The sequence below is a fragment of the Rhea pennata genome, chromosome Z, assembly GCF_028389875.1.
Source record: "Rhea pennata isolate bPtePen1 chromosome Z, bPtePen1.pri, whole genome shotgun sequence".
Taxonomy (NCBI): Eukaryota; Metazoa; Chordata; class Aves; order Rheiformes; family Rheidae; genus Rhea; species Rhea pennata.
The window spans coordinates 41,182,688-41,733,238 of NC_084702.1; the positions used below are offsets into that span (position 1 = coordinate 41,182,688).

General features: G+C 38.6%; 6 protein-coding genes, 2 long non-coding RNA genes and 1 other non-coding gene across 18 annotated transcripts; 4 read left to right on the forward strand and 5 right to left on the reverse strand.

Annotated features, from left to right (window-relative positions):
* Nucleotides 1–59,290: 59,290 nt before the first annotated feature.
* Nucleotides 59,291–92,873, reverse strand: YTHDC2 (YTH N6-methyladenosine RNA binding protein C2). 2 transcript variants are annotated; one of them, XR_009961191.1, is made up of 31 exons: nucleotides 92,663–92,873; nucleotides 92,267–92,357; nucleotides 89,438–89,634; nucleotides 87,458–87,657; nucleotides 86,746–86,912; nucleotides 84,706–84,808; nucleotides 83,295–83,451; nucleotides 82,062–82,169; nucleotides 80,810–80,958; nucleotides 80,375–80,510; nucleotides 79,881–80,007; nucleotides 78,908–78,973; nucleotides 77,798–77,976; nucleotides 77,515–77,611; nucleotides 77,344–77,431; nucleotides 77,177–77,257; nucleotides 76,168–76,250; nucleotides 75,034–75,139; nucleotides 74,803–74,922; nucleotides 74,257–74,529; nucleotides 73,655–73,781; nucleotides 72,957–73,162; nucleotides 72,387–72,582; nucleotides 69,444–69,553; nucleotides 68,269–68,561; nucleotides 67,623–67,800; nucleotides 66,111–66,314; nucleotides 64,112–64,294; nucleotides 62,491–62,594; nucleotides 62,153–62,330; nucleotides 60,043–60,058 (listed from the first exon to the last, which is right to left on the reverse strand). XR_009961191.1 is itself a non-coding variant. In XM_062599985.1 (30 exons), exons 1-29 carry the CDS (start codon nucleotides 92,871–92,873, stop codon nucleotides 62,514–62,516), a joined length of 4,317 nt encoding a protein of 1,438 aa, XP_062455969.1. In that variant the 3' UTR covers nucleotides 59,291–62,330; nucleotides 62,491–62,513. The 2 variants fall into 2 exon arrangements, 1 of the variants encoding a protein (XP_062455969.1); XM_062599985.1 differs by having other exon boundaries at nucleotides 59,291–62,330.
* Nucleotides 92,874–93,171: 298 nt separating this feature from the next.
* Nucleotides 93,172–102,654, forward strand: LOC134153704 (uncharacterized). The gene is made up of 4 exons (XR_009961206.1): nucleotides 93,172–93,362; nucleotides 95,543–95,605; nucleotides 101,615–101,696; nucleotides 102,236–102,654. It is a non-coding gene; the product is annotated as an uncharacterized LOC134153704 (long non-coding RNA).
* A 1,308-nt stretch (nucleotides 102,655–103,962) lies between these two features.
* On the forward strand, nucleotides 103,963–302,925 carry MCC (MCC regulator of WNT signaling pathway). Of its 6 annotated transcripts, XM_062599020.1 has the most exons (19): nucleotides 103,963–104,204; nucleotides 123,129–123,376; nucleotides 135,403–135,614; nucleotides 229,263–229,376; nucleotides 237,724–237,866; nucleotides 245,054–245,190; nucleotides 249,067–249,230; nucleotides 252,960–253,166; nucleotides 265,587–265,733; nucleotides 266,066–266,155; nucleotides 266,793–266,941; nucleotides 268,222–268,362; nucleotides 269,373–269,473; nucleotides 272,077–272,260; nucleotides 279,429–279,663; nucleotides 285,582–285,788; nucleotides 286,758–286,855; nucleotides 298,496–298,618; nucleotides 299,518–302,925. In XM_062599020.1, the coding sequence occupies exons 1-19, from the start codon at nucleotides 104,062–104,064 to the stop codon at nucleotides 299,696–299,698; spliced, it is 3,024 nt and encodes a 1,007-aa protein (XP_062455004.1). In that variant the 5' UTR covers nucleotides 103,963–104,061; the 3' UTR covers nucleotides 299,699–302,925. The 6 variants fall into 6 exon arrangements, with proteins under 6 accessions (XP_062455004.1, XP_062455003.1, XP_062455007.1 ...); XM_062599019.1 differs by lacking the exons at nucleotides 298,496–298,618; nucleotides 299,518–302,925 and adding an exon at nucleotides 297,703–297,759 and having other exon boundaries at nucleotides 104,005–104,204; XM_062599023.1 differs by lacking the exons at nucleotides 103,963–104,204; nucleotides 123,129–123,376 and adding an exon at nucleotides 169,944–169,980 and having other exon boundaries at nucleotides 135,592–135,614.
* A 6,331-nt stretch (nucleotides 302,926–309,256) lies between these two features.
* DCP2 (decapping mRNA 2) lies at nucleotides 309,257–325,437 on the reverse strand. Of its 2 annotated transcripts, none has more exons than XM_062599760.1 (11): nucleotides 325,304–325,437; nucleotides 320,279–320,430; nucleotides 318,870–318,997; nucleotides 318,329–318,427; nucleotides 315,636–315,788; nucleotides 313,699–313,811; nucleotides 313,484–313,591; nucleotides 312,595–312,718; nucleotides 311,955–312,056; nucleotides 310,189–310,240; nucleotides 309,257–309,511 (listed from the first exon to the last, which is right to left on the reverse strand). In XM_062599760.1, exons 1-11 carry the CDS (start codon nucleotides 325,354–325,356, stop codon nucleotides 309,348–309,350), a joined length of 1,248 nt encoding a protein of 415 aa, XP_062455744.1. In that variant the 5' UTR covers nucleotides 325,357–325,437; the 3' UTR covers nucleotides 309,257–309,347. The 2 variants fall into 2 exon arrangements, with proteins under 2 accessions (XP_062455744.1, XP_062455743.1); XM_062599759.1 differs by lacking the exon at nucleotides 325,304–325,437 and adding an exon at nucleotides 324,689–324,867.
* A 7,559-nt stretch (nucleotides 325,438–332,996) lies between these two features.
* Nucleotides 332,997–356,328, forward strand: REEP5 (receptor accessory protein 5). The gene is made up of 5 exons (XM_062599932.1): nucleotides 332,997–333,204; nucleotides 333,398–333,491; nucleotides 347,220–347,358; nucleotides 352,079–352,247; nucleotides 353,677–356,328. Exons 1-5 carry the CDS (start codon nucleotides 333,087–333,089, stop codon nucleotides 353,724–353,726), a joined length of 570 nt encoding a protein of 189 aa, XP_062455916.1. The 5' UTR covers nucleotides 332,997–333,086; the 3' UTR covers nucleotides 353,727–356,328.
* Nucleotides 356,329–362,363: 6,035 nt separating this feature from the next.
* SRP19 (signal recognition particle 19) lies at nucleotides 362,364–367,596 on the reverse strand. Its single transcript, XM_062600089.1, has 5 exons — nucleotides 367,494–367,596; nucleotides 366,610–366,685; nucleotides 365,455–365,526; nucleotides 364,119–364,230; nucleotides 362,364–363,020 (listed from the first exon to the last, which is right to left on the reverse strand). Exons 1-5 carry the CDS (start codon nucleotides 367,532–367,534, stop codon nucleotides 362,887–362,889), a joined length of 435 nt encoding a protein of 144 aa, XP_062456073.1. The 5' UTR covers nucleotides 367,535–367,596; the 3' UTR covers nucleotides 362,364–362,886.
* A 524-nt stretch (nucleotides 367,597–368,120) lies between these two features.
* LOC134153731 (uncharacterized) lies at nucleotides 368,121–376,717 on the forward strand. The gene is made up of 3 exons (XR_009961210.1): nucleotides 368,121–369,063; nucleotides 375,558–375,603; nucleotides 376,426–376,717. It is a non-coding gene; the product is annotated as an uncharacterized LOC134153731 (long non-coding RNA).
* Nucleotides 376,718–379,688: 2,971 nt separating this feature from the next.
* On the reverse strand, nucleotides 379,689–478,041 carry APC (APC regulator of WNT signaling pathway). 3 transcript variants are annotated; one of them, XM_062600674.1, is made up of 16 exons: nucleotides 477,954–478,041; nucleotides 443,173–443,325; nucleotides 424,117–424,201; nucleotides 422,947–423,148; nucleotides 416,775–416,883; nucleotides 413,381–413,494; nucleotides 409,483–409,566; nucleotides 403,105–403,209; nucleotides 398,797–398,895; nucleotides 395,427–395,805; nucleotides 394,084–394,179; nucleotides 393,064–393,203; nucleotides 391,513–391,590; nucleotides 388,943–389,059; nucleotides 387,675–387,889; nucleotides 379,689–387,153 (listed from the first exon to the last, which is right to left on the reverse strand). In XM_062600674.1, exons 2-16 carry the CDS (start codon nucleotides 443,305–443,307, stop codon nucleotides 380,592–380,594), a joined length of 8,520 nt encoding a protein of 2,839 aa, XP_062456658.1. In that variant the 5' UTR covers nucleotides 443,308–443,325; nucleotides 477,954–478,041; the 3' UTR covers nucleotides 379,689–380,591. The 3 variants fall into 3 exon arrangements, with proteins under 3 accessions (XP_062456658.1, XP_062456655.1, XP_062456656.1); XM_062600671.1 differs by having other exon boundaries at nucleotides 398,773–398,895; XM_062600672.1 differs by lacking the exon at nucleotides 477,954–478,041 and adding an exon at nucleotides 462,092–462,178 and having other exon boundaries at nucleotides 398,773–398,895.
* Nucleotides 478,042–515,139: 37,098 nt separating this feature from the next.
* On the reverse strand, nucleotides 515,140–515,209 carry TRNAV-UAC (transfer RNA valine (anticodon UAC)). Its single transcript has one exon. It is a non-coding gene; the product is annotated as a tRNA-Val (tRNA).
* Nucleotides 515,210–550,551: the final 35,342 nt, after the last annotated feature.

Here is a 550,551-nt window from a genome sequence, read left to right on the forward strand (position 1 = left end):
CTTCCCGCAGAGGAAGGAGACGGGACGGCCTTCCTCACGCCGAGGGACGGACAGACGGACAGACGGACGGACAGACTCCTCTCAGGCCTTTCTGGAAGAAGATGTGGAAAATCACAACGGGCAGCTGCAGCAGTGTATTTTTATCTCATTCTGTAGGAAAAATTTTAATTTAAGAAAACTCTGCCCTCTGCCAGAGGACTTTTCAGTGGCAGCTACACGCTTTTAAAGCCCATGCGGAAGGACGGACTTCTGCCACAGTGAGCAGCTGCGCAGGATGGGCTAAAGGAAACCCAGGAGAGAGGGACGTTTCCACGGTGTTAATAAGGCGCTTAGGATGATTTCCGTTACATCTTTACAAAATCCTAATTCTTAGGATTAGGCACTTAAGCACCGTGCCACTAGTGGCTGGTCAGATCTTTAGTAGAGGCGGAGTGGAAAAAAGCCTTTCCCTTTCCGTATTAGTACCAAATTTTTAAAAACGGAGAGCTTGGAGATCCAGCCAGGTTCAGACCTGTCTTCTCCCAGCTCGTGGCAGAAAAGTGGCTCACATAGCCAGTGCACAGCTGCAGCGTTGCGACGGAGTACCGCAGGGCCCAGTAACTTTCCTGTACTGCTTCTGATTGACAAAAGCCTGGAGGTCAGTCAAAGCCAGCGACGGGTTGCTTCGCCTGTAGCAACAGCAGAACAGATCCATTTTATACGTGCAAATCAACACAGATCTAACCCTTTCTTTTTTATGCATACATTTTCTAATAAATATTTTATATAGCCATGACATTTTTGTGGCATGTTAATCCTTGCTTTCATTTTAGATTCTTGTTTCGTTTATTGAGTGGTTAAATTAACAAATGTTGGATCAGCAGAAGTAGCTACGTATCTTCTGTAGGGCTTCCAGCAACATTTGTTAAACTCATTTAAAAACAAGACAAAAATCAAAAATGCTCCCCGTGGCATCTGGGTGGGCAAAACAAGCCTAGTGCTCAGCTGGAGTAAAGACTGACACACGTTCTGTTTACCACCCACGGGAGCTTGAGAGAAAAGCAGCAGTAAGGCTGGGTCATAGCGACACAGTTGCTCTCAGTAGGATGCATGATCTTCCATTCTGCTCAGTGTCAGGGTGTACGTTCAGCAGGGGATGCTACACTTAAAAGAGCAGCGTGACCCGACGGGGGAAGAGGACAGAGGAGTCCAAAAAGAACGACGAGGGGTTTGAACGTGTGAGGAAGACACGATCAAGAAGAGTTGCGTTGGTGCAGTCAAGAGACTGATCAAGTTACTACATTTCATTTTATGGTATCTAAGGCTCACTTTGGTTCACTTTGTTGATGCTGCAGATTAAGAACGGTTGTCACATTGGGACAGGAACCATATTCACAGTAATTTAAGCCTGTCCAAAGAGAGAAAAATATCATCATCGAAATCTGTAAAAGGCACTTTTGTCTCTAACAGCAAAAGCCTTTATATTTTAAAGGTTAATGAGCAGTGAGAAAAACTTTTCTGACACGTTAAATAGAACACAAAAGTAAAAAATGCAATTATCTCTTATTATTTCAGAAACCAGATCAAAGCAGTTAATGTTACTCAGCAACTGAAGAGAAGATTTAAAGAGGAAGGATTACAAGTAAGCTGGGGACTAAGTTCATCCATGGTATGTCTCAAAGGGTTCCCTAAAGCAGTGATCCTTCATCTAGGGTATCCACTAAGCTGGAAAAAGCAAGCCTCATGTGAGAAAACTTAAATTCATTATGCAAGAACCAGCACATCTGAATGCTTGATTGCAACCTGAATAGGACTGAAAGCCCTTGATCTGATCTGATCCGTCTGCCAAGGGCACACTCAAAGCTGGGCTAGCCACTAGCACAGACCGCAGGCTTAGCAGTGTAACCTCAAGCACCTGTAGAGCATGTGCTGTTCAGGTCACGCAGTGACAACCACCCTGCCTGCTCAATCTTGACTAACTGGAGGAATAATTTGAAATCAATAACATTAAAGTGGAAAGTAGTACGTATGTGGAGGAATATCGAGGAAGGAATCTGGGATGGGGTAAGAGCAGACCACAAACCAAAGATGAAACAAGGTAACATCATGACAAAAAAAAAGAAATATCCCACCAATCTCATTCTGCAATATTGTTTACAAGACACAGCAAATTATCATTCTGCTTTATTTGGTGCTACCAAGGCGTTAGCTGGAATATTTTGTGCTGTTTTGGACACACACTTAAAGACAGAGATTGTTTATAGACAGTTCAGAGAAGAGCAATAACAGCTGCAAGAAGCAGGGAAAAGAGCAGCCAAGGAAAGACTGAAATAAATTGAATTATTAACTCTGCAAACATGAAGAGTGAGCATCAAAGCAGTCTGCAAATAGATAAGGGGTTCCAGAGAAGAGAAGAATGATCAATGGTTCTCCATGTCCAGTGCAGAATATGACTAGGAACAATTTAAGATAGATCCTAGAGGAAACTTCGTAATTGTAAAAGACGGTCAAAAAGCTCCAGTAACAGGCATTCCTCAAAGACAACTGTTCCAGTTCTGAGGAATTGTTTGTTAAATATTCTTGGGTGAGATGATCCAAGTTTACTTGTCCTTGTCTCAGAGCAAATGAATATATTTTCTGACTACTCAAATTTCCTTTAGTGAACATTTCTGGTAACAAGCAAAAGCAAAACCACAACAGCCTATAAAACTGCAGAAATAAGTACATTACATTATTTTACAAAACTCAGTTTATGTGAAAGGGTTTTATTATAAAAAATACATTCAGTCACTATTTATATAAATCTGTTAATCCTTTTTAATTTCCTTAAATATTGTAAGTATGTTGCTATGGATGATTATCTAAACAAGTGACATTTAAATAGAAATGTAAAGAGGCAAGATTAATCTTCTGTCTTTGAACAAAACATCGTGGGAAAGGGAAAGCTTTCCAACATCCTTTTAAACTCCATCAGTTCAGGATTGTGAGGAGATAGGAGCATTTAGGCACGTGTTTGACCATAGATGCAGAACAGAGCTTGCCAAAAAGCAGGAGTTCCAGACAACAGGAAATTTTCAACACTTCCCACAAACTAGAGACGTCAGGAAAAAAATGTTTCGGAAATGCTGAAATAGGGAGTCATTTTGTTTCAGAAAAAGCCCAACCCTGCTGTTGCTCCGATAAGAGTCATACACGTTTTCTTGAATGCAGCAGAGCTCCTTGCATTTCTGTCTTCAGCGTGGCATGCCAAGTTTCCCTGCGTCATATGCCCTAGATCCGGCATCAACAAATTTGAGCGCAGGATTTCCCCTCTGCAGCAGAGCGCCTAGAAGCCCTGAGCTCTCAGAATTGCCATCTCCCTGCAGGAATGCCAGGAACCAAACTGTGGCGGTGATTAAACTCTTGGAGTCTCAGACAGCCAGGCTGTAGATAGCCAGGAAAGCTTAGCTTGGCTGGCTGTCCCAAAGCTGCAGTCTCTGCTTCTTCAGCTCCAAAGTACAGCTACAAGATGGATTATCACAGGGCTTGGAAACGAAGGGAAAACTGCCAGGAATTTAGGCAGATTCATTCAGAAACCCATTTAAATTTTAAGAAAATTTGCTCAACAAAGGATGTTTCAAAAGAAACATTTTGTGCATAAAATAATCCTCACTTTCTCGTCAGCTGAATGCAGGTATGCAAGAACATATGGAGCAAAACAAATCTGATTGTGAAATGAGTACCTGTCATATGCTGTACTTTTCCATTTCAATTATAAATAAAAATAAAGCAAACCTCTAGCACAACCCAAGGTAAAGGGCAGCAGCAAAACCAATTTTAAAAGTAATTGGTTTTCAAATTAAACCCACACAATCAGTGTATGGATTTTTCTTCTCCAGGTAGAAGATACAAAGTTTGAAAATATTCTGTCAAAATATAACTGTGCACCAAGCAGAAACTCACATGATCTATATATTTTCATCTTGACAGTCTATTAATGGCAAGAAATGGTACAGGTCAAAATTTTGATATGCTGGTAGGCAGTTACCATGAAGTGAGCTATGAATGTTTTGTAAGCAAGCTTTAGCTACATGCTATTTCCTTTTAAATTAACTTCACTATGGAATTAAGTTTGGGAAGATTTATACCAGCTTCCAAGTTTTGCAGGAATTAGTTATCTGAGTTTTAGGCTGCAGACTGGAAATCAGTATTGGAACTTCTAAGAGCCACATCTCATTTCTCAAACTCAATAGGTAGTAAATATAAGGCAGGATGTTGAAACCTTTATTTTCTTTACACATATGTCCTTTTCTAGCTTCCCTCAGGGAATAGTAGGATTTTTGCCTAAGTAAGGAGTTTGGGAGTTGGTCCAAACACAGGACAGCTGCAGAGATAAAAGGAAGAGTAGAAATTACGTTAAATTACATTAAATGGGGAATTAGCAATAAAGGAAGGTGAAAAAGCATTTGAAGGGCAAAGCTGGATGACCAAGGCAAGAACAAGCATTTGTATACCTGATGAGAATTTTTCTAACCTGGTGATCCTTCCACACATCAAAAGGAGATATTTTCCTTGCGAGGACACATGGGAAGGAATGAAAGAATTTCATTTTCTCACTCCTCTCTCTTTCTAGAAATTCTTCCTACACAGCCATCCCAAGTAAATTGCCATGACTCTCTCTAACCCATGTCTATGAATTGCTACAGAAAAGAGGAAGAGTGGTTAAAAAAGCTAGCAAGGAGAGCAGGTAAAATAGTAAGTGACAGTGAGGCAAAGAGCATACTTAGGTAAGAGTGTAAGGATGTGACTTGTGGCATGCGTGTGAGAGAATGAAAGCAGCGGGCTATAAACACTGTGTGAGACAGTCTCTCTCCAGGGCTAAATGGAGGGGGAGCCAGGGGTGGGAGCTTTCACCTCTCTCAGCTGCAGAGGTCTGCAGCTCTTGGCCAGGGCATTCCCTGCCATCCCTGGCAGAAAGGCAGAGAAAATTTGGGAAAAGTTATCTCAGGACCTGGGAAGCAGCAAGAGGTAGCAGAGAGTTTTAAGACTGAAGTTAATTCTGGTTTGTATGTGGGTGACTGTGATGCTTCTCTTTCTGCAATAACTGCTTGAGGCTACAGCAAGTGGAGACCTGGGACTGAAACCAGTTGTGCTTGCTCGGTTTCATACTTAGAAAGAACATGTGATACCTACCCCAGTGTGCACTCACTGCAAGTTCAGGGCCCATCCCCTCTTCCCTGTGTTGCCCGTGGGTTTGCTGCCAGTCTCTGTAATGCAAGACAAGTATTACAGCTCACTGCAGTTTTAGAGACTGAATGGTTGGATTCTCAGTATAGTTTTTCCCTCAACAGTAGGGATGCACTGCAAGTGTAACACTGTGAGTAATATAAATATTTCCTTTAAAAACAAGTGTTCTAGCCAGCAGGAACAGGCTCGTGGCACTGTCAAAGCCCCAGCCAGATGAAGGTATCACCCACATAAACATGCCTCACCCATCCACAGGAGCGCCTCACTCTGGTCCAAGTATGTTGGAGAAAGCATGCATTTCACTATCCAGGACTGAGTCTAAGCACATTTGGAAAGTTTAGCTGCAGGGGAGGTGGGTTGGAAGATACCCACAAGCACATTAGAAGAAAAAAAAAATCTCAAGCCTACAAGATGACCAGGTCAGTCAGGCCTTAGTCATTTTGAATAGAGATTCACTAGTCTCTATTACACACTGTCTGCAGCTTTCATTTTCACTACTCTTCACATGTCATAAATCGCTTTTCTCCCTGTCCTTAGCCACAGCAACAGTTATCTCACCTCTGCTGTCATCACATATGGGCACACTTAGATTGTCAGGCCACGGCCTTCTCCGAGAGCATTTCTCTCGGTGCATTTATTTTGTGTCGGCTTTGGGAAATGACAGTGCTCATGTTCACAGTTAGCCAGCTGCAACTGCTTTTCCCCTGCTGCTTCTCTCCAGATTTCTCCAGTCTGTACTCACCACAGAGATAAAGAATTCAGAATTGAGGAATTTGTCCATAAGCCTGCAAGGCCCTCGGGATTGCTCATATGTGTTTGGAGGCATCACTAAGCCACACCACGGGTGCTCTGGTACCTGCAGGTGCAGTGCTTGCTTTGAGTTGGCTTTTTTCAGATCTCATTAGGAGAACATGAAACAAGATGTTCACATTTTCTTTGATTTTTAAAACAATTTCTACTCTACTCTCTCTTTCCCTCTGTCAACTTTACTTTTCTTCTTTATTTGATTAGGATAGAAAATATGTCGTAGCATAATAGTGTTAGAACAGCTACAAGGGGTCATGATGTTGTTGCGAGGAAAAGCATCTTAGTACTGACATCTACGTTCAGAAAGTGAACCTGACAGGAGCAGCAGCCCTAGTACCAATTTCCCAGTGCCCAGCACCTTGCCAGTGATTTACTTCACTGCCAGACCAATACAAAATGCTTCAATGCAAGCATTTTAGTCATTTTGTATTCCATTTGCACTCGTGTCAGTCATTATACACATTCGACACTGAAGGAGAGACTTGTCTGTTTATGGGAAGTTTTCAATGTGACCAAATTCTCTTCACAGTTTTTTTTCTCTACAGTTGACCGCTTTGACCCTATTACTGTCTGAAATTCAATATAGTGGTAGCAAAGTTTGAAATTACATTAAGAAAATGTCAGTAGTGAAATTAATATTTGTAAATTGAAGAAAGCAGCATAATTCAAAAATTAGATTTATGTGCTGTGTTAACCTTGCCACATTCCAGAAAAATATAATGCAGCATTTAGATTGTTTGCTTATCAGCCTTTTTAAAATTTATTCCCAGCACTTTTGCACAAAATCTGTATGCCCACTTAAGTCAAAGGTACACACTCCAGCCAGTGCAAATACTACAACTTTTCTAGTCCAAAATACAAAGAAGCAAGGCTGATAAACACAGGCAAGGTAATTTTAGAGCCTACTACTAAGAGTTTATTTTTGTATAGCAGTACCCACAATGTCATGAGAGCTATAGCGTACAAAGGAAAACAACTATCCCCGCACCAAAGAACTAATAAGAAAGGTTTCTTGTAAAAATTGATGGGTTCCTTCAAAACTAAATATTGCAGTTACTTTTCCAATACTGATTTTTGGTGGTTTGTTGGGGGGGTTGTTTTTGTTTTGTTTTGTTTCTTTTTGAAAAAAAATTTCCTACAGTCATGAACTCAGTAATAATTATCTACCTAAAAATCAGACAGTGTCATTCTGCCTGTTATATAAAATTAATCAGTCATCACCTTGACACTAGAGAGTCAAGAACTAAAGATGGTTATTAAATTTACCAAGAATGTATTTTGAATCTTACAGAAAAACATCCTTGTTTTAATACAAGACTATTTAAAAGAGAAGGATTTTCAAGTATCTTTCCCAGAACTTGAGCTCTGAGATTGTAATAGTGTATTTAATCCTATAAAGTTAGCACACTATCAGAATATCACAGAGGTATCCTGAAGAACTGTTCAAAAGCTGAGGTTCTTAAATAGGAAGAAAGTTGCTAGATAAGACTTCAGGAAAAAAAAGAAAAAAACAACTGTGTACCAACATCCTTGTTTCTGATGGGAGGGGGCCCCAAAATACTTTTGAATGTCCCCCTAAAGACCTATCTGCATGTTTAGGCACCAGATATTTTAGAAAATTTGCCCCTATACTTCATAGCACTTTGCATTAAAATAAGAACAAGCCTATTTGGCGGGGGGGGGGGGGGGTTGCAGTCTCCAACAAACTCACTATTTTAGGTCTTTATTTTGCCAAACTATCTCCAGTCAAGTCTATAAATCACTGTTTGCCTTAAATAATATGTCAGAGGTTTTTAAACTATAAATACAATGGTATCTGTATTAGGACTATTCTTTTACAGACTGGATTAAATAATGAAATGGCTGAAAAAAAGCATCTCCTACCTCCCTGCCACCATGATGCTTTTCTTAAAGAAATAATTATTGTAAATGTCACGACTTTTAGTATCTTGTTATTCCAATGAAATACACACTAGTGTCAGGCTTGCCACCTAAATTTCCAGAACAAGGCAACATTTTAGTTACAGCCAAACCACAGGTAGCAAACTCAGCATTCAATACAATATTAGAATCAAAGAATTTATTCAATGTTAGAGCACAGTGACCTTCAAATCTTAAACTCAGATGCAATTTCCTCCTTAAAAAAAAAAAAAATACAACCCTTAATACAATCCTTAATCTTGTCTATCATTCCAGGCCAGCAAGAGTTGACTTTTCCAACCCATATTATTGCACCAGGCAGAGACACTAATCTGAATGAAAACCTCTCTGGGATACGCTGACATTGCTCATACACGCTAACTGCCAGACTCACATTTCCAGTCACTTTCCACACATAAGTAAAAGAAGAGCTTATCAAATGTAATAGAGTTGTCCACAGGTTCTGCGGCAGGAGTACAGCCGCTATTATCAGCCAGAAAAACAATTATAACAAGAAATCTTGCTAATGGGTGACGTTTTGGTCTTTACTGCAGCAGTTCTTCAAAATTAAGCACATCTTTAGACATGGTAGTTTAAATTTTGTTACAATAAAAAGGAATTATTTCTAGATAGCACCGGTCTCCTTGTGAGAAACTGCGTATATGTGATAATAAAAATAAGCTAATAAAAAAGGGTATATACTTGACCAAAAAAAAATAGAGTAGCCAATAGGAGTTAGATAACAGTGTATGTGGTTAGAAAAGACCTGTAAAGTAAGTAGATAAAATAGCTAAAATGAGGTGTAAAAGATGGTTCTTCTAAGCATTCATTTGCAGATGGCTCAAGTGCTTGGTTACTCTGTTCTGCCAGGCTGTGCTAAAAAATACACGAGGTAAACAAGATCGCCTTATTAGGAAGAAAAATTGCTTTGATTTTGGTAATAGAACAAAGCCTCTTAATTTCATTTCAACTAAACGAGTGGCTTTCTGTAATAATTGCAGTGTCTCAGGTCAGATAAATACAGCAAAAGCAATAAGTGTTAATTGGGATCCATTTAATCTCTTCTGCAAAAATTTAAATTTCATGTTAAAGAAACTTTTCATCTAGTTTACAGTGTCAGTCTCTCATGATTTTTGCCTTTGTAATTTAAGATGCGATCCAATGATAACTAAAACAGAAAATTTTTAAATTAACTTCAGTGTGTGGGTTAGTCATTTAGTCATACGGTCCTTTTCTTGCCCAGAAGCTTTAGGATCAGCACTTGATGAGCCTGATAAACATCTGCTGTGCTACTCTTGGGCACCACAAGAATCTGATCCTAATATAGCATAAACCATACGCTCACTTGCTGTCTTCTTTCATCCTACCCTCTGGAGAAAATATCCCATTTGTCTTAGGTGCAGAAATAGCAAATTGCCATTGAATTAAAGTAATGTTTTCTTAAGCAACATTCCAACATCATTTCAAGGATATTTTGTATCACCTGCACTCAAACTCCATATAGAGTTTAGTTTTTTAGTCTACAAAAATGCAATTGGAATTAAAAGGCAGTGAATTATAAAAGAAAGAAACTGAGTTTTTCAACCACTTCACAGTGGACATTACTAGAATTTAAAAATGGAATTGAAGTTAAGAGATAAAAAAAATAACTTGGTTCAAAATAGAACATTTTTTTTCTGCATACCCCACCATGAGACCAGCTAACCTCTTCCATCAACAGCTGCAAATTCTAGTCTCATCTCAGGAGGAAAAAAAAGAACAAATTCTGATGTGAAGTTGGTTTTTAGATGAAGAGCTGTCGCTATTGCAGACATGCCTGAGCAGTGGTTCGTCCTGGTACCAACCAGTACCAAATCGTTCCCCACTTGTAAGAGTACCACTCTGCAGCGCCATCGGGGGGGGGGGGGGGAACAAACTTCCCAGAGCAGGGAGAAAACATAACTCCGTGCGGCAGCGGTGGGGTGATCCAGAGCTCACTGATCCATGGGTTCAGGCCAAGGAGTCTCCTGAAAGCATGAGCAGCAGGACTGAGCGCTCTCCCGCAGGCCACAGACGTTCATGCTCCCGGCGACAGCATCCGCTTGGGCACCACGTTAAAACACTAGTGATCAATAGCAGAAATCAAGAACGAACCTTCCCCATGGTAAGAGGAAAGATTAAGTATCGCTTGTGGGTGGAGAAGGGCAAGGGAATGGGAAGCAATTTCTAGTACAATAAAAACAATTGCTCCTCTAGTCAGACTTCAGCACTTGGCTTGTATTTTTCCTGTAATTTTTATTGATGGCAGGGAGCTTTGACAAACAGCTCTATAAATAGAGAAAGCAGCATTGACCACAATTCTGCTTCTGGCCAACGCCGTTGAACGGTTACAAGTTTCACCACTATTCACTCAGCACTTGAAGAGATTTTGACAAGTGCCAAGGGCCATCCCTGCCCACTCTACAAAATGTTTCAGCAGCAAGTAAGTATGGGGGTAGCGGGGAGGAGAAAATCATACTATATTGTAAGGAAGAGAGAAAGAGAGAGTAAGGGAAACGGAACATTTGTTATTAAAATTAATGGCAGTAAAATTAAGCAGTAAGTATTCCAAAGTCTTAGTAATGCCACTCTGTAAGAAAGACCAATACCGTGGTTTCATTGGTACTTTTTCCCAATGATACCTTCTTCAGTCCTGCCTGCTTACAGATAAACCCATTTTTGTAACAAAGACTTTGCAGAATAAAGCGTACCCTCAGCTAAGGCTCTGCAAACTTGCTCTCCAGTGAGACTGTGACATCCATGCAAACCTCTTCTGTTCTCCCTTTACAACAACAATTTGTAGAGCTGCCACTGACTGAAATGCAGTGATTGTGTCAGTGAGTGATACACAGGAAAAAAATACAGCTCTCAGCTGCCTCTTTTCCCATTGCTAGCAGGAATAAAATATCAGCAAAAGTATTCCTAAAAAAAATCACCAAAAAGATTTAATTGCTTCATGAGCTTACTGTTTGGAGCAGATAAACCACATTTACCAGCATATTCCAAAGCAGAGCAAGAGCCTCCTTGAAGCACTGAACAGGTCTACTTTTAAAACGCAGTATTTCAGAAACTGTCAGCTCCAGATCTGCCTAATCCAAAGTTCAGGTGTCTGCACTTCTGCAACAGACAAAAATCTTCACACACTGTGTTGCCAGCTACATGCTCCATGCACACACCTGTCACATGGAACTTGAAAAGTGCGCATTAACCTTCAAAATATAAAGGTACAACTGAAAGGTATATTTGGAAATTACAAAAAAAGACTTCTGAAAGCATACTTTGAAACCAGTCTGTTTTAAACGTTACCTTTAAAAAAATACATTTGACCCTATGATGAAGAATTCAATTAGGATATTTCACAGGTAATGACTTTTTATTTTCTAATTCAACCATCCATAAAATGGAGTCTTCTGTGTGCTTACTGAAGCATTTTTAATTGGACTTTTCTTTACAACCAAGCTGAAGGCCAGTAGAATAATAAATGAATTTAAAAGATCATTATTCTCCTTTTTCTTTTTTCTTTTTTTTTTTTTTTTTTAAGGAAAGCATTGTCATGAAATAAACATGGAGTTGCTCCTCGCTTTCAGAAAGAACTATTCAGATCATATACTTGGTGACTACTGAACAGGGAAACATTGCTTCCATTAAGCAAGTTTTTCATGTGATAAAAGACAGGCCACAGCCCTGCGCGACGGCCCTGCCAGCTGCACGTTGGCCAAAGGATGTTCAACCAGCTGCAAGGTCTGACGGCCTTGAACGAAAGGGAGAGCCCCGCTGAGAAGCACCACCAGAAACAGCAGCTCTCTGAAGGCAAGCTTATCCCAAGACCTATCAGAAACCCCTAGATGAAAGCCTTACACCAGCCACACTCACCTGTGAAAGTAGTTGAAATTGCATGGTTAGCTGTCACCTACTCATTCCTGGACCTGCCTGGCCACCACAGCCCTGCCAGGGGATCGCTGGGCCATACCGAACCCGACACCACCTCTGGCCCCGATCCTGACCAGGACTTGCACACTGCACCCCAGCTTCTTGTGGCGAGGCTGCTGCTCCTCTCTACCCGGCACCACTCGGCTCTCGGCTCACCTTCCTCTGCCGAGCGGCCGCCCTCGCTGCACCCAGATAGAAACAGGTTGGGTGAAACCAATCAGCCATTAGGCACTAAAATGAATTCACTCAGAGTCCACAAAGTACAGATAGACCCCATGACTAAAATAATCTGATGTCTTAGTCTATATTTACAAACATCCTCAAAAAAATTGTCTGGGAACTGGAATTAGTAAACCAACTACACGCTAAAAATCACAGATTCAAGAGAAGCATTGGTTTTGTACATCACCATAATTTTTCTCACACGTCACCTATGCTTAATCCTTCATATCCAACAAGCAATAGTTGTCCATCTGTCTCTGTCTCTAGGAGCTGAACGAACTCCTTAGCTGTCTCTATACTGATGCCTCCAATACCTCTCTCCTACCAGCCATTTTCCTGTCCAAGTTGTTCAATGTAAGTTAAACTCAGGGCATGTTCTCAAACCATAACTTGGCAGATTACTATATGAAATCTAAGAAGGGCTCAAGTGCCTAAAAGCTCATCTCTTTTTTTCTAGCTATATCAGTTGATCTAAGAAGAGCTACTACCTCTTGCCCTGCCAGCACTGGGGTGCCGGATAACTCCCTTTATTGCCTCTAGCAAATTCCTGTTAGAAGACCAGGAAGGCGAATCTCACACAATTTCCAGGCAAGAAAGACAAAATACAGATTAATTGAAGGATTAGGTCTTGGTTCAGAAATTTAGCACTGATCAATTAATACCTACAACACCAGGTACTCACTTAAAAGTTTTGTGCAGAGGAGGGTTTCCTCCTTGTGGTCTCTCTCCCTTTTCTTCAGTTAAAGTAGCCCATACAGACCTTTCTTCCCCCTTAAAGCATTACTAAGATTTTGCATAGGTATAAAAGTCCTTCTACACTAATCAGGGCATAAATTAAGCTCTTCAATTGCTAAAGCAAATTGCAGCACACAGACTTTATGCCATGATTATTTAGAAAGCCTAGGAAATGCTGTCTCCAGTGGTTTTTGTTTGTTTGTTTGTTTTACAGAGCTAATATTTTCTGAGACAGTTTCCTCTTTATCTCCTGAATATTCAGGAACTGCTGTAATACCACAACTGTGAGCAAAGACTATGGAGTAATAGCTTTCCTCTACTACGGCCTGTGCTAAGGAGTCTCACCGTCATTGCAACCAGCTCATGCTTGGGTACTTCAATCATTTGATTTTAATTGAACAGAAAGTCTAGTGTCAAAGAACATACAAAGTTGAATTCTGGCTTTTTTGCTTTGATCTTGCTTCTAGAGACAATAGTAAAAGATGTGATAAACATGCCACTGAATAACATGAAATATAGCCACCTACCTCACTAAGAAGCAGTCATGTTATAAACCTGCTAGAGGATTATGGTGACATGCTACTATTGCTAACTCCGTAGAGAGACCAAGTATAAAATTTCCCAGGCTGTTGACAGTTTTGCAAAATTAGTCATTCCAGACCAGATGGAGATGTGCTTAGTGACCCCCTTTCCTTCTCCAAGCAGGTGATGTTCTTGTCACTCAAATTATATTAAGGAACTCGCAGATAATTGATCACGTAACTATTTATGGATTAATAAGATAATGAGCTTTGCAAAAAAACAGTTAGAAGAGATTGTTACCCTAGCCACTGTTAAGATAAACTTAACAGGATGAGACAGCGTATACTGTATTTGACATGCTTTCTATAGTGAAAAAATCATAGAAGTGGCAATCGGGGCAGATGCAGGGCAGCAGAACAGTCACTACTTGTCTTTAAAATCGTGCTGATGGCGTCCTAAAAAGACCTTAGGATAGGTAGATATCAAATACAGCAGAACTTCTTCATCTTGTCACAGTTCCAGGAAGACAGATGAGTCTATGAGTCTTCTATGAGATATAGAAGGAATGACTTTGGGGCTTATTTTAATGTACTGTAACATTACCTCATCTTAAATGGCTCTTGCCTTATTGACCTGTTAAACAGGAAGGCACGGGCATGAGCTCTGGCTGTTCCGTGGGCAAGTGTCCCAGCTGTACATCTTCATCTACTTATTCTGAGCATGTCTTTAGAGCCATAGTCACTAATTAAAGAATCTCTCTGTCTACAAGAGTGAGATGGGGACTAACATACTAATGAAGTAAGGAAATGGGTTAGCTCCCACAGAGAAATTACGGTAAGTCCGACTGGAATGATCCTTTATTATAGTTCTATTGATTTTATGTGATATGCACCACAGACAGGATCTTACCCAACATCCCTAGACTGTCACTGAATGACTAGAATTTAACCTCATACTAGCAAAAGCTCAAAATACAATCTACACTGTAATACAAATAAGCCATTTGATTCACAGGAGTCAAAAAACTAGCATTTTTATGGAATCTGAAGTTTATTAGTTTCTTTTTTCAACTGTGTTCTATTTTTAATTTATTAGAGGGGGAAAAAAATTCTCAGCAGTGCAGTGTTTACCAAAAACTTCTTGCAGTGGGCAACAGCCAGTCCTTCTGAATTCTTCAAGACCTCATATCATAGAGCTATTTGTCCCCCATATTAAGAGACCTATAGGGAAAATTGCTGCTAGAGCCTTCATATCCCTAGGAATCCTAAATCTTGTACGGATGATTTTCTTGGAGCTTTTGTACCCAAGAGTATCTGAGAAAATGACTATCAAAAATATTGTACTGATAGTGTCAGTAGCCTTGAGAATTTAACTATCTTATGTAAGTGTACTACCATGTATATTCCTTAAAAAAACAAGAAGAAAAAAAAAAAGTCATTTCAGTTATTTTCACCATCACAGGTAATCTATGAACTGCTGTGACCTTTTCAAATGCTTGTTAGTTTGTTTAAGGTTTTTGATATAGTTACTACATATGGTTACCTTTCTTCAGCTACATTACCCAATTAAGTTGTTCTTGAACGTGTACACTCTTAGCTTACTAATAAAGCTTCTCATTCCTGGAAATGAATGACAAACTTTTGTACCACTTTCCAAGAAATTAAAACAAGTCTGACAATGAACCTGACAGATCCCTCAAAGGGATTTTCCCTGCCTGTATAATGCTTTTCTTCACTTGGAAGTTAAATATTTTCTTGGCTTTAGTGCCATGTGTGCTCAAAGACACTGACCTGAAATATAATAGTCCTTTTATTCCCCTCAAGCTGGCTGCCCTGCCAACAATCTGCAAGCTGATGCACAAGCTGGCATAACTCATCTATTGTTAACATGCAATGCAAACTCAGTTATAGTATATGGCCCTAACTCTTGCAACGATCCCCTCTGTTAAAAAAGGATGGACATGTACTCTCATAATTACAGGAGAGAATTCATGAAGCAGTTTAGCCTGCTGCAAGGAAAGCATAATGGAAAAATGCCTTTACTCCCAGGTCTTAGAGCCATGTACGTGAACTCCTGCTAAAGCCACATTTTAATGTTTATTTCACATCTGTCTGCTTTTCAGTAAGGGTGATCAGAAGCATGTAGCTTCCATGAGATAGGAATGCTCAAAAAATCTAGGGCCATCCTCCTCCCACTTCTGGGCATCAGCAGGGTTTATGTTGGAGCTAGGCACCAAGGTACTCAGACTGGAGACGGGCTGGCCACAAGGGCATCATACAGCAGCAGGTACCTGGAGAGCTTTCGTATCAGAAGGAGATGCAGTCACATGCTCAGGCACTTCCAGGAGTACCACTGTATCCTACATACCTAGCTCAAGCCTTTCTTTAGATCTGACACAGGGTCATGAGCACTATAACCACTCCTTCCCTCTGCTGACTTTGAAGTGAAAAAAATCTTTCATGGATACACAGACAGTGTCAAATAGTTGAGAGAACTCAAGATTTCAGAGATTTTTCAATTTGGAAAACTTATTTTTCCTTCTCCTCTGAAAGTTACACAAACTTCATCTACAATAATGTACAATGAATACTGGTGCTAAAGTGTTTACAAGAAAAGGGTTTAATTACCTGAGGAAACTGTCATGTTATTGGTATTGTATTTCTACGCTAGAAAGAAAAGGAAAGAGAATCTTAGACTGTCTGGGTGAGTCTTCCTTAAATTAGTACTGCACAGCAAGAAAAGACATTAACTCTACAGTACAGAAATGATTGCATCATTCATCATAGCTCACCAAGGCTTGTAGTTTCAAGGTTTCCATACTAAAAATACAACAATTTAATTAGGATTATAAACTCTGCAATGCTTTACTGCCATCTATTTAATACAAAAATGTCCAGATTTTGGTATGATAAATATCCATTCCACATCTAATATCCAAAGGCATCCATCGCTGATCATCTGTCTCTGTGCAAACTGTGATAGAATTTATAATATAAACCATTATTATTGGGATGATTAAGTACAAGGAATTGAATCCTGCTCTCTGTGCAGAGGTGTAAATGCAGAGTAATACCATTGGCTTGCATGGCATTACCCTAATTTACATCAGGAGGAAACACAGTTTCAGTTACAGAAATGCTAGTAGCAAAGCCCAGAAATGCTCCATGCAAGCGCTTCAGGGTTTTACAGATAGGCTGACCTTACGTCCTTCTCCTCTTCTCCTTCATCCCACTCCTATGGGGCATGTACATTATCAGCATTTACTACCCACAGCAGCATGACAGTAGGGGGTCACCACAACTGGCTGGTCATTCCTACAAACACAGCTGTCCAGTCCAGCCACATCCACGAGAGCTCAGCAGAGAAAACGCTATTCTGAAAACACTGTTAACACAGGTGCCTCCAACATTTATCGCTAGCCCACAAAGGCTTGCATTAATCTCCTATCCCTAATTAAAACCCAAACAAATCAAAATGCAAAAGCTATCCACAAAACAGTCTGGGCAGTGTTTGCTTTCAGGGTGTGTGTGTGTGTGTGTTTTGCAGGGTGGGAGGACGGAGACGGACAACGGGCGTCATCTCATCAGTATCCGTCCATCACTTCTGCAGCCAGCAGTTAATACCAGTCCTGTAGTCAAATTAATGGCATCAGTCATGATACTTGCTCTGCCATCCCAGCCCCAACATTAATAAACCTTCCCTCCCTGACCCCAATCCCAAACTGGTTCTTCCAGCAGCTGCTTCTCTCACAGCTGCTGCCGCTGAGGAAGGTCTACCTGTCCTCGACAACATGGGGAGGAGGAGAGTGGGAAAGCAAGGATTGGAGAAAAGAACTGCCCAGCCTTGGACTGCTGGGCTCTGTGCGACAAGAACAGGGCACACAGCCCACCGGTGGCAGTCCCAGCCCAAGGAGCGTGCTAATGACACAGGCCTGCTGCTTGGAAAACTGTATTTCCAGGCTGTATAAACCACCTCAGCCTTTCACACTGAAAGCTCTACCTCTTGCATTTATTATGAAGCAAGAATCAGGATGAAATCAGAAGACATCTTTATACATTATTCCAAAAATCTGTGGAATTTAATAGAGAAGTAGATCCTTCCTGCTTCTCAGTAGATACCTCTGCAATAAAATTTTATTAGATTCTCTGGGACTTACCAAAGAGGAACCTGCAGACACAAAAGCCTTTCTGAGCCTCTACCTTTGTCCTCCAGGACAGTCCCCCTGCTAGTATTTTGGAAATTGTTATATTTGGTTTTAACGAATATCACCTACATACTGAATGGGTTGCGATATCCCAGAATTGGTTGTGAAGAATTAGGCTTGGTGAAATACAACGTAGAGTCCGAGTGAAGTAAGTAGTTAAAATTTAGGAAGCAATGTGGTTTTGCCAGTATGCTCATATGCTTAAATCAAACAATAAGCACAGCAAAACTTCTCCACAATAGTTACTGGAATTCTACCAAATCTTAATGGAAAATGCTTCCAAGAAACAGCTTCAAAAAGACTCATTTAAAACTAAAATTATACAAACAGCTTTATTTATAAGCCTGCATTCTCCCTTCCACAGAAATGGAAACAACACGCATTCTTATGCTGGATCGTTTATCTGCATAAGTCAGGCTTCAGAGCCATACCACATAACATTCTAATCTTTAATACATTTGTTCTATAGGTCTGCTGTGTGCAGAGATAAAAATGTTATTAATAGTGTCCCAAAGCAGCTCACAAAACATCGCTTATTATTTATGCAAGCAAGAAGTGTAAAGAAATCTGTAACCTTTGGGCTTTTGAGAAAAATACAGAATACAGTATGGATGAATAACTGGATGCAATTTGTCTCACTCAAATATTACTAATATTGACAGCCACACAATCTGTTTCATATACTTTACAAATTAGAGGCTGATCTAAAGAATAATTCTTTGGTGCTGAACACATCTTACTGATTTATTTGTGGTTAAAAACGTAATCACTATACAAATGAGCAGAAAATCTGCAAGGTTTCTGTGGTGCACCTTGCAAAGGATAAGCAGCAGGCAACACATCAGAGACTATTTCAGCAATGAAGCTACTCAGTCTGTAAGGTTCCCTGTCTCTTCAGGAGCACCACGCTGGAGAGGCAGGATGCCACCCCTGTCTCAGTGGCAACTCAGACTAAGCAACCAGGGTGTAGATCCCAGACTGCATTTCTATGTTCAGCTAACACCTGTCGTAGAAAACAGTGTGCCGCTAAATGAGGAGACGGTGTTGTAATTAACAAGAATTAAGGAATAATTTTCTGAAAATGAGAGGGAAGACTTGCTTTTCTGAAAATAACATTTAGATGAGAAAGCAAGACGAGCACTCTCTACACACTAACCCCATCAAGTGTGAGAAAAGAGAGCTGCTTCCTAGGACTACTGTGGCAATGGCAAGAGCATTATAACGGGCTCCACAAACGGCAGAGGCTTTGGACTGATGCCTCGACCGCCTTCATTCGGCAAGAGCAGGTGTCCGACCCGCAAAAACTTGCTGTTTTTATAAAAGGCTGGGCTTGACAAGGGGCAGCGATGCAAGCCAATGTTTTTGCAGGAGGATATGAATAGGAGAAGGAGAGGAATAATTGTACAGCATTTTGTACCTCACCTACGCATAAGGACATAGCGCAACTACTTGGCATCGGGTGACTTGCGTAAGGTACAGGGGCTGAGGGCGGCTCTCTCCCAGAATAGCCCTGATGTGATCCCATAAAAACTTTTTGTATAGAGTGTGGGTTACGACTTGGAGGTGGTGGTGGGGGGGGAATTTATTTTATTAAGTATGCTGTTCATTCACCCAGCATGAAACTAAAATTTTGGTTTGAGGTAAATGAGAACAGAATTCAGAGTGGACAAGTTTCATCCCTATCTTTACTGCCCCTCACTCCAGAGTCACTGAGGGTTGGTGAGGTGTGTGCAGTTCCTCCCCCTGGCCCCAAAACAAACAACAAAAAAAGATATTCTTAAACAGAATAGGAGCCGGTGGCAAGCATGATCACAGTGTTAGGGCAGGGTTAGAATAGCTGGTCATAGATTCACTTGGCTTGTATAAGAAGAGTATAAATCAAAAAAACCTTCCTCTACTCAAGCACACATTTGTTCTGTATCTCTTTCTTTGCTAACGAACCTGCCCAGTCTTTATAGCCTCACCAAGAATCTTGGCTGCTTTGATACTGTTAGTTTTCTTCAACAAGGGAAACATGTTCTTGCTAGACAGATGTTTTTGGCTTGAAACCAACTATTTTAGAGGGCTGCATCTTCTAGGTCAATGAAGAGAATTAAGGAAGTGTCTTCACACCATTTTAATGTAAAAACAGGCTTAAGTTTCAAATGCTCGATAATGCAGAAGATGCTGTCTCCTTTTATCAGAATTTTAAATTATGTAATTTTTTAAAAAAATCAAATTAACTCATTTGACACCCTACCACCCCCTGGCACAGATAGACATTTGAAGAAACGTCTCATTAACCTAGTTATAAAAAGCATGCCAAGCTGCATTAAGTAACAAAGATTTTAATGAGGTATTTTTGCTTTGCTGGAATTGCAGCAGAAATCAGTTTTCAATATTGTTGAATTAGGACATTTCTTGTATTCTCATATGACTCTAGAGCTTTTAAAATAACCAAGAATAAATACTGCTACATCATTGAGGATTCTGAGCCAGACTGATATACAGAGCACAAAAAGTTCTCAAAAATATAAATTTAAATTCTCCAGTGATTATATAATACAGAATTTAAATCTCTGTTCTCCTACAAGAAGAAAGATTAATTTCTGCCCTCAAAAGTCAACAACCTTCCTATAAGAGACTGGTGGAAGGTTAGGAACTCTTTATTTAAATGGCCATTAAAACCCAGCAAAGCGAGCAGGTTTTTTTTTTTTTTTTTTTTTTTTTGCTTGTTTGTTTTAAATTTTGCATTTAATAATCTCTCAGTTTTCCAAAATAGCAGCAATGACCTGCTGATTTCATGTCCTGTTTTGCAAAAAAACTTTTTGTTTCTATTTGGAGTACTGTACAAACCAGTGAAGGAATTGAGCAGACCTGAGAATCAGTGACTCTCATACAGTCTGCCGCCAAACACACAAGGCAAAGTCTGCGGTCTGTGGAGACCTGTTTTGAGGTTTTCTCCTAGTTTGCCTCTAGTCATCCGAAGTGTCATTTATAAATAATCTTTAGTAAAGGCATTCTCAGCCAGAACTGCAATATCACAGTAATTATTACATTTACAACCCTTATGTCAGGATAAAATAGTAATTGGGCTCAAGCTGAACTAGGCAAGAAGCAAACAAGTGAAGGAAGAAATGAAGCTAAGTGGCTTTGCTTAAGGCCTTGCTTTCAACTAGTATTGTTCACAATATACAGCCCTAAGGATTCCTTCCACAGCATAAAATGGGGACTAGTATTACAGAAAGGTCTGCTATACCATACTACTAAAATCATAGTATTATATATGCGAGGCTTAGGCAATCTTGAGCAAATTCCCAGGCTTTGACAGCAGCAGAAACTAGGTTATCAGACTAAAAGTGCAATTTGCCATTGAGACTTAAACTTGAACAGCAGTTAAAGAGGTTAATGTGATACAAACAGATATTTCCTATGGACAGATGTATCCAAGAAGAGAGGTCACTCTTTTCACCTTTTTCCACTATACTGAGACTTAACCATAGGATTTCCTATGCATAAGGATACCAAGACCAGTTTTTGCATTACACTTCCTCTCTGTCTCTCTCCCCCCTACCCTCCAAGGCAACTTTCCATCATGCCTAATTCTTTGCATAGACAGAGCAGCCTTATACAGAACTCTGAGCACCACATTTATTCGCTGGGCTCTGGAAATGCCACCTCTCCCCACCTAATCCAGCTTTAGTACTGAGCCTGGCACTTGGGCAGGAGCCAGCTGGTGCCATCCTCCAGCAGGGCCCACCACCAGCAGGGCCCTGTGCACCGCTGAGCGTGCTGCCCTGCCTCAGCTTTGGATTGCCCGCTATCTGCACTGGCCTGACACCTCCACAAGGCTAAGGAGGGGCAGCAGCGTGGCAGAAGGATTAAATCACAACGTAACCAAATTACTCGTTCATAGTCTTTCCTAGTGCTCAAATGTTCTGTTAAGCACAACACCACAAACTACCAAAGCTAAATGCAACGTGTATCCCCCTAAAATAACCCATTATAGCTTCGTAGGGACTTCCCTCGGCCGTTCAGCGTGGCTTGTCCCTGTCAGCATGCAGCTCCATTCTGGCCGAATACCAAGGGAAGCGGCACAAGAGCAGAGGCTCCATACCCACTTTATAGGAGGAAAAAACAAAACAGAAACAAAACAAAGTATTTTTTTTAATTCATATAGTGCCTGGAGTGCAGCAGGATGAAACCTGTGGGTGAAATCCTGCCCCTGGAACTCTGCCACTCACTTTAGAGTTACCAGCAGGTTTTCCCAGAGCTTCATCCCTGTATGGCAGCAAAGCTAAACAGTAAAACACTCAGTAGGGAAAACTGTCTATGTCTTCCATATGGCTCCATTAAAGCTAATGGAAAGATTTCCAGTGATTCCAGAAAATACTTGGACAAAAGTTTTACGTGCCTTCCCGATGACCACTTTAAAAAATGTTTATATATACAGAATATGCCTCCATGGAGGGGGATAGAGAAACACAACTTGCCCGTTCAGGGAGTGCCCATACTCCAAACTGGCCATAAACAAGCAATTCCAGTCAGAAGCTGCATAAAGCTGCATAGTACCTGATTTAACATGCCCCATCTCTAAGCAGGACTTACTAGCTTGAGAAGAGTCCCATCCTGGTAGCACTGTGCAGCTTTCTGACCACATCTGGCTTCCAGCCAAGGCAGGCCCATGAGAAATGAGCTTGCATCTGCTTAAACCTGTCCACAGAAATGTGCCCATAAACCAGCTGAGGCTCTAGATAGGCCAATACATTTGTGATGACAGTCATTCTGGCCAGAAATTATTTTAACTGAAATGACTGGGTTAATGAATGTTAAACCTGATACATTTTGTTGTAGAAAGACAAAGCTTGAGTAGACCATAACTAGAAATACATAATAGCAGAGTTCTTTTTCTATGAAACACAATGACACTAAGAAAAATAAGAAATATAGTATTATATTTTGACAATGTCTTTGGAATAATTATTGATATATAATTATTATTATTACTCAAGCATGATGTCCAGAGAGTAATCATTCTATATTAACATTTATGGTTTCTTCTTTAAAGAACTGATTTGATAACTCCTCTCTGAGCATGCTCTTTCACACACTACTTAGTGATGTCGAAGCAAACACATTCAATACACAGTATAATAGAATTAACTACTGGATTTTTTTTTTTTTGGTAAAAATATGCAAATACTATATGTGTATTCTTGCAAAGATTATGAATACTGTTCAAAGCTTCATAGGTTGTATTATAAAATAGAAAGAGATCAAGTGCTGAAGTTTATATTCAACAGAGTTGTTATAAGTTAAGAAGAGAGGAAGTATGTCACAGAAGCAATTGGGTGCCAGCTTTTCTTTCATGAGATTCTACATTAACATTATTATTACTACTACTTTTCTCTTGCTTTCTTGCCCAGCATACCAGCTTTACTCCCAAATAGGGATACAGCTCTCCCTATGCCCTATATCAACACCACCCTGCAAACAGCACCAGCAGGCTCAGTTCTCTTAGGCCAAGCTGAGTTAGATCAGCTTTATCACTGCTTCTCAGATATCGTCTTTCCAGAACCAAAAAAAAAGAGGAGGTGTATATATTGTAGCTGGCTATTATTTCTTACAGTATAACATATTAGAGAAGAAAAACATAGGGAAATGGTTTGTAGCTGCATGGCAGCTGATGAAATCACACTCATTTTCCTAAGCACTGTTGATGTATTTATTATTCTCATCAGTACAATATATTGCCATCACCTCCTGGCCACTGGGGGGGGGGGGACACACCAAATCTTGCCAGCCAACATTTGTTGCACAGTCATTAAGAACTTGCATCTGCTTCTGTTTGAACAGCACTTCTCATGACAATTAGTTCCTTCAGCTGCTGCCTGCTCTGTGCTCTTTGCACCTCTGCAGAAAATGCTATTAGAGCCTGGTCCTGTTCCCACTTAATTCAATAGACTAAGCTTGAATTACAGCAATAAGCTTTTATAGTCCCAAGTTGTACAATAGACCAGATCAGAAAAAAAGAAACAAATAACTCAGCTTTCTTTAAAAAGAAGAAAAATAAAACAAAGGAAAAAAACATTAGTGTGTGTGTGGGGCGGGGGGAGAGATTTTCAGTCGTTCATTACGTATGTGCCACGCAGCTATGAAATGGCAAAGACAAAATGATGGTGGTAATATTAACAACATACGTGCATACCTGTTGCTTCTTAAACCAGCTTTTACTAGCTTTTCACACATTCTCCCTCAGGTTCTTGGACAAACTGTAGAAACAAAGGGAAAAGATGGGCACTGAGAAACATCAAAAAATCAGTTCAGTTTTGTGGGTCCCCACTGCAAGGGGATGCCATCTACACAGAAATTAGAAAAGGGTAACAAACAAAAAAAAAAAACCTCTAGAATTGTATAGAATTAAGAGAAATAAAACCAGTGCTGCATAAAAGGAGTTATACTATAGAAAAAATCACCTGGGTAACTGAAGTGAGAGTCATAGCTCTGTGCCCTACGAGATGCTGCTTGCACAGCCCAGGCTCCATCACCGCCGCTCTCCAGGCTAGCACGTCTCACCAGCCCAGCCCAGGCTCTCCATAAGCTGCAAGAACAAAACCATTCGTACTGGGGGCACTACGCATTCCCACGGCTACACTTGCTCTTACATTGCGTATTTCAATATGTAAAATCTAGCTGACTGCCTTTATAATGACAGGAAACAAAGACTACTAGAATGCAACGCAAGAGGCTGTTACAAGTTTTGCATCTTTGCATTTCATGAAGTTTTATTAAAAAAACAAAAAACAAAAAAACACAAAAAATTTTTCAGATTCTAAAGTCTATGAGAACTGATAATAGAGAACAATTCTGAAAACGGAGAAAATATTTGCACACGTTTTTCTATTTTTTCAGTTGACAGTTTATAGAGAGTTTTAAGGAATCTCAATATCTCAATGGTATGTAGCAAAAAAAAGTCAGTTCCACCAGAGAACTTGCATTAGATCAAAGAAAAAATAAATCCCACTAACATAATTAATACACTAAATATTTATAACATAAATGGCATCCCCAAAAGACTGGATCTGCTCCTTCTTTATCATTTTCTATGATACAATATGAAGAGTTTAACAGCTGTCATTTTGAACTAACCTGTGGAGTATCATCTTGGTGAGGAATGCAGAAATCTCCTGCTAATCCTGATACAGCTTTTATACTACTACTACTGTGTTTCTAGAAAAGCCCTGATCCTGATAAGAGGCAGGGCAGACCTCTGGGACATTGAGGTCATATGTTTGCCACCTGAATACCGAAATCCAGCCCACACAGCTCTTTCTACAAGAGCAGGCTAGAAAGATCCTGTAAGTCCAGTCTTGTTCCTATTGATGAAAGCACTTCTGATGTTTTTGCTTCCACAAGATGAAGGGTGGCAGCATTCAGCTGTGACTGACACCTGCACAAACCTCTTGCTGTCCAGGAGAAGATCCCATTCCATCCATTCAGCATTCCTGCATCTCCTGTAAGACATGCTGATTGTCACCAAAAGATCCAACTCCTAAAGAGCAAGAACATATATATACATACATATATACATGTATACATGTACACACACACCTTTTCCATTTTAACAGGTGAATGTACCTTAGCAAATTTTGAAAAAGAGGGATAATGTGCTTATAGCACAGCTTTGCTCTATGCTTCACTGTATCCACATAGTATACATTTCCTTTTAAACCCTTTATTAGCTGTGGAGGCAGTCTGTCTCTTTTTTTTCTCCTCAGGGAAATTAGAAGTGGATTTTTTTCTGCTTTGCAAAGTCTCAACATAAAATTAAAATAAAATTTCTTTCTTTAGGTCACATTTTCAGGACATTTTAATTCCACAGCATTTGTTTTTCAAATAAGTTCACACTGGAATAGACACCCTCTATTTGCTTGCATAAGTCACTTTTTTCTTAATTCTATACAACATTAAGAGGCGAGCAGGATTCACTCCAGTCTGAGACAAATATTTCCATCTTTGATTGAGGACTACGAGTTGTATTTTGATACACACTACAGACCATGGCACATTTTGAAGAACAATTCACCAGTGAATCACAGAAATTATTTCTGCACCTACGAGGATGAGAGTAAGCAAGTATGAGAGTAAACAAGTTTTAAGATGTTCCCATTCAGTAGCACAATTTCTCAGAGGATCTCATATCAACACAAAACAGATTTGAGATTTATTGTACACTGCTCTCAATCGGAAACGGCTGTTCAGGTTCAGAGAATTGGGATATTACTAAAATTTAAAATCTTCCCAGTGAGACTTTACAGAAACGTTCAAGGCCATATGTCATCTGAAGACGAGCTCGTTAATCTGATAACTTGAAATTAAAACATTAGTCACCACATAAAGAAAGATAGGTTTTAACAACCTGAAACAGGGCAGCTAGCAGGGGGAAGCCACACATGGATGCTCAGGGGGCTGGGAGCCAACAGCTTTTGCTCCTGCTGAGCATCTTTGCCTCCACCAGCTCAACCAGCCCTGACTCCCACTCGCTCTTCCCAAGAGCGGTGGGTTCAGACTGCAGGGACCCAGATGGGCCAGAGGCTGTTGTGATCATATTAGACAAAATTCTCCTGCCAGGCAATAGGGCAGGATAATACAGCACTTAAAATGAGATCCCTCAAAATGCCAGCACCTCCTTGATGCTACATAGGTTTGCTGACCCTGGGGAGGTCCTGCCTGGCACCCAAGAAGAGGAAGGGTCTTCTTCGTACTCTTCTCTCACCACCCTGCTCCCGATCAGCACCCACAAGACCACCACGCTTTCTTCTGAAAAGCCCCTCCAAGCCACTGTCTTCTCTCTAAAAGCCCTGTTAGCTTCACGCTTAAACCTTCCTTCTGCTGTAACACAGAGTCCAGCCCTGTACTTTATTTGAAGCAGAGAAGCACTGTATGTTTCAAGGCTTCAAACTGTGATACATTTTAGAAGCTCCTTTATCCTACAGAATTTGAAAAACAGAATAAAACCTCCAGCTCTGCTGTGTGATTTTCCTTCTATATTACCAAACTGATAATGCAGATACAAAAGGGTGGCTTGCCCCAGTCATGGAGATGGATAACTGATGGTATGAGGCACTTCCCTCTGTCACAGCTGTTTGCTGCTACATTCCTAATAAGTGATTTTTTTTTGCACCTTCCATTCCTCAGCTCTAGCATAAGGCTAAATCTTTTTGCTCTTTCAGCAGTGCTGGGAAGTTATTGCCATCTGTAAACTTCTTCGACATTCTTAAATGGAAGATGCTATAGAAGAATAATATAGAAGAAGTGAGGTAGAAAGTTCTCTGGATAAAAGTTAGAGACAGATTGCAGTGATGATGAATATTTCTGCCTCACAGAAAAACATTTAAATATTTTTCATAGGAGAATGCACTGATGTGTGTGAATATTCAAAAGAGAGAAATTCCTTTTCAACTACATATGTCTGTTTATTAGTGAGCACTCCTTTAATGTTAGTATTAAAGGCTTTGAAAAACAAGTGCCTGCAGACAAACCGCCTAGTTTGAAAAGCAGTGGCATGGGACTCGGCAATTTCTGAACATGAGTGAACCCTGACAGAAGAGATGAGCGAGGGAGGGATTTGATTAAGGATGCAGGTATCAAATGTGATGGTGCATCAGTCTTATTATGTTAATGGGACTAACATGCTTCAACCTGTCAGTTGTCTTTAAAACCAGCAAAACACGATGCTCATTCTCCAGGAGTGCACTTCCTCTCTTCTGAGCATTCGATGTCACAGCTCACACAGCAGCGGTCACACAGAGCAGCAGGCAGCAGCGCAAGGGAAATGAAGAGCATCTGGCCACAGTGTAATTGCAAACTAAAGCAGTTTCCAGGCGACCATGCTCATGAACTGAGCAGAGCTAGTGCTGTATTATTAGTAGACAACCAGCCTGTTTTCCCTTTGCTAGGAAATGTGGAAGTCACATGCGGCCAGAGCTCTGCAGGAAGGTCACCCTTCCGCGTACAACAAAACGCGACCGAGAGCCAAGAGAAGCGAGGACTGGCAGGACCTGGTGCTTGGGGGAAACAACCTTTATCTAGATCCCTAGACCTCATATTATAAGGAAGCTGTGTATCAACTGCTTTCAGCATGCAGATGAGGCCTCTGCTGCTAGCTGAAGACTGGCACAACCAGAGCAATATATTTGCCACCCTTCAATCCCCAGTCTTGCTTGGCCTTATAGAGCAAATTGACATAGGTGGTGCTGACTTACTTTGGTACAGTCTAACTAATGGATATGTTTAAAAATACTTTTTAAAATGGTTTACCATTTTTCCTGAATTGATAGAAGTGCCTGCAGATCATAGTACTTCCTAACGAAGAACTTCTGGAAATCACCTTTTTCTCCCCACCCCTACTCTTTTTACATGGCTGTATACTCTTAATCCATCAGAGTCTAAATGGGACACCAACAGGAACAGGATGGGGAAACTAGGCATGCCCCTGTATAGCCACACAGATACACACACACACTTACACTTTCTCTCCTTACACAAGCCCTTGACTTGACAATCCTCCCACTGTTCCCTCCTCTTCCTAATCAGATGGCAAAAGAAAACGTCATCACATGACATGAGACAAGAAACTTAGAGCAGTATCTTCCCTTACTTTAATATCACTAATCACATTGAAGAACAAGGACAAGAAAAAAGTACCAGAGATTGAAGTATTTACAGTCAACTTCTCTAAGGTTCGTTAATCAGAAACAATAGACTCTGCTACTTGAGAATCAGCATCCATGGATAAAGGCAGCTACACGTAAGAGAACAGGAGCTAAATATTATGTATGCTGACATAGATGAAGCATCTTAAGCTCATAGGTTAAAAATAGACAGTTTAAACTGATTATGAATTATCATCTGACTCCTTCTACATGATGGCAAACAGCAGGAGCAAGGTGCAAACTACATAGCAATGACAGAGTAAGTTGCACCATTAGAGAAACACATGCAAGAGAAATCTCAAAGTTGCATAACAGATGTTAATGCATGAGAAAGTTCTACAGCTACGCAATGGATTACACAGCCAAATAAAGAGGGCAATATCATCACCCCTCGCCCAAATGGGGATGGTAAAAGTGACCTTGAAACATTAATTAGATTAGAAAGACTGCAAGAGCGGAAAACACTGTAATAGTTGGAAACTTTGCTAACTCTCCAGCAGACTGAATGATGTCAGACTATAATAGAATCAGACACCATAAATGACTCATTTTGGAGGAAATACACAAGTGGAACAGAAACGCTTGATCCAGGGTTGCATAGAATGTAGTTCAAGATGTAGTTCTCAAAATAATGAAAAACTGATCCAAGAGTGATTCTTTCTGTCCTGGACAGGGTTAGCCATATATATACACTAATCCTACCAGGTGGTTTTCCAGCCTGCTTTTAAATACAACCAACAGTGAAGACTAAAGACCTTCTCAGATAACCTGTTGAAAAAGCCCTTCATAGCACCAGCAAGTTTTGCTTAAATTATACTCAAACATTTATTCCTGTAATTTGTTTTTGTCCTATCTAGCTGGATATTAAGAGCAGATTCTTCTTTGCAAAACACCTACATCCTTTAAGAGTAAGGGATCCCTTCTATTTCCTTTATAACTAGAACAACTCCAACCCTTTCTCCCCACAGGTCCCGTTTTCTAGGCTTCTGATTATCCCTGTTGCTCTCCCTTTAGCTTTCCACAGTTGGTCTGCACCTATCTAGAATGACAATACTAAAAATGCAGTATTCAAGCTCTGCAGATGAATTAGTTTCTATCACCACTACTCAACTTATGCTTTTCACGTAATATTTTCCGCTTTTCACGTGATATTTTCCTCTTTTCATAACACATGATATTGTTGATCTGTGCTCAGTCCAAGCCCCAAAACAATTTGCAGTTTGTTCTCTAAAGAGCTGTTGCCTATAGGTTCCCCATTCCACACTGGAGTGGATCCATTTTGCCTGTATTTCATACATTGATTTTGTTCCTCTTTGTACTTTGAATTTCATACAATAGTTTGATTGTCAAGATGACTTAGAATTCTAATCCCTGTCTACAAATCTGCAGTCTCTTACGGCTTCATATCATCTACAAGTTTAACACACTAACTGTAATGATCTATCCCTCATTAAGGAAAATATTAAATAACACCAAGAAAAAAAAAAAAAAAAAAAAAACAGGGCTTGCATGAAAGCAGCTTATGTGTCACAGTTCCACCAGAGTTCTCAGAAGGAATCCAGTGTATAAACAGAGGTGTTTCAGTTCATGTAATATATTTCAGTTTACAAAAACTTTGTCAAGTCCCCATCAAATATTAAGAGACAAAAGGGAAGGTCCACTCATTCATAATAATTGTGTAGAAGCTAAGAAACAAAAGGTAACAAGTAAGGTGCATTTTCAGAAGAAAGGAAGGATACTCCTGGAGTCTGCGCCAATTCTGTGCTGTTTAACATGTTTATATGATCTGAAACAGGAAAGACTGAACAGTGAAGTCTACTGATGAAACAGCTTCTTCAGGGTAACCAGAGTAGAAGCTAACTGAGAAGAGTTGAAAAGGGGTATCGCTATCACTAGTGGATTGATTAATGATAAAATAATAGGCAAAATTCTCCACCAATAAATGCAAAGTATCACACATGGGGAGAGGGGACTCTTTTAACGATATATATGCAATGACAGGCTTTAAATTAGCCATTATCTCTCAGGAAAGAGCCTGTAGTCATTTTGGACAGATCTATGTAAATGTAAGATCAATACTTAGAAGCAGTCAAAAAGGCCACTAGAACATTAAGAAGCATTAGGAAAGAAATCGAGAACAGAAAATATCCCTGTGCCACTGTGCAAGTCTGGTGCAGCTTCATCTGGTTCCTGTGCACAGTTCTCAAAAACATCAGAAAAGAGCTGCCTGTCAGAGGGCTCGCGTAGAGCCCCAAGAGCTACCATGAAGGGTGGCACCAGTGGCCAGCTACATAGAGGTTAGAGGCTCCTAGAGGAAGGGAAGAGAGATAGATTAGGATCCTCAAGCCAAAAAAGGAAATAACAGAGGGAAAAATGGTACATGAGTGGTATCGTAAAAGATGAACAGAGAATTATCAACTATTTTGATTAACACAGAATTTGAGAGGCACCAAATGAAGTTTACAAGTAATGGCTGTAGAAAAACAGAAGTCCCTCTCTGCAGTACATAATTAAATAGCAGAATTTGCTGCTTCACAGCAACATATAGAACATATATATGGTTTCAATGTGCCTACATAAATTCATGAAAGAACCATCAAGAAGCATCAAAACGTGTAATTCAGATGCAAACTCCAACTCAGGAAAGCTTCAAGTTGCAAAGTGCTAGAAAGGCACCCTTAGGAAAAAGTACCACTGAAAACTTGCCCTGCTGATATAATCTTCTAATACATCCTTTACTGGCAAGCATCAGAACAGGAGAGTGGACCAGAGGACCTCTAGTGTGACCAAGGACAGCTGTTCTTTGTTCTCATGAATCACTCGCGAACAGATTTGCATTTGTTATTTATAGATCAGATATTCACAGTTACCTGCTTCACAATCCATGCCAACAGATTTCCTCCTGTGGACTTCTGTAGCTCTTGGTGACACAGGATAGATCATTAAGGTCACATACTGTCCAAACTGTAAAAATAGGGAAACACCAAAGCAAAAGTAAATAAATAAATAAAACACAATGTTTCTTCCACACATTGCCATATCTGATCATATGTCAGGATGAATTAGTTGCATGAAAACAGACAACTCCCCAAATGTTAACACATCTCAAAGCCCAAAACACAGGGCTTCTAGAAAGGAAAGAAAAAGAAATCATAATTCTTGGTACCATTCTTATGACTTAGCTGGTGTTACAGAGAACAATACACTTGTCAATGCAGAATGCCAGGAGTCTGTCTTTTTTCAAAGTATAAATATAACCAGTAAGCCAAGCTGTGCATTATCAGCTAAACTGACAGTAATGACTGCCCCAAAGCCCAAATGAATTTCCCTTCGCATCGTCGCTTGCTCTTGGGTAATTCATCTTGCAGCATGCGGTTGAGACACTATGGGGGCAGCATCACCTCTCACTTAGGTGCTGTTTTTTTTTTATTGCAAACAGGTGTGCATTACTTCCATCAGCACAAGAACATCAGTCTGGTCTCTCTTCTTCTGGGTGATAGGATTCTGTGGCCTCCCTGATGGGATTCAGCTGTCCCTTCAGTTTTGCTACTACTGCACTTCACATGAACAAAACAACAACAGCAAAAAGAAAAAAAAACACACACTACAATGCTGATCACGATCTGCAGAGAAGGAGCTGTCATAAGCAGACTGATCTGTGCTTTGCATTTGGAGCAAACATTTACTATTTTCCAGTCCTCAGCCCAGTTTAATATGATGTTGCAGCAGTTTTGAAGTGAGATGCATCTCATTAATACTGTATCTGATTCTTTACATCAGGAGCAGATGCAGTCTCTTCAAACTCCCTGCACAGATAAAGGGATGCATTAAAAGGAACCTCTTTCTTCTATCTACCCTTATGAGAAACAGAGCAATGGAGAAAATGTTTTTTTCTTTTATTTGTCAGTATCATGAGACAGGAGACATCTGAACTGATGAAAGAAACCTGATGTCACTTGGCCTACTTAGAGGAGAGAAAGACATGAAAGAATTGCAACCAGCCACACCTCCTGCATTCCACACATTTTCCACATTAGAAGAATAGCTCCTGGGAGCAGGAAGAGAAATGAAGTAGCATGGATCATCTTAGAAGGGCTTTACACAGCCACACTTGGAGTGAGTTCTTCTTTTGCTTGCTGAGTCACAAGCACTACTGTTTCTAGGATGTTTGTGTCACCTGCAGTAGGAAAGGTTTGAGCCACAACAAATACCTGCACCATCTTGGTGTGGAGTTACCGACCATGCCCACTTCCTTCTAACATGCCATCAGGATGAGCCCACAGCTTTTGGAGCACACTGAAATATTGCTCTCATTGGTCTCAGCTGGAGCAGTTCACCACACCCTTCAACTGAATGTTGCCATTGTAATGCTTGAATTTAAATAGCATAAATGCAGTGAGGTTTTGTGATCATAGTAAGTCACTCAGAAATAGTTAGGACTGCAGCAAGAGGCTGCTAACAAACCCTTTTATTCACTTTATTTTGCTATATATATGCATTCTAGTCTCTTAGTCCACTATTTTTCATCCTCATTGGATGTTACAACTTTCATTCTTACTTACACTCAGCACTGCGCTGCTTTGGCCAGAGATGCCAGCCACTAGGACGATCTCCAGTAACTGAGGTCCATTCAAGGAGAACCTGAACAGCAGCTTCTGCACACACAAATCGCAAAGAGCCAGGAGGTTACAAAGACTTTGGTCTGGGCAGGGTACAAGCTTCAGAGCACCCAAACCTGGATAATTGCTACATCCCCAGAGGAATGGCAAATTTCAAGACAGTCTGAATTACTGCATGGACTTTCAAGATCTTAGAATAGTTGACCTTTTAAACAGACAGCGGCTCATCGCTTTAGCTGTAGCTGAGCTGGCACACTGCTATAATTCTTTTAGAAATAGAGAGTAGCTAAGTAGTATTGAGGCTTGACTGGCTTCACATTCAGTTAACGATAAATGCTGCTGGTTCATTAATCTTCTGGGTGACACAGGCTCTACTGCTGCAGACTAGACTGTCATTTAAAGGCTCAGTAGCCTCTGGTGAGTACCTTCATTTACCTTGGTGAATCCCAGGTGCCACAGACAAGGGCTGCAAATGAAAGCAAGGGCTGCAGGAACACGAAGAGCAGAAAGCAGTGAGGACAGGGCCAAGGGAAGGAGGTGGAAGCCACCTTGGTGGGGAAACCCAGTCTGAAGGATGACAGGGCTCTTCTCACCAGCAGTGAGAAAGATCCAATGGGAAAATCAGCAGCAGAATCACATAATCAAAGGCCACTGAAGCAGGGGCCTGAGGCAGAGTCACACGCAAGACTGGGCTTCAACGAGCTGTGCCTGGAAGATACTCAGACACAGGCTGTTCAGAGGATGAAGCATGGGCCCAGCTGCCTGCTGAGTCCAGCAAAGAGGAGATCTCCTTTAGCCCTTGATGGCCATTTGGCCATTTTCACTAGTATCAAACTCTGCTTAGAGAAAATGCAACCCAGGGGAGGAGAAAAGGAAGGTCCAATAAGGGGACAGGGATGGAAAAACTAAGAGGCAGGCAACGGCAACAGTCACTCGTACTAATGTTTGCCATGTGGTTTTGTATTAGGTTTGTAATATTTCCATCAGACTACAAGCCCCAAAGGTCAGCACAAAATACATCAGCAGGCAGTTTGTAGACAGAGGAGATTACCAGATACAACTGCTTTCTGAGACTGGGCTTGTTTCCAGGTATCTCAGTGATTGTTTTGGGGTCTGTTGATGACTTCAGTTGAATTTCTGGTCTAGTTTCAGCAGTAGCAGCCCAGACCTCCATCTCAATCTCAGATGAACAAAAGTATCTCCAAGTTACATTACAACAGCCCAGCTTGGGGACTGTCTGTTTGCACTCAAATCTTCTACATGCAAAGAAACTTAGATTTAATGGGCTTTAACTGAATGCAGACTACCAGAGTAAAGCAGCACGGCCTGCTGAAACATCTGAGCCACTGTCTATCTCGAGAACAGTAGAAGTGTTTTCATCTTGTCAGGTCTTGTTATAGTAAGGAAAAGCTACTGAACGCTAAAGAAATAACCCCGCCTTACGCTTTTATCCTGCCTATTTGTTGTGTTCCTTGTCTCTCATCTACCAATATCTTTAATATGCCTTTTAAAGCTCAGTTTTTAAAAATCTCCTACTTTTTTTCAATAACTTGGGTGTTTGGATAACATTTCTACCCATAGTAGTGTATTGCCATTCACTGCTGATAGCAGAAACCAGTATGAAAGTGATATTCTACTCTTGAGGAACTGGACCACAAGATAAAACTGAACCACCCACAGCTAAAGTAAGAAGAGATTTCTTTTAAGCCGCATTTTAACCACTAATATATTCAACTAGAAATGCAATTTGAAAACTCAGTGTGTATACATATGGCAAATTTGCATTTATTCTAATATACAGGTATATGTAGTACATGCCTTACCTTGAAAAGGAAGTTATCGCAAAGTTAAACTACCCATTAAAAAGCATTTTCCCTGATGAGAAGTGACTATTGTCTCCTATCATTGCACTAGATAGGAGGCACTGTTCCATTCGAGGAGGTTTAACAACTTTAGGAAAGTTCCACTTTTTGCCAGTTCTGAAAGTGCCTTAAGAAAACAGTACTTCAGCCTTCAGGCTGTTTGTTTGTTTGTTTGTTTGTTTGTTTAGTGGTAGGCTCTTGCATCTCTGCTGACTCCAGAGGTGACTTACAGCTCACAGACATCAAACCCTTCCCCCCCCCAAAAAAAAAAAAAAAAAAAAAAACAAAAAGAAATGAAACAAATGTATGAGAATTTAAAATTCAGAGTCAGCCCTTTGAAAGTCTGATTCTTTCATAAAGTTTAAGACTCCTCTGCAACCCTTTCATTTCTAGCATACACTGTTGTTGCTGAGGGGGTCTTTTGGTCCTGTTTGCCATTAGAATTTATAATCACAATGCAGAGACAAATTTATTATGCGCTATGTATTACTAGAGGTTGCCCTTAAGGTCTCATTGGTTTAGCTAACATCACCTCAAAATTTACACAGTCTTCCTTATACATCACATAGAGAATTTGGAAAAGGAGGAGATATTATTTATTGTCCAGTAACCAAAGGTCCTTAGAGCTGCACAGTCATACAAAAGCAATCCCACTTCAGCAGTCTGGATCCTGAAAAGACAAAACGTGAGCGACTGCTGGGAGCAAAAGCCAACAAAAGGAGGAACTGTTCAAATATAGCAAGCGGAGCCACAACGGGCATGCCTCCACTGTTCCTGGGGTTAAATACAGCCAAGGTCATGCTAATTTAACAGCAAAATCTAACAAAACTAAAACTGACTGAAGTTTAGAAGACGTATACAAGAAAGCGGGGAGGGAAACGGAAGGGAAAGGCAGGAGGTCTCCAGAAGAACAGCAAATGCGGTTTTGGTGCCCCCACGGCGCCAGCAGCCCGAGCCCTATGGCGGGTGGCCGTCCCCGCTCCATCACAGCTGCGCCGTGCGCCTGAACAGGGACTTGCCGCCGTGAGCTCCTGGCGGCCCTTCTTCCCCCAGTTCCTGGGGCGGCACGATCAGTGCTAACAAACAGATTCAAGGGTCGTGTCTCGCCTCGGCAGCACGACCGCAAACGCCAATGGCTGCCTGGGAGCAGCAGGACCCTCAGCACCGCCAGCGCGGAGGGAGGCAAACCCACTAGTTTCTCATGGGGAGCACAGGGGCTGGATTTAGGCTCAACCCATCGATACTCTCAGCACAGTATATTTGAGAATGGCTCCTTAGTTTAAAAAAAAAAAAAAAAAACAAAAAAACCCACAGCTATCTCTCTCGTAAGCCATACCACACATGGCAGACAGGTATGAAACCTAACAGGAGAGCGACTCAGAGGCGAGAGTACCAGCAGGGAACGGAGGGACTTCTTCCTTGCTCAGACACCCACCTGCTCGACGGCTGCCGTCAGCACCACTCTTAGGCTGTGTTTCATTTAACCTCTCTGTAAAAGAGCGCGTGTTGCAGGCACAGCCTGCTGCACAGACAAGCTAATCTCCGTAATATTTTTAAAGCTGAGTGGGCAGAAGGCCATATCAAACTCCAGGGTCTACGTTGCATGAACTAATTCAGTAGTTCTCCAATAACTGTCTTACTCCAAGAATTCCTGTGCTGCAGCAACGCTGCTAGCAGTTTGCGATTCCCCCAGAAGATATTTATATGGAACCTTTGCCTTAAATCATTGTCAGGAAGTAACAAAACATACATTTACTGGAACAAATGTATGTGAAAACTTGAACAAATTAAAATAATAACTATGAGCAAGCAAGGACTTCAAACAACCTGCAGGATCACTGAAGCAGCTGGAGCTGCATAACCTTGAATCTGTATTTGTGCATAGCAACAGAAACGAATTTGCCAGTCAGCTCTAAGTGTTTACATTCTATGATATCAGCTTTTTAAAACATAAATTTCTCAATTTTACCACTCATCTAGTATAAAAGCAACCTCGAAAAGATCACTTCTGAGCCTCTTTGCCCTTGGCCAGCACTGAAGGAGAGCTGCAGCACAGACAGAGCTTCAAGCCTGGGGAAGAGCAGACTGAGGGGGGATCTTATCCATGCGTATAAGTACCTGAAGGGAGGGAGTCAAGGGGAGGGGGCCAAACTCTTTTCAGTTGTCCTGTGTGACAAGACAAGAAGCAACGGGCAGAAACTGAAGCACAGGCAGTTCCACCTGACCGTGAGGGGGAATTTCTTTCCTGTGAGAGCGACGGAGCACTAGCACAGATTGTCCAGAGAAGTTGTGGAGTCTTTCTCTGGAGATCTTCAAGGCTTGCCTGGATGCAACCCTGTCTAACATGCTCTAGGTGACCCTGCTGAGCAGGGAGGTTGGACTAGATGATCTCCAGAGGTCCCTTCCAACCTTACTGATTCTGTGATTCTATGATTCTATAACAGAAGTTAGGCTTTACCAAGAGAGAGAAGTGCAGGAAAAAGCTCTCCCCGTTCCCTTCCAAAACCCTGCTGGTGCACAGCCCGACCCTCCGGGTGGCTCATCTCTGCAGAGAGGAGCAAGACAGCTGCCCTCCTTGCTGGAGCAGCCCCTCTGCTGCCATGCATCCCAGACGCTTTCAACCACTGGGCTGGGCTGTGGTCAGACCTGGAGGTCCACGTACTGTTCCTGCTGGGTGCAGGCAACGCCAGGAAGCAAAACAGTTCATTGCTCTAAATTCACTCGACAGCTATGCTCACTTCAAATGGAAAATTTTCAAGGATGCGCAGTCAGGAGGATGCTGCTTCACCACCCTGAGCGGCGCACGAGAGCACTGCAGTTGCAGGGCAGAGCCCACAAGTGCGGAAAGCTGCCGAAAGGAGTGGCTGCCCCCACCGCCCGCTCCCTCCCCTCGGCTTTCTGCCCCCTGCCCAGAAAACATCACACCTGGGTTGAGGTTTCCCCCCTTCCAGCCACAGGAAAATGCAAGGTTTCTTTTGTTTGCTGAGCTTACACCCTCCCCCCCAACACGCACTTGCAAACCAGCCTTTGGAAGGGTTTCCACCTGGCCCCGTTACTCCGGTTGCAAGCGAAACAGGGGTGCCTCCCATGCCGGTCCTCTGCTGAGCCCTGCCACCAAAACCCCCTGCAGCACCTGCAAACCCCCTGCCTGGGGCCATCCCCGCAGTGTACTGATCCACCAAAAAAAAAAAAAAAAAAAAAAAATCAGACTGACACCAGGGCTTCCCCACACCGCCCGCTTTTGGTCCTATTAGATCCTGCTCATCTTTTTTTTTTTTTTTTTTTTGGTCCTTAAGCGATTCTCTCTGTGACAGAGTTAATTTTAACCTGGGCAGAAGGACGCCCGTCTTCATGCAAGGGGGCCCGTGGCTGTCAGGAGACTGCAGGGATTACCCCCCTACAGTTGCACAGGTCACACTTGGGCTTTTAGGAATTGAAAGCCGTAGGATGAAATTGCAGGAGGTACTGCAATCCCCCCTGGCATGGCCCCCTGGTTAAGCTGGATATCGCACGTAGGCTGTGCAGAACCCCAGGTGGCTGGGGGAGCGATTTCTTTCTAAACATGCCAACAGCAACTGTTATAGAGAGGAAATACTTCAGGGAGATGCAATGGGTATTAAAAAAATAAAAGCCAAAAAACTCATGGTACCAAGTCACAAGAAACGGGCTAATCCTGATTTTGTATCTCTTACTGTTTGCACAAATTAAAGCTGCCAAATGTACTTTTTTTTTTTCCTTCTAACTAGCGGAAAAAGCCCCAAGTAACTGGAGTCTGGAACCTCACACAAACCTCTTCAATCTCATGTGGATTTTTGGATCGAAAAAACAGGGTAAAAATACATTAATTCCACCCCCCCCCCCTTGAGAAGGCAGTGTCGGGAGCAAACCCATTGTTACGGGCAGGAGCAGCAGACCGGGGATCTCCCCAGTCAGCAGCGTGCGTCTTCCAGGCGAGAGGAAAACTCCCCGTAAGGCAGCCAGGGAGCCTGAATTATTAAAGCTGAAGGAATCATCTACTCCGGCGGATCAGAGTGGGGCTCTCTCGAGGCTCGGTGGGGTTTTTCCACTGGCAGGCAGACTACGTCGTACGTGAGCTGCATTCAAAGCAGTCACCATGGTATTTCCATACCGCTTTCTCAAGCGGAATTTCTATTGCCTCAAGTATTTTCCCCCCCAAAACAACAACAGAACACCCTACTGTTAGAGACGATTGGGGGGGGGGATGGGGAGAAAACAAATGAGAAAATGGAATAAGATCCTCCCGAGAACATAACGCAATTTCCCCACCACTTCACTGCTTCCACAGGAGGAGTTCTTTTTAATTATAAATAATTGCACCTAGGAGCGCATAATGCAGCAAAATGAAAATCTATGGGCACAGGGTTTCCCAGGCAACCTCTTATCAATGGGCTGTTTCTAGGTGATACCATTCTCTACCCTTGGAAACGTGAGCAGCCTCATCTGTCACACACCGAGCAGGGGGAGGAGAGGTGGAGGGAATCACCCCAACAAGAGATGCATTTGAATACATGAACGCTCTACAATTTTTTTTGATTCTTAGGACTGATTTTTTTGAGCTATCAGCGTGTAAATGCCTGCCATAAAGCAGCACATTTGAGCACAAAAGGAATTTATAATCCTAAAAGCTATTTTTAGTCTCCTACAGGAAAATCTTTATATATAAAAAAAAAAGTTTCCTGGCATCCCCGTGGATTATTTTTAGCTGTTTTTGTAATTCAGTTGTGTCACTCATGTTTAGTGTGACTTTCACCCCCTGAGGTTTCACAAGAGGAAATGCCAGTCATGCTGCTGACTCCAATATAAAATAAGATCACCTGAATTGGAAACTGCCTCAAAAAACCAGGTATAAGGGCAAAAAGCAATGCAGAATACTGCAAACCTTTTCTCTCCATAACAGCTGCTTTGTTTCTAAAGCTTCCACGATGGAGAGAGAGCACAGAAAGCCGCTTGGGACTGCGCTCTTGCACGCCAGCTCGGCAGGGTGTTATTAGAGCAGGCTGGAAGCCCTGCAGGAGCTGAAAGCATATGGTTTTGGCATTTACATGTCACTCAGGGGCCTCCCTGTGTTGAGAAAATAAATTAAAAGCCTTCAGTTACTAAACCTAAAGGCTTTTCAGGTAGCTCAAACACGGCAGGTGATGAGCTTCCCTTCCTCGCTCTTAAACAACTTGCGGTTAAAATGCTCTTGCAAATGTCTTCTGCATCTTCTGCAACTGCACTGCCCCCTCTTCTTGCCCACCAGCTCCACTCCTTTTTCATTCCCCTTTCCTCTTCTGTATACGCATCCACGTGAAAGACCAGCACTTCAATCAGTCCTACTGAAGCAGAAAAAGGGGTTGAGCCTGTAACTCTAATAACAATGCAGTCACTAAAAGATCACAGCGTATTTCAGGAGCCATCTTCCAACCATCAGCCTGCAGTGCTATCCACTCGGGGTCCTCTGTTCCAAGGAGAAGGAGAAACACGTTGTCTTTTTCCCCCTTGTGAATTCTGTTCCCTTGCTACAATGAAGAAAACCCACTCAATACCTCCCTCCAGCATATGTACAGGGGGAAACATCCTTGGTTTTCCTTTCCTGCTACCTTTCCTAGGCTCTGCCCTAATGTAACTTAGGTTGAAGTTGCAGGAAAACACGTGGCCCCAAACCTGCAGATCACTCATAATTAGCAGAGAAGTAAAGAATAAAAACTGACGCCAGTCAAGTGAAAAGGTCAAAAGCTGACTCCTTATTTTGAATACTAAACAGATACTCACTGCCTTATCTGGCTACGTTCATATGCACTTTCATATTTCTGCTGCAGTTTCATTCCAAGCTTTACAGTAAGGTCACAAAAATTAAAATACTAGAGAGAAAGAAAACTTCAGCTAGCTTTTGTAACAGTATCAACGGATAAACAGCAAGCACAAAGCTTTAGTCTCTGATGATGCTTTACAACAACTTAGGTAGAGTGTTTTGAGACTCCGAAAATAATACCTACTGAAATTATTTAAAATTTACAAAGAAAGACTGCTTTTATTTTGTACCTAGATCAAATCATATGATGCAATTTAGTCTACATGTTGTATTCTTTGCTGGCTATAAGTAAACACCAGAACACACACAGATAGCAGATACTTTGTGACTAAATCGAAGTAGAAACAAAGAAAATCTCTTTGGCCTAATCCACAAGAGCAGGAGGGGATTACCCAGCATTGCTGTTTCATAAAAACTACCCTAGAACATTTACTCCACTCCACAAAGCTAATTAACCCAGACCCAGATCACTGTTTATTCCGGAGCAGTGCATCCGGGTGGGAAAGCGTGCTGGAAGAACCATTTCAATGTTGCTTATTTTACAATGGTCGGCTGGCCAACATGCCACAGAGATAAAGCTCTAGACAAAAACAAGAGAGCGTGCAGTTGGTATGAGTGTAATTGCTTCAATATTGCAGGCACTACAGGGCAGAACCACTTTCAATTGCAAAACATGGTCTTCACAGGAATATTTCAGTGCCACAAGAAGCCTCCCCAGCATGGATGCCCTGTCAGCGTGAGGAAATCCAAGCACCATGGGCCTCTCCTACCTGACGTGCCTGCAAAGGCAGCACAGCACTCTTTCAAGTTCGGAACCATATAACCAAAATACGTTAGCACTTCAGGCAGATGTGCAGAACATAATAGATGGTTGAGAATTTCTGCAAAGGAACAAATGGCTCATGGGAGCAGTAGCAGATTTTGATACACAGAGCCCTTCGCCTTTGCATCACTAGTTCAAAGCTGCCCCATATCAAAAGACGCAGAGGCACTGTCATCTGGCAGCAATTATATCAACTGCGTGAAACGAACTGGTGTTTTCATTCAAGTGCCCTTCTCAAATGCACAATTCAGTAGCCGTAAGATACAGTACAAGAACACAGTTCCCAGAGAGCCTACACAGCCCTCTCGCTGTATTTTGGGATTTTCACCAAAACACATGACTAGTTACCGGTTTCGTTGCTGTGCTGTAGGTTGTCCCAGTTCCAGGGACATCCTGCCGTGAGGTGTCCCAGCACCGCGCCAACCTCACAGGCTTCGGGCAGAGTCTTGGCACTGCTGCCAGCACGGGCTCCTGCCGCACTCAAAGTGGCTTAAGCTGCAAAGACACAGCCAAGTCTCCCAGAGATTTCACAAAAGCAAACTTCTGAACTAAAAGGAAATGTAAATAAAACTACTGTTATGATAATCCCATCATTTCAGCAATATCAAAAAAAAAAAAAAAGAAAAGAAAAAGAACTTTACAGCTGTGATTTCTTATTAGCAGTTTTAGTCAGGATAGCCTGAAGGGACCCAGCCAAAAGCAGTTATTACTGCACAACTCTGGCACTAGAGCATCCTTAATGGCTCTTTCAAATTCTGAAGTTGATCTAATGACCAAAATCTCCTTTCCCTCTAAAATAGGATCAGGTAAGTTTTGCGAGCTCGAATTCCATTCAGCAAACATCACCATGCTCAACGGGCCTCAGCATTTTATTACTTTACAATAAAACCCAGAGCAGTATCACATTCTTGAGACCAATCCTGCCAGGGTTAGAGAGAAGCAGAGCTGCTTTCCAGAGGTTAAGAGCATGAGCCTCAAAGCTTAAAGTCTGTTTTCTCCTAATGCTTCATAATAAGACAAAGTGTGGTATAATTAAATAAATTAAAAATGAGCTTTCTATCAAGGGTAAACAAACTGAACCTAAAATATTACCATAATTACAGCTGATCTGCATTCATTTTAGATGCAGAATCTGCAGGGTTACTAAGTGGCAGCATTAAAAAGCTGTAAAACTAAGAAGATATAGAATTCAGTCACTTACAGAGGCAGTATAATTTTCATATATAAATATGAATATTATTCTCTCAACCAAAGCCTACTTTATAATACAGAAAGCACAGCTGAAAGCTTATTTTTCTGAAAATGCAACAGACTTCCCTTTATGAGCAAGGACATCTCAAAGGTGATTAGAATTTTCAAGAGGACTTAATGGAATCAGACAGTGGATTTCAAATGTTTACTTGCAAAAGGGAATGTGCTAGAAAGTGCAGTTTCATTGTTAATAAATTATGATATCTGGTTAGTAAATAAACTAGATAGAAATTGAATCGTGTTAAAGGCTTCTCTCACCCGCACTGTTAGGGCTTTGTCCTCTGCAAGTGATTAATCCAGGTAAGCCGAAACACAAGCTCCCACCTCTCCCGTTTGATCCAAGCCTGCACTTGGCTGTAAAACGAGAGCGTGAAATTAGAATTACATTAAACACAGACACCTCTGTAAGTAGATTACAGGCAGCTTCCACGGTGCCCTGGCAATGTAGGGTTATACAAGTTCTCTGGCAGTTTCTTGAGATCTCAGTATTATGGTGATGGCAGCTTGTGACTCCCTTACAGCGTTCTTGCCTTCCAGATATGGTCAGCAACAGAGGCTTGGCATTTACCACTTCAGAAAACCTTCCTTTGACAGCTTGATTTGGTGTGGTGTAAGCAAGATGCAAAGCTTTCGGCCGGGGCAGTATAAGCTGCTGAGTTGCTCTAATGGTGCATGTTTTCTGGTGGGGAAACCGAACTAAAACAGTGCAGTTTTGGTTTTGCCTGCAAGTCTCCTCCACATCAGAGGGCATCATCAGTGCCCACATCTCAACCAACACAAGAATGCTGGAGTAGCTGGAGCATATTTAAGACACAAATGTAGAATTTAAAAGGGCATTAGAAGAAAATCTGGAGTCAGTAGGCAAGCAAAAAGCTCCTCTCAATGGCCTGGTCTAGGGCAGAGAAGGTTAAATGCAGTGTACCAGCAAAACCTCGCAGGACAGACAGTTTGCACAGCAAGGCTTCTTGTGCTGACACAGCTTATTCCCACTGCCACAAATGAGATAACCTACTCCGACATGTTTGCCAAAATGTACGCCCCTGCACCTGGCTCTGCTGGTACAAAATTACTGAATATATCTATACACATACATGTATGTGTTGCTTTCCATTAAAAGAAATTTAACATCCTATATCTCTCTCAGCCATCACTAGCCTTGGAAAAGCTCTTTGCATGGACCTGTCTCAAGACATTCTTCCTTTCACCCTCCCTACTCAGTTGCCTTTAATTTGAAAGCTGACTCTACTGTTTATAAGGGTGGTGGATGGCAATATTGCGGCATGTGGCCCTTAATGAAACCATAGAAATTAATTTCGATGTGGAGTCTCATTCTAGGTGCGAAACACTGGCAGTACAATATGGCACATGCACAAGATGGCACAAGATGGCACAAGACACATGTCAGATCTTCTAGATCAGTTAGCAAGGACTCAGGAGAATGATATTCCTCCCCCCCCTGCTGCCTGCCTGTTCCTAAACTCAGCGTTTGTATATTAAAGTCTCTGATAACTCACAAGACCAAGGAGACCTACCAAGAAGTTTCTCATATCATTTCATCGCTTCCAATGTTTTTCTGTTTCCTCTTCATCTATGTCAAGGAGATTTCAAAGACAAAATAGTTTTGCAGATGTAGAAATTGTAACTAGCCTAAGGAAAATTGTACTTGCTGGAAAAGCATATAACAAAGAAACACGGGTTAAATGGAAGTCACAACCAGACTAACCTGGTTTAGCATTCAAGTGCTCCACGTTCCAGGGGAAACGTCGTAAGCTGCAAACAGCACTTGCCGGGGGGAGGGGAGGGGGGGGGAAGGAATACAGCACATCTTTTTGACTTTAATACCTAGGCAGATACTACTTGTGCTATACTTTGGAAATACAAATTCTATACATCTACCTTATCAAAATTTTGGGAAGCAACTAGAAATGGAATAATTGTGATTAGAAAAGCAGGAATTTTTAGTTTGTTTTCAATAACTGCCTGAAAAGTTACCTTAATAGACACTGTTAAGAGATCGTGGTTCTTCTCAAAGTCCAGGTCCTCCACACACTACTATCTACAAAATAAACAAACTTCCTGGCACTTAAAGGTGAAAACTCTAAACCAAAAAACCCCCAAAACCAACCAATTAAAAAAAAAAAAAAAAGATAAAACCCTCTTGTATCTCCTTACAGATCAAGAATCAAGGAAGCATAGCAGAGGACAAATAAAACTGTCAACAGGGAAACTCAGAATAACCCTGTGTCAAGTTCAGCACTTCCTTTGCTCCCTTCTATAAACCGGTTCCAAGCATGTGTTTAAATATTACCTTTGATCATTCGATATCAGGTGCCATCAGCTTTCTTGAACTCTTCACAACACTAGTGTTCACTCTAATGGATGGTGGAAGAGGTAATTATTCATATACACTTTCACCTCACCCCCAACTAAAATAAGAGCCAGAACGAATCATTCACCTGACTGATATTAAATCAACCAGTAACAATTTTTTCACCCAAATACACATTTTCTCAGGACACTGTAAAGAAAGAGCTGCAATCATTGAAGAACTATAATTGATAGCAGTCTGTTCTATGGTGTAGTCTCTTCTGTTGCTTATTCACGAATTTGTATTTTCCATGTTTTAAGCTTCTCTTGAGAGAACACCACCACCTAGTGACTGTGAGTTTCCAGAAACCAGATTAGTAGACCTTAAAAAGAAAAGGCTGATAGGAGTGGGGGGGGGGGGGAAATAGAAAGAAAATGAAAATGGGGAACAACCCCTTCTTGATTTAAGTTGGAGCAATTTCCAAAGCAAGCTCAGAGAAGACAGTCTAATATAGATTTTTAAGATGATGTTTACAAGTTGATTAAATATTTACAATTAAATAATAATACTTACCATTTTAGATATGAAAAAAGCTAAGCTTTTAGCTCACTATCTCGGAACAATTTAGTTCAGCAATTTCATATATAATTAGAATTAAAATGTAAAATATCAAGAAAGAGGAAATTCAGACAATGTCAAGAAAACCTTCCCAACAGTGAGATATATTCCCTAGAGAAACGGTCTCCAAACAACGTGCTGGAACTTGATTCTTTGTTATATTTTGAAACTAGACTATGCAGAAGCGAGGAGCTCAATCCCATATTTATAAGATGGCACACCACTCAATATAGTCCTAGGGATAGTTTCCTTATCAGATATTTTATATATCATATATATATCAGATAGTTTTCCTTATCAGATATTTTGGCTTTGAGATCTTTAAGACTCAGGACAGGGATCTCACTTCTAGGTAAGGCTCTCCTAAATAATTAGAGTATTATTGTTATTACTACTGAATTGTTTTTGTCTTTTTCAAGTTATCAAAAACCTCAAAGAATCAAACAAGATTTATGCAAGTGTGTATGTAGACCCACAAATAAAGTGTCTTTATTATAACAACACACAGGGTAAAAGCAGATGGAAGAGATGTTTGTGGTCTAAAACAAATCAGAGCAGAGTCTGACTTTCTTTGCTCCCAGCTTCTTTTCTCCAAAGCAGACATACCTAGAGCTTTCTGCTTGATCACGCATTGAACACAGCTGTAGTTAATGCTGAGCAGTCTCACCAGGCTCCGTTAAAAGTAGGGGACAGCAGCAATTAAACTTCCTCACAGCCGCTTTAACTCGAGATTAATGGCACGGATATCAATGGTTCTTTTACAGAAGCTCACTTAAAATGCTTGCTAAAGCATTTGCACCTTAATTCTTTCCTTACTCCAGAGCACTCCGGAAGGATCAGTTTTAAGCCTTCCCCTCCAAAAAGTCTAGTTTCTGGCCCTGGTCTGAATGCATTTCCCTCACTGCTGCTGGGGAGAATCTTTTCAGGGAGAATGGCACAAATTGCACATGTATCACCCTGATTAAACCTAATGGCAGCCTAAGTTATCAAGAGACAAAGCAGGGAAAGAAATAAATGTAGCATTTGGATGCCCTGCGTTCAAAAACCTGAGTACAGGCCCATTGGTGCAACACTTGCACTGCTATAAATTACAGTTAAAACAGCACCAAATCTAAGTTCGGATATCCAGTGTTATGCTTACATTTCTTATTAAAGATGAGGTTCATCTTTTTTTCCTTATGGTTTCCAAGAACAGAGTCTTTCACCATAAACTTGACCCAGATATAAATACTCAATTTCTTGTATTTAAGAGACATCACTGATGATGTTAATAATAGTCAACAGCAACCAATACTCAATACAAGGGTCAATACAAGTAAAATGCTCACATCTGACATTGTATTTTTAAAAGCAAACAAATAACCCAACTTAGCATGAAGAACTGGTTGTGTTTATCATATTCAAAACATTATTAAAAAAGATTAGGTAGCTTTTGGTTCTAAATCTATAAATAAATACAGTCCAACTAGAAAAGTATTTTCTCAAATATCAGCAGCTGGAAATGGCAAAAAGGATGCCCAGCACCAGGCAACAAACTAGTTTCATTTTAAAGCACAGAAAGTTTTATCCTGTGATCATGCTACTCTTTTCAGTGGCCAAGTTAAATACACAACTCTACTTCCCATACTTTCAAAACAGAGAATGATAAGCTCTGCACAAAATTATTGAATGCTGAATTAAGAATTAAGAGAATATTTTTGCCCTGTTCTTAAAAAAAATAATTAAAAACTTGATTTTTTCTTTTATTTCTAGAAACTGGTTCATGTCACAGAAGTTGATAGAAAACTTTTACTTACCCTACTGGGAAACTGGGCAGATTCAGATGCAGCACCTCTCCCCAAGTAAACTCACCACTGCCTTACCTGTCTTCAGCCCACTGAGACTACTGGCTGAGTGGGCATTACTCAGTAGGAGCACAGCATCTCAAAATACACAGTATTTGGTGCCTGGTGAGTATATAACTGGATACTTTGTGCATCATAAATAAATCACTTAATTAAACCTCCAATTTATAAATAAATCTCTAAATCTCTGGATCTCTAAGGGAATCACACAGTGTTACACTGTTAGAAGTCGTGTAGCACTGGGGAAAACAAAAGAAAGAAAGCACAAAGTCCTTGAGCGTATTTTATTTGATTGCAACCTAACAGATGGACGTCACAGTAAGTCACCTCAGGGACCTTGGTAACATTTACTCTTCTGCTTTACAAATGGCAGCAGAGCCCAAGAGCAAAATAACCATAACCAAGCTTCAAAAAGAAATGCAGCAGCTATGTGCTTTTGGGTTGTTAATCATGAACAGACATGAAAGAAGGGGACAAACATCACTTCTGGGCAGAAGTATGAGGCATCATTCCTTTTGAAGTCCATTTTTCATATGGTATCAAACTTCCAAAAATATCTTGCCAAGGCAGGTCTCCATCGCAGTATTCTTTAAGAGGTCCTTTAAAAAAACAGGCTAGTATCTACCTGTCTGGGAAAAGAATCCCAACAGAAGTGCTTCCAGTTTAAAGCATACCATATTCCAGGTTGTCATGGTATATGCTCACAGAAGTTCAGTTGCAAGCTATTCAAGATGCAAACACAAAATATTTCTACTATATCATAGTGCAGGCCGAAACATCAGCAACAGTGATACACCTCCATGCTAGGCATTGCATTTGAATAGGCTTGTACTTTGATGAGCTTACAATTTAAAGGAAAACAGGCTGCAGTAAATGAGAACGGCAAGAGAGCTACCAGAGCTTAAAGAGTAAGTATACAAATTAAGAACAGAAAACAGTTACATATGCTAGCTTTATAGTTTACCTGTTTCAGTTCATAGTTCTGGAGTTTCCAAGACAAAAAAAAAAAAAAAAAAAAAAAAAAAAAAAAAAAAAAAAAACAACAACAACAAAAACCCCAAAACCTAATCCTAGATGAAGACATAATAGCAATGATCCTTCACAGCTTGCTGACCACAATGCTATCAGCAGCAGTCAGTATCGTGTTTCTTTGCATTACAGCTCCATTGTGGTCTCCTATCACTTTCACAGTACAAAATGAATTCAAGCGCAGTGTCTGCAGCCAATGTGAATAATAAAATAATGACTATTTAATCAAACCTACAAAGCCTTAAAACTGTCATCTGGCCTGGGAATATTGGGTCTTCCATATTGGTGGATAAACTTGGGGTAGGAGACAACAAGGTAAACTAGATGTGGATCAAACAAATCATATTTGGTAGGGAAGGAGAAATGAAGAAGGAAAATTTAATTTTAAACAAACCCAAAGTGCTCTTCAATGCAAAACACAATGATTTATTTAGGGGCTCCCTAAGCTTCTTGTTTCCTAGGATGAATTTCCAAAAGAACAACCATTCTAAACCAAAACAATGATGCCTTAGTTTTCTAAAGATTTCCAACATTTTTGGAAAAGACTTCCAAACTTTTCACAGTTAAATTCAAATTGACTTGGCAAGTACTTCTGGCACCAAAACTACCATTTTCGTTAAGCTTACTCATAGATAAAAACATTTTGCTTAGCTATGGTTACAATAAACTCTTAAAATAAGTGTAGTGGTTTTCTTCTCAGTAACAATACCAGAGTGAGGACGCACACACCTAGTAAGCTCAGCAGCAACCCCCCTAGGAAAGTTCTTATAGATCTCTAGCCTCCTGGAGGATACAGTGACAGAGGCAAGCAACTGATGATTTACCATGGGAGACCTCCTATAGTTGTAAGCAAATGCCCATTTCCCCCACAAGCCTTGTTTAGAGCTGTCTAATAATTACTGCCTCAGCAGAGTACAGCCTGCAGAAACACAGGTCTGCCTCCCACGGCACTCTGCGCTGCCCACTGTTTGCCACAGGTTGCAGAGGTGGGTTGTTGTTTGCTTTGATTTCGTGTCATCTCTTGCCTAGAGCAATACAAATCTGAAAATTGAGTCCCGCTTCCAAATCACAGTTATTACAGAAGGAGAATATATTACATTTGCTGTACCTCAAGTGTACTCTGGAGGAAACACGACTGCAGAAAATGCCTAGCTATCTCTAACAGCAGAATAAGCCTTCAGGTACAAATCAGTTCTATCTGTATCTTTTGTGCTAGGTCAGACTTAATGGTCTGTATTGTACACAAGGTCAAACGGCACAATTTAATGGCCATTTCTATCTTTAAAGATTGCATAAACCCTGAGAATATCCCGAGAAGAATAAACTGGCAGTCTCACTCAGGAAACAGCGGAGCAAAGGTAGCCCTGTGAAGGACCAGGAGTTATTTGAGTCTCTAGAAATATAGAGAAAGGAGGAATCTCAGGCAGAGGTAGTACTGCATGACTTCCTCTGCTTTCCCTAACTCAACACTTTTTTTCACTGGCCTTAAAACTCTCTCTCTCCTCACCTTGCACAATCAAGAAATAATTAATTGACTCTGGGATTCTTTGGTAACATCATGCAATACCCATCACAGGCAGAACAGAGAGAATAGAAGCTAGAAGCAGCTTATAGCACATTCCCAAATGCCACATTTTAGCATGAAAACAGTATTTCTGGCAATGACAAAAGTCAGTTCTTTGCAAATAAAAACAGTGCACAGGACTTATACCTGAGCACTCACACAAGGTATGTGACAAGCACAGCCTAATCCCAGTAAGCAACAGCCAGGAACTGGCTGTTGGGACTGACTTCTAAGAGTCGCTCCCCAGTTGCATCTTAACACGTGTGTTTGTTTCTCCTCCCAGCACAAACTCAAGGAACTTCAACCAGATACTCTCTAAGCTCTTACCATATGTCTCCAGGAGGGCCTATTTTGTTTTCTTGCCTAGTGAGGCCCCCTCCCCCATTACTCTGCAACTAGCCCTAGGATCACCAAAGAAGCCAGGTTGGGCAGCTGGTTCTTTCCCCTTGATTTTGGCACCTCCACGAGTGATGTATTGGCCAGCATGACCTCTGCCTGTGTTTAGTATGAATTACTTGCAATCCAGGGAACCAGGATTCCTCTGCCAAGAATGGAAAAGGCCCAACTGCAGCAGGGTTCACATATTATGCTTTAGTAAAGGGAAAGACAGAAGTATCCATTTTAATAAACACAGCAAAGCAAAAAGCATAGTAAAACTCTTGCTTCTCCACACTTGGTTCCACGCTGTATTTGTCCTCACCCAGCACTAAAATAAGCACAGGTGAATGGATGGAGCACCTTTCTCATGGCATCTCCAGCTTCAGAACTATTATCTTGTTCTAACTCTACTGCTCAGCACCTTTCCCCAGTCAGCCAATCTAAACCAGAGACTCAAAGTTTTCTGGTTCCCTTAAACAACAAGCAAAATGCAGGTATACTCTGCCTGCCTCAGTCTGCTGAAGCAGTATTCCAGGGCACCGCAGAACTTTTCATAAGGATTGCCTCAGGCCAGATCAATACGAAAGCTTTTATCTATTGTTTCATTACACAATGCTTCATATAGCTTCCACCTGGACGACATGAAGACAAAAAACAAACAAAAGGCGAAAGGCTGGAGATTAGTCAGACACCAACCCACAAAACCCACAGTTTATGTCACTCACACAGTACATCGTGCAAGGGGAACATTCAGACTAAAAACAGGAGCATTCAGAGATTAAAAACTTAGTTCAAGTTGTCTCTCTCCCCTTCAGTACGTCAGCTGATTTCAGAGAAAAAAGAAAGATACGGAAGAAACAAGCACATTCTACACACTGCTTTTATGAAGATAATTTATTTGCCTAGGGGACCTTGTGTGCAGGTTTCCTCAAAGTGCCATGTCAACAAACAGGAGCAACTGCTTTGATCACCCTGCAGAAGCACATTAGTCGCAGTCAGAGAAAACTAAGCTAGTACCTTAATAGTACACATCCAACATAGGCCAGTCTCCTGGCTTGCAGTGTTCAAAGCTCAAGTTTGCAATTCCACCTTTTGATCTCAGTATTAGAGCTGATGCATCTCAAGATTTCTCAGCAAAATCACAGGGAAGAGTTATTCCCTAGTCCGTATTCCAAGGGCAAGGGCTCCTCCTCCTCCCTTTCCTGCAGTCAGACCCAGACAAAACTAGAAGTTATCTAAGCTAAAGTAGTCATGAAGACAGATGAAGTCTACTGTGACAAACAGTAACAGTCCATTTCAGAATAAATGCCAAATAACCATCTTCCATATAATAAGCTGCTGCCTCTGCCCCATTCCAACCCAGGAAACGGAAAGGCTTCCAAAATGCCGGTCAGAAAAGGTCCAGTGCCTTCCCTCCCTCCTAGTATCTAGTATGATTTTTCTTAGTAACTGTTCTGCAGATGTCACATAGTGGTTTTCCCAGAACTGTTTCTGCTCTTAAAGAAGACAGGGTAACAAATATTCATTGAAAGCCAAAAGTGATCACATTTCCAGTGAAGTGGTGAAGGAGGAATGATGGAGGTCAAGGCTTCTGAGTCTTCAGAAGCAGCTGGGGAAGAGGGAAAAAATTAAGAGCCCTCAACCGAGATGTTCACTGTCATATCCCTTCATCATAGCTTTTTTCATTACCTAGAGATAGGATTAAATACTGGAAACTTCCCACTTTGTCCCTATGAATTTTGTTTTTAAAAACTCAACGGCTTTGCCTTTCTCTGTTTCTGGACTGTGCAGCTTTCACAATCTATGCAAAACTTGCAATAATTCCATAAAATGCACACTGTCAAGAGTCTACTGGTGCTCCCATTAAACACAGCTCACATGTGAGTCAAAATAATGAAGAGTTTATGAGCAGTCCTGACAGGACTATGACAGCGGTGAACCAACGTATCTTCCTTTGCACACAAAGTTCGAAGATATTTCATATGATAAGCCTCAAAAATGGGTTCAGTTGATTTCTTAGATTTTTTTTATGAAGTTGTCACAAAAAAAATCTTTTTGCACTCTCTTGTGCTAAAAGCTAACAAAAATTGGTATAATTAGTACTTAACACAAAATTTTCGGAGCAGAACAGCAGTCCACATACCAAACTTGGCTAATTTGTTTTTATTTTTCTGCAAGCAGTTTGTACATATCCAATTTGTACTTCTTTGTTTTAGCCAGATGTTTGCACTTTCTACTAAACAAATGTCCTTTCCCCCTTCTTGATTTAGGGGCTCTTTTGTTTATTTCTCATTTACATTAGCTGCTCACTTTCTACTTATAGCATTCTCAACAATTAACTCACATTTAAAAATATATTAAAAAAAATACAAACAAACTTTGTCCAAGCCAGTGACAGAAGACTGTCCCATCAAAATAACCAGTTTTCACACAGTTCATTTCCAGAGAAATTTCCAGAGTTGCTACGCAGAAGAAATGCCTTTCACATTCAAACTATTTGCTGCCTTAACTGAACGGTCCATTGGCTAGAGTTTCTTTATTGCTAAGGCTGGTTTTTCAAAGCATTACAACCTGACTGGCTGAGAAAAGTAGTAAGATGCCTCGTCCAAGTACAGTTAGAGTTCTTATAGACTACCTTCACCACTCATTTTAATTAAATAGCCTGCTAACATAATGATGAATCTATCCTGAGGGAAAAAAAGAGGGAGAGGTTTAAACAACACTATTAGATGCAAATGAAAATTCAGTTCTGGGTTCAAGCTTAGAAACCAGATGTTGCCTAGCCTTGATCCCATCAGCATGCTTAAAACTTCCTTTTCTTTTAAAACGTCAGATATCTCTTCTGCCTTACCCACTGTCTGATGCAGCAAGCCACTCATACCTTTGGTAGCCTTTTCAGTGATTGCAGGAGGTCTGGGCTCCCCAGTACAAGAGGGACATGGATCTACTGGAGAGAGTCCAGAGTAGGGCTACAAAGATGATCAGAGGGCTGGAGCATCTCCCCCATGAAGACTGGTTGTGAGAGCTGGGCCTCTTCACCCTGGGGAAGAGAAGACTGAGGGGGGGATCTTATCAATGTGTATCTGAAGGGAGGGTGTCAAGAGGACGGGGACAAACTTTTTTCATTTGTCCCTTGTGACAGGACAAGAGGTAATGGGCAGAAACTGAAGCACAGGCAGTTCTGCCTGAGCGTGAGGGGGAATTTCTTCCCTGTGAGAGTGACGGAGCACTGGCACAGGCTGCCCAGAGAGGCTGTGGAGTCTCCTTCTCAGGAGATCTTCAAGGCCCGCCTGGATGCAACCCTGTCTCACATGCTCTAGGTGACCCTGCTGAGCAGGGATTCTATCAATGCTGATGAATTCACTGTTGTCTGATTGTTTTCAAAGGTTCCAAAAACCTGGAACTGGTCTGAAGCCTTTAAGCTTATGCATTTTACTGTTTTTGTTGTTTTACAGTTGTTACACATAGTATCAGGGCATACTATTAAAAAGTCTCAGAATTTTATCATCTCCTCTGCCTATTTAAAATAATATTTGAGAACATAACTGTAGATACATTTTCAATGCACACAGAACACATCTTCCCTCCTCTCAAAGATCTAGTCACTGACTACTTACAGGAATAATGGAAAAAAGTAGAAGAGTGAGAAAATATTTTCCGAGGTTGCAAACCCAAGTACAATAAAACTGAAATGCTCTGGAAAAATTCTGTTGCTAGCAATCTAGGACAACATAAAAAGCAAAGAGCAGAGCTCACAATTTTAAGCAGTTTGATATTGACAAGGAATTGCATTCTCAGTACACTGAGGGACCAAGAGTGACTTAGCTCAAGTATAAACAAACCTTAAACTGTATTTATACATGATATTTCAGTAAAAGACATTTAATGAGAATTCTCTAGAAAATTCCTGAGCAGTACAGATAAACACCCCACTGGCCGGGAAGTGATTCACTGAACAAGTTATACATGGTCATGGAGAGAGGCCAGGTCAGGCCTGGCAGCTGGATCCTGAACTCTGACCAGAGCAGATCTTTTTACTTAGAAAACCATCCTGACCATCAATCATTTCTTGGCGGTAAACAGCATTCTTACCCTATCAATATTTACAGATAAACAGTATTATCTAAACCCTTTAGTAACTAACATGTTCATATTGCCCTACTCTTGCATTGTTTGCTTGCCATTGGAGAAAAAAAGAGTAATTAAAGAGGGATTTTAAAAATATGTCTTTTAATATTCACCTATAGCCTAACTGAATTATCTGTTCTCCTCCCCTCTATAGAAGTAAAAAGTGATAGGTGAGTGAGTCAGATACAAAGTAACAAGTTACTCCGCATCTCACTGCTTTTCTTGGGGTGAGGCCATTTTATTCACGTGCTCTAATAAATCTAGGTTTTACTTTAAATTTTAAGTCCCCAGCAGGGAAAAGCTCATGCACTAGCCAGCTGCACCACCTAGCTTCTCTCTGAAGCATCTTCAGCATCCTATTTTTCATGACAGCAGTGTTATTATTCCTTCAAGGTCAATGCTTCTTCCAATCTTCCCCCTCCTTATCCAGCATCTCTCACCATCGATTTTACAAACAATTCTCCAGCTGTGACATCTGGAGATTTCAAAAACCTTTCACCTAGCCAAGGCACAGCACAGGAGGGTAACAGAGCTGCTTTCGTCCTCCCTTCTGTTCTTCTACCTTGCACAGAACTGATGGGACCTTTCAACCCAACATTACTGCCTATGAATACTGTGTCTGCATTTACTAAAGCCTCACACCATCTTTTATTGGTTTGATTCACTTCTGAGTGAAGAGTCATCAATTAAAAACAAACATCAGAATAACTCCCTTGATCCCCTTTCCAGCAGCATTTCCTTTCCTAAGGGTATTTAAACAGGGCACCTGTGATCTATGACTTCAGGCAATTTTTCCTGCTTTTTAAAATGAAAACTGGCACATCCACGCTAAGTCTCAGTTCTGACAAAAGCTCCCCCATGCCCTGCTTTTGAACTTGAGTGCTAGGAAACAAAGTTACAGGCTCTGTTTATCCCCCTTGGGCAAATGCATTAAGAGAGTCTTCAATTACATTCTCACCTCATCCATTAAAACAAACACCACCAGCACCCCTACCTTCAAGGCTCTGAGCAGGAATGGAAACAGAAACAATGTAGCTGAGGGAACCCTCAAAACCGCACAAAACTGCAATAAAAACATGCCCACAGTGCTGGAGCATGGTCACCTGCAAAGTATTTGCAGGGTGCCTAGGAAGACACAAGGCCCAAAGATAAACTCACACGTGAAAGAGACTGATGTAGTCTGCCACATCCATATTAGGTTAATCAGTGCAATCCAGCCAACATACATAACTAGGAGAGTAATACAGAGCTTTACAGTCTACCTGTAACACTTCCAAAGGTGTCCTACTGCCCTTCTGCTTATCTCTCTTCTCCTTCCTAAATTGGTATTTCTCATCAAATTTCAGGGCCTCCCCTAGAACAAAAGATACATCCCTCTTTTGAGTAAAGGCTGTGGATGGAGCATAGTTATTTGCTTTTAGTAATAAAACCTCATTTAATATCATCTTGTGACATGTTAACACTTAGCTGCTCAAAGTGATAATCACTGAAACGTTACCCTTGTTGAGTTAGAAGACAGAATTCTTCATTAATAATTACAAATCAACTAGCAAAAAAGCACAGGTACGGAGAGTTTCTTAATTTGAATAGATCCATGAACCAGAAAAAAATGCAGAGTAACATTTTGAAGCTCATATAAATAAATTAGCAGAAGTAACACTTAAAATGACACCAGCATTTAACAATTTCTCCTGGGTCCTCAAAAGATATTTCGAGAACTTAAAGCTTCCTCTTTTTTTTCCCCCACAGTTATGCTCCTAAATCAAATCCTTGGAGACACTTATTCATGTCTCAAAATAGAATTCAGGAAAAACATCAGAATACACTTACAGTTCATTGCATCTTGGTGCAATTTTGTATTACTTACTGATGAGGTTTATCACACGGGAAGTTCATTTATTTTACTCAGGAAAGTATTGACAAAGATAAAGCAGACCACACTATTTCTTGAAAAGGCAGTTCACTATTAAGGTAGAAGTTCGGGTTATTACCAGACCCTTGCACAAATGAAGCTATGCAGTTACATTTATCAAAACTCCACTGAAGTCCAGTAAGACACATTAACAATTGCTCATGCTAGCGAAATTTATATCGAACATCCAAAGCAGTTGATAGTTTCTCATTATGCACCAGATGAGGAAAAAACTTCTATAAGCATGCAGTACCCTGGCAAAGCTCATTAAAGAGCAAGGGAAACAGTATGTATTTGCAGTTTTCTTTTCATTAAACACTCCCACTCAACTGAAAAATTCCATGATGCCTGAAAGTTAATTTTTTTCCTCCTGAAAAAAAAGCAGAATGCAATGCAGTTTCAGTTAAAAAAAAATAATAATACGCTTATTAGCATGTTGACTTCAAGAGCAGTATGCATTTTGTTATTCTCTTCAGGAAAATAAGTTTTTAGATAATACAGTACAGTGTGTCAAAGTACCATATCAACAGTAACAATTACTGGCATAAACAAACTGCTGTGGAAGGAAGCATCATTTCTGCATCAAAGCAGAAAGAAAGTAGAAAAAAATCAAAAAAATGAGGTCTGTATTCTTACCTTGAGAGCTGAGAAATTAAGAAAGTACACTGTAAACTAGAAGGTCACAGCGAGTTTGGCAGCCCACAGAGAGCTGGAATTCTTCTCCACACAGTTTACTTTCAAAAAGATTATCAGATGCTTTACAGGAGCAGACGATATTAACTATTTTACACATCACAACTGCATTTTATTCTCAGCTGCTGACAGCATTCAGAATATCCTCAGATAGAAGCAATTTTGACAATTGTGTTTTGTTCCTTAATCTTATTTGATTGCTGTTGGGCTCCACCAGATATTCCCCACAACGTGAACAAAGTGGTAGGTACTATAAGAGCCTTAAGCTACAACCTCTGCTCATGCATCAACAGTACCAAATGCAGTAAGCCTAAAGGTACAAGGATCAGGCTGCAAATCTGAAAGCCATACGCTAAACAGCATAAGGCAAAAAATGGTTTCACATACCCCCCCCGCACATGGAGCAGCTTTAAAACTCCTTATGGGCTTGACACAGAAAAACACAGCCTCCTTTCCGAGTTGCCTGATCCAATAATGTGCCATGTTTTTTTTAGTATTTTCAGGACTCCAACTTTGTATTCTGTAACATAATACAAGGTATTCCCTCAATTTGATTTCCTGAAAACTAATCTGTTTTTAAACCAGGATGTTTATTTTCATTTTATGTACTGGCGCCCTTTCAACAACAACTACAAAAAGAACTGAAACAATAAATAAAGCTTTCAGTTTGCAGAAGCACCTACTGCCTGCACTACACTGCCCATGAAAGCTACAACAAAGAGCAGCAAGAGAGCAGCAAGGATGCCTGGAGACAGTTGAGTATAACCCACAGGAGAGAAACAACACAGCTAAGTGTCAGTATAGAGATGCAGGGTAATAGGAAACAAACTAGTAGTATTGTTTAGATAGTAAAATCCAAGAGAGAATTCAACCAGAAAGTGACTGCTCAGATCCACAACGGGGGGGGGTGGGGGGGGAGGGTGTAGAAATCAACAAAACAAAATTAGAGTAGCGCCAGAAACCATTCTAATTCACTTTAAAGATGAATAACCTTCAGGGTAACTATAGACTGATCCAAACATAAGATAGAGAAATTGGCCTACCAGATCGGAGTTGTGATTTCATTTTGACGATAGCCAATATCGAGCATTTAGAAAGAAAGTTACAAGGAATCTCATAGTAGACATTAAACCTGCAAGCACTAGAGGAATCGTCTTGAAATCCCTTTGCAGATTTTGTGATCAAGAAGCAGAAATGGTATAAGGTCAGCAATGCAGAAAAAGAAAATAAACGCAAAAAAGCAAATATGCAAAGAAACATTTGTAACAGGCTACAAGTTAACAAAAAACAGGTTTTTAGAGAAAGGAGCCAAGTCCTATCTGTGGCAAAAGAGCTTGCCATTTTTACTTCATTTTCAGAAGCACGTTACTCAGGAGTCAGCACATCTCAGCATTTTCTTTTGAGACAGTAGTACAGCTCTGGTCTACTCTCTTGAGTAGTATCACTAGAGAGTTATCCCAAATCATCACTGCTCGGATTAGCTTTGCTCATGAACAAACACACTTTGCAAACATGCGGCTGTAATCTACAACCCTATTTCTTTTCCCTCCTCACTCTAATATTTTGGCATAATTATGTAGCTTGCAAGAGGGCTGCATCTGAATCAGAGTAAATCCTAGCTGGCAACCTCCAAACTGAGGCTCTTACTATTGCACAGAAGATGGCAATGGCCCGTTTGTTCCATTTGTCATAACAGGAGCCAGCTTCTCTAAGTTGTCTGCTGTTTCTACCCCAAAGAGCCCTGGAGCTCTTCCAGACACTGATGATACTTCTAGTTGCTACACACAGCAATGAAGATAATCTCTTTGGAGACCAGGAAGATGCAAGATGCAGAGTGAAAACAAAGGATACCAATATACAGTCTCAGAAAACTGGAATTTGCTTGATAGCTCAAAATAGCACTTACTTTCCAAAACATTCAATAAAGTAACATGACCCCAAAGGAGGACTTCAAAAAGAACAATCAGAAAGGTTACTGCTGCACAGTCATTTGGCGTAGATTCAAAGTAATGTCTGTCTGTAGAAAAACACACTTATTTCCACCAGATGAAACCTGGCAAAATTTATACAGACGACAATACAGAAAATTAAGGGAGATTATCTGAGAAATGAAGGTCACTTACCACTGCGTTTCAAGAGTAGAATCTTTTAATATAGACATGTTTTTAGATTATATCAAAACAGTGCTTAAAAAGAGAATCCAAGAGAATACCAGCTAGACTTATCCAGAAATAATTTATGCTATTGTATGACCAGTTACCATTCAAAAATATCTATTACTATGGTACTACCATAAAACAGCTGCTTATTTAGATGTAAAAGGCACTGACAGCACACAAGGCTAATACATCTTTCTTCTGTATTTTTATTTAGAAATAAAAGTATGTCTGCAAGTGACTTGCACAGCAAAACAAGAGTACCATGTATCACATTGTTCAGTGTTTCTTAGTTCAAAATAACCTCTCCTAGTAATTTCAAAAATAAAAAATGAAAACATTTACATTTACTATACGATACTCCTTGCAGACTGTAGCATAGACAAGTTGCAGTATTGCGGTTTACAGAAAAAGCATTTACTTTCAGTTTTACAAAATCATACAACACTGTTGCTGAATGTCGGAAGTCCACAGAACGAGCAGCAGCAATTCTAACTACACACTACTGTTGATTTTGTCTTGTAAAGGTGGTCTCAACAGTTAGTCGGAAGCACTGATACACCATAGCACTGAGCTTACAATTGTATAAATCAGAGGTAAACTTCTTTTTTTATATCATCATTTAAAAGCTAGCATAATCATCTCATTACAGAGGACCTTTCTATGCCTCACCTAACATCAAGGCAGGTCCTTTGGATTTGTGCTCAAGACATAACTCCGATTTAGTCTTCCCTGAGTTCAGCTTTTACTCAGATACTGACAGCAACAATCCTGAATATGTATCCATGAAGATATGTGCAGCTTCATGGGAAGAAAGAGAAGGCAGAAAATACAAACAGTAAAGTAAGGTAAGTTCAACGGAACAACAAATCGTCAGCTTATTAGAACCAGAAAATAACATGCAAACATCGTCACCATGGACATTGATTTATCCTGTTTTGTCAGTACTAAAATTAGTAAAACAAGCAAAATCATGTGAACCTTGTTTTAAAATATTTGCTTATCTGGTAAATTGAAACCGACTGTAGGAAGTCTGATCACCATGAAAACATTCACAAAGAAAGTGAAAGGTAAGTGTACAGTTTTAAGTCGCAGTACATAATTAGCTCCTACCTTCCCTCCTAGAGTTTTAAACCGAGTACAATCTTACTTTTCTGTAGAATATTGGATTTTAAGTGCTAACTCTTGCAGTCTTACCATTGAATTTAGTGAAAACATTTTATAAAGCTCATTTTGCAAAACAACAATTTAAAACCAAAACTAAAATTAAAGACAACTTTATTACAGACTTTTGTATTTCAAAACACTAAACAGTCAAATACAAAAACATAAGCTCTAAAATCATTGCTGGCAAAACATAAGCAGTGACATAGAATGGGACCCAATTGTTTATGACCTCAAATCATATCTATTAAACTGAAAATTGAATTTAATTTGAATTAAAAAAAGAAAAACCACACACACACACACACACATAAAGTAAAAATCAGGAGATACCCTGAAAGTTTTAGTTGATGTAGATAATCATCTACAACATAAAGTTTTCCTGGAAAAAAAAAAAGCATAAAGATATTACAACCTATTTCTTCTTACTTACTGTTAAAGGCCACTCATGACTTTTGTATGACTGTTTGAATGTAGGTCTGTTCTCCCTTCCAGAATTTAAATCTTTCTCTCTCTCCCTCTCTTTTTTAAACAGTAACTATTAAATACTGAAAGGAGAGCACACCTAATCATGCTTCAACCATATTTGAAGGTCAGAGAAAAAAAAAAAAACTATAATTCTTTTTCCTCCATCTGCCCAAAATTCTACAGAAACTTCCTGCATACATGCTTGAAAGCCATACAACACAGCAACAAGCCCAATGCATACCAGAGAATGGATACGAGGCAGGAAAAATACAAACAAGGGTATTATCACTTGCTGGAAAGCAAGGCCTCGGGACTCACTCGCTCTTACGAAGACAAAGCCTATTCTTTATGTACGGAAGTCACCACACAGTGAGCACAAAGGAACACACAGTGTACCCTGAACTCTGCGTGAATATTCCTAGGAAACATTAAGAGCATAGGCCTGCTCAGAAGGAGGAAGGCTCTCAGTTTATTCCAAGAGTTACCACAAAGGTAAGTGCAGACAGTGAGCAGAGTGAATTTATATCACCCGTACACTGTAGTAATTTAACCTCTAATGAAAATCTCAAGATAATAATAATTTAAAAAAGAAGTAGTAGTATAGAAGATAAATTTCAAGAGATATAAAAAGAAAGTAAAAGGGCTACATTAAATGATGAAAAAAGTTCTACTGGTAATTTTTTTGTAAAAACAAAAAACTTTTTCTAACAATGGACATGTTAGTGATCTACTAGAATATCCCTTCTCATCAGCCTTTTGAAAGGTTATTTCAGCTTACTAAAGTGAGACTACCTTTTAAAGGAGATAAACTGGAAACACATGTTGGACCAACTTCTTTCTCTCAAAGAAGTGTCGTGCTCCTTTCATTTATGTACTTAACCAAGCTTTGACATTCTCCTTCTACCTAGCTGTCTGAACATATCTTGCTCTCTCACACTGAACATATGAAAGTTCGAGAAGTACTTAATGGAATTTTCAAATGTATTTGGAAACATCTATTCTCATTTATTCATTTTAAGCAAACTGCAAGACTAATTAATATTACACTGGTTTCTCTCATAGTTTTTACTGTGTTGGGACTGTTTAAATGTAAACAATACATTTAAACCACCTGCTGTATGACTAAGCCCATAATGAACTTAAATGCTCCATTGTTTTAAACTTCATTTGAACTTAACCATGTATTTAAAGGTCAACTGCACACTGAATATCTTACTCTAAAAATTTTGTCATTCAGTCAAGAACAGCCTGGTGAAAACTTACGACATTTGTTATCATAGGGAAATACTGAAACCAACAGAATTCCCTCTATTTTTCCAGTGCTAGCTGTAGAGCATTACCAACAACTTCAAGAGCTTGTTGCACCAGCTTCTTCCTCATCTTTGTATCATAGGCACACTGCTGATTCTACTGGTTATAAACGACATTTTGACAGTCATAGCTGAAAAAATCAAGAGAAAGAAAAAAATTAAAATTAAGTAGACTTGTTCCTCATCGAACTGCAAAGGAAAAGCAAATACTCTAACAATACACTATACATAGGTAACTTTTCTTCTATCACTATCTATCACAATAAAGTGAATAACGCATGAAGTATCTACCTCTGCCACATTACTTTATATGGTCAATCAGCTGAATTTTTCTCTCCCAAAGGAATACGATCCCAAAGCTGTAGCAACTGCTCTCCAACCTGTGGTTCTAGCTCCTAGAAATGAGCAGGAAATTAGGAAAGTTATTCACACTGCTAATGCGAAATACACAGAAACCATTTACAAAAAACAGCTAAAGTTAACAGTGCTTGCTTTTAGATTTTTTGAAAGAGTTCATTCCCTTTACTAATCATATCTCACAACTGGCTCAGAGTTTTTGGGGGATTTCTTCCTTTCAGAGTAAGCTGTCAGTTCTGGAGAAAAAATTAGACTGGACAAGACCATATGTGCCATACATCCTGTACCGTTTGTAGGTTACTTGCTTCTGAGCTAAGGAGCAAAGATTTAAGCTTAATTCAGTTGAGTGTGATGCAGAACCTGGAAAGGTGGTCACAAGTAACACAGCAGCTCTTAATGGAAGCATGGACAACATTAATATAAACTAGCTTCATAATGACCCTTAAGACTTCCTGTCTCTGGAAAAAAAACTCCCACACCTTATAGCAGAAATACGGTTACAAATCATCATCATCACATGCTCCTGGTATGTTCATACAACAACAGAAGTTTTGGGGAAGTGAAGCAAGAAGAAGATACAAAAAATTCCGAACAAGTGTCTAACATCAAGGAGATATTTGTACCTTTTTTTGAAGAAGCGAAGAGGTCACAGAAACTGCCATAGAGAGCTCCTGTGTTAACTCTCTTCCAGCTACTTGTAGTTGCTTCTGGCTTTAGCAGATTAGAGAATTTGTCCTAAGCTCTTTCTACCTCAAATTTCAGGATTCCCTATAGATTTCAGAGGAAACTCAAATGTGCAATTTTGAGCACTTATGTGGATGTGACAGAACTGAAGAGCTCCACAAACAAAACTACAAATTCTGGAAAATTTTAATTTTTGTGGACATATATTAACCAAAAGGCTGCTTTGATTTATGAGATTATATGACCCTAACCAAAACTAAATGATATTTCAGAAAAGCTGTTCATAACTCAAAAAGTCAGCACAGCAGTCAACTGACAGCCAGCAGTCAATATCCACGGTTGGTGGGCAGCTTTAATTGCCTTCTGAATTAATGCTGTATTATTCTCTTACAGTTATACTTAACGATTTTTTCCCAAGGAATTAACATGCTCGATTATTACATTTTAAAAGTTGCCTATTCATCTGTTTACAAGTGGGAAAAAAAATAAAATAAAATTGGTGCTTCCAATTCCACCCCTCCTCCCCAAAACAAGAAGGAGTATGAAAAAAGTTTTCCACATCTTTTTAAACAACTAAGGCAGAATACACAAAGGGTGATAAATCAATATAGCTTCCATAGTCTGACTTACTGTTCCAAAGGCACGGTTGCATAAAAACTCTAAGTAAGGCTCTTTCTATCAAATATACATTTTCTTGTTGTACAGTAAAACCTTCATTTCCTCAACAGTAACACCTAAGCACCAGAGTGAGAATGAACTATGATTCAGATTAATAGATACATGAAGAGAGTTAACAGAAATGTCAGCTCTAAAGAAACTAAAATAACAAACAGTTCTGAGTAAAGGAGACTCTATGAGGGACTAACATTACCTGTCCATCTCTGCTTATTTGTACTTTCTTATTGTCATTCCAAGGGTTGAGCAGATGATGTGCACACTGAAAAGGAAGACTTTCTTTTCGGATCCACTCCACCTTAAATACACCTCCTAAACCTGTAGATCCCCAGTCTTGACTTTTCTCACGTCCTATCTCTGAAGACATTCTAGCAAAACCCTGAAGTAAAGAATTGAAATACGAAGGGAAAAAACACAGTTAGGACAGCTGGTCACTCCAGAATTCACACTAAACTTTCAAACTAGTTTCAAAGTGATTGACATGCTCTTCCCCATGAAGCAAGACAGCTAAATAATTTTCTAGCTGTAAACATTTCAAGAACTGCCAATCTTTTTTCCCATTTGAAATACGCATTCGAGGGTTTGACCACTGAGAATGTCTCAGTTAAACCCTGGAAATTACTGTTAAAAAAAAAAAAAAAAAAAAAAAAAGAGAGAGAGAGAGAGAGAGAGAGAGAGAGAGAATCCATTCTCTTCTTACCCATTCCCCTCTGGTTTAACAAACTTTTACATAGTATTAAGAGAGTATAGCTGTTCTTCCTGAAGAAGAGACAAGTTAAAGTTCTCTTCTTCTTCGAAGTGGGAAGAAATTCCAACAAGACAAACGTCCAGAAGCCGGGAGGGGAGGAGGGGCAGGGGAAAAACCACAAATTCAGGACTGCTTCTGACTCTTATTTAAGCAGGACATCTCTCCTGAAGGGGGAAGTCGGGGGAGCTGTCAAATATTCTGGCAAATTTGAAAGACACTCTTTCTGTTGAATTCTCTAGTTGCCAATACACATTACTGCTGTGAGATACGCAATCCTGGATAACTCAAGCCAGATTTAAAACGTAAATCAGCAGAAGGAGAAGAGGAAGAAAGAGACACATGCTAGAGGAGTATGTAATTAGGAACATAAGGCTCACATTCCCATGGATGTCCAGTGAACTGCCAAAACTGGGGGCAAGACAACATCAACCACCTACACTCCTGATTTTAGCAAACTAAAGCCTTTCACTCTTTCTTTTTCCTTTAAGAGTGCACCTAAAACAGCCCATTTACAATTTACTTATTACAGAGCAGAAAACTACAACCACCATGATGAAAATAACTTTCCAATAGTACATCTGTGTTTACCACTGAAAGATTATGATGGGAGATACCTATGATTCGGTATCACCAAGACTGCTGTACTTCAGCTACTTCATTATGTTTTAAGTTTATAAATGACTTTTATGAATAGGTTTATATAACAAGATGAGCTCAGCTTTGTTTACTAGGGACAACCAAGTTTGGCCTCTCTACAACAAGCTAACACAACTTCACGCTACCAGGTAAAGCCATTAATTCGAAATTGCTTAGGTTTTGGTGATGACTAGTTTGCTAACTAGAATGTATTAAGTAAAATACAGCAGTAGGGTATTTTTGTTTGTTTTCTCAAAACAGGTCACACTGATCACACCTTCTGACCTAAACAATTGTGAAGTCAGGACACCTTCGCAAAAAAAAATGACCACGACTTCCCAGTCACCTAGCTTTTAGAAATTTCCTGTTCAAAAAAGCAGATTTTATTGAAGTTTACTATAAATACATCTGGCAGTCTTCTGACTTTAGAAAGCTGCCATTTGATAACTGCTTATTACTGTATAATATTAATTTTTGCGTACAAAAAAAAGGAGTAGCATTTGGAGCACTGCACCTCTGCTTTGCCTTTAAAAAAAATTCTTTTTAAGGATTAACCTAGGATATAAAGCATTACTGAAGAAACCCAGAGGTAGTTCAGTCTTAGCTTTGAGTGACAAGCTGAGTTACCCAAAAAGGTGTATTTCAGAGCAGAAGGAAACAGTTTTTCATTTTAGCAACCATATACACTTGCTTTCCTGCACCATTTTTTAGATGGTCAGAAATCCTAACCAAAACCCTCCACACTATGCACAGTCATCTGTTGCAATCTTAAACCATCAGCCAAAGCTAACGTTTAATGTTAGGGACTCACCTGAAAGTGCCCAGATCCTTGGACAGAAAATACTAAGTAAACCATGCTGCTCTCCCAAAAGGCTCTATTTAGTTTTCGCTCATTACTTGGTGTAGTAGACCATATACCTTTCTGCTGAGAAATATCAAGGTTTCGCAGGTTGCTACTTTTCATTATGAAGTACCGAACTGGCATATTTGGTCTTGGTGAAGGAGATTTGGAACCCTAGAAAAAAATTAAGTTAAAACAAACTGTAATAAAATAAAGAAGGCTTTAGTTCTAAAGTTTAGTTTTAAAGCATTTTAGTGCATGAAGATAAAAAAAAAAGCTCTGATTACATTCCTGCCTTCCACCTCTAGATTCTATAAGAAATACGGAAAGTTTTAGTTGGTACCGTCTGCCTTGGTTTTTAAATGCGTTTCAAATCTATTTTACATTTCTGAAACACTTCCCAAAGTAATGAGTCATTTTGAAAAGAGGCTCTCCAAACAAGTACTAGAGTAGTGTAGCAGTTTAGAAATTAAATATAATTCTTTCAAGTTTTACGCACCTTCAGGTGACAAACTTAACTGCTCTAGACTGTAGCCTAAGGTAGACTATTCAAATTTCTCACCTTCAGAAGACACCTAAATTCTCCCCCCTTTTACACCACATGAACTTAAAATTTGAAAGATTTAAGAGGAATTATTAAAGCCTCTGCAGAGACAGTGCCTAGAGGAACAAAAGGTTTTCTTCTCATCATTCTGTGGTTTACTATTCAAATATGCAGGGAGAATTAAGCCAGTAACTCCAAAAAAAAAAAAAAAAAAAAGTCTGCTCTGCCAAAATAACTATTCTAAAAAAAACAAGCACTCATAATAAGGCAGATAACTCCAAATTTGAAGAGAATCAGTGTCTTAATGCATGCTATTAAAGACAGAGGGAAGCAGAATCCAGAGCAAAAAGGAAAATTCAGAGAAATGCAAGTTCTGTATATTAATTTAGCAAGAAAATAAATATACTTTCACTAGTGATTACAGAAAGTTTTTTAAAAAAAAAAACAGATTGTTCTGTTCTAGATGGTTTTAACTCAGCATTCTGCAAAGAGGCAGAAACTGAAGCACAGGCAGTTCTGCCTGACCGTGAGGAGGAATTTCTTCCCTGTGAGAGTGACGGAGCACTGGCACAGGTTGCCCAGAGAGGTTGTGGAGTCTCCTTCTCAGGAGATCTTCAAGGCCCACCTGGATGCAACCCTGTCTCACATGCTGTAGGTGACCCTGCTGAGCAGGGAGGTTGGACTAGATGATCTCCAGAGGTCCCTTTCAACCTTACTGACTCTATGATTCTATTCTATGATTCTAACTAGTATAATAAGCATATTTAGTCTAGAATTAAGTTCCAAAAAGAAATAGTATTATGCAGGTTAAAAAATGAAAATCTATTTTAGGCTCTTAATTTATCAATATAAGACAGCTGATGAAAGATATCTGCTAATTTATTTCTGAAATACAATTAATATTGAAGAGTGGGTTAATTTATTTATGAGAACCCTACCTTTCCAGATAAGGGAGGAGAAGGACTGGCACATGGGCTAGGATAACTACTGCTGTCTGTAGACTTCACTGATGACTGATCTGATCTGTCATCTGATGTTCGCTTGGAGTGCAAAATGCTTCTTTCTTTGTACTTCTGTGTCTGGTGAAATGCCGGAGGCGTAGATTTCATTAGAACCCTAAAAGGTAAAGGTGGATTTAGGATAATTTAACACATTAAGAGTTTAATAAGCAGTCACAGTGCAACTGACAGCTAAACATCAGCCTATTGCACAACTATAATGCATTACAATAATTACAAATCATTAAGTACTTTCATTTAAAAAAAATTACTTATTATACATCGTTTTTGAATGCTGGGGTTATAGCTCTTCCACTACTTCTTTCCAGAGATCAGATTTCCTGGAAAATACATTCTGACTGACTGTCCTTTCAAACAGCAGACTTGCACATGAAATACTTATCAGTGAAATCACAACTACAACACAATGTAGGGCAGCAGCATTTCTCCCAACTGTAGTGTCACCCTTCTGTTACAAAGCACATGCAAGTCCTTTTTTTTTTAATCACTAGGAGAAATACAAGTGCTGCTTTTATATCTACAAAAATTACCACGTATTATCTCTAGAAGGCTTCAGAGAGCTTACTTTTCAGCATTAGGAGAGTCATCAGAGAATTCTGTCTCTGCTGAGCTTTTCCTGCTGTTACTTGACCTCCATGAAGATGCTAAAGGAAGTTCTTCAGAAGACATAGGTCTTGGTCTCTGCCCAATTCCTGAAGGCTGCTGCAAACCTGCAGACTGTTCTTCAGTGCTTAGAACAGTTATAATTGCTCTTATAGTTGCTTCATCAACTTGAGACCACGGTTTAGAAGGGGCTCGCATACGACGCAGAAACAAGCTATGCCACTTCTGCCTGAGTTGCAACAGCAAACCAGCAGCCTGTAATGAATTTTAACTCTGTTAAAGACTGATCAAAATTAGATCAGCCAGACACAGGCTGCCTGTGTCTCTCTTGAGCAGACAGTATCTGGCATTCTAAAATGAACAGGGATCCAAACTTGGCTGGCAACACTAAAAATTGCGGGGGGAGAAAGGAGGGTTGAAGGAGGTGATCATTTGAAGAAAACTTTTCAGAAGTTATCCTTTCCTCTCTAGGGTTATCTAAAATTATTTTAAAAACCTTCTGTTTCATTTAGCTCCGCACCAAACTCACAAGCATACTGTAAACTTGCAGGATTTGTTACTGCTCACTTTAAAATTCACTTCATTCATACCTGGGGAAAAAAAGATCAGTTCTAAATGACACCTTTCTTCTAAGGCAGACTTCAGCTCAAATGCAATGACTGAATTTAGAACACTATGGTCTAATTTCCAAGCTATCAAAATATGCTTTAGTTTTCAAAAAACTAAACCCACATTTGAACATCTCTATAAAAGACAATATTACTGTTTGATCTGAATGGTCTAAGCATTTTATAATTCATAAGCAACTTCTCTTCCTAAAACAACCAGCAGAATTTCTCAATAACATTAAGGTTTCTATCTTTTATGCATTATTTTCTTTTTGTTAAGTCTGGCCTTTCTTATGTTACTCCAATATTATCTCAAAGCTAGCTCCATCTTGAGCTAGCTCTAATCACTCTCTTAGTGAAAGAAAGACACAATTTTGTTTACTAAAGGAAATTTTCTACTATCTGAATGTTTAAGAATTTTCTATAAATATATAAAAAGTTAAATAATAAATACATAATAAATAAATGATAAATACAAAGACAAATATTCTTTTTCAAAAAACAAGCATTAAGCCAAAACATTACTTACTTCAGGATCCAGTTTGAAATGGAGCCATTCGTCTAGCTTCAGTACTGCCAGATTAGCAGTTGTTTTGTCCTCCATCTCACTATCACTGCTATCATTAGGTACACCATCCACTGGATGAAACAAATATAAAAGGCACCTTAGCATGTTTATATTATTTCCACTTGCATATAAAATACTGAACATTATTGTATTGCCTGAAATAAACCCACTTCCCTTCTAAATTTCAATTCCACTTAATATTCTCTTCACCTACTTCTAAACACAAAGACATTATAGTATTTTATTTTTGTAAAACCATCTCAGTAAGAAGTCTGTTAATTTGCTTTTACTTTGGCAGAATTCAGGTGTTCAGACCCACTGAGAATCCTGTCATGTAACCCTTGCACTGTTGTGATCTGACTCACTTGTATACCTCCATCAACAAATGATCAGCATACACAAACTTAGGCCTAAATATATTTGCTGAATAACGTATTGCTCTATGCTTTGTTTATTTCCTACTATTGCAGCAGATTCAAGGTTCATATAAAATACATACGGCCATGAAGTAGGATTCACATTTCTCAAAAAAAGATTCCATCATTATGAATACTAGTTTTAACAGTTAAACAGCAAGTCAAGAAAGCTTCAGTAATTTAATACAAACTTTTTCTTTGATTCTGAGATATTTCTAGTGAACATGAACAGCAGGACAGATTTTTTGAGGGTTCTATTCCTACAGCATTCTATTTAAATAACAAAACAGATTCCTTTTTATTCCCAATTACTTCCAGTTTCTGGTATAGCTAAATTTTTAATGGAAGTTACATGTAGGAAATAACTGATAATTTTTTTTAAATCCATGTTTTGGCTGGAAGCAATATGATTACATTGCAATATTGGTAGTTTCTATATTGTTTGGTTTCAATAATCTGGTTCAAACAATATCACAAACTGGTCTCTAGAAAAAAACCTTTTCAGTATTATCATCAGACATTTCATATTAATAAAAAAGTTGATAAAAAAGTATATTCTACTATAATTTGTGATATTTCAGAAAAACACAAATACGATTTATGCATATGAGCCCATGAAGATTCATACGTATGAATTCAACTGAGGTACTATAACAACACTGCTTGCATTTCTTTTGGAAAAACGATTTGCTATTGCTTGCTGAAAAAATATTAGACGGAAAAAGTTTTAAGCTATTTTTAGAATTTTAATACCTAATACCAAACTAAATATTTTCAGAATAGGCACTGTGATGTGATAATTATAGCGATTCCTAATGTCACAAACAAGTTCTTTCCAGCCAAAGACATGATTACCACTGCCATAAAGTTAAAAAATAAACTTCATGTTGCCCTTGCCTTCAGTGGCCAGACAGACTGGTCTCTGCTCTTGGTTACACCACTGAAATTGCAGGAATAACAACAGAGGGAAGGGAAAAAGTGTGGGTATTTGAAAAGAGCAAGAAAGGAAGACAGTAGGAACAGAGGAACTACTAGCAGCTGCTACAATCTAGGGACAGCTACCATACACATAGTTCAGAAGAGCCTTCGATCTCCTCTAAAGCAGGTTGGATAATTGTATTTAGGGAAAGAGCAGGGGCCTGGTGTGCCAAATGTATAATCTTTGTTTAGAAAGAAATAAATTCCTTACTACAGTAGGTCTAGATCACCTAGTTACTCTTTTATATCAAAGCCTATCCTAACTAGGCTCTTCACGCTTCTAGGAGACAGCAGTGAATCTGATCTATACACAGTATTTCAAATTAATTTCAGAGATTAAAAATAGATCTTCAAGTCAAATGCTACAGAATCTACATATCCTTCAATGATTAACTAGAATTGCATTAGTCAAAAGTAATTTAGGATTAATTATAAATTCTATGATTACAAATTAATCAGTAATCACATCATCTTATTCATCAACTAAGTATAAGGCTGTCTCAAGTCAGTATGAAGTCACTCAACTTGAAGACATTTTGTCCAGGACAACACTGAGTGGCATATCTATTTCTCATTCATTTAAGCAACTAGCATTCAAATCTTGGAGAAAAACCTTCTATAAATCTGTTTTATTTTTCATAACCAAACATGCTATTAAAAGGCTCTCAAATGAAACATAATGCAGAACAGTTATTTATATAATTTCCAAGGTACTTCAGCCCCAATTCATTTGTTCACAGATCCCTTATCTGGTTAGCTAGCCTCAGATACATGAGAGCAAAACTCTTCTGTCCATTAAGGATCCTGGTGTTTTATTTGCCATATCTCCACAAATAGATAACACAATAAGGAAGAGGGTGAAAGAACAAAATAGAAAGAAAAGAACAAAAGACCATTACTATATTTCAACAACCTTATACTAGAGAAAGCTGAGACTTCAGGCATTAATGCACTAATGACATTTATGTGAATCTGGCTTGGCTCAAGTAACAAAGATGGGGGTAAAGGAAACAATACTTGAAAATTTTTCTTCAAGAAAGATCATGATCATTGATGAATTGTAGGTACAACACAGGAACTACCACTCCCCTGGCATGATCCATTAACGTTTACAAAGAAAATCAACTCTTCAGCTCACACAGGTCTACTGTAGACTGTGACTGCAGATCACTATCCCTGTCATAACTGTTTCATAGCCTTCAAATATGACCAAACACTAACGGATTAAAGATCAGGGATGGGGATTCTTTCTGACAATACTGCTGAAGAATTAAGCTCCTAATTCTGTATTTTTTTTTTAATCTTGTCAATAGTAAAAAGTTAAATTCAATAGAATCAAAATGCAATACTGAAACTATCTGTATGCAATTCTCATATTTATTACAGGGTCAACAAGCTACAAGAACTCTGATGTTATAATTCTGAAATTTAGCAAATATATACATATAATATTCTCAAAAAGATAATCCTTCCATATTACATACTACTGCTTATCAACAGATGTATATACCTCGAAAGGATGAAGGCTCCTGCAAAGCATTACTTGGTAACCTAGCTGGTCCGCAGAAGAGTGACACAGTGACAGGTGTTACAACTGAACAGCATCTGATATTTGCTATCCTGTGAGCCCTTGTCATTTCATCATATATGAGCCAGTCTGTAGGGAGTGCCTGAATGGCTGCAGCTTGCCCATTTGCTGGAGGAATCTGTGCAAAAGCAAGTAAGACCTTAGGCTGTTTTACCTTTGATTTGAAATTAATAGAGTGAATGAGCATGTAAATAAAATACCTTTGAAGCCAAATATTTTGCTTAAAAAAAAAAAAAAAAAATCACTGCTTCAAAGCAGAACCCCTTCTTGCTATCAGCAGGATTGTTGCATCTTCAAAACGGTTCTGAAACTATTTTTTTTTTGCCACTTTGTCTCATTCTACACAAGCAGAGGACTAACCGAAGCAAGTTCTGAAGCAACAATACTGTAAAAAATAAACTGACTCCCATTCTTTATTTTGGCAATTGAAGGAAAAAAAAGTTTTTTAAGAAGCAGTGTTTATGCATGCACTCCACTTTTAAAAGATTTTACCTTTTTATACTGAGGTTGGCTAAGAACGGAGGTAGGATGAAACCGTACTTTCTTCTCCTTTGGTCCAGTCAAAATGAGGCTTTCTCTGTCCACATGCACTAGATTTGGATACATCCCAGCCACTAAGGCACCTTTAACTACAGCCCAGTTTTCAGAGTTAGTGTTAACATCTCTGATATCACCTCCTCCTCTGGCTCTAACAAAACCTGAACAAGGAAGATGACAAAAATATTTTATAGTGGACTTTTCTTCTCAAAATCCTGTTGAGAAATCAAGTGAAATAAAGTACAAATTTGCAAAGTTTTTCATACTGTCAACCTTACCATCAAGGAAAAAAAAATAGATTCAGATATTTCTAGATAATGAGTTTTGCTATCACAAAATAGAGTTACTTTTACAACACAAAGACATTTCATGCAGAAATGATTTAATAGAACATAAAAATCCAAGAAAACGAATCTTGTGCTATGGCAGCTAGTAAAACGTGGAACAATAAGGGTGGTTTCAGTTAGATCAGCATCTAATTCTGTTCCCCAACTACCCTTCTTCAGTCTAAAATCTGCATCTTGTCTAGAATGAATGCATATCAGTCCATTTCAAATTAAGGAAGGAACTGGTACCAGTGAACACTATTCTTGTTACTGTTGATATCAGGCTGGACTCCAAACCTATGCTGAGGTTCTTTATGAGCTACTTACCTGAAGCTCTGAGCTGACCAAGCAACTGTGTTCTCATTCCTATGATGATTTCCATCGTGGCTTGAGAAAGAAAGTTCTTTTCACAGAAGGCTCTCTCCCAGCCATCACTCCGTGCTTTCTGCCATGCCTGTAAACAGTGTTTTTGCATTTGCCTATAAATTTGATTAACTAAAAACAACAAGTGCATTTTTGTTTTAAGTATAGTGAAATATATGTCAATAAAGTGAAGAAAAAAAAACACATCTGTAAGGGGAGCTATAATCAAGCCAGACTTATTCTGGTCAAGTTATTTTTATCTGTTTGTCTAAATTAACATAAATCTCCAGGTTATTTTATAGCCTATCACATTGATAACTAAAATGACATCTTGTTGTAACATTCCGAGTTTAATTAGACTAGCAAGTAATATGATAAAAATAATCTGAAAAAATGTTTCCCACAGGTTAAATTATTAGCAAGTTCCATAAACTGTCACTAGGCTGTTTCTTCTCTGAAGAATTAATTACAGTCTATCTATTCTACCTCCAGCTCTGTAGGTACATCATTTCCTTTGATCATGAAATCTTTAGTGATTAGTACTCTTTCTGAAGATGAAACAATACCTGGAAAGCCCTGAGAAGCGCCATATGGTCACTAAATGTTCCCGCGGTAAAACGTTTTCTACACAGCATGGCTGCACGCTTTTGAGATGCTTGTGTAGGTAGGACAAAAGGATCTCGATAGGCAAGAGTGCAAGCAATGGTAAGAATAGGATCCAGGCACTTCAAAACAACTGCACACAACACCATTTTACCAAGGTGTGGCTCTACTGGCAAATCGGCCAGGTGATAGCCAAGTTCGGTGAGATCTTCCCAAGTATCCATAGCATCTATTGTCTGAATTAGAAAGAGAGAAGGGGGGGGAGGAAATGAGTTTATAACAAAAGTAGAAAAGAAATAAATATGGGACATCAACTAAATTAGATTCAAATACCAAGAACTCAAGTTAAACCATGTGAAATTTCTAGATGAGAGTTTTAGGTAGTCTCTCTCCCATTAACAAGGCACCTCCATACAACAAAAGTGAAACAAAAATCCAAAGCATCTCAGAATGACTAAACAAAAAGGTCTCACTACACATAAAACAGAGCATATTGACACATCACAAACCTTAAGCATTTGCACAGCATTTCTCACAATTAAAGCTGGTGGAGGATCTGGAGCTTTCATGAGAAAGTCAGCAATTGGGCAATTAATTGGAGCCAGCAATTTTGTGTGCAAACAAAGTTCCTGTAAGTTAAAAAAACCAAAGAATGTTCAGACTGTCCAAAAATCAGTATTTTGTAATAATATGATGTGGTAATACTACATTAAAAGTATGATTTATAACCAAATATATACCTGAAGTGGCATCCTTAGAAGTTCTGGTGTCTGAAATTCCAACATATTCTGAAATCGGAGCTTGCTGAAGAGACGGAAACAGACTCCTGGTCGACAGCGACCAGCCCTTGAATATCAAATATTGAAAGTCGTCAACTACAAGTAAGTCTTTTTGGTTTTGTTTTATTTTAAGCAAAAAACACAGAAGCAGGTGCAATGCAAAGGTAATTTTGTCATTAAGCATAAGGCCCATACACGAAGTGAGATCTTTTCCAGTAAATGGATTTTTTTTGATAATACAGAAATTTGTCATTGTAACTTTACCCCAACATCAGAAGATTCAGACAAGAAGAGGTCCTATTTAAGCAGGTGTGGGGTTTTTGCTAACCTAAGATAAATCCAAATCTCACTGTCCTTTCCTGTAAGGAATGTAAGTAATAAATTTCATTTCCTCCAAATTTGGAATCCAATTTGGAACCCAATGTGGAACCAAAAGAAGTCATCACAGGACTAAATGGCAGACAGCTTAAAAGGGAAGGGACAGACACAGCAAATGCTCAACACCCAAATTCCTGCAGGTTAGTACTGACATTATATCAACAAACATGGGTACTTGTCACTACATATTCTCTTAGACCTCACCCAGGGTTGGAAAGAATATGATGAAAGCCTACAAAGTTGCAAACTGTTTGTAGAAGCACAGATGAGGAATGATTGTTCAATAACTCTTCTAACATGGGGATGAAGATGCATCAAAAACTAGCAAAAGGTGGCTCTTTGCCCACAGACAGGTAAGCTGAGTAACACTTACTACTCACATATTGCAGGTGCTACCCATGAAGAAGAAAGTGAATATATCTACTTTAAAAAAAAATTCAAGAAAATATTCAAATATGGGGAAAGACATTCATACATAAAACAAGATTTGGAAAGTCCTTGAATCACAGTTTTCTAGGACTTGGGAAATTCTGATGAAGTGCATGATGACCCTACCCTCTTACTCTCCCACAATAAGTATTGGCCATTACCAGACAGGAAAGTGGACAAGATTTGTGATGTGATCCACCATGGCTGCTCTTTCTTTGTGGATTTTATTTTAAGTATACAAGATGCTAGATGTTTGCAAAATAAAATTCAGTATGAACAATTTATTACCTGCCTTTTCTCTGGATAGCACTGGCTTTTGAAATCCACACCATTTTTAACATAGTAACACAATTCAGTGCATCAAAAGACTTCTATTATAGAAAAGTAAAGAACACAAAAATAAGATTTAATAAGGTATATGAAATAAAGGATACTAATGACTTAGCTCATCAAAACAAGTCTCTAAGAATAGTAGCAGCTTCTGACACAAGGGTATGTTTTAAAGCAGTTCATTTTCAAGTGAATTTATGCCCCCTTCTTTGCAATACTATTCTCCTATACAGTTTTCTAATCAGAAGTTTTCCAGTCAATAAGTAATTTGTAACATAGATTGTGTTTTGCAATATCAGAAACCGAGCAAAAAGATATTATATGCAATAAAGTTTTCTTCTTTGTCACACTTAAGAGTGATTTCCCAATTTTAAGTTTAGTGTAAAAATACAAAACTCAAATGTATTACCACCAGAACTTGAGTAAATGTCCTCTGAAATCCGGTTTGATTTTCTAAGCCATACCCTAGGTCTTAAAAATGTCTCACTATATGTATGTTATCTCATGCTTGCTGTACAAGTATTTAGGGAAGTGCCACTCAAAACTTGACAAAAAACAAAGCTTAAAAACTTAGATAGGGATTAGACCTTGTCTGGATACAGTAACACGACAGACAGAACTCTCAGCTCTCTCTGACTTAGAAAGATGGAGGTCTAAAGAGATGGACATTCCTTGAAATTGAAAGAAGATTGCATTAAAAAAAACAAACAAAAAAAAGTAATAATAATCAAAAAAAAAAAAAAATGGTCAGCCTGCAACAGCTTTTCCAGAGTTCCAAAAGCTGGCTGTTTACAGTATCTATCATAAAACAAATGGGTGTCAAAACTGCTCATGACATTTTGTTACTTGGTATGTTTTTCAACAGGTACTAGCACTAAGCCTACTAATAAAAATCCTTCAAAGTTTATGTTCTCATATTAGTATTTTAAAACAATATCAATCAAAAGCAAGTTTAAGACAACCATACCTCTTTCATCTTCCCTGAATCAATAACAAATACAACATCATTGACTGTGATGCTGGTTTCTGCAATATTAGTAGAAAGAATCTGTAATTAAAAAAAAATGTAGTAACTGTAGAAGCAAAAGACAGTATAAATCAATATAACATTGGAAAAAGTCATATGATACTTGCTATTTTGCGAATGCCAGAAGGTGGACTCTTAAGCACCTTTTTCTGATCTGAAGTCTGCATATTTGAATGAAGCATAAAAACTTGGTATCTAATGCAAAACAGAAAACACTTTTTAAGCATCTTCACAAAAAACAAAAAATTCAAGTCAACAACATAAACTTGAGTTTTCACCTGTGAGCATTATCTGCAAATCTCTTGTCATCAAAAAGGATACGGTCTCGCAGGCTAACTATCTCATCATATCCAGGAAGAAATATTAAAATCGCTCCTAAGTGGGGGGAAAAAAAGTTTGCATTCAGAGTTAAAAAACAAACTCACTTCAAGCATACAAAAATATACCTAAGCATCATGTACCTAAAAGTAATACTACTTTGGTATTACTGAACAGAGCGTACAATTTATCAGCAAAAGCTGAATCTACAGCAGTTTATCAGAAGTGTGTATATATACTTACCAGCATCACAACTATGACAGATGTTGTAAAGTAAGTGCATAATCAGATCCAGATCCACTTTTTCATCATCAAAACTATGATGATAAGCTTTCAATAGTTCTCTGTCCTCCACACTAAGGTCACTGCCACTTGTTTGGACCAGGGAACTTTCATCCAGGTTTCCAAATTCCAGTGAAGCACTAAAATATATAAATACACAGGCCAAATTTAGGTCAAGACTAACATGACTACTATGCTCAATTTTAATAAGAAATACTTAAAACATAACACCACAGCATCTCCACAACGCTATTACTGCTCAGTGACTTAAGCACTAACCCAGTAAAGCATGCAACTTGAGTGTTTAGCATTAACTTTAATCATCTTATAGGTCATCGAAACACAACAGTAAGCAACCTGAAGGAACTGGAAGTATAAATGCCATTTATTTTTTGCTTAAATGGAAAATCCTAAAACGAGATAGGTATTTTATAACTACTTTCCTGCTACGGAAGTATAAGCAGATACTATACTAACACAAACTACACTAACATAAATTATAAGAAAATAGAGCTCTACAGAGCTGTTAATATTACCTGTAAATTCAAAAACAAATCTTGAATGTTTTAATGGATGTATCACTCATCCGTAATGTTTCTTTTCGTATAGATACATCATGTATTGACAATACACCCCCTCCAAAAAAATAACAACAAAACTGTAGAAGATAGATTTGCTCCATTTTAATTACAGAGCCTTAATTTGGGAACATGGTAGCATTTCAACTACGGAACAGCTATTGTCACCACACATATAGGCTAAGTTAATGCAATTACATCTTGCCAAGATGTGGACATTCCTGTCGTGGAAGAAGATGAACGTAAATGACTTGAGGTATTAACCATTAGAATTATATATATCCCAGGACCTATGCAATTGTAATTACTGTGATACTGAACACATAACAAACTGTTGAGTAATAACAGTGTATTTTCAAAATGTTCCTATGCCCAAATAAATCTAGCTATTTAGACCAGATATCAGAATCCACAAAACTACAAACTGTTTTGATTAAAAGAAGGCAAAACACAAATTAATATTCTCCATGTTATTCCTGTTATTATAGTTTACCTGTAGGATTCCAACAGGTCAATAACCTCTGTCTGTCCAAAGTGCTTAGCCCAATCCAAAGCCATCCTGAAAGAGTTACAGTGATCTTCATTACTTCTCTCTTCAAAAGACACACATGAATACTACATTCTGTCAGTAGAAAACTGATACTGTGTACTTTCTTATCAATTTCTGCATTATGGTTTAATCAGTACAGTTACTGCTGGACTTGAAAAAAAGTGCAAAAGCAAGCTGTGCCCTTTGCAGCGTCCTTTCACTAGCACCCAGAAGTCACCCTTAAAAGACATGGCTCAGATGTCTTCTACAGTAATATGTGTTTTGGTTTGTCTGATACCTTATGGATGTTACCCTCTTACAATGCCGATCATTCTGTTCACCTCCCTGATGGTATTCCTGTCCAAGGGTTTGTTTTGTTTTGTTTTTTATTTGTTTTTTTAAGTGGTATTACCAAATATCAAACCCTTGGAATTCTAATTCTTATCTTTCCAAATTACAATGATTTACAGTAATTCTATATTTATTTTTCTATAGAAATTATTAGTAGTCAGAAAAATCTGATGCACACAGATACTTTTACGTGATAGAGTATATTTATTGCTATACTAATGCAAAGGTCCTTGCAATTGTATTTTTTGGTCAGTTTATAGAGGTTACTCTCTTATAGCACAAGTGGCCAAGCATTTTGCTTCTAATTCAGTACATGCAGAAAGATTCCCATTTCCTTCCCAGTGTATTGAATCAGATTCATCAAGAACAGAAGTGTATATCTGTATATTCAAGAGTGTTTAATTAAGAATTTAATTAAGACTACAGAAAAGAACGATGAAATAAAAGTTAGAAATTGTTTAGCCTGTCAAAATGTATTACTGTTTACAGTACTCTGATAAATTAGTGAATTAATTCATTTAGAAAGTATAATAGAAGTCTTATTTTATACGAATAAATATTTTTTAGTTAATTGTTTGGGTTTTACCAGCCATTGGATGATTTGCAGTGGACATTTGCTCCCATACTGATCAATTGCTCTACTTGACTCAGAAACCCTCTCCCTGAAGCAATCATCAGCGCAGTCGCACTGGTTTCACTGTGCCTATAATCAACTGTCAAGTACAAAGGAAACAGCAAAAAACAATGCAAATGTTATCATTTCATCTAAATGTAATACAAACGACTCACAAAAGCCAGCCCGAAGTTTATTTCCTTACTCCATCCTTTGGTCACTTTAAGATTTCAACACTATTTTAGAAACATACTATAACACATCTGCCAATACTTCAGAAAAAGTCCAATAATGAATAAATACACAATTCACTAATCCAAATCACCCCTTTCAGTTTTTCCTGTTAGCGTTTGAAAACGAAAATAACACAAGATTTCAAACTACAGATAATGACCGGAATTTTTGTGGCTTCTTTGCCTAGTTTTCTTTTTCTCTATTGTAGAATAAAATAAACAAAGGAAACCTACCACTGACATTTTCAGTTAGAATGAGATGAAACACCTGAGCAAAGGCATCAACATCTTTATGCAACCAAATGTCAGAAAGACAAGAATCCATTTCTTTTATTAGCCACGGTTCAAGGCAATTTACATCTTTTTCAGTCTAAGAGAAAAAACAGCATTGAAAGATGAATCTCTAAAAAAACCTCTTTTGTCTTTTGTTATAATATGCAGGTACTTTCAACAATAACATATTTAAATCAACTAACTGCTATGCTTACATCACCTAATAAACCATACCTTGGCTATATTCTGGAACAACTAAAATAAAGAAACTAATATTTTAGAACATATTAATACCCTCCTAGAAACTCAACAGGAATAGTATCTCTATAAACCAGTTTTTAAGTGTCTCCTAATATAATGTAAATCTAAATCTTTCAAAGAAAACGAAATGCTTACCAGTTGATTGAATACTGTGTCACCACCATCATCTAATAGGTCATACTCTTCAGCCACACTTGGGATAGGTCTTTGCCTCTGAGATTCTGGTTTGCTATTATTTTCTTGAGCAGAATACCACTCAGTAAGAGTGCTTTGCTGCTTTTCTTCTAAAATGTGTAAGATATTTCCAAATAAAGTTTTAAAGTGATTTTAGTCATCCATTGCGTTCTGTTACAAAAAGTAGTAAGACTAAGCCAAAAGGTTTAATCTATTAAATCTTTTACTTAATCTAGAACCCTGGTACCAGTCTAACATAAAGTTTCAGCAATTATGGGCTCCCAAATTCCACCACTGCAAAGCTCTGCTTTAAGAACAAGGCAAAAATATCATTTTGCGGTTAAAACCTTCTAGCTCTCCAGTATTCCAACTCAGGACATTTAAAAGTGTTTCCAAAGTAAATAATTCTGAGTCCCAATCTTTTTCCAGAAGTGAAAAACGAACGAGAAATGAAGCAGCTCCTGCACGTAACAACTAATTTTTGCATACAGTTAGAAGAAACAGCAGAAGACATGGCAGTGCTTTAGCTGAACTTTTCCATCCACTGTAATCAAAGCTCAGCAGTATGATAACCATACACTTAGGACTGAATGTTTCATATACTGGGATCATTTTGCATTATCTCTTAATTTAAGAAGTATACTTCTTATGTTGTAAATTAGGAATACTTTGTTTCAAATAATATATCTACTTAATCAACCTAAAGACAATTGTACTAAATTTACGTAGATTAATGTTTCTGTTAAACACACTCATGTCTGAGAAATACAGTGAAAAATGTTACAACTAGGAACCATTGCTGTGCAATATGTTTTAAAACAAACAAAGGTCCTGCCTCTGTAACAGTTGCAGTTTAATTTGCACCCAAAAGTCATCAAATAATAGTTTCTGCTTCTACATCTTTCATGTGGGCAAAACAGAATTATATTCCATTCTACTCCATAATAATTAGGAAAAATAAAATAGTATCTATCAAATGGAGACAAAAAATATGTAACTATCAAAAGAAAGTGAAAAAAAATATTTTTACTTAATCTACTTAAATATGAAAACTATTAAGAGCTTAAAGATGCTTGCTTTCATCTAATCTTGTCTCAGCTAGTACTCTGTCTTTGGAATTTTACATACCGAATCATTACATTTAATTGCTCAATAAATCAATGAGCCTCATTCCCTACCCACCTCTGCCCCTCTCTCCCAAAATTATACCAACCTCGCTGTTTCTCCTTTTTGTACTTTACCATCTCTTTATTTGTATATCCAGTGCTTCGTAAAATGTCCTCCAGAAACATCTCTTTAACTTCAAAAGGTCTTCCTTGTACTGAAAATATAAATGATTCATGCTATATTAGATGTTCCCTGAGCCCATCAATAATCTTAATTAAAAAAAAAGGCAATTTTGTAGACACAAGAAATCAATTAAAAATTAAAAGTCTAGTTGAAGGGAAAACTACTACTTTCCTTGAAAAATCTTGTAAGAGTATCTTTATCAGGCATTTCTCTTCTTGATATTACTGGACTGCAAAGCAAATTAACATTTAAAAAGGCCAGTTCCAGCTGGGTAGACTGACTTCCACTAACCTCTTGAATTCTATGGAAGTACTATGGGAAGAGATGTACATGATCAACAGTTTTATTCTGTTTTTTTTTTTAATTAAAAATAGCCATTTTTGCTTAACCTTAAAGAAATGAATTCACTGATAGCTACCACTGTACGATTGACTCTTTTACAAAGGTTACAAATATAACAATAATACTGCTTTTGTGCAAGATGCCATGAAAAAGCTAAGGCTTTCATATCAGAGAAGTGTACCAAATGCTTGCTTTACTGAATACTTCCTAACAAATGAGACATTTCAAATGGTCTGTATCTCCTAACAGTTTAACCTGATTTCTTTTTCAGTACTGTGTGTTTCTAAACTACCTTTATGGACATTAAGGTTCTTCTGCATGTGAAAATTTCATCTCTAGATTTTAAGTTTCTGCTCCCTTAGTAGACTTCTGCCATAGTTGAGTTGAAATCATCCAGGACCTTTCTCTCCTTCAGATAGCCCTAGAGTAATCAGCTTTGGTTCATGTAATTTAGGAAGCAGTCAAGTAGGAACGAGAATCTACTGGAATTAATGAAAAAAATCAGACTCTCATAGATCCGAGGATCTGTAACACCCTGGCAAACAGGGCCTCAGGAATTTTTTCCTGCTCCTTGATCTGAACACCTACATGGGGCAAGGACTGGGAATTCCCACACTTACAGTACTTCCTGTGATAAAAATGCCTTTAAAAAAAATTGCAAGTATTTCAAAAGTACAACATTGTTCTAACTCTGATTAACTTCATCCAATATATTTACCATGCTCCATTACTCAGAATGATTTGCTATAGTTTACTAAGCTTTATAAATCCTACGCAGGTACAGTCAGATTTAAGAGTTGACATAAATACTTACTGTGTATTATTGGACAACTTCCAAAATACCTAATAAAAAGATTTGCATCTAGAGCAGCACTGGAAAGAATTAATTTTAAACCAGTCTGTTTTTGCAATACATCTCTCAGTTTTATTAACAAGAAATCACTGAATCTATCCCTCTCATGTACTTCATCCTAAAAGGAGGGGAGGGGAGGGAAAGAGGAAAAAAAAAAGATAAGCATCATGGATCCAAGATTACCACCTTTCGAAAAATGTGAAGTTTTTCCTACTAAAATATATATTTTCTTGGTACATTACAGCCACATTAAAAAGTGGCTTTAAATAAGGATTTTTTTTTTTTTAATACCCGAAAGTCAAACTGTTTCAAAAAGTATCATAAAGATATCAGGGCAGACTGTGCTGTTAATTAAGCCACATAGAGCTTGATTTCAGAGGCTAAGGTGAACTTCTGGAATTTTTCTAATGTTTATATTTGTATGCCTCTCACCTCCAAAACATTGGCACAAACTGACACAAACTGCTATCCTACAGAACTTACTTTCATAAACCTTCTCATTTCAGCACTGATGAGCATTTCAAGAAAACAATCTGACTTCTAATTGTGGAGTATAGATTACTAGGTCAGGTATAAGCTTTCCTCTCAGTTACATGTCTTAACTGATGCTATCATCTTTGTTGCTGCATTCTTTTATTTTGTTTTACATTATGAACTTACAGAGTAGAGATGCAAATACAAGATTTTTAGACTGAAAGCATGAGAACGTTTCATGCATTCTTGCCTGTTTCATTTTAGCACTTAAGCAATTAAAATTATGCTCTCCTCAGCAACAGAGATGTTAATTTCAGCAAGGTGATAAATTCTCTAGTTCCATTGACTTCTCAGACTCCACTGCATAAGTATTCACCTCATAAACTAACACCATTAAAGTAATTTGCTAAGAATCAGACCACTCATGATCCTGAAGATATTTATGCTAATCTGGACTTCAAAATAAAAGTACAAGAATTTCTGACACATTCACTTTGAATCATATCTACAATATCCTGTCTAAAACTCTAACATTCTTCTGGTTTCTGACACAGGACATTACAAACAACTACAGGTTCTATTCTCCCCAGCTGCATCATGATACCCATCCCTCCCCCCCCCCCCCACAAAAAAAAAATCGATTATCAGCATGAACTTAAGTGAAGTCAATAAAATTATTGTTCTACAAAAAAGTCATATGAGATACCAGATAAGGACAAAAAAAAAAAAAAAAAAAGGAAAAAAAGCCACTTGAAAGCAAAATGCTTGGCCACAGCTTCTGCCCAAACAAGAACATCTTAAGTGCTCAGCAAATTAATAAAGACCACCACCTAGAATCTCTTCTTACAGTTATTGATATGTACCTGACTCCCCCTCACATGAAATACAAGATTCTTACCACAATAACATGTGTCACTGTGGACAGAGTGCTGTCTCCCGCCATTAGTGTGCGAAGTAGTACGCCATTAGTGCAAAATGTTAATAATGTCTTCGGAGAAACCCTATTGAAGAGTACATAAAGATGTTTCAGTCCTTTGCACCATTTAACTGTGTTATGTAAATACATGCTATCTTTGCTCTATTTATTAAAAATTTAAGGATTTAATAGCTGCTTACCAGAAGGGGGGGCTGAATTATAGTTCTTTTACCAAAGAATTCAGGCTCACTATGTGTTTTTGAAAAATACCTTTTCTCAGAAAGTTCTTGAAAAACCTTAGGGCTTATGTTCCAAAACTTCAGACAGTTAATTCATTGACAAAGTCAGATTTAAATTGAAACAAACAAAAAGAGCCTACAGAGTTTGCATTGTTTAATTTACTGGAAAAAAAAATCCATGTGGACTGCTTTGCAAAAACCAGGCTCCCATTTTTCAATATATATTTCAACTGTAACTGCCTATAATTAACTGGATGACATAAAATCAGCCGATGCATGATTTTTTTTTTCTTCAGGAACTTCAAAATCTGTAAAAGCTACTACTCTGGTACCCATAGTAGAGTTAGCTGTGTAAGTTCAGAAAAAAATTGTCACTACTTTCTCCAACACTGCCTGTCTGAATTCTGAAAAGTTCCTTTATATGGTGCTCTATAGGTATTTTCTTGAAGGCACAAAACTCATTCAGTTATCATAGGTACACTTCTTTCCAAGTTTGGAATTCAATTCTTTCAACTTCCTCCCAAATTTGAAGAATGCAATCAAGATGAACTCTTGATGGATCATCTCTAATCTCTAATATTCCTCTCTAGCAGCTTCTTACAGAAATCCTCATTGCTATAACAGTTAATAGAAGTTAATAAAATAAAATAGATTATACAGGCGTGTGACTGTAAACATTCCTATTCCCACCATTTTCACTCAGTGTTGGAAATATTCCCATCCCTACCATTTGCCCTTCCAAAAACTCTCAAGAACCCTACTAGTTCATCTTAAATAATACTTTCACACTGCTTCTAGTAGCTCATCCACTTTGATCTGACTTTTACTGAGTTGTTCTTCAGCTATCATAATACTTCCACACACTAATCATACACCTCAGCTGCAACTCGTCTTTAGTACCTCTTTAAATCCCTTCATAGGCTTGTGAGCTTTTGTACGCACATTCAGATTCTTCTATAACTTAGCTTTATTGTTCTACTGAGTTTGTCTTCTTTAGCTACCTATTATCTTCTTCCACACACACCACATAACCAGCCATATCCTTTGCTACTTTCTTCTCACTCACCTCCACACTGCTGCCAGTTCCTGGAAACACCATCAACTACACCGCTAAACAAATTTAGAAATTCCACTCAATTTCAGACTTTCATCTATTCCTATTCTGCTTTAGGAACATATACCTAAAATGACCTAGAAATCTTTTTATATCACTATGCTTTAAAAAAATCAAAAGACAAAGTTGAAAAAAAAACCAACTAAATTTAAACCAAACTAGATAGGTAAGTTATGCCCAACTTCATCATCCAGAGTTTTATTTTTTTCCTGTTAGATCTCCTACTAACTCTCACTTTTGTTAGAACACCTTGGTCCTCCTACCTATCTCCAAAACTTGTAGAACCTATGCATTTTAAAGGGGAAAAAAAGGGGAAGGAGAACAAAAAAAAGAGAAAAAAGTAGGCTTGATCTGCAAGTAAGACAAGAATACTCCTTCCCATCCCCACCAAAGCACAAACTGAGCGGATGCTCCTGCAATGCACTTACGTAAGACAATCTACTACATGGAACTACAAGTCTACAGAAGAACTGTTTTTCACCCTTGAATATTCTATTACCTGAAATAATGTATGTTATACTTTACTAACTAGGATGAACTCTTTGTTTATTTGAGCCTTTATCCCAAGGGCTACAGTTTGGGCTATACCCCAAACACTGTACTTCAAAATGCACAAAGATGAAAGATAGCTACACAAGATAAGTGACTTTTTAGAAATATTGTTACTACCTGCTTTCTAATCGGATCTGATAACCAATTGTCTGGCCAATCTTTTCTCTTCTTTCTGCTGCCACTCTTTCGGCCACAGCAATAGCTGCCAAGCGCCTTGGCTGAGTGCAAAATATACGACAGGGAATTCCATTTTTGTAACAGTCATCAAGAAGGAACTGAGGAATCTATAAAAAAAAATTTGGATTTAGTTTTTAGTGTGATAAAGTTATAGCTTTCTACCACAGGGAAGAAATTTAACTGTATCTCAGTATTATACAGGTTGCAAAAGGATTTGCAAGAAGATTACCATATCAAACATACTTGAAGGGGCAGAAAGACAGCAAAAATACATCTCTAATGTCAAATTTAGGCTTCCTCACAAGCCAAAGCTTTTCCTTCCTCCTTCAGAGGGATCTTTAAAAAAAAGACTTTAAGAAAGCTAAAAGGAAAAGAGCTAAATAAAATAGCAGCTATATTTCTTAAAATATTTCAAGTTATACTAATGGAAAACTATGTCAGAAAATTGTGCAGAACCATTTACTCTTTCAATAAGCATCTGCTGGCTCAGTAATTCAAAAGCAAGAAAGTGAGTTTTATCAAAAACTCAAGGTTTTCTACTACAGGGAAAAAAAAAAAAAAGCTAGAAAATTAGCCTGAGTAAATCCTCTATTACAGAAATTTCATTAGTTTTGTATAAATATTTTTTTTAAATTTCATTGAAGTAACATACTTGAGTAGTTTTTCCTGATCCAGTCTCTCCTACAATCAAAACAACTTTATTGTCCTTAATTATTTTGACAATTTCTTCCTGTTTTTCAAAAACTGGTAGTGATTGCCTGAAGGAATCAAACTCCGATTCTCCTCTTTTCACTGGAACTTGAGGGATACCATTGTTAAGGCGTCCACTAGTCTTGCTCATTTCTCTGTTTTCTGAGAAGAGAAGTTACAATTCATATACACACAGACAGATACAAAAGTCACTATTACTGAATAATCCTAAAGAAAAATGAGCATCCCTGACTTTATGTGCATCTCTATAAACAAAGTGACACACCCATCACACATTTAAAGAACACATTCATAGTAAGGCATCCTGTTTCTGTGCTTGAAATAATTTTAAAGAAGTTACTACTTTTATAGCTATTTTGAGGAGAAAAAAAACCACATAGCTTTCTCAAAACATTGCTCAAAGTAGTCTGAAAATATTTATTATGCATCAAAAGCAAAAAGAGCTAGAAAATAAATTTGAGAAGAGTAGTCTAGCATATTTTCTTGGCTTTCGTATCACTTTTAGACATCGGCATTTCCACAGTTTGCAGAGAAATAGTGACTCCATAGTTAAATAAATGATTTTTTTAATTTACTTGAAACTGACAAATATGTCTTCTCAGAAAAAAAAAATAACTTTATTGTACTTCATACTCTTCCTTTCACATTCTCTCTCGTTTTCATTACTTTCTCTTAGGCCATCTTATACAGTCTAATGCTCTGGTCCAAATGATTTATCTTAAGTAACACAAATTATGCAAAATAAATACACACAATGTGCACCATCACGTATTATAAAGTAATACGTAAGTATTCAAAGAACTTGTAAATCTTCAGAACTACAGACTGCTTCAAATTCAGTGGTATTTACTAACACTGAATTTGCTTTTTTTTTTTAATGAAAAGCTTGATGTAAATTCAATCACATATATGTAACGTGATTAACAGCTTAATATATTAAATTACAAGTAGTATTGTCTTGCCAAGAATGATGCAGACTAGCAGATTAAAAGGACCAAAAACCATAAAAGTAATATCCAGGAGTAGTAAAGAGATTAATTTTACATTCTTTATTAGTTTACACCTTCCTTTTCTAAGGAGCTGCTATTAAGTACTTTTATTATCATTTCCCTCTGTTTGATAAACAATTCATTAACCTACTAAAATATCACCTAATGAAAATTAATAAAAGAAGCACTTAAAAGCATGAACCATCAAAAATATGAAATACTCAAAGGAAAAAAGCACACTGATGGAAGTATTTTTTCTGCACTACATCTAGTTTTGTGCACAAGAACAGAATGCAATAACCTTGTTAAAATTATTCTGTGTTAAAACAACAAGAACAACAAAAAAATCCCACCGATATATCAAAAGTATGTCTTACAATGAACTCTTTCGTGTTCTGGAGATCCAGCTCAGATAATTAAGTTTTTAGTTCACAATCAAGTGCACTGTTAGAAGATGACAATAGAAAAATAGATTTCTTGTTTTATCAAGAATATGCATTTCTCTGAGCAGTAAAACAAATACAGCCTGGTTTCCTAATAACATTGTTCTCACACAACAGTCTTGAGAGCCTCTCTTTCTTCACTTCCACCTCAGAACTTGCAGGAATTCATGTCTTTGAGAAATGTACTTTTCCAGCCAAATTTGGTTGGAACTGGCCAAAAGATTCAGAAGTAACTTGGGAGAAAAGGAGACACCAAAATGTGGATGACATGATTGCTTAAATTATATTTCCTCAGGCAAACATGTTTACAAGACTTTATACTAAAAATTAAAGGCCAAGAGAATTAACTGATTTGGGGCACTTTTCCATTTGGGGTGGGAGGAGAAACAGAAAGAAAAGTTTTTCGTTTTGTGGTTTGTGGGTTTTTTTGACTGTTTTTTTAAACAGTGTTGATTTACAAGTCCATATCAGAACACACAATGAACATACCAGCTTCAACAGCAAACGCATTTCCTCGCTCAGTCTTTGGCAGAAGTTCTGTTCGTTCTTTATTTGTGACAGGAAACCTCTGAATTAAGCTCCGCACAGCATGTTTCGTATTGGGAGTCAAACAGCATGACATTACTGCATGTGCCATTTCTGATCCATCTTTCTTCCTTACGGTCAGGTATCGATTTGCTCCTTTCCTGAAAGGAAGAGAAATTGTGTATTATGGATAAGTAACGTATTTACCTCTATGTAATGATATTTAACAAAAATTCTTTCTTGACTACTTTAACATTATTTTCAAATAAAAAGTCATCTAGAAACCTGCAGGTACACTGCACTAAAACATCTACCACCCAAACCACTTGCTGTTAACATGAAGTAGTGTAGCACAAACACTGGAGAATTCTGGTGTCCAAATCTTGTATAGTTTTACAGTTAGGCTTCCATAATGTAACACTGTTCAGTAGTCCTTTCTTTTAAAGGGCTATCATTGCATTTGTTTACCAAAAGACCGTAGATAGCTCCATATTACACAATGATTTCTAGACAAATTTAAGAGATCTAGAGGTTGTTAAAATCAACAAATAACAAGCAACAGAAAAATGACCTGTATTCTAGTAACATTAAAAGCCTTAAGCAAATCCAGTAAAACAAACAAAACGCACCTAGATTCCTATAATGCTCATTATCAAAGCAAGTTTTACAATTTAGAATTATAACCAATACATTTAATCATAATACTTCAGTGTAAACAGTTACTGCTGATTTCTGCTAAAACTTAATTCTGATGCTGAAATGCAAAGAACTGCTGTAAATACGTCTGAAATCTAACTGTGCTGTGCATGGGCTACAATAAGCTATCAACGCATTTTGAACATGACTTGCTAGGATAATATCATAAGGTCATACCAGAGCCAAATACTCTGCCTTTGACAGGGGTTAAAAGATGCACTGGTGGTAAAGTGGCGCACAGAGCCGCTTTCTAAGCTATTAGCTTGGGTTCAGCTCCTTGCCAATACAAGATTTCAGAACTACAAAAATATTGAAGCTGAAACAGCGATCAAAAAAGCACTCATCTAGGGAAAAGTTGTCAGAATAGAAAAGAATCGTGCAGCAATACTTCCCCTGAGTATGCTCCTAGCCTCGAGTAGTTTACATCTCAGCAACTTCTTGTACACAACCACATGTACACCAACTCAATGTTGGAAAAAAACCCATGCTGGCTATGAAGAGCTTACAGTAAGGTTTCTGTAAATATTAACATATGCTCGGTCAACTGAAAGGAAAAAAAAATATGGACACAAAATACTGTCTCGTGGTTCCCAAAAGTTTCTGCTATTTATTCAGCTTAACCAACAAGTACAGACACGATAGTGAATGTTAACATTAAAATAATACTCTGTCAAGAAACACAATGATGAAAACCAATCATGATCAAATTTTTAAATAAAGACTGATCATTTCAAATGCTATTTTAAGAAAATTATTGAAGAAATTTAGTGAGACTAAACCCAAGTAGAACACTGAAGTCTAGAAAAACAAATTTCCTTTTTAATTCATATGCAATGTATTATTACAGCCAAAAAAGATAAAGTTTGTATCTTCCTAGGTGAGCATTCCCTTTTTCTGAGTTGATCAAATTTTAGTTCAATTGTTTTCCAAGATTCTTATCACCCTGAACACTCTGGATAACAGAAAAAACTGTAAACAATCTACCATAGAACCTACTAGGAAACTGCTTACAGACACTTAAGTAGCTTTACAAAGAACCAATAAGGATTCAAACAGGCTTTACCAGCTATAGTTCAGCCCAGGCACTGCACAATCCAAGCATGTTTCTGCTGACTATATGGGTGTTTCTAACATGGCTTTCCAATGCTCCCTGTTCCCAAAATATGATACAAAGATACAAAAGTTCAACTAAACTTATTGCCTCAGGGATTCACCTCAAAATCAGCTGCAATACTTCTGAGACTGGAGTCAATATAGAAGCAAGATGGTTTCAAAAGAGCTTATTCAAGCACAGTGAAGGGAAGATATGCATCCAGCACGAACAATACTGAATTGTGCTTACCCACTGAAAGTTGGCAGGTTAGTATTAATCAAAGAATTGGTATTTTCTGCTATTTTTTGTGAGAATCATTAAATTTCACCAAAAGTGAAGAACAGCAAATGCTGCTACAGCTATACAACAGTTTACAAAGGAAAAAAAATGGCATGGCACTCCATCTGAGTCTTTTCTTAACTTTTCCCTTCTTATTGCTCTGCCATCTCACATCCCAAGGAAAATACATTCTTGGCTTTTATCCAAGCTCATCAGGTAAATAAACATGGATTTTCTCTTCAGAAAATCAGAGTGGGGCAAGAGAAAGAAAATTTCAAATATCTGCAAAGGAATCCTTCTTTCCTGCCCTTCTCAACAAAAGCACTACTTTGCAGCTGCAACAGCACCTCCATGTGATTTTACTCTGTCAAATTCTCAGATACTATGTAAAAACTTTGGGCACAGGGTAGTGCAGTTAAAGCAGAACTGAACTTGGTAAGTAGTTTTTTCTTTTTTTTTTTTAATGAACACATGAAAACCAAAAGAGAGTAAAAGGGCAAGCTATCTTAAACTAAGCATGTCACAAGCTAGACCTAAAACAAAGCTAAAGACAACCTTACTCTGTCTTTCCTTTTAGCCTTTTCTCCTTAGTACAATCTTTTGTAAAAATGCAGGCAACACTAGAAATACAGGTCATTTTCCAGCTAAGAATGAAATCTCATGCGTTTGCAGCTAGCAATTAAATTTCATACATTTACTCTGAACTAAATCATGTTCCAACTTACCCTTTACTTTTAGAAATCAGACCAAGAGACTGACTGAGACGGTGAATAAAAGCTCTTTCAGTACTAGTCAAAGAAGAAGGAAACTCCATTTCTAGAAACACGATAAAGAGAACAAATGCGACAATACAACGTGCAACATTCTCGACGCCACCGCCTCGGTGTTACGCGTTTTTCACTCTCCCAAGGCCACACGCTAACGTCTTCCTGCGGAGGGTGGTAAAGCCCGCCGCCGCCGCCGCCGCCGCGCGCTCGCACCTGTGAGGGCGGAGGGCTCGCACGGGCGCGCCGCTCGCCTCACAGAAAGGCGCCCGCTCGGGGCCCGCCCGCCGGCGCCGCCCGGTGCCCCGGGCCGCCCTGCCCCCTCCCCGCCCCCGGCCGCCCGGGGCCGCCGCGCACCTTTCTGCTCGCCAAAGCGGAACCGCTCCAGGGCGATGTTCACCGCGATCTTCACCTCCTCGTCGATGCGGATGTCCTTCAGCCCCTTGGCGCGGCCACGGCCCGCGCCGGCGGCGCCCGCGGCAGGGGCGGCGGGGCCTCCCGCACCGCCACCGGCACCGCCGCCCGCGCCGCCAGGCTGCCGCGGGGAGACGCTGCTGGGCCGCGACATGGCCGAGCGGCCGCAGGGGACGCGGCGGGGAGCCGGGAGCGGCGCTCGCGCCCACCGGCAGCAACCGCGGGCGGAGGCGCGGCCTGAGGAGCAGGGGGCGGGGCGGGAGCGCGCAGCGTCGTGACGTGCGTGCGTGCGTGCGTGCGTAGGGCCACCCCGGCTCCGGGGGAACCTCCCCTCCCCCCGCCCCCCTCCCGCCCCTCCCGGGTCCCGCCGGGCCGCGGCTCCGCCCCCAGGGCGCTCGGGGGCGAGGCCACGGCCAGGGCCGAGGCGCAGGCTCCGCCCGTTGGAGCGGTCGCGCGCGCGGCCGTTGGCTCCGCGGCGTTTCCCGTGGAGGTGCCGCGGGCGGCGGGAGGAGCCGGGCCGGTCGCCTCCCCGGAGGTGATCCAGGAGCGGGCTCTGGCCCGGGGCGCGCTGCAGTAGCTGAACTGCGGAGTTTCCAGGAAACTTCGGATCCGCTGCACAGCGCAGTTGCTGAGCGATGCGCAGGTGGGTAAGATCACCTCAGCCTTCAGCCTCCTAGTCGTGAAATACTGGTCGTGGTACATTTTGTACAAGCTGTTTAGTCCTTGAGTGGTTTGGGGACTTTGCTGGTGTTCTGAGTATTCCTTAGGTCAGTAAATAACTCTTTGGGTAAGGTCATCATCCTCTGAGCAATTTCTTTTGACTCCGTGCTGAGAATATGAAAAGAATAAAGTCTTAGGCCTGGCACAGGATCAACAACTGAAGCTTGCCTCTTTGGAATGACTCCTTATTCAGTCCTCGACCACGTTTTGAACTTTTGAGCTTGTTTTGACCAGAAGCAAACTGATCCTCAAGTGTAAGCATCAGTGGTGAACTGAGTAGACAGCAAACACTGTCTGATGTGGCTGCCTGAACAATACCTGTTAAGAGAGCTCTGCCAAAGCTGTATACAAAGGTCATTTCAGCATAGATCTGCTCTGAGGAGTGGCATTGGAGTTGAAGGTTTTCTTGGTCGCAAGGTTATTTAAATCTTCTCAGTTTTTTAATCTGGTTTGCTTCCTGCATGTTTTCAACAGAAACATTTAATGCTATTTAGCTAAAGGTATTTTTGTGATAATTGATAGTATAAAGTTTGAGCACATCACATTTATTAATGTATTAAACTTTGTAACATCACAAGATAAGGATTCCTTTTCCTTATTGTTGACAGTAATAAATGAGAGATGATATCTGGTTTGAAAGAGTCACGTTGGAAATCTGTAATTATGAACATAGATCTGTTACCAGTTCCTATGTCTTAGCAGCATTGGCTTGGCTTCCTACAATAAATGAATATGATTCTGGAAAATTGTATTGCTGGCTGTATTCTGACATCAAATTTGCGATCTTGTGTATAAAGCAGCTCATAGACATAATTCTTAGCTGTTACAGTAAATCAATCTGTAAAGCTAAGAGTGTGATGTAGCTGGATCCTGCATAATGGATCTCTTAATACATACTTTGCTTCTTCCTTTGCCATATTGACTTTCCAAGGCTAATAAATGCGAAAAAGCAGGAAAATATTATTTTAGTTACTCAGAAAGACATGATTCAAAACACACAGTGAGTATACGCACTGAATAAGAAGGAAGCATTTTTATGTAGTCCTTCTTGAAAATAAAGCTGCATTTTTAAAGTGTGTGGCCTGAATTCACGGCTAAGGTAGTTCCATTGGTAGCATTATACCAGGAGTTGATTTGTCTGCAGGAATTTAAGACAGGAACTCATAAAATATTAGTAAAATAAGGGGAAGCTTGACTTACTAAACTAATAAAGTTTAAATTTCACACATTGTAAAGATGTGTGGGGTGCTGGCATATTAAAACTAGATTAAAACTATCAGTTAGCTATAGATTTTTGTCACTATAAATATGCTGAAAAACCTCTCAAACAGCCAATAAATCATACTCGCAGAACTGCTGATATAAATTGGAGGAGTCAGCATTTATGTAACAAAATCTACTGATTTGTAGTTCCATGCTACAAGGAAGCAGAAGGAAATTTTCTTAATGAGTAGTTGTTATCCCTATATTGCATGCTACAACAAGTGCTTAGTCCTGCTAAGCGGTTGATTACAATCTGTAAGGAGTGCAAAAAAACAGAGTGAAAACAGAAGTTTACTGTAAGGTAAGCTCACGTGTTATGGAGCACTTGTGCAAACTGGTCTCCTGGTTTTGAACACTTGTGAATATACTTCCAAAAAGTCACTAAGGGTCATTCTAGACCACCACTGAGGCTGCCCTCCAGCCCAGACTTGCCTACATACAGGCAGTGAGCTGGGGAAGGACAAACAGCAGCACACTCTTTGCAGCATGTGGGATCCAAATGTGCCATATTATCATGCCATAGGACATGCCCCCACAACCTGTCTGTCAGGCCAGAGGAGAGAAGCAGAAGGCAGCGTGCATCATGCTTGCTGGTGTTCAAGAGGTGCTTTTTCACAGCCGCCTAAGTTTTTCACTCTGAGGAGCGGCACGATCTTTCCTTTACTAATGGGCACATGGATCTGCACGATTACGCTTACCAATATATGGGATTTGAGAGTCCTGGGTTTTTGTTGAAATTAGAGATGGAGATATGTCATTTATTATGATAACCGCAGTGAAACATTATGTGTTTAAAACTTTGTTTCAAATTTAAGTCTGTTACATGTGCTTTCCATTCAGGAGGCAGTATGAACAGAGGAGCAGATTAAACAACTCATGAAAAATGAAGTGAAAAATGAAACGGTAAGCAGCAAAAAAAATAAGCAGACTATGACTAAGAATTTTTCTCTTTTACTGAGAAAAATTCTAATGAATGTATATAGCTGGTGTGTGTTGTTCGTGTATCTGTAAATTGTGTATATATGTATACTACACGTCTAATCCTCCCCAGCACAGCCATGCCAGCCAAAGGGCCCAGTTCATTGCAGATGCTGCCATTTCTTTCATCAGTCACTGTTTATTATCTTTCTGTGGCCAAGAAAACATTGTAAGTGCAGTTCTGACAGCAGATACTTTTTTCCCTATAGAATTGCTGTGTCTTTTTAACATACTGATTTCTCAGAATTACTTGCTGAGTAATGTGGTCTAACACTTAGGCCTAACTACTTATTAGTTGTTTTCTTTCAGGCATTTGCTAAGAAAGGTCGATGCCTCTGATATGAGTAAATGCAGTATAGCATTTCCTTTAAACTTCGTGCTGTTACCTCTGGCATTCTGTCTCCAGCTGGGGTCAATATTACATGTAGAATTGTAACAGGAAGATATAACAAACCATCTGAACAATATAAATCCAAAACAGCTTTGGTCTTTGTTTCTAAGTTCTTAAACATGGTGGCTTATGTATATTCCTTAAACATTTTATATTAACAAAATTTACTAGCTGAAGATTTTCTTATTATAATTAATAACCCATTAGACTTTTTGAAACCGTATTTCATGGTTGGCCTCAGAAATACATTCTGGCTGAGGAGTTCCACAGAGCAAATATTTCCAGAATAAGAATTACTTCCTTCTGTCACCATAGGTCTGAATGCCCAATATATATTTTTATGTAAAGTGGTAAGAGGCAGCAGAGTTTTATGCATATTCAAATACAACTAAGCATTCTTATTTTGCCTTCCTCAGAGGCCTTTTATTATGTAATGGTTTTTACTGTCTTGTTTTTACTTTGCGTAAAATTCTCCCTCTCCTGAATACTGTAAAACTTCACAAAGATGCCACTATAGCAAAAAAAAAAAAAAAAAAAAAAAAAAAAAAAAAAAACTTTAAAGGAAATTTATAAAACAAATCTAGCCATTATGTACTATGAATTTTTCAGCACAGAATGCAGTACAGCTGCGCTAGCATGATGTCATGCCTGAATCAACTGAGGCCAAGCTTAGTTTTGGTGCTGTAGTGACAAACCCTCTGGTTCCAGAGGTAATGCTCAGTTTCCTTAGGTCAGTCTTTTATGTTCTGAGGATGTGTAAGCTAAAGAAAAGTTCACAAAAAAAGGGATAAGAAACTTTCAGAGTTTCTCTGTATATCATATTTTATAATTTTTTAGCAATTAAATTACCTGTACGAGTCTGCTGCAGGTGAATATACTGAACTATTTGTCACTGTCTCCAACATCAATTTATGAAGGATATCTTATTCACTATCCTATTGTGGAGAGGAAAATTGACCATGTTTTGTTTGTTGTGGTTTTTTTTATTACTTGGAAAAAAAGTTTCAAGACTGCATCATGTAGCAGAATTGCCTACGTCTGTCTTTTATAACAAGATATTTGTTACATGGATTCACAATTTAAAATCTACTGATCAATGTATGTTGCTTGGATCTTAATGATTTTGCTCTTAAATTAAGTTTTCATTTGGTGCAGGTTTTTTTGTTTGTTTGTTTTCATATAATTTCCATTGTCAAATAATGTACATTTTGTCACAAAAGAGAACTCATATAACTGTTTCCTCACTGATGGGTTGCTGGTCTTCCCTTCAAGTTTAGTGCTTAGAAAACAAGTTGTATATCCAGTGATGAGTCATGATCTTTGGTTATAAATAATCTCTGTTCTGTAATAATGATAGTTTTGTCTTTGATTTGGCTGCGCATATCCTATATCACTCTTTAAAAATGTCTAACTGTTGCATAGCAAAATTATATCTACTATATCTACTATATTTAAGATTTAGGTCAAATATGCTCCAGTTCTTCCAATAACTGTCTCCATTGCTACTCCCTCCTAAAATATGAAGCTGTAGTTCCTGAGTGAGCAAATGACAGAGGGCAGCAGTGAGGGTAAGCGATGGAGAACATGGAGGATGGATAGCGCTGCCTAAACAGTAGCAGGTTTATTATGCTTGAAATATTATAAAGGCAGTACAAAAATTTCAGAAATCTCATGTCTTATCAGGTTGAGAGGTTAACTGAAGGTAGAAGGATTTTCATACTTGTCATTTGTATGCTTGTGTCTCTATTGAAATTGGAATTCATTGGAATTGATATATTCCCTAGAGAAATTTAATTAGGCTGAATCAGCATTTCCTGACAGTACACTGTTTCACTGAAATATTTTGACCAACATTATACTTGAGTTGCAGATATTTTCTGGAGCACAGAACTTGTTTAACTATTGCAGCCGTCAGCAGTCTGCAGAAATAAAAAGTTATCAAGGTTATCTCATAGCAACAGTGTATGAGAAGGCTATTTATCTTTAAAATTGTCCCTACTTTTTTTCAACCAAAGTAGCATTCTGTTAACAGAGATACACTTTCAAAGAAAAAAACTTTGATAAAAAAGCAATGGAAATAACTGTTTAATGTCTTTGTCTAAATATATATCAAAGAAATTCGGGAAATAAATGTTCTGTCATGTACACAGATCCAAACTGTAGACGTACATGCAAGATTCAGGACTGTGCCAGGTTGCATGTAGTAGGAGAGTGTTTTAGGATATTGCTTGGAAAAAGACAAACTTTTTCCCGTTCACATTCATTATCCTTAAGCAAATATACATCCTTTAAAACAGAACTGTTTTACAAGGTGGTTGAGCATTATAAAGGTGAAGAAGGAATAGAAAGGTTCTCAGAAGAATGGCATACAGACTCCTAATATCATATCTAAATGAAAGTATTTTCATTTTTAAACAAAATATATCATTTTAGCCAATCGTGTTTTGTAGCAGAAGAAAAAAACCACACACAAAAAATAAAAAATATATTTTCTTTTGAAAATACTGCTTTGATGAAGAATTTTCAACTGGCTATGCTTGATAGAACTTCCATAGTAAAGGCTGCATGAGACTTGCATTTCTAGCAGGAGTGAATTACTATGCCTGTCATGTGAGATGGATCTAAATGAAGTAATGTGAAAAGGATAATATAATGTCTCTGGACGTCAGGATTTTGGTGAGGATTTAAGTAGCAGTTTCCTAGCTAAACCATGGCTCTGGTGGAGGCAAATACACTTTGCTGTATATGGGAATGTTTTAAATATTATTTATTTAAACTCACGTTATGTATCCCTTACTTTTGATTTTGTTTCACTGAAGACAGATAAACAAAGATGGTCTTTATTGAAGGCTACTGAAATCAAGGATAATCTTTCCTTTGATATCACCAGCCATTGGTTTCAGTCCTTATATATGTTAAAAACTTCAGTCTGAATATCTAAGCAGTTACAGAAATTTAAACAGCTAAAACCCCTGAAATACATTACAGTAACATCAGAGCATGCGTGTTTTAAGCTATTTATTAAAAATAAATAATATATATTAATATACACTTTCCATATTGAAATTTGTTTACATGTAAAAAATATAGATGTTACGCAGGTCATTGATAGGTGCAGATTCAGCTAAGGGCTGTAGATGCTGGCATATCCTCCACTTCTTATTAGTGTGGTATACATGTGCCAGATAGTATGATGTGAAAATGACTGGTGACTGCACATATCCACTATACATTTCCCAGATGGACCAAAATGCCTGCAAAACAGATTAAGAGCCTCCATACCTCACTTTATTGTGTCTTCCTGGTGAGATTATGGCAAGGCCCCAAGGGCGTTGCAGGCCCTTCCCAGTCCAGCCCAGGGGGCTGTCAGTCCCTGCCCCACAATGGCACCCTGCCACAGCCAGGCCTCTGTCCAGCCAAGGCCCCTGCTGGCCCCGACCCACGGGTGCCTGCTCTGTCCCCACAGTGATGCCCAATGCCCTGGTGCCCTGCTCTCTCGTGAGGGCCTTGCCCTGCCATTGCCAGGAGCTGCTGGCCATATGGCGCCCTGAGAAATTAAGCCATTCTCCATAGGAGTCCCAGGTGTATCTCACTTGTGTGCACAGCTATGGTAGGCGCCAACGGCACTTAAGGCTCAAGTCTCGGAAAAGTATCTCGAGGTGTGAGAGAAGTGAAGAGAAGCAGCTCAGATAGCTAGTTTTCACATCATTACTATCTGTCTCAGACTACACAGTCTCCTTTTTTTGCATGGTAAGCATCCATGAGAAATTTAATGTTTCCTGAGTAGTATTAACATCGTTTTTGTTATTATATATATGTGTGTGTGTTCCTATAAGTAAACAGGTAAATACAGAATTGCCGGCGAACAGGGGAGTGCACAGAGCTATGACCCCAAAGGAGCCAAAACTTCCACAAATTGTAACTAAAACAATGCTTGAGACAGCAAATGGTTGTCATTTATTAATTACTATAAAAACTATAAAACTAACTGCTTTCTGTAATATTTGCAATGTGTTTTAAAGCATGGCATTTACTGGTCTTGGCATTCAAAATCTTTTCTGCATTTGGCAGAAGCAGCAGTCCATTAAAGACAAAGACTTCAGGGATTTTGAAGATTTTGAGTGATCTGGACTCAGTGTGCTAAATTTGACGTTACCTTCCAGGCAGTCTTCCTATATTCTCATTTCTCTGTCCTCATTCTATCTTGCCTGAATAATTAGGTAATTGATTAACTCTTAAAATGTGCTATGTGTTTTAAAATTTGTTCATAAATGTGGCCTGAGGTGCTGGCATGCACTGGAAAAAAAATGGGTATCATAAAGCTACCTGTCCCTCTTGCCTCATTTCCATTTATTGGCGGAAGCTAGGACAGAACACTGCTGTCCCAGCTAAAAAAAAAAAGTGGGTAGAAAGTTTGCTTAAGTTAGCTAGTAGCCTGCCAGTACACACTTTCTAGTGGTGTCAGTCAGTTTACAGGGAAATACTGTCTACCTAAGAACCTCATGGAGGAACATGGAACTTGAGAAGGTAAGTATGTCTGGCACAAATGAAAAAGGGTTGGGTGCAGAAATTATAAAAAGGTAAGGGCTGGTATTCTGGAGAATCACATTCTTGATGCTTTAAGAAAGTACTCCACTGCACAGCTTGGCTATCTTGCTTAAAGGAATATTACTGAATTAGAACTCACACCTACTGTTTGAAATCCTAAGTTATTGGTTGTTTTGTTTGCTGGTTTGTGGGGAGGTTAATCTTAAGAGTACTATGGCTGAAACCTGTGTAGCAGGAAACTTTTTTTCTAGTCAGCTGACTTAGGTCATTTGGCAGCTTTCTACGTACAGTCAGTTTACCTGTTTTCTTATGTAAAACAGCTGTAGCTAGATTGTGATATGTGTATAATGGTTTTCTTTTCCTATTGTTGGATACCTAACTTTAGATATTCTAGATTTGACTTTTAGAGATCACAAGGACTTAAATTTCCTGTTGATTTGGTGGAAGTCTTAGGAGCCCAGAACCTCCAGAAATCAAGTAGTTCACACTATCTTTGAGATCTCAGATTTTGTCTACATAAATACTGGAGAATAAATGTGACTAATATTGGTACAGCATTGCTCTTCCTGCTTGCATTGGTTTTCAGGTATATTTTTGCATTTCAGTGTAGAAATCAGGATATTATGGAACGTTGATTGTAGAATAACCTAATGTTGAAAAAAAATTATGGGTTCATTTAACTTAAAAGATGAAACAAAAATAGATTGACACTTAAGACCCTCAGTTTCAAAAACAAAAACTGCAAACCCTCCTTTTGAGAAATATCAAACTTGTTTGCTGAGAGGGGTAGACTGAGGAGGACAGGCAGCAGTATGGTCACCTTACTGCTTGCCCTTCTTCCCTGTTTTCTTTCCACATCTTCCTGGACACCACTCATCCTTCCCACCAGGGACAGTGAGAATGGACTTCAGGAAGGATAGTACCTTCTGCTGCCAAGCTTGTTGTCTGCTTTAAATACGGTTTTTGCCATCTGAAATTCATATTTTTGACTGCAGGAGTGGACTACCACACAAGTCATAGCAGGCACTGAGAAGTCTGGAGAACTACTGCTTATACTTCTGCTTCCTAGCTGATGTGGTATGTCTTCTTTTTAAAGCTTGGATTTGGATCAAGATACCAGTCACTAAGCTCAAGTGGTTTTATTCTCTTTTGCTCCATATCACAACTAGGATATCAGCTGTTCATAGCAGTTAGATGAAAGTGTCTCCAGTGAGTTTTGTAAAAGGAAAAGTTAGAAACTACTGTTTAGGTTTAAAGAAGAGTCTTGGGGCTTGCCTTGAAGATGCAAAAATTAACAACAACTTTTGTCCCTCCTCCCTCCAAGGGGAAAAGCTGTCAGAAAAGACTCAACAGATACATATTTGCTTATATTTGCTCTGGTCATTGCTAATGTCTTTCTTAAGTTAGTTATTTACCTGTTTCCTTCCTTCGGAGGAAACATTGTTTTAGGAGTGCTGTATGGTTAATAAGAAAATACATGTGCTATATTTGCATAATGTGTGCAAGAATTCTTGTGTCTGGTGTTGAACAGCTACAATCTATGGGATGTGGCTGAAAAACAGTGATCTTGTGACTGGCTGTCCAGCTGATCCAGCAACTTTCTGTTTTCAACATAGAAGAAACAGCTGCAGTGAGCAAATGGACTCATGCACGAAAAACATCCTTCACAGGACAGAGAAAGAGCAACTGTTGGTAAGACTAAGAAAGAGACTGGAGGTCAAAAGTGGAACATGATGTAAATCTTCGAAGACTACAGACTGTATATATTCTGAAAGAGGAAGGCTGCTTATGGGCTTTTTCTGCTTCCATTCTCTTGATGGAGTATGTAAACATGTTGGACAGAAGCTTGGGGCTATACTCCATGCTTTAGCCATCCACCAAGCAGTGCTCTGGGTAATGGAAACTGGAAAACTGCAGAGACTGAGAATACATGAGTGTATATTTGTACTTGCCAACAGTTTTATCTTATAAAAACATAGAGGCTCTTTGCCTTGCAAAGACTTAATCAAGATGCAATAAATATTAACAATAAGAACTACTGGCATCAGTTATTCTACTTGAAAGGAACTGTGTGCCAAGAGGAGTTTGATTACTTTGTTGACATTACGAATTCACGAGCCATTGTCAACAGCCAGGAAGATCAAGCTGTTATGTAGGAAGAGCTGACTATCTTCAAAGACTGTATAGGAGTAGAATAACATTTGATAGTATGAATAGAAATTATATGTCCTTTATAAAGCAGAATTTCTTCCATACGCAGAAAATAGGATAGGGGAAGACTTAGCGGACCTGATTAATCACAGGATGGCAGAGTGACAAATGTAATGCTACTGTGAAACAGGCAAATGCTGTTCTAGGCTATTTCAAAATAGGTATTTCCAGTAGGCATTGATAAGGGTGTCAGGGATACTAAAGGAAATGAAGAGGCTGTCCTGTATGAATGAGATGAAAGGGCTTGTTTAATCTGGAAACCTGAAGACTGTAAAGGAAATTAATTTTCTCTAAACGCAAAGGAGGCAGAAAGATCAGGATGATGGGGGAAGCCATGAATAAGTTTGGAAATTAAGTACTTTTTAAGCACCAGAGCAGGCACCATCATGCCCGATTATGAACTGTTGGAAGAGAAAATATAATTACCACCTTTTGAGGTAAAATTTGATAAATAGAGAGAAAATAGTTTGTATCAGTAGCAAGAGGGGCCGGTGTTCTGTTCCTGGAACACTCACCTGTTCTATCGACCACCAAAAAAACTGAAGCTTGTACATAGTGCTACTGAAAAAGCTATTTTTTGTTTTAGTTTGTCTAAGCTGAGCTTTACAGGTGCGCCAAAGTCAAAGGTGGCCGCAGCTCTCCTGCAGCAGGGAGCAGGACCTGTGTGAATGCCAGGGCCTGACAACTGACATGGAAGGAGAACAAGGCCCCCAGACCCCCTGGGCAATCCAGGGAGATTTGCCCAGCACTCGCTTGCTGGTCCCTAGGGGGCTGGCCTCCGAAATTAGGAGAGCGGCCAGCCCCGCTTCGGCTAGGCCACTCGCTCCCTCGCACGCCACAGTGGCTTTTGGCACTGAGGGAGGCTGGGGGAGAGATGGAGGAAGGACCTAGCGAGGCTCTGCCTAGGAGCCTGCACAGGAGGCGAGCGGGGCGGGTGAGCCGCCCTGCCGCCGAGCCCCACCAGCCCTGCCGCTCCCGGGGGGTCCCGGCCGAGCCGGGAGGCGGCCCCCGCGCGCCTGCCCGAGGCCCAGGGCCGCGCCCGCCGCGGAAGGTGTCCGTGGGCGGGGGCCGGCGCGCGCCGCGGGCTCGCGCGCCGCGGGGCCGCGCGCCGGGGCTCCCCGCCCCCGCGCCTGCATTGTGCTGCCGCTCGCACTTTGCAGGCGCGGCGGGACTGGGAATCCCGGGCGCCTCAGGCAGCCTCGCTGCCGCCTCCTTCTCCAGAGCTGGGCGCATGATGGCGGCAGCCGCCGTAGTGGAGGTGAGCGTGAGCAGCGCCGGGAGCAGCAGCAGCGATACCTCCAGCACCGGCGAGGAGGAGAGGATGAGGCGCCTCTTCCAGACCTGTGACGGCGATGGGGACGGCTACATCAGCAGGTAGCAGCAGCGGGAAGGCGGTTCTTTGTGCGGAGGTTCCCCTCGTCCCCCGAAGTGGCGTCTCAACTTCCCAGCAAGTTTGCTGCGGAGAGTCTCAGCAGTTTGCAAAGCGCAGCACAGTGCTGGGGGCGGGGGAAGGGGGTCGGCGGCGCCTCCGTGCCCGCCCCGAGTCGGACCGTCCGCCCCCCCAAGCTGCGTGCGGAGCACTGGGCTGCCGCCGGGGCGGCGGCGGGGAGCCTGGGCGGCCCCAGGGCACCGGCCGCTCTGCTGCGCTGGGGCTTCTGCCTCCGGGACCGTGAGCGCCCGGCGCTGCCCGAGCTGCCGTCCGTCCGGCCCGGTAGCTGCAGGGAGCCCCTCTGTAGCGCAGCCCAGCGCTGCCAGCTCGCGGCTCTAACGGTCGTTATCGCCTCAAGCGGCGAGCGCGCGCGGGCCGGGCCCCCCCCTCCCCCCCGCCGGCAGCCGTTGGCGACCGTTGGCCCCCGCCGCGTTCCTCAACGGCCGCCCGGCTCTGGTGCGCGCGAGCAGCGTGCGGCTGAGGGCGTGGGGCTCGAGGTCAGCGCTTTGGCCGTGTGTTACAACAGCTGCGTGGTTTTACGGCAAGGCTTGATGCAGAAAAATGCAAGACCTTTAACTTCCGCGAGGTCTGGAAGTTCAGGTCTTCTAACCCAGATGTTTTTGATGACCGAATGCATTAGGCAGGTGATTTCTGTAAGTAAACAAAGTTGGTCAAAGATAAAACTGATGCAAGGTGTTGGGGAAGACATATCTATCAGAAACACTTCTGTTAGATCAGCTGACGTGCTTGGGAAAAAATTAAGGTCTTTTTGGGCCCTTCCTCTGGTATGTCTGCTTTTAAATATGTCAGTCCAAAAAGATGAGACTTCTTACAGTAAAGTTTTGCCATACTTAAATCTGGAGTAGTGGATGATGCCTTAGATATGATAGTCTAAGATAAAAGTAATCTCAGTTTATGAGAATATCTAATTTTCTTGTGTTCTTTTTATATTCTTGTATTATAACCTTATTTAAACTCCTATATCCAGTCCTCCTTTTAATTTCAGGATTGTAACACCAGATGCTTGTACAATGCAGTAGATTGTAAATAAGCCATAATGAGATGTTCATATATCTGGAACTATTGGTAGGATCTTTTGATCAGGATGAGATTTGATGGAAGGTATTTCTGGAACTAGTCCTCATCTCCCACACCATAATTTAAAAAATAACTGTACTTCTAAATGCAAGATTTTTCTGAGATGTGGGGAACTTGCAGCTTCAAAACAAAGCCAATATTAGCTGTAGTTAGTAAGTAGTTAGTAAGTGCCTCCAGAGAGGTGAATTGAAGTGAGGGAAAGTTTTAAAGTTTGTCCTCTAACCTGAAACCTAACAGTATGAGCCTACAGAAAGGGTAAATAAACTTCAGCACTCTCTGTCATTTCTTTGGAACCAGAAAGTTGTTGAAATTCTCAAAGAGCTGGCAGTCACTTAAAAAATAGAACTTCAAGGTCTTGATATTTCTAATCTAAAGGGTCCCCATGCCCTGTTTTTTTTCCTAATTAATCATTATTTTGATAGCTGTAGTTCTGAGATGAAAACTTTGAAAATAAATACTTCTTTGGCCATGTGCTAAGATGACTTCTCTTTCCACCTGTTTACCCTGTCAATGAAAGTTATTCTGAAGTTTTAAAAATTAAGGTGTTCACTTACAGCTCCCATTGCCTGCTATGAGCACAGTCTGTGATCTGTGCACTGTGGTGCTTTTCTGCAGCATAAATTGAATTAAAGCACTTTCTAAAGGAATGTTAACGTTGTAGTGCTTCGTATGTACAGTTGCTACCACTACACAAGCCAGTAGTGTTTTTGATGGGAGTTTTCTACATTTCTTATGTTTTGTTCCAAATTAGTACTCTGTGCATTTCAAAATGGATGTTTCTGAATGTTATTTGAACTATTCTGTTAACAGTTTCCAAGGCTTCATGACATGCCCTAGGAAGGACCTTGGATTTCAGCAGGAAACAGAATTAAAGCTCAGAGGATGGTGGTTGAAAATCCTAAAGGATTTAGTCCATTGTTGATGGTTGCTAATACCTTGCTTCATATGGTACTGTGCCTTCAAGGCAAGTATTAGTATGGCCATGATTGGAACTTAGTATCATAAATTGCCGTCTTTTAAATTTCCATATTTATGATAAAGTAGTGAATGAATACTTGACAAGTGATTTTTGGCATCAAATGGAGTCATTTGCTTTTCTTGACTTCGTTAGCTCACCAAGGTAATTAGTCTTGTAAATGGAATGCATTCCTCGGTTTGCTTAGTGTCTCAATTTCCCTTATAATCTGTTTTATAGCAATGGTGTGTGCAGGAGTGGACTTGCCCAGTGGTTTTTTGGATGCTTTTGTAGTGCACAAACCACCGTAGTCTCAAAGATGGCTTGTTCTGTTTCACGGGCACGCAGTGTCCCTATGAAAAGCATAGCAACTGTTTTTTCATTGTTTGCAGTCTCAGGACAGTGTTTGGGTAAATTCACTTTTCTTTTTTTAAGGTACCAAATTATATTAAAAAAAAAGCCAGAAAATTCATGTCTACTTTTGTATTTAACTTAATCTTGTCATCATGTGCATAATCTTTTTCTTGCTTCTGTTTTTCCTTTTTTTCATAGAGGCCAGTTGTTTGGCTTTCCTGTTCCCTCTTACCCTGCTTCATTGGGCTTTCCTTTCCTCCTGGGATCACTGGTGTTTTTGATTCTTGAGGGTAATGCTGCTTTCTTTGTTGCCTTTGTAGCCCCAGTAGAGATGATAGGCTGACTTCTCCATGTTCCTGCACCATTTACAGGAGATCAAACACTGCAATAAATGCCTGGGCATATGTATACAGAGCTGAAAACAGAGAAGCTAGCACTGTAAAACCAGCTGCTTCCTTATGGACTAGAAATTATCTGTAGACCTTTACTAATTGGAGCCTCTTTTGGGAACTTAATTTGTTTTCTATGTAATTGAATTGAAAATTGTTTGCAATTTTTCAGCTATTACTCAGCATAAGTTGTCATATCTTTCAAAATGAGTACTCCTTCTGCTCTGCTTTCAGGGATGAAGCTTCATCAGCCTTTTGTTTGCATAGTGCATGCAGCAGTTTGTTCGTAAGATTGCTTTCTCTCTAACTCTAGCTCTGTTATGGAAGAGAATATCTTTATTCTTGCAGCAAAGGCAGTCATTTTGTATGAATGTTTATTGAGTTCATATTGCATGGGGAAAAGAGCTATCTGCATTCATAATGAAGTTATATGGTGTCTCAGCTGTGGAAATGCTTTGTTGTGCATCTAACTGTAAACCTCTTCAAATAATAGCAGGGAAGTAGAGGCACAGATGGGGAGGAGGAGCATGTCCTGAGATACTGATTAATTTTCAGACTTTCAATAGTTAGGATGAAATTAAAGTAAAAAGGTGTAAGTACTCAGAGAGTGCTGTTGATGGTTGTATTGGAGAAGAAATTTTCAGACTTTCAATAGTTAGGATGAAATTAAAGTAAAAAGGTGTAAGTACTCAGAGAGTGCTGTTGATGGTTGTATTGGAGAAGAAATTTTCAGACTTTCAATAGTTAGGATGAAATTAAAGTAAAAAGGTGTAAGTACTCAGAGAGTGCTGTTGATGGTTGTATTGGAGAAGAAATTTTCAGACTTTCAATAGTTAGGATGAAATTAAAGTAAAAAGGTGTAAGTACTCAGAGAGTGCTGTTGATGGTTGTATTGGAGAAGAAATTTTCAGACTTTCAATAGTTAGGATGAAATTAAAGTAAAAAGGTGTAAGTACTCAGAGAGTGCTGTTGATGGTTGTATTGGAGAAGAAATTCAATGGAGTGTAGAATGCTAGGGCTGTCTATTACTCTGCATTACATTTTGTAGTTGTATTAGAAACTTGTGCATTGAAATCTTGCTAGATAATCTCTAGATAAAAATATTAAAAGAACACAGGAATTTTAATTTGTTAGTTTGTACAGAAATAGTTTTTGGCTCTTTGGGGAGTGATAGTAGTTACTTAATTATTTAACATCTCATAAGGGCTTGGCGTGTTTGTGATATGTCATCAATAATGAGATATAATTACAAACAAATGTATGTATAGCAGTCTGTGATTAAGGCTAGATCTTGAACTTTTAAGATCAGCTGGATCAGTCTCACTGGGAGTGTGAGTCAGCTTTAAACACTGTTTACATGAAAACTTTATTTTTGCAGCTGTAGTTGGATTGTGTTGCTATTAACCTAAAGCCATTAACTGAAAAAACACTGCATTCATTTGCTTTGTTTTTCTTCTGTTTGTTTTGAGAAGCTTGAGAATCTGATGTTATGGTTAAAACTGTATTCAGCTTCAGAGGGTCAGTGCATTGGGGAGGGCACCTGCTGCTTTTGCGTGTGAGGGTTTTGTTGTTGTTGTTTTTAAACAAGGTCAGCATATGTGATCTTGGTGGATGACAGTGAGGAAGGTGAAAATATGCTGGGTTTTTACAGGTAGCAGGCTAGATTAATCTCTTCAGAACCTTGATTGCCTTGTAGTTTTATTATATTTTGACTGTACTGAAGTTCTAGTTACAGGTATAATGAATTTCACTTCTACTGCAGTCATTATTAAGTGGGTTTCCTGATTATTCTTTTGCAATACTACATGCTCTAAATAAGGTAATTTTGTATCTGCAGTAGATAATTTCATTTACAAAAAAAATGAAGCTATGAGTTATAGAGATGATTGAATAAAAATCTAATTTAGTTATTAAGTTACAAATGTGTGATAGTTTTATATTTTTAACTTTTAAACATGGATAAATACTTTTTAGGATTATGAAACAAAGGTAAAGTGTTGAGTACATAACAAGAAATTTTTCATGATACTCAGAATAACAAAGTAAAGTTCTCTTTATAGAGTTGTTTGAAAATGTTGTCTTCTATATATGCTGATATTTTTACATTGCAGTCAGTGTTTGCCATACTCTGCTTTTAGATGGTTGAAAAGCTGCAAACCTGCTGATTTTTTGCAGTGAGCTTGTACAGTTTGTTAAAAGCACATATGGAAAGAGTGCTTCCCTTTGATTGCCCTTCTCAGAAACAGTTAAAAGAAACTTACTGGATTTGATCTGTTATGTGAATGTTTTTAGTGTTATGTAGCTTTGGGAACTCTCACAAGCTTTGCAATGACAAGCTGATATTTCCTTTTTTAATGGGTTGCAATAGTGTTGGAGCTAAGTAGTTGTAACCATGGAAGAAACTGTGAAAGTATTTATTGCTTTAATCCAGGTTGCACACTAGTATTCTTGTAAATTCCTTCATTAACATGGTGGAACTACGTCTCTTTACAGGATACTTGGTGTGAGAAATTTCCTGTACGTAAGATAACTACTGTTAAGAAATTTAAATGCTCAAACTAACTGCTTTGGATTTTTTTTTAAATAAATGAGTAAATCAAAATATTTTAAAATCAAATTTGTTTTTCTTTCCTAAAATATTTTGATATTCTTCCCTCCCTCCCCCCTCCTCCCCCCTTAAAAATAGGTAATTATGGTGGAGTGTTTGGAGTGAGTATGGATAATGACATTTCCCAGAATAGTAATATGTTTTTTTTTTCCTTGCAGCTGATTGAGGAGGAGACTTTGCACTTTAGGGTATAGCTCCAGATGAGCTATACATCAAGTTAATCCAAAGCATTGTTAGAGTTCTCGACCAAGCATCGTGTGTTTTAAATACAAGTTGGAGGCAGTGATTTGGATGTTATAAAAGATGTGTAAATAGTGAGCCCAGCACTGTGCTGCAGATTCCTTGTTTTGGGTGGGAGGGAGGCAGGATGTACAAGATCTATCACAAGTTCATCAGGATTTACCCTACACCGGTAGCTTCCCTATTATTTGGGAATAGGGAAGCTACCGGTGTAGGGTAAATCCTGATGAACTTGTGATAGATCTTGTACATCAAATAGGTAAATGTAATGAGAGAAGTATTTAACATAGATTTTTAAGTAGTCCTAGGTTCCAAATTCATTGCTATGATAACTGTTAGGGTTTTAGGAGAATTAAAGATGATGGAGGTTTGGCCTTGTGTATTTGCTAGCCTATCTGTTTTGCTACTTCTCGGTGTGCAGAGGAGAACCATGTTAATTTTGAGTTGAAAAGTTTATTTTTCCCAGTGGAGCTGACTGCAGTATGTCAAGGTTATCCGTCATATAAAGAATATGCCTACATCATGGCTATAAGGTTCTCATGATCCTACTTTGCGCTGTGTATTTCTGAGTATTGCAATTAATAACTCCAGTTTAGTGGCAGTTGTAAAGCAGAGTACAAATAACTGTTGACAAGAAGAGAAGACTGTTTTCTTGCAGGTTGTACTTACCAACATTCGTTAAATGCTTACACATTTCAAAGTCTGTGTTTGTTACAATAAATACACAGTCAGAAGAAGTTTTAAACTTGAGCTTTCAGAACCCTTCATATTTTAGAAGGTTTATTTTATTCTTTTCTTCTTTCTTGGGAGTTTAATCTCCAGGTGGACAAACTTGAGCAAATAATCAGTTACTTGAGAATGCACTTGTCAGACTCTTTGTTTCCTTTGAGTGCTACCATTCAGTCAACTTTTAAGTGCTGAAGCTCTTTCTTATCTTTAATTGTTTTTAATGAGTTTGTTGCTAATACCATGTTACTGGGATTATGACTGTGAGGGAATTAAGCCTCTCTATAAATTCAGTAATCTCTTTTTTGTGGCCCTGGGGGGGAGGGGAAGTAGTTGCTCAACCTTTTCTTGTAATCTTCCAGAATGACATCAAGAAGCCCATAAAAGTATAACTCCACTAATAAGTTGGATGTCCCCCCCCCCATTAGGTTATAGCATAAATACTACAGGTGGCCATTTCCGTGGTGTGGCTGAGACCTCAGGACATATTTGAATTTTTCTGATTCCATATGATTGCATTTTCTTCTGCTTATAACAGGCAAGGTAGTTAGTATCCTCTGTAACTGCTGTTGCTTAGCTCATGTTTCTTTACAAGCAGGAACTTTCTAGAAGGTTACAGAATTAAGCTGCTGAAACCTATACTTAGAAACTAATGAATAGGTTTTGGGAGGCTCTTGAATGAGAGAAGTCCCACCACTAGGTGGTTAACACATTAAGTATTTTTTTTTTCTCTTCTGTTGTTGTCTGTCCAGTTTGAGAATGCCCTGTGAAACTATTTAGCTGACCATTGTGGATGGATTCTAAAACAATTCTATACATAACACACATTCATCTTAGATTCCTGATGTAGGATAGTCAGTGTTGGAACTTGATTCGGGCAACAGATCATGGAGATTGTGGTCAGGAGCTTCACAGGGTACTTGGGCATCTGGTCTTTGTAGCAAATCCACCGCCCTGAGCTAGGAGCCTGAATTCTTTATGAAATGAATTGTGAAAAGTGGAGATTTCATGGCAGTTTGAAGTCAACCTAAGTGCAAGGTGCTACTGGAAGAGTTCAACCGAACACAATCTTGAAATCTCTTGTGGCTGTACTAGAATTTGTTCAGTGATCCAGATCAGGGAAATGTTTGGACTGAAAACTAGCTCAAGAAGAAACACTAGTTTTTAGCCCAGTTAGTTTGTGCTACTGATTTATCATATGCCTGAGGTTTAGCTGTAATCCTGGTAATGACTGATTTCTTATTTATTTATTTATTTGTAAATACAGTTCACTTCAAATGCTCTGAACTGGGAAACGTTCCTAAAAATGATTTATGACCATAAAAATGATGATGTTTTTAAAAGCATAAAACCATAACATTTTTTAAAAAGATTTTTAGCACCTCTGTTGGTGAATGAAAGAGATTAACAAGGCCGGTGCTGTGCCTAATTGACTGGTGTCCAAAGGATGGACTAGGAATGGTGCTTGGGGAAAAATAGTTAGACTGGTTTACATGGCTTCGGAAAACCACCTTGTCTTTGTTGCGAATGTTCATGTACATCTTTGAAAATAAATAGTACATGTGTGGAACTTAACCTATGTTATGTTTTCGGTCACATAATGGCACATTAAATGTCTCATTTCTTCCAAGAGGTTTTTGCAGCGCTCTACTGTCTTAAACTTAATAAAACAAAATAGCACTTATGTAGTATTACTAGTAACTTACTCAATGAAATTCCTTCAGTTTGTAAGGGTAAGTTAGACTAGACTGCCCCTGAATGAAAACTAGGCTTTTGGTAGTTCCTACTATGTGGTAGAATCTGTAGGCTGAATTGATGCTGTGTTTTAGTGAAATTTCCAACTAGTAAGCAGCACAAAAGAAAACATGTAATGGCAGAGGTTCTGTTGGCAGGCAGTGCGTCTCTGTTGACAAATGAACCTTTGTTTGCTTGTAACAATTCTGTCTCTAGAGAAGATAGCCTTGGTGAAGAATGGATACACTGTTCTCCAAGGTTTTGAGATGCTGTTTGTGTAAATGGTTTGACCTAATGTTCAGAATACACTGTTTAATTATTTTATTTTTAATGAGTAAAATGAGCATGCTTTGTGCCTACTATAAAACAAATACACTACTTTTGGAAGTTCCTGCAACCAGACTGGGAATCTTGTCCATATTTAATAAGAAATGGGGTGGGGAGTAATCCTGCTGAGGGACTCGGAGTGTCGGAGGTAGCTTCCTACTCCTTTCCCGGGAGAAGGAATGGCATTGAAGACTGCAGAATGTGGCTGGAATAATGCTGTGAGAGGTAGCCAATCTGGGGCAGAGCTCTGAAGTAAAAGCTTTGTTGGTTACAAATAAAGTCAGTGCCCTGAAACTGGAGTGAATTTTAAGCTGCGTTCAGCATGTGGAGTTTTTGAGCGAGTTGACTGTTTACCCTTCTTTCTTGTTACTGTTCAGCATAGTGGAACTAAGTCAGGTTGCTAAGGTTAATTGTGAACTTACAGAACAAGCATGGGAACAAGCAGAGCAGAAAATGAAACTAGCAAGGAGTTTCAAGAGTAAGTTATTCCAGAGTGCATAATCAGTAAGAGGAAAACCAAGGAAAGGGTGCTTAAGAGAGGAAGGTAGTAAGCTGTTGGTGACTGGTGCTGTGAATCGTGAAAAGCTTTGCCTTTCTTGTTTCCAACAAATGTCAGATGTGGTTAGATGGTTCCTGCAAGTAGCATTGGTGATAAAGACCTTGGGAAGATGAGGAAAGAAAGAAGTTGGAGAGTGTTTGGATTTATGTTTTATGTAGTTGTACTTGATGAAGTTGATGTAGGGTTCCTAAAGAACTCAGAACTGTTTTGCAGGAGTTTTTTCCTGGGGTCTTTCAAAAAATAGAAGGGGGAAATGGAAGATTGAGTATGGTTATTCTCTTTAAAATTGTTAGAATAGGAAGAAGCGGGAAACTGGATTAGTCTGCATACAACTTATCTGTAGTTATACATGAGATAACTAGCTGAATGTTGTTTGTCAAGAATAAGTGTATCAAACCAATATGATCTTTATGAAATGTGGTAAAGCAGTTGTTGATGGAAGTGAAACAGCAGATGCCTTCTATCTTGTCTCTAGTAAAGCTTTTGATGTTTTATGACACCGATAAGTCAGAGAAAGAGAGTATTGGACAGGTGGTTGCTTTTTTTCTTTTCCTTCACCCTTCCCAATACTTCTCCCATACTTGGAGATCGTTGGATACTAACAGTTAGTTTTCCAAATAGAAGGATGTATCAAATTGAAATTGGCAGAATGTCCTGAGCCAGATCATTACTGTTCGGAATTAATGATTTGGGAGACATGATAATGAATAAGCTTAATTAAATTTGGGAGGACAGCAAACTAAGGAGGATGCCAGATGTACAGAAGGACAGGATTGGAATTAAAACTGATATTGACAAATTGAAGATATCTTACCTGATTTTTTTCAAGCTATAAAGTAAGGGTAAGTACACAATAGTACAGCTAGTGGTTCATATACAGGATGTATAATTCAGAAGATGGTCTGAGATTTATAGTAGGTCTTAAACATGAATTAATTATCTCTTGCTATTTTAAGATGAGAATTTTGGTTTCAAATTTTCTGGTCTTTTCAGTGCCTTTAAGACCTAAGATGATGACCCAAGTCTAGTTTTGCATGCTGTCATCCATCAGGTTGTTGGATCAATTGGAGAAAGCCCAGAGCACTTCACAATGTCAGAAATGCAGAGATTTGAATTCTCTACTCAAAAGATGAGGCATCTGATAATGGTTTTAAATATGTAATGACTATCTTTGTCTTATCCATCATGATCATAGAAAATAGACTATTACTTTCCTTTCTGAAATAAAGTGTTTTAAACTATAGCTGGAAAGATTCAGATTAGGAAACTGGGGGAGTAGTTAAGTAAAGGATAGGTCACCAGTGGAGGTTGTGCAGGCCTTAAGAACAGCTTAGACAGCCATCTGTCAGGAGTAATGCAGGAATATTTGTTCCTGCCCTTGGGTAGGGGGTAGGATAATTTTCTGTTGCAGTTTTTTCCATGGTCTTATATGCTGTATTTCTGTGGAATGACATCTTAATAATGTAAGACTTCTTCAGTCCACCTGTGCAGAACTCCATTCTCAGAATTGTAATACTCCTCTTCAGATTTAAAACACAACCAAAACCTCCTTTTATTCCTTGCTTTTCATTCATTTTTTTTCACCCAATTTCCTAAAATGGACTCTAGTCTGCTTCCTTCCCTCTATATGGAGTTTTGTCAGGACTGGCTAATGGGAGGCATAATATTTATCGTGGTGAACTGGGACTTCAGTTGCTTATCTGATTTTGGAGACCATTGAGTGGAGTTAGAAGGTTGCTGCCAATAGTGGATGGCAATAGGCTACAATATGGACCTAAGATCTGGTAGCATCACTGTATGTGTAACTGCATTGGAAATCTCTATGTCAAGATGATTGGTGTCTGAATTGTTCTGTGTTTTTTAAGCTATCAATTTGGAGGAAAAAAAAGTTAGGAGTTATGGTTCTGGACCTTCTTTTTTGATTGCTAGAACAGGATATCTGCCCACACCTCATGTACTGTTGAAATTTCATGCCTATACTAAAAGGTGCATATAAAAATACATAAATATTGCTGAATATACATCTAAGCACAATCTTTTCGGTCTTGTGAGTTCAAAAAGCTATGACAGCACAGACCTGTCTACTGGATATCTTCTTTCTAAAGCAGTATAAAATACCAAAACACGTAGTGGGGGAGTTAACAGCTATCTTACTGGTGTAAGTAGAGAGAGCAATGCTTTAATAAAATCAGGCCAGAATCTGGATTAGAACTAGTATCTGCTAATGTGGATACTTGTCTAGTATGCTACCAGACAGCTCTACCTGCTGGTAGACTTTCCTGAATTTTCTATTCTGTAAAATCAAAACTTCTATTAGGTCTTAGGTGGAATGCAGAACTAGATGGATTCTCTTATTCATGTGTAGGTAAGGACTTTGTTTTAATCGTATTTTACAGACAGAGAAATGGGCATAATCTTTAAGGCTGATAATTTTCAAAAGTGATATCTAAATTTGGGTGCTTACCTTGAGATCCTTGTGTCTAGTAAAAAAAAAAATGTATTTTAAGTGTCTGTAATTTACACTAGCTACAGGTGAAGCTGTAGATGCAAAGTTGTAGATGCTGAGCACTTTTGAGGAAAGGCTTGAATTGTCCCAGAGTGGGCATTCAGTTAAGATGTGAAATTTTGAAGAGCTTGGGAAAGAATTTCAAGCAAATCTAATTGTTTCTGAATACCTCTCTTCACTTGATCTGAGCAATTGAGAGAGTCGGCTTCTGTGTTTGCAAAATAGTTCTGTAATTGTTATCTATTATGAAGTCTTTTGTGAAGAATTATAGAGATACAAGTCAGTTGCCTAGACAGTGATAGATACAGAGTGTGAACTGAAGATTTCTGGGTGCCCAGCCCTGAGTTTGTCATGCTAAACCAATATCACTGGAGAACTGCAAAACTATTCAAAGACAATCACAAACTGTTAGCAAATAGCCTGAGAAATATACTTAAGAGGTTCTGCCCATTTTAAAAGGCTACATGAGCCAAAAGGGGGGTGGTTGTACTTTTTACTGTTCTGTACTTAAGTTTTTTGTGCCCTTCCTGGTTCTGTGGATTTGAGAAACAAGGAGTGCCCTCACTTGGTTTTGTAGCAAAAGTTCACACTGTAGTACTGGGGGCTTCTGTACTATATGTTCTGTGTTGCTTATGGTTCCTGGAATGTCAGATGGCTTAGGAACTGTAAGGATCCTGTTAATTAACTTATTCCTGTTGGTATAGTTTGAGGGATAAGCATTTTATACAGCCTGCTTCCTGTGAAGTGTGGGACATGTTATCTAGCTATTTCTTTCTCGATCTAAAATGCTGATGTTTAAGAATCTCTAAGGAAAAGATGTTATTCTATGAACCTTCAGATTTTTTTTCCCCTGAAGGTTGAGCAATTTTTGATGGCTGTTGCCTCTACTTCCCTTCTAAAATTTTGCAGAAGGTAACTGGTCCATGCAGTCTGTATGTGGTGTCCCAGTTTATTATGTGTGTGTTTTTACCTGCTTAAAACAGTAAAAATGAGATGAGCTTTTTTTTTTTTTTTTTTTTTTTTTTTTTTTCATTTGAGGCTGCTAAAGCGGTTGAACTGGAGCACAGCTATTTTATAAGGTCTGATGATGGATGATTTTGTGTAAAATTGGAATGTTGATGAATGTGGTGGAATTGTAGTGTCATTTAAAGGTCTCCACATGTATAGGAGTTGCCAGAGCTCCTAGATCACAGGCAAAGACAGGCTTGCTTGCCCTGGTGGAGCAGTAAGTTGCAGAAAGTGAAGAGGATAAGGAGGCAGTCTGATACAGATAAGCAGGGCTGACAGCTATTTGCTTGTGAAGGGAATGGTGCTATTATTGATCTGGTGCTGATGCTTGTCTGCCTCTGTAGTGAACTAGTGTGGGGAGCTAAGTCAAGAGAACTATTCTGTTTAGTATGATGAGCTTTATGTTGGTTTAACTGCCTTCCTAGTCAGCCCTAGTAGATGAAAATGGAAAGAGATGTGGGGAAATAGGACTGAGAGTGGGATCATCCCTTTTGGAAGCAGCAAACTGACAAACTATATCCTAAACTTTTTGTAGGAAGGGAAAGTTAGAAAGCAGAACAAAGAACTCTTGACAGACTGCTTTGGAAGCCAGCATGATGAGCAGCAAAGAGAATCAGAAAGATACATTTTCACAGTAGAGAGCTACTTCTCAGATGGAAGGAAGCTGATCTGCAAGGCAGAAGAAAGATCTATGGTTTATAGGAAAGCTGTGGACAGCAGAAATGAATGAGGTACTCCTTGGAGGATTTTGATACGATCTAGGTCTAAAGAAAGACTGGTGAAAAAACAGAAGCAAAAGGTATGCTTTTGGTTGGATCCATGCTTTTATGTGCTGTCTCAGCTAAAAGCAGTTTGTTTTAGAATTCTGTGTGTAGCACATGTCTTATGGATTTATTACAAATCCTACAAGGTGAAATTCTTGGCGGAGTGTGTGCTTAAGCTGTGTGGGAGTCTGTGGTCTTGCTTGCTGGTCTTGAAGTTTCACAGAAGCTGTAGCCAGTGTCAGCAGCTGGAATCTGCAGCGGTCATATATCTGGAGCCCGGGCATAGCACTTTGGGAAAAGCTCAGTTAGAGGTAAGGGGCCTCTGTTAGCCTTTTGTGTGACATGGCAGCATCCATTTACGCCAGACTGCCAGTGCAGAGAGCTCTTTTCCTCTTTGCAAGGGCCTGCAGCTTCTTAAATGGAAAGCAAAAAGCAGATGTTTTAGATAAGAAGCAAAAAGAGTAGCAAGTGTGAACAATATGAGGGGGAAAAAACAGTTCTGAGATTATTCTCGTGACTCTTTGCTTGCTGTTGCTCATAAAAAAGTGAAAGGTAGGGAACTGTGGTAATGCCGTGATTTAAATAGTAAGAGGTTAGAACCAAGCCTCAGAGTAGACAGGCACCATGCAAGACCTAGAAATGCAGCAGTCTGGTAAGTGTCCAGCAGAGGGAACTCCAAAGATTGATAGTTACACCAGAGAAAAAGATTATGCACATTGCTACCAAAGGTAAAAGTAAACAAACTCTAGTGATTCCAGGAAAATATTTTATATTGATAACCCCTTATTGCTTCATTTGCTGAGGTTGTTACAGAGTGTTCCATCAGAGAGACATTTTCAGTTTAATCTTAGCCAGCAGTCCTACTGACTGTCCACAGAATTAATCTTGAAGTGACTCATAATTGTAACACAACAGTGTGTAACATGTTTTCTTACAGTTTGCTGTTTGTTTACTCTGTCTGCCTCTAGGGAACTTGAGTACATCTTTAATCTTAACCTTTTTTCTTCAAAGGAATTTCTGTACCTAGACTGCAGGTTACAGAAGCAAAGAATAAATGTTTCATAGCAAAATGTCGTTAAAATCTTTGTAGTAGCTGAGAACTTAAATAATATGAATGAATTCATAGTTGCTTTTGGGGTTAAATAGTTACTGTAGAACCATCATTCCTTTATAGATTTGATAGCCTATCAGAAGGGATAAGAACAGAAAAGTGACTCATTCAGTTAAGTCTCAGGATGGCAATCTGTAGGTATTGGGCAGCATACATGCATGCTTACCTAGGTGGTTCCTTATGCTTACTAAAGCAGTAATCAGAACAAGGTAGAGTACAACAGGAAGTATGGCTGTGCTAAGAAAGAAAAAGACTGTGTCACTGGTTCTGTTTTGTGGTCTAACAGAATTATCACTCTTAAAGTTCGATCTTCCGCCTACAAAGAAAACAATAAATATAAACACTACTTTGTTGTAATTTTTATTGCATGCATATATATGCTTGCTTCATACGTTTAGCTGCTCAATATTATTATACTGTGCAGTAGGATACCATATTTGTATTTAATTTCTCTTGGGGGAGGAAATCAAAATGTTTCAAATTTATATCAAGTTATAAACTTTAATTGGACTTATTATAAATTGTTACGGAAATCACGTGCTTTTAAACAGAATTAGTAGTAATTAGGAAAGTGATGTGTATGAGGCTTCTCAAAGGATTGCTATGGTAGATAGATGGCTAAATAATTGAAGCAAATTATGGCAGAATAACTTGGAGTCTGATGCCATTTTGTTAAAAGAACAGTTTCTTGTGGCAGCAGGAGTTCAGCTTCATAGCTCCTTCAGCTCTTTTTTCAATTGTCTGTAAAAGTCCTGCTTAGGTATCATAGCCATTGTGCTTGAAAACCTGTTATGTGGTGGTACTTTGAGATTTTTTTTTAGCAAAAGTGAAATTAACATGAAGTAAAATTGAAAGACTCTATTTAAGCATATGATTTTCTTCTCCAACCATTGAACTGCTTAATCTAAAAATATTCCAAATCCATGTATTTTGGAGAAAATGTTTATTTTGATACAGCAAGTTTGCTAAATCCAAAGTGGAAAGTGCCTTTCTGATTTTTGGAGTGAAAAGGGACTTAGTAACTGTATTCTTGCACTGATGTCAGTAAATATTTTTATATGGAGGTTTTGATATGTTTGGTATATAGTTTGAGACTGTTAATTGAAACTGATGCTCTGCAAAATGCAGGTTGGGAGTACAGTAGCTTACACATAAAATAAACTGATGTGGTGGTTGTTTATGTTTCTTACTGCTCCAAGAAGCTAAACTTTAACCTAGATTAAAAAAATAAAGCTGACTGACTAGATTCTGGTTTCCAGTTGGTGTGCTGTGAGTAAAAACGAGGAGAGTTACTAATGTGAAAATGGGGCACCAAAAGTGGAATGAAGCCTTAGCAAGACTGAAAACTAAATGTTTAAAAATGTTATATAGTGTTCGTAATCATTCTAACTACTCTTGTAACTCTGACTTTTCCTCTAATCCTGCAGCTTTTTGAAAACTGTTCTGTCATCTAATTGTTTTTTTCTACTGCTCATCAGCACAACATGAGCAGAGATGGACTTGTTATAAGACAATGTTTAATAAAATAGTTGTATTGCATGGTGGTGTGTATCTGTGTGTTACATGTTAGCTAGTATTTTCAGAAAGTTTGAGAAGTTAAATGTCCAGCCTTTTGGACTCTGAAAAATTCTTACCTGTGAACACAGGTAAGAATTCATTTGAAGTGCGTCTGGATGATATGATTAGATTCTTCAACATAGAAACTTCCTATTACCAACTGTCCTGTGTGTCTGTTATCATAAAAAATGGATTCAAATTTTGGAGAAGTCAGTGGAAAGATGTCAGTTGACTCCAACAGAGTGAGGGCCAGGTTCAAGAGAAGAAATGTGATCATTTCTAGCTTTAAAATATATTTTTTTTTCTTTGGACACTCAGTTTGCAGTGTAGTATTTGCGTAGGCTTCAGTTCTACAAAGCACCTGAGAACATTTAACTTTAAGAATAGATGTACCAGAATTGCGTATGTTTATCTGCCTTTAAGCCTTTGTATGTTTGTTGAACTTAGGAGCAACTTTGGTACTCATCTTGACATTAAAAATCGGGTGAAAATAGATGTCCGAATTATTCTATAAATAGAGGTATTTTCATAAAAAGAGGAATCTTTGAGTTTTATGGTTAAGCAATAGAGCACGATTGTTTCATCTGCAGTAGGATTCTCTGGTGTTGCAATTGCTTGTTGTGGAATTTTATGTTCTCTATTTCAGAATGTTTTTGAGACTTTTTTTAAAGCTACTAGAAGTTCTGATTAGTTGTACCTCTGAACATGCAGATGTTTACATGGCAAAACTCCGTGTAGATGTACAAGGGAATATTTGTAGCATGTAAACATAAAATCTTTTTCTTTATTAAAAACAGAAAGACTCCTTTTGATGTTAGTAGGTGGAGGTTAGGAAAGCTGTTGTCGTTTCAGACTGACTTGCCCTGAGTAAAAGGAATCTGTTTTCAGTAGTATTGGTTGTCCAGAGTTACTTAAGTAGACTCTGATTTTGTATTTTTTGTAGTTCATTGCATCTTTCTTAATGCTTCTGTGGTTTGTTTTAGGCTGTGTCCTCAAACTGCAGAAGTTACAAATGATATTTAGTTAATATTTGCATGATTAGAGGGAGCTCAGCTGAGCAGAGCTCAGCACTGACAAACCTTTTCAAGGTCAGGAAGCAAACATCTATTTGGAGATGTGCTGTGTGAGCCTTATGGAGGTGACAGAGACTTGTACAAAGTAAAAATGAATAACAGACAAAAGCTATGAAATATTTATACCATTTGCGGTATGATCACTGTGGTAGTGTTGTGGTGTTTAAGAAAACAAGTATTTAAGAAAAGGATGAAAGGAAAGAAATAGATAAGTGTGAGAGTGCCGAAATAGTGGCACTTTTTTAAATTTTGAAATCAGACAGAATGCAGCCCTAAGGAAATTTTGGTAGTAAAAAGCAGCTATTGCTTCAGATGTAGATTGGGTCACTCATGTTTCTTTTTAGAATCTGACTAGTTAGCATTTTGTAAATAATGCATCTGTCTTCCTTCAGTTGCTGGAGAAGAGGTTTCAACATTTTCTTTCCTGCTCTGCCCCTGTATCCCTCCCTGTGTAAAGTGGGATATTCACTGAGTGGGAGGAGAATGGAAAGAAAAAAGAAAGTGAGTCTTCAGCTCTGCCCTTTGTGAGCAGATGACTTGTTTTAAGCAGCAGCAGTGGATTGAGGCAGGCCTGAGTCTACCAAATTTGCTGTTTTGGAAAACTATGAGCATCTGGAAAGGAAAAGATGCACTTTCTTTGTGGACTGAGAAAGACTATGCAGTCTTGGCTTACATTTGCAGTGTTGTATTTGCCCAAGAACTGATTTTTTTTGGATGTTTTACATTTTGAAAAAGGCAATATGACTGTCTGCCATTCAGAGACAGCCTTCTTTTTTTTTTTTTGAGGGGTTTATTTAGTCTTTGCAGCAAATTATTTAAGTATTTCATGCATGCATGAAATGAGCTTGTCATGCTTGGCATGCATGATAACTGTAGAATATTAGAAGTTTGCCTAATAGTCCACTTATTGTACATTCTTTACTATTGTTTCTTGACTGGACTTGTTAATGGTTATTCACCATTCTTTATTTAGTAATTAACTTCTAATTCATGCAGTGTTTTTTAACCAACTGCTACTGTCAAGAATTCTTTTAAAGCCTTCAACTTAACTCAATTTTGAGAAGGAAAGAGGCATAGAGAGTGGTAGGAAACAAACACCTCAGAATATTTTCTCCTCAGAATAATTTTATCCCTCAAATTGAGTCTAAGGTATATTCCAGAAGTTTTTTTCTTTTCAAACAAAATAGAAAATGGCATTGATCCCACTGTGCTTGACTGTTTTCCCTCCATGCCCTTCCCTTCCCCCTTGGCAGTATGTTTAGGGTTATTTGCATGCATCCATTCTGATAGCACTCTGTACAGATTTGTGAATGTGTTATATTTTGGAAGTATCTTTCATGTTGATTTGGTTGCAGCTGTCTTTTGGCCTCTGACACTTAGTGTCAGAGTGCTTTCCAGAGAGCTACCTCCTCTCCCTTTTGTGACTTTCTTTAAGCAGTTGGACCAAGTAAGCTGCTTAAAAACTTTTGGTAGTCAGAATGTTTGGAAGTCAGGTAGACACTATAAAGATCAACAGCAAATTTCAGCTCTCCCTTGTAGTGTATTTCGCTACTTGTAGAAATGTTAATAACAGTATGAAAATAGAGGTTAATGCTTAAAGAAAAATATTGCCTGCCTTTCTGTGGTCTTTCTCTGTTGAACTCTGTTGCCATCCTCAGGGTTTGGACAAAAATCGTAGTTGACTTAGTGAGTTTAAGTATCTGTGTATTAATTCATTTCCAGATTAAAGAGTTAGTATTCCTTTTCTTCTAAACTAAATTGCGCTCTCTTTTTTTTTTCTCTCCCTCCCCCCCCCCCCACATTTTCTCTCCCTTTTCATCTTCCCATTCCTCCCTATTCTCCCTCTAAAAATATCCTCAGGAATGATTTGCTGATGGTTTGCCGCCAGCTGAATATGGAGGAGTCTGTCGCTGAGATCATGCACCAGCTGGGAGCAGATGAAAATGGAAAAATTTCCTTTCAGGATTTTAGTCAGTGCCGCATGCAACTGGTGCGAGAAATCAGAAAGGAGGAAGTGGAGCTTTCTGTGAAATCAGATGACTCTTGTAAAAAGAAAAATTTAAGGGATAGGATGGCTTCCTGGCCGACTAGCAGCGATAACAGTTTAGGTAGGTATGGCTTTTAAATGTTCTACTGGTGTGACCTAAGAATAGGTAAACTCCTGACAGTTTTGCTGCTATTTTTACTGGCATCAGGATTTTACCTACAGTTTTGTGAATATGCTTTTGCATGAATTTCTCATACATTAGAGTGCTGTTATAACTGTTATGGTCTAGTCATCCTTAATGTGAACTAGAATATATGCAGAACATACTCTTCTAAAAGCCCTAGTTGCTCAAGACAACAGTTTTCCTCGAAAAGACATGAATTGCAGAGTGCAGCTGATAACTGAAGACCTAGTGAGCTCTTCATTGGCTGGAAAGCCCAAACAGGTAGGTAGTTAGGTAGAAATATTAAAAACAAAGAGAGAAATAAACTTAGTCTCATGTCTTTGAGATATAATATACTGTAGGAATGTGAGTATTTCTGAAATGCTTTAGAAAATTTATCTACTTACTTGTGGATCTGAGATTTAGAGAATAGTAATGTTTTCCCTTCCTTTTGCCCTGAAAAAAAGGCAACAAAAAAGCCCCTTCTCCTGCCCTGTGCAAGAACACAGGGCATAGGAAGGCACTGTCTGTGTTACTGAGTCTGGTTTTCATTAGTATTGTGATCAATTTTCATTAGATTGGAAAGGTTAACACCTACAAAATGCTTCCTTTCACCCTATAACAAATGCAAAAGACCAGAGGACAACAGCTTCTGTGGTCAACCCCACAAGGGCAAGGTGCTGCAGAAGGGGCTGAGGAGGTTGCTGGTGCTCTGACGCAGGTGAGTATTGGCTGAATATGACAGCTGGTCCATGATCTAGGAACTGACCCACACCCCTACTTCAGAAGGCGGCCATCAAACTTTGACTGTATTTAGAGATTCCAATATCCCCTCAACCTTTTTTTGTTTGTTTTACTACATGAGTCTAGATTTTTTTTAAATAAAATTCTTTTAATGAGAGATGCTCCATAAATTGAGAAACATGCAGAGAAAGACTACTGCGATGATTAAAGTCGAGAGTATTCTTTACCATCAGATAGACATCTGCATCATAGAGAGATTGCCTGTCTGTATTCTGGCTCCTCTGGTAACTGACCTGTCTTTCTTTTTTTAGTAATCAGTCTCCTAGAACTGAAAACCCGGTGTGTGTGGCTCTTTTTTTTTTTTTTTTTTTTTTTTCCCTAGTTACTTAGCAGGGTTCATGTTGTACTGTCTTCCCATACTTACCTCTGCACATGTTTTTGGCTTGTCATCTCAGATACTTGAATTTTCCTTGTTTACTTTGTATCCTTGATGAATTCCATATCTTCATGCTTTATTGGTTTTCCATCTTGGATTGTCAGCATCGGAGATCTGTTTCACAACTCCATTTCTTCTTTGCTGTTTGGTTTCTTTTCCTGTCCTGCTTTCCTTTTTGTCCTTCTTTCTAGTCAGTATTTCTTCTGACTATCCTTCTTTTATTTATATATATAAAAATATATTTTTATATAAAATATATATAAATGTGTATGTGTATGATTAACTCTTTAGTTATGAAACTCCTGTTGCCATTCTCCATCACGGTCTACACTATATCTTCAGAATCCTTGGCCTCAACTGCATATTCAGCCCATGAATCTTCTCCAGGAGATGTTCCAAACAATACTTCAAAACTAAGATGGCTCCTACTGTCTTTTTTTTTATTGGATTAAGGATGATGCATGTTTCACAACTCACATTTATAATCATCTGTGGTGCTTTTTTTATATTGACTGCTTTTTCAGTACTGCCGTAGATGCATTTTTTTTTGTCTTTTTGGAAAAGAAAAAAAATGCTTCTGCCTTCAAACTGCCATACAAACTTCTATTTGCTGTCTTCCTCTGGCTGTCAGAGGTTTCTGACAATTTCTGCTTTAAAACCTTCTTTCTTGGACAGTCCTGCCAATTAGGAGTTGTAATAATGAAGGGTAAAAGACATCCTCCAGGAGTTTCAGGAGGCAGACTATATTACAGTCTCCAGATGCATCTCTCAAAGAAATCTTACTAACTGCTACTAAAAAATACTGTCGTATGATGAACATTCAGATTTGTTGATGTCCCCATTGCTCCTAGGACAATCCATACTTTTTTTTTCTTTCTTCTCCTCCCCTGTTTGCTAGTATCTTTTCATTGTACAAGAGAAGTCTAATGCATATTTTAAGTTGATGAGTTGTCATATTTCTCTCTATTTTTGAGTTGTCATATTTCTATTTTTTTTCCAAAAGTTTATTGACTTCAGGAATAGTTTTGAATGTCCTACCTTGGTATATTCTGTGCCATGCTCAAGAAGCCTGATTTTACCATACTGTAGTTATAAACCTATACACTTCCTGTTTTCCTTGCACCCTGTTTTGATTCTTGAAGATTCTGTAAGGCTTGCTAATAACTGGAAAACATATGGATGCATTCTCCCACATAAACAAAAAACAGGGTGGGAATAATAACATTCAAAATGCAACTGCTTTTTATATGATTGTAAAGTAAAACCACTGTGGCAGCACTGTCCAAGATGTTCTACAGATCTTCTCTTACAGAGGCCAGGAAACAGCACTGTAATGTAACTCAGTGATATAAACACTGTGCAGAGCATGAACATAACGAGCTGAGGAATGATACCTGCAGTCAAGCTTGACTTATGAGCTGCATATGCTTCTGTGTCTTTCATGTCTTTGAGGGCTCACGCTCATGTCCGTGTTCAGAGTTGATTCTGTTATACTGGCCAGCTTGCTATTGCTTTCCAAATCTTGTTTAAGACAGGAGACATCATTGTGTGCTATGTGTTCGTGTTCAGAGTTGATTCTGTTATACTGGCCAGCTTGCTATTGCTTTCCAAATCTTGTTTAAGACAGGAGACATCATTGTGTGCTAATACATACATATAAACTTGATGGATGCTCTTTTTTTTTTTGTTGTTTTTTTTTTGTTTTGTTTTTTTGCTTCCAACAGGGTACACTGTTTTTAATAATACTTCTCTTCAAAGACTGTTTATAGGCCTTTTCTCAAGACTGGTTTCCATGTGATGTCAGCTGCTGCTATCCCTTGAAAGCTTTTATCATATATCCATATGGAGCACATAAATTACAAAAATTCCAAATTCATTTAATTGCCGCTGAGCAGCAGGAGTCCTGGTTATCTGAAGCAAAGGAATCCATCTTCTCTGATGGGGCTTTTTACACCACAAGTTTGTATGTGATTGTATGGAGATTACCAGTTAGCATTTTGTGCAGGCTTTTCTTGTAGATGTTCACAGTTCCTTCATAGAGTGAAAATTGAGGTGTGTATCTAAAACAAAACAAACAAAAACCCAAGATTATCTTTGTTACCTGTAATCATTGCACTTCATTGTGAAGTAGAGTATAACTGGAGAAGTCCTAATTGCTTACTGAACATTTTTTTCACCAGTTAGTTTTTATTGGTGGTGAAAGGTGATTCTAATTGTTTTGCCTAACAAATGTTTCTTCTCCTGTGTTCCCAAGTGGGATGCAGAAGTAAGGAGATTGAGTTTTAGTCAAGATACAGGACTCAAGTTTCTTAATACCTAGTCATATGTGTGCTTAGTAAGCTAATCTTACATCTGTTTCTGACAACTGGACAATCAAATGAGGTAGTGTAAGACTAGATTTAAAAAATAAATCTTATATTCAAATGCCTGAATAAGGACACTTTTCATTTTATTAGAATGATTCCTTTGCTGCTTGAAAATAAGCAAATCAAGGATCTTGTTTTGTATGTTACTACTTACTCTGTGCCACTGAACTCCATGGGAGACTTTACATTACTTTCCAAGTACTAACTAGTGATTTTCGTGGAAGTGAAATTTAATGTGAACTCGTTGATGTAATATTCTTTTGACATTATTTAAAATCTAATAAAAATGAATAAAATAACTTTTGAAAGTATTGCTGGAGTCTTGCAATGACTGTATGCAACCTGACTCCTTAATGTATCACTTCAGGAGGAAATATGGGGAGAATTTCAGTTGGATGAGATCTGTTAATACAGTTCCTAGTTTTGGAGATAGAGGCACTGTGATAGGCACATGAAATCTGTGTGAATAGTCTAGCCACTGATGGAAGTGGATGGCTTAGCAAATGTAGCCTTGTAAAACAGCAGAACCGTACCTCTAATGATTTAAGGTAGGAAGTTAGCTGAACAGCTGTGGCTTCTGTCAGCTTTTTGTATTGTATGGTTTTACAGTGTTTCATTTAAAAGTTAGAATTAGATTTGTTTATTGTATGTTGTAAAGATTTGTCTAGCTCTTCACAGATAAATGACAAGCTACCTTTTTTTCCATGAGAAAGATGGCCTTTTTTCTAGTATCTGTTGCTTTTGAGGATGAACAAAATATGGTAGTTTATCAGTATGTTCTTTCCTTAGGCATGTGAGTGGTTTTTTGTACCTACTGATCTGATCTGTTTTCATATGCTAGGTGATCAGTTATGGAAGTAAGAATCCATAACAGTTGGAGGATAGTTATTAGTAATTAATTCTTAGCTAGCTCCCCTGTTCTTTACTACTTCCTTGAAAATCTGGTGTGGTGATTTATTTACATTATATGTCAGGCATGAGAATAACTCCAAGGAATGGTAGTCATTCAGGCTGAAATTAGGCTTACGGATAAGTGTAAGAGGCAGGCTAACTGGGGCAGAAGACCCATGCTTTTTGCCTTGCATGGACTCCTTATTTGACCTTACTGCAAATAAATCAATTCCAAGAAATTGATGCGGTTATTAGATTTATTTAGGCTATATTAAATTAAACACTAGGGGTTAGAGCTTGTATAGACCTGTATGTGTATTGCAGTTTCTTTTGGAGACTTTTCTGAAAAGTTCCACCCTAGAGTTGTTTGTGAAAAGCTGTTGTGAATATCTCCTAGGCTGAAATAAACTACATATGAACACACATTAATTAAAGTGGTTCAATTTATTACTTTTAAATATTCCTTTGATACTGCTATTTCTGTGCTGAGCAGGAGAATATAGTTTTGTTTTGTTTTTGTAAAAACTTAAAATAGTTCTATGAGCGGCAGTACAAATGAAGCTGAATTTCCAAGGAATTTATATCTGCCAGTTGATTTATGTTCTTCTTAAAAATGGAATACATAGTAAATTAGGAATTAAATACCAATAAAGTTACTCAAAAGAGAAATCTTCCCTGAAGAATGAGTTCTCTGGTGTCTGATAAGGCGCATACATGCCCTTGCTCACACACAGATGCCCTTCTATCCTCGCTTCTCCCTCTCTCTGTGATATTCTCTTCCAGAAATGCATCTTTGAACCCATGCAGTTCTTTGGGCTGCAAGACATTGTAGATGTTAAAGTTCCATGACTTATTTTAATGTTGTATGAAAATACACCTCCTTTTCTTTGTGTGGCCTCCTCCTTCTATCCTCCACTTCCCCCCCCCCTCCCCCCCCCCCGCCACACACACGCGCGTGCTCTGGTATATCTACTAGAGGCTGAGCTCTCAGTGTGGTTTGTTTGTTTGTTTTTTGTTTTTTTTCCCTCCTCACCAGGAGCACTAATAGAGGCTCTTGTCTCTTTCCACAGAAATTGTAGGAATGCAGTGTCTTTGAGACACTAATACCACTGTCAGATGTCTTTGAAATTACCAAATAGCTTAAAAATATTGGAGGGAAGGGGGAAGAGCAACTGCAGAAGGAAACCTAAAACAGCTGGTGCAGTTGCTGCTACCCCTAACCAGTGCAAGAAAGGACTGGCAGAGACCAGAGCATGCAGCTAATGCTTCAGCCTTGGCCTTCTCAACACTACCCGCTCTACAGAGCGCTACAGCTCTGGCTCATTTGGAGTGAACGTTCCTGCATGACCCAGTGTTGTGAATGCTTTTTAGCCAACTCCAGCAGCAAGACGTGGAGGTGTGGCTTGTCAGATGGAGTGTGGAACTGGGTTCCAGTGTTGTTTGATAACTTTTGTCCCAGCTATGCTTTCTATGCAAACTCTAATAAGCTTTAGTAACCAAAGGCTTTCAGAGAGGATGTGCTTTATTTGGCTGGTGCTCTTCAAGGATGAGCCTGTTGATGCATCCCACTCTCCAGCTTCTGTAAGATAAAGTTGTCTTGCAGAACATTTCTGCATCACCTGTCTTGTCCAATGTAGTGACATGCTCTCCACCTTTCCTACCTCTAGCATTACCAATGTAAATCTGAAATATTACAGTTCCTAGAACACCAAGCAATAAAATGAGAATATTTTGTTTGTTTGCTTTGGTACACGTGAATTAAGGTCAGATCCAAATTGAGAGCATCTTGAGTGTAAGTTGAGGAGGTTCTTTAATGTATAGAGAAAAATGTAATGTGAGAGGAAAGATTATTGCTTCTTCCAAAGTACCTATTGGACTTGAGCATTGTGTTTTATGTTCATAATATTACTCATGGCATATAAAATGCTTTCAAAGTATTCTTGCTTGTCTTTACAATATAAAAATATTTTGAGATTTTTTTCATTGAACTATTTATAAAACACTAAATCCAAGCAAAAATTATCAGAGGTGTCAGATACATTTTTCTAAGAAGTCCAAGTATTTTCCTTTTTAAAGCAAAAATAATTAACTTGGTTCATTTATCCTCTTAGATAATTACAAACAGATTTCTCCTATGGAGTAAGTTGCCTTAGTTTGTTTATCTGTGGTTTCCTTCCTTTACAGCTTGTTATCCTTATTTGCATTCCTAAGCGGAGAAGGGAGGAAATAACTTAGCCTAACATGACAACTTCTGTGTGGTGTTCATCAAACCAGATATGGGTGTAATGGGAAGGAAAAGGTCTAGTAATGATCCAACATGCTGTTCTTAGGGAGATTCTCAAAATTTAGTGCATCTTGCATACCTGTTCTTCCACAGCAGATTGTTTTCCCTCTTTTGCAGAAGTCTTCTGCAAAAGTTCTGATGAAAACTTGTTCTAGGACTGGATGCTGAGTTAAGAGTTCATTTAAAAAAATGTGTCTATGTAGTCTTTTTCAAAAACAGAAAAGCTATTTTATTCTAAATTCTCCTAGAACTGGTAATGGACACTTAAGAGAAAACTTCCTGTATTTTTGAATAAACATTCTCACCCACCTGTCTGTGAGAGGTTATTTGTAGCTATATGGAATAACAATAATAAATAGAATTTATTTATAAACTATAAACTCCACTGCAGTTAAAGTACAGACATCTTGATGTCCTGAAATGCTTACTTGAAGGAAATGATGGGGATAGTCCAAGAGGAAATTGCTTTCCTGACATATAATTAGTTGACCAGTGTGTAGGAAGCCACTACATTCTCAGCAGACAGAACGAAAGAGCAGAATTTTTCTGTATTTCAGGTGGTAAGCAGTAGTCCTTCTGGGAATAAAAAAGCTGCTTTTCTATTGGTCTAGAATATAATGAGAAGGGTTGCTCAAAAAGTTTGACATTTTTGTGGAAAATTCCTGTTTGTAAAAACTGATATTGATGTGTGACTTCACGTATCACCAAATGACTTTGGTGATGTGTGAAGTACTCTCAGACATTTGTTTTGCTTCTTGCTGCCTCACGTGGCCTAGGCCCTTTGGCTTTCAGGGTCAATGCTGAGAAGTTAGACTGTATGCACTGCCTCACAAATCCAGGGGATTTCAGATCTCTGCAACAGTGCAAAGTATCTGAAAACTCGGGTTCTGGAGGTCTTACAACTAGGACTGGAGCTTGGGAAGACCTGTACTTCTGCACTCTTGATGGTTGGGAGCGTAGAAACAAGAAGAGTGTGTGTTTCATTGAGCAGGCTGGGGGGGTGGGGGGTTAATCAGAAAGTCTATATGTTGGTATTCCAGAAATGCATGGAATTTGTTTTTGTGAAAAGGATAGATACCTGGCAGAACTTGCGGACTAAAAACCTCAGTTTTTGCCAATCATAAGTTTTGATCATTTTTATTTGCACATGTTCCATATCCTATTTTAAATATCTGTCCAAAAACAAAAGCTTGAGACAAATCAGTCATCATCATGTATCTGCTGCCGTATTATCCTTTATATTGTTTTGTAATCTGATTTAACATAAATAAATAGATTTTAAAAGTATATTTCCTGTTAAACAGGAAACATAGTTACTCTAACTGAGAGGCTATTTAGGTCAAGTACAGCACAATAACTATTGACAGTGAAGCTGGAGCTTTAGGTCCTTAGTTCTTGCAAGGGAGTGGGTTCCCTGACCTGCACAGAGCCTCCTTGTGGTTTTAAGTAGGTTTTATTTCCATTCCAGATGCAAACAGTTCTGCCAGAAGGTTTTTTGAGAACACAAAAGCACATTTATTCATTCATCCTTCTGCTTTTTCTTATTAGATTCTTACAGTTCTTCTGAGAAAAATATCACAGAGAGCAGGATGTGAGAAAATTTACATTCTGTTATAGAGAAAAAATGACAGAAACAGTTTCGGTAAGCTCCAAATATGAGTTCCCAATTTTCACTTCGCTGGTTGGATTGGCTTAGTATGAAGTTGACCCTTCTGGTCTTTGGATCAGAGCTTATTTGCAGGGTTTTTTCGTTTTCTGTATTTCAAATGAGCAGATCGACGTCTCTTCAAATTTTCAGTTTTTTTAGGAAAAACTAGGAAATCAAAAGAATACTTATGTAGAAAACATTCCTGGTTCCAAGCGTCATTTTTAAGGTTGACATTTACCCTTTAAATGTATGTGTGGCTCCACTGTATGCAGTGCAGTGTGTTTTCCAAATAGTTAAATTCAGTCTATTTTTTGTTTTCTATTTGTAGATGTCAGAACTACTCTTATTTTATGAGACTTGTACCAAGAGATAGAATAACTGACAAGTTGCAGGTGTGTTAACTAAAGTGATTTCTATACCTTTTGCTAGGTTTTGGGGGGAACTGTTTTGTTTAGAAATTTTCTGTACTTTGAAAATAAAAAAAAAATACACTTGTGGTACTAGTAATATGTCTTCATCTCCACACGTGCTAGATTTTTTCCTTTTCCTCTATTTGTAAGTCTTCCCCTAAATTGTGTAAGGCTGAAGACAGCAAATGGGACAGGAATTTTTTTCTGATTGGTTCTTGCAGCCAACCACTGCCTACTTCCGTTGGCAGAAGCATATGGATTGGGCTATGTTTCAGGACTTGCCTAATCAAAAAGTGATATTTATACTATGTTTTTAGAGAAGTTTGGTGTATTCATTCAGTCTGTTAAGGATATATTTGACTATCTTACTGTGTAATTGTAACTGTAATTATATAATTTAAAAACGATGATATGCCTTTCTGTTACTTGACTGATACAAATATTGTGCAACTAATTTTTTTTCCTACTCTGTAGTTGTAGCAGCATCATTTCTGCTGCATGCTTATTACCCGGGAAATGCCACAATGATTTTGTTTCTTTTGAGACTGAAATTTCATGTATGGTGTGATTATATTTAAGTGTAGAACAACAAGGAAAACTACAGGATGTATGCATTTCTGTAAAGACTGGTTCTTAAACATAGATTTAAGAACTATTGATTCCTGGTTACCAGATCCGCTATTAACTCTTGGTGTGGCATCATACCTTCATTCTGGTTATTACTGTAAGGAGAAAGAGCTAGGATCACATGTAATGTCAAATGCAGTATATATCTACGCTGAATTATCACCTGTATTATGAAGTTCCAGTTTCGACAACCCTAGAATTTCTCCACTAAGTTGAGACTTAAAGGGTGCATATCCCATGAGGATGGGATTCTAAAAGCCATGAGTTCTGGAATCTTTTAGGAAAATATTGGCCAAGTTTAGGATTAAGCCTGAAGTAAAATACCAGAAACGTCTTCTTCCGTGACAGTTGTCTCTTCTTGCACTTTTAGAATGTATATTTTAAATCAGGTGTACAGAATTGAACTTTTAAGAAAACTTCTTGAGTTAAAATGGTTACATCTTTCTTGGAGGGCCTATATTCATCTGACTGATAGGCGACCTCTGAGTCAGCACAATGTCACAAGTAATTTCAGTATTATAACAGATGGTGCAATCTATGAAAGCCCTTTGGGGTCTTTTTGAAAAAGCTGATGTTCTTAATTTTATTGTTATTAGTGGTGTGAGCTCTTTTGTAGACCACTGTCTTTTGACTAGTAGAAAATCAGTTACAGTGCAGATTATCTGCTGAATATACATTTAGTTCTGTGAAAACAAGAGTATTTGCATGATAATAACCTACTCTCTTAATTTTGTGGCTATAGCTGGGCAGATATCCTGGTTGTCTCCTGTGTCCTTGTCTAGCTAGAAGAAGGCAGGATTGATTCCTAGGTTCCTGAGACATCTCTGCTGCTTCAGCTCCCTTCCTTGCAGGAAACTTTTTTGTGATGTTGTAGCCACAAGAGGGCAGAGATACCTAACACTGTGTTTTGTCACACAATACACTGTACACCCATTGCAACCTAGTCATGCTTTAGAATGGGAAACAGCTATTAGTCATACCTTAGTTTGACTGTTTTGGAAAGCTTGCAGAATTAAGCTAGATTAAGTACACTGATGCGTAGTCTTGATGTAAAAGTAATTAAATCAATTTTAGTCTTTAATCATTGCCTATAGTCGTGATAATGAATCATGTTAGTTATATTAGGACAAAATGTAATTTTGTACTTAATAATTAGTACAAAATAACTGTTTCCTGTTATTTTCTATTTATATTTTAAAAGACTCGCATATTTTCTTTGCAGTAAGTCAGGGAAAACACCTTTAGGTTTTTTAAGTTGGTTTGTGATGCATAACTGCTTTACAAGAGTATTGATCAAAAGCTACAGATTAGTTGCTGTCATGCTTCTCTTCTGGCTATTTTTCTCATTGCACATTTGCAGCTTTAATTTTTTTTGGGGGGAAGGCATTGACTTAGTTGTTCATTATATAGTATATTACTGTTCCCTGCCATTTTACTAAGTAATAATTGCTGATTAATAAACACTCGCTTAGAATGCTAGTGAATATTTCAGAGAGAGAAAATAGCTCATAAGAAGGGACAGTTTTTGAGCTAACATGGTAGCATTGCTACCAATTGCTTACAGTTTGCTGATGGCATGCAAATAGAGCAATTTATAGTTTTTCTCTGCCTGTAGATCTTGATTCTGTGTTGACCTTTCTATTAACTTAGAGTATGTTCTTGGACAAGTCAATTGTTTATAATCTTCATTAGTCTGCATATGAAATATTACAATGCTTCCCAGAGTTATTAAATAATTTAGTGTATACCATGGAATATTTTAGAAAATTGTTGAATATATAACATAGCAGCATTTTAAAAGGAGACAATTGTATGGAAAGCAGAAACACCTAAGGATGAAGTAGCTAACCAATAAAACAAAATTGGAAAACTGTTAAATCCCTTGTTTTAGAGTTTAAGCCTGGCTCTAGTTATGGGGAGTTGGGAATACTGTACATAGATAAACAGTAACCCTACATCTTCATGATACAAAACCTTTCTGTGAAGCACTCATTGTTTCGTACTAGATATACGATATCTATGATATATGATAGTATTGTACTTACTTGTAATGGAACAGCTGGTGATTGACACTTCCTAGAAACTTGAACTATAACAAGCAATCCTGAGATAATGAGTAAGAAAGGCAGTGCTAACATAAAAAGGTGATAAATTGCACATGTAGAAGATTAAAATATTGTATTGATACTGCTTCAGTGAACAAAAATAGGTTAATTATATTTTTTATATTTTGTACTTAGACTAATACAGCCCTTTATTCTGGAATAATAATTGGCACGTTTTCTTTCTGTGGTTTGTAGCTGTTATAAATTATTCTATTTTTATTCTTACTGAATCGTCTTTGCAAATGCTATTATTTTCCCTCCTGAGTATTGTAATTTGGTAAATGTCCTGTGTGTTGCAAATGGTCTTTCTTTGTTTGTTTTTTTCCTTCTGGATTTGCCAGCATGTGCAAGATACGGAATAGTGGTGGGGAAGCTATTTGCTTTTGTTTCCTTTGTGGAGAGGCATGCAGGCTCATTCCTGTGTTCTTTATGCAGTGTCCATACTAAGTTGATTTTCCATTTATGCGTTTTAGGTGCCCTGTCAGGAGCCAGAGAAAGCTGGGAATATGATTCAGGAGCAAGAGATCTTCAGAGTCCTGATCTCCAGAGTCACTTTACCCTGCAAAAGCTATTGGAATATGGTGGAAGCAATGTAATTCAACAGGCTGCTCTGCAGAGACTTCTATCTCAGGCCTCAAATCTTAGCAACTCTGTTGGAGGGAGTTATTTAGAACTTGCCAACACTGTAAGTACATTTTGCCTCTGCTTTTAAGTTCTCTAGGATTTTTTTTTTCTTTTTTCTTTCTTTTCCTCCAGATCAAGCTTATTAATTCAACCTTTGAGCCTATCTGGAAGCAGTATCAGGCTGCCTTTGTCTTTCAGTTAGCAGAATGCCATTAGGTAGGTAGGTAGGTGGGTATCATCTCTGAGGTCGTAAGATAATTCCGGTTTGAAGAGAACCTCAAGAGATCATCTAGTCCAATGTCCTGTTTAAGAGTTAATGTCTAATGGAAATGATTACTGGCCACAGAGAGAAACGAACTTCGCTAAGCTGTGTTATTTAAATACCAAAAATAACAACAAAAAAACTTCTAAAAGTGTTTTTAAAAGCCTTTTAAAGTTTATATTTGTGGATATGGTCTGATCTAGAACCTAAAGTTTCCACACGCAGATTAAAAATATGTAGGTAATACTGCATATGTAAAGAGAAAAGGAGTTAAAGCCAATGGTTCCTTAAGGGAATTGTGTTCTCTTTTTTGCTAGGAAGAATAGTAAGAGATCAACTGAGGTAAATCATAAGCTCTCTGATCTTCAAAGTTAGACAGAAACATACTAAAACTAGAAAGAACAAAAAATGAATAGACAGTGTATCAATTATAAAGAAGGTAAAATAGGATGACCAGAGCAATTATAGACCAGTTAGCTTCATTTATTGGTTTCAGTATTTTTCTGGAAATACAAACAACTTTAAGTGAGTAAGAACCAGCATTTAGATCTGTAAAAGAGCAAATCATGTCTAGCCAGTCTAATATGTGTTCTAACAAAATAATAGACTTTGGAGGTAAGTGAGGACATGCCATGCATCTCTGGCAGTGCATTTGACTCTGCCTTGAATAACATGGTTGTGTTTCTCTAGCTTGATTATGACATAAATTAAACTACTAATAGGTGAATATGTAACTGGTTTGAAAATTGTGGGGCACAGGTTTCTGAATGTCTTTTTGAGCTCTTTTCTAGGCCTATGTTCTCTGATTTCTATGGAGACACTGCCAAATGCAAATCAAACTATGCGGGCAAAATCAATACTTAAAACTTTCCCACACTGAAAACTGCTGTTGTGGTCATTCATTTAAAAGGTGCAAATCTAGTTCTAGAGAAGGTAGGTGAAGCAATATACAATTTCCTGTTCAATTTTACACATTCCATAGCTTTGATTGATTTGCTTAAAAATTAAAATTTTGGAAAAATATGAGCTGTTTCCCATTTGATTATTTGAAAGGATGCAAAATTTTCTTTTACAGAAGCTTAGATGCAGCTGCTTAAGAGCAACATAGCTGAGGGAAAAAAAGTGGCTTGCACACTTGTTTATGGTTTATAAACTGTGAGTTGCTGTGTCTGTATTGCATTGTAATGAAACCTATTGCATTAGGTTTCAAGGTGGGTATGTACTTATATTTCATTTTTCTATATTCTCCTGACTGATGATGATTCACAGTCTTGGTTCTGGCTTTGGTAACCTGTTGTACCTTTGCAAATATGAAGACACAAGTGTGCAGTCTTATTCTAGAATGCAAAGCATGAAGGCTACTGTGTTGTTCTGAAAGTATAAATTTTAAAAATGCTGAAGGCTCATAAGAAATAAAGATCTCCAGGTATTACGGCTTTCTCTTTATTTCCATCTCCAAATTCCTTCGATATTTACTGCTGTGAAAAGCATGTGATCTTTTTTTTTAAACAAGCATCTGTCATGCTTATGCTTTTAAATATATTTCCTATGGTCTTTCAAACAATAATACAATAAATAGTCTCTCATTTATATGTAGATGACTATAATAATGTCTCTATTTGACTCCTGCTAAGCATGGGGTCATGAGTCATATGTAAATTTTTGCTCTGGCTGTATTAAAATGGAGACAGAGAAAGGGAATTATGGTTTATTTTGGTTTTCAATGTATTTTCAATTTATTTCATTTACACTGTTCGTAATACTGAGGGACATGCTTACTGCAGTCTAAATTTAGACTCTTCAACGAAATAGATGTAGCCTTCTTAGGGCTGTGATTTATTATGGGTACTTCCTTCTCTGTCTCTCAAATTGTTTTACCTAATTTCATTTGCCACAGTGAGAAGCCTAACTGCTTTCAGGCATTCATCTTTAGAAATAACAGGTCTCAGCTTTCATATTTTTATGGATGGATCCAAGGGGCTTTCCCATTTGTAGATGAGGAGCTGGGCAGGCCCCTTTTTACTGTAACCAGGGTTACTTCAAAAAAACTGATGGTGATTTAGTGCCTGCATTTCTTCTCTTTGGGAGTCAAGTGTATTTGTTTTGGAAAACTACATAATAGAAGGATAAAGATTTTTTTAAAAAACCATGTGGACATTTCTTTCTAGGACTTTAAATGCTCCTAAAATTAACCAGAGAGGTTTTTCTTCTTAAGAGTGCTTATGAAAAAGCAAAGCAGAGCCTCTCTATGTCATTCTACTCTTAGGAAACAGTTACTGAGAACTGAACATCTCACAGATGAACATTTACACAGGCTATATGGACACACGCTTTGAGAGCAATGGTTTTTACATTTCTTTATAGACTTTAAATTCACATTTTTAACAAAGTAATTACTGTGTTGCTGAACATAAATCAGCTAGGTACTTTCTGGTTAGCAGCCACGTGGTGAGGGGTCCCCCTCCCTTTCTTGGGTGTCTTGAAGTGTTTTTCCCTAGCATAGTGTCATTTCTGGTTATTTAATTTCCTGCTTTGTTTTTCTAACTGCCTTCTTTGATTTAAAACAATGCAGTCAGGCTAAAGATGTCCCTGTAGTGATTGATTATATACTTGTACAGCATAGGTAATATTCATCAGTCACTACATAGTGTCTCCATGCCCCTTTCAGCATTGAGGTAAGTTTTCCATGTGCAAAAGCTAAAGAAACATCAATCCACTACTGTTGTTATGTTTAAATTTTAAACAGTTAAACATTTCTCCTTATAGCTCTTCACTAGTATTTATAACTAACATGCTAACCTTAACTTAACATCACTACTTATTGGTGATGTACTTGTTCATGCCAGTTGGTTAAATACTGTTGTAAATATCACTGATAGGAGATGTGCTCCAAATGTAATCATTTATCAGCTTTGCTTTTATTATGTCTGGTTATAAATAGTTAATTACTTTTCATGGATAGGAAAGAAATCCTGTATTTCAAAGGAATTCTGTCAGGAATTTGCATATTTGAGAATTTTTTATTTGTACTTGGAGCTTTAAAGTTCGACACAAATTGCTAATGTGAATAGTCATGTAAATGTACTGAAATAACTGATTTGTGCTGCTGCATGTGTTTAGTTCCCAGGAGGCCATTCAGTCTTGATTTGTTCCCTGTTGTGCTATCAGGAGGAATAGCACTCACTTCTAGGAGATAAAGTGTTTCTGTTCTCTGAAAACTTCACACAAGGCAGCATGTAGATATGCATCTTTCACATTAGAATTCCAGTGAAGTTAAATAAGCCGAAGGAACAAGATTTGGATGTGTTTAATTCTCTTTCCCATTCTCTTTGCACAGGGTTAAAATAGACTGATTAACTTTTTCTTTCTTACTGTTTTGAGTAGAATGCGTATGGTTTTGGTTTGTTTTTATGTAAGTTCATACATGTCTGTGTTCTTACTATTAGTTTCTGTTGTCATAATTCAACATTGGTAAGATGATAGATTTATGCTTGTTGTCACAAGTAGCTACATTTACACATGTAAATCCATTGGGATGGTTTGATTTGGCATGATGACATGATTTCACGCCTCTCTTCTGGCAGTTGTAAATAACGGTTTCATTCCGAAAGTCCTGGCACACACACATTCTGAAAATGTGACCCTGAGTATCTGCATCTGTGTGGGTGGTGGTGGGGGGGTGTTTTGTTTTGTTCTCTTTTTTACTGTCCCATCTCTGAATTGGCATTAGCTTCTCATCATTATGATTAATAGAGAGAACTTCGTGTCTCTGTCTTTGGAAGTATCGTGTTTTCTGAGAACAGATATTCTTACTGTGATACTCTGTGTTAGGCAGACTTGGCACATTGTTGATTTTTCTTCTTTTTCCAAGACCATTGATCTGCAAGTTATGACAGACAGAACTGCTGTTTTGAGAAAGCTATTCTGTTTAGTTAACATGGATTTTACCGACTAATAATACTCCAGAATCTGCTATTACATTTTTCAGGGACAGATGGCTTTTTCTTTCCCATCTAGAAGATCTGCTCCATAATCAGCCAAACCTAAATTACAGTGGTCTATTTATATAAATAACTTTTGGTTATAAAATAGCACATTTAAGATGATCACTAAGTATTATGTTTATTTCAGACTGTAGTGCAGCTGATTTTGGCTAACTGCCTGAAACAGCATTAATGGGCTGTTTTATGCTGAGTCATGAGTAACCATTTGTGCACTCAGAGGTGCATATAACTTTAGTATGACTGTCATTTTATGTAATGATTTCTTGGAATGCCTTAATATGTTAAAATGTACTTAGTACTTTAGAAAGAAAGTAAAGTAGAGATGCTCACTGCTTGGGGTTTATTCACACATGATATTTTGTTTTGAGATTTAAAATGCTGAATTTAATCTCTTTCCTCTTCCAGCCCTTTCACTGGCACTTCAATCCGTATCACATTACATTAGTTATTTTGTTACTTTATATCTTACCTCCCAATTTGACTGTAAGACAACCAGGAGGTATTTCAAGTATCTTTTGCTTTGTGACTACCAGGGGATGTGCCTGTGTGACTTACAGTCTTTCCTTAGAAAAACTTCTCAGTCTAGTGAAGAAATGCCTGATTAATGTCTTTCTTGAAAGAATACTTAATTCAGTCACTGATATCGTTGGATTATCAGCTGGTAACAGGAGTCTGCTAACCATCTCATTTATGCTTTTCTTTGGCATATGTCACTGTAGTGTTAGAGCATTTAAGGAATGAAAATGATACTACTGAAAACAAAAGCCCCATAGAAATTATCTCCCTGAAAAGCTTACAACCTTGTTTATATACTGTAATTTTTTAAAGCTGTATTACTGACTTAATTTTAACTAGGCTGGTGAACATAGGTTTTAAAACTGATACCTTAAATACAGGAGGCATTACTGGTTGCTAAAGAAAGCAAAGGTGCTTTTATGGGGTGAAGAGGGGAGAGATTTCATAGAGATTTATGACTGCACGAAGGCTGGCCTTTTTCATTCAGTCAAGGAATACTTTTACAGCAATCCTAAATTTGAACTTTCTCCATTGTTTAATTTATAGCTATCAATTGTAAAGTAAGTGTGAGTTTTATTGAATCACACATGTACGTCTTTTGGGAAAGTATTTTTTACGAGAAGTGCCAAAAACGTTGAAAGTCAGATGTGTACTGTGAAAGGTAATTGAATGGTTAGTTTGCAGGTTACTTTTGTTTGGTGTCTTTGCTAATGAGAACGTACTGTTAGTTTCTCATTTCATTTCTTAGGTTTTTATGATTTTATACCTCAGAAATATTTGTAGGTTCTTTTCTGGTAAAGTCCCTTGTTCCTTCTCTCCATCTCTGTCTCTATCTCTGTTCTGTAGGATAAGACAGAATTCAGTTACTAGTGTACAGATTGATTTTTCCCAAATCATTTTGTTGAGGAATCTTCTGTTCTGTTTCACATTGAGGAACCAGTGCACTCTGTTACGGTAAACTGCTGGAACCTGGTCTCTTCCCCTCCTCCCTCTACATTTATTTGTTTTCCATGGGCTACGTGAAACTGTTACTACAATTTCTATTTCATGTCAATATGAGCTATTACTGTAAAAGTGTAAGTTAATGATTTTTCAACTGGAAACCTACTAGATAGAAAGGCCTGAAGTTGAATTTGATTCTAGTAGTCTGGACAACAGAGCCTACTCTGTGTAAAAAATTTGTGCTCAAGATAACTTATCTTTTGTGCCTTTGCTTCCATGCTAGGCATCGTTTCCATTCTGCCAGACTTAAAATAGAATGTAAGGATTCCATTAAACAGAAAACTGGTTATGGGAATATAGATTCAACAGGCGTGGTGTGTCAGAAAGCAGGCATAAAGATGGTTTTGTTTGACACTTGTATGTTTGGGGTTCTGGGAAGCTGTTTCCATCTTAGATTTCAAGCCAGCATTGTAATGGAGTTTATGTGAAGCAGGCATCAGATGTAATAAGATTATGCATTATATTTATGTGATCTTGGCTTTAATATTCCTCTAATAGTGCTCAGTTTATTCATTTCTCTCCTATAAGTTAAAAGCAGAAGTTTTAGATTAGATCTGCCAGGACTCATCAATGTTGTGTGAACCATAGTTTTTCTGTTCTTTGCGCTTACTACATCATAACTGAAATAAAATGAACAAGAGGAAAATAACAAACTTCCAAGAAAACTCCCTTCAGTAGCATATTGACACTATTTCTTTCTCTGTGGTAAATTATTACTGTATCGCCCCCCTCCAACAACTCTGTGCTGTTTTTTCTTTTTTTTTTTTTTTTGAGAATCTTATTACTATCTGTCTGCAGATGATCAGAGCACTAAGTGACAGGTGTCACCACGGTGCACATTTGTTCAGACAGCCTTTTAATAGGTGTTCTTGACTGAGGCTTTTAATTGGATCTTTTATGTTACAGTCAAGCAGTATCCATTACAAGCACGTAACAATGGTGGAGTATACAGAATGATGAGTTTTGAACCATCTCTGCAGTTGTAATTGGTGTTGATAAGTGGTGTGGGGCAATTGGATGCTATAGGAAAGAGGCTGTGAATAAGCATATGTAGGTACGCTGAAGGTCTAGGGAGCAAATTTCTTAACTTTTAATTTAACTTAATTGCAAGGATTTTAGTCTCTGCCCCCAACTTTGTTCACTGCTTAAGAAGCTGGCTTTATGGATCTCATTTTGTTTGTTCTAGTTAAGGGGAGAGCTCTGACTGATGCAGATGTTCGGTTCTTTTTATTTTTCCACAGGTTTTTCTTCATTTGTCTGAAATGAAGAGCAGTTCACTTGGTATGTTGGGCCAGTGCCACTGCACACAGCTATGTAGAATATAGTATTAATATTGTGTCTTGCTTGGCAGTGGAAGGCTACATCTAAGGCCAAGGATCAGTCTGTTGTAGCAGCATTAACCTCCTGGATTCCCATGTGCCAAAAAGATTACCTTGTAGCGTTAGTCAAGGGAATTTCTCTTTTAACCTGACATTGCTGCAGTTGGCAATGTTGAGTTTCTGTGAATCCTCATCTATTAAAAAGATCATAAGACTTTCTTCTCCTCCCCTTTTGTACACATAGTAAACTTTCATGTTTTGTTTACGTTTTGTGAGAAGAAAGTGAAAATATTTCCACTGTGAACAATAAAAGATGGACTCTTGGTGTTTTCCAAGTCATTGCTAGTTCTGTTATAATGGAATAGCCAACCATTATCCTACCAGCCAAGTGAGACAAGGCAGATTTCCATAAATGCCTATCAGTGCCATGATTAAATTAGTCAAGAGGCTCCTGCTCTCTGGAATCATCTCTCTGCCACTGTCAGGCCTGGGGCACTAAGCTGAGCCAATTCAGAATGCTGCCACCATCCAAACTCCCAGCTCTTCATGTTTGGTATTTTTTTTAATGAGCGTATGGTTGGCAGCACAGCTGTTTGGGGATCTGTTTTGGTGCTGGTGCAGAGAGAATGGTAGGTGAGCAGTTCTGCACATGTGCTCTCTAGCTCTCCCTCTTTCTACACTTTGTGAAGAAATGTTTCAGCATGATTACTTCATTTTGGACTAGAAAAGCATAATGTCCCTTTGCAGCTGGGAGACAGATTATAATAATAGCTGTGTTGCAGTATATTGCAAAATATTGCAAAAACAGAGAAAAACTCTGCTTTTTGTCATGGTAGGAAGCCATAAAAATAAGCTATTTGAATTTTAGGAAAGACAATTTCTGTTCTGTGAAGAATTCATAATGAAATATGAACCCGACTGGTGTACCCAAGCAAGGTCTGTACCCTTAAGCTAAATAGCCAGCTCTAATTTCCTACGCTGAATTTCCTATTACTTTATCTACTTGAAGCTATAATTTTAGGAAAGTGACTGGAGAAAAAGACATTGAATTTCTCTGCCCTATGCATTTTTAAAGAGATGGTAAGTGCCTATTATTGGTTGAATCTAATTTTTACGTGAATATTGATTGTCTAGCATGCATTGCAGAAAAAGAGAAAACATCTTGTTTTTGTAGGACTCACAAGGATGACAGGTGTTTCTTCATACTGATAAAAGGTCTTCTGTCTTAATGATAGAACAACCATTTTTTTTAAAAAAAGGAGGTTATTGGATGGAGTTATTTCCTTTGTTTTAGTTTATAGATAGGCCCTTATTTGAGTAACTAAATACTAGTAATATTTAGCAAGTCATTTTTAAACTGAATGAAGCAAGTGGCTGTTAAGATGAGGCCTGAAAGTAAAGAAGAGTTTAGCTTTGTAATCCTGCTCAGAAGTGGTATTTTCATGAACGTGAGTGGTATGAGAAAACTGTAAGCAGATCTCAGGTTGTAGAACAAACAGACCATACAAGAAAGTCAGAGATTTTGTAAATGATGAAGCAGGATTGTTCCCTATCCCTCCCAATATAAAATGAAACTGTCAAATTTGAAGCGCAAAGTAGAAATTTCAACATTATCTCTTGTAGTTGTGAAGTAAGGTAGCCTCGAAGATTGTTACGAGAAGCTTGAATGTGGGAAAATGCTTAGGAAAAGAGTCACTGGGAAAATTCAAAAGGTGAAAGAGTGCAGCTGGATGGGCAGGAAACAGCATTTCATAGATCAGATGCAGGGTTTAGAATACAGAGCTTGGAATTTAAGTTTAGCCATCTGGGGAGAGAGAAAGGCGAGACCTTAGAAAAACAAAGAAATACAGGTATTTACTAGATACTGAATATGTAGGAAGCTGAGAAATGACACAAAGACTAACTTGACAGACCTTCGTAAGTAGCCACTGAACTCTTCATCCAAAGAAGATAGCAAGTAAAAACAAATTCAGATGAGAGGAGTAGGAATTCAGTTGTAAAAAACTTGAAGTTGTTGATGGTAAAATAGTTCTGGCTGAAAACTAGGGTTCAAAATTCAGCAGAGGTTTTATTAAATATCATTTTAGCTTATAGTATGGTTGAAGTAATGCTTGTTTGACTTTCTGCCAAACTGAAAGCTCCCCAAACCGTGTAAGTACTCAGAGAAATTGACACACTATTTATTTAAATACTTATGCCAGCAAAAAATCTTGGAGGATACTGATTTTAGGTCATATCTGTCAGCAACTTGCCAAATTTTCAAGTAGGGTTCTGTTAGACACTTGCCTTGTACTCGGCAAAATTCATCTGATATAAAATACTTCATAAAAAACACTTCAGTCTAAGTGAATCTGTATGTTGTAATGTATTTTATATACATGTAACAAATACTAAAAATTATATTAAAATATAACCTTAAAATATATTTTATACACACACATGTATGTAAATATAAACCTTAAAATATATTTTATACACACGTATGTAAATATATGTAGTCAGAAAGTATCTGTCAATTCATCTTTTAAATATTCTGCAGTGATATTGAGCACAGCTGTTGAAATGTTGATGTTTGGATGGATGGAGGGGAGAAGAGACTATGTATAGCCCTGATGTAAACCAGGGGGCCAGGTTCTCTTCCACCTTCTTTGTGTCACCACTGTCATTTATGTGGTCACTGATCCAGCTCAGGGAAGTGTTAGATTGATATGTTAGTAGTAATGGGAGTCAGAATGGAGGGAAATTTTTTTTGATAAGACAAAACAATTAGATTGACAGCACATAGATGGCTTGAAGAGTTTAGGGGTAAAAGAGAAATGAGCAGCAGAGGAGTTGGATTGCTGAATGTTTGCAGAAACCAGAGCATGACTGTGGAATTTAGACTGGAACTGGAAATACGGGAGGAGACAAAAGCTTTGAAGGAGAAATGCAAAAATAGGAGTTTAGGAACGAGGAGAGGATGCATATGAGGACATCTCACTATCTGGTACTGGGAAAAACAGGAGACGTAGAGGAGGAGTCCTGGCAAATCTTATTTAAACAAGTGAGAAGTTTTGAAAGAAATTCAGTTTGTGGCTGATGAAGGGATACAATTTCTGATAAAGTGGGAAAGTAGATATCTTTAAGCTAGGACATATTGCTAAGAATGGTCTTACTTTTCGTGCAATAAGTATGCAAAACTGCAGGGCTATTTCTAGGTGAGTTAAATGGGAATATGAGTACCAAGGTTCTAGAGGATGGGAAAAAATTGAGTGAATTTACCGTGTGGTGAGTAAGTGGAGGGATACTGGATGTTGAAGGGAAGCTAAGCAGAAATACGACGAGCTGAACTGTAGTTTACAGACTGGCTTCATTTGTGTTTGTAAGCAAGGAGCAAATGAGCAGTGATGATAATTAGGTGGCTGCAAGACAGAAGAAATTTAGAAATTGCTACTATCTCTCCCTGTTGTCCTCTCAGATGAGTCTCATGAATAACAGGCGCACATTGGCTCCTTGGTCCTTTTCCCATTCTGACCCTGTGTTTAAGGCTCAGTGGGGTCAGATGGAATCTCAGTGAATGTGATGGCTGTGGATGAAATGACAGAAAATGAGAGTGGTTGGTTGACAGCTTGGTGGCATAAAATAATGGAGGATGGAAAGAGGGATCAAATGCAAACTTCCAAGGAGACTGGTCAGGTCAAGGATGTGACATTTTAAGTGGATTAAGTATTTGGAGAAAGGTGAAGGGGTGAGAGTAGCTGATTGAAGTGCTATTTGGAAATTCCATTATTGTAGGCATGTTATCTGTTTTAGACTAATCAAGATGGAAGGAAAGAAGAGAACTTGTGTTTTTCAGAATGAGTTGTTCGTTCTTCAGTATAAGGTTACTTGCAGTTGTTTCAAATGAGCTGGACTTCTTTTCTCTCAGCCTAGGTGCATAACCTTTAGTAGCATTAATGAGAACAGTTTGCATCAAGAAGAAGCAACTGTCCTTCTCAACCTCTCCTTTTTAAATCACAGTGCATTAGTGCTATTGAATAAAGAACCGTCTGGAAACATTATCCAAGTATTGTATGGAATTTCCACGTACAAGTTTAGCCATCATGTTAAGCTTCTGAGTGCTAGTACTTTGTCCGTGGAAATGCAGACCCTGGCACTACACCTGTGTGTTTTGTGCCAAAGGGAGAACAAGAATGTGTTGTCCTCTAGTTGTGTATAGTATATTTGTGATATTTGAGGGGGTAACTTATTTGCATGTGAGACTGTGCATGGTGCTATTCTAACTGCAGAGATAATGTTGAAATAAACAAGCACGAATTAAGTGCTTAATAGACTTCAGTTAGTGACGTTTCCATGACAAAGCTAACTGAACAGAACAAACCAAAAATGCCTTATTTTATACGTACTAGAATTGTGATCAGCCAGTCATTCATGTTGAATGCAGAGTGAAATTGCTTGCCAGGGAATGGCACATGCTATAGACTGAAGAATGTGATATATACATATTTAACAGATAGCTGCTTTTGTGGTGTAGTTTTCACTCTGCAACTGTCAAAATAAGACTGATGGAAAACTCATGCATGGTGATTGTCACACCTGCTCCAGTAACTGTTAGGAAATAGTGTGTTGTAATTACTGAGAGGTATTATGAGGGAGAGGCCTTGTAAAATTTCTACAGTGCTAAGTTTATTCCATATTCTATGGGACTTTCAAAAGTAAAGGTGAAAAGGGCAGCAAAGTTGCATCTTATCCCAAAAGAATGGTGTTATGCCAGCTGATAAGAGTAAACCTTGCTGAATGATTATCCAGAGACAACCAAAAGATAGACTCCTCAGTAAATATCTGATACTTTTCAATGACTCTTTTAACATAAGTTAAAAAAAAAAACAGTAAAGAAATGGAATAGAGTGGCCATCAGATTATTAGATCCACATTGAGCAAACTTGCCACACTAACAGTCATTACTGGATGATTCTGAGCTGCTCTGAGGAAGAATCTGTCAATGCAAATGCACGTACCTACAGGCAACATGCAGCACAAGTGCTTTAGAGGTGCAGAGAGCGCTAACTGGTCAGAATGCACTGAGGCTGGCTGGAAGCTCAGCCCAGTCTTGACTGCATATGTTTGGTGTATACTTTTTCTGTCCGCCTCCATGACAGTCAGGTTTATCCAGTTTGTCAGTCTTGTTTATGTTATGGAAATACAGGCAGAGGCATCCACTGAGACTAGGCCCTCTTCGGCTAAGAAGTGTACAAGTACCTATTCAGAGATTCCACCCCCAAAGGCCGTAGAGGCTAAATAAAGAAGGCAGAGACAAGGTTGAGAGCAAGGGAGTATGATTACCTTAGATGAGGAACTGAGTCAGGGAGAGAGTAAATGAACAGTTAGCAGCCAAACAGAAATGGATAGGAACTGAGCCTTATACGCAGCTCTTTCTGTCTGGATCTCAAGGCTCTCCTTTCTGGCAGTACTGAATTGGCATTCTCAAGATTTTTCGTTGTTTTCCTTGAAGGGTGCCTGTGGCACAAGCCAGTGGAAAAATGCACTTGGGCTTCAAAAAAGTTCTTAGTACCCCAATACTGTATTAGATCACTTAGTGTATTTGAAAACAGTGAAACTGCCTAGAGACAGTTGGTCAGATCTCTCTGGGAATTTAATTCCATGATATGATACAATTCTTACTGAGTTAATAAGTGAAACTGGAGAAATGTTAGATAAATTTCACAGAGGAGCAAGATCTAAATCTTAATGTTATTCAGAAGAAGTTCAGATGGTTTGAGTCATGATTTAAAATTTTTCGTACAATGATTATAATTTTACAGGTGTGATTACATTTAGTCTTAGCTAACTACATTGAAGAAGTGTTCACAAATCAAGTATCAGATTCTCATTTCATGATGGGAAAAACAAATGCCTCTTGTAATTAAGATGAGCCTTGCTACCAGTTTATCTGAATATGTATCCTGTTAAGGGTGTTTTCTAGCTGTTTAAAACTAGAGCAGACCCACTGATCAGCAAGAACAGGTGAGTCTGTAGACTCTCAGAAATATCGATGCATGTGGGGATTCATGCGAAAGTATCCAAAATAGAAATCCATGAATCGGTAAAAACTACTCTTTATCGCTCCAGAAGAATTAATTCAGGAGTTTCTAAGGACTTTAACCTAAGTGGAAGCTGACAGTGGCAGTATCTGTGGGTTGGTTAAAGATAATGGTGGGTGCTTTCAATTCAGAAATGTGCGTGCCTGGTGTGAGCATGCAGCAGTTGTAATGGACTTAACTGGGATTAAGGTGAAACAGTTTTTCATCCCTGTTTGGATTAACTGTTTCATTAATTTGCAAGTCAGTTGCAACTCATTTTAAATTTAAAATAAGTATTGCTCTGATAGTATCTGCATGTACCTCCTATGTTCTTGTGTACATCTGAAATAACACAAATTTTGCTTTTGTTCTGCGGTCAATGACTGTCTATCATGTTAGTGTTTAGACTTGGAAAGGAACAAAACAAAATCCTGTGTAAGATATGGGTGCAGTACTGTGTGGAGCTAGTTCAGATTGCCAGGTGTCCTGCACCCTTATGCTTGGGTGTCCATGCAGTGTCATGTGCCCTGTCTGTCCATTGGCTAGTCTGCCAGGAGGTCACAGCAGTGGCGAGTGAGGAAGGTGAATCAAAACCTGAGTGCTTGTTTTTAGCCAGGTAGGAACTATTTGTCATTTTTGATCTATAATATGGGAAATTTTAGAATCATAATTAATACAAAATTATTTAAAAAAGAAAACCTTAGAACTTTATTCTTAAGCAATTCTAGGGCTCATCTGTGTGCTGGAGAACCTGTGTTGCATGTGCCAGAATTGGACAGAGATGAGACCAGACATATAAGGAGCTGATAGAGATGCTGACTTAGCATGCAAGAAGTTTGTCACTGTCCCATTTAGGAAGGTGAAACCTGGAAAAGATAAAGTATTTTCAAGTGTATCATGTCAGCTGCAGCAGGTTTTGAACCAAAGTTGTTTTTCCTCATTTTTGAGAAAGGAGGTAAGTCACTATTAAGTAACTTCATAAGGTAAGTCACTGTGTTTCTAGGAATAATGCTCCACTAATCACATTGTAATGCACAGCAAAGCAAATGTGCAAAACTACTTTGTTCCAAAATTACACTGTTCCATATTGCCATCTGTGGTCTGCAGGACTACATCATCATGGCTCCCTACCACCTGGAGGCAGGTTTTGCTGTTTGCCCTGTGCTGTTTCTTTTGGCTGAGACAACAGCAATCTGCCACAAGAGAGCAGTGCAGCCTGTTGCTGGTATTTGAGGGAAAGTTAAATGTGAACCTATGTTGGGAACAAAGCAGATGAATAAGAAAGATTACAGGGAAGCAACTGAATATGCAGACAGGACTGATTGTAAAGGTGAGACTGGGCAGATGCTCTCCAGGAAGAAAATCCTGAAAGATGGAGGCAATGTAGGTAGACATGAAAAAGAATGGGAAATCCCCCTCCAAAAAAGAAAAGAAAAAAGAAAAACCAAACAGGAAAGCAACTTAGATAATAGAAAAAATACAGAAAAGAGAAAGAAAAGGCTGGAAAATAGAGCTGGAGGATGGAAGTTAAAAATGCATGCAGAAACTGTGGCATTTCTCCTTACACCCTGATTTGGAAGGAGAGCTGTAGTTTGTGATTCTGGTACTGAGGAAGGACTTGGGGCCTCAGGCTCAGACTGAGAAAGCAGTACTAGTGCCTTTCAGTATAAGAAGTTGATGGACAGTGGTCCTTGTTCTTAATCTATTTTCTGTATTGTCATTTGGATGAATTATTTTTATCTGCATACTGGTATACATCTGTGATTAGTATGATTAATAGAAAAGAAAAAAAATAGCAGGATTATTTTCAAAGCATTACTCTTGGAGAGCATTGTTTGCCACATAAATGTTTGCTGAGGTGTGAGGAATTACCATGGTTTATATAGCATTTATTTCTGTTTCTCATTAAAAAAAAAAAAAAAAAAAAAAAAAAAAAACTTAGCAGGATTTGATGCTGTGGTAAAGCATTGTATTAAACCAAGATAATCATGTAAATTTTGGCTACAGTGTGTGGTATTCCCAATTTCTAACTCCAGAAGTATATCATAACCCTGCAGCACAAAGCATATAGAGCTACCACTATATTTTGTGGGATTGGTGGTGAGGAAAAGGAGTTTCTTTTTGGAATGAGCACAACGTGTCCACAAATCTATTGCATTAAGGATTTTTCTGGATTTTTAGTTGGGTGTTGAAATCAAATATTCTTTTCCCTTTATTCTGGTAGCGTCTTCCCATTTTGTAAAACATCAGTGTGCTATGCAAAATCTGTGGCTTTCCAAGGGTGCTTTTGGGCTTACTGTGACCTTTTTGAAATCATTACAATCTTGCCCCACCTCCACAAATCTCCTTACTTAATTGCACAAGGGAATAGGATAATATGAATCCAACTTACTGTTATCCAGGTGGCTTTTCCTGTTACTTACTTATCTTTATAATTTTGAGTATAGGAATTAGTATACAGAAAGCTGGAAAAGATGCCTGCAATTCCAAAATGAACTCTCTGTAGCTCTCTCCCTCCCACTTGCACTCTCCTTTTAGTACCGCCCCTTCCATGCACCCTTTAGCCAGCAGCAAGACAGCTGTGTTTGATCATAAACCACTTAAACTCCAGGCTCACTGGCAGGGGAAACTTTAGCGTGAAGTGCAGGATTGGTTTGTCTCTGGAGGCGGGGGTTTCTTCTCTTGTGCCTTCTTTCTCCCCCAACACAGAAGATCTTTGCAGCGCTGTTGTCGTATTTTCATTGTGAGCTTGTATGAAGGTCATCAAATTGTTCTGAGTACATTAAACAGCTTTCGGAGATGCCCCCAAACAGAGTTGGGGAAAAGGGCAGCATAAAACGGACGGAAGAGATGAAGCAAAACTTACAGATGTACTAGGAGAGCCATCCGGCAAGCAGTACTTTCCCTGCATTCTCCAAGCACTCTACGGTGTTAACGAGTTTTTTGCAGCAATGGGTTGTCTGTGAAGAGAAAACTAATTTGGCTCTTTCAGAAGATCTTGCATCATTAATTTGAACTGTATAAATGTGGAGTGAAAATGGCTGTCTAGAGAAAAATGTGCAAGACAGAAATCTTGGAGAAGAAAGAAGTATTGAATCTGTTAAACAAAGCTTGGAAGCATTAAAATCTGTAAAAATCGTCAAGCCCTAAAAAGTCTAATCATGAATTCTGGAGTTGCTATGAAATATGGAAATGACTCCCCTGCGGAGCTGAGTGAGGTAAGCAGTTTCAGTGTCCTCCTTTATTTATTTATTTATTTATTTATTTTTAAAAAAAGATCCTCTCCCCTTTTGGGCTTTCAGACTACAAGCAATGCAATTAAAAATTAATAGAATGTGTATCTTGCTGTAACTTGCTGTACCAGTCAGGAAATGACCTGAACTTGCTTGCTGCTTTGGTCTGAGTAAGCGGTAAAAAGCAGATGGCTGTAACCATGTAAAGACATTTTTTTTTCCTGTAGTCTGGCTGCACAGATTCCCTCACCTCCCAAGAGCTGTGTTTATACCCAACGTTCATCTTTGCAGTAGGTGAAATCTTAGCTGGAGATCTCAGCTGCGGTTAAGTATATGGTGACTAATTTAGAAGGGAAGTGGGGTGAGCAGATGATGACAGGTATTTATCAGTAATACAACAACACTGGCAGAAGTTGTGTTTGATTGTGTTTAGCTAAGGTGGTGGTGTTCCTTTGGATTAGATGAATATTTCCTTGCCTAAAAGGAGAGGAAATAAGCCATGGGAAACTTTCTGCTTTTCCCTTATAAACCATAGTAAGGTATTATTTCTTATAGTTGCAAGTATATCTGTTTTTTGTATGACATTGCTTATTTTTAATTAATTTGAAATTAAGACTATGTCAGATACTGTGCAAACGTTTAATAAATTTGTTAGAAGCAGTATCTTCTGACAGTTATTGAAATATCATAGATATACCACCCTAATGCTCATATTTGTCCCGAGAACTGCCTAATTTTAGTTATACTATGAAACTCTGAGCATCCTATTAAGGTCATTTTGTAGAAAATTGAATCTGTAATCTATATTGCCCCAGTTTAAATGAAATCCTTTTCTTTCTCCTTGCCCATTTCTTTGATATACCTTTTATTGTAATGTATCATTTATTTATTTTATATATCTGTTTTATTAGAAGTGGTATGATAACGCTTGGCAGAAGGAAAAAGTTCACAATTTTTACGGGAAAAAGCAGAGTAGGTACTGGACCAGTGCAGTATGCTGCCATGAAGAGGAACAGTAGGTTTGTGACTGTGGAGTTTTAGTGAAAGAAATTTCATAATGTTCCCACTTTAAGTAAAAAAGAGTTGAGTTTAGTTAACTCTGTGTTACTTGCAAATGATTGCTTAAAAAAAGTATATTGGCACCTCAGTCTAAATTAAGTTCATAAACTCAGCATAAAAGTCCAGGATATTTTCATCCGGAGTCTGCCCATGGTGTTTCTGGGTACAACTATGTTAGTGGCTTATTGATCATTGCTTTCTGTTCCCTCACATTGAATATTCAGGGCTGTGTAAGATCACATAAAACCTGGAGTGTCAGTGGATAGTTATTTGGAGCGGGCAGTGTTTACTGGTAACGATTCTACCTGACTAGACTAATTAATACTTTACTAGTTCAAATTTACTGTATTCGTTCATGGTGTAAGACTTCTTTGTAATAAGATATTCCTTATCTTTTTCTTCTGACATTTTAACATGGGAAATATCAAAAGAGGGCTGTGACTATGCATAATGGCACATTTTTGTTCATTTATTTAATAATAATAATAAAAAAAACTTTAGTAGTTGGGTTACATTTGTACTCCAGGACAACTGATAGACCCCTTTCTGACTGCAGACAAAGCAGTGAAGATCTTAAACTCTTAACTTCCCCAACTGTTAATCATCATCTTTACGGATGGTTTTCACCTTTGTGATTTGAGCTGCTTGTGTGAGCATGCTTTTAGCATGTTTTGCTCGCAGGGCCAGGTTAATTTCAGCACTGGTCTTTGGTAGATTAGGAAGCTTTGGATAAAGGTTGTATATATATTATTTAACTGTGTTTCTCACCTCTTGTTCATGCTTTTCTCCTTTCCCTTGTTTTCTGTCTGTCTCTTCTGTATGGCATGTTTGGTTTTCGTCACTGGAAGATGGTAGCAACAGGTTCATTTAAACAATGGGCCAAGATGGAACCAGCTACAATGGGAATTTGGTGAGACTAATACAGTCTTAGTGGAATTTCACGTTCACCTCTGTCTCTACTGTGAGCTTGTATTTTCACGTTACAGTGGGCAACTAGTATATATGGCTGAATAGCAAATATGGTAACAGATCAAGAATGACCATTGTAAGAACTTGATGGACATTGATTTTTGGTGTGGATGCCTGGGTCTCTTTATCTGAGTACAGGTTGCTCTAGGTATGAAGCTACAGTCATTAAAATAAACAAGAAGACTCCAAAGCTTTGGAGATATAATGCATTCTTCAATGGATGCCTTAGACAAAATAGAAAATGAAATCGTTGTAAAGCATTCCATTTGTATTTAAACTTCTTTTAGTTTGAGAGATGCATCTGTCTTTGGAAAAAATAGGCCACATCTGTGGTTGTAGTAAATGGTGTGTAGTTCATTTTTGCTATTCCTAAACTATTGTCCAGGTAAATACAGGTCTCGATACTTTATTTGTTCCTCACCACCCCTCCTTTCCGCCACCCCCAAGTTCATGCTGAAAACAAGAAACAACTAAAAAAACTCAAAACAAAAAAGCCTTTATTTCTTTTACTGGTCACTCATACTAGAAAATTCATCATTTGTTTTCAGTAGCCCCTAACTGCAGACTTCAAGCTATTGTTATTGATACATATATTAATACCTATTACCTTATTTTCTCTGCCTTCCTTTCAACCTACTCTTTTTTGGTCTCTACACAAAGAATGATTAGTCTATGTGCTGTTTGTATGACAGATTCAGAATGTAACTGCAGAGAGAGGTGGAAAAAGCATTGTTTTCATTATACAATAGCAAGTTTTGCTGTGGTGCTGTTAGCATTTTCTTTTTTTTTCTTTCTCTTTTTTTTTTCAATATACAATACATTGGGAGAGGTGAATCTAAAATTTACTGATGATTGTTGTACCCAATGAGAATGTAGTAGAGATTTTGATACCTTTGAAAATACCAAAAAATGTCCAACCAAGCTCACTTCTACTTTTATGAAATAGGCTTTCAGATGTCAATATTACGGCACAATATTATTTATAGAGTTTGCTTTTTAAGGCTTGATTAAGAAAGAATATAATTTATATACAGTATATGACATCCAAATTAGGTAAGTGCTCTTTGGATTCCTTTGGGGTTTTTTTAGTCATTTGATGCTGTAAACCCTGAGTGCAATTACAGAGTATATTTTTAAATCCAACACTATGAGTGTTGTTGAAAGCCTGCAGAGGTGCAGTTCAGTGCATAGAAACTGCAATTACAGATTGTTTTTTATAGAGTTAAAAATGAAAGTATATCGGAATTTACAGACTTAGTACATATGCAGTTAGTTATTCTGCAGGCAGGGGTATTTGTATGGAAGGAGCTGGATTGCTTAATCTATTTTTTCTCTGTCTTCCAAATTCAAAAATACTACCTTTAATTCCGCAAGTCCCTGTGCCTCAAATTGCTTAAAGGTGAAACAGCACTGTGGGGAGGTTCTGCTACGTGCTTGTCCTGTCATTTTAGCCACCCTTGGTCAGCAGCTGTTGAGATGGCATGCTGAGGTAGGGAGATCTGTGCTGTGACCTAGTACAACTGTAAGGCTCAATCTTGTCGGTAGTTATGCACGTGCCTAATTTGGGGACTATTCAGATTAGTAGTGTAGGAACAAGAAACGAACCTGAACACTGTGCTTCATGGTGTTCTTCTCAGTTTTATATTTAAGGGCTAAATTTTATCCCTGAATTAAGAGTGAAATTCTGTCCTTGGATATAATTTTCATTAAAGTGAGCCTCGTGGATTTCCTGTAAAAATTATGCCTCAGAGAACTTGTCACGGGCTAAGAGCTGATATTATATTATTGCAATACATTCAGCACTTTAGGTGCAGCTGTTTTTTCTTAATGTGATTTTTAACTATGTTCTTTTAGCACTTCTTGTATAAGCTGATGGTGTATAATTTTTGAAAAGGATATTCTTTACTTCACAGCAAAATTAGAAAGTAGGTTGCTTCTTTAAGTGCATACTTTATACCTTCTGCCTCTTTCTTTGTGCTTAGAAGTCAGGCATTTAGAAGGTAAATGTTGTTTACAATCTTAGATATAGCTACATGTTCTTTAACCCTTTACATTGCATAGAACAACAGCTTGGCTGTTTGTCCTAGAAAAAGGACATTTTTTGTTGTTCTTCATCAGTTTGTTTGGTTTTTTGTTTGTTTGTTTAACCAAAATGGTGTTTAAAGTTTTGGGGAGGGGAAGCAAAGATAGAATTCAAAGTTTATCTTTGTATGGGAAACAGAATAGCGAGTTCATAAAAAGGGTTTCACCAAAGTTTTGCCTGTAATGTAAGATATGAAGAGATAAAGGGATAGCCAAATTTTAGAGGCTTAAATTACAATTTTCTTTATAGTGTAGGACAATATTGTACTTTCTTTTAAGATTTATGTTGCACCACTGCTATACTTTTAGATTGCACTTTGAGAAAAAAAGAAGTAGAAGAAAAATTACAGAAAGAAAAGGGGCTGTGCAGCCTGAAGTTGTATTTGTGAGGCCGGTGAATGAGTTGGAGGTAGCCCATGGGGTGGGATGGGTAGCCAGTGGGGAAAAAGCAGCATACTGGGGCTGAGCCTTGCTGGCAAGGGAGAAATTCTGCAGTGGCAATCCCCACCCTGAGGTAGTTTTGCATGGTTTTCTGTTCTTTTAGAACATGCATCAGCTTGTGCTCCTTCTGTACATACGTGTGAGGAAATAGCACTGAAGGAACGGAAAACAGGTTTTGTATGTATTTAAGGCTGGGAATAAAACTCAAAACACTTGCTTTATCTTCCTCAGTGTGGTAGTCTTACCGTTAAAACAGTGAGTAAATGTCATGCTAATATGGCATCTGCTTTCTGAATGATCTCTGGCTTTGTAGCAAGCATGCAGATATATTCTTAGTACTCCTTTTGTAAGCAGATGGATGCATCATTTCCCACTGGAATCCTCTCTCTGATACTGGACATAGGTTTGGCCTTCAGTGTCAAAGATGTATGGAAACTGTAATGAAAAGGGAATGAGTACAGCATCTTGCTACTGGAGAGGGTACAGTTTTCCCCCAGTCAAAGGATGTTTTGGGGACCATGATAAATTCTTAATGTTGATTCTTTAAAATATTGTGGTCTTGCAATGAAACAGAGTGGAATGTGATTATCAAAAATTAAACATGGCATACTTTAAAATTACTTTAACCTTGAAAAAGTTGCATAGCTAATTTCTTTGATAACAGCTCAAAGAAATAAAAACTAGTGAACAGTTTGCGTGAACTACTGAGTAATGACTGGTGTTAAACATGTAAGTCTTGGGAAAGGGAATGCAGTAATAGATGCTTAGATCTTCAGGAGAGATTAAATGGGTTCTGATGGAGATCTGAGTAAAAATCTCATTTGATGGGTAGCAATAATGCCCCTAGCCTTACAAGTGTTTTCCCAGCTTTATTACTGCAGAGACACTGAGGTACAGTTTGCTGCACCTCTTTATAGATGTTTTCTTTGGTGAACTCTGCCCATTCTCTGTCCTCTTTCCTGATTTTTGTGGGCTTTGTGAAGTGCTAAGCCACCTCACAAAACTGACATTTTCCTGTACTGTTGCCTTGTGGGATGTTGAGGCAGTAAATGTGAAGTATAACTACAGAATTTAAAAAACATTACTGTGAATCTCAGTTACATTGATGCAGCTATCTCATTTAAAGAGAAATTTTTTAGTAGAGGATTTTAATGGGCAGGTTTCTGGATAGTAACCTTGAAGTCTCAATATAGCTTTTAGATTAGCTAAACTTCTGTCCTGTGCCATAAAACTACTACTGATTATTCATCTCTTTGAAAAATCTAATTTATTTTTATACTTGATTTTGAAATTTTATGATGAATTATATAGGTGAAAGCATCCTTTAAAAGGGAAAGTCAGCTTTTCTGGAGTTACTTGGACATCCACAGTTTATTAATAGGCATATGGTTTAGTCAGGCAAGCTTGCCTGTTATCAGTGAGCTGTACTTCTGATTTGAGAAACATGGATTAGAACATGAACTTGGATCCATAGTCTAACTGAGAGGGCTCTATTTCTGGTGTGATCAACGTATGTAATTTTCAGTGTGACTGATGCATGGTATTTCTGGTATAAAAAACATTGTGACTTCAAAGAACATTTATTTTCTGGATTTGTGTGAGCTGCTTATCAGGCACAGAGTATGTTCCAGGCTGGGATGTTATTAAACTGAAGCACTATATAAAAAGATTACTTGAAATGCCCAGACACTGTCGACACAGATAATGCTCTACTGCAGCCTCCTGTTGGGGAAAAAAAAAAAAAAGTTATGTAACATATCTGCCTGCCTGATATTTTAATATCCCTAGCTATTGAAAAACACTTCTGAAAAATGCATTATAGGCTGAGAATTTTGAAAGGATGAATATATGCAATGAAAGTACCATTAGCAATGTATTGGATCCTGTAAATCTTTTGAGATTAGATACTTTTATTCTTAGATCAAAACCTGAGAAGTTCATTCCTCGAAGAGTTTTGGAGATAAATATGAAGTCACCCTTCCCCTTGTCTCCTTCCAAACTTTGTTGGAAAAGAAAAAAGTATTTCTTTGTCATTGAGCAGACTTGGACCTACCAGGCCTTGGCTGTTGCTGCTGTGTGGCAGCTGTTGCAAGACTCTCCTTTCAGAAGTTTTTGTGTGTCCTCTGCAATCTATGGATCTGTAGTTTGTAAAGGAAAACATAAGGAAAAGCTTCTGAAATAGGAGAAATCCATAGATTTCTGAGCTGGTGTTTCCAAAGATACAAGTGTCCGTGTTGCATGTGTATGTGAAGGAAGAAGGGGCACAGAGAGAGCCTTTGTGATGAAGTGGGGCAGCTATGATAGGGTATAATGAGGTATTTTGTTCCAGTGCTCTGAGTAGTTTGAAAAACGTTAAGAAAGAAGTGTGTTTTTGTCACTTCTATTTTTTATTTGTGTTTGAATTTGTCTCTGTGACATGGCTTTTTAAAGTCACAGATTTTACTTGTAACTGCTGCTTTCTAAACCCAGTGGAAAAGCCTGTTGGAGCTCTTGTTACATGTAGCAATAGTATGTCAACCTATGTACTCCGTAGGGAAATGCGGTGAGCCTTGAATTCAAAGATTCTTTGTGATGGAGGGAAATTCAGTGTGCAAGGTGGCATCTGATGCTGGTAAAGAAACTACCTTGACACTAATAGCAGTCTGTTAGCCCAGTGTCAGGATTTGCCATATAAATGAACCTTCTACATGAATGATTTATATTTCCTGGAGATTCAGATTTCTACTTTGTAACAGTTGAAATATTCTTTCTGACTCTGGAAATTAGCTTACATCTTCCAACTCTGTTGTTATCATACATGAAAAAATTGTGATTTAAGTTAAAATACTAAATTACATAAGTCTCTTCAGTCATGCCAGATTCAAAAAATACAGAAAATACTTTTTGTCTGCATGCATAAATGTATCCAACTTACTTATGTATATTTTTTTTCCATAGATTGTAAATGGCTTTTTTTTTTTTTTTTTTTTTTTTTTTTGCAAGTTAATGCCTCTGAGCGCATATAGTTGGTATCTAAAATTCTAGAGGAGGGGAGGTTATTTTCTGTTTTTTCTGGGATTGTTTAAACTGGGTTATTTTCCTTCATTTTTATTTTTATAGTATTACTATTTGTGATGCCTCCCCGCCTCCGGTTAAGACATTAAACTAGCCCCTGGCTGGAGGTAGAGGGGAGGAGATCTTTGCTGGTGGAATAGGGATGGTGCCAGAGCTATGTGGCGTTTAGGCTGTGACTTGTGTTGACTTTGAGTAAATTGCTCTGTTTCTCCATATACTTTTTTTTTTTTTTTTTGTCTTGTCTGCTTTGGAAGCTCTCTTGAGTTGGAGATTGTTTTTGGTTGATTGTTTTTATAGTAATACTGTAATAGAACTGCTGGCCATTATTTGAATATATGTAATTAGTAATGATTTGAGTCATTTAAAGATCCCAAGGTACTTCTTATAAGAAGTGAGATTTTCACACAGACTTGTGGTAGAATTTTGGCATTACAGATAAGCTGCATGAGCTGGAAACAATGGGGTAACAGTTAAAGGTTTCTATAGCTTCATTAAGCCCTCTCCAGTCTACTTCTCTTTTCATGTCCTGAAATTTTCTTCGGTGCTGTGTGATCTTTAACTGCTGGCTTAATAAACACATGGAAAAAGCTATTTCTTTGAATGTAAGACTATAGTATAGAAAATATTTTAAAATAGTATGTTTGTAAATATTTAGATGTAGCAGGTTACCCAAAAAATTAAAGCAGAAATGGTTGTGGTGTTTAAATTTGTTTTATTTTTAAACAGGATTTATCTCTGCTCAAGTGTGTGTTTCTGCAGCAGCCGAATGTCTCTGTTTTAAATACATGTAAATACACATAAAAATGTGGTCAGCGACTGATGACTGAATTTTTTTTTTGAGTACATCATTGTTTGGACTTGTGTTGTTCCATTATTTTTGGCTAGGTTTATAGTGTTGTGAAGAAGAGAGGGCTATTAATGACTCCTAATGTCAAAATAAGTATAATGATAAGTGGCTTTTAATATAATAAGTACAATTTTATTATTAATATATAGAATATTGAGCAATATAAAAGTAGTAATAGATTCCCTGTTAAAATATTAGAACTGTTGTTGTGTGTTAAGTATCTATATTCATTAAGGAAATTCCAAGCTTTTGGTCTTTTTTGTGAAGTTAAATAAAAGTTGATATTGTAATGGAATGACAGAGATAAATATTTATAGGTGGGACTGATATCGCCCTTTGTTAAGGTTACTTGCTAGTACAAACTCCTGTTGGATTTTAGCTTAGCCATAGTTTGGCCATTTGAACTGGGACTTTGGCCATAAGCTGAATTTCTTGGGAAAACTATCAGGCAAAATATCACATCTGTTTCCACAAATAAAACTAGAGAAACACACAAAACTTTTTTATTCTTTAAAAAAAATGGCGATTCTTTTTGCTGCCACAGTGCTTTGAAAGAGTACTTGAAATTTTCCAGTGTATTAGTATTTATATATATACATATATATATATATATATATATATATATATATATACACACATTCTTTTTAACTGATCTTCAAAGTTATGCAGGGAAGGGGGCAAAAATGTTTGCAAGTCCTTAGTACAAGACTTGTCTGGATCACAGCTGCTAAAACTTTGGAAGATTTCACTAAGTCTGCTTTATCTCAGAGTAGCTGGACTTGAAAATTAGGAAAAGGCACAAGGGAGAGTACAAAAGGAAAAGCTGGAAGGTGGGCTGGAAGGAGAGGAGAGGAGGACTGGCTTTGAGTGAGGAGATAGGGCATGGAAAGAGAGGGGAGCTGAGGTCACGGTGGGTACGTATTGGGCTGGAAGCTGGATGTGTTGTAAGATGCCTGGGCTGGGATATGAGAAGGGGACTTATGAGTCTGGGGAGAGAAGACAGCTAAAAAGTTGGTGGGTGAGTTCTGGATATGGCCTATGGAACACAAAGCTGAAGATAGAGGAGACTGGAAAAGAAGCCAAAAAAGAGGAAACTAGGACTGGATATGTGTAGGGATACAAAATATGTGCAAGCCTCCCATCTGTGCAGAGGAAGAACATCATGCAGTTTTAGTGTCCATTTTAATATGTTAGTGCAAAGGCTTTGAATTAGGTTTGTACTGACACTGTAAGTCAAGCATTTCTAGTTTTTGAGTGCTGAGCTTTGAACCATAATAATGCTGCTTTTTTAAAAATGCTGGTTGTTTGCAGTATTACTGTGACTGCATGGTAAATTTTGTAGATTATCATCACTAACCTTTGTAGAATTCCGGAAATGCTGCAGCAGGTGGTAGCTGGATTTTATTGTAAATTACCAGGATTTCAGTAGAATGTGATACATCACAAAGTAGAAATTTGCATCAGGCTTGTGGAAAATAGCCATCTGCTGATAACTCAAATGAGATGCTTTTAAAAATAGGCCAGTTAAGTGCTCAAAAATATGAGGATCTCTGTGTTAGCTAGAATCATAACAGCACCTCTAGTTTCTGGCCTGCTAGAGCAACTTGAAATTTGTTCCAAAAGACTAAATTATTTAATTTCAGTAATGGAATTATCATTGTCAACATGGAACCATGACACATGCTTGTGATGGCATTCAAATACAAGATGATGACTGTGCAGTCAGGTGCTGATGAGCCCAAAGTTATTTCATTGACAGCTCAGTGACCTTCTGAACAATGTTTATAAAGATTTGGATGAAGTTCTTTCTTTGGCTGGTATTCCTGTAAAACTGAGCTTGAGTGGCAATCCTATTAAGTCAATCCTTTGCCAACAGTAAGTCCAAATGTTTGCAAATGAAGATGATATCTCACCTTTACCTACAAGAAGCTGAGATGACTTACCCCAAACTGTTTTCACTTGCTACCAACACATGCTCTTCAGAGGGCTGAGTGCATCTAGTTTGATAATCTTTTGCATTTCTTCACATGATATCTAAATTGTGCAGGTTGCTTGCTCTTAGACTGTAGCCTGTTATTAAGCAATAGAATGTAACTTGCTGTAAACAATAGCTGGCATTTGTATTAGCAGTTGGCTTGTCATAATTGTCACCCTATGACAATTATTTTAAAATGTATGTGTAATTAGTTATCGCTGATGCTACCTTGTCAAATGGTGCTTCTGCTGTATCACCCTTTCGTGGACCTGGCTGGGCTAATGTGCTTGAGATGTGTTTTGTAGCCAAGTACAGAAACCAAAGTGGTTGTCATCCCAGCTGCACAAATGACCAAGTACCCACTTACAAATGGTCAGCACCTTTGATGCTGGTAAATCTGTCTGAGATGCTTTCATTTTTTTCTGCTCCTTCATTTTTTTTCCCTTCTGCCTGCATAGTGTATTACAGCGTAACTTTTTTTGGTTAGTGATGCTATTATTTTATGATTTATCAGCTTATTTGATTCTTTTTATTTGAACTGATTTACAGGCTTATTTGGTTCTTTTAATTTAAATTCATAATGGTCTACCTTTGTTTTTTCAACTGGTTCTTTCTCTTTACTTATGGTGAACAAATGATTACTTTGATGTCTGAATAATTTGCAATCCTAGAAGCTGAAAAGATATGCCAAAAGCGTATACTCAGCTTCTGTCTTGTATTGTTTGGTATACGTGAAGTCATATTCTGCCAGTTTTAACTAACCTTGTAGAAGATCTTGCACTTGCTAAATAAGCCATGTTGTTGCTTTTAATGAAATGAGCAAAGGAATTTAATCTTTGAGGGAAAATGTATCGGTAGCTGTAACATGATATGTCAGCCAAGTGCTGTGAATGATATCAGTGTGATAAGCAATATTGAATTGACTGCTGTATATGAAGGAAGGAATTCGTTGCTATGTTTCTTGTGATGATTTTCGTGTCATGTGCAAAGCTGGTTTTAAGAGTGGATATAATCTCTTTATTTCTTCTGCTCTAGTGATGGATATTTTCCTTGTGATATAAAGTAGAAAAAAGTGTGTTGGCTCGTAACAGTCAAGCCATTGTGGTATGGAGATCTGCACAAATTTAGTGATTCTATGATGGACTTCTGCAAAACTTGGATTTAAAAAAATTTTTTTTTTAATATGCAGACTCAGTCTCCCAGCCTGCAGTACTACAGATTTCACAGTAGCAAAGTTCAAATTCAGATTTTGTTTTTGTTATTAAAAAGCTTACCCTCAACCTTGGTTATTTAATATGTGAAACAAACAGAAGAAACCTGTAACAGTGGTATTAATGGTTGCAAACTACAGTAGTAATGTGGACTTATATAAAGTTTCTAATAATAAATAGAATCCAAATTATTTTAAAAACCATCTTTCCTATTTGTTTATAATAGTATGCGTTACACATATAGGACTGTCTGCCTCTCAAACTTGTGCTTGCCCCTTCATCATCTTTGGGAAGCAGTAACCCTCAAGCAGGAGTTCAGAGTAACTGTTCATACTTCCCTTGGGATAAAAGCAGATTTTCTAAAGAGCAAATGTGTCTTTGTAGCTGAGCTTCTGTCTCTTCTGTGCAATCAGTCCCTTGCTCTGACAAGTCCCTTATGGTTGGCAAGTTCAGTTTCAAAACCTACTTTAACAGTTCTCAACCTTTGGCTTATTTTAAGATCTAAAGGAATTTAGCAAACCTTAGCCAGCGTCTCCAAACAAACAAACAAACGGAAGCAAAAATGGAGGATAAGAATGGAGATGAGCACTTCTGACATGTTTTAGTTCAGTTTTTGTTTAGTTTCAGTTCAGTTTCAGTTTAGTTCAGCTAGGGCAGTTTGTTCACCTAAATCAGCTTTGAAATAAAGCTTGCCAAGATACCAAGTTCTCTGGTGACAGAAGAGCTGTCTGGCATACCTATTCACTGTTAAGATGACTAATACGACACGGTTTCGAAGTAGGAGATTCGGCAGTGATCAAAGCTCCCACGTCCTTTGGTGAATTCCTGGTTTGCAAACACAGCCCCAATCAAATTGAAGCCAAGTTGAAAATGAGTGACCTCCTCCTCCCTTCCAATGGAGAAGACTGTAACTTAATACTACTGTTTTATCATGGAATAATTAACAGTCACTTCAGTCCTCAGCACAATCAAGATGGAAGAACCCTCCAATGTGGGAAAAGAAGGGAAAAGAGGGAAGAAGATGGCTAGATGAAATGAACCTTAACTTTATTCTGAGAAGGTAAATCAGTTTGTCATTTGTGAACATTTGCCATTATTGCTGATTCACAATTTCAGAGTGGTTTCAGAACATCATTCTGACAACTGAGTCAGTGTTCTTTTTATAAATCTAGCAGTAGAGAATTTTTTTTTAGTTGTTAACTGTTCAAACTCAGTCGATGCCCTTATATTCAAATAGGTCCCTTTCTTTTACCTGTGGCATCACCAGAGCTTTGTTTCCCTTAATGGCTCTTAGTCTGTGTGTGTGTGTGTGTGTGTGGTGTGTGTATGTATGTTTATATATATATATATATATATATATATATATCTGTGTGTGTGTGTATGTATGTGTGTATATATATATGTATACATGTAGAGAGAGAGAGAGAGACAAACAATGCACGTTTTATTGAAAACTTGAGAAACAGTATTTTTGGGAAGTTGCTGTAAAACAACACAATGTCTGTGATAGAACATGCTATATCTATGTGAAGTTATGATATTATAATATACTTAAATATATATTCCCTCCTTACAAGAAATAGATAAAGGCATAGAGGACATTCAAGAATTCCAGAAGTAATTTTGAAAGATTTTCTTTAGCTATTTCTTTTTTTCTGCATGGATTCCCCCTTCCTTTCTTCAATTGTGTGAAATACACAATTAAAACCAGATTTGAATCAAGAAAAAGTATTTGTTTCAAATTATTTACTCAGAAAATCAGTGGTTTCAATAGTTGTTAGAATTAGGATATTGAGAAATTAAAATGATGAATTACATGTTTTTTCAGAGTTAAAATCCAGTAGCGTTCCAAGATGTTTTAGATGTATTCTAGATTACTTTCCTCCCATTCAACTGGGCTGCGGCTATAGGTGCCCCTTTTATTGTCAGAATAGGAATTGTAATCAGTTGGTAACCTTAATTCTCTATCTGACTTCTTATTTTAGAATGGCTAAAGCACCAAATTGCCAAGGATCAGTGGGCGTTATTTAGGCCAAAGTGCAATGGTTTCTCCTCCGTACAGAAAAAGTTAATAAAGCAACTGATAGAATAAACTTTGTATTACATCTGAAATGGCAATAATATACAGTAATATTATAATGACAGCAAAGCTTTTTACCTTTCTAGTGCTTTTCATCTGAGGATCTGAAATAAGTTGTACACCATTACAATGGTGATGCAATTCTGTTGCTGTAGCATATGAGAACATACATTTCAATTTGCTGGTTTTGTTACATTGCATGTTTTATCAAAAATGTTATTAGTCAAACTGGTAACTCAATTCCAATTGCCTGGGTTGGTCTTGCAGAGAGAAGTGTGTTGTCTTAGGTCATTGTTATGAAAATTACACTTTAAAACATTTTAAAGAAAGGGATATACAGAATTTTAATGATAGACTGAGTTTGGGACCATTTCACATTGTAAGAATGACATGGTTGCAACCTTTAAGCAGATTTCATAGCATTGCCTGTGGAGGCATTGTGATTTTGTAATTCTAAAATAGATACAAAGAAAAAATGAAGACCATGACATGTAGGATTTGTAGATGATGGTGCCTACTATTTGTGTGTTTAAAGAAGAATTGTCAGCAAAACCACTGGCGGCCCTATCCCTCCCACCTTGCAGTAGTTGTCTCTGGAGCCCAGGGGCTCAGTCAGCAGGTACTTGTTGCGTTCTGCAGTTTGTGTTTGGGTGGAGCGTTCTGCTTGTCATTACTCCGTGTCCCCAGCTTGTTCTCTTCTTTCTCAGCCACTTCACTAGAGGCCACTAGTGTGTCCTCAGCTTTCACTAGCCCTTTCTTTCAGCCCTCTTGCAGTTGCCAATTTTTTGTTGCTCCCATTTATCCCTCATCTGTCTATTTATACTATACTCACTGTTTCTGCAGGGAACTCCAGAGTCCTTACTAATAATCTTCATAAAAAGAAAAAAAGAATTCTGCCTCTTTCAGGGCTAACTGTATAAGGCTACATTGCCTTTGGGAAAGAGGTTGCTTCTTTGCTGGCATAAGGGCATATATGTGCTGTGTGAATAATAAGTGTTATTTTGTATCGAATGAATAGACATAATTAAACCAGTGTAATTATTAAATATAATGAGCAGTAGTGGTAAGGCTAACCACGACCTGGGCAAGGTGATCTGTGGTGTTTCTCCAGTCATAATGCAATGCTGTGCTTTGACTGGAAATCACTTGTGGTTATATAACCATGGATTTCAGATTCTGGAGGATTACGTAGTAGTTCACAACCTAATGAAAGAAATAATAGTTTCTGGAATACCTCTGGCAGAGAATACTGAAAAGTGCATTGCCTTGGGATTGCTTTTTGTAGTGGAGTACTCTTGAGAAGTCAAGATTGCCTGGCAAATTTCGTCATTGTAAGGAGAGGTTTTCCTGGGAAATTCATAAGTGTTGATAGTCCAGGTCAGTTTTGCTGAAATTCCAGAGTGTCAGCCTAATATTTTTCAAATTGCTGTTTCTTCAGATTTTATTTTGGGTTACAACTCTGCTGACTGGAGATGATAATAGATTTAGGAGGATCTCTCTACCTTTTTAGTGTTTCTGTTAGCCTGAGCACTCTTAAACTCTGTTGAAGTATCTTCCTCCTGATAACTTTTTCCCCACTGTAGCATAAGAAAGCTGTATGTGTGTAGTTAATCTTGGCCATGCTTAATCTGAACACTAGATTCCCACCAATAATTTGCAAATGTCCTATGTCTAGGCCTTTCCTACCCCCAGTGCCATTACCAGTCTACATGACTGGAGTGAAGTCATTGGCGTTTTGGCACTGCTAAACTCATTAGCAGTATTAACCCAAATGTTTTGCTTTCAGCACTGCTGCATCTCATGCATAAAATTTTATATGCAGAAAGATAAAGACCTTACAACCACCTCATTAGCAAGTCTAATAAGTGATATGCGATTTATGGTTATGCACCAAGTACATTGATTATGATTATGAAGTCATTGCAATTTAATAATGTAATTTATCAATATCAATCAAAATCTTGCTCTTTATGAGAAAATTTTTGTAAGCCAGAGGAAAACTTAGTTTCTTATTCAGCTAAAATAAAATAAATGTGAAAGTAAAAGGAGAATATGAAGGAGGAAAAAATACAGTTCCTTAGTAGGCCAGGTTTCGAGGAATATTTTTTGAAAGCCTTATTTCACTTGAAGCATACTTATTTACAATATGGAGAACATATAAATAATACCCTTCTTTTTGTTCACTCCTTTTGGTCTTGACTTCACTCAGTTTTTGTCAGTGTTTAAAAAAAATAATGTGTAGTCTTAAAGGATCTGAAAACTGCAGATAGTTCTGTTTGATTTTAGCAGATAGAATTCTTGTAGCCAAGACTGGATCACGTGACAAAAAAAATAGTTCATTGACTGTTACTTGATCAATAAAAGATATTGATTGACTTAGTAGACTAATAAAGATCATATAATTTTGTATCAGCTGACTAGATTGGATTTCACAATCCTTTTTCCTTGGAACAGTTTTTCTCTTCATTATCGTCCACTTTCATTTGAACTCTTAAACTTTCCCTGCATTCATGTTGGTATGTTTGAAAGGGAACTCGCTGCTTGTTTGCCTGCTGACTCTTACACCTATGCTTTTGGAAATCAACAAGGCACTGCGGAAACCAGAAGCACCATAGAGAGCTTAAAAACTGTTATGTTTAGGTTACCAAAGCCACCACAGCAGGGTCACGATGTCTTCCAGTTTGCTGGTAAATATCATGCGGTGGAAAAGATGCCATTGCAGACAGCAAAGGGAGTCCACCTCCGGGATAGCAGAGCCCTAATAGGCAGCGGCTGAATTTTAGTGTTGCAGTGCATTTTCAGTTAGGACTTGGACTGCAGTTCAGTGACACATTAAATCTAACTTTAGGAAGTCTAGTATTTGATGAAAAATAGTGTGGCCATCTGGTGGAAATCAGTGATCCAGTTAAAAGAGAGAGAGAAAGAGAAATTGCAGTCATTGTTTGGAGTTGTTTAAAATATTTTGAAATGCTAATTTTGTACCAGTAGGCTTTATGACAGGTCAGGCGTTGTCTGTCTGCCTGAACCACCTTACCATTATTCCCGATTACCTAATGTCTGTCCTCCAGTAGTCAGTACAAGGGCTCAAGCTGGTGTAGGCGCTGTTACCATGTCTTCTTGATTATTCAGCAGAAATACAGGCATGTGGTGATGCCCAAACCAGATGGAATTTCTACTCTTAAGAGGTCTGGTAATGTTGAGATATAATATTAATAAACGCTGTAGCTTTCAAATGTCTGCAAAATACAGAGGTAGAAAGGGATGTAGAGAGGCTTGAGCTCCAGTACTCAGCTTCCACTATTGCACTCCTACTGCTACTAAAGGTTCAATGCAAGATTTTGCACTGCTTTTTCCAAGTGTTTTGTGTCTGGTTAGAACTGGACTGATCCAATGTCATGTGATTCTGCTGAAAAGTTCTTTGTTTGAAGGTTGGGAAACACTATACAGTCATAGGCTGCACCCAATTTTTCAGCCTTTCCAAAAGACAGATTTTGTTTTTCATTTGAAAAAAAAAAGTAAAAATGAGTTCATTTCCCGTATCAGTTTGTAGTTCCATATACAATGGGTGGAATTCATACAGAGAGCAAAAAGTGTATGTGTATTTTAAATTCACTTAGGAAGAGGCAAATTGTTTTAATGAAGCTGATTATACGTGGAAGATAAAGTCCATTCCTTTTGGGTCCCAGATGACAATGTAGATAATGTATTACAGGGCTTTATGTTAGGATGGCTGCAAGTCATGAAGTTGCAATCTTGTCAACTGTTGTTCATGGCGTATAATTTTCAAGAATTATAGCAAGATTATTTGGACCTTTTTTAATGCGCAAGATCCTTTGCATGAATTCCAGCCTAGGTGGAGCAGAAAGCTATTATACACAGCAGAAATTCCAAATGACTGGTTGTTTTAAAAGGAAGAACAGTAACTACCTGTAGTTTATTTGTCCCGTAACAAGGGAAAACTTGGTGATCCCTCACTCCTCATGCTTAGTTTAATCAGAAAAGAAATGAATCTTGTATATATCTATTCATCTACCTTTGTAGAGTTGTTCTGAGCTTTAATTAGTATTTGTACAGTATTTTGAAGACATGAAATACTGTGTATGTATTATATATTATTCGTACCCCTTTTAAATGTCAGTTATAATGGTTAAAAAAAAAAAAAAAAACAGTCATCTTTCTTTAAGTTAGAAGAAGATCCTTGGTAGGGAAAAGGTTTGCTGATGAAAAGAGCCAACCTTTTTTTTTTTTTTTTTTTTTTTTTACTGAATTATTTACAGAATCATGTTTTTTGGAATGAGACTGACATTATGCACTGTAAGTATCTGGTTTTCATCTTTTCCTTCTTCGCACAATTGATTAGAACGTTCAGGAGTCTGACCATTTGTTTCTCATAAGTTGTTTCTCAGTAATATTCTAGCTTTGTCCTCATCTTGTTTTAGTTTAAATGGACTCCTATACTATCTTTTTTGGCTCTTAAAAATTTATTTTAGAGCTTCATCCGCCTCTTTAAAATGTGCCTTTCCCCTCCGTTGTGAATCTATGAGAAATTCAAGTTTCTGAAGAATACCATGTTCTTTTGTTGGTATTTTACAGCTATATCTTCTCTTGTTAACAGAGTGATATAAAATGTATATTTTCCCTGTTCTTCCTCAGGTTTTCTTATTCCTTTGAGCCATGTTTTCTGTGGCAAAGTGTTTCAGAAGATGATGTTTTCCTGAAAGATTACTTAAATATATGTAATTTTAAAAATGACAATCTCAAGGTTTGTTCCTTTAAATCAAAATACTGGTGTCTGTTAGACTGAGGACATTAGAGATGTGTTTGAAGTTTCACAGACACCATGATTGTATATGAAAATAGGTAGGGTTCATTTAAAAAAAGGCGGGGAAGGAAGAGTGCCCTTCCTTTTTGCCTTCTGTTTCTCATCCTGATTGGTTTTGGGTTTTTGAAGACTGATCATCTGATCTTTTAAATGAACTTGCTATTTTACTGTAATGGTAAAAAAAAAAAAATCTTAAAAAGACGGTTACTTGGACAGCTGTCTGAAGGGCTGTGGTATTTTGAAAACTCTACCTGCTATGAATCAAAGAGGAGATTTAGCTGTTTGTGAAAATCCAGACTGTACAGTGTTCTAAAGTAATGTCCTCTCTGACGTGTACTGAATAGGGCAGTTACCAGAGAAGCAGGAGAGAGATGACAATAATTAGACAAAGTCCCTACCTCCCCTCTGGTAGCTAGCTAACGAGAGGGTGTGGAAAGTAAATGTATTCCTGTTAATGCATCAATTTTATGAATGCGTCTGTTTTACAGCAGTACATGAAAGTTTCCACACTCTTCTAAGATTTTCGTTTTAAAGGATTTGCTTTTTCATGAACTCAGTAGTTCTTTGTTTATTTCTGATTTAAATGATACAATCTGATAATCGTTTGCTACTCTAGCTTTAGCTCAGGTTCTTGGGATGAGAGTCTTCAGCCCCAGGGCACCCAGTCTGTCATCTCCCTAGCTCTTGCTTTTCCCGCAAAATGTTAGTTGTATTGATGCCTGTTTAATCTCAATCAAGAATTTATTTTTGCATTTAATTTTCTTCAGTTTTTATCTATGCTTCATGGTTATGTCGTGCTTTCTTTATAACAGCAAATTCAGTATCTTGATATATCAAAGAGTTAAGTGAGTTTCTTTCCCTTCATGATTCATCTCGTAAAGAATAAGAGAAAAGGGCTTGACATAAGAATAAATCATTCCTTAACAGACAGTGTTGTTGGTCCTGATGAAGATGAAAACTGTAGAAGAAAGAAAATGAGAATGCCAGCTCATTTTGTAAGAGCTATCCTAGTTTAATCAGCAGGGTTTTCAGGGGTCTGTGCAAGTCAGGAGGAATTGTAATTTGCACAAACCATGTCATTTTTGTTTTACTGACTATATCTGGTCTTTCTAATTTTTTTAGGAGCCCTGGGTATACAATGTAATTAATCATCAAGGGAGTTTATGTTTATGGTATATTCAAAGTAAACTTTTTTTTAATTACTGGAACTTTGTGTTGTATGCTCTGGGTAAATACAGTATTAAATGCTTAGCTGTTAGGAATGCTGTTGCTGTCAACTTGAAACATAGTCTTTTTTTGAGCTTCGGAAACCATATCAATTCCCCTGCCAGTTTTATGATTTCATTGCCACTGTTTTTTGTGGTTTCCTTCTCTCCTGTGCAGACAATGAGAAAAGTGATTAAATGTATAAGGAACTCTAAAATATGCAAAATACATACAATTAACTGTTTTTCCCAGGTAATAATTCATCCTGTTATCTGGAGTTGTGTCCTTGTTGACTTTAGTATTTTTCATTTTGAACCTTTTCAGCATTCAGATCCTTCATCTTTTCATGATAGCAAACTATGTTCACTGATTCCTTGAAATCTCCTAATATTTAAATATTACAGAGTTTGAGATTACTGTATTAAAGGGGCTGACAGAGAAGCTCAAGCAAAGTTTGCTACAGCAGGTTAAGAAACTAGCATTTTCCAGCTGTCTGCACTACCTCTGTGCTGCAGGTTTCCACTCCAACAGTTGTGTGTGATTTAACCCTGCTTAAGCGTAAAGCCCAGCTCCTTTTAGTTTAAATCCCCCTTCATCAAAAATGTTGCACTACCTTCAGCAACTGGTAAAGAAATCCATTAGATAGGACATCCAGAAGTGTTTGGGCTCACCACTACTGGGAATGCTTGTTATGTTGTCTATGTCTGAGAAGTTATAGCTTGCCATGGCAATACGATTCCTCATAAATAATAATATGTTTTCTATTCATGCTCAAATCCAGCCTGGCTGGTCTATTGTAAACTCCCAACTGTATCTTAGACTCTCATTTTTTCCAAAATGAATCTAACTCTCAGGTTTTATCTGTGCTTTCCCTTCTTTATGGACTAGCAGATAATTTACATGCCATATTGCTCTCTGTCACTTCCTTTCCTTCTTTTCAGAACAGTGTGTTTCCGCCAACGTCTGTGTTCAGCTCATTGCTTTCCTCGAGTGCCTGTTAGCCATGTGTGCCATGGACGTGCAGACACATTCGTTGTTCCCACTGATCTCCTCCAAGTCCTGGCCTTGTATTGCTTCCAGCTGTGGGCACAGTTCAGTGCTGTGGGGTCTTGCCACTCTGCACCATGCTTTTGTGTGTGGCAGGCGTGGCCACTGATGTGTAGGTTGGTGACTGCCCAAGGTCAGAGGCAGACTCCTGTGTTTTTTGTTTGTTTGCTTTAAAAAGCATATCCTAAGACAATAATTGCATTGAAATCAGGAGTAAGCTTTTTTTTCAGGATGGAATAAATTATCACTAGCATCTTCTCAGTATCACTACAGCAGCTGATACTGATGCAATGACAAATTTGTTGAGTAAAATAATTCATCAGAAATTTATCTGCTACATTATTCAGTACCCAAAAACACTTTAAAGATATCTTTGTTTTCAGAATTTTTGTAATTTCTGGATTTTCTTAAGAAATAATTTTTCAATAATGCTGTGGGTCTCTATGCCTGTTAGTGTACTTGTGAATACTTTCAGGTAGGGCATAAACAGTACTTTATTGTATTGTCCTGCAGCAAGATCTGTGTGCATGCATCGTATGTGTCTTTGTGTAGTCTGATTAGAAGACAGAATCATAGAACGGTAAGGTTGGAAGGGACTTCTGGAGATCATCTAGTCTACCCCTCAGCATAGCCCCGTACGGGGGTTGAACCCACGACCTTGACATTAGCAGCACCATGCTCTAACCAACTGAGCTAAACCTAGCAGCTGGTTAACTCTTTACAGGATCTTACAATATTTTTAAGGGCAACATTATGTTCATATTGCTTTCTGTGACCTTGCATTTTGGGAAATGTCCATTCCTTGCTTCTGGTAAGTACCTATCTGATCAGTTGTCTTAATAGTGATTTTTTGCAGGAGTCAGCAGGATGATCATGATGATGCAGTTTGACAGTCAGAGATTGGCAGCTGAATGTTTTTTCCAAGCTTAGAGGAATCTTACCATAATTTTCCCTTCGCAGGTCACTGTGTGTATAGCTTGAAGGCTCATTAGGTTGTTCTATAGACTTTTATCACTATGCACAGATAGTGTTCTGTTGTCTGCGACTTTGACAGTCTTGGCAAGATAAAATGTTGTAATTCTATTTGAATGTGTTCAAGGTTGTAGTAGATGATCATAAGGGGAAGTCAGCATCTGTATGTATGTCTGCACAAGTAGAGTAATGGAGATTTTTAGGATATGGTATGGTGCCAAGTATTGCCAGCATTTGCAGATGTCGAAGTTGACTGTAAGACTTGATGTTTTGAAGGTTTGAAAGCTTACTTACCAGTTCTGAGCTTGATTTTATATGACCTACAGATCCAGGGCTAAATTCTAAGCTCTTAGCAGAGTATGTAAAGCTCAGGCTGCTAGTTTTGAAAGCTTTGCAGAATATAGCACCTGAACCAAACCTACTTTTAAATAAGTGAGAATCTGTTCATTGATTTTAGTGAGGTGCCTAACACAGAAAGCACTAATGCTTTTAAGCTGCTCATACCCACCTCCATATTAAATCAATTCAGGTTTTTAATGATTATTTCTGAGGGAGGGGTTTGAAGAAAGAAGTAAAAATACGATACGTAGAAGAAAATAGAGTTGATTTGCACATATGTAAAATGTGTTATTATGAGAGGATATGTTAAAACATGCACCAGACTTATACATGCTGACAAAAAAGCCCTGGTGTTCATTGCTGTAGCAGTACAAACTGTCTACACATCTGCTGTCTCCTACTTACTGTAGTGAAGTGAATGTGTGCTGATACCACCAATCTGCTGTGAAGCCGAGTTCATCACTAGCATCTCTGTTCAGTGGTGTTACTCGAAACTGTAAATGCCACACTGAGGGACTGCATACTCTGTTTATGCACGTGCTTGTGGGGATATGGGGTTATTGACACAAGTAAAGCACTCTTGTGCTGTGTTCTCCGGCTGTTACCCTTGGTACGGAAAGTTGAATTCTGTTTGTCCTGCAGCCTTCGCTTGTGTCTTGTCCGTGAGTAAATGGATTTGCTGACTTTCTGAATAGATGCATCATTCATGCTATGTATCCAGCATAACTAGTCTTTGTCTTCTTGCCAGTATAACTGCATCTATATTAAGGTATTTTTCAGCTTAGTTTTGATAGTAGGAGCATACATTTTTTTTTGCTGTTGACTAATGTATGTATGCTCTCGAAATTGCGGAAGTGTAGACCTGATGCAGGATTACTTCTGTGGGGCCTTCACCTGAAAGAGGAATGTAAAGTTATGCTCTGACTACTTTTGGCTGTATGGTGCCGAAAAACTATGCAAAAATATTGATAGCAGGTAAAGAACCCCCTCAAAGCAGCATCAACCAGTCTCTGCAACAAAAATCACCTCCCCTCCCCCCCCCCACACACAATGTAAATTGTGCCAGGTTTTCTGGAAATATTTTCATGGGGATTGGAACTTCTGTGAAGGCTTAGTCTGTGCCAAATACTGATTTCTTTTGATCTGTGAAGGTTTAGTTTTCTAGATGCTGAGAAGTATCTTAGTAAACATATGTGAAGGAAGCTTGATAATATGAGGAGATTGATGGCAAACAGACTGCTAAAATAGCAATGCTTTTCCCCCCTGTTTCTTGTACATTTTGGCATGCCTAGTACCTTAACGTTAGGACAGAAAATATTCTTTAAATGAGGAAAGTAGTTCACAGCTTAGGGAGAGTTACAAGAAATGCCCAACAAGCACAAACTGAATGTGCTTGAAAGAAAAGCTGTTATGGAAACTATGAATTGATACCATAGTATCTGTAGTTGCCTGTAATAACTTTTAGTCTGTCAAATAAAAATCTCAGTTTGCATTAAAGTGTAGCATCCCTACTATAGTTTCCTAACCTATTGTCACTTGTTTTACCGTTTAGCTCGTATCAACTGCTATGTATTCTTTTATCGCAATTTCCCCAAATCATAATAGAAACATTTCTTGTTCACTTAATTTATTATTTTTCCAATTAATCTGTGTGGGTGACACAAGAGACGGCAATAAAAGTGACAGTCCATCTGATTACCACATTCTTTGTGCCACAAGGACTCCCATGTAACACCAAGTAGAGAGACTGCATAGAAGTACACATCAGACAAGATAATGAGAGTCATGTTTTTTGTAGCCTTGCTCTGGAAAAAAAAAAAGGAGAAAAAACTTCAGATTTCTTTCTGCAGTCTTACAGAAAGAGTCTTGCAGATTCTTGACACAAAGTGTCGTGATTTCAAATGTACTTAATACTTTGATACAAGATCTGTTCCAGATGGAAATCTTTGAGCTCTTCTCTGGAGCCTCTCAACCAGGTGATCGTTTTGTCTGTGTGTTAACTGATGGATCTTTTCTTGTGCCATTTTACCCTTGTGACCAGAAACTTCTCAGATCTACTTAAATAAAACAAAAAGAAATCAATTTTCAAGCTCATATAATTAAATATAGCGCTTATAATTGTGGTAGAGAAATACTTTCAAAAACATATGAAACCATCTGCTTTAAATATGTGGGATAACTTTATGCCAACATTTAATAAATAATTGTGGTTTGTTTTCTAACACACCAATGACTACAGTTATTCAGATTGTATTTCAGTAGAACAGTTTAAACTTACAGCCTTTCTTTGCTTACATTTTACAGTCCAGACATTCCCTTTGAAAGTATTCAGCATTTTTGAAAACATGACCTTCTAGACTCCAACTGACTTATTTCAGACTGCTCTGATGTGGTATAACATCTGCCAGTCAGAAGCGGGGTGCTTACTGCACTAAACTAATCCCTGTCTACAACAGATTCCTGAGGTTTTGAAGTTAATTGAATGAGTAACTTTATTCTTTTCAGAGTCATGTTAGTATTTTAGCCTCCTGAAGGTAGGAGTGGGGCTGAGTAGCTCATTCCACTGAAGTGTTGCATTGAGAGTGTCTTCGGACTAAAAGTCAGCTTACTCTCAAGCATTGTTCTGTGGCTTGCTCTCTTTGAAAGAAAAAAACAATCTTTACAAAAATGTTGGGGGAAGGGACTTTTTTTTCCTCTTAATTGTTTGATGGGAAGTCATTGCAAAAAGAGTGAAATGTTCTAAAGGTTTCCAGTCACCTTGAAATCATCTTTAAGGGGGTTTAATACTTGCTGCTTGTACACTTAAGGTACTCTGCCCAATAAAAAAGAGTCATAAAAGTTACCTAGCTTTGGGTACTTCACTGAATCATTTCTTACTCGAATGAACTTTTCAACATTTTCGTCTATTATGGGGGCTCATGTATGTGTGTAATTGTTTAGTATTGTGTACCAATTTCCAGCTCTCCAGCTTTGTATTTCAGTAAAGAGATCACTGAAAAAAGGGGGCATGCTTTAACAATTGCTGCCCTAAGGTTGATAGTAAGCTCTGGGATTGTACAGTGATAGCAATTGTATTTTATTTTTTGTCTCTGAAGGAGTTCATAATTTAAGAAGGAAAGCAAAAGTGCAGAACCACATGATAAAAGTAATATTCTGTATTTATTTTCCATTTGGCATTTTAGTTTAGAAGTAAATATTAAGAAGTATTTCCTGGCTTGGGAGGAAGAAATCACATATGGATATAAATATGGAATAAAACGACTTGTTTTGGCTTATAGAGAAATTAATTTATCTATGTGAAAACAATGTATATTTTATGCATTGTAAAACCTAATTTTACAGCTCTGAATATATAATTAATTTTCAGATAAACCCTGGGGAATTACTTTACAAATAGTGAGACTGAGCTATGACATATATCAATTATGAAACTACTCCTACTTTTCTTATTTTTGTTTCTCTGAAGTTTAACACTCCTGCAGTGATCTCCCATTGTCCAGTTCTAACCACAGCCATGGATAATGTAAATAGTTGTAGTTACACTGCTTAATTTCTGCTTCTGAATTCCCTCCTTTTTATGGACACAGAATTTTTGACAGTTGGTATTTTTCAGGAGGTATTGGTATTTTCAGGCCTTTTCTATTTAACCAAGATGAGCAAGCATCTACATGTGATTTTTTTTTTATGAATTATAAAAGAGCAAGTATGCACACATCTTAAAAACATTGAAGTGTAGAATGAATGCTGAAAGTAGACTTTACCTTTAAATATAGAGTTTTCTCTCTCTTTTTTTTTTCTTTTCCCCTACTATTCCTTTAAGAGATTCCAGATGAGATTTCCAAAATGAGTCTATAGAAGCTAAATAGCTAATTGCCATGAAAATCCGTTTGGAATCTGAAATTCTTAGACTCCTTTCTGGAGACAGGGTCCAAATTGTTTCTCTCAGTCTTTGCAATACTCTGATCCTAGTTCATCTGAGCTGTCCTCACCAATTTAGTTAAGGAAAAATATGTTAAGTTTTCTTGAGACATTTAAGAGAGATACCAATACTGCCCAATGTCACCCTCCATATATAAACAATAGAGAAAGGTATTGGTGAGTTTGTGCTCTACATTTCTCAACATAGAAAATAGAGATGTTACATCTGCTGATGTGTAGGTAACCAAACTGCTAATTTGGAGACCTAAAGTCCCTGAAGTTAGATGGCTAAATACCCCTTTAATGTATGTATTTAATGGCATTCATTAAATCACTAAGATAGTAAGCCAAGTCAGCGTCCATCCCTTTTTTAATTTATCTCTCCAGAAAGCAGCCTATTCTAACACTCCATGGGAGAGTTGTTATTCTTTCAGGAATTCTTCAGTCCTTCCAAATCTGTTTTTCTATTTGTCTGTTTACAGAATATTTTAACTTTTTACTTTTTTTTTTTTTTTTTTTTTTAAAAAACTTTTAGATAGTTCAAAATGATGCTGATTTACACTTGAGGTGATCATCCTTATAGTGGTTCAAGTTTATCAGCCTCTAAATGGGGCAGTGGTAAATGTAACTGAATTGCTTTTTGCTTTTTAAATTTCTGCACATTCTATCAAGTTAGTATATCAGATGATGATATATGAAGTACAGATAGATGAAGTACGAAATAACTCTGTTTAGCAGATAATAGCACTTCGGCTTTAAAAACCCTCCATTTAATTTCAAGCATTTTGTTATTTTGCTGACTACAGTCTGCTTATTTAACAAAAGATCATGGCAGACTATTTCATGGTGTCTTGTCTTTGAAGCCAGTTAGGGGGTTGCTGGCTCCTCGGCAGTGTGCCAGGCTGCCTTTGGTGCGCCTAGGATGGTGGGAGCTGGGAATATTCCAGGTGCAGCAGCAGCAGCAATATCAGTTATGTTTAGTGCCAAGTCACTTTCTTTAATGATCCTTCCAGGTGATTTAGGTGAATAACAACATCAATAATATATCCAGGCCAAGACACATCCTGCCCTTAGCTAAAGGGGTGAGCTGTTGTTTTGTGGAACTGTTAAAGACAATGTTTTTTGGGAAAAGACTTAAGAAAGCATTCTGCTCTGAAAAAAGTTGGTGAGATTTTAATGTCCATATATTAAAAAAAAGTGAACATTCCATTATCTAGAGATAACAGAGATTATTGTAATTAACGAGCAACCTTGTGATGAAAGGGAAGAGAGAGATTCACGTGTTATATGTAAGAGAACAGTAAGGGCTTGTCTATATAGGGATGTGTTCCAGTTGTGCTGTTAGCCAGTGCACTGTTACATTTAAGCAGCTGTAATTATATTGGTAGAATTCCCTGTGCAAAGATTCCCCTCTGAGCATAAACATGCCTTTTTCTAGTCAGAGATGAATTGTTTTGGAAGCAATTTGAAGTAAGGCAGAAGAGAAAGAAAACTTTCTGTCAATACAAAAATAAGGGCAAGTGCACAGTGAGTTATACCAAGTGACTGCAGTATTTTAATTTTACTCCTCTTCCTGTATAGCTCTCCTGGCTACACAGCCCTTGGATAAGCCAGTAATGTACTTGTGTTGCTGCTCATCTTGCTTATTAATACTCTGTTACTGTTTCCTAGTGTTCCCTGTCTTCTTCCTGCATCATAACTGTCTTTATTCTTTATATGTAGATTGTAGATCTTTTGCATAGTATTTGGCCTTGAGGAGTCCTTTTGCAGAAGAGTTTATAGGCACATCAGTAATGCAAAAACAGCAGAGTTCAGATCAGATCTGAGGCCAGTATTCTGACCTCCAGTACCCTTATTTTTTCATTCATTTGTATTTATTTGTATTACTGTTGAATGTTAAAGACAATCCTATTAACATTTAGCTGAGATTAAAAATGTATGTGTGGAAAGCTCTGTAGCTCAAGTCCAACCTATTAGATCATATCCTCTCCCAGGAAGCTATGAAGTCTACTGCTGACCAAGCTAGAACTGGAAAAAATATACAAATTATGGATATAAAGATCCTTGAAACCATTCACTCCATGTCTCTGACAGTATAAGAGTGTTTCCTGAAGCTTGTTTTGTTATCCAATCTAGCTGTACACTTTTAAAGTCATGAGGCCTTTAGCACTTCACTTGGGAAGCTATTATACAACTCCTGCGTCCTGTTCTTGGAAACTTCCTTTAGGCATTCTTAATTTTCACTCCATCAGCCTTATATCTACTAGGCATTCTATCTGTATTTGTTTTTTCAATATTTTAAAACTCTTCTACATTTCTGTATTTTCATATGTGTAAGAGTTGTGATATTTTTTATCGCTATAGCATTGATGCTAATGCAAGTGCACTACCAAGTTTTCAAGTTTACATTCAGTTTTGAAGTATTTACTCCTGGACAATCATTCATTTTCAGTCTTAAGCTGTTGCACCTCTACTTCATTTCTTTCTTTCCTTCTTTCCACCATTAGTATGGTTAAGTTCCATAGTTGTTTAGAAAGCTTCCTGCACCTAGTAAAAGCTGCTAATAGTGAATTAATATTAACTGAAGTACTATTCAGTGGAGTAACCTTTGTCTCTGAAACTTGTAGTTGTTTTCTTGTGTTTCAGTGTGATTTCATAATTCTGTAAATGCTTATGGTCATATTTCTTATCTTTCTTCTTTGGTTCTTGTTAAGTACTGCATCCTCAATGAATTGGCATAAACTCATCACTGAAATGAGCAGTGGTCTCTCCCCCTCCCAGTGAATGGAGGAACATAGAAATTACTTCTTTCAACTCTTAGCAAAGGCTTACCTCCTAGGGGGACAGGAGGGCAATGGAGGAGGTATGTGCCATCAATCTAAGAGAAGAAAGGATTCAGAGAAGCAAAAGGAGTTGGGTCCAAGAGATCCTGCACTTTTCAAGATTAAGCCTTAATGATTTTTTCTCTTTTGGAGAATTAATCCTAGTTTGTATATGGCTATATACATCTTTGTATCTGAATGCTGATAGAGAAGTCTTTAATAGTTTTTCAGTCATGCTGTAAGAAAATAAGAGCGGGCATGGAAGCAAAAGTCTTCCTTGTGAAGTGCACTCCTCCCAACTCTTTAATTAAGGAACTTCAGGTGGTCGCAGCAGTTAATTAAAAATCACTAATTATAGAAGGAAGGGAAAACACTCTGCAAAAGATTTTCTCCCAAATAAAATTAGGATGGATGCTGGAAAAGAAGGTACCTAAAGGTAGGTATGTTTGTTTCCCTACTGAAATCACAGCAGGAAAGTTGTTCCAGGATATAAGTTAGCGAATATCATCATTCACTGTCTATTCTGTATGTTTTTGTTTCTTTCTTTTTAACAACTTCTAGTGACCGTCGTATCTCAGAAGAAGTAACTGGTATAAATTTTTGTCTATGATCATTTTAATATGACAGTTTTTACCATTATTGTGTTGGCAGGTTGAAAGGAGAGAGGATAGAAAAGTGAGGGGGAAGTCTACTTGCTAACTTTGGATATGGATGAGCGAAAGATTTTTGTTCAAAAAAAAGCAAACAGTGAAAGAAAATCTGTTAGCATCCAGCACTTAGCTTGTTGCTACTTCACCAGTTTCTTGGCTTGTACCGTCTGACTCATTGGTGAAAGTTTACAGTCTAAGATTGCAAAGAATCATTGAATATTCCTGGTCCTTTCTAGAAAATAGAATCGTGACTTGGTGCATTCCAGAGTGTTCCCTGTGTCTGAATATTATACTCCTGGGTAGCTGCCACTGCAGACATAAGAGAAAAGATGTCAAAATGTATGTTGGAGAATTGCATAAGCAGCTGGACCTTGTTGGAAACAGCAGTTGGGAATCGTCTCACCTTGCCACACAGGTTACACCCCGTCACTTCGTTGCTTGTTTTTCTGAAGGTTAGAACTATCTGTTCGTTGGCTGATAACTCATGAGTTAACTTTATGATTTAAACTACCTTCTCTTCATTATTTTGGTGAGATCAGAGGCTGAAAACTATTTGTGATTTGTTTACATTTGTTTACATTTTCTGAGGGAGAAAATTGGCCTAGGATGTCTTCTATTAAACCAATCTAATTATAGTTAATTTTCCCATTTAAGTGTTCAAATATATTGCATTATATTACAAAACATAACGTATTGAGGTAGAGAAGGTATGTTCAATTTTGAAAGCTTACCATGCCTAAAATTAGGTTTCGTTTAATGAGATGAACACTTGCACATGTAATTCATTTGGTTTGTTTGGCTTCGTTAGTATTAATTCCAAGTTTCAAAGATAAACATAATTCTTTATTTTGCTGTAAGGTCGATATTCTGACCTATGTTATAGGAAGTTGGGCCTTTCAAATCATTACTAAAAACTGTCCACAGGTACTCAAAAGCAGGATTTGATTTTAATCTTTATTGTACTTACTGCTTTTTATAAATATGTATTTATATATTGCTAGAGAGTTGTAATACTGAAGCTTAAGAAATTTTCATTTTTAGGAGAACTTTCTGGAATGAGAGAACATAAACAACATTAACTACCTGTGAACAAACTACCTTTGTTCAAAAAAAATAAAACCTATTTTCTTCTTAATTTTTATATCATTGTTACTGTGTAAGAGTTTCTGGATGCATAGTAGGATATTATGTCATTTTTATGTGTGAAAATTTATTTTTTGCCCCTTATCCCTTCAGGGAGCACACATACATATGTTCTCTTGGTTCATGATAATCCCATGCAATGATTTAAGCAGAACTTTCCTTTCTTGATGTCTGATATTAATCTAGCCAGAAATAGTTTAGTGCTGATCATAGTGGAAATGAAGAACAGGAAATACTGAAAGAGACTTTTATTTTTCCATTTTGTTTGATTTTTCTTGCTATCGTTCAAGGAAGTAATCTAAATAATTATTTCAGAAGCCCAGGACAACTGCAATAGGATTTCCATTTCACTTAACATCATAGGAATTTTTCAGGTTTTTCCTTACCCTCGAAGGGGGTGACACTTACAAAAGAAGTTGGAATTGTGGGAGGTTTTTTATTTTTCAAGGTTTTCTTTTCTTTCTTTCTTTTTTTTTTTTTTTTTTTTTTTTTTTTTTTTTTTTGCTTACAACTACAGTATTTTTTGTTTAACTTGTCTAAATCAATATTTTTCATGGGTAAGGAGAGGTCAGTGAGAGAACCTTCTTTTTCTCTCATATTATGTAATGCTCATATATGGCTGTGTTTGTATGCAGATTATGTTTAGGGCATAGACTGTTTTGTGCTATGGCTTTGTCTCTAAATGTGTCACTTTATTTAGTCTCTGATTCCTATTTTGAGATCACAATCTGCATTAGTGTAACCCTGATGCAGTCATATACAGACCTTAAAACCTGTTGTATTCCTTTCCAGTATCTCAGGGCAGTACTGGATTGTTTAAAGATCTAAAACCATTTTGCTAAGACACATTCTGCTCTATCTGCTCCTTTTGTTCAGACTCTTGAGTGGAACGTAGAAGCTGACTCTTTCTCCAAGATAATGAGTCTTATCAAAAAACACAGTTAATAGTTTTACAAATAGTACACAAGGGGAACACTAAATAAAACTTACTCTGGAAATCCATAAATGTCTGATAATTCTTAGGTGATTTAATAAAATCTATTTACACAATATAACTATTTAAATATGTTTTTCATGGGTGAGTTCAGTTGTTCATGACCATAAAATACTTTGTTTGGCAGAAGAGAATGTTTATATTGAACAGCTGCAGAATAAGTGACAAATGTTCTTCTCGAATTAGGTGAAGGTGGAACATCAGCTCCCACCACTAGTGGATCAGGTCTCTGGTATGGAGACAGACTGCACCCAGACAGGCTTCTGGAGACCTGACATGCTGACATGGTTTCCCTTAAACCTGTGCAACCTGTACAGCTGCAGCGAGTCACTGGGCCAAGAATGCAGCAGTGCTTCCATCTATGAGCTGGACTATGTAAATGAAGAACAGATAATTAGGAATATTAGGCTCCTGGCCTTGTGTTTTCAGACCATTTTCAAATTTTGAACTACAGTGATCTCAACTGTAGCCTCTTTTGAGGGGTAATTGGCTTTCATGAATCCAGCCTAAGATCAAACTGTAAGCAGCTTTCACTTATTCTGTACTTTCAAACAAGACAGTTCAGATCCTTGTTAGGTGAGAAGCTTTTTTCAGTAAAATGTTTATTTTTTGTGACATGTATAACCAAATAAAATAGATTATCAATGATGTTGCCAAGTTTAAAATAAAAATAATAATAAGTCAAAGTTCACTTTACTGCTATAGGACCTGAATAATCAAGCCTACTGCAGAAAAGTGAGGTAGTAAAAGTCCATTCAAAATGATATGAAGGGAACTGTAAGGAATCCTGTTCTTTTGTATAACAGAAAAGAAGCATGTTCAAATAAACTGTTGGATTGTCTGTATCTGGGCAATTTCACCAGTGCTGCAAGACTTAAACAACTTGGTTTAGTATGTCAGCTCTCTCTGCTGACGGAGAGCTCTGTTACCATTTTAAGAAATATCTTTGCTATTCTTTTCATTTACCTCTCTGAAGGCTTTTGTAGTCAAATATGTTTCAAGCAGAACAGGAAGTTGCTTTGTCTGTGCTCCCCTCCCTTTCTTCCTATCCTATGATTGTTAATTCTAGCAAGTATGTTTTTCTTAACTAAACTTTTTCCAACTACCCTCAAAGTATTAAAAGTCAAAGCCAAAGATTCATTTAGCCCAGTATCCTATCTCTGATGGTGACCAAAACCAGATGTCTGGAATAGGGTAAAAGTGGAGCAGGCGTCTGTGATACTTCCCTCAGATATTTTTCCACTCTTCAACCATGCATGTCTCAGGGACTTCATGAGTCCAATATGTTTTCTGTTTATTTAGTAATCCTCAGCATGTTTTCCTTCTGTGAACTTATCCAATCTCCCTTGAGCTCATGTAAACTCTCAGAACCCTTAGCACACACTGGCATGAACTTGCGCAGTTCAAAAACAAGTTGAGAAGTGCTATCTACTTTGGTCTCTTTTCAGGTGTTTTCTTCTAGCTCTGGTTCTTTCACTGGAAGAAAAAGGGAGTAGTTATCCTTTTCCATTCTTCTGTGCTATTCAGAGTTTTGAATACCTGCTTGAATAATGAAATGAGAATGATTATTTTCATTTTTATTCTACAACTAAGACTGTTTCTGTGCATGTCAGTGAAGAGCCTGTCTCCATCCTCTTGATAACCTCCTCATAGGTACAGGCATGCTGCTGTTAGGTTTCCCAAAGCTGTCTTGTCTCAAGGCTGAACAAGCTGAGTTCCCTCAGCCTCTTTTTAGGTGATCCGTCTCCCTGATCATCCTGTTGGCCTCCCATTGGACTTTCTCAAATTTATTAATGTCTTGCATGTACTGTAGAGCCCAAAACTGAACACGCACTTCAAGCTATGGTGTAGAGAGTGCTGAATAAATGGGAATAATCACTTTCCTTAATTTCCTGATTGCATTCATTTTTGTTGATACAGCCCAGGATGCTGTTAGCCTTCATCACTGCCATGGTGCACTGCTGAATTCCGTTTAGCTAACTCTCCACCAGAACCGCAGACTCTTTTGATCGTGCCTTGTTACAGAGGTTAGTCTGTCCCACATGCAGAACTTGGCATTTGTCCCTGCTGAATTTAATGAGGTTCCTGTTGGCCCATTTCTCCAGCTTGTTTATATCGCTCTCTGTGGCAGCCTTGCCCTTAAGGGTATCATTGAAGTGGAGGTTGATAAAGTCCATAAATCCCTGAAACTTGTGTTATAAAAATGGGCATAAAGGGAAGGAAGTTGTTAAAAGCGCTTACAGATTCTACAAAACAGATACATAGGGATGTATCTCCTATAAATTGGTCTGTAGAGTAGTGCCAGTAGAGAAATATTCCTGCATACTTAATTGTAGAATGTCGTCTAAATATCAATTAAATAGATACTGTCAATGCCGCTTCTGTTGTTAGGAGATTAATAATAATGGTAAATGAAGTTCTGGCACCTTTAATCAAAGAAGGATCAAAAGACCATAATTTTTGCAAAATTCTGTTGCCATTAAAATACAGCCATTTTCTGGCACAGTGCTACACTGTCCCAAACAGTCATGAATTATAAATCGGAGGGAAATTATTTTGAGAAAGCACTAGGTGGAATGCCTTTTGCAGAATACACTGATTTTGACTGACTGAATTTAGGTTTATTTTAGTAAAGATTTTGCCCAAATAAATTTTAAAAGGCATCTTTTTCGAGAGTGATTATTTTATGATTGTGAGTAGATTACGGAGTACATGTTCATCAACATGTAGAAAACAACTCATTAAAAATACCGGCTGTGTAAGAGATTGGATACCTATGCAATTAAAATCTCTGTTAAATGACAAAAAATACTAAAGTCGAACCTCACTGAAGAGAAAGACTACTTGAATATCATTTGAAATTAGTTGGTTGGAGACTTTATCACTATTGTAATTCCAGCAGTGCTAACTTTAGCTCAGAATAAGGGCTAATTTTGAAAGTACTGGAGTCATCTGGAGCTTGCTAGAGTAGTTGAACAGCTAGATACAGTATTTGCTGCTTGAAGGAGAATGTGGCCAAATGCTGAAACTTGACTATGGCTCTTCATGCTGGGATTCCTTTTTAAATTGTGTCATTTTACATGGTATCGTAACCTTTTCTTGTACGATTTATGTAGGATAAAAAGGGTAAGTGTTTTTTTGTTTCCTGAAAAGCATGAGATATTGAAAAAAAACATGTGGTTCCTGGTGCAACCAGTGAAAAGACAACTTTCAGACAATTGTATCTTAGTAAACCACACAAAATGAATGAAGGATGTCGTCTTTAAATTCCAGATTTGTACAGGCTTTTACAGGCTTTACAAACTATAATGCCAATTAATAGGTTCTTCAGCGTAGCGAAGACCAAAAATTAGTACAAAGAGAGTTGAAATGCATTGTAGTTAGTTGTAGCTTGGACTTTTTTAAGATACACGGACCATGTTAAATAATCTCAAAGCAAATTTAGAATAGATTTTTTACTAACTCCTTCCTAATTACTGATAAAACTTCACTTCTAAATCATAACCTCTTAAGCCATTCCTTTCAAAGTTACTGACAAATTGCCCAGAATAAACTGTGCTACACTGTTTAAAGTTTTACAACTGTCAAGAAAATTTCCCTGAATTTGAACAGGATTTCCTTTTGTGGGGGGAAAGAAAAAAAAACTAACAAGGAAATAGCAAAAGCGGTTAAATGATATTTTGTAACTTACTTGGCTGTGCAGAAGGAATGTAACAGGTAGAAGGTCATATCCTGTAAAAGAAGCTCTCTTTTTCATACTTGCCAATAACTTACGATTTGTAACCAGATAAAATGTGCAGGGTGGTTGAATCGGGAATTTTAAGAGATTTTACTGGATGCATTGAATTCTGTAGTGCTTACACAAGTAACACTTGGAAGTCTTGGACTACAGTAGGAGACAAGAAGAGTTTTCATCTCTTGTGATTAGAAAAGACAGTGCTAGTCTCGATTGTGCCACATAATTTATTCATAAACATGGGCAGGTCAGTTCTCCTCCTCCCTCAGCATCAGAACATAAGGTGAAAATAAGCAAGTAACAGCGTAGCCTGAGAAACTTTGGAAGTTGCTATAAAAATCAAAGATGTGTTTCTGAAATAATTGAACTTACCTCTTTGGCAGTAGTGTCCTAAGGTTGTCACAATCATGTGAATTCAGTGGATTCCCAGTGCTGTGCTTTTTTTTTTTTTTTTTTTTTTTTTTTTTTTTTTTTTGGTACCTGTTTGACAGAATCATTTCATAATGAGAAGAACTGCTTGGGGAAAAATACAGACTTTCACCTTTTCTGACTGACTGGAACAGTTGGGTAGAGAAGTATATTGTTAGGCTTCGTGTAAGTGGAAGTCATGTGTTTCTTTTTGTTCTATATACACCAAATATTGGTTTTAATCAGTATTACAATTTTTTTAATAGAAAGGAAAATCTGAGTGTACTGCTTCATATGGAAGTATTTAACTTTCTTTTGACAGTGGAAGTCCAGTAGGTTTGGGGGGAGTTTCTGGAGTTTTTTTGATCTTCTTTTTGGTTTTTTAACATTCACTTTGTATTTTTTTAACCTCAAAACTAAAACAAGAAATTTCATAAGCCTGTTAATATTTAGATAGAAAGGTTCTCTTGAAAGTTAATTTAGAAGTTAAATTAGTTAATTTAGGTTTACTTTAGAATGCAGTTAATTCAGAATTGAGTTTTGAAAGATTAAATACTATGCTGGTGGACCATGACATATCCTGAATTCAATGAGATAGATCAAATAAATGCAAATTTTCACAGAGTAGACAATAAACTTTTCATTTTGTCACTCCTTATTGTCTTTAATCCATTTTTTTATAGTTAGCCACTTTGGCAAAGCCTGTTTTCTTTTCTTATTCCTTTAACTTAGAAGTATAATAGAATCCTGTGGCATTTAGTTCTATCAGCCTGTGTCACTGCTGACAAATGGCATAGGCAATTGAAAAACGTCAACCCGCTTCATAGAGAGTTCCCCAGAGGAGCCAGCCAAGCCACGTCTCCCAGGAGGGAAGAGATGAGCGGCTGCCCTGACCTTTGCTAGTGCTAGGAACTACTCGGCTGATGCGTTCTCTAGGTTGGGGCTGTTAGGGGTTCACTGGCTACGGTAGTGTTTGTGAACTGAAATCTATTTGCCCCTAAAAATCTCACACACAATATCTAAAGGATAATAAAGCAAACAGCAATAAACTCCAAGGGAAGTAGGGTTTATGAAGGAAAAACACACCTTTAAATTAAAACCAAATTTTGATTTTCCTGAGAATCCTTGTGTTGTCACTTAATATTTCTGTAGCCTTATCTATCTTGTTTCAGTTACTTCTGTGTTGTTTCTGTTTGGCTCTCGTGAGGAGGTTGATTCACAGATCATCTGAAGTTGAGCAGCATTCTGTAGACCAGAACCAAAGCAAGCGTTACAGGCCTCTTGAGGGTATGATCTTCGGAAAATGGTCACCAGCAACAATATTGCTCAATACTATCGATAGAATAATGTTCAGATACTCTACTAAATGAGACTCAGAATGCTCATTCTCTTTTTCATAGCTGTTGCTTTTAGAAATTTCTCAAGCAGTACAGGTGTGTGTGTTCCCCTGGGTCTCTTCATGCTATCTCCCTCTAGGGAAGACTTTAAAGTAATGGCATGCACTGTTGCATATAAAGAAGAAAGGGCTGCCTCCCCTTTCCAAAGGAGGAGAAAAATAAATGTTGATATCTGATGCTGCTTGCTTTCTGCTGCCCTGATTGATTGCCATTCCTAATGTACTGTGAAGACTGCTGATCATCTCCCACTTGAATAAGCAATATAGGAGTTAGTGATTCACACTGCAAGTTATTGCTGTCACTAGCACCTGAGCTGCTTCCTGCCTGCGATGAGCCCTTCACGTCTGCCAAAACTGTTGACCTCATCAGTTTCCAGACTGGCCTCTGCATCAATTATGCTTCCATCGCGTTTCACAGTTCTCACTGTCATGGTTGCAGCTGAAAAACAATTATTTTTTAAATTTGCAATCTAGGGGAAAGCCAGCAGCTTTGCAAAGGTGCTGAGGTGGCATTGGAGCTCACCATACCTGTTTATGAGCTTTGCTTCTCCTTTGCAGAAATAGCGTCGTGAAGTTACAGTCTCTGAGTAGAAGTTGAGTGTAAAATCAAAGTCTCTAAGACACCAGAGGAGATTCTGAACTTGCCATTCTGTTAGAATTGCAACTTATGTATTTAGTTTATTTTCATTGCCTAATGTGGAAGAAGTATTACTATGCGCTAGAGAACCAATAAGGGCTACATTGTAGTAGAGTACCAGCCAACACCACTGTGCCATGATCCTTTCTGTAACAGATACAGAGGTTTTAGAATAGTAGACAGATGAAGATGGAAGACAAATGAAGAATGGAAAATAGCGATTAGTATTCCTTTGCAGTATCTTAGTATAGCCTGAAACACTTTTATTGTTATAAATTCAGAAAAACTTACCCCAAAAAAAGAAAGGTGGATATATGCTCATTTGAGAAATAGGCTAATTGTATATGTACAACACTGCATCTATTAGACACTAACAGAAAAAACCTTACAGATTACTCTATGTCTGTAGCTTATTATTAAAATAATGCATGTGTATGTTTTTAAAGGAGTCTTCTCAGTGAATATTATTCTATCATAGAGGAACAGCAGTCTTTAGATTTGATTTTTACTAAAGCATTAATAGTAATGGCATCTTCCCCAGATTCAGCTGAGATTTTTGTTGCATGTTGCTGATCAAGCTCTTAAAAATAAAGAACAAGTCAAACAGTATATTTATCTCAAAGGTTGTGATGGCACCATTCAAGTGTATGCATACTTACAGAGCTACTCCCTGCAGTGTGGGATGAGTAGCACTATTGTTTTTATGGCTTAATTTTTTATTTTTTACTTTCTTTGCTTCCATGCAATTGTGGAAAGCCTTTGCATAAAGAAAATAAATTCTTTTTGGTGTTCTCAGTGGCAGTGAGAATTGATCAAAAGTAGTAAATAATTGTGGATTCAGGTAATATTGATATTGAGGATGAATAATTTAGGAGTGTTTTGTTTGGTTACTGATGTATTCTGGGCTCTTGATCCCACTTTAATAGAAGAATTGTTGACTGAAGTGTTGTGCATAGATGCTTTCATGCATGTTCATTCACTCGCACTACAACTAATGAAACTGAAGAAATGCCTTGTGTGAATATTGCTGTCAGAACTCTGTCCTCCTCGCATTTTAATAAACAGTCCATTTCCTTAAGTGGCGAGAATATTTGTTCTCCACGTTAGAAAAATAAAGTAATTTAGAAGTTTGTCAGACTCGGTGTCAAGTCCTGCTATTCCAGTGATGTTGTTTTAAATGGAGATGGCGTGGGTGTGCACCCTGAGTGCCGGGCAGTGATGGCTTTAGAGGGGTTTTCGAAGAGTCAAGGCAGACGGCTTTCTGCCAAGGGGAGGTCACTTATGTGGGTATTGGCCTCTGCTCCAGTATTCGCAGGGAGTACTGTGTTCCCAATATCCCGAGAAACTCAAAAGTGATGTGGCCTTGGTAAGGGAAGGATCTTGAAGCTTGGTTTCACTTGAAGTGAGTTCTTTTCAGGTATGGGCTCAAATGTGTCATCTTCGATCTGCTGATACCTCAGTGCACAGAGGATGACACTTCCATATTCAAAATACCTTTGGAATGTTAGTTTTATTAAACTCATGAGCAAGTACCTCTGTGATCTTGAGTTAGTGCATCAGACTATCAGCAAAAATAAATTTGAGTTAGCTCTCTTCCTTATGTTGACGTATTTCTTGAGCTTCAAGGACTATTAACTATGGACAAGTGTTTTTGTTTTAAACATGGTTTGAAACACAATGAAATACTTGAAAATCTTCATTATCAACAGAGGAATCTATCAACATGTCTGGTTCAATCCTCCTCCCTATTCTGAATGTTTCTGAAGAAAAATTGATAGCATATTACCTTCTTTGGGTCATTTTGAGACATTATCAGTTACTTTATTAGGGAAGGAAAAGTGAAGAGAGAAATGAAAAAACAGAAACAAAGACACTCACACTTCCAGTGTCTCATGCTGTGAGGATCCTTCTGTTCTCACTTCAGTGCTGCTGTTTATCATTAGTGGCATATTGCTGCTGTCACTGCGTGGCAGTTTTTTTTAATGACACAATTTTTGTGCAGTATTTAAGCTCCTGCTGATGTGCTGCTAAACACGCAAAGAAAATTTTGACTTTTTTTGGTAGATATAAGTTGCCTAGTGCTGGTGTGTTCAATAGAGTTGTGATTTAGCTTTCAGTTGATGCAGTTTGGGCTGAACTTTGACAAGGATGTAAATCTTCATAGGGAAGCATCTGTCTTGCTCTTAGGTTCACAGTGCTGTTAAATAGTATACCTGTCTTCCTGACTCCCTCTATGCTAATCACATCTTGCTCTTCAGCTGCAATCCTATCTTCCAGTAGCACTTCTAACAGTACTAATCTCATCGGGGACTTCTAGAGAGAGAACAACTAAAATGTTCCTGATAGCAGCAGCAGTATTCTCAGGGGCCTGGTTCATTTAATTAGAACTTCAGGGAATTTGAGAGGTGTGTAAAACTATCACTCCCACTCTTACTCCTCGGTCTTCATATCCTTGTTTGTGTTGCTGAGCTGCTCGGGAGGAAGCCTTGTGTTGTATTTGTCCTTTACGTCTGCTGTCTTTAGATTAGATCTTCCCTGCCTTATTCGGCTGTGCAAAGAAGCTGTACCGTGCTTAGCAAACCAGTGCTGTAGGCACAAATCTGCCTCTTCTGTAATGTTTGCCAGGTAGTTTCATTTATCACTGAAGTGGTAGCTGAGACAGTAGTTGGATGGAAATATCCTTTCTGCTCATCTCTCCTCTCTTTGACTGTTCCCACAAGATTCTCTGCACTTCCTCAAACACAGATTGTTTAAAACTGAACTGTCTGTGATTTCTCCACATGCTGCGTTCTTGGGTGGTTTCATGTATGAAATGTGTATGGTGATCAGCATTCTCCCAGCTGAAAACGTTCCTTTTAAAATTACTTCTTTTCCATTCCTAGAGTGTTTGCTACTAAACTTCTGTGCTGCGTAGCTAGCTAAATCCCAGGTCAAACCTCAGTGTGGATGCTTTAAGTATTCCTTTCCTACTTGGCTGATTTGTCATTGATCACATCGCTTCCTTCTTCACTTGTACTGGAGTTGCACTTCTATTTCTGAGCTTTAAATTTCTAAAAGAACTTCACGTTTTCTGTGTTCCTTCCTTTTTCCTCTTACTCTTTGTGCTCCTCCAGACTCTTTTTACCTATAAATATCAAATCCCTTTGACTGGGGTTATTCATGTATCCTAGAAAACAAACAGAGAAAAGTTTTTTTTAAAAAAATGTTCTTGCCCACTCAGGCAGCAGCCAAACAAGCCGTTGATCTGGCACATGTGAGGAGCTGGAGTGCTTAAGGCAGAAGGCAGGGGAGGGTGCTGAGGCTCAGGCTTTCCTCTTCCAAGGAATGTAGAATGCTGTTTTTAACAATAAAGATTTAAAAAGATGAAAAATGATTTGTTGCATCTGCCATAATTTATGGTGATGGTTGAAAGCCTCTAACCAGAATCCAGTTATTAAAGTTATACCTTTTCATTTTAATTCTTTGATTTGTAGTAAGCTATGATATTATTGAGATAGGACTTCGCAACACAGCTTGTCTGTAGTTCACTGGAGATCATAGTGCATCATCTCAAGGTTCTTCCTAACAGGTATTTTTTTTAAGAGCTAATGTTATGATGAAATACTATCTTTGATGCATAATAGTCTGGGAAGCTGCTTTTACCATTAATAAAGATTTTACCAGACACTACTGGGAATGGTGTGATTGAGAACTGCTTAGCAATAGAAGGAAAGGGTATCGGGGTTAATTACATCAAAGAGTTTTAGAAAAATTATTTACTTTACAAATGCAAAATGTAAGGTTGTTACCTCAGATGATAGGAGCTGGGCTTGATTCTGTAACTACTGGTTTTTAAGGTATTCCAAAGTAAGGCTAGTATGACCACTGATGGGAGGAAATGTGCTCAGGATCCATGGCGTCTCTAAGGGTTCGGTTTAGTGCATGAGCAGACAGATCTTTTGTACATGGTTGGAAGTACTGAAATAATTCTGGGAAATATCTGAGACAGCACAGGCAGAAAGTCAGGGTGGTGAGGTATTGCTAAAGCAATAGATATTCTTACACAGCAATATAAAAGGGAATAACTGTGTGATGCCAGTGAGAAATTAACTGTAAAATGAGGCTCTTTATAATGGGAAAATATTTTTGCAATGATCATTTTGAGGGATGAATAAAGGATTTATATATAGTACCTCTGGTTTTGATTTAGGTTTAAATTTAGTCTAGAATCATGTTCCTCTGAGTTGCTTATATGAGTATTACTCATCTGAAGAAGATATAGAAGCTGTCAGGACCTTGTTTTCTGGTAACTAGAGTAACTCAACATCTGATGTGATTCTTGCATTCTTTAAAAATGCTAGTGTAAAATTTACTGTTTTATTAACTTAAAGCTGAGTAAACCATGCGATTTACTCTTAATACATGTGCTTACAGTGGATATATATCCATATATAGTGCATGTAAACCTCTTGGGGGGGGGAATCCAAAGCATTTAAGAGAGATTATTTGAGCTCTTGCTCATGCTCTGGCATAGTTAGGTAGTGTGGCTGACTCTATTCAGCTGTTCTTACAGCCTTTCTGAGATTGCTGCTCTCTTTAAGAGGCTTGACTCATCAGTTGGCCATGCATTGGACTTCTTAACCGTATCGTTTGCCTTGTTATACGTTGATACAACCAGAAACTGGGAATGATTTGCTTTTAGTGTGATGGCTGTGAACTGTAATGGCTCAGGAACAGGTACACATCCTTGAGGTGATCAGGGAAGTCCGGCAGGGGAAAGAAATGCTCCATCTGACTCTTTGTAGCAGTGTGAGTCAGAGCCATTAGCCATACCTCCTGCGCTTCTTGAACAGTATGGGAAGAGTACAGTGGTAGATTTTGTTACAGCAGGAAATGAGGTGTTGTATTTCATTACAAATCCCTAATGGCAAAGGGGCATGGTTGTTTTCACAACATTTGAGGTAATGTTTCCTCAGAACAGTTGAGGTAAGCCTCTATACTCATCTACTATAATACACCTTACCTCATTTATCCAGTTTATAAAAACTGCAGTGTCTTCCTTCTATGAGAGTTTCATGCTGAGTCTTCAGAATACCAGAAGACATTTTTTTTTGTGGGTGATACTGACATCCACCCGACCTTACTGTTTCAACCATACATCTATTTTGTACTATTTCTCCATCTGAGTTGTGGGAAACTGTGATGTCAAGGACATAGGGAGTCAGAGGAACTTAGCTGGATTAAAAAAAGAGAAACTGGAAGAATACTTCAGTAACTTTTTACAACTAAATCAGTGGCTGGTAATCAGAGCATTCTGCTGAAAACCTCTCCCTCAAACTGTATTACTTGTTTACCCATAAAACCACATCTCTGTTTGCTTAAGGATCTTTTTTTACATAAAAATTGAAGAGCTTGAAAATTGTATCCCTGCATAAAATGTGTTATGGTGACTCTTTTGCTGTATTTGGAAAAGAACAAACATAGTTGTTTTCAGGATACATAATTGTGAATTCACAGTGTCTGTGATAAATGCCAAAAACATTCAGCCAAAAGTTTTGATAAACAGAGGATGATGCTGAGGAGGGGTTAGGCAGAGGTGCCTCTAGAACACAGGGACCTCAAATACCTTGTCCTTGAGTGTGATGACTGTCAAAGTGGAGGCTGCCAAAAAGCCTACCTAAAACATCAGCAAAACAGAGAAACCCTTATACTGGATTAAGGATTCTGTCTTTGTGTTTTTGTATCTGTATTCAAAATGTAACCTGAAAAGAAAACCTGAAATGCAGGAAGCCAACTGTGGTTTTGTTCCGTGTCTTGAGCAAATAATTTTAGAACTTAAGTGGCAATTTTGCTAGTGACAGATGAAACAGAATAGAATGTAGTAGCTACCTTATTAGTTCATGTAGCAACAGAAGAAAAATCATAATTGGATTTTAACAATACAGTTAAGCAATTGTTCCTTAATGGAGACAGAAGAAGATGCAGAGAGTTAAACAGTAGTTTACAACACTGTCAGTTTTCTCACTCTAAATCACACTTCAGCTGTTTTACCCTCACATTTCAAGTGACTTGTAGCACTGCAGCTCTCCCAAACAGTTTTGGTTGTGTGAAACGACTAGGAAGATAGGTACAGTACGTGAAAGTATGTTTGGTCTTCTACAGATTAGGGCAGACTTGAAGATAGATTTCTGAGGCTGACCACTTCAGTTACCTTCTTTTGTTTTGACTTGTGATAAATATTGAAGGAAAGAGCATATGTGCAGGTTGCAGGTAGAAGGCTAATGTTCTTCTGGGTTTTCTCAGTATTTAACTGAATGCCCATGGGTGTAAGGAATGTATCGAATTCAGGTTTTTCTAAAAGCTTTTTAAATCCTGCAGATCTGTAAAAGGTAACAGTTGAGAGACATGAATCACTTGGAAAATCCTCTGTTCCAAGGAAAACAAGTGTTTAAAACACAATCTTATATTTTTTTTTCTATATTTATGTTCAGACTGCCAAACAAATTGGTTGAAATAAGCATACAAGAAATTAGATATGTACAAACCCAAATTTAATGAAGAATATGAAAATTTGAAATAATTTTTTATTGTCTAGCTAATCAGATTAGTCTCTGGGATACAAAAATGTCTTGTATTTACAAAATATGCTTGCAACATAAATCTTGCTGAAATGTTTATATTGAAAGAGTAGGTGTCAGCTTCTATATCTGAATAATTTGTTTGTGCTTTCTAGGTATTAAGCCCCAAAAGATTTAGAAGCTGAATAAATGTTCAGGTTATTTTGTGTAGGTTTTACAACCTTAGAACACTTTGATCTTAGATGGCCTGTGGAAGCCCTCTGATACCACGCTGAAGAACTACCTTGAGTCTTCCAGTCTTCCACAGGTTTTAATTGTAACACAGGGGACATCAGTCCTTGAGCTGAAACAGTGCTGTTGATTTTATCTGCTGCATAGCAAGCGCTGGCATTACAGTTGCAATTGCTGCCATTACTCTATCCTGTAACACAGTGCTGATGCCTAGCTGCTGCACCAAGTTTGTGCACTTTATGAGGCACTAGACAGACATTTGCTCCACTGGAGAGTGAGCTAATTTGGCTGCCTGCTACTCACAGAGACTGCCCTGTCAGCACAGCTGTGCACTGGTAGCATGTGGGGCAGTAGTAGCTGGATTCAGAAGAGGGCATTGCTCTGTGGTCTGAGAAATATGTTTGGGAGGAGCACGGTCTACCTGATACAGCATGCTGCACAATTAGCATTGTAGGTGAACGTTTCAAAATGGATCTGGCAAAACTAGTGTTGATGAGTTACCGTATCAAACTTGTCACAAAAGCAGGTAATTGCTAGGTGGGGTTATATAGCCGGTGTTATGCAGGAGGTCAGATTAGATCATCGCTATTTCTTCTTGTTTAAATTCTATGACTCTAATGTAACCAGTTGTTCCATGCGATCACTGTCCATACTTGTTTATCACCGACACACCCCAATCAGCTTGCGTCCATACGTGGCTCACAGCGTGGCAGACCTGTCTGGTTTCCAGGGGACAAAGAGCTCTCCCATAGGTCAATGTGGTAAGCAAAATGAAACTTTAAGAATATACTGGTATGACATGGAGTTAATTTAGAGGGCTTGAGGAGGGGGAATTGAAAATTACAAAGATTTCAATTAGGAATTCAGATACTCTTGACTAACTTAAGCTAAATCAGTAGAACCTGTTTAAAACTGAAGCAGTATTTTACTTAGATTAGTTTAGAAACAGGCAAAATAAAAACACCCTCCAAATTTTAACTGGTTTAAATTAGGTGTATACACAATGCCTCTGCTCGTTTGTTTCCTTGTCCAATTTTTTGATTGTAATCACATATCTACTTATAGAATTATAACACAAGATATTGCATCAGTTACTGGAATTGCCAGTTTTTCTATTTTTTTTTCTCAAATCTTACCACAAACCTTTTTTTCCCAGGTAATGTACTGAGAGTACATCAGCCAGACACAGCCTTTGGAGAGTGTCTAATTGCTGAATTTTGTCCATAGAGCCTGGAATAGGATAGTATTGAGCTTGTCAGCACAAATTTGAACTTGATTCTTTCTTTGGGGTGGGTGGGGGGGGGTGGAAGCGGGGGCACACCAGTTCTGTGTAACTATTTTAAAATAGTTAATGATATTTTATTGGAAAAGATCAAGATCATTCCAGTTATGTTAAGAGGAAGATACTGCTTTAACTCAAGATATATTTTGTCTCTAATCAGCAAGAATGTCAGCAATACTGAAGTTTCTAATCAATTTGCAGCAAAAGTGTGTCAGTTCTGTTTATGCCATGTACATGTGTTATACAGAAGAATGAACAGTGGTGCAGGAAAATGTTTGCTTGGACATTGCTCAGAGTGTTTGTTTCTTTTTTTTTTTCTTTTTGAACTGTCAGTTCAGAGTAGGTCATGTTTTCAATCTCTGTTCCTGCATCATTAGAAAAAGATCACAGAATCAGTTTAAGTAATTATTTACGGGATTGTGCTTGCAAATGAAGTATTCAATATTTACTTCCCTTAAAAGCTTTCCAGTATTTGCACCACTCTTGGACGCAGAATCAAGGTTTGATGTCCATGTTTATGTAATAGACAGATATTTTTCACGTATATGAGGAGTTGACACTGATGCATAATTGTTATGAGCTTTATGAATGGGCAAAGAATCACTGTATTAACTGTCTCCTAAGCCCTTTCATAAAGAAAGGAGAAATAGGAAAAAGTAAAAACTCATTGTTTTGATTCATAGGTGCAAAACTGAAGTAATGCAAAATTAAGGACAAAATAGATGGGTCACCTTGCAGCAAACTGTTGTTGCTTGAAAGCTGTTTGTATTGTGTTGACTATGTTGGAATGAACATTTAATGGCAGCACTGCAGAGTGTAGGTCAGGAAGTGAACAAATGATTGGTGGAATCAGATGTATCTGGTATTGTGAAAATACGGCCTTTTGTGGTTCTGATGTGTGTAAGCATCCTTATACTTGTTCGAGTAGATCTACAGATCTCCTGTTGTGCTTGCAAGTGCAGGTATAAGCAGGAATTTACGTACGTGTGTGTGTGATCTTAGGCCAAATCTGAAGGCCTGAGTAGTGAAAGTTTAACCTCGTTGGCATGAAAACAGTCAGAATTGCTGAGAGGGAGACTAAAGACTAAGTTTTCGGGCAGAATTTGTGTGCATGGAAGATGTAATAGCTGTTACTTATAGACACAAAAAGGAATTAGTTACTAAAAAATTTGTTGATTTGTTTTTTAGCTTACGTGAATATGAGTTAATTTTTAATTCTGCAGATTGAAATCTTTTGGCCATATTTAATGTGCCTGGTTAATGTTGCTGCAATGCCGTCTCCTGTGTTCACGAGATATAATGCCCTTCTTTTTCTGAGTTCATTGCTTCCCGGAAATAATTGTTTTGCCAGCACATTGCCTTTTGAGGGAGGGAAGGGAAGACGTGATTTTTTTTAAAGAGGACAGGAATTGAGTCAACATCAGTCTTAGCTCTTATGGCCCTGCCCTAATTCACCTCTCTATTAATACTGAGTTTTAATTGGAGCAAGTCAAATGAATTCATAAGAGCGGTAAAGTTGTGGTGGGTGGTAGAGTTATTGTAATGTGATTATAATTGGTATGCTGGTAACTGTTTGCTGGGTTTCTCTCCTTCCTTTGCAGGGTCTGGGACAGGAGGATAAGCGTGTAGGTTGTTTTCCTCTGTCAAACAAACACTGCAGCTGAGATGGTATATAAATTCTGTTCAACAAAGCTAATTAAAAGTTACTGGAAAGGCTTGTTTTTAATGGGGAAAAGATCTGTAAGTACTGAACTCAGTTGTCTTTGGTTGTTATGATGCATATGATGCAACTTTTTTTTTAATGTCTTGCTGACAGATGGTCTGCATAGCTTGTCTTTAGAATCAGCTGTACCCATTAAAGGAGGGAATATAAATAGGTCAGTTGAAGCTGTTAACTGTATTCTAATGTATGAGAAGAGCAACTCCATCACGACTTCAGGAGCACTGCCCATAGCACAGGTTTTTGGTACAACAGCACATCTTTTGGATTATTGTATCAGGAAAATGTTGCAACCAAAGGAAAATTTCTGTGCCGAGCTGTTTCTTTTACTGTATTTCTCTCCAATAATCCTTACTGATTTTCTTCATGTGGTTTGGCTGGCTATTTGGTGTGGTTTGGCTGGCTATTTAGATTCTCTAGAACAAAAATAATGATTTAAAAATAATAATTAAAAAAAACTTTTTAAAATCCAGTTTGCCTTTGGGAGAACATGAAATGGGTATAAAGGCTGGAACTGAAGAGTAAGATCTGCTACAGAGGCTATTTTTGAGCTTCCCACTTGTGCAAGGTACCCAGAAATTACTCTGATATGACTAAGTTTGTTTGTTAGCTGTAAGCAGATACATTTGGGTAGATGGGGAGTTGGTTATAGCTAGTTGCATACAGCTGTTAGGGTTTAGCTTTACTGGTTGGCAGGATGCCTGTCTGTATCTCTTACTGAATGCGTTCCAACTGTGAGTGCTCCAGAGGCTGGGCTGCTATAACCCCCACACTGGTGCACTCATTTGCTTTGGTCATTTGCTGTACAGCAAATGTGAAGTTTTTACCATTCTCCTTCAGAAATTCCTTCTGATAATAAGAATTTGTGGTTCCTAGTGGCACAAACCACTGTCAGAAACACCCGCCTCTTCTCTGATTGTTTCAAAGCAGTTTTATTATTAAAATCTTCTGGTGATGGCAGTGTGCTGATCAGAATAGTATTTTGGGGGAGAGTAAATATGAGCATACCAGACATAGTTTTTCACTTAAGTTGTTAGGAGGCAGTTTTAGCAACTTTATTCAGCTGATTTGAAATTGTTTGTTTGTTTGTTTGTTTATAACACAAAGGGGGGAAAAAAGCAGACAAAATTGAGGCTTTTCAGCATGCAAGTCTTCGAAGCAGATAGATCCAGGAAACTTTCACATCATTTAAATCACCTTTTAAAATATCAGCAAGATCACTGATGGAGCAGCACCCCAGGGTTACAGAGACATGCTGGTGTCAGCTACGAGAAGAGGGATTGGGGCACAGCTTGACTGTGATATGGCATTTGGGGCGGGAGCAGAGTCTGAAACAGCCTTGGAACAGAGCAGTTATTAAAAATTTAAGAACGGAGTGAAGATTCCCAGGTACTTACTACCATATATTAAAACAGCGAAAGAACTAAGTGGATAACACTGTATTTCTATAGCAAAAAAAAAAAAAAAAAAAAAGTTGGTGTAATGGTGAAAGATTGCAAGGCGGGACAGTTTCAGAATGAGTGCAAAGACAATGACTGAAGAGGTGGAATTAGATTAGATAAACCCATGATGACTACCTGTTTCTTTCACCTAGCGGGTGAGGGACACTAGCTTGGAAAACAATCTGTACAAGGAAGCTCCATGTTGCTCAAGATAATTAAAAATCGTTACTGATGGGAGCATATGATCCTGTGCCTGAAGGGGAAAATAATTTAATAATGAACTGGATTGTATCATTCCCAGATAGAGAAATCCTGTTTTAGTTCATGTTTGTTTAAATATGTTGCTAATCTTGAAGTAATGAACAAAATTTAGTTTCTTTACAGTTTTCAATCATGCTTTTAGTTTACCTGCTTTTAATAGAAACTTGTGTCTGTATGAAAATATTCATGTATTATAATGTATCCTTAGAATTGCATCTCAGCAGAGCTACAAGTTCCTCAGTACCGTTGTTCTGTTGAATTCTCTACATACACCAACTCTCTACATACACCAAAAAAAAAAGGAATTTTCTTTTCATTAATGCTTTTGCTGTGAGGATTTGTACATGAGATGGGCATTCTCTTGCAAGTGTTTGACTCTTTTAAGTGGCTTCCTTCTATAACAAAGTGCTTATTAATGTGTATGCACTAAACCATAGGGAAGGAGGCAGAAATTAGTCTGACCAGTAATTACTTATTTTTCTACAGAGACTTGCAAGCAGCAGTGACAAATAACATCTGCATTTTTAAACAGGAAGTATCATATGCAGATAGTAACATAACAGTGTACATTGCAGTATACTGCAATGGTGTCTCTTTGAGTCTGGAAACCAGAGCTATATTTGGAATGGATGTTAGGGTAGTGATGTGTGTAAGCTGAGTATTGATGGTGATATGTGTTCATGGTATTGGTCTTTGACTAAGCAGTGGCATCTGTATGCATCTTATATGTGTGATGTTTTCATTATTTCTTATTTTTTTCATTAATGATGATGACTGATGGATTGTGTAGTGTTTTTTTTTTTAAAGAACTCAATTACTTTATCCCCCCCCCCAAAAAAAAGTCTTCCTGTATGTTTTTTGCACTTTGATGCCTCTTGAATGGATATAGTCTTTTAATTTGCTTTATTAAATAATGTAGTATTAGTTTGTCAATGTGATATTTAGCACTACAAAAATAATATGTTTAAATGGACGTGTCTTGTGATTGATAGTTTCCCGTTCTCCTCCTTTTCTAATCTTATATTGAACTGTAGAGCACTTTGTTGTCTATTACTCTATGTGCATGTTTATTATTATAGGTTTGTTACTTTCAAATTTACTACAAACACGAGTACCTGAAAATAAATCTCTTGCCAGTCTGGAAATGTGATATGCAAAGTGAACACTCTCCAGCCTCCAGAGAAGGTCAGCAAAGTACCATTGAGACATAAAGTAATCTGTGGTCTGGGTCATGCTGAAAGCTCTTATTGATATGAGATTAGTCTCAATGGAGATGTGCGGCTCTCACATGTTCGTCATACAGATTGAGAGCAGGGAGATTGACTCAGAGTGGGGTCAGAAGGAGAGAAAGCTGAAGCTATGTCCTATACTGTGGAGACTGAGAGCATGAAGGGAGTTAATGCTTCATTAAGCTATGTTGATTAAAAATTGCAAGGCTTGTTAGGTGTAAGATACGGTGTTCACTGCTCATGGGACCTGCAAGCAGCTAATGAAGGTAAGGCATTGTTCTTCAGAAGCAGATTTTGGAAGCTTTGTTTACTCTGTATGCGCTTTGTTTTGTTTTTTTAAGAGTAGTTTGTTGCTTTGCTATTGGAAAAAATTGGCTGCTGTGTAACATAGCATTGTCAGAAAAATAACTGGAATGCAGAAATGCCTTTGAACTCAGGATGGGTTTGTTTTTGCTTCCCAGGCAGTCAGCATCAGTGTTTTTGAACAAAAGGGAGGAGGCTGATTACCAAAAGGTTTCCTGTACTTGTGGATAAGAAGTTTTGAAAGAGAAACAGGAAATCAGAAATTCTTACAAATAATTAGTATTCTGCTTAGTTTTGTGACATTCTGTACAAATTGTAAATGAAGCAGAAATAACTATCCACAGAATACAGCGGGCTGAGTAGAATGTCTTGAAGCATTTCTATGGGGGAAAAAGAGTGGCCAAGAATGCAGAAATATGCAAAGTGCTTCTCCTGTATTGGACTTGTATGCTTGAAAGTACTGGATGGGCAATGTGTTAACGAGTCCATGCTGGTCCCTACAGAAGGTACAATATAGGCTGAGGTTTGTATATGAAAAAGCATATGTGTATGTTTGTGTTGAGCAAAGGAGTGATTTTACTTAGGGTTAATATTTTGCATGTCTTCCTCATTTTGAAGGAAGCAACTTTATTGCTGTTAGGGGAACATTGCACATACGTGTGCCTGAAGGACTTGTTGCAGGACTAGACTTTCCTCCTTGCAAGGCATTTATATCTCACCTCTTCCTCTCCCAAATACATACACACACACAGGGACACACTCGTAAACAAGAAAGGCTTTTTCAGAGGAAGCAGCTGTGAACACGCAGTTGCTCCAGCAATTCATAGCTGTGGCTAGGAGTCTTGAAATGATTAAAAAGGGGAAGAATTGCACAAGATAGAGACCAGCAGAATAGTTGTGCTGGTTAGTGGGTTAGTAGATTACTATGTGCCTCCCGTGGGGTTTAAGTCATTCATCCCTCTGTTTCTTGCTGCAAGCACGTAGGGGAGAGGGGAAAACTGGCAGCCAGAAGTATAACTCCAGGTAAAAAAAACCCAAAACTATGTATTAGAGGAGTTTATTGAGTTTTTCCCTTCCCCCTCTCCCCTAAAAATAGCGTGGAGCGGTTGTTACTTCCTGTTGTGACTCTAGGCATGAGTGCAGAACACTAAGGCATCTTTAACTCTGTGATCCCCTACTCCTTACTCCTACACCTTTATTTTGCTTAAACTGTATGCTACAGTCAACTCACCAGGATTTGCTACATTTTTCGTGCCTTGCTGCCTTGCCTTTCTGGTATTGAGAAGTTTGGCAAGGTTGGCTGCTAGGGAAGAAGGGGGGAGGGCGAGGCAGGGAAGGAGGTGGGGGTAGGGAAGGACGAGTTAGCAGAGGAGAGTCTTTGGAGTATTTCTGTTGTGCGGACAACTTATGCTGTAAGGAGCTGAGTGCTGGGACACCCTTTGACGTCGGCTCTGCATGCTGGTTATAGTGCTGAGAATGAGAGACCCAGGTAAGGCAGCGAGGAAGCAGATGGTTGCTAGCTGGGTGGGATTTTTATGCTATCCCTCTTCCACTCCATCCATTACTTCCCCTTGTGTTGTTGAGGGTCTTTCCCTGCTCTATAATGGACTCTGGGACAAATACCTAGGGAGACTTCAGAAAGATGCCAACCTGTGTGAACAGAACATAACTCTTTTGATAAATGTTAACATCTGCTGTATGTTTTCATCCTGCCTTTTTTAGCCTCTGCATGATCTTAATTAGGAGAAGCAGCAACTTAAAGCATAATTCTGATTTTTCACTGCACTGTGTAACTACCTTATGTTTATGTGAACATGAGATTAAATAGCTCGCTAAATATCTCAGAAGGGCTTGAGAGCAGTCATATAATTTGTGAGTTCTCTATTGTGCGCTGAGGTTGCTAGATTTTGTATCAGAGGTAAATGTAGAGTACATAAGCGAGGAAGTTTTAGTATTGTTGGTGGCAGCAGGTGGTAATTAAGGACCAGGGATTTTGGACTCCTGAGAGATTGGAATTGAGAATGGGAGCTTCACTGAAAGAACTGAAAGAGATCTCATACTGGAAATGCAAGCAAGGTGAATTACGTGGTTCAGCTGACCATTGTAAACCTTGAGAATAAGAAAGCATTTTGAGTTACTGAGAAAAGTTGATGAAGGACTAAAAGAGTTACAGGGGAACTTTGTACTCCTAAAAAATAATAATAAACCAAAAAAAACGCTCATGTCATAGTAAATCTGTTCTTCCATTTGATCTGAAAGCTTTTCTGTAACTTTTAATCACTACCATCCCTATAAGTAAGAAAAGACAGAAGCAATTATATAAAAAATTCAGAAAAAATTTGCTGCAGTCATGTAGTGGAAATAAATATAATATTTTGAATTCCTTTTGTAAAAATTCCAATTGCTTTTAAGTCATTATTTACCAAATTTTGCACTTGAGTTTTAGTATCATCTGCAGTGAATGTGGTGTTCAGAGCACTTTAGAATGGCTTAATTTTACCTGAATTTAAAGGTTTTATACCACCCTACTTTCATGGAGATTATAATTGTAATGCCAACTGGAAATACAAAGAAGTGGTCAGGTGCAAGAATAGATCTGTTTTCAGTTATCAATCCTTTCAATTCATGTCACTGAATGTCAAGTACAAGTTCTTCGTAGATAGTATTGTGATCTGAACCTACCTGGCAGCATAGAAAAGCTAGAGACAAATTAAAAGTAAGAGATAATACTTGATTACAGTAATTATTAGCGGTTGGACCACCCATCTGAATATGCAGTTTTTCAGTGAAACTTAATTTCTGAATATTTATACCTATCTTGATTGTAAGGTTTTCTTGGCCCAGACTGCATAGCTTTGTTCTGTGTGCAGCAGGCCATATATACACCACTCTGTTGCAACAAATAACGGTAGTGAAGGTTTCTGATAAATAGCATATGTTTTTTCAATAAGCACTTCCTCTTTGATCATTGTATAGCAGCTGCCGTTATAGCCTTAGCCTGCTTCCACATCTTTATATACACTAGATTCTTCTAGTACGAAACAAAACAAACCTCAATATTCAGTTCTTGTGTCTGCTAGTATAGGAAAACCCCAACAGTCTGTGATGCACTTGCTTTTTTTCCCATATCATGAAAAAGGGTGTGTAGGGCAATATTTAAGAATTTGTGAAGAGTCCTGGAACCGTCTGCTTCAGGGCTGAGAGCAGCCCTAGAGCTCACAAGGATTGGAGCAAGGGTGGGAAAGGGTGTAACTGTTTAATCAAACAAAAGAAGTACTTACGACCAAGTGCAAAATCAAAAGGGTAGAGAAGGGCAGTTCGTTTCACCCTCCCTTTCCGACTGTGCTTTAGGAGTGATGAATGTCTGTGGTACATCCAGGATTGCTTCTAAACCTCAGTCTTCACTTTGAGCCGGCCGGCTCGGCTGAAGATGCTGCAAACGCTACCTCTGCTCTGCTGTATGGTTGCTATTTGCTTTGGGAGGCTGAGACAAGGCAGGAAGAATTCATGCTACAGAATCCTCCTCTTCATTTACTTTTCTTGTGTCTTAGCTACCTTCCTGTTGCTGAGGAAGTTGGGAGCGAGCTATATCCAAAACATGCTCCTGAGAAATTCCAAGAATCGTATCGTTTCTTTTTTTCTTTTTCTTTTCCCCCTCCCAAAGACTGTATAGCAAATGATTAAAAAAATCCAGGCTTATTCTCAGTTTGAAGGCTTTTTAACAGTTACGATACGAGAAAGGTGTACAGCAGCTTTTCCTCTCACTGTGTGTTTCTTTGCATCGTCTAGACAGCACAACAAACAATGATTGATTGGTTTTCTGTCTTGCTTACTGCTTTGTTGGTGCAGCCTTTTCAAACCATGTGAGTTTTTCTTTTCCACTTACTTCAGCTTTTGGAGATGCCTGGGTTGGTTCAGATTTGCATTCTTCCATCCCATATGAATCTGCATACAGCAAAACTTCACACCTAGGGAAAAAGCCGCCATCTGTCTTTTTGTTACATTCCTTTTCCTCCTGTTAAAGAAGGCTCTTTCCTAACTTTGAATGAGAGTCATGATGGATGCAGGGCCTTTTGCTGCCCTGGACTTTGAGATGTCACATTCACTATGAATCACTTTATTATTAAGTCAGATTTACACCTGGCATCAGCAGTGACAGAAGTTCAAAACCATATTTCACTTTCTTCATTGCTATCACAAGGGCAGCAGTAACATAGACAGAACTTGGGTATTTTTATTTTTACCAGTACATTGTCTAATCCTGTTTACTCTTGGAAGATGATGTAGCACAGATTACCCTAGCCCAAATACAGTAGGGAATAAGGAATTATTTATATTTCATGCTGAATATTTCATTGACTGTGTGATTTTTTTCTTTCCTGGCTTCTTCTAAAATGTTGGCTTTTGATTAAAACTGAGGACGGTACCCCAGACCTGATAGGTTGCTTTTCCAATCCAGTGTGGCAAACTCTCTATTTCTAGCCAAAATGTACACATTATTGCTATTTTTGCAGACCTCTTTTCCTATGCCTTTCTCACTGTGTAATACTCTATGGCAGACCAAATGATGACAGCTAGTCTTTGGGGTCTAATTGTTCATCCATGTCCACAAACTTTCCTCTTGTGCGTTCTTCCTCTTGCTTGTTTGAACTCATTGCATATTTTACAGCTGCCATAGGGATACCTTGTTTGTAGCTGGGGAAGCAGCATAGATGGCTTGATGCTCTTGCTCGCTCACCTGCTCTCTCTATCTGTCATTAACATCCCTAACCCAGTTATTTACACAGCCTGTCACTCGGAAGATAAATTTCACCTCCTTGTAGGCTGGATGCTGTAGGTAGCACAAGCTATTAGAGGCCAAGAGTGTGAGGCCAGCACCCACCAGCACATGTGCACTTTTCTCAGTAGGGTCACTATTCTGCCTGTCAGAATTTGGGTACTCTGCATTTATTTTTATACCAATAATTTTCAGGATTAAACTTGGGAAATACTTGTCTGACAGCTTTTTTTCTTCCTTGAGAGGATGGTTTCTGCAGTATCAGAAGAGAGGCAAAAATAAGTCATTTCCCATGAAACTTCATAAAGACCCAAATAAGACGCACATGAAGACAAGGTCTTTGAGAACTTGCACAGCAGCTTTGATCTTTTTCAAACAATGTGACAATTAAAATTCAGATAGGAGAAGCCGTAGAGAGACCAGTGCACTGAGACCAGTATAGAAAGATACTACTGTTAAAGTGAGATTTGGAGAAAGGAGAGGGATGGGAGAAGAGAGCAATTTGTCTCCTTGAAGCCAAGAGACTGTGCCAGATTAAATGGACCTGTAGGAAAGAGCCTGGTGTGTATAACAAAAGAGAAAAGGGGATGCTAAGAAAGAAGTGTCATCCAGGAAATGAAAGTGGAGGAGTCTGTGTCTGAAGGAGAATGATGATACAAAAGAATGAAATAGAAGCGAGTTCTGTGCTATTAGGAGCCTGTACAGTGAGGACAACTACACGTAACGGCTAAGGGCAACAGAGCCAGTGGAGATGTTTGCAGCTGAGGGGTGCTGTGGGCTAGTATGTGAAGACAACAGTGTTTTTCCATGATGTTTTAGGTATCCTGAGTCAAGATGACCAAAGCACAGAGCAGGTATTTAATGATAGAGAAAAGTGCCGCAGAGGAAGAAGTGGCAAGCTGCAGGAAGACTCTTGTTGTGAAAACAGGCAGAGTTAACCCTTTAGTCCTGCTAAGAGGTGTTGATAAAAGGCTGGTGCTAGCTTTCGCACTCCAGTGGAAATGGAGATCAGGCAGAGGGAGAGATCAGTGATGTATTCCTTGCTAGTGATGGGAGCCAGAACAGAAAGGAGGCACAAACAGCACAGTGGGGTGTGATGTAGGCTCCAAACACAATACAGTTGGGAAGCAGCAGTAGAGATTTATGGGAGTGTATGAAGGAACATGTATACATTGAAAAGAAGGTGATAGCAATGAATTCAACTTAAAAGGAGATGTGAACTGTTGAGCTTCCAGATGGTTTTTGAAGGACAGCCTTCAGGACAAGAAAATAGAAGGTGTTCCCTTGAAGTACCTCAGTTAAGAGAGTTCCTGCCCTGCTCCTGCTCTTAGAGAGTATTTCAGAAGAGTTTCTCTGATACTGGTGACAGTGTCTGTCCCCTTTGTCTTTACGCTGCAGCTTGTTTGACTGCTGCTGGTGATTTGACTTGATTAATATTGCATTTTGAAACTGAGAGCCTGCCCATATGCACACACAAACACACATGCGCCATGTTTGCTAGGAAATTGTGGGAAAAAGGATATTCTCTGCCCACAAAAAAGGTTCCAGCAGGGCAGCAAAAGGCCTGCCTGTTGGCAGCATTTGTCCAAGCAGCTGCTGGTTTGTCTGTGGTGAAGGTTCTGTGGCTAATTCTTGTGGAAGTCTGCTGCTAATCAGGAATTGGAAATCAATAGAAAAAGAAAAAAAAAGTTCTGAAAAAGTCTTTTCATACTCTCCTCTCCCTGCCATTTTTGACATTTAAAAGACAAAAGTTTTAGAAGTTGGTGAGGGTGGGCATATATTAGCAGTTTTCTTAATATCCTGTTTCCTAAGGAAATGAGATGATGTAAAGTTATTGGTGTCTTCCTGGAACCCATTTGATGATAATTGCTTATGTTCAAGGCAGTTTGACGTGATCAAAGTAATCAAGGTCCTGGCTGGCCTAGTGGGAAATATCCCAGCTTCAGTAGAAAATTCTGGACTGAATGATTTTTCAGCCCTTAGTACCTTGAGGCGTCTCTGGGGAGAACATGGCATCCTGTAAGCCTTTGAAATTTTTCATCTTCTAGCACTTTCCTTTGAATTCCAATTTCTGTTTTGTTGTCACTTCCAGGCATTAAGGCAGCCCTTCTGATAGCTGCTGCTCCATATAGAAGTGGTTTGAGAACTTCATCTAACCTATCCCTGTCTGAGGACCAAGGTTTAGTCATAGAATCTCCTGGACTTGCTTTTTAAACAGAGTTAGCCTGACTTCCTATTTGTTTTGACAGTTAGTTTTGCCATCGTTTTTGTCTAGATTTTCCTTCCATTAGAGCTTCCATAAAAAACAGACGTTTTGTCTTTCAGAATCTGGAAAAAGTTTGATGGCCAGGCCTTTCTGTCAGTTTCCACTCTAGTAGAAGGAAGCTTTTGGATATGGTAAAATTCATTTTGGATGAGTTCTGAAGGGCTACAGTGCACATGACCCTTTTGTGCAGTTATATGTGTAGCATAACATTGTGTGTTATGGTCATTGTAGAGTAAGGAATAGATTGGTATTTGATGATTTTCCAAGTCACTTCTCTCCGAAATTGCTTGTGTATTAGTCAGACCTGCAGAGGCAAACCTCGTTTTTGCCGAATTGGAATAGAGCCAGCGTGAGAGCAGCAAAGTCAAATCTGTTCATTCAGAAGCAAACTCACTCATTTTTTGTAAAGCTATTTTTAGGCGATTGTTGAAGTCTCCTCCTCTAGCATAAAGTGTTTTCTTGTGTTTCAGTGAGTTACGTAACCTCTCCTTTTTGTTGGAAACTTCATCATCGTTGTTCTACTTTAACAAGCTGGATACAAGCATCTCTTTAGAGCTTAAGTTTAAGAAGATTTTTTTGGGGGGGGGGGAATGTTGTTGGACTTAGTTACTTCCCCTTCTGCTAACTCTGTCCTGTTTGTCATTCTTGTTTTTTTTAATCATGTGAAAATGAGCCTTAAAAGTATATTGGGAAGAAGAGAGAGGGTCCAAATTTTGTAAGTGAGATGCATTTTTCAGTTGTCAAAACATTGGATTGCTTAGTGCTGCAGAGCATTCTGAGGACTTTGTGTCTGATGAGCCAGATACAACATCAACCCACAGAAAGATTAGAAGAATGCCAATCAAAACCAGCCTAGGCTATCCGGTTAATGGTTTTACATGCTTTCCAGCAGCATAATTGATTTATGACAAATATGACTGCTGATATTAATTTAGGCATGTAGTGGCCTACACATGAGAGATTCTAATGTGACAGTAATTATCTATTGGTATACATGTAGTCAGGCTGCGAATTTAGTTTGTTCTAAATGCAAGTTAAATTTTGTAGGACTTTTTAGGGAGAGAATAATTTCATACTTTCATTTTTCTCTAAGCCTTTTCGCCAGTTTTCATATACACATACCATGCTCTAAAGACAAGAGATCAAGAGGATTAAATACAAGAGCAGTTTTTAAAAGGTATCATAAAATGCTGGCTGTGGTAGAGGGCTCATAGGTTATTTGCTCACCTGTTACTGTTAGTACAATATATTTTAGGGCTTTTTCCAGTTCTCCAGCATGTGTTAAATAAAGGAATTTCCAAAATGTCTCTTGGGTTGACTGTTCAAACTGAAAGAATCTTACAGTTAGACAATTTCATGATAGGCATTGCTTTCTTCCATAGCTAATTTTTTTTTTTGTGGGCCAAAATGCATTTCTCCTTGGGTCTGTATCCTGGAATAGCCGCATCATTAGCCACCTCTGTTGGTTGCTGTTTGCCCAGATCGTACATTCAGCTTCACATACGCACCTCAGATGTGCAGACCCTGTTGTGATAAGCGTGGCATTTGAGAGTAGGTAGACAGATAGGCAAAGCAATCAGGTCAGTGACTTTATGCTTTTATTGTGTTTTCTGAATTCTCCTTAGTATGTCAGTCCCTCCTTGGTGTTGAATTTCTCAGGACTAATGGTATTATTCCAGATGGCTTCTTACCTGAGCTGCATGAACAAGAGCTGTCTCCTCCTTGACTCCCAACAAGATCCCTTTCCACAAGGAGTTCGAAGCATACTTCTTTCTGCTGCTGTTTCAGTTCCCCTCTCTGCCTCCTCCAGGGCCCTCTTGCATGTTAACTGTGTGCGCAATATCTCCGAGCTTATATTATCTGGCCTTTTCCCAATTTGAATTTAATTTCCAAACCATCTGTTTTGGATCTTTTGTATCGTTTCTCCATCTTTACTGATATTTCCAGCCCCACCTAGTTTACTCTCATTTGCAGATGTTGTTACTTTGTTGTTGATTCCCTTTTACCTTTGATGAGAAAGCCCGAGAAGACAGGCTTGGTCAGTTAATGTCTCTGCACAACTTGGGTATCTTGTTTGTTTACTGTGCTGAGGTGGTGTTTGTGTCCAAGTTTAAGTTAATTAAATTCTAAATCAATTTTTCTGAGACAATCTCTACTTAAGTAGAAAACATCTACTGTGACTGCAAAATCTAGAGAGGTTTTTGTAATGAAGTGGGGGAGGGAATGGAAGTGAAGCCACTTTCTGCTATAGCCTTTTCCCATAGGGGGCAAGTTTAGCTCAGTTGGTTAGAGCATGGTGCTGCTAGTGCCAAGGTTGTGGGTTCAGTCCCCGCACGGGCTATGCTGAGGGCTGGACTAGATGACCTCCAGAGGTCCCTTCCAACCTTACCGTTCTATGATTTGTTGCTGGAATTTGCATAGAGGCGATTGGGAAGAATTTTTCAGGGGTACATTCTGATTATTTGTTCTTTTATTGTATTATTGGTGTATTGAGTATTATTGGTGAAGTGGTGTGGCTAACAAGTGAAAGCCCTGGCATTTTTAAATTGATTGTGCCTCATACTCCTCATTGAGTTGGAGGTCGATGAGATGGTAGGGGCTGAAGCACTCACCGTGAGAAGAGAGGCTGAGGGATGGGGCTGCTTAGCCTGAAGCAGGGATAGCTCCAGGCTGACCTAATAGCAGCCCGCAGCACCTGCAGGGAGCTTACTCAGGGGACAGAGCCAGGCTTTTACTTGAGGTGCTTGGTGAGAGCGTAAGACACAACAGGTGTAAATTGAAATGGAAGGTTCCAACTGAATATATGGGGAAAAAACCTTTTCCCCATCTGGATGGTTAAGCAGGGTAGCAGATTGCCCAAAGAGATTGTGTAGTCTCCATCCATGGAGATTTTTAAGCCCCAACTAGACAAAGAAGTTCTGAGCAATCTGATTTTAATTCAGTGTTGACTCTGCTGCGAGGAGGAGGTTGGACTAGACACCTCCCATACACCTTCTGTGCTGCTTGTCAGCTGTGTATTACTGCTGACGTTGCAGATTGTTTATACCTCAGTATTTGTTTCCTTGTTTAAATAACAGTAAGTACATTGGATTAGCTGTAGTTTCATAAGTCTTCTAAAATCCAGGTTGCACATCCAAATAGTCTTCTTTTGTAAACCAATAGGTGTATTTTTATCTAGTGATAGGTGTTTTGTGACAAAATAATTTGCTTTTTTTTTTTTTAATGAAGGTAAGAATGCTGTTTGTCAGCTTGTCCTGTATTTCCATGATGTCTGACAACAGAGCACATTACTATGATTAATTTATAATAGAAAACAGGGCATTCTAAAACATCCGCAGGGCTTGCATGAATTGTGATCAAGTTGGAACTAACATAAGCTATATCTATTATTTCAATTCCCATCTGACATCCTGCTTTCTTAACTATAAATAATGTACCCCTTTACATTCTCTGTTCTGAGCATTACTGCTCAGTGTAGCTTGTGTATCTTGGTTCTATTTTCCATATCTTTAAATGATAAAATTGGGATGCAAGCTCTATTTATTTATATTTTCCTGTTCCTCTGCATTATAGCTGCTGAATTAAAATGTTTAGGTTGTAGGATAATGATTTACAGAACTTTTTTTTTCCCCCTTTTTTTCTTCTTTTTTTTTGGTACAGTGGAGCTGCACAAGCTCTTGTTTCTCTATTCAGCACAGGTCGAAATATCTTAACAGCAATACCTACTATACAATTTCCAAAATAAGTGATAGAAAATTTTAACGTCTACAGTAGAAAAACTCATTTCCATAGTCATTGTAGTGTAACAATAATGGCTTTTCTTTCGTTCCCTCCTTCTTTTACTTTGAACAAATATAATCATTGGTGTGTTTGTGGTTTTATGTGAATAAAAGGTTACCAAATCCCTGGCAAATGTCACCTCACTTTTAATTAAAACAAAAAAGTGAGTACTGACTTGAGCGTTTATCAGTTTCTAAGAATTAATCATTTTAATATCAATATTGCAGTGCATAATTCATACACAGCAGAATAAGATAGTAAGCAGTATTAGCACTGTGCTGTGCTCGCCAAAATATATTCATAAAATACATTGGGGGACAAGATGGTTGAATGATTAGAGCACTGGTCTGGGAAATGAAACACCTGGCTTCTGGTGCCAGGTCTGCCATTCCCTATCTGATGTTTGCAAAATAAAAGTAATCTCATTTATTCTTGTCTGTGGAGAGAAATACCATTGCCACTTCTATAAAGCATTTATATTATGCTTCTCGCCCAAGTTTCCAGATATTTCCGCTTTTGTTTTCTGAGTCAGCCTAAGAAATCACAGGGATCCTTACCCAGTGGCATATGGTATTTGCAGGCTCTAATTCAAAAGAGTTGACTGTCTGTGATGAGATTCCCCACTCCTTGTTTAAACAAATAAAACAGTTTGTAGATGTAGTGCTGTTGTCTGTGTTAGATGGAAGGTCAGACTAAATGACCTGGCCTTCAAGTCTGAAATTATCTGCAGTTTATTTTATTTTATTTGTTACGTAACGTGGAAACTGCCTCAGTTAAATGCCACGATGCTATTTTGGTTTCCCTTAGCTGGGAGACTTAGCTGAAGGGTGATTGAGGACTTTTTTCTTAAAAGCTCCGCCTGTATCATCATTTTAAAAAATGGTTTAAAAGGTCGTAATATAATTGTGTTGTGTGGGGTCACGTGAGCTTCACCCTAGGCATGGAAACCCCTCTTGCTAGTCTACCTGCGTGGGGAGGAGGTGGGTGGAGCAGATTCAGAAGTGGGTGAGTCAGAGCGTGTGAGAGAAACGGCTCCATCCCATGTGCAAGGATGAGAAACCCAAGATCAGTGCAGTTAGAAATTCAGCTACAACGTATAAGGCCTGCTGGGATTTCTGAGGGCTGGAACGTTCCTGTCTGTGTGCCCTCTGCCTCTGGTGTTTGATTCTCCCAGTTTCCATAATTTTTTTTGGCAGTTCAAATCTGGCCATTGATAGTCACATAGCTGAGCGTGTAAAACAAAACCCAATTTTTCATTGGCTGGTTCTGCAACATTTGTATCTCCTGCAGTACATAGTCACAGTTCTGGGATAGGGGATAAGGCTGGAACTGTGGGAACCTTTAAGTCTGCCTGTCAGTAGCATCAGAAAAATGCGCATGAGTTGCACAGAAAGATGTTTATGTTTAAATGTAATGTTCTTGTCTAGAGCCATCTGGTTTATACTGTCCTTGAATTCTTTTCCAGATCTCTCTCTCATTTTCTGATTTTGTAAGAGAATGGAACATTTGCTATTAATTAGAAAAGCCCTTAATGTCCCTACTCAAGGAAAACAACTAACTTAAATCTCAGGAAACTCAAGTATATTAACCAGGAGCAGGGTGGTCTAACTGGCAGCACAATTTACAGAGTAAGTCCTCACAGCCTGCCATCATAACCTTTGAGAGGAGGGGAAGTGACTATAGGGGCAGCATGTGAAGCCCTGCAGCTGAATGTCTCCGTAGGTGCCTGTGCACAGGCAGATACGGAAGCTATGGGCTGCTGTTGCTGCTTCCTCACGCAGCAGGGATGAGAAGGCAGAGCTAGAGAAGACACAGTATGACCACAGTGAGCTGCACTCAGATGCTGACCATGTAGTCAGGTGCTTCTACCTGCACAGGGGGTCATAACACAGGTATTATGTAAACGTTCTGTCACCACTGGGGAGTTTGGACCACTGTGACTCAGAAAAGGCTCTGCTAGTCTCAATGCACGAGTGTTCAGTGCCTGGGGATTGCTCTCTGGGCTCTGGATACTACAGGCATGTTTCCCCCGATACAGAAATAGTAGAGCCTCTGGTGGGATGAGTCCTTTTAATGGCAAATTGAAACCTCAGAAAATCGGATAAGATACCTAAGGCTTAGCTGTGTCAGAAAAGTAGCCTGTGGTACCTTCTTGTGAAGATTCTGATAACAAACAAAATGTTTTTGGTTACTTTTTGTTGCCTGAAAATACACTAAAGCAAATGGAGGATGGAGACAGAGGAAGACTTCTTATTGCAGAGTAAGAATATCTACATAAAGAATTAATGTCAGTTTAATTAAAGTTAGTTTTCCCAAGCTACCATTTTTTTATATCTGATTTATCTCAGTACTCTTTTTAAAATTGTGTTTCACATCCTTTTCAGAGAAATGGAAATCCGAAAAACACAGTTCTGTTTTTTCTGAAATATACTGGTATGTGATTTGGCTGTTAGGAGAGTTCCAGCTAAGCTAAATCATGGAGTGGTCTCTTATAACAGACAATCCAAAATTTTGAGCAAGTTTATACAAGAAAACTGAAATGACAAGTTACTTTTTAATATTGTGCCTCTTTTCTAGCATTAACACATTTTAGACTTGGCCTTCAAGAAAAAAATCCTGAGAATAAACACAATAATTCTCAGAATAATATTTTCGTAAGTCACTTTACTGGAACCTTTGCAGAGGATTCATCAATCTGTCAAGGGCAAGATCTGTATGTCTTGGTAAAAAGAAATGTTCGGTAATAAAGTACTCAATTTGTTTTCTTCTGATGTAGGGTATAGAGCTGGGTGAAGTACTTCTACTTGGGTGCCTTTAGAAAAAGACATAGCCACAAAATTTTAAAACTGTATGCATGAAGCAAGCATTGATTGCAATGGAAAATTGGCAAAAACTCAGTTATCTCTACACTGCTGTAACTCTGATCCTTGTTATAAAGTTGTTTTGCGTGCATATGGGTTTGGGTGGTTTTTTTAATGTCCATTACAGTTGATAACTTACGTTTCTGGAGACAGGATTTGAGAGTTTGTGTAAGGTACCTGGGGCTGCTGAGCATACTGCTCCTTGCAGTGTACTCAGCAGTGCAGCCAAAATAGGCAAAAATGGTGGCTGCAAATTGAGACCATATTAATTGCTCCCTGCAATTAGCTAAATAGCTGCCTCTGCGTGTAACAGCTGGAGGGAGGGGGTTAATGAGGGGCTAATTCCCTCCTTGGAGGGAGGACAGAGCTGATTGGAAACAGCTGTTGGAGCTGCTGGGCCTAGACAGAGCAGGGTAGTGCAAGCATGGGGCCACTGTGGAGAGGCCTCAGAGCCACAGCCCTGCAGCCAGCTCAGTGAAGAGGAGACACAAGGAAAAGACTGATAGGGAAAGAAGATAGGAAGTAATCCAGAAAAAGAATCAAAGGGTAGAGAAAAGTGTCCTGGGCCTGGAGCCCCGAGGGATGAGAAATGGTAACTGAGGCTAAATAGGGTGACAGGAGTTCAGGCTGGAATTGCGGACCTGAGGCAATTCCAAATTGCAGCCCCAAATTATTATTACCCTTTCTGTGTGAACATCAAGGTTTAAGATTATGTCAGCATCGTATAGTGTAGGAGAAGTTTAGGCATTAAAACTGTGTAGCTGTGTTAATGGGATGCTCAGCTGGGCTAGCTGGCCGTTTTGGAATGCAGGGGAATGTTACCCAGGATGGATGCTGAGCGTACATGGCCGTGTTTCCCCAGAACTGAGCTAGCTATCCAGAGCTGGTATTTCTGATAGCACTGGTCAAAATGTGGGGTTTGGTTCACTGAAGTCTGCAATGCAAGAGTCAAATTAGCCGAAGTTGTTTATGATACAAATAACTTGGATAATTGTCACCTCTGCTCTGTAACATAGTGTTTTTACCTAGAAGTTGGCTTACCTCTCTTTCTACACCTGTTGTGTAGTTAGATGCACGTTGTGTTCCTACTTACATATTGCTAGATGCTATCAGTATTCATACACAAAACCTTTGAGCAGGCGCCTGCCTGCAGTTTGAACGGAAGCTTGCTTCTGTGGCTGGGAATTTTGGTTGAAGCCCAAGTAATGCTTTAGCTTAAGCTGGAGCCTACCCGCTCTGTAGAGAGGAAACTGCTAATGCCCTTCCCATTGTGTTCTCCTAAAGACAAAGGCTTTTTCCTGCAATTGATAGTCAGCTGAGCAAAATAAAAACCTTAGAACCTCTCAGCACAGCAAACCATGGAATATACCCCAGAGAGATACTTAGGAACATAGGGATTGCTTATATATGGGCTGGATTGTCCCAAATGTTCATATAGCAGATGCCAGTGATACAATATATCCTTAGCTTTAGCTTGCCAACAGCAAAGAATAGTTAGCCCTGTCTGCTAGGCAGGCAAGCACTGTCCCACAGGACTGTAGTATGTATCAAGAACCAGTATTGTAAAACTAGAACACTCCAAAGAAAGGCAAAAGGGAAAGAGCGCCTTCTGAACAAGGAGCTTGTAAATAGATTAGGGCCTTTCAGCCTGAGATGATAAGGGGGAGAAAGGAGTATATGTTTTGAGAGAGCATTTTAAATTCATGAGTGATACGGAGAAGGTCAGTAGGGAAACAGTTGTCCTTGAGTTGCAGAAAACGGAAAGCATTACTGGGGAAGCATTGCAAATGTGCCTGGTTCTCACGCTTTTTCTTCCACTTCTGTTATTGACCACTCTCAGAAGCGGAGTACTGGGCTGTCTGCCTGTGGTCTGGCCTGATACAGAGCTGCTTAATATGCTGCTTGAACTGGGAAACTACTTCAAGAGGGGAAAAAATGGGGCCCTGTTTTTTGACTGACGTTTCTTTGTTTAGATTGGAGTGGCTACTGCTTCACTATTAGAACTATTTTAAACCTAATGCTTTTATTATATCAAGATTTTAGAGCCCACAGAAGGTATTTTTGATAATGTAAATTAAAATAATATAGTAGTGTGACTCTCCACCTGAGTTGTGAAATATCGCATTGCAGAAACGGTGAAACTATGGAATTCCAAAAAGCAGACTTTCCCTTTCATTCTGCCAAATTATTTGAGTAATATGCCATAAGCTAATCAATATACAAATGAGAATGCTATATAAGCAAGGAATACTCTATGAAGAATTATACATGGAGTAGGTGTAGCTTTGATACCAGCAAGCATTTGGGCCTACATAATGTACAGGAGTGAAAAATAAGCCATGTGTTAAATGGATTAATGCAGTGTTGATCCCTTTCTGTCAGGACAATTAACATGAATAAAATGTTTGCCCTACTTTAAACAGATAAGGGAGTACTGTATTGTGTTCATCTGAAGATTGATGTTCCTATATGTGCAGCAGAGAGCACAAGATTTATTTCCTGAACATTATGTAGATTTATAACTGTGCCAGTGGTTGCTGGAAAGCTCTTTATGAACCATGTTCACAGTCTCTCTTTTGGTGTATGTTTAGTGGAAGAGGTCGAAAGAAGGATGCAGGCATTTTGGAGTGTTCAGTGGAATGTTTTGTGACACACATGATGCCTTTAAATTATAAATTTTTGACTTGCCATGACCCCTGATTTTCTTTCATATTTGTGCATGTGTGTGCATCTGTTATATAAACATTAAAATATGTATTTTATTAAATGCTTAAGAAGCAACTTCCTTTGCTCTCCTGACTTCCCTAGAGAATTAGTAATGTTTTTGCATTACTTGATTTATTTAAAACAAAGAACATTACACTCAAGGAGAGAATGACAACCTCGTGGGATATGTACTTTCTATGGGACCGTGCTCTAGATGCATCTCCATCTATACAACTCTTGTTTATTTAATAGGATTGCATGGGTGAAACGTAGGGTCAAATTTGGCATTCAGAGTCCAAGACATTCATAAGGAATGAAGCTGCTTTGGGCATAGCAGAGACAGAATGGTGCAAATACTATGCATACAAAATTCAAAACATTAGAGCAGTTTTTACTTTTAATTTTTGTTTGACTGAAGCTTTGATCTTTTTAAATTATGAGCTTCTGTAATGTAACTGTAAAGCTTTTGGTAAAATCAGTCAGCTTTTCCCTCGTGTATTGACCAGGTAATAAGAAAAAGGAGGCAATGACAGGTGCAGGACTTTGGAAGTCTGGAAATGCTGAAATATGTTGAATGTTGTTTACACATAGACTACTCAAATATAACAACTTTTTACAAAGGTTTATTGTATGTGATTAGAGCAAAATTATAGAAGCTTCCTGCAGGAACTAAGGTTATGGCACAGGTAATTTTCCTGCCTAGGGATTTGCATTCAACAGGTTTGAAGAAGTAAATTTCCCTTGGGGAAATTGCTCATCCAGGCTTGAACTAGTTGATTGGTAAAGACTGCCAGACAAAACAACTGAGATCTGCCTAAAACAACATGACTGATCTAGGGGGTAGTCACTTGTGCCGAGAATTGACTGTAATAGTGAGGTGCTGAGCTGGGCTGGGAATGCGGCATTAACAAGTTAGATGTTTACTGCCGGGAATGTATATAGCAGTGGATGATAGCTGGTAAACCTTATGTAAGAAGGTGAGTGTTGCTTATGGTACTTCACCTTTCTAACATGCATTAAAAAAATACAGCTTTGTTTTAAGTTGGGTGGTCACTGGTTAACTCTGTCACGCTGGAGAAGGTGTAAGCGGAGGCTGAATTGCAGGTGTGGGCAGTGCTGGGAAGGATGGCCCTCACGGTCCGTGTGAATCAGGCAGGTGGCCTGAGGTGAACAGAGCGGCAATCTGAACCGTTCAGAGAGGCAGTCTGCAGTGAGAGTAGTTAAGAAGAAAAACTGAACTGAATGTAAATTGGGTTTGGTTTTGTTTCGTTTTGTTTTTTAACTTCCGTGCTTGTCCACTGGATTTTGTTGCCACAGCTGGAGACTCAAAAATTGTTTAGCTCTGTTTATGAATTACTTTAGATTTGCAGCTTTGGAAGCTACGGGATTGACAGACGAGTTAAGATCTTCAGGGCATGAGCTGATCAAGAATCAGAGAGATCTTTTCTTCCTAAAGATTCTGAATACTTGGGCAAGTACATTGTAGGGGGATTAGCTGTTCGGATTTTTGTTTTGTTTGAGGGTCGGGGTGGGGGGAGTGTTCCTTCTTTTGCTTCTGAAACATTGGCTTTTGGCTTATGCCAGAAGCAGAGTGCTGGATTTGGTGGACCACTGATTTCACCTAGCATGACATATTTTGTCTCTCTAAATTTACATTGACAGCAGATCATATAGGTCATTCTGGAGATGAAGATCCTTATGTCACTGTAAATGCCGCTTTGTTGCAAGTTCATAGCCTTGTCTTTGGAAATTGGGATTAATTTCCTGTTTGGGAGGTTCTGAAAAGAACATAAGATCCATGGAATACTTTTTAGAATGTTGTTATTATTATATTAACATAATAAGTAGTATCTAATTTTTGAGTGTCTTTCATGTGAGCAGCTGTCTCTGTTTTCAAAGATCTAGATTGTTCTTAGTCAGAGACTGGAAGTGAAAGAGGAAGTTAATGTGAGGGATGAACAGTCGGACTGTTAAAAAAAAAAAAAAAGTCCACGTGCATGAGCTTTTACAATCTGTGACAGCTGTTGTATCCAGCAGTAGGGTGTGGGTCATCTTAATGCTAAAAGGAGAGTGCCTTCTTGGGATAAGTTTTCTGTTCCTTTTTTTCCTGAGGCGAGTGGAATGCCTGTCCCAGAGGTGGCCCTTGCAAACTGCAAGGGAGCAGAGAAAAGGGCTTTGACATCCTGAGATTTACCAGGAATAAGGAGCTGCACTGAAATTCATAATTCTCTCTCCCTTCTGCCTTCATTTTCTTCAGATATTTTGGGCAGAAGTGGAGGATGGAAAGAAATAGGTCTGTTTCCTCTTTCCATCAATCCAAAGTGATAAAAACAGAGAGAAAACTTGTCTTTCTTAAGTTGCACTGAGAACCCTCCTCTATCAGTAACTGTAGGGAGGGAGAGCATGTAAAATGTTAACTAAAGCAATCAAATCCTGCTTAGCTAATAGTGTAGACATACCAAGCCCTCCCTGTTTCATAGTGGTGTTTGAATAGCACTTTTAAAATTCTGAATTACAGACAGACTCTCCTGCAGTTGCAGACTGTAAGTGTTGAGATGCAGGTGACTTCAAGACAGTGTTTTGTGCTAGCATGATCCCCAAACCCCTATTTCCACCCCCTTCTTTATTTTTACCTTCCTCCCTCCTCCTCTGGAGGACACAAGGAAGGCTGAGCCTTCATACACAGTGCAAGAACCTGGCAAGAGGGTGTCAGGGTGGCCGTGCAGGCAGGTAATGCTGTTAAGAATGTGGAGAGAGTTAACTTTGCAAAGTGCAGTTGTTCCATGCTGTCTCCACATTCAGACGTTTCTGTCTTGGTTACTTTCAGGCCATATATTTAGGCTTTTCTTTACATATCAGATAAAATTTTCTTTCCTGTGAAGATGTGAGCATCTGTTGTGATAGAAATAATCCTGAAGTCCTGTACTCAGATGAGGCTAAGGAATAGTCTTGCCCTCCGGCAGACTCATGAAGTGCAAATTAGCTCTCTGCTTCATTCATCAAGTGTCAATTGTCAAAGTAATTTTTCAAAAAAAGATACTTTCCATGGATATGTCTTTTTTTGTCATTTTATGCTGTTCTAAAACTACTCTCAGTAATATCAGTGGTGGCATTGGGTTATCTGTTGCTTGACAATTTTGAACAATGTTGTAATATATTTTAAAGCAAGTGCTGTATCTTTATCAAACACTTAACTGTGATTAAGGCAGGAGTTAATATTGATTATTTTTCTTTTTTTAAGAAATAGTTTGAAATAGTCGTAAGTATGTGAAGAATTAGAAGTATATGAAATGTTTCTTTCCGGGTTAAAAAAAAATCATTTAAAGTGGTTTATAAATAACAAACAGATTGAACATGTCCGCAGATTTTTCAGATTAAAACAAAGTATGTCTTATGAACACTTGTTCCTTGATTTGCTAGAATTTGAGTGGCTCCATCCTGGCTTGTTTTGGCACATCATTTGTTTAATCCTGCAGAAACATATGGAGTAACTGTCTAATGCCTAATATGACCTACTTGCTTTAGCATGATAGTTGCAAAATGTCCATTTCTTATGTCATTTAAAAAATTGGTAGCTTTTTATATTAGCACGTAACAGTTGTTTCAAACCTACAGTTTTAGGGCATAGTTGTAGGCACAGCCAGCAATTCAGTGCTATTGCTTTTTCAGTCATTTTGACTTTGTCGTAGGTAATTACTGAAAGGACAGTTGGCTGTGGTATTTCAGGGTTATGCTCTAGAGAGCATATGGCTGAAATTGTCTAGCGAATATCAAGCCGTCCCGTCACTACTTCTGGGAGATGGTTGTTCTTTTAAGCTTTTTCCATTCCACCTTGCCAGGCCATTTACTGAAATGGACCTTGATTACATTTATTTTGTCACTTGTACCATAAAAATGCACCTTTCATGGAGCATGGCCAAGAAAAGGAGGCATTAAAAGTATGAGACTGAAAAGAAAAATAAACAGTTGAGAGTAGCTATACATTTTTATATCAATCACTTGCAAATCAACACATTTATTTAAAGTAGTGCTGTAGCTATTTGTGGTCCTGATAAAAAGTGAACTTGACAACTCCTTTGATTTTTTTTTTTTTACTGCAAATGTCTGCAACACTAGCTGTGTATCCTAACTTCTTTCATATGAAAGTTATTTAAGCTTTGCCATGGTTTTCTTTTGTCTTCAAGATTTTTTGAGATGTGTCCTAGTTGTATGACCCTTTCTTTAATATTTTTTATTCTTTGTAAGTTTTTCTTATTGTACCTTTATTGCACAAGTTTTAAGCGTACATGCCACATGTTAAAGTGACAGGTGGTCTTTCACGTCAGCAGGTTAGTGCCAGCCACGCCTAAGCTTGTACTGGGCTAACTGGCCGTTGTTTTCTATTGCCATTAATGGAAATCAGCAATACACAGCACAGTCACCACCCTAAATACTAAAATTCCTGAATCCAAACTCCAGGCAAGGTTTGATTTGATCAGGTGTGTTTGCTTGTACTGCCTGTCACTAAAATTGGCATAGTGAAACGCACAAAAGCATTCTTACTGTGAGTTATTTGTGTTAAACAAAGGCAAAACACAAGTGATAGACAAAATGGAAGAGAAGATGAGTAGAAAAAATTGGTTGTTTGGTGTTTGACTATTTTGCATTGGTATAAAGATTAGTATCTTCTTACCATGATTTTGATGCTTTTATGGCTCACTTGTTATATTAGAGGTTGCATTTCTGAACACCTGTTCCTGAGCTGATGTGCAGCAGTACTGTAGCTGGGGAGGCAGGAAAAGAGATGGAAAAGGTAAAATCAGTTACCTAATTTCTCAAAGAGAAGGATGTACATAGGTCCCTTTAATTGCTCTGTTGAAAATAGCAAAAATATGCCATGAATAAGACTGGTTTTAGTTATATGATTTAATTTGTCTGGTCCCAAGTTGAAGAGGAAAGTATGGGTTAAATTCAGTGATCAGAATGACAGTTCACATTAGCAGGAAAAATGCTGTATATAATAGTAATTGTAATGCTTTGCAGTGCTTTTTACCTTAACCTATCATTTTCTCAGTGCTCTCCTTTATTGCCCTTTAGATATTTCACTTATTTTGTTTGTGATATCAAAACACTTTCAGCAATGTTTACTACAGGTATGTTACTGGCCTCTTGCTTCCTTGTCACTCAGCTCACATTGCTGTCCCGTCTACTTCTGTGTTTTTGTTTTCCCTAAAAATCTTGGGAGATCTGACTGCCAGCAAACATTGATTCTAACTGAGCTTATGTAGAATATTTCACAAAGCCCAGCACCAAAAGCAGTGTTTGAACAATACATCATTAAATCATGCTTGTGTGCTCTGAGGTAGTGTAGAAGCAGGTGTGATTGGGAGGAGTGAGGCAAAGACAGGAAAGTCACTAAGGAGGCTGGAAGAGAGGTGAGAAGTTTGCTTCTCCTAAGGTTGCACTTATTTTTTTGAATTTTTATATCTTTCAAGATTTAACTCTACAGTGGTTTGCATTTTAAAGACTGCATTCTGTGCATAGGTTGATAATGTAGCAGAACTGGCAGGGTAGCACGAGGTATAGCATGTGGTATGTATGTGTTAGAGTAAGCAGCTTGCTGTTGTCCTAACAGTAAATTTCATAGCAACTATAGCTTCTGGTGCAAGATAGGTGATATATTTATATTAATCTCATGCCCCAAATTCCTTTACTGGAAGATTCTAATTTCCATGGACAATGGTAGAGAAACAAGTAAGGAGGTTTATCTGTGCTCTTTTAATTCATTACTTTTGCATGAGTTGACCTTGCCTAGTCTGTTGGATGGATTGGTTGCATCAGCATCACATACTGTTTTTCTTTAGGTGGAATGTGAGAATTCGATACTTGCTGTATGAGATCAATATAAAATTTATGAATGACGCAGGCTTTGTCAGTGAGCTGTTTCCCTTGTGCTGCTGTAGCGCTCCTTGGAGCTGTTGCTCGGAGGCTTGGGACAGCGCGTAGTGCGGACAGAAATCTTCATGGTGTCTGACTTGTTACAAACTACTGCGTTTTTAATTTGTTTTGTAGTCTTGTGCCATTAGGAGGCAGCTCACCTTTAATTATAAATGTACGATATGAATGTTAGTGATAGGAACTCTGCCTTGTCCCTCATTGTTTGCTGAGAAAAAAGCAGTTTGCCATATGGCTGTCTCCATTCTCTTCCCTTCCCTCAGTTCTTGTATCATGTAGTGCTCCAGTACTTCAGAATTGCAGTAATGGCTTGCTTATTGCCTTCCAGTCGAGGTTTTTAGATTGAGTCTTTTCATGTTTAATAGCTTGCATTACTAAATTTGAGTTCTAATTCTTTTTTCCTGAGGTGACTTTTTTGTTGGCTATACCTCTTTGCTCAGATCTTTGCTTGTTCTTAGTACACTACCATCCGAAGATTCCTATCCCAGTTCCGGCCCTGCCATGTGGTTTACACAGGCACAGGGAAACATAGTCTGTGGGAACTTTCACAGCATAACAAAAGATGCAACAATATTTTTTTATGCAACAAAACTTTTTTTAAAGAATCAGGGGAGGAGACCTTGCTACTGCCAAGAATAAACTTACACTAGCTGTGTTAACCATGCTTACCTTTTATTGCAGTAGTATCCAGAGGCACTGCTTGCATATTACCTATTGCTCTGTGCACTGGGAAAACATACGAAACTGAAGATTATTCCAGACAGCTCTCTTCTGTATGTGATAACTTTGTATTGTCTAGTCTGCCATTTCATTGCCTTTCATATGTGTTATCCTGTCGGACCCCTCTTTTCCAATTTTCTTTTGTTTTAATAGCACGAGATGAACTGGGCCAAAGCTATGAAAGTAAAGGATCATTTTGGATGGTAAAACATCTAATAAACTTTGTTTCTAATATTAAACCCTTTGGTTGCTTAGAGAAGAGAGATATATATTAAAAAGGAGGCTGGTGTAACTCCTCTGTTCGATACTCTGCATGGCGGGAGTTGTCAGGCGAGGCACCAGCGTCACTGCAAAACTAGACACAGTTTGTGCTGTTTCTTGCCTGCTTTGGGGTGTGCTGGGGGCAAGAAGAGGAGCTCTGGTGACTGTAGTGTGGGAAGGGGACAGAGACACAAATCCATAGGAAGTCAGCCTCGTTAGTTCCACTATTCACAGAACAAGTTATTTTTCAATTAGATTTTTAAATTACTAGTGTCATTTTGTACTACATCTCCATGTGTATGAACATTATTGATCTGGTATTTAATTAAAACCACAGCTTGTGATCATTTAATTTAATGTATGAAAGGGAATGATACTTACTTGACTATGTAGCATGAGCTTATTCAGTTTAGAGAATTGTAGCCATTTTTTAATCTACTGTTTGAAGGCTATGGAGAAGGAAGCAAGATCTGATGAACAAGCTAGTGAGCTTCATCGCAACACTTCCCCTCTGCAGAAGGAGCAAAGTGAAGCAATGGCTTGTACATTCACCAGCTTTCCTGAAGAAGGGAAGTCATGTATGAACAGATTGGTAAAGCTAGTCTGGTTTTTGTTTATCCATACTGTAAAACTAGTGCATATTTTCCTGTGGTAGGAAAAAATTATTCAAATGGCCAAGAACGCTTCAAGATTTAAGGAATGTCTGGGTTTATTAAGCAATTTCAGCACGCACATTTGAAAGAAGCAGGCCTGCATTTTTGGTTTTTTACTTGGAAAAATGATGTGCCTTGAGATTCTTAAACTTACTGCAACATTAAAAAATACATACATGCAGATTTACACTGAAACGAATTACTCTGCTTGTGCGTATGACTTCTTTTGTAGCTGATGTAATAAAAATATTTTAGGCTGAGCTGACAAATGAGGATGCCCAGAGCCTCTAGCCTAGCTGGTTATACTGGTATTAAAATTGCAGAAAACACATCTAGAATCTTTATACAATTACTGTTTCTGTCTTGAAGCCAGTATTGGCCTTTTCTATAGTTGGAATACTATATACGAAGGAACTGTTGCCAAATAATCTCGTCTCTTTGCTGTATTACAGCCACTTTTGGATGTCAGTACATGAGGACACCTGTGGTTTTTCTGGCTTCCTGCATTGTAAAGTGTTCCAGTGTTGATATCAAAACTGAACTCATTAGCAGATTGACTAGAATTGAAACAATAAAAATAACTTAAGAGACCCACCCAGTAAAATGTCAGTCTGAGTGAAAAACTGAAGTAGTCTGACTGGAAGACTAGAAATAGGGCTTGTGTTTCAGCCTGAGTCTTGGCAGCACAGCAGTGTTTGCCTTGTTACTTTGTCCAGTGTGAAAGGTCATTTTTGTTTCCTCACCCAACATAATTTGGAATGTTTCTTTACTACTACAAAGAAAGACTTTCGTATTACTGGCTGTTTCTTCCCTCTGGACTTCTGAGTTTTAGCTGTCACTACGGAATACTGAGTTCTAACCCATATGTTCAGTGTAACAGCAAATGGGGTATTCAGGAGAACAACAGAGTGTGAATGAGTTCTGAGTGCTGGATTTTTTTTAAGTAAAAATTATAGATTATGCTAATTATCCTGCTGTGATACATATTTCCACAAGTTATCTGTTAATCTGTGCCTCCTCAGCAAGTTTGCTGGTGATACCAAGCTGGGAGGAGTGGCTGAGACACCCAAGGGCTGTGCTGCCATTCAGAGAGACCTGGCCAGGCTGGAGAGCTGGGCGGAGAGGAACCTCCTGAGGTTCAACAAGGGCAAGTGCAGAGTCCTGCAACTAGGGAAAAATAACCCTCGGCACCAGGACAGGCTGGGGGCTGACCTGCTGGAGAGCAGCTCTGCAGAGAAGGACCTGGGAGAGCTGGTGCAGGACAAGTTGACCCTGAGCCAGCAATGTGCCCTTGTGGCCAAGAAAGCCAATGGTCTCCTGGGCTGCATTAGGAAGAGTGTTGCCAGCAGGTGGAGGGAGGTGATCCTGCCCCTCTCCTCAGCCCTGGTGAGGCCTCATCTCGAGTACTGTGTGCAGTTGTGGGCTCCCCAGTCCAAGCGAGACATGGAGCTACTGGAGAGAGTCCAGCGTGGGGCTACGAGGATGATCAGAGGGCTGGAGCACCTGCCCTGTGAGGAACGGCTGCGAGAGCTGGGCCTCTTCAGCCTGGGGAAGAGCAGACTGAGGGGGGATCTTATCTGTGTGTACAAGTACCTGAAGGGAGGGTGTCAAGGGGACGGGGCCAAACTCCTTTCAGTTGTCCCGTGTGACAGGACAAGAGGCAATGGGCAGAAACTGAAGCACAGGAAGTTCTGCCTGAGCGAGAGGGGGAATTTCTTCCCTGTGAGAGTGATGGAGCACTGGCATAGGTTGCCCAGGGAGGCTGTGGAGTCTCCTTCTCTGGAGATATTCAAGGCCTGCCTGGACGCAACCCTGTCTACCATGCTCTAGGTGACCCTGCTGAGCAGGGGGGCTAGACTAGATGATCTCCAGAGGTCCCTTCCAACCTCACTGATTCTGTGATTCTATGTGAATTATAAAATGTATCTTTCATCCAAATAAACTATTGCGGAAAGGATATTATCTGCAACTTTAGTAAACTAAAATCATTGAAATCTGCTGACCTGATACTCAGAAAATGACAGATATAAAGCAGTAGCTTGAAGTAGAGTACGCATTAGTTGCAAAGTAAAATTGAATCTTCTGAATGGAGCTATTCCCTCTACCCAGCTGAAAACCTTTGTGTATCTGAAGGTATTAAAATGTGATACACTTTTTTTTTATAATGCAAATCTGAGTCAACTCTTAATCTAAGGTTTTATAACACAGGGCTTAAGCTATTTCCTATTAAACCAATGTCAGGACTAATGTATGCATTTCTAACTACATTATGCTTCACCTTACAGCCTGTCTTCTGAAGGAAGAATGTGTGTGCTGTCTAGAGAGAGAATTCTGTGTAAAAAGTATTCAGTGATATGTGGATTACTTTTAGACTCTTTTGTAGTATAAAAATTCCTATTAACCACTACAGAAAACCACCAGTATTGTAACTGCTATATAATATTTTCTCTCCTTTCAAATACTACTGCTACACATTGTATAGAAATTGGCTAATTTGGTTTTTCTTTCTTTTTTGTTTTCTAGCTCCATTTAGCAGCCCTGGCATCATTAAAGGGAGACATAGTGGAGCTTAATAAACGTCTACAACAAACAGAAAGGGAGCGTGACCTGTTGGAAAAGAAGTTGGCAAAAGCACAGGTGAGCTGTAGTTTAAGATCTGAAAATGGTCCTTAGTTTTCTGTTGTCCTTGCCCTTCAGAGAGGGATGCAGTACTTGGCAAGGGGATGAAATACGACTTAAAGTCATGAGAAAGAAGATGTTAAGACTGTGTAAGAAGTATACTTGCAGGGATTTTAAGTTTTGTGTGCTGATGGCATTATTTAAAAAAAGTCAAGAAATAGATTAGTCTCGTTTTCAAGTCAGCAAAAAACAACCTGTTTCAAAGGAGAATCTTTTAAAATATCTTAGAAAAAAAATGCAGAGTATTCTTACTGGCGTAAGAAACTGACCACTGTCTTCAGCTCATGTGTGTCAGATTCAAATACAGCAGGAATTAACAGTGATAAAAACTTAGTGTCTGTTGGCAGTACTTTGGTGGTATATGAGAAGCGGTTTTATGATTTCAGTTCAGCTTTTAGAAAGCCGTTTTCTACGCATCTGTTTGGAAAATGTTGTCAGTGGAAAGCCAAGGGTTAGATAAGAATAAAATCTGAATTGAAATTCTTTCTCCGCTCTTAAAAAAAACGAAGTCTTTTCAAAACTGAACTATTCTTTGTCTTTATTTCTTCTATAGACAAAACTTTTCGTTTTGGATATTGTCATTCTGGGAAATACCTTTTATAAGTACTGTACAATTAAAAACTGATTCAAAACATATACTTGAATTTAATGGGATTAGAAGGAGAAAGGAATATCTGATCACCTAGTGAATCACAGACTATTGTTTTTCAGTCATTTACACTTGCCTAGAGCCAGTCAAAACATTTTGTCCAGTAAAGCATCCCATCTGAGAGCAGCAAGAAACTGATTGTTTCATTGTTAGTTAGATTTTTTAAAAAGACATTAAAACATACTTAAATTGTTTCTTTTCAGCTTCCATTCACTGTTTTTTATTATACTTACTTGCATCAATTTAGAGTCTTTTAGTATTTGGCATACTCTTGATGGGGGCTTGTAACTGTGTATGTATGCTGAAGCATTTAATAAAAAGAATGAGGGTTACTCGAACTCAAGCCAAATGTAGAAATGTTTATGGAGCCTACATTTTAAGTCTTATTTCAGTCCTTCAACTGTATGTTGGCCCTTGTCTGCATTTACTGATTTTTTTTTTTAAGCTACCTTTAGGATTCATACACTTGTAAATAATACTCTTATTGCGGTTCATCAATGCGACACTATTACATTCTTTTGTTTCCTTAGATATATGACTCAGAGTCACGCTGGGAGTTCAAATTGAGTCATTTGTCAACTATAATCTTGAAATCCTTTTTTTTTTTTTTTTTTTTTTAATTTATTGTTATCTGAGATATGGTTGAGACTGGTTACAAACTTTGTCACAACTGTGTTTTAATGAGCAATTTCTATAAAGTTTTAATGTTTTTAGTTCTCTTCAAATTCTTTTTTAAAAGCTCTCAAATGGATAGAAAATCATTTGAGTGTGACAGTTTTTTAAAAGTAGATGTAATCCATCATAAGGAATAAATCATTAAATAAGCACAGCTCAAACATTCAATATATTGGCTATGTTTGAGTGCTGAGACAGACTCTAGTGATACTGCCCCATCTTTTCTTCTTTTTCTAACTACATCGCTTTCTTTTTCAAGTAGATGCTCCATTTAGCATAATTTTGTGAACTTTTCCTCCCACTCCACTGAGGATCATCCAAATGCGTATCATATCATGTGTCATTTTTTCTCTACAACCTAATGCATTTCTTTCTCACTAATGGGCATCAGAGGCTCAGAAGGCATAAATTAAATAAGGGAAATTTGAGGTTCTGCGTAACCATATTCAGGTGCTGGTGGATCAGTATTAAATCTCTCTTCTGTGTTTGGACTTACGATAGCAGCTCTGGCTTCTACTCCAGTGACACGTTAAGCTCTCTCTGGAACAAACCATATTTTGGTAACAACTTTCCTATCATTTCATGAGACATATGAGACACTTTGGAAGAAAGGTTTAGTGATTTGCAGAACAGAGGTAATCTAGTAAAAGAATTGGAGATGGCAAATGGTCAAGAGAGATCGTTGCAGAGCTCACGCTTAGAATTTTTATAAAAAGCAAGTAACTGATGGTTTGAATGGTTTGATGGAGTAGAGAGAGCAGGAATCAAGGGCATATGTGGACATACCTGTGTTGTTCGTTCCTGATAGGCAGCAGTCGTGCAGGGATACTGGGCCTAGGTGGCCCCCCCAGGCACACAAGGTAGCGGAGGCGTGCTAGAGTGGCAGCCTGCCTGCACTCCTGCTCTCCTCTGCTGCTCTTTATAATGAAGAGCCCTTTGCTTCCCTGCTCTGTCCTCCTTCCCTGTGTGGGGAGGCAGATTATTTTTGTTATAGCAGCATAACTTGCTGTTTCCAGTTTTTCAGCTGCTGTTATGATTGGAACACAGAAAAGTCTATGTTCTCTACTTTTGCCCTGCTTACATTCCTGCTGATACTAATGTAGATTTTCTTTGTGATATTATTCAAGGGAGGTGCTTTTATGTACTAATAGAAGACATAGAAACTGGTAAGTGTAGCCCTACCAGATGAGGCCAAGGTTTCATCTTGTTCAGTGTCCTGGTCCCGCAACAGTCAATAGTGAAGACAAGTATAATAACTGCCCTCCTGACAGCCAGAGGTTGTTGACTTCATGTGTAGATAACCTTTTTATATAATAACCCCAAAGAGCATTTTATGATATGACTGTTTGTCTAGTCATGTATAATAAATGTGTGTATACCCAGGATGAACAGAAGATCCTGTTACTCTTGGTGACAAGATCCTTAATATTTGGATCCTTTCATCTTGTATTTCCTGAGAGTGTTATCCAACGAGGATCATCAGAGAGGAAAGGTAGTTATGACTGCTGGGTCTTCCCCCCCACAAACACACACACACTGTCATTACTGTGATCTAAGGTGCATTTCATGGGTCAACAAAACACTGTATTATTCTAGTGTGAGGCACCAGTGCTGCTTTCAGTGGGTCTGACTGGCACAAGCCAGGATTTCTGGTTATTGCACCATGGTAGATTTGATCTCCAGAACTGCTGCCTGTGGCGACCCTGCTGTAGCATTAGCCTATGTCCTTGTATTATTTCAGTGTGACAGCAGACCTCCTTGTCTATGCGTTTGTATTGGTGTGCAGTTTGGCACTGAACTGATCTCTTGAATGAAGTATGCTGGAAAGTACTGGCCAACTGCAACTAATGTCTTTTTTCAAAATCTTTCTGTGGTCGTGGGGAGAAAAGTAGTGATTTCTGCTAGTGCTATCTGACCCTATGTCCTGGTGCTGGTAATGATAAATAGCAGATGTCTGAGGGGAAAGCATAAGAAACGCACACAAACGGTTGTCCTCCCCCAGCATACTCCCTCATCTTTCAGCCATCAGCAGCGTAGGGACTTCCTGAGCCAGAGACTGCGTCATACTTCATAGTCCCCCATGGTCCTATCTGCCATGGATTTATCTAATCTTCTTTCTAATCCATTTATGTTCTTGGCTTTTGCAACATCCTGTGTCACTGAATTCTAAAGTTTTATGGAAAAATACAAGATTTAACTACATGCTGGACGTTTCAGCAAATACAGCAGAAATAGGTGCTTCACCTGCTGCATTTTTCTTACCCTTACATCTCTTTCAGAAGGCAGTTCTGTTCTCTGTACTCTTTGTGCTTTATTCCTAGTAATTTAGGGATTTAAAAAGAACTCTAGACAAAGAGTAGTGAAGCCTGTGTCACAGCAGCATTAAGTTCCATTAGTGCAATAATAATTCCTTACCATCCTCTTAATTATTTAGAATTGAAAGCAGGATGGAAAATTTTCGGTGTAAGAATAAAACTAACGCTGTGTAGGCATGTAAGAACAGATATATACTGGAACACTGGGAGGCTTCAATTTCTCTTTTAACTAAGTAATTAGAAGTAGAAAGGCATTGTTTGCAGATCAGCATTGAAATTAATAGTTCTGTTGTGTGATGTTCTTACCTCACCTGGGTTAGTCCTGTTTACTTGTATTCTTCTTCCATATTGAGTATACACAGATTATACTATTAAACAATTTTAATTCTGACCTTGTCTGTTTTCGGGACTAAGGCTCAGGACATGTGTTTATACATAGAGTATAAAGTTAGAAGATTGTCACTTTAAAATCTGCTGCTCCTCATAAGTTAAAATACTGAATTATTTGAGCAACGATTTTTAGCTTCTGTGAGCCTGTTAGACAGGTTTATCTTTGTGATGGCTTGAATTCTTCATTAATGTCACAGCCAGAGTTGCTTGTGCCTCCTGCAGGGCCTGAGGCACTGTGGGATCCGTTACTGTAACACTGCTGCTGGTGCTTCCTTGCTGTCCTCTGCACAGTGAAGGTAACACAGAGGACTGCAGTGGTAGCGTTTCTTGCATTAAGGATTTGTGTACGTTAATAGGCAGTGACATCATGGGCCGAGACAGCATGCTCGAGTTGGAATACTTGCTCTTACCTTTCTCCCTCGGAATCTTGTTGCTCTTGTGGTTGTTAACCAGCGTCAAGAGGTTGGGCCAAGGCTTTCCCAGGCATTGTTAATTCCTTGCATAATTAAAGAACCTTTCTGGTCTATCCCAAAAACCAACCTAAGGTCACTTACATTTAGATCTCTGCTGGAAACTTTTCTCTTAACCTCAGCAATAGATCATCTTTTGCAGCCTCTCAGTGGCTTATCCCTGTATTTGCTTTCCCAGTGAATTGGTCCAATTCTATGTAAATAATAGACATTATTTGTCAGAAATTAAGTATTAGCCTGGAAGGAGAATGAGGAAAAGGCTCTGAGGTATTTATCTTAAAAGCTGTGTGACATGCACAATTAAATTGCAAGAGTTAAGTATGTACACCTTGGAAAGAAACAGGAATTGGTGGCAGATTGTTGTTCTGAGACTCAAAAGATGCAGACATTAAAGAGGATGAGAAACAGACTGAGTATCAGGGAAAAATCACTTTAGCAATGAGTACTGAACATATATGTTTCTTTATTCCTTTTAAGCTTTCAATAAATGTGGCATAAGAAGGAGCAAACCTGTCTAACCAGATGACTTCTTAATTGCTGTATTTTGAGATTCATACTAAACTGTATTTCCATTTTTTGGATACTTTTGCCTTTTTTTAGTTGAGACTTCCCCTAGCTGACCAGAACTTACTAGAAGTAACTCTGTACCCTCCTTCAAGCTACAAGGCTCCTACTCAGCATCACTCCCTGCCTTTCCCAGAGGTTTTCTTTCTGCCTTTTCCAGTTACTCTTGCCCCAGATAAGCTGAGAGCATTTTTTAAAAAAATAAAATATGAAGCTGCTCTCTGTATATCTCCAGACTGCTGGTGGTTCACAATGTATGTCTGTTACTAAATGACTGTTATCCTGAAAAATGGTGACTAAGAAATGGCTGGAGAAAAGGGAAAGTAAGTCTGATAATGTGGCTGAGGTCCATTAGCAAGAGTCTGTATATCTTCAGTCAAGATAAACAATATTCTGCTTTTCAGTGCACAGCTTAGAAAGATGAAATCTATTGTGACAGGCTTTATATTTATTGTCTGAAAATAATTGTTACACACTCCATCTGAAATAGCCTTTTGAGTTTAAAGAAAAAACAGTGCACATAATTCATTGATCTGGATAATGCTTAGGTAGTGTTTGTGGGCATCAGTGTGTCAGAGGAAATTCAGATTTAGAAAGGCAGAGTAAGCAACTTTTTTATTGCACTTAATTTGTTCTAACACTTTTGTTAAACATTTTCTCCCTGATATTTTTGCACTTTGAAAGCAGTAGGAGTTCTTCAGCCAGTTCTTCAATGATAAGATACAGACAGAAAACTGAGAAATAAGTTAATGAAGGTCCTGCAATAAAGAGACACTATGATACACATGTATAACCATGTCAGGTAGTCAACATAAAGCCTTAAAAGCCAGGTGTATATTATCAGTTTTCTAAAATGTGACTCCTCGCTCTTGAGAGTGAAAATGCACTGTATTTGTTGCGATCTAAATGAAATTGCATTTGACTGAAACTCGTGCTTTTGAACCTAGAAGACCACTGCAGAATGGGATTTGGGGACAGTGTCCATGAACTGTATAGCAGGGATGAAATCTGTTTCAGAATTTAGTGCAGTCTGGATCTGATCTTTTATGGAGAGAGAGATCCTGTACTATGGATTAAATGGTTTTAAGATTTCTGTTATACTCTGATAATAAGCCTATGGTTATATTTAAAACAATGATATTTACTCTGTTGCTAAAGGGAGGGATAGATATCTCTTTTCTCTGCATCTTCTTCCAAAAATAATGAAGAACAGTTTAATACCTTCACGCTGCAAATCTTCGTTATGGTTGGTGAGGTAAATTCTTATGGTAGTTACCTATCACAATGTATGTGGGTTACATTCATGATGCAAAAGTCATTGCATGTTCCCCTAAAGTTAAAAGAGGAAGAAAAGACCCATCCACAATAATCCTGAAGCAAAGTATGAATTAGGAAAAATAGAAAATTAAATATATAAAAGAGCTACTATTTAGTTCCTGCTCGTGGAAGGGTGCTCTGATGCCTGGAGCCACTATCTTTGAAAGTGTGTATTTCTGGAACTTAAAAATATTGAAATAAATTCCATTAACAGTGTTAAAGAAAATGTTACTGCAGCACAGTATAGATTTCAAATTAAAGAAGAAATTTGTGCAGATTATGTTCTCAAGCTTTGAATGTGATGGGCCCAAAAATTTGGTGGCAAATTATGAAAATTCTAGCATAGCTGTTGGTACAGGTGTAAGTTTCATATGTATGACGTAAAGGTTGGGGGCATTACCCCTAAAAAGAGTGTTTATTTAATTTGGAAAAACAAATTTTGGTGCAACAATGTTAGAGGATTTCATATATTATTTTGAGCTGCAGCTTTCAGAAATGCTGCTAAGGATCTTACATTGCAGGTCTTCAATTAACAGATGTGAGTTTTATACTGTTGGTTGGTTTGTGAGTTTTCTTTTATTCACAGCACAGTACATGCCATTGTGTGGTTGCAAGGAGGCTGGACTGAATCCTGCAGGAAGTCAGAAGCAGAGGGTTGGACATCTTGCTCTTTCCAATCTGCTACCAAGCATAACTCCAGGGAGCATGCACTGTTGAGTGGCTGTAGTTGTGGTGGCTGCTGGCATCGGGAGTATGGCAGAGAAGCTGGAATTAAAATTCTGTTGGAAAGAAAAAAGAGGATTTCATGATGAAAGCCAAGCAGCAGACTAGTCATTTAAATGTTCAAATAATAAACATCTCATTATAGAAGTATAAAGAATATACATGTTAAAAAAATAGGATCTTATCTTTAAAGGCTAATAAAAATATTCCTAATGGAGAAGAATTGTTTTCTGGGTTTCACCTGGTTTTAAATTAATTTGTCCAATCCTGCCTTTTGCATCCAGAATGACAGGGGAAGAGAACTGGCTGTATTTCACAATCTAGGAAGAAATACTCAGCTGAGATGAAATATATGGGGGATCAAAGGTACTTTTTACCCTTTAGTGGTAGACTGTTCTTGTTTGGAAGTAACATTGTTTTTTTGTGACAGTGTCCAATGTACCAAGTCTGACTGCTGTAACTTTCTGAAATGATGTTAGCCTGTAACAGTAATATACATTGCTTTTCTGTTTGAATGGATTTTGAGACCTAGGGCATATGTAGTGAGAACTAGAGGACTTTGCTGGTAGAACTGTTCTTGCAATAATAGAGGAGAAAAGATGACCAAAAAGGGGCGTAAGGTATAATATATAGACAGACAGCAGAGAGTAAACCTTAGAGGTCAGTCTGTGTGATGGTCAGGAATCATGTCAGAAGATTTTGTTTGTATAAAGGGTATGAGGAAAGGGAATGTTACTTTTGAAAGCTGGTGATGTGTCACAATCTCAAAGTCTGGTTACTTTCATTTATCCTAATACTGTTTCTGCTTTAGGACTTTTTCTAATTCAGACAATGTTGGGAAGACCTCTAAAGACTCTTGATGCATCATAAACCTCACAGAGATTCCAGGATGATACATATAGAGAGAGCTGTTCTGAGTTGCAGGTGGTGTTTTTATTCAGGCAGGAAGGGCAGCTGTTTGATATGTTTAAAAACAACAGCAAAATTACACTGCATAGTCTTTCAGTTCCTAAAAACTTGCCAGTTGTATACTTGTGTGTATCAGTCAATATTTTGCACCTGTCCTTTTTCTTGCTAAGGCAATGTTGATTTGATGAGTAAGAAAGCCATTACTGCTGTGCAATTTCGCTTTGTATCTTGTCTCTGTGGAGTTATTTTTAAGACCCTTCCTGTTCCTTTGTACCCTTGCTTCTCTGCTTTAGTGTGAACAATCTCACCTAATGAGAGAGCACGAAGACGTGCAGGAGCGAACAACACTACGCTACGAGGAACGAATCACAGAGCTGCACAGTATCATTGCTGAATTAAATAAGAAGATTGATCGACTACAAGGAACAACAATAAGGTACTAAAGTGCCCCGGAAATTCTGGGCTAAATTCAGCAATGCAGTGTTACATATGCTGTAAATATAAACTGATAATAACTTTAAGCTATTTAAACTTGTTATGACTGGTACTAAATAGCTGCCTGTAATTAGAGCATGTGTTCTTGGCACAATCCAATGTTCTGTAAGGTTTTTGTGTCATTCCAAGGATAAAAAACACTGTATTCTTGTTGGTAGAAACGTACTCTGCTCACGCTAGTGATTCCGGTGAAGAACTGCACTGTGCCATCTAGATGTTCCTTTAGCTTAATATACATGTGAAGGGGTCAGTAAGTGATAGCAGTAGCTGGAAAAAGAAAGATGTAGCCACCCAAACTGCACTTCTGTTTTTACTTTTCTTCTGCGGTATCCTACATGCGGCCTAAGCCAGATCACTTCTGATGAGAAATACAAGTCATACGGATTTCAGCAGATTTTGAACTTGTGCTAGCGGTTGTCACAAAACGCAAAATGATACACTTCACATTGTTCTGTTCTTGGAACTGCAAAGCTTGGGGCATTACGTTAGGTAGTGACTTGTTACAGTTTTCAAATACACTTTTGCATTTGACTAGAGGAAAATACTTGTTTTTCCTCATGTGTTTTTAGCCATTATTCTCATCCTAGAGAAGATCAGACTAGAAGAAAGAAGGAGCTTTTTAAAGCTTAATTTGTGGGGATGTATGTAAGCCACTAGAATCTGGGAAATGTCCAGAGAATGTGCAATTAAAGTTGACACCTTTGTAGGTGAAGTTTACCCAATGCTCTTTCCATGTAGCAAAGTTTGAATTTTTTCTTGCATATTAGTTGTATGCTTCCAAGAAAAAACGGCTGTACCATAAATAACAGAAAATATCATTATGTATGTATACCGTATAAAACTAATGATAGAATCACATGGCATTAATCTTACTTAAAAAAGATAAATATTGCAAAATCTAATGGTCATAACTGGTGATAGTCATGGTGATATTTTTCAGGTAAAGATGTTCTAATCTGATTGTACTTCTCTGAAAAAATCGCTATGCTTCAGTATTCATTCACTCTTGATAATTCTGCAGTTAAACCTTCCATTCCATTAAGGGAGACATGGAGCTACTGGAGAGAGTCCAGCGTAGGGCTACAAAGATGATCAGAGGGCTGGAGCACCTGCCCTGTGAGGAACGGCTGTGAGAGCTGGGCCTCTTCAGCCTGGGGAAGAGCAGACTGAGGGGGGATCTTATCAGTGTGTACAAGTACCTGAAGGGAAGGAGTCAGGGGGATGGGGACAAACTCTTTTCAGTTGTCCTGTGTGACAGGACAAGAGGCAATGGGCAGAAACAGAAGCACAGGCAGTTCTGCCTGATCGTGAGGGGGAATTTCTTCCCTGTGAGAGTGACGGAGCACTGGCACAGGTTGCCCAGGGAGGTTGTGGAGTCTCCTTCTCTGGAGATCTTCAAGGGCCGCCTGGATGCAACCCTGTCTAACGTGCTCTAGGTGACCCTGCTTGAGCAAGGAGGTTAGACTAGATGATCTCCAGAGGTCCCTGCCAACCTTACCTATTCTGTGATTCATTTATTTTGTTTAGTCACCTTTTGTTTCAAAATGGTACTAGCTACCCAACCCATCTTGCTTCCTGGTAAAATTCTACTGGCTGAAAAGGCTGGCTGAAGAGCAAAATATGGGAAATATCAGAGTTGTGCTGATACTTTCTTTGAAAAGTGGGAAAACTCTGCTAAAATTTTGAAAAATATTACTTAATAACCACAAGAGATTTTTGGATGGAGTCCTTGGGCCAAGCTAAATGCCAAGTTACATATCAATTATGAAGTGCTGGAATTTGGTGGATGCTGTGAATGTTCTGCCACATCCATTAAAAAAAAAAAAGTCAACTCTGGCACGCAGAGTTAAAACTGAGTTTGGCACTAAGTGCATGCTGCTTCTCACGAAAGTGCAGTTGCTGCTGAGCGGGGCAGACTGTTGAAGACATTGGAATAATACTGCCTCAACAGATGCCAAGTCGCTCTTGTGCCCGACCATTTGGTCATATCGTACAAAAACTCATTTTGCTCAGACTGCTGAGCAACCTCCTCTTTTTATTTTTGTTCTTGTTTTGTTAGGAAGAACATGTATGAAGTTTGTGGTTTTATTTCCTTTACTGATTGGCGTAACTTGTGTTGTGGCAGCCCAATAACTTGGTTTTTGGGGAATGGAAAAGGGATGTTTTTCCTACAAATGGCAAATAGATAGAACTGGAGAGATTCCATCCAGTTTATAAAGATAACTGAAAAAAAGGGATATTAATACTTCCTGCTGGGACTTTCTGTAATTTTACTTTAGGATCTTCTTGCATCATTCTTTAAAAGATGTAGCATCTTGCAGAACAGGGATAGTGTAATTGCTCAGGTGTGACTCATGGCGCTCCACCCTTGGCTGTCGGGGATGTGAGCTACGGAGCTGGAACAAAACAGTTCTGTGAGAAAGAGTCCTGGGAAAATGGCTAATCTAGGGCCTCAGTACTTACAGCTTTCTGCTAAATCAGAATACAAGAGGGATTTTATTTTTAATTTTTTTAGTATGACTCTTGGATATTTGCAAGATTACACTGAAATAAGGCTTTGCTTGTAATATCACAAAATTTAGGCTTTCTGTAGGGCTTTAATCTGTTTTAACTACAGAATAAAGTGTCTCCTCAGCACTGACGCAGAGATTGTTCCATATTTTCATGTATAGTTTTTAGGCTGTAAAAATAAACTAACATGCAGCCAGATGTACTGCTGTTTTATGACATTCTTAATGGTTCCTCCCAATAAACAGAAATATTCTGGAAACAATCAGATAAAGCCAGAGCTGCACGGAGAGAATTTGACTATATACTTGAAGCCATAGTATCTTTAAGTTAGCAACTATTGATTTGAGGTAAGCAAGCAGCATAAGCAGCAAGAGTATTCAAGTCAGAATAAGCTATTGCAACAGCTTGAGAAGTTTTGGCAGGTTGTATAAGCTAATTAATGTTGTCCATTCAGTTCTTTTTTTTTTTCTTTAAGAGCATTAGGTGATCTCGGGGGATTTACACAGCTTGCAGTGCAATGGCTCTTGCTTGCATGGTTCAGCAAGTACAGCTGTAGAAGAGAGCTTTAGTCACATATCGATGTCTGTGTCTCTTCGCAGGTATATTTGATAAGCTATTCTTAATTACCCGAAGGGAGTATTTTAGAAATTTCTGGTGATATTCTAGATTTGCTAGGCATTTCGTAGGCACAACAAGTTCCATGTGTGCTATGTTTTTCCAGCATTCCCTAATGCAAATGAAGTCATGACGCTTATGGGAGCAAGCCAACATTCATCTGCAGTTGTCTCATCTCCCTGCTGTTGCTCTGGACCCTTCAGCTGGTTTGGAAACTCACCCTCACTTGAAAAAAAAAAAAAAAAGAAAAAAAAGAGAGAGAGAGAAGAAAGAAAGAAAAAGAAAAAGAGAGAAATCCAGCTGTAACTAATTAGGGCTAAAAGAGTTTCATATACAGTGCAAGTAGACTAGCTTGCTTACTTGCTTAGATCTTGAAGCCTCCTAATGCAGAATTTACGTTCTGTGAGTTCAAGAAGATAGCAACTTGGGGATGAAAGGATGCTGAAAAGTGGTCCACTGGGATGAGGATAAAACTGAATAATCTGAAGTCATAAACCTTGGTTCTGTTTGCTCTTGGAAAACTGTAATTGGATGACCCCATTTCATTATTGGGGAGGGATGGGAAGAGGTGGCTTGTATTTGGCTTAAATTTGTTGTAAAACTCAAGTCACAGAGTTTCAGTCAACTTCTGAGCAAGACAATTGGGCTGAAGAGTCTGATGTTCGTGCAGAGAAAGTGCAGGCTCTGAGCTCCTGTTAATGTATCAAAAGGAGGCAGGTGGGAAGGTTCCCCCTAGTTCTGCTGTTCCCAAATGCAGGAAAGGTTCCCCTCCACTCCATTCATTAATTCTCTATCCTATGACAAGGTGTACGCCTACCTCCTCTTCCTCTCCAAGTGTGCACAGCTTATAAGACAGTCAAATGGAATTTCCCAATTGCAGCAGTCCTATTTGTAAATATCTGGATATAAAGGATACACCCTGATGACATAACTCTGAAACACACAAAAAAGTTTACAAACTGCATAATAGTGTACTAACAGAGAATTATGTCTTTATCAAAGGTGAATATTCCTGACTTCAGAAGCTTAGGTTATTGCTGTAAATTGATTCAAGCTCAAATTCTCTCTCTTTTTTTTTTTCTTAATTATGTAACTGGCTGGAAAAATTATCTATAATCAATCCAGTTACGCAGAAATAACTTAGGCCGGTCACTGACGGTCTTCCCTAGATGTCGTCTTGGTGTTCAGCAAAAGTAAAAAGGGGAAAGAGATCAAATTGCTTTACATTCTAAAGCAGCTGGTGTTTGGGTACATCAGTGCAGCTCTAGAAGTAATAAGCAACAACACCGGAAGGGCATAGCCTCTCTTGCTTATTAGTGCCTGCTAAGGGTTATTTGAAACAGTCGTTGAGAATTTTGTAGCTCATTGCTGCAAAACCATTAGTCTGGAATTGCGGCTTTGAATCTGAAATAAAACGTACTCAGAAAATAGGTTGTCTTAGGATTTGTGAGGAGGAAGGAGAGTGAACAGACTACAGCATCAGAAGAAATAACACATGGCACTCAGGTGTACCTACACGGTTACCTAGAGGTGTGCTTATAGCTTCTGAAGCAAAGCTAGGTTGAAGCTGTGCGGATTCCATTCAGACAGCGGGGTGGGTGCGAGTGTTGGCCTCAGCACGCAGGGCCCAGCCCCGCCTGTCTTCAGGGACAGATTCAGTCCCCTGCTGTCTCAAGTGTAGTGCCCTTTGTTCACAGCTAGTTTAGGAAGAGGTCAAGTGTGTATACACAGGGAGCACTCAGTCCGTGGGCTGCAGTGCACGTGAACCTGTAGTGTTCTCTAGCTGAAGGTCTCAGAATGCTTTAAAAAAAATAATTGTTAAACGGTTGTTGAAAAACGACTGGCACCTGAAGTATGAAATCATCCAGTGCTTCAGACCTCAGTCTGTGCCCTAAGTGGCTGCAGGTGGAGGAACCAATTGACCTTGCTGTTGCTTACAGAAATGGATTTCTGATCTTTCTAGACAGGTCTTGAGACTTAGAAGCATGCATTCATCGAAAAACTGGCTTCTAAGTTGAGTCCACAGAAAGGTGCAAGTGCTACCACATAAAATACTTTTCAGATGCCCGAAGATACTGAGAATCCTTTAAAATGAAAAAAAGAAGCCAGCATTAATGCTAGCTAGACCAAGCTGTGTTGAGTTTTAGATGGAAGAGTTTTGCAATGAGAGCCAAAAGGAGCGTGGTGAGAACTGACTGTTTGTGTATGGCAGGCATCATTTTCTGATCAGTGCAGCCTCTCATCCTTCTGCAGAGGTATTTAGATTTTAAGATGTAGGACTAATTGTAGAGAAGGCTGATGTATAAATGAAAAAATGAATTACCTTCAGACCAAAAAAAATGCAACTCTTTGAGTGCACAGTAATTGTTTTTGTCTGAAGCTAATTATTGTTGGCTTATATTGTGGTTAATAATTAACTTATTCATAGAACATTAACTCATGCTTATGTGTCTGTTACTCTGTTTTAATTCCTGCTATTCATGATTTAGTTCTCACACTTTCTTAAACATGTATTGCGTAGCACCTTAAAGACAATGCTTTGATCTAAGTCTCAACCAGTTGCCCTGCATATTTTTCTTTAATAATTGTTGCTAACTGCTTCTGATAAAGTCCACCTTTCCTTGCACTAGAGCAAATGAAAAGGTTAGAAGAGCATAGTTGTTCCTAAAGAAATTACATCGCAGTAGCTTCAGAAACCTTGCTTGGCTGAAATTCCTTTTTTTGAATTGTCCTGGTCAGTTGTCACCTTGTGGCTGCTTTGATAGAAGACTTTTTTTTTTTTTTTCCAATCAGTGTTCTTGTGTGTATGGGCTATATTCTCTGCTAATTTGCCTGGTGAATCCACTCAAACCTTCAGGCTAAATCCTGCAAAATTTCTGCATGAAATACTCATCACTGTACAGTGCACTCACAGCAGATTTGGATTACAAATGCTCCTCCCAGTTGCAGATCCCCAGATAGGTCTTTTCGGTTTCTTGCTGCCTCCAAATCCAGACAACTCCATTCTCACACTGTGCTTCTTATCCACTCTTCTGCTTAAACTGTGGCAAAATGAACTTCTGCACTTGACTTAATGTGTTTTAAAAAAAAAAAAAGAGAGAGAGAGAGAAAGAGAGAGAGAGAGAGATGTTTGCTCGCTTATCAGAGGGCCTTTGCACCTGTATAAACTGATGATTTTCTCATGTTCAAAATAATCATTATAGAGGTAGAATTTATTTTTCTAAGTCAAATCAGCAAGTGGATCAAAAGAAGAAAAATATTTACAAATGTTCTCAGGCAAAGCAATTATTCATTTGCTTATCTTCTTTCCCAGTGCTTTGAACACTTCATGTGGCGACAGGAGGGAAAAGCCCTAAGTTTTTAAGCTCATTAGCTTTAGCTAGTCTTCTATGGCCTAAATTATTTTGGTAGAACCAGCTTGACAAATAACAGTTAGAACCCAGGTAATTGAGGCTGTTAGTTTCTCAGTAACTGCAGCAGTTTGATGCTGTACTCGTTTCTCTCTTCTCTTGCTTTTGAGAAATGAAAACCTGCCTGTCCCTGGGAGAACTCGGATGCACGTGTGTAGGTGCATGCAGGTGTATGCTTGCTTCGCACGTGAGCCTATAGCAGGCTCAAACTGAGAGACAGACCAAAACCTGTTATTGCAAGTCCACTCTGGGGTCACAAGCTGCCTGTGCAGATTAAGAATAGTCAGATAGGAGATACTGCAAAGCAATTTATATCCTTCTTGCACATGTCACTTATACATATATGAAAAAAAGCCCCAAGTTCCACTCATTGTTCAGTTGTATGGTGATCTGGAAAAATAAAGACCTTGGGAATAAAGAAATTGAAGACAGACACAAGTGGTTATTACTGGTGTAGAGCAGGGGAAACTGCTTTGTGGTTAAGGGTACAAGTTCTTCTCGATCAGATGGATGAAACCTTGTTACCCTCTTGTGGATTGTATCCTTGCTCTGATTACAAGTCTGAAATAAGTGCCTTTGTGCTCTCTCCCAGGGAGGAAGATGAGTATTCGGAGCTGCGGTCAGAGCTCAGCCAAAGCCAGCATGAGGTCAATGATGACTCACGCAGCATGGACCAGAATTCTGTTTCAGTACCAGAGAATCAGTCCACCATGGTCACTGCAGACATGGGTGAGTTGCACTTCTTAGTAGACGTGATGCTTTCTAGTAGTAGAAAGACATCCTATCATTTGACATGCCAGTCAAACATTTAGTGAGGAAATAGAGAAATGTAGGCCGTGTTAATCAAAACAAATGTTAGAACTTCTGCACAGCTGTGAACTTGCATTTGAAGTAATCTCCATGCCTTCGTATGGATTAGGTACAGAGTCTAAAAGGGAATGATGTCTTCGGGACAGATTATGAATTTTGGGGAGAAAGGGGCAGGGGAAGCTATGCACATCCCTGACCTCTGTACCAGTGAAGGAGCCTTACCCTGGAAAGGAATTGCAGACTAAGTAAAAGTTTTAGGAGAAGGCCTGGGGAATGGAACTATCTATCTAGTCCTTCTGCAACCTCATTATAAAAGATGTCTTTAGTTTTTGAAAATTGAGAGCCCTTTCAAAGAATTGTATGGAGATGAACTATTCAGTTGGATTTACACTAGGGTAAATCTGACCTAAGCCATTCAAATACAGCGCAAGGAGAGACAACCTCCAGACAATCTGTAAGTAACGTTTTGTGGTTAAGAACTAAGAGGACAAGTATCTTTTCTTAAGAATTTCATCTGTTTTAGCATCCAGGCACAATTATTGATCATTTGAAGAACTTGCAAGTACAAAAAAGTGGTCATAATCCAAAAAAGCACATGATTGTAAGATAAGCATAAGCAGATGTTAGGCCTTAAATATGATAAGGTTCTAACTGTCTGGATACAGTTGCAACCACAGTTAACTACAGGCCAACAGACTCTGGTGACACTGCGACCAACTTCTGGAATTCTCTTCAGAACATTATCTCTCTTAATTTATGTATTTAAAAACAAATAGTTTGTCTTCCTTTTCTTCCCTAGGTAACTACTTGTGCACTTGGGAGCTTCTTTAGGTTGACAGCATACACAAGCAGTATTTTAAGGAATTGTTGAAACAGCAGAGTTAATCCCTGCTGCAGAACTTGTGGTCCTTAAATGTTAGGCCATTAACTTGATGTGAGGCTTTGATGGTTATAATACAACATGGAATATTTGCTTCCCTACGTTTGATAAACTGTATTGAAGCAGCTTCCACTGATTTAAAGCAGTGCATTTCATTAGTGTGAATATTTTACTGTTTTTTTCCAAAACAGTACTTTCTAGAAGAATTGACCTGAGAACAGGCTGACCCTTGGGCATAGTATTTGCTGCCCTCAGGTGCAGTATAATAACTTAGAAAATATGTTACTATTGTAAATAACCATATAAAGCAGAGATTTTCTGTATTACTTCATAAATTGGAATATATGACACCAAATCTGGAACTACATTTGCTCATAAATGCAAGACCTGCTACAGTACATTTGTATTTAAATGTCTTGAATTTCTAGGAGCACTGACAGAGCAATATTAATAATAATATAATAACTGTCTCATCTTTGGAGTTGAAAGAATTTTTAGATATTTAACAATCGATTATATGCAGTCAACATTTTGCTAGAGGTTTTTATATTCTTAAAAACTGAACACTTCTGCTTTCAAAAGTAAATACTTAGTTTCTAGTTGAACAGATTCTAACATGAGTTCTTTTTCTTTTTTTCTTCTTTCTTTGACAAAGAATTTCAAACTAATTAACGTTTCAGCGTTTATTTTGTGGTTGGAGGTTTGATTTTGTTCCACGTGGGATGGAGCTGAAGTAGAGTTTGCATGCATTAACAATAAGTTGTCATTTTAAGTTTCTGCTAATGGTGGGAAACATGGAAATAAGATGAAATATAACAGCACAAAATAAAAAAGAATGTTAGCCCTTGGGTTTCTTTCATTTATCCATGTTTGCCTTCTATGTATAGTCTCTGTTTTTTGAGATTTTTTCCCCCCGATATTTGTTTGAAGCTAAATCCTTGTGTGTATGTGTATTTTATTTTTATTATATTTGATATATTTATGTGCATATATAAAATATATGTATAATATGTATGTATAAATGGTAAATAATCATGACATAATAACAGTATGTATGGCCTTGCTTATTGCATTAATGGAATGAACTTCAAGGACTTAGAAAATACATTACTATGTCATGATACAATAATGCATTTAGGTATGCTGTTCTACTCCTATAAGCAATAAAGCATTAAGAGCTAAAACTATTAATCCTCTGTTATATCTTGCAGAGCTCATGACTGGGTTTTACTAGTTTTCTGAGAGAAATGTGCGCCTTTAACGTTATTATAAGCGCTTATTTTTCAGGGGAAAAAATGGTACTGCAGAGCAAAAACTTAGTATACGTGGTCTTGTGTGAAGGTGGTTTGTTAAAATGGGCAAAATGTGTGTTATGCAAGATGTTCAAGAGACTACAGAATTAAACAATATTAAAACTCATTTGAGTGGTGTATATCACAGATGCTTAATTGTTTAAAAAAAAGAGTTAAGGGATATTTTTTATGTTGTTATTACAGCAGATGGGTGATTGTTAATCAGGAGCTACATTCAAGAGTAATGTTTTGTGTGTGTGTTGCCCATTGACATTTGTTATGTGATACTGTGACTTTTTTTTTGTCAGCAGAAGTTTCATATATTTGCATACTAGCTTGTAGAGATAGACTTGTGGTAATGAGTTTACACTTACTTACTTTCTGACCATCTTTTCCCTGTCATTACCTAACTCTTTCAGTCTTCTGTTGAATGGAGATTTTTCAAGGCATTCTAAAATAATGTGTTGTCTCATGCGTATTAAGTTTTAGATACAGTTCAATGCCAAACTCCTTTAGGCCACCTTAAGAACCTCAGCTATGAGGTTTGTATTTGGAAATTCTGACTGTAGTGAAACGCTTGGAGCAGTATTGTAGAAATAACACCCTGCAGCAAGAGAGCCTGCCACTCTTTTTAATTAGATACAGGAACTGATGATGTGCTGCTGTCGCATGATGCAGCACTTCTGTACTGTACAGTCAGCAGTTAATGTAAAAGTCCTTTTAATCAGTAACCTAGAAATAAATACTAACTAATGCATTTGAGAGACAGCATAAAAATGAATTCTACTATGTGTCTGCCTTAGGAATTACTACTATGTGTTGCCAAATGTGAGCTTAAGAAAGATGAAAATAAAGTGAGTTAGCAAGGTCGGGAGCCCCCCTTGTTTTTTTACAGAAATGGCAATGCACCAGGCACCGGAAAAACTTTGCCTAAGAGCTACAGAGGAAGTGATTTTCTACTCCTTTTTGTAGTCAGATAGTGTTCTTGTGTATGTTGATAATAAGCTGTGGTACGGAACAGCAAAAAACAAAGAGCTCTTACAAGTCATGAATGTTCTGCAATTAAGTCTAAAGAAAAAATAGGTGTAAAAATGAAACAAGGGCTCTAAGATGGCTGCTGTGGATCTTTCTTGTAAACACAAAGATTTTTGAAATTGGGGGGTACCTAATTGGCACCACAAAAATTTATCGGAGAAACATCAAGTGATAATGTCATTGAATGTACTGGATGGAATTTCGAATTTCCAGAGAAAAACCTTTGAGGGCAAGAAAATGAGGATAATAAGGACTGAAGGGCAGAAAGAGTAACAAGAAAGAAATTGCATAGACTGTTAGCATGTTTTGCCACTCAGAAAAGAAAGCTTTCTGAAGTAAGAGTGAGCACTTCAGATAAGCAGAGGGAGTGTTATTTTTCAAGTTGGAAGTAACTTGTGATTTGAGTTGAGGTAGTCATGGTATGTAAGCCAGTCAGCTGATGAAGCAAAAATGTCAAATCACCTTTACAGGACATACCTTTAACAAAAGAAGTGTTTAGCAGTTCTGCAGCAGGTACTTCCTGAGTTAGTTAGTTGTTTCACTGAGTCACTCTGTTCCCAACGAATATGTGTTCTTTTTATTTTGCAGATAACTGTAGTGACTTGAATTCAGAACTGCAAAGAGTGCTGACAGGTCTGGAAAATGTTGTCTGTGGAAGGAAGAAGAGCAGCTGCAGTTTATCTGTAGCAGAAGTGGATAGACATATTGAACAGCTCACCACTGCCAGCGAACATTGTGATCTAGCCATTAAGGTATTGATAACGTTAATCACTAAATGCAGTGAATACCTTGCATGAGATATGATAATATTCTGCAGAAACAGCACTTGATTTCCAAACATGTCAAAGTACTTTGCAGAAAATCAACTCTAGCTCATAGTATCTGTTGGATAGGTAGTCATATACCTGTTAGTACACTAAATTATCCAAGGCACAGGAGGAGCTACTAGTAGATTTTTTTAGTCTCAAAACAGAGATGTGTTTTTCTCATCCTCACTTCAGAGATGAGAAACTGAAGCACTCAGCAGTTAATTTCCTTTCTGAAGGTTATCCAACAAATGAGTTGTCACTTGCTCAAGGTCACACAGCTAGTCAGAGACTGGTAACTGAAACTACAATACATAATGCTTTCTAAAGTCTGAGGATAAAGAGGATTTGAGGATACAAGAGGCAATGGGCAGAAACTGAAGCACAGGAAGTTCCGCCTGAATGTGAGGAGGAATTTCTTTACTGTGAGAATGACAGAGCAGTGGACCAGGTTGCCCAGAGAGGTTGTGGAGTCTCCTTCTCTGGAGATATTCAAGGCCCACCTAGATGCAACCCTGTCTCACATGCTCTAGGTGACCCTGCTTGAGCGTGGGGGTTGGACTAGATAATCTCCAGAGGTCCCTTCCAGCCTTACCCATTCTGTGACAGAAAATGCTGTAAACTACATGTAAATTGTGGGTTTGCTGTCTTATAATATAAAGCTAGTATTTAACACAAAGCATGGAATGACAGATTAATTCTAACAAGATAAACCAGCTGCAGAAGCAAGTAATTCAATCAGTATTTGTATTTATTGTGCATGTAACAGAATAGTAAAAGGAAAACCTGGTAACATATGCAGTGAAGGGGTTGTAACTCGAAGCCTTAAAGCAAGAGAATAGTAAGGTGCCTTACTAAAGAAAGGAAAACAGGCGAACAACATTTTTTGTGTCAGATGGAAAAGCAGCAGTGACTCATTTATCTAAGAGCAAGTGTATTGATATTTTGCTCTTGAAGTGGTGAGGTCTGTGACCATTCTGAACTGCTCAGGCCTTTGGCATACTGTGGGGAAAGGTTGGTTCTGTTCCGGGGGATGTCTGAAAGATATAATTGCCTGTGAAGAATGTAATGTTGGGTGGTAGCTTGGTGGATGTATGTATGTAAGACAAAGAGAGAGACTTTGGAGTCTCTTACTTTTTCTGGAGATTTAGGATAACTTACTTTCAGTACTCAGTATTCACCAAGAAAGAGATTGTGGATCTTAGAAAGCAAATTGAGATTGGTCTGTGCGTAGTCCACAAAATCTCTGAAGTGAGAAGAGATGAGAGCTTTTGCAGGAAGTGGATTCAGTAAAATCACAAAATACCTGCCAGAAGTTTAGTTCTCAAGCTTTTTGTTTTAAACCCACTGTTTACTGTTGATTCAAAGTAACTACAATCAAAGCTTTATCGGTATAAGTAACTGTCAGCAGCTTCTCCCCAATGCAAAATACAGTCCTTTTCCTTTTTGTGTGATCTCTCCATGCACAGCTATTTTGTTGCCTATGGAAAGGGGAGGCTTCCTCACTGCTTATGCAGTAGAGCCTGGGATTATTTGCATTGGACAGGTGATAGCATGCAAAGGATATTAACCTTTCAAAAAGATAAGAAAAATCTCTGATGTGCTCAGATTATGAGTTGTAGAAGCATGTCACTGTTGTGTTTAATGTGGCAAATACACGCAGAGCTGCTCTGCAATTCCAGCTATTGCTGCAGGTTGTTTCTGCTTTCCTGCTTCTGCAAAGTAAGAACTGAGTTTTTTTAAATGCATAAAATTGTGTATGGAAACCTGACATGTTCTGATATTTAATCTTCTGCTTTTACTGTTGATAATTTTCTTCATTGGTGAACTAAGGTATTAGTGGTTTTGATGTTTTGAGTCCTCCTGCTTTGATTAGATTTTATTGTTGTTTTTAATGTAGTTTCTGGTAAATTTGTTGCTGATTTTTATATAAATCAAGTGATTGTAGCTAGCTCAAGTGCTTCTGCCCTGCAAATAAGAAAAGACCTTTGATTGAGCAGAGCATCTTGATACTGCAAAGTTACAAAACTTCCGTTTGTTTAAGATGATTTACACAGAATTGACTGGTTAATATTTAGGGTATTTAAAAGAATAAGTGTTAAACACAGTACTGATACTTAACAACAGCAAACTTTAAAGATGAAAAAGCTGTATATACTTCTCATCATTAACCATTTAGAACATGAGAACAGTTGCACTGGGTTAGACCATCTTTCCATCTGTCTGGTAGCAGAAGCTGATGGAAAGATGATATTGATCAGGACACACATAGTAGAGTCATCTTCTTCCATACATGCTTCCAGCAAGATGTGGGTTGGGAGCCTCTTCAGCCAGAGACACCATCTTTGTGCCTTGTAGTCTTGGATAGATTTTCCTTCTGTGATCAAATCTAATGACTTTTTTAACCCACCTAAATTATTCGTATCCATAATACCTGTAAGCAATAGCTTCTACCATTGACTTATGCCATGTGAAAAAAGTACTATTTTTTTCTTTTAAACCTGATCCTTCCTGATTTTATGATATTATGATATTACCATATTGATATGATAGTATGATATCATGATATTTTGTCTGTAACACAACAACTTGGTGAAGAGACTGAGGCAGAGAGTATGGATGACAGACACGGTCAGAGACAAGACTGGAATCACCATGGTAAAACATCCAGCCCTATGCTTATAATTTTGCAGATTAGTCCTATAATCTGTGAAATTACACTTGGATTTATCTGCTGTGCAACAGTATGCCCAGTGTAACTGCTCTGTGCCACTGTTTTGAAGAAAAAAACAACAGCAACACAGTAGCTTGCACAGATATATCTACATATGATACTTCTTGCTTTATTTCCCATGGTGGATGTAGCATGTTGGTCATGAAACCACAGCAGTATTTTAGTCAGCAAAAGCATGTTGATCCCATTGAAAATGTGGGAGTATAGCAGCAGAAAGGTCCCTCAGCTTTGTTGAGGACCATAGGGCATCCAGTAGTGTGACTGTCAGACCCATGCTGGTGTAGCTGTGTGGACAGATAGTAGCAACGGAGGGTCTGGAGAAATAGCAGCTTTGTTTGTCCTCTGTTGATATCTCCGCAGCCTTGAAGCTCTCTTACTTTCTCCTTGTGAGTCTTCCTCTTTCAGTATTGCTGTAGGCTTCTTATTGGCGAGAGCACTGTGAGGAGGAGCAGAGGCTTAGGAAACGGAAGGGCTGAGAAATAGCAACGGTAGGAAGCCAGGCCCCATGCCCTGCACGTACAACCAGAGGCCAGACTCAGGCTGCTGCTTTCTGTCTGTTACTCTGGCAGGGAAACAACATTGCTAGCCCGTGGCAAGGAGTCATTAATTTGTTTTAAAGTGCTTTGAGAAAAAAGTTGCTGGGATTACTGACATTAATCATGTCTTACTTTCATAAGACAGCTGGTTTGTGTATAAAGGATCCCTCTGCTTTCATATTAGACAGTATGAAAATTTTTAATAAAGTGACAGTAATGAAAGTTTTTAATAAAATGGCTGACCGTAATTTTAGACAAAAGAAGCAAAGTAATGGTGTTGGGAGGGGAGATGTATGCATATAATGCTATATTTGCCCTTTACGCATTTTTGTGCTGTGTACCATTAGTCTTGTTTAATCACCTTAGTCTGGTTCTTTCTGTTTTATGGTGACTGTATTTTTGCAGACAGTAGAAGAAATTGAGGGCGTACTAGGACGGGACCTTTATCCAAATCTATCTGAAGAGAGATCTCGATGGGAAAAGGAGCTAGCTGGCCTGCGGGAAGAAAACGAGAGCCTCACCGCCATGCTGTGTAGCAAAGAGGAAGAGCTGAACAGGACCAAGGCCACCATGAACGCTATTCGCGAAGAGAGGGACAGATTGCGCAGAAGGGTGAGGCCAGCCAACCATCTTAACACTTCATAGAAGAATGGTTCTTTTTGCAGGGGACAACTGAGTCCTTCTAGTCCAAGTAATTTTGCCATTGGAACAGTCTGCTATTTCATCTCTCTTCCTGCACTGGGTTTCAGGGGTTTTGTTTTTAAAGCCAAGCTGTCTGAATTACAGAGCTAGCATGAAAGTGCACATAACTGAGAAAGTGTATATGATGAACAGTCAAGCTGTGCAACAATCTTATGTGAGAGATCATGCGTTAACAGAAAACCTGAAATTCATCTCTAAGGAAGCACGTGTAACTTCTCTATAGAGAAAGCAGATGTTCTTTTAGTGAATTTTCCTGTGAGGCATGTTTTTTTTCCTGTAAACCAGGAATATGTCTTTGTTTTTGAAGAGAATTCAATTTGTAATTAGGAGAAAGAAAATGAGCAGGAGTCCTATCACTGAGTAATAATTTTCTGAAATGAACAATGAGTAGCCCCAGCCATATCCTATTTCCCTGTCTCTGTTTTTTGACTTTGCTCTGTCAGGTAAAGGCCTTGTGTTTTGCATGGACTCTGAAATAAGAAGAATGGAAATTCTTACAGAGAAGTTGAAAGCTCAAGAGAATGTGAGCTCAATCCCTGTTACCTTTTAAATTAAGTAACCCTGTCTCTGTTAAATCTGTAGCATTTTACCTACATATCAAATAATTTCAGTTTTAAAACATGGTTGTTTCACGTTTGTCCTCAGCTCGGGTGAGAGTTTAGAGGACCATATCTTGTTAAAATTGTTGATAGTGTTACCTTTTACCTAATGGCAGCAGAGCAACTTTTTATGCAAGTTCTGTGTTTCTAAAAGAGCATTATTCTTCAGCAGCTCTATCGTCTGAGGATGAAGTTGTACTATTTGTCACATATAATCTTCATATAACAAGCTACAATTTATTTGGGCAGAACTCTCTAGTCTTCCTTAACCCCCTCTCCCTCCCCCACCGCCATAAGTGATCAAGGAAGAATTGTGATTTCTCATGATATAAAACAGGATCACTTCTCTGGTTTTGCTCTTCTAAAATTTCCTTTTATTATATACCATAAGAGTAGTAGTTTTCAGTCCTGATAATGTTGGTTTTGTACTAACTTTTCTCTTAAAACAGAGTCATCACCACCCCTTGAGCTACAGAAGTAGGATTTAGGCACCTGGTGAATTACTGTAGGAGCTGGGGGGTGGGAGGAATGGAAGTGTGCACTTATGAAATTTGCTTACACAAATGCAGATGATACAGAGCAGTATTGAGATATCATACAAGAAAAATTAGATGACCTTGAGGGTAGAATTAATAGAAGTAGAATTAAATTTTGAGGATTATGAAGTGAAACTTCTATGTACTTAAAAGACTAGTAACAAGAATGTATGCTGACAACCAGGAGCTCCACATCTGAAAAAGAGATCAGGGGAAAGATGCAGTGTTTGTACCCTGAAGTATTAGGATGACTGAGCCATTGATGCATGGTGTCAAACAGCATCAGAGGATGTACCAGATAAAGTATTTCCAGTAGAGATAAGAAATGTTGGTGCAATTTTTAAGAAGAGTGGTGAGATCTGATCTGGAATGCTGTATGTAGTTCTAATTCTTTGTGCTCAAAACAGTTCAATTTGAATTGACAACGTAAGATGTAGAACATGATCAGAGAACTGGGCAACATATTAAGAGGTAACCAAAAGAGCGTTGTTTTTAACCTGACAAAACAAAATCGGAATACAAATTTAATTTCTCTTTATGAACACTGGAGAAAGCAAACAAGAATAGAAGATAGCGGCAACTGAAGCTGAGGGACAAAACTGGAGCAAGAGCAAGTTAATATATATTACCTTTGAGTACATTAGATTAGAAATTAGCCTATGAAGTTTCTAGCACACCAGAGGATTGCAGTTTTGAAACAATAAGGTGTAATGTTAATACTTGACTACTTTTAAAATGGAGCTTAAAATGTTTAAAAGTATATTTGAGTGACATAATATATGACTGCGTAGAGATACTCATCAAACCTAGGGTTGTTACATTAGGATTGTGTCTGAAACAAAGCAAAAAAAAACCTACTTTTAACTGGCCCAGTTAATATGGCTGCACTATTCCTAGAGCTAGCTGTAGTATCTGTACAAAACTGCATTTTGTCTGGTTGCCTGCGATAGCAGAGGATTGGGTTAGATGATGAAGAGAATGCCATCTAGTTCTGTTGGAGGTAGCCTCATGATCACAGGCCCTGGTTCTCATGGGGGACTTCAGCCACCCTGATGTCTGCTGGAGGGACTACACAGCAAGGCACAAACAGTCCAGGAGGCTCCTGCAATGCATTGATGATAACTTCTTGTCACAAATGGTGGAGGAGCCTACGAGGAAGGATGTCCTGCTAGACCTTGTCCTTACCAACAGAGAGGGACTGGTTAGAGATGTGAAGGTTGGGGGCAGCCTTGACTGCAGTGACCACGAGATGGTGGAGTTCAGGATCCTGCAGGAAAAAAGTAAGGCAACAAGCAGGATTGCAACCCTGGACTTCAGGAGAGCAGACTTTGGGCTCTTCAGAGACCTAATTGGTGGAGTCTCATGGGTTAAGGCCCTAGAAGGAAGCGGGGTCCAGGAGAGCTGGCTAGTATTCGAACATCACTTCCTCCAAGCTCAAGAGCAGTGCATCCCTATGAGTAAAAAGTGCAGCAAGAGTGGCAGGAGACCTGCGTGGGTGAGCTGGGAGCTCTTGGCCAAATTCAGACAGAAGAAGAAAATACACAGAATGTGGAAGAGGGGACAGGCTACTTGAGAGAATTACAGGAATGCAGTCAGAGTCTGTAGAGATGCTGCGAGGAAGGCTAAGGAGTAGCTGGAATTGAGTCTGGCAAGGGATGTTAAGGACAACAAGAAGGGCTTTCTCACATACATCAGCAGCAAGAGGAGGACTAGGGAAAATGTGGGCCCGCTACTGAATGGGGCAGGGGCCCTGGTGACAAGGGATACAGAGAAGGCAGAATTACTGAATGCCGCCTTTGCTTCCGTCTTCACTGCTAAGGGCAGCCCCCAGGAATCCTGCAGCCTGGATGTGAGGGAGAAAGTCCAGAGAAGGGAGGACTTTCCTTTGCTTGATGAGGAAAGGATTAGAGACCTTCTGGGCAGGCTAGATATCCACAAATCCATGGGCCCAGATGGGATGCACCCATGGGTACTGAGGGAGCTGGCGGATGTTGTTGCCAGGCTGCTCTCCATCATCTTTGAAGGGTCCTGGAGAACTGGAGAGGTGCCTGAGGACTGGAAGAAAGCCAGTGTCACTCCAGTCTTCAAGAAGGGCAAGAAGGAGGACCCAGGCAACTATAGGCCGGTCAGCCTCACCTCCATCCCTGGAAAGGTGATGGAACAGCTCATTCTGGATGTCATCTCCAGGCATATGGAGGAAAAGAAGGTGATCAGGAGTAGCCAGCGTGGATTCACCAAGGGGAAATCCTGCTTAACCAACCTGAGAGCCTTCTAGGATGGAATGACTGGCTGGGTAGATGAGGAGAGAGCAGTGGACGTTGTGTACCTTGACTTCAGCAAGGCTTTTGACACTGTCTCCCATAACATCCTCCTAGGCAAGCTCAGGAAGTGTGGGTTAGACAGGATTGAGAGGTGGATTGAGAACTGGCTGAAAGGCAGAGCTCAGAGGGTCGTCATCGATGGCGTGGAGTCTAGTTGGAGGCCTGTGGCTAGTGGCGTCCCCCAGGGGTCAGTACTGGGTCCCATCCTGTTCAACTTCTTCATCAATGACCTGGATGAGGGGACAGAGTGCCTCCTCAGCAAGTTTGCTGATGATACCAAGCTGGGAGGAGTGGCTGAGACACCCGAGGGCTGTGCTGCCATTCAGAGAGACCTGGCCAGGCTGGAGAGCTGGGCGGAGAGGAACCTCCTGAGGTTCAACAAGGGCAAGTGCAGAGTCCTGCACCTAGGGAAAAATAACCCTCGGCACCAGTGCAGGCTGGGGGCTGGCCTGCTGGAGAGCAGCTCTGCGGAGAAGGACCTGGGAGAGCTGGTGGATGACAAATAGACCATGAACCAGCACTGTGCCCTTGTGGCCGAGAAAGCCAACGGTATCCTGGGCTGCATTAGGAAGAGTGTTGCCAGCAGGTGGAGGGAGGTGATCCTGCCCCTCTCCTCAGCCCTGGGGAGGCCTCATCTCGAGTACTGTGTGCAGTTGTGGGCTCCCCAGTCCAAGCGAGATGTGAAGCTACTGGAGAGAGTCCAGCGTAGGGCTACAAAGATGATCAGAGGGCTGGAGCACCTGCCCTGTGAGGAACGGCTGCGAGAGCTGGGCCTCTTCAGCCTGGGGAAGAGCAGACTAAGGGGGGTCTTATCAACGTGTATCTGAAGGGAAGGTGTCAAGGGGACGGGGCCAAACTCCTTTCAGTTGTCCCGTGTGACAGGACAAGAGGCAATGGGCAGAAACTGAAGCACAGGAAGTTCTGCCTGAGCGTGAGGAGGAATTTCTTCCCTGTGAGATCAACGGAGCCCTGGCACAGGTTGCCCAGAGAGGCTGTGCAGTCTCCTTCTCTGGAGATCTTCAAGGCCTGCCTGGATGCAACCCTGTCTCTAGGTAACCGTGCTGAGTGGGGAGGTTGGACTAGATGATCTCCAGAGGTCCCTTCCAACCTTACTGATTCTATGATTCTGTGATTCTGTGTGCGTGGATTATGCTCAAATTGGTGAATTTGCATTGGAATTTCTACTGGAGTTCCCAGAGGAAGCAATTGTGGAGCCATGCAAGTGCTGGTTACGTTATGAAATGTGTATGCCAGTTCCTTAGTGCAGACCGGGGCCTAGGAGAGAAAGGAGAGTGCATTAATCATGTTTCTCTAGCAGTTGTTGGCCTCTCTGGAGCTGCTAACATGGATGCTGCATGCGTTGCTGATGCGTCTCTGTAGTGGAAGCAACCCTGGTGAGAGCAGAATTGAGATCGTTGGCTTGTTTTGTGTCAGTGGCTAGAAGGATTGTCAGAGAAGAACAGCAGCTTGGCCTTACTGGCCTGAATATCAAGCCAATGACACTAGAGAGGATGGGTCTTGAATTGCTCTGTAAAGATGGTGTGCACTCTCTCCTACAAAACAAGCCAGTTATGTAATACCTATTCGCTCTTTTTTTAATGAAGGAAAGTCTTTTGATAGAATGGTAGATGTATCTTGCCATAACCTACTGATGAGTGAATGGCTGATGTTGGACTGGCACAGAGCATAGCAAGCTCAAATAGATTATACTGAGGTACAACTGACAGTTTTTTCTTTTTTCATTTATTTTGCATTTCTTAGAAGACTTTATTGAAATACAGTTTGTAATATCATTCTTAACTTGCAGAACAGCTGGTTTATTTTCCCCACCAGAGAAGTCTGTTCATGACACATGACTGTGTCAGCAATAGCATGTAATTGGTGCTCTGGAAACCATATTTACATTTATAATGTAACTTTGTGTCCATAGTTGCAACAAAATAAATGTTTTCTTTGACCTATTAATATTTTCTATATGCCACCTGAACTCAGAGTCACTTCAGATTATTTCCCTGGAGAGTGGAAAAGGAGATCCAGCTAAAATTTAGTTATTGTTCTTAAATTAAATTGAGTAAAGAGAATAAGCTGAAGTTGACCAGATCAATAGGTACATTACTTTAGCCCAGTGCCTGTAATCAAGCAGAGTGCTCTCGATAGGTTTTTCTCAGGCTTGTTAGAGATTTAATTTAATTAGGTATTTAGTTTGTTCAGTTAACAGATTGTGCTGCTTTCTACAACAGTGGCTAAGAAACAACATGCATATGGAGTTTTGTTTCTCATGGGTCATTAGTAAATGAAGTAATCACTTACTTCTGTAGGGTGGCTGTAATGTAGCTGCTAATTTCATAACACAGAGGTTTATTTTACCTCTGCATGATATTGTAATATTAAAAATAAGCTTTATTTAAATCTGGGCTTAGGTAGGTCAATACCTTGGAAAACTGCGTACCAGCATACATAGCTGAGCCTAATTCTGAATCTACTAATGCAAATAAGATGCTGGAGAACTTCTGTACCAGTACATGGGAGTAATATTAGAATAACATTGGAATCAGAGCAGTACTATTTACAGTTGTTAAATGCAGCAATACACTTGCATAGCAGCGGAAAAAGTAATTGTGTTCTTAGACAAAATCTCTTCTATCCACCAGGGAATTTAGCTGAGCAATGCTGGTATAGTGTAACTCCAGCATGACTGTGTAAGTAAAAGATGTTTGTTTTGTTTTGTTTTGTTTTAATTATTGCCTGTGAAAGTTACCATATTAGTAGTACCTCAGCACGGTCCCAAGCAGTGTGTTGGCATATGAAGTGGCAGGTGCAGGCAATGTTCAGGCTTCTCTGGGGCTTTTCTAAAGAACTAGATCTAAAATGAAAAGGCAGGTCCAGCTCTCTGCAAGACTTAAATCTGTAATTCTCTGCATAAGCCCTATGTCACCATTACAACTTGTGCAGTTAATCAAATGCTGGTAGTTGTGATGTTTTTTGGATCTACTCCTAATCCAGCTGAATTTGCCAAACTGATCAGAAAAGCAAGAACGTTACATTTTAGCCATATTCTGCTTACTGATACCTTATTGAAATGGTAACACCGAGTGGAGTGGAAAAGCATGGTTTTAGTATGTGATCCCTACAGCTGCCCAGATTTTCTTCACTCTAAGAAATACAATTTTAGCATTAGGGCTCTCTCAAAATACCTCACTCTTGCAAGCCATTGAAACACACACAGACCACAGAATGGGTCAGATCCTTGCTCCCTGGCATTCCTCAGCCTGCACTCTTCTCTGATGACACAAACTTGGCACGAGCAGCTCAGCTGTCCTCCTTTTGGTATCTTTTATGTCAGTGTCAGAAAGAATTGCTCCAGATTGCTATATTATAGGTCTTTGGAGATTATTTTAAGCTTGCACAGTTTAAAGTGATCCTTGAGCTCTTCTGTCTTGTTGTCTTTTGGTGTACACCAGAGACCTGAGGTAGCAGCCAAAAGCTATTTCCCTTCCCTTTCTCCTTCAGCTGCATAGTATTTGCTTACACAGCAATATCTCAGCTTAGCTGCTAAAGAACTAGAGTTTTGCTTCTGTTTCCGAGCTTGTATGCAAATGCTCAGTGATTAATCTGAAATTCAATGAAGGAAAGCCTGAGATAGGCTTACTGCCCTCATTTGTGTTTGTTTCTACCATGTGCTAGCCTGGTTCAGAATACTTCAGCCTTGTTTGAAGCTTTCAGAGAATCCACGTTTTGCCTCCAATGTCATGTCCTTGGTTTTCCTTTGCATCTTTCATGGAGGTGCAGCACCCAGATCTTTACGCACAGATCAGTAGGTAGCACTTAGTGAGGAACTGTTGTCTGAAAGGTGGCAAAAGCTATAGAGCACTTCATAACGTACTTGTATCACCCAGAGAACTGTAGCTTTTCCTGATACTTAAAAACCCATATGGTTAAATCTGTATAGCATAGCTGTTTCACCATAGCTCTGGTTGTATCTGCCTGGTGTTCCCTTTCTGTGTCCTTCAAAATAACTTTTAAACTAGGAAATAATTTTCAGTTCTGTCAGAATAACAGAGCTCCCAAAGACAGTTAAGTTATTCTGGGTTGCTTGAAACCACACGTCTTGGTAGAGGGGAGAGATTCTCTGAATGCCTTATTTGAAGGCATGACTACAGACCCAAGATGATTGAGCTCCAGAGCATTTGGTGAGGGGAACAGGCCCTTATAAGTACCAGAAAAGCCTTCCCTCGGAGTGTGGGCAGTTCAAGACCTCTATGTTCAGTCAACCACAACCTATTGAGAGCTTCCCAGTGCTCAGAAGCTGGGAAAGGCCCTTGTCGTTTAGAGCAGCTTGAATTACCAGATTTAGTGTTCCATTCTCCATCCTCTCCCCCACAGATTGGCAGTATACATAAATAAAACAGTGGGAGAAGTATGTTCATCTCCCGTGGTTTGTTGTACATCATCTTCCTTCTCTTTATAACAAAAACAATTTGGAAGTGGTATTAAAATGCTGGACAAAATCTTCATTACTTAAAGAGTTAAAGGATACTACATGATAAAACAAGTCACAGGTAGTGTAGAAGGAAAAGAATCACAGGCATGACCCTTATTTCAAAGTGGGTCAAGAGCAAAAGTCGCAGGTGTCCTTTGAATATAGAAATCAGTGATAAAAACGGGGAGTTTGTAGTGATGTGTTTTTTTTATTGAGAGTATGTTAAGAAATTGTATAGTTGCAAGTATGCGTGTGTAAAATACAAAGACTAAAATGGATCAATATGTTTCTTAGATTCATGATTATAGTTAACTTGAGTGTGTTCCACTGAAGTGTTTTCTATAACCCACTATTCAAGTTTGCAAACGTGTCTGCGGTGCGTGTTAATCACTCATGATGTCCTTTATAAATCCAGCAGTACTGAAATATGTCAGACCCTTTTTTCTTCTACACTGTTTTTTTTATCTAGTTCTTAAGGCACCCATAAGAAGTTATGCTTTTTTCCTCCCTTGTTTTCTCCTTCAATTCTCAGTGTTCAAGGAAGAAATTAGAAATGCAACTAAACAATTACTCCATGTTGCTAAACATCAAATATTAATAAATAAAATGTCTATTTGCATCTGACTTGCTCAGTAGCTAGGATATCCTTTGCTGTCAAGTCTGATGTCTGTATTGCACTGTGTATCACTTAATCCCCTTGCTGTTGCTGTTTCAAAAAACCCAGTGCTGCTTTACTTCTGGGATTTCCACAATTCTTCTGGCTTCCTTCAGCTATGTAAAAGATCTTTGCTCTTTCCTTTTTTTAATATTGTCTTTCCAGATGTTTCCACAGTTGTTTCCTTTATTCCTCTCTATTCTCTCCTATGCCTTGTTTTATCTGATACTGTAATTTAGTCTGCTTGTCTGCCACTTTTCATCTCAATTTAGAGTTTTAGGACAGTAATTTTGACATCCTGCCAGATGTTACTTTCTTTAAACAGGAGGCAAAGGCTGAGGAGATATTTTTTTAAATCATTCCTGATTATTCCTCACTACCTCACAAATCCACTTCTCCCTCCTTTCAGTGGAACTTTATTTTTTCTTTTTTTGTCTTCATCCATAGAATTTTGCCAAATTTTTGCCAATTTCTGTAACATCTGCGCTTCCTCTCGCTTCCATTTCCAAATACTTACCATGTCTCACATAAAATACCATAATCGCCTTCTTTCTACTAGTAAGCATAATTTGGAGCAGAATAGCAGAACAAGTTTGTCTTGCCTGTGGAATCACTGATCTCAAAATAAAGGAAGACCACACATTTACCCATACAGATAAGCCACCTCTTCTAAACGTTTTTTTTTCTCGATTTGTGTTCTTTGATCTTTCCTTACTTTTCATTTAGAATTACTGTTAGTTCAGAGAAGTACTTTCTGAGGAGATGGCACATACTGCTCTATTTATGGAGGAAGCTTTGGTGACCAGAAATAGTTACCTGAGTTGTCTCAGGGCAGTCAGGTAGTTGGGCAACACAGCTGGTTGGTGATTCTGCCTTGGTGAAGTGTGGATTTTGAGGTCAATGGTTCTACAGGTAAGACAAACTTGTTCTGTTATCCTACTCCAGAATCATCATCCCAAGCTCACTGTAAAGTTAGTGCAGTAATTTATAGCAATTAATTCAGTTTGTAATTTCTCAAATGAAGGACTGAACTTTTAAGTACATCAAGAAAACAGACAGCTTATTGATGCATTTTTAAAGTTGTGGTTGCCTCTGTGGCACAGTATTAAAGCAGTGATTAGTATAGATTGATAACTCTACTGTGCTTTGAGTTTTGTTTTATAAGTGCTTTCCCAAGGAAAACTTTTCCTGGCTGTAGTCTTAGTTGGGTTAATTTTTCTTTCCGTTGTGAATGTTGTTTTACGGACCCTTAAAAATAATTGACTTTGTAATTGTGGCCAATAATCACTGCTGAGTAATAAAACATAGACCAAAGAAAACCTATTGGTGTTAAAGTTTTACGTAATATTGTCTTTACGTTAGGTGATTTTAAAATTGGGAGTAAATGAATGCAACAGCATTTTAAACAATTTTAACGTGCTGTTTTCTGATTGCGCTTAAATTTACAATGTTACTCGCTTTTGGACTGCAATCTTTCAGGACTGGCTTCTGGGCATAGGAATTGAGGTAGAGATTTGAATTTCTGATGAATAAATCCGTAGTGGTTTTTGTATGTGTTTGCTTTTAAACAATGCTATAACTTAAGTACTTGAGGAATTTAGTTTTTTATACAAACAGCCTGGGTTCAGAAATAGTAATAAATGTGATTTCAATTTAACAAAAATCAATTTGTTTTTTTCCGCAGTGTTAATGTAGCAAAACAAATCCTGTTTACCCTTGCACTCCACATTGCAGGCAGCAACATACCTACATGGTTTGTTTCAGTTTTAGACTTACCAGTAGGTTAAAATGATTGTTTTGCATCAGTGCAGCACTTCTGTCCTCAAGATTTGCATTGGTGCAGCTGTATCCATGTTGGAAATCAAATCTGAACAAAGGAATACCGTATGAACAAAGGAGGCCGCAGCTGAGACTATCTAGAAGATACGTGCTCTGAATGTACTTTACACACATCTGTTCAGTTAACTTTTAATGGAATTACACTTAAGATGATTCTGGGGCAAATGCCCACATTCATTTTTTAGTAAGTTACTTTACACCCTGGAGATTCGGTTTTTAGTAAGTTACTTTATACCCTGGAGATTCGATTTAGAAGCTTTGTGTACTCTTCCTTTTTGTAACTGAGGGAGGTGGTTGGCTTGGCTGTAAGATGTAGCACTCTTCCATGAACAGCAAAGTGAGTGTAGTTAGCGCTTATTGTTGTTACCTGCAACCTTTTCTTAGTAATACAAAATTGTTATGCTTTGTTTTGTAAAGCATAGGCTTTTTCTTCTTTTCATGATTGTCACCTACCTACAAATTCTGATATTTGACAGTAAGTCTTCAGACAACCTGACCCTCAGGTTGCATGAAATGTGAAGCAGAAGCAGGGGGATTCTCCAGGGAAGTAGAAATGGACTTTGGGGATCCTTAAATTCTGCTCTGGGGACAGGGAAAATTTCCAGCCTGAGGCCCTGCTTCAGTGCAGTACATTGAAGGGGTCTGTGTATGTTGTGCAGAGTCTGACTGCCACTTCTTCAAACAGGGATCTCCAAAGCACTAACAGTGCACTTACTGAGCTAATAGCTGAGGAAGACCAAAAGCTTTAATGCAACTTTAATTTTGATATTTTCTGACAAGGAATTTCAGCTTGCTTAATCAGTTCTTTCTGTAAATGTATTATATTTAGTATAAGAACCCACTTGGTTCTATAAAATAGGTACCACAGTTGCATTTCATGCTACAAGAGGACATCAAGTGGGCTGAACTCTGTTCTCATTTCACTGGAGTTCTGGTAAAGTTTCACCATTTCTGTTCTGCAATATTCTAACAATCCACACAGGAACTTTCATATTAAGATAAACATTCCAGTATTCAGGGAAATTTCCTCTTCGAATGGTTTCCTCTCCCTTCTCGCTCTCCTCATGCTCTATTTGATACCAAGACACTAGTTCTCTGGGAAAAATGAGCTCTGTCACTTTCCCTTGTGGCATAACTGAAGTGTTAAGCAGACAGTTTATTCTGTGTTTATTAAGAATTATTCCAAGGCAAACGCTCTACTTGCGTACTCAACAATACATTTTGGTTCCTGTAGGCCTTTTCCTCGACTCCCCCTTAGTCCTGGAGCTCTTCAGATATCAGTTCTACAAGTATTTGATGTGTTATGAGGACAGTGCAGTGTTCTGCAGTGTATGGTTAGAGACCTTCTGCAAACTAAACTGGGCACTTTCCTAGTGTTTTCTTGTCTGTACGTAACTCTTTTTGGTAGCTCTACTTAACTGTAGTTTTGAAAGCATGATTAAAATTTCAATATATTTGGCCTTTAAATATGGTGAAGTCATCCTGTGATGTTTGTATGTCAAGCGTTTCTTCAGTGTTGGAGTTTTCCATTAAGAATAGGATCTTCAACTGTTTTACTTCAGCATCACAATCTTAGGCTAGAACATTAGCTTTACCCCCCCCCCCCCCGCCAAAAATATTTTTTATGCTGCATTGAAGGAGTTATACAAAGAAAGCTGTACCTAACAGTAATTACTCTGCAGTGTTACATTTGCCTTTTTACAGATTGGAAATAGTTGCAAGGGGGGAGGGAGTAGAATTTTAAAACAACCTCTCCACATGAAAATTCTGCGACCACCACAGGGCAAAATACAACTTCTGTGCTCGAGCCAGAAGCAATTAGGTTTGGCGAGACAATGAGAAAACTTATGAAATATTTAAACCATAAAATAGGAAAACAGGATATTGTGTTTTATTATAGGTTCGGGAACTGCAAACACGTTTGCAAAGTGTGCAGGCAACAGGTCCATCCAGCCCAAGTCGTCTCACTTCTGCAAATCGACCCATTAACCCCAGTACTGGAGAACTGAGCACAAGCAGCAGTAGCAATGACATTCCCATAGCCAAGGTAAGCTATTGTGTACTGCAGTAATGCTTCTTATTATCTGGGAGAAATGGGTTTCATTTTGCACAGCTGCTGTGCGGGCATGTGATTACTTGGGAAATAACGTCTAGAATCCCGGGAAAGTTTTCTGGGGTCATAAGGAGGCCCATGAACTTGGCCTGCAGCAAGAAATGAGCACTAATGCTTTTACATCTCTCAGTTTCAACACAGATGTCAATCTATACCACTTTGTTTAAGGTTTCCAAAAGTAGCCAGTGAACAAATGATGATATATTTTGTATAATGTATATGGAGTGTGGGGTCCCATGTAACTTGTGCAGCATTCTGACTTCTAGATTGCTGAAAGAGTGAAGTTGTCAAAGACAAGATCAGAGTCTTCATCGTCTGACAGACCTGTCCTAGGATCAGAAATCAGCAGCATAGGAGTAAGGACTAATAAACATATGCATGCATGGTACCTTCTAAATATGACTTATGTTCCATTAAAAGCAGCATTTTTTTCTAAAAATATCAGCTAACTGAAAATAACTTAAAGCCTATTTTGAGAAAAATACTTGAACAGAGTATTTTACCCAACATTAGGATCTCATGGTGGCTAGAAATCATACCTTGAATGACTTTAAGGGAATAATAAACAGAGTCAATATTACTCACCAAGCAAAGGCTTTTCTGTTGCATTCTACAGTTTCTAAATCAACAGAGCACTGTGTTCTGCTCTGAAATGCCAATGTAAATTTAGTAAATACAGTGTTGCTACTGTCAGTTAATATTTATTTCACTGAAAGAACAATTTAGGTCTGACATTTGTTTAGCTTTCAAGGAAGTATATTAACATTTTTAAATCTGTGGTGGCCTTCAGTCTTTGGTTAGCTAGAATTTTGAATCAAAGTAACTTCTTGAGGTGAAGCCTGTAAATGTCCTAGTCTCTTTAAAATTTATAGAGAAAACTGAATAATGAATATGTTGAAGTGAGTACATCCAGACAAACTCAGCTGTCAATCCAGACAATCTATGTTGTCCATTTGCTACCATTCACAAGGATCTGTTAATTATCCTGTGCAGGTGTCTAGCAGTGTGGCTGAACACTTGGCACATTCCCTCCAAGACTGCTCAAATATCCAAGAAATCTTCCAAACTCTTTATTCACATGGATCTGCTATCTCTGAAAGTAAAATCCGAGAATTTGAAGTGGAGACAGAGAGATTAAATAGGTAAGGTTAGCTATGCTCAAATATGTTGTCCGCTGTTAGCTTTGTTGAAGTTACTGGTTTTTGTGCATTTCATAGTTTTGTCCTTGCTAAGCTCTGACAGCTGCAAATAAACATAAAAAGGAGTTGAGAAACAGGTGATTGAAGCATACACTAAGGATTCTTTCCATCAGTATGACAATCTAGTTATATATTATTATTCAAGCGTGGCACCATCATCTGCACTGTAGAATGTCCTTTGCTATGGCTAACCGATTAGACATGACGTTTTTTTTTCGTAAAACACATCAGTGCTAGAAATAAGGAATCTTATAACTTACTCTTCATTGTTCTAGAATTAGCTCACTTTTTTTTCTCTTGAAGAAATAGAATTATAGTATTAACTATCAGTGAGTGTACACAGATATGTGTTAGTGTGGAAAACATGCAGTTAGATTTCTGGCAGTAGAAGAAAGATTTTAGCTTTCTGGTTGTAATTAAAATATTGCTAACTGCTGAATAAGTTCTGTCTCAGCCAAAGCTTCATGTCCTGTTTAGCACACAGGAACAAAACTGTGGATCAGGTATCCAGGAACTGTGTGTCAGCCTGCTTCCAAGTTCTCTTTTCCCCAATGCTATCTCAATGATAATAGTTAGTAATACTGATATTTTGAAGCTTTATTTTCAGATCCATAGTTAACTTCATTGAGAAGAATATTGCAGTTAAGTTCTTACATGAACAGTTGCCAGAATTGTTGGAGATTTCATTGCATCGCTGAAACTCGGTTCATATTTTGGAAGTTGTCTCTGTAATCGTGACTAAAATACTATTTTAAGCGAAACAGTTATTCTGGATGTTTCAAAGAGATAGGGCATTTTTGCAGCTGTATGATCACTCCACCCTCCACACACCTGATGCTAATTAAGGTGCCACTTAAAACAAGAAGCAAATGTGGCAGCAGGTAGGGAGGAACAGAAGTAGAAAGATAAAGCAAAAAATTAAGATAACTGCTCCATACATTCCTGTAACTTCAAAAGAAGGCTACAGCTTTCTGAGTGCTGCTTTTTCACAGAGAAATGTTATATTGATTGCATTTAATGGGAAGGAGAAGAAGAACAGGAAGTAGGCTTTTCTGGAGAAATGAGTGTCCTCTTGGTTCTTCCTGTGGGATATGGAGCAGTTAGATTTTGCTGTTGCAATGTGTTCTAAGTCTTTGTTGTTTTAAATTATGATTGTTTTAGAGTTTTCAAGACTGTATCTGCAAGCTAAACTTGAAGACTTAAAATTATTTCCTCTTCTACAGCCGTATTGAACACTTGAAATCCCAGAATGACTTGTTGACAATAACACTGGAGGAGTGCAAGAGCAATGCAGAGCGGATGAGCATGCTTGTTGGGAAGTATGAGTCCAATGCCACAGCCCTCAGGCTTGCACTGCAATATAGGTATGTACTTAGAGAATATCCCAGCCAGAAAAAGAGAGGGAAAACTTGACAGAGGCCTCCGAGAGTGAAATTACTAGTGTGCCATAGTGAAGCTGTTTCTTTTTAATTCCACCCTGAAAAAAATGCCTCATTGGTTAAACTACTGAATAAACTGTGCAACTGAAGTTACTGGTACAAGTGTATCTCAACTGTAGTTCAGTGGCAGCAGTGAGTTCAAACCAGTCGTGAGACGTTGGTTTTCTGCAATGCTCAGGCACCTTTCTCAAGGTCAGTGGACCAAGGAATGCCATTTTACTCTACATGTTTTCGAGTGACTTTATATGCCATCAGTGGGAATTGTGGGTAAATACTTGATATTGGTTTCAAGTATCTAAATTTGCTTTAATCTGTGTAAAAAGAGGGTGTCACTTAACTCCTGCTGCTGCAAGTAATTTGGAGCAGGCACTTCTGCCGTTAGGACAAATTGTATGCCTTTTAAGGAATATATTCTGTTACTGTCAGCCTTGGGCAAATTATAAGGAAATATAAATTACTGGTAGGTGCAGTAATGTATATATTTTTAAAAACATATTAGAATGCAACAGGAGCAAGTGACTCATAACTGTGTTTAGTAGCTGTCATCTTGTATGGAAGAAAACTTCACAGTCAGGAGAGAGAAACAACTATTTTTCTAAGTTTTCTTGACATAGTAAGAAGGCCTGAAAAGATAGTTTCTCAAATACATAATGTTTACCATCAGTTGTATTGCTGACTGTTTCACCAGAGCTCACCTCACATCAGATCGTTTCCTCTTTCACTTTTTGCTGTTACATTACTTGAGGCCAATCTGAGAGCATAATATGGAAAGAAAGACTTTTGAGTGCTTGTGGTAGAAGCTATGTATGTTATGTCATAGGGAATCATGTAGTTCATTAGCTACCTCTTTTTTATTAATCATTGCAGATATTTTTGCTATATAAATTGCAAATATTATTTGATTTTTGTTTTCTGTGGTTTATTTTCTCTTTTAGTGAACAGTGCATAGAAGCATATGAGCTGCTGTTGGCATTGGCAGAAAGCGAGCAGAGTCTCATTCTTGGGCAATTCAGAGCTGCAGGTGTTGGTTCTGTTGGTAAGATGTCGATGAATCACTTTATTTAGATTTCATTCTGCACGTCAATTAGCATTCGTAAGAGTTAGTTGCAATACTGAATCATCTCATGACCCACCACTTAAGAATGCTCTCCAGTCTATTTTGTTTTCAGCTGAAGAAGTAAATCATTTTTACACACTCGAGAAGAAGCAGGGGGAAGGGAGAGACTGGAAATAACTCATAAAATATACCAGCAATTTCAATTAACCTATGTATACCATTACAGGGGATGCCTATTCTCGTGGTGAAGCTGCTAAAGGCATTTGCCTGTACAGAGTGGAATGATTAAACAATACTTACAAACAATGAAAGGCTTAGGACAGTAGGGCTGTGGTATCTGCAAATACAAATTGTGTTTGTACTGGAAGTATTCACCCACAAAAATTAAGTGCAGTCTGTGAGAAGCTGGGATTAAAAATGCAAAATGCAAAGATACTATTCAATGGTTGCCAAAAAAAAAAAAAAAAAAGAAGAAGAAGAAGAAGAAAGAAAAGAAAGCAGCTCTAGTTTTTTCACCGCACATTTTAACTTTGCCCTGAAATTTTAAAACTTTCTACATGATGTTTTACTCTGTTGTTGTCTGGGATATCAGCCTCTATGTTCTTGATTTATTTTATTTTTTGGATAGTTAATTTTGTGACTTAAGTTTTTTGAGTATCTTGTTCTCCAAGTAATAGATTAAGCCACTTCTACAGTATATTTCTGAAGTGTGCAGAACTTCACATTACTGCTGTTTTACTAATAGAATGACATGTTTACAGAATGAACATTAATCCAATTTTTATAGTCTCATTCTTCTTACTAATAGAAGTTAGCAGTATTAATCTTGAGTTAGGAAGTGGGGACACCTTTGAAGAGGAAAGCATAGCTTTTCATGCTGTGCTGAGACTTAGTAACAGCCTAGCTGAGACAGTAATTTATAGTGCTGGCTTCTCAGAAATCACTGAAATGTAAACTGAAAGCTTTTAGAGACCAAGTGACCATCTGGCATCAGAGCCACAAGGCTGATGGGTTCAACCTCTTGTTTCAGGAGGCTGGATAAACTCAACCCACAGTCACTGTGTTGTTACCATGCAGCTTGTTTTGCATCTCTTCTAGTGTAGGAGAAAGCCTTTGTGTAGGTGAGTTTGTACATAGTGGGCCACAGAGTAAATGTCAGAGTGGATGTTTGCTTTTTTTCATCCGCTTTTCTTTCAGAGTCTGGTCTTTCCTTTCTAAAATGTGCTGTCGAGCTTTTGCTGCTGGAAGAGATTGGTGGCTAGCAAAACGATTTTCTCCTTATGCAGGTGACAGAAAGAAATCTTGGAAAGGGAAAACATATTTGGTATGAGCAGGACTTTATCCCACATGGATTTTATGGAAGAGAGGGTGTAATTTAATTTTATATAGGTGTCTGTCAACAGCTCTTAATTATAGTATTACTAGCTACAGTCCTGTGATAGAAATGGTGCCAAATTCCTGTTACATAACTTTGAGGGAGGTTGATGTTTGGTTTACATACCTTTACTTCACAGTAAAATTTGATTAGAATGCCTAGAAAAAATAGCAGATTTTTGGTTTGAAGGTCAGTCAAGTTTTGCAGCAACATCTGAGAGTGGAAAATGCCTGGGAATTGCTTCTGTGTTAGTTGGAGCTGAGCACAGCCAGCTGCTCTTAACAGAATGCTCTCACTTCCTTTCTTCTGCATTAACATTAGTTCTAATGCATGTAGTTTGCTTAGCAAGTGCAGAGTATGGGTAGTTAGTCTTTGATTTGAATGAAGATTAAATGAAAGTCTGGTATAAAGCAAACTGGAATTTGTTATGCTCTCTGACACTTTTGCACTGTAATTAGTGAACTATGAATATATTGTTGCTTTGTTCTGCCTTTCAGTGTAGCCCCCAGTGTGACTTAATGCAGTGAGTTTAGTCCAGCTGGAGTCAGAATTACAAGAATGGTAACTGCCTTGCCTCTGCTGTAGGGATGGCTCAATAGCTGCATAGTCTCTGCAGAACCTCTGCAAGTTACTTCTAATTAATTAATTAACCAGTGCTGGTTTTCTTTTGTTTTAGTGTGAAGGACTGTAAACTCTAGAAGCTCAGCTGCTGCTTCTGAGCAGCAAAGTTGTCCTTACAGGTGGAAAGGTAACCAGCAAAAGGGTGTTCTGGCAAACTGTTCAGGTTGAGGTGAAGGTGTTCATGAGCAAGGGCCCTGCAAGTGACCACACTGTAAAATAGCACTGGGCTAATGGAAGTAAGAGTTGCAATTTAGGTTGGTGCTTTCCCAGTGTGTTATTATCTTGAGCATCTTGGATTAATGCTAACCCACGGTGCGTATCATTACAAACAGGCAAGGTAATTAAAGTAAAACACGACTTAAGACAAATACCTGTATATTGTGACTGGGAGGGAGATGCATTGTGGCCAGAAGCCCAGTTATCACCAATGCTCACACAGCAGTGAAGCTGCTTTTGTATCATAAATTGATAATTTATCATCATCATATTAATATAGACTGAAAGCACATGGAAGCATCTCTATTCTTGCCTTAATTTTTATCACCCTCCTCAAAGCTCTGAAACAGATTGTTTGCTTGCAAACTAGGGGACCAAACAGGTGATGAAAACATTACCCAGATGCTGAAGAGAGCTCATGACTGCAGGAAGACAGCTGAGAATGCAGCAAAAGCCTTGCTGATGAAACTAGATGGGAGCTGTGGGGGAGCCTATGCAGTCACTGGCTGTAGCGTGCAGCCCTGGGAAAGCCTGTCGTCCAACAGCCACACGAGGTAACTGCAACTTGTTTGCTTTCCTGATCTCCAAGCATTTGATTTCAGACTGAAGCTTGTGTTGCATTCTGTCTGCTGAGTGCTGTTAACTGCGTTTTCTAGGTCACCATGCCTCTGTGGTCTAATTGTCTTCAGGCTTTGAGCAACTCCAGCCAAGAAGGATCTTGTATAGATTTGTTGCAAATGGGTGATTCTGAACTTTGATCTTCCTTGTTAAGGGCAGAAGCATTATGTTTGTTTTACCCCAGTGACTCTCTTGCTGTCTCCCTGAAACTTGGAGCATGTAGTACTTGTTCACCCCTATTGTATAAGGGCAGCACAGATCTACAGAGAAACAGAACACCCTAAGTGTGCTTCTGCTGAGTTTTTGGAGTGTGCAAGGACTGTTTTTTAAACCTCACAAATCCATCCATTTAGTTTTGATCCATTTAGTTTTGAACCATTTTCTCTGCTTTCCCTTTGCACCCCTCAAAATTTGTCCGTTCTGTTCTTTTTGCAAGTGGAGTGGCAAACGCCCATCATGAGGGATGGAGTGGATTTTTCCAGGAAAGGGCTGGATATTGCAGTATTTCTGAAGACCTATAAAATAATGAAATTTAAATCAACTATTATTGCGGAAGTGTTCCAGTTCAAATACATCTGCCAGCAGCTTCATTTTGGGTCTTTGCCTGCCTGCAGTGTTATTGTACTCTCTATGGTGAATATGTGTGGATACAAAATTGGCAAGCATCCTGGATAAATATAGATGAACATTTTTCTGTGTAAAATTTATTTTGGTTTCTCAGATTCACTCTAAAACTTTGTTTTAATCCTGTCTTTGAGCCAGTTCTTTATTCAAATGCTGTAATTTTTTGACACTTTTAGAAGTTTATTTTAGTACATTATCATTTCCTCTTCTTACCACCATCTCCTCCAAATGATCTTATTTCCTGCCTTGTTGAGTAGCATGGAATAGCTAAAAATCTGGAAAAGAGGTAATCCAAGGGAGTGAGGTTCAAATGTGAGATAAATTTAAAAAACTTTTTCAGAGAAGTTTTAATGTTGCACTATTGGTCCAAGAAAGTAACGTTTTTGTTTTGAAATGAATAGGACACATTCTGCACTAGTAACACATTGGTCAGTCATGATACCAAAAGTATTGACTGGCCCGGGAGAAGGTTATACAAAGCTGTTTAGAAGGTTATACAAAGCTGTTTTGAATACTTGACTTGCCTTAGTGCATGTACAATTTATGCCGTCTTGCACCTGCACATGAACATGTTGTAGGTGGCCATGCATGGCAACAGCTCTAGCTAGGCTGAGCTTGTTTACCCTTCTATTTAAAAGGAGTCATTTTCAGTTGATTGTAACTGCCTCAGTGTTTTTCTTTCTGGTACACAGTCAATACGTAATTTATTTTTCTTTAAAATGATCAAGTTAGCTGCCAGGATTGAATTAGGAAATATTTCTCTCTCTCTCTCCCTCTCTCTCTCTCTCTCCCCCCCCCCCCCCCTGTTTTTTGGGGGGTTATTTGGAGTTTTCAGCCTTTCTTTGAAAAGTATTTGGTAGGAATACAGCCTCTACAGTCCTTGATTTGTTGACCCTCATTTTCATTTTGTGAGGGAAGTATGTGTGTTTGGAGAGGAACATTGTCCCTCATGCTTGTTGTTTAAGCGAACTTCTGCTGGTTGGCTGGCAATATGTTTATGTGTGCATGTAATAAATACTTTGAGTAGATGAAGTTTAAGCAGAGTATGCTTAAAATGGGTGGATTTCAGATTTCATCAGAGATTGGTCACATAGTCATGTGGCATGTAAAAGTGCAGAATAAAATGCTTGCCTATGCAAGAGAGAAATCTCTTAGCTTCAGTCATTATCATTGCAGGCTAAATTTTTCTGGCATGGAGCAAGATACCGGATTGAATATGGTAACCACTGTTATCTACTTTGAGATATGTGGAACTCAAGAAAGAAGAGTTGCTCTTATCCAAGGGGGGCACAGCAAATCAGGAGCTCGTCATGTGGACGTGCTGATCTGATCATCCCTTATTCAATCTCCCAGCAATGTAATTGTTCTTTGTCTAAGTCCACATACCAGGAAAAACACTTCTGAAACTTTAGCTTCTCCATATAATACAAACCTTCTTTTCTTTCCTTTCCTTCTGTTGTGGTCAAATGATACATGATAGAGATGTTCTCCCTGCTGTGAACCCTACCTCAAAAGAGAAGCATCTCCTCTTAAGCTCACAGACAAATGGCATCATTGTGTCAGTCCATAGGTGAAAAGCGTGCTGGTTCAAAAGGTACACACTTGTCTATATTTACATCAGTAAGTTTCTATTCCAGGTGTAAAAAAAATTGAAGGTTTTCTCTTTAACTCCTCTCCCTGTCATTCTGGCCAACTTCTGGTTGGTTATTTGGTTAGTTTTTATCTCCAGGAGCCTGCTCATGCTTTTCGCTGTTACCCTGCCTATATTGCCAGCTCTTCTGCTCCATTCTCGCGTGCTTCCTTGTCAGCTGGCACCCTGCTGCTCTGGACTCCTCCTGCCACAGATCTCCGGCCTTCTGTGATTCTTTGATGTTGGTGGCTTCCATTTCCTTTTCTCTGCCACTGCAATAGCAATACAAGGAGAGACAGGAAGGCCAACTCTGGATTTCTAGCTGTTCCTGCAAGCTTTATGTTTTTCTTTTCTCTTAACTTGGCAGCCTATAAAGCAGGGGAGTGAGGAGCGCTACGTGAGCTGCCATTTGGGGGCCGCTGTACTTAAATGAAAACATTTTTACATTACATGATTCAAACATACTCTGAATCTGCAAAACCAGTCTTTTATCATAACTATTTTAGTGTGGGGGCTCTTGGTTGCAGATATGTATTGTTACCTTTGTTACCTTTTTTCTTTGTAACCAGGGTGAGTAGAGAAGGAGTGAGGCGATGAAAGCTCTCCTTCACTGAGACTTGTGACAAATGAATAATTCTTCCTGCCGTTCGAAGCCCTGTAGAATAGGGACTTATAATGGAAGTGTTGACCCATCTTTAGCTTTGGCATTTCAAATGAGATTCTGAATGTCAAATCACTGAACACATTACTGAGAACAAATGCTCAGAGGGCCACTGGTGACAAGGGGTTAAAGACTGTAAAAGGGAGCAACTGAAATGAAATGAAAGAGCATCACAGAGGTTGTTACTAGTGAAGTGAATAAAAATAATAGCGAGCATCTCAACTCATTTGGCTGGCAGCAGCAGCACAATAATGTTGCCAATTCATTTTTGAAAATAAAAATAGCTCTGTGGTATAGTTGGAAGTCATAATTATTTTAATGGCTAACCATAGAACATATATTGCCAACAAGGTTTGACTGATTGCACCTTGAGAAAGAAGGAAACAAAAGAGAGGCTGCAATTCTAGTTCTGACTGAAAATGGTGTTTTGTATTCACTGCAATGCTAGTAACCCCAACCTTACATCTGGATTCATGGAGGGAAAGTCTGGCCTCTTATGTGCAAAGGGAATTCTTTTCAGTATTACTTAGTACCACTAAATAGCTAAACTCAATCAAACATAGGGCTAAATCTCCCAGTTGGAATCACCTCAGATATCAGATAAGTAGCTAACATGCAGGATTATCTTGGCTGAAGTGTGAAAATAACTTTAGAAATATCCCAATAGATATCTTAATGCCATCAATGTAATGCTTCATTGCTGGAGCAAATTATTCTCAGAAGGAGGCAGCGTGGTTTCACCAAAGTGTTCTAATTTTAGCTTAAAATACTACTGTTTCTGTTTTAGCTGGTTGGAGTATTTTTCAGTTTCTTTGGAAAAGCTTTTATCTTCTGGCATTGTGTTGTTTCAGATATTGAGCCGTAAGACTCGCCTAGAAGACTGGTGGGCCTATGTATGCTTTGTATCAAATGCTTTCCCTAAAGTGTAAGGTTGTATGCAGACACTCAAGCAAGTTGCATGGATTTGATACTGACAGCATTATTTTAGTTCTGTCAGCTTTGCATTATTGGTGCCATTGCTGAATTGCAGATTTATTTATTGGCTTGACTTTTTTAAACATAGTTACCAAAGGCTGTGTAGGCTCATAAGGATAAAATTTTGTAGCATACAAAAAACGAGGCACTTAAAGACACTCTAGGGAGATTTGTGTATGTCCATGCACATACATATAAATATTTACATGTATAATGTAATGTGTGTGTGTCTGTGTGTATGTGTATACTCACGCACACACACATATATGCTGGCAAATAAAACTGCCAGCAGTACTATACCAGCCTGTTTTTTTCACAGGCTGTATATGAAAATTAATTTGACATCATCCAGGCATGACATCATTGTGTCAGACTTGAGGAATGAAGCGAATAGGCAGAACGCTTCTCTTTGCTTGTTCTGAACACAGCAGCTGGGAGAAGGTGCAAACTGGTGTTGTGTCCTTTCTGGCTATGATGAAGCTGTGATCCCTGCCTCTCACTACCTCCCTGCTTGAGAAATGAGAAGCGCTGCACATCCACTGCAGCAGCTCCATGTTTTTTTGGATGGATGCATCACGCTACATAAGCATTGTGTCAGTCTCTTCTCCTTTTTCCTGATGGCTGTTAGCAGGGAGAGCAGTATGTGAAGCTGTGACCGATGTGCACACCAGCTGTGGGTACTTACCAGAGCAGGAGTGGGCCAGCGTTATGGTTGTGGAGAGCCGAGGTGTTTGGGCTTCTGAGGGGACACCGCCGGGGTGCTATGCTGTGGGAGCTCAGCAACACTGCAGCATATCTCAGTGATGCCTTGCGTAGCCTGATGCTCACAGCAGTTCAAAGGGAAGGAGGGTGAGCGCAGGGCTAGGCTCCCTGCCCCTGCTTGCTGCTGCCCAAACTGCTGCTTCTCTCCTTGGTTCTTCAGTGGGGGCTTGCTAAAAAATGTCAGAGGAGAGGGAATGTGCATGTCCCCTCTTGTTGTGCTGGCCGGCTAAGACTGCTTCTCCACTAAACTCCCCTCACCTTATTCAAAAAAAGAAAAAAAGCATTATAGCAATTCAGCAGAGAAGCCAGCTCAGCTGCAGGCGAGCAGCCAGGACTGAAATAAAAGCAGCCTGAGTATCACTGGCAACAGCCCAGGCCTCCTTCCTCGGCTTGGACTGCTCTCCACAAAAGGCTACGTGTATAGCCGTGGATCTTTAAGGGCCAGATGTACAAATATCTAGTGAGTATGAGGTTCAAAAATACAACAGTATGCAACAATAGACTTACAGCATTTGTACTCAGGTTTCATTCTCTATAGGAGGGCTAGATTTTCTTTTTTTTCTTTTTTTTCTTTTTCTTTTTTTTTTTTTTTTTTGGTAAGTGAAAACTAAGATGAGCTGCTTGTGTCCCAAAATTTGCAGCCTGTGTAGACTTTAAGGGTTCTTCTTTCTCCAACAACAGCTGTTTGGAAATTAAGTCCAAAAAAAACTCTGCATCTGTAGCTGTTGGGTGCTATGGAAACTTGTAATACCACTCCGTATAGGATTAAGCATCTCTTGTATTGTCTGTCCCCATTTTTTCTTATCAGTATTTACTTGAGAAGGCTGCCATTAGACTTAGTAAAGCAATGTTTTAGAGTGTTTTGAGATCCTCTGATGAAGAACTAAGTATGAACAAAAATTTAAACACTTCAACCTGAAAGAATTTCTATATAGTATAGATGACAGAGTGTTTTTAGGTTGATTGCAGATGGAAATGGATGAAAATAAAAGCAGAGACTGGTTTGCACTTCAGGTAAACATGGCATCTATCCTTCCTAAGAGAAGGAAGGAATAATACAGAATTAACAGAAAAATGTAGTAAAGATGTGTAATGTGATATTTCACAAGAGGGAAAGATTTTGAGAAATCTTTGAAGATCTGCCAATTCTCCATCTCCTCCAAGGCTGTGCTTGGAATTTGTGGAAAGATTCATTGGAAATTATCTGAGGCACTTTAAAATCAGCGCAGCTTTAACTGAAGTATAGATGAAAGAAAAGAGAAAAATCAAGACCATCTTTTCCTTTCTCACATGCATAATACATTTTAGGACATCATTCTGACTCTCACAGCATGTAGCGGGTGGGGTTTTTTCTTCCTCCAAAAATGTTGAACAACAGTGCAATTTGATACAGAAAGTGATTTATTCCCCTGCTGATAACTGAGATCATCTAGCATTCCAGACAAGCACAGTTAATGGATGACTTATCCCTCACCCAGCAGCTGATTACAGGTCCTCAGGAGACAGCAGGCAGCTTTAAGTGAGGTTATAGAAACAACAGGGCATTTTATTTTCCTTTTAGTGTTATTGCAACTACATTCAGCCCTGGAATGCTTAAGGCTGTGTCAGTCACAGCCCCCTACAGCACTGGCATGCATAGAGGAGGGGGGATGCAGCACTAAGGCACCCGCACTCTTACCAAGACATTAGTTTTCCCTTTGTAGAATTGTGTTGTAAACATTTGTGGGGCAGGCTAATGGCCAGTCAGTCTGAAACCATGCCCTTAGAAAAGGAATGCTCCATCAAGTCTGATGACTTTTTATTAAAAATGCTGCTAAATTATGTGCTTGTTTTAAACCCCTGCAGGCCTGAAGGGATTTTGGTGTTCTGTGAAACTAACCTTATCATAAATTGAAAGATGTTGTCACCTGTCATCTACCATAGGATTTTATCAAGTTGATTACTACAAGTGTCCATTAAAAAATTGCCCAGATAATTAGTATTACTGTCATCAGATATAAATAAGGACTGGAGTGATTCTGTTTTCTTAGAGATGCTTCTTACCAAAAAAGATGAAGACTCAGTGGTAAAGCAGCACACAGAAGCTTTCCCTGCTAGAGTATTGTTGAGAAATCTTAAGTAGCGTTTTTCTTTTTAATTAAAAAAATGTTTCACAAGTCACCATTCCAGGAAAACTAATTCAATTACATGTCGCAAAATATCTGGCTTTGCAGAGAAGCAGCCACTAACTTGATTGTCTCACACAGCTTGGAGAATTAAATTTCTTTTCTGCCTTTGTCATACCTCTCTGTGTCTTTTGAACTTTGCAACATCCAGTCCGTGCTAACTGTGTCCTCTCTGTGAACTTTAAGTATGTGTTGATGAAACAAATCCCAAGCATTGGGAAAGTATTTCATACAAAATTGTAGATCTTATTCCCGGTGTATTTTATTGTTGTTCTTTCTCTTTCCAGTACTACCAGCTCAACTGCAAGCAGTTGTGATACAGAGTTTACAAAGGAGGATGAGCAGCGGTTGAAGGATTATATACAGCAGTTGAAGAATGACAGAGCAGCAGTGAAGCTAACAATGCTGGAGCTGGAAAGCATCCACATTGATCCCCTTAGTTATGATGTTAAACCTCGTGGAGACAGCCAGAGGCTAGACCTGGAAAATGCAGTCTTGATGCAGGAACTGATGGCAATGAAGGTATTTTACGTATTTCTAACAGGCTAACTGTGCTGATGATGATCCCTCTGGGCTACCAAACATGCTAAAATAGTCACACTTACAGGGGGTTTTGATAGTGATTGCTGGGTGGTAAAGGGTTACTTCATTAAAGGAAAGAAGCAGGGCTGAAAATTGCTTTCCAGTAGTCAGAAAGTGACAGAAGGCAAAGCATTAGCATTGACAAGATCTTTGTGTTTTGAATTAGGCAAAGACCTCATCCATGGCTCTAAACATGGAACGTTCTCCTTGACAAACCAGATGCTCTCTCTAAGAGATATGGCAGCTAGGTTGCTTGAGGGTGACCAAAAGTATGATATAGCACTTCCATGAAACAGTTCATTACTTTACTTACAAGCTTGCAAATGTGCATCTCCAATATTTGTGAACTGAGGCAGAACAAATTCACCTCCTTTGAATATTGTCCTAGGAGGAGGAATGGTCTGTCAAAAGCTATCATCCTTAATGCTCTCAAGCGGTTACTAGTCTAGAGCTGTTCTTGATGCTTTGCTTCAGTATGTAACTCAGTTCAGAGCAGGAGCAAAGGATGTATGGTGATGAGTTGCAATAGGAGGGGTTTTAGGAGAATACTCTGCTACCTCAGGCCTCGTTTATATGTCCAGTTTTAAAGTTGAGATCTGGACAGACTGACCTTTACCAACCAGATATAGACCTTATATTACTTTAAACTTAGCTTCTGTATTGGCTTTGTAAATGTAGAGAGGTGAACTAACATGTGGGAACATATTAAAGGCAACACAAGTGTGCATCTGTATTCAGAAATTGTCTGGTTTTAGTTCAAATTAAGTAAATTTAATTCCTCTGTGTTGACAAGCCCTGTTACAGTGTTGGCTAGTTGGTAGCTTAGTACTGATAATTTCTTAGTGCTGCAGCCTTTCCATCTGATGACAAACGTAATTTTGCATTATAACATTTAATATTTACAGTCCAGAGAAAAAGATTCCCTGGTAACACTCAGAAGTTTTAAAATTGTATTAGTTGTTGGAAAGACTCTTGCAAATTATTAGATGTTTATTTCAAATATCATACTTCTCATTCTCCTTCTTTGTCTCCAGATGTTTGCTGAAATGTCTTGTACACCATATTCACCTCTAGCTTTAAATTGATTGATAAGGACAAACTGCAGAGCTATCACTGTGACTAATACACATGCACTCCTTAACTGGACAGGAACACAAATAGTTGCACATCGTGATTTCTGGCACAATTTTTTTTCAGTCTTTTCAGTCACTAAATCCAACTGCCTTTTGATACGCATTTTCCACTCATAAGTAGACCTAGCACACTGGGTTTTCAATGCAGGGATTGTCCCCAGAAGATGATAACATCTTGATGGTTTGTGTGCAGCGCAGCCTGGAATAGATACGTATTTTACATGTCAGTCCTTTCTGGCCCAGGCGAGCTGACAGCAGTCGGTTGGTTGTCATTTGTTGTACTTTGTGGGAATTCACAATTGCAGAAAATTTCTAGGTTTCTGAAAGGGACATGGTGAAAAGTCTTCTGCTTGTCAAATCCTAGAAAGCATTTGTGGATAACTGCTCTCCTGCTACAGAAATTGAAGAGTCCCACTTTCTTCTTTGTATGAAGCATTACAAAAGGCAAATAGGCAGAGCTGTGCTCCGTATGCTTTAGGCCCAGGAAAAGGTGCTGCCTTATTAGCATCCATGTTTTTTGCTCAGGTCCGCTTTGCAAGCGGCTGGTATGTTTGACAAGCTATAGCAGAGCTGAACCAAAGGGCAGATAAGGATGCTTTCACCTCTTGAGTTTATTATTCGTGTCTATTATTTGGAGCATGCAGCTCATATAAAATAGCATATATATCTGCCGCCTTCTGAAATGACTGGAGAATTTCAATTTCCTTATGGTATTTTTTGTTTTATTTGAAGCAAATAGTCTCATCTGTGCTGTGGAGGACTTGGTCACATAGCATCTCTTTAATGTGTTCCCTCCCCTCCCTCCATTTTTAGCAAGGTCTGATTGGGCTACTCAAGGATTTCCAACATTTTTGGTCTTACGACCTGCTTCCATGTTCTTGAAACATGTATCTGTGTTGGAACCTCTGCTGCATCTTTCAGCACCTTTCATTTATGACTCCCAGCAAAAACTGATCACCACATGAGTTATATTGCTTCTTGCATCTGTGTGTTGTGCTGATGATGTTATACTGTTCATTCTTTATTATTGATGAATCTAGTCCGTAAAAAGATGGCTTAGGGGTAGTGCTGTGTTTATTCTCGTGGTGATCCAGTGTTTAAAACCTAGTAGGTCCACCAGTACTTCTGTAAAATCCAATTCTGTGCTTCAAGCAATAATTAACTGTGTTTCCAAATATATTCTTGTCTGCTGTTTGTCGTCATTCAGTGGGTCTTGCTTTGAGGTCAGTTGTTGTTACGCCCCAGTTAACAAGGAGATTACTTTTGATGGGTGTAAACAGTTCTTAGTTTGCAGCCTTATTCTGCATTTCAGAGGATTATGAATCTAGATAAGAAGTCCCGGCTTTCTTCTCTGATTTTTTCCTCTTTTGTTTACTGATGGTGATAATATTGCTTGTAAGACTACAGTCTCTGCTGAAAATGTTAAGAGCCCTCAGTTAAAGCATTTTGTGCTCGAAGTAAAATACAGTTAACCAGAACTTCACATGTCCTTTATCTGCTTTGGTATTTCTTTTACTTCTGAAAGATGATATATTCTACCTTGTGTATTGTGATCCTCTTGGAGTCCCTTTCCAGGACTTTCTGGAATTTTTTGCCACATGGGAGTCCTTGCTGCTTTTTTCTTCTGACATGAGTGCATCCAACACAAATTTCAATTTTGAGCATGCAATGGCATTAAATCTAGGGTGTTTGGCTGTCTTTTGAGCTTTTGTCCAAATTGTGAATTGGAATATGAGTACAGAATAAGTACAGGTACAAAATATTCCTCAGCATTCAATGGATTTGTCTTGAAATGCAGCCTGAATGCAGTCTTGAAATGACCATTAGATTTCACGCTTGAAGTTTGTGAAGTTGCATGGTTTATACATGTCTTGTGCAATCAGCTGGAAGAGAGCCCACTGGGCAGCTCCTCCTGAAGCGCGCTTTATTTTGTAAGTCCCACTTGTGCTTCAGGCCCACACTCTTTATAAAAAAGAAAAAGGAAAAGATATAGCAGATATGCAGATAAAGATGATGTTGCCATTGAAATGAAGTTTGGATGCTAGCTTGGAAAACATTTTCATGGAAAAGCTACTGCATATGTAAAAACTAATTAACTTTATAAATAAACTTGACTTGCTTATATTTTGCCCCATCAAATGTTAGTGGTTGCCACTGTGCGTTGTTAAGTATCCATGCCAGGATCCTCAACTGTAGATGTGATTTTTAACTTCAACCTTTCCTCCTCCTTCCTCTCTGTTCCTTTCCTGAGAGCACCTATAAGATATGGGTTGACAATCCCTCCACTTTGCCCCCACTTTATATTTGCTTCCTGTCTTCAAAGTTCCTATTGCCCTTGCATGAGAAAGTGAAAGGGTAGAGGGAAGGTGCCGTTGGAGTCCATGGTTTAGCTCTTAGGGCAAGATGCAAATTTATAAATTCAAGGGACTATATGAAGATCTAAGCCTACTGTTTTCAATTAAAAAAAAAAGTTACCATTGATCCTTGAATTGGTTTTGAGCTGCAGTACATGGTATACAGTCTTTAAGTTAAAATTTTGGATGACAAAAAGAGCAGTTCTATAGAGTCATTGTTCCTGTGTTAAATTAATCTTTTTCTTTTTTTAAAAGTGTCCCTTATTTTTAGACTGAATTTGCCTAGCTTCAACTTCCAGCCTTCAAAAATCTTGTCATACCCCTCCCATATAGGTAGACTGTAGCCCCTGTCAAGAAAATCTTTTCCTCACATAAGTGCCAAAAGACTCTGCTCAAATTACTTCTCAGCCTTCATTAAGTAGATTAATGACTTTATAAAGAGCAGCTTAAGAAGCTCAGTGCATGTACTTTAAGCATACTAGAAAATCCAGTTCAGCTCCTATAACTTAACTTTCTCTGTCATTATTTAAGTTATTTACATTTTTCCTATTGACAAAGGAAATTGATGGTAAGTTTGTCTAATAACTGAATTTCTGTAAACCATACTGAATGAAACCAATTGTGCTTCCAACCTTCAGTTCATTTGTAGGTAGATGAATAAAGGAATTAATTCAAAGCTCATATTAACCTTTCCAAGCCTGGAGGTTTTTTGGGGTGTAGTTTTTATTTTTGTGAGGTTGGTATTGCTGAATAAGCCAATGATTAGAACCTGTGATTGCTCTAACTGCACTATATCTGTGAGCACTGCCTGCACTGAATCTGGAGAGCAGATTTTAGAGAAGGAATGTGGATTCTTTTCTGCAGAGAAAGTTAGGCTAAATATATGCCAAAATTTTTATTTATATAGGCTTTGTTAACAGTGGATATCATACAAAGAGAATTATGTTTGAAGAATAAGATAAGACACTTATAAGATTTTTGTGACCTAGAATATGCTTTCTGATTTAAAACAGAAAAAAAAAAAGCGATTTGTTTATAGACTGGCCACGTAACAAGGAACTTCTTTCTTCCAGAGATGTTTACAAAGTGAACAAGTCTAGAACTGAACTGTAATACAGAAAACAGCTGTGTGAACTCAGTGTTATAGCCCATGAAGTGAACTAGTGTGTGGCAAGCTCAAAAATAAGAACATACTTCTGAGGTTTTTGGTTTGGGGCTTCGTTTACTGGTTTGTTGATGGGTTTTTAACATATAGTATAGATTAAGTTTTAGGACTATTTATCAAAGTATTTTGTGGATGCTGTTTTTTCATAGGTTCAGAAAATAACTAGACATTTAATGGAAGAAACTTCCCTCAGAAGTCGTTACACCCAAAGACTCCTCTGATTCAGGAAGCCTATCAGCTGCAATTCACCGCAGGCCAGGAGCATGGGCTGAAAGGCAGGGCGCTGTGCCCTTGCCGCCTTCTTATACTTCTGCCCGGGCAACTCTGTGAGCCGCTGTCAGAGAGCAGATGCTAAAGCAGAAGTCTGTCCCTGCCTAGCTGTCATTAGGTTGCAGTAATTGACAGCCCTGTCATAATTATCAGAAGAACCAGTTCTCAGAATTGATCTGCTATTCATGAAGTGCCAATTTCCATCTTCTTTAGATCATATTTAGGGAAGAATGTAAGCTAGTGCAAATTTAATAGACTTGCAATTGCATATAGTTGGGATTCTGACCATCTTGGGGAGGGAGATTAAGATGGGACTGCTGATAATGTCATACCCACTTGCCCTTTTTGACTAGTTCGTTCTGCCACAGGGGCTGGCAGTCTCAGGCAGGAATATATGGTCTGTGTTTGCTCTGCTAGTCTGCTACGCAATTTTATTCCAGTGTAATAAGATAAACAAACACTGATTCTTATTTATCAATTGCCTGGAAATTGACACTTAGGGAGCTATTTTGCAGCAGATCAGACACTCCTGTTTATGGGGCAACAGTCTCTGAAGGGCGAGGTGGAACTACAACAACTTCAGCAACTATGGCAACCCTCTCAGATCCCTGATACTCTGGTTTTGGCACATCAGCTGGTCTAGTGCCTCTGGGTTTATTTTTGAGAGGCTGGTTAAGGCGCAGCTCCTGATACTCGCATAATCTTAAGGTATAGTAGCCCTCTGAGCCTCAGCTTTGCAATACTTTTCAGGTACTTTTGCTCACAAATATGCTATATGGTCATATGTTCAATTAAAAAGCCTTCCAGATGCTGACAGTGTTCTTTACTGAAAAAACACTCTTAAGTAATAGGAGTGAATGAAGACCTTGTTTGGATGGGCCTTCCTTTGGGTATGTAGTCCCATGAAACAGTGTACTGATAATGTTTCTTCCACAGGAGGAGATGGCAGAGCTGAAGGCTCAGCTTTATCTGCTAGAGAAAGAGAAGAAGGCATTGGAATTGAAACTGAGCACCCGAGAGGCCCAGGAACAGGCCTACCTCGTCCACATCGAGCACTTGAAGTCTGAAGTGGAAGAGCAAAAAGAGCAGAGAATGAGGTCTCTCAGCTCTACCAGCAGCGGCAGCAAAGACAAATTGGGCAAGGTCAGGAATTAAAGCACGTCTCCCAAACCAGTGTAAACACAGTTTATTTTGCCCCTTCCTCCCTACACCATTTAGCATGTTAATTGTGCTGTTCTTCTACATGTGCATGTCTTTTTCCCCAGTTGTTACATGGTTTCCTCAGTCCTGTGATCTATGAGAACTTTGCAGAATTACTGTTAACTGGGCTAAACTAAGATTGTCATTCTAGGGAGGAGTACAGTAAAGCCATTCACAACTGATGTACAAGCTGCTGTAGTTGAGCGTGTTGTGTCTTGCTTGTTGCCAGCCCTTGGGAACTAGTGGTAGAAGGTCTAAGCAAAATACCCTCCCCACCCTCCAAGACTTCAAATTCAAAATAGGATAAATTGGAGGTCAATCCTCTATGAAGCAACTAAAGGATTGTAATTATAAGCTCTTTTTTTGCAAATCAGACAATCTGTAATGATTTGAGAGTGAGGATTTTTCTCCTTAATATAAAATAAACAGATTTCTGCATTTTCATTCATAATTTGCATGAAGAAATAGTGATATCTAGAAGAATTTTAATCCTGTTCTTTTAGCGCTGTGTCCCTGTAAAACCTCACTAGTCTGTTAAAAATGAAAACAGAACTGCTGTAAGACTACGTCCTCCTTATTTATTTTTGGCAAAGCATCGTTTGAATTTTTTGATCCTGTGCTGCTTTGCTTCAAGTGTCGTGTCAAAAGCATGTAAGGCACCAGGAATTATGCATGCTATAATCAAATTCTGCAGATCAGTGTTCTGTGATTTGGAAAAAGATGTAGAAGGATCTACAGAGTGTTAATGTGGTAGTGCCTTTCTTAGTGTATTGATACACTGCATGTTTTTGTGACACTGTGATGTTTATTGCACCTCCATTTTTAATGTAGATGGGAATTTAGAGGTTTTCGGCATTCTTCCGTTAAGATAATAAGTAACTTCAAATTAGATAATCTTGCCTCATTTCTCAGGAATGCAGTGATGGCACCACAACACCGTTAACATTAGCTGAGCTGAGACCGTATAGTGAGAGTGAACTGACTGCTGAACTGACAAACGCGCTCAGGCGGTAAGCAACTCCCTTTGCTGGAGGCATGACTTGTTCTCTGGGTCCTGGGTGAGATTTAGTTCTGAACCTTAACTCGTACCCTGGAACAATTTTAAGAATTATCACAGATATTTCCTTTGAAAAGGAAAAGGATTGAAGATTGTTTTTCTAACCTTTCCCTCCCTTCTGCTGTTGTTATTCAGTAGCTAACGTTTCTCTCAAATCCAAATGAACTTGATCCGTAAGAAACCTTTGAAATGCTGGGAATTATTATTCCAAATTTAGGCAAGAGGAATATGAGAACAGAACTAGCAATGTGACTTGCTTGAGGGCCTGCAGAAAGCTGACAGTAGAGATGGGATTTGAACTCTGATCTTTGGTTAAGAAGCTTGATTGTAGGTTAGAACTTGGATGGGAGTTACAGAAGTGGAATTACAGTGATTTTGGTGATTCAGAGACTGCGTTGGCCTCCCTGTGTATGTTAGCAGAGCCATGGTTTGATTACGAAGGAACACTTGTGTGAAACATTAGCTTTCTGACAAGAGAAAAAAAATTGATGTCTTGACAAACTGTTTTTATCAACAGTCAGGTTTTGAGCCAAAGCTTTCAGTATGGTTATACATTAACTAGGTGTTTGTGCAGCAGTTTTCACTGCACCAGCTACGTGGTAGCATTCATGACAAAGACACTGTTTCAGAAGTCATTTCATACATATTCCACCTTTTGTAAGACATGATCATCTAATGTCTAACCTGGTTATTGTGTTTTGAACCTGTCTAAAATGTTATTAAGGATTTTGGTTGGAAAGACTGTGTTTTGCTTTTCCGGCCTTTGAGCCCTCTGTAATGGTGGAACGTGCTCTCTGGCAGCTGTTTCATTTCGTTCTTGAAGCACTTTTTTCATAGGTGCAGCTCATGGCATGCCTAGGGACACTTAAGTCTAAAAGGCATTATGTAAAAATACGAGATCATTACCACTGCAAAATCAATACAGTTTATGCTATTTGCTTAATAGTGTGGCAGTTGCTGAATATTTAGTTTGCTTGATGCAGGAAGCAAAAACTCTGGGAATAAAAAAAAAATAAGAACTGTCGTTTGTGTGTGGGTGGATAAAACCCAACAACAAAATAATTTAAATAAACACTGCAGGAGCCATTGGCTCCCCTGCTACTCCCCAGGCTGCAGTCCTGGTGTGAGCAGCTCCGTTAGCATATTCTATCTTCACTCATGCTGTAGCTTTTTCCTGTTGTTATTTGCCTCTGGTTTCAAGATGCCAGTGACCTTAGTTAGCAGAGACTTGAGTAGAGTCATGAAATGTGGTTTGCTGACTACACAGAGAAAAAACTTTGCTTTATCTACTGTGCCTTAAGTTGATTAGCATGGATTTTCAGCCAGGGGCCTCGCAAGTACAGTTTGTCAGGCAGAAATGGGAAAGAAAAATAATCGGATTAAACTGTACATAAATTTTGGAGTGAAGGCGCTCTGTGTAATGGAAATACGACTGTACTAAATGTGACTACTGCTGCCAGCAGGGCTCAAGAACGATTTTTGTGAGCTGTGTGGACAGGGCATTTTTCTCCCCAATCAGTGTGCCGGCCAAGTCAGGCTGAATGCTTAGTTTCCTTATCTTGAAGTCTTCTATCTAAAAATCAGTAGAAAATCACGCTGGGACCTGGTTAGCAAGAGCTATGCTAAAAAAAATACCAGCAGTTCTTAATTTTAGTCCTGGTGTAAATGGACTCTCAGATATGTTAGTGAGATTTATACTATCATGGATTCACCAAAATGAGTTTTAAAAATAATTGAGGTGTATTTTACTATTTGCAAGTGCTACAGCACAGAATGGTCTGGAGTAACTGTGGCATCTTTAAGAACAAAGTGAATTTAATTCCCTGTATTTAGCAAATGCTGATTTCTCAATGTTGTTTCCACTTGTGTGGAAAGAGGAGCACCAACACCCAGTGTGAATCCTGGAGGCTCCCCCAGAGCCCTCTTTCCCCACCAAAGGACTGGGACCAGAATTTAAAATAAAACGTAATTTTTCCGGTTACTGTTTTTGTTGGGAGGTGAGATGTGAAACAAGTGAGTGCTTCCACACTGAGTCTGAAACCTAGGAGCAATATTTAAACACAAGCACTTGGGAGTATTTCATTGTTGGTTTTAATTAGTGCACGCATCCAGCCTTTGGAGCTCTTTGTTGTGACTCCAGGCAATGGACACTGGTGCAGGGAACAGCAGTTGCTAGGACAGGGGGCTCAGATTTTGACACCTCCAGAAAATGTGGCTGCTTTTGAATCTTTCCCACAGCGTGTGATTTCCATTAGCAGCCCTGCTTGCTACCCCTCTCCCCATGCTGCCTTCCCAAAGGCAAAAGCCCTGGCAGCTCCCCCCTTGCTGCTTTGCTGGTCTTTCCCAGTTAACTGAAATAGAGTGAAGCCCAAATAAAACTACAGGAGGGATTTATGTCCTGGGTTTTGGTATGGTTGGGAAGCATTTCTGTGTTCATGGTCTGGAAATGGCTTTGCAGCAGAGCAGTCTCATCTGCTGAGCTTGCCTGTCTTTCCTCTGCAGACAGAGATTTTCTCTTATGCCTGGAGTCCATGTCTTGGAGCTCCATGAGGTGTCGCTGGTAGTGCCCGCAAGGGGAAATCCAAGGGATGGGGGAATTCAGCAATTCTTCGTTTGTTGTGTCATTACATATTTCTAGTACTTAGGGTATCCCATAGCTGTGTTCAGCATCAAAAGCAGTCTTCAGGGCTTTCCACAGAAACTGCTTTTCTTTTTCATGGCCAACCATATGTTAACTAACAGAAATGTAAGTTATCTGCAAGTTGCATGTTGTAAAAGCTGTGTCTAGGTTACCGAGTTTCCCGTGTTGCAGACTAGCACTGTGAATTTGGAGACATGTTCTGTTCCAGGCAAGTGTGAATATTTTCTGCCAAAGGTTCTTTAGCAATTTTTCCCCCTCTCTCCTTTCTAATAGGCTGCTGGAATGTTTCAGTGGAAGCCTCTAAACTTCATTTTCTCAAGTTTAACACATTCATAAATGATTTTTTTGGCAGGAAATACTTTATTCTTGGGTGAATGAAAATGCATTTCCAGCAGCCTGATCGCCTGGCAGTGATGTGCTCGTGGGCTGTGCCAGAGGCTAGTTTTATGTGAGAGGATCTGGTTTGAATCTTCAAAAACCAGGAGGGTTGCACGGTTTCTGAGGGTAGTCTTAAAATGACATGTTGCTTGCTCGAAGTTCTGCTCTGCTGCTGCAGGGGAAAGCAGAATTGTAGATTACTTGTTTAGGTTTCTAACTTAATAGGCACCTACCAGGTTATACATGCATTAGCTATGTCAGAGGGGAGGAAATAAGAAAAGTTTCTGGAGGGAACACACTTGTTTTAGCAGGTGTTAGTGTCTCTTGCCAATTTCGCTTCTTTCAGTCCCTGCAAAACCACCAAGCTGGCCACCACAAAGCTTCTCCCTCTCCCTGAGCTTGGCAGAAATGTTCTGATTATTGAGGTCATCCCGCAGTCTCTCGTTGCTGATAGCCTTTATGTCTGCTCAGAGCTGCATTTTATTTATGCATTTAAAGAATCCTTTGTAACCATTAGAATATTTGGGCATCAATTGGGTCATTATTGGTACAAACTTATGATCTCTAATTGCTGTGCAGGGTTATACAAGTTAAGAGCATTTTGATGATCTAGCTGTGTTTCAGTATCTACCTTGCAAAAGGCTGACTATGTCCAGCATCACAGCAGAGAAGTTGCCCGTTTACCACACTTGATGGCTTTTGAACCAAATGAAAACTTGATAGTGATGCTACCAGTGGGGAAGTAGCCATGTATCACACAGAATTGGTAAGGTTGGAATGGACCTCTGGACCAACTCCCCTGCTCAAGCAGGGTCACCTAGGGGTCACAGGGTTGCATCCAGGCGGGCCTTAAGATCTCCTGAGAAGGAGACTCCACAACCTCTCTGGGCAACCTGTGCCAGTGCTCTGTCACTCTCACAGGGAAGAAATTCCCCCTCACGGTCAGGCGGAACTGCCTGTGCTTCAGTTTCTGCCCATTGCCTCTTGTCCTGTCACACGGGACAACTGAAAGGAGTTTGGCCCCGTCCCCTTGACACCCTCCCTTCAGGTACTTGTACACATAGATAAGATCCCCCCTCAGTCTGCTCTTCCCCAGGCTGATGAGGCCCAGCTCTCACAGCCGTTCCTCACAGGGCAGGTGCTCCAGCCCTCTGATCATCCTCGTAGCCCCACGCTGGACTCTCTCCAGTAGCTTCATGTCTCTCTTGGACTGGGGAGCCCAGAACTGCACACAGTACTCGAGATGAGGCCTCCCCAGGGCTGAGGAGAGGGGCAGAATCACCTCCCTCCACCTGCTGGCAACACTCTTCCTAATGCAGCCCAGGAGACCATTGGCCTTCTTGGCCACAAGGGCACATTGCTGGTTCATGGTCAGCTTGTCATCCACCAGCTCTCCCAGGTCCTTCTCTGCAGAGCTGCTTTCCAGCAGGCCAGCCCCCAGCCTGTCCTGGTGCATGGGGTTATTCCTTCCTAGGTGCAGGACTCTGCACTTGCCCTTGTTGAACCTCAGGAGGTTCCTCTCCGCCCAGCTCTCCAGCCTGGCCAGGTCTCTCTGAAAGGCAGCACAGCCCTCAGGTGTCTCAGCCACTCCTCCCAGCTTGGTATCATCAGCAAACTTGCTGAGGAGGCACTCCATCCCCTCATCCAGGTCGTTGATGAAGAAGTTGAACAGGATGGGACCCAGTACTGAGCCCTGGGGGCCACCACTAGCCACAGGCCTCCAACTAGACTCCACACCACTGACGACAACTCTCTAAGCTCTGCCATAAGGCAGAACAGTTAGAGAACGGTAGTAATCAGTAGGACTGGCAGTTGTTTCTCTAAACAAGAACGCCCTAGGTAATATAATTGCACAAAGCTATTGGTGCTACCTTTGCAGAAGTGGAAACTCCATATATTTCTAGTAGTGCACAGAAAAGTTCTCTTATTGCAATAGCTTCTGTACTGAGACGCAGTCATGCTCTTTGTAGACTCAGGCCCTTATGCCTGCCCCAGCATCACAGCCCCCGTGTTGTGTCAACCTTCTTGGTTTGGGAGAGCAACTGTTTCAACAGAAAGCTGTGCTAAGGCAGGGCAGCGACTCCTTCTGGGCACAAAGCCAGGTGGAATTGTATCAGGCCATTTCATTTTAAACTTCCACAGACCTTGAGCGTGGTGACATCTTAGTTTAACTTGGTTTTCAAGGCTCCTCCCCCCCCCCCCCCGGCCCCATTTTTGTGATGACAGGATCCAGCATCTCTGAAGTTCAGGCCCATCTTGAGCATCAGAAAAGCTTGCTCCTGGAAGCATCATCATAGGGTAAGGTTTCACATTTAGAACGTCTGTTAATAAGCGACTCAGTAAAATCCTTTCTGTTTGGCCAAAACAGAGGTTGAAAATACAGCAGCTAAAGGCCAGGGGGAACATTGCTATATAGGAGCTCTGGGTAAGGTGTCCAATACCCCGTCTGCTGCTTTTCGTCGGAGTTAGGTTATGTTTGCTTATTTCTGCCCTGTCACGGTCGCATCCTTAACTGGACGATGTAGCGCTCTGAAGCATTTGCAGGCCTCACCCTGACAGGGACTGCAGCCAGGGCAGATTTCAGGGCACTGCATTTCTTCATGACTCTGCAGCCTCCTGCTGTGGTTTTCTGGGCTGCCTGAGGGGCTGGGGAGGGCGGGGAATTCCCGAGGAGCAGCCTCCTGCAAGGAGGGAATGACTCATGGTGATAGAGGGACAGGCTCCTCAGATGCCTCAGGCAGCTATTTTTTCTCTGTGCTTCACAAATAACTGTCATTTTTCTTTTCCTCTATTTTTGACATGGAATAAGTAGTTCCCCTTACCACTGGGTGGTTATCTAAATTGCTGCACTGCTGTGCACTTTGATTTGGTTGTCACGGGGAGCTCCGAATAGCTCCAGCTCTGGAAGTCTTCCAGGTCGGGCTGGCAAAGCAGGTCGGGAGGTTTGAGCGCCGAGTGCGGCAGGCGCTCGGCTGCCTCCCCGAGGCCCATCCTCCCCTTCTGCCCCCAGCCTGGGTGTCCATGACTGCTGCTGGCCTCTCACCCTGCTGCCGATGTGACACAGGCGTGTGGTACCCACCGATTTCTGAGACCAGCTCCAAGCTTCTGACAACCAGGAGAAGAGTATTAAAACATTGTACACCAGCAAAGCATGTTTTAAAGCATATTCATCATCATCTCCCTCATCAGGAAAGGATGCCCTTGCATGGGTAGCGGGCAGCATTAGTGCGCTGAGGTCCGTCAGTGCTCAGGGAGGGGAGGGAGGAGGTTAGCGTATCTGAAGAGGTTAATTTTAAGACTCTCTAGGTGTTTGCATAGTGTTGTTCTGTTGTTCCTTAGAAAAAAATCTGTGATATATTAGGTGTTTTTCTCAGTGGGCCAACCCAGAGAAGTGAGGCAAGCATGCTCTCGAGTTGGCTTGGGGATTCTGCATGCAAGTTGGATATAAGATGTTAGTTTAAAGTGCTGATGAAAAGAGGATTAATCTGCGTTCATTTTAAATGTCCAGCTGTGATCTCCTGAGAAAAGAGGAGTGGAATGCCTAGGAAAAACAAGTACGTGTCATCTTATTTAGCTGGAAGTGAAGGAGAGCTAAGTGAGGCAGGGTGCCATGTTTTTGACAACAGAAGGAGGATATGGGGAAAGGGCCTGGGAGCAGAGGGGTGTGTGCCTCTCCCTCAAAATGGCTTTGCAGCTCCGCACCATGCAGGAGATCCCCCCGCTCCCGCAGTGCCGCGCGCTCGCAGGCAGCCCGGGTGCGTGCACAAGTGCCGCTGCAACCTGGCTTTGTGCACCCAAAGCCCCACGGCCAGGGTGAGCTGCAGCTGGACGGCCGTGGGCTCTGCTGCTGGCCATCAGCGCTTCCTGGTGGGGAAGCGGAGATGTTCTCGGGCACGACGAGACGTGGCAGAGTCAGGCCCCAAAGGCCCCCGACTCCCTCCGCGCTGCTACAGAAGCCTTTCTCGCCTCCTGGGTTGGAGAGACCTTGTCACTCCTCTTTTGTTGCGGGTCTGGCAGGAGCCGGGGTGCTCTAGCCCCAGGCAGACAGTGCGGAGGGGTGGTTGTGCCCGTTCACTGCAGGAGGAGTTGGCTGGGCTCGCTGCAAGCTGGGGGCAGAGCACGGAGCTGCCTGCGTGCCAGGAATTCTAGATAGAATGAGCAAGGACAGAATTTGGGCACTTAAAACCTGAACATGGCTAGAAAAACCCGAGAAAATGTGGCTGGGAGGGAAGGAACGCAGAATTCTGACTTGTTACCAGCACACTGGACACTCCATTGAACCTGCTGTTCTGCAGTGGATGTGAGTATAGGCTGCAGGGCTGTGATGGCACCTGCTGGGAGCGTTTCCCTGGGGCCAGCACGGTCGGGGATTTCCCCAGCTGACTTCTCGAGTGCCCTGCAGCAGGGAGCCCTTGAAGCCCAAGTGAACTGTGCTCTCTGATCATGAGCATGTTCCCCGTTAGTGGGGATATGCACTCGTTTTCTCTGGGTGCGTGAGGTGCCACTGTTGTGTTTTCCACAACTCCAGCAGCCAGTTGGAAGAGGAACTGTTGAGAGCAGAAGCTGTGCTGACTTCTGCAGTCCAAATGACAAATTTGGGGATCCTAGAAATCATGTTTTTCTGGAAATACTAGCCTCTCCCTCTCTTCCTGCCATCAAATGCAGACCTAAGTGCTTTCTCAGGGTCCATATTTGTCTGTGTTGTAGCCCAGGGGCACAGCAGCGGTGTGGGTTTGGCACTTAAGCTCCTGTGGTAGTTCCTTCCCCAGACTCTGGAAGGTTGTTGGGCGGGGGGAGGCCATGCCGCAGCCCCGGAGCTGTTCCTATCAGGGTGACGTTCGTGTGGCTGCGTGACATGCAGTTCCAGCCCGGGCTCGCAGTTTTGAGATGCTCTCATCCTGGAAAGATACTGCATTATGAGTAGGATTATTGTTTTTTAATTTCCTGTTTTATTAAGCCTATGCTGGGTGATTCTTCATCGCCTGCTGATTTATAAGAGCAATCAGGAAAGGGAAGCAGTGCTGGGGAGTCCATGAGGACACCTAATCCTGTAATGCAGTAAGGGGATACAAAGGGCACCTCACAATTCTTTATCTCTGCCATACATTGCCAAACTAAAGGATCAGTATTGGAAAGACACAAATGGGGAGGATTCCCTGTGCCCAACCTGAGCTAATTAGAGGTAGAAGCAGTGAGCATTGAGGCCTGGGATTTTATGAAGGGAGCTTTAGAGCTTTCGCTGAGTAACCACTAAGGCGGTCACTCTGAGGTCTCTGATCTGCTACTAAAATAGAAGATGCAGCACTGTGGGAGAAGACCTTAGGTTGCATGTAGTGGTCATTAAGCAAGCGTTTGCATCTCCATTTCCCAGACTAAAACAAGGTGTTTGTTGTCCCTTTGCTGTTGCTGATACAGTGTCTGTATGCCTGGATGAAATGCCTCTTGAAGTGAGGACATACAGATAAATGTGTTTTTAAGCAGCAGCTGTAAGTCCAGAAGTGTTGGGTTCCTATGTATGGTTTTTGCAGTATTTTGGGAAGTTTATGTAGAGCTCCAGCACATACTTTCAACCTGCTGCACTGATTTCCCTAAGAGTAAGGTAAGAGCAGGCAGCTGTGCTCTTTTCACTGACTTCTGGACACCATGACAAGGCAACAGAACTGTCTGGATCTTGCTGCTACAGATTGGGGAAAACATATCTTTTACTGGTAGGCTCGACACTGAGCACCTAGCTTTGAAGCATTACCCCGCTGCTCAAAGCCTATGTAAGCTGGCATAGGGAAGTTGTTTAACTAGCCTGGGGTAGTCAGCAGTGCGCTGGCTCTGTGTCTTTGGCAAGCAGCAAGACAAAGGTATTACAGGTCAGAAGTGAAAAAATACTGTAGATGTTTCATTTGAGTTGAGAGTGAACATTACTGTTTGAGAGATTTGTCTGCAGAAACAGGAACAAAAGGTGCTGGAGTTGTCTTACCGAACAGCGCTCAGCAGCCAGTCTTCAACATGCGTCAAAAGCTCCTCCGAGTCTTTCTGATGTTTCTTTCTCGGTGCCTTGTCCACTACATTTTTATTACAGCTGGGGTGTTATAAACTTCAGCTAAAATAAATTGTGGCTCCCATGGGACTGTGCATAGTGTTTTCAGGGCAATACCTTCTCCTGCACTTATTGTTAAATCAACCTCTGATTTTTAGTTTTCTTCTTAATTCCCAAAACTGTAAATGTTTGTTCCAGCTGACCTGCTGTTCCTGCTAGGAGGCAGCCGGGCAGGGTGCTGTGCTGCTGGGCTCCTCTGAGCCCCTGCTGCGCCGTTCTTTAGGATGGGCAAATATCAGATTTATGCTACTCGGTTCTGTTCTTGTGCAGCTCTTACCAGTGGTGTCACATATGTGGTAGGTAATAGGTCTGACTTCTGCTGGGTCTGATCTGTTTTCAATTGATCATATATTGCAACTAAAATCTCCTGGATTTTTTAGTTCCTGTCTTCTTTGCAGAACACAGATTTCGACTGTAGACTGTTCTGAGTCCTTCTATTAGGTAAAACAGGGTATAAGAAATAAACTTTATATTTGGAGTAGAAGATGGTGAGCAATTAAAGAAAAAAAAAGTAGTAACTTGAAAGTTAATATTATTTTAATGAAAGGATCCATAAAGAATATGGAAAATATCAACAACGTATCTCGTATGTCTTTTTTTAATTTGTTTAATAAGAAGTGTCAACAGTGTGCTGGGATAAATTGCTAGCTTGGAATACTTCCCCGATTTATTTTGTCAAAGCCCTGCTGCTGCTGAAGATGGACACAGTGAAATGTGCCGCATGGGCTCTCTGTGTCTCTGGTTACAAAATGCTGCCGTTGCCAGGCCAGCCTTGGAAGCGCAACCTAGCGCAGCCCGACTCCGCCGTCGCACGGTCTGAGGAGAACCGCGGCAGGTTTCACACGCTCTGGTGCAATAAACTGGTGCCAAGCACTTTAGATTTTAGAGAAAGTGTTTAGCTGTCTCAAAGTGTAGCTCGGGTTTGGAGAAGTGCTTTTCTCTAGTTTGCACTGACCACCTGTAAAAGGACGGACCCTGGCAAATCCGGGCAGTTCGTTCTGGTCTGGGTTGGGGATTTTTGCGCAGCTGTCAGCCTTGCAGACGCAGCCTTGGCTTGGAAAACTTCACGGGGCGTTTCTCCTCCAGAGCATCCGTTCGAGCAGGGAGGGTCGGCGAGCCAGATCATGCCTCAGTATTTCAGCAGCTGCTGTTTTTGAAGTGAGCATCATCAGCGCAGAGCCTCACGTTGGGATTTTCCATCTGCGATGAGTGTCCCTTCGCAGGGGGCTCGGAGAGCTTGCACGGGTGCTAGTGGCGGCCCTGCCGCTGAGATGAGATCCAGTGTGCTCACTCAGCAACTCTGACTTGTGCCACAGGAACGGGAGGAAAAGCCTGTGGCAGCAAGGTGGCTCTAAGGAGTAAAGCACTGGCACAGGGCTCCATACCTGCCGAGCTCGGCAGAGCCCCCAGGCGAGAGCCGGGGACGGCCCATCGCTGCCTCCATGCAGGAGGCACCTGCCCCGCTGCTGGCAGCTCCCCTGGAGGCGGCGGCTGCCCAGGGGGCTGCTGCGCAGCAAGGGCCCGGGGCCGGGCCTCGCCGTCACGGCCCGCAGGCCGCTCGCCTACTCGCCTGGGCTGGGAGGAGGTGCCTCTTAAAGATGCATTTTTTAAAAGTGGCTGGAAGCCCAAATGTTAATACTTACTCCTCCCAGAACCTCTGTGTCATTTCATTTTATTCTTTGCCTCATAGATCCTGAGGTACCTTACTTCCATTTTGGCACTCTTCATGCAATTTTTTGTTGGTTAGCTCACTACTGTGGATTACAGGAAAGGGAAAGAGGAGTATTTCATCTACGACAGTTCCTGTGCTCTCATTTCTTCTACATTTCTCGTGTGTGTATTCCCTTCTCTTGCTGTTCTTAACCTTTTCTATTTCCTGCTGCCAAGTGGATTGGACTCACTGACCCCTAATAAAAACTAGGGAGCTACAATCAGACTGTTGTATAAATTATTCAGATAAATTTGGGGCAGTAACTGAAACTGATGGAATTTCTCCTGATCCCTAGTAATTCCTGAGTAAAAATAAATTTGATAGTAATCCTAGTGTCCTATTTTTAATTAAAATTTCTGTATGATTGCCATTGTTGCATTTTTTTTGTCATAGTTTTCTTTACTGTCTCAAGATGCAGAAGGTGGCAGATGACAGGCATTACATCTTCGCAATTATTTGTTAGTGCGATTCATATGATCATGGTCTTCCATGATCATCAGAGTTTTTCACCTTTTCTGTCTACTGCAGCTCTGATCCTATAAGCCAAAATGATAAATTTTATAAAATCAATCTTTGGAAGAGCTGAACGTAAGAACTAAAATCTTGTATCACTGTAAATGAAAGAAAATCTTACATTACCCAAGTAGTACTAAGGAAAACATTTTCAGCCTGTCAGTCTACCACAGGTGCTGGCTGCCATGCATGCTCTTGCGAACTGAAGTGTTATTTCTGTTTTGAAAACAATTTTCTCGCTCCTTTTCTTCTGATCCAGGGAGAAGAAACTGAAAGCTCGAGTGCAAGAGTTAGTGAGTGCTTTGGAGAGGCTCACAAAGAGCAGTGAAATCAGGCATCAGCAGTCTGCAGAATTTGTTAATGACCTTAAGCGGGCGAACAGGTAAAGGATCTGCTGGCAAACAGACGCACCATTGAGTGTTCTGCGGTGTTCTGGTAATGTGCTGTCATCCCCTCCCCAGCTTAATGAGCAGCTTCTGGACCCTTGTCCTCGCACTCACTGGCCCTCGAAGGTTATCGTTAGACAGGGGGGAGGGTATAAACTTCTCTTGTAGGATACTGAAAACTACGTAACTAAGAATAGAGTGGGGAAAGTTAACCTTAATTGAGTTGCTATTATTACATGCATTATTATTAAACAAAATATAAATCTCTCCATCTAGTGAGATTTATGTACTGCAGTTAACTGCTCTTTCCTTTGGCTCCAGCCTCCTTACTAACAAACTGGCTTCCATAACAGCGCTTAAATTTTATTGGTTGCAGAGGTACAGCTGATGCTGTAAGCTCTCTGCAGGCTTGTACTGGCAGTAGCTTTGGATGGACTGAGAATATTATGGACTGTAGCTCCCCCTCCTGCAACGAGCCTACAGCTCACAAAGTAATTTCCACTAATTGTATTTATGGAGGAGAAATAAACACTAGTTTGCTTAATGGTGGGTTTTGTAAGCAGATGCTGGCTGTGAGAGAAGCTTTCTGTAAAACATTACATGTTTGATATTGTAGCATACTGATTCATGAATAGTGCTCTGCAAAGGCATCATAAGCAACCCTCTAGCTGGTTCTTCAAACCACGTTTTAAAAAGTGTTTTGAGTAACCAGTTTACTGGTAGAGATGCATGCCTGCCCGAAAGAAACACAGAGGTTAGCACTGATGTGAATTTGGAAATGAGTTTTAAAATAGTTACCCAAACTTCAGAGTGCCCTTGTGGCTTTTCTTTTTGGTAACATTTGCTGTGAGCTAACTTTGTTGAATGGTCTTGTATTATCTTGTATTTCTAACAGTAACTTGGTAGCTGCTTATGAAAAAGCAAAGAAAAAGCATCAAAACAAGCTGAAGAAACTGGAATCACAAATGATGGCCATGGTGGAGAGACATGAAACACAAGTGAGGATGCTCAAACAAAGAATAGCGTTGCTAGAAGAGGAGAACTCTAGACCGCACACCAATGAAACTTCACTTTGAATGCGTCTCTTTCAACAATGGTTAGTGCCATTACCAATCTGTTTCTTTTGGAGGCTGTTTTTTAGGTTGCTTCAAACTCCAAGAGCTGTGACTGTCAACACAGGTGTAGTTCATGGCCATCTCTAGGGTAGCAGCTCTCCAGCCAGGAGCCATGGGGAGAACCTAAGCATTAAGCAAGGACTCTCTAACAATGTAAATGGACAGTGCCTGAATTATCATGCCATGAGTATGTCTGTACTCCTACAGGTTCTCTTCCATCTGATGTCCCAAAGGCAAGTGTCGCGTAACAAAATAATACATGTTAAGAGATTTTATTTGGGGCAGTTTGGAGATAACTGGAGAGTTTCTCCCAATCCCCAAGCTTCCTCTGCACACACCTTCTCTCTGTATTGTACGCAAGCCTTGCTGCTGCGGTTTTATCAACTAAATAGGCAGATTAGGGGTAGGGGATGGAAGTCTCTTTAAGGTGATGGGCTGGTTTGCTGTTTCCCCCATACCTGCAGTACTCTTGCTCACAGAGCAGGTAGAGTAGGAAGAACTGTTTGTTTGGCAAAAAACAAGAAACCCTGGGCATCTCTGGAAACTACGGTGATGTATTTCTTAGTTTGTAAGGGGGCTAAAGGCTGTGAGTTTCACCATGCTGGATAGTTTGTGCCAAGTTTGGGTAAGAAATAGAAAATCTCCTCATATTGCGTGTTGTATGCAATTATTTTCTGCGACAGCTGGATTTTCCTATTAATACATTATAGCCAAGGTTTTCTTTAAGAGGCTGGGCCATCTTTGTCATGTGCATAGTTTTATTACATCTTTCTATGATCAAGGGGCAGAATGTCTTTTTTTAATACTTTTGACCAAAAAAGGTACTTATTTATTAGGAATGTACCTGTTCAATATTAAATACATATGCACAAGGCTCTAAATGTGTGTATGTATGGATGTACAACCACAAGCAGAATGTGAATGGTTATGTCTTTATGTAACTTCTTAAGCTAACTTTTGTTCCTGTTAACTTTCTTTTCTTAAGTAACATCATCCTAACATATTACCCAAGTAAATGAATGGAAAATTTTGGCCTGTAACAGTAATGAAGGCAAAGCAAGGTGATAAGGTTGATGTCTCTAGGGAGCAAAAAAGGGGAGTCTGACATAAGAAAATTCTTATGTGAAACTTTCTCTTTTCAATGTAGCCATGACCAAGCATGTGAAATACAACTGCCAATTTGGCATTGTTAAAACAAGCAGGGAGCCCAATAACTTTGTTCAGCTGTTACTGTGTTACTTCTCGCCTTTGTATTTTTTCAAGCTTTGTTTTCTCCAGGAAATCCAATTTCAGGAGTTACTATCCTTTCCGTTCGAACTACGACTTGTTTTATGCTGGACTGCATTTCGAGTTTGATTAATGTGTTCTTTCGTTAGTACTGCAGTTTCTAGTACTAAAGAAGTATTTGTAAGAGGACTTCAACTGTTTCTGACTCGTCTTGGGTTAGGCCAGGCAGCCAAAGCAGTTCTGGGACTTTGTGTTCAGAATTTGGTATTATTGTTAACTCTTGGTTACAACTGAAACACTTATGGTTGTTGTTCATCCCAGCTCTCTTATTACGGTAGCTGCTGTTTTCGTCTTTCCTTGCAGTATAATTTCTTGATACTTCTATAGATTCTGATACATCCAGCCACAAAGCCAATGTCGTAAGTGGCTGATTGCAGTAGTGTAAGTTAAGACAATGCAGTTTTCAAAATTTAAGTTGTAGGTGGTGTCCTCTTTATTAAGATAATTGCACAATTCTCACTTAATTCTAAAATGCAAATGGAATTTTTTGCATAATCAGACCATTGAGGCAATAGTTACCTTGATTTCTTACTGTCTTTATGCTTTTGCTAAGTATCCATTATGTTTCTTTTTTGGCCAACTTTGTCAACAACAGAAATATGCATTTTGCCATGTGTGTGCTTTAGTAGTGGCTGATCACACTTACTTCTGAAGAAACATGAAAAAATAATCCACTGTGTGCTCTAGTAAAAATGCAGTTACAGTTTTGTCTGCTGGTACCTGGAACAAGTAACTGGAGGTCATCTCAAACCGTCAATGTGAAATACCTTTCACCTAAGGTAGCTAGTAACCATTGTTCACTGGATTCTCTCTTTGGCTCCATGTTTTTCATTTTGTTAGTAGCTAAAGAAATTGTTAAGCCAGTTAGGCTTGAGGCAGTTGAGCCGAAACCCATCTTTATAGGCAAAAGTGTACATTAAGGAAGCATGAAATGTACCTGGATTTAAAAAACAAAGTTGCAGTGTCCTTCACTGGGCCTTAAATAGGCGATGATTTGCTGACTCCGTATGAACTAAGTGCAGTTGACTCCGTTTACTGCACAGCTCCCTGGCCAGCCGTGCTCTGAGAGCGTGTTAGAATCAATCACGTATCATCGCTAAGGTAAGTCGCTCTCCCTTGCTGCCCGTGGGGCTTAGATACAGCAGCAAGACCGGTATCTCACAGCGTCCACAGTCGTGGCTGATCCACGTGCCAAACCAACAGGCAGCTTACAACAAGGCAGCAAGTAGCTACTGCTCATTTAGTGGTGCACTGGCAAAGGCTGGTAGGAAAGCGGAGAAGGCTTTACTGGTGTTGTTTCGTATTTTAACAATTAGCCGCAGTTCCAGTGTGTCTCTTAAAATGGCACTAATCCTGAGAGTAAATGCCAAAAACCTAGTTCCTTTTATGCAAGTCTGAGACACAAGCCTATACAAAAGTGTGCATTTTAACTTTGTATGATGCAAGTCACCTCAAATCGCTGCTACTAGCTCACTTAACACCTGTAACAGAAATAGTACATTTGCAAAGCAGGAAAAATAATTGTTCACTTATTAATTAATCTTAGTTTGTATTTTATTTTTTGACTTTTTAAATTGCCAGAGTGCATGAGACTTTTTCCGAATGCAAAGCAAAATATAAACCAAGTACTTTTTCTAATTAAGTGTATAAATCTTCACCAGCTTGAATGTACTGTTAGCTATTACAAAGCACACGTGACTAAGTCTGCATTAATGTCAGTATTGTTCTACCCTTTTTATTAGGAGTTTCTCATTTAAAAACTCATTTAATGCTGTACCATACATTGTAAGTTTAGAAATTAGCTTTAAATGTGTTGCTGATTTTTAGTTTTTCCTAGCTGCTGTAAAATAGCTATTTTGTGTTTATTTGATATAGAATTGTAAAAACTGCATTTATTTATACAGAGACATTTATAATACTTTTATTTTACAAATGTTCTTATATTCTGAATAAATTTTTAATGCTGTCTTTTTTTTCTGGCGTTTCTTCAACATACCTGCCATCTTGTTGCTGAACGGTTCTGCTAAAAGGTAACACAATCCCGTCATCGTTCTCTGCGAGAAGTCAGTAAGGGAGCTGGTGTGACACTGTAAGGAGTTACTGTAACGGGGGCATTAGATGTTGGCTCAGTGGCTTTCACCGAGCTCAAGAACATAAGCACTTACCACAAACCCTCTACGATTTCAGTTAAAACTTTACAGAAAGGAAAAGCACATATGAAACTGTTTCCACACATCCAGTTCTTTTAATGACAAGTTATATGGACCAAAAACTCTGTCATCTCATAAATACTTTAAAAGCACTGATTAAGTTTGCCATACTTCCTTTCTTCAACACACCAGTCACTTTAAAATAAATGTTGCTTCCCATTGTTTCATGGGTCCATTTCCACCTTCACAATTGGCTTTTTATTGGCACATACATATGTATCTGTGCTGCTAACTGGCTTAAGGCAATATCAGTTTAAACATTCTATTGTGAAAGAATACACTGTACCGGCAGCACAGGCTTTACATTTCACACTGCAAACAGTAATGTTTCATTACTACAGTAAGTTATGAACTCATTTACTTTAACTTCACAGAGAAATTACAGTAGAAAAGGTCAGTTTAGGCATAGCCTCTTAAGTGATGTGCTTCAGTTTCTGAATCAGTGAATAACGAATAAAACCACAGCCATTAGTACAACAAGATGTTATGGCTAGTCTAAGATTTTACCTACTAAAACTGAAGAGCTGACCAGCGCAGACTGCTCTTCAAGATAGCATAATGGAAGTTGACCAAAATCTGCAACTTTACATGGGGTTTAACTCACAATTAGAGCTAAGTACTTTCTACTAAGCTAGTACTGTTACACTCCAGATACATACCAGCGAGGAAAATGGATTAAGTTCTTGAACTTTACACAAGCAAGAGGAAGACAGGTCACCCTTCATGCACAAGCCACATGAAAGAGCAGCTCCCTATGTTTCTGCAAGGCAAGCAGAGCTGCACAGTAACTGTCACCGTGGCACAGCAGTTCGGAGCTGCTCTGGGTCCTAGAGCCTGGAGAGCAATGCAGCACTGCACCAAAATCACTGAACAGAAACCCACCTCTCTGCCAGGTCTGTTTTGTTTTTTCATGTCACTGTGCTGCTTTAGCCCAGCGACACTGACGCTCAAGCCTAAGTAGTGTTTCCGAACGCTGCAGTGCCGTGCAGCCGTACCAGCTCACTTAAGGACTGTGCTGTAAGTACAGGCTTGAGAACATTTAATCATGCAATTTTACGTACTTTTCTGCATAACATAAATATATGTATCCAACTAGTAGGAATATATGGATCATCTTCCTCATTTACTAATTTTACTTAAAAACACTTAAAACATTTGTATTCAAAGCAAATTTTTCTCATAGTGGAACGTGTGTTGTAGGATTTGTGTCTTCAAAAGGTATAAATGCTTGGGTTTTTTAAACAATGCTTCATGAGCTATAACTATTTTCTTAAGCATATTGAAGCCATAATGGAAACAAAATGAAAATTAGTTCTGATTAACAACTAAAGTGTTAAGAATGACGAAATGCTTATCTTTTGAATAAGTATACCGTTAAAGTTCATGGTGGACCTTTCCAAATTTAAACATTCTGAACGCTGTGAAGCCTTCTGACAATTGCTTTCAAGTAACTGTAGGGCTGCATGCTTCCTCTTACTCTGCTAGTAGTGAAGAATGAACTGCAGTCACTTACACTTCCTTCCCAGAAGCACCCACAGGTGAGACCTCTAAGCATGCGTATAGGTGTTTCTGTAAAGTCAGAGCTGCACAAGAGTCTACTTTAACCTAACCTTTCCAATGAAAAGACAAGTTAAAACTCAAGCGTTTGATTCTAATGTACTCCTGCTAATCCAGATTCTTCCTGTTGGTATGATCCTGAATATGGCCAATGGAATTGCTACATATACTGTCTTGCTTTAAGTTCACAACCTACTTGAAACAGTGAAAATGCACACAGAGCACAAATCCTAATGCAGCTCCTATCAGTGCAGATGTACAGTATTTAGAACAGTGCAAATTCTAGCAGTTAGCCTATTACTTTCATTCTTGAACTAGACTATTGCTACAAATGCATAAGAACAAAAACCTATTATGCAAGAGTAGTGACAGTTCCAGGCCTGATTTACTGTAAAAGCACCTTCAGTTAGTTTGTAGAAACTTACCACATCTTAAATAATTTTGGTTGTTTCAAAAGCTGAAATACTGTAATAACAAAAGCAATCTTAAATTAGCATGAAGTCAGTCAGTCATGTATAAGCACCAGATTCTTTAACATTTACAGTGCAATTCTTTAAGTAGAGAAGCTACTTTTAAATCAATGAGAGGCTATTCTACCAGTTCTCAAGAGTTTTGAGCTTCCTAAAATGTGTATAGCATAACCTCCTAATTTGTAAGATGAAGGCACCTGATTTTAAACTCTGAAAAAACTTGTTCAGTATTAAAAAAAAAAAAAAAAAAAAAAAAAAAAAAAAAAAAAAAGGTAGATGAAAATTAGAAAGCCCACTGACCCAACAGCTGGACAGCCAGTCACCCACAGAGCAGCAGTACCATTCTGTACCACAGGGTATTACAGCCTGGCTTCTTAATGGAGACTCTTGCTCTTCACACTGGAGAGGTATGAGTGCGGCTTTATACTACAAATCACCAAGAAAGAGCTTAATATGTGAAGCATCAGAGTTGGAAAACTAATTTCCTCTACAAAATCACTGAGAGCAAGTCTGTTAGGAGTGGCCAGATTGCAAAGTCTGCTTTGTCTTTGAAAGGAACTATTACATATCTGACAGCCACAAGCAGGTAAAGCAAGAGCACATTGAACACACTGTTCTCAACGCTGCAAAATAAATCACAGGAACTTTGGAGCACAGCAAAGAAGCCTGGAATAGTGATGAGGCCCAAAATTATAATAAAAACTATTTATGCAAGTTTGGGCTAAAAAACTTACATGATGATGTTAAAAAAGATACTTTGATTGTGCAATAAATAAAGCTATTATTTCCCTGCTTCTTCCCAGAACCGCTTTTTTTCAGACTTTGGAGCGCACAAGACAGCTGCTTTCAAAAGCATGCATGCACATCAAGGAGTTGAAGTTAGTATTTCAGCACAAAACGTACATAACACAATTAGGCAGATCACTCTTCAAAATCCAAAGCATTCTGCAAAAGAGAGATGCTAGAAATCTCACACTACTAAGACGGGACATTATGTGGTACTAGAAACTGCAAGACAATAGTCTAGACTCTCAGGATCCACCTTTTTGTTGTTGTTGTTGTTAAATGTTTGGTCATATGTATTAATTCTTCAATTTCAAGGAGACTGATGGATGACCATTCACAATTTGAGTAACTCCCCTACAGACAAGCACTCTGACTTCTTTTAGCTCCAAGCATAAAGTGTTTACGTTTCAAGTATGTTGAGATCAGCTGTTGAGTCTAACATGCCAACAGTAACTCATTTCTCTGTATCTATCGCCCATATTTATGAAGTTTTTTTTTTTTTTTAATCCATTACCCACTTGTTATTTTACCCATTTTTACAGAAACTCATGTAAACTGTACTCCTAAACTTGGAAATACACTTAGTTATAAAATGATGATGAAATAAGAAACTAGGAAAAGTAAACAATCCAAAATGTTCACAGTGCAGTGCACCGCAGAGCCCAAGGCAGATCACGTGACACCACCACACTTTTACATTGCTTTACAAACCTTAGAGACAGCAGAAAGCAATGCTAACGCAAGAAACTGTACCCTTACACAAAGTGGTAAAAGTTATTGCATATTTGATCACATTTATTTGCAATTCATGTTAAGGCTGGATTTACTAAAACCATGATGTATCTAAAAGCCCCAATTTGGGCTTCTTAATGAAGCAACCAGTTCCTTATACACTGAACCAAACCTTCATTAAGAAGGAAAAAAAAAAAAAAAAAAAAAAAAAGACCCAGTGAATCTAGAGGTGAGCCAGCATCTCCTAGTCACAGGACACACTTGCTTCATTTTAGAGACTTCCTCTGTCTGTGACATGATTTAATACCTCAATATTTCAGTTGAAGTTACAAGAAGTTCAAAATTTACAGTTTCATCAACTGTCCCCTTATTTCACAGAGCATGAGATAACAGTAACTCATCTGAAAAGTCAACACATAGTTACTTATTAAAGATTTCCACAGTTTGCTATTTAATCATGCCTTAGGAGAGGCTCGTTAACTCTGCAGGCAGCAGCAGCCTAGCAGTACAAATACAAACTTCTGCCTTGCTATGAGTAAAGGCACTTTTGCTGGGACATCAACTACTTGCACTGAAGAAGAAACTAAAAGGTTAGTTTTCACCTGAAGCTGAATAACATCACATTCTCCAGCATCATCCCACCCTCAGTTGCTGTACTGCTTACCCATTTACTGTTTTGAACAGCCTTTGGATACTATTCTTTTTGCAAGGTAAAACAAAGCTAGACCAGGCTATTTCACAACTTGGTCTTGAACAACAAGGCCCTGAGGACTCTTGCTCTCCAGGGGGAGGAAGTGTTGTAGTCTGTTTCTCCTGTTAACTGAAACAGAAGTTCAGGCTTCCCATAGCTAAAAAGTGCTACAGCTTTAAAAGTCCCAAATCACCTGGTGCCATGCAGCTAAATAAACCAGAATATACTTCTAAAGCCATTTTTGAGAAAATAAAATACTAAGAAGTACTAGATGATATAGGGTAGTTGAAGGAAGACTAGGATTGTGAGGTTTTTTTGGATACCACAAGAGTTGTGTAAAGACTCAATGCGTGAACATACATACACGCTGATGAGAGAAAAAGGCCTAGTTCGCTCAACCAGTCAAATAATCATTTGCTCACTGACCCTTACTTTATAGAAAATTACATTTTAAGATCTTTTGCTAGAACCTGCTGTGACAAACAGGGACAGTACATTTTTCCCAACTGCAAAGCAGGTATTCAAAACCCCTTAATTTGAATCATGAAGAACAGATTTAATACTTACTTACAGTTTGTCACCTCAACTCCTATTTTTTCCCCCCACATCATCTTTGATACTGTTATTAAGAAAAAGTGTTGTAGCTGAAAATGACTGCGGCTACATCATTCAAATGCTAGCTGCAAGTGCAATTCGATACTACTGGATATATACAGAACATACATACATACACACGCTACACTAGAGCTTTAAGGACAACAGTATAGATAGATATAGATAGCTAGAGATAATACTCGGCACTCTTAGGATAGTTATTGCAAGCCTGATTAAAAGCCATTTAGTGTCACACAATATTTCTATTGTCCATGCACCTGCCTTCTTCCTCTCAGCAAGATCTACAGAGGCTTATTTACATTCAATAAAATGCTACACAAGTAACCTCCCACCAAAAGAAAAAAAGAAAAAAAACTTTTTTTTTGTGAAAACAGCTGCAATTGGTTAACACAAAACTTTGTAACTTCTCCTCAGTTAGTTAGGAATAGGTCTTAGAATTGAGGCTAGACATTTCAAAAAGCCAAGTTCTACCCAGTTTGTGCATCCTCACTGAAGACAGAAGCAGAGTAGCTACAAGAAGGCAAAATGTTATTGATTTGACTTTAAGGGTTACTGATCACTGGCCAATAAAAAATAACCTTCAGCGTGAAGGTGGTAAGATATTCTGGGGCAAAAAGAAGAGAAAAAGAGTGAAAGGTTGAAGCTAAGTTTGAAATGTGCAACTTAAGGTTTCAAAGCTAGTAGGGCAGACATTGGAGTCCTCTGAGAATCAGTTTCATTGCCACTGCCATAATATTGCAATGTACTGGAAAATGAAGACTTAACAATTCAACAGCTTTACAGTAGACCAGTTAAAAGTTTAGCAAGCTGGTACTCTGCCAACAAACTAAAAAGAAAAAAAAATCACAATCTAAAAAATACAGAGTAAGTTAAAAAACAAGGAAATAAAAAAGAATGCCCTCTAACGCACAGCTAGGAACTAGTGAACTGAATACTGGAAAGGTACTTTCGTGGACAAAGGCGATACTGCATTTAAAGTGCAACACTTCACTGTGCCACTCCCATACTGTGAAGAGAACAGACCCTTCCAAACCATCAGTCAGTCCCTGCATTGCATAAAAAAAAAAAAAAGCGTGCGCGGACACACACGCATGCGTGCACGCGCACACACACACACACACACACACACACACAAAAAATCATTCCTTCTCCCCTTCCCCCCCCCCCCAAACAAAAAAACTCCTGAGAAAGAGTAAGGCTGGATTAGAAACCCACTCAATTGCAACAGGCAAGTCTGATATTTGTTCTTAACACGTTTGCTGTCAGAGGTCAAAACTTTTCATTATGGCATCATGGTCAAACTTGAAGCTCAAGAAAGCTCTCGATGAAAATGCAAATTTGTAATGGCCATTGCATGCCACAGAGTGTCCCTCTCCGTGTTCCAGCAGTGGGTCTTCACTGGAGCAACACATCTCACATGCTGCATCTGCTTAAAGGGAGCGGGAAAGAAACATGGAACAAATTTAAACAGCTAGTGAGCAGTAAGTGGATCAACGACAGTATGCAAGGCTACAAGCCATGCACGAAACGCATATTCAGTGAACAGCTACAGTAAAGTCTGCGTCTGGTCATAAACTGTAAGGGCAAGTCGCACAGCCGTATTTACCAGGCATCTAGTAGCTCGGACAGATCTTAAAACTCATGACAATCTGGAGGCACTTTCAATAGCCAATTTTACTCACAGGTTTCTATTTTGCAAATCACATCTTAGTAAGGAGGAAATAATTGTGGCTCTATTTCCTGAACAGGAAGTAGAAAACTGAAAACACTCAAGAAGCTGTTGGACCAATCTGTATTAACTAGTGAAACTGTAGAGGGCAGGAAGTATGATAACACTTCATTACCAGCATTATGTTGATTCAGCTATTTTCTGAATCAAGCCTTGGTTATTTTTGCCCAGCAACAAGGTGAGAGCAGACAGTTTTCATAATTAATTAAACAGAGGAATTGCAAAACTACACAAAGCTGACAAAAAACAACAGTCTTCCTTAGAGGAATACTGCTTTGTAACATTTGGCAGGAGGGGAAAAAACAAACAAACAATCGTCTAGTGTCTTCAGCCCTAAATGCATGACAGCGGATGGAAATTCAGAGTGTACTTGCCTGTTTCAAAGTTATCTTGCAGTCTTCTTGGATTAAGCCTTTTTTCACATTTCTAGTTAAGAGAATGACCACATGTTACACATTTCATAAGAAAATTATTTATGTTCTTCGAGATATTGCTGAAGTGTCAGCTACAAGACACGTTGGTTACCTTTGCTTTGACACACCTCCTGATGCGGGAATTACGTCATTTACAACACAGAACACGAATTCTGTGATGCTGCTTTATCTAGTAAGCACACTCCAATTCCACCCAAGTGTTTCAGAAGCACACAATCTTGCGAGTCAGCCAATCACTTTTAAGATAGAGGGTTTTAAAGAAGAATTTTGAGCAATTTCTGAATGTTTTAAGCCAGAAACTGCTTGCATATGATGGTGTGGAATCAAAGTGGCACACGCATATGCCTGTTCTTAAGTCTGCCTGCCCTGAAAAGCTGGGGGTAGAGTATTTGCAAACAGGCTGCTACTACCACTTAGATTAGCATGCATTAAGGACAGAAACTTAAAACATCTCCAAAAAAGAATTAAGTGCTAGCACCATGGGTATACAGAGAAGTATAACCTTGTGCAATCTGTTAAGAGCTTCCTGGCCTTCAAATTAGGTTAGAAAACATTTCTGAGAAATGTAGTGTTTAAACTTTAGTTCATAAACTAAATAATCATGAAAACACAAACAAAACAATACAGAAATATTCGGCCAAGTCTATAAAGAGCTTGCACACTAACTGTGGAGGATTAACAGTTCCACTCATTTCTAGAAAGATCCTGCAGACTACCACCATCATAAAATACAGCCTTTTTTATAAAGCCACAGCATTTCTGGAAAGTCAATCCTCTAACTTTTCATTCTTCTACTCTCAGACCCAAATGCAGCTTAACCATTGCTTTCTACAAAAATGATTTCACAAGGAGGAGAGTTTATGGTTTCTGCATTTTTACATGAAAACAAAAAAGAAGGCAAGAAGTACAAGCCAAGATAAGAAAAGTCTAGCTTACAGCTAATAAATAAGAAGAGCTAAAGCCTGGGCAAGCAGTTCTCCACTGCAGTTCAGCTTGGGGCTCAGTTGCACAAAAGCCAACTGAGCAGAATTAGAGAACTGTAAAGACCAGTGGGGAGGAGAAGGGGGGGGAGGAGAAGATGTTAAGGAAGTAACTCAGTGAGTTCTCCCAGCCGGCAGAACTTTGGGGGCAAGGACAGTTACAACAAACAAGAGGTAGGAAAACAAGAATTCATACTGGCGTTTACATGCTGCTGAAGAAAGCACAGGAGATGCTGGCACACAACTCAAAAGTCTAGCTGATATCTCAAAATTCATGCCAGAGAAGAGGGAAATAATTAAGTATATACTTTATAGTTTTTTTATCTAACTGTTGAATAACAAAACTTGTTATTTAAAATAATGTCTGACATATTAATGTCTTATATATAATGTATACATAGATTTACAGTGACATACGTTAGCATATCACACTATAGTATACTATAACATGTTACCTGACAGGAACACAGAAAGCTGCAGGAGGACTGTCTACTGACAGAGAGACGCTGACGAAATTCTCAGCAGATGAGATAAGCCTTATTTCCGAAATGCTTACTTAATAAGGTTTAGTACGCTTACCTATAGATGTATGTACATGTAAGTTAAGAAATGGCACATTCCTACAACATACCTACTGAATATTCTGTTCAAATATATTTTTGATAGATACGCACTCCCGCTATTACTGGAACCTGATAAATGAGACAGCCACTACATGTTTCTTACCAAGGCGTGGTTTTGCTTAGCTGGTTGACTGTGGACTCCGTTTGTTCGCTTCTTTTGGCTGGGAGTGTCTTGATATTGCTTTCTGCCATTGCCCCTCAAGTTCTGACTCAGCCATTACATCCAAAACATCGTAGAGACAACAGTTTAAATGGCAGCATTGAGCATTATTGCACTGTGACACTTTCTACTTGTTAACTAAACCCTCCCTCCCAGTACCTCAAAACATTTTAATATTTTTGTAGACAAACTGAAGCACACAGAAATTAACAAAGCAACATGCACTCAAGTTACAAAAGTTATCAGCTCTTACGCAGTCTCTTGCATATTACAGATGCATTGCTATACAATAAATACAACGCAGTAAGTTCCCACACCCTGATACACACATACTAGTCGTATGCAGAAAACTTCAAAGAGGTATGTGAAGGACACCGAAGGGCGAATGCCAACTGCTGTGCAGATCTGAAACAACTACAGCCTGATACCCACCCCCTCCAGTGTCAATACCAAGCAAGCGAGTCTGAGAACTCCTTGCAGGAATATTTTTCCCCCTTTTTTTGCAAGTTTTTCTTTTGCATGTTATGGCAATAAAATTCTTCAGTTCCAGGGCAGAATGATGAGTCTGGAAAATGTAACATACCTTTATTTTTAAAACTTCAGACATCTCTGGATGATTGTATGGCTTCTGTGGCTGTTTTGGCTTTACCCACTGCTCTCCCGAAAAGCCATCTGTAAACACCTGCTGACTACAGCGAAGTTTGGATCTGGCACATGAGAAAAAACAGGATTTACAACACAACTTCAAGGCCATTAATAGAAGAACAGAAATACATTAAAGTTTTCTGCCCCTCCAGAACAAGCTGAAGTGTCAAAACTATAATGATGCTCACTCCATTCACCCAGCTTTAGCTTGCCTGCTGGCAGGATGCCCGTGCTCTGCGCAGACAGCAAGCTGTGCCCACCTTAGCATCTTTAATACGTCAGTGGTCAGTGCTCAGCTGACCCAAATTACTGCAATGTAGCCTTCCTCATAGGAATCCAGGTTTGAAGATTTGCTTCACACTTTTAGTTTAGCTGAGACAAGAAAACAGTAGGACTTGTTTCCCTACCAATCCTTTCCAGTGTTCTTGAAAGGTTTCGCTCTGATTTTAGACTGTTTTTCCAATACCCCTCTCAGTACTACTACTTCTTTAAAAAGTCTTATTTCTCTTATGGAAGTAGCAAAAGCATTGAACAAAGTTATCTACTCATTCCAATTGTTTTTTGGATTCCTATATATAGGACTCAATAAATTATCTCAGTTCTGACATGGTTGAGAATTCACCCTTCCCTCCATCCTCCCTCCCCTAAAAAAAGCACATAAAGACAGTAATTAACTTTCCAACTTGTTTAAAATCCCCCAAGATATTCCTGTTATCTTATTAACCATTCCTATTCCTGAAACAGGAATATTCAGAGAGAAAGCTTTGTGCAACCAGTGTTTGCTAGAAAGGCTATAGACAGAAGAATTAAACTGACCTGGATCTTACCTCGCTTTTTCCATGTTGAGCTTAGAGGGTGTGCTCCCAGTAGATGAAAATCCATTGTCGCTATCTGAGGAATCTCCATTCCTTCGAGAAAGCCATTCCCTCAACGGCCTATGACCAAGCAGATGTTCAACAAGATTCACTTACTAAAACAAGTCTGAAGAAATTAACCTGTTCTGAAAGGTACTGCCCTAGTATTTGGCTCATCTTGAACATACCTGATGAAGGGAATGGCCATAAAAAATTTGTTAGGTGCTAAACCTAGCTTGGACTTTGGGGTCATATCATTCCTGTGGCATGGTAATTTGTCGATGGAAAACCATTCGATATTCTGAAAAACAGAAAAAACCCACACTGCTGTAGCATTAGAAAATTTTACAAGTGCACCCCACCCACAATTATTTTCTTTAATTAAAAACTGTAACAAAAGACTTGAATTAACAGCCTAAAACAGCTTTCCACATAAGGCTAATTAATGACAAGCTATTTTTCTGACTGTAACTACACAATAATGGCTGCTACAGCACATATTCATTGTAAGATATATTATCTAAAATACAAAAATATATTACTCAAAATCTAGTTGCTGGATAGTTTTCAAAACCCAGAAACCACAACAAACCACTGTGTACTTGCCATAGTACAGAGGTAGCAGCTTTAAGTGACTTTCAAAGCCACTACTGTTCCTGCTACTTTTGAAGTGCCACCAAAACCAGACCACCAATAATAATTCAAAAAAAATATCAAAAGCAAGGAACTTAGTCTGCAGAATATGTTTCAGCTTCTGTTACAAAAGAAAAAAATGGGAAGAATACAGAATCTGTGTTAGAAGAATTTTTACATTACAGTTTTAACTACCGTAACTGTATACTTTGTAGGATATGGGGAGATACCAAGAATTCTGATATGCATAAAAACCTGTATGAGCTTTTCTATTAATTAATCTAGCCCCTAAACCCAGCTCCAGTTAAGATAAATAAATTCAAAAGAAGTTACAAGCTGAGTGAGTTTCTAGAACAATTCTATATGAATTACAAAAATGACATGCCAGGTTGAACTATATCAGGTGAAGAAAGTACTTCAACATGTAGACAACCATCTTTTGTGGTAAGAACTCTACATAACTTTGACCATGTGCACAGGGGTGAAGAGAAAGGGAGAACGTTACTGTACTTTTTTTTTAAAAAAAATAGCAGTTCCCACTCTTTCATTTGGTGTTAAAACTGTATCACTGCAGTTCAGAGTTGCATGCCACTCTACTTCTATAAAATAATTCTTTAGTGCCAAACAAAGAGTCTTGTCCAGTCAACCATTAGCACCTTTTCCCATTTTGAAATCTGATACCCTGGTCAGTGGCACCATCTGCATAAAAAAAATGGAGATAGCTGTTTTAAAGTGAATTGCAGTACTAGAAAAATATCCAGATTTCAAAGTTGATGGAGGTCACCCACAGTAACAAATCTTCCAGCAATTCTGACACTTGCGTATCTGATTCTCCAGTTCACAATACCTGTTAACAGCCTAGTGGTACACAGATCATCTCAGATAGGTAGCTCCCAGTGCATGCTCCCTCCCCAGTCTCCTCTTTCACACACACCATTCACTAAGTCAGACTGTGTTAGTTATAAGAGAAAGCACACAATACTTAGTTCCCTCTTCTAATATGCAGAGGACTGCATATCATCAATTAATAATTTTATCTTCAGTTATAGCTAGGAATAACATGAAATGAGTAACGCATACACCACTTAGGTGAAAAGGAGGAGAGAATCAGTGTTTGCTTGCACGTTTTAATGTTGTTTTCACAATTAATGGAGATGTCAGATAGGTGGTCAAGAATCAGTCTTTCCATCAGAGTTGCAAGAAGTTTGTAAGACCTTACAGTGATGAGATGCCATTTGTAACTAGTATTTGAGACATTCATCACATCTGGCAGTTTCATTATTTTACAGGCCAAAAGCTTTAAAATATATATATATATATATATATATATATATATATATATACACATACACATACGTTATATATACACACACACACATATATTATATATGTGTGTGTGTGTGTGTACGTATATATATTATAAAAAGAAAATTAAGAAAACACTCAACCTCTACAACAAAGCACCTTCACAATTAAACAAACCAATACATACCCGAATTTCCCTTCTAGTTTTGGGATTGAATTTTGTGTTCTTTGGAACTCCTGGAATGATGTACAGCCGTGCTAACTGATCATTAATTCGCAGCTCAATGTATTCTTCTTTGCAGATATAATCTTTTATGTCAAACCCAGTTTCTTCAAACACCTGAGAGGCATATAGATTATATGAGTATATACATTAAGATTCATCATTTCAAAAGCTATCATCATGAGGGAAGGCACAACTAGTTTTCAGATCTACACAGGAAAGCAGGTTGCGGTTAACAAAAAACAAGCTTTAACAGATATATGCCTATTAACTGAAAGGGTATTTAAGATCCTGTATACTTCACATTTCTTTAAGACAGACAGATCTATAATTAAAAAAAAAAAAAATTCGAAACAACCTTATTAAACTTTCATTTATCAATTCATTAATATGAATGCGGAGTCTCAAGCTGGTCCTTCACGCTGCTCGATGCATGGAAGTCTAATTCCCAGGAAAGGCTAAAGTACAAACATCTGCAAACTCTAGCAAGTTTTATTTACAGCTCAATTGCTCTGTTCATTCAAATGATCTTTTTACCTTATGAAACTCCTACCCTCAAGATATATAACCCTTTTCAAGTTCAGAATAAAAAACAGCAATAAGGTAGAATTACTTTGACTATTAAATTCAAGCTGGACATTAACACTGATAACGGGCAAATTTAAAACTACATTGTCTGCTAATCTCAGGAAAAGACAGAAGTGTTGTATCTGCTGGAGATTACTAGAAAGACAATGATGTTTCAAAAGAACATTTGTTAGTGTATTTTAAGGTCTATGTTTGCAGCAAAAGAAGGCTACAAGTTTCATTTCCAAAAATGGAGAGGAAATTAAACACAAACAAGAAGATACAATTAATAAAAGCAAATATTAGATTAGTTAGTCTCCGAATTAGTACATATGACCTTTCATAAAAAACAGGAAACAAAACATCTTCCTATATAACTACATTAAAAGCAGCAGTTAAAAAGAACAAAAACCGAAAAACACAAGCAACCCACAAAAAACATGCTTCTTCAATTAAAAAGAAGATGCCTTTCAATCTTATTACTATAACCAATATTTTCCATTCCTAAAGGATATTTCCAGATGGTTCAATTGATTTCAGGGTAGAAATTCATCTCACCAAGAGAATAACCCATTCAGTGTTACTTTGCCCTCATCAACACCTGAAATACTACTGAACTGTATTTGTATTGCCCAGTGAAGATGCCTCAAATTAGACCATGTACAGTGTCACACAGATACAGTTTAGGGCTTTAGACAAGCACTGACTCAAGTGCAAGCAGCTGAAAGATTTATGCACAGATATTACGGTCATGTCCACTTCTGGCAGTATCTAAACTTAGAAGAATTTGCCAGGTTTGCCACAGTAGCAGTCTATCCTGGAGAAGACAGCTCACAGCAAGAGCGTTACTCGCTCATGTAATTTAAAGCAATTCTCCAAATGAAAAACACATCAAAGGAGTTTTTGCCAGTATAACTGTGCCTGCATTAAGGCTGTTGATAGCATGACACAAACTAAAGGGGAAGGGATATTTCATGTTATCCTTTCCCAAACTAGTTATGCCCACTTTCAACAAGCCCTTGTCAACTGTGCTGCAGTCCATATTTTTTTGGTCTCCTCTCCCTTCAAGTTGCAGTCCTTCAGACGAACCTTAATAATACCTGCCTAGCAAAATTTTAATTAATATGCTCTTTTATGGGTGAGAAGAGATACTCACTGAATAATAAAGTTAACTTCATTGGCCTTCTGATCATCTTTCCTAATCCTTGAGCTATGCAATGACAGTCCACTGTATCTACAGCTCAGGTGTTTTACTCTTCGATAAGTCATACAATACTACATAAACAATGTTCTGCGCTCAGGAATCAGTAAGGAATCACATGACAGTTCACTTCACATCTGACTACTGCATAATAACGCACTGCTAAGATATAACACCTGATTTTGTTATTCCGAGTCCCTATGAAGTAGCTAAATGGTATAGAAAACATCCTCAGAAAGTCAGAAATAGTAAGTTTTTCATTCATCTGTTTTCAACACATACACATAGGAAGAAAACACATGATTTCTCAGATGCTCACGCAGTTCAGTCAAGAAGAAAAATAATGCATCTTATTACTTTCCTTCATCAACTTAATTCTTTCTCAAGATAAAGTGTATTACGAGACTCTCAGTTATAGGAACACTGAGTTTATAACCAGTAATATTCTTTTACAGGTTTTTTTTCAGTATACAACTCTAGTATAAGTTTCAGATTTCCTGCAGCAATAAATCCTGCAGATTATTTTTATAGTCTATTTGCCATATATAGTGATCCTTGGTCCTGTATCATTGAACAATTTAAAATAAAGTTCTTTGTAGGTTTTACATAACCTTCTACAACCTCCATCAACTTCACATAGCCCTTCTTACCTAGGCTCAATTCCCACTCTTCCATTATCTTACAGTTCTGGTGGCTCTTGCAATTAATATTCCAAAAGCCATAGAGCAGAAGAAATCATTAAGAACAAATAAGTTATTTACCTGATTTTCATAAGCAGATACCTAAATAAAATGTCTTATTATCTAACGCATATATCCTGCTCTCAGCAAGATTTCTTTTCTTTATCTTAAAAGAAAAATTCAATTTAAGAGAATCAAACAAAACTTACCTCTCTAGCAGCACAGTCATGAGGAGCCTCTTCTTTATTTACCTTCCCTTTTGGAAAACCCCAACCAGACTTTGCTAAATAGCCCTGGACCAAAAGAACCTGCAGAAAACAAGAAATGCAACTGTCAACATCCATTATTCTAACCAATTTCTAGGAAACCTCTTTCCTTTAACCTCACAGATAAACTTTTCACTGGATTGGTTCCTTCACTGGAGAAGGAACCAATCCTTAAGCAGTCATTACTCAGCTCTCTGATAAAGTTTTCTGTGTTCTGAGAGAGGCGGAAAAAAAAAGGAAAAAGAAAAGAAGAAAGAAAAGAAAGCAAAAGTGTACCTCATCTCCCATATTTTACACATACATTATATTCCTGTACACATTTCAACTGCATCATATTTCTGTCAGGTCTCTGTGAATCTGAACTGCCTCAAATTTATTTATTTATTTATTTTCAAGATGACTAAAGTGAATTACAAAAAGATTACTTTTGCCAGTTCACATCCCATGTGTCTAGCTAGTCCTTCACCATTATTTCCATACTTACATTTTCAAGTGTCTCATCAAGAATAATTGCACCATAGGTTGGCACTCCCATTTTATACTCCTTCCACTCATCTAAAACCTTCTGTACATCTTCACCTTGAGGCAGTAAAAAAGGGCAGTGATTGAAGAGTACAGCAGCATGTTAAGGATGCTAAATTTATCCAGTTTCCAATCATATGCAGTCAAACGAAGATACCTACTCAACATTTACAATAACCTTCTCAGAGTGTTTCCAGATATGTTCTCTTGGATGTGAAGAATATTACAGATTCTCACCGTGCAGAGGAAATACAAATAACATTTACAACTCTAGAACTTTGAAAGCAAATGTTCAAGTCCTTAAAAAAATCTTATCAAAATCCCAAAGACAGTATCAATAAAAATCCTTTAGTATTATATTTAAAAACAAATACCACAGCAGAAATAACATTCCTGGCAAATGTAAGCCAGAAAGAAAAAGGTGTAACGAACAAGTATTTTCTACTACACTATTTCTCTTCTGCTGCCTACAGCAGCACAACAGGAACTGCTTTAGTCTGAAAAATACTGCTATAACTTAAAATTCTACCTGAAATTAATCAAAAACTCTACATAGTATCTAGTAACCAAAAAATAATAACAATTTATTGCTAAAATAAGTACTTATAAGTACTGTCAGCCTTCCAAACCAAGTCTCTGATGTTCAAACTGACAAGGAATTAATTTGGACAGTGAAACCACAGATGATATTATTATAAAGGTTAGAACAAATAATCTAGTTCCATGTCAAAAAGGAATGGGAAAAGATTAAAATAAAAACACTTTCTGCATGTTGGTATGAAATTTATTTGTCAAGTTTTTTTTTCCAACAAGGCACTGATCATAGAAGTTCTGCTTTTTTTTCCAGTAAGTGTCAGGCCTGGCAGAAGACAGCCATAGCAGTTCAGTAAAAATGCCTCCTCCTCCCTATCAACAGGACAGTTTCTATGAGAATCCTGCAGCAACTGCCAGAACTCCCAACAAATACATACTGCTTTCCATTGGGGAACATATACCACCTTTAGCTACACTCGCACCAAGTTTTTCAGTGAAAGGCTTTAAATAAGGAGAGAGCATACACTGAAGAGTTCCAACAGCTCATGTGAAACCCACCCAGTCTGCCAACCTGCAGCCATGAGGAAAAGTGAATAATCTTCCTTACTTTCCACAGTTCCTAAGCAGCAAGAGAAATATCTCTTCTAGAAGCCACAAAACTATGGGAGCACTGAAAAGTTAAAAATCATGTCTAGTAGATAATCACCAAGACAGGAACATCTCCTGTTTGCATTCCATTTTCCTGTTGCAAATACAAGATACAAAGTTTTACTAACAGTACGTAGTTTGCATTTTATCCACAGAGTCTAAAAACATTTATAGTAATAAAAAGGATATCAGCTTTAGCAAAGTCTCTTATCCCACACTGAGGTAATCCTGGTGTGTTTTGCATGTAGAAATCCAAGTAAAACCAATGGGCGAGTTCAATCTGAAAACATACTCTGATTGCATTGTCTCTCTCTTCACTTGGAATGTGCAAAATAAATCGGCTGCCAGGAAAGAAAGAAAAATAAGATTAGACAAACCTATTGATTTAAATCTAACAATGAAAATGCAGTACAGCAGCAGTTTTCCTAATCTCTGAGTGCAGAGCAACAGATCTTCCTGGTGATCTGCACAGCAAAAAGTTTTCATGTGAAAGTTACAGCTTTTAAAATTAGGAAGGAAAATGTGTCATGAGGTCCCAAAACTCAATTACAAGTAATTAGTAAGTAATTTAACTGTTGTGAAAACAAAGAAGGTGAAGACAGCCTAAGTAAATGGCTATATTGCAAAAATTAAATAATTTTTAAATGCCCAGTAAAAAAATTTCACTGAATTCCAATATATTTCTTTTGAGCACAAGTTAAAACACATTCATGTATTTTTTTCCACTAAAACACCACAGTAAAATATCATTTTTTGTAAATTTTATAGTTTATCTAATTCTGGCAATATGATCTTATTCATTTCCTCAGTCTGAAGTAGGAAGTGGAAAATTGGTACATTTTTCACATCTATTTTACAGGTACCTCCAGTTTGTACCTCCCAAAGTTAAAAGACGAGGCAACAGTAAGAAAGTAAGAGAAAGAAAAGAGAAAGGTCAAGCAATCCAAACCCTAAATTAAGGCTCTGCAATAAGATGCTACATTAAGATTGTGCAGCTTCTACTCGTTTATCTAGGAGCCACAGAGTATAACTCAGTAGCAAGACAGTATGATGAAAAATGAAATGTGCATGTAAGTCTTGTTAAATAAAGGGTCAGAGCAGTCCTGCTATTGAAGCATACATATAGATTAATTTGCCAGAACTAGAATTGTTATCTTTGTTTTCTGTAACTCTAAAACAGCCTAAGAGGAACTCTACAGACACTTGAAGACATTCTATATCTGGCTTTAGCTTGCGACTTGTTTTTATATGCTGCCAAGTAACATTTCATCCTCTGAAAAAGAATTAAGATGTAGCAGTTTTATTTACTAGCAGGTAAAAGCCATGATAGTTTTAAGAAGTTTCAGTGAAAGTGACATTAGATTTTTCTTTTTTTTTGGGGGGGGGGTATCTTTCAAGGAATGGCTTTGCAATTAAATCGTTTAACAATAGTCACCACCTATACCTGATCCTCACACAGATCTCTGAAGTGGAATATAAAAGTCTACTTATTACTTCCTACAGTTGAAAAATGATTATTTTTAAGAGCTAGTTTATACTGGTTCTTCATTACAGGCCTCAGTGCTATAGAATTTCAGTACCAGATTCTGTGAACTCACAGCTATGGATATTTGACTCAGAATATAGCACAATGTTACCTACAGTAATGGATGAATTCCACATCGGAAACAAAGCCTATAGTCTGAGTCTTTCATCTGATCTACTTGATTTACTAAATCCAACACGTAGGAGAATTTTTAGTAACATGCAGTAAGAATCCCATCCCATTTAAGCTTAACTATAACCTACATAATTTTACTATATATTCCACTGCTGACAACCTGGCAAACATTGATGGTAATTAGTATCAGAGAGAACGTCCACTGGTACACATTGTTTTCTCCTACACAAGGAATCAATTTAATAATTTCCCTTTTTCAAGTAAACATTTAATTTGGTGCTAAATGCTATACTTGCTACTAAATTGCCAACCTCTACCCCCAGCAAAATATATCATCACAGAAATACTGCAAACCACACCTTGTATATACAAGAGCCTAATTAGTAACATTAGGCCATAAACCATACCTAAGAACATAATTTAGGCCTTCCTACAGGGTAAGTTTATATATGAAAATTAAGTTGCTTCAAGCCACTACAGATAATAAAAAGGAGATTTAGCCCAATTAATCATATAATTTAATGGTATTTCGTAATTTAAGATCAAAATTGTTGAATACAAGAAATCCACAGTCATCCTGCACAATGCATAAGAACTTAGAACCCAAAGATAAAACTAAAATAATAAAAACATATCACATCCACCCCTCACGTCATACAAAATTAAGGTATCAGCTGAGGTGTCTTTGGTGCTGGCAACAGCCGTGAGAATTACCCGCAGGCACTGAACTGTAGCTGCCCTGCCCTGAACAATGGAATTATTACTTAGACTAACTGGCTGAATTAGGTGGCACAGCTTCAAATGATCTGAGGACCTATATATGAACCTCTTTGATTGTCTTTTGAGTGGGATCAAAGAAAAGTGATTTGGCTTGAAGAAAAATCTACATGCATTTTAATTCAGCAGTGTGTTATATTGACTACCTCTACAACCACTCACAGTGGTCTTTTTGTCACAGAGAACAGTATCAGATAACAAGCAGGTCAACTGCAAATACAGGCAGAGGTACTTAAGTTGAGCCCTCCTTACACAAGAGGGCTCTGCATTTAACAGACACTTTTCTACAGAGAATCCAAGCTTCAGGTGAAAGGAAAATATACCTGTCCGAAGAGAACCCAAGTCTGAAAGATACTCTGACACTCTCAAGATACACAAAGAGAGTGGCTGTGTTTTGTGGACATCTAAGGTTTAACTGAGCTTCTTGGTTTTAAAGTGAAATAAATGTATGTGTTATATATAAAAATATATTCACACACACAAAATCCTAAACTACTCAGCAAGCTTGACCTGAGATCAGATTTTTTTTCTCTTTTTCTTTTTAGCTTAATAAAAGAAATACACATTTTTGCCATCTCCTAAAAATTCAACAACATTATTTAGACTTTTAGGTGACACACTATACAGTCCATATAGAAAAAGTAGAGATTTTCTAAGGGTCCTGTAACCTCCCAAAGCTTTTATTATACTGAAATTATCATAATATTCTAAATATTGAAGGCTCATTTGCCAGCAGGACTAACAACAAAAAAATAGTGTGGGTTGTGTTAAAAGATGTTAAATCTAATGTAAGCTCAATAACTAAGGAAAAAAACTTGCAAAGCTTCTCCTACTAAAATTTCCACATCATACAGAAACCGAAGATTGCAGAAGTAACAGATCTTCTAATATTCTGTTTACAGTTAACCACCCCAAGTGCATCACCACTGATCTTCCACTTCCTTACCTCCCTTGAGCCAAGGCCTGCATGGTCCTCTCACTTCTCCACTTTCTCTCTTTGTCAAAGCATTAGAGGCCAATTCCCCTACTCCTTTCAGTTGCTCTGCCCATGTCCAAAGCAGGGTAATATATTCGAAACAGGGCTGATCTGTCGGCAATAATGGAAGACAAGCCCCTAACCTACCAATTCGTAGCTTTTTTTTTTTTAATTAAAGCCACACCAATAGATTCATGCAAATACCAGACAAATCAGCATTTTAAAGGTAGAATATGACAGCAGCTCAAATGGAACACGATTACACAGACAGTGGGACTAAGCCTGAAACAACTTAAGATCCAGATTAGTCATGTGCCCTTCCACCAGCTTCCCTGCAGGCAGGCTATTTCAGTTCTAGAAGTATTTGAATTCCCCCTCCTGATTCTCTGGAATAGTCTTAATTCATTCTTTATATGTGAGCAGGCATCTAAAGGAAAAGCCCTGCCTCTGAGGGGTCTCTTTAGGGAGCTCAGAACAGACGTTATAGACAAACAAACATGTTTCAGTGGCCAGACTTACAGAACTAAAATTAGTACCTATCCACTGCAAACTTTGACTCTTGCTTAGATACAAAATGAAACAGTAGTGCACTGAACAGGCCTGGTTTTCTGTGGAATTCTCAATTCTAAGCACTCTCATTCATCTGAAAACAGTAATTTCACGCAAGTGGACTATCCTTCACTTCTGGCAACCATTTTCTGTTGCACGTAAATACTTTAGAATCTGTTCAATGTAGTAAGATACAAGGATTATTTCATGTGTACACCACATTCAGTTCTGGGCATCAAATTCTGGGGATGATACAGATGAATCAGGAAGTCCAAAAGACAGCATTAGTGATGATCAGAGGTTGAGATCATAAGAAAACAAACAAAAAGTTTCTGTGTCTTACACTATGAAAACTTACATGTGTAGCCTTTAGGATGAGAAAAACTGATCACTCACTCTAAAAGGATCGGCAAACAATAGAGAACAATTTTGCAGTCATGGGTGTTCCTTGACCCCTTTTTCCCCTGTCCCACCAGACCCCTCTTTTCTAGTAGAGGTAGATCAGCAGAAAGGACTCCTCATCACCTATCACCCCATCAACCAAACTAAACTTCTGAGCTATACGCATCACGTTAACTCATCACAACACGCACTGTATGAACCTTACGCTTACAACTCTCCTCTCACTCGCACAAACCTCGCCGATGCAGTTTTACTTCCTTGGCCAAACAGTACGAACTTTTGAACCTCGAAACACTGGAAGAAAAACATGAAGCATCCTCTGCTGCTCCACCCCCCTCCGCAATATTCTCGATTTCTTCCGCGCTGCTCATTTAGCGCTACATCGGTTTTCCACTCCGGTGCCCACTACAAAGCAGCAGGTACCTTCCGCACCCCGCCAGGGGAGCTTTCAAGAGGCTCCTGACGCGGCAGCACCTCCCGCCAAGACGCCGATGCGGCCCCCGCGCACGCACAGCGCGAGGCTCCTCAGCAGCGCCGACCCCCTTCCGTTTCGCAGCCGCCGCAGGAGGCCCAACACCCCTTCCTTCCCGAGGCTCCCGGACCGCCTCCCTCCCGCCTCGCCCTCCAACCTTGCCCAAGAGCTCCAAAAAGCCCCGAGCCGACTGCGCTGCCGTGCCCAACGGACGGGCCCCGCGCGCACCGGTGGGAGGGGGGGAAGCCGCGCGCGCCCCCTCCCCCCTCAACGGCCGCGCGCCCGGGGCACCATGGGAGGGGGCGCCGCCGCCGCCGCGGGGGGAGGGGGAGGGAGCTGCCCAGCCGGGGCTGCCCGGTCGGCGGTGGCCCGAGCTACCTGCACAGGTCGTCCAAAACGCTGCTGGGGATCTCGGCCCGTTTGGTCTCCATGGGGAAACGCGGCTCATCCCGACGCGACTGAGCCCGAACCAAGCGCGGCGGCACAGGCGGGACTGCGCGGCGCCCGCCCAGCGCGCGGAGCGGCGGGGCGGGGCGGGGCGAGAGCGACAGCCCGCTGCGCCAATCCCCGCGTGCGCACCGCGCCGCGGGCCGCCCAGCGGGCCCACGCGACTCCGAAAGCAGAGCCAATCAGCTCGGGAGATATTGGGGCAAGAGACGAATCAGCCCATGGCGGGAGCGAGCCAATCGGCGCCACTGCGATCGCCATGCGCGCTGTGCGCCTGCGCACGGCAGCCCCGGCGGGCGGCGCGGCCGCCATTTCAGCCGGTGCGGCGCGGCGCTCGGCGACTCGCGGCGGCTCCTGGGGAGGCCCCGCGCCGGCTGCGGCCCCGGGACTCGCCCTCCATCTTCCCAGCGGCCCGCCGGGGCTTCGTGCAGGGCTGCAGCTTTTATGCTGGGTGCCCGGGCTGCTCTGCTGAGCGCCAAACGCCGTTCGTTAAACGATGTTACCTCCTCGGGCCCGTGAGCGCGTTGCGCAGCTGTGCATGAAGAAGTAAACTACTTTAAATCTGTCTTTGCTTCGTTCTTCTCGTCTCAAAATCACTTTAGATGAGGGGAAAAAAAAACATTTGACAGCTGATAGGCTTTAAACAGATAATACAAAACATCAGGTACAGGAGTTCTGTTTTTCATTCTCATTACCATAAAGATTTTAGGCTAAAGTCATAAAGTTTAATGATTGGGGATATTTAAACCTCACACTGTAAATAACCATAAGCACAGCAAGTATTTTTAACTCAAGACTAGAGGACAAAAAATCACATACCAAACAAAAACGTTTCCCAATTCACGTTAATGGAAAATAATTTCTGCTGCAGTTAGAGCCACCAGAGGGTGCCCACTGCGCAGTTCATAGAAGCTGCATGAAATGGTAATGAGGATACAGCCCTGTCTTAGGGAGCTACTTCCCTACTGTAAGCCAATAGCTGCTCTTGCCTTTGACTTCAATAGAATTTTAAAGCTTATTTAAAGCTTATTTCTCAGCCTTGTTTCCTGAGTGGCCACGGTATGTCTGTCTGTAAACATTCCCCTTTGAAACAGCTGCGTCCATCTGTCTATGTGCTGCTTGCACCCTGCTCTGTTCCTCACCGAAGCACCCGAGCACTCTCAGACTCCACTTCTCCATGCCAGCTGCTGCTGCATTCCCTTACTCACAGGAAACATGGTGTAAAAAACGGTGAATAGTTTTCTACTAGTTTAGCTACATGAACTAGCAGAATCAGATACATTGATATTAGCAGAGGAAAGAGGATAAGAATGGATGACCAAGAGAAAGAAATGATGCTGGCAGCACCAGTCCAGAGTGGCTTAATTGTTTGGGCGAATTTACATTTATGACTTACTACGATCAGCAGAAGGGGTAAGTCCCATTTTTAGCCTTCCCTCTGCTGCTCTATCCCTGGCATTCCACCAGGTCTTGTACTAAGGCAATTCAACTCCCCAATTCAACTTTCAATCCTTTCAGAAGAAAACTTACCAGCAAAGAAAAAAAGAAATCTCACAGAGTGCAACTTTCCAAACTTAAAAAAGGGGAAAAGAGAACCCTGATACCTCCAAAGTACAAGAGAAAGGCATTCAACTAGGTCTGGAAGCAGCAGTATTGTAAGAACACTTCAGAGCACAATCCTAGTAGAAGCCACAGATTTGCGAGTATTGGTGCCTTTCTTCAGCAAACACCACACAACAATATGACACACAATGACACCTGCCCCACCAACTCCTTTGCTGTTATATTTGAGATGACAAGTGGCTCACACTACTTCCAGAAGTACTTTGCAGAGGAAGAGAAGTCAAGCACTAATAAAACCCTAATATTGCTAGACAGAGGGACAGATGGGAAGGTGTGAGTGCAAATTGGTAAATACAAAAATACAAAGTAAGAGATACATAATTTGAATTACTTTCAACGTATTACTTCAAGTTATCACTTTTACTAATTGATAAAAGATGGTCTATAAGTCAGTGGGCAGAGGCTTATACTGTCTAAAAATCATTCTGCTGGAGTCCATTTCCTTTTCTCTAACTTCTTACCTTGATGCCCATTTTCCACTTCTTGATTACTTGTAATTGCTGGGAACATATATAACACAGAACACAAACATGAAATGTATCTTAAGCTTTTCCTACAGAAATTGTTGCACTTACAAGTGCTTACATGAAAAAAGCTGAAATTTCAAAGTGCAGTTTCCCTGGTGGAGTAAAACCTATCCTGAAGCAGGGATTCGGGAAAAAAAAAATCCTTTTTTTTTTTTAATGCATATATGATACCAGGAGCCCCCCCCCCACAACTATTAAAGAGAGGAAAAAATATTTTAGGAAGCACACTTTGATACCATAGCTATCATCTCTGGTACTATTAGTCCATTCATTGTTTCTGGGAAAAAAAAAAAAAAGAGACATGGCAGACAATGTAATTGTGTCTGATGTATAAGTTACGAAACACTGTTGGATAATAAGCTGCTTAATCTAGGAGGATTGAACTAACTGAAGAACATAATGAAAATTTAAACAAAGTGCTGTCAAGCCCTCAGGACAGGGGAGCTGGAAGAGGGCCCACTTGCACATTTCTGCTTGCTGCATTTTTGAAACATGCCTGAAAAGATTAGCTAGAACAGAAATTGAAGAAAAAAAAATCTGTTAAGAATTTGGAACTGCTTATCACTGTTCCCCCACCAGCCCCTATTTACAAGTTTGTTGTCAATGTTATCCTGTCAAGCTGAAAGGGTAGTTGGGTACTAGGATCCCAGGTACAGAGCTGGGAAATTTTCCCTAGTACCCACAGCACCTCACAGCTCCAAGCAGCTTGCAGAATAATCCGCTGATGTAGTCAAACAGGTTTTTAATCTTTGCTTATCAGTCAGTCCTGATTCCACAGCAAGACTATAATAAAATAAAATAAAAAAAAAATTAATGTTTGTTTGCTGTTTGTATTAGGGAAAGGAAAGAAGGTAGCAGAAAATAAAAAAGGGTGAGCAGTTTGCACACTTAGAAGGGAAGCTCAGAACAGGAGCTAGATTGCCCAGGAAAAGCTACAGCTGAGGGTAGAGAGAGTTTTGCTTGGGGAAACTGGCCAAGGTGGAGGATAGGTAGTTGAATAGGAGGAAACTCTCTCAGAAGCTAAGAAACAGCCAAACCTAGATCTCAACAATATGCTTTTGCAGCTCAAGTTAATTAGAACCAAGACTACGGTAGCACCTGGAGGGTCTGCAACCAAGTGACTTGGTTTGAGGCTTGCCTTCATTACCAGAAAAATAGATTCCTCCCAAACTGCACTCCAATAAACTATTTCTATACCAAAATTTCCAGTAAGGCATAGCTAACAGAGGTAGCAAGAGGGCTGAGAAGCGCTGACTTACTTTTGTAAGCAACAAGTTAATGCAGAAGTCTCCTGTTGGAGGAATGTATGTAAACCAAACAGTATCCAACTAAAAAGCCCAGATTAGCACAATGAGTATTAAGCGTGGGTATCCATAAAGGACCAGTGTTATCAGAGAGCTGAGAGCTCAGCACTCCCAGTTGCCCAAGCTGATACTCTGAGTCAAATTTGCTTAAAAGCTAACCAGTGGCAATGTGACACTACTCCCCGGCTCTGCTCAGTTAGGAGGTGTTACAGGGCACACAGTGCAAGTGGGAGGGCTCACCCTGACACACATCTCTGATGCACAACAGCAATCAACCAATGTTATACAACCTAAGCTGAGAAACAAATTGTTAAATATTTTGAAATGGTTTTGAGGTTTAGGTACAGCAAATTACCCACCCAAAGTTACTAAAAAATTAGGCCTAAATCCATGTATGTCTTAGTTCCCTGTTTATAAGGAAAGATCTGAAAGTAATCTGGCAGGGTTTGTGATTATTTTTTTTTTAATGAAAACCATCATAGAAAATGCCACACATGGCATGAAATGCAAGAAATTATGAATCAGATATTCAGTAGAATATTTGGACGAAATATAAATCCTGATGAAATTCCCTGAACCCCGCAGAGGAGGTCAGAAACCTGTGGCAAAAAGAAGTCTGTGATCACGTAATTACTGGATATGTACAGAACTTCCATAAACCTGCACAGAAAATCTGCATTTAAGCTTTTCTTAACATTATAGTACTTTATTCAAATAATCTTCAGGTGAAGTCTTTTTATTAATTTAATTAAAATAACATGTATAGTGTTATATGTACACAGAACAAGCATGCAGTAAAGCACAGTGCATGCTTACAGGGCATGTCTATGTGATACACTTAAAGCAACACTGAGATCACACAGGCTTAACTGGGTGATCCAATAACAATTTACACATCCCCTGGGCAGGATCATCCACTCAAACTCCAAGTTAAGCAGATTGCTGGAGGAAGCATGCACCTCTGCTAAAGCCAGAGGCTTACCTCTAATTCTTGCTGGGTGGATGATAGGAGTAGACCACAGCTCAGGGTGAAGACAAACAAGAAAACAGATTAAGAAGTCATAGAGCACATCTCATCTCTAGGCCTTTCTGCTGATACCATCAGACTAGACAGCTCAAACCACCAAAGTGGAGAAGCAGAAGAGAGACATGAATTTGTATTAATTAGAAAATGAAAGCAGAACAAGAAATAGTGTAAAAAGGGGAACAGAAGAATCGAGGAAGACCATAGAAAGAAAGTCTGCTGTGTGCCATTTTTTCTTTTTTTCATTTCCTCTTAAAAAGTAGCCCTCAGGGAAAGAGGAGACAGTCTCTTAAGCATGTGGCTTAAGGGTGAAATTCTCCCAGTCCAGGTGTCCCCGGTAGCCCATGACTTTAAGTGTCAGAGTTTGGAATGTCAGGGTAATTACTGCTAATGGCACAGTACCCTGGGCAAACTGGCTACCCTTGCATGTGCTTTTACTTTGAGGATACAGTAGCAGGTCACTGCTACTTTCCAAACTTATAAGGTGGGAAGGTTCTCCTCTCTTGGCCCTCCCAGAGATTGTTCCTTTTTTTTTATTATTTTTTTTTTTTTATTTCTACTCATCTCCAGTCGAGACTCTCTAAACCGTTCACTAAATTCCTCTTATAATTTTCCCTTCTACGCTAGCAGCCTTCAGGTTGTAGTATCCTTCTTTGATCTTAGTATCAGGCTTTGCTGGGAACAAGAAGGAGCACTACTCAGTATGTTCTCCATACTGTGCCGGAAGAGCTTTTGTATTCTCTAGTACAGCACCTTTTGTTTCCTTTTGCCTTTTCAGGTTGATTCTTTTAATAATCCACTTTGCTCTTGCTCCACAGCAAATAATTCATCATGAACACATGAGTTACACAAATTACTGTTAGAAGTAATTTTCTCAACACATTGTAATACACCTCTTGTTTAGCACGGATCAAGCAGAGGAGATATTAGTTCAGTATCTAAAAATATGTCCTTTCAATTTTTTGTATTAGGTCTCCTTTTCTGTATTAGTTTGTGTCTCACTTGCTCTTCTCTACAGTCCTTCAGTTTTACATATATGACAAGACAGAACAGAATTTTAGAGGGAACCTGGAAAGTGTGATCTTTCACACATCAGCAGTAAATCTGCTGATTTAGAACTTAGCAGGTCCGTTAATTTTTCTACATCTCAACTTACCCCTAAGCAAAATAAGAATAATCCTGCTTTCTGCAGTATTATTTTATGCAGTATACGTAGCATTATTATGCAGTATTATAGTATTTCTGATGCTCACCTTATGTCACTTTTAGGCCCTTGGGCACATCAGAATAGTAATGTATTCTTACACAACTGGGCAGTCTTCATATCTGACAAAAAAGAGAATCTCAAGGAAGTTTCTAACATTTCTATTACCATATCTTAAATTCAAGTATAGAGTTTTATTGTCTGAAGCTGAGAAATAAATCTATTGACAAAGGTTATTAATGATCTTTTCTTAAGGATAACTGAGATACCATTACTGATGCCATTGCAGCATCATCCTTTCATGCTTGATTGCCAGCAATCCTCTGCATTCTCCATAAAAGCCAAGAAATATCAGGTGGATACTTCAAACAAAGAGAAGGAAATGAGGAGGTGTGGAGTACATGATATATGAGAAGAGGCTCAGGAATGTGGATTTGTTGTGCTTGTTCTCAGAAGAGAAGACTAAGCATGGGTATGTAATTGCTATCTTCAGCTACCTACAGGGAGGTTATAGAGAAACAGATTCTCCTCAGCAGTATGAAGAGCCAGGACAAAAGACAAGAGGAAACACTCAAAAGCGACACCAAAGGAAATTTCATTTTCAAGCATAAGGAAATCTCCTGTGTGTGTGCAGTTAAGCACAGGAAGAGGCAGCCCAGAGAGGCTGCAGAACCTCTACCCTTGAAAATTTCCACACGCCGCTGGCCAAAGCCCTGTGCACTGTCATCTTTGACCTAAGCCCTGCTTTCAGCACCAGACTGGACTAAATGACCTCCACAGCTGCCTTCCAAATTAAAGTATGTTTTGATCCCATTAAATAAGATAAAAACTTTTACCTCAATAAAGTTGAAATTACAAGATGAACCTTTGAACCTGGGGTTAGAGAGCAGGCATTACTCTCTCTCCTGACCTCTTGCCTTACTAAGAGCTACTTGAAAGAAGTAAAGGGTTTTCAACAGTTTGGCAAATTTGTCTTCAATTCCTTGCAAGATGCATTCCCTAAAGACAGTGGGAGCTTGAAAGGATGATGTGTCACTTTAAGTTAAGTGAAGAAAAATAAAAACCCTTTTGAAGACAAACCAAGATCTTCCTGCATGCTTATGAGTGACACAGATTTGAAGAAGGCATGAAGAGTCTACATTGCAAGCCAGAAAGCTGAGTCAGATGCAGATAAGTTACTGGGAAGGGTCAGCCCAGCCAAGGATGCTTCCAAGATTATGTCATCGCCAGTAAATTACACTTTCTTGGCAAGGACGTTATACGGATAGCCTGAATCCCAGGGTACAGTTACAGCTACCCCCTGCAGCCCGCGGCGTGGCCACACACCTCCTGGGTAACAGCAGAGCCTTTCTTCTCACTTATCCCAGCTCCTACCTTTCTGACTTCTCCTCGCCACTTGGCGCGCGCAGAATCTGCGGCAGCGCGCACTAGATGTTTACCTCTTGCTCCACAGTGCCTCCTGAAGCTGCGTGGCTTTAGGGACTAGAGGGGGCTCCCTGAGCCACCCCGCGTGACACGACCTGCCGCCCGGCCGGGCCGAGGCCGCAGCTCTCCCGAGGCCTCCGCCAGGAGCACCTGGGGACAGGCACCCCGCCAAGCACGAGCACGGCCGGAGGTGCGACTGCAGCTTAACCGCACCAGCGATTAACAAAGCCCTGTTGTGCCCAGAAAAAAAAGAAAAGGAAAAAAAGGAAAATAAATAAAAGAGAAAAGAAAAAAGAAAGAGGAATGGGGGGAAAATAAAAGAAAAGAAAGGAAAAGAAGCAGCAGCAAGGCTGGCTGCTCACCCGCGACGCGCAGACGCAGCGCGGGCATCCGAAGGCCGCGCCGTCGCCGCCTCCATTTCGCGGGCGGGACGGGGCGGGCGGGGCAAGATGGCTCCCGGCGGCGGCGGGCGGTGCCAGGCGCGGGCCCCTCCCCGGCCGCCGCGTGCCCGCGGGCCGTGCGCGCTGCCGCGGGCAGGGGCTGAGGCGCAGCAGCGGGCGCGCGCACCGCACCGCACCGCACCGCACGGCACCGGACGGCTCCCGCCATGACCGCCGCGATGCGGCAGCGCTTTGACAGGTTCCTGCACGAGAAGAACTGCATGACCAGCGTGCTGGAGAAAATCGAGAGCAAGACTGGCGTCAGCCGCACCTACATCGCCATCGGTGGGTGCCCGCCGCCGCCCTGCGCGGCCGCCGCTCGCCGCTCCGCGGCCCGCTGGCTGCGCGGCCCCACCGGGTGCCGCGCTGGCGCCGCGGGTGCCCCGCCGGCGAGGCCGAGGCCGCCGCCCGCGGCGCCGACGCGGCGGCTCCGGTTTCGGCCGCCCCCGCTAACGCCTCTCCGCTCTCTCCCGCGCAGCTGTCCTCGGGGCGGTGGCCGTGTACCTGGTGATCGGCTACGGCGCGTCGCTGCTCTGCAACCTCATCGGCTTCGCCTACCCCGCGTACATCTCGTGAGTGGGCCGGGGGCGGGGGGCGGCGGCGGGGGGAAGCGCGGTTGCGGCTTCAGCGCAGCTCCCGCGCCTCTGCCGGGGGCGCCGGCGCCCGCGCGGTGCCGGCTGAGGAAAGCGCCGCTGCCCGGCGGCAGCTCTTCGCGGGCCGCGGCCCCGGCGGCGGCGCTGCGGCCCCGCGGGCTGCTGCTCGCCTCGCTGTGCCCGCCCGCAGCCCTCCTTGCCGGCTCCGCGGGCCCCGGGCACTCGCTGCGGAACAAGCTTTATCCCCGACTGGCGACCGCTGCGTAATAAACTGCAGACGGCAGATGTTCAGCGATTTTCGTACTTGAAAATCTCTTCCCGCAGGGCATTATGCTTCAGCTTTGACTTCGTCACTTTGCCATCCTTAGTAGGACGTTAGATCACTCTATCTTACTTGCTGCAGTAATGGGATTTGATAAAACGTACATTGATATTTCCAGTCGAGGCCACTCTCGGATGTGGCAGGAGGGCCACAGCGTATGCAGCATCATACTGATGCAGCATCAGCGTATGTTTAACGCGAAAGTGCTGCGTAAGAGCTGCATTAGGGAATGGTATTTACTCCAGAATAGCCTAGCTGATGAGTAGGTGGGAATGAAGACACTGGAGTGCCCTTTTGGAGTAAAAGACTTCAACATCTCATTTTCCAAAAGATGACACAGAAAGTCTCCTTAGAAATTTTAAGAATAGCTGATACCTTTCATGGGCATTAGATTTTTAAGTTATTATGGTAAAATGGATTTCCTGGTAGGTAAAACCACAGTGGAGTATGTTGCAAAAGACTTTAGAAATGTACTGTATAAGAACTTCTGTGTAACCAGGTATGTTCATAACATATTCCCAGCTATACTAATAGATTGTTAAAACACAGTGTTTGCCTTTTAAATATGGTGCATAAATGCAGTCAGCAACTTAAAAAATATCTCTTTGTACTTATCTCCTGAGCAATAGAAAATACACTGCTTTGCTTGTTCCTTCTGTTTTTTCACATATATTGAAGATTGACTCAGATTCTGACAAGATTAAAACTACATTTTTAAAACATGATTGCAGTGTTTAAAACTATAAAACTTTTTTTTTCTAAAAGCTGTCAGTGGTGTACACTAATTTAGAAGATTATAGGGCAAGAACAACTCCAGAGAAACTTAGATCTTAATTTTTTATAAAACAATTCATATTTAATTTTTTTCTTTAAACTGTATTTTTACTTTCAGGTTTTATCAGCCTGTAAAGCTTCAAAACCTTAAAATAGTTGCCTGGGAATTATATTTATGTAATAATTCATGCCTGAGGTCACTTTAGATATATTTTTATAAAATATTTATACAAAATGGTTAAAATTGTTTTAAAACTTGGTTTGGGGACTATATTTTATACTCAAAATCTGCCTTTATACTATCTGTCTTTGCACACGTCTTCTGATTATGTGAATATACAAATGAGCACAGACAATAGTTGCATACTGGCAGTTTTGTTGAATAAACTGATAAAAGCTCTTAGAGCTGTGAAGGCAAGATAGTACCAAATAAAATGCAGATAATGAGTTTTCTCCTCCAATTTCTTTCTGCTTCCAAATCTGGAAGATTTATTTGACTTTATCTTTGTGTGATATGTCTACCATTGTGCATATAGGAAGATGTTTTAAATTTATCTCAATGTAAAAAGTTACCTCTTTTATGTTAGTTCTGTATTTTCTTTAGTGGTGACTGCATGTGGCATGGTCCTTGACTACAAATTTTACTTAAAAAATACATATATATATAACATGCACATGAATACAATGCCATTTCTGGCTTTTCCACTTAATGTTCTCACTTTAGATATCTTCTTAATGGTAGAACATTTTTTGGAGAAAATTAGTTATAATCTTACACTAAAATCTAATTTAAAACATTTAATCCTTCTTGGTGGGTTTGGAACTATGTATCCCATTAGCCATTTAATAGCATTATTTATGTGTTGGCAACATGTACTTCTTTTTTCCATATCAAAATTAGATTAAATATATCTTTATTGCTTGAAGTCAAACCTGGAGTATTATTATTATTTCTTTCTGTATGAAATTAAAGCAGGAATTACACTGCTGAGTGTTCCTTATGCCAGGGTCTTTCGTGGGCAGCCTGCGGATGTGGTAGCCTGCTGATGATAGAGATGGGCTTACTCCCCTTGCCCTCATGCCCAAATGCAGAGCTGGTATGCAGCGTTTTCCCACCTGTACTCGTCTGCCCCAAACCTCTGGCAATCCAGCATGGGTGCAGAGGAAACACGTGGAAGGAGTGCTAATGTGCATGTATTTTCATGGTCCCCATCTGCCTCCTCTTTTTTGGGGGGGTGAGGTGCATGAACTCAGAATAGGAAGTACTGCCTTTGCTAGTCTGTACAGGGTTACAGGGTCAGCCTGGCAGTAGGGAGAGATGGTCTTCAGTCTGCTCTGTAGCATGGGCTGCTTGATTGTGAACAAGAATCCTTTTTGGTATGCACTCCTACACTGGGCTAAACCATGATAGGATAAAGCTGAGTTACTGGAGAGATTCCTGCTTCCCTTTCCACTGCTCTGGATCCTGTACTAGAGTTAGGGTGCTGCTGAGCGCTGTTCCCCACGCTTGCAGACCCAAAAGCACAGAGTGCTACTTGGGATGGTTTGCTTATTCCTCACTTCTGTTCAGTCTGGTCCTCTTGAAAAGACAGTAATTGAGAATAGTAGGGGAATTTGCTTCCTAGCTTTGGGCAGAACATCAGCTCAACTGAAAATGTTCTCAAGTGACTCTTCCTGTAAGTAAAACTAAGTGCTGCAGCTCCTAGAAGAGGTTGGGGAATAGAGGCATAGACTGAACATATAACACAGAGTGTTATGTGATGTTTACACAGGCATTTCAACAATTGGACCAACTGTGAAACATCTCAGGGATGTTTCCTGAAAGGGAAAAACAGATTACTTTTTTCCCAGATAACTTACTTTTATTATGAAATAGATTGGTGTATCATTTCTGTATTATGTTTGATTGATTTTTTTTTTATATGAGAAATAACTAAATATTTGGTTAGGCTTCTATCTTTTCAGAAGAACAGATGTTCATTAAATGGTGGGAAAGGTGTCTGTGTTCTGCAAGAGCAGTGAAAGAGATCACACCCTGTCCTTACTGTTAGGCTAAAATGCCAAACAGGCCACTGAATGAGTGACCCATTACGCATGTTCCAAGTCTAACTGTCAGTTTAGGATTTCAGTTTTGGAGTACATTGGTCATGCTAGTTACTGTCCATCCTCTCTGCTTGCCCAAAAGAAAGAATAGGAGACTAAAAACAAACCCAGAGAAGGATGCTCAGATCAGATTTTGGTCTGTTCATATGTGAAACAGGAACCATTCTGTGGATGTGCAGGTTTCTGCCCAGCACGCCCTGTAGAATTACGCAGCTCGCTTACCATTTGTGCTGTTCACTCTGTGGTGTGCAGCAGGTGCAGACGTCGGTGAAGCAGCCCTGGGGGCTGCAGCCCCTTCCTTGGGCCTAGCTGATAAGGTGTGTGTGACCTTCAGTGTTACGTGATACCGCTGCAGCTGTGCGGCTGCCCGATTTCGCATCGGCCAGCGCTGTGTCCGCCCCGGGCAGTGCTACCGAATGCACAAAGCCAACCCGAGGCCGGGGGGGCGCACTCCCTCCTTTAATACTTGTGATTGTTTCACACAGGCTCAGCTGTTTCCCTTTTCCCTCTCCCTCCATCCCCCTTTGGTGTACACATTTAGCTTTGCTTTGTGCCAGTCTATGGTGGGTTTATACATGAAGGATTTCCCCCCCCCCCTCCAGTAATACAAAGTCTTCCGGAAATCCAAGTCTTTTATGCCATGTCATCATCAAGGGCCCACCCATGAGGCTCTTATCCAGGCAAAATTGAAAAGTTTTTTTTTTCAAGCAAAGGTTTATCTGGCTGTGTCCCAGAAAATTAGAATTAAAGTCTGTCAGAAAATTCTGGTCCTATTCCTGCTAATTCTGTTCAGTGCTCCATGAAGAAACAAAATAACTTGTCTTAAACTGAAATATAATATTCACTTGCAGGCTTTTCTGTCTGCAGTAAACTGGCATTTAACTTTTCCACAAATGATAGAAGCAACTTTTATATGTTTACTGAGCTTTAACTGCACAAGGGAATAGTCAGCCTAGATGGAAGAAGTGAGTGTTGGCAGTTTTTAAGTAACTGCCAGTATTTTCATTGCTTCTCTAAACTTTCCAGAGTTAGCATGTTTAACTGTAGCTCCACCCACAGCCAGTGGTGGTTAGCAGCTACCACCCAAAAAAAAAAAAAAAAAAAAAAAAAAAAAGAGGGCAGGAAGGCAGTCTGATGACTAAGAAATGCGTGCAAAGGATTTGCTGAAGTTTCACAAGTGCTGTCACATTAGTTTAAAAATTGCCAAGATGAAAATGGCTTTAGGCAGTGAAAATGCCTGAACTAACTTATTACTAGTGTGTTAAGGGGCGAAAAGCAATATAGCACAATCATACCTCTGCTTTGGCTAATTTATGCTTTGCTTCAGTTTAGCTGTTTTTGTTATGTACTGCTCATGTGATTTTATGTAAGACTTAATCTAGACTGATTATGGAGATTCAATTCAAGCCTGGAACTGAGTATCCTTGTGGTCTTGAGTCCATTTCCTAGTTCCTTTGCCTCTTCCATGCCTCTAAAATAGGAATGGTGATTTTTCTTTGGTCAAGGATGCTTTGAACATTTAAAATCATTCATGTGTTTGTTGAGAGATAGGACAGCGAATTTGTTTTCTCTAAAAGTAACTTAGGAGAAGGCTTTCTTTTTTTCCTACATGGAAAATACATTAATATTATTGAGTAATGTTCCATTACTCTGTATAGAGATGATTTGAATGAGATGATGTAGGTAACCATATTCACAATGCTCAGTTTAAATAAGAGCAGAAAGTTTCTAAATATGCTTTAATTTATACTTTTTCCCATCCAACGCTCTTTTAATGAGGCTTCAAACACTAAAAAGTATTTTAACTTTTGTATATGTTCTGCCAGTCACTTCCCCCAAGCTTGTTAGCTTTCTGTCTTTTAGGTTTAAGAGTGTTTAAAATAAAAGTTCTGCATCTATGGTTGAAAAGAAAGCATATGATTTGTCCAAAAGATAGCAAGTGGTCACATACTGGAGAAAGCATCTAATACAACAATAACTGTAGGAAAATTAGAATTCTTTTCCATATATTTAATTTAGCTAAAAAGATGAAGATCTTTGTGCTACAGGTCTACAACTGGAATTAAACTAATTGAAAGATTTCCAGTTTCAAACTAATCTAAATACTATAGTTAGGGAATGAAGATAACGTTTGAGACATAATAAATACAGGCACTTTAAAAGATCTTCTTAGTCAAGATACACTGCAGTATTGCACTCTGCACGCACTATTCTCTCTTACTGAAGTGATCTCTGGATACCTGGCTGATACAAGCCTACAGATGTTAATGAAATAGTTTGACTTACACAAGCTGGGGTTTGCTGGAGTATATTTCTAAGCTACTCATCCTTATGGAGAATCACAATACTTCTAAAATTTCATGTATAGCATTGCTAATTCTAAATGCTGGAAAAATTAAGCTGGACTCAAAAGTGAGATTAGAAAAAATACTGGATTATTGTTAGTTGCAGTTTTTATGTTCATATTTCTTTTGGTCATGCATTTTAGTTACATTTTAGAGGTCTTTCATGAGAGCTATAAAACTCCTAAACACAGGAGAGCTGGCAACATCTTGCTGTTCCAAAAGGAAGGGCACCTACTGTCATTGTGCATACAATGAACAAGATACAAATTTATATTTAGGGAATTTTTGAATGAAAATTATGAGGCTGCCTTCTGCATTTAGGAAAACAAATATTCCTTGAGATTTTTGTGTGTGAGGGTCTGTAAATATTAAATAAAACTTTTATATTTAGAATTTAAATAGAACTGAAAAATAGTCTTAGAACTGTAATAAAAGAACACTTGAATATAGTCGTCTCCACCATGCAACACAGGCTGACAGGAAAGTCTAACTTCTAGTCTTTCTGTGTTGCTAGAAAAACATAGCAGAGGCCCATTCCTTCTCTACTCAGTAAACAATAGTACTCTGTTTGATCTCTGGCTTACCCCCTAAGCAATACCAGCTGTGGAGAGGCAGTCACTGAATGTGAAGTATTGTTTTTCTTCAAACAAAATTGTCTGTCACAAATACAGAGGAAGCGAGAAGTGTTGTGTCTCAGATTGTTAGTGGCTTCCTTTTGTGGAAAAGCAGCATGTCTGTACTACAAAGGTAGGGTTTAGTTTTTCTCTAAACTCCCTGGCTGCATAATGCTTGTCTTCCCTGTCAGCACCTTGAGGGAAGACAACCTGAAAGACTTCTGTAATATAAACAGAATTAGACGTTACCAAAACAGGGCTAGCAGACCGTAGCCGTACTCGTCTGACTGCTAATGCGAACAAGTACAGCCAAATTGTAGAGCTAGTAAAGCTTAGCGGGAGACTGCAAGCACAGGTGAGCTCCACGAAAGCCAGCAGTGACTTTCCTTGCCTGCGTTAAGGATGGAAGTGCAGCAAATACCCTTACTTGAGAAGGCACACAAATAGCTTTTAGGGACGCGGTAAGCTGGACTGTGCTGGGTACCGCTGCTGTGCTGCATTGCCTGCATTGCCCGGCCAGTGTGCTGGAACAAGCAGTTACCTATCTGTTTGGTAGATAGCCCGGGGAACTGATACAGGCTAATCTACCCTGGCAGAAAAAGTCGGGGGGGGGAGGGGGGGGAGGCTAGTTTTAACTTGAGTTAAAACTGGGGAACTGATCTATCATGTGGCCCTTGCTCCAGCACAAGACAGTGGGTAAGAATAAGCAGAGAGCAATGAGGTGACAGGATTGCTGCTTTTTTTTGCAGGAATCTGGCTTTGTGCTGAACTTAACATGTAGTTTGTAGAACTTGCTTCATTGGTAGACAGTGCACTGTGCTCTTCTTGCAAGCTCTGTCTCCATTCTTGAAAGAAATGAAGCTGGAAGACTTTGTACCACTGTTTTGGTATTTGGTGTTGCTTCCTACTAATACCTGGCACTTCATGGACAATGAATCCTTCATAAGTTCATCTGCTGCCATCTTCTGGATACACAAGAATTATGAGAGTGGGAAGATGGCAGGCTTGCACATATACAAATACTGCAGAGTATTTGGCAGAAAGATGTTTTCAGGATCTGGAAGTGCATGGCTCTACCAGTAGATGCAGTAAGGAGGAAGAAAGATGGAAGACATAAGGCTTTTAATTTCTGTATGAAAATGAAGAAGATAAAGTAATAAAGCAAATACAAATAAACAGGTACTTCCTTCACTGAAGTGATGCCAGATGTTATAGAGGCAGCCTGCCAAGATAAGTCTGAAATGAGGATGACTGGGAGGTGCCAAAATTAGAAGGTCTGTGTTTACAGCTGACTGTTGATCCCACAGGGATGACTGGAGAGCTAAAAGTAAATTACTTTTGAATACCAACAAACTGCTTCAGAGAGTTGAGATGCACTGGTAAGCATAAGATCTAGAAGTACAGAAAATTTCAGTAATTCTAAGTTAAAGCAAAAAAGTGCCATGCACAACTAAGAGGGTCAGAAATATGCCTGCCTATTCATACAGTGTATCACTGGTTAGAAAACTGAAGGAAGGGTGAACAAAATGGTTTCTCTTAACTACAACATGAGCATGAGTTTAGTTTAAGCACTGCACATGGGTATGAAATACACAGGTTGATGCATGGGTGGCTTACTGTGCACCAAAGATTTCTTGGCTTATACTGGAGGCTTATGTTTTATCTTCTGTATTGAGCTGTGTTGCTGTACCTTTGTAAGAGTCATCAGACAGGTGTTACAGATTGCAAGGTTCTGAGTGATCACTTTAGATAACACCAGACTAATAGATTTTGGCATGTCTGTCTTGATTTCTGGCTTCAGCTCAAAAAAGCCCAGCCTCCAGTGAAATTGCAACGAACTTTTTCTGTGAGTACTGTATGTGTGAATTAACACTAACAATAACTTGTTATGCTGGAGCTAATTTAGGAATGTGTAACAGTCTCTTCCTGGAAAAAGATCTTATTTTTGTAAAAAGGAGCCAGATGCTTTATGTGAATGAACTGAACTCGGCAACTTAGGAAAATTAGACCAGTATATATTATTATCAGGTGGGAGGAAAAAATAATCACAGTCGATCTAGAATTCGGTTTGACTGATTTTGAGACACACACTGTCACAACTGAACTGGTATTCTGAGACTGTAGTTACATAAATGAATTAATTACATAAAGCCCTAGACTATCAGAGAAAATGGGAGCCTCAGCACTTCTTCTTTGGCCTCACCAGTTAGCAGGTTATTAGGGAAGAGATCTTGCTAAAATGAACCCAACCAAGAAGTTTACAGTTGGATCACCATCTGCCCGCTCAAGTGGCAGTGCTGGCCCGTGGCAGCTCATTTTTACTGGAGAAACATCTGTTTTTTAAATAGCTGAGCCAGAACATTCACTATCCAGTCTACTGGAAGGTGTTCACAATGCCTGTGTGTTACTGTAAATAGTTGTTTGAGGCTTTAAATGAAGTCCTCCACAGTTACTGTATGTGCAGTGATAAAAAGTTGACAGTGTATTTCTTCTTTTCTTTTTAAATTTGGGTGTTCTTTTCTTTTTGTTAGGAGATCATGTTATGTGCTACTGAGACTGACTTGTTCTTATGATATACAAATAACCATTACAAAAAGGCTGTTCTAAATCTGACTCTAGTGCTAGTGTCTCATGAACTGCATTTATCTCTGAACTGCATCCCTTCACTGTCTAATGGAGATTGCATTTGGAATATTACATTGATCGATTCATGATTTAAAATGGAAAAAAAAATGTTCTTGGTTGAAGTAGTGTGCATGACACACCATCTCCTAAAGTCAGTTGGACAGAACATTACAGAGGTATAATAGCTTCTTATAGAATAAGTTACTAAAGTTTAGTTTAATTATAGTGAGATTCAGATATTGAAAGAATAGTTATAAAAATATATTTCAGATATTTTACAGAAATACATTGTACATGCTGATTCTTGAATATGAAGGATTTTCTCTGACTTGCTCTTGAAATATTATGTAAGTAGGAGAGTTTAGAGATAACTTTTTGTCCTTTTATTTTTAAATATAGAAGAGCTAGAATATGGATTCACACTGGCACTGTGAGCTGAAGGACATATTCTTCCTTATTCTTAGGCAGCATACATCAAATACTTGCCTTTCCTTGACCATAGTTAAAACTTTCAGTCACTGATGGCCCTGTTTCCTTCCCCTCCCAGCTAAGTGGGATTAGGGCTGGAGACACTGCTAACAGATGCAACGTATATTTTTACTTCTGAGCTGCCATTGCTGGCTGATACCTTAGTGGGTGTGGTAGGTGTCTGCCCGGTGAACTTGTCCTATGATATCTAGACCAGATCATTACAGGAGGAAGACTGGATTGTGCACTGAATTCCAAAGAATGCCAGAAAACAGCATCTGGATAGTGCTGGATTTAACACCACACATCAGATGGTTAAACCAGATGATTTTTTTGTCAAGTTGTAGAACTACTACTTGTGAGCAGTTGACCATAAAAGTGTCTTGTTCGTAATTCCTTTATCACTGATAAAGGCAAACCTTATTTTTGAGACTTCTGAGCACTTCCAAAAGGAAGAATGAGAAAATTGTAGGATACATGTATAACACAGAAGCTCCAGTGAAAATAACTGTTCTCAAGATCAAGTAATAATTTGACTTTTGCTTGGCTGGGATACAGGGCAGCCTTTCTCTCCCCCGAATTACTAATTAGTGGTCCTGTGATTCCTAAGCTTAAAGGACAGGATTTGGGGCTAGCTTATTCTCTGTGTGGCCAGCATTCATATCCCTAGAGGGTTGGTTTTATTATTATTATTTTATTCCTACGTCCTTGGGGTTAGTGTTTTCAGTGTTTTTCTCTAATGCCATCGGGGCTTGTAATTCATGGTTATAAGAAAAAAAAAAGAACTCAGACCCTTAGATTTGCATTTACTACTTCAACACTTGAAGATTCACAGCATTACAGCTTGACTGAAATTTGCAAGACTGGCAGTGCTTCCTGGTAGGTGCTATCAGGACTCATTCACAGATGAATACTTTGGAGCAAAGGCTGCTGTATCTTGATTTTTGGATGAGTGGATATGTTGTAGACATATGTTGAGCAGGTATCCCTATGAAGCTGAAGTCAAAAAATAGCTGACAGACAGGAAAAAATGTCTATCATCTGCCTAACTTCTTAAGTAACTCTACTACTTTTTTACTTATTTGTTTGTTATTAGGGAATCTTTGTTTAAGGAACTACAGTAGCACAGTGAAAGTTGAAATGGGGCACACCCATAGCACAGCATTTATGGAACTCTTAAAGGTCAATCATTGCTGTAAGAGAGAGAATAAGTTAATAAAATGCCTTATTAGCACTGCAATCTCATGTAACCTGCCCTTAGCATTGGAGATTCTAGCTTTTTGATGAAAATGTCTTAATTTTCATGATTTCTAAGATGGCTTTAATAATGTCAACAAAAATTAAATGATGTCTCCTTAATCTGTGGATGGCTTCAAACAATGACTGGAAAATAGCAAGACTGTTAGCTGTTTCACTGCTGAGCATTCTCTCTCAAATATCAAACTAATATGACTATTGTGAAATCTCAAATATCCTTCAATATAAATGCCTCTAATGAAGAACTTGTCTGCCTAACCAAAATAATTCATGCACGTAAGGCCTGCAGCAAATTTGCTGTAACACTGAGAATCTTTGTAGTTAGTTCTGGTCTCTCCTTTATTTGTCCCTTTGCTCAACACTGTAACAACTTCCCTATTAGTTTCTTGCGCCTTTTTTCTTCCTTTCCAGAAGTGTAGTTTCACACTTACTTTGGAAACAGCCCAGATGAGCAACCCTCTCCCTCACCTCCTGTTTCTTGGGGAGCTTCCTATCCAGTAATACTAGAACAGCTGAAAGAGAGGTGCAGGCCTAGGAAAAAACATGCCTTAGAGTGGAGGGCAGGAGCTAGTGAAGTTGGCACTGCCTTTGAGGAAAGTGTCTGGAACTACTGTTTCCTAATGCAGTGTTGTTAGGAACAGCAATAAGCAGACCTGCTGCTGTCCACCTGCAGCAAACCGGTTTTTCCAGTTGGGCTGACTGTTAAAGTTGGTACTTTAACAACCACACCTTGTTGTGCTTAATAGTGTGGGGCAAGGGCTGTTACTGTCCCACACAGAGGACCTTGCTGACAGCCACAGGTTCTAACTTATTATACTTATTATACGTAAGTATAATGCAAGTGCCAAATCTTCATATTGCATTTCAAAGTAATTCAGTCCAGTAGCTAAGCCAATTCAGTGTGTGTTCATGTGGTGAGTATGTCAGTACTTTTTCTAAAGCATGTCACATGATTGATTTTTTTCTTAACTTACAGAACTAGGAAGTAATGCACTCCAAAGGGTTTGTGAATTCACAAAGCAGGAAATGTACTCACAGACAGCTATCTCTCTGTAGTTTCCACTCTGTAAATTTCCTAACTCTCAATCTTTATTACAGATTTTAAAAAGAAAACTTTACACCTTTGGCACTTCCCACAGATGTTGCTTCAGTAACATGTTTAATATTAAGGGAATAAAAGTATAAGAGAATTTAAATGAAATTCATTAAACTGAGTATACAAATTTTAATCCTATGGCTTGAGTGGAGAAGATAAATGCTTTTAATACTCTCAAGTTTCACATTATCAAATTCACCCTGCTAGCATTTCCTTCTAAAACCCCATGCACCTGTACAAGCTGGGAGCTGACCTGCTGGAAAGCAGCTCTGTGGAGAAGGGCCCTGATGAACAGCAAGTTGACCATGAGCCAGCAACGTGCCCCTGTGACCAAGGAGGCCAGTGGTATCCTTGGCTTTGGTATGGTTTCCAGAAACAATTTTAGGGTTTTATATTTATAATCTACAAACTAATATCAAATTTTACGCTCAGTGCTATTTTACATTTTAATGTGTAATGAAATTTACCTAAATAAATACGTAATCCCAAATGGCTCATCATAGAATCAGTAAGGTTGGAAGGGACCTTCGGAGATCATCTAGTCCAACCCCCCTGCTCAGCAGGGTCACCTAGAGCATGTGAGACAGGGTTGCATCCAGGCGGACCTTGAAGATCTCCAGAGAAGGAGACTCCACAACCTCTCTGGGCAACCTGTGCCAGTGCTCTGTCACTCTCACAGGGAAAAAATTCCCCCTCACGGTCAGGCGGAACTGCCTGTGCTTCAATTTCTGCCCATTGCCTCTTGTCCTGTCACACGGGACAACTAAAAAGAGTTTGTCCTTGTCCCCAACATCTTGAGTACTGTGTCCAGTTCTGGGCTCCCCAGTACAAGACAGGTATGGAGCTACTGGACAGAGTCCAGTGAAGGGCTGCTAAGATGCTTAGGGGACTGGAGCGTCTCTCATGAGGAAAGGCTGCAAGAGCTGGGCCTGTTCAGCCTAGAGAAGAACAGAAGACTGAGGGGGGAATCTTATGAATGTGTATAAATATCTGAAGGGAGGGTATCAAGATGATGGGGCTGGACTCCTTTCAGTGGTGCCCAGCGATAGGACAAGAGGCAATGGGCACAAACTGAAATACATAAAGTTCCATCTAAACATAAGGAAAAAAATATTTATTGTGAGAGTGATGGAGCAATGGAACAGGCTGCCCAGAAAGGTTATGGAGTCTCTTCTAGAGATACTCAAAAGATGTCTGGACAAGGTCCTGGGCAATGCGCTCTAGCTAACCCTGCTTGAACAGGGGGCTCAGACTAGATGATCTCTAGAGATCCCTTCCAACCTCAACCATTCTGTGAACTTCTTATGGTAGTAATCTAGAACTTAGCAAATCTAGAATGTGCATTTTCACTGAAGCTGTTTTATTGTTAAAACCATATAAACCTGAACTATATTCTCCTAGAAGCCGGAGAACAGAAAGGCATTTAGTCATTAAATAGGAACTCCAAGACTTTACTAGAGATTGTTCTGCACTGTTCTTACTAACATAGGCTACATCATAATTTGAAAGTCCCACAGTAGTGGATTTATAGAGCAAAGCAGTTGCTGCTGCAGACATGCAGTCCACACTATACATGTTTGGGGGAGAGGTTACTTTGCACAAGCTCTGTCTTGCTTCCATGGAAACAAAGTGGAAGTGCTTGTTAGTAGTAAGAGCACATCATCTAATTTACCTTTTCAAAAAGCAATCTAGCTCACATACATGATCAGTAAAGATATTTAAGAGTCACTTCAAAATCCTGAACTGAATTTAGAATGTTAATATAGATGCATGCAGAGCTGACCAACACTTTCCCTCTTCTTTGTCTGTCCAACTAATTGAGAAGTGAGGAAGTGAGGAGGCTCTTTTTTTTTTTTTTTTTCTTTTAACTACAGCACTAGGAATAACTCATGTATCTTTTCTTTAGGCCTTACATGTAGAAAAAGGTTTTGCTATTCAAAGGTCTGTCTGTATGACAGATGCTATTTAAGACGACTCTTCTGTACAGCATATAGAGTAATTAAATTACGGAAATTCACGTTTAACAACAAACCTAAGAAATAAAAACCTCAACATTGTAGATAAAGCCAGCACTACTGCTCACTTGTTTTGTTTTCTTCACAGAATCAAGGCTATTGAAAGCCCCAACAAAGATGATGACACACAGTGGCTGACTTACTGGGTTGTGTATGGTATTTTCAGCATAGCAGAGTTCTTCTCTGATATCTTTCTGTCCTGGTTCCCTTTCTACTACATGCTAAAGGTAGGTTAATTCATTTGAACAAGATTTTTTGATGTAACTGGTTTAATGTTCTCAGAACAAATAGATGAAAACAGATATCCCTGGAATCATTCCTGGGTCACACCTTATTTTTAGATGCTGATTATATGTAATTTGTTATTATAACACTGTGAAAGTAATCTTCCTAAGGCTGATGGTTTTGTGAAGCAAGAGGAAAAGCAGGGGTGGATGGCAAGGAAAAAATTGTGTTGTTTTAGGAAACAAGAGGCTATTACAGATGTACAGTTGAAAGCCAATATATGTGTATATATAGGATATATACTCACACTGACAGTTCAGAATTCATACAGTTCATCTTTAGATCTTTTCTAATATCTTGATGGTAAAAAGAAAAAAAAAGTGTCAAGGATTTGACATGCCAGCACAACACCCTTTCTGAAGGGCATGCAATTGAAATTCAGGCTGACCTAGCAAGTGAAGACCAAGCGCTGTACCAGAAATACCACATTTACGTGTAGTGGTGGCACAAACAGTAAGATACTTTTCTCAGTTCAGCAAAAAGCAAAACAATGGAAGGAAGCATTTAAGACAAATGCACAGCTTTGTAGGTTAACTACAGAAGAGACATACACATAAAAGTATTTGCTGTCAGTAGTGGGGAGAAGGAGAGATTTATTTTCGTGATGCAAAGGCAGGCAGAAGGCTTTGGCTGAGAATCAGAAAGCATTGTTCACTGAGTAGAGGGATGGGAGAGCTGGCTTGTGGGGAAAAGGGAAAAGCCCACAGCTTGGCACTTTGAGTCCCGCTGTGACCGAGACCTCTTGTAGTGTAGTCTGTGGTGTCTCTAGGTTTTGTTTGTGATCTTATGAAATAGAAACCCAGATATGTCATACATGCAACTTTCAAAGTCTCTTTCATTTTTCAAATATATTACATTTGCATACTGACATTCATTTTGTACAGCTTGTAGCTTGTACCGTGGGCTGAGTCTTGGCTACTTGCAGTTTCTGTGCACCTTGATACGCAGGACTGAGACTCTGATCTTAGGTGTTCACATATTTCTGCAATTCAGAGCTTAAGCTCTGCAACCTCAAAGCTTTAAGTGCACTAGGAGTTTTTATGGATAGATACAACACATGTTGAAGCACTCCTTTGAAAATATGTGTTACGATGTTTGCATATACTTTTGTTCTCCAGCTGAAAACTATTTTGGATTTTTTTTTTTAAGTAATCCTTATTGCTTATTTTCTATTCATCTGTTCATCTTCACTCTATTCATCAAGCACAGGAAGTATGTACAACTCACAAAAAAAGGTTTTGTGAGTATGTAATCTGCTTCCCTCTTTTTCAGTGTCTCTCTTGATTATTTAATGATTTTTTTGGCATTAACACATTGTAGTCAAAGAAAGTAGCAAAGGTTATTCTAGGAGTATTCTTGGAAGTGGGAGAGAAAGGAGACTCCAGAGCCTACTAATAGTTCCTTTTTCAAATACTAAAATAGTATTTCAGAACAGAAATCCAACAGATACTTCATACTGGTTATGTTATGTAAAGTGCTATTAAGAGGTACTTGGTCAAATGAAGTGGGAGTTTTCATTCTGAAGATAGTAGCACTTCAAATGGAGCAGACTGACTTCAGGGATTTTGACTTCAAGACAGTGGTTCTCTCCTCTCATCCCTGCCCCCTGCAATTAATTACTGATTTCCATAAAAGCTATGTCACTTGCATGAAAATGAACACCTTGTTTTAATGACTGAAGTAGTCAACTGAGTTCACATCTGCAGTTATATAAAGCATGTTTTGGGTTTTAATAGTATTCTATCTGTAGAAGCACAGAACTGATGAAGGTATCGCACACCATGTTTCCTAGCTGCAATCCCTTGTCTGTTGTAGTGCAGAAACTAGTTGAACTCTGTTTTGGGCTACCAGGGCAAGAACAGGTACTGGCACCAGATCCAGGTGTTTTAAATCTAGGTCAGGTCCCTGCATAATGGAAGTAACTCTGTTCCATGAACACCGCTCCTTCCCATGGCTGAACTGCAGGCACCTATAGAGAATACCTTTTTCCCCCTCAGTTAAAACTTTTCAGTCTGAATTTTCTCAACTTATTTATTTATTTATTTTAAACAAACTGTATTAGGTTTAATGGTCGATATAACTTTAAAATTTCACAAAAGGCCAAGGAAGAATAAACTAGGTTTAGCAGTCTGACACTTTTGAAAAGACTGAGATTTGCAACTTTGGTACATATCCTTTTGAAAATACATTTAATCATCTGCTTCAGTGATTTTCGAAAGTAATAGGTATTTGAGAACAAATCTATAACTGGAATAGATTTAATTTTTCCTTGACTAGGCTGACAAGACTAAAATCAAAATGACTAATTTTGTTTCTAGGCAAGTAAAAGTAACTTTGATTTCTTTTAATTTCAGAGGAAGTTGGACTTACTTACAGCTGAAATATTTTCTAAAAACAACGAGAGCTATGTAATATCTATGTATATTGAGACAAGCAAAATAACTTGTAGTGGTTAGCCAGTTATTCTTTATAGGAGGTAAAATCAATATACTTCAGCTTTAAATGAAAGGTAACAACACATTATCATGTATACTTTATGCTATATTATGTCCCAAATAAATACAAGCTTTTGAAAATAAGTATTCCATTACTTCTTGCTTTTATTTTCTCTGAACGTGCTTAATGAGACTGCAGCAATTGCTACTTACTAATGCCATGTTTTATTGCATGTTGAATTATTCCTTTTAATTGAAATGCCCCTGCTAGGCATTCTCACTGGTAGGTACTTTGCTTTGAAACACTTTTAAAAAAATCATTTCTTTCTCTTCTGGGAAAACATATCTCTTTAAGCCACTCTGACAGACAGTCATGACCACATACTTGAAAGAAAAGAAAGCTTAAAGCTTACCTAAAAGGATGTTAAATTGCTTTAACAAAATCTTCCATAGAATGCAGTTTTCTCCCCAGTAAACAGCTGAATTTTCTGAAGAGACGTCCTAACGAGATATCTCTCCACCTCCAAATGTATCATAAATGGGGAAGGAAAAGTGGCCTTAAAAAACAAACAAAAAAATTTCCTTCTGAAGTAGTAGGTTAAAGATCTTACTTCAAGAGATGGGCACAATAGAGTAAAATATGCACTTGCTGTGTGTAGTGAAAACTAGGCCAAAATTTCACATCTCAGAACAGCAAAACGTGTAGGATTTTCCATCTCAATATCCCTTATCAGAGGAAGAGCAGAGGGAAGATAATCCAAACTATTTGGAAGGCTTATCTGAAGAAGATTATGTGGTTTTCATCATTCAAAAAAATTTGTATTCTTTTTGTTAAACTCACATTAGAACCTTCCTTTTAAGATAAACTCTATTACCACTTCTAATGGTAAAATTCTTGTTTAGAGTCTCTTATGTGACAAAGTAACATTTGGATGTGGCTTTGTCTTTGCAGTTTTCCAGTAGAAAATCAAAAGTATGAGGGGAAGGAAGGAGACAGAAATGTCTAGCTAGACAGAGTGGATTTCTGAAAGGATACTGTAATTAAATTAGTTTCTAGGAAATGCTTTTATGTTATGCAGAATACTGGAAACCTCATAAATAAGTAAAAAGCTTTGCTTATGTTTTAAAAATGGCTTTCTCTCAAAAGCTCTGGTGCATTAATTGAAACATACCTTCACTATCTCTTTGGCCACTGGACATATTGCTATGTGAAAATAGTTTAGACTTCAAAAGTTTTCCAGTATACATGTTAAAAGTAGTGTTATTTGCCAACACTACTGGACCGTGACATTATCACTTTCATTTAAATGAAGAATTTTAAATTACTTACATTTCTGTTATAGTTTAAATGATTAGTTTGATTTCTATTTTTGGTATCTACCATATGTGTTTGTGTGTGGTGTTTTTCATGAGGAAAAGTTAGATTTTGTGTGTGTGTGTGTGTGCGTGTGTGTGTGTGTGTAGGGGGAGAGCGGTTCTTCTCTCTCTCTCCCCCCTCACAAAAAGCTATGGAAATCCTCAAGTGCTTAATTGTGTCTAAAGCAAAAGCAAAGCATATTTTGTCTGAGATTGTGTAAGTTTGATTTGTCTTTTAAGAAAACACCAGGTGGTCTTCTCTGAGAAGCTGTTCTGCCTGGAGAACAGGCGTTCTGTGGAGAGGATTGTGACATCTGATAGTGCTGTACTTTTTGTGTCTAGAAGGAACTGTACTATCGCTGAGAAAATATGCCTAATTTTGCTAAAGTCTTACCGCTGCAAAATGTTTTTGTATATAGAACGTGTTTTTGTATATGTTTGCTCAGAAGCAAATTTAGCTGAGGGATTTGCCATTCTTTGAATATTATGATCTTGTTTGCATAGCTAACTTTGTATTTTGTGTAACAATGGAACAGAAGCCAAATAAAAAGTGGTCAAGTGGTGTAGACAGATATTTGTAATACACGTAATAATGGTCTTTCCACTCCCCTTTTAAAGATTTTTTTCAGATTTCAGATCAGTACAGCCCTCCTCCTTTGTCCTATCGATACACATGAAGTTATTCCAGTATCAGGTCCATTATATGAAACAATACCGCTAGGCATACTTATTAGGCTGTGACTATGTAAAATGAAGGTCATGTACTGCTATAAATCAAGTCTGTGACAGAGATAAAGAATTCTTGACAGGTTACACCTTCTGTTTCCTACCTCCTTTCCCATAATAATGCAGATATCCTTGTTCCATGTAGTGTGGCTTTTTGTTGTGGTGCATGGCTCCAAGTCCTTCCAATGGGGCAGAGTTTCTTTATCATCGAATTATCCGCCCTTTCTTCCTGAAGCATGAAGCTCAGCTGGACAGTGTTGTTAAAGACCTGAAAGACAAGGCTGCAGAAACTGCAGATACCATCACTAAAGAAGGTGAGGAAAAGACCATTCACTAATCACATCAATTAGAAAGAGTTCACCTTTGCAACCCTTTAATATTAAAATTCTTATTTACTCTCTCTGAAAGAAACTTTTGTAAAAAGATTATAAAATTTTAATGGAGAAGTTAAATTCGGATGAAGGTATCGAGAAAAGAAGGTTGCAATCAATTTTAACTTCTAGAAGTATAGTTATACTTGATGAGAGCAAGCTATTAATTGTACAAAACAGCTAATTAGCTTGTGTGTCTTTCCAACATACATATCCTTATAGATACTCTCTGACAGGTCAGCACATCCTCACAAGATACCTTCTGTAAATATGGTTATTGTTTCAGTGTGTTCTTGCATGTGCTAAAATACCATCTTGAATACCTGGTACTACGGAAGAACTGCCAAACAGCTAGTAAAGCAAATCCTTGAACTCCCAACAAACATCAACATGTAAAATTACATTTTCCTACGTGTTTAAGTGTTTGTACTTTTCCTTCTTCTAGAAATCAAAGGATACTGAGCCAACTTTTAAATAAGTTAAAATTTTCATTTTTTAGAATAACCTCTTAATTGTGTCACAGTCTGAAGCTTGCTTAATTTCTACTTCTGTTTCTTTGCATTCTAAACTGGACTCTTATACTCTAAAATGTCTGATGGTAATTTTACAAGTAAGAAAAGGAAATGTGTTAAGTAGCTAAAGTAAAGGTTTATTTAAACTTAACTTGAAAATTTTTGAGAAGAAAATTCAAAGCACCTTAAATAACTTTTCCCCCAAACACCACATGCAGTGTGATTTCCTCCTACCTAATTTGCCATTTTTTCCCTACTTGTATTTCAATGATCTGCCTTTCTCTGGTATTCTTGGAATTTTTGCTGTCTAACCCCTACGGAGTCACTATTTTTAGGGAGATATCTTAAGGAATATTCTTCCACCTTGAACACGGGATTCGTCTGCCTTCATTCTATCACTTACTTCTATTTTGTATTTTTAGATACAAAAATTTGCATATATCTTTTTAAGAAATCATATCCACACACATAAACATGCATTATGTTAGCATTATTCTAGCATTATTACATCAGCTTGGTAATAACTTCTTGCTATGAATCTGAATGTTCTAAAATTGCAAGTAGCCCTATTTTCTCCTTAAAATAGTAGTAAGACAGTCTGTGCTCTTTATTGTGTTGCTTTTCATGTATGGTTTAGATTCACTGTACAGTGAATTTTTGAAAAGCCTTACATTATCAGTATCATCTATCTATCTACATACATGTACACGCATGCATGCACACATATTCTAAAACTATTATGTTTCTTTTGTAACTTGAGAGGAAGATACAATTTTTATGCAGCTCAAGAACACTGTATGGGCCATTTGGTTTGTATGCCACTAAAATTAAGCTTTTTTTTTTTTTTTTTTTCCCTGCAGCCAAGAAAGCAACAGTGAACTTGCTGGGTGAAGAGAAGAAGAGTACTTAAACTGGATAAAGAATGTTCCCCTACCATCTCCTTTATAAAGCTTGATGTTACTGGGGACTGTGGTATAACTTTGATAATGTTGCCTTGGAAACATTTTGGTATCAAAGGAATGTGTTGTAAGTTTGCTTACTACTTTGCTGTTGTCTGTATAGAAAGTAAGCATTTTTATTTAAAAGCAATGCAGTGGGCAACATCTGAAGCTTATTGAAAATATTTTGTCTGACTTCATGCAGAAGAAATCTTTCAGTAATCACCTTCTGCAAACATAAATAAAAAGTATATATCCCACAGGCTCTGCACTTTAGTTGTCTCTTTGTGCATGTAATTACTCTTAACACTTTAACTGTGGTGTGTCTGGTAACATAAAATTTTTGTATAAGGAAAATACAGCCTGAAAGGATTCTCTTGAAGATGCAGGGAATTATTGAGAGGTGACATAATGGATGTATTCCCCATTAATGAAGTTGTAAACGATGAAACTGTTCTAGGCACCTGCTATAGAGATTATTCACTGTTGCATGTTTCATTGTAACTTACAGTATTTGTTATAGTGTGTGTATTCTTAAATGGATAGATACTGAATATAGGAAAGAGTAACTTCATTCAAGTGATCCAGCTTACATCAGTGTGAAGTAATTTGCCAGAAATTGAAGCATTAATGAGAGCATAGAATTACTGAAGTACAACTCCCTGCCTTTTTTTGCTAAAAGTTGTCATCTAAAATTGAAAATAGAGTGCCTTGTAAGATCAACTCAAAAGCACAAACCACTTTTCACTAAGGAGTGGTATTATTACAAATACTTTTTTCTAAAGTCCTGTTGAAATAGTTACTGTCCTGGATGTCGATCCCCAGAAATATATCAATAATTAGCATCACAACCTCTGTGAGCATTTCCACTCATTAAAAAAAAAAAAAAAAAAAAAAAAAAAAAAAAAAAAAAAAGTAGTCTGTTCTGACACTAAGAACAACTCTGCATGAGCACTAATCCTTCTTGAGGAAAAGGGATGCTGTTGTCTGAACTAGCTGATCTATTCCTGATCAATCAGTATCAATGCAAGAAAAAGTTGTTAAAAGAATATATTGTTTTGCAATTCATGAAATAGAACTGAATTCAGAATATGGAGAAGTTTAAGCTTAAATTTTTGATACGATAAAAAGTGGTTTCTAGGTCCACTATCCTAAATTGATCAGGTTTTAAGATAGGCACTGAAGGCTTTTGACTTTCCACAACAAGCTGATATATCAAGACTTTCCCTCTTAAGTTTTCAGGCACTAGAACTATAAAAGAATGAAGCATGCACTATTATTTAGCAGATCAGTTTTACATTTGAGAGATACCTATATATGAACAGACATAATAGTGTCCTAAGAGTAAGCTCTTTAGACTAAGCTGGAAAACACAGCACTGACTCTCTAAGACAGCACCTACAGCTGTCAAAGAGCATCTACAGTAGGGAAGTAGGAGATTCACCAAGCATCATTTTCTGTCCTACAGCATACACTGTTTGTCATTTGAAGGAAGAATACAGAATACTGCAGTATGTAAATGAACACATCTGGCTGGTTACTCAACGACAGCTGTTTGTTATGAATAGATGTACTGCAAAGAGTAAAGTTTACAGCAAAGCTGTGGATGTGAAAAAGGAGAAAATTCTAAGAGTGTCACAATTTAAGCAAGCTGATTTCTTGTCCTAGCTTCTTCTGTCTTTAGCCCACTGAACTTTGCAATCCATACTAAATCCTAATGCTGTATTTTAAACAGTTACATCCATAGCAGTCATACAGGGTCAGTGTAATTTAGTTTCATAAAATAAATTATATAATGATACTTACACTTGAGACTGTATTTGATTTAGGTACAAAGTACTAAAAAGACTGCTTCTCTAAAAGTTGTTTTTAAGTCTGAGACTTTAAAAGACTATCCAGGTCTGTGGCAGAGACAAAACTTAATTCTCAAACAAATCATCAGTTTAAATCATCAGTCTTTAAATCCCATCATTATTAACGAGAAAAAACACTTTTAGGTAAGTAGGTGTTAGAGTGAACATTCATTTACACTTCTCAGAGAACTTAACAGCTGGGCTTGATATCAACTTCCTATATTTACAACCCAGTATTTCTTGATCCAACAGCTCAATTTGTGCTCTTTATCAGATTTCTACTTGAAGGCAGAACTTCAACCTGTTTGAAAGTTGCTGTTAATATAACTTGGTCTCATTTGCATTGTTGCAAACTCAAATGACCATCTGCAACATTCTTGGGCTTTTACAATGATTCAATTCTGAGAGCTAAGCATATCATGTCCTTAAAGAGTGATTCTTTTATCGAAGACTGAGAAACTTCTGGGAAGACTTTAGTTAAAAGTAAAGATGCAGGACTAACTGTGCTTTCTTATGAAAAAGAGTATTTTCTGCAGCAAGTTACCCTTTTCTGCAAATAACTCCACTGGGCTGGCCCCTCCTATCAGTGCTCTTCTCAAGGTTGTCTTCACAACATTTATAGGACAATGTTAATAGACACTTCTACTCAATGTCTGTGCAGAAGTTGTATATGCTAAATAAAAATGGATACAAATAAAGAGATTCTGACAGGACCGGTAAATTGCTTCAGTATTTCTTAAGAACCTTATACCTCAACACATGGATAAACCTAATTAGTTTAAAAGGCGGAATGTCTTTACAGGATATTCACTTTTCTACTTAAACTTCATTACTGCGAAACTACTAGGAACTTCTATAAAAGCATGATGGAAGCACTTTCACTTTATGACTAGATCTCGTGGTGCAATGTGGCTGTTCTAGAGCATCAGACTTTTAACAGAACAGTTTGGAAGACACACCTGAACAGTGAGCACCATAACAGACTGCCAGTGCAGCACAGCTTTCCAGACTTCTTAGCCTTACTTTTCTGAGGAATTATCAAGGACTAGGTCCCAGGAATTCAGGGTCCTTTAGAAATATACACAGGAAACAGTATAAACTACAGGGATTTCAGACTATTCTTTCTTCTGTTGATTTGCTAGCCTTCCATAAGTGTTACAGATAAACAGTACTGCATAGTTATTGACATGCGGGAGTGGTTACACTTACAGTTCTTTCTGCTTAAAGTTCATATAGAACATTTCTTCCAGATTATCCCATACATTTCCAAATTCAGCAAGCAGAATAAAAGTTCTTAGGCAATGAAAGCAATAAAACCCCCACAATGATACGAACACCACTAATGATACTAAAATAAACCTGAAATTATTAAAACAAAGCCAGATAGTTCACAAAGAATACACCTTCTTGTAAGGAGTGGAAGATGTAACTAGTATTTGCCAGGCCAAAACCTCACAACTTTTTTAATCTGACAAACTTAAAAGTGCCTTGAGTTTGTATTCCAATCTTGTCAATTTTTTACAATAAATTGTACTTTGTACAACTATTCTGAGAAACAATGTAAAAATATTATGACTAATTCCTTAATCCTCCCCCCATTTCAGTCTCAACCAACCATAACTTCCTTATGCACACAAGGAAGAACAGGGTTTAAAAAAAATAAAGGACAAATTCTAGGTCATTCTACTACATAGAATTATGTTGTTTATTTAGGCTCAACAGTTATTTGACTACAGGTAAAGGATAACAACTTTAAATTAAAGTTGCCATTACTAAGAATACAATAAATACATTTTGTCCTCTATCAAATCTTAGTGGGAAAATTATGTTGATAAGATTTGTGATTATTCAGAGACATATACATATTTCCTATACACTACATGTTCTGCATGAGTGAACCTCAGTCTTTTATTTCCATCCAGTGTGACAGTATGAAGCACTACTTGGAGAGTAACAACCTGAAAACCACTAAGGGAATCCTCAGATGTACAGCCATACTGACATAGCCTGTGAGGAACAGATCTCTTCATGTCCACAAAATAGTAAGAAATGCCTGAGGAAGAAACTCAGTGACTATGTGAACTCATGAAATAGTGAAGTAAAAAATAACTGAAGAGGAACTTACTTGAATTTCGCAACCCGCTGGAAGGATGTTTACTGTAGGCAGTGGAATTCCACAAACAAAAACACCTTATAGGTCTGCTGCTTTTTATTATTGCATCCTTGCAGGAGAATACTGAAAGCCTAAGGACTTCAATTAAACATTTAAAGTTCTGCTATCTGGAAAAAAATTATAGAGAAGATAAAAGCGCATGCTGTTTCATAAGAAGCAGAATTCCATTGCATTCTACTCAGTTCCTACCTGGAGCTTTCTCTGCTTATTCCCACGTCCCATGCTACCAATTATTTCCTTCCCATCTCCTTTATGCCTACCACCACAATCCAGTCAGCATCTTTTCAGGGCCTTGACAGAAAACAGGTAATTTTGTAGTTATTTCACCAGATCTAATCTGTACCTACTCTGATGTACTCTATGTACTCTGAAGCTACATACATGCCAATATACTAGATGCAGCTTGGCCAAAGCAAATTGCCAACCTGGAAGAATCCATGCTCATTTTCCTTACCTCTTTTTGTTCCATCCAGGACACAGAAAGTTCCTTCACTGGAAGCACTAAAGGAGTGTCATCTCTCAACTTAGCCACTGAACTTCTTGACTTACGGGAAGTCACTATCTCTGAGAACTCTAGTCATTGCATCATTTCAACCAAAACATCAACAGACTCAAAAGTTATAAAGGGATAGATGAAGGCAGCATTTGTACTAAGCCTTTTTTTGGAAAAGGGGCAAAAAAGCCCTCTCCAGAAACCTATACCAAGAGATAAAATAACCTAATGAAAGCCAGTCTGTAACAGAAAGAACTACATTAAGACATAGCTATGGCTGCAGCTACAGACAGAAAGAGAACTGAACAAGTGAGACACTCCCATCTTTCGTGCTCTCAGTACAGCCCACAAACACCACAGATATATATAGGCTGCCCCAAAAGAAAGTGTTGGCTAGAAGGAGCCAATCATTAAGCATACAGACACCAAGAGCAGAATATATACAGAGAGATGCTTAAGAACAGCTATTTTTTTCCCCCAAATCCTGGCCTTTGTAAAATCTGCTTCATGACTGAAGGTGAAAAATTACATATGGCAATATGTTATCACTTCCCAAATTAAAATACGTTTCAAAATACAATTTAAAACTCACTTTATATCCAGAATTGAATTATAGTTCTGATTCTGCTACGTCAGCTACTTCCTTAGATCTGTATCTCTGAAAAAAAGTACCTACCTCACAACAGTGCTTAAATTCTCATGTTTTTACAGTTGTTCTTTCCTTGTTGTTTGCCTGCATGTTCAAATCTGCTACTTAATGCCTATTGTCAGTTTTCCTATCTGCTGCAGTCATAGGAATTATTATAGGCACACTGATTTTGAGATCACGTGTCTCTTTCAAAAGTTTAATCTTTGACTAGGTACTGAAATACCAACACAGGAACATAACAAGTAGGTATATTTTCTTCAGGAGAGATACTAGCTTTAATATCCATATTCCTTATCTCAAGAGAGAAATTCCCACTCAGCAATCCATGTCTTTGTTAATATTGCCACCTACAGGAAACCATAGCTCTCCTTAGTGCTATTTTAGTAATTCTGCTTTTCTAATCAAATTCTTAAGAGAAGTAAAAGCTAGACAGAGTAAGTAAAATTGCCAAATACCAAACACCTTAGAGATGTCCATTACCTGCCATTTTTTTGGGGGGGGGGGGGGGAGAGGGGAGGAAGGTTTTCTACTGATAGCATTGAGATCAAAAATTCCAGTGTTTTTGTAGCATCCTTCTCCCTACCTCCATTTCTGCTAGTCCACAAATAGACTGTGTGTGATGCAGAACTGTCCTATTGTCTCGTTTTCCACAACTAAAAGTAAAATGCCAGAAGACACTTTCCTTACAATGCCAGAAATGGTCTGAAGACATCAGTATGCCCACAACTGTAACACCATAGATACCAGGGTACTGAACAAATTGATCCATCTTTCTAAACAAAGGAAAAAAAACAAGACTGAAGAAACAAACTCAAGTTCTGAGAAGTCCTATAGGATTTAACATTTTTTATAAATATGAGTTACTAACAATCAAAAGAGGGAAAAAATTGCACCAAACAGCTTAAATCATCAGCATCTATGTCACTTCTATTTTATGATATTGCATTCAAATTTTTACAGAGAAATAGGAATGCTGCAGTGTATAAGCAAGACTTCCATTTTATCAATCAGACTTTAACAATCCTTTTGTGTCTCTGTTCACTTTTTTTTTGGTCTGAGGTAAGAGGGAAATGTTAGAAAAGAGAGCAGGAAATGGAACTGGTAGGCCTGCATAAGAATCTGACTTAGTATTATGACCCACTTGTTTTTTTTTTTTAATCATCTAAGTAACTCAGTTTGTCCAAAAAAAAAAAATAAAATAAAATAAAAAAGGAATGAAAGACTGTCTTGTAAGCTTAGCCAAGGCAGGAAAGTGGGAGCTGTGTTTAACATTCTGATCCTTCATTTATAGAAACGTGTACTGCTCACACTAGAGTACTTACTGAAGCCAACTAGAAAGCAAAATAAGCTCACCGGAGGAAGGTGGCAAAAAAACAAAAAAACAAAAAAAAAAAAACAAAAAAAAAAACAGCCTTTAGATCCTTAATGGTAGTAGTAATTTCATTTCCTAGAAGAGTGTAATTTGTTTTTTTTTTAAAAAAAAGTATCAGCTTTACCCAAAATATCCTGACAGCTTTCTTTATTAATTTGATTAAATCACAGTTTAAGATAGTTGGTGTTAATATTCCTCTTTGCAGAAATCTTTCCCAGTTTCTTCATAAAGTCCTTATGTTTAAAATAACTTGACTGGTTTCATTTCTTTGATTAGGTAACTTAGCAAGCAACACAACTAAGATCCTTGCTTAATCCACACAGCATAGCACAGACAAGTTTTCTGGATGTTCAACTTACAGCCATCGTAGACAGATACCCAATGATACGACCTCCACATTTTTCAAATGTCAAAGGCCTAAAGCTACAGCTTGCAATACTTATGCATATGTATCATAACTTTTACTGTAAGAATCCACTTACCTCCATTTAACATTAGAGTTGAGTTATTCTCTCTTATGAAGTAATTTTCACAGAGCTCTCACTTTTCTGAAAAATAAACTCAACTATCAGGATGAGCCAGGAATAATTTAAGCCCCCAAATCTGAGTCTTTCTTGAATACAGCATTTACTATTAGTTGTAACTAATCATTAACACTTTCCTGATTATGTAGAGTATAAGTAGCTAAGTAACAGTCTCTGGCCACATTCACTTTTTTCTAACGTGCCTACTCCTCCTACCACATGGCATTCTATTAGCTCATGGAAAAAGTGCCAGTCAACTAGCTTCTCAGAATTTAGGTGCATTTTCAAGGATAGATCCTCCACGGGTAGTATCTGTAGAGTGTTAAGTGTGCAAGTGTTAAGTGTGCAAGTGTTAAGTGTGCAAGTGTTAAGTGTGCAAGTGTTAAGTGTGCAAAAACAACTAAAGTTGTTTCTAAATTGCCATGCTAGATCACAAGATGTTTTCTCCCAAATCATTCCATTACACATAGCCTATATGTTTTTATTCCCACACTGTCATGGGGTTTGGTATGAGGAAGTTTTTCATGACAGCTTCTGGATTTTGCACAACTGCAGTGAGAATGAGGACACAGCATTCTTCTTCCTTAAATAATGCAATACAAGAATTGCTCTTACAAAATACAACCAACTTTGAACTATTCACAACTAGAGTGCTCTACGTAATTGCACTATCAGCACCTATCAATATCAACTTCAAGGGGCACTAGTAATTTACCAAGCTATTAAAAAAAAGCCAAAAAGTTAATCAGAACAAGAAATAAGGAGTATTATAAGAAAACCTAAACTACAAGCACTAAGCAATTTCAGAAAGGCTATCCAGTAAGATCCTTTATCAAGCTCCATTACTTTAGTAGATTCTGATTATTCTAGTAAAAACAGTCATTAAATGCATAGATCAGTTTTGGATGCTACTCATCTTTAAAACAGCAGGGGAAAAGGTGACAGATAAAGATGAGACAAACCCTAAGAAAGAGTATCTCCATATGGAGAATTTATCAAAATAATCTGGTAACTTTCCTCTAGTACACATTTATGAAAGCATTCAACTCACTCTGTTTTCGTACAGTAAGGATTAGAAAAACTAGTGCAGGAAATTCTTAACTGAGAACAGGTATTACTGTTTCTTTTTCAGTCCCTTTATACTAAACCATCCCTCACTTAACTTACATAGGGTATTTCTTGATTTCTTCTAAGGTTTCTTGTTGCTGACAGCAGTTCTGACCAACTCAACTTCTCCAAATGACTGACCTTTTGCCCCTGTCCATGGGCTACATGTCTATAAAACATAATGTTTTATATTAGCAGATACTGCAAGCCTCAGATATCTGAAATAATATTTGAAAGGTTAAAGGTAGAAAGTACATTTCATAAGCTCTCAAACAACCTGAAACATACAATATGATATCTTACATTATAAAGGTCAAAAATCAGCAGCTATTTTGTTCAACTAACGTAAAATGTTAAAATATTATCCCTACAGTATGTACAGACTGAGGGAAAGGGGAAAAAATAACGCTTTTGACAAAAGTATTTTATACAATTAAATTTTTCAAAATTAACTTGTTGCCTTTATTAGTACACTTGACAGTTGTGAAAGATAATTAGCAAGGGAAGCTTACAGAGTCAATTTCTCTCATTTACATTTTTCTGTTAGCAACACAAACCATCCAGAAATAAGATAATCACTTAACTAGCATAGAGAAATGGTGTACTAAGGCAAGTAGTTTTCTGGCATCTAGTCTGCATGAGATTTTTAAGCTGAGTAACACTGCATATTTCTTCTGGAAAGAAGAATTCTCCCACCCACTCCATTTGTTTATGCTCTTCTACTTTCAGAACTGGATGCTAGCTTTAGACTTGCAGGTTGTGTGTGAAGACAGACAGATGTACTGCGACACAGAGGTGAGGCAGTTAAATGCATTCCAGTTCAGGAAAAAGCAAGCAGTTCTAAGTTTCACCTGTCCCCCCCCCCCCATATCTTTCACTTCAGAGTTGCAGTCAATAATACATCCATCCATATTCATAGTAAGTACAACTATGTAGAGTAACAATTATTCCAGACGTAGGCTCATTTCTTTTTCTTCCCTTTGCCTTTCTTGCCTCCCTCTCCTTGCTGGAGACTTTGTTCACTACCTCCCATTTTCTGTGTTCTTGTTTTCAGTTTTGGAATAGTTTCTGCAGCGTACAGCATCACTGATTTACCTAAAAATAAAGAAAAAGAGAAAAGAGTACACAACGCGTACCTTATACGTTAAGAACATTCACATAATTTTGAAAGTTCGAGTCTGAAGCCCTGGCTCAGGTATTTGTTAGAACAGATATAAAACGCACAGTTATTCTTACTTTCTGCATGTAGCTGGAAGTTTGTGCATGTCTTTTCTTCACTAGAACTTTGCCATTATTTAAACCAGATTATGACCTCTCTCGCACTGTATCAGAGTGGCATATGACCTCACAGCCTCCAAAGCATCTACACCCTATGACTCTTTCCCCACCCTTTCCAATGGCCAAAAGTAGTTGGCTCAGAAACACAGAATAACCATGCAATGAAATGAATATAAGCACCTTTAGAAAGGTACTATAATCTCCCACCATATATATATATATATGGTTTTATTTTTATATTATATATATATATATATATATAAACAGAAGAAACATATATATGATTTCTTCTGATATTTATTTGCTTCCCTTTTACATTCTGATTACTCGTCAGGAAAGAAAAATGCAGAAACAGCCACATTTGTTTACTAACTAATTAATAAGAATAGCTCACTTTGCATGACAAGTAAATTATGTAAATTCAGGGCTCCTCCCAATTTACTTTTAATTTATGAAAATAAATACACAATGTTGTAATTTCAGTTCATCACCTGTACTGATGCTTAACTAATGCATGTAACCTGAAAAAGGTGGAACTTAGCCACTTTAAGACAAACGCCTGTCCTGAAAAATAATACTTCCCTTCCCAGAGTCTCCCAACAAAGACCCCTCTGGTGGGGGGGTTTACTGAACAAAAACGGTTGTTTTGTTCAATATAGCAATCATGCAATCTTCCCCTAAGTCCTTTTCAATTTTCATTTCAAGCACTGAAGAAAAAGCATGATCAAAGACAACAGCACTCTACAAACTTCACTCCCTTGCTTTATTTGGTTGACTTAAACAGGTGAATTTATTTGATGTTAAGTTCCAAAATTTGTAAAAGTAAAACTCATTGAACAAGCTGATAATACAAGACAAACAAAGCCTTTTTGTTTTAGTAACAGCTGAAATATCTAACCCAGATGCTCTACTCACGTGTTGGAAACTGAGGTAAACATGGTTTGCCATCATCTTGTTTGAGTTGAATTCGTACTCTACCTCTGTACTGAACATCACGATTCCATTCTCGAGGATACATCTTATTTTTCTGCCATACAAAAGGAGAAACTTATTTTACTAGGAATATGAAATACTGGAATGATTTTCTGTATAGTTTTCCAGGCAAGCTATCCAAGTCATAGCTGCCTGGATCAAATTCTTCTGAGCAGATCAAAACCAGAACCATAACTCTGCATCAGTGTAATCCGTCATTTAACTAGTGCAATAAAATCCAAAGTCATAGCTTAACTTTTCCAGAAGCACTGTTACAACCAATTTACTGAATAACTTGTTATAGAGACTGTTTTACTATTCCATGAATCTGGATCACAACGACAAAGGTTTTGTTTCATCACCATGGCCATGAACCTTTCTGGAACATCTTGAGACAATACAACAATGGGTCAGAAGCTGAGGCCCACTGATTTTGGATACTCATCTGTCATTCATTTTTGTTGAAACAATGTTACAAGCTTCTTGCTTGCACTGGCTATTTTACAGGCTGGTGTGCAGTAACAGTATTATATTAGTCTTCTTCTGAAAAGTAAAGTGATTCTGTACAGACATTTGGATGCCAGTCATTAGACTCTGATGCATTAAACTTAATTTCTTAAAAAAAATAAAATAAAAATAAAAAAACAGTATTTTACATTATTAATTATAAAAAGAAGAAAGAGGCTCCCTCTCTAGAAAAGCAAACTCATTCCCTAAGAAAGGGAATCAAGTTAAACTGTTTGAGGACCAAATGAGGATCTAGTTGATTACTGCAGTACTGAAAATTTCTTAGGCTAAAACATGACTTCCATGAAGGTTTCAGAGAACCCTAAAGATTTCATGCAGCAGAATCCTACTCCTATAGGACATTCTTTCCAGAAGTTAATCATTTTTCATTAGAAGTGAATTTTTAATATTTAAATTTGTATAGTTATAGGTTTAAAATTAATTTTTATTCTGGCTTTCTCCATTAGGAACTTTTGAGTATCAAGTATAGTCCTCTCTGAAGGATACACACACACACATACATGCACACACACTTATATATTTACAGTTATTTTTATAGGCAATTTTTATAGACATCATTATCTTTGATATGTGATTCTTGCCTTGTATACAGTTTTCCAACCTCTACTTAAGCATTATGTTCAATTATTGCTCAAAGAAAACAAGCATCTTTGCTGATGACCAAAAAGCTTTTCAATTGCAATTTGACCTTGCCTGTAAGAAAAGACATAATGAAAGAAAAACTGAGACCCATAACAAACTTGGTAATTACCTCTACAAGCACATTGAATCCAACTGCTGCACATACATCTTGGATTTCTGTAGATGTTGGATTTTCAACAGCCTATTGAAACATGTTTCAGTTATTCATTTTTAAATGATTAATTACCTATATAGCAATAACTTGAGTTAAGATTTCCCACTCTACACTCTGCAACTAGAAAAAGTGGATGGAGAAAGGCAAGGCACTTCGAGTTATGACAAATTTGCTGTAGAGTCATTTGTGAGTCCTTCTACTGTCTAGAAAACATCAAAAAGAAGAAAAAAGTAGCGATGACACATCAGAAAAAACAGGAAAGAGATAACACATAATTACTTAGGACAGGGAAGACGGTAACAGAATTGACTAGGAAAAATAAGTGAAACAAAGTAACTTTAACATACTAATAAAACCCCCAAGAACGATGGATCGGTAATGGTAAATATATAGCAAGGACTGAGGAAAAAAAGAACAGAATTTTTTCTAGGCACAGGAGACTGAGGAGAAAAGAACAGATTTTTTTCTAGGCACAAGACAGCAGATCCCTCGCACAGAAAACTTTGATAGGAACTTATCTTAATATACCTATATTCTGTGCTTTGTCCCTTTGCTGCTGTCAAGGGCAGAACTTAAAATGCATGTGATATATAGATTTAGTAGACCCTGCTTTTAATGTGTCTAGAAACAGTTATAATCTCCCTCCCTTACAGTATGTAACAAAAAATTCTGGAAATATAAAAGGCTTCTTTCACTGCTTGGGATTGTTTTTTTCTCATAGTAGTAAAAAAAATAACTTCATCTTTTTCTTGATCAGGTAAATCAGATCACCAGTAACACAAGCTTTAGTTTACTACTGTATCACATCTAAATGCAGCAAGTTCTATAGTAGATTAATGCACTAATGAGTGCATTAGTTCTCATTGCTTCATCTTCCTGCCAAAGGTGTTGCTTACATAGAAGGAGAGACTTAAATCTAAGTCTCGGACAAAGCTGTTGATCTTCTCTATCCCTCTCAGAAAATAGACTGACAGCTGGAAATTATAATTTATTTAAAGATAACTTAGTGTCAGCATGTGAAATTGTTAGAAGAGCACTGGGTTTGTTTTCCAACTCCCTACATACTACAGCAAAGCAAAACAGTGTATTTCCATACCACCCACAAATTACTTTGTCTATAGGTATCCTTCTTCCTTCTGCTATTGTCTTCTTATTGTTTAAATATGCTGGATAAATGCAGATGAATCTGGAAGAGAAAACATTGCAAGATAAGGTAAGTAATATCAGCCCCTTAAATTGTTTGTGCAATGGTAAAACAAAAGAACAAAAAAAAGCAAGCCCATTTCTATAACACAAGAATTCCACGGCGGTTTAGAACAGTCAGTTATTTTTCCTTGACTAATTAGCAAGTCACTGCAAAATCCCATTTTCAGTTATTTAAGAGGCTATGTAACCATCTGGCTGAAACCATCTTTGCAAAACATCAGTTTCAGGGGCAGGATGCACACCTGAATGCTGCCCCTGGAAAACTGAGTTCTACTCACCACTATAGGAAGCGCTTGGGGAGACTAAGCATTTCAGCTATGCTAAATGCAGCACGTGGCTGTTAACCGTATTTGTAACTGCTCTTTGTAGACAGGCGTTACCAACAAAACACAACTTTCCAAGTGCCCGGCACCTCGCGCAGAACCTCTAGAATACCCGATCACTTTGACACACGGAAACCTGACACGGACAGTTATAATACTCCTCACACGAACAGCTTAAAGATAAACGCAATTCCCCAGTCCCTAACGAAAACCAGACACCGCCAACAAGCCCACGGCAGCCCCCAGCGCCGCCCGGGGGCGCGGCCGAGCGCGCCAGGCCGCCTGCCCCTCGCTCTCGCTGCCTCCGGCCCCCCAACACCCCCGTCAGGCATCTCCGCGACTGACTCACGCAGCCACTCGCCCCCGGCCGCAGCCCCGACGTACCCCCTACCCGCGGCCCGCTTCAAGCAAGCGGGTTGGAGCGGGCCGCAGCGGAGCGGGAGCGGGGGGCACGCTCCCCCTTACCTCTCCTTATCAGCCGGAGACGCGGCGGCGGCGGCGGCCATAACACCTGCAGCAACGGCGCTCCCGGCCGTTACTGCCGCTGCTCCGGCTGCGTCACACCGCCCGCCCCCTCACTCCCCCGACAGGGATTCCCGGCACCCGATTGGGCGGCGTTGCTGCCCCTAAAGCACACCAGCCTGTAGGAGGATGCCACGTGCTCGCGGCGCAGCGCGCGTGCGTCCCGCACTGCGCAGGCGCCCCTGCTGAGGGGGCGCAGGGCGGCCGGCAGGCGCCGCCGGTCCGCGCCGGTTCCCGCCGCCGGGCGGAGCCGCAGCCCTCGTTGGAAAGGGGAACGAACCAAAGGTCCGCGGTAGAGAGCAGGTTCAGCGCCATGGCCGTTGGGCAGGAATTGGAAGCGAGACCCTGAGGGTTGCCTCAGCTCGGTGACTTCGTTCCTTCCCACAAAAGCGAAGTGAAGAACCCTACCAGCAGGGCGACGTTTCAGTGCGAGGGGCTTCGTTAAGAACGGCGCCCGGCTGCCGAGCAGGAGGCTGCGGCCCTCCGCCGGCGGGTTTCGGGCTGGTTCTGGGGAGCAGTTCAGGGTGCGGAGACTTAGAATTGCAAAACAAAAAAAGCTCAGCATCTCATCTGCAAAATGCTGTTTTGTTGCAACTTCCAGGAAAAGCAAGTGCTGTTCACACGTTGGCATGAAATTCAGTGACACAACCAAAACATTGATTAGAATAGGACGCGTTCTCAGAGATGGCTTCAGTGCTAAAGCTGTGGCTCCTTCAGCTCAGGTACCCAAGGGCATGACAAGTGATCTGGGTCTTTGAAGCCAGGAACTTTCTGGTCAGTATTTTAAATGTTAAGTGAGGATGATCCAGTACTAAGAAATCTTTATGATGACTCACCAGCATTTCAGGACACTTCAGTTACACTAAATGAACTACTCTGCACGTAGAGAGTTTCCAGAGACCATATCAAGGGTGATACTTGAAGAGCAAATGTTTCAACTTAAATTGACAAAATGATTGCTATGTTTTGTTATCTCAGGTTGTAACAATATCACACTGTCTGTTAGAGGGTGATGTTGCTGTTGAATTTTCTGTGCAGTCTCAGTAGCGAAAGACCACCTGGAGCTTTGGCAATCAACCCTGTCCTGTGTAAACATGAAGTGCACAAACTTACTGCTTCTAGGACAGTGCATCAGTCACGATGGGTAGACTGAATGGAGTACAAGCCCTAATGAAAGATGAATTCAACAGGGTACATTTTGTGCAGTTACGCTCACCAATTAAACCTTTTCATGCAGCAGCTATGCTTCAGGACACACGAAGAACTGAAAGGATTTTTGCACACTTTTCTGCATTCTTACATTTTTTCTGCTTCAATAAAGCATATGGCTGTGCAGCATGAAGAACTGAATAGGAGGATGCTGAGACCAAGTGCAACACAATGGACTTGCTAGGGAAGGACTGTAAGGACAGTTCATGAAGACTTGGAAGAATTATGGAAATGCTTCAGGAAGAATCAGGATGGAATTTAGCACCCAGTCATGAGTTATTTGGGCGATTGATTCTTTTGAATGGTGAGCAGTTTTGTCTTCTTTCTTTCTATCTTTGCTCTTATTATGCCAGACATGAATGTACTGTTCAAACTACAACAGAAGAGAAATAAAACTGTGTGTCTTTGCAACAGCAGCTTTCAAAAATGTGATCACAGCTATATGACAGCAGGCCAAAGCTTTGACAGCTCTTTAGAAAGATAGGCTGATAACAAAAAGCAAAGTTACACAAACTGAGCTGAGTCAAGTTATGAAGGAAGTTTTTCATCCAATATTTTCCATGCTGAAGAACGATTTTTGGAGGGTGATCCCTGATTACCATCAAGCTGGCTGATGCGGAGTTCTTTAAAAAATATGTATATTATTTTTCTGAAGGAGGATAAGACACAGCAATTGACTGTTTTCTGTTTTCAGAAAACAGACACAGCTTGGTATTTTCTATTGACACAAAGATCTCATAAGTAATGTAAAATTCACTACATCACTGTTTTACAAAACAATATAGAAGAAATTTTCAATGAAATTATGAATTCCTTTAAATTACAATCATGACCAATGACGACATCAGAACTAAAAGATTTTCTTGACACTGAAATGTGTGGCAAACCTATTTGAGGAATATGAAAAGCACAGAATAACCAGTGCTTTAGCAGCGCTGATGATAGAGAATAACCTAGTGAAGTCATACAGCATTTTGCAAGGCTGAAGAACAGGGAGGCACAGTCTTTTTGCATGATGCTATCAGATGCTGAGAAGAAAAACATACCTCTCTAAGAGGTAATTATTAAAAACAATTTTATATTTAAACACATTGCCATTTTTTGTTAATTTATACGAACAAAACATTCTCATCTTGTTAGCTTGATAAAGAATTAGCAGCATTGTTTAGCACAATACTGTTCTTACAATTCTCTGTTGCATACACACACGCGGGTCTATTACTGGACTTCTGTTGAGATTCCCACCAAGGTGGATTGTTTTACAACAGTTGTTCAAAGCATTTAACCCTCTATGACTGTACGTACAATATAAGCTGAGGATAGACTAGATTTCATTGTACTCATTGTGTGCCAGTATCTATGCAGAGCATGCTCATAGTCCGATACCTAACTTAAACATGTTCATCACTAAACCATGTTACGCTTCAGGCCCATGTTACGCTTCAGGCTCATTGCAGTTTATTTCTGTTCTTCAAATAACAATATGCATAACCTGGGACACATGGTCTCAAATCCCTCCAAAGGGTGTAAACCTAGATCTCCTTCTGAAAAACAGTGCTCTAGCAAAGTTTAAATAAAAGAACTACCTACTGCTTTTACGAAAAAAAATATTTGCTATTGCCACAGTTTCAAATATAATTAATACAAAATAGGCTAAAACATAATGAACAAACACTAGAAGTTATTTCTCCATGGTGCTATTTTTTTCCCCTTAGATTTCTGCAGTGTTTTTAATTTCTCAGTTACTTTGTAGACCGCTTTCTGGTGCATAATGGACTGCTATTAGACAACAGATTGAGAAACACTGCTATGACATTGCATAAAAAATGGCAGCAAACACAGCTGTAATTTGTGAGTGGCCCGATACTGTTACTCCATATTAAGTTTGCTCGCAGTCTACACACTTAGTTCAGGATCTGAGAAAGCTTTTATGTATTTGTTCAACGTTGCTATGGTATTTTTTCTTTTGTTTGAATTCATACAGTTTCTTAACACTAACATATGTGGATTAATGACGTATTTGTGATGATGACATAAAGGATTTTTCACATCTATTTCAGATGGAAAAATTTTAAACAATTGCTGGAAATTGAGTTTGTCTAGTTACATATTGAATTATATAGCATACGTGGCTATGCTTCCCTACAACAAGGGAAGCATGTCTTCTTTTCCGTAGATCCTATTATTACATACCAGTCTCATGTCTTGGTGCAAGAATTCACAGAATCTTGAAACTAACATGCCTAAAATGAAGCATTAGGTACAAACTTGTCAGTTTAATTCCCACTATCGTTATAAAATGATCACATTGAGTATATGGCATCCAGCAACTACATTTGTTCTAGAGTCGCAAGAAATTTATTTTAAATCCCGCATATTTCCAGTCTGAAGAATTCAGACATAAGTAGGTCACAAAACATGCTAACTCAGGCATATAACAGGAGCATGCACTTTCCAAATATCTATTGTCCATGACATCAAAAATTCAGTAATTAAGTAATAAAGTTCAAAATTCGACACCTCTTAAATATTCCAAGCAATGTGACGATAAGGTATAATTGCTGTAGAGGATAGGACCCACGTATGTCTGAAGCAAAATTTCACGTTTCCAAATAATGTCTTTGCTTAGTACCAAGGATACTGGTCTCTGAAGCTGTGTATAACTTCATTCCATTTGTTGTAACCATGCAGTGGAAATGGAAATGGCAGGGAATGAACAGGTACTACATGCACTTCAGACAGAATTCTGTCATAGCACATGCCACAGCGAGTAAGGTGTGTTCAGTTAAACCCTATTTTATAACTGTGACAGGCAAAAAAAAAAATAACAAAAAATTATAATTAAGGGCCTGTAAAATTATGAAACAAATTCAGCAGTGGTTGTGATATAGGATAGTACATTTCACCTGGGATAAATCCAGATGCCCTAACTGGAAGTGGCTGCCCAAGCAAATGCATCTGGATTGAGCCAAAACAATACTTCTGTGTACTACTGGAAGTGTCACGTACAGGTAACAGCTCATTCAGAGCTAGCTTAGGTGTTTTCTCTGACCTGGTGTTGGACTGTCTAAATGTGTCTAGAATATGCTCTAGTTTAAATATGCTAGAAATGTGCATGTAAAATAGAAATTAGTGGAATCACTCAAGAGGAGGTACATTTTCAGCTAGATTGGTGCAACGCCTCTGTAGTGGACTACTGATACAATGCAGAACAGGGATGCAGGGTGAAATCTTGGTTCAATAGACACTGAAAGGAGGGGTTGAGCATTGAGCAGAGAAAGATTTTCCCACAGTCTTTGTAAGCAAGGATTCAAAAAAGTGTGTTTTAAAATAAAATATAGGGAAAATAAAAATAAACCATTTAAATGGAAACACTTCATGAAGTATGTCACTAAGATGGAAGTGTAGGCAGTTGTAAATTAGCTCTGTCTGAAAGATAAGTTTGAGCAGTGTAGAGAAGGGAAAAAAAGGAGTACTGTACTTCATTTAGATTCACAAAAGTGGTGTTTACATATCATGAAAATTCAATATGCAGAATGAACCATAGCATCTTGGCATATTGTACTTTTAGAATGCTGTGTACACTACTTTCTCCAAAACAAGTGATTACTTTAAATTCATGGACTACTCCAGTTCTTTCTATCTTACAAGTCAAAATCCTTTTACACTAGGGGGTCTCAGGAGAAGCACTACCTCATGGCTATCCTACAATTTAAGAGACAGTTGCACCATTTGCTCCCTTTAGTACTCAGAAAAAAGTCCCTTTGTTCATCAGTGTGTTAAGGGTCCTAGAAATAATCCTGATAGCACGTGCATCCTTAAAAAAAGACGTAAACATCCACAAGATTTCTAAAGCTATTTTGGGCTTACTTGGCTCAATCTGCTTAAGGCAGTTCCATAGCTGCCTTGAAACAGTACTGCGGAATGGTACTTAATGCAGAACTAAAAGTCTTTTAGAATATCTTACCTACAACCCTTTTAAGTCTAACCCTTGACTGACATAGAATAATTCAGAAAATACTGCAGAGACCGTATACAGTATTTCTCTGAGATATGGGGGAAGACTTGCATGCAGCACATTGCCGATGGACTTGATCCAATCTCTATTTAGCTTACAACAAAAGAACTGCCAAAATGCAAGTACAGAAGATAAGGATTTCTACCCATCTCTAATTCCTTGCTATTTGCAAAGAACGTGTGACTGAGAAAAAAGTATAGGTCTCAGTTGTATGTGCGGTTGCTCCTTGGCCTTTCTTTTTTGCCTTGTGGAACAGCTGACAGCTGTGTAAAGTTGCAACTGTTCTAAGTCAGTTTGTAAGACCAAAGGAACCATCAATCATCCATACACAGGTGACACAATAATAAATTGTTTGCACTGAACTCATAGCTTTCATTTAAACCAGAGGATTTCTGTCCAAAAGGCTTCCAAGTGACTTAAACGATTAAAGAGTGTCAAATAATCCATCACAATTAGTTAACTGCTCAATTGTTATAAGAATAAAGATGACAACTCCCTTTCTGCACTCAATGGAAAAAAATCAGATAGAAATGGGAAGTTTCTAGCCACTCATATTATGGCTTAATCTTTACATCTACCTTCCTGCTCTTCCACGGGTACTTCCATATTAAGTGTCTGCCACCACAGACCTTAGTAAAAATCGAAGTAAGATGCACAAGCAAATCTGAATTCTGTTTATTGTATATCCACACCACTGCATCCTGCTCCCCCTGCCCAACAATATGCTATTCTATGTAGTGGATTTTTAGAAGGGACAGAATTAGGCACCAGCTACTTTCATTTGGTATTAAATGTAATCACCCAAAATATCCCTGCTTTCTTTACTTTAAACTGCAGGTGACAGTAATGTGTTTTTTTGATTTTCTTTTGTCCCCCCCCCCCCCCATTTTTTGGCTATACAATGTTACCTGGCTTTTTTTTATGATTGCTAGTAAGGGAATTTCCTTTTTCATTTATAAATTGAAACTAAAAAGTGTATTTTTCTCTAGAACACCTCAAAAATAAAGTACTAAACCAGCCAGCTAACCTCATTAATCCTGAAATCAGAACTCATCTTCTAAACCATGAACAGAGAGCTACAAATACTAGAAAACACAGTATCTAACTCAGCAACAGTGCATCCTTTTTACTTTAAATGCTTCTTATCTAACTCTATGCTAAACAAAGATGAACAGAAGGGTGCAAAATATGCATGTGTATGTGTGCATAAATATTTATGTTTGTATGTTGAGAATTCAACTAATCCAGGTCCTTTAATAGTCTCTAATCAAGGACTAAAGAATGTATTTATTATGGAAAGTTAACCGAGTCTCTACTGTGCTTAGAAGTCAAAATGAAATAAGCTCTTTTGTGACCCTCTGGTAAATGATGGAAAAGAGATTATGGAATTATGTTGTGGCAGAACCAGATTTTGTTCCGTGGAATTCATTTTAATATGAAACATGCAAGAAAACAGAGCTCTACTGGTAAAATCCATGTCTCTGTGCTTATTTCCCATTTTTGTTTATACAAAACATGACAACCAACAAAATCAAATTGAATTTTTTCAATTTTTAGTTCTGATATGCTCTGTCGTTGTCTAAGTGTCTTAACAGCGACTTGCTTTTGAATTAGATTATATTTGTAATACAGCAGACACCTAACTTTTAGTAGTAGCCAAGAAAAGAATCCCACTCTGACAAGGTGCAATCAAGAGGAAAGTTTATGTAACACTGCAAGTAGTAAGTTATGCATAGCAAGCCTAAATTCAGAATTAGTATACTGTGAAACAAAATACATCAGAATAGTTGAAGGAAGAATTAATTACAGAGTTAGGATATAAACAGTAATGCATCTCAGGCAGAAGCAAACAACAAAACTGAAGGTAAGATAATTGTGGGCTGAGTTTGTTAAGGAGAAACAACATTTACAGGTGGGAAAATGCATCTGATCTCAGAGGATGACAATTCTTTGTAGAGAACCAGCACAAGCTTTATGCATCTTAAATCCCACCAAAAAGTAGGGCATGAGAGATAATCAGTTTGTATATTAGTCTTGGGCTCATATGCTGGACAGAAGTGCACTTCACTGAGTGAACAAGCTCCCTCTACATCTTCATGATATCCTAATTGCAGTTCCACAGCCACTCAAGCAAAGGATGTTTCCACAAACAGCAAAATTAAAAGACTTTTCTCAAATCTTATAGTGGCAGAAATTTGTAAATACATAAAGCCAGAACTGTTTGGAAAATTCATGAGGAATAGATTACTTGCAAATCTGTGCTAGGGAGGCATTACCCAGTCTTCCAGTAAGCAAACAGCACATCTGGCAGACTGAAAGTTTGACAGCAGAAAACTGAGGTATTAAATACACACTTTATATTCATCCAGACATTACCAGTTCATTCAGGTACCTACATTACTGTTGTGAACTCCTTCAGCCCCACACCAAATCTGCTTGCACTTCCAATATGTAACCAAACACATAACCAGCCAACTTACCGTTTTGACTAAAAACTCAATCTTAACTACATTAACATTCTCTATAAACACGTTTACAGATACAATCTGTTATTCTGCATACAGGAAAGTGTGAAGCTTGACTAAAGCTTTTGTATGTGATTCGAAATGAAAGAAGAGTGTGGCATTTTTACTGTTTTAGTTAAAAGTGCAAAGGAGATGGCTGTGGAAGCAAAGGATGAACACATTTGGGTGATCTGGGCTCAAGAAAGTCCTCTAAGTTTTAAGCGTGTGGAGGAAGTCATGCTTCTTACTGACTGACAATTTGCTTCTGATTCACAGCTTCATCCAGATCACACATCTCGACAAGAACAAACCTGTCCAACAGGTGGGTGAAATTTTGCAAGAAATTACAGTAGATCAATGAGGGTAAGTTAAGGTGGAAGATTGTTAGAGACACTCTTACAATTCGTTTACTTTTTAATAAGAGAGCAAGGCAAGAAGAAGAGTTTGGGAGACATCTAGCAAGAAAAGAATATAAGAGCTTGTAAGAGTCCACCTAAGCATTTTCCAGATCAACCATATTAGTAGTACTGTCTTCATTAGGGAAGGGATATGTTCTCTTCTCTTTCAAGCCTCTCCCAGAAAACTAGCTGCAGTAAATATATTTACTGGATGGATTTACTGCATTGAGTTTAACACCGAAGATTTTAAAATTGTCACCTAGATGTTTCACAGAAAAAATGTGTTTTAATAAGTCTTGACGACAAAAAAACATATTTTCTACAAACACAAACTATAATGTAATACTTCTGCAGAAACTCGTCAAGAGTTTCCAGGATAAAGGGCTTGTCTCTAACATAATGTATTTAAATGCAATGCGCTAGGGGGCTGCTAGACACAAGTTCAGAGTGAACAACAGCTGAAGAGTCCAAACCTTGCTTTTGCAGAAGTCTTGTAAAAATTTGCTTTTGCTGTCTCAAAACCTAGGTGAAGAACAGTTCCGAACCTTGCATGTCAGCTTGAAATTGCATGTAATGGTTTGACCTAATCTAACACTCAACACCCACAGAAGGAAGCTATCCCCACCTCTCCTCTCACTAGCCCTGGCTGTTTTCAGCTTACGCTTTCTTTTCACTAGCTTTGGCACTTGTCTGACCCTGAAATGACCCACTCAAATGGGGCACTAATCTTTCTTCTCCTCCATCAGTTCTGCCAGGTAGGAGTTGAATTAGCCAAATGAAGAGTCAAATGAGTGCCAGAGGACTGCATAGCCAGGAGCATGGGAAGGGAGAAAGAAACCTCTTTCAACGGTGCAAACTGTCACCTCAGCTCAGAAATAACATGCATCTTTACCCTTAGAAGGAAGAAACCTATCAACAGAATTTCATTGTCTTCTTGGTAACATCTGTTTCCTTTACCTCTAATGGGGGTGTGATGGGGAAGGGGAAGAAACATCAAAGAATTCAGCTGTCAGATTAGAAGACAAAAATTTTGCATTTTCATGGCCTGCTTGCATACTTTCAAAATAAAATCTCATTAATTTGTGGACAAATGTTGTTCTTCCTATGTAGTTTATGCAATTTATTGGGAAATATATGCAAGTATATCCCTGTGGAGAGAGGGCTGAGATTCTCTGAAATCTTTCCTTTTCTCCCCTTCGCCCATGACACAGCAATCAGCTTCCTCAAGGCCATCACAGATACTTGTCCACATTGAAGAATACAGCGTAAACTATATTTACACTTTGAAGCCAAGTCTTGCTTGAAAAAGTATTCTAATTGTGTCAGGAAATCCTGGCAAGGCTTTCGATTTTTAAGCTGGCATCTCTGACAGAGATTTTTTTGAGAATTATCTTTAAACTTTCAGGGGAAAATAATACTCTGATGGAGAACTTCAAATGAAAAATAAAAATAGATTAGTTCCCTTTTAAAGTTTGAAATACTTAGTCAGAAGGACTTTCACAGAAAGCAAGCAATAACCTTGACTGTGGCATACATCATGTAACTTTCAGCAAGAAATTAAAATAGATGTATATTTAAGAAAGTGAATTAGAATTTGCAAGGTGGTCATGTTTCCACTTTTCACATCAAGAGAACCAAGCTGTACGTCAGTCTGAAATCACCGTTACAAATATTTTCAGAGTAAACTGATTTTCAGGTACTAGTTTGATATGTGCTGGAAATGGTAAGCTAATTCAAGGACAACTAAAGGTCTGCACGCAAATCGCAAAAGTTCCACCAAAATCTGGAGAAGGAAAGAAAATGCATTTAAGAACAACAGTGAAATGAGTCTTGGTTCCCATATCTCCTTACTTTTCTTCTTTTTAACTGATATAAATAATATCCTATTACCTACTGTGGTGACCTCAAATAAAACCAAGCGGAAATTGAAGCAGAGTAAACCAGATCTGGCTATTGTTAATCTAGACACTGTTAAAAAAAACCAGGGAAATGGAAAATGGCTTTAAAACATATATGTGGATGCTGGATTTTACTTCCAGCATCCATTTTTATAGATAAGCTTAAATGTATCTTTGTATCCTAATTGTTAACATAAATCAAACATCATGGCTATCCTTAAATATGCTATAAAGGGTCTTGATGGATACTGAATGTTTTAGATACAGTATCAGAGAAATACAGGTCTGGAAGGGATTTCTAAAGGTCACCTACGCCATCTCTCTGCACAGAGGCAGTAAGAAATACACTAAAACCCATCCCTAAGAGATGTTTGCTAAACCTCTATAATTGAAATTTAACTCCCATGGGAAGCATATTTCATTGTTTCACTGCCCTTACAGTTGGGAAGGTTATCTTATCTGTATCATTTTTACTACAAATATAGGCTAGTTTTAAGGATAAAGAGAAACTTCCCAATTATAATGATCATGAAATACCTCCAAGACTATCTAGAGAGGCCACTGCAATTTTCAAAGACATTCTAGTGAATTATACACATATAGCTATTTATTTCACCTCATCTTTTTTTAAAATAGCTTCTTTATCTGGATTCAGTTTAACTTTAAACACTTAGCAGGATGTAGATGTAAAGCTGATGCCAACTGACTATCCTGGATTACGCAAATTATACCTACCTATTAACAGTTGAAGGCCTACCACAAAAAAAGTATCACATAATTTATATGAATGATAGTCATGCGTTTTAAACACAGGGATGGAGTTCTGTATTCTACTCCAATAGGAAATCCTGACTTTGAACAAACTACAATCTTTTTCTATCTCACCTTTAAAAGGACAGTACTATTCATCTTAAATGTTTTTGTGATGACTACTATATGCAAATATAGTGCATATAGTGCATATATTAAATGAGGAGTGCAGCTTATTAACAGATTCACCAGATGATAAAGAACTATGACATGTCTATAAGCAAGTTTGACGGGAGACAAAGTATAAATGAGGAAATAAGATACCACTTCTTCCAAAATGATATTTTAGTATTGGCTTTTAATTTAATCTTAGTTGACTTCTGTTGATAGTATCTCATTTCTGTTCATAAAAAGTGCATTTCATATGCAGGATTTAAGATAAAAATAGATTAATTTCAATGTCAAATGAAGTACAGTAGCAACAGATGTGATACACTCTACAACTGTGTTAAAGCTACATTAAAATTAAATTGCTCTCTTTCACTGGATCCTGAAATTAGGGCATTTTGAATCCTGAATACCAATTATTTAGAATGCTAACTTTAGAATAGCCAAGTCGAGATACACAACAAACTGAATGCACTGTCATGGTTTGTTCAGTCATACACACAATAGTTAATATTATATTCTAAGTGTTTCTACTTTAAACCAAATCTCATCTAAATTCAGACCACATATATATTTCAAGCACAGATTTCTCTTTTCAGCATTGTTTAAGCACAAACCATATTCACATCAAAAAGGCTTGAGGCAGCAAGTGTCCTGGTTTGTGTATAAAATTGTTCTTCTATTATAGTAACAAATTTCTTATCATGGGATTTTTGCAATATTTTTCCCTTGATTATTTTTAAAAAATAAATAAAAAAATGCATGAAGATTTCAAATAGAATTAAAATTTCTTACAGTCACTATTTCACATTCTACATTATTTTTCCCAATTAAAAAAAATCTTTTGTTTTATAAATATTACTTTTATACATACAATATTGTTTCAGGCTTGCAGTCATGAAAACAGTTATACTGCTTGGCTTCTGGAAATACCCTGCCTTTAGCCTTGTTACGCACCTGAGATGTGTGAAACCGCCTCAATTACAAATATAGTACAGAAGACCTAGGGCCTGATCCTGCAATCGTTCTAAGCATCCTAAAACAGCCATTGTCAGCAATAAAGATGGGTGAATAGTGGAGGTGCAAGATTCTGCCGGACCAGGCCTTAAGTGTAAGTGCATTATACAACACACAAGGTGACATCTCAAAATAAAATACCATCTTTTCATGTAATGCAGAAGTAACACACACAATTTACATATAGTAATAATTTATTCTGAAATGTTCATTTTAGTCTCTGTTGAGACATCACCCATGTCTCATTAATAAAAGAGCAGCCATCTCACCTCAAATACCAGAATATACAACAAGTTACAGCATAGCAAAAAAATTCTACCTACTTTAAGATAAAATCTAGTTCAGGTAAAATAATTTTGTTCAAGGTTTTACAGTTACACAGTTTTCCTTTTGTTGCAGAGCACAAAAAGTGTAAATTGTTACACCATAGCTATCTATGCACATTATGTGACCACAGAAATGTTAATCATTACTTCAGAAAATGAACCGTCCGTTCCATTCATGCATAAAAGCAGGCTGGGATAGCTTGTTCAGCAGAAACCATATTACTGTGAATTTCACAGCCACATGATTAATTATTGGGTTAGATGGACTCACAAATACTAAAACTGAGTATACTTTTTTTGCATAAATAATACCAATTCTTCCCTGATGTAGTTTAGTCAGTCTGTAATCTAGAAATGATTGATAAAGCAATATGACTATCATCTCTATCTGTAATGTTCATGATTTCAAGACAAGCAATATTTAAAGGACTGTGGGATGGGAGGCTAATTAAATACATGTTAAACATACTGTACAAATATAATTGCATTAGCAATTTTACTCGAAACTGTCAAGCAGGTATCCCTCCAAAATATTACCAGTGAAGACAAAGTATACTATCAAATATGGCTTCCAGAACAAGGACCCTCTAACAAGAATCAAACCTATTTACAAAAAATAATAATAAAAAAAAATTAAACCAATCCCCAGTCTTTTTAAAGTTTCATTTGAAACAAAATTTTTCTCAATAGCTGCTGTAAATAATACATCATTTCTACTTTTTTTTTTTTTTTTTTTTTTTTTTTTGGATGTATTTAAACAGAAGTCACCAGGTAAGAGCCTGAATGGCGTTTTGGGCTCTGAGTTCCGCTGGCGTCTGTATTTTCTGTCTTCGAGTCGCGTTTCTTTGTGCTGTTATTTACTGGCGTTGGTATTTGTGATGGCCGAGCAGAACTGTTGTCAGCACTACTTTTCCTTGGGCTTGGATTGTAGTTGAAAGGAGTTACTCTTGCTGCAACAGCGCCGCTGGGGGAGCTATGTTTGCTGGAGCTGCTGGAACTGAACGGTGTACGCTCACTAACAGTACTTTCGTTATTTTCTGGTGCAGGAACAGGATTATTCTGCACAGGTTTTGCTTCAGTTCCTTTCTTGTCTGGACTGTCTATTTGAATAAATGAGTTCAGACGATTTTCTAAACCAATAGTACGAACAGGAACGCTTCCATTCCCTGCATTTTGTTTTTCTTGACTCTCTTTAGAATCTTTACCATTCACACCCCCTTTCTCTGAAACACTGTCAATAACAGGGGGAGTATTTCCAGTTGGGGACCTTCCAGATCGAGGATTATTAATTGGGCAGTCTTCTATCCTCACCCACACATCCTCTGTCTTAGAGACAGCTGGTGCCATCTGATAAATTAGAGTTTTGGAATCAGAGCTGTTTGTTGCTCCTGAGGAAGAATGCTGAGGATCATTCATTATTTGAGGAATTTCATTTTCTTTTATTTTTCTCCAAGTACCTTTTGCTGATGCTTGACTTTCTTTACTTTGCTTGGGTCCAGAAGCAGAACTTCCATGTTGCTTTTCATCTTCACTTTTTGCCTTTTCACTGGACTCGGAAGAAGCTGACAGAATTGAGGAAGAACTTCCAGTTCTTCGCCAAGTGCTGACACGAGGAAGTGATGAGGAATGCTTACTATGCTCACGTTTCCACGTTCCTGATCTATTGATTGGCAATCTAGATGGACTCTCAGAATGAGAACGAGCTATATCATGACGTTTCACTGGTCTCCCATCATATTCCACAGAAGGGCTCAGATTAGGGGGTAATTTTCGCCAACCACTAGTCTGGGCAGCTGAATGAGTGGATAAAGACATATCAGGAAGAGATGGACTTAAAACTGGTGTCTGTATTTGGGACCTAGTGGGAGAATCTGGCCTGGAAGGAGACAGAGATTCAAATGAAGCAGACTCTTCTAATTTCCGTCTTAGTGTTGGACTCGGAGCTTCTTTAATAAAAGTTGACTGACGAACCAGAACTGGTCTCTCAGATCTGTCAGATTCACTTCCGCTGGATTTTGCGGATGACACTCTAGACAGTTCAGTCTTTTTGTTGGATCCACCACTACTGAGAATCTGGTTTAATCCTTTTGAAGCAGACTCACTCCTGGGAATGCCACTGTTACTCTTAGGTAAGGCAGTTTGCTTTGTAAGGTTTTGCTGGCTCATCTGCCTGCCCGGTGATGTATATGACATTCTTCCCGAACTTGAAGATTTCGTTGAAGCTGTACTAGGAGATGATGTCCTTGGCAACTGAGACAGTTTGTTAGGAGGACTTATACCATTTCTTCCCGGGGAAATTGAGTTTCGACCTGGAGACTGCAGAGGCCTGCTTAATGGCTGCTGTTGAGGTCTGGAAGGAGTGGAGTCTCTAGATCCTGATCTAGAAGGTCCTTTACTTGACCCACCCTGTTGGGAGGGTTGCCTAGTTATTGGAGCTGGCTCAGGTTTCACTGATGACTTGACTCCTCTTGGAGAACTAGTGCAGCTTTGGCCTTCACTGGGACTCTTGGAGCTTGTGTTTTTCAGTGGGGGCCCCTTCTTGGAAACAGGGCTAGTACTTGAGGAACTATTTCGAACTCCCGGAATATGAATCATTGTCCTACCACGTGAAATTGAAGGCATACTTGTTTGTTGTGGTTGCTTTAGCTGGCTTGAAACTTCTGAATTGGAGCGAGCTTTTCCTGTAATAATACTTTTATATACTTTTTTCCCTCCTTTGATTCCCTTATTTTCAGACTCTACTTTTTTAGATTCCAATGTGCTCTTCTCCCCTGGCTTAAGAATTCTTGGACCTTTATTACTAGTAAAAGGTTTTTCTTCTTGGTCTGGGGTAAGATGAAATGGTGACCCTAGAGAAATACCAGATTTTAATGAAAGGATAGAATCAGAGTCTGATGAAGCTTGTCTAGACAGTGATGCAGCAGCTGCAGCTTGATGCAAGCTACTAACTATAGAATTTGCACCTTCTTGTATAGCTTTCCAATCAAAGTTCTCTGAATCAGGTGAAAAACCGTGTTCTGAATCCGGCCTCTGTATATCTCTCAAATCCAGCGTTAAATCTTCTGCCAGTATACCACCCATATTTCTGGAGTTATTTTTTTCACTTTCACTCTTTACTCTTGAAGGCTTTTTCTTTTTAGGCATAGCAGAACTAATGCATTCCTGCAAAAGATCATCTTCTGAGTCAATACTAAGGGAACTCAGGGAGCTGTTTCTAGAGAAACAGACAGGTGTATCTTCAACATGAAACGACTTAGGTGCGTAACCAGAAGTCTGAGGTCTGCTTGATTCTATCTGTGAATCAGGAGCCTCAGTTCGTTTTGCAGGTTCGCTTTCTTTGTTGTTATTGTTTTCTTGATCAATATCACTGAGGGAACTAAGAGATGAATTGCGAGAAAAACAAACAGGTGTGTTTTCAATAGCAAAATTCTGCATTTTCTCATCTGTAGCTGCTCCTCTGTCTGGAATATCTTTAGTTGACTGAGAGAAAGTTTTAGGCTGACTTCTGCCTGGTGGGTGTTTCTGACAGGCTTGCATCCTGTTACCTGGTTGCTGATTTGAAGACTGCTCAGTATTAGTACAGTCTTTGGTTTCTGTTTCCTTTGCTTCTTTTCCTTTTCTTAATTCTGCCTTTTCCCTTGAAAGGTCGACGTCATCATCATCAAAATCTAAAGAACTTAGGGAATCATTCCGTGAAAAACAGTAAGGAGTTCCCTCAATGGGTGTGTAATGATGAGGGGAATCAAATGCAAAGCTTCCTCTTACACGCTCTTCATTATTTGGAAGTTTTTCATTAAAATCTCTTGAATTATTTTTAAGATTTTTCTTTGCATCTCTATTTTCTGAATAGCTTCTTTCGTTATTAATGTTGCTTTTAGGCTCTGTATTTTTTCTTATACGTGCTCTGTATTCATTATTTTGGGGAGTAGGCTTTACTGGTGATGTTGGCTTCTTTTTCTCACCTTCTGATTGGTTTTTGTTACTTAGAGATGAAGACGCTTGTTGAATTTGATCCATTATCTTCTTCACTCGGAAAGGTTTGTGACTTTTTCCTTTTGGCATAGCTGAGTTAATACACTCAGCCAGAATATCACCCTCTTCTGTTTTGTCATCATCCAGTCCTGGGGCAGTCACAGTTGAGCTTTTTGCTCTCTGAGAGTCATCTGTACTTCTGCCTTCTGTAGGAATGGTATCTCTCTTTTCAAATTCCCCCGAGTCTGTCCCAGTACCCACATTCTCTACATTGGCCAACTCATTTGGTGGTGATTCTATTGTGAGATCGCTCAGAGATGTAGCTGTTGAAAAATTTATTGGCGTACCCTCAACACAATATACCCGTGGCATATCATCTCCAGGTGTAAAACTCACGTGCTTTTGAGATTGCAGTCTGCTTTGTGAAGGCAAAAGTTTGTAAACTGGCAGTTGGCTTGGCTTCCTGGCTACAGGAGGAGGTATTTTTGAAGCAGATGCTTGAGAAGGCTTTTTGGCTTTGCGTGAAGACTTTGTTGGCATTGCAGAAATAATACATTCTTCCAGTATTTCAATATCGTCGTCATCAGAATCATCCAGAATGTCTTTTTCTGCTTCAGTAGGCTTCTCTGCTTTATTCTCTTGGTTATCCTTTGCATCATCTGGCTGTTCTGGTTCTGCTTCGTTTCCATGCTCATTTTCATGTACTGGAGGCATTATTCTTAACTCTACGTCTTTCTGTATAAATGGTTCATCAAGACTCAGGGCACTTAGGCTAGAAGAGCAAGAAAATCCATCCGGTGTACTTTCTGTGGCAAAATGTAGTAACGTATCAGCATCTGGTAACACCTGTACTCTTTGAACAGCTGCATTCACAGCTGCCTGTCTAGGACCAGGTTCTCTCTTTTCTGCATTAGATGCTTTACCTTTAGCTGCTTCTCTCTTTACTTGAACTCCTTGAGCAGGGGGTGGAGTTTTACTTCTGCTTGGAGGCATTGTTTGTCCAGGGCTGTCTGGAAGATCACTGGGACTTATAATACCACTTACCATTCCACTGCAAGGCTCACTTTGAACTGAACTAGCAATTGAACGGCTTTCAAAACTATCCAGGGAACTTACAGAAGTACATCTGCTGAACATCAGTGGAGTCTCCTGCACATAATGTTCTGGTGGACTTTTAGGGGTCTGCGCACCGCTCTTTGAGGGAGATTTGGCACCTGAAGAGAATTCAACAGCTTTATGTCTAGAGGAATCAGAAGGAGATAAACTAGAAGTCTGAAGTCTGCTGGATTTTGTTCTAATGTGTTGTGATGTTGATGCGACTTCACTTACTGCACCTTCTGTAGACAAAGTCCCATTGTTCTCTTTTAGTTCTGCTATCTGTAGTGTGTTACTAGCATCCGTCACACGGGCGGATTGATCACGCCCCATTTCATCTTCAGCTGATGACAAAGATGACAAAGAGCTACATCTTGAAAAACATATCGGAGTATCTTCCACACAGTAAGTTTGTATAGTTTCCTGATTAATAGAGGGAGTTTTGCAGGAGGCAGTCTTTGGAGCATGACCACCTCTGCTCTGTGCTGAACTTGGGTGAAGCTGATTCTGTCTCTTTGAACTAGCTGAAGAGGCTGATGCGTTCCCACTACTTGAGGAAATATGGTCAGTTTTAGTGCTTTGCACTGATGAGCTCTTTGAAAAAGTAAAAGATGGCTTCTGAGAAGATGGAGGAACTTCTGTTGAATATTTTAGACTATAATCAATAGGCTGATCTACATGATGTTCCTCTTCATTGTACTTTATGCTATAATTGGTTGGTCTGTCTTCTTCCTCTTCATGTTGTTCCTCCTCAGAATAGCGCTCACTGTAGTTTGTTGGCTTATCATCATCATAATCATCAACCTGGCACAAGGACTGGCTCACCTTCTGATTCATTCCAAGAGCAGAGCCTACTCTGTTCTGATCTGAACCATTGGATCCTCTTGATCTAAAAGAAGAAACACACTCTTGTTGTCCAAAAGGCGACTGATATTTCATGTGTTTATCATCTCCGCTTTCAGTATATACGGGGTAAGTTGCATTTTGGCTCCTTGACTGCCTTTGTTCGTTTTGCTTTATTTCATCATCTATGATGTGCTTAGGCCTTGCCCATCTTTCATTCTGAGAGGGACTCTGCCTTCCAGAATTTAACTGTTCATCCGAGTATTTAAGACTATAATTAATAGGTGTGTCCAGCTCTCCATCATTGTCATCCATATGATTTGCACTATGTATCTTATGTGCCAAGTCAGCTGGGTACTGACCATAACTACAAAATTTACTTTCATCATCTTCAGAGTATGATTCAATGGAAGGTTTCATTTGGCCTCTTTTACCATAGCCGTCACTGCTGCTGACACTATTTAAGCTATCATTTGAAGCTCTCTTGTATTCCATTTTTGCATAAGGCACAGGACATGTCCTGCTGGAATTTTCAGATTTAGGAAAGTATGTATTTGAGTGAGTATGGGCAGTGGCTGTCCTTCTTGGGGCATTTCTGTCTTCTGACAAACAGTGCATTTCAGAAGTGGAACCAGAACTTCTGTCTTCTTGTGGAATATGCATGCTTGTTACTTCTTCCATAACTTTGGCAATCTGAGCTGCAGCAGTAGAAATCTGCATTCCTATTCTCTTAGAGGAGTTCCCAGTATTCTCTGTAGCTGGGTGATAGCTGTTTAAACCCACTGCACGATCCCTATCAAGACTTCTGTCTTTTTCAGATCGAGAACTTTCTGTATTTCCTCTATTGGAGGAAGAAGAGCCAGGCAATACTGTAGTATTTAAATATGGTGAAAGTACAGTCACATTACTAGTATTAAAACTCTCTGATCTGCAAATCCCATCATCGTGCCGACTGGAGTCCAAGACATACTCACTGTATATATTTTGCTTATGTCTCTGCTTATTACGGTGAGAAGTTTTGGGGCTTAAATTATCAATGTTGTCAAAAGTCTCTGATAAATGTTGAGCATCTAATTCTGCTTCCAGTGCCTTTTGTTTTCTAACATGAAGAGATGGTAAGCTTGATCCTGGAGACATAATATTGGCATCTTTGTATTTTGCTGGCCTATTTGCCATCAGGTTTCTTAGAGCTGCAGCACTGCCCATTGCTATCATTTTGTGTTTTGAGTGAATGAGATTTTTGAGCATGCTTACTGCTCCCATGTCCCACAGTGCCTCCTGATCCTTTGCGTTTCGTGCAGAAAGATTCCAGAGGGTCCCACATGCATTACTGACTATTGTCAAACTGTGTGACTTCAGGTGCTGTAGCAAGGTTTGTAAACAGCTGTTCTCTCTCAAGATTTGCCTGGTGTTGAGCAATTGAAAACAAGAATTAGTAAGTGGCACTTCAACAAGTGAAGTGACAAAACAACTGAAAAACTTACTAAGCTATAAGCAAGTTTAGTCCTTAGTAAAGATAGAATATGCTTTCTCCTCAGCAAATATACCTTATTTTCCTCAATTTTAATCTGAATGTAATTGAATTCTGCTACGGAAATGAATAATTTGCTCCCACGTAATGCTCTCCATATGAAACAATTTTCCATTCCAGGTGGTTTCTTGTGGCTAGTGTAACTGATGAATTTCTCTCTCCAGGAAAACCTTTTAGCACAATTCATCATTTAACAAGTAGCAAATACACTAATTGTTTTATATAGTCTGGTTATCTAAATGGAATACCTGCCTTATCAAATCTATTTAAAAAGTTAATCCTTAATTACTATACTTAGTACAAGCATTCATATTGGAACTCAGTCAAACAAAATGTCTGGTAAATACACTTTTGGTATCACTATAGATTTTCAGAAAACAAGAAAGTATATTTACCTGTGGTCCTCATTGGTAGCAATTAAGCTAGAAACATTTCTTAATATTCCTCCTCCACTTTCAATGATGGCTAAAGTATTTGTTTGGCTCCTGTATGTCAGTGTGCCAACTAGAAATGCAAGAGCACCATCAACAGCACATATATCAGCTTTGTTCTCAGTGCAGTGTGCTGACAAATTCCATAAGGCACTCAAAACACTTTTTAAGGTGGATTCCTAGGAAAATAAAGTGACAGAATTAGGGAATTTTCAACTATTGGTCATAAGCCCTCAGTAATATAAAAATCAGCTTCAATTAGATTTTAACAAACTTGGTTTTGTAGCTCCCATGGATGCAAGGATACTTTTGAAAATGTGAACCAAGATTAAACAAAAGCAGTAATTCCTGCTGAGCCTGTAAACAGCCTGAAAATGCAGCCTGGAGAAACAAACTGCTTCACTGATTCTATCTCAGACTTGCAAACAACAAAATTCATTGACCATGGAATTTGGCTTCTTTCTAGTTATCTACAGAACGTTTTCTTTGGCATAAAATCTCTACACATTGTATACTGATGCCCAATATTTGCTTTCTGTTTTCCTGCATATGCCACTCTCTCTCTAGTTTTCCCTCACAAATACAAACTAAGTGGGTTTCAGTTTCTGCTTTCTGTGCTGATAAACTAGAGGCAGGCGGCACTGCACACAGAACTACTTTTGTTTGCTTTTCTCTCCTTTCCTCAACTATGAATTTGTTATTGCTTGCCAGAAAGTTTGAACCACAATACTTGTCAATTGCCGTAACAGTAAAAAGGGTCTGTAGACTAGCAGGCAAGGGACTCTGGGCCAGAATATAATCTTATCTGGTTACCAAGTATACTCCTACAGAATGGTGGAAGTGGAAGCTTATTTATTCACAAAATCAGAAGATGGTTTTATTAAATGGCAAATTATAAAAAAAAATTATCGGAATGTGCCAGTAGAACAGCACAGCTCATGAAACTGAACAGTGAAAGCTATCAATAAAAAAAATATATAAATATAATAAATCAATAAAAAATATAAATAAAATTCCAGAAATGATAGGGATTTTCAGATGTCATTGCTACGCTGTAATCAGCTGCAGCCCAATTAACTCAAAGCAAACCTCCTCTTCAAAGGAAATTGCCTAAAACTTACCTAAATATCTCAAATATTTGACCAATTGCTTATGTCAAAAAGGATAATATCTGTATTTTGTGTAAAATCAATACAATCTCTTCAAAACTTATAACCATTTACATATGATACCTTCTTAACTTCTAAAGCACATTCCATCAATGCTTTAACACTTCCAACTTCACGTAGAGTCTTTTTACTGTTTACATCTGCTCGCCAGGACAAGTTTCTCAACACACTTGCAATGACCTGGCAAAACAAGAAATAAAAATAATGCATTTCAATATAGCTATTTCTGTAATAGGTTATCAGCAAATCCTCCTGGATTTCTGGAACACTATGGAATCCATTAACAATGGTAATGTTCAGCTACCAAACTTTTGCTGAAACTTGTTTTTCATTCTATTCCTAGATAGATTGCCCCAACACTTCAGTATTAAGTTTGATCAAAAGGTACTGGCTTTTGTGTGTGTGTACGTAAAACAGAGATTTGAAAGCAGGTTCCCTGCTTTCCATGCTGGCTGAAAAAATGGATCAAATATTCAGATTTGCGCTCTATTCTGAGGTCTGTTGTAGACGTTTTATGTAATCTCCGGAGAGAGATTTATACTATCTTTTTCTCAGCCTTTCCAGTTGCAAACAGGACAATGGTACTTACCTGTCTCTCAGAGGTAGGGTATGATTACTTTTAAAGCTCTTTGAAGTCATTTAAAAATACACTGTGATAATCAGAATAGATATCCATAGAAGATGGGTAGCAATTCAGCCTAAGTTCTGGTTCTCATCAGCAACTAGACTGAGGTGCTCCAAAGTAAAATGAAGCTGGCACTAGAATGAACAGTCCTTAATATTTAACTCCATCCATTTATGGACAAGCATAAGCATGTATATCCTTCATAAAACATATTTGATAGTATACTTTTATCTGTAGCTTTTCTTGTCATAGAAGTGCATAAGCTTTTTAAAATTACTGAACTACTGGTCTTGAAATTTAATGCTTAATTTAAATTTGTTGGTTTTCACTACATCGATAATTTCCTTGGTATTACAATTAAAAGTAGTCATGGGCACAATTTAACTGTGTTATATCATTCCTTATGTTGTTTTATGTCTCATGTCCTCATTTGTTTATGGTCAAAACAGGGTCTCTTGCAATACTTGTAACAGTCTTTCAATACATACAATATTCTTTCAATATAAATACCTTTCAGTACTTAAAATCAGTAATTTCACCCACCAAATCTTTTCTGCTTTTTGACCAGTATGTGATAATAATTAAAAAAAACCCCATCTATTCCGCATTATTCTTTGCTTTTTAAACCCTTGCTGCACTGAGCAGATGATTTTGTTGACTTGTCACCACAGCAGTTTCAGGCTCTTGTTTTAAATGAACTGCAGGCATTCATAAAAGTAGTAATGCATATGAACAGTTGAAATTATTCCTTCCAATATGCAGTACTTTCTATTTAAATACTGAATCTCACATGCTGCTAATTTTAAGATGTTTTAAACACCTCTGAATTTCCTCAATGTCCTTTAATCTTGATAAATCCATGTAATTGTACTATGCTGAGCTCCTGCAGCTTACTTTCTTTTCAAGAGTACATATCTGTAATATCTGTCCTAACACCAAATCAGAGACTTGTTTTGTAGTTTTAACTAGTTTCTCAATTGTATTTAGTTAGCTCCTCCTCTAGTGGGGAAAAGTCTGAGAGATAAAGCCAATTATATTTAAAAACAGCCCTTTAACATATCTCCTGGTGATTCACTCAAACTGGAAGAGTTTTCTCTTCCAAAAGACGTTCCAATTTCTTTACATTATCTATTTTCCAAAGTGAACTATAATTTCATATTTAATAATTTTAAACAATCTCCATACTACCGAAGAACAGGTTGTGCTCTAAACTCTCAGGGTCCCCTAAACACTTTACAAGATAAAAAAAAAAAAAAAAGATTGCTTATTTACTGGATATTTTTCTTCACATGGCATGAGCCATTGGCACTGCTGACACAATGTTCTTCTGGGAGGTGCTGGTGCAGAGAGCTGGTATGTATGTACTAACAGAACAACTCCATCAAGTGTAATGTAGCTTGTCCTCTAAAATAGAGCACTCTCTACTATTATTCTTCTATTATTTATCTGCTGCTAGAGTGGAAGGAACCTCGGATGCCACAATACTGCGTTAACCATCAGTGTAATCCCAGTCTGTTAGCACTATCAGGTGTAAACTGAGAGAATCACAGATTGCTCAAACTCATCTTGAAAACTGGACTTCCACTAACAGATCATTCATAAAAATTAGTTGTAAAGCCCATAAGCAGCATGTACTTTGGTGAAAGAAACAGAATTTGACCTACAGAGTTAAGCATTCTTACAGTAACAAGATTGTACTTGGTAATTTACAAAACAAAGATAGAAACTTCGCGTTAAAGATAACATAACTTAATGCTGACAAGACAACAAAACAACAACGCTTCAGGAAAAAAGAGAAGAGTCAGAGCATACTAGAGACTCCATGAAAGAGTGTATGAATTCAAACATAAAAATAACTTGCAGAGAGGCAAAATAAGTAGAATGAAAATAAACATTAGGAAAGGAGAGAAAAGATACAATAATTCAATATAACACAATGAAAAGGAAGAGATGCAAGATGATGGAAATGTCTAAGATAAGGGAATATCTCATCTTAAAAGGAAGTTACCTGTTGCAAGTCTTCGCTTTCAGATTTTAATTGGGCTACAAGAGCTCTCATGCAGCCCTTCATAGAACATAACGTAGCCTGTTAGGAATCATGAGAAAAAAAAAAGGAGAATTAAAATAGCAGATTAGGCAGCTTGATTGTGCATAATGCTTTTATATTTTAAAGCTAATCATTTCTGAAATTTAACATAGCTGAGTTTTTAAAATAAGCTGCCAACAACAGATATTTGGTCTATAACTTTTAAAAAGTTGAACATAATTGTCAGGTTCTATTCCGGAAAATACGTGCATACTAAAGGTGTGTTAAATTTTGTATTTTTGACAAGACTAAGGCCAAACTTGAAACACTACTGGTTTACAAGCCATCTTTACTATGTCCTAGATAATACACTGGATACTCATCTGTAAGCTGGTAATGCATTGTTACCGGCTGCCTACGAGTCTCACAATCTTAACTTTGTGAATCTTTTATCAGATAGTAGTATGAACATTTAAAGCTTAGACAAATACATCAACATTCCTGGCACTTGAAGAACAAATTGCCTTTTTAAGTAACTGAAAAACTGTAAGGCTTACATTAGAAATTGTTTGTGACAAAGTACAACTGAATTAAATTAAATTAATTTTTCAGAAGGAAAACTGATACTCATCAGCTGTACAACACATTTATATCACTGAGTAGCTTTGTTCATGCTACAAACCCAGAAGCTTCAGCCTTGCAGCAATTACTAATCAGATGATTTCAAGAGCCACTATTTTGTGAAGACTTCATTTGTAGCAGGGATTTATGCTTTACCGTATTTAAACTTAGAACAAAAAGTGAGAAATATGAAATACAATTTTATTTCCATTCACTCTTGAAATGTCTTCTGTTAGAGTATAAAGATAAAAGTCTTGTTTGAATTAACTTATTTTAAGATCTGTATCTTGGAAAACTCTGAGACAAGAAATTATTAAAAAAATTTTATCATTTGAAAGCAAGGTCTGTGTTAGAAATCAGGGCATCTATTTTCTCCTCCAGTTATTTGAAGTAGTGCCCATTATAAGCCAGATATTTTCCAAATATTTAAGAAAGAGCATTCTTCCATACTGAAGAGAATTGCAAAAATTCATCAGACAATAATAGTATCATTCAGTAACAACTAAAAAATTTGACTCAACTAACAGTTTTAGTTCCTAATTCTCAGAAAAAAACAATCATTATCCATAATCATTAGTCCAAAATCATCAGGTGCTATACATTATGGAAATACCTAGTATATTGTTCATACAGAAATAAAATCAATAGATAAAATCCTGAGTTTCAGTGAGAAATTAAAAGTAGCTTCATTTAGTATGAACGCTGATAGTATACTTTTGTGATATAACATTCAATTTGTGGCATTCTCCATTGGTAACAGGATGGAATGGCACAATTCTTTGGGAATTTCTGTTGTGAATCCAAATGCAAGTAATATCCTATCCCGGAGATTTTCATCACACACAATTCAGAACAACAATTCAAACACAGCTGTGAACTGAAATTATCATATGCCTGAAATTCCACTCTTACCTTGTTTGCCACGTCTCCAAAAGTCAAGTTTGTCAGAGCCATTCCAGCATACCTTCTTAATGTAACACTATAGTGGTCATTTGTAAGTCCATACATTTCACAATCTACTTGCAATAGCTCTGCAATGGCCTGCAAACCTCCTTTAGAAAGAAAAAAATACAAATAATAATAATAATAAAAAAAATCAAGCCTAATCTGAGACTACAGTATACACACTCCAGAGAAAATTACACTCATATGTATAGAAACAATCTCAAATATGTAAAACCCAAAAGGCTTGGAAGGATAAACAATAATTTCTTAAACATACTGTTAAATACTGACTCTGGATCTTGAGTCCTATGCTTAAGTACATACAGAAAGGCCTGGCAGCACGATGCTGAGATGATGGGAGAAAGGTGGGAAGAGGAGCATTTTTGAAAAGGTAAGAAGCACAACTATCTTTTAATTTCACCCAGTAAAAAATCACATTTGGTAGATGAACTCATACCAATTACATAAGACTATTCAGAAAATCTGAGTTTAAAATTAAAATTAAATAAATTATTAATTTAGTAATTATTACTGATTTTATTTTCAAAATACACAGAATATTTTCACTGATAATAAAAAGTGGCACAGAACTGACAGAGGATGGACTACAAAGTTCAGCCTGTTACACAGGAACCTGTCGATATGCTTAACTCATGACACAACCCTCCCAAAAAGGAGTCTCCATTTTAAGTCCAATACATCTAAAATCACAAACGTTTCCACAAAGATAATACTCCTCCAAAATTCACAGTTCATGCTAGGAAAAAGAGTAACTTGCTTAATAACCTTCCCAGTGGGAAACTGTCTAGCTATAAGTTCATTTTAAGCTCATCAGTCGCTGACAGAAGAACTCCTGATACAAATGAACTGATGATTGTTCAAATGAATGGTAAAAAAGTTTCATATTCGGTGAAGGTTACAAGAAAGGAATGTCAGCACTCCCAGCAAGCCTTTCAAATGAAGCTAGAGAAAAACATTTGCTCTTACCAAGCTCATTCATTGCATGCCTGTGTTCTTCATCAAATGAAAGTTTCATCAAAACACATACTGCAGGACAGATCTGATGATCAACTGGAGCTGGCACTGATAAGGAAATAGGTAACAATTAATATTTCCTAGGTGTACTGTTTTGCTTAGATCATAAGCTTTCCAGAAGGAATCTTATCTTAAGATACATAAATTACTATTTTTTTCATGGCTTGAATTACTGTGAGGATGAAAGAATAGACAACTAATTAGGAACACTGATAATAAACATGTATACACAAAGGCCCATGATTACATCTCTGTACTAGAAATAAGTACATTTGATGCTGAAAAGACTTTTCATGAAAAAGAACTTAGGGACAATTCTGAATGCATATATTTGTAAGAAATATGACTTCAAGGAAAAAAAAGATTAATTAATTTGGAAAAATAATAAACTTAGTGACAAATTGATAAATTTAAAATTTCTGGAGGCATTAAATAGTACAACACCTAAGGTGAAGCTGTTTCCTTGGGTCTCCTCTTCAAGTCCTTATGAATAGTTAATTAAATCCTTTGTTTCATAACTGAGAACTTTTGAAGTTCATAATTTCGTAACTAGACTGTCTAAAGCACAAATTGTATTGGTACCACTTATCAGCCTCAGTTCTGCAAAACGATTCTTGCACTAAACTCCAACACCTATGACGGAGCCCACTGATTTCAGCAGTATTACTGACATAGAGGTACACAGCATGTATTTAAAAAATGGCAACTCTAAACCTCCATTAGTTCAGAAAAAGCAGTTAGCTAATCCTGAAGAGGTTTATTTATTTATTTTAAACTGCTGTTCTCTGAGAAAATTCAATTCATTTAAATGGTCACTTCTCCAGTAGCTTAATACTAAAATTTCTTATGTACAACATTTTAAATAATAGTTTACATAATACTGAACAGACTAGAATGAGACTAAGTTTTTCCTTCTCCTAAGGTATATAAGGCTCCTGAGTGAAGAGCCATTTGGGATTATTTATTTATTTAGATACATTTCATTACACATTAAAATGTAAAATAGCACTGAGCATAAAATTTAATATTAGTTTGTAGATTATAAATATAAAACCCTAAAATTGTTTCTGGAAACCACATCAAAGCCAATGATTTAAAGACCAAATTTATAAATGAGATGTCATATCTGTAATAGATACTATTTTCTAATCTACCTCAACTTAAAATATATACATATATATTTAAAAGAAACCTAACATATATTCAACAAGAAATCAGATTGAACTGTTTTGTTTTTTGAATTCACTGTTTTCAAATTCTCTCTTAAACATTCATATACAGTTCCTGGAACTTACTTGGGTTTTTGTCTTGGTCCATGCCTTGTTCGTGCGCCTCCTGCCATTCCCAGCAGGTTTCACAGTAAGCACGGATTTGCTCCAAAAGGTGGAGCACGCGGATTTCCCGTCTGCCTCGCTTGTCATCAGGCTGGGAATGAATGATGTTATGCAGGGCAGCACTGGCTCTGGCACGGGCCTCTTTACTACCACGAGAGTTTCCTAACAAGACAGAGTCTTTATCGTTGCCATGTAAAAGCTGGATGAGGAGGGGAAGACATCCAGACTGACGCATGGCGATGCAGCTGTCTTGGGAGCTAGACATTGCTAGCAAAGTTCGCGACATGTCATCCTTATCGTGAGTACCAAGCATTGACAACAGTGAATACACCATTTCCACCTGCAGGTCAAACGATTTTAAAAACACAGTTACATTTAAAAATACACGTTAAATCAGATTAAAATGAAGTTCTGAATGGTATAACTGAACAAAAAAGAAAATGTATTTATATAATGGTGCCCCTTAGAAATAATTAAATAAGTACTGTCAGGTCTTCACCATTTATAATGTTAATAAATCTCACTTAGTGGTTAAATGGCTAGAATAACTGGGTGGTAAGTATATGTAAGTACAGCAATCTACAAGATTAATCATGAAGACTTCTAATTTTCAGTATATTTCTTTAGCTCTTTGTACAACGGAAAGTGCTTTAGTTTGGAGGTGCTAGAATGTATTTAAAACAAATTTTATCTCAAAAAGAATGCTCTGTATGAATCACACTTTCAGTTAAAGATGCTCTTCAGTGAAAAAATAAAATTATTTGATATATGGAATTAATACAGTTATCCTAGACAAAGAATAAGTTTGATTACATTACCTTTCATTTTACAGGGAACTAAAAATTATCTTACACACACACAAAAAATTTCTTTTAAAAACATTTCAATTAACCAATCATTTTTTGTTAGCATAAACAACTTGGATATGGGCCAGATTATTTACAGCTAACACAAAATTGACTAGGTCAGTTAAGCTTTCTTCAAGTTTACGTGGATAAAAGGGGAACAAAATGTTTGTTTAATATAAAAGCACTAAGCATTTGTCAAATTAAATCAAGCCACTAGAAAACCAGCATTACACATTAAACTCAGAACCACCAAATTTCAATTCAAAAATAGCAATTTTTGAGGTGTTCCCTTGGTTGTCATATAATACAGTGGTCAACGCACTCTGAAGTTTGTCTTTACCATTCCATTTTCTTCAATAACTTTAAACTGAGAAATTTATTTGGTTCTTTTAACGAACTTTTAATAGAAACAATATGACTTACAGGATAACATCAGATACTATCTAGATACCCAAAGCTCCTCAAGCTAACAAAAACATTAATGTTCCAACACATAGCACAGCTTATTGAAACTATCAAAGGGAACTGACAGGTAGCAGTGGGTGTGTTTCTTTAGAATACATCAATTCAGCAAGAAATGAGACTTGTGGACTGCTGGACAAAGTTTCCTAATAATAACTACATTTTTTGCATTGGTTACCAGATCAATGAAAGATTTGATTTTGTTTCTTCCGAGACAATTGTTATGTCTCTGAAGGCTAGTTATACAAAAATTGGATGGCAGCGAGTCCGTTAAAATGTATTTTTCTAAACATTGTAGAATTGCTGAAAGAATGCAAATCTTAAAATCTACTGAAATACTCTTGGAACCAATTTTATGACAGTCTAGCATCTCAGTTTGGAGATCCTGACGTCCTAGTCTGGAAAAATCCAGTAGTGTATTAAGACAATCCACTTGGATTCTTGAAAGAGAGGGAATTTAATCTGCTTTATGCATGCCTCTTGACAGACATTTTAAGCAGCAGCTGTAATCCACAGTAATTTAAATTTGTAAGGTAAATTTTTCTCAGAGAATAAAGCTGTAGAAGCCATCAAAATCTGGCCTCCAGACTTCTGGCACATATAGTACAAGAAAAAACATATTTTACGTAGATTTAAAGATATAGGTGTGTATGTGTGTGTATTCTTTATATACACCACACACAGCCATTTCCTTCTGCATCTGTAAAGGTAATTCCTCTAATTAAAATTTCTACTGCTTTCCCTTCTTCTCATGCATTAATTTCAAACTTTTCTTACCCTACAGCACACTAAATTGAACCTATTTATTTGCTTCTTTCCCTACATGGTCCCTTTCCCTGCATTCAGGGCTCCCCTCCCTTGCCCGAACATTTTGGGAATTATACATTTGGTAATGGAAAGTTGCAAACAGACACTCCAGCTAATGTTCCCTCCATTTGGTGTATGCATACAGTGCAGGGCAGAAATTACAACATTATAACACCATTTTAAGGCCAAATGTAACTTAATACTTTGTCAAGCTAGTATGCCTTGCTTCCTTGGAGACCGGGCTCAGCACCACAGCGGTGATACATTTGGCTGCTGACGCTAGAGGTGGTATAAACTCCAGCGGTTCAGGAACTCAGCTGTGTTACAGATTTACCTTTCTCCTCTCTTTTCATGCTGCTTGTGTGTTTTGAGCAAACTCCCTATTGTGTATCAAGCTTCATCTCTAACTTTTCAGTAACTTTGGAATACACTGCAAATATGTAAAAGACTGCTTCAAAAGACAAAAAGTGTATTTAATTTCCACCGACAACAGGGAAAGCGCAGCTAAGGAGATTTAGGTTAGACATTAAAAAATTTAATGGTGGAGTGAAAAATTGACGGAGACTGGTTATCATTAGTTTTTACTAATAGGTTAGAGAGCTGTCATGCGCTGTCAAGAACACTTTTGACAGAATTAATGCTTTACTCGGGACCAGAGATGTATTAGAAGTCCCTTCACTTTTCCTATTTCCTAACAACATTCAATTGATTTTTTTTTGTTACAATGACCAATTTGTATTTTTTCTCTATTATTTGATGTCATATATTCTGAATTATTATAGAGAGAATGAACAGGTACTTATTACCATGAAAAGCTTACTTTTTTTTTTGTTTGTTTTGTTTTGTTTTAATTATTTCTTAGCAATGGCATCTGTTTCAAGGATTCAGATTTTGGAAATTTATTCCAAGGAATACTCTTAAAAGGGCTAGTTTTCATCATGGATAATACATCAACATCACAGGTAATACTTCACTCTTGCAATCAAATTTTCCTTATTGTAATAATTCTGTTAATCATCAGCAACAAAAGACAAAAAAGGATTTCTGTGCACATATTTTAAGAGCTGAAAAAATATTTATTTTTTTATTTCCATAAACATACTATGTGTGGACAGCGCATTCAGCTAGTGTTAGTACTACTGGCAAAAACAATGAGGTTATTGTATTAGTAGAAATGTAACATTAGCGACCTGTGGTTTGTAATCTTCGGTTACCTTGGTACCCAGATGACTTGTCAGTCTGCGAGGAACAGAGTAGCTGTTACTAGAGCTCATAACACTGGCTGTCTCATGGTCCATTCGAGCAGCAGAACCCTACAAATTTAAACAACAATTCAGTGCAAGTCTAACTAGAACACCAACTATTGCCTGATTCAGTTTCAGCACTGAATAATAGAATCATATTCCTAATAACAAACTGATAGCATGTATTTTGGTTAAGATAGGTTTTCCCCACCATCCCGCAACACAATCTAGATGTTATGATTAAACTGTTTGTATTATGCATTCTCCCTAAATTCAGTATCAGAAGAGTTATATTTTTCAGTGAGAGTCTTTTCTAATTACTATTTTCACCAAGAAAAAGAAGAACACTTGGCAAAAAACTCAATTATATTTTTTTCACAGAGAGAAAAAAGCAGCTTCTAATTTTACTTCTTGTCAAGAAGTAACCCTATGTGAATTTCTCCGTATCAAAGGCAAACTGCAGTTTTTATTTTAAATGAAAAGCTATATAGTAATGCTGACACTATTTGCTGTAATTTCTCTAGAAACTAGTGGATATAGCATGCTCCTACCTACCTACTATACCCAAGGCCCAGCTATAAGCATTTTTGCTTTTTTAAACCATTCTGTGTACTTACATTTTACCTTATTTTTTCCTTCATATTTTATCCTCTCACTCTCTTTTTAGCTCTTATTTATTTATTTATTTAAAGTTCCTTCTTTTGCTCTACTTCCCATCTGCGAAGTTTCCCTTACTGTATTCCCAGCCTCGCAAGGAGGCTCCATTCAGTTTGGGGCACTTAAAAATACGTTCGAATAGCGAGCGCTGCAAGGGAATATTGTTGGGCGCCGGGGGAGTGCGCACCTCGTCTCGCAGCTGAGCCGAGCGCCTTACGGCGCTGAAGTCTGCCCCGTTGCCCCGAGCCCGCTCGCTGCTTGGGGTGACTTCTCCCCCGTACCAGCTCTGACAGGGAGAAGACAATTTCCAAGAGCTCTTGGGACTTCTATGTACATCTAGGTGAGTATGTTACCCTCAGCGATCAAGATCAGTGCTAACATAATAAATGTTTATGTGGAAGCATATGTTTGTCCTCTCAACATAACAGCCCTCCCCCCAAAAAATAAACTCCAAAAATTGAAAGATTATGTCATATTCTAACCGTTATATAAACATCACTAACTGCAAAGGGATCACAAAAGCAAACTCCCACAAAAATCATAAATATTACCGGATTATATCAGTGGCATTTAAAGAGTCATGGACAAAATAATGTAAACTACTTTAAAGAGACAAGTCTTTACTGATTTGTAATTTGCTGGTCCTAAATGTGAGTCAGCTGTGAAATTAAAAGCGATTAGTAGCTTACTGACAATAGAACCAGGGCAAAATTTTCAAAGGGAGTGCCTACATATCTAATTTAGAAAACCTGAGCACGTAAATTGAAATCAGTGATAAAAACTGTAAATACTCAGTCACTTTTAGTATCAAAACATTGCTTTACTGAGGTAGTCCCCAATCCTTTGCTGATCCAGCTAAAAAACTAATCATGAAGTACTAGCTTAATTTACAAAACAACCCTATCGGGACCACTGAGTATGACTTTTTTTTCAATAAAAATACATATCAAATTGAAAAAAGAGGTATATAAGACACTAAGAAATAACTTATATGATTTTTTTTGGTGTACCAGAAACAAAAATGAGCATTTTTTCTCACAGTATTTGCTATTCATGCATTTCAATGTTCTAAATTTGAAGTTGAAAGAGCGTATAAATGAAGTGGAAACAGTTTCTAGTAGAGTTTGTCTAGACAGAAAAAAATTCTAGTTATGCTGGAATATGTACTGACATCATTATACTAATTTCACTCTCCATGTGAGCCCAAAATACTTCATGCATATTCCAAAATAAGTATTAGCATGGAATGCTAAATAGATATAACTAGAATGCTTTAAACTCGCACGTTATTTTATTCTAATATATATTTCCTATGTAAACAAGCCCTTACTTTCCTGGGTGAGGCTAGGAAAAATTGAAAAATGTAAAGCCTAGAATGAAAACTATATTGGCCTTTCTAAATTATTTTTCTTTAATAACCTGTAGTGCTATGAATATGGGAAAGAAACACGAGATTTTTACACTAACTGATCATATTATCTCGTCCTCAGACAACATTCAGAGGATTACAGGTTCCATATATGTATGTGCCAAAAGTCAGTACGTTCATTTTATCCAAGTAGGTATAAGTCAGTATGTTCCTTTTGTCCAAGTAGGTAAAAAAGCCTCAAGTTCGGAGCACTAGCTATTACAGTCCAGCACAGTATACATAGAAATAGCATACTTCTCCAATTGTTTTCCCCAAAACTTTATCAGCTTGGATCCACGTAACTATTTCCTTTAGCACCATCATTTGGCCTTACTACTTGGAGGATGCCAGGAAGCCTGAACGAAATGTAATTATCTTTCTTACTGGCTCCTAAATACTGTTCCGAAAGAACTACTATCAGAGATGTGTAACTGTTCATCTCAGAAACTGAAAAATAACAAAGAGATGTAACATGGACTCTTCTTGTGTAGATCCTTCTCTTTCCACACCTTCTCCTAGCATACTTCATTTCTTCTCCTTTAACACTTCCCTATATTTCACTGTTAAGATGACAGAGAAAAGGACATGACTGAATCCTGAAAATCCTTATCTTCAATTGGCAAATTTTCAATTAACATTGTTCATAAGGCTATAAAACCAATTAGATGCAGATTATTCAGTTAAAACTTTCTACGCTCCACTTAATACTAAACACTCAAAAAAAATTATCAAAATACATTGAGCTGGTTTATCAGAAATAAATGCTATGCCCAATCCATTAAGCCTACTCTCTCTGGACTTGCACTAAAAGTGAATAATCCCCAGATGTCTCCTAGAACACAGATTCAGAGCCCTGGATCTATCAACCTCCAGGAGAAAATAAAATGAATTTTTTTTGTTTTTTGTTTTTTTTTTTTTTTTAATGATGCAAAGTTCAAAATTGTTTAAATTCTAAACATAAAACTGCAAATGAATGAATCAATCCTCCACTTGCATAAGACTTGCACAAGACATACGACAATCCCTTCTATGTAAAGTATCTGCTGTCCAAAATAACTCCTGATTCATACAATGAAGACGGAAAATACAGCCACAATACATCAATTATTTAAATGCATTATGCTTTCAACCCCAAGGCAGTGCTGAACTATTTTTTTCCTAAACAATAAAGCTGTCATAAGAATTAGAGTGAGAGCCTCAAGCGATTGCTCAGATATAACAGAGGGAACTTAATTCCAAATGGTGATCAAATATATTTCAAAAGCAAAATTATGGACTGTGCTTTATGTTTAATCAAACAAAACATTCAAGCCAAACCGCAATTTATATCCTTTCTAATAATCTTCCCACATGAGATACTTTCAGAAGGATTTAAATAATTCTGCTTCCCTACAGTAGCAGAAGTATTTTACATATGAATTCAACTATCAAATTTATAGTGCAAAGTTTTAAGAACCCAAATTACTAATGTGACTATCTCAGCTACAGTTGGGAGGTTATGAAAGAAATGAACATTACTGCATGGTAAATAAACTGAAGTATTTTTTAGCCCCCAAAAAGAAGTCTCAAACTTGGATAAATATTAATTTTAAGGAATAGTAAAGAAGAATTTAATGCATCCTTCTGAAGTACCCTGCTGTAATGTATGACATTAATAAAGGAACAGCAATGAAAGATTATTTAAAAACAATTTTGTTACCCTTCAGCAGACTTCCAGGAGATTATTTCATTGATACTACCGTTTCAAATACTATATAAAATAGTATTACAGAAATGCTAATGATAAACTTACTATTTGGTTGTTTTCTTTTTTAAATCATTGATATTTTAGTGATAACATCTAAAGTGAAATTTTGAAAAAATTCCCATAATTAAATTACACTCCTAATATTACAGTTCACTTAGAATAAAATATATTTTCTGCAGTTATTCTTGTTGTCTGCTTTTTAGTATTAGGCTCATTGCTCATTTAAACAAAAGAAAACTGCTCCCTGCATTATGGAATGTTTACAATTCATCTTATTAAAACATTTCTTTCTAATAAATATAAGAAATTTCTCACTTCCAGGAAGATGAATAAAAACATCAATCTTTTTTAAATATGAGCAGGTATTAGAACACCATAAGGTATATACCAAAATGTAAGAGTTGCACATTTCAAGCATGTAATTATACTTAATTATATATATCAATAAACAAAATAATTGATTTACCTGACCAGTACCAGTAGTCGCCATGCTGATTTCTGCTGCTCCTTGACCTTCATTCTGCCTCTCTGTATCATGTGAGCCTGTATCATGCTTGCTTTGAGGCGCTCTCTGTTAATACAGGAGTTTATGAAATTACATACAGAAATGAAGTGCCCATTACCACTCAAAGCTCTCTAAACTCTAAATGCATCCATGCTGTATCTTCACAAAGCCATTAAACAGTACTTTGTATTTCATAACCCTTAGCCCCAATAATTAACAGCTGGGACTGAGCGTCTTAGAAAAATTGCAAGATGAAAGTGAAGCACGTCCTCAGAGGATTATAGCCCTGCAAGACAAAGGATTTGCAGGGAGACACAGCAACACCCTTCTCCACCAGCTGTGCTCACATCGCTATCAGAAACGCAACAGAATTGGAGCAAACAACTGTCTCCTCTGCAATGTCACATGATCTATGCATTTACTGGAGACTAAGGTTAGCACAGTTAAATTAAGCCTCACGTTCAAATGCAAACACTTTCCGGGTGAGCAGAAGGATATACACGCAGTAAGAACCCTTCTATATTTTAAAGGCAAACAGTGCAGGAGAAACCACTTTGCCACAAATAAAATTTAAACAATCTGCTATTTATCAACCTAATCATATTTTCAAAATGAATGCAAATGATAAAGCAACCTGGTACAGTCACGTTACAGTTCCTGAAGGAGATCCAATTTTCTGTGCAACCGCATGAAAACAAAACTGTTGTCAGATCAAAGACTCCACAAAAATGGAGCTTCGTAAGCAACCCCCCCCCCCGTCTTCTCTGTCCCTCTCTTCCCATTCACATCAGTTTTGTGTTTGCTACACGCTGTTTACAAAAGAAGTGGCTTCCCCAAATACACCAGTGCCACAAAGAATCAACGTTAACACCCAAATTCATTTAGAACTACAAAGCAGTTCTTAACAGGTACTCTCAGGCTTAAACGCATGTGTGTGCTCACAACATGTACAAACACGTACACGCTTTACTGCCACAGGAGTCATCAGCAGGGCTTGAACGTGAAACCTTCGCGTTCACAGCAAAGATTTTTATGCTTTAGCTACTGGAATCGTTTGAAGTGAGAAATGCAAGCTGTTCTCTTGCTGCAGACCAACCCAAAGGAGTTAACAGTAACACACAGCCAGCAGGTCACAGGTATTTTTGGAAGCTGATTGTTTCATACACACACACACGTGTGTACGATTAAAAACATTTTAATATATGTATAACTTATTTTTTGTTGTAAATAAATACTCATGTCTGATAGACTGTGGGTTAGTGGTTAGAAAGACAGTATGACCACAACAGGGATGCCTCCTCTTTGCGTCATCTTTTAACACTGAAGGTAGGACCTGTGGATGGAAAGGTGTAAGCTACCAACCACAGCAGCTAAAGAACCAGAGCATGTGAACTAACCAGAGCAACTGCCATTACGCCTACACGTGGTCCAGCAGCTAGAGATCAGCACGCAGGCCACTATGCCAAACAGGACCACATACTTTGGGCCATGATTTTGGAAGAATTGTGGAGTGACGTCTGTTATTTCAGCAGCTGGTTTCTCATATACCCTGTCTGAGGTAGCCTTATAGGAGTTCTCGTTCAATTGTCCATGAAATGAATGAATAACAAAATCTCGTTTTTGCAATACACGAAGACTGTGAAGTGCACCAGAAATATTAACTCTGGTTTCTGAAAAGCCTCCACTTGATCTTACAGTCTCTGAGCCACGTATGCAGTTTATACTTTAGTTTACTTTTCTGCCAAGAAAGATCTTATTGTTGTTGTTCCTGAATTTGCCCCTTGAAGGCTCCAGGCCAGATGCAGGCAGGGAATCTGCAAGGGCTTGGTAAAACTGAAATACTGCAAGTCTTAATACTATTTCCCTTTCTTTCTCCTTTCTGAAGGAACCTGCTCTGTGTTGTTCATTTCAACGACAGGAGTGTTCACTCTCAGGAGGCACTAGTGGGGTTTAGAGGCCTCTGCCATTTCTGAATTCTGGCACCACACTACTAAAGGAACTTTAAGTTTTGACATTACTGAGTTCCCTTTGTAGCAAAATGGTGAAAGACTGCAAGTTCTTATTACAGGAAGATAGAGAGGCTCCCTCTATCTTCTCACTATACTCTAAATGCTTCTAAAGTGAACAGTAGCTACTACTTGTCAATTATTATTTTCTCTGCATTTATTAGTAGAAAAAGACAAATATCTGGGTAATTTGAGACGTTTGCAAGACTAGTAGGCCTTGATCCTTGTTGCTAAGATAATCTATTACACATAATTTTACTGAATGCTTTGAAAAAATGAGTCGCTAAAGAAGTCCTTTGTGTATTTATTAGGAATAATGACTTCTCTAGGCATAAGACACTATTCTTTCACAGTACTCATCTATCACTTTAATTTCTGCATATTAAAAACAAATACATATACATTATTATTTTCTAGATACCAAAAAAAGGTTTATCTTACCGTAACTGCATAGCAGATCCAAAACCAAAATACATATAAGTACATGTAAGAATGTAAAACCAAGAACAATGCAACTAACGAAGCAAAGAAACCATAAGATTGAAAATATTTTATTACAATTTAATCATAAAGGAAAAAAAAATCTAGTGAGTTAAATCCTTAATGAAACTCCTAGCCATCACAATGCATTATAAAAATAGAGATTGCTGAGCATAACCTCTGCACCAAATAAAATCTTCATCTTTTATTTACAGCACCAGTTTAATGGAACACTTCGTGCATTTCAAATTACAGATATTAAGAAAGAAGGGGCTGTACCACTATAACAAATTAAAAACACTATACAAAATACTTGCAAAGAATATTTTTGTCTGTTTTTTTACTTCTAAAAACAATTTCAGATTTGTACCTGAGAGCCAACATTCAAATTTTTAAGGGTCTAACTCTAAAGTGGATTCCAAACCTGAAAATCTCACAAAATATATAATAGAAGCCCTCAAGAAATTGGAAGGTAACATCACTTGCAGGCAAATTACCTCAATTTTCTAATTTACAGGCACTAGTAACTTTGCCAAACATCAAGAATGTGCTAAAAGGCAAGCAAAAATTTTATCTGCTGCTTTATCTGTCAAACTTTTATTTTTTGGGGGGGGTGGGTATAGTATTATATTCAGTCATATACTGCAACATACATTGCCTTTACATTCTCTAACAACTGGCATCACTACAGGGAACAAGGAAAACAGTAGACAAGCTACGGAATTTATTACTGCTGTTATTAATTCTTTATAGACATAAAGAGCACATTCAAGTTCGGTATCACTATATCAGGGCACAGTATAAGAATATAGTAAATGCCTCAGGTTTATATTTTTCAGTTATACAGACTTTCAAATTTGACTGCTCCTATGTTTTTTCTTGCCACCAGGCAATCTCCGTGCAGAAGAGAAAGCACATGTGACAGAGTAGTCAAGTATTTAAGGCTGCTCAGACTAAGTTCATACATCTTGCACAGTATCACACATAATTAATTAATTCCGAATATTAGTAAAATTCTTCTCTTTAAATAAAGAGTATGGCATCTTGTATTAGCTCTCTGCCAATAAACTGACCTCTACCTAAGACAGGGTACTTCCTCAGCCTGCTAATCAACTTTTTCTTCCTGTTTCAGCACTACTCTACAGCTTTCGGGTGCTTGCATACAGGTCCCAACCAGGCTGCCCTTCAAACCACATCCCCGGCCCTTTTCTGAAACCTGCCAACGGACGAGTCTCACAACGTGTAATATTTACTCTTCGCTGCCAAAGACGCTGCTTGCCGAACTGCACCCACGCCGCTGGCTCAAGGGAGCGGACAGGAACGAGGGGGTGTTTGTTGCACACCCAACCGCCGCTACGGGGAGGCTGTCAGGCGGCCGACAGCTGCCAGGTATCGTGGTAGCGTACTGCTTTCACCCTGCCGATGCCCCCAAAAGTTCCCAGTGTCATTTTAGTCAGCTGTGACCTCCTTCTACATTGAAGCACTTTGTTAGGAGGTAAAACAGCATAATACAACACCTATACCTACTACTAGACAACAACCATAGCAACTACTATGGGTCAGAGTTGATTTCCTTTTCCTTAACTGTGACCCCACTAATTTCAAGCCCAACTTCTCCTCAAAACTTACAGTAAATAACTATGAATCAGATCACTAAACTGTGCATTCTTTCTTCAGAAACATTTTGATAGCTTTCATAAAACATTTTTTGAAAATACCTTCAAATTATTTTTAAAATGATAATAACTATATCTGTCCAGTAGCAAGCTAGACATTTTATGCAGAGAAAACCTGTATATCAGAATGGTAAATTTTGTGCTTCCCCCTCTCATTACTGAACAGTGCTATCAATTTTGATAGCAATTGAGAAAATATAAGAAGTGAAAATGAAATGCATCCCCATCCTGAAATAAAAAGGAATGATGGGCACCCCTCTCACATGATAAGAGTATCATCAATTTTAGAAAAAATTATGAACATCATGCAAACAAAACTCTTGTAAAAATACATGAAAATAAAATTATGCTGTAGTAGTATGATTCAATGAAAGCCTATGGCAGAACATGGATAACTACTTTACTTTCCTGGGCTATAGTTCTGAGCGCCTCAAAGACTTACAAGAGTATCCTCTCTTTCTTATCATTGTCTTGTTCACCTTTTGCTCTACACCCTAAAGTTAGCAAAGTCCTACATACTATGTAGTAAAGCTTAAGTGTAATTAAGTACACCATATTTACACAAACGGAAGCCACACTGCTTTATACTTCTGATTTTTCAGTACTAAATTCTATTATTTTTAACATTTTTTGCTTTATTTAAAAATTAGTATGTTGCATGTCCTCTGGGAAAACAGAAATACCCTCATAGGGAACCTTACCAGCCCACAACGCTCATTAGTGAGGTCTATACCAAGTACTTTTACATTCAATGCACTAATCAGATATACTTGCACTAAAAGAATATTTGGTAACTAGAAGAGCCTATTATGTGAGATATGGACACAGACAGCTCAGTAAAGAGCTGAGTAAAGAGGATGTTAAAACCTTTTGTAAACCGCTGACAAAGCCTGCATTAGATAGCTGATGAGTCCTGGAGACTAAGAATCCTAATTTCTTTTTCTGGCTGAAGAACAAAGTTGCCTCCAGACTACAGATTACACAACCAAGTATATTACTTCAAAAAAGGTTTATGGTTAATAGAGGAACTTGCTACTTTGAAAAGAAGCTCTAAATAGATGTGACCTATTGCATCTGCTCAATTATGGTAACTTGTGAAAGGAAGAGAAGATATGTAATTTTGCTCAAAATAAGAGTTATGAAGCTTAATTTCATAACAAAACTAGAGATTAAAACTTCTAATTGGCTCTTCCTGACATCTGCCAGATTGCACCTTCCATGTGGCTGCTATTTTCCTCTGTGACAATTTCTATACATACAACATAAAAGTCTGATTAGGAGACTGAAAGCACAGTGCTATTGTCATTTAATTCAGTTGCTTAAATGCTTAATGCAGCTGTGCAAGTCTGCTAGTCAGATTCTAGGAGACTTACATAAGCCAAACTGGGAAACTTATTACTATGAAAGCAAAAGTCACTTCCTCCGCAAATCCAATCCCTCTTTTACCACAGTATGCTGACAGAACTAAATGAAAAAGTTAGGAACTAAGCTGAAGGAAGATGGAAAGAGGCTAGAGAGAAAATACTATCAATTTTTATGATAACTGCATTCTCTAAAATGTTTAGTGACTTTTAACAGCAGCAATCTATAGCATAAACCAAACAAAATTGCACTTGGATTGGCTGAAGTGTCAAAACACTAGACAGCTTTAATTATAGACAGCTTTCCTGGTAATATCAAATTCCCCTACCCCCCAAATCTGGAACTATGAAATCATTTATTTTTTACAGTGGGAAAATCTGTATCACCTTAATAATTTAAAAGTTGTCCTGAACTTTCACAGTAGCAAATCATGAAAGATAAGAAATTATGCTTATCAGATTCATACTTAGAAAAAAAAAGTATTACTAATTTATATAATTACTTGCTTAAACCAAGACTCAGCCTTTTTATTGAAATTACTGATACATTAATATAGATGAAAATACAACAGTAGCATAGATAATGGTCAAAGTATCCCACCCTCAGTTCATCGGTAACTGAGTAACATACTGCCAAATTTTATTTCCAAGATAGTTAACAGCTTACCTAAGTACACTGACTAATTATGAACACTGTCATCATTTACTGATGCAAGTAAGGCTGTTCACAGGTTTACTCATTTAAGTAGCCTTTTTTGTTTTCTTTTAAAAAGATATATGCCCTTGTCAAAAGAAGGCAAGTAATTGCTCACTAACCTCTGCTTCAGCTGCTTGTGACTGCAGGAGCTGACGTATACGAAGGATGTCCTTCTCTATCTGCTGAATCCTTGCCACTCTCACCTGAAATGAATGTGTTTTCATAATTTAAAAACTCCTTATAGTTACAGTATAGAATGACAAATATGAAGAGTTCACTGCAAATACAGCTAGCTACAAAACAGTACTACTTCATTCATGTGATAATTACACGAATGGCAATAAAACACAGACATGATGGTAAATGTTTTCAAAATAGAATGGGTAGTTGGGTTTTTAATACAATTGACACTAATTTGGATAGAAGATTAGATTGTCGCACAGTACAAGCTCAGATATAGAAAAACACTCAGTAAATTCGCACAATTTTTTTGTTTCTGAAATTGACGTTCTGTGCAGATTTTTAACAAATTATTTCACTTTCACCTCAGTGTTAGAATTCTACTTGCTTTATCCAGATTTGAGAGAGATTTATATTTGCTGAGTGCTTTGAATGTATAAACTGCTGATTATCTGAATATTTTCCATCCTTAAAAATTTCAAAGAATTTAGAGCGTTAATAAGAAGAAAAGGACATACTACTTTTTTGGCTTGTGTGGTATTTCATAGATATCTCTGAATTAATTTGAGTCTTTCATAGACATATTGCTACTCACTTCCCACTGCAATCATTCTGCGTTTAGTAAATGGAACACTGAAAAAACAGGAGGATACATGTACTCCATGTAAATTATACCACACACAGGATGCATTATGGTGGATGTGAAACAACAAGCAAATACAGTGATACATCCCTGTATCAGCTTGATGATAAACTGGCATTACTTGACTTTAAAACTAGGCAGAAAATAAATAGCCCAATAATATAGCAAGATACAAACTGAACACAGAACTGATTAAATGAAATTTTCTTGTATAACAAGTAGGTTAAAAATGGATGCAGAGTTAAAACAAACAAAAAAGATCCCAATCATTTTACCTGAATAACAGTTACAGTGCTACACTAAAAAAGGAAAGGCTTTGTGCATCTAATGGACACTGTAAGGATTAGCATTATGACTAGCCTTATTTAACACTTTTATTAACTGAAAGTGGAAATAAATTGAACTTTAAAAAAGCTGCAAATGCCTAAGCTTACACTTGGAATAGAAACACAATGGAATCCAGAGATTCTAAAATCTAGAGATTTTAGAAATACGGAAGAAAATATGATCTTCAAACAGAAGTAGTTCTTGAAACATGCAGAATAATAAGCTGCGGGAAAAGCATCCTAAAGATCAACACATAGTGAAGATGCAGAATTACAAACAGTAACCTGTAAACTAGACTTGAATTTGTAAAGCAAAATATCAGAAAAAAGGCCAGTTACATTTTAAACTGCACACACAGAGGCCTCACCACAGCATGAGGCAAACAAATAATTCACCTCCCTTCCTCCTGGATCAGGAAATTCTTGAGTATAAGAATAAAAATATATTACTAGGAATAACTGCACATTGGTGAGACAATGCATGACTGACAGAACATATATCTTCTGATTTAATTTTTCACCAAAACGAGTTTCTTTCTATGTAAATAGCAATTTATTTCATAAAGGGATCAAGAGAAACTAAGTACGTGTACGCCTATATGTACACCTAATAGTGGGGATTTTATTTTTTGCAGAACAAAAAATATAAAAATTACATTATTTGTCTAGTATAATGAAGAAGTCTGCAAAAGGTCCAAAAATTCAATCCACATATCCCAAATTTTAGTTCAGCGATATAAACCTCAGACCATTCCTTCTTTCTGCCTATTCATTATTTGTATTGTGGAAGACATAAGGATTTCAGTTGGCCAGAAGGATATTTTGTACCAAATGCTGTACAAGCAGGAAAGAGAACAGGCTGACTATTGCACGAATTTCTTGGGCAACAGCAGGTTATCCACTCTCACAGAATAAATATTATAGATATTATATATCCGTAATATAGAGTTGTCTGCAATGCCAGCCTTTATGCAGCTGAATTGTCTTCCTCCAAATTACATTTTACATTGTGTTCCCCATCACAAATGGTCATGGAAGAATGAAAATACAGAGCAAAAGGAAAGCTAAAAAAAACAAGCAAGTTCACCATATTTGCCAGATATGAATGATTCAGTTTATACATTCGAACACTACAGTGGAGTAATCTAGAATTGGCTCTTAGTATTAACACATCAATTAAGCTCTACAGAGTTCTAGCACCTGTCCTTGGTATAGTGAAACCTGGGGGAATTATCAGCCAAATTCAAGAGAAGAGCACACAGGGATATAGTTATTTCCTCTTCCCATTTTATAGCCTTATGGAAATTGCAGTGTCTATTAGGATTATATATAGGTGCTATACATATGCATTGGGAATAAAACAACTGTGATAACTACCAACAGGATGGAAGATTATGGTTTTCTGAATTAATGTATGCCTATGGGTTCCATCTCCCCCACCCCAAAATTAAAATGTAGGGAAGTAGCTACTTTAGAGACACTTTCATAGTGATACAACTACAGTCAAATTGCTTCTTAGAGAGATTTAATTTTTTCTCCTGCTTGAACGCACTTAAAATTTGGCCAGCAGCCTACTGTATCCATTTAGCTTGCTTCACCTTCTAGCTGAGGCTTGTTAAAGCACTTGCTCAGAAGTTCTAGGGCCGCTTCAGTAGTACTTTCCTTTACAACAGGGTGAACCAGGCATACACAGACAGTCCCAGCTCTGTTCTGCCCTCGTGTGGAACAGGCTGCACACAAGACGCACAGCTGCTTTGGTGCCAGGCAGCTGATAGACCTCGGTAACACAGTCACACAGTGTCTTGATCAGAGCCAGTTACCACCCTGGCAGCTTAAAACAGGAAAGAGTGAACTTGGATCCAAGTGCTTCCATACAGATAGACCCTTACACAGCCTTTATGTACATACCTGATAGAATGAATATATTTTGCTTGAAAAAAAAAAAAAAAAAGTAACCATGGACTAACCATTTTTCAGAATTTTCTCAAAAATATCCACTATATTATTCAGCATTAAAGCTGCTTTAAGTTTTAATTACAAACAAAATTAATTAGAGATATTACATATGTAGCAAAATTTTGTCTTGAGGTAATTTCAGTGGAAAAAAATAAAGCCTAAAGAGACTATTTGTACTCAAATGACTAATTTTTGTAACACTCTACAAAGAAGGAGGTTATTTTACCAAGCTGGTTACTTAACCTCTATGGAAATAGCTGGTAATAAATAATTCAGATTGTCACTCTGCTACTGTGGGGGAATATTTTTAAAAACAGCCAGCAACTGATAATTTCATTTACTGAGTTCCACACAATTACATTCTGAGTTATACCTCCAAATGTTTGTGATACGATTTGCACGCAGAACTATACATATACTCACCGTGAATGCAAAATAACCCTTGTTTAGAGCAAACAGTTTACAAGTATGGATGTGAATATCATTTTGCTGGTACACCTTATTTTCAAAGATTATTCCTTATCACGTACTTTCTGGCTAAAGAAACTTAATACTAACTGAATTTTATTGTAAACTTAAAAGTACAAAGATAAAAAAAACCCAGCATTACAAAAATAAAGCAGTTGTGAATACATGTTTGAAGCTAAAATTGTATCAAATTACAGTCAAATAACGATCAAATTTTTTACCTCTCCCAACTCCTCACAAGTCTTCTTTTAAACAGGAAGAGAAAGGTGCTTTGAGTAGTTATTCTATGTTTCGATTCCAGAGGGTTTTTTGGGGGGATTTAAAAGGCTAACTAAATGCTCTAAGGTATCACTGTGTTTGCACACAGTTTAAAGATACATGAATAATTTAATGTTATCACTGGAAAACCTTTTCCATTCCTTTTAATAATGAAAAAAACTATACCTGTGCTCGCTTCTCCATGTCCTGACAGGTACCTAGTTGTTCTTCCATTGCAGCTCTGATTTGCCTTGCCTCATACTCTAACTGCCTTCTTGTCATATCTGTTTGCAAGGAGAACTGAAATTGAAGTGCAGAGAAAGCATTTTAGAAAACCAAGTTGATGCAAACTATGCATTTCTCTGAACAGAAGCAGAATAATTGCTTTTCCCCATGAAACTTCATAAACAAAACAAAACACCTTCAAATTATGACTACATTCTTAAAAATAAGAACACAGTATTTTTCAACCCAAAGGCTACCATCAAGTCTTGCAAATGACTAAATACAACATACAAACATTGACGTGGTATCATAACAAGCATGGATTGTTATGATGTGTTTGGATGCTAATGTATGCCAGCACATCAACAAAAATTGTTGTATTTTCCATCTCAGTCAGTATGGGCAAAAACATTTATAGGTGTCAAACTACTGCACCTAGTGATGGTGTTCATATTACTGTTATCAATCCTATTAACTATTCTATTTAAAAAAAAAGCATAGCTGTTCAATTCATAACCTACAAGGAAAGGTACTCCAGCCAATATACTTTTGAATGCACCAGCAAAGCTAGTTTATAATATTAATGTAAAGCTAGTTTATAATATTAATGTAGATTTTAAAAAATAGGTCTTTGCAATCAATGGAGAAAACTAAAAATAGCAAAAAATGCAACTGCCTCCCTCTCCATTTTAAAAGATCACAGAAGCATAGAAAAGTCTAGGCTGGCATTGACTCCTGGACATCGCTTGGTCCCACCTGCTGTTGAAAGCTGATTTTTAGATCAGGTTATCCAGAGCCTTTTCAAGCTAAGTTTTGAATATTTCTAGCATGGCAGATTCCAACACTTATCTAGGTAATGTATCCCAATGTTCAAATTGTCCTCATGGCAAAGAATTTTTTTTTGGTTATATTCAGACAGAATTCCCCCTGGAACAACTGCTGCCCTCTTGTCCTGTCACCATGCGAACAGAGTACCTCTACCTTCTCTATAGCTACCTTTTCAGTATTGGAAGACTGTCATTAGATTCTCCTACATCTTCTCTTTTTCTAGGCTAAAGACAACAATTTTCTAAGCTGAAAGATTAACTACTACTCATATGTATACAAGTAGTTTATTCAAACACTTGGAAAACAGTACTAGGTTCAGTAAACATGTTTTCTCAAAAAGAGCATTAGTTAATATCATCTTTTGATATGCATGATTACCTTCCGCTCTAACTGTTCTTACCAGATGAATATGTTATGAATGTATCTATTCATTTTCTGATCAAGTCAGTGGTTTCGAATATGTAGCTAAATGGGACAGGCAAGTAAAATAAAACGAATGCCATAGAAGATCAGAAGATGAATCATTTAAAGATCAGTGAGAACTGCCTTTCTGGAAGAAAATGGGAGGTAACAAGCAAACACTGTAGCTATACTTAAATTACAAAGATTTGTCTCTAGTCTGCTCTCCAGCAAAAAGGTACTAATAATTAAAGACAACACAAACCAAAATCAATGCGTGAAAATCAAAACTAGAAGGCGTATTCTTTCTTCACTATTAGGAATAACTATACGTAAGTATAGTAAGATTAAGTTAATAAATTTTTCAAGAAAAAGTTTTAGAAAGCACCAAGCAAATTGCACTGCCAGGTTTAAAATAATACTATACAGCAGTATTAGCAGCAGGTACACAGCAGAACTTTTGGCATAACCATGGGACTATGTTATTCATGGTCACTGACAAAAGACAGAAATTACCTTTTCTTCTTTGTCTAGAACTTCTCCTGGTATGGAAAAAAGGAAAAAAAAAAACCCAAAGCCCATGTACACTAGTCATCTGAACCACCAGCAATATGCAGAAGTTTTACAAAGACAAAATTTATAACTCCTTTCTATCTGGGGTAAGGATCTTAGAAGAAGGGCAGAAGGAAGCCTGCAGCTACAGACACATGAAAAGAAAGGTAAAGATGATGCATGACCCTAGAGTCAACTGTATTATGGCTCTGCCATAATGAACAGAAATTAGAAGACTGTACATTTCAAAGCACGAGACAAAAGCATTAGCTGAACTGCGAGACAGAAATTTAAGACCATGAGGAAATTATGAAGAGGATAAAAAGCTTAGTTATTCTTAGAAAATTCAATTATAGCTGATTATCTTTTCTTTATTTCTCGAAGCCAGCTCTTCACTGTTTCCGGACAACTACTGTTTGCAAATAACAAGTTTCCAACAACAACTTCTCCCAGAAGAGCTCACTGAGGCCAAATCATAGAGTCAGCAAGAGCTATAATAGTCTATAAATATATAAAATGCTACTAAAAGGAAGAGATCCATTGTGGATGGAATAAGTAGTAATGGACATAAATTGCCACAAAAGAGATTTAGCATATATAGTAAGTAAAACATTCTAATAATAAGAGCTAAGCTAGCTGATTACCTGTGAAGCTGGAGAGACTTCGTCTTAAAACCTACAGTACATTTAAGAGTGACACAAATACAGCTGACTGCCTTTGGGAATAGACCGCATTTCCTCAAGGTCCACTTCAGTCTTCCCTCCCTTCCCCTGATTTTCTGATCAACTTGGCTGTGATTTAGTATTAGATTTGCTGAATTCCAGCTGTTTTACTCCAGTCATTGAAGTGTTTCCATATTATATTTTCATTTCCAGGAGGCTGACTAGCTCTGGCAGTACTGCATAAATATAGCTAATCTAGTTCCTGTCCAGATATGCCTCTATAAGGGTGTGCAACCAACCCTCACAGAACTGTATGTACCAAGGAATGCACTGCAAATACATGCAACTTGCTGAGGTCTGACAGCATGAAAGCCTATATAATTCGGGATATCAGAGCTCTTCATTATCCCAGATAATGCTGACGACTGTAATTAGTTTCAAGATGCCAAAGTAGAAGCTTGGAGAGTCATTAGAATCTGCATAGACTATAGCACCATACTACTCACTGTTCTGCATTAAGAGCTCCTGTGTAAATTGTCTCTTAGGCTAATATTGCTCACAAAACTAAAAGACATAATAGAGCTGATAGAAAAAAGGGCTTTGGGGGATGGAGTTAAAGAAGAAACCTATTGACAAGTAATTCATTTGTTATAACTTTTCAATTGCTCCTGTCTAGCGCTGATATTCGTAGTGAGGCATACAAATTTAAGCTTGTAAAGTAGTATCTGAAAAGCAGGGAACTAGAGAGAAAAGAACACATTACTTTGCATGAGTAAACTTTATTAAAAAAAAAAGTTTTATACCAAAACGATAGTAGAGAACATCCCCAAATTCGTAAAATATACATGGCAACTAAACAGAGCTCATCATGCCAGACACATAAATAAGCATGCAAGCATGCCGATGTTGCTTACGTTTTCAGTAAGGGGGAGACTGTCAATCCTTTTAGTAAGGTTCTGAAGCTGAGCATAATACCAGTCCTTTTCTTTCTCTTCCTTCTCAAGCTCCGCAAGCAACAGAGATCTATTAAAAACAGAAATAGGAAATGTCTCACTAGTAAGTCTTCATTACCAGCAAAAACCATTGATCCCAATACAAAAGGTGATATAAGAAACGAGTTTTGTTGAAGGGGACAGTAAACGAGAAGTTTCAGCAGGGGTTCTGTCCCCTGGCCCTAACTAAACAAACTATCCACTACACTGGGCTACGTAAGTCAGCGTAACTTCTCATACATCAGCTCCACATTCGTAAAAGAGGTAACAGTTATCTTTCATTACAAAACCACCTGGAAATCTGCAGCTGTGAGGTATTCTGTGAAGACTCACTACAGGTACTAGTCCTGTGCTAACTTGCACTCTGCTTCTTTATGACAACATGTTTTGTATAACGTAGCAAAGTACAACTGCTACTTAGGAAAAGGCTTGGATATTGCGGTAAATACATCTCAGAATGCCATTACTAAATTCAGTTATTTTGCTGTCTCTGCAGTGCCTTCTCACTAACTCTGTCACCCATGCCAAAACAATGCATAAAGCAAACAAGCTATTTGCATAACTATTAAAAATATTTTAAAAAAGTAGTTCGCATCACATGTTATTGTCAGGACATTTACAGCTGTTTAACACATTTTAAGTACGTAACACAAGCATATTGCAGATCCGGGTAGTTTGTGCTAAAGGTATCAGAACATCAATGTAAAGAGTTGAATACATTTATATGCAAACTTTGAGAACATATCTATTAAAACAGTTTTACATACTTCATCGATCCTTTACAAGCTACATTCATACAGTTGTAAAATTTATCAATATAATTAATACTATTTACTGTTATTACACTTCTCTTTTTACAATACTTTTAAAAATATTATGGCCAAAATCATGCTAGTACAGGTATACAGACAAGACATTTTTACATAAAAGTTTTTTAGTTTCTTCTAAGTGCCTTCTGCAAGCACTCTGCTCCCTTCTGACACTTTGATATTGCTTATTAATATCAGAGGAAATGGTAAGATCATATTAGCTTACAGACAATATAAAGTTGGGGTACTTTATTAAAAAAATTAAATAAGCATAGTATTCATTAAAAAATGGACTGATAATGCTTAAGACTGAACTCAAATACTCAGCCATAACACAGAAAGCTGCACATAAGTTTGCCCAGTATTATTTCCCATCTCTTAACTTCTGCATCCTTTTCTTTCTAAACTGAGGTTGTGATCTTCCTGACAAGAGGCTTACGAATCTTTCCAACATACGCTCATTATGGATAATTACCGTAAGTATTTTGTTAAGTAACAAGAACAGAGCATACAAAAAAACCCCCAAATCCTCTCTGACAACTTTGTTAATGTATCTCAATCACGATTTGGTAAGAAGATAATCAAGCTTCCAAATGAGTGAACTTCAGGCAAAACAATAGACATGTTTTGAGTATCTGCTTGACTTAGGTCTCTCTTTAAAAATGTTTCAATGAATTACCTTTATGACTCAAGGTTAATATTTCATACTCAAAGCAGGTGACTCGAATAGTGCTTAAAGTGGAAAATGAAAAATTTACAGCATCTAGTTTATGTTACTAAATGCTAAGCTAATAGCTTATATGCTAAGCTAATAGCTTATATTTTTCTTCATTTACACATGGGCTGAATTGAGAATGATACTGACAAGATCCCATACATCTCGGAAAGTAAAAGAAATAGGACTTGTAAGAGTTCGGATGTATAAAGAAATAACCAGTGTTGCCCTGAAAGAAAGGAATTATAACCTTAATGACAGTTATATTACCTTTGAAAGAGGTGAGGGAAAACCATACTGCTATACTAACCACTCAGTTGTTGGGTTCTTCCTCCTTACTTCAGATACAAGAAACTGAAAAACTATCCCCATTTAAGAGTGCTGAACGTTTTTAAGAGTGATCAGAATAACGTAACTTTCCAGATTTGACTCAAAAGTTAGGTTGAAACAGAACTGTTGAAGACAAAGAACGTCAAGACCAAACATTAATCCATTTATTTGGTCAACATTTACACTAGACGGGCTTACACTTAAAATTAGTGGGGGGGTGGGGGAAGTAACAATTACCCTAGCATTGCAGGTAACTGTAGCAGGATTGCAGGATAACTGCAACCCCTCAGTCACAAGGATAGGTCTGGGCAGGAATTCCCCTGGGCAAGGACTGCAGCCCTGCTGTTGGCACTGAGCAAAATGCTAACGGATCCTGCTTAGGGAAAGCCTGTGGGAAAGGGTTACTCCTGCCCAGGCTCTGACGGGGCCGGCATGCCCCGACTGCCCATCTCCGTGCACGCAGACTTGCTGCGGGGCTTCCCCTCTCTCCCCAGGTGCCTCACTGCACGGCGCGTGTCCAGTTCGTGAAGTGAAAGCTACACAAGTACAACTAATTCGATCCTTACGAAAAGCCTTTTTATCCGTAAACGCTTTTTTGAATCGTGTGAATCAGATTGCACTCATCTGTTGCTGATCAAAATTGTACAAGGACTTGCAAATGTCAAAGGATGCACTTACTTTGTCTCTGGGTGTCAAAGAACTGGTAGTATAAAGAGGAGGGATTATTTTCAGCTAACCAACAGAAGTCTTTTCTTAGAAAGCAGGGAAGTGAATAAGTGATCAAGTTTCTCTTGTAAAATGTAGGGTATCCAGTTTGGGAGTGAGATATTGTGCCATTCAATCTGTTTTGACAGGCAGAAAGGATGCTTGGAGCAAAAAAAAGAACTTAAGAACCATCAGTGCACCACAAACAACGTAACGCATGACCTGGGGGGCCCCTTTCACTTATCAGGGTCATTTTTGCTTCTGGGCTCAGCACGTCAGTAATCTCGGTCCACAGCCTGAAGGAGCTTGGTACAACTGTAGTAGGTTATACTTCAATTTTCCTTGAAAATAAGCAGAGTCTCTACAGATAAATCCAATAAGCTGCTCCTTGCGCTGACAGTTGTACCAGGTATTACACCAACCCCAAGTAAAGCTCCTTTTGCAGCCATCTGGAACTTTTTGAGGTCAGGAGCAAGTTTAGAGTGGAAGAGCTGTTACTGATCGAATTAAAAAAAAAAAAAATAATGGAAAAACCCAGTGCAGTTATTCCATCTTTTTATACCCCAAGATTGTTCATATCTGTACTTTCACAGCATCAAGGAATATTCTGTTCTCTGTCATACACTGTCAAGTTCGGTGAGCATGGAGCAAGGCAAATCAAGCAAACTTCTGGAACATTATAGTGCTTTTATAAGTAAAAAAGTTTCCAATTTCAACTGCTTTTCTGAAGGATGTGTTTCCAACGACTTCTCTAATGTGGTTTTTTTGAAGCTCCCAACAATAAGTGAAGCTGAATGAACGCAGGATCAGATAAAAGCAGTTATTTATTTTGGAAATCTTTTTTTTCTGTAAGTATGTCAATCTTTTCCCAGTTAAAAGGGAGAAGGGAAACAAAATATATGCTACTCTACTTAAATCACAAAATTTCAATTATAATTAATACTTTGATTTCTATTAGTAAGCCATAAAATGACAAAACCTTAAAAAGCTACAAATTCCTGAAGATTACTCTCTGAAAACAACTGATACTTCAAACAATAGATTTTGCTCAATACCAAAGGTAAAACGGATACAAACGTCATCCAATGAAGTGATGCATAAAATGTGCAAAATGAAACAAAATTGTCTGAAGAAAAAACAATTATTGATTGAGACAACAAATTTTTAGGATACATTAGCTCTTTTTAGCCTTTCTGTTTTAGCTACTTCAGTAAGCCAGCTTTTTTTGTGCAATTGCCGAAACACTGTAACATCCTCCTCCTCAGGCTAAACACAAACTTTCCAACAACTGATACAAGCAAACACTGCTGACAGATGTTGGAAAGACTTTGGTAAGTAGCCGGATCAGCCAAGAGGAGGTAAGAGTAGGGAGAGACACGTCAGGAAACAGGAAATGCTCAAAATCAACATAAAAAAAAAAAAAAAAAAAGAATAAAACAGAGGAAATAAAGCAGGAAAACAATTTTCATACAAAATTCATCATTTTAAACGTGCCTTAAAGATCATCAGCCTAAGTGGTAAATTACAGAATTGACAAAATGTGATTAATAAACTTACTAAATTACAAAAGACAAACTGACACAAAAAGTAACCTGCAACGTACTTCAAAAAGTTTTGTTTTTAAGATAGTGTCTTATCAAATACACCAGGAACTAGCCAAAGAGAATGCAGAGGGCATTAATAGGCAGTGTATTCTACACAGGTGACATAAAAACATACACTTCCTTGGCAGGGGGGGAGGAAGCTTTGAAACTAGAGGGGAGCTGAGCAAATGAGAAATATGCAGGTAATTTTACCTTCATTCTGGTAACTGAACTAATTTACTAATATCTTTCTCTTAGAATATCGCTTTTGGACAATCTATATGTTCAGTACATTCAAATTTTACCACTTTTTTCTAACTCTTAATTAATGAAAAAAATTGAATTTCCCACATTTTCAGCCTGCTTAATGATCTGCTCCTCCCCTAAAACTGTTGCCCACAAGCAGCATATACTGTGCCGGTGTGTTTGATTATTGAATGGAAATGTTCCCTTGTTTCAGGTTTCCAAGAAATGTTAGTTTTCTTTCCACATTTCTTGAACTTTGAGGCCTGTTAAATTCTATGAGTTCTTTGAAAATCTGTTTAAATACAAGCAACAAACTCTACTAGCAAATACTTGTTAAATATATGTTTAGAAATACAGAAACTTAATAAATGTGCCAAACATTCAAAGAGCACAGGAAAATAAGTGGTTACTTTTCTTTCAGAAATTGCAGTAATTTCAGATGTACTGTCCTATACCTGCCACTCCAAAATTCTGACTCTTTGGGCTATCCAGGGCCCATGCTGATACTCACATGTTCCCTCAAACAATGCAACAAACAGTCATTTTTGATTTTCTCTCATTTCACTAATAATGAAGCTAGGTGTTACCTGGCCATGCTTCGGCAGATCGTTTTCTTATCAGCACAAATGTTCACTCCCTCAATTGTGATAACAACACTGCTTGCGTAGTGTTTCATAACCTGAGCACTGAACTCATCTGAAATTAAAATATCCCTCCTTCCTTTATTCCAGGATTACAATAAACAAAGATAATTTCACTGCTTAAGCTGTCTTTATCATTGAAAAAAATTTCAAAAGAACTATCACCTTAGAATCCACTACAGTGGGAAACAATCACAGATCGTAAAAAGAGATGTATTAAACAGCTTGAAGAACTCCAGTTGCTGTGCATGAATACTTCTTGTTCTGAGTGGCCTGGAATTCATTTGAACCACAACCAAAAGCCCAAAGCACACTCAAAGATTTTAGTATCACATGCGGTAGAACACAACTTCAGATAAAATATGAACAAGATGAACAAAGATTCTTACTCTAAGTAAGAACCAAGGTGCTGTCCATATAAAACACCATACACGGAAAACTCTGCTTCCTCAATCTTACCAAACTATAGGCATTAGGAAGGAAGGAAGACCATTTGCATGAAATAGGTCATCTAGGGATAGCATCTTGAGACAGATCAAATACCTTTGTTTGGCAGTCATTTTTGTTAAGAGAAAGGAATCATCAGGTAAATGACTACTAACATCAAGTAACTCTTTAACAACCCATCCTGGCTATTAATATTTAAACAAAACAAAGAGATTGCACCTTCACATTGTTACACTTTCAACACTTATTAATAGCAGCGAGGAGACAAAGAGGTGTTTAGGATGCTTCATCTCTCTCACTATAAAAATATTTAAGATGCTAACACACACTGCTGCTGATGAAAATAAAATTAAATTCAGCAAATGACCAGCAACAATGAAATATATGTATGAAGAAGCAGTAAAAACTATATTGTGTGCTTGAGGATGTCTGCCTATTTGTCTGTGCATTTAAATCCTAATATAGATTCCTAGTTTCCTTAACTGTTAATTCTGAATATACCAATAATCAAAATCATATGCGTGATAAGTAAGTGCGAGACCTTAAACGTTTCAGTAAACTTGCACGTTAAATTAAAAGTAGCCAATGCACACTGAAGGAATAAATGAAGAAGTTTACCTCTCTTTTTCTAGCTCTTCTAAATAACCAGTGCTTTCTCTGCTTCCATTCATAAAACCTCTTCTTGGAAATGATCCCATGGGAACAGGACTGCACTCCCCTGAACGGCTTGACACAGACCCTTCCCGGCTCCCATATGAACGCATGGACACCTTTGGCCTTAACTTCACTCCAGGGAAGTTACTACTTTCCAAGTTCAGTTCTGGATAATAAAGAACAAATGTTTTCAGGGCTGAAATTCAGCTGCACAAATCTTAAATATCATTCCTATTTTCATGTTATACTTTATGAACAAATTTATGATTTTTTTTAAATGGGAACAGTTAAAATATTTTGCTTTAGGATCCACAAAAGTGCCTAATGTGAACAAAAACAATCCTGACAGTACAGTTAAGAGTGTACTGGTCCTCTAAATGAGGCAATGTCCAAACTACAGTCCTGCCAACCAGAAAGGTATTTTCAGAGAGGTTTGCTTGCCTCTTTCCCAGAGAATTTTGGAAGAGGCAGAGTTTAGCATAAATGTCAGATAAATTGTTCTTGTGGTTCGCTTCCTAACGGGCTCTTTCTCAGGGATCTTGCAGATGCTGTACCATCATACAAATGATGAGAAGCGTCCACCATAGGGGCCTAAATGTGGACATCCTGTACAGTATTTCTGGTGCTGAGACAGAAAGAGTTCACACATGGCAGGGAGTCACTGGCCGTGGCTTGCTCTGCACATCCCATGTAATGGTCTGGGTGCACATTCCACCACAGGTTTCAAGGGAGGAGGCACCAATTTTCAGTATGACAGATACAGTTCCAGTAACGTGACAGGGAGAAAGCAGGCATGTAAACGAGTTTAGAAAATTGATGGAACTAACACATCACTAATTTGAACAATTAAATCCACTTTTCCCAAAGAAGTGAATAAAGAGCAAGTTATATTACACACAATTCATATGAAGCTCTACAGTAACAGCAGCAAAAGCACAACAGCAACAAAGGAACACAATCTTTTTAGAAGATGTGTCTTAAAATACTTAGCAAAAAAATAACAGGCACTAAGACTATGCCTAACTGTCAAAGTTAGCAATGGGAAAAAGATGCAGCTGAGCTGGAAATTTTTATCCCAAAGCAAATATAACTAAGAAACAAATGAATTTATTTAATATAAAATTCTAAATTTACCTTTAAGTCGTTCCAGTAGATCAATTTGTCCAGAAGACGCCATTGCTTCGTCTTCAATACTTCCTTGTAGCTGTTTCAACACCTCCTATTAGGACAGGAAATTAGCATAAGTAAGAAGGTCTTACAAAGGATGGATCTTACAATGGATGGATCTTATCCTACCCTCAGTTACACATTCATGTAACAGCTACTGTAACACCATAACAGCTACTGTAAATGATTTTTCATGTGAGTAGCAATCGAGTGCTGTAATTTTCATTTCTATCAAATAAATTCTACATTATTTTCCCAAGCACTTTCAATGTAAAGTCTATCCTGAATAATTCATCTTCTCCGACAGTACAACTTACTAGATTATTTAAAGGTTCTTCTCAAAATAAATGTGCACGTCTCTCCAATTTACAGATAGAGAAATGGAAGTAGAGGGAAATTAAAAGTCGAATTTCTCATTGTGTGAACCTGAAGTATGTCTTAAAAATAAAAAATCTGGATACATAACTAAAAGTTACTACATCATCTTGAATACCACATTTTTTTAACCTCAAAGAATCTCTCTCTCTTTTCTCTTTCTTTTTTTTTTTCTTTTCTTTTTTCACTACTACTACCACCACACCTATGAGAAAATGATTTAGGACTCACTCATGCAGCTGAAGCTTCAAAGCAAAGACTATCCCTGTATGCTATCAAAACTACATATGATCAAATTATACAGCTGAAGGAAAATACTTCTAATGCACAAAAAGATTCATAGTAAACAATGACTACTAGATTAAAAGGGGCTTTTGCCCTAGGGTTCTAATGCTTGGTGGCCTAAATTCAGGTGGAAAAATTAAATGAAAGTCAGTAAAAGCCTCTTCCACATCATAACAGTGGATACATCAATAGCAAAAATAAATTGAAAAGATTGGCCACAGGGCAAAAAGCCCTTATTGGAAATTAAAATATGATTTTATATATTACACTATAGAAAATATTTCTTAGAATAAGCAAGAGTCATAAAAGACTCAGAATGATGAGAGGTGATCCACACTTCCCATATACAGCTTCTGCACCTAGAATCTGTTAGTAGACTCACACCTTCTTTCAGTACCTTAGATAAAATGAATTTTAAATAACAGTTACAAAAATCTCCACATCACTATTTTGCTATTTTAAGAAACTAGTACGCCTTACCATCAATGTTAATGATTCTTGTAACTTGTACAGAAGGTACATTAAATGCATTTTGCCCTGTTTGAAGGGAACAAAAACAGCATCTACCAGAAAGTCAAGATACTCACTTTAAACAGACATGAATACTGAGCCTTCCTCTGCTCAAAGTGTTGTTCCTAGTATAAAATGGAGGTGAAAGGATTTTGAATAAAGAATTCCTCAGGATGGTGGGAATATAATCTCCAAACACAAGTATCAGAGCAAACAGTAGCTGCAGAGTCACCCTGCAATCACCTACTATTTAATTACACTCCGTTATTCCAGAAAGAGGAATTCTGGAATACCACTGCGTTAAGTATAATTTACACCGTTCTGCAGAAATAACTCTGAAGTTGAGACCAAATTTCCTGAATCTCCATGTTGCCTGACCCACAGAGTATCCCAAGAGTATGCCTACATCAGTGCTTTAGTTTAGATCACTTTGAGGCTAGTCTCCCAACTGCCCCCCGTTAATGGGACTTTGGTTCACACTGTAGAGTGACCTCAGAGTGTGAACTAAACTCCTTTCAGATCCAACTAAGCCAGCAGTTCCCATCCTCAGACCATTAATGGACATTCAACTGCATGGGACCAGGCTACAGCTAGTCCACAGCAAAGCCCCCGGAAATGCACACAGTCCTCAGTATCAACTGAGCCACAGAGCTGCTCTTACCACACTACCTGGTAATCCTTGCCCAGCCTTTAGGATCAAGTCTGGTGTGATAAAATTACTGTTCTCAGAAAGAAAATCTCAGTTGTGCTCATGCTTTTAAGCACATTTAAGGGCATCCTCATTAGCCATACGGTACAGCCAACTCTATACACAACATCTGCCCTGTCAGCAAAGTCAGACAAACAAGTAATCTGGTATTTTTCAAAGAACAGCTCCTACATTATCCAACACAAGGGTAGATAACATTTGCAGACAGCAGTCTTAGCTTAGAAGTCTAAAAGGGCAGTGTGGATATGTGGAGTGGTCTTAGGAGTATTTCAGGCTTCTGTCTTCTCCCAAGACCTCTCAACTCAGATAAATTTAGAAATAGCTTATGAACCCCGTTCTCCTGAGAACGTGGTGCAGAAAAAGAAAATCAACAACGCGGACCTCCAACCCCCTCTCAGAAATCTCTTTCTTACCTTTCTGCATGCCAGTTGTGTTATGTCAGAGATATATGTTTGGGATACTTTGCTACATTATGAGTCTTCCTGCTTCAAGCGCCAGTATGAACAGCTAAGAGGAAACACTATTACCACGCTACTGAATTACAAGACTGAGTGGTGTCCAGGACAGGACAGCCAAGGACTGCTGGGTGTCTCTGAATATCAGGTATTGGCAACTGCTTAGCATCAAATGTGCTGGATCACATTTCTCAATTTTCTCCGCCACAATTCATTAGTTTAGTTTTTAACTTTTATTTTCCAAACTATCCTTTCAACAGTACACACATTTTTTTTTCAGTTAACAGGAAAAAATACCCATTATCGCTTTTCCATAAAATCATTGCTTAGGTAACAACACCTTTGAAATTGCTGTTACAGCCTAATAAACTCAGTCACAGCACACTTTAAAGTCTAAACTGACAAAGCAGACAGAGGTTAGAGAGAGGGAGATGCAGCCCTGGGGCCAGATACTGCTGGAAAAATGAGACTGTGTTAAAATAACAAATTGGAAATTTAGAATTTTCTTTGAGAAGAGGGACCAAGCAGCTGTCTGCAATAACCAATTTGCAGGTCATGGAGAAATCATGACAAATTGTTGATTACTGTGATATTTACCCACTTACTGTAACTCTAGGATTCAAAACTGCCTTTCTTAAGTAGTTCTTCCCCAAGATTTGTAAAGCATTTTGGAACAGTACTTTTCTGCAAATGATAATTTTGTATTTCTTTTGACATTTTGTACGTTAGCTAGTGTAGAATTTTTTCTACATATAAGCTTGAATAACTTTAGTTAAAGCTACATTAACATTTACTCAGTTATTCAAGTTTGAATACATTGCCAGTAATGGTTTATAGCATTATTTTAAGCCAGTTCTTTACTGACTTACTAGTGACCCACTGATAAAACAGGCACAAAACCTATCTGTGAAGAAGGCTGTAAACACTTTGCTCTATTCTTTTAAAGAATGAGCCTAAATATAACCTAGTTTGTTTTGTCCTTTTGGAGTTCTCTGAGAATGCTTATGGAGAAAATGGAGCTGTCTCCATGGCTCATCATCACTGGCCCAGCTCAGATCAGGGCTGTCATACCCATGTGAAGGGATGAATCACTTAAAGGCAATAAAAGGAAGATTCATCAGAAGCCAACAGTTTACAGTAAATTCATATATTTTTTCATGAAAAATTATTTTGCAAACCTTACAGAAAGCAATCAACTTCAATCTGTAAAAGCAACCTGCATATATTTTACTTTCTTAGGATACAAGGCTAAACTTTGGGTTACTAGCCTAAATGGTTATGCTACCTAGAATGACAACTCTGGTTTTATAAAAGCCTTCAGGAAAAGCATGGGAATATAAAATGGGAAAGTAGTATAGATGTTCTGAGTGCTTTCTGGACTGTAAAGAAATAGTGTCAATTTTTTGTTCAGGCTCTATATTCCTGAGCTTACAACTAGCTGGAAAACTACAGGGAAAGAAAGTCTAAACAAGTACCTTAACTAACAGCAAGTGCACCCAGCCAAACAGTAGAGGTCATAAGTAAAATTGCTTAAGGGCTCTGAATTTACTCAAGCTGCTGTAAAGAAAGGAACCACAGAGGAACAAATCTAATAACGTCAGAATTCAAATCCTAATGAGTTGAAATTTAAAAGTATGTTTAATTTTGAAAAAGTGTAAGTATATATTTTCATATCCACATTCACAAACATTTAAAAATAGGATTTCTGTACAATAACATTCTGGTTTAGGCATATACTTGTCCTCTGGCAGGAGAGGGAGCATCTGTGGCACTTAATTTTTCCCATGTTACATTCCAAATTAAATTGAATAACAAGTTTCACTGTGAGAATGTTTTTAAAATTTGTCCCTTTCTGCTGAGCTCTGTAGAAATTCTGTCAAATGGGTTTGGTCTTTTGTAAACTTTACTCTTTTTTCCTCCTATTTAAATAGAAATAGTTTTTTTATTATTTGTTTTCTCTTCTCTGAGACTTGTGTACTCAGAGAACGCCAAATGAAAAACACGATGAAGATCAAAGATATGAAATCATTAGTTGTACTGAATTACAACCACTGGCAGCAGTGTGTCAGATGCAGTTCAGTATCAGTTGCAGTAGGAGGCAAACAAGATGTTTTGAATTTACTGGATCTTTTAAAGGTAAGCATAAGTCTACATCTAAAAATATTTGCCACAACAGCTATTCTATCAATTAGTTTTTAGTAAAATGAGTACCTGTTCCTCCCTCTTATCTAATAACTATAGTTGGTCCTACGCAAAGAGACATTTACATTATGTGATTCTTTTCATGTCCGTAAACAAAACCATAGAATCAGTTACCCTTTGGTTTAGGTTATGTTTATCTCTGTTACGGCTACATTTGCAACGTCTGTGTATAAAAACAGCTTTAACTGCAAAAATGTAAAAAAATATTTACAATTTCAGGTGGCATTTGAATATCTGTCCTAGCACCATACAGGATAAGAATAATCCATACTGAATGACTGAAAACTGTTATGCTAAACCAAATCAATGCTGTTGCTAAACGAAACCATTTGTACTCATGTTTTTAACCTAATATGCTGAAAACATACAATTGCATACTAAACTGGATGTGAATTTTGGAAATTCAACCTAAAGCTTGAACATTGTTTCAATTACTTTCTGTTCAAAAGGACAACAAAAAGATAAAATATACTAAAAGCACATCCATCATTCAAATTCAACAACAACGTTCTATGATGACAAAACAGTGGGGAAAAACAGAATACTGCTTTCTCTGCATTTACGGAGAGCATAAATCTGAAGTTCAAGGTCTTACATGACCCTCCATAGTCATCTGAGCTTGACAGTTCATTAATACTATCATGTATGGCTGAGTGAGAGTTATGGAACAAGCTCCTTAATCCTACACATGTTGGTGACTTACACTGTGACTTAATCAAGCCTGGTGGAAGCCCTCCTGGTTGCCTGAAGTGGCAGGCAATTGCCCTGGTTGCTCAACCCTATAACCAAGTCCGAACAATAACACCAGTGATAACAACATCTCTGGCTGTGACGACACACTCAACTTTTAACCTTATAAAAAGAGTAAAAGCATTTGTTATGTGAAATGATGTTATTCATTTTCATTGAATTTTCTAAACAATGACATTTTTATAAGAAAATTATTCATTTTATGCCACCAGGCTCAAGAGCTGTCACTTGCTGTAATCATGTACTGTATTCTACTACGTTTTTAGTGCAAGTTCACTGTCAGATCAACTTAAGTATCTTATTTTATGCTCAGAAAAAATACTGTCTGAAGTCACGCCAGTAACTATAAATATCACCCACTCAGTTTTACCTAAAATTCCTTTTTAAAATCTCTGATTCCATTTTGCAAGCAATTTGTATTCTGGTAGAATCTTTAGAACAACAACTAAAATAAAAATATTAATTATCATGAAATCATGCCAACAAGCTGAAAAAGACACCATATAATGCCCTTGCTGCCTCTTTTCTGCCCAAATACAGACATTTACCGATATTTAAAATGTCTGTTTTGTAACATACTAAGTATTTGTCATAAAACTTAGTGCATTTTTACATCACATGAACTTAAAAAGTGATTTGCAAATCACTGCATTCCTAGTGCAGTTACAAAACAGAAATATTTTCCAGAATTTATTATTTGATTCAATTTCAAAAACTCCGCTCAGCTTAAAGGAGTCTCTTTCACTGACGCATTAGAATTTATCAAATGATCAATGCACATGAATTAATATCTTCAAGTTCAGCGTTAACCAACTATTTTTAGAGGATGCCTCTAAGACACTCTCCCTCGCATGTCTACTGCATAAACAGCAATTTTTCTTCCCCATGTCACAGTTCAATTGTGACAGTCGCCTTTATGCGCTTTAAGTCTGACATCACCTCTTCACCTCTGAAAGGCATGGGTGCATAGGATTCAACAAAAACGCTCTGCGTGTGAAAAAATCCAATTTAGAGTAAGAGAATTTGAGAAGGAAGGTGAAAGCCCACACCAGGCAAAACAGCACACAACGTTTTCTGTGCTAGCCAAGAGTACTGTTCTATGAATCACTTTAAAAGTTCAAAATGCTTACAAGTTTGCAAAGTTTACAAGGTGCAAACTGAAATAAAATGGAAACCAAGCACATGCTGGAAAGAAAAATACCAAACGAATTAATACAGCACAAGGTGTAGAAGCTCAGAATTTAGTACCTATTCCACAAATATTTTTGCAGGCAAGGAGTGTTACTGCTGAATCAAGGGCTTTACTCCCTAGCTGTTCATCAAGCAAAGTGTTAACAATTTCAATGATATTTTTATGAGTCAAAATCTTTTGGAAATTCAGCCTTAAAAGTAGGCATTGCAACAGAGGCATTGTCAATGTGAGGCTATTAGGCAGCAAAAGGATTGCTGCTAGTACTCTGTCAGCTTGTACCTCAGAATTAATTCCCCACATGAACAGCCTTTATGTTCAAGATTATACTCAGTTAGCTCATTTCACTTTCAAACTAGAGCAGCTACCTAACACCATGCACAGTAAAACTGTTCACACAGACAGTTAAATGAAGTAAATACCAAGGCTCCAGGAAAAAAAATGGAAAGCTAGTATCACTATGCAAAGAACTTAAAGTAAGGACTCATCACGTTATGCCCATTTATATCACGCCTGTTGTACAGAACCAGATGAATGTAAAGCTAAGAAAGTTTTTCATTAAAGGATGGGTATATGCGTATCTGTTGCACAAACGCCCATAGAGCCAATCATCTGGAGGAGAAGCTAACTTCCAAAGCCTCACATCTTGTGCTACTATTATACTTTACAAAGTTTTCACTTACTGAACAGTTGTGACATGGCATTTCTACAGCTAGCTACTTCACTGCTGTGCACAACACAAAGTGAATTATCCTGCAGTGCATTTTAAAATATATTTTTTTAGAATACAAAACATAACCCAGTTACACTGAAAGCTAATCAAAATATTTTGGTGCATTGACTACAGTAATTTGATTTAGTATGCTGTCTGTCTAGGATGCTACAACACTCTGTGAGCTTTGTTGGATTCTCATCGGATTCTTTCCTTCTAACTCAACTTTCAGCACACAGTACGCTTCTCACAGTGCACTGGCATCACTCAACTGCCAGGGTGCACGCTACCCGCTCGCAGCGGGACCACAGCTCTTCAAGGAGCTATAGTCTGGCTAAGAAAGCCACCCGACAGAAGAGCTTGGAGTTCCAGTTTAATATGGTAAACGATAATTGATCTTTTGATCAGAATTTATGTTCTCTGTAAGTTTAATTTTTTCCTGCAGACTGTATTTCTGCCAAAAAAGTAACTTTGAAGAGAAATTCCTGACTCACTACAGATCATTATATACATGAAAATCTGTGTTTAAAGATTTCATCTGCAGAGGTGAATTGGAAAATATCATGTTACTTTACCCAAGGGTATACTCTCACCTTAGCGTGATCATCACATGTGCTAACTTCAGAAAGTGGTTTTGTAGAATATGTAGAATTGTATGATATGTATGAACCAGGTGACAAAATCAGAGCTGCATCCCCTATTTTAAGACTAGTATTTCCTGAATGCTTTAATGTCCAAACCCAAATAAAATGCCTTTTAACCGTTTCTTGGGGTATTTTATATTTTCATTCAACAAGAAAGAAAATAAATTATTTTGTATAAATTGCTTCTTCTTTATAGGTAGCCTGTTTCAACATCAAGGTTTTCAGCATTTAAAACAACCAACCAACCCCTCAAACACACACATAGCTCTGGCAGTCCGATTCTTCGCAACATCCTCACCATCCAAATTTGACATAAGCTAAGCTTCACAAAAATTTCCTTATTTTTCCATTTCAATACATTCATTCCCTCCCCAAAACGCTTTCTCAAAAGCAGGAAACATATTACACAAACTTCCCTTGTTTGCTACTGCACCTTGAGCTGCCCTTCAGGACACTTTTACTCCCTTCTCCATTTCCCTTTATTGTCTGCTGTAATTTATGTTTCTGATTAAAGCTCCCCTAAAGCTGGGCCACATCAAAATTCAGAGTAGTATCAAAGAAATCAAGACAAGGCCTCCACTGTGCACCAGATGGAAAATGCATCAAAACAAGCCCTTAAAAATGGAAGTTGGAAGAAGGAAAATAGGCTCTGTTAAGTCAGCAGAGCACACTGTACCGTATAAATAACTCCAAAAAGTCAGGAGTACAAAATATAAAACCCCCTTAACTTTGGCTACATAAGCCAGAACGTTGGAAAATCAGTCAGGGAAAACAAAGCTGATTCGTTAGAGCTGGTTGGAAGGTGCACGGAAACGATGCCAGGACGGAGGCAGAGCCAACGCGGGCACCGCTTCCAGCAGTACGCTGCCTGCAGACGCCGAGCCTGCCAGCAGGCTCGGATCAACCGCCGGCACCCGCGCTAATCCGAGGGGAGAAACTCCGCTCGACAGCGAGCAAGGAAGCTTCACGCGCTCACATCCGCACGGAGGCACGCGGGGCTCCTCGCCAGAGCGCGGCAAGCCGAGCACATGCAGGCAGAACCGCCGTGAGGCGACGGCGGCGCGGAGCGGCCCAGGCGAGGCGGCGCCGGGCCGGCGGGCGCCAGCGCGCTCACAGTAGCGCAGGCGCCGATGTCGCGGCGGGACCACAATGCCGCCACGGCTTTACCAACCGCGAGCAAGCGGCTCCGCCGTACTACTGCCTTGCGCTGCTCCTTTACCCGACAAGCCAACAGCTCCGCTTTCCTAAAATAAACTCCTTTTGACGTGCCAAAATTTTCCTGGCGCGACCTTATGTAAAATTTTCAGAGTTGCACTGCCACTCGCTTTACTCCCAATAAACATCATTCAGAGTTCGATTTTTCACATCAAAAATATCTTCCTGAAATTCTTTGCAAAAGTGTTCTCCACAAGCATAGGAACTAACGCTCTGGGTGTCGTGGTGCTTTCAGCCAGAGCTCTGTGGTCAATCTGCTCAAACCTCTTCGCTATCTCCTTCCACTGAGCTCCTCAAAGACGACTGAAAGTTTTTTAAACCAACTAAGCTAAACTATAAATGAAAATAATAAGCTAACACTAAGCAAAAAAAGAAAGAAAGAAAGAATAGTAAATAAATGAAGAAAATTCCAAGTGGCTTGAAAAGATGCTTCAACTTCAATTCGAGGGTCTCTCCGTAACTCCCCCCCAAGGCCGTGCTGCCTCCTGGCCGGGCGGCTCAGGGCAGCAGCGTGCTCCGATGAGGGCTGCCTGCACCAAGGCAGGCTCCTTCCACGGCCCGCCTGGCCGGGCCCCCGCTTCCTGCTGCCGCCTGCGGCCTCGCGGGCTCTCTGCGGCTGCACGGGGCCCACCCAGCACGGTTCCCTCCCTCCCCAGCCCCCCGAGCGCGCCGGGCACTGCCAGTTCCAGAAGGAAGGGGAATGCTCTGCCCCCCTCCAGCGGCTCTGCTCCCACCGCTCAGCCCGAGGGAGGCAAAGGACCAGGGAAAAAAGCAAGTTGTCCTTCACCCGCGTCATACCAAGCGTCCACCACACCAGCGTCTTACCCCCAGCAGCCGAAGCCTAGAGAAGGTGCTAGAATGGAACAGAATTACTGTTCATTCCCAACTTGACTTACCGACACCCCACCTCCGGGGGCACTGACTCCGGATCAATTCTTTTTGACATCCAAATGCTCCCAAGAGTTACAGAAAAAAGGATCACCGAGTCATTCCCACTGCACCCACCGCAGTTCTGCTGTGCTCCTCCTGAGCGGGTGCAGCAGAATATACCCTCCACGTGTGGACGCAGCCCCTATTTCCGCCCTGACATAATGATCAGTTTTTATCACCTATGCCTTGTCTATTAATTCCTAACGTCAAACTGACTTTTCTGATCCAAACTAAGCAATAAACTGACAGCTTGGGGGAGAGCGGAGCTGACATTTTTAGAGATTTGTGATAACTGCAAGGCCTCTCCCTATGTCACGTTGCTGCCATGTTAATTCAGAACACCTGAAATAAAAGTTAGGGCTGTTTTCCCTCATGAATTATTGCGCACTCAGGAGCACTGAATTTTATCTGCCATGTATTCATTATCATGAGATCCTTCTGCAGCTCTTCACACTCAAATCTCCATTTTTACCACACTGAAAATCATCAAACTTTTTCACCTCATTCTTAAATAACAACTTATGAATGAATGCTGTGACTTGTGTTTTTCCAACATAGAGATCTCACTAGGAAACTACTGGTAACACCAGAAAACCCTGACCATTTGTTCTGCTCTTCAATTTTTACCTTTTAACCAGATGGTAATCCGAGAGAACCTTCCCCCTCTTTACGAGTCTTTGACGAGAGACATTACTAAAATTTTTTCATAAATCCAAGCAGATTCATCAATGTCAATACCACTTTCCTCCTGCTCAGTGACTCCTTCAAAGAACTTCCGTAGATTTGGGAGCTATGAGTCTAAGAAAACAATGTTACCACTTCGCCAACTAATAGCCTAAGTCTATTCTTTACTCCGCTTTCTGACAATGTGCCTACTGTGAACATCACGCTTGCTGGTTTGCAGATCTCCAATTTTTTCCTGCAAAGTCTTCTTAAAAAGTGGCATCACACTTGCCACCTTCCCAAACTCTTGTACTGAGGCAATCTTCAACACAGAATGTGCAGCTTTACATTTATTTGACAAGAAGTAGTGGTTGTAAATACATTAAAGATATTGCAGGAAAATTACATGTACATAAATTAGTTAAGTAACGTAGATATCTGGTGGAATGGAAAAATAAGAAAATGAATACTAAACTTTCTTCAGTTTGGATTCTATAGTTTGAGAGTTTATCATTGTCCATATATTCAACAGATAACAAATGTAGATAGATATGTATAGAAGCAAGTGAAAACTTGTCAAGGAGGAAGTTCAGGGGCTAAGGAGGTACCTAACTAAAAGTTAGAGGATCTCTCTCAAGCAGTAAGGTTGGCAAAGCAAAGATTACATAGAAAAGATGCATTGGCAAGAAGTCATATTTACTTCACATATCACAGAGGGAAATTCACAACCCATGATCAAACAAGAAATGACTGGCTGACAAATCGATGACACTGTTCACAGAAGGGAAGTAATTTGAATGACTACAGTTTTCACTATCCAGAGCTCATGGTTACTCTAGTAAATGAATTATCCTCTTTCTTAGGCTATCTTCTCTTTCTTAAAGCCAAAGAGATCATATCTAGACCTTCCCAACCGCTTCGGAGGAGAGGGTGGAATAGATCGTACATTAGAGTTAACGCTTCACCAGTGTCACACTTCAGTTCATTTAGAACTCTTGGCTAAATACCATTTACTGCTGACAGTTCACTCTAGCTGTTTTACCTCTGCATCTTAACATCATTCTTCAAAAATTTTATTTCTGTATGCCATGCTGTCATGTCAGCCAAAATGGTTTTCTCCAGACATTTAAAAAAAAAAAAAAAAAAAAAAAAAAAAAAGACAAGACAAAGCTAAAAGAAGTCTCCTTCTGGAAACAGACAGGAGAGTCTTCTTATCTGACACAGTAAGTATCCCAAGCAAACTGTTCAAGCTTCTGGTACCCTGATGTAAAAACTGCTGTTAGAATACTGAAGATAACATTACAAGTGTGAGTCTCCGTTAAATGTATATATCTATCCTCTACTGGAGGAATCTTATGTATAGAACATACACATTTATGTATATAATATATAGAGCTTATGAATTTTGTCATGTACAGGGAGATCTCTGTGAAAATATTAGGCTTCAAATTCTAATTTGCAAGCACACGGCTTACTAGAGGCTGTTTTACCATGATATATGGAACTAAGAAGTACTATACTAGATATTAAAATATCTCCTGTCATTAGTGCATTACAATGAGGATCATTAAATACTGCTGATCAGAAAAAAACCAGCTTTTCAAGACTGAATACCAAAATATGGTGGACAAGCAGGACCTTGACTATAAAATGGGGAAGCTGAGCTGAGGGGAGGAAAAAAGAACAAACAAATCACCTGTCTACACGACCAAGGAAATATTTTATAAAAGAGGTCACAAGTTCTGAAAGGGAGACTCTCTCAGCAGTCATTCTAAAGTAAACTTTAAAGTTTGGGCAAGAGGAATAAACAGTACCAGTAATACCTACAATCTTACCTACCTGCAAGGGTAAACTTGGATGCAATTCAGCCACTGGGAAAACTGGTGTAATGGATCAGCTTTCGTTTTTGTGTGTTTTTGCTTGTTTGGTTGATTTGTTGGGTTGCTTGCTTTCTTTTCTTTTTTCCCCCAACTTCTTAAGCCATATAGACCACAAAATCCTACCTCTATAAAAGATTAACAAAGAGCTCGCATCCAAAAAGCTTAAGATAATTTCTAAACACTGCAAGTCGGTTTACTCCTGAAACATTCTAAACATCAATCTTTCTGTTTTATAAACGAACTTAAGCTAAAATATTCAAAGCTAGAAGTATCACCTTCTTTAGATTTCCTCTTTTTCTCCCTTTAAAACAACCAAGCTACCATATCCACTTTGTTAAGCTGCTAAATTGCTAGTCAGTCTGTTATTCCTGTTAGGATTTTTATGTTCATCCTTTTAAATAGTCATAAAAAGTACTGATCAATCAACCACAGGAAGTAAACACAGTATCACAATATATCTCGGATACTATATTCTATTGGCTTAAAATAATTTCTTTTGCAACTACATTAAATTGTCTTTGCTTAACCTTGTACAAACACTTCAAAATCAAAATGGAATTCCTCAAAGTATCTTAGCAATTGTTTTTCTGTGCAGTCAAAATCCATTCCAATCCAAAGCAAAGCACCACAATATTTGTTACTGTACTTTCTAGCCTGCAGAAAACATCTCCAAACACTATCAATGTCAAAAATAAGCCACTCTTAGACCTGCACTGAACATCAAAGTAACTAGCTCCTAGGTCTTTGTCTTTTAAACCTGAATTCCTTAAAAAAAAGAACCTAGAAAATTATTAAAACTAAAACCTTTATACGAAGGCAATGATCTGCTAAAAAAGAACTCTGCAAACCAAGTAAGTATTAAAAAAACATGAATAAGCAGCTCAGGATTTCCCTAGAACAAAAGTTTAACCACTTTTCAGTGTGTATTTATGTAATGCTTTTGCCATTTTTTGCATCTTTTCTGTTGATCCTTTTCATCTATTCAATCTGAACAAGACAATAACAAATTGCATCTGACAGGAAAAAGCAAAATATATTATATAAATTGAATCACTGGTTCCCAAAATGCTTGGACAGAAAGACACAGAACCTACCTATCTTATGGAACAACATGAACTTTTAACATCAAAGATTGAAAACATTACTGAAAATATGGATACAATGACCAGTTAAAGAAACACTGAACTAACTGTTTTTAGAATTTAAAAATACAGGTGACCAAACTTGTCAGAAGATCACAGAACAGTTGGGTTTGGCAGGGACTTCTGGAGATTGCCTGGTTCAACTCCCTGCTCAAGCAGCCTTAGCTAGAGCAGGCTGCCCAGGACAGTGTCCAGTTGGGTTTTGAGTATCTCCCGAGGATGGAGACTCCACAACTTTTCTAGGCAGCCTGTGCTAGTGTTCAACCACCCTCACAGTGAAGAAGGGTTTTCTTACGTTCTAACGCAACTCCCTGGGTTTCGGTTTGTGCCCACTGCCTTCCGTCTTGTCAGAGGGCACCACTGAAAAGAGTCTGGCCCCATCTACTTTACGTCCTCCCTTCAGGTATTTATAAACATTGAAAGATCACCTTGAGCCTTCCTTTCTCCAGGCTAAAAAACCTTGAGAAAACTTGTCATCTTTTTAACAAAATTTAAAGATTTTTTTTTAATCTATTGCATTCTAAAGAAGAAGAAATGAATCCGACAACTACTAGCCAGTTCATATTGAACAAGTGAACTGCAAAATGTAAGTTAGCTTCAAAATTACACAAAACTAGATTTTACAATATCCACCATAAAAAATAAGTGCATGTTTTATTAAAATGTAGTATTGTCCTTTGAATTTGAGATTAAAATGCTAGTTTGTGGTAAGTATCTGAAAATACCCCTTTTTGCTCTGCCAACTACCATAACACATGGTAACGTTCTTCTAGTCCGCTAAGAGTTACATAATTTATATGGTGTTGTTATCATCACACCACTTAAATAGAAATAAGTTAATATAACTAGCAAAGTGGAATCACTAACAGGATACCGTATGTTCTTTAATCTCAACTACTGACATTTATTCAACAATTGCCATATTAGTCATGATTTTGAATATATTTTATTTTTCAAAAACTTTATTATGATGCTGAAAAAACCTGGCTCAATCTTTTTCTGGTGAAGTTTGGCTTTCCTAAATTTCGAGGAGGAATTTATACAGCTGTATGAAACTCACAACAGATTTTATTCAACCTGGCTTCATTAATTTAAATATTTTTTGCTGTTATCTAACACCAAGGCTCCCAAATGTTCTTCATCTCAATTGTTTTTGTTTAACACTGAATTATGAAGAAAATGAGAAACTTAATTTGTATCTGACAGAAAGATAAAGAAGTATTCTCTCCAGGAGCGTTCTCCAAAGTATTAAATTGTACGAAAAGCAAAAGCAATGAGGTACTTTAACATGTCTTCTCGAAGACTACACTAAACAAAATAATCATTAAGGTTTAGATTACACAGTAAGAAATTTCACCTTAGAAATACAGTGGTCAAGACTTTTCTTCTAACAGAGTTTTTCCAAACATACTTCAGCATAAGAGCAAAATTTGAACTTGATCTTAACTCTTACAGGGAAAATAAATGAACGAACAGATGCGAGAGTTAATACCTAAATCTCTGGGCAGAAAATACAGCTTCTGTTTGCATGATTTTATTCTCTATAGGACATACATTAGAATGCTTCTCAAAAAAAATTAAGAAATCAAAATCCATCATCGTGAAATTCTTTCTGTTCTATTATTGCTACACATTGACACAAGATATGGGCAATGAAATGAGCTGGAAAACAGAATATAACTTTTTCTGTACTATACAAAGATGAAACGGAGAGCTTTTTATACACATAGCATTATGTACAGGCTTTCTTACACAGGACAACACACATTACACATTTTACTGTAAAACCCAAGCAGAGATAAAGTGAACATGGAAATCAAGGATGACATAAGTTATTGCCTTGCTATTTCTTGAATACTTAAATGTACTAATTCTCATCAAGATTTTACATAGGGAAGGACATGAATATGAATTAGCTATTATATTAAAAAAAAAAAAAAAAAAAAAGAGGAAAAAATGAAAAAAATTCCTTGGCAGAGAAAAACTTGTCATTTATACAAACAAAGCAGAAGAGTGTTCATTTGCAATATATATCTAGAAAATGGAGGCCTTTTTCTGACAAGAAGAGTTCTACATATATAGACAGAAAGTAGATACAACTAACACTGGACTGCTTTTTCATTTATGAATTGTACAAATTTTCAACAAGATTAAAACTGCAGTCTGTTTTTTCTCTATATTTCCCCATATTCTGTGTTTTATGTAGTTACTCCTATTTCCTACATCTAGAGACTTTAACTATTCTTCTATATGCATGAGCCTACTTCATCATTATTGCATTAACCATCAAACAGCGTATTTGTTTTTTTAGAGGGAACATTTTATCATACTGAACTGCTGTATTTCATCTGACAGTAAGCCAATAGTAACAACTGAATTTCCCAAGTTAGTCATAATACTCCGAGGGATTTCTTTTGTTTGAACAGTTAATCCCTAAGACAACACAAATTAAAAAACAAAGTGGACATTGTTTTATTAATCGTTTTGGCACTCCTGATATCATATCCGTCTTTATTTACCACTAAAAGTCTTTTCTAGTCTGCAAATGGACTGTTCTCTCTTTTAAACATGAAATTCAGCTTCAAACATGAAGCATACATTGTACTTTACTATATAGGTCAGCAGTAGTTTATAAAAAAATGCATCTGCAAGATGAGCTCATGTTAAGCTTTTAATTCTGGTATGATTATCTTACATTTCTGAAATGGAGAGATTACAAAAACAAGATACATTTGCACGTTTTAACACTACTACTTTCAAAATCAGTTTAAAAATTTTCAATATTGTCTCTAAAATGTCTTCCTAAAGTATTTTCTTCAACAGCTGACTAAGGAATAAGGTAGAAAAGTAGATACAAGCAGACATATTAAAAGTTCAAATAATTACTATGAGGTGTTTCTACCTTATGACAGATCTAAATAAATGGTGCAAGAATGACAATGTTGCCATAAAAATGTCATAGAATTGCAGCTCATTTCCCCCTCTATCAGTTCCTTTCTCCTGTTCATACTTGGGATTTTATTTGGTGGTAGGGGCTGCTAGGTCTCTAGTTCATTCCAGAGAAGCTATTTAAGTGCTATCCCAAAGGATTAGTTTTTCAAAGTAGTCGAGTTTTAATTATTCATATGGCAGCTACAGGACTTTCAACCTTTAACTTCTCTCATTCTAATTACTTTTCTTGTAATTATCTCTAATCATGGCACTGGAACCATACAAACGATGAAGCAAGCAGTTTCCTTCAGTGGACAAAGCCAGCATGTATTTTTTCCTGAAGCTTCTAAACCTGAGATCATCTCCTGACCAAAAAGAATCATCACCAAACTCTTTCTTCACCCACAGATGGCAATTCCCCAGATCATTCCCATACCATCTTTCACATTCAAGGTAAGTCAAAGCAAGATCTGGACATTTTTCAAATACACCTGAAATAAACAAGGGAAAGAACAGTGTCTCACTTCAGGTCCAAGAGCAAACACTCATGAGAAATAGAACTGACTGGGATTTTTGGTAGAATACAGACAAAATATTTCATATTAACTGAAACAATCTCCTTTCCCAAAGGAAAAGGAATACAGAGTCTGGTGGAGTTTTGAGGGGGATAAATTCCTCCGATCCAGGATGACATTTCAGAGAGAGCAAATACGATAGCTACTCAGAACATGCTAATAAAGACTCTTCAGCAGAGTGCAATAGAATCACTTTCAGCTTGGTGGTCTGCCAGATTTGAAGGATATAAAGCTGCCCCACATTCCAAATTAATGCCCTAGAGTCCAGCTTATACAGCTGGTCTGTCTCCAGGTCATTGGAAATTTAATTATGTACACAGAAGTTGAAAGAAAAAAAAAAACATAGGGGAACAAAGAAGGGAAGAGACTTTTTCTCTATCCCTTTTTCAAGCCACAGGAAAGATTATCTCTCCTATTCTTCACTCTCTTATTTTAGATTGAAATGACAGGGAGAGTGCTGGAATTATTGATGCTTTTGTGATATTATCCACAAAAATGACAGACCTAGTTCAAACTTTCTGATAGGTACTTAAGCAAAAAAATATTTTCAGAGTTGTTAACGTCAAATGTAGTTTCAAATACCTGCCATAAACGGCTACTATTTCATTTTAATTCCAGGAAGCAGGGTTGTTTTCATTTTATAACAAAATGCAAGGATTAAATACAACTGAAAAATATATAGTTCTTTCAAGTTTCGTCACAACTATCAACAGTGATTCAGAACACAAGAAAAATTTTCTTCTTAGAGTGAATACATAACTCATAATCTAGATGCTGGAGAAAAAAGAAGTTCAGTTAAAAGTATTTTTTATAATTGCTACATTCATCACATGGGCTTATTTTGAAAAATTAAAATTATAAAATAACTGTAAATTCATCAGATGAACATGAAAATGCAAGGAGATAGGCACACAAATGTAGCCGAATGTTTAGAGCACCTCTACATACATATACAGGAGTATATGCAGAGATCTGACTATTTCTGAGCCATGTTAGGTTAAGTACCAAAACCAGACCAGTTTTGACATCTGTTAGCACCAAGAAGCAGGATTCATCAGCTCAGGAACAGTGCTATACTAGCGCAGCCATATCGCTTGTGAAAATCTGCCTTGTTTAGTGCTGTGTACCATACACATACAGCTGTACATACATCTTCCTGCTGATCAAAATCCATCTAAATCTCATCTGAGCCTAGTCTTTCTTCTTGGATAGTGTCTCTGAAGGCCTACACCCACCCAATAAACACAAGATGGACAGATTAGGATGAAACTAAAAAGTCATATTCAGGCCTTGGGAGAGGCTGGAGACTGGTGGTTTTATTTTAAAAATGAACTTTTATTTTTGGGATGCTAATTAAACATTGCAATTGTAGCAAAATCAAACATTTTTAAACTTACCTTAAAGCATCCTTAAAGCATTGTGAAAATCTCCAGTCTCTCCCATGTTTTCAAAAGCTGAGCAACACTAGCTTTGTCATAAACTATGTCAGCAGACTGGACTTCCTGCTGGGAAGTACAGCAGTGGTAAAATGGTAGTGCTTATCATGACATGCCAAAAGAGAAGACACAAAAACAGGAAGATGTGTCTAAAAACCATTTGAAATGTTGTTTTAATATTCAAATTTCAAAAAAAAAAAAAAAAAAAAAAAAAAAAAAAAAAAAAAAAAAAGGCAAGCGCGTTATCAGGTAGATTTGATTAATATGGTATTCTGTTAGCAACCTGGAAAAGAATTTTCGTATCTAAAAAGCACACAAAACTTGTTAAGCAACTACCAGTCCATTAAAACATTTGCACAAAATCAAAAACAAAGGCAGTAACAGGAAAAGTGATGTGCACAGAAATTTAACTTGTAATACCTTCATGTTAGATGCCTCAGTTTCCAGTTTTGTTAGGTGATTTGAGTTGTCCTCAAGCTCTTGTCGAAGGTTGGAGTTCTCCATCTTCAATGCCTCAACTTGCTTTAACAACTGATCATATGAAGCTGCAGCCATCCTGGGCTACCCTCAACCCTAGAAAAATAACAGACAATATTAAAATTAAACATTTTTTTAAAAAAAGCTTACATAGACATGAAATTACATCTTATTCTTTTCCATTAACCACTCAATTTTCTAAACGTTTAATTTAAATCCATTAAACCAAGCAATTTAGGCCTAGAATTAATGCCATTTCAAAAGTATTTTTTAGTGAGCTTCCACTTGATACACATGATTCAGCAAAGGAAAGAAGCTGAGAACAATTGCTTCAGATATTAGGGGAAGTAAGAATTCACAAAGGAAAATCATACCATCACACAAAAGCATCGTTAATATTAGCACTTCAGTTACAACAAAAAAACCTAAGGAGATAATAGACCATATTTAATCATTTTTGAATAGTCAACATGCACTGTCAATCATATGTACAAGATGCTGAGTGATTGTTCATGTATTTTGTGAAGTGGAAGATAATCACAGATGCCCAGAACTCCTTAGAATAACATACACTAACAGAAATGCTGTGCGAAAGGAGAACAGTAAGTGCAGAGCAATTCTAACAGAAAAAAAGCATTAAATGTAGTAGTGATGGATCTTCAGGATTAGAAGTTTTACAAAACACTTAAAATAAATATTCAATGTATTTCCAACACAAGAAGTGGTTATATTGTACGGTGAAAAAGAAAGATGAAGAGCTTTTCTTAGTATCTCAACACTGAAAATACAAAAAAGAAGAGAAGGAAAGGTATGTTATATAAACTATGAAATAAAAACATCAAATATATGACTATAGTGATTTTGTCTGTAAGTCATACCTGCATTTTCAGCAATATTTTTTGGGGGTAATACTGTAACACAGTCCTAAAACACTACCACAATTATTCAGTCATTACAAAGTAGCATGAAACAAATATCCTAATTTAACAGATAAGATTTAATTTTTCCCGTTTTCCAAATCAACAAACCATCAGTTTTCATCTAAGAAACAATATGCAAGATAATGAAAACTTGGCTAACCACATCTGAAGCACTTCAGCTGAAGTTATCAATTTCTTATTCATCGGTTATTCAAGATACTAACAGGAAGCCCAGCAAATCTCATTGTAAGAATTTACTGAGCAAGCATAGGACCTCAAAGGAGGAAAATACAAAAAAGCTTACAGGACAACATATTCCCTTTTCACCACTGCTATAGTGCTTTGGAAAAGATTAATTAGGTCATAGTTTGAATTTCTCGTGCTCTTCCGGGACATACTGCAAAGGCAGGTGGCAAGGCGCCCAGCGAAGGGTGCTGCCGGAAGAGCCGTTCCTGGATCCGCTCGCCACGGCTTGCCTTTGCAACTACAGGGTTGTTACCCAGGCAGTGCCTAGGTAAGCAATTTCACTTGCTGAGACACCGCTTAATTGAATTATTCTCCAGCTAATTAAAAAGTAAGTAAAATCAGCCCAATGGTTGGACTGAGTTCTCCTATTTAAAATCTGAAAACCACATTTAATCTCTTAAACATTAAAGAAAATATAAACAAATAATATGAAAAATGGGAACAATAACAAAAGCTATACTGCTTTTTGATGCTTCTAGTTTACTTCCTGTTCAAGAAACAGATCTTCATGTTCTGAACATCTCTCATCATCAAAAAAAAAGACCAAGAAGCTGCCATTTGCGGAACAGTGACTTCATCAACAGTACAAACGCGCTGAAGAAAAAAATCCCAAATAAATGTTTATTTTTCATAATACGGTCACGCTGGACTGGAGAGCTCAATTTCCGAGAACTGACGGCAGCCTGAGACAACTGCTTTACCGCATGGATTCTGCGCTCTGATCATCAGCCAGTTCCACCTAACTGGCAGAGAGCCGTCAAAGTGTGCGGTAATGAAAAAATAGGAAAGAAAGGAAGAAGAAAAAAAAGCAAACGCGCTGCTTGTATTCCCTTCCATGCCTGTATTTATTTGGTAAGCACTAATTTGCCACTCAAAGAAAACCCACAGCTGTAGTTTACATTTCTTTTCAGATCATCAACTACATGGACAATCCTGCACAAGCCCAAGCAAAGGTGTGTAACTAAAATGTTTTTACTTCAAATTGCTGTGAATTAGTATCGCACGGTATTGACAGCATCTGTTGTTTCATATGAGGCTCTGGGATCGCACTGTGGAGGTAATTAACTTAAATGTTCATTTGTCGCACCTCTGACATGTTAGAAATACACCTCAATTATATCCCGCATTTATTCATTTACATCTAATTGACAGAGGCTGCTGGGTGCCACGTGTTTGACCAGCGTGGCGGTTCCAGCTAGAGTATCTTTTTCTTACATAACGTTAACTGGTGGTAAACATGAAAGGACAGGTAACGACTCAAATATCAGATTCTTCCATTTTCTGTCCATTCCGAGAAATTCTCACTCGAGCATTTGGAAGTCAAAATAATTTGCCATATTAACAGGATGCATAAACGCAAAGAAGAAAATGGAGAAAAATGAATGAGGACCTCAGGAGAACAGCAGCAATTGGGTGGCTCCAATTTTAAAAATGAAAACAAGCTTAAATGTAGTTACATTAAGTAAGATCCTAGTTATGGAGGGGGGGTTCAAATTTTAAGTACTGCAACGTACATGAAGTGTCTGCCAACTCTTGACAAAACCAACTTTAAGGTAGTATTTCAAAAATAAAGAAAAGTTTTATTCATTATGTATCCACTATTAAAGATTCACTTATTTTTCTCCTCCCTGCCAAAATCCACCAAAATTCTCTAAGCTGAAGCACTAAATATTGAATGGTTTCAAATAAGTAAAATAAAAGGCCCATTCACCAAAATGGTAGTTTCAACTGATGTGATAAGACTCAGAGCAGAATTCAAGATTGGCTTTAGGCAATCCCATCTGCTGCTATCATTCACTTAGCATACTAAAACTGGAAGCACGATCTCAAAAATCTGAAGAAAAATACATTTAAAAATAATGAATTTGTTATCATTTTTCTCTCCTGATCTCCCTCCTCTTGTGGAATGTACTACTTTTTCACATTATGGGAGTGAGACCATGTTCTACCTGAGACCAGGAGTCACTCACTGATTTATTCAGATGTAAAATACTACTATGCAGGTTTTCAGATCAAAAAAAAAAAAAAGGGATTAGCTCGTTGCTAGAAGCTAGGTAATCCAAAAACATCTTCAATTTTTATTAAATAACAGATGTTGTCCTTGATGACAGTAAGTTACATTTTTCACAGTTAGAAAGAAAACTCACTCCTCAGAAGTAAATTTTGAGCTTGGCTCAAGGATAGTATTTTATTTTACTCTCCATTAGTGTTTAATTCAATTTTCTTGTGTACTCTTATTACAGAAGAAACCCAAAAGATAAAAAGAACCCACAAATGTTTTTTGATGGAATCATTCATTATGAACAACACCGTTATATCACAAAATACAGACTTCACATCACAAAATAATCCGTATATCCCAAAAAGTTAAATAATGAATCTTTTGTTAATCATAGAATCAGTAAGGTTGGAAGGGACCTCTGGAGATCATCTAGTCCAATCCAAAATATCCAACCCAAAAATGACTAGTTTGAATGTCTTATGCTGAATTTAGAATTCAGAATACAAGCACAAAGTCAAATACCACATTTCTATTCCTTGAACCACTCAAATTGCAGAAACAAAAGGAAAGAGAAATGAGGAAGATTAACAAAGCCATTTAGGAGAATTCAGCAAAGTGTTTCATAACTCCACACAATGGCACAAGTTATTAACAGAGAAATCCTTATAGCTGTCAGTAAGGTCAGTATTTCTCCAAAAGCACATGACAATTTTAGTAACAGATAAAAATACTATATAAAAAAAGTTTCCAAGTCTAGAGATGACCCAAACTGAAGGGAGAGGCAACACGTTCCCTGGCTACCTGAAGCCCAGCTGAACACCTAGAGCTGGCACAGGAAAAACTTACTGGGACAGAAGCCCTATTTTTCGGCGTTCTCAGTCCCACACAGCTCTGACACTTGTTGCATGAGCCCCAGCTACAAGCATCATCTGATAGCCTGCAACAGTGCTGAGAAGCGGTCTGAAGGGAAGAGGTGTAAGCTGACGGACGCACCGTGGGCCAGGCAGGCATTGCATTGCTTTTCGTGATGCTAGAGAGTCCCCTGGCTAAGGCAGGCTGCTGGATGCTTGAGGGGTTTATGATCCAGCAGAGTACAGCACTCCTTGGAAGCAAACGGACATAGACCTCCTCAACCCTTCAAGACAATTCTTGGTTTTCCCCCCGTAAAGGAAGGGCCAACAAATATTTGAGGCTACCCAAGCTGACACAGTAAGCTACTTTTTAGAAATGACAGATCTAACCTACCCCAAATGCAGCACAGCATTTAAAATGGTGCCACACACAAAATCAGCTACGGTTATCAGAGAAATTAGTAGAAAATTGTGAATAGGTAAGGACTAATTTAAAGACAAGATCACACTGGGCTATGCTGAAAGCAGAACTACTGCGCTGGAAACAGGTTATTGGTCAAGTTCCTCAAGAACGAGCCTGTGAGAGGTGTTATTCAATATTTCACTATTGACCTTGGCACGAGAAGTGGCTGAGTGGCAGCAAAGTTTGATGTCATAAACTCAAGAAGCTTCATGAGATCAGAGGACTGGAATACCATATATAAAGAATTTTATGACCTCAGGAATGGAACAGTAAAAATAGGATAAAGTTAAATAGCATAAAATGCAAGGTCCTCGATGCTGGAATCACTACTGAGAGCTACCACTATTAGCTGGGATCTTGTCACTGGAAGTAATCAGTGGGGAGAGGACTAACCTGAGCCTTACCAGTCAGCCAACAGAAAGCCACAGCACTACCCACATGATACTAACACAATGAAAACAAACCTAACCCCTGGAGTTAGTAGGTCATTTTACAAGGTAAGTAATATTTGAACAAGGACACTGTGCACAGTTTGGAGCAACTATACTAATAGAAGTGAATGTAAGTGGATGCATAGAAGATGCTAAGTGATCAGGAGACTAGAGGGTCTCCTGTATGAGAACAGACTAGCTGAGCAAGCCTTCGCTGCTTCAGCGGAACAAAGCCTGAAGGACACAGCTACATCTTATAAATATCATTAGGGAAGAAAAAACACTTCAGAAAGAGAAAAATACTTATGTTAAAATGCAGCATTGAGAGAACAAATGGGTATGAATTAGTCATTAATGAATGTAGACTGGAAAATTCCATTAGAAGTTGTAAATTCAGAAATATCCTTTCCTAGCTGACTGCACAGGAAGGAACTAGACTTAATTCAGAAATCCAATCTGATATTTCTAAACATATATACAGAAGAATACTGTACCTATTTTCATTCCTACAATCCATTATATCAGCAGTATTCAATAAAAATTAAATTGCTTCCCTACATTCATCTGTATTCTTTTCTCCACCATTCCATCTTTCAGTGTCTTTTATAATAATATATGCCAAAGTATTTCACAAGAGACACAGTTATTTCATTTTAAAATTGGAGAAACGGAGCCATAGGTAATGCACGACCATAAAGCCGGTTAGGCTTTCCAACGCTGAACATTGTGGACACCTTTCAGCATTTAGTTTGCAGAGTGGAATCACAAGGCTCAATTAGACACTCACTAACTGTTCGACGTACTGTGAACAAACTCCTGAAAGTTAATGCTCAAAATGGTTGTCGAAATAAGTTTCACTTAGGCATCCAGTTACGCAAATGCTGTTAAGGATACACATCCCAAACTCTGCTTCTCTTCTGGAAATAGATACCTACCAACAATGCCAGACTAACACTCGCATCAGATCGGAGTTCAGATCCCCAGATTCTTGGTTTTACACTCTATAATTATTCCTCTGGCTACAAAAAAATGACTCGATATTTTAAACACAGAAGTGGCGGCAGCAGCAAAGGAAGAGAAATTGATAGCATCTCCCATTTCTTGTCATTTCTTAGCAATCAGAACACTTGCCGTAGGGAAAGACTCAAACTCGGGGCCCTCTTCAACCAGAGGGCTCACAGCCCCCTATTCCCTCCCTCGCTGTAGAGCCCACAGTAAAGCAAGAAACAGTTTACACTCGGCCCTTTGGGCTGAAGCTGTATCACTGCATCCATACACAGAAGCATATTCAAAATTCATGGGGCCAAAATCAGTTTAATCAAGAAAAAATAAGACTCTTCAGGTATGAAGCTGCTACACTGGGGAGTTGAGTTGTGAAGCAAGATCACGAATTCTGAGTTCTTACATCTATTTTATACTGCACCTGACCCAAAGCAAAATGCACGATACATGAACAGCCCAGGGCTAGGGAGTCAATTATTCTGCTTCAGAGTCAGGCCCCCTTTCACACTCTGCATTTCATTTTGCAGAGTGTTTCAGAAACAAATGGAAGACTGCAGATATCCTTATTACCAGATTTACTCCAAGAAATAACACTCTTGGGATGCAGGCTTAAACTTGCCCAAGCTAGAATCCAGGACTCCTAGCTCCCTGACCTGTACTCTCCTCATTAAGAGATTTCTTCTCTTCCATCTCCTATCAAAGTAAGGAGAAATTATGACAAGACATCTCACTACGCTCTACTGAATCAGCAGCATACATGAATACACATATCAAAGGAGAAATTCAGCTTGGATACTTTTTCATATATTCAAACCAAAATTAATCAGCAGCCTAAATTTATGCAAATATATTGTTAATATTTAGATATACATTCTTCTACTTCAAGAAAATTATACAAGTAAAAACTATCCAGCAACCGGGAATTTTGACAAGCTCTTTTTAGTCAGAAATCCTAATAAAGACAGGCAAAAATACCAACATTTTCTGAAAACTTTGCTTTGTATTAATAACAGCATGTTTTTTTTTTCTATTTGATATCAATAAGCTTATATACTCAACACGTCCTGAAGAGGTTCAGCTCAAAAACCTCAAGCTCAACAATTTGTGATATATTAATTAATCTCCTTATGAAAATATTTCAGACTCCATTACTGGTTTTCAGTCATACAAGCTATCATTATTACCATAGCTTTCTATTTTTATAAAACAACTTTTGCAGTACATAAGTCTACTCTTAGCAAAGTCCTAGCACGTCTTTTCTCAACCATGTGCTAAAAGCAGAGTATGCCAATGCACTCTATAGTGGCAGGAAAATTTTCAGTGTAGTTTCTCTTAAAAATTGCAATTCTTGCACCTAAACTATAATATTTATGAACATTAATATGGTTAGAAAGGACTATCAACTCCGATTTCTTTCAATAGCCACAGATTTTCTCCAGCTACCCTATACTAAGCCAACAACCCGGTCCTTGTTATTTTTTTACCATTCTGCTGATTTTTGTCATTTACTCCCAGGTGACTGATGGGGAATTGTTCTTCAAGAACAGATCACATTGAATTCAGGAAAGAAAATAAATGTATGTAGTGGTAGACCATACTGTCAGTAAAGCATATTTTTGAGGTTTTCCAATCAGTTACTTATTCATCCTTCGAATACATTTCAGAAGAGATTTTTCTGAATCGAAGGCTTCTGACTTGCAAGACTGCCAAGGCTGGGCTGGCTGCAAGGGGGCTTGGCCCAGCTGGCTGCCCTACCCATCTCCACCAGGGTCCCACCCAGGCAGCAGGGGAGGGCTCAGCTGCTCAAGCAGCAGCTGCTGAACCACTGCAGATGGTTCAGCTTGACATACTAAGGTAATCTGAAATAGGTGTCAGTTTAACTTAATATGCTGGGCCGTTAACCACAGTGCTGCAGCAGCTGTTACATGAGCAGCTCCAGAAGAGGGGCAGGGCTGACAGACAGGGGCAAAACGCAGCACAGCTGTTCCAAGGTAAGCCAGCCCCACACATTAATTTTAGCTCTAAGTGTACAACTTTATATGGTTACCTTTATCAATACACTTGAAACCTCAAAGTGAATCAAGTGAGGTTTATTTGGCCACAGTTATTTTGAACATATCAAACCATGCTGACTTGCATTAACTCAGTTTTTCTGTTGACTTAATCCTTTATCAGCTTTTCCACTATGTTGACTCTAGGTTAAATGCTCAATGGTATATATATTTATAGCTGTGTTTCTGCTTCTCCTTTTCTTCTTCCTTTCTTTTTCTTTTTTTTTTTTAAAAAAAAAAAAAACTCTAGCAAACTAACAGCACTCTTCTTTTTTGCTGTTTTAATGATTTATCAAAAACAAGTATCCTTGGGCCAGAGACCAACTTACTTAGTTCAGTCTGGGGCAAGTCTTCCAGGCCTGCTGATTTACAAATGCTTAGCCTCCATTGGTGCTGTCTAGTATTTTCCTTGTGCACTTGCTGACAAACACTCCATCCCCCGCAGGTGATTAAAACCCATTATCCAGATTCTTTCCAGAGAGTGCAAAAAACCCTATTTCTGCCTTTTCCAGCATTGCTGTGAACAATTTTGTTACTTCCACCTGGTGGCAAGCCTATGCCTTACTAAAATGGCTTTTGTTGCTAATGTATTTAATCCTTCTACCCCTCTTTTTCAAAGAACAAACCTCAAAACTTCTGGGCAGTAGCAGGCAGAGAAGAAGTTATTTGTTTTTCATCTGGGCTATGTGGACACACAAACATGAGGAGAAAACCCACGAAGGGAACAGCAGTATGACAAATCTGGTACCTTCATTTCATATTCCCATTCATTCTGTGTTAACATACCCAGATACATCAGCCAGAGGGATATAGGAAGGAGTGGAAAGCAACCATCACTGAAAGCTTTTTCAGTTGTTCATGAGCTTGTTTTTGCAATGGGGACTTTGATGTCACTCAGTGACTTGTAATGTATGCAATGGTATTTTTTAGTAACATCCGAAATACTGAAATTAGAAAGTTACTCATAAAATGATATGAAAAGATAATCTCTAGACCAGGTGCCCTCTGAATTCCCTACTTTGGGGAAGGGCATAGTGGTTTTTTTTTTGTTTTTTTTTTTGTTTTGTTTTTTTTTGGGGGGGGGGGCAGGGAGGCATGTAGGAAAAACAAGGCCCAGATTAAAAGCTGTTACTATTATCCACTTCCTAATAAAATGTATGAAAAGGTCAATCCCTTTATAAGGGGATCGTATTCAACTTTCCCTACCTAAACCTCAGCTGCATCGAGAGGATTTTCTTCTTAATTTTTCTACCTATCTCTCCATAAAGGTTAGCTTTGTACAGTGGAATAAAGTATTTAGCTGTTAATATACCTGACCTTCCTAAATCCTTTCAACTGTGGGCAAGGGTGAGGGTTATGCCTCCCCCTCTTTTTTTTTCCTTAAATGCATTTGTAATTTGGGAAGAGCTTTAGAGACACTGGTAGATTTCAGGACACTGTTCCTCAAGTTCAATAACACAGGAAGTATGCTACAAAACCTACAGTGCGCAAACTTCTGAAAGATGGCCAGAATTTTGTTAATCACATGCCAACGCACAACACCCTGGAATACAGATATTGCAGAATTTCATATGCTCTGTCCTAGCAATGACTGTCTTCACAGTTGATATTCTTGCCCTGTACTCACCAACCATAATAATAAGCAGCCACATCATCTGTTTTTCCTAACCAAAATGTAACTTGGCACATAAAGGTCCCAAAATAATAAACGATCCATGTTTTCTTCATTCTGTGAGAGCAGGAGGAGAAGGATGATTATGATGGCAGTCTCATCTGAACTCTTAACTGCCTTGCTTGTTGTAGGTCAAATATGAAGGGTTTTGTGTGTTAAAAAAAAAAAAACACTTAGAAATAACCTGACATTTAGGATTTTACTAAAAAATGCTAACAATCCAAAAACATTCAAAATAACACCACAGAAAAGAGGAAAATCCGTAAGTCATACATTTCAGGCTATGAACAGCCAAGTTGAGCTTTTATCACAGTGTCAAGGAGAAAAAAAATTCACTTCTTCCTTTAGAATTCTAGGTTGGGAAGTTCCCTAGCTTATTAGTCATGCTGCATTCAGAATACGACTGTGAAAATACGAAACATGATTTGCATTTAAATACCATATCAAACACAAAGCAGTTCAGACACCATTTGAATCATAACTTATATTGGACCAAGGATGATTCACAAGCCTGCATACTCATTCTTCGTGATGATCATCTTTGCTATTCATGGCCAACTGTCTATGTGCTCACTATATATGACCTTGCTGCTTACTTTCTTTCTCCTAATTTTCCAAGAGTCCAATCCCAGCAAATATAAGCTATTAAAATTCTGAGAGATCTCTTATTCTAGCTGAAAATACAAACTGAAACCATTACCATGAAATGAATTGGTTTTAATAAAAACAAAAGAAAGAAAAAGAAAATGAAAAACTATTATGTTAAAGAAAATATGGAAATATCTTTCCACATCAGGTGATCTATCAGGGTCATCTTCAGGGTTTGCTTCAGCGCCTGAGGCAAACAGAAGACCATTTGTCTTACAGGAAATACATCAGCATCTGTTCACACGGGTCCTGTTTGAATTTTGGAAAACAACCAGTTGAAATTCAGGTTTTCAATAGCAATAACTTATAGTCACAGCACATCATCAGCATCATAGCCTATTTTTAATACAATTTCATTACACCTGTGAAAAGTAATATATTACATTTCATCAACATAAGTACTAATAATTATAGCATCCTATGAACAGGATGTATCAGAACACACATCATAACCAAACAGTCTGCAGAAATATTTTGACAAATACGATTATGTGGATTTCAGGGGAAAGGTTTAGGAAAGTCTGCAACTATAAATTATTTAAAGAACTTAAAAGCTATCTTTTATCCATGCTACCATTTTTAAGAGTGAGATTGCTGCTTCTCATAGCAACTACTTAGCTTGTTACACAAAACAATACCAAGACTGTCTCTTTAAAGGTCTAAAAAAAGCAAAGGAACAAGCATCACCATAATAATTGTTGCAATCACTATCATGCTTTGTCATTCCCTTTCTTTTCAGGAAAAAGCAGCCAAAACTCCTTTGTCATCTTTTATATCTTCTAATATTTGAGTAACTATAATAAACATTCAAAACATTTTAGGACAAGCATCCAGTATCACCAATTTACCTTCTAACCTTAAGTATTCCAACTGGCAAGTCCTCAACTACTATTTTAAAATTTAATGCTGTCCGGAGTGTATCTCACTGACAGACATCCGACATCCATTCTAGAACAAGTGCATGGCCTATATGGCAAATGCTTTTTGAGGGGATGCTTAATACAAAACAGAATTTCAATATCTGTATTTCCACGTTTTCTTCATCAAAGCTTTTTCACACATTACTGTATTTAACAGAACTAAGAAGGAAGAAAAAATATTTTGCCAGTTTCTTGTAGTCTTCTTAAAAACATGTAAGAGTCTGCTTCCAGGAAACTACTTTCAGTGCTTATATTTAGAGTTATTTTCCCAAAACTGTAGTTTTGGTAAGATAATCAGAAGCCTATTAACTGCATTATAACTAATAAAAACACTGACTAAATATTAAACATATTTAGTAGAAAGAACGTTAAGGAGCACTTCCCATGCAACAACAGAGCAAGAAAAAAAAATTAAAAAATGAAAACAATCTATACTGGATTTTTCACATATGCACAGCAATTCAGTGAAGGTACCTCCGCACCAGTGGAAAAGCTGCATGCTTCCTGTTACACCTTTAGAAGGCATCTTTCAGCATATGACTATCCAAATCAAACTAGTCCAAACGGGGTTTTGCTGATGCCTTGAAAAAAATTCTGTCAAAGGAGAAACGCTCCCTATGGTTCGCAGCCAGAGTCCGAGGCCTATGCGGATGGAAAGCGTTTTAAATTTCGACTCAAGTGATAAATACAACCAAACCCAACCGAATCGTTCGGCAGCACGTTCCTCCTCCTCCAAAACCCCCCTATCTTACGCCTTGGCAGGAGCGGAGCGTTCTGCCGGCAATGACCTAATTACTAGAATAAAAAGCTGCATATGTGACAAAGAGAAAGGAAGGACCCACGGCTTCATACATAATTTATTAACATTTCCCAGCGCATTCAGGTTAAAGCACAGATCCCGGCGTCTCTTTGTGATGTTAAACGAATTTTTGCGGAGCCGGGGGACCCTCGGGCGGGCGCCCCCGGCCGCGGCCCCTGCGCGGGGACGCGCTGCCGCAGCGCGGCGGCCCCGGCCGCGGCCCGCGCTACCTGCCGCCGCCGCGGGGGCTCCGGCGCCGGCGGCCGCCTTTGTTACGCGGCCGCGCTCCCCGGACACCGCGGCTCCCCCCTCTTCTAGGGCAACAAGCCCCTTTTCTAAAGCCTGCTCGGAGCCACAAAAGCCGCTTTCTTCTCCCTCCCTGTCAAAGCCGCGCCGGAGCGCCGCAGGCAGCCGCCCGGCGGCGGTGGCGGCCCGCGCTCCCGCCCGCCCCGCGCGGCCTGTCAGGCGCCCCCGGCCCGGCCCGGCCCGGCCCGGCCGCCGCCGCCGCACTCACCCCATCGCCGCGGCCGGCTGCGCCTCCATCCCGCCGCCAGCGCCCCGGCCCGCCCGGCCCCGCCCGCGCCCACCGGCTGCGCCGCGCCGCGGCCAATACGGCACCGCGGGTCACGTGCCGCCCGGCCCCGCCCGCCCAGCCAATGGGGGCGGCGCGCCCGGAGGAGCCCCCCGCCCGCCCCCGCGGGGGGAACAGCTGCTCCCCCCCCCGCCCCGGGCGGGGCGGGGCCGCGCCCCCCCCCGCGCGCGCTCTGCGGGGCCGCGGCGCGCCGGGGGCGGCAGCCGCAGCGCCCCGGCCGCAGTGCCGCAGTGCCACCCGCGGCCTCCCACGCGCGCATCGCGGACCACGGCTTCTGGTCACGCGCGGATTGCCCGTGCCCCAGCTTCTGGGTGGGTTTTAAACCACTGACAAGGCGGGCAGCAGCTGGTCACGAACGCGAAACATCAACCCCAATTCCGTAGCGCAGCATTAATCCCCCACAGCAACGGGCACAACACCTAAATCCTTCCTAACCTCCTAACACCCGCATCGCTTCGCTTGTGAAGATCACCGTTCTCCCCTCCCGATAAAGGGCGACAGGCAACGAGTACTGTGCAAGACTACAGACAAGCCTTTGCATCTTTATAATGGCCCGAGCATCAATAATAGCTGTTTTTAGAAGAAAGGTTCTGCATATCCTGGAACTAGAGCTAATATACACTCCATAGTTTCTAAAGAAAACACATAGATGCTGCTTATTAAAAAGAATCAAGTGTATCTTACATTATCTCTAATGTATTCATAGCTCAGTAGAACACCTTCATGCACTTTCCAAATACAACTTTTTGTCATTAGCTGTTGGCAGTTTTATAACAGATAAAAGGTATGCATTTAAGCCACACCAAATTAGAACAGTAAGTACAAGTTCAGTGATGAGTACCAGAGAAAAATCCAGAAGAGCAAACAAATCAGTTGAGGGCTCTGCTGTACAATCTCCTCCCAGAACTGACCCCTCTCTGCAAGGAGAAAGATGCAAGGAGCCATTAATGACGAAGATGCAAGACTCCAGAGCAGCGTGCTACTGAACCCAACAGACAGCAGAAAGCCTGCCATATTTCAGCTGTTTGACTTCCTGGTCTGTATTTGCTCTTTACAACATCCTGCTTATCACCTGGTGTCTATAAATTTTTCTTTTTAATCTAGTTCTTACATAAAAGACAGCTTTGTTAAAGAAAAGAAGAAAAAGCACAGTATTAGTCTTTTTTTAATCTCTGGGCAAAGCATTCTAGAATAAATCTATTAAGTAGTACAGGCAACATCTCAGCAAAATACAGGACTTAAAATTGCAATGGTTTATGAACTAAGCAAGTAAATGTCCTTCCCTATGACATGTTACTACATAATTTAAGGCAGTATTTGCTCATGCAACTGGACACAAGGATGAATGTGTTTTTAATGAGCTGTCTACCCTTACATGCCTGAGGAGATTTCGTTCCTCCTATAATCATTTCTTTGATTTGCACGGAACTAGCCGACTCATGATACCTCATGCTCGGGACCAAGTAAAATTGAAGGTACTGCAGGCCTATGTAGGGAACGCGAGCAATTGCACCACAGACACTTAAATACAACTACTTCCTTTTCAGATGCATTTTCACGGCTCATTTTTCTACCCAATACAAGACAATATTGCAATCTCAGGAAAGATGCTCTTTGTCAGCCAACCTTTCATCCAAAGTCCTCAGGAATAAGGAGATGATATAACATTATGTTGTCTGTTACCTTCAACGTGGGATCACACAAAATCTTCAAGTAGCAAATCATTTTAAACAAAGTAAACTGGGGTAGTATTCAAGGACTCTCTAGGACAAGAATGGTGAGTGTCTCATGCTATGTTGGTTACACAGCTTCCATTAATTACAGCTTTATTTAATGCCCTTGTGATTTTCTGATAAACTCAGTTTCAGACTTGCATGCACCACAGACTGTACTAGTGAATTAATAATCCTTTAGCTGGAAGAGACTATCATAACACTCCTGACAGTCTTAAAAGCTTAGAACCTAGATGTGCATTAGACCTGCAGCCATCCTACTCTGATAATACTCCACCATTTTTCTCCTCAAAAAAGCAAAACTAAATGCTCCTAGATGTTGTGCAGCTCTCTCTATCCTAAAATCATTTAAGTCGGTATAGCTCAAACAAGTGCACATATAGATCACAACGTTTACATTACCAGTTGGCAAGATGCTCCCTTGAGCCACATGAGTTGTGGCTTATACTCCCATCGAGTCAGTCAAACTGAGAACTGTAATGGTTTTAAATTATGTTCATAGTTTGCAAGTGCAATACAGCCGAGAATCGCCATTTTAGAGTGTTCAAAGCCACACTAAATGCCAGAGAAACTGAAATCCTATATACTTTAAAGCTAAAATACTTTAAGTTAAAAATTAAGTTTAAAATACATACTTTAAGTTAAACATTAAGCTTGAGAAGTAGACTTAATTTTCACAATATCTCTTCCTAGAATCCAATCTGGAACATCCGAGATCAAAAGCTTCATAATGTATTCCATTCATTTACCCCACTACATCCCAGTTCTTGTAACTCTGAAAAGCTATAAGCTACAGTTCTCAATCTGTGAAAAGATTCTGGTCAGTCCTGACCTCTTGCCTGATGAGCCTGGCACTTGCAGGCTGGCAGAGATTTAAGAAATTCAGTGCAGATGGAAGCTGTTAGATTCACTTCTCTACAGCCTTAAGTTCTGCATTTATGCACAGAACAAGCAGAGCGTAAGCAGCGGCGCAGATTCTCCAATACCTCCTGCCAACATGACAGCTGAGTGGGAGGTAGAAAGCTTTCCCTTCCTTGCTCATAGTGATGCCCATTCTGTTACGATTTCTATAAAAAATAGCAGCTTATGTTTTGTGTCTGTCACATGCACTTGCCTCTGAAGCAAAATCCAATTTCAAATGAAACTCAGTTAAATATACAGCACATTACCAGTAACAAGATGACCTTTCTCATATCATCTATTCAAGCAGCACTAAAGCACTAACATACAACCAAACAGGTGAATGGTATGATATAAAGTATTTACTTCTTTCAAAACTGCTTTCTAGGTGTTGACCCTGATATTCATGAAGCAGCATTTGATTAAAAAAAACAAAATCAGTGTCTCCTGGGGGGGGGGGGGGAAGGAGCACAAAACAGAATTTTAGAGACAAAAACAAGTCTTGTTTAGACTTGATTTTACTTTTGGCTAGTACTTTCTAACCTGGCAGAAAGAACAAACTGGTCTTTTCATTTTCTGAAAAATACCACTGCCAAAACCCAGGACAGTCTAGGAATACCTACTACATATGTGTATTACATTAAGAGAACTAAATCTTTGCAGGTAAGCTATGAACTCCTAGGGACACAAAATTTTAGTATTTCAAAACATCAGCTCCATTTCAGTATTCATAATTCAACTATTTGTTTTATTTTGGCCAAAATCCCTGTAGTCTCTACTTAGTACAGTGTTCTCAAACAGCTAAATGAGATTTTTTGTTGCAGAAGATGAATTAGCAATCTTTTCATAGAATACCTAATGCAAGTCAGGTACTGTCTCCCAGTCTCTTAATACATTTATTAAAATCCAGTCTGACACCAAACAAAATTAAGCCATAATCCTGTTTTTAACTCCCATACTCGTCTCTACAAATTAGTGCTAAACAGAAGCTCTCAGCAGATTAAGGTCCATGTGTTTCCAAAAACATAAAGGATGTTCCCCTAAACATTTGGTTCATAAAATTAAGAATATTACAACAGAAAATACAAGAGACTTTTTTTTTTTTCTTTAAATAGCTTGACCATAAATGGGACAGTTTTCTGTGTCTTCCTAACCTCACCCTCTGCAGCAGTACCCTTCTCCCTTGAGGCCTTTTACCACTTCATATATTTGAAGTGATTGATATTTCATTACTAGTCATTGTGCATGCACAGTACTAACTACCTCAGAGACTCTGGGCACAGCAAGTGGGTTGGATAACGAGTTAAATTCTCTCTGTTGCCAGGCACTATGCTTGATATTACTTGCAAACGTGAAATGTAGTACTGGTAACTTAAGATCTTGTCTTCAGAACTTTATTTACTAATATAAAACACACATTTTGCACGTTGACTTACATCAGGCTGCATCTTTTCGGGAGGTGCAGGGGGGAAATAAGTGGCGTAAACTGATTTTATTAGTGCCCTTTCACAGGGTCCGTTAACTATAGGAAAAATCTGCAACATAAGCTGAATGAGAATGCCAAAAAGCATGTCATTTAGTTATTTCATAAACAAGGCAGATTTACAGAATGCTATCATCTGCTCTTTAAAATAATTACTATGTAATGCTTTCTATTGTTTGTAGTTCTTCAATTTTGTCTGGAAGTATTGTACTCTCTAAAACATCTCCCATTCACGCCTTCTTCCCTCTTACTAAATTTATCCATCTCCATGCAGGTGTCTTGCTGCCACTTAGCAAGTGAAGTTGTGCAGGGAGGAGGAGCACATCCCTCCACACTGCAGTTAGAGCTAATAATGTGTCACGGACTGATTTGTAGTATTGGCCATATACTTTCTAAAAACACTACAACAGCAATAATGGAAGGAGTTAGCATAGCAAGCCAGTAATTCAACAACCTTCACCAACCACTTCCCATTCTTTTATCTCCGCTGCATAATGAACCCCACCTGACACTAACTTTGTGTTACATTAACTATGGTTTCTTCATCTATAATTAAAAGCATCACAGCATCCTTCTACTGTATTGCTTTGTTTCCTCTGCTGCAGCTCTTGCCAAACATGTAAGTAGTTTACTGTCTCAGTGCTGTAATTACTTCTTAATCCAGCCACGCCACGAGGCTTCTTTCCCTCCTAAACAGCTGCATATTTTATTACATTTCCAGCCTTAGCTTTGCTTCCAATGCTTTTTTTCCACCTCCCCTTAATAGTATTGCAAAGTAAGGCAGACTTGCCAGACCTCATTTCTAGTGTTCTTACTCAAGGGTACAGGTCTTTATCTAGGAACATTTCTGTTCAAATATCAACAAACTGAGTTGTTACTTATCCCCAGGCCTCACCTCTGTAAGATGTCAGGAGGTAGCAGTCAGATTAGTGTTGTGTTATATCTTAAGATCTGATGAAATGCAACAGAGAAATAGTCAATACAAAAATGTATCAGCTCTTTCCTTCTCAAACTAACTGCAGATGTCTTTGTCTTACCCAATACAAACATTCTGCATTAATTTTCACAAAAAAATGTTTTTAAATGGAAAAAGTTCTTTTCAAAAAGCTCTGTTGCAACATTAAAGGAAGAAAAAAGTTTGAAAGGCAGAAGAAAATGAAAGTGGATGATGCTCATTCAGTCCACTAGAAAGGTGCACCTTTACAGAAATCCAGAAAACTTTTTCACAGATGTGAGCTAGAAAGATGTCCTTTGTCTTTACTGCTCACAGAGTCTTTAGTAGCCAGCTAAACAGAGAGCTTTCAAGTTTAATTTTACTCCACAGATTCATGTATTTACCCACTTGCTTATTCCAGAACTCCAGCAAATTAAAGGCTTATTCAGCCCCTTTGTAAACCTGTAATTGCACTTCCTAACCCATCTTCAGTTCAGTTTCAGCTTTACTGAAGGCAGCACATAGCACTGAACATCCTTCACATAAAAAATGGTGTTCAGTGTACCTCAGCAATTCTCTGTGAATTTTTTCAGAGTAAAAGCTCTTCCTAGAGGAACGTGCTTATTAAAACAGATTTGTCCTCTTTGCTTCATCTTGGCCATAGAACAGCAAAAGATGGAATGCTTGGAGAAAGACTATTTGATTTTTCTCAGTGTCTCCCCCAGACTCACATGCTCTAGATCTGTCCAAGCTGTACTAGAGTTACCTTTTGTTATCAAATCTTTTCATCTTGGAATACTCCATCCTTAGCTGTAACACAGCTCTTGGCCTTTCAAGCAGCGCTGCACAGCTGCCAGTTGCTCAGAGACCAAATCAGAGTCAAACCCAGTAGAAACTGAGCACATGCCTAAAATATCTGCAATGGCCTGAGTTACAAAGACATTTTGCTTATACTTAATATTTAGCAGACACAAGAAGTTACAATATTCACATCTGTTCATGACAAATGGATGACTACACATGCAAAAGGATGATCAGATTCAGTTTCTTGGTAAGCTGAGGTTGAAAAGTCACTGCTAGGAGAAAAAAAAAAAAAAAAAAAAAAAAAAAAAAAAAGCTACCTGGCTGTGTGAGCTTTATAGGGAACCTGTGAGCATCCCAAACTCTACAACACTTTGACAAATGGAAGCTCTATTATTTCAGTGAAATATTTACCTTTCTCTTAACAATCTTCTCTTCAGTCTTCCCTTTGTTTAGGTTGAGCCAGATGTCCTTCATCCAAAAGTTGATTTCTTGTAAGCATTCTGACATTTCAGTAGTGATAAATCAGTTAGTCTAGTTAGCTGAAGGTCATCAACATGTGCGTTTTGCCCAAGAAAAAGGAAAAGGGAGGGTGAATTTTTGTGGGACCCTGTAAACAAAGACCTTTTTTTAAAAAAAAAAAAAAACACTGGCCACCACCATTCTCCAAGTATGCTAAGAGGAAAAAAAATGATTCCAGCTACTAATTTTGATATATTATATTGATGATACCTTTTTTAACATCCAGTACAGCAAAGGCTGTGACGAGGTCTAGAAAAACAACACAAAGTAATGGCCATTCCCTTTAGTGTTATTAGAATCTCTTAAGCACTTAAATTAGGACTTGATCCTCAACAGAGGCTCTTATCTAGAGAAAGATGTTCCTATTAAACCAATCTATAAAACTCTCAATGAAAAATTGTTACCATGAACTATGAGCATACGTGCATCTTGAATAAAATCTCAAAAGAACAGAAAACCAAAAAGCCAGGTTGCAGCACATAACAGTAAGTGCTAGAGTTCAAAGGAGGACCTCAAAAATGGCTCAGAGGTTAAGATTCATACTGCATGGCTTAAGGAGGCTGATTTTTATTACAAAAAAATTTGAAAATATTTCTAATTTTTTCAAAAGCTTAACAAGAACCAGTAGCTGGAAATCAGACAAATTGGAACTAAATCCCCCAATATCTCTATGGTTAATTGAATCACAAAAGCCTAGTGCAGACTGAGTCTGTAAGGAGAGACAAGGTATTTAAGAAAACAGGATTTTGAGTGTTCTGCATCTTTTACATAGGAGTCATACTAAATGGCACAGAGCTTCATTCTGAGCTGGAAAGGCATGAGAGTTCACAATTCATTTGATCCTTTGGGAACTGTAATTCTTTGTAGTGTATGTACACTCATAACACACTGCAGTGATTATAATCAAGTCTCACACTACAGAGATTCAGCTGATTGCTTGTTAAGGTCAGAACAAAAAGTCCTCTAGCTCTTCTTCCCAGGACCAGTGCAGAAATTGCTTTGCCCTTAGCTGTCTTCTGTGAATGCAGAGATGAGCTGGTGCTGGAGGTGGCACTCTCCCAGCACTGACCGGTGCTCCTGGGTAGGGCAAAGAAGCCTCACAGATGCCAGCATGCAGTTTTCCTGCTCATAGCCATGTTAATCAAATGTAATGATTCATGTCAGATTTATGATTTAGCTTTTGTTTTGGAAATGTTCTTCTGTTCTTCAGCGTATTTTTTCACCATAAAGTGCTTCCTTGGTGATCTGGGTTTCACTTCTCTGGGGAGTTTGCTGTTACACAAGCCTTTAGGGACCAGCAGCATCCATTTTTTCCCCCATCTCCTCCTGTGGCAAACAGTTTAGTGGGTTATTTGAAAGTTGAAATCCATAGCCTGATTTTAAAATATAGATTTTCAGTGTCAGGGAGGACCTTAGGAGTTTTAGTCAAGCTCCCAAAACAGTGAATGCTATCTTCAGTTCTTAATTTCTGCAGTGCTGGTGATGCTAGAAAATAGATTTTTTGCTTCTCTTTTTTGGGGGGATGTTTTTGTAAAATGTGAGCAGTCTAGAGTATCTTGGGATATTCATTCCCAGTAATGAAGTTTCATCTTACTGAACAGTCAGTAAGAAATAATAATTCAAATATAAGCTAGAGTGGGTTTGTGCATCTACCCTGTTCAGTACTTAGGGAGCAGGAACACTTTAAAACACTTGCCTGCTCACTAGACAAATGCAGCAAAATCCCAATATTCACTGCCTCTCTGGGCGAGCTGCTTCCAGCCGCAAGCTCTGCCAAGGCAGCACCAGGACTCAGCACTGGCACAGCTTACACAGCGCAAGCCTTCCTGTGGCCTCTTCTTCTCCTTGGAAATCAAGGAGCAACTGCAAAGTAACAAAAAAAAGCATCTGAGGCCATAACTGCTGAACGTTTTACCACTGTCCAAGTTACTTTCGGGAAGTACCAAGAAAAAGCAATTAAAGTAACAGAGTGGCAACAACTATGCCCAGAACAAATAAAGCTTCAGTGGAATAACCTAGAAGAAAAACACACTGTAAGTCTGTCTGAATTGGGAAAACAGAAGTGCTTTCAGATTCCCTGTTCTAGATGACAGGTATCTGATTGGCACCTTGGTAGACACCAGCTTCCCCTCTCCAGCTCGGATCCAGGGCCCCCAGCTACCCAGTTGAGGTGTAATTGAAATACCTGAATTGTATGCGTTAAATCTTAGACCTAAATGACAGCAGAGTAATTAAGGTATAAAAGATGTTGCAACTCCCTTGAAAATATAAGCTTCTCTGGCAATTGTACTGCTATACAGTTTTTAAAAGTATCAGGAAGAGGAAAAGCATCCTACTGACTGCAGCTACATTTTGTATTTCAGATTCCAACCTCTATGGACACGGGAAGGAAAAATTTCAGTCATCACAACCATATTTAGAAAAGTTCTCTGTATTGCTTAGCTTTCTAAAAAGAACGTTTTCCCATTTTTGCCCTAAATATAACCCCAATACTTCAACCCTAAATGAAGAAAAAATGTACTCTCAAAGATCCCCAAGGCAAGTCAGCTAGAATACCAACCCTAACTAGCTGAGATTTAGGAGCAACTATATTTGACACTCATAGGTTCCTTCTCAGCATGGAATTGTATTTTATTGATTCATTACTCTTTTAAAATTGTTTTGCATTTTTTAATCAAGTATTGACCCTTCTACTGGAAATAATTCGTATTGTTTTAATGTTTAAGTTTGTCTGGTATTGAGCATTCTTGAGTAAACTCTCGCAAGCATAAGACATATTGTTTCTATACAAATAAAATAAGTTTCCCACAAGGTTGAAACGGTTCATTTTGCAAGCTAATTACCTCAGGTGCCAAGATGACAACAGAAATCTCCACAGTGGATATTATTTATTGTGGCAAGGAAGAAGCAATGAGAGAGATTGCACCACACAGGCAAAATCCATTCTGTCACAGGGACAGAAAACCAAAATTCTCCTCCACTAACAGAACTGGCAGTAATTGAAATGCTCTTATTTAATATTACAGATGAATTGTTCCTTAGTCTCACTTCCTACTTCTGTTGTCCCTGAACTTTTTGTCCTATCTGTGACTGAATATGTCTTATCACATGAAAATTTCAGGTGACAGTCATGTCACAGCACTCACCCATCATGTGATCAGATGTGTAGCTGACTAAAGGCATGTGGATGAGTGATTTGACTGGAACTGTTTTTGTGTGTCTAGATGTGAACTCACCACATAAAAGGTAATATCTATGATTCAGGCACATGCTAGATCATGATGACATCTATAGAGTCCAAGTACTTCCATGAAAGGTTGTATAGCACAGCTGTACTAGAAGAAGAAACAAGCAAAAGAGCATGTGCTTTCTACTCTATGCCTGTTCAATACTTTCCTGATGTTCTTTTAGTTTACAGTTTATTACCTTTCATTTCCCCAAAAGTAAATGGTAGGAAGTGCTAGGAGTGTGCTTCACGAAATCTTATTCCCCAGTTCAGCTGCCTGGAAACAGCCTACACCGCAGGTTAGGAGCAGTGTAATTGCTTCAGTGCAGGAATTGCGTCTTTTTATGGGCTTGAGGCTTGCCCAACACAAAGCGATACTGATGCTTAATGGGTTTCTAGAATTCCCACAATATAATTATATAACTTAGGGAACACAGTGTAGAAGCAAGAATGATCAAAAGCACTCTCCATCCATGTTTACAAACAGTTCCATAAACTTAATGCTTGAATTGAATAAAATGGACAATTCTCCTTCAAACAACGAACTAGGTGGCAAATTGCCCACACTGATCATTGCTAGAATCTATAAAAAAAAAATTCCATGTCCCTTAAAAGTTACAAGTCAGCAAATTTTCAGGCAATAAAAAATGTGATAGAGCACAGAAATTCTTATATTCCTATGCTACCTATAGTAAAGAATATGACTTTCAAGGCTAAGATTAATATATTAGCAGAAACCAAATCAAAACTTAGCCATGGTAGACAATATGTTGAAGCTGTTTTTCCATCGCTCTGAAGAAGTTAAAACATTCTAAAACATCTGAGACTTCTAAGACATAAAACAGTATAGCAAATTACTACCAGGCTCTGTTGTTACAACGGGTTTCAGATCTTTATTGCCGCACACATACTAGGCTGTCACGTGGACTCTTCAGTACCGTTGTATCATTTTAAGCATCATTCCAGTCATAAAAAAAAAGATCTGCACATTTTGCTCACTAGTAAGACAGAGATAGATTTGGAACAGTATACAGTCATGTACAGAAACTACTTTTTCATGCAAATAAAGCAATACACAAATCCACTGGTTTGAGAGGAAGACAAGGACTCCTTTTCTCCATTCAATTCATTCTTTTCAGCTTCATGCACTTGAAACATTTTTTGGAAAACACTTTATAAACTAAGTCTAGTTGTTCTCAAGGTCTTAACAATGACATTTAGACATTTAATTAGAAAGCCATCATTTGGACTGGCATCTAAACCTTTTGCCAGAGACCTAATTCCACACCAATTTAAACATACCATTAGTCTTATATTAACTAATAAGACTCATAACACTCTGGCTACTGGATTGCACCAGAAAGCATTAATGCAACAGTGAAGTGAGTCTAAATGAACACCAGCGCAGAGTTTTACGGTGTATACATTAAGCTAGTAGCAATAATCTAAGCAAGACAAAAAATATAATAGCCACATTTGTTTATGAACCGGTACTCAGGCTATGCTGTGAGTCCTGGCACTTTGAATGCAATTATATGAGACTGACAGGCAAATGAAAGAAGATTTGATCAAACAAATTGTTTCATAGATTCCCAGCTGATATCCAGACCTTAAACCTTTCTGGAGGTCATTCTGAATCATGTTTAGAGATCTACACATGTAAATTCAGTACCATTACTCTATTTCAGCTTTTCAACCCTTGGCCATACTCAGTATATGGAAATAAGAGTCACAAATGTATGTAACAATACTTATAAACATATAACATATACTTGGAACCAATGGGGAAAAAATCACATTAACTAATGTCCTTTTCAGTTTGTGTTTCTAACTTAGATCTGTGGTTTTCACTGAAATAACAACAAGATTGAAAATGCAGAAAAACGCTACAGCAAAGTACAGGAACTCTGTTCTGTGGGTTTTTTCTTACTCTTGTGGAAATTGGAATATTACAGAAGTTTGAGTCACCATTCTGCTAGACTTGGCTAAAATTAGAGTCATATACAATGAAGGGCTTGTAGTTGAACAATTTGGACACTGGGGAACAAATTACAAATACAGTAATTCTGTTGAAATTTGGAGGGGGAGGGGGAAGACTGACATTAACAAAATTAAAAATTGAATCTATAGGGAAACTGGAAAGTATTCAAAGTTTTTATTTTATCAATAGTGCGATTAAGCAAAAGTCTGCAAACAAGCTTTGGGGGATTTTTGCTACATTTTGTAATGAAAAAAACATTCAGTTTAGCTTTGTGTTAAAACCAACAACGTGGAAGGACTATGACCACAGAGCAGATTCTGGTAACCTCAGAGTCTCATTTATCTTAATGTTGCCCACTGACACTGTCCTCTTGGCAGCGATAGCTGCCAATTATATTGTCAAGGTTACTGGCACTGAAGCTTTTCACCTCAGAATTGCTGACACTGAAGTTATCGATGCCAAAAGTAATTAAAAAAAAAAGACAACAAATTTCACATCACCAGCATTCTTTTTTCTGCTGGGTTTAGATTCCAGTGTATAGTGCCTGCTGACACGCAACACCTTTCCCAAAACTCATTCCATATCCAAGCTCTAAATGATTATTATGGAATAACCAAGGATATTTAACATGAGCCCTTGGATTTTCAAGTTTTGGACTGGAGCCCCTGGATTTTCAAAGAGAGCAGAGATCTTGTATACAGTTCTCTCTGGGCAGAAAATTCAGAAGTTGCGAACAAACCCAATGAGACAAGGCAGGCATTTAACTCAAGAAATCCCATTATTCAGGGCATGTACAGCATCCCTTTGTGGAATGTCCAACTCAAATACCTGAATCTATTTTTTCCACAAAACACACAGACGAAAGCCTTAATAAACAAACAAGCAAAGAAAAAAAAACCCACCAAAAAGCCTGGGTTCAACACAAGTTCACTCTTGAATCCTTTTTACTATTTAAAAAGGGAGAGAAAGAGAATCACAGCTATTTATCCCTTTATGACCTATATGCTTTTGCCTATCATAAATGAGAATTTTCTACTCTAGGAAGTCCTAAACATAAGCAGAAGAGACAGTGCTTCCTTCTGGCAAGTATTAAGCTAGAAAGGCACCACAGCAGTACCAATAAGATCTGAACAGCTCTTTCAGAATGGAAGTTGAGTTCTTGCTCTCATGAAAGTAAGGTGCCTTCCCAGCTATTTGGAGAACATTACTGAACAGCAGAATGACAAAATGGCCAAACTTTTCAATCAAACAAGCTGGACAACATGATACTGTAAGCCTCAGGTCAGATGCTAGGTCATCTATGGAAAAGGTATTTTCTACTGCACAGGCAAGAGTTCTGTGAAGGTCACCCACTTCCTTAGGCCCTTTCAAGGCATTAAGCAAATTCCTGACAGAATGTTTCAAAGCCTCAGGAACCTGAGGTCAGCATTTATTTGCACAAAAAGCTCACAAATGAAAGCATGCCAAACTGCTGGTCTTAGGAATAAGCCTGCTAGAATCCTAGAATTTAACTAAACTGCACCTGATTTTTACTGAACTGCAACTGCTAGTGATTCAAAGTTGTGATACTCCCTCTCTTCACAACCACTGACACCAAGGTGAGGATCAAAAGACTGAAAAAGATTTTTACAATTACAATAACAGATGTATTCTGAAAATAAGACAGTGATTTGAAGGTAAGTAACTACACAAACACGATACTTATTCCGATTAACACAAACCAAGACAAATAAGATGCAGTTAGGCAACGTGGAAATTCTGTAAAAGGCTAGCATTGGAATTTAAACCTATTAAGACAGCCCTACTATGACTCGTCTCCAAAAAGCAACCACTGCTGAATTCACTTTATTATGTTTATTCAGATACTCTAAACAAAAAAAGCAACATTAGAAGCTTATGAACTTTTTTGATCAATCTACTTTGCTCCAGCTTCAAAAGGTGTCATGTTTCACAGCTTGACTCCTACCCTGTTCCAAAGGATGTTATAACATACACAAAGCAATGGAGGTGACTGCTGTCTGACAAAAATGCCAACTAACATTGCTGCAGTTTAAACAAAAAAATTATGTTTTCTAATGACTGGCTGGGTAGATGAGGAGAGAGCAGTGAACATTGTGTACCTTGACTTCAGCAAGGCTTCTGACACTGTCTCCTATAACATCCTCCTAGACAAGCTCAGGAAGTGTGGGCTAGACGAGTGGACAGTGAGGTGGATTGAGAACTGACTGAAAGGCAGAGCTCAGAGGGTCGTCGTCAGTGGCGTGGAGTCTAGTTGGAGGCCTGTGGCTAGTGGCATCCCCTAGGGGTCAGTACTGGGTCCCATCCTGTACAACTTCTTCATCAACGACCTGGATGAGGGGATGGAGTGCCTCCTCAGCAAGTTAGCTGAAGATACCAAGCTGGGAGGAGTGGCTGAGACACCCGAGGGCTGTGCTGCCATTCAGAGAGACCTGGCCAGGCTGGAGAGCTGGGCAGAGAGGAACCTCGTGAGGTTCAACAAGGGCAAGTGCAGAGTCCTGCACCTAGGAAGGAATAACCCCATGCACCAGTACAGGCTGGGGGCTGGCCTGCTGGAAAGCAGCTCTGCAGAGAAGGACCTGGGAGAGCTGGTGCATGACAAACAGACCATGATCCAGCACTGTGCCCTTGTGGCCAAGAAAGCCAATGGTCTCCTGAGGTGCATTAGGAAGAGTGTTGCCAGCAGGTGGAGGGAGGTGATCCTGCCCCTCTCCTCAGCCCTGGGGAGGCCTCATCTCGAGTACTGTGTCCAGTTCTGGGCTCCCCAGTCCAAGAGAGACCTGGAGCTACTGGAGAGAGTCCAGTGTAGGGCTACAAAGATGATCAGAGGGCTGGAGCACCTGCCCTGTGAGGAACGGCTGCGAGAGCTGGGCCTCTTCAGCCTGGGGAAGAGCAGACTGAGGGGGGGTCTTATCAGTGTGTACAAGTACCTGAAGGGAGGGTGTCAAGGGGACGGGGACAAACTCTTTTCAGTTGTCCCGTGTGACAGGACTGGAGGCAATGGGCAGAAACAGAAGCACAGGAAGTTCTGCCTGACCGTGAGGGGGAATTTCTTCCCTGTGAGAGTGACGGAGCCCTGGCACAGGTTGCCCAGAGAGGTTGTGGAGTCTCCTTCTCTGGAGATCTTCAAGGCCTGCCTGGATGCAACCCTGTCTAACATGCTCTAGGTGACCCTGCTGATGAGCAGGGAGGTTGGACCAGATGATCTCCAGAGGTCCCTTCCAACCTTACTGATTCTATGATTCTATCTCTTTTCAGATGGTTCAACAGTAGTCAGCAAGGAATGGACTGTATTATTTAATAAATCAAAAATTATACCATTCTGTACTAGAATTTTTTTTTTTTTTTGAAATAGAAAAGCATTTTCTGCATTTCAGGAAGCCTAAGAGCAACCATCATTCAAATAAAAATAAAAGCTGTTATATCACACTATTGGAAGAAGTCATAATAATTAAAACATCTATTAGGATAACAAATCAAATGATTGGTAATCATACAACATGAACGTATCCCCTCCAGTTCTTATACCACAGCCCTCAGAAAAGCCTTATTCCTAGAATAAATCAGTTACTACAGTCCAGCACAGTATTGTTACCATGTTTGAAGTTTTCTAAAAAAAAAAAAAAAAAAAAAAAAAAAGTCTGTTCTCCAGACTTCTGAACTGACATCTTTCAAATCCCCTCACAAATATCCAAAGGAATGTACATTAGTGTAACTACACCATAAGGAATTCCTAGGCTTTGCATCTAGTGTGTAAATAGTGTATGTATGCATATATACACACACATGCACATATATATATATATATATATATAAATAAAAAAGATAACACCAAAGATCTATGAAATAAGTGATTATCCAATTCCCTAAGACAGAATCAATATGCATGTGAACAGAGCCATTTTAATATGTTCACATACTTATAACAACATGTACTATCACCTCCCTGCTTCCCCCCCCCAACACACACACAAAAAAAGCCCTCGCTGTATGGGTAAATTTGGTCTTCAGGTCTACCCTATGAGCAAGGGGTAACCAAATCCACCCCCAATAACCAAAAATACCTAAGAACAGCTGCATGTGTCCCCTTCATTTCTCAATATAAATTGTTCTGCAACACACTCGTTTGTTCTGTTAATTACAACATAAGTACTCTCATCAATAGCTTTCCATATATTCTCCTCCAAAACCAGGCACAACTGGCATGAAAAGTAACATCACTCATAACAGCACAAGGTTGGCAAATCAATCAGTTCTCTGAGAACAGAGATCAGCTGCAAGGTAAGACATTGTAAACAAGAACTTTACACCCACAGTGCAGTAACAGCTACCTATAACAAACAGGAAAAGTGTAGTTACAATTGCTGAATTATAGCAAAGAAGGAATATCAACTACTCTAAACAGAATGCCACAAATATATTATGAAGACTGGTACAAAAAAACAGTTAAAAAAAATCCCAATGCAAGAAATCTTCTTCGCAGTACTTCTGGCAAAACAAAATAAAATTATGCTCATTACATACTGTATTTCCTTGTTTTTCTTACTACCTTACAACTTCTATGGAAAAGGATAAGCCTGATGAGTTATTTCCACTATAGCTACAAGGATATGTTTAATCTTAAAGTACTTTGATTTTCAGCACCATGATTGAACTTCAGTTCTTGTTTATAAAACCAAAACACTTCAGTCCATGTCATACTTTTATTTCTATCAATATTTATCTTACTGTTCCCAAAAATCTGTTGAGAAAAACACTCCTATATAGTGATAATCACAAGAGACAAACAAAGCAAGGAAGAGGAAACCATTTCAGTGTATACAATAACAGCTCTAAGTCTATACTGACATGCTTATTCAGGCATTCAAGTAACTTTGAGATAAAAGGCATCTCCCTACCCAAAGGGGAACTTTGCAATCCAAACCTGTAACACCACAAACCAGGAGTCAGAGGGAAACACTTACTGATCAACTGGATTCAATTTACAGTATACTCAAAAAAAAAGTTGGAAAAAAATCTTATTCCAAGAAACAGCAGCTAAGCATGACAAAGTCATAAAACTCTTAATATACAGTTGACTTAGTTTGAAGTGGAAGAGCAAAGAGAGTAGGCACATGCAAGAGAACTGTCTATATAAAATTTACACAAGCAAGCTTGGGATTTTTATATATATATATATGCTACAAAATCATTATGCTATATGGGAATAGTATTCCTCAGTTCTTAGCAGATTCTTTGCTAAAGCCCTTTGGGTGGAAGAACAGCTATGTGAGATCTCCATAGCAGGGTTTTTAGAGAGGAGAAAAAGCTTGTATGATCCTGAGAAGTTTTTCCATTAATAAAAGGAGAGTCAGCTCACACAATTTATGCTTTCACAATTTCTTTGCTCTCTTGTCACACAACAACAAAAAGCCCTAGTTTCCTTCCAATTCCCCCTGCATGCCAGCTACTACAAAAAGGCCAGTCTATTAACAGCCAAATTCAGTTTTTTGCAATTCAGCACCTTTCAAAATCTATTTAAAACAAGTGACACTCAGCATTAACTTCAGAAATAAGAAAACTTTCTATTGGTATCTGATTTCTAGAAAAAAAACTGTGCAACATTCACACAAACAATTTAATCTCATGAACTAAGCCTTAAGTGATGCTTGGATCACTAAAGTTCAGAGAATAACAGAACGGTTGAAGTTGGAAGGAACCTTTAGAGATCATCAAGTCCAACCCCTCCGCTCAAACAAGGTCACCTTGAGTGCATTGCCCAGGACCCTGTCCAGGCAGTTTTTGAATATCTCCCAAGGATGAAGACTCAGCAACCTCTTTGGGCAACCTGTTCTAGTACTCTGTCACTCTCACAGAAAAAAAAAAAAAAAAAAAAAAAAAAAAAAAAAAAAGGGAAAAAATAAGGAAAAAAAAAGCTTTTCGTCATGTTCAGATGGAACTTTCTGTATTTCAGTTTGTACCCATTTCCTCTTGTCCTGTCACTGGGCAACACTGAAAAGAGAGCAGTCCTATCCCCTTGACACCCTCCTAAAGAGGGTGTCTGTAGACATCGACAAGATTTCCCCCTCAGTCTGCTCTTCCCCAGGCTGAAGAGGCCCAGCTCTCGCAGCCGTTCCTCACAGGGCAGGTGCTCCAGCCCTCTGATCATCTTTGTAGCCCTACACTGGACTCTCTCCAGTAGCTCCAGGTCTCTCTTGGACTGGGGAGCCCAGAACTGGACACAGTACTCGAGGCCTCCCCAGGGCTGAGGAGAGGGGCAGGATCACCTCCCTCCACCTGCTGGCAACACTCTTCCTAATGCACCTCAGGAGACCTTTGGCTTTCTTGGCCACAAGGGCACAGTGCTGGATCATGGTCTGTTTGTCATGCACCAGCTCTCCCAGGTCCTTCTCCGCAGAGCTGCTCTCCAGCAGGTCAGCCCCCAGCCTGTCCTGGTGCATGGGGTTATTCCTCCCTAGGTGCAGGACTCTGCACTTGCCCTTGTTGAACCTCACGAGGTTCCTCTCTGCCCAGCTCTCCAGCCTGTCCAGGTCTCTCTGAACGGCAGCACAGCCCTCGGGTGTCTCAGCCACTCCTCCCAGCTTGGTATCTTCAGCAAACTTGCTGAGGAGGCACTCTGTCCCCTCATCCAGGTCGTTGATGAAGAAGTTGTACAGGATGGGACCCAGTACTGACCCCTGGGGGACATCACTAGCTACAGACTCTGTGCCGCTGATCACAGCCCTCTGAGCTCTGTCCTTCAGACGGTTCTACTACAGAATAAAGAGTTCATAAAAATCAGTCTTAAGAGAAGCATCATGATATTATTTCACATAAGCCTAAATCTTTATGCTGAATTATGAAGTCCACTTAAGTATAGTCTATTCTTCTATGAGAGATTAATAGTTCTATCAGTAGGTGAGTAAACTGCCTCTCTAAAGAGCAGCTTTACACTTACAAAAGATACTTCAAAATGCTATTGATCCTTCGATTTTAATTTTTTCAGTTTACAGTTTTTACACAGTAGTCAAACTATTTGTGCTCTAATTGTATTAACTAACTCAAAAGATGTTCTTGCTTGCTGAATTTTACTCCTCAAGGCAAAGGCAAAGTAAATTTTCTGCAGTCTCACGGAGTATTCATATTTTTTAAAAATTTATTCCCACTAGTGATAAAAAGTATTAAAATCAATCACCATCTAATAGACAAAATGGACATACTCACGGAACCCCATTAATCTTTTACTGCCAAGTCAAAGTAGCATAGACTAGCCTTGTGATTATGTCCAAAAATAGTATCAGAAGTACATTTATAATAACACATGCAGATAACAAAAATCAAGCTGATATTTCTTATTCTTTTTAATTTTTCTTCCCAACTTCCCCTCTTCCAGAAGTCTGAATGGAAAAATAGCACACCCACTCAACATCAGCTTGACATCTTGAGTGAATGCTTACTGCCCAGGGGCTTTATCCTCCAGCTGCACCTGATGTAACAAGACACAAGCTTTCAACTAAAAATGAATGATTATCATCCAGCAATCAAAATAATGTTATGTAATAGCACAGCATCAGTTACTGTTGAAATCACTGTCACAGATATTTTAACACTATTTTACCAGACTGGTACTTACAGCCATAATCTAGAGTTAATTAGAATCAAAAATCGAGCAAAACTTCTAATGTTTTGGTATTCAAACAGAAGTCAATGCTAGGAGTTTACAGTAGAAGTACTTTCTCTTTGCTAATATTGATAATAAAGGGAACATTGTCTGATAAGATAATATGAATTTGAAAGCAAACTACTGGAAGATCCACCTAAAGATGAGTTTCAACTACTGGATTGCCATTTCCAAGCAGAGACCATGTGTATTTATTTAGTACAGTCAGGTTGCTTTTAAAACCTACAATGGAGACTTCCTTAAAAACTGTACTTAAAAAATAATCCTATTCACAGCATTGACATCCTCATTAAAATATGAAAAGTTAATGGTATGTTTTGCTCATCAAGCTCTCCAGCTGCTTTGTTTCAGTGCATTCATTTATTGCTCATTCCATCACTGTCACAAGTTACTAAAAAAAAGTAATAATAATAAATCACCCTGTGAAAATATGGCAACTCGACACAAAGACGACAGTACATGGCTTTCCACTGTCCAAACTCAATGAAGACAATTTGAAGGAGAACATTGTGAGGCCTAACCACAAAAAGTAGATTCTCTCACAGAGTTTCAGATGCGGTGAGAGAAAGTCCTGAATTTCATGAATTTGTACTGCATAGTGCTATGAACAACTTCTATAGCTTAGTTTGAAAGTAAAAAAAAAAAAAAAAAAAAAAAAAAAAGAAAGAAAGAAAGAAAAAAAAGAAAGAAAGAAGAAAAAAAAAACCTAAACCATCATATCCTAAACCAATTCTATGCTATCATGATATTTCAGAGCAACTTGCTACCATAAAGTATTTCAGAAAGCACATATTTAATAATTGCATTAACAACTTTATTTATCATTCCTGAGCTGCTGAAACAAACAGGAAAAGTTAACTACTATAAAAAAATCCAAACTATCTTGCTTTTAATCAAGGTAAGAATCTTCAAAGTCTAGCCAAAATTCAACTTAGCCAAATTAACTTTTTCCCATTTGACCATTACAGTATTAGGAAAGTTTTATTTTGAAATATGCTAATATTTAGTATTAAATGTGATCATGGAAGGACTTAATTCCCTAACCCAAAAGATTACCTAGCTATAAAAAAGTTATATAAATAATCTTAAAGTTATGAAAGTAAAAATATATGCACATTAACATACTTTTAAAGCACCCAGAAGGTTCTGTAAATTCAAAAGGCAGGTGTGCACTGGGGCTAAGAACTATTAGTTAAAAACTAAAGCTGACCAAAACAGTACATGAAACTTCATGTACACAGTAGCACAGCATACTGTTGAGGGTGCTACAGTGTGGTATCATAAAGTAACTGCAATTGAAATGTTAGTTACTTGATATTTTCTACTACAAATGTCTAGGTATTGAAATTTCACATACTTGAGCACATATTTCATTACACTCGCTAAAGCATGTTCTAATGAACAAGTGTCTGCTTCTGTTCTATTCAGAAAATATTTTGTGTACTATCCCTGGTATCTCAAACCCAAGATGTAAAATCAAAAACGTTTCATCAACTATACTGCCATCAGGAATTCCCGAATTTTGGATTTTTTACTTTATACTGCTAAGTATAAATATATTTTAAACAAATTATATATTTATATTTATTTTTGAATCTACAACATCCAACAAGAGTGAGTACTGGAGAACTGCAAGGTCTTTTTCATTGGGCAGAACTTTTCTATAAACAGTCTTGATCGTAACTAGAGGAAGAGAAACATATCAAGGAAATTGAAGCATAACAATGATCTCATGGCACTCACTTTAACAAGTCTAGTATACCTTGAGCGCTTAGGATTGGCTGAAACCATTTGACATACAATTTTTGCTAAACCCAGTTTAAAAATACAAGATTACAGCACCTGAAGACAATAGCACAAAAAGTTCTTTGTCATTTCAATTAGTGACATAATCTTAATTAACTCCTGCGTATTCCTAGTTTACCCATGTGCTATTTCTAGTAGTGTTATTAACTGAGACATAACCTCCTGAAACAAAGTTTTCAAATCTGTGCTTCTCTGCTGGAGCACAGAAATCTTCTCTTGTTGATCAGCCGTTGGTAGAAGTACACAGAATCTGCTTCTGCAGAACTTCATTTTATTTTTAGGAAAGTTAAAAGTTTCTATGACAGCTTTAGCAAAAGGCCTGCTTTCCCACTTCTACAGGCTACAGCTATCGTATAGTTTATAGTGCTTATTGGCAGGGAGGTGAAGGCAACGCACAAATTAGTTACGGAGTTCAGCTGCATCATTGCTTCTCCTCTCTTCTGTAGATGTAGAGGGAAACCGATGCTCGCAGAAATCGGAACTACTCTGCTTTACATTCAGCCACTTGCGCAGCCGTGAGCGGCAGCGGGGGCCGCAGCCAGCCAGACCCGCGCAGAGCCGCCCTCGCGGCACGGAGTCGGAGGCGAAACGCAGCAGAGGAACTAACGCCTACTGACAGGCAGTGCCGAGGTCAAAGACGATCCAATTAGCAGCCAGAGGAAGGTTCTGCAGCTGAAGGACCTGGCTTTTAAACACCACTTCGGGGAAGGCAACAGCTGAGCGCGGCTCCGAGGGGCCTTGCTACGCCCGCCGCCGTTCAGCGGCCAGGCCGCCCTCTCGACACGCCGGCCGGGTTTTAAGGGATAAAGGGCCCAAAACACCACCGCTAAAGGCTCCCCACGGCCGCCTAAGCGCAGGGCCCCGAGCGCCCCCCGCGCGAGGGGCGGCGCCGGCAGCAGCGCGCCGCGGCCGCCGACAGCGCGGGCGGGCGGCGGCTCCGCGGGCGGCGGCTCCGCGGGCAGCCGCGCACGGCGCCGCGCCAGGCCGGCGGCTCGGCCCCGGCCCTGCCGCCGCCCCCTCCCCGCAGCGCCCGCCCGGCGCCGCTCCCGCCACGGGCACTCACCTGCCTGCCGCGCTCTCCCCACCCGCCAGCGCCGCCGCCGCCGACTCCTCCGACGCCTCCCGCCGCGGGCGGCGCCCCCGGGGCGGCGAGAAGGGGCAGCCGGCGCGGCCGGGCGCGCATGCGGGGCGCGGGCCCGGCGGCCGCTCGCCCTCCTCACCGGCGAGGGCCGGCCCCTGCCCCGTCCCCGCCGCTCCTCATGCCGCCAGCGGGCTCCGGGGCGGCCCCGGCCCCCTCCCCGCCTCGGCCCCCGCCCGCCTCGAGCGCGCGCGGCCGCGGCGCCGGGGGGGGTCTCTGCCCCGCGAGCCCGGCCCCTACCGCCGCCCCCTCACTCGCTCCCTCCGACTGGTCTCCCCGCCGCCATCTTGCCCGAGGGGAGAGCGGAGCGCGCAGGCGCAGCCGAGGGAATCCCGGCCTCGGCGGCGGAGGTGCGGGAGCCCGCGCGCGGCGGCGGCGGCGCGCATGCGCGGCGGCGGGCGCTGCCCCGCCCCCTGCGCATGGCACACACCTGCCACGCGGGGCGGGGCGCTGCGCTGACGCGGGGAGCGCGGGGGGTGGCCGTTAACCGCCAACTGCCGCCCTCTGCTGCGGCTGGAGTGTCGACGGCTCCTTCCCTTCTCCCTCGCAGAGATGGCCAGCGCCAGAGGATGGGCTGTTTTGACAAGGCAAAGCCCTCGGCCCGCGAAAGCCTGAAACACGGTTCAAACAGTAACTGCAAAAGAGAAGTAATCCCTGAAGGGCCACCTGGTGCGGTTTGGAGAATAAGTACTGCAGATACAGAAAAGACAGGCTACCAAAGGGCCCCCTGCCCTGGCAGAAAGAGACACATGCGACAAGGTATGGAACCTGAGGGCAAAAGTTGAGGGTTTATCTCCTTTCTCCACGTATTTATTGTTGCCCTTCTCCAGCAGTCAATCCAGCAGGTCAGTGAGACAGTTTACCTTCACAAAAGAAGCGCAGCGTGTGCTTATCCACGTGGTATGGGATCTTTATAACAAACCTTACTCCTTGACTGCGAGTGGAAATCAGCCTCTCAGATCTCTTCCTCCTAAGGTCTGCTCCAGCATGCCCTGGGTAGGCAGAGATACTGTGGTAACTCTTCAGCCCCCATCCACTTACAGCAGTGGGTTATGCACTGACCAGCAGGACTACCATTTGATACCAGTGTCCTTCATCACTTTTGGCTGAATGCTACCATGCCTTGATGACTTACTTGTTTGGGCTTGTGCTTCCTGTAAGTTACTTCAAACTGATGTCGTTCCTCTGGCCGTCCTCTTGTGAAGCAGGTGGAGGGCTGGTACTCTCCTCAGCGTACCCTGTTGCAGTCTAATGCAGACAATTCTTTGAGCCTTTGTGCTGTAACTTTGACATCCTTGAACCTTTTTCTCAGACCTTTGTCACTAGCAGTCTCACCGATTTCCTAACTACCTGCTAGCTTTTGATGTATTTAAAGACCTTTTTACTGCCAGTTTGAGCATCCTTTGCAAGATGCTCTTCGAATTTTTTTAGCCCTAAACATGTTTAGTCTAAACATTTCCTGTTTAGATTTGACCTGCCATGGTTTTACAGGCTTTCTATTTGCCTCATTTGGGCCTGGACAAGCTCTGTCCAGTCATTAGGATCAAAGAAATCGCCTTATTAAGCCCATTCACACTCCTCTTCAGACCCCATCATCAGAGGTAGTACTAGCCTGTGTCATAACCCCCTGTCAGACTAGAAGAGGTTTTGAGTGTTAAACAGATACCCAGGAACATCTGGAACTTACTGATGAGTAGCTGAGCCTGTGCATTTTATGTTTTGGTGTTGTTTTCATTGTTGATTTTATTAATGAAGTTTTCCCAGGGTTAATATCATTGGAGTAAAATACATTAATCAACAGTTATACACAGTTCAGCACAAGTTAACTTAGTAACATTTAATTTTTATTGGCAAGTATTATTAATTTTAGTTTCCTTTTATAATAAACTGAGTCAGCTATGAGGATTACAAGAAAGATTATCCACAAGAGTAATAAACACTTATACTCTGATGCTTCTAAAAATAAATACTTTCATACTGGGGAGATAACTTATTTGAATATCATTTTTAGCTGCAGTTTCCATTGCTGCTGCATTCTGATTTCCACTTTTACATCTCAAGGGCCATAAAATTGTATTCTACAAACCATAGTCACAAATAGTCAAATTAGTATCAGTTCACATGTAGTTAGTTAACATAAAGGAAATTAGCTTGGTGAACTAATGTTAGCTGCTCCAAATGGTGTAGTTTATCTAATCGAATGATGTGTCAGACTAGATGCTTGAAAGACATTAGTTCTTGGTAAATGTTTTTGTAAGTTCAGTCCCCTTTAAATTCCTTTGCCTAAAAGGTAGATGATGATAATCATATTTTCCTAAGGAATTTGGAATACATCAAAGAACATCTTGTTGTGTGACAGTGAATAAAAATGATTTGAAATATCTCTGCAAAAGTATACAGTAACTTTACTCTTCCTGAAAAGAGAGAAACTTTCAACATGTTTTGAATCTAGTGTATGAATGCCTGTCTCCAGAGAAACTGCATTTGTGTGTCAGATGGAGAGTTCTAACAATGAAAGCAACTAATGTTAAAAGGGAATTCATCTTACAGTGCACCTTGTTCTGGAAGACTGAGAACATAAGAAAGATATAAGGTAGCATTTTTTTGTTTTTATTTTATATTTATTATTTCCCCAAATGGGAAATCATAAAGAAAAAAAAAGAAAGAAATCATGAAAAAGAAGAAAGAAATCATGAAAAAAATCATAAAAGAATTTAAAGAAATCATAAAAATAAAATCAAAGAAATCATGAAAACACCAGTTCAAAACAATTTTAGGAAAATGAATCAATTGCATTAGTGGTATACAGTTTGTGGTTCCTTGAGGACCATCTAGGTAAATAAGATGAACAGTTGGATTTTACTATGAGCTATACCTTATGCTTATTGGGATAAAGTGCTGGAATCAGGTCTATCTCCACTGGAGGAAAGTAGAAAGAATATCTGTCCTGGCAGTGAGGCTGATGGGCTCTGAGATATGTTGAGAGCGTTTCAAGCAGCAGCTGCTGTGCTTTTCCAGCTATAGCTCCTCCCTGGCCCCTGTGGCTGAACACCTGCTGTATTGCTAGGGAGGAAACTAACTTTGGCTGATACACCATCTGCCTCTGTGAAAGGGACAGCAAGTCACTGTATCAGACTCTTGAGCAAATCTGCCTTGTATAAAATAAAGAAATACAAAAGAGATGGAAAAAACAATGACTAGTTATGATTCTCAAGAGACCCAGCCTTAGTTGCTCTAAATTGTGCTGTAAGGAAGCATGTGCTATTCAGAATTAATAGGAATTTGCCCTAGGAATTTGACCTCTTCTTTCCTTCCCGTTGCTCCCTGTCCCGCTGCCACTACCCTTTCAGGAAGGGGACATAGGGTTTGTCTATGTGCCTGCTGGGGAGTCTATTACTTGAATACACTATGCACACATTTTTGTATCACAGAAAGAGCAAACTAGAACATATTTCTTACCGTACCTTTGAAATAGTCTGCTTTCTTGGCATTCCAGCCTGCTAGCCAGTCACTTATCTGAAAATTATTATTATTTATGGTTCCGTTTTTCAGAGTACTTTCAGATGATGATCAGATTAGAATTCCGTTGTACTAGGTGTTTGACAGATGTGCACAACTCAATTTCTGCCTGAACAATTTAATCAGTAAACTTAAGGCAATATGCCAGAAACAGATTTCAAAACCTAATGGCAGATGGAAAATGACAGTACCACTAATTAGGTAGATTAACAAATAAGCAAGCTGATCATACTGAAGATAGCATTCTGAAAAGTTATAGTCTGTTCTAAGGTAACTGTACCCACCAAGAAAAGTTGTCTAGCCATCACTTCATATCTTCAGATGTTTGTTATAAGATGGACCAATATCAGAAGTGTTGTCCCAGGGGCATTTTGACAGCTCACTCTAAAAAGCTTTCCTATTGGTCTAGGTTTTAAATAAATAAATGAAAAATAAATTATTTATCAATGATGTTAACTCTATGATAAAGTAGAATTGTATTCTCCATGCTCTACACAGGAAAGCATTTCACACAATTGGCAGTTGGCAGTATTGTAGTTCGAAATCCACATAGTGGATTTAAAATCTTTTAGGAGCCATTTTGACATCAATTACCTTGCAGAATAAAGGCCAGCCCAAAGGACTCTCAACAAGTAAAACTATAGAGAGAGTCATTTAGGTAGTGATTTTTACAGATTCCTGCTATTGATGGCCTATCCTTCTCTATTTGAGGATTGCCAATCTTATAGGCAAATGACACGTAACAAGAAGGACTTTCCTTTTTTACGCTTGGTTTAATAATTAGTGGTCTAATACTAAAATATCAGTGGTAATGCACTGAGCCTTGTGCTAGACAAAAGAAGATTAAAAATAAGTTGTGTATGAGATTTAGATACTTACTTGTTTGATGGGCTTTTTTTTTTCTTTATATGGTTCTTATTGAGAAGCAGTGTACTTCAGTGGCTATAGAACTGATCTGGGATTTAGGAAACTCAAAATTTTCTTCCTGTCTTTGCCCATGAACTCTGCTGTAACACTGAGTGAATCATTTCGCTTCTCTGCAAACCGTTACCCATCAAAACCTTCCCCTGTCATGTGTATTTAGACTGTAATCCTCTCAGGGAAGTAGAAATTAGTTTTCTATGCAGTGTCTGCACTGAAGAATCATCCTCTTTTTTGCCAGATATATAATACAGAGGAAAGCAGAAATAATTTTACAACTCTGAAAATAAGTTGTCGAAAAATCTCAGTTAGACAGCATTGTAGTTCCTAAATCATCTCATTTTATTCACAGGAACACAGAACCAGGGAAGAAAACCAGTTGAATTTTCTATAGGGTAATGTAAAAATTAGAGAAATGTTACCTGAATGATTTCTGCTATGAGTGATTTGCAATCAACAGGAACCAATGGGAAAATGAGAACCCACAACACTATACACTTGGGGTTCCAAAGTATAACAAAGGGAAAAACCCCAGCTTTTCAAGGGAAGTAGTCTTGAATTTAGATATTCTGTAACTCCAGAATCCTGGGGGTATATTTAGAACTATAAAAATTGTGTTTTTAAACTACTCTTTAATGTATTTAAATAAACAGCATGGATCCATCAATTAATTAGATCAGAGAACCCAGAGCAACGAAGCATGTTTTGAATTGTTGTTGGTTTATCTGGCTCATATAAAGGTTCACATATTTAAAGGAAACCAACAAAAAAAAAAAAAAAAAAACACTAGACACTAGTGCCAGAAAAGAAAACTGATCTCAGGGTTAAAGGATTAAAAATAGATGTGTCTTCTTAAAGCCACCTAATTTTTAGTATCATAGCATTAATTTTATCCTGTCAGTCTAAGGGAAAGTGACAGTTGCATGGAATACATCCAAGTTTTCTGTGCTAGAGTTGAAGAGAGAAAGAAAATAAGATACAAGGGTCTTAAATATTTATGAAAAATGACTTTGAGTTTAGTCCAGAGAATGAGTCATTCTGAGTTACATACAAGCTCAGACATCTGAAGAGGTCTGAACTTGCATCCTAAATCTTTAGCTTTCAAAAAGAGTGCTTGTGAAATTTAGGTGTTTGCATCCTTAAATAACACCTGGCCTGAAAGACAGAAGGGCAGAGACATCCTAAAGACCAAATTCAGTTCAGTTGCTTGTCCCATTGAAATCTATAAGCCTAGAATATTTTGACGCAGTTCTTGCTTCACAGTAAGAGGAGACAACCACAATAGACAAGGAGGCAGAGTCAGAGTGCAAACCTCAGAAATAACCTTCTTGAGTTAGCACAGCTATCAAAGGCCAGGACACAAGTGATAGATTTTTGGGAGGAATTGGAAACCAATTTTTACATCAAAAACATCACCCATGATCAGCAGAAAAATTACATACGGTTGCCAAAGCTACTAAATGTATATTAACAAAAATTGTGTTGTAAGTAAAAACAAAGTTAGAACTGTTATCTAAAATATTACACTCAGGAAAGAAATGACAGCAAACAGTTTTCAGGACAGAAGTTTTATCTGCATTACTGTAGAAAAAACACAATGTAAACAGCGTTTGAATATCCCAGAGTATATTTCAGTAGCTGTGTGATTATAACAATAACTACTTGACATCTAAGCAAACAAGAAAGGAGCCCTGCCATGGAGTTGAGAACTAGAGGATGGTTTAGAAAAGTGAGCTAAATTTGGTTAACAAGTAGAAAAAGTACCTGGAAAGAAATGAAGAAATGTAGTGAATGACCAGTTATTTAACTAGTGTTCCATGGAATTAGAGGCTAACAATCCTCGTTCAGACCACATCAGTGCAACACTCCTATATGTCTTCTAGAATGAGGAGATTCTTCTCTCAAAAAAACCTCAAAGTTTTAATTTAGTCTATATTGATACCAAGAGATTTTAAACAACACGAGACATTTTTTCTTGGGTGTCCTCTTTTCCAAAAAGTTATTCTGAGTAAAGCTTACTATTCCTTATACATTTCTGACTTCGTGCTTGTGGCTAGAAATTGGTATATAAAAACAAGCTGACAGTTTTTTAGAGTTGACTAGGAAAGGCTAGCTGTGAAAAATCAGTATGTTTTCTGAAATGTGGGCAGTACGTTATTAAAAAGATGTAGTTGATTTAAGAAAAACATCGTAACATTTACAGCAAGGGAATAAAGTATATTCATTATCAAAGAACTATTTCCTAATATGTTTTTTAAATTAGTACTATGTAGGAAAAGCTACCTGTTCCAATAATGTTATTCATACAGTATTTTTGTTTGAGCTATTCCTTATTATAAATTTTTCACACATAGGAAATTGATAAGGAATCAAAATACTTGTATGACTGTTTATCCTTGGATGATTGTCAGTGGCTATTATCATGATCTTTTTGTGCATATAGAGTAGGATCAGTAATAGAGCTAAATACCTCCAGCTCCCACTCAAGTCAGAAGAAATAGAACATTTATCATGTAGTAAGATCACAAAAAAGAGGATGACAGTCAGGCAACACATACATATGATAAAATAATATGTATTGCTGAATATATATTATTCTTTCATCTTGTTTTACATTTACTTTCTATCTGGACAAAATAAAAGAGAAGTGAAAAACAGAGTTGAACACCAAGTATGTGTAGTAATTTCTGGCATGATTTGTCCAGTTAGAAATAAACATTTAAAAGTTAACTTCCTCAGTAGGAATTACACAAGGTTGTGTTGTTAAATCTTCATAATTATTTACAAATGTTTTACATGAAAAGCTTTAGATGTGCTTTATTTCAGTAATTACTCTAAAAGATTTTGCAGTTCATCTCAGTTTTCCATACTGTAACTTGAGTAGTTGGCAGTTTGCTTAACATTCTGGGACTTCTGTAGACGTAGCCGAACCATTAGAGTGAAGACACTTCAGCACAGAAAAAATAATAGTGGTAAGCAGTTTACACAGTAAATATACTAAAACTCGGAAATAGAGGTACATGAATTTGCTGATGTGGTAATTTTCAAAACTAGAAAAAAATACAAGCAGGTTAAAATCTGTCTCTGTTCATCCAAGTACAGGCATAACTTATTACTTCAAACAGCAAAAAATAGCATGTATTTCAATGAACCATAAATCCAGTGAAAATAGGTTTATTACAAAACAAATTTTTATAGATTATTCCAAGTGAAGTAAATCCCTGTTGTCTTCCCAAAATTTTCTCATGATCAAATACAACTTCTTACAAGATCTTTAGCAGGGAAAAACAACAGAACTTCCAATAGTGTGGACTCAAAATATTTTTCCTGTCAAATGGTTGTTATCTAGAAAAAAATGAACTAACACTGCTGAGATCTGCATTTTCAGAGTTCTCTTGGAAGAAAAAAGTTTTAAAATACAGGAATTGTAGAAAGAGAATGAGGAAATATTTTTCAGTGTTTTCCAGAATATGATATTATTTATGAAAGTCTTCATATTTCATCCCAACATACTTATACTCTAGTATGTGATGTAATGAATATTTAATGCTAAGTCCTAATTTCAGTGATGTTCAAGTAGTATGGCAGACAATAAAGTGTGCTGATTGGCTAGGGCATGGTTTTGAACACTGGGTACGATTCATCTCAAAGATAGCCCAAGGGGCAGTTCATCTAACTTATTTTAGCCACTTAAGATAAATTGCTCTTTAGAATTACTCGTGTTAACTCCACTGTTTATAAAGGAAGTCTAGATAATCGACTTAGTCTTAAATGTATGACTTTTATATTCTTAAATAAAAATTCATGGTTCTTAACACGAGCAGAGACAGAACTTATTCAATACAATGCAAGAAATTAATGCAAATTGTACAATAAAAACAATTAAATACTTTTAGCAAGCTACACAAGCATCTACACAAGTAGATGATTTTGTGTAAATGACATACATTTTGTTCTTGGACCTTTTCTTTTCCTTACTTTTCTGAGTATTACCTTCATCAGAGTATTATCAGTAATGTTATCTTTATCTGAGATACTGCCCCTGTTTCACTGCAAAAGAAAAAGCTCTCAGGCCTGAATTAGCAGATCTAAGTCAAATATAAAACTCCATTTAAAAAAATGTGTCAGTATTGGTGAAATCAAGTATCTGTACCCATGAACATCTCTACAGTAGGTACTGTTTCTTTCTAAAAGTCTGCCATTGCCTACTAGTTCACTGGTAGTAGCAACTTTTACAATACTGCTGTAAACTTCCAGATAACCATTATCTCTTTGAAAACTGCCTAAACTAAAACCGTATGAATATGAAAAATATATATATGTGGTTAGAGAGTCGAGATATTCCTTGATAAGCTTAGTGAGAAGTTTTGTGTAGTACCAAAGCTTCCTTCATTTACTTGAATCGTTTACTTAAGTTCATATAATAATCAGTAATTTATAGTGGACATTTATGATAAAAAAGTGCATTAGGAAGTAAAGTGTATTTGTTTATCTTTGATTTGATCATTGTATGACAACAACTGAAACTTTAGAAGAAAGACACTAACCTACCACAGGTCACACTGATTTAAATGGTTGGCATTGTCAGGGTGTAGTGAGGGCCTGCTGCTCCCCAGGAGACGGGGAGCCGGGAGCTGGAGGGGTTCCAGGGCCAGCAGGGCAGGGCCTCACCAGCCAGGGCCTGTCCCACCACCCCCAAGTGAGAGAGCACAGCAGGCCTGGAGGTGGCAGCTGGGGTCAACCAAGAGTCTGGATCATCAGGTAAGTCCATGGTGACAAGGCAGGTCTGATGTTAAGCTGAGAGGATAGTCGGGGGCAGGATGAGGCCCAGTGAGGGTAACTAGGGTCAGGCACAACCCCACGGGGCCGGGCTGGTGTGCAGCGATTAGGCAGGGCCGGGTCAGGCGGGCCAGGACGTCAGCCTGCCGATCTGCATCTGGGTCCAGATGAACGGGGCCCACGGCCGGGCTCAGGCAGGGCCGCGCCGCGGCCGGAGCTGGAGCTCAGGCGGGGGCCGAGCCCCAGCGCCGCGGCGGGGAGCAGCTCCCGCGGGACGGGGCGGCCCTGGCTCGGCCTCCCCGCGGCGCTGCCGGGAGCCTCGCTCCCAGGTCGCCAGCGGGCAGGGGGCAGCCCCAGCCGCACCGGCCCTGCCCGGGGCCTCAGCCTCAGCAGCCAAACTGCCCCCAGTGGGGTGCACTCAGGTATATGTTACAAATTGAGAAATGTGTTTTGAGAAAGATTTATGGTTTCTGTTTATGCCATGCCCAAAAAACTGTGCCAGCACCTAGGGGACAAACAAATGCCAGCTGAGGTATCAGTTTTCTCAAAAAATTATTAAATGTTTTCCTAAAGATAACTTACAGCTATCAGTATTACTGAATTCATCATTGTGGTAAAGTCCTTACAAGAGACAATGATAAACATCTATGATAACTTTCAAAATCTCCAGTATGTCACTAGACATCATAAACCTGTTTTGAAAGTAAGACATAAGATTTTTTAATACACTGGAGAGAGGATATTTCTACTCAACTGAAAAAGAAATCTAATGTGTTTTTAGTGCCATGCTTTTATGTTTCATGTTTTATATAAGATAAACTTCAAGACTTCTAGTCATGATTCAGTAAATAAATGCTTGCAAGTAGGTAAAGTAATAATGCTTATTATCAATCAGTTATTTGAAAAACAAAGCTGTTCTGACATGCATGTTAAGTCCAGACCATAAAATGGAGCCAGTATTTCACACTCACAGGTGTTAATTCAACATAGATTTTTTGAGGGATGTTAATCCAAATAAGAGGAGTCATATAAGCAACAAGAGTTGGTAGGAAAAAGGTAAATCTTCAAATGCACTCTGTCAGAACAAGAGATAAGGGACAGTTAAAACTGGAGGCTTAGGGGTTTGTTTCATTTCTAGCTGGGAGTCAACAAAGTGAGATGGCCACATTTCACAGAGAAAGAAAGAAAATGAAGGTAATTTTTCATTTTTTGTTGGAAGTTTGCATAATTTTATAGTGGGCATTTCTGCAGATTGCTTCCACTTTCTTTTAAGATAGAGCAGACAGCAAAGCTGTCCTGAGACCAAATTATTCCCCGACTTACCAGATAGTCTGGTGTTAGAGCACAGTCTCATCTTTTGCCTGTAAAAGGACAGTGCCTTCATAGCTGAACCTGATCATGAATTGCATAGCAGCTAGCATCAATAAGATGTATCAAAGCCTTGTCAAATCAACCTTCTTCTGTTTTATTATCTCGTTGTTATTGATGCTGTAGCAAACATCCACACAAAAGAAAAAACAAGCCTAGTGCGATTTTTTCCCACAACTGAGCAGCAAGCCAGGGCCACTAATGGGTTGCAAATACTGCTGATCAACTCAGAAATTCTAGCAGCAGCACAGAATGAAAGTCACAAATGCAATCAGGGTTGTGTTTTCTGAAACAGATGAAGACTGCAGTAGGATGCTGCCTGACCAGAGCAGAGATCTTGAGAAAATATTTTGGCGTGGGCAGAAGGTAAAAAAGTCAGATCTGTGAAGAGCAAACAGGTCACATTTCAGATTGTGTCCTAACCTTTCCAGGAGTTCGGAGAGGGATGTATAAAGAAATTTAAGAAGGAGAGAGAGAAAACAAGAGAGCAAGGAGTATCAGAGATATGTCTGAGGCAACAGAATGCCATCCTTTGCCATCATTTCTGGGTCAGTGTGTACAGCTTCATGAAGTGGTAGAGCTACTAGGCATAGTATGTGCAGACTACCTTAAAAAAATTAGTTGTAGTTGCCTTAATTAATTTAATTTGCATGTATATACTATGAAGCAGTATTTGCTCATACAATCATGGTATTTTTCTACAGGAATCTGGAGTCAGTGACTACATCTATTAAGAACATAAGAATGTGGTGTGGCTTCATTGTGCACTGTGTAAGGAGCACCTTGCTCTGTTTGAACTGAAACTACTAGTTTCCTTTGAAGCCCCTTAGTTCATGTAATGGGAAAGATAGTAGAGAGTTCTTTCCTATTAACTCTCTCTTCTATGAAATGCCCTTTCAGTCATCTTTTCTTGCAGGCTGAACTATTCTAACTGAGCTAGTCAGTCCTAGTATGGAAGGCATACCAAATCTTAGACACCCTTCTCTGTACCTCTTCCAATTTTACTCTGTACATTTTCAGACAGGGATACTAGAACTGTACCTAACATTCAGAATACAGAAGGAGCATGGGTGATACACGGTGACATCTTTTGGAAATCAAAATAGACTACATCAGCAGGATCTTTCTTATGCACATGGTTATTGACTCCTTCAAGGAAAGCCAGTGGATTCATGTATAAAGAAAAATCGTGCAATAGAACGTATTTATTCATGCTCCTTCTATATTTTTTCTTTGTAATGGCTTCCACCGAGAAGTCATCTTACTACTCTTTAGTTCTTCTTCTACATCTGCTTTGGAAGCTTTTTAAAAAGTCAGTGTTGGACTAGCCAGTGTTGTAGTGGCCACAGTCCTCTGATACTTGGGCCCACTGAAAAGATGCTGTGTGGAATAGTCACTCAGCAGTATCATCCTTCAGATCCTTTAAAGCCCTTGAGTGAATGACACTGGTTCCTGGTGATCTGATACTATTTGTTTTTGTCTTTTTCCTTAACATGTTTTACTAACACTTGGATTTAAAGCAGATTCTCTTGACACATTACCTGTAAGGAATGGTTTACATTCTTTTCCTTCTTGTCCTCTCTTGTAGTTCAGTAAGTTTGATTCTCACAGACTGCTCAACATATATTGATGTTTCCAGCTAGTGGGATACAAATAAATCATATTCTATATCGAGAAATATCCTTGTGATGGATCAAAAGTATTGTTAAACTGATGAAAACTGATAATTTAAAAAAAGATCGGTTACTTCTCTAAAGGTAGTCATCACTTTTTATATACTGACCCTAATTATAATAGAAATAATTATATTAATAGGAAATCTTTCATCAGTGAATACAAAAATATGAAAAATAGTGTCTTTTACATCCAAGAATGTTGCCATCAGGAGAGAAGAAATGCTAAATACAAGCATTTGAAATACAAGAATGTTATTGAGCCAAATCCTGCAATCTTGGATAGGATGAATATAATTTCACATTAGTAAATTCCTGCTGAAAACATTGTAGAAGTTGATTTTTTAGTGTAGTAGGACATAGTGAATAAGTATATACTTCAAGTACATTTGAAAAATTGTATATGCTTGTGTGAAACTGCTGAATTTGAATATTTGTAACATTTAGAATGATGAAAATTTTATTCTAACATGGCTTAGTATTTCTCTAATTTTCCAAATAGTCCAAATCTGAGATTTATTTTCTTGTTATTTTTTAGTTATTTAGGCAGAAATATCTAAACAATTACAGCTTCGAATATTTTACCAAAGTTTCCTGTAAAGTTAGAAAAAAACACCTGCTGACTAATATTAAGCAGGCGTATTTTCAGACCCAGAAGATATGTAAAAATCTTTAAACAAGTTTTAAAAAAGATAAAATTGTATGGACTGAGATTTAACTATAAAATTAGGATTGTTTTTTACAGGTGAAGCAGACAGAGTATTCAGTGTGCAAGTTTTTTTGGTAAAAACTTGTTTTATAGTTCTTAGTAATTACAGCCTGAAAGTCCTATGAAAAATATCTCCAAAATATTGGTTGATATTCATATGCCTGTGTGTATTCAAATTGTTTGCACACTAGAAACTGTCGGGCAAGCAAAGGGCCCCTAGTCCTGAATGAAGCTTCTGAATATGTAGAAACAGACAAACAGAAACCAAGAGGCTGCTAACCTGCAGAGGTAACATGAGTGAAAGAATTGGCTTCTCCTCCTCCCTAAATGACTGACAGTTGATACTTGTGGCATTATGTAATAGGTAACACCATTATAAAACCAATACAGAAACTGAAGCCCAGATTTTCAAAGGTCTAACCTTTGCTAGAAGATTTCAAAAGCTCTGCAAAACATTTGTGGAAGTAAGGCGTATGTTAAGATTCCAGTTTAAGTGTCAGTGACCAGGATAAATTTACATAATTAGCAGCTGGAAGAAAAATCAAACATGTGATGCATCACCATGCATTTCTTTTTATTTTTAGAACCACAGTTTAATTACCTCCGGCACTGTCACAGCTGCTACATGATTCTTAAATATTTTCACTGAATAGTTTGCATCTTAATAGAGAGATTGCCTCCTGCATGTTCTTTCCTGGTTGCAATTTCATGAAATAATCTAATTGCCTGAACTATAAATACTCTTATAAAAAAATTCTGTACTTCACTTCTCATGCAATTTATTAGTTGGAGAAAATAAGGAAGGACAGAACAGTATAGGGGACCAGTTTTACTCGTTCTTCTTACCTGTATCTATGTAGCAGCTATATGACATTAAAATAAATAACTATAATATACAGATTAGTAGTGTTACCTGTCTGAAGAATGAACAAATAACTAGTTCTGATAAGGTGAAACCTAATCTGGTGCTTTATTTAACAGCTATGAAAAATGTTTGCATCTAGCAATCTAGAAATTCACATCTAATGATGTGAATACTTTCTGAATTCTCATAATATATGTGATCTGTGGAAACAGTATTCAATCAAGCTTAATATGATTATCTTAGGAATTCTGCCAGTTTCTGAAATTAATGTATTACCATACATTATTCAAAATGTCATATAATGTGCTGCTTCATTAAAAAGCGGCCTAAATTTCCATAAATGAATTCTCAAGACAGAAGTAAAGCAAAGAAGAAAGAGTTAGTAATACTAACAAGTAATAATAAATAATTAGAAGTAGGACTGAGTGAAGACCTTCTTTTGAGACCCTGAAAAGGTTTGTCTCCAAGTTTACTTTTTGCAAATCAGGTAGGTCCATAAAATAACAGTATTTGAAACACATACACATTTTCATCATGTTAAAGATGAAATACTTACAGTGATTTCTTACACCTTGACTAAAAAAAGCATAGACTTAAAGTAGTTCCTGCATACAAATACATTTATATTACTACAAAGCCTCCACCATAACCTTCTCTCCTCCCAGTTATTCCCTAATGTCTTTCTGATTTTCTCTGGTTGTTTACCATGCTTATCTGATATTATAGTTGAGTAAACAGAGATTCAAGAAAGAGAGGTGAACAGATTTTCCATAATTCAGCCATCAAGTATGTACTTGATACATTCTTGATGTATCTTGATATATACTTGATAGTACTGCAAGAAATTAATAGGCCTCAATCATAGAAATGTTTGAGCATTTACTTAAATTCATTTAATTGAAATAACAATTCTGTGTAAAATTATGGGTTTATATAAGCATTTTTATGATTAGATCTGATGGATTATTGATGAGAAACTTGGATGAAAGAATCAATATATTTCATTTCTCTAGGTTCTTCTGAGATCTGATCTTGAAAATTTTTGTCAAGTTTGCTGAGGATGCCAAATATATATAAACTTTCCTATGCAAACAATAATATTTAAAAGATCAAACACAGAAGACAAACAGTGAAAGCATTCCTATCTTCTCATACCAGGTACCTGCCTAGGAGGAGCAGTCATGCCTTCTTAGAGAGTTCAGTGTGTGCAAATCTTTCTTTGGTTTAAACAGTTCATTCTTATCTACTTTGGTGGGGAGGGGAATGGGAAGGAAAAAATTGTATTCATATTCTGGATGAAATACATGGTATTTTTGTATTTTGTAACTGATAATAAAAATCCAGCAGTGCCTGAGTTCACGAAGTGTTACAAATGAGGAGAATTTGCACGTATGAAAAGTAAGGAAAGTATTTATAAATGAGTGCTTCCACCTCTCTCAATTGCATATTTGATATATTTCTTCAAGGCAAACTTAATGCAAAGATAGCCAGAGTACACTGAGTGGATCAAGCACTGAAAGAGGTACTTGTGTTTTTAAGTCTATAAAAGGACACATGCTTCTGCTGAGGGGCTGTTGTATCATATAGTATTGTGTAAGGGAGGGAAGGAGGAACAGATAGGCTGTGTAAAATAAATACACATTTTCAAATGAAATCTTACCACCTAACACCTTATAAAGCCGTTTGTGATCAATAAATGAACATTTATTAAACAAAAAGAATAATTTTCAAATGTTATGGTACAGCTAATTTTTCATATTATATCAAAAATGTTATCTTTCTCAAAAATGAACCACTGTTTGGAAGTAAGTTAGGCTTCTCCTATCTGCTAAAACATGCAATATACAGATCCTTCATCAGCTCCTACTGTTTTGAAAAATGTAGTGTATTTCTGTGTATTTGGTCACAAGATCTTACACACTATGCTGTTTTCTAATCTAATATTGCCTTTTCTTGCAGGTGTAAGAAAAAAAAAGTTAAATGGAACCTGTCTCCGTGTTTCCTTCAGAAAATGAATGACAATGAGATATCAGTAGCTTTACTTGACTCTGGCTCAGGTATGTCTGGAAATTTCTAACTTCAGGCTTGCACATATGATTACATTTCTTGTTTTTGCCTTTGCTTTTTGTTAGTTTTTCCATTCAAGAGGGTTTTTTTTCTCTCTTTACGATACTAACTTACTCTACTTTTTATAGACTAGTAACACACATCTCTTTACTTCAGAGCTAGGGTAACATGTAGACTTCTGTCTGATACACAGTTTTACTAGAGTGCTAGCATGATTGTCAACATAATTTCTTGTGTAGGTAATCATTATGACCACAGGTTAGAAATGTAATGTGCATCTCTATTTCCAAATACACAAATCCATGCTTCTGAAAAACACTTGCTCAATTGCTCCTCTCCACTACTTATGTCCTGGCGTTGTACCTTAATTTCTAGAGTTGATAGTTATTTTGGGAGACTTTTTGTCAGTAAGCAATTGGTGTTTATTGGTCGTGTTTCCACATTTTTAATTTAACAATATAGAATGTTCAGTTCAGCTGATGTCACTGGAGTTAGAGAAAAATTAGAGCCATGCAGAAGTAAGCTGGAATGGCTCTTCAGTCTGGTTTCAGTAGATTTTCTTGCTTTTTCTATCAACTTTCATAGAATAACTCCTGAGAGAGTCTTAGCAGAAAAACACATTAACACCATTGCTTTTACTTTTCTGCTGTTGCTGAAAATGCTACAAACCTGTTAGTATGTGACAGCTGCTTTGTTGATATGAAGGTTAAAAAAAAGAATAGTAGGGCTATATTTGCTTCCATATTAGGGTTAAACTGAAATAATTACTTCAGTTAAAAAATAAAAACACATTTTAATCTGGAATAATTATATAGGAATGGTAAAAACACCAACAATGAAACCATGTGCTTAAACCAAACATGAATCAGGATGGAATCAGACTCATGCCCTAAAAAATGATTAGCCCTCATATATTTCTGTCCTTAACACTTTTTCCCAACTGTGTTGCTGTGTACTAGTAATACTTTTAAAGAAAAGTATCTACTTATAACAAATGTAAGAAAAGTATCTGCTTATAACATATGTATATACTGTTGGAACCTTTTTGGTTGCACTTTATCAGTATAAACCAGAAATTCTAAAAATCTTCCCTTACAAGATACAAATGTTAATGATAACAAAGCTAATAAAAAAGATTGAGTTGACATGTAAAAAGTTAAGGCTTATTTTCACTTAGGAATTGTTACAATTTTTGTCTGTCTGTCTCGAATCTAAGAATTTATGTAAAATTAACTCTTTTGTTGTTATTCCAAAATAATTGTTGAAAAGTACCAGGCTAATTAGTATCATATTTTTCCTTCTTTTCTGTATGTTTTATGTTAAATGGAAAGAAAAGGCTCCAACAGTTATGTTTGTATGTATTCCCTATTTCTCTTCTATAATAGCCATCTCTAGGTGCCTTTGTGCTGTAACTGCTGCTGTTACAGAATGTGAAACAGAGTGAAAATGACAACTGTCACATTTCTACTGGTCTCTTTTAAGCTTTTAGACTGGAATTAGATGATTGTCAAATGACTCACAAGCCACTTCATCCACATTCTATCTAATAGATATTACGCTGAATTTAATGTATCGAAAGGATGAGCACTAGTCTCAGAGAGTTCAAGCTGGAGGTTATGAGACAAGATGGGTTTTATGCACACATCGGGGTGCTGATTTAAGCCAAGAAGACTCACAAAAAGAAAATTGTTTCTACCATACTCCAGTTACTGTATCAACTACTCTCTGTTGTTGTGTACCAGTGGGGTTAGGGCAACACAATGTGTGAAAAATGGAGAGAAGGCTAGGTATATGACATTTCTTCTAAAAAGTAGGTTGCTTTTTTCTAACAAAGTGAAATGATATTTTAATTTTCCATGATCATCATGTTGGTTGTTTCAGTCTTATTTTCCAGTACATTGCCTCAGGGGACTTAGTTGTTTCTGAGAAAATTAGTCTAGGTATACTTTCTGGGATGTTGTTGACTGCTGTGTAAATACAGCTTGTATATACATGCATATACCCTCAGAGCTTTTCCTTATGTACATACCTCCTGCTTAGTCTACATTGCCACTCCTTCCAGATAATTCTGAAAGAATGATCTCTTTTGTCATAGCTGAGTTCTTAAAGTAAGTACATTCTCTCTGTGTATATATTTTACAGAGAAAATATGCTTTTATGCATTGCCCCTTGCATTTTCCAATTTCTGAGCATCTCCTAATGTGTTGAATGCTCTAATGAGCACTGAATATACAACTAGGCATCACTTTTAAATATTAAGAGAAAGCATTCTAACTAGTATCACTATACTACTGCAGTAAGGGCATATTATATAGAAATTGGTGCTGGTCTCTCCTTGCATCAATAGGATGAAGATTGAACATGGAAATAAGATCTTTATCTTGGATACTTCCTAAATAACATTTTGCAGTGTTACTGCATCTAAGGAATCTCTTTATCCCTTGGTGCTGTCAAGTAAATACAGTATGGCTACCTTTCCTTAGAAAGGAGATGGGAATGGAAAAGATATGAAAGAAACTGGCATGGAATACATCAGCTGGCTTTGTGGCAGATGAAATCTTCTGGTTTAGTCACAGATGAGACAGTATTTTTCTGTAGCCTCCCTCTTCCAGAGAAGCAGCATTGGAAAAGAATTGTAACGAATGTATTCAAACCCACTCGTTCTACACACCTACTTTGCAAAATTAGGTACTTAGAGTCACCCTCTGAAGTAGCCCTGTTTCTTGACTTTGACTAAAGGAGTCTGAAGGGATTAGCAGCCAAATAAGTGGCATGGGAGTATCTCAGTCCTGGTTCTTCTTCTGCTTTCTTCTTTACCAAGGCTCATTCATTGCATCCTTCTGAAGGGGCAGCCTACTTCCTCCTCTGCAGTGACCCAGATCAGCAGACCTGTGTGGAGGATTGTTGAAGAAAAAGGACCCTATCTCTTTCCAGTGAACATCTCCTCTCACACCCATACTTCTCACAAGTAGAGCAGCAGCACAGGGGCTGAACCCCTCTCAGAGCCAGATCTGTGATGTGAGCAGTCTGAATAGAGTCACTTGGAGGGAGAGGCTTTTTTTCCCGCTGTTTGGTTGTGTTAGTGTATTAGTGAAAATCCATTCTTTGTGATTAGTCATTTCCCAAAGGAAGTGTGGGGTTTTTTTGGTATATCCTCTTAATCAAGTTGATGGGGAAAAACATGTTTGAGTATTATTTTCAATGGGAAAAACAATAAGGAGGAGATTAGGTAAATGAAAAGGAGGAAGGATGGACTGAGGAAAGGGAAAAAACAGGGAAAAGGGTAGAGAAATAAAAGTAGAGAAACTTCTATCCTTACAAAAAAAGACACCCAAGCAGCATTTTGTTGTCTTACATTTTTTTCTGTCGGTCTCTAAATATTGAAACAGTCACTGTATTGCCCTTCTGTATCATTAATATATTGCAGCCTCTAAAAATAGGGCTAACCTGGCTATTTTACGTGAGAAAAAGAAAGTAAAATAGGAGACAACCAGATCTCATTATGAGGGAAACTGTTCTATTCAGTAAGTGAATGAGAGGAGAGGGTGACAAGAGCTTCATGACTTTTAATTCACCCCTTGTGAGCTACATCCATCTGAGAGTTTTGCCTTCGATAGAGGTGGCTCCAGGGTGACAGCAAGGGCACTTTGCTGTCCTACGTATTCTAAAGGTAACAGATCTGTTTCCTTTTCATGGGGTGCTGAGATCCGTTTTTAGAAATCGTGATAGAAATATTTTCTTCCATGTGTACTTCAGAAATACAGAAGACAAGTTTGATACAGGGATTGTTGTTATAGTGCTCACTGTTCGCTTGTTTAAAACATTATCATATATTCCTGTAGTTTCAAATCAAAAATGAGTAGCTAAGGAAAACTTGAGAAAAATCAATTAAAATTTTGTTTCAAGGCTAAGAGATTCAATACATACCTTGCTTACAGCAATGTTTTGCCTCCCTCTGTCAGGGAGGGGAGTGTTAATAGGATGAATGGGTCAGGAATGAATCTGGCTTATTTATGGCATAGGGGCACTTAAAATGTTTTTGATTAAAAACCAATTCTAAACCAAAATTGCACTTATTAGTAGCCAAAAGTGTTATGACCAATATCTAGTCATATTTCATAGCCATCTGGAGTGATCACAGCAAAGAAAGATTTTCAGCTGAAGAACCCTGAGGTTGTTTACTTGCAGCATTGGCAGAGGTTGGAGATTCCAATCTTTGCCTGTGTGAGCATTGCTCCTAGAAAAATATTTAACACTTGGATCCAGATGTATAAGTTAATAGCCTGAGTGGCCAGAAGGGATCACTGTGATCATCTAGTCTGAACCTCTTTTGGGGACTATATCTGTTTTATACTGAGTGAATCTTTATCATAAAGCACAGACAGTCTTGAGAGAATGAGCTAAGAGTACTAACCAGTAGGCAACAGAGAATACATCTGCATGATGTTTGGCAACAAATATAAGCTCTTTTTACCTGTTTGACCAAACAGTCACCTAGCCACGAACAGTGCAATTTTGAGGTTAATGTAGTAATAGTAATGCCAGAGGGAGCAAAAATTACAACTAGGTGGCTAAAGTCGGTTGATTGGAAATTGTATGATGAATGTAGAATTAAATAATATCTCAGCTCCCTTAAGGGAATTCAAGGTTCCAAATAGCATCCTAACACTATATGCTGAGTGCTGCAAAGTTGCATACTTTTCAGCTAATACACAGATGTCTGATTAACTTAAAAAAGAACCCCAAAACTTCTTTAAAAACAAGTATTTTAAATTTTACCTGCTTGTCTTGTCTTTTTTTTTTTTTTTTTTTTTTTTTAATCTCTGTCTTAAGGACTCTGTGTTTTGGGGTCCTGTCTATTAATCACAAATTCTGATCCCTGTTGTGTTTTTTACCCTGAATAAAAATGATTTCTCCCCATAGGCTAGTATTGATTGACAGTTCTCTCGTTATTAGATATTCAGATTTTATAGCTGTATTCGCTTCATGCTGTCCCATGTTGCTCTGTTAATGTGTTGCATATATTATAGTATTAATGTGTCTAACTGCTTTGCCAAATAGTTCTTTGCTCTGCATAAGTGACTTCAAACAAAATTCATGATATTAAGTAATAAGTCTTTATGATTTTTTGGCAATGCATTTTGGAATTTACTGTGTCTGTGGAGACAGTGTCTTTAAAAAAATGAAAATTCTATCTCTGTATTAAAATACTGAGAGTTTGAAGGCTGGCTCAAAAGGCATGAATTATGTATCAAATCTGACTACCGCTTGTCTGTGCCAGACTAGAAAAGAATATTTTTCATTTGATTTGATTGCTCATAACTGGAGCACTAAATGAATGCAAAATTTGAGACTTTATTATGCTTTAAAAATGCAACCACAGACTAATTTCTAAGACTGAAGGAAGTATACAAATATATTTCTCCTAGTAAACAATTGTGATTTGTAGGACTTAATGAGTCTTATAACTGCGTATCAGTGCTCAGAAGCCCTAAATAGATTTTTCTTTCACACATTTGTTTGACTGATCTTTGAATATTTATGTTTTTGATGTCCATATCATCCTGCATCAACAAATTCTACAGTTTAACATCTGTAGTTTGAAAAATTACTTCCTACTGTTCCTGTTAAATACCTTGTAGTACGGCTTGATATACCCTCAAATTACAATATTAAAATAAGATTTTGTGGAAAAAATTGTCACAGGTAAGTGAAAATACTACTGATGTGGCATGTATTTTATTTAGTCACTATTGAGGAAAAGTTGTCTGGGAGACAGCCTTTGTCAAAACATTATCCAAACTTTTTAATTTTGTGGGCTGCTTGGATGAGGAATTTGAGACTGCTTTGAGCACATTACAGTGGATGTATTTTCAGTATGTTGACATCTGAAGCTTTTTGAGTCATTACTCAATCTCTACTCCTTATCATCTCTAGAAAGTAGAATGCTTCTTTTTAAATGATTTATTTCTTAAAAAAAAAAATTGGTCAGATGTGATAGTCAAAAATTCACTGGAGAAATGTTGCTTTAGTGTTGCTTTGGCCTCAAGCATTCTGTGATTCTGTGTGATCTTCATGAAGCCCCATTGATTTCAATTGCTTACATTTTTAAAATGTTTTAAAATTTGTATCTAAACGTTCTTTAGCCCGTTCCTTTCTGCTTCTGAAAGATGCATTCCTACTGACTTGTTGACTTATTATTAAATTTTATGTTTATGAGGAATTGTGTCAGAATATTTTTTTGATAGCAGGGTGGAAGAGCCATTGACTATTTCTAATTTCTAATTTGTCCTTACATACTCCAGCAATTACCTTATACTCTTCCCTAGCAATGTATTGTCAATTTTGTGTGACTCCTCTTTGATTTTCAGAGCATTAAGAAGCTTCTGATAGTCTTGTAGTATACTTGCTATTTTTCTTCCTTTTTGGAATAATTCACTACTGTTTTTAATGTTATCTCTTTTAACTGCTAGTTTACTGGACCTTTTATTCCTCTTTGGATTTTGCTCTCATAGAAATTATCGACCACTTCCCTGACTTTGTTGAAGCCTGTTTCTGAATGTGCTCTGAAGTGTAAAAAAGGAAAATGTAAAAAAATCAATTAATGTTTTTTTAAATGTTGTATTTTAAAGCCAGTGTTATGGATTTTGGGTCTGCAGTTTGGAATTCTCTGAACTGGCAGTACCATAGTATAGTATTACCTAACAACATAAAGCATGCTGATGTGAGATACTTTTATGGATCATTTGATTTTGTCAACAGTTTTGAAGAATTTTTGTTTACATTCATTCTGCTACAAATTTGTTGCTATTTGAAACAAACAATTTACTAAGTAAAACATCTGCCATAGAGCTCCTGAAGAAGCTGATGACATAAAGAATGGAAATTATTATATTAATCTTTTATCATTGTATCACATCATTTGGTAAAATAGTAACACTTATTTTACCAAGGAATAAATCAAGAAAAGATGTTAAATGACCTGGCAGAAGTTAAAGAGGGAATATAAGTCATGCATGTTACAAGACTTCTAAGAATTCCTTGTTTACAGGTCCCCACTTACACCTGAATGTAAAAGTATAAAGGAAGGAAAGCATATAGTCTACTCAGAAAACACAGATGTAAAAATCAAAAGCAAAATAGGCCATGGAGGTCACATGATCAACAACAAATTTTGCCCCTAGTCTTACTATTTGTAACTGCTGTGCATATAACACTGGAACTTGTGGGTTGGCTGAGGGTCTGTATCTCTGACACTACAGAAGCAATAAAAGTTGTTGTGTCTGTATTATTTTTTTTATGGAAAAAAAATGAGCAATGCCTTCAGCTAATAAATGCATAGATATTTCCCCACTGATTCTCTGAGACTCTCTTCCTATTCCTAGAAACCCATCTACACCTATATGTAGTTAATGTTGCCTGATTAGTACTCTTTATTTACAAAATAAATACAGATGTTCATGAAAAAGTCTTCCAAAGAGGTTGCTGATACATAAGAAATTAGGTACATTATGCAATCTTTTTCCAGTAACAACCAGAGTCAATAAATGTATAACTGTCTTTCAGAATAAATGGACTATTAAATTACTAGGTTTTGTACAGATCAAATTTGTAACTGATCATTTTGTACCAATAGCTGTTCTAAGGAAGATGACCTTCATCTTTCTTTTTCTGTTAGGAAAACAAAGTAGCAGGAACTAGTTGCCTGCATGAATATCTATGCCCTGTTTTAACAACAGTCCACCCAGCTAACTGTTGAGAGCCAAACATTACTATGTCATCATGACTTGCAAATAGCAACTAGGTCAATTATAATTCAATATAGGCAGGGAGTAAAACGTACCAGTCCCAAGAGCTATTATGAGCTACTATTTACAGTGAACTGTATAAACAGAAACATGTAATACTGATTCTGCACTGCACTGAATTATTTAAAGATAAAATTTCAGTCTAGAAATAGATGAGGGAAGAACAATCACAATTCTGCAAAGTGATCCAGTCTAGAAATCCCATAGTAATAATCAACCTTACTTTGGATTCATTGAGTTGCGTGCAGATGACAATCGTGGCAAGTCTGTTTTGAGATGATATGACTGTGGTTATTCCAAATGAGGTTGAAATGAGACTATATTCGATATAGACAAGTAACAGTCTTTTGAAATGAAAGGCTATTCAATAGGTAATATAAAGTACTAGAATATGAGGTCAGTAAGGCTACCCACTTTTTAAGCATAATTCTGTGTGTTAATATTTTTCAGAGGACACAATCTTTCTTGATCTTCTTGTGACACTGTCATCAGTCTTTGATTCCCAAGCAGTTTTGGAATCTCAGCAGTGCACATTCAGTTCTGAAGATCTAAAGGATGAACAAAGTAAGTAGCTTAAATTTTAAATCTCATTTACCCTATGACAACTTCAATGACACTTCTTTACAAAAGGAAGTTATGTGCAGAGGCAAACAGGATTACAGTTCCACTGGGGTGTAAACACACAGCATAGATCCCAACCTCTGATATCCGACTGCATAAATATTCCTGGTTATTATCTGTCCAAATACTGTTCAGATCAAGACATATACACAATGAAAATTGTGTACCTTTGAGCTAAGAGCCACATTTAAAGCTGGAATATTTAGCTCTGAAAAATAACAGAGGTGTTTTGAATTAAGGAGTTAAACTCTCCAAGTAGGGATAGTAAATTCCTGAATATCAGTCAATTAGTCACTAAGAGAGAAGACATATCAAACAAAGGTTTAAACTTGTATGCAGAGGAGCTTGATAATATTTTTACTTTAGCACACCCTGATGTTATGAAGAGGCAGTCATAAGATATCGTTCCATTTTTTTAAACTCAGTGTAACAGAACCTATGCTTTTCAGAGCTTTCTAGCCCCTCAAAGGAAAACACATTTTTTTTCTTCACTGTGATTGTAAATGAGACCTTAAGGTCTTTCTAAGGCTTATCTGATCCAAAAATATTTCACACATGAAAAATCAAGCTTGAAAGAGAACTGTTTAACTACAGAAAGGTTTGATATCGCTGAAATAGCTCTCTGTACTTATGATCAGAAAATACATAGTGTTCAGATAAAATAGACTCCTTCTCAAAAGGTCTATTCCAAGTATAAAGTCTGAGTTTTGATGAGTTCAAATATTGCTGGGATAGCTTTCTAAGTTACAGGGAGATGGTAAGTTTCATCACAGACTGCTGATTCTGCTCCTTTGCTTCAGAAAACCAGCAGAGTTGTATATGAGCTTCTGTCCTACAGAGCGTCTCAGCACTCATTCTGCAGTGTTTAGTTGCTCAGCAGGACTCCTCTAGCTGCAATGCTGCTGCACTCTCAGATTTTTCAGGGCTGTAGTGCTATAGAATTAGACCTTTCTGCATGACTGGCTCTTTCATCAGTCACAGAGATGACATCTGAATTTTTCCCAAAGAATTTTAAAGTAATGGATATTCTTGTTTTGGCTTGGTTGTATCTACAAAATAGTCTGTTTTTAATTTTTCTGCACAACAACCCCAATGTTAACTTAAAAATAAAAAGAACAAGTATAAACAATGAATTATCTACATAACTATGATAGTTCAAGACCACCAGTGAATGAAGTTCATTAGGTGCTTTGAGATCGCACAACGAGAAATTGCACTAGCATAGCCAGCATCTGTATTTTTTATTTATATATATTGTTCATAGCACAAGATTTTAAGGTATCCATAATCACCTTCATAATTCAGGAAATGCAGCTGTCAGACATCTGTGCAACTCATAAAGGATTGGCAGATGGCAATAGTACCCTTGAAAGCAGTCCTACATGAGAGGTCTCTGTTCAAGTCAGTGACCTAGGCAGCAGATTTGTGCAATGGTTGATCAATAACATAAATAAAGTTTAATAATAGTAATTGTAAATGGAATCTATCACACCTGGTGTGACAGCAGGAGGCCTAAACTGATGGAAGCTTGTAGGGAGAATAAGGAAGTTTAGAGAGGGGCCTCTAAAGGCCTATCATCTTTATTATTGGTCTCTAGGGGAAATAGAAGAGGCAAACTAAGAGTTAATCAAATGTATGTACAGTGAATACTTCTCATAGTATATTATTTGTAAAGTATTTGGTAGCCTTGAAAATATTAGTGACTTGTAGGAAGGCTAGAAAAATAAGGTAAAGAAGGAATACAAGAGGGCAGGCTGCAATGGAGTTGGGTCTGCATTTACAATTAATTTATCAGTGCTCGAATTCAAACACAGACACCTTTGATTCCTTATTGATGTAAGTCAGGAGCTCTGGGTACCAAAGTTATCTGCTATTGGACAAAAAGGGGCAAAGAAGAAACAAGATGACGGCAGCAACCATTTTTATCTTATTTCCTTCATTTGTCGTGTGAATAAAGGGAGTGAAACAGTCAAGTTTTTTGCAAGGTGGAGGAAGATGATGTACGTGATCAAGTCTTGTTGTAGACTAGATAATTGTTTGGTAGGAAATGTGATATTCAGAAAGAAATCTGTTGTGGAGAGGAGTGTACCACAGTAATCTCCACAGTTATTCATAAATGTCATCTGATTGTGACAGCAAATAAAGTAGTGATCTTTTCAAAGGTGAAATGCTACATCTTGGCAGAATTAAAATACATTTAAGTATTGCCAACAGTATATTAGTTCCTCTTTCAGTTGAGAAAACAATTAGAGATGTGGCTAAAAAGAACATATTTTTGTATGTGATTACTGATGATTTGAACTATGGAAACAAAAAATTGATTCCAGTGGCTGTTTGCTGCTTGGGTTGCTGAAAGAGAAATACTGCCATGTCGGTTCTATTATTTTCAAGACAGAAATGAAAATGCTTTAGGAAAACTGAGACTAGAAAAGGGGTCTGCGACCAAGTGGTCTGATTGTTGATAATGAGTGATCATTTGCAGATGGCAGTGCTAATGTTAACTTTGCGAGGCACTACCCTGTTACAAGGTAATGTAAAATGAAAGTGAATTTTTGCTTCAAGTTGATTGTCTAGCTCATATATTGCATGATACATTAAAATACGCTATGGATAAGTACCACCTGATTTTGAAGATTGTGTGTAAGATATTTTGAAACATTTTTCCACACCTATCAAAAGAATTTCAGAATCTCAAGCAATATTTCAGTTTGTCATCCTTGACATGTGTGTTTGGCTAGGCATATCCAATAACCTAGTTATTTCCATATTTCTTAGTTAGAAAGATCTTACTATGTTTTGCAGAATTTAGAAAATATTAGATGAGGATTGCTCATTTGCAGTTTTTATTTTTTAAGACAAATGTTATAGAGAAAGACAAATTATATTTCTTTTACAAATTGCTAAACTACTTTTATAATAGTCTTAAAATAGGATTTTCTAGGTGCTAAAGTTAATGACAGAATGTGCTAACTGAAAAATAAGCTCAAGAACTGCTGGCAAATTCCTAGATCATGAATTTCCAAAACACATTTTAGCAAAGCAGAAAAAATAGAAAACATTTTCATTCAATGAAATATATGCTCTCTCAAATATCTAATCTCACATTTGTTTCTCACTGTATGAGTGAGAATTTAATGAAATAAGTTTAATGAGATTTAACTCCTTTTTGTGATAAGGGGAAATTGACTTTTTAGGAAAAAACAGTGAGCCTTAGTGAAGCATCTACTAGACACAGAGTTAATGCCCAAGCGCAATTCGACCATCTTGAAAAAAAAGTGATACATGGTAAAACACTGCTTAGCTAGCCCACTGGATTTCACTTCTTAAGATACATCAGTTGTAGCTAAAATTCAAGTTTGATTTAGGTCTGCTTAAGCTGATGTCTTATTGCTTAAATAGACTTGTGTTTGTAGCTGAGTTTCCAGCTTCACAATGAAGAACTCAACCCTTTTATTTGATAGCAGAAATTTACATCCTTCTTCGCGCTTGACTAGTATTAAGTGTAGTCTCAGGAGAAACCAACAAGCGCAAGGCATATTGCTTTTATAAAATAAAAAGAATCCAAACAAAATGGTGTTGTAGACACTTGGCACCTGCAACCTAAGACAAGTTTGGGAATATAGGCTTCATAGCATGTGTCTTGCTGTGTTGCCAGGGCTGGTTTGGAGGCTGGCATGCCTTCACACTTCCATCTGCAATCATATGCTTAACTCACCAGATCCTACCAGATCATGTTTGAAAAAGGCATCATTTTTCATTATGATTGTTACGATTTTTATTATAATTTTATTCTAATTATACTCAATGGCAAAATGAAAGTCCTTAACAGTTTAAACCATCTAACTAGCATTGAAGAGATATGATAATCTTTAGGCTAAGGACAATTGCTGCAGAAAAGGGAAAGGAGAACAAATACTGTACTTGCCTGAAGTAATTTGAGGAGCACCTTTCATCACAGGAATTTGTAGATCTTGCTTACACCTAGATTTTATACTCCTGTAAAGTTTAACTAGGAGTATATTTTCCTACAGGTATTTGGGTGTAGACACACATTGTGTGTACAAAGAGTAGTGTTGTTAAAGATGATTACTGCCTAATAGCCTCTCCCAATTTGTTACCTCAATCTGGATGAGGTACTCTCTGTGTTTCCTAACTTGTCTCAGGCAAAGAGAACTGGGCTAATAAAGACTACTTAAGCAAACCTGCAGGCAGAGCTGAGGCACAGAGGTGAGACACTGCTAGGGGCACACCAGTGTACGAGTTCTGGGAAAAGCTGTCTGACTGTAGCCTTGCTACTGCCTTACAACTTCTAATGAGGATGCTGCTATGCCAGCATACAGTAGCTTCTACTGCTAAAGCGTATGCTTCAACACAAAAATAGAATACATTGATTTAGAATGATGTAACTGAATCCTCTCAAGAAAGATGGTGTACTTGAACTGTGCTGTTATTAAAGCAGTACAACTAGAGTGGCATATGAATATAAAGGAGTAACATGAGGATGTAATAATAAATCAAGAGGACTAAGGTACAAAGTGAGTTTCAGTATGCTGGGCACTGAAAAAATGTAAGTTGTATAAACTCAAAGTGTATGGTGAGGGGCAATGAAAGGAAAATATAAATCAGTGATGAAACAGGGGGAAAAGAACTGATGGAGGAAGTGGAGAGAGCTAAAGTGTTGAGCTGTCTCTTTTACTTCTCTCTTCATAGGAAGACAGTCATACCTTATTTATGACCACTGCCTGAACAAAGTATAATTCTAAGTAATGGTTAAAAGAACAGGTCAAAAAATGAAAAGAATAGGCTTGAAAGAATATAGATATAACTTGCCTATATTCAAATCAGCACTCTGAATCTCAGCAATTATTTTCAAGAAACCTTCAAAGAAAGAATAAGGATAGGAGAAAGACAACTGTGATACTTACCTTTAAAAAAGGCAAGGGGAAGGGGTAACATAAAGAATTACAAACCAGTCCTACTTGATTCTTGGGAAGATACTGAGATAAATTATATGCAACCAGTTTCTGGGCATTTGAATGAAGCAATAGTACTTAGCCAATGTGGATTTGTCAAGAACAAATCATGTCAAATCAATTTAATTTCCTTCTTGACAGAGTGACAGCAATAGTAGATGAAGTGGGAAGCAGCTGCTATATATATTGACTTTATGAAAAGCTCTACTGCTGTCCCCTATGACATTTTGTAAAGCAGATGATTAAAATATATTCTGTATTAAATTACCAGTGTGTTCATATACTGCTGGTTGCAAAGCTGCTCCCCCAAATTAGTTATCAATGAGTTACTGTTAGAAGGAGAATTTCAGGCTGTTCCACAGGTTACTGTCATGAATCCTTTGCTAAACAATATTTCCATTCATAGCTGAATGCATACTGTACTTACACATTTTCCAGATAGCATCATGATAGGAAAGGTTGCAGTCATTCTGAGGGGCAGAATCAAAATTCAAACAGTCTTGAAACACTTTTTGCATAGACAAAGTGAATTCCACTTTCTCTGTTTTAGTGGAAACAATAGGCTGAAAAAACCCCAACCTCCCTCTCCCTAGCGTGGGAGTTGTTTGGAAGGCTGTAGTTCAAATAAATTAACAAACGTTACTATCAAATGCACATATCCTTATTTTATAAGCGCAGACTGTAAGGTGCTTTCTCACCCCAGGACACATCTATGCCGATCCTTTCCATTTAAAATATGAAATGGTGGTAACAAGAGTGCAGATGAGGCTTTACTACGTTTCAGTGAAGGTGCGAGTAATATTGGCAGTTAAAAAGCTGTCAGTTGCAGGCGACTGTTAGTATTTCTAACAGTTGTTAGTACTGATGGTTATTAGCATTTCAGCTTTTTGTTACCAGCAGTGGAGGTTTGTGTGGAAGTAAGAGCAGAGATCCAAAGAAAAAATGCAAATTTAAAAGCAGACCTAGAGGAGGTAGTTCATGGTAAAGTAATTTGCTCAGTCTCAGTGTTGATCTGTTTGCTTTTATCTCACCTTAGTAGTTTGTTGTTTTGCCTCAAAACAAAACTGGCAAAATGAATCTAAATCTTCTTATGTAGCACCCAGCATTCAAGAACTGAGACATGTGAAAAGATTGCTCTGTATTTTTTCTCAGTAGTTCGTTTTCTGGGATAACAAGAGCACACAAAATAAAGCAGGACTCTTTTTAACATTGAAGTTAATGTGTCAGGCTCGGCACTTTTATCACACATTCTCAGCACTTTTCAGGCATACTGAACTTACTGTAAAAAATAGAAACAGGAATCTAGATTGGGATTTTCTGACAGGAGCAAGCTGAGTCAAAAGCTCAAAGGTAAGCAATGCCATTTCAAAATTAGTCTGTTTTAAGATACTAAGCTTGTGGATTATATTATTATAAGCTACTTGAATAATGTTTCAAGTGACTTAAGAAACAAGTGGTTGTCATTTGTTTCTACCAGAAGGGAATAGATACAGGAAAATGGTAGCACAGCAGGGAGAAAATTGTGGTGCTCTGAATGCAGCATAATAAGCAGCAAGGTCAGTACCTTAGATGTCTTGATTTGCTGCTATTAAAATATTTACACATTCTATAAAGGTAGTTTTGCTTTACCCAGCGAAAGTGTTACGCTCAGGCGTACAAATGTCTCTAAGTCATTACTGCTGTCATAAAGAAACACATATCATTGGAGTCTGACATATGTTAGAAAAACAAAATATCTGATATTAAATTCTCTGAGATTTTTTTTTTCCTTTTTGGCTTCCTTTTATCTTTCTTGATGGTACTAGTGGCATATTAACATGCTTTAAAGCTCTCATCTTGCCTTGTCATTGTAGTACTTTGTTGGCGTATTTTCCTTTTCTGGACTTCTCTGCCTTTTCCCTTCTTTTAGTCTTTTTTTTTTTTTTTTTTTTTTTTAATTTAAGCTATTTTATAAGTGAGTCAACAAAACACCCTCAAAGTACTAAAGTGACTGAACTATCCCATCAAACCTAAGCTGAAGGACACAGGTCCTAAGAGTACTTGCTCTTAGGACACTTGGAACAGGTGTTTGCTACCTGTAGTCCCTCAGCAAAGAGAGCCACTCAATCCATGTGAGTGTAGCTGAAAATTTTAGAAGTTTTGGGGGGAGTTGAGTAGGAGGACCACTGTTAAGGTATGCGTAGCACCTACAGAAAGCAAACTAAGACCAGATGTGCCTGAGGATCCTTTTTTCAATATGACTGTACTGGCACATTTCCAAAGGGAAAGCACTCCTCTGTGGAGTCAGATATCACAGCTCTTTCTTGTGTTACTGACAGCAAAATAAACTCAGTTTATTTGTGTTTCTCACCAAGGCTTGTTTGGCTGGGTCGAAGAAGAAACTACTTAACTTGAATTCAACACAAAAAGTGCAGCTGTGCGCAACTGTGTATACTGACAGTGCTGTAAAACATGCTGCCTTGTGGAAGCCACATCCACACTGAACAGAATCACAGTAATAGCAACATGGGAATCTAGATCAGAGAAGGTCTCTCAAGTCAGGCTTCTTTTTCAGGCCTTCCAATCTCTGCTCCAAAAGTGCCATTCAAAATAAAAGAAGACCTGTTCCCAGGCAACTTCTTACATATCTGGAAGTCATTTTCTCATATGACTAAAAGATACTGGATGGATGTATTAGACACAAGATACTTCTTGAGCTGTTATGAAATGAAATACAATCATACTTTTCCTAATTACATATATAGGAGATAAGGATCAGACTTATTAATTATTAACTGCCTTTGCAATTAACTTTATAATTAATCTTCATAGAATGTGAGTTTAAAATGTAACGAATGAAATAAACTTTTACTAATGAGGGCAGGTGACTGTTCTGCTGAATAATTAGAAAAAAACAGCATTATAACAGATTCATCACTGCAATCTACAGTCCTCCTGCTGTTTGATTATCAACTCATTAGTATTTAAATGTGCTTATAAATATTTCCCTTGAAATGTACAGTTTAAACCAGATAGTTATTATAGTGTTATGGATTTATTTCTTAATTTAGATTTTTCATTTAGCTTAATATTTTCTTGTAACACAGCTCTCTAGTTCCAGATGGGAAATAGGAACTAGTCCATGTAATTTCATTTTGATCTTAATAATGAGGAGTAGAGGGAGAAGAGAGTAGGGAAGTCTAATTGATCACCCAGGGAGAATAAGACTTTACTTCATTTCCTTTTTCCTAATTAAGTAATGCAGTAGTGGATGAGTTAAACATGCATATAGTGGGGATGGTCCTATCATCAGTGCAATGTCAGCATAAAATGAATGTTTTCCTTTAGTTTAATTGCAAAATTGTGATGAACACAGGAAGCACTTACTAGAACACGTATTAGGCTGATCACATTTGAAATAGCATTCTCCATATCTGTAAGTAGCCTTTCATTTTACATTTAGACTTGTTTTTTCAGGTGAAAAGTGATGATGACTGTTATCTAAAAGGGATCATTTAACCAAGCTCTTCAGACTAAAGGTAGACTACATGGGAAAAGTCTACCTCTGAGAATACAGTATGGTTTAGTTGCATGGATTCTCTTCTATAAACATTTCTATTTTGGAAACAAGAATGGAAAAAAAAGATCAGAGATATCACTACATTGCCCTAAACCACCTACTTTTGTCACTAGTAATCTGTTATACCTTTGTTATCACTTAAGATCTTGTGTAAAGAAATGAAATGGATATTTTACTGGTCAGGAAGAAAAATATGCAGAATTTTGTGAATTGTAAGAGGAAGACAGCTTATATTTTTCTTTTTGCTTGTATGAGCAGCAATGAGACAGCAAAAAAAAATGACCTGTTTTGAACAGCATTAAATTGCAAGCTGATTCGCTTTCTCGCTTGCTGATTCTATTCTGACCTCAAAACTCATATTCCTGGCTACAGACACTTTCAGCAAAGAGAGCAGAGGGTAACTTCCTCAGGCGCCTGCACAGTACAGTCTAACCTTTAGCCTGGGGACACAGACACAAGTTCAGAATACAGCAGCATGAGATGGGTTTAGCTAATATGAAGGCTCATTGGCACCAAAAGAAGAGGAGATTCTGCTCCTTACTACTGTGGTTATACCACTTGCCTCTGATGCTAATTAGACTTCTCTATAACCTGTTTTAATTCACTGAAATGGTAGAAATTACCCCAGAAAAAGGAGAGGGGATTTATTTGATCTGTTGGTTGCTTTTGCCATTGTAGTCAGTTGAGTTATTTCAGTGAAGGGTCTGACAAGTGACAGAGTGGACAAAAAGGCATGAATGCAAGACCATGTGGCAGGGGGGAGAGAAAAGAAAGGAAAAAGGGTGGTAGAGAGGATTTCACTTGGTGGCATAAGAACTTCTATAAAGTCACGAATAAAAAATTGGGAGATACGATTTTGAATTCCCTTGCATTATGGAGGGCCACAAAGCAGACCTCCTGCTTTCTGGTTACTTGATCTAAAAATTAGGCTATTGGACCTAAGATGACATCTTCTACCTCTTCTGTGACTCTGCACACAGGTAATGCTCTGATCAGGGCATACCAACCAGCTTTGGCTCTGGATCATTATACATTTAGCAAGAACATTATTATGGAGTGCTATTTAATCATGAATAAATTTTGAAGTGTAAAGTGTACATTTAATCTCCTTTCTCATCTCAAATATGGAGAAAAACTTCTAAGCATTTAATATCTATGCACTATTGTATTTTATACACTGTAATTGACTGCCTTGGAAGAAGGATATCAAAACAAATACATGCTGCATGCTAAAATATCAGTTAGATTTAGATTGAATTAGAAAATGTTAACACCTTTAAATCCCTGTTAGTGGTATTGTCAGTACTTGGAATAATACCATGTTACAGAATGGCCAGTAATATGACTTTAAAGTACGCATGTTCATCTCCAGTAGGTAGTAAGCAACCTTGGAAGTCATGCTATCCACTTAAGATAGCTAACTGGGTACTTTATAACACAACTGTCTTCTAGGCTGCACTAGACCTGAGGGTTTGACTGTGTAAAAAAGCAACAGGGAAACAAAATAAGGTATGAGTAGTCAACAACTCAGTAGTAATTGAACTTGCACACAGCTGTACTCCATAGTACATATAAGATAGCTTGCTCTGCATTTTACAGGGGCAGCTACACAGAATCACAGCCTCACAGAACAGTTGAGGTTGGAAGGGACCTCTGGAGATCTAGTCCAACACCTCTGCTCAAGCAGGGTCATCTAGAGCATGTTGGACAGGATCACATCCAGGCAGATTTTAGCAGACTTCACAACCTCTCTGAGCAACCTATTCCAGTGTTCTGTCATCCTCACAGGAAAGTTTTTTTGTTATATTCAGGTGGAACTTTCTATGTTTCAGTTTGTGCCTATTTCCTATTGTCCTGTTGCTATGCACCTCTGAAAATACATCTCAATGTTTACTACCGTTAGAGATGCTGGCATCTGATCCCATATGCAGCTCACACACACCCGTATGAAATAATGCTGTATCACAGCCAGTAGCAACACTGGTGTTATTATGATTAAATAATACTTATACCTAAATACACAGATATTGACAGACTCTGGAATAAGCAATTGTTTTCTGCCCTCTTTCTGACAGACAATACACCATTCTGCCACCCCTCAGGTTATCAGCAAAGCACAGAACTAGCTGTATCTGACCACAGTAATGATCAATTCATCTCTTATATACCAATTCGTTTTGGGGTTCGTTTGTGTGTGAGAGCTTCTCCCCTTCTAGATACTTAATTTGATTTTGAGTGACATGAGCCCTTTTGGGCTCAAGTTTCCCTCAGCCTCTAGTCACCCTGGTTTGACAATTAAAATGAAATTAGTGATCACATTTGTAACTGCTTTTGCAACAAATGCCTTTAGTAGCCAGACTCTAAGGATAAAAGGCATTTTAGATTCAAGTAGTCCTGAAACAGCAAGTAAAGAAAGGGAAAAAAGGAGAAGAGGAGTTTATGATCCCATAGGAAGGAACTCACAAGGGAAAATGAAAAGTTGCTCTTTTCTACAGGAGGGTAATGTTAAAAGGTTCAACAGCAAAATGTTCTTATGAGGATGAAAGTCAAGATATATAATAGAGCCCAATAAGGCATCAGGAGCTCTTTCAGGATCTTAAAAGTCAAAAAAGGAGTGGTACAAAAATGCAAACAAAGGTACATTGATAAGTGTGAGTATAAAGAGAATAATGCAAGCATAGAGGCAGAAAATCAGAGAGACTAAGGCACATAAGTTACAACTACCAAGGAAAATTTTAAAAGACAATAAGGAATTTATTAAGTAAAAGGATGCAGAATATACAGATCTATTACCATGGGAAAGTCTTCTCTATTAACTGACAGAGAAGTTGGAGAAATACCTGATGGCCCTGCACAGACAGAATTCTTTTTGCCATAGTCTTCAGTATTTTGCTTTTTTTTTTTTTTTTTTTTTTTTTTTTTGAATTAAAAACTAGAGATTGGAATATAGGGGAAAAAAGAAAAAGGTCAATTAATATTTAACATATAGGACAGGCTAACATGGGTGACACTGTTGTGGGTGTTTACTACAGGCCACCTGATCAGGAAGAGGAAGTCAATGAGGCCTTCTGCAAACAGCTGGAAGTAGCCTCACAGTCACAGGCCATGGATCTCATGGAGGACTTCAGCCACCCTTATACCTGCTGGAAGGACAACACAGCTAAGCACAAACAATCCAGGATGCTTCTGCAGAGCACTGATGATAACTTTTTGACGTACGTAGTCACAAGAAGAGCCAACAAGGAGAGGTGCGCTGCTGGATTATGTACTAACAAACAAAGAAAGACTGATTGGAGATGTAAAGGTTGGGGGGCAGCCTTAGCTGCAGTGACCATGAGATGGTGGAGTTCAGGATCCTGCGAGGAAGAAGCAAGGCAATAAATATGATTGCAACCTTGGACTTCAGGAGAGTGGACTTTAGCCTCTTCAAGGACCTGCTTGGAGGAATCCCATGGGTTAGGGCCCAAGAAGGAAGCGGGGTCCAAAAGAGGTGTTTAATCTTCAATCGTCACTTCTTCCAAGCTCAAGATCAGTGCATCCCTATGAGTAAGAAGTCCAGCAAAGGGGACAGGAGACCTGCACGGATGAGCAAGGAGCTCCTGGCAAAACTCAAACAGAAGAAGAAAGTATACAGAATGTGGAAAAAGGGAAAGGCCACTTGAGGGAATGTAGGAACGTTGTCAGAGTATGCAGGGATGAGAAAGGTTAAGGCTGATTTGGAATTAAATATGACAAGGGATGTCAAGGACAAGAGGCAGAACTTCTTCAAATACATCAGTAGGAAAGGGAAGACTAGGGAAAGTATGGGCCCATTGCTGAATGGGGTGGGTGCCCTGGTGCCAAAGGATACAAAGAAGGTAGAGTTACTGAATGCCACCTTTGCTTCAGTCTTTACTGCTATGGCTGGTCCTCAGGAAACCCAGAGCCTGGAGGCAAGAGACAAAGTCTGGAGAAAGGAAGACTTGATTGAGGAGGATTGGGTTAGAGATGATTTAGGCAAACTTGACACCCACAAATACATGGGCCTTGATGGGATGCACCCATCAGTGTTGAGAGAGCTGGCAGATGTTATTGCTAGGCTACTGTCCATCATCTTTGAAAGGTCATGGAGAACTGGAGAGGTGTCTGAGGACTGGAAGAAAGCCAATGTCACTCAAGTCTTCAAAAAGGGCAAGAATCACAGAGTCAGTAAGGTTGGAAGGGTCCTCTGGAGATCATTTAGTCCAACCTCCCACAGATTTCCCATTGCTGGTTCCACTGGGGCTTGAACCCAGGACCTTCAGCATGTAAAGCAGATGTGATAACCACTACACTATTCCTCTGACCCCAAACTTGCATTGACATTACTTGAGAATTACCATTTCACTCATCACTTAAATATCTAGGTTAGGGCCTTCATCTCCTTGCCTTGATTAACCGCTAATGCCACAAAGCCAAGACACACAATTTGGCAGTGCTGCTGCAAAGCTGCCCTCCAGCAACGTTCTCTGCTGCTCCTTGCCTTTGCCCTGGGCACAGCATTGCAAGCCTCCTACCCAAGATCACAGTATCAGTAAGGTTGGAAGGGACCTCTGGAGATCATCTAGTCCAGCCTTCCAAAGATTTCCTGGTGCTGGTTCCACTGGGGCTTGAACCCAGGATCTTCAGTGTGTAAAGCAGATGTAATAACCACTATACTATCCCTCTGTCCTTCAAGGAGGTCCTAGGAAATAACAGGCAGTCAGACTCACCTCCATCCCTGGAAAGGTGATGGAGCAGCTCATCCTGAATGTCATCGCTAAGCATATGGAGGAAAAGAAGGTGTTCAGAAGGAGTCAGCTTGGATTCACCAAGGGGAAAATCATACTTAACCAGTCTGATAGCCTTCGACAATGGAATGACTGGCTGGGTAGATGAGGGGAGGGCAGTGGATGTCGTCTGCCTTGACTTCAGCAAGGCTTTCGATGCTGTCTTCCATAACATCCCCATAGGTAAGCTCAGGAGGTGTGAATTAGATGAGTGGACAGTGAGATGGACTGAGTACTGGCTGAAAGGCAGAGCTCAGAGGGTTGTGCTCAGTGGTGCAGTCTAGTTGGAGGCGTGTAGCTACTGATGTCTCCCAGGGGTCGGTACTGGGTCCAGCCTTGTTCAACTTCTTCATCAATGACCTGGAGGAAGGGACAGAGTGCCTCCTCAGCAAGTTTGCTGATGACACAAAACTGGGAGGAGTGGCTGATACACTAGAAGGCTGTGCTGCCTTTCAGAGAGATCTCGACAGGCTGGAGAGATGGGCAGAGAGGAACCTCGTGAGGTTCAACAAAGGCAAGTGCAAGGTCCTGCACCCAGGGAGGAATAACCCCATGCACCAGGACAGGCTGGGGGCTGGCCTGCTGGAAAGCAGCTCTGCAGAGCTGCAGAGTTGCAAAGTTGTGGTGGACAACAAGTTGACCGTGAGCCTGCAATGTAGCCTTGTAGACAAGAAGGCCAGTGGTATTCTGGGGAGCATTAGGAAGAGTGTCATGTCAGCAGGTCAAGGGAGGTGATGCTCCCCGTCTACTCAGCCCTGGTGAGGCCACATCTCGAGTACTGCGTCCAATTCTGGGCTCCCCAGTACAAGAGAGACATGGCACTACTGGAGAGAGTCCAGCGTAGGGCTATGAAGATGGTTAGGGGACTGGAGCATCTCTCACATGAGGAAAGGCTGCAACAGCTGGGCAGCCTGGAAAGTTCCACCTGAATATGAGGAACACTGGAAGTTCCACCTGAATATGAGGAACATCCCGTGAGATGTGACAGAGCACTGACTCTACTGCCCAGAGAGGTTGTAGAGTCTCCCTCTCCGGAGATATTCAAAACCCACCTGGATGCGATCCTGTCCAACATTTTCTAGGTGACTCTGCTTGAGCACATATTGGTTGGACTAGACGATCTCCAGAGGTCCCTTCCACCCTCAGCCATTCTGTGAGTCTCTGAATATATTTAGGCTGGCATAGTCTAATGAGATATACCCAAGAGTATTTAAAGTATCAAATCATTTTTTAGAAGTCATTCAGACTAGGTGGAATCCCTAAAGGACAAACACAATGAGAAGGCACGCTCAATTCATCTTTGATGCTCACAAAGATATGGAAATGAAGTAAGAAAACTCTGCTTAGAATCATGTAGACAATAAGAATAGTCAACAGAGAGCAAATAATGTCAAGCCAATCCATGACTTTAAAGATGTCAGAAAAGCAGTCGATGTGTGACTTAACTGCCTTCGTGTAATTGAGCTACACCACATGATATTTGATTAGTAAATTAAGAAAATATGGTCTAAATTAAATTACAAGCAAAGAAGCACATAACTGGCTGAAAAAACATTCTTCAGCAATAATTGTCAGTAGTTCACTGAGAAGACAGGAAAATGGACAGCGTGGCACTGCAAAGGTTAGTTCAGAGCTTGGTGATAGACAATATTTTCAGTAGTGACTTGATGAAAAACAAAGTGCACTTACAGCTCTTGTGGAATTGATCAATCTAAGGGAAGCATTTACAGGCACCATAAAGGGCAGAACTGATATGTAACACTACTTCTCCATTCAAAAATAGAGACATTTCATTATTTCTTCAAATAAAATGATTAATCTCCTACGTGGAAAAAGAAAACCTTGTATTAGAGAAGAGGTGCAAGTGCTTAAGCAGTAGTTTTGCAGTACTTAGAAATGTCTAACGCTTTGTAACACTCCTTTGTCTTGCTGATTTGATGCTGTTCTTCCAGCTGCTCTGAGAAACTCAACATTTGACAAGCTGTTCAACTTGAACCTCAAAGTTAAAAATCATTCCTAGCTAAAACTTTAAGTCCATAGTTCATCTTTTTTCACATTGAAGTATTCATATGGCAATACCTTTAAAATAAATGACTGCTGGATAAATGAGGTACAGAGCAGGACTCTGATTTTTTTTTTCATATATTCCTGGAAAACACTAAGGTGCATGTTAATGTGTGGCCTACTAAAGGTATTTGAATGGCCTTTTTGGAACTAGGCAAGCAAAAGGTTTGCCATTCCAGGCGAGAATTCTGTATTCAGTTAAATGCCTCACTGATTTAATTACTGTGTTGTCTTCCTTTGATCCAGACAAGGCTATTTGGCAAGACAACTAAAATAGCTTGAGCAGCTGCTTATGTTGCACACCCAAGTTGCTAGTGCCAGTGAAACTGAACAGGAAATATTTGTGATGTTTCCTTTTGTTGTCTTTGTGTCTCTCTTCACATCTTTTTCATCTAGTATAGAAGGCTCAGGTATCTTTTTAAATCCTATGTATTTGTAAAGTATTTTTATTCACCTTTAGTGTTCACCTGTATTTTAATCTGATCTTCAGTTCTCCCAGTATCCAGTGAATTGGAGGACACAAACGTGCTTTGCCCGCCTTCCATAGGCACATGTATTTTATGTATCTGCAGACCATGCAGCCTCCGTTTGTCTCAGCAGAGAAATCAGAGTGGGATTGGGCGTTAGCTATCATTAGTTATGCACATCTACTCTTTTCTGCAGCTGACCCTGCAATGCACTGATCCGAAGGACACTTGCTTTTTTAGCTTTTTGCAGGGAACAGTGATAAAGTACACCTTATAAAAGATTAAAAGATTGAAAAATATAAAAATATGTTGAACTGCTTTAGTTCTAAGAGCCTGGCCTTTTAGATTGCTCACTGACTCTGGAAATCAAGTCTAAGTTGCAACATTCTGAGATACCCTATTATTTACATGTTTCATTATAGGCACTCCAAACCACATTACCTAACCAATTTATTCTAAGGCTGTAAATAGAGTCATAACAAAGGTGGGATATTAGGACTGATAAGGATATAGCCCTCATCTGTTTTGTGAAGAGGACTACATTCGGATAACTTCCATCCCACCAAAGTGCTATGGCTTAGTGTTTCTTGGTGGCCAGCTGCCTTGCAAGCTGGTCAGTAAGAGCTAGTCAATGGGAAACTATAGTCAAAGGCGTGTAAGTAGAATTTTGACCCACAGTATGATGTTAATAAAAAACAATGGTTGTGAAATAGTGCTTCAGGTATTGTAGAGATGGAGATCAGGATCAAACCAGAATCTCTTTGAAGCATTTGTTAGTGTAGATACATCAATCTTCAAATAAAACCTCCTTTTCTCCAAGTCAGTCTCTGGAGTTTAATAGTTTTCTGTGTAGTTGTTTACAAATCCACTTGTGTTGTGGTACTCTTGCTTTATTTGATGTAAACTATATTCTTGGCAGTTCTTCCACAGAAATTCTACTTTCAAAAAACAGATGCACTAAACAGAAAATGAACACATCTGTATATGCTTAATGAATTTCTTTAATCTTCTAAGACTATCCCAGAAAGATACAAGGAGGAATTAAAAAAATGTTCTGTACATCTGTTTGCTTTTAATGTGTGTAAAACCAGCTAAACTTCCCTTTCAAAGGTTTTATTTTAAGCAATGGCAGTGGCAGAAGAAAAGTTAGTAGCAGAAAAGAAATAACGTCTCTACAAGAGAGCTGGCAGTAGAAAACATGATATATTGAAATGCTGTCACAACCAAGCATAACTTCACAAATGATACACACACAAACATCTGCTTCTGGATTTATTGATTTGTCAGTAAAATGTAGCATGTTGCATGGGATATATGGAATGCTATAAAATAGATACATGACAGTCCTACAAGGAGCTTAGGAAACAAATGTTAGTAACAAAACAAAGAAACTCAGGAGAAGCAGAACATATTCAGGCACTGCGTTGTCTTTTCAGCTGTATCCTTGCAGTGGTGGTGAGACAAATGAGGAGTCTTCATAGGACCTTGATTACACCTCTATTGAAATCTTCAGGATGAGAGGGAATCATCTCTCTGCTTCCATTAAGAGGACAAAGATATCCTGTGCTTTATTTCAGTTATTTCAGCTCTCCCCTTTTCCCTGGTGATATACATCTCGTCTCCCAGGCTAGGTGTCTTGACATTGCTGAGTTCCCCCACCAATATAATATTTCCCCTTGGAAGTCCAAGTCCAGGCACAGAATCATTCTGGGGGAAATGAGCCTGCCTTGCTCTGTCTCTAACTGTCCATGGTGCCTCCATTTCCCTCAGCACTGACTAGGAGAAGGGAGGCCTCTGCCTCTACTGTAACTGAGCAGACAGTGCTGCACAAGAGGCATACTCTTTCTTTTTATCATTAATGTGGATGTAGATCACCAGGAAACAACTGGAGCAAATTAAATACACAGACAGCTACAGATGAAGAAACGGAATCTTTAAGAGAGTCCTCCTGGGGTCAGCTAGATGCATATTTCCTCTTTAAGGAATGAAAATGCAGCTTCTATTTTGTGCCTGCCTTTTTCTTGTTCAAAGCGCTTTAACTCCTTCCCTCTTATCATTCAATTTAATTCACCATCTGTTCACCCAAGACTTAGTACTTTCTGCTGAGATATCAAAGGAAGACCACATTAATCAAACATTAGTACTTTTGAAGCAAGTAAGATCTAGAAGCAACAGACATATAAATCATGACACCTAATTGCATCTCGCATTTTTCCTTAGCGCTGTCTGTAGGAATGTGTGCACTTCACAGGTTGCTGCTTTATCTTGAAGTTTAAGGCTGCAGAGACAGGCATATTAGATTTTCTTTGTAACATTAAGAGGACTCAGGTGTAAGTCCTGCTTACAACTAATAAGCTGAAACCAGAATTAGTGCTGTGCCAGCATATTTGCCACACATCAAAATAAGGTTAATAAATACACACAGGAAATAAGCAAAATAAGCTAAAAAAAAGACATCATTAGAAGTCAAGTCCTTGAACAAAAAAATGGTGATTTGAGACAATGTTTAGACAATAGAGTCAATTATCGTCAAAAGGACATTGTGAGAGCTATGAATAGGTAGGAATAGGTGAAGTATAGGAAATATTAAACTGCTGTTAAAAGAGAGTGGTGATTCTGGTAAGACTGTTTTCCATTCCACTTTACACAATCATAATTTCTATAACCTCTGTTTTTTGCTTATTATCAAGCATTCAGAATCTTTTCTCAGTAAAATGACAAATCCTAATATTTTTATCATTTAGTTTTCTTTTGACTGATTTCTTTAATCAGGTCTCTGATATCTCATCTAGATTTCATATAAATTTAATATAATTTTTTGTTGCACACACAATTTTTCTTTTCCTAAGATGTTATCCCTCTATTTTGGGACAGCCCCCAACCTTTTCTTTTGAAAGCGTACTTCTCTCTTATGTTGCAGCTACTTAGATATTCATACTGCAGAACTGGAATTAGCTGTCTGAAGGACTTCATTGAAGGATCACAAAACCCATAAATAAAATGTTCTGGCCAACAGCCAGGACTATATAGTATATTCTAGATCTCTCCTCACACATTTTAAGAGCTCCATAATATATTAATACTGCAGTATGAACAGAGGTTTTGTCATACAAGTTTTTGATTGTGTGCTGAGAGGATGTGTGGAGAAAATTTCATTTGCAATTAGCCTGCTTCTACTTACACTGGAAAAGATCTGAATTTCTAATAAATTGCAACTTCATTTGCCTTTACTCAGCTTTTGACATCTGCGTTAACTTAAGCATGCGAGGAGCTGCTTTGCTCTTCACCACATCCTGAGTGACCTTGCACCCTGAGTCTGATCCTGTTTCTCTTGAGTTTTGCCATTGCATCCATTAAGCTATGTATAAATCTACTTAGAGTATTCAGCTCTCACAGGGTCAGGTGCAGAGGTCGGGACAGAAAAAGACTGTTTGACTCTAGATGGTGGTGCTTCTGTATTTACACACTTGAAAACTGTAAGCACAGACCTTGAAGAGGGACTTTTCTGCCCCTTGTGAAATGTTGTGACCTCTAGGACCTTAGCAGGACCTTAGTCTGATTTCGTATGTGCTACAGCTCAGTTAATTTCAGTGGTCGCGTTCCAGATTTATGTTGCTGTAGGACAGTGATCAGTTCTTTTGTCTGTCATCAGGGCTGATCCTAGCTATTCCACATTTTGTAAGTACAGTTCTAGGAAACAGATTCAGTATGCCCGTTTTGCTGATGGGTTGTTATGATTTCCTGACATTGAGGTAGTAGCTCGAATCTGAGAGTTTATTTCAGACATAAGGGATATGTTACCATTTGAATAACAAACCTTTTAGTTACTATGGTCTAGCTGGAGTTCATGGCTCACAGGATGTGCAGGCTGCCCAAATATTTGCCTTTTTTTCAGACCTATTATCAGAAACATGTAATTCTTTCTGAACTGATAGCTGCCAAGCAACAACTTCAAAATGCATATTTTATAGAACAAATTCAAAGGTATATAATGCATACAGAATCTTCAAGGAAGTCCTTGGCATATGGCAGCATTACTTTGGCACTACGTTTAAATTCTGGACTAATTAATTCCAGAAAAAATATAAAATACATGCAACTGTTCCCTAGTATGGGAATCAAAATCTTCTCAAACAAAGCTGGGCCATGAAGAAACCTCAGTCATGCAAAGGTCGGTTCTGGGCAGAGGCTCTTTGAAACATGATACAATGTAATATGACAGATTCATCTCTATGGGAGATGCTGATTATGAAGGGAAATGTGTAAGATTTTAATGCCTGTAAAGGTCATGGATAGGCCATTTGAAACAGCAGAAAAATCTCTTTTATTCTGATGTAGTAAGAAACATATTTGTTCAGACCTGCAAGTAGCTGCAAATCTCACGGAGCAGCTATGCATTTGACACTCATCAATGGGTTAATTTATTAAAAAAAGGCTATTCACACTAGTTGCTAGGTAACAGTGTAGCTCCCTAAGGCTTGTGATCACCAAATGATTTTTTCTGATGATGCACTGCTGGTAGCTGTTTATCTTGCTGTTGATGCCTGCATAAAGGAGGACTTTTTCTGGAGCTCCTTAAAAATGGGATTGGTTGTATTTGCCCAGTTTACTCATATAATTTTAATTGACCTTGTAACTTGCAGTGTTAATAAAAAGCTCGTTGTCATAACTTACTTTGCATGTAAATATGGTTGTCCACTATTATACTTTAAAATGTAAACCTGCAGTTTTAAATTGTAATTAGTATGAATGCTGAAGTTTTAATTTCTTACCGCTTCCACATTTTCAATTTGTTTGTAACATTAGGTCTATGTGTTCTCCAATTAGCTTTTAGCCGAAGGAAGTAAAAAAAAAAAAAAACCCAAACAAGCAAGGAAAATTGAGTGGCAAAGAGAGAAAGCAGTTATAGTCTATATGTTTCAGTTTTTTTTGCAGTGGTTGTTGCACTGGAACACAGGTTTCAAGGCTTCCTATTAGGGATCTTTTTCTGAAGAAATTGTGTTGAAAGGATTTCCTTTAAGGTCAAAGGAGTTCCTACTGTGTCACTAAATAAATTCTTTGTGGAAAGGAAAAAAAAAAACAGAGCAAGAAATAGTAAAAGCAGTTTCACTTCAAGTTAATGCTGGGCAGATTCCGTAATTTTTTGTGTATTATTGGAGCAAACTAGTGCTTCATGGGAAAAAGTCTGTGAGTTTTGTTCATGTGTGAATTACTGCCTGTCTTGCAACTAGCAATCCCATTCTCTAAAAGACCTGCTGTCAGCTAAAAGAAAATTCTTCTCCATGAACAGATGCTGTTTGTGGAACAGTAGGTTACCATATTACTGTCGATGACAGCTAGGGGCAGTTCTAGAAGTCATTTTGAGGCTCTTAACATTTTCATGGCTCTCTGCTAATAAAAAGTTACTTCTGTCTAGCACAGAAGGTAGTGGCTCTTTGGCTGTATTCCCGTGTAAGTGCAGTTGGGATCCAATTATGGGATGAATCAAGGTGACATATATGCTGTGCATTGAGGCTACGAGATTGTGCAGAGATTAGAGATTCAATAAAAGGATCATCTACAATAAGATTACTCTGTAATGTGCATCAGTCTGGGGTATTACTGTAATGGCGTAATTCATCTCTAAGAATTTCTATTCAACAAAGGAAAGAAATGACACTAACTAGGAAGAGGATATATTCAAAGAAGCTTTTGTCGGTTTGGATAAAAAGAGAAACATTTAACCCAAAGAGAAGAGACCTGAATTTGTCTTACCCATGCAGCCAGTGTATATTGGACAGAAAGAAGAAACCCAAGCCTATTGAACAGCGATAGCAGTAAAAAGCTTTTAAATGAAACACTGTATTAGATGGATCTTGTACAACTAGCAACTAGGTCACACTGAAACAATTCTGCAAGCGAAAGGTTTTTCCTGCTTCTCTGGTTTGAGATTAAACTGGCAGGAAACCTCAGTAGGTCAGTAGGATACCCTGAGGGGGAATGCTGACCATCTGAAATTTTTATGGTCAACCTGATTTCCTAGAACTGTGGAAAATAAATATCAAGGGATACTGCTTGAGAAAAGTGGAAGAACAGAGATGATCAGAAGGATGACTTCTATGTATAATTTTAAGTAGCGAAAAATATCCTTTTATTGTTAGGGATTAATGACAGGGCACCTTATTCCTCCATATATAAAAAGGCTGTAAAAAGCCTCTAACTTTTTTATGGAAATTGAGGAACTTTTATTCAATAATCTGGATGCAAACTAATTTTTGTTCTGTGGGATTTCCAAGGTTTTGAAATTTATTTTCACCCCAATTAAGTCCAACATCTTAAGTTTCTGTTAAATTTGATTTTTAAACAAATATTTTAAAACAAAAAATGGTCAGCATTTTCTGTATAGAAGCAAAATATTTTGTCCTGCATTTGACTTTTTCATTTTACAACTGTGAGCATATTTCAGTATGTTGGTAGATTGGTGTTTTCTGAGGAGAAACGTAATTCATTGTAAAAATGTGTCTTGAAAGCAATTGGTTATTGAATAAATACTATATTTGCATTATCTAAAGTGAAACTCATTTGGACAAGTTCATTTCTTGTTTCTGTCAGCTGTTGCTCTGGCTGTCCCATTCAAAGCACTGAAGTCTGACCAGGACGTAAAAGATAAGGAATTTGTAGATGCTTGACACCTTTTTTAAATGAAATTATGATCGTTCCTTATCACAGCTGATTAAATAAGGCATTCAGTTATTCTACTGAAAATAACTCTGCTATTACTATCAAAACCCAGTGTTAAAGAAAGACTTTAATTTATTGAATCTTTCTATATTATTTTTCATCTTCCTCTAATGAAGATCACATGAGCTGAGTATCTTATTTATTTTCCTCTTTCTCTACCAGCTTCTGTGCTTACAAGATGATTTGACTTTTTAAAAAATTGACAGGAGACCAGAGTATGACATAGCCAATGATATGTGGCCCCTTAATATCATTGATCCTTGTATAGCAGAGATTGGAACTAATGAGAATCTCCAAGAACTTGTCATTCATCTGCTTTACTCAAGCCATGACCTGTTAATAGATGCCTATGTTGGTGCCGATCTGGCCCATAAACTGCCTTGTCACACAATCACAGACTCACAGAATGGCTGAGGGTGGAAGGGACCTCTGGAGATCGTCTAGTCCAACCAATATGTGCTCAAGCAGAGTCACCTAGAAAATGTTGGACAGGATCGCATCCAGGTGGGTTTTGAATATCTCCGGAGAGGGAGACTCTACAACCTCTCTGGGCAGTAGAGTCAGTGCTCTGTCACATCTCACGGGATGTTCCTCATATTCAGGTGGAACTTCCAGTGTTCCTCATATTCAGGTGGAACTTTCCAGGCTGCCCAGCTGTTGCAGCCTTTCCTCATGTGAGAGATGCTCCAGTCCCCTAACCATCTTCATAGCCCTACGCTGGACTCTCTCCAGTAGTGCCATGTCTCTCTTGTACTGGGGAGCCCAGAATTGGACGCAGTACTCGAGATGTGGCCTCACCAGGGCTGAGTAGAGGGGGAGCATCACCTCCCTTGACCTGCTGACATGACACTCTTCCTAATGCTCCCCAGAATACCACTGGCCTTCTTGTCTACAAGGCTACATTGCAGGCTCACGGTCAACTTGTTGTCCACCACAACTTTGCAACTCTGCAGCTCTGCAGAGCTGCTTTCCAGCAGGCCAGCCCCCGGCCTGTCCTGGTGCATGGGGTTATTCCTCCCTGGGTGCAGGACTTCATGGGAAATAATGTTGAAAGCCTTGCTGAAGTCAAGGCAGACAACATCCACTGCTCTCTTCTCATCTACCCCGCCAGTCATTGTATCATAGAAGGCTATCGGACTGGTTAAGCATGATTTTCCCTTAGTGAAACCATGCTGACTACTTCTGAACACCTTCTTTTCCTCCTTATGTGTTTGCTGTATCAGCCCAGACGATGAGAAAATTAGCATGTAATATATTAATAAGAAGTGTGATGAACTTTTTCTACAGAGCTCTAACTTTACATAATCTGTCAGATCAACCTCAAGGTTCATGCAGTAGTGTTTGTTCCTAAAATGATTCTCCTCCAGGATTATCCTACTTTAATTGCCTAAGAAAAAGCTTCCTTCTTCTATATTCATTCTTTGAACTATATTTTCATCTGATCCTTTGCCTTTGACACTTCTTCCTTTATTTTCTTATCTAACTGCACCATTTGCATCCAAAATCAGAGTAATGCTTGTTAAATGCTTGCTAGAATTGAAAAAGTATAAAAACAAAGGCATTGGCTGGGTCAGAGAATTTGCTAATGAATACAAAGGCATTTGCCCCAGGAGCACTGCTTGGGAGTTTGATCCTGACTGGGTAATAGGCAAGTCTTTTTGGCATGTGGTGGTTGCACATTGCTGTGGGAAATTAACTGAACAGTCTCCGTCACATTCCCACTAACCTGCATCTTCTGGCCTTTTACATTAATAAATATATTCTTAAAACTGGCACTGTTGTGGGGAAGGCAGCTTGAGCCTAGAAGTTATGGCCCAAAAAGCCATAGAGATGCAAGGACAGACTCCATCCTGCTCCCAAGTACCTCATCATGTCTGGAATCACTTACATCTCCTTAATACTGTGGCTGATTCTGTATCAAACCCATCCCTAGACTCGGGATGTTTTAGAGATGTTCGGGATGTTTAGATTATATTCCACAAAAAACAAAGACAGAGTCGGAACTGAGTCAGAACAAAGACCATCCTGTAACCCATCTCTGGCAGTATCCATTAGTGGGTAACTTAGGAAATTATATAATAATATAGACAGTATGAAGTATTGGAATATAAAGCATCCAGCAATTGGTAATTGAGGAACTTCCTGAACTGGAGGTTCAATTCTGACCATTGTGTTTAGTGGCTAGCATTGGATTTGTCTGCCGTGAATTTTTTAAATCTCATTATTACTTTAACCACCTAATGTCTGAGGACAATGAATTCCATGGCTTAACTGTGTGTTATGTTCCTTTTACTTGGTTTAAACTAGTTTCCTGGTAACTTCATGATGTACCCTCTGTTCTTGAACTGTGTGAAACAGTAAGCAACTGTTTCCTGTTCAGCTTCCCCTTACCTGGTTCAACTTCTCTTCAGCTTTTCCACACTGAAGAGCTGTGGTCTCTTTAGACTGTCCTCATATAGGAAACAAAGCTGTTTTATACTTTTGGTCATCTCTGTTGCCAAATCCTCTACCTCGTTTACTTCCACTACATCCTTCTTAGTGAGATGGTCAGAACTGCATGTTGTTTGCAAGATGTGAGAACAGCAAAGTTTTTACAGTGATATAATGTTATTTTCCAATTATTCTCCATTCCTTTCTTAACAGACCTTAATTTCTTTTCCTCTAGCATCCTATATACCTTTCTAAGCACAACTAAGCACTGTGCTAACATTTCTGTGATTTCAGAGAATAATGACTCCAAATTCTCTTTCATCTAGCCATCCCAATTCGGATCCCATTCTTGAGTATGAGTCAAATCTGTATTTTTCCAGGAGATTCAACTTCCATTTGTTGGTACTGAATTTCACTTAACATTTTACCACCTAGTCACTCAGTGATAAATGATCTCTCCTTGCAGTTCTTTGCAGCCCGGTTTATATTCAACTATCCTGAGTACCTCAGTATTATCAGCAAGCTCTCTTGCCTTTCTGTTCAGCTACTTTTTCAAATCCCTTTTGGATATATTTGACAACATAGTCACCAGTGCTCAGTATTGGGGACTCTACTCATAATTTCCTTCCATTGTGAAACTTTACCACTTCTAAATGGGCTACATTTTTTAGAAGATGCAAGAAAACAATGAATCAGACCCATTATATGCAGTTTGAATAGCTTATGCTTGAGCCATTCCCTTTTTACATAAAAGAAGGAATCTAGCTCTCTACAGTTGTTAGCCTAGTGTATTTAAAGCATACTAAATTTGTACATATGGTGACAAAAATAGCTTTGAAGATTTTATTTATGCTTATTATCTGAAATAAGAATATTCAAGAAAGGGGCAGGTAGGAAGGAGATGCCTGAAGCATTTTCATAATGAGTGATATTGCAACAATACCGCTACAGCATATCACATTTATTTATAGATTTGCAGCTATCTTTTCATGTTAGAGAGGGGAGTATCAGCTTAATATGGGGAAGTTCTTCACTTCCTGAGCCAGATGCAGATAAAATATATGCAGTTCATTCCAGTCTTCTGAAAAGTCCTTTTGATGTTCTCTCAGTAAGTATGAAAAATTACATTATGACCATAATAGACTTAAAACAACAAGTACTCTCTGCCTTTTTATTTATTTTTTTTTTTTAAGTTTTAAGTGGGAAACACCAGGCAAAAAGAAGAGAGTTTGACTTGATGAGATCCTTCACAGCACTTCCAGGACTGAAACAGCAATATTTGAAATTAATATCTTAAGCAAATTGAAGAAACTAGCCTAGAATAGACTAGCTGCCAATAATTGACTGTATGCAGGTAAAGGTAAGAAAACTAAAATGAAACAGATTTTTCAAAAAATATACATCATTCTGAATGTAGTGATCCTATTAGTGCAAGCAATAAAGGAAAAGACTTACAATAATCTTTTTGAGTTTTCATCATCCAGTGTAAGGTAATGCAACTCAACAGCATTTTACGAGAGAATGGAGAAAAAGTAATGTCAGTTTGAGAAAATCAAGTGTTGTATTTTTAGAAAGAAACTTCTGAAGAAGATGAACAGAGTTGATGCAAATTACTTTTGCCTGTGAACTTGAAACTCACCTTGCATGGATCTGACTGCCTGATATGCTGTATTTTGCTACTTCTCTTGATAACTTTAGAACTGCTCTCCTAAGACAGGACTATTAAAGAAGATGCCCTTTAGCGTGTCCTGATCTTTAAAGATACTGAGATCTCATAACTCTCTGTGAATTAGCAGAGGCTTACAGATGCTGTTTACCTCGTTAGTCTTTAAACACAGCTAGTGCAACAGAACCACTCACATACTTCATATATTAGAATTTATCTGTGCCTCATCACATGTGAATAAATATAGCATTTTATGAAAAGCTCTAGAGAAGCCTAGAGAGTTTCTTCTTGTTCTAAAAGTACTGCCAAGTCAAACCAGGTAATGAGATCAGCTATTCTTTACTGTGACAGGTGTTGAACTCCATTGAACTGATGTACAGGGAAACTGTCATGTTCCTGCACAGTGTTAAATGTATAGGATGCTTTTCGATATCTACTTAAAATATCACTGTTTCTTTTACAGTATAGAGGTATCCCAATGCCATAGTTAATTAGGAACATACAAGACAAGCACAAAAAATATGAGGGAAACAAACTGAATGGTGAACTTCTCTTCCCATTCTTTACTGCTAAGGAGATAGTCTTCAATAGGAAAACTTCAAAAAACATCTGCATGATTTGGCACCTGAACTCATTTTAAAAATAGGTGTCTATATGAAAGAAACTGACTCTGTTAGAATCAAACTTGGAAACTTAGAGTCCTTTTGAAAATGAGAGATAAGTATTATATAATTTGGCTACTTTTGAAAACTACACTTATGATCTTCAAAAAAACTCATGTTTCTCTTCAGCTCATAATAATCTCTGTATAAAATATGATTTGAAAAACTCTCCATTAGGAATATCTTATAAAAGTAAGTGGTATACTTGTGTGTTTGACACAGAGACTCTAGCTAAATATGTTCTATGTCAAACAGAAGATCTTGATTAGGAAAGCGTTTGCAACTAATTGTGTACAGATATCAAATAATCCTGTTTGGCTTTAAAGCTAGAGACCACACTATCAGTCTGCTTGGGAATGCCCCTCTCTAGCTCTTTATTTCTTAATATGTTTGTCTAAAACATTTAGTATGCTAATTAATGCCAGTAGTAATGAAGTAGTTTGATCTGTAGATCTTTGGCAATATGTTATTTCACTTGACAGCTCTGTATTACTCTGGTAACTACTATATGCACATTTTATGGAAATGTTTGTTCACTGTGGCCAATGCTGCTCTTACGTGATCCACAAAACTGTGAACATGGAATGAATGCAGTGGAAACACAGTAGCAGCAGAGTAGGATTTTTAGCTTTCTCTTTTTCCCTGAGGATCATCATCAGCCCTTCATTTCACCTTTAAACTACATATTATAGTGAGTATTAAGAGGAATCTTTGAAATATTGCACATCCAATAAACTATGAACATAGTTAGGGAGAAATATAGGGAAGAGATTAATCAGGATGGTTTAGCAGCAGTTTCATTTCAATGGCAGGAAAGATCACTTTGTCCACAGAGGCTGGACACCTTCATATTCCGTAGAAAAAATGGAAATCTTACAAGATTCATTTCTTTCCTCTCAGCATTGCAAATGCTCATGTCTATGCTTATGCTGAAGTAGCCTATTAAGGACATTTTTTATTTGTTTGAAATTGAGCCTAAACTCTGTTTCTACAATATTGAGACTACAGGTGGTATATTTTATTGTACTCAAAGAGTACAAAAAAAAAAGTGATTTTCTAGAGTTGTTTAACAAGAAAAGGTAATACTATTGCTTTGTGTTGGAAATGGGAATGGTGAAAAAATGATTTCAAAAGTAAATAGCTTTGATTTATCCTTAACACATAGATTTGTACCATCTGATTTTAATATATTTAATGAAATTCTTACTTATGTGTGGATTTGTTATGAGGAACAGGAATGAAAAGTCATTTACATATGGATTTTTTTTGTCATTTTCCTTAATGAAAGATGGTGAGTACTCAGGCAATAAGTAACAAATTCTGAAAGATTGGAGAAATAGGTGTAACTTTTAGTGGCTATGAGAATATTGGCTATGAGAATATAATTTATAATAAAAATGGGAGAGGGGCAAAGATTGAAGTGTCGTTGCTGAAAAACTACCTCTCTCCAGCTTAGCTGTTAGAGGAAACAAAACAAAGCCTAAACAAGCAACTGATAAAATTGGGTACATACTATCTTGAAGTACAGCAGTCCCAAGCTTTGAAAGTAAAGAAAGCACATGAGTGAACTGGATAAAAGAATAAGTATATGCTTATTAAAATTGCAATAGCATGAAGTTGGGAAGGACAATAGTAGTCTGGAGGGTGTGTATATAAATCAAAATAATTTTGGCAATCAGAAAAATTAGGATGACATTCAGAAGGAACAAAGGCAAGATAAGTAGAAGTTATCAACAATAAAGGGAGCAGCTGATGAGACAGCAGTCATTCAGAAAGGAAATTGGGGGAACACTGGATTATAAGATAGGTATCAATTAAAAAAATAATACCATTGCAAAACAGAGAGACATCATTCAAAGATGTATAAATAGGTATAGCTGTGAGTAACAAATATGGGTAGATGAGCAGTCAGTACTGAGATAGATTCTGCCCCCTAACGCAGAGACTTTACTGGGGACAGACGCAACTGTGCAGCACTAAGCTGTTGGCCACACAGCCTGGAAACCTGGAGAGGGAACATGCCAAAAATCCATGAACAACTTAAGGAGCTCCTTTAAGTTCATGAGTCCAAGCATTCACAGGTTCTTTGCTCAGGTCACTTTTCATAATTTTGCAGTTCTTTGCCTGAGGCTGGTATTGCCTTCACATACCTCATCTGTTCCTTTATCCTGACTCAGCTGAAATACTCTTTTCTGTGTCATTCTAGAGACATTTTCCTCATCCTTCCTTATCTCCTTCAGTTTTGCTTAGGAAGTCTTAAATCACACAATGGCAGATAGTATTCTCCTGAGTGGGAGGGGGTTCAGTCACTGGTTACTCCTGCTAGCTATTGCTCATGCCAACTACAGGCTGTTTGGCCTATAATAGAGCCTGGAAGACATGTGCAGTGATTCATCTGCTGTACTCAGTTCTGGTAAGTCTCAGCTGGAGTCTGTGCCCAGACTTGGGTATTGCCCTTAACAAAAATGTAAGTAACTGGAGAGAGTCTAGAGAAGATACTGAAGATGATCAAATATGGCCTGTAAGGAAAGATTAGAGGAATGGGCGTTCTTTGGCTTAAAGAAGGCTAACATGGAACATGGTAATAATCTTCAACTGGGTAAAAAGCTGCCATAAACTCAGAGGCAGCTGAGTCGTGGATGTCTGGATGAATGAGGAGTGATGAGCTTCACTTGTAAGAGAGAAGCAGCAATACATTTTATTGAGATAAGATAGTGACTTAACAAAGTTCAATTAGAAATGACAGTGATTTAACAAGGGTCGATGGCAAGATACACTTGGTTATTTACTGTGTGGAAGACAGGGTCAGATGAAATTGTCAAGGAGACCCTCTTCTTGAGTCGTAAAGTTCAGAATGGACCCCCTTGCTCTCCAGACGCCTTCTTAGAGGAGTCTGAGTGCGGCTGGGTCCAATTTTAGTTCCAGACTTGGTCAACAGTTTATGCCTAAAGGATTACGTACACAATCAATCAGAGATGCAACTTGACAAAATTTGCCAAGTTTCAACATGTTGAAACTTACTGAGGATCTGTTGTGGGTAAGGAATCTCTCGACCTCAAGGAGGAACCTTGAGAGGCGTCCCTGCTTAAGAGGAGGGTCTGCTATGCAGCAAAGCTCAGTGGGCTCTCAGCTGCCCCCTATTTATGGAGTAAGATGATTGACTCATAGTCGTATTTGCGTACTAGACAGATTTTTGTTGGTGTATGCTCAATTAGCCTCTGCCTCTGTGCTGTTTACAGAGCGGTCTGGTTGGAGGCAGGGAGAGCACACAGAGAAGGTGCATTGGTGGGAGAAGGAGCACACCATCACAGTAATGTGCTACCTGTGCAGTGTGCAAAGGAAAGAAGTAATGAGCTTAGATCATAGCAAGGGAGATTTTAGCTAGGTAAAACATGTTGGGGAACATGTTCTAATGGGAAGTGGAATACTGGAAGAACAGCCTAGGGAGACTGGAGTAATCTTAAGAGTAGTCTGGACAGACATTTGTAACCGGAATTACAATGGAAAAGGTGATCTCTCAAGGTCCTTTCCAATTCTTCTTTCTTTGATTCTGTGATTCTACTATTTTTTGTTCCTCTCCTTATTTTATATTATTCTAGTATATTAGCTGTTGTTCTAATATCTTAAAGCTTTAGGAGATTTTTTAAATTAATGTATGTGTATTCATCAGGTTCCACAGCAAAGCTATTTTCGCATTGTCGCTGTGTGGTGACACATCCTTTAAATAATGGGGACACCTGCTCTCAGGGCACCTTTCTTTCTGGAAAGCAAGAGGGGTGATGCTATACTATATAACCAGCAAGAAAATTAAAAAAGGTGTTTGTGGCCTGCAGTTAGTGCTTCATTCTCGATAGAGAAAAGCTTATTAGCCTGCAGCCCTTTGGATGAAACAGATGAGCCAAGAGTGGCACCTTGTGTTCAGAATTTCTTAACAGTCTTAATCAGGGAGTCATCTCTGTTTCTGTCAGCCAGTTAACCTCCTGGAAGAAAACTTGTTTCTCAGTGGTAATGACATTTTGTTTGGAAGTTCTAGTATCCCCTGATATTGGAGTTGGATATGCGAGGAAGAAGTCAAAGTCTATCCAATGATACAGGCATCTACTTATTGTCATACACAGGAAAACCTATCAAAATCTGGTCAACATAGATCTTTGAAAAAAATCATGACCTGCGTATGCTCAGGAAGTATCTGATTGAAGTTTAGAGGTGAAATTTTTGTACATTGCTATTCTCAAGGTCTTATGTGTTAGTTGATGTCACCTCAGAGAGACCCAGACCATCTCTACCAGCCCTGAGCCTTGCAGGCCTCTCTTTAGCTACTTCTCCCATAAGGCCCAAGCCAAGCGTGAGAAGGGAATAAACAACTGAGGCTTTCAGCACTGAGAGGCTGTCTTTTCTGCTCTTTTACCCCTGACAGTCCTCTGGGTAAAAGAACAGTCTTTGACTCAAATACAGGTAGGACTTTTCCTTTGCAGGGGAGAGCCAGAAGAGTGTGCCAAGTGCAGGGGTTGAACACTGCAGCTGCCCAGGCCTAGTCTGGGACCTAGAGAGGGAAACAGGAATATTAGAAGTAAGGAAAGTAAGAAGAATAAAAATTGGAAGTCAGAGGTAGAGAGATCAGTAAATCTCTCCCCATCAGGGAATGGGGAGGTAACTGAGACTGTCCGAGCAAGGTAGTTGGGAGATATTGGAGCTGGCATGTAGCATCTGGAAAAGTGAGACAAGAACAGATGGGCAAAATAGCTAGGACAAGGGCCAGAAGCATGAGCAGGGAAGGTAAGTACTAAGCAGGGGAAGAGAACAGGAGCAGGACAAGGAGCAAAATGTTGTTTAGAAACACCACTGGGAGGGCCATAACAAAGCGAACTGGGCAGAGGGAGTTAAGCCTGAGAAATAATGAGCGGGAGAATCTTTGTTTCCAAGTCCCTGGGTCTACCTGGTGCAGTACAGTTCCACCTCAGACAAATATAAGCTTGGTCTGACTGGGCTGGCACCCCAATGAGCTGTAACGCAGTTCTGTGTGGACATACTAGCTTGGATCCCAGAAGAAGAGCAGCCACTTTAGTGTGGTGATGTTCCTGGACTGGTAAGTCCTGCATCAATGCAGTTAGTCCTGGGAATAGGTTAACTGCAGTGGTAGAGGTCTATGCAATGGACAAAGAGCTTCCAAAACTGCTCTGTGGATTATCAGCAGGATGCAGCTCGTCTCACAAGAGCTTAATTAGTTTGTTGTTATTTATTAAGTAGTTGGGTAGTGTTGTGAGGGGTGTCATAGAAGAGCCCATAATAATTCCCTTCAAAGCAGGGAGAAAGCAACTTGCAAAAATGCAGGCTCAGAACTACAATCAGAACTTTGAACAGTGAGGAATAAAAATGGCAACTAATTCAATGCTGCCCTTTCTGTTCATTGACTCAGGCATGGGCTCCAAAGAAAGAAGGGGATGGGCAGATGTGATTAAAGGCTGTGTCAGAGTATATATGCACAAGTCACATAATTCTGGCATCTTTTGACTTTGAAAAATATAAAACCTCAAAATACAGAGATAGAGCTAACTCAAGGCAGTCACCAAGGACAGCAGACTGCCAGGAGAAACAAAATGCCTTAACTTTTCTGCCTATGATACAGTTCAAAGGAGCTAAACTGGCTGTTTGTTGGTGCTGCCTGGGCAGCATGTGGCAGTATGTGGCAGCACCTACCCCTGGTCACAGCTGGCTGTTCTAGCTGTAGCAGTAACCATCACCCTTGCCAGTTTCCTTGGCAGGAGGAGAGCAGCAACTCTGGTTCCCCAGGTACTGCCAGGCAGGTACAGCAAAAATCTCTCCAGTCTCTTGCCCCACATCATCAGTTTTGCCCACACTGTGTAGAGGAACCGTGTATTTCAACTTTGATAATCATCTCTTCCTAACCTTTCCTGCAACTTAAAAACAACCAAAGCCCAGTCATGTGAAAGTATCAGAGCATGATCTTGCTTGCAGTGTTTTGAGGCTGAAGAGAACTCCTTCCTCCTCGCTGCATTCAAGCTGCAAAAGCACCAATACAACCACCTGCAACTGCTGGCATGACTCAGGGGTAAGTGCAACTGCTGCTTGGGCAGTGGTCACCCCCCTAGCAATTAATCAGAAGATAGTGCATGTTCAAGCTTGTACCTCTGATGAATGTCTTGAAGAGCCAGGGTGTATGGGGATGTGAAGAGGAGAGAGAGTACTTAAGAGAAAAAGAAGAAATGTTGGAGCAAGGAAAACTCTCAGAGCAAATAGATAAGGCCGAAAATAGAGAGGTTAAACTTGGAAGTGGGCAAGGGAACAGAGGTTCTCATTGTCCATTTTAAGAAAGGAAACCATAGCTACTGATTATGAAGTTAAAAATAACCTTGTTAATAGGCACATTCAGCACTTCCTCTGCATCTGTTAACTTATAAAACTCAATTTTGTAAGCCATGAAAAATGACTCTGAGCTTTTTGATTCCATATAGCTTGAATGATAGTATCTCTGAAACTTGTATGTAGCGTACAGTGGAACTTGGAACCTGTTCTGTGGATTATGCCTTACACACGTGATAGTAAACAAAGCAAGATGTAGTGAGGACTGTATGGTTTCAAGATACAATTTTATGTCAAATAAAAAGCCTAGAAACAAATGCTGGTGAGACAGCAAGCATGAAAGCTATTACTGTTCTCTTAGCCCTGGGGTGCATTTATGGATTGATCAAATAATTTAAAAAATCTGGTTTGATCAAGTGAGTATAAAATTCTTTTATAAAGTTCAGGTTTTAATCTGTAATAAGATACTTCATGAATGGGTGGAAATAAGTAAGACAGATCCTACCAGATCTATTCCTGATAGCTAATCTACTATTTGTAAGGAAATGGTAAGCATTTTCAATTTAGGTTGAAAAAAAAGAAGTAGGATTAGGTTTCTGTGTGTTGCATGACACTCCTCATGAAATAGCTGAATGGCTTTTATAACCACCATGGTTTTGCTATGAGGCTTCTACTCCTACTAATCTATTTGAAGTAAAAATGTATCACGCCTTCCTGCTTTTTTTCATTTTATTAAAGTAACTGCAGCATTCCAGTGTAATTGCATATGCTCCTGTAGCTAATGAGCAAAGGAGATATAAATGATGTATTACAGACTACTATATTACGTTCTGCAGTATTGAATGTTTCATCTATACTTTTTTAACACATCATTTCCAAAGATGTCTGAAGAGTTCCATGATGAACAATAGCCAAGGTAGTTCAAAGAGGAATCCACACAGCAAAAATAGGCCTCTGGCATTTGTAAAATTATTAGCATAATAAATTTCCTTGAATGCAGTACTCAGTTTAGTAGCTGCATATGAAATATCAGAATGATTGACATATCTTGGTCACTGTCTGTCATAATGTAACAAACTTCTGTGCAGTCTTCAAATAGGTCATAGAATATAAATTCTGAATGTTGATTTTTGTGGCAGAGTGTGTGCTGTAGTGAAGAGTCAGACTTACAAGAGAAACACTGAGAACTCACAGTCATTTCAAGCATTTGCCTTTGAAGTCCTTCATGTGGTACAGAAATCAAAACCTTTCAAATATCAAACAAGCAAGATTCTGGCTTCTGTATGGAGTGAAATCCTGCTCCTTGTTTGATTTTCCTACAAACCCCAGAGAGTGATATATACCTATCAGCTTGCAACTCCATCCGTCTTTTCTGCTCAGCTGCTAACGATCTGGCTTTTATTCGCTGTGACCAGTGAAGATTGCTCTGAACAGAATAACAAGTGGCCTCTGGCCAACTGGAGAATGTAATGACCATTGTCATGTCTTCATTCTCCTTCAGATACATGTGCCCAGGCTCTTTTTTGTGCCTTGTCTTGCTTGGGCTTTTCAAATGTTGGCATTATTTTATTCATGTTGTCTGACTATTACATCAGGAACTACTATAAGTATATGGTATCTTTCTTTCAAGCAGTTCCCTATGATGTTGTCTTTGTCAGTCATCTTTTATCTACTGATTTTGCAGATGTATTTGATTATTCTCTGTGACTGCCAATTGTTATTACCATTATGATTTTTTGTTTGTTCTGGGTAGCACAAACCAAAGAGAAAGTTGCTCTCCACAAGATTTTATAGTAGAAGTAATTCGTTACTTGCTCCCAGAAAATGGAGAACTACATACTTTAGATGCAAGTTTCTTAATCATCTTCTATTATATCAATATTTTTTCCTGTAAAAGTAACTCCTCATACTTGCTGAGTGACTAAAAAAAAAAAAAAGAAAAGAAAAAAAAGAAAGAAAAAAAAAATAGTGAAGATCCAGAATAGTCTTGGATAAGAGACAAGTTTCTATTTTGCTTACGGTTAATTCCAATCTATTATTGGTCTACGTTTCTATTACACTAGCACTGTTACAACATGAAGGGTGTAAAGCTTTTGTAATTGATGACATTCAAAAAGTGTTATTCTCCAGAGCCTGTAAGAGTTGGCATAAAGATTTTCTCTGTCCTCCATAGTCTGTTGGCAAAGGCTGAAATGAGGATGTTCTTGGGAAATAGGAGTGAGGGGAGCTCTCCCTCTCTGTTTTTGCCAGGAGTCTGTTAGGTCTTTTCAGAAATTCACAAAGGTAGCATAGAGGTACTTACAGCCACATCTTTCATACATTTTCTCTAAAGCTCAAAACTAATACTGGATGTGTGTGTTTATATGTGTGTGATCCTGAAAGAGAGAGGCAGAAGGAAGATATGACAAGAGATAGAAGGTTGAACAGGCGTTCTTCTGCATTGCGCCATAATTAAGAGCTTAAAGTGTCTGTTCCCCCCACCACCCCTGCTTTTAAATTGTGGCATCTAACTTTTCTTACTGTGTGAGTTGATCAAGTAGTTTCAGATAGATGAGAAGGATTTGCATTTGGGATTTCTGGCCTGATTTGTTCAGAGACTAGAATATCAATTCTTGGCTACATCAAGAGACAAGTATAGGGATAAGACATGTATACATGCTTTGTGTATGCAGGGGCCTGCTTCCATCTCCATAGAATTCTACTTTTCTTGCCCTATTTATGATTTATTTTAGCTCATGGAAACATTTCTGAGGTATACTGTGTAATATTCTACATCAAGGGTCATACTCTCTTCTGTTTAGAAATTCCTGCTTTCTTCAGTACTATAAAGAGAATTGCTCATTAGCTGGGTAACATTGCTGCTTCTCTCTTTCAAGATTCCCTTGAGGCATCAGCATGATTATTTAAGATTTCATTCAATAAAATATCATGGTCTTCTGGGCTCATAACGGCATCTCTTAATTTATGACTAACAAGTTTAAGGAAATCCTCACAGTACTGCAGTAATTTATGCCTTTGAATGGTTTTGAATGCCATCTAGTGGTAGAATGATTTGTACAGCTCCCACACTGCCTGCAGACCTTAACCACCAGGAAAGAATACCTGTGATGGACAGAAATAAATAATGTGCAATGGATTGTAAGCATTAGTGGAAGGTGACTAACTGGTCCTGGGACAACTAGGAATTAAATCTGAACCGACTGTTCTTTATTCATTTCCTGTACACATTCAAGAGACTGCAGGAACGTTAATGGTTTCTAAGCTTACTACAATGCTTTATGGAAAAGATTCTGGAAAGATTGTGGATAAAGTACTTCTTCATGTACCTTACAGTGCACATAGAACCTTGCCCATCTTTTTTAACTAATTTGCAAAATGTAATAGTCCACAAAAAAATAAGAGTAAATCACCAACATTTGTGTGGTTTTATTTACCACAGGTGAGACTCTATGTTTGATTTGCACAGCTGCAAAAGACAGCTTGCTGTTCCCTAAATGTTTTGCACTGGCTGTCTAGATTTAGGTAGCAGGGCAAACCAGAAAAAAAGCATGTGTTGGACTGCTAGTCTTTACCCTATAAATTCCTTCTCTCATATAAATAAGTGAAACTCAGTCTGCAAAAAGTGAGTGCAGCCCTAACTCCTCTTCAGCTGCTGCAATCTTCCTGACTAGGCTCATGTATAAAAAGCTATTGCCTGGCTCCTTATTGATAGCTGCTGAACTTGTAGGGGTGTAGGCATCATGTCACACAGAGCTCTCTTGCTAGCAAGCAGGACAAAAAGCCTTTGGAGATTTCTGGCTTTGTTTGTAGCTGTGCCATATACTGTTCCTCCTATACCGATTCAGCCTTAAGTTCTGAGTTCTTGTTCCTGCTTTTGATTTTTGCTACCTTGTTCCATTTCCTGTTGCTGACTTGTCTGTTTGACTATGCTCAGATCCTGGCCTTGCTTCCAAAATGTGCTGCCTTGGATCCTGGGCTGATATGTTTCTGATTGTTTCTGTACTTGGCCTGTTCTGAATGTGACCACCCATGTCTGTTTGCTTGTGCACTGATGTAGTGATGGAAGGAGAAGGCTCTTTCTTGCTGCAGGGGAAGTGCAGAGGGTGGTGATGTTTCCCCATGCAGCTCTCAAGAAAGTGCAACAGCGTGCTCCTTGCTAGAGACACGTAGAAAAGGCATGTCTCAGCCATGAAGAATGAGCATACTATAATCAAATGATGGCATCATTGAAGTACACAGTTATTGTACCACAGGTAAGGGCTTTATTCCTAGTTTTACTCTGAGCTTTTGTACTTTAATGTTGAATTATGTTCCCCTTCTCGATGTAACCAAGGATGAGGATTGCTTTCTCCATTAGCCTCTTGACTATGTACTTCTCTGAAGTATGTTTTGAAGTCTTGAAACAGGTTGTGAATTCTATATCACGCTCCTGGACTTTTGAAAGAGAATTAGAAAGAAAACTAGTACTGCACCTAACTTTCAAAGGAAAAGATATAATTTTTCTTTGAACATTTTAGTAAATTTTGATTGATCAAATATAAAGGATGAGTTTACAGTCCACGGAGATTCAACTTGGAGCAAAATTTTGCCTCAGTACTTGTACTGAACACCCATAGACTTGCATTTGTGCCAGTGCAAGAGAATGAGTGGAATGCTCTGGAACTCACCAGCTTGCTTTAATGACTGAGCTTTGTTAGGAGCGTATACTAAAGCAGAATAAATTACAGGGAAGTTCAAGCTAGGAAAAATAATCATTTTTGGTGACCTGATGTGGTGCTATTATGACAAGCAAAGGAAAAATCATGTTAGAAACAAGATTTTTATCTTGGTAATGTCCTTTCAGCTGGCGTCAGGGGGAACATTGGCTCCTTGTCAGTTGCTTTTGGCAATAAACTCTGCAGTGGCAGATCATCATTATTTCATGCTGATATTTGGCTGCAGCAACCAATTATAATCAACTTCAAAATAAGGCCTCTTTGTCTCCCACGAAACAAATAGTGCCAGTAGTTGGAGCCATCACTTGTCTGGCTAGTTTTGCTTGTGAGGGTTGTCAGCAAGCACAGAACAAAATTAATTGAGCTGGGAGTTCATGGAAGACTTAATGAACTCAGCCTCCTCATAATTTAAGAGGTGACCCCCATCTCCCCAGCTGTCTGATAAGCCTGGCCGTTAAATACCAATTTGTGTATTCCTTCACTGACATAATCCAGCTTTTATGGAAAAGGAGAACAATATGTAATTCCTTATTGTTTTCTTGTCTAATAGGATAAAGCATGGTGGTATTCTCTCTGTTTTTATTATAGTGGCATTTTTCAGTAGAAAGAACTGTTCTTAATAAAAATGATGCAACTGGGAATGTGGGTTGCATGGCAGAGTGAAATAGCTAGGTGCTAGTGCTATTTGCAGAAGGCCGAGATCCGTGAGAATAATAGGCATGCCCCTACTGCCAGCTGGTTTCTTGCAACAGTGTCAGTAATGCTCTTAAATATGCTGCTTTGTTTTTGACTAAGCTGAGTCAGTTCATATGTCCTACCTTCACTCAGATTTGTTCACACAATCTCAGCATGAATTCCATATTGAAAGAGTCAAAGTTCAAGGCTAAATTCCAGATCTATAAACCTGCTTTCCTGAGGGAAAAATCACACTGATGTTATTTCTGTGGACCTGTGGGACTAGGATTTTAAATGTTATCATAGGACGCATAGGATCTTTTTACTACATGAAAACCAGAATAAAATTAAAAATAAAGGAAGAAAAACATTTAAGAACAGTTTAACACACTAAGTTTTAATAGTTTGTTACAGGTAATTTGGGATTTGAAATATGTTTTTTTTAAAAAAAAAACATGGTTTAATGTATTTATCCTTCTAATTCTCTGAGCCTATTGACATAACGTTTCTATTCTCTTCAGAAGTAAAGAGTTAGCATGTTCACTAACATTTTTAACTGCAGGTGTTTTCTGATAGAGGAGATGAAGTGGCATGTCAACAGAAAACAGTTGACTTGTTTACATATATGAGATATGAGGTGTAATCCCACTCTTCCACTGACTCAGTACAAGTCTTTGGTGAAAGTGCTTAACCTTTCTATGCCCAAGTTCTTTTGGCTATAGAGTAAGCCTAGTGACCTTTGCTTATCTTGCCTCCTGCTCTTTGTGAGGATTGGGCACTTAGTATGTTTGCACAGTGTTTCATAATAGTGAAGTTTAGGTTTTATTATTCCACCTGGTGATATTTTTTGAATATGCCTGTCATTGTTATCATTATGAACAGATATTAGTTTCCTATCATAGAGGGTCAGAATTTGATTTCCTTTAACTTAATGTTACAATGGGGAATAATAAGTATTTAAGGAAAAAGAAACTTGAAGGCAAATTAGTATTCAGCAAATAGTGGGTCTGGAGGCAGCAGTGACAGATGCTGGATGACACAAGAAAATGGTCCTTTGGCAAGCTCATCCTGTGAAGAGGACAACTGTTTTAAGGGCTGTGGCTCAAGGACTTTGCAGTGCAAATCAGTTAATCGCTCTTCCAACTAGTCACAGAAATTGCTCAAGAGGGGAAAAAAGAACAGAAGTAACCTTCTTGCTAGTCTTATGTTGTTTTCTGTCAGCTGATTAACTACATGTCAGAAAAAGAAAGACACTATGGCAGAAGAATAAAACCCAGTGGTTCTCTTCTTAAGCTCCAGATAAATAAACAGCCTCAGCAGACAGAGAAGAGGCTTTGTTTGGAAATCATATTTTTGTAATGATTTTTTTAATCCAGCAGTAAGTGCTGTGCTCCCCCTGCTCTGGGTAGGATAGTTAGCAGAGCATACTCTTACTGAATCACTGTTACTAGGACGGATAAGCACAGGAATAGAAATGATCATTGATCCTAATCTGCAGTTGTATTAATGACACTTATACCCTCTGTAAACTGATTAACTGCTGTGTTAATTGTAGTAAGGTATTGAGCATCCACTGCTCTTTAGGAGACTAAGAAATGAAATATCAGGAAGTGTAGCAAGAGCTGACACAGAACGGTTGAGGCTGGAAGGGACCTCTGGAGATCATCTAGTCTAACCCCTCTGCTCAAGCAGGGTCACCTAGAGCATGTTGCATAGGATTGTGTCCAGGTGGGTTTTGAATACCTCCAGAGAGGGAGACTCCACAACCTCTGGGCAACCTGTTCCAGTGCTCTGTTGCTCTCACAGTAAGGAAATTCCTCCTCATATTCAGAAAGAACTTCTGTGGTTCAGTTTTTGCCTGTTGCTTGGTATCACTGAAAGTCCAGCCCCATCCTCTTAACATACTCCCTTAAGGTATTTGTATACATTGGTAAGATCCTCTTTGTCTTTTCCACACTAGCCAGGCCCAGCCCTTGCAGCCTTTCCTCATAAGAGACATGCTCCAGTCCTCTAATCGTCCTCATAGCCCTGTGCTGGACTCTCTCATAAGCTCACACAAGATCAGCCCTGGAAATTAGGAACAATCTTAGATGTTCCTAACCAAAACTGCCATTCTGCAGATAAAGAACCATCTGCTTCTCTGGCCATAAGTTTAAAGACTGAACCCATTAGGCTCGAACCTGATGACTGTCTATAGCCTTACTTAAATACCTTCACAGGAAGGATTGTGGTGTTGGGCTGGCCTCAGGGATTGTCTTCTGGCTAGCTCTCCTCCAGGAAGGAGTGGTCCTGGCAGTGTACCCAGCCCTTGATAAAGAGCAAATCTGAAATGACTCTACATTAAAGAACACTGCCCTGAGCAAGATGATACTCTGGAGAAAACATCTAGAAACTTGCAGGAAGGAGCTTTCTCTAGGTATTGTTGCCAGTAAGCTGATGAGCCTGACTAACCAGCACTCAAAACCTAAACAAGGTTAATGATTTAATTATTGCTGAGTAAGGATTCTTTTACCATGTTTGTTTCTGCCTATGAAGAAATATACAGGATAACCCCACAAATACTCTGCAGATAGTGGAAGACTTTGTAGGTGTTTGACTTATCTCAAAACCCAGCAACTGTTCATTTCTTTGAACTGTCTCCATGAATTGAAAGCTCATGCTCTCATAAAAGGCAAAATGAAAACTCACACTGTTAAGACTTCTTCATGATTATGGATGATTACTAATCCTGTATGAAACATGTCTAAAAGGCATCAGGAATATCTGAGTTGAAGAAGCTTATGAAGGGAATGCTGTGTGGTCTGGGAACCCTGATATGTTCAAACACCCGTGCAACCTAACATGGTGCCTGATTAGATGGCTGTCTTGCATGTGTTTATACAGATGCAAGCAGTATTCCCCCATGATGGCTGTCACTTGTGCATGAGTATAACGTTGTGCAATCTCAATCCTTGGAGGTTTTCAGAACTGGACTGGATAAAGTCCTGAGGTAACCTCGTTGGGTGTCAGAGCTGATCCTCAGTAGGAGGTTGGACTAGGCACCTTGAAGCCCCTTTCAGCCTGAATTATCCTATGATCCTGGGGTTTTACTTTATTTAGCATCTGCTGAAATATCATCAGTTCTGATCAATAGTTTCCTAGACATGGCTGTTCTGAGGCAAGAAGGATTAGGCAGGAAGGAACAGGAGGCAGGTGAGCTGCTTTACATTTATCCCTGATGTGGTGTCCTGTTCCTGGAAGCTTCTTGCTACAGGTTGAAACTAGATTGTTTCATCTAATATCTTCATACTTTGAAAGAAAGCATGATACTACTCAATCAATTTAGAAGACACAGGCATTCTTCTGGGGAAAAAAAATCAATTAAAACTGTTTTAACCATCTCTCTACTGACTGCTTATACCTTTTACAAAAAACTGAGGTGCTAATAATAACTGTTATGCAGTCAATATGCCTTCTTGGGTTTCTTAACACCTCTATAAAGATAACTATAAATAAGACTACTACTTAGCTTTTAATGATTTAATAAATGGTTTTTGACAACAAGTGGAAATAATTGTGAACTCAATACCATAGTCTGTGCAGGCACGTACTATACATATGCAAGGAATGATATAGAACTTGATTATAAGTGTTTGTTGAGGTTAACAGGCTTAAAGGTATAAATATGCAACCATTCAAAATGGTATTTCAAGAATGCTATCCTTGTGAAATAGTAAGATGCCAGGAATCTAGCTCCTATCAAAACAGCATAAATACATAAAATGTATTGAACAACAAATCAAGACTCATTGTGATGCTGTGCTAGAAACTTCAGTGAACTTGGTATTACGAATATGGAAGAATAGTAGGTAGTGAAGAATAAACTTTTCTATAAAAGTATTACCAGGGAAGGAAAGGCTTAATCTTCTCCTTGCAGATGTTGTGCACAGAGCTTTTTACAGCCTTGGAACATCGCTATATCAATTCTTGACACTCTGCTATTCTGTAATGTGGTAGATTTGAAAGTATGCATATTTCAGAATACTAATACGTTTTACATATTACCTTAGCTGAGAAACATGGCTAGCTTGGTGTCCTAGAAAACATACCCATGCTTTAGTCAACTTGTATATGACCTATATAGTGTGCTATACCTAGGTATATGCTTTAGCATCAGATATTCAGGATCATCTGTCAGCATCTAGTGTAGGATGTTTTGTTCTCAAAGACTAATAAAATCCATTTTTGTTTTTGAGGAATAGTAACATATTTTGCTTCATTAGCAGTTGCTTCATTTTGTACGTTTACTTGCAAAAATAAGATAAGCCTTGAAAGTGCCAATAAACTTTTACATGAGTTACTAGCATATGGCTAGCTGTTTACCCTGAATGGCTAGGATGATGTGCCATCAGGCACATCATTAGCTCCCTGACTCAAATGCCAGAAGCCCCTATTTAGAAATGGTGTTGTGCTGTATAGCAAGGTAAAAAGCCAGGAGAGGAAGGCAGCTTGGGACTGTGGTGAGCACAGAGGGCTGTGGGAGCAGGTAATAGAGAGGAACACCCATGGTGCTAGACCACACTCCATTTGCCTTCAAGGCAAAAAAAAGGTTACATTTGAGGATAAGCTTTGTGCAAACAGTATTTGCACTTCAATTCCATCAGAACTGGTTTATGTTTGCATGACCCAGTCTGATCCTGTCTTTCTATCCCTGTTTGGCAGGCCTAGCTCCTACATCTTCTGCCCAGTCCTTTTACTGTACTTTCCTCCTTTTGTCAAATTTTCAGTTTATATGCATTTTTTTCACTTTTTTCCCTCTCTTCTGATGTACCTCTCAATGTTTCTTTTCCTTTTTCTAGATTTCACCACTCTCCTGTATGCTTACTATGTAGTCCTGCCATCTGAACCTCACACAGATCTGTTTTTCATCTTCTTTCTTTTGTCCTTTCCTTGTATTTTCTTCTCTCCTCTGCTATACTGGAAGCAGAGTTTCTTTTCAGCTAGCTGAATATTATCATGACCAAGTAACTTGAACTCAAAATATGATGTGGCAAAAAGTTACTGTTAGGTATACAGAGTAATGACTGATAATTAGTATTGCTATTCTCTTAAAGGCCATGTGAAATTTATACTAAGACAATACGAAAAGTTGCAGTACCAGTAGTTTAAACATGTTTTAAGAATCTCTCATTTTTTCCTTGTCTGTCTTGAATAACCTAGGACTTGGGCAAGCTGAGGTCTTTCATTTCTTTGGTTTAAGTGACTTTCTGCTTCATGCAGTTCTCATTTAATTCTTTTTTTTTTTTTTTGGTATGTGTTGTGAAGAAAGAATCAAAGACTATCAAATGATGCACACAAACATGTCAGTCAGGTATAACTACACTTAGGAACAGACTCCCAGAAAAAGGGCAAGCTTTCTAGATCTTCCTATTTAGCTTGATTTGATATTTCCAGAAAATATGTGTTGTCATAGTGAGTTTGGGGGATCTATAGCAGGAAACGAGACCATGTTCAATGACTGTGATAAACAAGAAATGAGGTGGTGTTTAGTGGTCCAGTCCAGCCTTCAACTCTGAATGTGAACTGGAGCAATCCCTCTGTGAGCTCAGCCTTGCTCAAATTTGGGGACGGGCATAGCAGCTTGAGGGAATTCTTTCTGTCCTCTGACTACAGAAAGGAAAGTGGAGAGGAGGTCAAGGCAGAGACATGTGACTTACCTGGTGTCTGAGTCAACAAGGTATATGACAAACTGGTTATTTCCTAAATCAGTTGCAGGGAGCTACTAAAATTCTGTTGTTTATGAAATCACCATAGATATGTATAGATACTCAAGAAATCTCTTCTTTCTTCTGCTTGCCTGTATTTCCCCTGTCACTGTAGCTTGTTTGATGTTCTCCAGACAATTACTACTTACTACACTTTCTGCATCCAAGCTACAGCTAAAGAGAGCTGTTCTTCCAAGAAGGCCAATATTAAACACGAATTGCACTAGAAGATTTCAGGATTTACAAATAAGTCAAAAATTGTCATCTCACTGCATTTTACAGCTGATCTTATTATTTTAGTACAGATCTCACAATATTAGAAATCAAGTTAGCTATCAGAACTATAGCTCTAATTAGAAACTGTATTTAAGGCTTGTACTGAAGAGCTTAAATCCAAATGCAACTGTAATATTTGGACATCAGAAGACAAATGGGATAAAGTCTCAATACTTGGAAAAAACAATTCGGCACTGGCTTTTTAAAATTAAGATTCACAGCAGTGAGTTTATTAGTTTGTAACAGTAGTCTTCTCATTCTATCAGCATACATGCTATTTTTCACTCATGAGTGGGAGATGCTCCCTGTTAAAATGTTGATCTTAATTGTCGTCATGTCACTTTAATTAGTTCCTAACTGGTTGTCTCCTTTAATTGGCTTAAAGTTCTGGCTGGGGGAATCCTTTCAGCCTAGGTTTGCCTTGTCTAAGTCATAGTTTAGATGTAGTGTGTCCTGGGGTTTATTTCCCTCTGAGAAACAGAACTGAGCATCTCCTGGCAATGATGCTCCTGAATACTTGCAGTCAGAATGCAGGGGAGAGCAGAGGAAAGAAAGAGATGATAGCTACAGTTACACACAGGATTTCAGTTGTATTGAACAGTGTGGGACATGTAATCAGTCTGCTGTTTGAGTCCCCTGTAACTTGCCAGTTAGTGTGGTAGTCAATCATTGGGATGAAAGATGCTTCAGTAAGTGTATTCAGGTCAACTGTCTTTTGTAAAAATATCAAGGTATATCTAATCTTGCAATGGGGATAGCACTAGCTCCCTGAGCATGAAGGCCTTGGTATGTCATTGCTCATTAACTTACCTAAAGATATGCTTCTAGATCTTTTCTAGTGTGACAAGAAAGAGCTCGGTTGTTCAAAGTCAATACTCTTCTGCATTTTGAGTGTGGATCTACTCAATCCCTTATTACCAACAGAGGTGATCACTTATTCTTTGGGTGGTGTTCACTGAAAAAGGTGTGTTTTTTTCTCCATAGGAAGCTCATCTCCTGGATGTCCATGGATCTTTATAGCTTCTATTTTTCCACTGATTGGTACCACAAGGTACCAATCTAAACTGTTATGGCATGAATTCAAGTGCTGGAAAGAACATGTGTCTTTCTCTTGGTAACTTTAATGGTTATGTCTTGCCACTCCATTATCTTTACTATTAAAACATTTGAGCTCTGCCAAGGAAGCTGAGCATAAGCAAAATAAAACAGGATAATCTGGTTCTTTGTTGCATAGAGGTAGCTTGTCAAAAGCTTAACAGAAGTTCTGTAAAAACCACATCACACACAAAATTAGGTTGAACAAACAATAGCTAATTCTTTTTTTTTTTTTTCTGAAGATGGGTATTTTTTCTTGCTTTGACAGAAGAATATGGATTTTTCAGTTGCTAATTTCAGCTCTATAGTTTACCATAAACATTCTAAAAGCTTTATCATATTCTTGGAGTGAGAAAGTACATTTAATACCATATTCTTTGTTCAAAAATGTCATAGATAAGTCATATCTAAACTATCCTACATGTTTCCCCTCTTTCAATCAAAGTGAGAAATTTCAAAAAAAAAATCTTAATGATTTTCTTAATCTTTAAGTATATTAGCAGTGCTGCAATCTCTTAAGGTTTTGCTTAAAAAAAAAAGGATTTTTTACTAAATGTCATTTTAATTCAGAGCTCACAAAGGTGTTCATTGCCATGGCAGTGCAGATAAATTTAATCAACTGTTCAAAAGTAATTTTGGACCTTCAAATTTGTTTTCTGATTATTGCTGCTTTATAGATTTGAATTGTTGTTATTAATTCAGTGTTTCTCATGTTTAAGTGGTCTTGACTGGTATTTCTTTCTTTAGGGGCTCTCTAAGTGTAGTAAGTACAAACTAAGGTCAAATTGCTATGTTTTTGGAGGAAGTACAAAACTGGCTAACATATGAACAAGTTTATTTTTAGTGTGCCTTGAACCATGTGTTGTTACTGCCCAGTGGATGTGTGCATGTCTGATGTGCAGTAGTAACACAGTTCAAAGAAATTCTTAGATGACAGCATCCATGAGTGTTCTGAGTAAGACTTACACTAGTGAAATGAGAGGTGTGACTTCATGCACATCTGTAATATGCGTAAGCTTCCGGTTCTGAATGCTGAAAAGTGTATGTGGAAACAAGGCTTGTTCCCTTGTTTGCTTCAGTCCTCCTTTGGGGTGAAAGGGGTGCAATTAAGCATACCTTTGAATGGGATGTTAAACATCACCTGGAGAACCTTTCTTGAAGGACGTAAAGGAAGAAAGTATATGTGTGAGAGCAATTATGAGACAGTGATGTATGGGCAGGTGAGCGTGTGCTGAACCAGAGCAGTGCAATGCTGCTCAAAGAGTTGCACTTTTCTCCCCTGTGAAGGCCCTAGTCCCTTCTGTGCAATGACTGTTGAACAGTATTCTTCATAGGAATCTTTTCTTCAGTAGAAGATGGAAAACATCCAGGATTGCATATTTAGCCCAGAGTGAATGAGCTGTTTTCTATTTTTATTTTGCATTTCTTGCATTAGAACTCAGTGCTTTTCTCTGCTGTTTGTGTGAGCAGGAAGTTAAATTTGTGTCTTGCTTTAACTTTTCACTAGTCCCCTGGAAGCCCACATGGGTGCGATATAAGAATTGCTTTTCTACAGATTGGGAAATAACAGTGCTAGGGGAGCAGTAGTGATAACAATGATAATGGCTCAAAAAAGGCCATCGTGCCTCTTGCTGCATGTTCAGCCACTGGCAACAAATGTCTATGAGCAAAACTGTGTTAGGATTAATGAGAAATGAGGTATGCAAAACTTTCCTTCAGACAGTTAGTCTTTTGCTGATATATTAGAATATTGATGTAGGTCACTGCAAATACAGATGTGCCTGTGACTCTTGGTGTCTTGTTTGTAGGATTGCATTGAAAAATACTTGATTATAGCTAAAATTGTTTGTTATTATGAAGGTGTGCTAAACCACAGTGACTGCCATGAATCATACAGGCAATGGACAAAACACTTTTATGCCCTATTCCTGTACTTGTATGACTGAGTTAAGCTCTAATCACTCACTTATGGACATGCTTAAGTCAGCAAGTTCTCCTTTGCAGTGCTTGACCTATGTTTTTTTCTTTGGGGGGGGTGG

Excerpts from the sequence above, each read along its gene's own strand:
- YTHDC2 (XM_062599985.1), bottom strand. The coding sequence starts at position 92,873 with ATGTCGCGGCCCAGCAGCGTCTCCCCGCGGCAGCCTGGCGGCGCGGGC. Across the intron at positions 78,974-79,880 it reads TGCAAATCATCCAATGGCTG|GATGGCTTTGGATTGGGCTA; the intron begins GTAAAACCCAAA and ends TAACTCTTTCAG. Across the intron at positions 72,583-72,956 it reads GCCAACCTCAGTATAAAAAG|ATTCCTCCAGCAAATGGGCA; the intron begins GTAAAATCTTTT and ends GCTTTTGCACAG.
- MCC (XM_062599020.1), top strand. The coding sequence starts at position 104,062 with ATGATGGCGGCAGCCGCCGTAGTGGAGGTGAGCGTGAGCAGCGCCGGG. Across the intron at positions 104,205-123,128 it reads GGGGACGGCTACATCAGCAG|GAATGATTTGCTGATGGTTT; the intron begins GTAGCAGCAGCG and ends AAATATCCTCAG. Across the intron at positions 253,167-265,586 it reads GGGACAGATTGCGCAGAAGG|GTTCGGGAACTGCAAACACG; the intron begins GTGAGGCCAGCC and ends GTTTTATTATAG.
- DCP2 (XM_062599759.1), bottom strand. The coding sequence starts at position 324,762 with ATGTTTTTCTTCCAGTGTTTCGAGGTTCAAAAGTTCGTACTGTTTGGC. Across the intron at positions 312,057-312,594 it reads CTGAAGTTTTAAAAATAAAG|AACTTGAGGGGCAATGGCAG; the intron begins GTATGTTACATT and ends TGGCTGAGTCAG. Across the intron at positions 310,241-311,954 it reads CTAAGCAAAACCACGCCTTG|AAATGTGAAAAAAGGCTTAA; the intron begins GTAAGAAACATG and ends TCTCTTAACTAG.
- REEP5 (XM_062599932.1), top strand. The coding sequence starts at position 333,087 with ATGACCGCCGCGATGCGGCAGCGCTTTGACAGGTTCCTGCACGAGAAG. Across the intron at positions 333,205-333,397 it reads CCGCACCTACATCGCCATCG|CTGTCCTCGGGGCGGTGGCC; the intron begins GTGGGTGCCCGC and ends TCTCCCGCGCAG. Across the intron at positions 352,248-353,676 it reads AGATACCATCACTAAAGAAG|CCAAGAAAGCAACAGTGAAC; the intron begins GTGAGGAAAAGA and ends TTTTCCCTGCAG.
- SRP19 (XM_062600089.1), bottom strand. The coding sequence starts at position 367,534 with ATGGCCGCCGCCGCCGCCGCGTCTCCGGCTGATAAGGAGAG. Across the intron at positions 365,527-366,609 it reads GAAGGATACCTATAGACAAA|GCTGTTGAAAATCCAACATC; the intron begins GTAATTTGTGGG and ends ATGTTTCAATAG. Across the intron at positions 364,231-365,454 it reads GATTCAATGTGCTTGTAGAG|AAAAATAAGATGTATCCTCG; the intron begins GTAATTACCAAG and ends TTTGTATGGCAG.
- APC (XM_062600671.1), bottom strand. The coding sequence starts at position 443,307 with ATGGCTGCAGCTTCATATGATCAGTTGTTAAAGCAAGTTGAGGCATTG. Across the intron at positions 424,202-443,172 it reads CTGAGGCATCTAACATGAAG|GAGGTGTTGAAACAGCTACA; the intron begins GTATTACAAGTT and ends CTGTCCTAATAG. Across the intron at positions 387,890-388,942 it reads GTGCTTTAGAAGTTAAGAAG|GAATCCACCTTAAAAAGTGT; the intron begins GTATCATATGTA and ends TTATTTTCCTAG.